This window comes from Brienomyrus brachyistius, chromosome 12, assembly GCF_023856365.1.
Source record: "Brienomyrus brachyistius isolate T26 chromosome 12, BBRACH_0.4, whole genome shotgun sequence".
NCBI classification, from domain to species: Eukaryota; Metazoa; Chordata; class Actinopteri; order Osteoglossiformes; family Mormyridae; genus Brienomyrus; species Brienomyrus brachyistius.
Window position 1 is genome coordinate 11,573,721 of NC_064544.1, and position 573,924 is coordinate 12,147,644.

General features: G+C 44.9%; 1 protein-coding gene and 5 long non-coding RNA genes across 7 annotated transcripts; 5 read left to right on the forward strand and 1 right to left on the reverse strand.

Moving 5' to 3' along the window:
- The first annotated feature begins 14,416 nt into the window (after positions 1–14,416).
- Positions 14,417–37,926, forward strand: LOC125704875 (uncharacterized). Its single transcript, XR_007381270.1, has 3 exons — positions 14,417–14,436; positions 31,978–32,049; positions 37,827–37,926. It is a non-coding gene; the product is annotated as an uncharacterized LOC125704875 (long non-coding RNA).
- A 36,847-nt stretch (positions 37,927–74,773) lies between these two features.
- Positions 74,774–437,239, reverse strand: LOC125704441 (receptor-type tyrosine-protein phosphatase delta-like). The gene is given in 43 exon segments (XM_048969994.1): positions 74,774–78,179; positions 78,721–78,856; positions 79,299–79,453; positions 80,651–80,776; positions 80,973–81,099; positions 82,224–82,402; positions 83,370–83,655; positions 88,837–88,991; positions 89,366–89,485; positions 92,279–92,454; positions 97,736–97,859; positions 102,011–102,108; positions 102,575–102,616; positions 104,086–104,198; positions 107,564–107,575; positions 111,273–111,433; positions 112,967–113,176; positions 116,197–116,290; positions 117,531–117,787; positions 118,427–118,527; positions 118,882–119,469; positions 120,286–120,403; positions 121,345–121,371; positions 122,003–122,196; positions 123,094–123,399; positions 125,359–125,503; positions 125,633–125,778; positions 128,516–129,097; positions 129,956–130,225; positions 133,684–133,794; positions 138,265–138,412; positions 138,414–138,454; positions 156,076–156,217; positions 158,205–158,350; positions 183,367–183,527; positions 235,806–235,843; positions 280,570–280,618; positions 298,624–298,668; positions 316,100–316,196; positions 320,941–321,012; positions 360,219–360,239; positions 436,830–436,936; positions 437,084–437,239. Coding segments are annotated over 35 exon segments (5,790 nt in total). The 5' UTR covers positions 183,452–183,527; positions 235,806–235,843; positions 280,570–280,618; positions 298,624–298,668; positions 316,100–316,196; positions 320,941–321,012; positions 360,219–360,239; positions 436,830–436,936; positions 437,084–437,239; the 3' UTR covers positions 74,774–78,110.
- On the forward strand, positions 138,395–140,034 carry LOC125704444 (uncharacterized). The gene is made up of 2 exons (XR_007381138.1): positions 138,395–139,698; positions 139,827–140,034. It is a non-coding gene; the product is annotated as an uncharacterized LOC125704444 (long non-coding RNA).
- On the forward strand, positions 359,064–366,278 carry LOC125704442 (uncharacterized). Its single transcript, XR_007381136.1, has 3 exons — positions 359,064–359,711; positions 361,515–361,598; positions 363,126–366,278. It is a non-coding gene; the product is annotated as an uncharacterized LOC125704442 (long non-coding RNA).
- Positions 406,424–411,881, forward strand: LOC125704443 (uncharacterized). Its single transcript, XR_007381137.1, has 3 exons — positions 406,424–407,196; positions 407,429–407,590; positions 410,896–411,881. It is a non-coding gene; the product is annotated as an uncharacterized LOC125704443 (long non-coding RNA).
- Positions 437,240–501,956: 64,717 nt separating the features above from the next.
- LOC125704954 (uncharacterized) lies at positions 501,957–505,094 on the forward strand. 2 transcript variants are annotated; one of them, XR_007381302.1, is made up of 4 exons: positions 501,957–502,200; positions 502,993–503,066; positions 503,364–503,440; positions 504,822–505,094. It is a non-coding gene; the product is annotated as an uncharacterized LOC125704954 (long non-coding RNA). The 2 variants fall into 2 exon arrangements; XR_007381301.1 differs by having other exon boundaries at positions 502,993–503,440.
- The last annotated feature ends 68,830 nt before the right edge of the window (positions 505,095–573,924 follow it).

Here is a 573,924-nt window from a genome sequence, read left to right on the forward strand (position 1 = left end):
CTCAGGCTGATCTCAGATCAGGTCATATATACAGCTCTCAGGCTGATCTCAGAACAGCTGTTCTCAGACCAGATCACACATGGAACTCTCAAGCTGATCTCAGACCTGGTCATACATACACCTCTCAGGCTGATCTCAGATCAGGTCATACATATATCTTTCAGGCTGATCTCAAAACAGGTCATACATACTGCTCTCAGGCCGGTCTCAGAACAACTGATCGCAGAACAGTTCATACATACAGCTCTAAGGCTGATCTTAGAAGAACTGATCTCAGATCAGGTCACACATAGAGCTCTCATTCTGATCTCAGATCAGGTCGTACATACAGCTCTCAAGCTGATCTCAGATCAGGTCATACACACAGATCTCAGGCTGATCTCAGACAGCTGATCTCAGATCAGGTCACACATAGAGCTCTCAAGCTGATCTCAGATCAGGTCGTACATACAGCTCTCAAGCTGATCTCAGATCAGGTCACACATGGAGCCCTTAAGCTGATCTCAGATCAGGTCATTCATACAGCTATCAAGCTGATCTCAGATCAGGTCACACATGGAGCTCTTAAGCTGATCTTAGATCAGGTCATTCACACAGCTATCAAGCTGATCTCAGATCAGGTCACACATACAGCTCTCAGGCTGATCTCAGACAGCTGATCTCAGATCAGGTCACACATTGAGCTCTCAAGCTGATCTCAGACCAGGTCAAACATACAGCTCTCAAGCTGATCTCAGATCAGGTCATACATACAGCTCTCAAGATGATCTCAGATCAGGTCACACATAGAGTTCTCAAGCTGATCTCAGATCAGGTCATACATACAGCTCTCAGGCTGATCTCAGACAGCTGATCTCAGATCAGGTCACACATGGAGCTCTCAAGCTGATCTCAGATCAGGTCATACATACAGCTTTCAAGCTGATCTCAGATCAGGTCATACATACAGCTCTCAGGCTGATCTCAGATCAAGTCATACATATAGCTTTCAGGCTGATCTCAAAACAGGTCATACATATTGCTCTCAGGCCGGTCTCAGAACAACTGATGTCAGAACAGTTCATACATACAGCTCTAAGGCTGATCTTAGAAGAATTGATCTCAGATCAGGTCACACATAGAGCTCTCAAGCTGATCTCAGATCAGGTCGTACATACAGCTCTCAAGCTGATCTCAGATCAGGTCAAACACACAGATCTCAGGCTGATCTCAGACAGCTGATCTCAGATCAGGTCACACATAGAGCTCTCAAGCTGATCTCAGATCAGGTCGTACATACAGCTCTCAAGCTGATCTCAGATCAGGCCACACATGGAGCTCTTAAGCTGATCTTAGATCAGGTCATTCACACAGCTATCAAGCTGATCTCAGATCAGGTCACACATACAGCTCTCAGGCTGATCTCAGACCTTGTCAAACATACAGCTCTCAAGCTGATCTCAGATCAGGTCACAAATAGAGCTCATAGACTGATCTTACAACAACTGATCTCAGATCAGGTCACAAATAGAGCTCTTAAGCTGATCTCAGATCAGGTCATACATACAGCTCTCAGGCTGATCTCAGATCAGGTCATATATACAGCTCTCAGGCTGATCTCAGAACAGCTGATCTCAGATCATATCACACAAGGAACTCTCAAGCTGATCTCAGATCAGGTCATACGTACAGCTATCAAGCTGATCTCACATCAGGTCATACATACAGCTCTCAAGCTGATCTCAGATCAGGTCATACATACAGCTCTAAGGCCGGTCTCAGAACAACTGATCTCAGAACAGTTCATACATACAGCTCTAAGGCTGATCTTAGAACAACTGATCTCAGATAAGGTCACACATAGAGCTCTCAAGCTGATCTCAGATCAGGTCGTACATACAGCTCTCAAGCTGATCTCAGATCAGGTCATACAGACAGATCTCAGGCTAATCTCAGACAGCTGATCTCAGATCAGGTCACACATAGAGCTCTCAAGCTGATCTCAGACCTTGTCAAACATACAGCTCTCAATCTGATCTCAGATCAGGTCACAAATAGAGCTCATAGACTGATCTTACAACAACTGATCTCAGATCAGGTCACAAATAGAGCTCTTAAGCTGATTTCAGATCAGGTCATACATACAGCTCTCAGGCTGATCTCAGATCAGGTCATATATACAGCTCTCAGGCTGATCTCAGAACAGCTGATCTCAGATCAGATCACACATCGAACTTTCAAGCTGATCTCAGATCAGGTCACACATGGAGCTCTCAAGCTGATCTCAGATCAGGTCATACATACAGCTCTCAAGCTGATCTCAGATCAGGTCATACATACAGCTCTCAGGCTGATCTCAGACAGCTGATCTCAGATCAGGTCACACAAAGAGCTCTTCAGCTGATCTCAGATCAGGTCATACATACAGCTCTCAGGCTGATCTCAGAACATGTCATACAGAGGTCTCAGGCTGATCTTAGAAGAACTGATCTCAGATCAGGACACACATAGAGCTCTTAAGCTGATCTCAGATCTGGTCATTCATACAGTTCTCAAGCTGATCTCAGAACAGGTCTTACAGAAAGCTCTTAGGCTGATCTCAGAACAGCTGATCTTAGGTCAGGACAAACATACAGCTCTCAAGCTGATCTCAGATCAGGTCATACGTACAGCTATCAAGCTGATCTCAGATCAGGTCATACATACAGCTCTCAAGCTGATCTCAGATCAGGTCATACATATAGATCTCAGGCTGATCTCAGACAGCTGATCTCAGATCAGGTCACACATAGAGTTCTCAAGCTGATCTCAGAACAGGTCATACATACAGCTCTCAGGCTGATCTCAGATCAGGTCATATATACAGCTCTCAGGCTGATCTCAGAACAGCTGATCTCAGATCAGATCACACATGGAACTCTCAAGCTGATCTCAGATCAGGTCATACGTACAACTATCAAGCTGATCTCATACCAGGTCATACATACAGCTCTCAAGCTGATCTCAGATCAGGTCATACATATAGCTTTCAGGCTGATCTCAAAACAGGTCATACATACTGCTCTCAGGCCGGTCTCTGAACAACTGATCTCAGAACAGTTCATACATACAGCTCTAAGGCTGATCTTAGAAGAACTGATCTCAGATCAGGTCACACATAGAGCTCTCAAGCAGATCTCAGATCAGGTCGTACATACAGCTCTCAAGCTGATCTCAGATCAGGTCATACACACAGATCTCAGGCTGATCTCAGACAGCTGATCTCAGATCAGGTCACACATAGAGCTCTCAAGTTGATCTCAGATCAGGTCGTACATACAGCTCTCAAGCTGATCTCAGATCATGTCACACATGGAGCTCTTAAGCTGATCTCAGATCAGGTCATTCATACAGCTATCAAGCTGATCTCAGATCAGGTCACACATGGAGCTCTTAAGCTGATCTTAGATCAGGTCATTCACACAGCTATCAAGCTGATCTCAGATCAGGTCACACATACAGCACTCAGGCTGATCTCAGACAGCTGATCTCAGATCAGGTCACACATAGAGCTCTCAAGCTGATCTCAGACCTTGTCAAACATACAGCTCTCAAGCTGATCTCAGATCAGGTCACAAATAGAGCTCATAGACTGATCTTACAAGAACTGATCTCAGAACAGGTCACAAATAGAGCTCTTAAGCTGATCTCAGATCAGTTCATACATACAGCTCTCAGGCTGATCTCAGATCAGGTCACACATAGAGTTCTCAAGCTGATCTCAGAACAGGTCATACATACAGCTCTCAGGCTGATCTCAGATCAGGTCATATATACAGCTCTCAGGCTGATCTCAGATCAGGTCATATATACAGCTCTCAGGTTGATCTCAGAACAGCTGATCTCAGATCAGATCACACATCGAACTTTCAAGCTGATCTCAGATCAGGTCACACATGGAGCTCTCAAGCTGATCTCAGATCAGGTCATACATACAGCTCTCAAGCTGATCACAGATCAGGTCATACATACAGCTCTCAGGCTGATCTCAGACAGCTGATCTCAGATCAGGTCACACAAAGAGCTCTTCATCTGATCTCAGATCAGGTCATACATACAGCTCTCAGGCTGATCTCAGAACATGTCATACAGAGGTCTCAGGCTGATCTTAGAACAACTGATCTCAGATCAGGACACACATAGAGCTCTTAAGCTGATCTCAGATCTGGTCATTCATACAGTTCTCAAGCTGATCTCAGAACAGGTCTTACAGAAAGCTCTTAGACTGATCTCAGAACAGCTGATCTTAGGTCAGGACAAACATACAGCTCTCAAGCTGATCTCAGATCAGGTCATACGTACAGCTATCAAGCTGATCTCAGATCAGGTCATACATACAGCTCTCAAGCTGATCTCAGATCAGGTCATACATATAGATCTCAGGCTGATCTCAGACAGCTGATCTCAGATCAGATCACACATGGAACTCTCACGCTGACCTCAGATCAGGTCGTACGTACAGCTATCAAGCTGATCTCATATCAGGTCATACATACAGCTCTCAAGCTGATCTCATATCAGGTCATACATATAGATCTCAGGCTGATCTCAGACAGCTGATCTCAGATCAGGTCACACATGGAGCTCTCAAGCTGATCTCAGATCAGGTCATACATACAGCTTTCAAGCTGATCTCAGATCAGGTCATACATACAGCTCTCAGGCTGATCTCAGATCAAGTCATACATATAGCTTTCAGGCTGATCTCAAAACAGGTCATACATATTGCTCTCAGGCCGGTCTCAGAACAACTGATGTCAGAACAGTTCATACATACAGCTCTAAGGCTGATCTTAGAAGAATTGATCTCAGATCAGGTCACACATAGAGCGCTCAAGCTGATCTCAGATCAGGTCGTACATACAGCTCTCAAGCTGATCTCAGATCAGGTCAAACACACAGATCTCAGGCTGATCTCAGACAGCTGATCTCAGATCAGGTCACACATAGAGCTCTCAAGCTGATCTCAGATCAGGTCGTACATACAGCTCTCAAGCTGATCTCAGATCAGGCCACACATGGAGCTCTTAAGCTGATCTTAGATCAGGTCATTCACACAGCTATCAAGCTGATCTCAGATCAGGTCACACATACAGCTCTCAGGCTGATCTCAGACCTTGTCAAACATACAGCTCTCAAGCTGATCTCAGATCAGGTCACAAATAGAGCTCATAGACTGATCTTACAACAACTGATCTCAGATCAGGTCACAAATAGAGCTCTTAAGCTGATCTCAGATCAGGTCATACATACAGCTCTCAGGCTGATCTCAGATCAGGTCATATATACAGCTCTCAGGCTGATCTCAGAACAGCTGATCTCAGATCATATCACACAAGGAACTCTCAAGCTGATCTCAGATCAGGTCATACGTACAGCTATCAAGCTGATCTCACATCAGGTCATACATACAGCTCTCAAGCTGATCTCAGATCAGGTCATACATACAGCTCTAAGGCCGGTCTCAGAACAACTGATCTCAGAACAGTTCATACATACAGCTCTAAGGCTGATCTTAGAACAACTGATCTCAGATAAGGTCACACATAGAGCTCTCAAGCTGATCTCAGATCAGGTCGTACATACAGCTCTCAAGCTGATCTCAGATCAGGTCATACAGACAGATCTCAGGCTAATCTCAGACAGCTGATCTCAGATCAGGTCACACATAGAGCTCTCAAGCTGATCTCAGACCTTGTCAAACATACAGCTCTCAATCTGATCTCAGATCAGGTCACAAATAGAGCTCATAGACTGATCTTACAACAACTGATCTCAGATCAGGTCACAAATAGAGCTCTTAAGCTGATTTCAGATCAGGTCATACATACAGCTCTCAGGCTGATCTCAGATCAGGTCATATATACAGCTCTCAGGCTGATCTCAGAACAGCTGATCTCAGATCAGATCACACATCGAACTTTCAAGCTGATCTCAGATCAGGTCACACATGGAGCTCTCAAGCTGATCTCAGATCAGGTCATACATACAGCTCTCAAGCTGATCTCAGATCAGGTCATACATACAGCTCTCAGGCTGATCTCAGACAGCTGATCTCAGATCAGGTCACACAAAGAGCTCTTCAGCTGATCTCAGATCAGGTCATACATACAGCTCTCAGGCTGATCTCAGAACATGTCATACAGAGGTCTCAGGCTGATCTTAGAAGAACTGATCTCAGATCAGGACACACATAGAGCTCTTAAGCTGATCTCAGATCTGGTCATTCATACAGTTCTCAAGCTGATCTCAGAACAGGTCTTACAGAAAGCTCTTAGGCTGATCTCAGAACAGCTGATCTTAGGTCAGGACAAACATACAGCTCTCAAGCTGATCTCAGATCAGGTCATACGTACAGCTATCAAGCTGATCTCAGATCAGGTCATACATACAGCTCTCAAGCTGATCTCAGATCAGGTCATACATATAGATCTCAGGCTGATCTCAGACAGCTGATCTCAGATCAGGTCACACATAGAGTTCTCAAGCTGATCTCAGAACAGGTCATACATACAGCTCTCAGGCTGATCTCAGATCAGGTCATATATACAGCTCTCAGGCTGATCTCAGAACAGCTGATCTCAGATCAGATCACACATGGAACTCTCAAGCTGATCTCAGATCAGGTCATACGTACAACTATCAAGCTGATCTCATACCAGGTCATACATACAGCTCTCAAGCTGATCTCAGATCAGGTCATACATATAGCTTTCAGGCTGATCTCAAAACAGGTCATACATACTGCTCTCAGGCCGGTCTCTGAACAACTGATCTCAGAACAGTTCATACATACAGCTCTAAGGCTGATCTTAGAAGAACTGATCTCAGATCAGGTCACACATAGAGCTCTCAAGCAGATCTCAGATCAGGTCGTACATACAGCTCTCAAGCTGATCTCAGATCAGGTCATACACACAGATCTCAGGCTGATCTCAGACAGCTGATCTCAGATCAGGTCACACATAGAGCTCTCAAGTTGATCTCAGATCAGGTCGTACATACAGCTCTCAAGCTGATCTCAGATCATGTCACACATGGAGCTCTTAAGCTGATCTCAGATCAGGTCATTCATACAGCTATCAAGCTGATCTCAGATCAGGTCACACATGGAGCTCTTAAGCTGATCTTAGATCAGGTCATTCACACAGCTATCAAGCTGATCTCAGATCAGGTCACACATACAGCACTCAGGCTGATCTCAGACAGCTGATCTCAGATCAGGTCACACATAGAGCTCTCAAGCTGATCTCAGACCTTGTCAAACATACAGCTCTCAAGCTGATCTCAGATCAGGTCACAAATAGAGCTCATAGACTGATCTTACAAGAACTGATCTCAGAACAGGTCACAAATAGAGCTCTTAAGCTGATCTCAGATCAGTTCATACATACAGCTCTCAGGCTGATCTCAGATCAGGTCACACATAGAGTTCTCAAGCTGATCTCAGAACAGGTCATACATACAGCTCTCAGGCTGATCTCAGATCAGGTCATATATACAGCTCTCAGGCTGATCTCAGATCAGGTCATATATACAGCTCTCAGGTTGATCTCAGAACAGCTGATCTCAGATCAGATCACACATCGAACTTTCAAGCTGATCTCAGATCAGGTCACACATGGAGCTCTCAAGCTGATCTCAGATCAGGTCATACATACAGCTCTCAAGCTGATCACAGATCAGGTCATACATACAGCTCTCAGGCTGATCTCAGACAGCTGATCTCAGATCAGGTCACACAAAGAGCTCTTCATCTGATCTCAGATCAGGTCATACATACAGCTCTCAGGCTGATCTCAGAACATGTCATACAGAGGTCTCAGGCTGATCTTAGAACAACTGATCTCAGATCAGGACACACATAGAGCTCTTAAGCTGATCTCAGATCTGGTCATTCATACAGTTCTCAAGCTGATCTCAGAACAGGTCTTACAGAAAGCTCTTAGACTGATCTCAGAACAGCTGATCTTAGGTCAGGACAAACATACAGCTCTCAAGCTGATCTCAGATCAGGTCATACGTACAGCTATCAAGCTGATCTCAGATCAGGTCATACATACAGCTCTCAAGCTGATCTCAGATCAGGTCATACATATAGATCTCAGGCTGATCTCAGACAGCTGATCTCAGATCAGATCACACATGGAACTCTCACGCTGACCTCAGATCAGGTCGTACGTACAGCTATCAAGCTGATCTCATATCAGGTCATACATACAGCTCTCAAGCTGATCTCATATCAGGTCATACATATAGATCTCAGGCTGATCTCAGTCAGCTGATCTCAGATCAGATCACACATGGAACTCTCACGCTGATCTCAGATCAGGTAATACGTACAGCTATCAAGCTGATCTCATATCAGGTCATACATACAGCTCTCAAGCTGATCTCAGATCAGGTCATACATATAGCTTTCAGGCTGATATCAAAACAGGTCATACATACTGCTCTCAGGCCGGTCTCAGAACAACTGATCTCAGAACAGTTCATACATACAGCTCTAAGGCTGATCTTAGAAGAACTGATCTCAGATCAGGTCACACATAGAGCTCTCAAGTAGATCTCAGATCAGGTCGTACATACAGCTCTCAAGCTGATCTCAGATCAGGTCATACACACAGATCTCAGGCTGATCTCAGACAGCTGACCTCAGATCAGGTCACACATAGAGCTCTCAAGCTGATCTCAGACCTTGTCAAACATACAGCTCTCAAGCTGATCTCAGATCAGGTCAAAAATAGAGCTCATAGACTGATCTTACAACAACTGATCTCAGATCAGGTCACAAATACAGCTCTTAAGCTGATCTCAGATCAGTTCATACATACATCTCTCAGGCTGATCTCAGATCAGGTCATATATACAGCTCTCAGGCTGATCTCAGAACAGCTGATCTCAGATCAGATCACACATGGAACTCTCAAGCTGATCTCAGATCATGTCATACGTACAGCTATCAAGCTGATCACAGATCAGGTCTTACATATAGCTCTCAAGCTGATCTCAGATCAGGTCATACATATAGATCTCAGGCTGATCTCAAAACAGGTCATACATACTGCTCTCAGGCCGGTCTCAGAACATCTGATCTCAGAACAGTTCATACATACAGCTCTAAGGCTGATCTTAGAAGAACTGATCTCAGATCAGATCACACATAGAGCTCTGAAGCTGATCTCAGATCAGGTCGTACATACAGCTCTCAAGCTGATCTCAGATCAGGTCATACACACAGATCTCAGGCTGATCTCAGACAGCTGATCTCAGATCAGGTCACACATAGAGCTCTCAAGCTGATCTCAGATCAGGTCGTACATATAGTTCTCAAGCTGATCTCAGATCAGGTCTCACATGGAGCTCATAAGCTGATCTTAGATCAGGTCATTCACACAGCTATCAAGCTGATATCAGATCAGGCCACACATACAGCTCTCAGGCTGATCTCACACAGCTGATCTCAGATCAGGTCACACATAGAGCTCTCAAGCTGATCTCAGACCTTGTCAAACATACAGCTCTCAAGCTGATCTCAGATCAGGTCACAAATAGAGCTCATAGTCTGATCTTACAACAACTGATCTCAGATCAGGTCACAAATAGAGCTCTTAAGCTGATCTCAGATCAGGTCATTCATACAGCTCTCAGGCTGATCTCAAATCAGGTCACACATAGAGCTCTCAAGCTGATCTCAGATCAGGTCGTACATACAGCTCTCAAGCTGATCTCAGATCAGGTCACACATGGAGCTCTTAAGCTGATCTCAGATCAGGTCATTCATACAGCTATCAAGCTGATCTCAGATCAGGTCACACATGGAGCTCTTAATCTGATCTTAGATCAGGTCATTAACACAGCTATCAAGCTGATCTCAGATCAGGTCACACATACAGCTCTCAGGCCGATCTCAGACAGCTGATCTCAGATCAGGTCACACATTGAGCTCTCAAGCTGATCTCAGACCTTGTCAAACATACAGCTCTCAAGCTGATCTCAGATCAGGTCACAAATAGAGCTCATAGACTGATCTTACAAGAACTGATCTCAGATCAGGTCACAAATAGAGCTCTTAAGCTGATCTCAGATCAGTTCATACATACAGCTCTCAGGCTGATCTCAGATCAGGTCACACATTGAGTTCTCAAGCTGATCTCAGAACAGGTCATACATACAGCTCTCAGGCTGATCTCAGATCAGGTCATATATACAGCTCTGAGGCTGATCTCAGATCAGGTCATATATACAGCTCTCAGGCTGATCTCAGAACAGCTGATCTCAGATCAGATCACACATGGAACTCTCAAGCTGATCTCAGATCAGGTCATACGTACAGCTATCAAGCTGATCTCAGATCAGGTCATTCATACAGCTCTCAAGCTGATCTCAGATCAGGTCATACATACAGCTCTCAGGCCGGTCTCAGAACAACTGATCTCAGAACAGTTCATACATACAGCACTAAGGCTGATCTTAGAACAACTGATCTCAGATCAGGTCACACATAGAGCTCTCAAGCTGATCTCAGATCAGGTCGTACATACAGCTCTCAAGCTGATCTCAGATCAGGTCATACACACAGATCTCAGGCTGATCTCAGACAGCTGATCTCAGATCAGGTCACACATAGAGTTCTCAAGCTGATCTCAGATCAGGTCGTACATACAGCTCTCAAGCTGATCTCAGATCAGGTCACACATGGAGCTCTTAAGCTGATCACAGATCAGGTCATTCATACAGCTATCAAGCTGATCTCAGATCAGGTCACACATGGAGCTCTTAAGCTGATCTTAGATCAGGTCATTCACACAGCTATCAAGCTGATCTCAGATCAGGTCACACATACAGCTCTCAGGCCGATCTCAGACAGCTGATCTCAGATCAGGTCACACATAGAGCTCTCAAGCTGATCTCAGACCAGGTGAAACATACAGCTCTCAAGCTGATCTCAGATCAGGTCATACATACAGCTCTCAAGCTGATCTCAGACCTTGTCAAACATACAGCTCTCAAGCTGATCTCAGATCAGGTCACAAATAGAGCTCATAGACTGATCTTACAAGAACTGATCTCAGATCAGGTCACAAATAGAGCTCTTAAGCTGATCTCAGATCAGTTCATACATACAGCTCTCAGGCTGATCTCAGATCAGGTCACACATTGAGTTCTCAAGCTGATCTCAGAACAGGTCATACATACAGCTCTCAGGCTGATCTCAGATCAGGTCATATATACAGCTCTGAGGCTGATCTCAGATCAGGTCATATATACAGCTCTCAGGCTGATCTCAGAACAGCTGATCTCAGATCAGATCACACATGGAACTCTCAAGCTGATCTCAGATCAGGTCATACGTACAGCTATCAAGCTGATCTCAGATCAGGTCATTCATACAGCTCTCAAGCTGATCTCAGATCAGGTCATACATACAGCTCTCAGGCCGGTCTCAGAACAACTGATCTCAGAACAGTTCATACATACAGCACTAAGGCTGATCTTAGAACAACTGATCTCAGATCAGGTCACACATAGAGCTCTCAAGCTGATCTCAGATCAGGTCGTACATACAGCTCTCAAGCTGATCTCAGATCAGGTCATACACACAGATCTCAGGCTGATCTCAGACAGCTGATCTCAGATCAGGTCACACATAGAGTTCTCAAGCTGATCTCAGATCAGGTCGTACATACAGCTGTCAAGCTGATCTCAGATCAGGTCACACATGGAGCTCTTAAGCTGATCACAGATCAGGTCATTCATACAGCTATCAAGCTGATCTCAGATCAGGTCACACATGGAGCTCTTAAGCTGATCTTAGATCAGGTCATTCACACAGCTATCAAGCTGATCTCAGATCAGGTCACACATACAGCTCTCAGGCCGATCTCAGACAGCTGATCTCAGATCAGGTCACACATAGAGCTCTCAAGCTGATCTCAGACCAGGTGAAACATACAGCTCTCAAGCTGATCTCAGATCAGGTCATACATACAGCTCTCAAGCTGATCTCAGACCTTGTCAAACATACAGCTCTCAAGCTGATCTCAGATCAGGTCACAAATAGAGCTCATAGACTGATCTTACAACAACTGATCTCAGATCAGGTCACAAATAGAGCTCTTAAGCTGATCTCAGATCAGTTCATACATACAGCTCTCAGGCTGATCTCAGATCAGGTCATATATACAGCTCTCAGGCTGATCTCAGAACAGCTGATCTCAGATCAGATCACACATGGAACTCTCAAGCTGATCTCAGATCATGTCATACGTACAGCTATCAAGCTGATCTCAGATCAGGTCTTACATATAGCTCTCAAGCTGATCTCAGATCAGGTCATACATATAGATCTCAGGCTGATCTCAAAACAGGTCATACATACTGCTCTCAGGCCGGTCTCAGAACATCTGATCTCAGAACAGTTCATACATACAGCTCTAAGGCTGATCTTAGAAGAACTGATCTCAGATCAGGTCACACATAGAGCTCTCAAGCTGATCTCAGATCAGGTCGTAAATACAGATCTCAAGCTGATCTCAGATCAGGTCGTACATATAGTTCTCAAGCTGATCTCAGATCAGGTCACACATTGAGCTCATAAGCTGATCTTAGATCAGGTCATTCACACAGCTATCAAGCTGATCTCAGATCAGGCCAGACATACAGCTCTCAGGCTGATCTCACACAGCTGATCTCAGATCAGGTCACACATAGAGCTCTCAAGCTGATCTCAGACCTTGTCAAACATACAGCTCTCAAGCTGATCTCAGATCAGGTCACAAATAGAGCTCATAGACTGATCTTACAACAACTGATCTCAGATCAGGTCACAAATAGAGCTCTTAAGCTGATCTCAGATCAGGTCATACATACAGCTCTCAGGCTGATCTCAAATCAGGTCACACATAGAGCTCTCAAGCTGATCTCAGATCAGGTCGTACATACAGCTCTCAAGCTGATCTCAGATCAGGTCACACATGGAGCTCTTAAGCTGATCTCAGATCAGGTCATTCATACAGCTATCAAGCTGATCTCAGATCAGGTCACACATGGAGCGCTTAAGCTGATCTTAGATCAGGTCATTTACACAGCTATCAAGCTGATCTCAGATCAGGTCACACATACAGCTCTCAGGCCGATCTCAGACAGCTGATCTCAGATCCGGTCACACATAGAGCTCTCAAGCTGATCTCAGACCAGGTGAAACATACAGCTCTCAAGCTGATCTCAGATCAGGTCATACATACAGCTCTCAAGCTGATCTCAGACCTTGTCAAACATACAGCTCTCAAGCTGATCTCAGATCAGGTCACAAATAGAGCTCATAGACTGATCTTACAAGAACTGATCTCAGATCAGGTCACAAATAGAGCTCTTAAGCTGATCTCAGATCAGTTCATACATACAGCTCTCAGGCTGATCTCAGATCAGGTCACACATAGAGTTCTCAAGCTGATCTCAGAACAGGTCATACATACAGCTCTCAGGCTGATCTCAGATCAGGTCATATATACAGCTCTGAGGCTGATCTTAGATCAGGTCATATATACAGCTCTCAGGCTGATCTCAGAACAGCTGATTTCAGATCAGATCACACATGGAACTCTCAAAATGATCTCAGATCAGGTCATACGTACAGCTATCAAGCTGATCTCAGATCAGGTCATACATACAGCTCTCAAGCTGATCTCAGATCAGGTCATACATACAGCTCTCAGGCCGGTCTCAGAACAACTGATCTCAGAACAGTTCATACATACAGCTCTAAGGCTGATCTTAGAACAACTGATCTCAGATCAGGTCACACATAGAGCTCTCAAGCTGATCTCAGATCAGGTCGTACATACAGCTCTCAAGCTGATCTCAGATCAGGTCATACAAACAGATCTCAGGCTGATCTCAGACAGCTGATCTCAGATCAGGTCACACATGGAGCTCTTAAGCTGATCACAGATCAGGTCATTCATACAGCTATCAAGCTGATCTCAGATCAGGTCACACATGGAGCTCTTAAGCTGATCTTAGATCAGGTCATTCACACAGCTATCAAGCTGATCTCAGATCAGGTCACACATACAGCTCTCAGGCTGATCTCAGACAGCTGATCTCAGATCAGGTCACACATAGAGCTCTCAAGCTGATCTCAGACCAGGTCAAACATACAGCTCTCAAGCTGATCTCAGATCAGGTCATACATACAGCTCTCAAGCTGATCTCAGATCAGGTCATACATACAGCTCTCAGGCTGATCTCAGACAGCTGATCTCAGATCAGGTCACACATAGAGCTCTCAAGCTGATCTCAGATCAGGTCATACATACAGCTCTCAAGCTGATCTCAGATCAGGTCATACATACAGCTCTCAAGCTGATCTCAGACCTTGTCAAACATACAGCTCTCAAGCTGATCTCAGATCAGGTCATACATACAGCTCTTAGGCTGATCTCAGACAGCTGATCTCAGATCAGGTCACACAAAGAGCTCTTCAGCTGATCTCAGATCAGGTCATACATACAGCTCTCAGGCTGATCTCAGAACATGTCATACAGAGGTCTCAGGCTGATCTTAGAACAACTGATCTCAGATCAGGACACACATAGAGCTCTTAAGCTGATCTCAGATCTGGTCATTCATACAGTTCTCAAGCTGATCTCAGAACAGGTCTTACAGAAAGCTCTTAGGCTGATCTCAGAACAGCTGATCTTAGGTCAGGACAAACATACAGCTCTCAAGCTGATCTCAGATCAGGTCATACGTACAGCTATCAAGCTGATCTCAGATCAGGTCATATATACAGCTCTCAAGCTGATCTCAGATCAGGTCATACATATAGATCTCAGGCTGATCTCAGACAGCTGATCTCAGATCAGGTCACACATAGAGTTCGCAAGCTGATCTCAGAACAGGTCATACATACAGCTCTCAGGCTGATCTCAGATCAGGTCATATATACAGCTCTCAGGCTGATCTCAGAACAGATGATCTCAGATCAGATCACACATGGAACTCTCACGCTGATCTCAGATCAGGTCATACGTACAGCTATCAAGCTGATCTCATATCAGGTCATACATACAGCTCTCAAGCTGATCTCAGATCAGGTCATACATATAGCTTTCAGGCTGATCTCAAAACAGGTCATACATACTGCTCTCATGCCGGTCTCAGAACAACTGATCTCAGAACAGTTCATACATACAGCTCTAAGGCTGATCTTAGAAGAACTGATCTCAGATCAGGTCACACATAGAGCTCTCAAGCAGATCTCAGATCAGGTCGTACATACAGCTCTCAAGCTGATCTCAGATCAGGTCATACACACAGATCTCAGGCTGATCTCAGACAGCTGATCTCAGATCAGGTCACACATAGAGCTCTCAAGCTGATCTCAGATCAGGTCGTACATACAGCTCTCAAGCTGATCTCAGATCAGGTCACACATGGAGCTCTTAAGCTGATCTCAGATCAGGTCATTCATACAGCTATCAATCTGATCTCAGATCAGGTCACACATGGAGCTCTTAAGCTGATCTTAGATCAGGTCATTCACACAGCTATCAAGCTGATCTCAGATCAGGTCACACATACAGCTCTCAGGCTGATCTCAGACAGCTGATCTCAGATCAGGTCATACATACAGCTCTCAAGCTGATCTCAGACCTTGTCAAACATACAGCTCTCAAGCTGATCTCAGATCAGGTCAAAAATAGAGCTCATAGACTGATCTTACAACAACTGATCTCAGATCAGGTCACAAATAGAGCTCTTAAGCTGATCTCAGATCAGTTCATACATACATCTCTCAGGCTGATCTCAGATCAGGTCATATATACAGCTCTCAGGCTGATCTCAGAACAGCTGATCTCAGATCAGATCACACATGGAACTCTCAAGCTGATCTCAGATCATGTCATACGTACAGCTATCAAGCTGATCTCAGATCAGGTCTTACATTTAGCTCTCAAGCTGATCTCAGATCAGGTCATACATATAGATCTCAGGCTGATCTCAAAACAGGTCATACATACTGCTCTCAGGCCGGTCTCAGAACATCTGATCTCAGAACAGTTCATACATACAGCTCTAAGGCTGATCTTAGAAGAACTGATCTCAGATCAGGTCACACATAGAGCTCTCAAGCTGATCTCAGATCAGGTCGTACATACAGCTCTCAAGCTGATCTCAGATCAGGTCATACACACAGATCTCAGGCTGATCTCAGACAGCTGATCTCAGATCAGGTCACACATAGAGCTCTCAAGCTGATCTCAGATCAGGTCGTACATATAGTTCTCAAGCTGATCTCAGATCAGGTCACACATGGAGCTCATAAGCTGATCTTAGATCAGGTCATTCACACAGCTATCAAGCTGATCTCAGATCAGGCCACACATATAGCTCTCAGGCTGATCTCACACAGCTGATCTCAGATCAGGTCACACATAGAGCTCTCAAGCTGATCTCAGACCTTGTCAAACATACAGCTCTCAAGCTGAACTCAGATCAGGTCACAAATAGAGCTCATAGACTGATCTTACAACAACTGGTCTCAGATCAGGTCACAAATAGAGCTCTTAAGCTGATCTCAGATCAGGTCATTCATACAGCTCTCAGGCTGATCTCAAATCAGGTCACACATAGAGCTCTCAAGCTGATCTCAGATCAGGTCGTACATACAGCTCTCAAGCTGATCTCAGATCAGGTCACACATGGAGCTCTTAAGCTGATCTCAGATCAGGTCATTCATACAGCTATCAAGCTGATCTCAGATCAGGTCACACATGGAGCTCTTAAGCTGATCTTAGATCAGGTCATTAACACAGCTATCAAGCTGATCTCAGATCAGGTCACACATACAGCTCTCAGGCCGATCTCAGACAGCTGATCTCAGATCAGGTCACACATTGAGCTCTCAAGCTGATCTCAGACCTTGTCAAACATACAGCTCTCAAGCTGATCTCAGATCAGGTCACAAATAGAGCTCATAGACTGATCTTACAAGAACTGATCTCAGATCAGGTCACAAATAGAGCTCTTAAGCTGATCTCAGATCAGTTCATACATACAGCTCTCAGGCTGATCTCAGATCAGGTCACACATAGAGTTCTCAAGCTGATCTCAGAACAGGTCATACATACAGCTCTCAGGCTGATCTCAGATCAGGTCATATATACAGCTCTGAGGCTGATCTCAGATCAGATCACACATGGAACTCTCAAGCTGATCTCAGATCAGGTCATACGTACAGCTATCAAGCTGATCTCAGATCAGGTCATACATACAGCTCTCAAGCTGATCTCAGAACAGTTCATACATACAGCTCTAAGGCTGATCTTAGAACAGCTGATCTCAGATCAGGTCACACATAGAGCTCTCAAGCTGATCTCAGATCAGGTCGTACATACAGCTCTCAAGCTGATCTCAGATCAGGTCATACAAACAGATCTCAGGCTGATCTCAGACAGCTGATCTCAGATCAGGTCACACATGGAGCTCTTAAGCTGATCACAGATCAGGTCATTCATACAGCTATCAAGCTGATCTCAGATCAGGTCACACATGGAGCTCTTAAGCTGATCTTAGATCAGGTCATTCACACAGCTATCAAGCTGATCTCAGATCAGGTCACACATACAGCTCTCAGGCTGATCTCAGACAGCTGATCTCAGATCAGGTCACACATAGAGCTCTCAAGCTGATCTCAGACCAGGTCAAACATACAGCTCTCAAGCTGATCTCAGATCAGGTCATACATACAGCTCTCAAGCTGATCTCAGATCAGGTCACACATAGAGTTCTCAAGCTGATCTCAGATCAGGTCATACATACAGCTCTCAGGCTGATCTCAGACAGCTGATCTAAGATCAGGTCACACATGGAGCTCTCAAGCTGATCTCAGATCAGGTCATACATACAGCTCTCAAGCTGATCTCAGATCAGGTCATACATACAGCTCTCAAGCTGATCTCAGACCTTGTCAAAAATACAGCTCTCAAGCTGATCTCAGATCAGGTCATACATACAGCTCTCAGGCTGATCTCAGACAGCTGATCTCAGATCAGGTCACACAAAGAGCTCTTCAGCTGATCTCAGATCAGGTCATACATACAGCTCTCAGGCTGATCTCAGAACATGTCATACAGAGGTCTCAGGCTGATCTTAGAACAACTGATCTCAGATCAGGACACACATAGAGCTCTTAAGCTGATCTCAGATCTGGTCATTCATACAGTTCTCAAGCTGATCTCAGAACAGGTCTTACAGAAAGCTCTTAGGCTGATCTCAGAACAGCTGATCTTAGGTCAGGACAAACATACAGCTCTCAAGCTGATCTCAGATCAGGTCATACGTACAGCTATCAAGCTGATCTCAGATCAGGTCATACATACAGCTCTCAAGCTGATCTCAGATCAGGTCATACATATAGATCTCAGGCTGATCTCAGACAGCTGATCTCAGATCAGGTCACACATAGAGTTCGCAAGCTGATCTCAGAACAGGTCATACATACAGCTCTCAGGCTGATCTCAGATCAGGTCATATATACAGCTCTCAGGCTGATCTCAGAACAGATGATCTCAGATCAGATCACACATGGAACTCTCACGCTGATCTCAGATCAGGTCATACGTATAGCTATCAAGCTGATCTCATATCAGGTCATACATACAGCTCTCAAGCTGATCTCAGATCAGGTCATACATATAGCTTTCAGGCTGATCTCAAAACAGGTCATACATACTGCTCTCAGGCCGGTCTCAGAACAACTGATCTCAGAACAGTTCATACATACAGCTCTAAGGCTGATCTTAGAAGAACTGATCTCAGATCAGGTCACACATAGAGCTCTCAAGCAGATCTCAGATCAGGTCGTACATACAGCTCTCAAGCTGATCTCAGATCAGGTCATACACACAGATCTCAGGCTGATCTCAGACAGCTGATCTCAGATCAGGTCACACATAGAGCTCTCAAGCTGATCTCAGATCAGGTCGTACATACAGCTCTCAAGCTGATCTCAGATCAGGTCACACATGGAGCTCTTAAGCTGATCTCAGATCAGGTCATTCATACAGCTATCAATCTGATCTCAGATCAGGTCACACATGGAGCTCTTAAGCTGATCTTAGATCAGGTCATTCACACAGCAATCAAGCTGATCTCAGATCAGGTCACACATACAGCTCTCAGGCTGATCTCAGACAGCTGATCTCAGATCAGGTCACACATACAGCTCTCAAGCTGATCTCAGACATTGTCAAACATACAGCTCTCAAGCTGATCTCAGATCAGGTCAAAAATAGAGCTCATAGACTGATCTTACAACAACTGATCTCAGATCAGGTCACAAATAGAGCTCTTAAGCTGATCTCAGATCAGTTCATACATACATCTCTCAGGCTGATCTCAGATCAGGTCATATATACAGCTCTCAGGCTGATCTCAGAACAGCTGATCTCAGATCAGATCACACATGGAACTCTCAAGCTGATCTCAGATCATGTCATACGTACAGCTATCAAGCTGATCTCAGATCAGGTCTTACATTTAGCTCTCAAGCTGATCTCAGATCAGGTCATACATATAGATCTCAGGCTGATCTCAAAACAGGTCATACATACTGCTCTCAGGCCGGTCTCAGAACATCTGATCTCAGAACAGTTCATACATACAGCTCTAAGGCTGATCTTAGAAGAACTGATCTCAGATCAGGTCACACATAGAGCTCTCAAGCTGATCTCAGATCAGGTCGTACATACAGCTCTCAAGCTGATCTCAGATCAGGTCATACACACAGATCTCAGGCTGATCTCAGACAGCTGATCTCAGATCAGGTCACACATAGAGCTCTCAAGCTGATCTCAGATCAGGTCGTACATATTGTTCTCAAGCTGATCTCAGATCAGGTCACACATGGAGCTCATAAGCTGATCTTAGATCAGGTCATTCACACAGCTATCAAGCTGATCTCAGATCAGGCCACACATATAGCTCTCAGGCTGATCTCACACAGCTGATCTCAGATCAGGTCACACATAGAGCTCTCAAGCTGATCTCAGACCTTGTCAAACATACAGCTCTCAAGCTGAACTCAGATCAGGTCACAAATAGAGCTCATAGACTGATCTTACAACAACTGGTCTCAGATCAGGTCACAAATAGAGCTCTTAAGCTGATCTCAGATCAGGTCATTCATACAGCTCTCAGGCTGATCTCAAATCAGGTCACACATAGAGCTCTCAAGCTGATCTCAGATCAGGTCGTACATACAGCTCTCAAGCTGATCTCAGATCAGGTCACACATGGAGCTCTTAAGCTGATCTCAGATCAGGTCATTCATACAGCTATCAAGCTGATCTCAGATCAGGTCACACATGGAGCTCTTAAGCTGATCTTAGATCAGGTCATTAACACAGCTATCAAGCTGATCTCAGATCAGGTCACACATACAGCTCTCAGGCCGATCTCAGACAGCTGATCTCAGATCAGGTCACACATTGAGCTCTCAAGCTGATCTCAGACCTTGTCAAACATACAGCTCTCAAGCTGATCTCAGATCAGGTCACAAATAGAGCTCATAGACTGATCTTACAAGAACTGATCTCAGATCAGGTCACAAATAGAGCTCTTAAGCTGATCTCAGATCAGTTCATACATACAGCTCTCAGGCTGATCTCAGATCAGGTCACACATAGAGTTCTCAAGCTGATCTCAGAACAGGTCATACATACAGCTCTCAGGCTGATCTCAGATCAGGTCATATATACAGCTCTGAGGCTGATCTCAGATCAGATCACACATGGAACTCTCAAGCTGATCTCAGATCAGGTCATACGTACAGCTATCAAGCTGATCTCAGATCAGGTCATACATACAGCTCTCAAGCTGATCTCAGAACAGTTCATACATACAGCTCTAAGGCTGATCTTAGAACAACTGATCTCAGATCAGGTCACACATAGAGCTCTCAAGCTGATCTCAGATCAGGTCGTACATACAGCTCTCAAGCTGATCTCAGATCAGGTCATACAAACAGATCTCAGGCTGATCTCAGACAGCTGATCTCAGATCAGGTCACACATGGAGCTCTTAAGCTGATCACAGATCAGGTCATTCATACAGCTATCAAGCTGATCTCAGATCAGGTCACACATGGAGCTCTTAAGCTGATCTTAGATCAGGTCATTCACACAGCTATCAAGCTGATCTCAGATCAGGTCACACATACAGCTCTCAGGCTGATCTCAGACAGCTGATCTCAGATCAGGTCACACATAGAGCTCTCAAGCTGATCTCAGACCAGGTCAAACATACAGCTCTCAAGCTGATCTCAGATCAGGTCATACATACAGCTCTCAAGCTGATCTCAGATCAGGTCACACATAGAGTTCTCAAGCTGATCTCAGATCAGGTCATACATACAGCTCTCAGGCTGATCTCAGACAGCTGATCTCAGATCAGGTCACACATGGAGCTCTCAAGCTGATCTCAGATCAGGTCATACATACAGCTCTCAAGCTGATCTCAGATCAGGTCATACATACAGCTCTCAAGCTGATCTCAGACCTTGTCAAAAATACAGCTCTCAAGCTGATCTCAGATCAGGTCATACATACAGCTCTCAGGCTGATCTCAGACAGCTGATCTCAGATCAGGTCACATAAAGAGCTCTTCAGCTGATCTCAGATCAGGTCATACATACAGCTCTCAGGCTGATCTCAGAACATGTCATACAGAGGTCTCAGGCTGATCTTAGAACAACTGATCTCAGATCAGTACACACATAGAGCTCTTAAGCTGATCTCAGATCTGGTCATTCGTACAGTTCTCAAGCTGATCTCAGAACAGGTCTTACAGAAAGCTCTTAGGCTGATCTCAGAACAGCTGATCTTAGGTCAGGTCACACATAGAGCTCTCAAGCTGATCTCAGATCAGGTCGTACATATAGTTCTCAAGCTGATCTCAGATCAGGTCACACATGGAGCTCATAAGCTGATCTTAGATCAGGTCATTCACACAGCTATCAAGCTGATCTCAGATCAGGCCACACATACAGCTCTCAGGCTGATCTCACACAGCTGATCTCAGATCAGGTCACACATAGAGCTCTCAAGCTGATCTCAGACCTTGTCAAACATATAGCTCTCAAGCTGATCTCAGATCAGGTCACAAATAGAGCTCATAGACTGATCTTCCAACAACTGATCTCAGATCAGGTCACAAATAGAGCTTTTAAGCTGATCTCAGATCAGGTCATTCATACAGCTCTCAGGCTGATCTCAAATCAGGTCACACATAGAGCTCTCAAGCTGATCTCAGATCAGGTCGTACATACAGCTCTCAAGCTGATCTCAGATCAGGTCACACATGGAGCTCTTAAGCTGATCTCAGATCAGGTCATTCATACAGCTATCAAGCTGATCTCAGATCAGGTCACACATGGAGCTCTTAAGCTGATCTTAGATCAGGTCATTAACACAGCTATCAAGCTGATCTCAGATCAGGTCACACATACAGCTCTCAGGCCGATCTCAGATAGCTGATCTCAGATCAGGTCACAAATAGAGCTCATAGACTGATCTTACAAGAACTGATCTCAGATCAGGTCACAAATAGAGCTCTTAAGCTGATCTCAGATCAGTTCATACATACAGCTCTCAGGCTGATCTCAGATCAGGTCACACATAGAGTTCTCAAGCTGATCTCAGAACAGGTCATACATACAGCTCTCAGGCTGATCTCAGATCAGGTCATATATACAGCTCTCAGGCTGATCTCAGATCAGGTCATATATACAGCTCTCAGGCTGATCTCAGAACAGCTGATCTCAGATCAGATCACACATGGAACTCTCAAGCTGACCTCAGATCAGGTCATACGTACAGCTATCAAGCTGATCTCAGATCAGGTCATACATACAGCTCTCAAGCTGATCTCAGATCAGGTCATACATACAGCTCTCAGGCCGGTCTCAGAACAACTGATCTCAGAACAGTTCATACATACAGCTCTAAGGCTGATCTTAGAACAACTGATCTCAGATCAGGTCACACATAGAGCTCTCAAGCTGATCTCAGATCAGGTCGTACATACAGATCTCAGGCTGATCTCAGACAGCTGATCTCAGATCAGGTCACACATAGAGCTCTCAAGCTGATCTCAGATCAGGTCGTGCATACAGCTCTCAAGCTGATCTCAGATCAGGTCACACATGGAGCTCTTAAGCTGATCTCATATCAGGTCATTCATACAGCTATCAAGCTGATCTTAGATCAGGTCACACATGGAGCTCTTAAGCTGATCTTAGATCAGGTCATTCACACAGCTATCAAGCTGATCTCAGATCAGGTCACACATACAGCTCTCAGGCTGATCTCAGACAGCTGATCTCAGATGAGGTCACACATAGAGCTCTCAAGCTGATCTCAGACCTTGTCAAACATACAGCTCTCAAGCTGATCTCAGATCAGGTCACAAATAGAGCTCATAGACTGATCTTACAACAACTGATCTCAGATCAGGTCACAAATAGAGCTCTTAAGCTGATCTCAGATCAGGTCATACATACAGCTGTCAGGCTGATCTCAGATCAGGTCATATATACAGCTCTCAGGCTGATCTCAGAACAGCTGATCTCAGATCAGATCACACATCGAACTCTCAAGCTGATCTCAGATCAGGTCACACATGGAGCTCTCAAGCTGATCTCAGATCAGGTCATACATATAGCTCTCAGGCTGATCTCAGACAGCTGATCTCAGATCAGGTCACACAAAGAGCTCTTCAGCTGATCTCAGATCAGGTCATACATACAGCTCTCAGGCTGATCTCAGAACATGTCATACAGAGGTCTCAGGCTGATCTTAGAACAACTGATCTCAGATCAGGACACACATAGAGCTCTTAAGCTGATCTCAGATCTGGTCATTCATACAGTTCTCAAGCTGATCTCAGAACAGGTCTTACAGAAATCTCTTAGGCTGATCTCAGAACAGCTGATCTTAAGTCAGGACAAACATACAGCTCTCAAGTTGATCTCAGATCAGGTCATACGTACAGCTATCAAGCTGATCTCAGATCAGGTCATACATACAGCTCTCAAGCTGATCTCAGATCAGGTCATACATATAGATCTCTGGCTGATCACAGACAGCTGATCTCAGATCAGGTCACACATAGAGTTCTCAAGCTGATCTCAGAACAGGTCATACATACTGCTCTCAGGCTGATCTCAGATCAGGTCATATATACAGCTCTCAGGCTGATCTCAGAACAGCTGATCTCAAATCAGATCACACATGGAACTCTCAAGCTGATCTCAGATCAGGTCATACGTACAGCTATCAAGCTGATCTCATATCAGGTCATACATACAGCTCTCAAGCTGATCTCAGATCAGGTCATACATATAGCTTTCAGGCTGATCTCAAAACAGGTTATACATACTGCTCTCAGGCCGGTCTCAGAACAACTGATCTCAGAACAGTTCATACATACAGCTCTAAGGCTGATCTTAGAAGAACTGATCTCAGATCAGGTCACACATAGAGCTCTCAAGCAGATCTCAGATCAGGTCGTACATACAGCTCTCAAGCTGATCTCAGATCAGGTCATACACACAGATCTCAGGCTGATCTCAGACAGCTGATCTCAGATCAGGTCACACATGGAGCTCTTAAGCTGATCTCAGATCAGGTCATTCATACAGCTATCAAACTGATCTTAGATCAGGTCACACATGGAGCTCTTAAGCTGATCTTAGATCAGGTCATTCACACAGCTATCAAGCTGATCTCAGATCAGGTCACACATACAGCTCTCAGGCTGATCTCAGACAGCTGATCTCAGATGAGGTCACACATAGAGCTCTCAAGCTTATCTCAGACCTTGTCAAACATACAGCTCTCAAGCTGATCTCAGATCAGGTCACAAATAGAGCTCATAGACTGATCTTACAACAACTGATCTCAGATCAGGTCACAAATAGAGCTCTTAAGCTGATCTCAGATCAGGTCATACATACAGCTTTCAGGCTGATCTCAGAGCAGGTCATATATACAGCTCTCAGGCTGATCTCAGAACAGCTGATCTCAGATCAGATCACACATGGAACTCTCAAGCTGATCTCAGATCATGTTATACGTACAGCTATCAAGCTGATCTCAGATCAGGTCATACATATAGCTCTCAAGCTGATCTCAGATCAGGTCATACATATAGATCTCAGGCTGATCTCAAAACAGGTCATACATACTGCTCTCAGGCCGATCTCAGAACAGCTGATCTCAGATTAGATCACACATGGAACTCTCAAGCTGATCTCAGATCAGGTCACACATAGAGCTCTCAAGCTGATCTCAGATCAGGTCGTACATACAGCTCTCAAGCTGATCTCAGATCAGGTCATACACACAGATCTCAGGCTGATCTCAGACAGCTGATCTCAGATCAGGTCACACATAGAGCTCTCAAGCTGATCTCAGATCAGGTCGTACATACAGCTCTCAAGCTGATCTCAGATCAGGTCACACATGGAGCTCTTAAGCTGATCTTAGATCAGGTCATTCACACAGCTATCAAGCTGATCTCAGAGCAGTTCATATATACAGCTCTCAGGCTGATCTCAGAACAGCTGATCTCAGATCAGATCACACATGGAACTCTCACGCTGATCTCAGATCATGTTATACGTACAGCTATCAAGCTGATCTCAGATCAGGTCACACAAAGAGCTCTTCAGCTGATCTCAGATCAGGTCATACATACAGCTCTCAGGCTGATCTCAGAACATGTCATACAGAGGTCTCAGGCTGATCTTAGAACAACTGATCTCAGATCAGGACACACATAGAGCTCTTAAGCTGATCTCAGATCTGGTCATTCATACAGTTCTCAAGCTGATCTCAGAACAGGTCTTACAGAAATCTCTTAGGCTGATCTCAGAACAGCTGATCTTAAGTCAGGACAAACATACAGCTCTCAAGTTGATCTCAGATCAGGTCATACGTACAGCTATCAAGCTGATCTCAGATCAGGTCATACATACAGCTCTCAAGCTGATCTCAGATCAGGTCATACATATAGATCTCTGGCTGATCACAGACAGCTGATCTCAGATCAGGTCACACATAGAGTTCTCAAGCTGATCTCAGAACAGGTCATACATACTGCTCTCAGGCTGATCTCAGATCAGGTCATATATACAGCTCTCAGGCTGATCTCAGAACAGCTGATCTCAGATCAGATCACACATGGAACTCTCAAGCTGATCTCAGATCAGGTCATACGTAGAGCTATCAAGCTGATCTCATATCAGGTCATACATACAGCTCTCAAGCTGATCTCAGATCAGGTCATACATATAGCTTTCAGGCTGATCTCAAAACAGGTTATACATACTGCTCTCAGGCCGGTCTCAGAACAACTGATCTCAGAACAGTTCATACATACAGCTCTAAGGCTGATCTTAGAAGAACTGATCTCAGATCAGGTCACACATAGAGCTCTCAAGCAGATCTCAGATCAGGTCGTACATACAGCTCTCAAGCTGATCTCAGATCAGGTCATACACACAGATCTCAGGCTGATCTCAGACAGCTGATCTCAGATCAGGTCACACATGGAGCTCTTAAGCTGATCTCAGATCAGGTCATTCATACAGCTATCAAACTGATCTCAGATCAGGTCACACATGGAGCTCTTAAGCTGATCTTAGATCAGGTCATTCACACAGCTATCAAGCTGATCTCAGATCAGGTCACACATACAGCTCTCAGGCTGATCTCAGACAGCTGATCTCAGATCAGGTCACACATAGAGCTCTCAAGCTGATCTCAGACCTTGACAAACATACAGCTCTAAAGCTGATCTCAGATCAGGTCACAAATAGAGCTCATAGACTAATCTTACAACAACTGATCTCAGATCAGGTAACAAATAGAGCTCTTAAGCTGATCTCAGATCAGGTCATACATACAGCTCTCAGGCTGATCTCAGATCAGGTCATATATACAGCTCTCAGGCTGATCTCAGAACAGCTGATCTCAGATCAGATCACACATGGAACTCTCAAGCTGATCTCAGATCAGGTCATACGTACAGCTATCAAGCTGATCTCAGATCAGGTCATACATACAGCTCTCAAGCTGATCTCAGATCAGGTCATACATATAGATCTCAGGCTGATCCCAGACAGCTGATCTCAGATCAGGTCACACATAGAGTTCTCAAGCTGATCTCAGAACAGGTCATACATACAGCTCTCAGGCTGATCTCAGATCAGGTCATATATACAGCTCTCAGGCTGATCTCAGAACAGCTGATCTCAGATCAGATCACACATGTAACTCTCAAGCTGATCTCAGATCAGGTCATACGTACAGCTATCAAGCTGATCTCATATCAGGTCATACATACAGCTCTCAAGCTGATCTCAGACAAGGTCATACATACAGCTCTCTGGCTGATCTCAGATCAGGTCATATATACAGCTCTCAGGCTGATCTCAGAACAGCTGATCTCAGATCAGATCACACATGGAACTCTCAAGCTGATCTCAGATCAGGTCACACATAGAGCTCTCAAGCTGGTCTCAGATCAGGTCGTACATACACCTCTCAAGCTGATCTCAGATCAGGTCATACACACAGATCTCAGGCTGATCTCAGACAGCTGATCTCAGATCAGGTCACACATAGAGCTCTCAAGCTGATCTCAGATCAGGTCATACATACAGCTCTCAAGCTGATCTCAGATCAGGTCATACATACAGCTCTCAGGCTGATCTCAGATCAGGTCATATATACAGCTCTCAGGCTGATCTCAGAACAGCTGATCTCAGATCAGATCACACATGGAAGTCTCAAGCTGATCTCAGATCAGGTCATATGTACAGCTATCAAGCTGATCTCAGATCAGGTCATACATACAGCTCTCAAGCTGATCTCAGATCAGGTCATTCATACAGCTCTCAGTGTGATCTCAGACAGCTGATCTCAGATCAGGTCATACGTACAGCTATCAAGCTGATCTCATATCAGGTCATACATACAGCTCTCAAGCTGATCTCAGATCAGGTCATATATACAGCTCTCAGGCTGATCTCAGAACAGCTGATCTCAGATCAGATCACACATGGAACTCTCAAGCTGATCTCAGATCAGGTCACACATAGAGCTCTCAAGCTGATCTCAGATCAGGTCGTACATACACCTCTCAAGCTGATCTCAGATCAGGTCATACACACAGATCTCAGGCTGATCTCAGACAGCTGATCTCAGATCAGGTCACACATAGAGCTCTCAAGCTGATCTCAGATCAGGACATACATACAGCTCTCAAGCTGATCACAGATCAGGTCATACATACAGCTCTCAAGCTGATCTCAGATCAGGATATATATACAGCTCTCAGGCTGATCTCAGAACAGCTGATCTCAGATCAGATCACACATGGAAGTCTCAAGCTGATCTCAGATCAGGTCATATGTACAGCTATCAAGCTGATCTCAGATCAGGTCATACATACAGCTCTCAAGCTGATCTCAGATCAGGTCATTCATACAGCTCTCAGTGTGATCTCAGACAGCTGATCTCAGATCAGGTCACACATAGAGTTCTCAAGCTGATCTCAGATCAGGTCATACATACAGCTCTCAGGCTGATCTCAGACAGCTGATCTCAGATCAGGTCACACATGGAGCTCTCAAGCTGATCTCAGATCAGGTCATACATACAGCTCTCAAGCTGATCTCAGATCAGGTCATACATACAACTCTCAGGCTGATCTCAGACAGCTGATCTCAGATCAGGTCACACAAAGAGCTCTTAAGCTGATCTCAGATCAGGTCATACATACAGCTCTCAGGCAGATCTCAGAACATGTCATACAGAGGTCTCAGGCTGATCTTACAACAACTGATCTCAGATCAGGACACACATAGAGCTCTTAAGCTGATCTCAGATCAGGTCATACATACAGCTCTCAGGCTGATCTCACATCAGGTCATATATACAGCTCTCAGGCTGATCTCAGAACAGTTGATCTCAGATCAGATCACACATGGAACTCTCAGGCTGATCTCAGATCAGGTCATACGTACAGCTATCAAGCTGATCTCAGATCAGGTCATACATACAGCTCTCAAGCTGATCTCAGATCAGGTCATACATATAGATCTCAGGCTGATCTCAGACAGCTGATCTCAGATCAGGTAACACATAGAGTTCTCAAGCTGATCTCAGAACAGGTCATACATACAGCTCTCAGGCTGATCTCAGATCAGGTCATATATACAGCTCTCAGGCTGATCTCAGAACAGCTGATCTCATATCAGATCACACATGTAACTCTCAAGCTGATCTCAGATCAGGTCATACGTACAGCTATCAAGCTGATCTCATATCAGGTCATACATACAGCTCTCAAGCTGATCTCAGATCAGGTCATACATACAGCTCTCAGGCTGATCTCAGATCAGGTCATATATACAGCTCTCAGGCTGATCTCAGAACAGCTGATCTCAGATCAGATCACACATGGAACTCGCAAGCTGATCTCAGATCAGGTCACACATAGAGCTCTCAAGCTGATCTCAGATCAGGTCGTACATACAGCTCTCAAGTTGATCTCAGATCAGGTCATACACACAGATCTCAGGCTGATCTCAGACAGCTGATCTCAGATCAGGTCACACATAGAGCTCTCAAGCTGATCTCAGATCAGGTCATACATACAGCTCTCAAGCTGATCTCAGATCAGGATATATATACAGCTCTCAGGCTGATCTCAGAACAGCTGATCTCAGATCAGATCACACATGGAAGTCTCAAGCTGATCTCAGATCAGGTCATATGTACAGCTATCAAGCTGATCTCATATCAGGTCATACATACAGCTCTCAAGCTGATCTCAGATCAGGTCATTCATACAGCTCTCAGTCTGATCTCAGACAGCTGATCTCAGATCAGGTCACAGATGGAGTTCTCAAGCTGATCTCAGATCAGGTCATACATACAGCTCTCAGGCTGATCTCAGACAGCTGATCTCAGATCAGGTCAAACATGGAGCTCTCAAGCTGATCTCAGATCAGGTCATGCATACAGCTATAAAGCTGATCTCAGATCATGTCATAAATACAGCTATCAAGCTGATCTCAGATCAGGTCACGTATAGAGCTCTCAAGCTGTTCTCAGATCAGGTCATACATACAGCTCTCTAGCTGATCTCAGATCAGGTCATACATACAGCTCTCAAGCTGATCTCAGATCAGGTCATACATACAGCTCTCAGGCTGATCTCAGATCAGGTCATACATACACCTCTCAGGCTGATCTCAGAACAGCTGATCTCAGATCAGATCACACATGGATGTCTCAAGCTGATCTCAGATCAGGTCATATGTACAGCTATCAAGCTGATCTCAGATCAGATCATACATACAGCTCTCAAGCTGATCTCAGATCAGGTCATACATACAGCTCTCAGGCTGATCTCAGAACGGCTCATACCGAGAGCTCTTAGGCTGATCTCAGAACAGCTGATCTCAGATCGGGTCAAACATGGAGCTCTCAAGCTGATCTCAGATCAGGTCATGCATACAGCTATAAAGCTGATCTCAGATCAGGTCACACATACAGCTCTTAAGCTGATCTCAGATCAGGTCATACATACAGGTTTCAGGCTGATCTCAGAACAGGTCATACATACAGCTCTCAGGCTAATCTTACAACAACTGATTTCAGATAAGGTCACAAATAGAGCTCTTAAGCTGATCTCAGATCAGGTCATACATACCGGTCTCAGGCTGACCTCAGATCAGGTCAAAAATACAGCTCTCAGGCTGATCTCAGACAGCTGATCTCAGATCAGTTCACATATAGAGCTCTCAAGCTCGTCTCAGATCAGGTCACGCATAGAGCTCTCAAGCTGATCTCAGACCAGGTCATACATATAGCTCTCACGCTGATCTCAGATCAGATCACACATACAGCTCTCAGGCTGAACTCAGACAGCTGATCTCAGATCAGGTCACACATAGAGCTCTCAAGCTGATCTCAGATTAGGTCACACATAGAGCTCTCGAGCTGATCTCCGATGAGGTCATACATATAGCTCTCAAAGTGATCTCAGATCAGGTCATACATACAGCTCTCAGGGAGATCTCAGACAGCTGATCTCAGATCAGGTCACACGTAGAGCTCTCAAGCTGATCTCAGATCAGGTCACAAATAGAGCTCTTAAGCTGATCTCAGATCAGGTCATACATACAGCTCTCAAGCTGATCTCAGATCAGGTCATACATACAGCTTTCAGGCTGATCTCAGATCAGGTCATATATACAGCTCTCAGGCTGATCTCAGAACAGCTGATCTCAGATCAGATCACACATGGATGTCTCAAGCTGATCTCAGATCAGGTCATATGTACAGCTATCAAGCTGATCTCAGATCAGATCATACATACAGCTCTCAAGCTGATCTCAGATCAGGTCATACATACAGCTCTCAGTATGATCTTAGACAGCTGATCTCAGATCTGGTCATTCATACAGTTCTCAAGCTGATCTCAGAACAGGTCTTACAGAAAGCTCTTAGGCTGATCTCAGAACAGCTGATCTTAGGTCAGGACATACATGCAGCTCTCAAGCTGATCTCAGATCAGGTCATTCATACAGCTCTCTGGCTGATCTCAGAACAACTGATCTCAGAACAGTTGAAATGTAGAGCTCTCAGGCTGATCTTAGAACAACTGATCTCAGATCAGGTCACATATACAGCTCTTAAGCTTATCTCAGATCCGGTCATACATACAGGTCTCAAGCTGATCTCAGATCAGGTCACGTATATAGCTCTCATGCTGATCTCAGATCAGGTCATACATATAGCTTTCAGGCTGAACTCAGAAAAGGTCATACATACAGCTCTCAGGCTGATATCAGAACAACTTATCTCAGATCAGGTCACACATACAGCTCTTAAGCTGATCTCAGATCAGGTCATACATACAGGTCTCAGGCTGATCTCAGAACAGGTCATACATACAGCTCTCAGGCTAATCTTACAACAACTGATTTCAGATAAGGTCACAAATAGAGCTCTTAAGCTGATCTCAGATCAGGTCATACATACCGGTCTCAGGCTGACCTCAGATCAGGTCAAAAATACAGCTCTCAGGCTGATCTCAGACAGCTGATCTCAGATCAGTTCACATATAGAGCTCTCAAGCTCGTCTCAGATCAGGTCACGCATAGAGCTCTCAAGCTGATCTCAGACCAGGTCATACATATAGCTCTCACGCTGATCTCAGATCAGATCACACATACAGCTCTCAGGCTGAACTCAGACAGCTGATCTCAGATCAGGTCACACATAGAGCTCTCAAGCTGATCTCAGATTAGGTCACACATAGAGCTCTCGAGCTGATCTCAGATGAGGTCATACATATAGCTCTCAAAGTGATCTCAGATCAGGTCATACATACAGCTCTCAGGGAGATCTCAGACAGCTGATCTCAGATCAGGTCACACATAGAGCTCTCAAGCTGATCTCAGATCAGGTCACAAATAGAGCTCTTAAGCTGATCTCAGATCAGGTCATACATACAGCTCTCAAGCTGATCTCAGATCAGGTCATACATACAGCTTTCAGGCTGATCTCAGATCAGGTCATATATACAGCTCTCAGGCTGATCTCAGAACAGCTGATCTCAGATCAGATCACACATGGATGTCTCAAGCTGATCTCAGATCAGGTCATATGTACAGCTATCAAGCTGATCTCAGATCAGATCATACATACAGCTCTCAAGCTGATCTCAGATCAGGTCATACATACAGCTCTCAGTATGATCTTAGACAGCTGATCTCAGATCAGGTCACACATAGAGTTCTCAAGCTGATCTCAGATCAAGTCATACATACAGCTCTCAGGCTGATCTCAGACAGCTGATCTCAGATCAGGTCACACATGGAGCTCTCTAGCTGATCTCAGATCAGGTCATACATACAGCTCTCAAGCTGATCTCAGATCAGGTCATACATACAGCTCTCAGGCTGATTTCAGACAGCTGATCTCAAATCAGGTCACACAAAGAGCTCTTAAGCTGATCTCAGATCATGTCATACATACAGCTCTCAGGCAGATCTCAGAACATGTCATACAGAGGTCTCAGGCTGATCTTAGAACAACTGATCTCAGATCAGGACACACATAGAGGTCTTAAGCTGATCTCAGATCTGGTCATTCATACAGTTCTCAAGCTGATCTCAGAACAGGTCTTACAGAAAGCTCTTAGGCTGATCTCAGAACAGCTGATCTTAGGTCAGGACATACATGCAGCTCTCAAGCTGATCTCAGATCAGGTCATTCATACAGCTCTCTGGCTGATCTCAGAACAACTGATCTCAGAACAGTTGAAATGTAGAGCTCTCAGGCTGATCTTAGAACAACTGATCTCAGATCAGGTCACATATACAGCTCTTAAGCTTATCTCAGATCCGGTCATACATACAGGTCTCAAGCTGATCTCAGATCAGGTCACGTATATAGCTCTCATGCTGATCTCAGATCAGGTCATACATACAGCTCTCAGGCTGATCTCAGAACGGCTCATACCGAGAGCTCTTAGGCTGATCTCAGAACAGCTGATCTCAGATCAGGTCAAACATGGAGCTCTCAAGCTGATCTCAGATCAGGTCATGCATACAGCTATAAAGCTGATCTCAGATCATGTCATAAATACAGCTATCAAGCTGATCTCAGATCAGGTCACGTATAGAGCTCTCAAGCTGTTCTCAGATCAGGTCATACATACAGCTCTCTAGCTGATCTCAGATCAGGTCATACATACAGCTCTCAAGCTGATCTCAGATCAGGTCATACATACAGCTCTCAGGCTGATCTCAGATCAGGTCATACATACACCTCTCAGGCTGATCTCAGAACAGCTGATCTCAGATCAGATCACACATGGATGTCTCAAGCTGATCTCAGATCAGGTCATATGTACAGCTATCAAGCTGATCTCAGATCAGATCATACATACAGCTCTCAAGCTGATCTCAGATCAGGTCATACATACAGCTCTCAGGCTGATTTCAGACAGCTGATCTCAGATCAGGTCACACAAAGAGCTCTTAAGCTGATCTCAGATCAGGTCATACATACAGCTCTCAGGCAGATCTCAGAACATGTCATACAGAGGTCTCAGGCTGATCTTAGAACAACTGATCTCAGATCAGGACACACATAGAGCTCTTAAGCTGATCTCAGATCTGGTCATTCATACAGTTCTCCAGCTGATCTCAGAACAGGTCTTACAGAAAGCTCTTAGGCTGATCTCAGAACAGCTGATCTTAGGTCAGGACATACATACAGCTCTCAAGCTGATCTCAGATCAGGTCATTCATACAGCTCTCAGGCTGATCTCAGAACAACTGATCTCAGAACAGTTGAAATGTAGAGCTCTCAGGCTGATCTTAGAACAACTGATCTCAGATCAGGTCACATATACAGCTCTTAAGCATATCTCAGATCCGGTCATACATACAGGTCTCAAGCTGATCTCAGATCAGGTCACGTATATAGCTCTCATGCTGATCTCAGATCAGGTCATACATACAGCTCTCAGGCTGATCTCAGATCAGGTCACAAATAGAGCTCTTAAGCTGATCTCAGATCAGGTCATACATACAGCTCTCAAGCTGATCTCAGATCAGGTCATACATACAGCTTTCAGGCTGATCTCAGATCAGGTCATATATACAGCTCTCAGGCTGATCTCAGAACAGCTGATCTCAGATCAGATCACACATGGATGTCTCAAGCTGATCTCAGATCAGGTCATATGTACACCTATCAAGCTGATCTCAGATCAGATCATACATACAGCTCTCAAGCTGATCTCAGATCAGGTCATACATACAGCTCTCAGTCTGATCTTAGACAGCTGATCTCAGATCAGGTCACACATAGAGTTCTCAAGCTGATCTCAGATCAGGTCATACATACAGCTCTCAGGCTGATCTCAGACAGCTGATCTCAGATCAGGTCACACATGGAGCTCTCAAGCTGATCTCAGATCAGGTCATACATACAGCTCTCAAGCTGATCTCAGATCAGGTCATACATACAGCTCTCAGGCTGATTTCAGACAGCTGATCTCAGATCAGGTCACACAAAGAGCTCTTAAGCTGATCTCAGATCATGTCATACATACAGCTCTCAGGCAGATCTCAGAACATGTCATACAGAGGTCTCAGGCTGATCTTAGAACAACTGATCTCAGATCAGGACACACATAGAGCTCTTAAGCTGATCTCAGATCTGGTCATTCATACAGTTCTCAAGCTGATCTCAGAACAGGTCTTACAGAAAGCTCTTAGGCTGATCTCAGAACAGCTGATCTTAGGTCAGGACATACATACTGCTCTCAAGCTGATCTCAGATCAGGTCATTCATACAGCTCTCAGGCTGATCTCAGAACAACTGATCTCAGAACAGTTGAAATGTAGAGCTCTCAGGCTGATCTTAGAACAACTGATCTCAGATCAGGTCACATATACAGCTCTTAAGCTTATCTCAGATCCGGTCATACATACAGGTCTCAAGCTGATCTCAGATCAGGTCACGTATATAGCTCTCATGCTGATCTCAGATCAGGTCATACATACAGCTCTCAGGCTGATCTCAGAACGGCTCATACCGAGAGCTCTTAGGCTGATCTCAGAACAGCTGATCTCAGATCAGGTCAAACATGGAGCTCTCAAGCTGATCTCAGATCAGGTCATGCATACAGCTATAAAGCTGATCTCAGATCATGTCATAAATACAGCTATCAAGCTGATCTCAGATCAGGTCACGTATAGAGCTCTCAAGCTGTTCTCAGATCAGGTCATACATACAGCTCTCTAGCTGATCTCAGATCAGGTCATACATACAGCTCTCAAGCTGATCTCAGATCAGGTCATACATACAGCTCTCAGGCTGATCTCAGATCAGGTCATACATACACCTCTCAGGCTGATCTCAGAACAGCTGATCTCAGATCAGATCACACATGGATGTCTCAAGCTGATCTCAGATCAGGTCATATGTACAGCTATCAAGCTGATCTCAGATCAGATCATACATACAGCTCTCAAGCTGATCTCAGATCAGGTAATACATACAGCTCTCAGGCTGATTTCAGACAGCTGATCTCAGATCAGGTCACACAAAGAGCTCTTAAGCTGATCTCAGATCAGGTCATACATACAGCTCTCAGGCAGATCTCAGAACATGTCATACAGAGGTCTCAGGCTGATCTTAGAACAACTGATCTCAGATCAGGACACACATAGAGCTCTTAAGCTGATCTCAGATCTGGTCATTCATACAGTTCTCCAGCTGATCTCAGAACAGGTCTTACAGAAAGCTCTTAGGCTGATCTCAGAACAGCTGATCTTAGGTCAGGACATACATACAGCTCTCAAGCTGATCTCAGATCAGGTCATTCATACAGCTCTCAGGCTGATCTCAGAACAACTGATCTCAGAACAGTTGAAATGTAGAGCTCTCAGGCTGATCTTAGAACAACTGATCTCAGATCAGGTCACATATACAGCTCTTAAGCTTATCTCAGATCCGGTCATACATACAGGTCTCAAGCTGATCTCAGATCAGGTCACGTATATAGCTCTCATGCTGATCTCAGATCAGGTCATACATACAGCTCTCAGGCTGATCTCAGAACGGCTCATACCGAGAGCTCTTAGGCTGATCTCAGAACAGCTGATCTCAGATCAGGTCAAACATGGAGCTCTCAAGCTGATCTCAGATCAGGTCAGGCATACAGCTATAAAGCTGATCTCAGATCATGTCATAAATACAGCTATCAAGCTGATCTCAGATCAGGTCACGTATAGAGCTCTCAAGCTGATCTCAGATCAGGTCATACATACAGCTCTCTAGCTGATCTCAGATCAGGTCATACATACAGCTCTCAGGCTGACCTGAGATCAGGTCATACATACAGCTCTCAGGCTGATCTCAGAACAACTGATCTCAGATCAGGTCACACATACAGCTCTTAAGCTGATCTCAGGTCAGGTCATACATACAGGTCTCAGGCTGATCTCAGCACAGGTCATACATACAGCTCTCAGGCTAATCTTACAACAACTGATCTCAGATAAGGTCACAAATAGAGCTCTTAAGCTGATCTCAGATCAGGTCATACATACAGGTCTCAGGCTGACCTCAGATCAGGTCATGAATACAGCTCTCAAGCTGATCTCAGACAGCTGATCTCAGATCAGTTCACATATAGAGCTCTCAAGCTCGTCTCAGATCAGGTCACGCATAGAGCTCTCAAGCTGATCTCAGACCAGGTCATAAATATAGCTCTCAGGCTGATCTCAGATCAGATCATACATACAACTCTCAGGCTGAACTCAGACAGCTGATCTCAGATCAGGTCACACATAGAGCTCTCGAGCTGATCTCAGATGAGGTCATACATATAGCTCTCAAAGTGATCTCAGATTAGGTCATACATACAGCTCTCAGGGAGATCTCAGACAGCTGATCTCAGATCAGGTCACATATAGAGCTCTCAAGCTCATCTCAGATCAGGTCACGCATAGAGCTCTCAAGCTGATCTCAGATCAGGTCATACATACAGCTCTCAGGCTGATCTCAGAAGAACTGATCTCAGTTCAGGTCACAAATAGAGATCTTAAGCTGATCTCAGATCAGGTCATACATACAGCTCTCAAGCTGATCTCAGATCAGGTCATACATACAGATCTCAGGCTGATCTCAGAACAGGTCATACATACAGCTCTCAGGCTGATCGTACAACAACTGATCTCAGATCAGGTCATACATACAGCTCTCAGGCTGATCTCAGATCTGGTCATACATACAGCTGTCAGGTAGATCTCAGATAGCTGATCTCAGATCAGGTCATGTATTCAGCTCTCAAGCTGATCTCAGATCCGGTCATACATATAGATCTTAAGCTGATCTCAGATCAGTTCATACAAACAGATCGCTGGCAGATCTCAGACAGCTGATCTCAGTTCAGGTCACACATAGAGCTCTTAAGCTGATCACAGATCAGGTCATACATACAGGTCTCAAGCTGATCTCAGAACAGGTCTTACAGAAAGCTCTTAGGCTGACCTCAGAACAGCTGATCTCAGATCAGGACATACATACAGCTCTCAAGCTGATCTCAGATCAGGTCATACATACAGCTCTCTAGCTGATCTCAGATCAGGTCATACATACAGCTCTCAGGCTGACCTGAGATCAGGTCATACATACAGCTCTCAGGCTGATCTCAGAACAACTGATCTCAGATCAGGTCACACATACAGCTCTTAAGCTGATCTCAGGTCAGGTCATACATACAGGTCTCAGGCTGATCTCAGCACAGGTCATACATACAGCTCTCAGGCTAATCTTACAACAACTGATCTCAGATAAGGTCACAAATAGAGCTCTTAAGCTGATCTCAGATCAGGTCATACATACAGGTCTCAGGCTGACCTCAGATCAGGTCATGAATACAGCTCTCAAGCTGATCTCAGACAGCTGATCTCAGATCAGTTCACATATAGAGCTCTCAAGCTCGTCTCAGATCAGGTCACGCATAGAGCTCTCAAGCTGATCTCAGACCAGGTCATAAATATAGCTCTCAGGCTGATCTCAGATCAGATCATACATACAACTCTCAGGCTGAACTCAGACAGCTGATCTCAGATCAGGTCACACATAGAGCTCTCGAGCTGATCTCAGATGAGGTCATACATATAGCTCTCAAAGTGATCTCAGATTAGGTCATACATACAGCTCTCAGGGAGATCTCAGACAGCTGATCTCAGATCAGGTCACATATAGAGCTCTCAAGCTCATCTCAGATCAGGTCACGCATAGAGCTCTCAAGCTGATCTCAGATCAGGTCATACATACAGCTCTCAGGCTGATCTCAGAAGAACTGATCTCAGTTCAGGTCACAAATAGAGATCTTAAGCTGATCTCAGATCAGGTCATACATACAGCTCTCAAGCTGATCTCAGATCAGGTCATACATACAGATCTCAGGCTGATCTCAGAACAGGTCATACATACAGCTCTCAGGCTGATCGTACAACAACTGATCTCAGATCAGGTCATACATACAGCTCTCAGGCTGATCTCAGATCTGGTCATACATACAGCTGTCAGGTAGATCTCAGATAGCTGATCTCAGATCAGGTCATGTATTCAGCTCTCAAGCTGATCTCAGATCCGGTCATACATATAGATCTTAAGCTGATCTCAGATCAGTTCATACAAACAGATCGCTGGCAGATCTCAGACAGCTGATCTCAGTTCAGGTCACACATAGAGCTCTTAAGCTGATCACAGATCAGGTCATACATACAGGTCTCAAGCTGATCTCAGAACAGGTCTTACAGAAAGCTCTTAGGCTGACCTCAGAACAGCTGATCTCAGATCAGGACATACATACAGCTCTCAAGCTGATCTCAGATCAGGTTATACATACAGCTCTCAGGCTGACCTGAGATCAGGTCATACATACAGCTCTCAGGCTGATCTCAGAACAACTGATCTCAGATCAGGTCACACATACAGCTCTTAAGCTGATCTCAGGTCAGGTCATACATACAGGTCTCAGGCTGATCTCAGCACAGGTCATACATACAGCTCTCAGGCTAATCTTACAACAACTGATCTCAGATAAGGTCACAAATAGAGCTCTTAAGCTGATCTCAGATCAGGTCATACATACAGGTCTCAGGCTGACCTCAGATCAGGTCATGAATACAGCTCTCAAGCTGATCTCAGACAGCTGATCTCAGATCAGTTCACATATAGAGCTCTCAAGCTCGTCTCAGATCAGGTCACGCATAGAGCTCTCAAGCTGATCTCAGACCAGGTCATACATATAGCTCTCAGGCTGATCTCAGATCAGATCATACATACAACTCTCAGGCTGAACTCAGACAGCTGATCTCAGATCAGGTCACACATAGAGCTCTCGAGCTGATCTCAGATGAGGTCATACATATAGCTCTCAAAGTGATCTCAGATTAGGTCATACATACAGCTCTCAGGGAGATCTCAGACAGCTGATCTCAGATCAGGTCACATATAGAGCTCTCAAGCTCATCTCAGATCAGGTCACGCATAGAGCTCTCAAGCTGATCTCAGATCAGGTCATACATACAGCTCTCAGGCTGATCTCAGAAGAACTGATCTCAGTTCAGGTCACAAATAGAGATCTTAAGCTGATCTCAGATCAGGTCATACATACAGCTCTCAAGCTGATCTCAGATCAGGTCATACATACAGATCTCAGGCTGATCTCAGAACAGGTCATACATACAGCTCTCAGGCTGATCGTACAACAACTGATCTCAGATCAGGTCATACATACAGCTCTCAGGCTGATCTCAGATTTGGTCATACATACAGCTGTCAGGTAGATCTCAGATAGCTGATCTCAGATCAGGTCATGTATTCAGCTCTCAAGCTGATCTCAGATCCGGTCATACATATAGATCTTAAGCTGATCTCAGATCAGTTCATACAAACAGATCGCTGGCAGATCTCAGACAGCTGATCTCAGTTCAGGTCACACATAGAGCTCTTAAGCTGATCACAGATCAGGTCATACATACAGGTCTCAAGCTGATCTCAGAACAGGTCTTACAGAAAGCTCTTAGGCTGACCTCAGAACAGCTGATCTCAGATCAGGACATACATACAGCTCTCAAGCTGATCTCAGATCAGGTTATAAATAGAGCTCTCAGGCTGATCTCCTAACACGTCATACATAGAGCTCTCAGGCTGATGTCAGATCAGGTCATACATACAAGTCTCAAGCTGATCTCAGAACAGGTCTTACAGAAAGCTCTTAGGCTGATCTCAGAACAGCTGATCTCAGATCAGGACATACATACAGCTCTCATGCTGATCTCAGATCAGGTTATAAATAGAGCTCTCAGGCTGATCTACTAACACGTCATACATAGAACTCTCAAACTGATCTCAGATCAGGTCATACATTCAGCTCTCAGGCCGATCTCAGATCAGGTCATAAATATAGCTTTCAGGCTGATCTCAGAACAGGTCATACATACAGCTCTCAGGCTGATCTCAGAAGAACTGATCTCAGAACAGGTCACACATACAGCTCTTAAGCTGATCTCAGATCAGGTCTTACATACAGGTCTCAGGCTGGTCTCAGAACAGGTGATACATACAGCTCTCAGGCTGATCGTACAACAACTGATCTCTGATAAGGTCACAAATAGTGCTCTCAAGCTGATCTCAGATCAGGTCATACATACAGCTTTCAGGCTGATCTCAGAACAGGTCATACATACAGCTCTCAGGATGATCTCAGAACAACTGATCTCAGATCAGGTCACAAATAGAGCTCTCAAGCTGATCTCAGATCAGGTCATACATACAGCTCTTAAGCTGATCTCAGATCAGGTCATACATACAGCTCTCAGGCTGATCTCAGAACAGGTCACCCAGACCACATAGAATCCCAGGCTGATCTCAGAACAGGTCACACATAGAGCTCACAGGCTGATCTCAGAACAGGTCACACATAGAGCTCCCAGGCTAATCTCAAGATAAGACTAACACTGAATAAACAGTCCAATTTGCTCAGAGCAGGCACAGTTCCTTTTCTGATTTAGGTATTAAATTTGTAAATGCCAGTTCACTGCTATGCCTTCAACCACACTAACATCTATCAGCCAGGGACGGATTATGGGTTGTGTGGGCCCCTAGGCAAAACATTCGCGAGCCCCCCCCCCCCTACCACCACCAGCAGCACCACCACCACAACCACCACAATTCAAGGGCCCTTGGCAGCCAAACGCCCTCCTTATAGGGTCAGGGGCCCTTGTAGGCAGAGGATCAAAGAATGTAGGCCCTCTAAAATAGACAAACGAAAATACATTGTTGATAAGCATTGCAAATTGTTTTGGGCTAGGGGCCCCACGGGCCCCCTGCACCCCAAGGGCCCCTGGGCAGCGGCCCCGCTGGCCCGGTCCGTAATCCGTCCCTGCTATCAGCTATATAATATCTATCGCAAACACATGTACATCTGTAGAAAAATGTAAAAGTTCGTGCAAGTGTTTCTAATAAAAATCAAGTAAAAAAAAAACAAAAGAAGTAATGTGGTTAAAATGATATTATCTTCTAAAGGACAGTTGCATTAGCATTGTGCAGTCGCCTAGCGCCACAATTTTGATGCTTTGACAGTTGTCATGAATTAAATATATATAGTGCATACAGACAAAATGCAAAAATGGTACATGTAGTGCAAACAAGTAAACACATGTAGTGAAAGCAAGTAAACATGGAGAAAACAAGTTAAACCATACACAGCATGCGAATAGAACAGCCAGATAAACAGAATATTAGGGAAATAAACATGTAAAGGCTTTGGAAATTACCCATTAACACTGAAAGCAAAATCATTGTCAGTTGTCCACTGTACATTATGAAGATAACATGAATTACCTGGCTCTTCAAATGTCGTGTCTAATGCTGAAACAAATGACAGTGACTAAAAACCTGGAAGCTTATGATTTCTTTATTTTTGGTTGGGCGCATGAACTGCAGAGGAAAAAGTGTGGATAAAGTATTTCAGTGTATTCACAGATAAGTACAAGAATACATTTATGCTTATTATTCATAATTTATTATTATACATTGGTTATTGTTATTTGCGACATGGAATGGTGACATTAAGTCACCACGCTGCTCTGTGCTGCAATGTTAACACTGCAGTGCAGTGCCCGTCGTCATTCTCATTACATCACATCTGGTTTGATCACACATAAATAAACGTGTTTTAAAGGTAAATTGCTGATCTATATATTTTATCCCGGCTTTCATCTGGCTGAAGGGGCTGTCTAGGAGTCGCTTCTTTTTTTTGTTTTTCTCGCAGTGCCTGTGATGGTGAGAGGCCACTGCAATCCAAGTTCACTGTTGGTGCCCATTTGTTATAGTCTGTGTGATACAGAGGGGCTGGATTATCTAATGTGAAAGGATAAGGATGGCCTGCAGGATACGTCCCATGTTGTACTTTTAAAAGCAAACAATAATGTCATCAGCATACCTCTCATAAATTGTGGCACAAAACGCCATAAAATTATTGCTGTTTAAGTTGGGTTACATCAGTCAGCACAACCTTAAACAGAATGGAGATCCTGAGACGCACTAGTTTTAGCAAAAATTAAGCCGACGTTCGTCAGTTAACAAAGCCCAGCCCAGCATTATAGTAGTTGATCTAATATTTTTTGTGTTATTCTAGTAGTTAATCTAGTCATTTTAGTCTTGTTCTTACCATTACTAAAGTGATCTCTACAAACTCTGGCAGTGTAACTGTTATTGGCGGAGCTCGCTGGATAAAACTTCTCACACTCAACCAAAACACGGCAAAAGAGAAAAGATAGCACACATGAAATATCACACTGCAGATGAGAACTTATTCACCAATATGGCGGATGGCAGCCTTTGATTATTGTGCATGGTTACAATGTCGTGTGCAATCCTCCCACCATGGGGGGCAGCAAACCTGGTTTTCTGGTGGATTAAGAATTCCGTCCGCCACTCACACTGCACAAAATTTTAAGTGACATTCTACACAACCCTCCTCTGTGACAGTCTATTTTGTTTATTTACCTTAAATGTATTTGTGAGGTTGTTGATGAATCCTTCATGGGTGACCATGTTAGGAAGGGCACTGTGTAAAAATACGGCAAAATGAACTAAAAGAAACTAATTTCAGGATGAGTCATTTTAGCGTTAAATGAGAGAATCATTTACAGCATTCAGGCCAACGGCATAAATGTATTTTTATAATAGAGGCGTACAATACCAGTTTTATTTGAAGGACAGAAGGGAGCTGGGCTTCTGTCTTGCAGCAGCTGGTATTAAATAAGAAGCGTCTTTCCACTGAGTATTTCTCTGCATTTATGGGAGATGTCACTGTAGCAGTAGATATGTCTGATTTCTCCCTTGGCCATCTGCAGAACTAATAGAGATAAGGAGATATAACAAAAGTTCCGCAGTCTGACATCTAAAGGAAGCTCTCGGCTTCGTCAGACGTCAAGGGAGGCTGAAAGAATTCAAAAAGGAGAGAAAGAAGTGGCTTGCAGTTATAGACTTGGAAACGGCACCCACAGCAAACGGTGTGACATTGCTCTGACAAGCCTAATCTGCGCCACCGGGTCTTTTCGAATTTCCGCATTTAAGTCTTTAGAACTGCCACCGTCATAATATCATTGCATACGCCAGGAGCAGCTATACCAACATGTTACTAATGGATAGCAATGTCGCCATTCACCCCCCCCCCCCCCCCCCCCCACACACACACACACACACATCCATATCATGTCTTTTACGTGTTAACAATTTGAAACACGTTTAACTGTCACCATGAAAACGGTTTCAACATTTAAATCTTTGGACTGCCACTTTTAGGCTCTGGGATATGTCAAATTTCTGTAGGAGTAATAAAATTCCATAAAACATATGATAGGGTGCCGTTAGTTGTGTTGAAGGGTCCCACATGACGTCACACCGTAACCTCCACATTAAGCTAAGGTCGTCATCCGCCAAGTTGGTGCATAGTCTCCATCCGTGCGTGATACTCTGTGTATGCGGTCTCCGCTCTTTTTGTCGTGTTTGTTATAGTTGGGAAAGGATCCTTTAATCGGCTGAAGATGAACTTTTATCTTGAATGCACTAGGGACATTTCAGGAAGAATTACTAATCAAATTTTGCCAGTCATTATTAGAATAACTCTCAATTAAACCTGCCCCCCTCCCACACGCACAGAAACGTGTTGCCAGAGCTGACCTGTGCACCCCAGTTATGAAATCTTTCCATGCTTATAATTTCTGTTTATAACTCAGCAGTCAAAACCCTTCAGGTGACTTGTCATAAATGGTGACTTGTCATAAAATAATCCTGGAAAGACTTCATAATTGGGCTATACAGGTCAGCTCTGGCAAAGGGGGTGACTATTTCACACAGCTGGCATCAAAAAAGGATCAAGAAAAAGTAAGAACAAAATATTAATTTACAGGCAAAAATATATTTTGAGCGTGTCTTCAAATAGACTATTTCTCCATGTTTACGCACTTCAGACAACTGTAGTCACATTATATTGAATATTCCTAATTGTGTCAGTGACTGTGAACCTACCGTACACAAAATCGGCTGCATCAACCAATTTGGTAACACTTGTGTAAGTATCAGAAAGCAGGACAACGTTTAAGTATCAAAAAGTAAGATAATGAAACTGAAAAGCAGAAGTATCGTATTAATAAACATGTTTAATTGAAATATGTCTTCTTATACTGTCAAAAATGCAAAGATGAGATAAAATAAATAAAACAAAAGCGAACAAACATGGAAATTAGACGTAACATTGGCTACATGTCTTGGAGCTCAGAAATACCCTGTCTCATAGCCACTTACTTTCACAAGATTCACAGGTTGTTTATATTTTGTTTATATGTTTAAATTTCACTATAAAATTTGGCCAGCAGATTGATCTTTTGATTTTGCAGAATAAAAAAACAATTAACATTATTCCACTGGCAAGTTTCACCATCAGCACTGACCATATACAAAGGTATATTGGTTATTGCTTGAATTTTCCAGTGCAAAAATATGGAGACACAAGCAAAAAAATGTATTAATCATATGTAACTGATGTACAAAAATAATTCCATCTGCTCAATTTTTGCTCCGCTAGTTATGGTGCTTGTGCTCAACCAATCAGCAAGCTGTCACTGTAAGCACGTCCCAGTAGTTCATGCTCAAATGAAACATACCACGTCTGTGTTCAAATTTAGTGACTTCCTTCGAAGGACACAGTCTATGAAGGTGTAGTCTATGTAGGCTGCGATCCTCAAATGTCAAACAGCAAGCGCTGTCAAATGGAACGGTCTGGCCTACAGATAATTCCCTATTTGCGTCACCATCTGTACAAATAGAAACAATGCGGTAAAATGATCTGGGCAGTATTTAGGTAATACAGCATACTGCCACCTTTTAAAATCCTTGCAACAAAATTGTCTGTCCTCATCCCCCGGTTCAGTGAATTTTATCACCAGTGTTGCAAAATACAGAAATGCTGTTGCTTTTGAAAATTGTTTGGACAGTATGAAAATACACTATATGGACAAAAGAATTGGGACACACCTCTTGAATTCAGGTGTTTCATTCAGATCCATTGACACATGAGTATAAAATCAAGCACCAAACTTGGGGGGCGGGGTGAACTCCATACTGATGTCTATTGCTATAGAATGTGATGTCATAAAAGTTCCTGTAGGTGTAATGGCCAGGTGTCACAATACTTTTCTCCATATAGTGTATTTGGGTACCTCCACACTTTCTACAACAACAACAACGATTCTTTTACTCTTTCTTGAAAGAAACAAGTCAAATTCTTTGCACATGTGCAGTCGACGTGGACCGGCACGATATAAATCGTGAGACTTACTGTAATCTAATAACCTGGGAAACACGCTCATCATACAGGACACATCCCTGATGACAAAATTTAAATCACTCACCCTGTGTGCAGACCATAGGTGGAAAAGTGAAATGCTGGATGATCTGGCCTTTTCAATTGTTATTGTGAGCTGTGCCAACAGATATAATGCAATGCCGGCAAATCACTTGCTTTGGCTCAATATCGTCTCTGCGGAATTCAAAATATTACCCTACAGCAAAAGACGAATGTCTTCTGGTAATCACTTCTTGTTTTCTTCACTCATGTTCGTAAAATTTCTCACAAACATTATGAGTGAGCAAGGACGGAAATGTTTTTGATTGTCCTGAAGAGCACATGCAGAACTCACACAAAAATAGGAAATGTAAACCTCCCACTAACCGTAACATGGGACACGGTAGTTTGAAAAATCCGACAGCACCTCAGACATTGAGAGGAACGCCAAGAGAAATGACAACTCAGAGAGTTCCCCTCAGCTAAATGAAAGTCACACATCCAGGGATAAAACAAATAAATCAGCACATTCACTTAGGTGCCATCAAACCTGTTTTGTTGTAAGAACAATGACAGCAGGCACAGCAATGTAACATTAGCAGTTATATCAGTTCATATCAATTCATAGCAACATAATTGCTTAATGCTAGTAGTAAATAATGAAAATAAATTATCTATAAACAATATATAATAATACATGATGAAAAATAAGCATAACATTTATACTTGTACTTACTTGTGAACACACCAAAATATTTCATCTACTTTTTCATGACTTAAAAGGTACCAAGATGGCGGCGCAAGGCAATTACGAATTACTATCAGATCCTCCTGTAGCTGGAGATTTTCCACATGCCGAACAGCCACAGACTGCTGGATTTGGAGGAACCACACCTTGCATGTTATAAATCACAAATTACATAAGGAAACGGAATAGTTTATATAAAATCACGGCATGATGTGGAACAGACGGAAATTAAATTTAACAGGAGTGTACACTACACTGTAGCTGAGTCCCTCCCCCCCATGACAAATGCCCCAGGGCCACGCTTGCAGACTGAGCCCTGGAATCCAACCTCAAGCCCTTGTGGCTGGTTGGAATGTGGTGTCGAATCCAGGTGACACGCTCATTAAAAGCTAACCAAGAGCAGTTTCACAGCTCCACTGTGCTTCATTTGCATAAACTTGAAAATGGTGGTCGGGGAGGGCGATTAGTGTACGCCTTCAGGAGGATGTGACTGTATCATGTGACTAAAGAAGGAGAATTTCACTACCCTGCCATAAAATTGTTGCGCAGTTCTGCTCCAAAAAAATCTGCTAAACTGCGTAATGCGGCATGTACAGAAAAATAAAATGAATAACGTGGCGTGTTTCCTGTGCTCGCTATACAGTTACCGGAGCTAACTGGTTAGCGATGAGGCTAAGCAGCACACGTGTAAGGACCTCAGGGTTTCTAGGCCAAATCCAACTGCTGAATACTCTCAGAGGACCCAGGGGTTCAGAATAAGCACAGCACAGGACACGAGGGTAGAGATCTCATTAATTATTCATGAGAAACCAGCAGGAGCAAAAAGCCACCTTGTTATTTCAGGGAAGCTCATAGCGTTATTGCAGTGTAGCTACACCCTTTTACATAACGAATTTCCATGCGAAATGTAAGAATTGCCCTGTATCATTAGTGTCCTTTACAGACGCCATAAATCAGTGAGAAACATGGAACATATTAGCAGCATAAAAATTTCCTGAACAAAATGTAACGATCTTTAGTTACTTAACATTTACATTTTTTTTGCACAGAATCCACAGAAGTGTTTCACTATATTCGGTATATTAAGGTCATGTTTTTAGTAGTTTATAAACATAATGCATTATAATGTATCCATAAAGCATTATAACCATGGCTATGAATATGAAGGCATAACACATTATTGCCATGTGTATTATGCATTATGAATGCTTTATGAAGCTCTATAGATCTATAATGCACTATAGATAATAGATACCTTGATTGGCATAAGCATGCTATGCTTTTTACTTTATTATAAACGCATCAATAGTGCATTGTAGATGACCGCTTCATAAAGGAATCATATTGCATAATAAACATGACTATAATGTGCCTTTTTACAAATATTAATAGCCATGTCTATACTGCTTTATGAATGCATTATGAATGAGTTTATAAATTACTAAAGACATGGCCTTAAGTAAGGTGTTATTTTGGAATGAAGTAAAAAAAAAATTTTTCAACCGACTGTATTTCCAGCCGTCATATTTACTGGGCAAAGAAATTCATTATATTTGATCTGCTTCATCTGTGTTTTTTTCTGGAGCTGAATATTAATCTAAAGATTTGCTAGAAGATATTAGTACTCCTTCCACAATCTGAAATATAACCAAAAAATTATCCTAAATGTTATTTAATCACTGGCATTAAACATGATATGTTTTATAATTTCATAAATTTTTTAGCCATAAAAACAGATACTTAGTCTTAAAATTTAAATTGATATTATGTATTGGGAGAGCTCACTATTCTCAATAAACCTACCCATGTTGTTTTACCCAGATTACTGAACAGCAAAAGCATCCTGGTCTTTGCAGATGATCTCAGTACCTGTGTGTGCAGGTATGTTGCTGCCTATCCTTTGGTGTGAGGTGGCCTGTTTTGTGCATTAATGTTAGCCACCAGCAGATACCGGCAAGTAAGGGTTTCTGCAAGCTGAAGCAGTGGGCGTGTCTAAAGGCGGGCAGTTATAAAGGTGGGCATGTCTAAAGGTGACATGTGCAATAGAGTAGGCGCGCCAGAAGGTTATTTCTATTGGCAATGATTAACAGGTATCCATAATTAAATGTCTGTTTCATATTTTTTTTTATATGGAGTAGAACATTTCCTATGCTTGTCTACACTTTCCGCTATACTTACAAAAAGCACAAAGGAAAGACCCACCTTTCAGCAGACCCACTACGTTTTGGACACACCAGTAAACTTTCCACACACCCACTAATCTTTCGACACACCCACTAAACTTTCCACACACCCACTAATCTTTCGACACACCCACTAAACTTTCCACACACCCACTAATCTTTCGACACACCCACTAAACTCTCCACACACCCACTAATCTTTCGACACACCCAGTAAACTTTTGACACACCCACTAACCTTTCGACACACCCGCTAAACTTTCTCCACTAACCTTTTTACACACTCACTAACCTTTTGACACACTCACTAATCTTTCAACACATCTACTTATCTTTCAACACATCCACTACACTATTGACATGGCCGTTAAGCTTTGACCTACTACTCCATCCTGCAGAGACTCACATCTCGATATTGCTAGGGTGGCTTCAGTCATGCTGGTGTGTTGGTTAACCAAAGTAATAAAATATGCTGGGTAGCTGCTCAGACCTGACAGTATTGTCTCCTCTTCCCTGCATTTAACCAAACAGGTGATACGCCCCGACTCCAGGGTAAGTAAACAATACACATGCACTACCTCGAATTTGAAAGGAAAATTGCTTCTAGTTTTTATTTTGTCAGAAAATAATTACTTAGGAGTTAAAAGGTCACAATAATCGTATTCAAAATCCCCAGAGTTATCTTGCACCCTCACCACCCAAGCTGATCATAGGTTGCAAAGCACCTCCTGAGGCATTCCATGGTTTGCCCATCAGTCTCTCTCTATGGCCTCCCTAAACTCCTCCTAGCCCAGCCAACTTGGAACATTCCCGTAACTTTACCCGTTACGGGAATGTACATTCCCGTACATTACGTAAAGTCTTCTCAAAGTTGGCAGAGAACTTTAATGAAACATTTCCACGTTTTAACAAAGGTTTTGTCAATGTTAGCAAAGTAACATTATTACTGTATCTGAACATGTTTTTTAAACACAACTAATGTTGAAAAATGTTATTTCGTAATGAAATATTATTTTATAAAACTGTTATGTCTATAAGCTGTGAATGCACCATTCAACCTGAAAGTCAAGACCTTTGACGTGCAAGGCGACAGCGCTAGCTACTGCTTACCATGCCCTACATACTGCTTGCCAAGGGAGGGCCTTTGTTTTGTTAGTCTTAGTTGTAGTAGTGGGACAACGTTCTGGGAACATCAGGAAAACTGGACACTTTGAATGTTTCCGTACCTTAATTTCAAAGTTGCATAAACCTTTCTAGAACAAAAATATTGTTAGCTGGGTTGCAGGAGCAAGGATGTCTACCTTTCTGGCCTGTTGATACTTATATCAGGAGGATCCTGTGGGAGCTGAAGACCTGCTTCTTCAGTTTCACAGCTACCTTCACCACCAGCAGGACCCAGAGTTACTGCTTTGACAGACACAGACCTTGTCTTCTGACTTAAGCGCATTGTAGTCACTGCAAAATTCAGTTGCAAGCACATCTCCACTGCAAGTTTAGCACTACACTAATGAGTTGCACTGATAAATTGTGAAATTCAGAATGCCTTAACAGTCTCCTGCATGTGTCTTTTATAAAAGTTCAGCACCACTGGCCTGAAATTATATTACACATCACCAATCATTGCTTCATATTCATCCTCTGTGTTCATTGTGCAGTTCATCGGAACCGGATGGTAAATGAATAAATATCACTTTGATTTGAATTTTTACCACAGTAGTACAGTCATTGGGTAATTATTGCTAGATGTTATCCAAGAGAAAGAGGAGATTAGACAGACTGTGGAGGGTGCTAAGTGTGGCCCGTAAGTAAGGTGGCCCATAAGTATGGTGGCCCGTAAGTATGGTGGCCCATACATATGGTGGCCCATAAGTAAGGTGGCCCATAAGTATGGTGGCCCATAAGTAAGGTGGCCCATAAGTAAGGTGGCCCGTAAGTATGGTGGCCCATACGTATGGTGGCCCATAAGTAAGGTGGCCCATAAGTAAGGTGGCCCGTAAGTATGGTGGCCCATACGTATGGTGGCCCATAAGTAAGGTGGCCCATAAGTATGGTGGCCCATAAGTATGGTGGCCCGTAAGTAAGGTGGCCCATAAATGTAAACATGCTGAAATTTCAAATGACATAGCTGACTATGACTATGTTTATATGAAATAACCCGATTCAGATGTTTTCATGTGTTTTTAATGACCCGATTACAGAGCTACTCATGTAAACGCAGCAATTGGACTATTAAAAACACACTCTTTTGAATTTGTGGTTTTTGACTTTGTACCGTATTGACCCTTACAGGCTACAATACTGATCGGCCAATGTAACAGACTACTGCCAAGGACATTGTAATAATATATAAGAACTACTGCTGCAATGATTATTATATTACCAGCACATTCAATAGTATATTCAACCAGTAAAGCTGGTTAAAAGTACAGATACAGTATTAACGGTATTACATCTCTGCTGTATTACGCCTAGTAATCAGGCATGCATTTTCTTTTGGGGGAAAAAAACTTTTTTTGCATAATTCAGCATTTTGTACTGGAAACAATGTGACTTTAAAGCCATCATATCAGTAGTAATTACTTCCCCTTCCCCTGTTCCATCTGATTTTATGTTTTATTTAGTAGAGATGAAAGCTTTAAATCTCTTGACAATCAGATGACAAAGTCCTGCTCCAAAAAGAACACAATGAAAATACTGATTAACAAAGAGTCTAGTAAATACAGCTTCAGCAGTGAGTGTTTATTAAACTCCACTAAGAAGGATGGAATAAGGCTTCTCATGGTGATTTACATACGAAACGAAAGGCAACAGACCACAGCAAGACGATGCCAGACGAGTTTACACTTGACTTTTCACCTGATTGTGAAAATACTTATTATCTTAACACTCAATATGGGTGCTTGCCTCAAGTCCGCTTTATTTTTAAGCATCCTACTATGGTAAGTCTTATATAAAAGCCCCACTTAATCCAAAACACATACAACGCCAACCTCAGAAGTTTGGAGGAAGTTTTAGCCAAAAATACTTGAAAAATCAAAAATCCTATTAAGCGAGATTTGAACTGAAGGGGAAGGATATCCGTCCTCCGTCCCCCATGTGACACCTGAGCGTTTCACAAAGATTCTCCATTGTGCAATGTTATGGGTGCTCCCCCCCCTCCACCCCCCACGCTCAACATCATGCCTTAATAGTTTAAGCCTTTTTCTTAAAGCCATTATGTGCCATGTAGGATTTCCTAAAACTTAAGAAACATCTCGAACTTCAGGCATTTCAAATTAAACTGCCTCCTTTCTGTTCATCTAGATGAATGATCGTACTACGCTAATGTCGGCAAAAAGAGGCAGCGCAGTTAAGTCCTTAATCCATCGGTATTCATTAACGAGTTTCACCGTCATAATGAATTTGCTGTCAGGATTTATAACATCAACCGGAAAAAAAACGGGACTGCAGAAGAAAAGCCTGCAGACGTCCAACTGGAGGCCATCACTATCCTTACTATGTTTGCATCGAATTTCCAAGTCGTGGTGAAATCTGAGACCCTGAGAGGTTTGCAGCGCATTTTCCGAGGCTAAGTACAATCGAGAAAAAGGAAATCTGCATCGTATTATTATCATGAACTTCCATCCATCCACCCATCCATCCATCTATCCATCCATCCATCCACCTATCCTTTTTCTGTAAATGCTTATCCTTTTCCGAGCTCTCAGCTTTCACGCATCTGGCATGACACTTTCACATTCAGGTAGTAAATCTTGCATGTGTTAAAAATGAAATAAATAAATAAAATTAAAATAAAAAGAAATCTATCACCATGAGGGGCCTATACAGAGTTTATAGAGCCCCTCATGGTAAAGCAAACATGTTTGGCACAGCAGTGAATTCAGACCATGATTCTGCTAAAGCTGCTGGACAGGACAAAGGGAAAAAAAAAGTAATAAATCTTATGGAAAATCTATATTATTCCATTATAAACCTGAAATTATTTACATCCAAAGCATAGGGATATTTTGCAACCATCCGGAGCCTATCCCGGAAGCAATGGGCACGAGGCGTGGGAACAACCCAGGATGGGGGGCTAGTCCATCGCAGATATTTTGCAACCCTACACACTATTTATAGGGTAGTAAAACTGTTACATACATGTACCTGTAAAGGTATGCGTAGACATGTCAAGGTTAGGGATGATAACGCACTTTTATCTACGTTCATTTGTGCTTCAAGTGAGCACCTACAGTAGTCTAATCAGTTAAACTTGATTAAGCTCTTAAATGCTCATTTGGATTTGGCATCTATTCATGGCCATTAGTTATAAACTCTAAAATGTGTCTGCAAATGTGCTACTTTTATTAAGATATTTTGAAATAAAAAGAAACATCTTGCGCCATAAGTACAAAAACAAAACGCGTTAGTAATCGACGCATCGCTCGCCTGTTTCCTAAATGGCATTTATGGCACAGAGTTACAAACAAAACTGGGTGATAAAGGGTTAAAAGGAAGAGATAATACACAGCCCCGAAATAATCAGCAAAGGGCGAAGTGATTATCAAAAAGTGAGGTGTCGGGAAATGGGACGAAAACGGAAAGCCAACCTGTCACGAAGCGCGTCACTCCCTGCCTGCCTGGAAGCACCAAAGTACTACTTGCGCCTCGGAGCCGTCTCATTATCAAGACACTATTGATTAATATGATCACCAGCTGACACAGTGGAATGGCTTGATGAGAGGAATGAAAGCCTGTCTGGGTTGAAGCTCAAGTTCTTTATGCATCAAATTAAAGGAGTAGTGTTACTTAGCATCTGTTTTGTTCCATTTCCAGCTGAATCCTTTGGCGGCACCAAAATGTATTCGATTTTTCACGTCTATGTAATGCGCGGGTCTGTTATTAGCTTGCTTACGTGACATTTTTTTTTTTTTTTATCAAAATCACACTAATAAGGTACCAATGGAAGACACTTGGGATCTGAATCAACAACCTGTAGGTTATAAGATTCTGCTTTAATCCAGCATGACAGCCAAAGGTTCTCTCAAGTAAAAAGGAAGGAATTAGTGTTGAATTTAAGGTTATCGTCCTAATCCCCATTTTGATGCACTCTTTCTGATTTACTGGAGGAAGGGTGATCTGGATAACGTTTTGATGGAGTAGACATTTGTTTCAGGTGGAATCTCACCAGTCCCCTTGCCCTGTTCAGTTGCACTGGGAGAGCTGGTGAGATAAACAGACAGCCGTGCATAGGTGCAGACACAGTAGTGGAGGTTGCAGACTGAGCTTCCAACACCATGGATCGGAGACGGTCAGGATAGAAGGGGATGCAGATGGCAGCAGTCAGGGTGTTGGATGAGGCAGAGCGGCACGCTCTCTCCCACCTTTATCAGGCTGCTGCAGCAGTTTGGCTCCAAGGACAATAAATGTGGTTCGTTGGGAGCTCTTGAGTCTATCTAGGTTAGCTCTTGCATTCTATCTTGACCCCCCCCCCCCCCCCCCCATGCATCCTTTCTGGACTTCCACACATAAAAACCACAATCACCACTTTCTGTATCATCACTACATCTTAACCTCTAAGCTGGCCTCTGTAGCCTTAAGATGTTTCTGACCTGTGTGCAGGCTTTTCTCTGTGCGTAATTCATACGCACGATTCCCTAACTTGGCCATTAACAGCGCTTTTTACACAAACAAAGGAATCACTTAGAATGAAAAATACCATTCACTGACTAAAGCCAGAGATTGGGTTTGACAGCTTTGCTTGGAGTGACATGAAACATGTTTCATACTGGGGGGTGCACAGCTGCGGTCTTTGTAGGCCCCGGGGGTGAGCTGGTTTTTGTGCAGCTGAGCTCTTTACGTAATTTTTAATTTGATTGTTCCGTAGACTGAATGAACCACATGACTGAAATCATATTACACCAAAGGCGTTATGTGAGAGCTTACGGACTTCCTATCATGTTAAATATGAACCTCGGAGCTTCAGTATAAGAAACTAAATTACACGCACAGCTTCCTTAAAATACATTCCCTGTTTTTAACTACATATGTTTATTGCATGACAATTACAGGTATATTTCCAGTTGACACAAAGTTATTTTATCATGAAAAAAGAAATGAGTGGAATCCCAGCTTTAGCATTCTATGCATCTATGGTGCTGTTGGTAGAACAAAGGAGTGGAAAATTTGTTGAGACTGGTTGTAGAGGACAGATGGTAGGGTTAGGGTTAAGTCCATGTAATGTAAATGTCCCTTATTGATGTCTCAGGAGAGATCCTGCTGGGACAGTGATGATAAGGGTTCTTGACCTGCATTATTCCTGGATAATTCCCAGTGATGTATATCGCTTAGGACAAAGAATCCACCACTTGTAAACCATTAATTGAATTATGCAAGCTATTCAATCAAAGATCCAATCAGCACTAAAACATTAATGAACAATACAACTCAGAAAGCATCTACTATGCATAACCACGCAGTAGCAGAACTGTACATTGGGCTGTGGGGCAAAAATGGACCCTGCCCCCCCCCCCCCCCCCATACAAATTCTCACCTAGGCTCTGCCTACGCCATTTGAACAGTAGCAGCTGCAGATGATGAAATTTAAGTAGCCTCCAAATATTGTACCCATCAGGCACTGCAGTAGTTAGCAAATTCCGCAAGAATGTTTTTTTTCTGAAATACATGCTTCAACAACATAGTTTGACTACAAAACATTACAGACTATTACATTTCAAAATAGTTTTAAGTATTGAACCAAATATTTTTGTGTTATGACTCCCACCGTAATCAGATTGTATACATATAAATGACAGATATAAAAGTAGCATGATTGCATATAATTTGCATGACATCAACCCCTTCATCTTCACAAATGTTTCTCATATGTGTGAGATTTGCTGTCAGAGGGGGGCCCTCAATATCATTGGAGGGGCCCAGATCCTGGGGAGGCTGTCCTGTCCACCAGTCTGCCCATCACCGACTCTCCTTATGTTGAAATGCATCTTCACAGATCCCAGGACACAATGACTCTCCTCACCTCTGCCGTTCATTACCTTATATGTTTCATTACGAAAGTAACGATGCGGCATTGGAGACATCAAAGCTGGTCCCCCACTACTCTTAATTCTCCAGCACACTTTCCCTTCTGTATTTCGCTCTTGACACGCTAATTCCATTACCTCCGGTGCTTGTCTCTGTCCCCTTAATTGAATCTGAAATGCTTGCAACATGGGAAGCATGACAGAGTGATACTTAGAAAGGCCACAGTCAACCCTGCAATAAGCGCAGGGAAATCACATATCTCCATCTAAGAGCTGCTTTGCCTGAAGACGCGCGTCCAGTCTTCCCCTCATTCAACCACCTATAATATTGCAACCATGATATTTGCTGATTGACTCTCTGCAGTCAAGTGACCAGCCATGAAAGATACTACTCTAGATAGTAATACTAGGTAGCAATCTATAATGATATGTTTTGCCATCATAAAAAGGCACACACACCGCGCAAACTGAGCGTTCTCTGTTTCCATTTAGCCCTTTATGAAAAGCTTTGTGTTTAGGACAGAGTCTGGCATTGTTTGCAAACACTTGTTCTAAGCTTCTGGGCATTTAACCTTACAGAAGGAGATGAATGACTTGGAGCCAGGCCCTTCCCCCGCAGGATGGCCTATTGGGGTGCTGTCATCCCTCTCATTTTTTGCCCATCTGGGATCTTGACTAGGTCAGCTACTCACGTCCAGAGAACAAAGCACATCCAGGCTCTCTCTCTTTGCAATGTTTAATCTCAGACGAAATGGGCTGAGAGTAGGTTATTATGCGTGGATCTTTTTGGCCAGGAGACATTGCATTATTTTCCCCGAAGCATCCGTTCCAGGGAGCTTGTGACAGTTCATATATTTTCTTGGTCTCGGTCCAGCGTTCCAGCCTGTTGACAAGCCGATAGCTTTGACAATGGTTTCCGGTGCTTCCTCTGAGTCTCAGGATTACGCCAGCAACCTCGCTCTAAGAAACAAGTCTTACAGGAACCGCAATCTCCCACCGCTCACTTTAATTATAGCTTCGTTTTCCCCTTTGCCCTCCTTTGTTGAGAAACGCTGGAAGATGGTCACGGACAGGTCAGACATAGTGGTAGCTGAACTTCTCGCAACCTTCTAGAAAGTGGCTTTAGACTAATGACAACACAAAGGTGACCTCCGATAAACACACAGCACACTATGTGTTCCAGCAGCTCTGCTGGGGGTTTAGCCTGTGGGGAGGCTCAAACCTCAGTGTCCCTCACCAAGGACAACAAACCTACCCCTGTCAACAAAAGGCCACACGAGGTCATGAGAATTGCTACACAATACATACTACAAATATATATAGACACACACAATACTCTATATATGAAACATTCACGTATAGTGGCTTCACTGGTGCTTTTTTGTTAAAGCAGAGATACTGGTTTAAATTAATTTACCCAGATATTTTACTCAAGCAACAGAAGTAAGAACTGGTACTCAGAATACCCTAGCAGAGTCCTCCTGGGACTCGAACTGACAACCATAACAAGGTTATATGTTTCAACCCCACGCCTCCATTTTGCCTTTAATGTACGCTCCGCTGTGCTCCACATGCTCGCTGATGTATGCACAAGAATTTCCCTCTGGATTCAATGAAGTCCGTCTAATTCAAATTCTTTAGCCTTCCTTCCTTGTGTAATCCAGGTGGAAACAAACAGCGAGGAGATCGCAGCTGGCGGAGCGTGTGTACGCTGAGGGCAAGTCAGTCACGCTTCCACTAGAGCTGCACGTCTTTGGACTGTGGGCCGGGGCCCAGGCCAGGACATGTAGCGCACGCCAGCTCCATACACGCTGGGCTGGGCCTGCATTCAAACATGCGACTGCGGTGGGAGCGTAACAGCAGCACAAGGCCCCGAGGCAGCAGGCCCCTCACGCCAAACCACCTCTCGTGCCCCTTTGTTTCTGACGCTTGGCTACTCCCTCCCCCTGATCTCACCTCACCCTTTCCCAGTATTTTGTTGCTCACCCCTTTAATGAAAACATTCACATTTCCAGCTTCTTCCTTTCACTTTTCGCCCTTTTCTACACTGACCGAATTGTATAATGCAAATTATTTTTAACATGTACAAGTGTAGTTGATTCAGTGACACTACTGTTAGGTTTTTTGTGATGACCATATTACAAATACAAAAAAAAAATAATTAAAAGAACTTAATTGAGTTGTCCATGTCATGAGCTCATCGCTGTCATCCCCAAATGTTATTTTGTAACCTGAATTAAATGATGCTAGATTCTATTGCCAACAAATGCAGTTCCCCTCATATTAAATATATTTTACATCTTTTACAGCAGTTTATTTGTGATGGATCACTGAGCAGCTAAACATGAACATCTTTAATAAAGCAATTAATAGCAACACCAACGATACATCAGCTGTGATCTTCAGATATATATTATTAAAAACAACAATGGAAAAACTTTTGCTCCATCCTTCAAACAGGCTGACCGCAAAGAATCTTGCACTATGTTAGTTTGGGATACAAGTCTAGAGTTCAAAGAAAGGTTTGCCTGTTTGGCTCCAGGATCCCAAGATAAGCACTATTTTTACTGTTAACAGAAATAAACTTTGTCATTATTAAAAATGTAGTGATTTTACAGAGTCGTTGGTCACAGTCAAACTAGAAACAGGTCGCAATGTAGAACAGGACAATAGAAAATTAAAAAAGCATATTTATGGGAAATCCTGTGTGAGCAAAATCACATGCCAAGGGCATTTCATACAGGACAAGAGTTTTATTCAATATTTCTTTTTCAGGGGCAGACTAGCATCCAAGGGAGCAAAAGAATCCAAGCATAAACTACTTGAATATGTCAATATAATTTCCCACCACAAATATTGTCTTCTCTGAGTTGGTATTTTCAACTTTGTAGCACAATATTCCATTTCCCATGATAAAAGTTTTAAAAACAAAGCTGTATGTAAAGTGCAGCCTACTGATAACAAAAACAATATGAAGTTATCATAGGCTAGAAAATGTGTTATTTTACACTTTACTAGGTACTCCTAGCTAGTACCGGTTAGAACCCACTTCTGCCTCCAGAACCACATCAATGGTAGACGAGTTTGTGTGTTCTAAGACGCCATTACATGCACCGCTTTTTACTGAGCTGTTATTTTTGCACTTGTGACCTTCCTGTTAGCCACAGGAGTTGGGCTATTCTCCCCTAACCTCCCCCATTAACGACGTGTTTTCGTCTACAGAACTGTCGCTGACTGGATGTTTTGTTGTTCATTGCATCATTCTCTGTAAACTCTAGACACCGTAGTACGTGAAACTCCCAGGAGGGCGGCTGTTTCTGAGATGCCCGGAACCGCCGCGTACAGCACCAACAATCACACCTCATTGGAAACCGCTTAGGTCACACATCACAGATCACACAACAGAATAGAGTCAAATGCCTTCGTTATAATTGCACTGGTGAAATGAAGGACAAATGAAATTCTATTCCTGCACATCATATCTTGCAATTCTATTAGATACACTTGGGGTCAGAGTCTGTCATTTATCCGGCATTTAGCCGGGTTAAGGCCCTTGTTTAATTCTGTCATTCTGCTGGCCACAGGACATGAAACAGCAACCTCCCATCCACATCCTAACCAGCACAGCCACGCACCAGCCCCCATAACAATCTCTGTATCCTGTCTGTATGCTTTACATATTCCGTTGCAACCCCTTGATTCATAGTGTTTGGAGAAGCACCTCCGCATTAACACGCAAGAAGACCCATTAAACTGATTACTGAGTACAAATTCATAGTGGCAATCAACATGTGAAAGTATGCAATTATTAATATAATATTAAGTACTTCTTTGAAAGCCATTTATGACCACATCTATCACTTACGTATAATTTAGCAATTATTAAAATATTTTAACGTCCTTGTCACATTAAAGCTGTTGTCATTTAATTAATAACTCGCACCTCCCAGTCATATATCATAGAAGGGGGGGGGGGGTAGCTTTTCAAGAATGGGATTAATATAATTGCAGAGTGTGAAAGTACATCGAAGTTAATTATTTAATAAAAAGTTGCAGTGAATGGCTAAAAAGCGCTATATCCTTTCATTAATTGTCGAAAAAGTTTTAGACCTATGAATGTGTGTGGGCTTTGTGATGACACAATAGCCAAAAATTAACAAAGAATCAATGTGTTTGTGTGTGTGTGTGTCATATATATATATATATATATGAATAGCGAGGACATGGTAGTCTCACACCTCCAGGGTAGGGGAGGTTCAAATCCCTCCTAGGTTGCGTATGTACGTGGAGTTTGCATGTCCTCCCCGTGTGACGGGTTTCCTCCAATCCAAAGACCTGCAGTTACGCTAAACAGGCATCTCTCAATAGACTGTTGTGTATACATCTATGTGCCTCCCATTTGTTCTACACCCCAGACAGGCTCCAGGCTCCCCATGACCCTAACCAGGATAAGCAGGTACAAAATGGTAGGGTGCAGTAATTACATAGATAATGCATTAATTGCATTGAGCGTGAATACTATTAATTGCTCTGTGTGAATGGTTTATCGACTGAATACATTATTTACAATAGTATCAATAAAAGTCTCTGTTTAAATGAAACCCAAGGCATTCAATGATTTTAGTGCAAGGTTTGAAATGCTAGACAATATCAGCGAAACCACACATTGTTTCCATTTTTGCAGGTATTCCATACGAAGAATTAGCTCAGAAAATGTAAAACTGTGGCAAAAAAGGTCTCAAATTAATATATTTTTATTCAGGGAAAGCAGCAGCAATGGCACTGAGGTAAAAAGACTGTGTGCTATCAATTGGTACCTCCATTTTCATTTTGTGTCAGAGCGTCACAGAGAGTGCTCGCCATGCTGGGTAGTCCTTAAGTCCCAGGCAACTACGCCGTGCACCTAGCACCGAAACTGCGTATTCCAGCACCGGTAATTTAGGGTTTCTTGTCATGTTCCAGATGGCTTAGTGGTCTACGCACAGTGAGAGCCGCTGAGAACTTAGATGTTTGCACTCGGTGAAAAACATGGAAGGAAAGAGAGGCTGAGGTTAGTAACCGAAGCAGTGAAGGTCCCCAACAGAGCCAGGACAGAAGCCAGAAATAACTGACACAACTCTAAACTCCAGCTGGTAATTCACACAGAAAGCCCATTCCATAGACTGGCTAGTTTCTCTACTCTCATTGCTGATATTATCATAGCGTCGTACGAATCCTGTCTTTTTTTTTGCCTACAGAAAAGAACAAGACAGCACAGAAGTGTGATTGTAATCCCTTCCCCCCAACCCTCTGAACTCATTCCCGTGCAGCATGTTCTTAAACAGAGATCCCATTAGGCAAATCCAGCCCTCATTCACAGCTTAGCTACCTTAAAACAAGAGACACTCAATCCCAGCATAGCAAGATCGATGCGTCATCCGTGTTGGTCATGCTTTGCGCTTATCCAGAAAAAAATATTGCACCTTCAATGGGTCCATGGAAGAAACATAAGGACCGAGAACATGAGTCTCTCCCTCCCTGGGAGGTGGGGGCCATTGCCAGAACTATAATAAACAGCTCAGTAGAGCTCCTTGTGCGACTGGCAGTCTCTTGGTAGGCGGTTGTGATTGTTCTGATGGCTTTTAGGTGTTCTAATGCACTGGAGCGAATTACCCACTCCTGCACCGTTTCGGTGACACGGGCATCTCCGTGATTCAGTGATATTACAATAGAAGGTCTGAGCCAAATGCTGTTAAATGATAGCTTCTCTTTATCTGTAATTTCAGAGTCTATTGATTTCACTCTGCTTCCCTCATTATGATCGCCATTGATCATCCCGGCGACTGCAGTAACAGTCTGCACATTTCATATCACTCCAAGCCAAGGAAGGATATGATGGTCTTTTGAACAGATGACAATCAGAAGGAGAAAATGCTCATTGAGATTACAGATGACCTGCGTCCCGCTCCATATAAAAGCATCTTGTTGCGGGGATCTGGGAAAACAGCTTGTGACTTGGCTGCGACTTACTCCTGCTCATATCGAGCGCAGAACGGCAACCGAGCTAAGACTGCAGGTGAATACAGTACAGACCACCTAGCTTGAAGTCTAATATAAATGGCTGGATTAAGCATGGTGTAATTATTTGAATATGATACGGATTTGTGAGGTGGTAGAACAGGTACTCTTGATTGCCATTTTCACGTGACCTAAAGCACACAGAAAAGTCACGACACCGAGATGATGAAAAACCAGCAAATGGCAAGTATTTTGACCACACTACTGACAATGCCCCCCGGGGCGCCTGAGAAATACAAAAATAACACGCATAATTCCGTTGGTGATGCGTATTAATAGAGTGTTTGCCTGATTGCCCTCTCTCTGACGCCTGGCTTGGGGCAGCAGTAACTGGAGCAGTCGAAGTGAGTCTGCTTTGGTGAGTCAGACAAAGGCTGCAGATCATCAGGTTGGCGCCCAATCAGGGTCAGATCTGTGTGAGTGGTTCACAGGAAGTTGGGTACCCCGAGGATGCTCGGATAATTAGACAGAGTCCCGCCTAGGAGAAACAGCCCCACAGGATCTGAAATCCTCTTATTCCAATTAACTCCACGCACCCTTGCTGAGGCGACGCTGTGAGGATTGGGGTGTGCAGTGGGAATTACAGATATCCACATCTGATAGTGGCTCAGCATGTTACTGTAATAATGTAACGTAACACTGTAATGTAACCTTTATGGTTTTCTGAAATCTACAACCACATGCAGATAATGATGTAGGACACCGGTGCAGCCAGACCGCAGTGGTGAAAAGCACAGGCTCATCTCAAATTTAACAAGAGTCGCATCTCCTGTGAGGAGCAGCGCTGCTATAATTAGCTGCTATGGTGCTTCAGTTCCTAATGGGCTACAGAACAGGAGGAGCTTCCCGTTGGGTCCTAAATCCAAGGTTATATTCCCGTATACAGTACCAATGAAAAGTTTGGATGCACCTATCCATAGAAATGTTCATTTGTACTATCCTGTACATTTTACAATAATTAGAACGACGTCTAAACTATAAAATAACATCATGGAATTGTGTACTGACCAAAAAAGTATTCAATTTAAAAAAAAAATTATTGGCTGGGCAGCTCTGTGTACTGTGACTCAGAAGGTTGCCAGTTTAAATCCCTGCGTTGGCAGAGTGATCTAACCATTGGGCCCTTGGGCAAGGCCCCTAACTCCAGTGGCTGCAGGGACTGGCTGACCTTACTTTCTCCTCTAAGCCAGTTTTCTTAAGGTGGCCTCCTGAGATGCTTTCCCAGCTGTCCTGAAGGAGGTCTTATATATATGCTAAGCACTAATTGGTCACTTTTACTTCATTTGCTTGGTCAAACTCCTCCCAAAATATCTCCTCTGGGTTTAGGTCAGGTGACCGGGTCATGCGATGCGACACTATCACTCTCCTTTGTATGGGGCTTGACATCTGCAATCTTGTGGCTGGTACTGTATGCTTCAATCGAGCGCAAGAAATAAAATATGCTCACCAGGCCCATGTGTTTGGAAGGCTGGATGTGGCAAGGAGGGGGGGTGGTCTAGGTCTAGGTCTATTTCCAGAAATAAATTTTGTGGGGGGTCCGGCAATTTGCCAACTGCAGGAAATCAGGGCTGACGCAAATTTCGAAGGGAGTGCAAACTTGTAATTTTACCACCTAGCTACTGTAATAAAAATTATTTCTAGGTTGGGTTCAAACCCATTATTTTACTACGTGGCTACATGCCTAGTTCGCTTAAATCAATCCCACTAACAAGCTTTGATCTAAGCCCCTTATACCTGCAGTTTTCCAGCTCGTATAGCCAACTGCCCTTTATGCGGCATGAGCATGACTAAATGGCTAGCCTTTCCACCACACAGGATTAAAAGCCTCTTGTTCTGGCCTTTTGTATGTACAAATGTGATAGTGCCGCTACAGTCTCCACTGCACAATGCTTCCCCTTCCCGTAATTCATGTAGACGTTGCTCTGCGGGACGGCAAGCCTTATATCAGGTTAACCAGCCTTTCTGTCATCTTGCTCATTACAGTGTTTCTAAAGAGGAAGTATTAATGCCGAATTAAAATGGAGTGCTCTGCTGAACGCGACTCCAAAACATTTTATAAAAATGATAAATGCGTCAATGTCCTACTTTGCAAGCTGAGACAACAAAGGGAGCCATGTCACCGTCAGTCGTATTTTCACATCAACAGAATACATTTCTCTCCCAGCAATTGCTTCATTCAGCCACTGTCATTAAATGTCGGGTTCCATAATCCTTTTTGCCTGCAGTAACAGTACTATAGGTCTTAGTTCTGTGACATTTTCCTGACTTGAGCCATGAAACATGGCTGAGTAACAGCTTTACCCAAACATTTCCCTCTGAAAAGACCCCCAGGATAAGACACTGACAGTACTACGATTCATTTCAGAGAGATAATTTTCTGAATCGCCAAAAGAGCAACTTTTAGCACAATTTTACTTTGACCCATGGTAAACCGAGGCCTTTTCGAAATACATTCCTATTGGTCAAAAAGGATCACATGGAGTGCATTGTCAAGGGAGCAGCAAAGCTCTTTGCTGTCGATGAATTTGACATGTGGAGTCATTTGTGCAATCCTGTAAGTCAATTGTGAATTGCGATTCAAATGTCTAACCTCTTTTTGTAGTTAAGAACATTTTGTTCTATATAATGTAAGAAATCTGCCTAATAATAGTAATAATAATAATAATAATAAGATGAAGAAGAAGAAGAGGAAGGAGATGCAACATTTCCATTCTGACTCTGACCAGCATAAACAAAAGAAGCAGAGGTGCCCATTATCCATCGTAAGGGGAAGGTTTGGTCTGATGTTTAACACTGAGGTATATTTCACAGATATGAGAACAGCTGCAACTCGTGTCCATGCCACAGTTTATACGCAGTGAGGGGGCAGCCACAGTTTAATGCCTCACTTCAAAGTCAGTTTTGGTGGAACCATGTCCCCATCCCCTTTGTGCCTATCCCTGCACGTCCCCGTCCCTATGGTGCCTACCCCTGCACGTCCCCATCCCCTTTGTGTCTACCCCTTTGTGCCTACCCCTGCACATCCCAGTCCCCTTTGTGCCTACCCCTGCATGTCCCTGTACCCTTTGCGCCTACCCCTGCATGTCCCCTGTCCTCATCCCCTTTGTGCCTACCCCTGCACATCCCAGTCCCCTTTGTGCCTACCCCTGCACATCCCAGTCACCTTTGTGCCTACCCCTGCACGTCCCCCGTCCTCGTCCCCTTTGTGCCTACCCCTGCACATCCCCGTCCGCTTTGTGCCTACCCCTGCACGTCCCCATCCCCTTTGCGCCTAGCCCTGCACGTCCCCGTCCCCTTTGTACCTACCCCTGCATGTCCCTGTACCCTTTGTGCCTACCCCTGCACATCCCTGTCCGCTTTGTGCCTACCCCTGCACGTCCCCGTCCCCTTTGTGCCTACCCCTGCACATCCCCGTCCCCTTTGTGCCTACCCCTGCACATCCCTGTCCGCTTTGTGCCTACCCCTGCACGTCCCCGTCCCCTTTGTGCCTACCCCTGCACATCCCCGTCCCCTTTGTGCCTACCCCTGCACGTCCCCTGTCCCTTTTGTGTCTTCCCCTGCACATCCCAGTCCGCTATGAGCCTATCCCAACACGTCCCCCATCCTCGTCCCCTTTGTGCCTACCCCTGCACGTCCCCCATCCTCGTCCCCTTTGTGCCTACCCCTGCACATCCCCGTCCCCTTTGTGCCTACCCCTGCACATCCCCGTCCCCTTTGTGCCTACCCCTGCATGTCCACTGTCCCCTTTGTGTCTTCCCCTGCACATCCCAGTCCCCTATGAACCTATCCCTACACATCCCCTGTCCCCTTTGTGTCTTCCCCTGCACATCCCCGTCCCCTTTGTGCCTACCCCTGCATGTCCCCTGTCCCTTTTGTGTCTTCCCCTGCACATCCCAGTCCCCTATGAGCCTATCCCTACACATCCCCCGTCCTCTTTGTGCCTACCCCTGCACGTCCCCTGTCCCCTTTGTGTCTTCCCCTGCACATCCCCAGATTTGGCTTTCCCCTACCCAGAGTGGTACAGGGAGATCTCAGCAAAAACAAGGAAAATCTGCCCACCTCGCTCCCCCCCCCCCATCCCGAACTGTCAAATGAAATCTCACAGGGAAATGGCATCGCTTTTGTTTGTTGAAGATCAAATCCGCAAGAGAGAGACTGCTTGTATACCCCAGGCCCTATGTAACCAAAAGCACCATTTTCTCTCCAGCCCATTCAGCTCCTTGCAAAGCCTCTGAGTGGGATCCAAGTGCCAGGAGGAGGTTCCCCTGGAGGCTCTTTCAAGATCGTGCGTGCAAAATCCGCCGTGTGCAGGACACTTCTGTCACTCTCGGGCCCACGTAACGGAAAACCGCGGGAGCTCAGCGGAAATAAATACTCAGTCTTCATCTCCACAGCGCTGGCCCCTCATGTGGAACGCCCTGCGTGGCAAGGAAATTGGAGTTTACTGCCAATTGTGCGAAGCACGGGGCCTTTGGAACCAGTCCGGCACATCTGACATCTGAACACCATTCCGCGGGTAGAGAGACACCTTTCATGCAGTTGCCATGGCGAGCAGGGGGCAGCTGTTAAAAAAAAAAAACCACAACCTTTATAAGCAATTTGGTTTTGCCACCTTCCATTTTATTTTTGTGTTTTTATAGTGATCTGTAAAATAATATATCATATTAAATTTGTAGCACAATTAATTTTATTTATTATTGTGTACTCAGACCTCTTTTTTTTGAGGGGGGGGGGGTATTTAAACACAGCGAGAAACAAGGATAGTAATAAAACGAACATTACAAAAGACAGTATTTCTGAAAATGAGTATCATACCATGAACAGTGGTGATGGGAAATATATAATTTTACTGTCAACTTTCTGGGTTTATTATTTTTGTCAACGTTTCATGCTGGGCTCAAATCATATTTGTATCTGTTTTTTTTTTCAGAGGAAGGGACAAATTCTGTCCCTTCAGTAAAAAAAAAGTTAAAACTGAAGGCTACAGATGCAGCATGCAGACATGCCTTTTTAAATTGTCTGTCACTATAGCAACCTGCTTATTCTTTTATTTTCTATTCGTCTTACCCACTACTCAGATAGGGGGCAAAAAAACTTTATTGTTCAGTGGCTTGAGCTAAAAGTAGCACTTTTTTTTTCCTGTTCTTTTTTCTTGCCTTCGTTAATTAGCCAGTATTCTATTAAAAATAAGCCAAATCACAATTGCTTTGGAGTCCATTGAACTGGTATCATTTTGGAAAACACCAAGCAATAGCTAGCAAGACCCAGATATTCTTCTTTGATACCAGGAAGAATTTATGAGCCAAATTATAGGGGATTTATGCAGCCACTAAACCAGGAGCCAAATGTGTGTGTGTGAATGTGCAGTGAGGTTACGATTAAAGTTGATGAGTGATTTCCCAACAGCACTTCAGGCTCACATTGGGTCTTATGAGAACAATATGTTTTAAATGCAGTCTGATGTTTAGCATATAAACACCTGCAGATATGAGTCTGATATTCAGTTTTGGTGTTTCTTTGCTACAGTCATATTTTACTTGCCCTTTGTAGTAAAACATGCATTTTCGCATGCATGGTTAGTCAGATATATCATGCACGGCTTTGCTGAGCTGTCCCAGCGCTTTTTCAACAGCTAACAACCCCAGTGCTGAACAATAAAACCACGCGGAGATAATTAGTCCCCTAACTGGTCTAATCCCAGTTAGGATGGAAACCCTCCGAGCCCCTTTATTGACTACTAATACTATTATGCCTGAATGAAAGACTATATCAATGCCACCCAATGACCAATTACAAGCCCAGAGCTGAGTAAGAGGACAAAGGGAGGACTTTATGGGGAAGTCCAAGTTAGGCCTACAGGGCAGCTCTTCTTAAAGGAACCATGGCTACGGAACTTTGCAAACGCCCCCACATGGCATGGCTGACTAACTGCGGTCAGAGCAGCCCGGGCGCATTTAATTACATGAAAATATCACAGAATAACATCTGGCCAACCTTCTTGGAGTTCTTTAAATAATGGCATGACTGCTTCCAATGAGCGTTTCACTAAACAAAAGATGCACGAATCTTTCCTCCTTACAGCATGTGAGTCACAGTGCTTCTTGATTTCCTGCTGCGGCTGCATGTTTATACATTAATGTGCCCATTATAAAAGAGATTAACTGCAGGAATTTCCCATGCACTGCTACATAGGAAGGACTCTCCGTACAGGAAGGTGTTCATGGGCCAAGCTCATTCAGACAAGCTTGAAGTGCTGATGCATTATATTTTCTGGGCAGTAATGGATTTGTTTGCTCCTGAAAGACCCTCAGGTATATCGGGCCTTAGCACCGTTCAGTTTTTGCTGCTCTGGTCATTTATTCTGATTAAGGGAATGAAGTCTTATGCGTAGTTATCACTACAATAATTGGCGCAGGGACCTTGGAGGGCGAAGGAGAAATATACCCTCAGCTCCTACCCTACACTCATGTCCTCGCAGCTTGCAGCGGCTGTGACAGAACACGTGAATTAATGGGTACAGTTGTTCTGTGCAGTAATAATGAAAAAATTCAGACAGGTGCATCATTAATCATTCTGCTCCACTGGTTCTTGACAGCATCAGTGCGCAGACAGAGCTGCGCAGACTTCGGTCAGAGCTGATCCGAAATGTCAACGAGATAGCAAAGGTCAAGATTCCACTAAAAGTGGAAATAAATAAGTGAACAACAATTTTAGCAGTCCATTATATTTTTTATTACAATAATATGATTAAATCCTCCTGACACAACCATATTAAGAGTTTTAGTTTAGTTCTGTTTACAGATATCAACCGAAAATTAATTCATAATTACACTACTACATTACTTATAACTGGTAGAGGACATACATTATCTGTTAAGTGGCGTCTGTTTTATAAAAGTTCTTGACAAGGTTACCAATGCTATTGTTTAAATTTGCCACCATGAATATATTAGATCAATAATGGCTTCCCATGATATGACGCAACTTCAAAAATACATGAATACAATGATAGTCTTAGTCCATATTTGCTTTATGTCATTAATGGGTTAAACCTTCTAAATCTAAATCAATTTGATGCTCCACAGACAAACACTCAAAGTAACATTTCAATCGGTTGTTTTCTGTGTTTTTATGTACATTCGTAGAGTGCAGTCTATGTGTTTAATATTGATGCATATTTCACTACATGCCAATAAACGTGTTCTTTAAACTGAAATCCATGTGTACAGTTATTTTAGCCTAAGAAACATAAGAAGAATATGTGCCTGGATTAATTTAATTCCACTGTTCACAGTAGATTGGACTGCAATCACTGTTGCCTTGTGAAATATGTCAGCTGTATACATCACAATGCAATATTTATTGTTATGTTTTGAATTACATACCTTTCAAGCAGACTTCAGACTTGACAGCCTCTATTATCCCTTCTGCAGGCTTACATTCCACTATTCACTTTTCTGCCATAAAGACAACTTTCTGATTCAATTCTGTTGAATCTCGCTGTGATGATATCTCCAGAGCGATTGTTATTGATTTCTGCAGAGCTATGGATTTTGCTCGGAGGCCACAGCTAAGCGTGGTATTTTCGTGTTACCCCGCCTGGCATCGCAAACGTTCCGCATGCACATCCAAAGGAACGACGCCCCGCGATCTCTGCACAGGTTTGTTTCGGACACCGCGATCAATTATGTCGCAAGCTCCCGGACAGTTAAGTATTGATTTAAATCTTAGCCCATGCAGATAGTCACTAACATTACCACTTCATAAAAGAAGTTATATAAAGAAAATGATTTAGTGTGATAGGGATGTAATGGAAGAACGGATTCATGTTTTTGGAAATGAATAAGCCAGACCCTGAGCTATACAGGCACATGAAAAGGCACCAGTGACATTCTGCTTTATTCTTCATACTGTATGTTTCAACCCCGCAAAGTAACTTGTGCCTCTTCCTGTGCTGTTTCTGCCTAGCAATGAGGCCCCTGGGGCTACGTTGGTGGATCACAGTGGGGAACATTGATACAACACATCGATGGAGCAGACGAGCATCCGTGCGTTCCTCCAAAGCTCCACGGTCCTCCGTCTGACTTACAACCCTACCGAGGACTGACTGAGAGGGCGAAATGATTTCACTTAGGAAAATGTTTAGTTCTATCTCATATTCCAGTGCTTCAGTACAATGGAAATCTCCAAACACAACAAGTTCTAAAGGAATTGAGTGCTGGAGAGACAGGAAGACAAGAGATATATTCTTAAGGCCGGCAAGATGGATTTCTGAAAGCGGCACTCGGGACAAACAGGGGTACGAGCAGGATAAAAAAAACATGCGGCGGATGGAGAGAGGGGCCCGGTAACTGAATGGATATAATGGGAAGCTAATACACAAATGCAGCTGAAATATCGTTGTGATCTGTTCTGGTTTGGCATTTAGCAGATTAGCATTGGTAATCAAAACAGAAATATGTCAAAATTAAACCACATTATACAAAACAAGTCATACTGAAGTAAAAAAAAAAAACTACCTCACCTGAGCTATAAGTGATCCAGTACAGCCATTACAAGAGTGTGATTTGAACAGGAAATGAATCATTGCCCCAGGTGGTTATAATGGAGATTGAGAACTACCCACATGATGGAATGATATTCGTCTTTGATGTCACCATAAATCACTTCTCAGCAAAAAGCACAGCATGGGGCTCTCGACCCTCTTCGCCCCTTGGGGAAGGAAATCCCCTAAAGCCTCATTTGAAGAATCTACCTATGAAATAAAGTTTTTAGAAATCAGAGGATAACAGACAGGCAGGCTGTCACAGAGGACCGCTTTGAGGTCAGAAACCCGGCATGGCCAATGGACCAGATCAAAGACCTTCTTTCAGAGGAGGCTGTTGAGGGGTTTGGCAAAGGTTGAAAAACTCACCCATCCATCTTCTGTACCCGCTTGCCCTACGCTGGGTCATGGGTGTTTGTAGCCTATTCCGGTACCTCCGGGCACAAGGTAGGGGCACAAACCCATCATAAGGTACATATACACAATTTGACAACATTGGTTCACCTTAGCATGTTTTTGACCTGTTGGGGCAAACCAAAGAAACTCACAACGACAGAGAGAGAACATGGGAACTATGCCCAAAAGGGGCCAGCGCAGAGACTCGAACCCTAGGCCTAGAGGTATGAGGCCCCGAGCAGCTAACCACTGCACCAAACCGTGCCTTCTCAGGAAGAAAAATGATTAATTCCAATTAATTACCAATAAAGTTTAAAGCCCGGAAACTTCCTCAGACTTGGCTTGTGGGGCAATTTTCAATCGTAGCTGTCCAGCCCCCAAACTGCACTTGTTACAGGTTCAGTCATAAGACTTGCCTCATTAAATGCCTGTAAGATCATCCTCAAATACTGCAGTGTCAACCACTGCTATAACAACAGCACGATGAAAGAAGACTGTGACACAGGCAACACAAGGGCAAAGAGCACAGCCCGAAAGTGGTGGAGAGGTGGCTGATGCTGAATGTAAACTGAATGGAATAACATAGTAGAACATGGTAGAATTCTGAAAACAAAGGATACTGGATACATCAATATAATAATAATGGGGATGATATGTATCTATTTCACAAAGCGATATTGTACATGTTGCATGAAAACATCTGACAGGTAAAAATCTAAACAAAAACACTGATGATTGGAAAAAAGTAATTGTCTTCAGCTCGGGTTATCTACAGCTAACGCACTGCATATCAACAGATCACGTATTGCATCATATTAGTCTGGTGTTATTACAATTACAAGGAACACAGACATGAACAACCTGCATTTGAAAGAGATGTACAGTACAGTAAATATGTGTTCTGCAATGTCAATAGGCCTACAATATTTCAGACCGATTCCTGTGGAGTAAACAGCCTCAGTAAGTTTCAATAAATCTGTATATGTATCTGTTTTTTAAAAAAACAGTTCATATGTGGTACAACCTGTAAGTACAAAAGTACAAAGTACAAAAACCCAGTATTCCAGAATTTTTCAAACACATATAAGGATACATTAATAGCTTTAAAAGTAAAACACTTCATTTAAAACAGTCATCATAATCACACATGGCTATAACTAGCCATGTTTATAATGCATTACGAATGCGTTGTGGAGCTCTCATCTATAATGCACTATAGACACCTTCATTATATATTACACATGACAATATACATTATACATCATTATACCTTCAAGTAAAGTGCTACCAATTTTTCTCTTACATTTTAATACGTTATATTTAAACAAAAAAGTGTTATATGATATCTAATTGATTGGGCATTCTATGGGGATCGTCTTTAGGATATTAAGCAATGTGCAGATGACAGAATTGCGTCTGTGAAGTTCTTGGAAACTTCTCTATTGAATAGGATAGAGACCCATAACACTGTAGCTTCAGACAAACGTGCCTGTGGAACAGCGACAACATGTCAGTCATTAAAGACTGGATGCACGTGTATGTAACCCAGGAGAGCACCGCATGCTCTCAAAAGGCTCGTGAGATACTGCAAATGCATGTGCTTGCAGGCATTACATCACGGCTGTGATTTTCTGTCAGGACTTGCTTTATTAACCTAGGGTGTACAGTATGACTTTCTGACTTGCAAATATGTTTTTCCATTTGAAGGTTATCTCTGAAGAACAGTTAAGGTCCGAAAAGGAAGTTATTTGGAGAAAACCTTGAATAAACTTTTAATTCAAGCATCAAAAAACAAGGAATTATGGATAAATACTTACTTTTATGTTTATACAGTCCAAAGGCAAATACGATATGCAATTTTGGTAACACTTTTATGAATGCCATGCTTATAAGAATCTATGAACACATTCATAACGTATTATAATGCACTCATAAAGCATTATAAATGTGGCTATTAATAATTGTTAAAAAGGCATAACACATTATAGACATGATTTTATGCATCATGAATGCTTCATGAAGTTGTCATCAATAATGTACTATAGATACCTTTACAAAGCAGTACAAAGCATCCTGAATTCTTACTGTATACTGACCAGTATAATGTATTATGAAGGTATCCATAGTGCATTATAGATGAGAGCTTCAACTGAGCTTATACAGTAATTAACAATATAATGCCTTATGACTGTCAATGGAAGATATCGTAATACTTTATTAAATCTTATAGTGACTATTATAAAGGTATGTTTTATAGATGAGAGCTTCAAGTAAAGTGTTACTACAGTTTCATTTTTAGTCTCTTTTTGAATGTATTTCAGAAATGAGTAGTGTTCATTTCAGTATTATGAACTTATTTAAAATTGTCACAATTGCCATTTACTCTTCTGCAATCCACGTTTGTAAATCTGAAGTTCATGAAAAAAGCAGAGATATTTTACGTTACATTAAAGAGTTTACAAGAATGTCTGTTGGGTGCAGGAATGTTCCATCCATTCATCCATCCATCCACTTTCTGTACCTGTTTGTCCTATCAAAGGTCGTGGAGGTCCAGAGTCTGTCTTGGAAGCTATGGGTGCAAGATAGCGAATAACCCAGGATGGGTACAAACACCATTCTATTACAAATGACAAAAAATAAAAATTCGTTACCTTAAAAAAAAAACTTTGATATATCTGAAGATATGAAACCACGAAGACCGTCTCAGCTTCTCAGAATGCAGAGTTATGGATTGACCCCAAAATACAGAAACATCTAGAAAGCAGAAGACAGAAATGAATGAATACAACATTCTTACCTATAATTTCAACATTATTACACCTTTTAGCTCATCCTTCATCAAGAATAACATTTTTAAGCTGGCAATTCAAATGAAATACGTTCTATAAGGTAACAGCAGCAACCTCCAGGATATTGAGCTAAACACCGAGAAGAAAGAACATTAGGGACTGGGAAAAATGAAAATAAAGTTGGGTCACAACTTTTAAAACATACATCGATCAGAAGAACATTTAATAGAAATGAGACTTTATATTTTCAGAAAAAAATAGTTAAAATATTCAGCAGAACCTTCGGAAAAAAACAAGTGACTGGTTGAAGATTAGAGGTCTGATTTCAGAGACAACGCCACAATGCAAATGTTCTACGGAGAAAACCTTTTATGCAGATTTTGTGACTGACAGTGCAGGGAAAGAGTGAAGATAAGTAGTCCTTCAAAACCACTGTGGAACACGGAGGGAAAAAAAATCAGAGACAGGGATGCATAACACTGACATTTTTTTTATTAGAATTCATTTGTAACAAATGGAACTTGAGTCAGCAAAGAACTGATTTTCAGACGGATGTCTTTCGCCATCAATGTAACCTAGGTAAGAAAATAAAAAGCACTCCTTTCGTTCTGAGAAAAAAAAAAAACATTTACGCGTACTACTAATCAGAGGTAATTGTATGATTCTTTTAACAAGCCATGTTTTTACAGTTTCATTTATTAATTTCAGTCTATGCATCCAGACGAGAGATAGATAGAGAGCAGAGAACACAACGTTTATTTTTGTTATGAAACCCCAAGTTTCAATGGCGAAGCCACGTAACAGATGTTTAAGACAGATCTGCAGTCGTGTGTTGGAGTATCATGGCACCAAAACGGAGGCATTTCTGCCACAAACCTTTTTTTTTTTGTCTTTTTATTTATATCTGATATTTTATTTTCTGTGTTATTTACATACACACAAAGTGAAGGTTTCATTAATTTCTTACACATGGGTTCAAGTAATGCATTATTGGGTTTAGAATCAATAGGGCAGTGCATAGTACAAAGATATAGAAAGTGCAATTCTTCCTACGGGAGCCTGCAGTGGCCATTCTGTAACGTAATCATGCATATCTAAAAAAATGAAAAGTGACAATACAAAAGGAAACATGGAAATGTAATAGAAGTCAATGGGTAAGTCAATAGGAGCATATTTAATAATTATTATTTTAACAGGGAAAGAAGTAGCCAAATGCGAGATAAAATCAAACATGGAATCCGCAGATTTAAGGGGCTAAATGATATTAATTTAGTTACATACTTTGGACAGAAAAGCAGGAAGGAGAAGAAAATTCTGATTGGCTGAGCAGCTGGCTTTTTTTCAGATTTAATATTTTTTTTTTTTTAGTTTATCTGCTTAACGTAAGGGAAAGAAAACAACTGGAATGCACATCCATGGAGGAAGAATCCAATCAAAATTACCTGTGAATCTTTGACATCCGAAAACAAAAGTATTTCAAAATGCTACAAAAGCACGCTAAACACTTCATAAATGTCAGGATTGTCGGAATTTAAAAGCAAACCTGCACCAGTGGATCATTTTCCCACTTCTTGCTTTTTTTTTTTTTCAATAATATGTCTCTGTGTACCTGATCCATATTTATCCCCTAAAACATCAGCCTCTTCCTTTGTAGGAGGCTTGTTTTCAGATGGGACTCTGCATTCAGTACATTCTGGTCATGTTAAATGTCTTCCAGGGTCTTCCTAGAAACATCTATTTCCTCATCAGTAGAGAAAGTGCTTTTTCACTGCTAAGGTTTGGTCTTAAAACAGTCTAAAGTGTTTGAAGCGCTTCGCCGAGGCGAATGGTTGTCCCGTCCGCATGCCTGTACAGAAAATCTTTCTGTTGGCACGTAACCTTCAGTGCCCCGACACGTAATATTGTTGCATGCTAACAAAATAACTTGTTTTAAATTTCAATATACTGCACCTACAGTTTCAAAGTGCTGGTTAATAATATATGGTTACAGCATGAATAACTTTTAAATATGAAACCGAAAGTAAAGTAACGATAAGGTTTGTGTGTGTGTGTGTGTGGGGGGGGGGGGGGGGGGGGGTGCCCGACTAAGGCCACGAAAATAAAAAACTACTGCAATCATCTTGTTTGCATATAGAATTTCATATAATACAGCAAAATAAATTGGTACTTAAGGTAAAATATATAAATATGTATATTTATATAGATAGACCAATTAAGTAATGCATAAAATAATTCAAAGGATTATTATAAAAACAGGCATAAGATATAAGGCACTATAAAGGCTAAATTAAAACAATTTTACGTGAAACGTGGGAATTTGATAAGAATGGTAACATTTCCTTTGTCCTTTCAGACTCCAGTACGGCACCCAGATCCGATCTGAAATCTCAGGCTGTCGTTCTCCGATAGATGTTGGCAACACCGGCGTTTCGTCCCAGTGATGCTCTCCAGAGGAAAGTCACAAAATAAAGAAACTAAAATCTACATAGAAAATTATTTATTGCATGTGAAAAGATGCATTTTGTCAGAAAACGGTTGTGTTCTACCGATGTGCATTCCAGTGAATAGTTCCCCCAAAATACAGAGATGTGTGGAAGCTTTCTATATATAACTTATTTTAGATATACATTTATAAATGTATTCATCATTCATTTATATATTATATAGGTATATATTTTTCTTGGGAATTCGTTTCAGAGGCTGTTTTGGCAAATCATACACGTCAACGTGGAAGAACTAATAAAATTTGTAGCAGCAACTTCATACTTTGCTCACCCCTGTTGATTCCACAATGTCCCAGTTTATTACATTGGTGTTATGGGCATTAGTTAACCATATACCTAATATGGTGACATGGAGTGGGGGAAGAAAAGGAAAAAAAAAACGCCGATATAAATTCTAAATTTGATACCGTAAATACAGGTCCGCACAAACTGAAAACCCAAAACAAATAAAACCCCAGATAGCTAAAAAAAAAAAAAAAGTAATGATTTCCTCTGTTTGAAGGTACATACATTAGAGCAGTTCTACAGCTTAAAAAAAGCTACACGTTGAAACAAAAAAAAAATAAAATAAAAATAATAAAACTATTAAGCAAAGGTTCTGTTTAATTCACTTCATCAAATGATAAAAGTTTGTTAAAAAAGAGAAATAATTTTACACAGTTAAAAATGAAGCACAGGTCAGCTGTATAATAAAGTACTAAAAAACTAAATCAATAAGTTTTATTTTCTTTAAACATTCCCCATCTTCCCTAATTATTAATAGTGAACCATTTGGTGGGAACTGGGCTTTATTATTATTGTTGTCATGTTGTCTTTCGTAATTCACCAAGAGGGTGGTGTCCCTTTTGAAAGCATCCCTCGTGTTTGTGACAGTGGAACTCTGAAAATGTTCGCTGTACAGTGTGCATTGAGTTCCAGGCCATTCTGATCGCCAACTCCGGTCCTCCCGCAGTGGTTGGTTTTGTTTGTTGTTGTTGTCTTGATAGCTATGTTTTGTCTTGAACTCACACGGAATCCTCGAAGTAAAATGAAAAAAAGAAACAAAAACAAACAATCTTTATGCTGCTTCAACAGTCAGGATTCCTTTGTGGTTTCTCAGGGGTAGTTTATGAAACAAGTTAAATTCTTGGTCCACCCGGAATCTGTTTTTTCTTTTTTTTTCGTTTGTTTGTGTTTCACAATTGACACTTAATCTGTCCATAGCTAGAAGTGAAGAAGTACTTCTTAAGCAGGTAGGTATGGCTCAAGAGCGGCTCTCTGGGTGACGAGGGGTCCCGTTGCTTTTCCCCCAGTAATGGAACTTTTACGTTGCATAGTGATCAAAGCTTCCCAGGTATTCCAGTCCAGCTCTGTAGCAGAATTGATACTGATCCTATCAAAGAATAAATAAAAGTGCGTAAATACATCTGTCCTATGTTTAATATTTTTATTTATGTGTTTTTTTTTCATTTATCATTTTCCCATTTCTCAAGAAGTGTAAAACAGGATCCCATAATATTCATCATAATATTTTAAACCATTTTGTATATCTCAGCATAAAACCCTGCCGAAGAGTGTTTATGTTAACGAAGGCCGATTTGCATTTAGCTAAACCTTTAACGAACAAGACCTTTAAGGAGATACTCCCAAGTACATTTTTTGCCATACATACGTGTATTTTTAAGGGTATTTTCTGAAGCATGGAATGTCTTTTCAAAACACCGGCCAACTGTGGCAACTGCAGAAGGCATCAGGTGGACAGATGATCTCTGACCATCGTGGTCATGCACAAGTGGGAGTGTGAGAATTAGGGCACCGAAGAACAGTTCCAGGGAACTAGGAGGCCCAGTGTGCCTGTGGCAGCCAATGAACAGCTGTGATAGCATGTTGGGTTGCCGCGGGCGACAAGGGAGTCTGGCTAACGCCGTCCTTACCTCCGTCTGCACCATGGCTGGCCTCTGTGTTCTCAGCATTTTGACTGTCTGGAATATGTCCACCACGCCCTCGTAGCGCATCCGCTCTAAGACAATGCTGAGGGTGATGAAGACGCCTGTTCTCCCCACACCAGCACTGCGGAGATTTAACGAAACACGTTAAAATTTTAAAACTTGATGACTTTGGAGACAAATCAAGTCTCACCTCACAATCACCTTCAGCCCTCTGTGCAGAAAGAGTGATAAACGGCAAGGTTTTCTTTTTAAGGCCGTCTTGTTTGGACTTAACCCTGAGCCAGCGACATGTCAGCACCTTTGAAAGCCGTTGGGGTATAAGGTTCTGGGTGTCTAGAATGTAATTGATCTGTCTAGGCAGGGCCTCTCCCCCAGGAATGACCACAGAGGGGGGGGGGGGGAAGCCAAACGAGGTTGTTTCTACAGCAATCGTGCTTCAATGCGGTGATTCATATCACCCTTTGTTTCGAAGTTAAACAGCTGCATTAAGAGTGTTGTTTTACTGAAAGAGAGGCCAATGTGTAAAGTCAAATGGCCGCAGAAAAGAAGCTGTTTCTCCTTACCTACAGTGCACAGAGATGGGCCCATCCTGGCCAAACTGCTCCTTTGTTTTGTGCACTTGGCCTATGAAATCGATGAAGCCTTCACCTGATTTTGGAACTCCTTGCTCGGGCCAATCAGTGAACTGGAACTGCCTTACTGTTCGAGACTGTCCATCCTGGAAAGAAGAACCCAGGCAAAGTGGAAAGCATTACTCCTGCTGTTCAGGGGGAGCAAAAGCGTCTGAGGAACTTCAAACACTCGCTCTGAGCGCAAGTCAAACAGGAAGCTACCTGTGACAAATTACTGTTTGAGGAAATGCGCTGGTATATCTCGAGGCAGTCAAGGTTAGTGCCGGTTGTTTACCCCACGTCTTAATGTCCAACTGACGGAATTATTGCCAAAAGAAATTACAAAGGTATGTGCAGTTATAAAATCCTTTTTACAAACGAGATAGGTCAGGGAGCACTTTGATCTAGGGAAACTGACATATCTCTCCGGAACATTCTTTCCACTGAATGTTTGCATCTAAATATTTGAGATAACATTCTTTTATTTTTGATGTGAGCAATTCGCAAGGTCCTTGCAATGAGTGTCTTTTAGGGAATGGTATTTCGGTAACGTAGTTTAACCATGATAAAAAAATGTTCGTCATGAAGGGTCCTCTCTAACGTCTACGACAAAGGCAACGTCAACATCCCATAGAACTGTTAACCTTGAAATTCAACCTATATGTGGCTCCTACTACCCCATACTAGGCTGAATTCAGCATTTACAATAAAGGCCTGCCACCAATTTATATTTGTTTCAAAGTTCAAATCGACAAACGGCAAATAGCTAACTGACTAACGAAATTAATCAGCTGCTACTGGACAGGCTAAGAATGCCCGAGAAAGATAGCCGGACCACTCAGAATTCACAGCAGGATCACCACATTAGTGCAGGAGTAAAGCGAAAGCAGCAGATAAGCCTGGCTGATCTTTCGTCTTCTTCCCTCTAAATGTGCAACGAAGCAGAGCTGTAATGGTGAGACCGAGGAGATCAATGCAATCAATGGGTAAACCCTTTCCGACCACACATGGTATGGTAAAAATGTGACTCATTTGTCCAGGAACAATAAACTCACTTTCCTAGTAATAAAATTAAATTCTTGTGCCAGGCAATGTTTATACCATATAAGTCTTCATTTAGGTGCACTACAGTACTCAAGCATACGTTAATCAACAAAATAATCAATAAAATGACACAACCAATTAATCAATCAACCAATGAGTAATAAGCCTTGCAAGTCATCAGTCTCGTGATTGGCCGACGGGAAATATGGAGAATTTGCGCGTCAGTTTTTCATTCGCTAAAGCGGAATCGCAGGCCTTACCCTGGCATCCGTCACTTTGAATTCCCTTAGTATGTATTGTGGCATGTTGTACTCCGCCATAGGGTCCACGACAAAGTACTGGTACCGTGCGGATCTCTCTGCGGGCCAGTATTGGTGGCATTTTTCCTGCAAGAAAACCAGAAGCACCATGGGAAATGGGTCTCCATCAGTCTCGGTCCTGTCTCTACTCCAAATCCACGCCATTAATTCTGTGCTACGTGGTCCTCTGCTCTTCACATCACTTATAGTAGCCAGTATAACTTTTTCCCATTGACACTGGCATTTCTATTTCCCCAGTGATTATGATTTTCCCAGCACTCACGCGGCCCATCTCGCGAAGCTTGGTCAGCATGACTACGATGGTGGAGTTGTGTTCCCACAACATCCGCCAGAAGTCCTCCGTGGTCTCCGCCAAGGGCCCTTGTGTGGCGATGTAGGCCTTCTGCTGTCTGCAGCAGGACCAGAAAAAGAAGAATAAAAAAAAACCTTTAAACTGCAATTACAAATAATTTGTTTAAATCCCCGGAAAGAATGCTTTTATCGTCCTAAAGGTAGCTAATTACCTGATTGCTGGCGACAAAGGTTTCCTCTAAAAATGGCATTTTCAGCAGACCTTTGTATAGTTAATACGCTTTTATCATATAAAATGGCATGCACCCTTCAGTTATCTGCTACAGGGTTGCTGGGATTGTGGGTGGTGTTGGTGGGGGTAAGGGGGTGGATGGTCTTGGCTGGAGACTATCCCATGCAGAACAGAGAAATAAATTCTGTGCATGTGAATAGGAAATAACTCTAATGTGGTATTGACTTTGAATATATAAAATTTTGCATTGCACTTTGCATTTAATTATGGATATCATTTAGCTAGCTGTCATTATTCTTGGTGCAGTGACCTTAATCAGCAGTTTGGATGAACAGCGATGTAGGGATCAGGTGCATGACAGGTGACTTTGCAACACGGTCAGTTTTTTTCAGCCAGTGACGATATCATGTGAGTTTTTGCATGGAATTTTCGAATGAGAAATTGTTAAAAAAAGCAGCCCAATTTTAAAAGAATTTTGATTCTCAAGTGACTCAATCCTGAAGTGTGTGTGTGCGTGTTAGCGCATGCGCAGATAGGTAGGTGTCTCTGCGCGCTCATGTGTGAGTGACTGCAATAAAGTGAAGGAGGGCATTTATTTATCAATCAATATTTACCAATCAATATGATTTATCAATATTTGTGAATTTTTGGTGCAATTCATTTAAAAGCCACATACTACATTAGGAAACTAAGACCTGCAGATTTATTGACTTGAGACATCGCTGAGGATTTGCCTTCTTCTACAGCAGAGAAACATCGTCTGTCAGAGCAAACAAATGCACAGCGAACCCCTGTTTACCTGGCCTGCTGTTCGGTGACTGATCACGAACTGTGTGCACGTTTATCTGGAGACTAACACAGCTACGAACTCTAAGCCCGGCGAAACGAGCATGTGCTTTTAGAATAGAACAGGGTTATTAGCGACTGCTGGATGCATCAATCAGAAAAACATCTGAGCAGTCAAGCGAAGGAAGAGCAGTGGGAGCGTACCTGTATCCATCTATGAAACTGGCATTGATGTAGTCGGAGCCTTCCACCCCTCGGATGGGCTGTAGACACACTCGCGTGGACTCATATGGCATTATGTTAACGAGGCGATTCTTGAACTTGTTGCAGGGAAGATTGGCGCTGATGAATCTGGATGTGTGAGCCTTAGTGTTGGCTAAACGCTGTGATAGGCAGGGAGGAAGTCACATGAGGGGGAGGGGCAAAATACACAGCGACGCCATTAGTTCGTATGCTTTTGCGATGCTGAAGGACGCGGATGTCATGCGTAACTGTCATGAAGACGGGGTGACCGGGAGAGGGTGGGAAGACGTCATGGATTCGCGTCACGTGAAAAGCTGCAGCTGCCAGAGGAATCACCAGTGCAGATTATACTATGTGGTGACTCCACAAATGTGAGACAATGGGATATTATTCCAGTGCTGCATCAATCCACAGTGGAGAAAATCTACCACAAATAAAGACGCCGCTGTGAAAGGACCGACTGTGATGTAAGTGCTGCCTCACCCACATAATGCCGACTGCAAATCCCACGTCTCACCTGAGCGTCGGCAAGAGGCTCAGAAATGGCCTGACGGTTTGCAAAATTTACAAGTCAATTTATGGCCCAGGAAAAGGCTGGAGCCGAACAGCAGAATTTAACATTCTCTTGCAGTGTGAAAATAGTGGACCGGGTTCTGCAGCCGGCACGGTTCCGGTGAATGGGGAACCCCGCCCGGAGTGTGCAGTGAAAGGGCCCCGTTCCCCAGGGATGTGGGGAACATGGGTTTTTCACCATAAATGACTGACCAGCAGGAACACTTTATTTTTCTTTGGATTCTATCAAATAAATAACTAAATAAATTTAGGGGTGGGGGTGGGGGGGCGGGTGGGACTCTGCCGAATAGCAGTAGCTGGAACCAAAGTAATATCTGTCAGGATGCAGTTGCGAGAGCCTTTGACGGCTGTAGAGGTTTGGCATCTCTCATTTCTGTGCTGGTTTAACTGCACTTGCACTCCTAGGACCTGCCCATTACTGTGAACTCCCCAAGTGCTCCTGACCGCTTCTGTTCTAGAATCGTCTTCCCCATGGCCGTCCACACAGAGAGAGAGGAGAGGCTTGGGGCAGCCTGACCGAGACGAGGCGCCTACCTTGAACTCCAGCTCCATCCCGGTGACATTCTCCCCGGACTCGATCTGCGTCAGCTTCTGGATGTAGGCGTAGAGGTTGCGGGCGGGCACCTCAGTGTTGCCGCACGTCACCGCCTCCTGCAGGGCGTCGTGGATGAAGACGTACTGGTCCTCCGTCTGCACCATGTAGTTCCTCTGGGCTCTCATGAGAGTCACATGGCCGTAGATGTCTACGGTTTTCTCATGCTTTATCCGCTCCAGCATGGCGTCGATGACGATGAAGCAGCCCGTCCTGCCCACGCCGGCGCTGCAAGTGTGAACAACGAACTGCCCGTTTAACCATAACTACCGTTTACCAGGCAGAGGAAAATACAGACAGATAATTTATTTTAACACGCTGCACGTTACAGCGGACGCCGTATGCTTCCAGAGGAATGAATGGTACTTTATTTCTCTCAAATGAACAGTCAGAGAAAGACATTATCACACTAAATCTAAAGTAAAGAAGCAGGGGACATAGTGATGGATGACCTCTACTATGGTACACTGTTACTTTTTACCAAGGTATGGGATCATTAAATGGAAATAGATCTCAAGTAAAAAAAAAAGTACTAATGTTCAAAATCTGATACTAAATGGGAACCTTTAATGAGCTCTAGGCTTTTATCATACTGTTATGTCTCCCCCGCCCAGCTGAAGCTGGCTAACTTGGATGTCTGGCTTTTGGCTCCAGTGGTGTGGGGAGTCAGCTTGTTTAGAAGCATATCATACGGAAACTTACTTTTCCGTCCCTGAGAAGTTACATCTCCATTTTAATTGGTTTCACGGGGAACATGTAATCCGGGAGCCTGATCGGGGAGCGGTTTGAGAGAACACACGTAGCCGCTCCCTGGGTAAGCTCCGCTCCTGGTGCTACGGATCTCGCGCTATTATTGCCTAGATGTTAGGCCAGCTTTTAAAATGAAATTGGTTGCTCGTTGCGTTAGAAGAACACGGCCGCGAGGTGCTCTCTGGACGTTCGCTCGCACGCGGCATTTGTTTTACATTTACCAGACGGCGGTAGGGTGGCTCTCTGGGGGCGACGTCTGCTTAACGTCCTGCGACATGACGCAAGCCGGCCGTTGGATGAAAATAAAGACACATGCGGGAGCCATTCCATGCCGGAAGCTTCCACGTGTTTTGCGTTTAAGGGGGACCCCTGACTGCTTCAACTCAGCACTGAGCAGCCCCCCCCCCCCCCCAAACCACGATGGAGCTAAATCCGCTGTTGGGTCATGTGGAGGTTTCCGGGACCTGCTGGTTCACTGCCGCAGAGCTCAGCCTAAATTCACGAGTCAAAATCGCAGAAACAACAACTCAAGAATAAGGAATTCAGGCGCTTGGTGAAAACAAAGGAAAACAGAACAATATACTTCCGGATTGAATCCTAACATTAAAGTAGCCACTATCTGACATTTGGACAAGTTACTTACCCAAGGGCACAAAGGATATGGAGCTACTCTGCTGAGGATGGAGTTCAAACCAATGACAATCCGATCACAGGGCCACAGAGGCCTCATTCGCTAAGCCACACATCACCCCCATACACAAGTCATTAAATGAAGTCATCACTCAGTGAGTCTGGATCGTTTCGTATGATTAACAAAAATGCATTATGCGGGTATGTCTGCACATGTCAGTGCAGGTATTGGTGTCGTGTTTTTAGCTGGGCGCCATGTGGTTGTTGGGTCAAATATGAATAAACCAAGCGGGAACCATGTGACAAGCGGCAAGGCTACGGAGGCTTTTGGGAGCTGGGGGGCAGTGAGTTTAAGGAGGGGATAACGGGATAGTGGCGGCTCTTCAGTTGACGCAGCTGTTAACAGTCTGATGGGGCGAGCACCAATCTGCTGACACAGGGGCCTGCAGTCATGGATCACTCTTGGCGTGAGGCATGCAGGGTGCAGCTCATGTGAAACAGTGCTGAAGCCAGGCTGGGACGCCCCCCAAATGCCGGCGCACCTTGTGGACAGTGACGTGGGCTGATTCCTCCCGAACGTCTCACTGAGCATGTCAATGAATGCTCATTTTCCACCTCTACAAATGCATCGCCCACAATTAAACCCAAAGGAGCTGTGAATCCCAGACTGTCCTCCCTGCCGAACACCGGCCGTGTCGTTAGCAGGCTCAGGGCCAGACGAGAGGCCAGAAACGCATCAGGCTTCAGGTCAGACTTGGGTGGCTTATGATTTTTCCTACCATCATACCTTCCAGGTGTTATACCGTGATATATTTTGATGGTATTCTCAAAAGCGACGTTAGTCTCTTATTTTGAAATCTTGCCCGTGGTGGTCCTCATGACAAAATTTGCGGGAGGGAGACAAAAACGTGGGGAGGGAGGCAATTTTATCACCAAGATTTCCAAAGATTTCAAAATACAGCAGTATGCCCAAAATACCGCAGTATACCCAAAATACCGCAGTATACCCAAAATACCGCAGTATACCCAAAATACCGCAGTATGCCCAAAATACCGCAGTATGCCCAAAATACCGCAGTATACCCAAAATACCATGGTATGCCATATTACTTTAATACCACCCAAGCCTATGTAACGGTGCATTGGCGTCACACAGAGGAGGTGTACTCTAATATAAGGGGATCTTACTGGCTCCTTCGCCCCCCCATTCTGTTCCTCTGAGGAATGTGCAAGCGAGACCCGAAAACATCAAGCTACGTCCCGTAGGAAGGTCATAAAATTATGTTCAGACTTGCCGCAGATGGCTGAATTCCTTTCCTGTGCAGTAACTCGCCTCCACAGTTCATCACAAACAGCTGTTCACTCGGGGGGGGGGTCACCTGATTACCTATGCCAGAACCGGCATGGCTTACAAGTCTCAAGTCATACTGTGATAAACGCCCATATTAATACAAGAACATCAAAAAACCTCCCTTACAGGACAGGTGGATACAAGCACATATGTCAAGATCATTTGAAGAGAGACAAGGACATTGATAAATAGATCACAGAGTGCATTTAAGTTAGTGTTTGTGAATTGGAGACTCCAAGACGGACCGTTTCATTTAATGGTTCTGAAGCGGGTTCTGTTGGTTGCAGCTCATTGACCAGAATCTTCAGTAGCTGAGCATGGAGACAGCGAAGCGTGTCTGTGATATCACTGTTACCAACCCTGAGTAGTGCCGGGGACAGTGGAGACCATGTGTGATCATGTAGCCCTCCAGTCTCAGCGGGGATCTCGAATTAACCGGTGATTTCTGCGTGTAAGAGAGAGCTCCCCTCGTGGATAAAATATCTCCCTGTCCAAAGCTGGTTTTCTCTCACGAACTGCTCCGTGAGTAGGCAGTCGACGTCTCCTTTGCCAATTTCTGATCTGAATTTAATCTGACCTCCCTGTGTAAACACTGAATACGCGTATAACAAGAAACGGGCCTTCATTCAAAGGCCTGCTGTTGTGGGTAAACCATGGGAGGAGGCCTGCCGAGAAAGGCTCTTCCTCAGATATAAGGTATATGGCCAAAAGTATGCGGACTCAAGCTTGTCTGACATTCTAAAATCAAAGGCTGTGATGAAGCTGGTCCCCTACTTTTCTAGAAAGGCTTCCCATGAGAAGGTGAGGGGATTTGCTCCCATTCAGGTAGGCTGATCAGCTGATGTTAAGGTGATCAAGCTCTTTCATCCTGTGATGTTGCCAAGTTAATAGTCACTAACCTCGTCTGTGTGGCCCTCCATTCTAATGCCAGTGTTTGTTACTGCTGCCTGTGTGTTTAATCATACATGTGTGTCTGCTATGGGTGTAACATATATGTAATATATATATATATATATATATATATATATATATATATATATATATATATATATATATATATATATGTCCCACCAACAGCCTCTCTATTAGGCCCCGCAATCCGGGTTATATAATGCTGGATGTTGAAATGCTGCTTTTAACAGTCAGCCCATTAAAAAGTTCCTGTTAATAACAGTAATTAGCAGCTGAGAGGTTGTAGAAAATGCGGTGGCAGGAAGATACGGGATGTCGACTCGTACCATTTTAGCGGTGCCCTTGGGCCCTACACGTCACTCGTCGCGCCTCTGTAGACCCGGGAGTGCTATGTGTGAAGGGATGACTCTTTAACAAAACTCGCTAAGTAACACTGCTTAATGAACTGTCACTGGCAAAGTAGAATTGCTGTATAGGGACAGCATGGAACACCTTTATGAAACATTGTATACAACCAGTTTTCCGTACAGGAAACGCATTTACAACAAAAGCCACAAAGAGTTCATGGCAAACAGATCCTGCTTGGCTGCTCTCTTTCTAAGGAGATAAACACATTTATGAAAAACACAACTTCCGCCAACTGCTTAGCTACAGTAGTTAATTAATCTTTTACCTGAGGATGCTGACTGTTAAATATGCGGTACTGTATAATGCAGTCTCTTCTTCAAAACTGATCCGGAATTGTAGACTTTGTCCCATTTAACGTAACACAACATGACGCAAACCTAGCGAATCTGAGAGGGTAAAACTGGAGCGGCGATAAGTCCGACTATTCTGCGGTCGCGTAAAATTTTGGTGGAGAAAAGCCCGTCAGAGCGGCTCCTTTAAACGGACGGCGGATGAAGTGATTTTAAGCTCCGCTGCCGTTTATCTGATGCGAGGGAAGGGAATTAAAACTTCCAATCTGCGGTGTGACATTAATTCCCGCATTCGACGTGGGCACAGAAACCGGGATTTTCAATTTAAACTGATTCCGCTGCTAGCTCTAATTAACTTCTGCACGTGGTAATTCAATTCTTCGGTAATCCCCCTTTTCACACTTTCCCGGGCAAGTTTTGCAGTCTGCCTGTAAGACGCGGGCACTTTGTTGACTGTCTGCCGGGAAAAGCCTGCCATCTCCTGTTCCGCTCCCTCTCCCTCTGCACTGCTGGGATTCGAGCTGTTTATGTCTTTTACTGCACTAAGTACTGCCGCTTTATGTATTTTAGATATAATTACCCCTGGGCATTTATCACTGTTGGTGTGAGACACCCCACACGCATGATGAAGAGGCGAGGCGGTGGCGACTCGAGAGAGAGAGAGAGAGAGAGAGAGATGCGGACGGGTGGGATCACATCCTGGGCTGCTGTCTAGCAAACGGCCAGTAGGATAACACCGAGTACAGGATGCGCCGCCCAAAAGCATCACTCAGCCGCTCGGCACTTCGAATTTTCACTGAAATATCCAGAATGCCTACGCATACAAAAGTACAAGAGCAATTCCCTCTCGGAACTAATGAAGCAATTCGGGTTAATCACCTTGAACGAGAGTGCTATCGCCGTCCTTGCGCTAGGGCATCGAACACGTTTGGTAATGGGTAAGACCATCCAAGGACATGACTCAGAAACCCTCTTTGCACCAGTGCAGAACCAGTAAACCAGCACCCCCGCCCCCCCCACCCAACTGCGGCATGTGAAGGGCACCGTGCCCCAGTCCCACTTGCTCACCTGCAGTGCACCACCATGGGCCCCGCGTCAGGCGGGTTGCAGGCCTTCACCCTCCTCAGGAAGGCCAGGAAGGGGGTGGGGTGCTCAGGTACCCCATGGTCGGGCCAGGCTGTGAACTGGAAATGCCTCACCTCCCGCTTCTCACTGGAGCCATTCTGCCAAGAGAGGAACATGTTTTATATTTATTTAGAAGGTGCATATATCCAAAGTGGGGTGTAAATGGTGTATTTGGGGAATATGGGTCTTGCTCAAGGGCTCAGTAGGGAAATCACTCTGTCAATCATGGGATTTGATCCCATGACCTGCTGGTCACACTGAACTACACACCGCTCCCCAACACAGCTGACAGGTGAGAACCGCTCCTCCGGACGGACGTGCAGACGCGGGCGAAGAGCCGCTACCACACGCTAACCGGGCTCAGGATCCACGACGACATCATTAAAAAGAAAATGCCGAAAAGAACGAAGTGCGCTCTGATTCAGGCGCCGCACTGAGGAGCTCTTGTCACACAGCGGGGCCGGGCGCTTACTTTATAAAGTGCGAACGTCCTGACGCAGTATGCGGCCAGCTCCACCGTATCCAGCAGGGTCACCTGGATCAGCCCGTAAGTCTCTGTGCCCCTCGTGGGCCAGTACTGGTCACACTTCACCTGAAAAAGAAACTTTCAGTGAGAAAATGAACCAAAAAAAAACACACACAGCAATGCAATGAAAATTTATGAGCCGTTCCATTTGGAAATAGAAAATAAAGCCCATTGCGGATTTACTCATTTTATCTACAGTTCTGTAAATCAAGCTAAAAAGACACTGCTTTTAACCGAAGTATGGAAAATTCCTGTGTGAGAAATAAGGGGACCTGCTATGCCTAACACTGTATTCTGCTGATTTATACAATTTCACAGGGGAGGAATCAGTTTATAACTTTCCACTGATCTGCAGACAGCGTTATATATACTGGCATGACAGACTGTATAATTACAATCTCCACTGCGGCGTCGCAAACTTGGTAAGAGATGCTGGTTTATTGTGATTACTCTGCTTTGTTACCAGCAGTAAACATTGCTCCACTGCAGAATTACTCCCCCCCCCCCCCCCCCGTCCCAACATGAAACAGAAATGAAGAAATGATTTGGGGAAATAACAGCCAGATTGGGGAAGCGTCGAACTTCTACAGAGACTCTCAAAATTTAAATCCTACACTTGGGGATAAGGGTCAAATGAAGTACGCTCAACTTAAATGTGAATTTAAATGAGACAAGCCGTAGCGTATATGGTAACTTTACGATAACTTTGTCATCTTTACGAGACACAGGCAACAAACTATGCATAACACAACTGTCTGCTCCTAAAAGAGCTTCCCTACTTTATATAAAACTAAATATCACTTTACAGAACCAGCAAAACTGCCAATGGATCGTTTGTTTCTGTTTGTAAGTAAACACTATAAACTAACAAGTTTAAACACCAAATTTGTCTGAATAATAGACCACAAATAGACCTGAGAGAGTAAATGTAAACACTACCTTCGTAAATTTCCACAAACAGGAACAAGAAGATGCACCCAAAAAGAAATAGTGAAGCCAACAAGCAAAGCAAAGCATGGAAGCATTTGCTTTCCAATCAGGCTCTATCAGCTATTCCAAAGTGCCTTGTCTGGTTTTCATAAATCCATTCCATATTATAATACCAAACAAAAATACAAAATAACTATCACAAGATTAATTTGGAGAGGAACAAAAACCATTTTAGTCCACTGTGATTATCTTAGCTAATCGCAAAAGAAATATTAATTTGGATCGCCGATTTGTCCTCTGCTTAACAATGCCACTTGTAATTAAACATTCAGAGCTATTCTTACATGGCAGAATAAGAAAGACAACAAGGAACTTGCGTTCTTTACTGCATCATGCATTTGCTGTTTAACGCGAGTAGTTGCTGTGTTTAACACAAGTATTGCTGGTGACTGATTATTCCAGACAGCATATTTATGCAGATCTACATTCTGTGTATGGTGTAGCAACCATTAGCATTTAGCATGTAGCATGTGGGAAGTGTTGGGTGAAGATCGTTGGATGACATGCCCCGTGATTAAACCTTGGCATTCTCTTGGCAAATGGTTAATTCTGGCATGAAGCGAAAGTGAATGAGCTAGGAGACCATGCGACAAATTAAGAACGGCGCGTCATTGGCTAAGCAGGAATGGCAGGGAGTGAAGGGGCGATGGCGAGCGAACGACGCCCAGCGACACAAGATGAAGGATGTCTTGCCTTGGAGAAGAAATAAGAAGGCATCTGAAGGAAAATGACGAACAAATGCAAAACAAGACATAAACAAAATCATTGAGCTGGTTAAGGAAGCAAGGAACTCATAAAATCCAAAGAATGTACAGCATGGTATAAGGGAATCGGGTGATTAATCACTGCGTTTTTGGTGTAGTCTACAGAGCGAGCCTACATTTAAACAAACTCTACCCACAATGCATCTGTGAAGATAAAGAACATTTAGAATCATAACAGAGTAGAGATTCTTGTGAAAATAGTACATATCATAATTAAATGTAAATGTGTATTTAATCTAAGCTTAACACTGCTGCCTTACATTTCCAAGGTTGGTGGTTTGAATCCTGCCTCCATTCTGGGTGCATGCAGTTCGCATGTTCTGAGTGTGTGCTGTGTACATGTTCTGGACGTGCGCAGTGTGCATGTTCTGGGTGCATGCAGTTTGCATGTTTTGAGTGCGTGCAGTATGCATGTTCTGGATGTGTGCAGTGTACATGTTCTGGGTGTGCGCAGTGTACATGTTCTGGGTGCGTGCAGTATGCATGTTCTGGATGTGTGCAGTGTACATGTTCTGGGTGTGCGCAGTGTACATGTTCTGGGTGCGTGCAGTGTGCATGTTCTGAGTGTGTGCAGTGTGCATGTTCTGGGTGCGTGCAGTTTGCATGCTCTTGGTGGCTTCCTCACACAGTCCAGAGGCATACAAATCAAAATGGCTTCTGCTTATATATCTGCTATTCGTGCTTGTATATGCCCTGTGATGGACTGGCATCCCATTCAGGGCATGCCCCTGCTGAATGCTCTGTAATACCTATGATGGGCTCCAGGCCCATGACCCAGTACTGGACGTGATTGGATGATGGATCTCCCTCCCCTCCCTAACATGAATTGTGTATCAACCCCCGGTCCACTCTGCATTCCCTAGGCAACAGAGCATATGTTGTGTCTGTCTCAGACATATGCCTCCCGTCTCTCAAACCATGTCCAGTGAAAAAACAACAGGTGCATACAGACCAAACCGATTCCCTCAACCCCAACCTGTCTCTTGCCCATAGTGATGATGATCAAGCACTCGTGAATCATCCGCCATTTTTTTCCCCCGTAGTTCCCCATAACTTTTCGGTATCCATTAAATGCAGTTTTCAGTAGCTGGTAAGATGTGCCCACCCTTGATCTCTCCTCCAGTTTCGTCATCATGACGATACTGGCACTGCGCTGCTCCCAGATCATCCTCCAGAAGTCGCCGAACGTCTCCGGCAAGGCCCCCTGGGTGGCAATGTAAGCGTTCTGCCGTCGGTAGCCATCGATGTAGTTGGAATTGATGTAGTCGCTTCCGGGAATGCCTGGAACAACAAAGGCAAGGGTCAGTTCCGCCTGCGGAAGGCATTCGCCATTATGTTTTGACTCCTCCAGGATCCGTAAACTTACGTCCCGGAGAGAGAGACACAAACAAAGAAGAGAGAGGTGAAAACCGGGACTCTGGGCGGACCAGCGACCGTAACGGCGGCAGCCCTTGGCATGCACCGGCCCCATCTCACACCGTGTTTTCACATTTGTAACTTTCAGCAGCATGAACTAGAGAGCCAGCTCGCGAGGACCGGCCAAAGCACGGTTCCCACATCGCATTTCACAAGACCTTTTCTTCATCGCCACACCGCTGTTTGAGAGTCTAATAACGCACAAACAAAATAACAACCGGCTGCTGGCATGTTCTTTAGTACGGACCACGCGAAGGTAATAAAAAACATGGTTGGAAGCCATTGAACAGAGGAACTCGCAGTAATTAGATTAAGTATATTTTACTCAGCTCCACAGGCACACAGCAGTGATCCTCAGGAAACCTTTAGCTTCTTGCCTATTTTCCCCCCTTTTTTAACGTGGGGGGGACTCTCTCCCGCTGGGAGAGATGGGGCTGCCTGACAGCTAGTCACCGCGCTACAAGAGACAGCTGGGAGAGGTGGCCAGGCATGGTCCGCGGAGATAAGCCCAGCCCGCATCCACATGGCTCTCACGTCGGGCCCCTCACGCGAGGAGCCGCCGCACACACCCTTATTCAAAATCCCTCCGGGTCTTTATGTGTGTGTTTTAATTCTTGCTGGCTGTGTTTCAGCATACTACTCCAGACCGGCCGTCTGTCGCACCCCCCATTCACGGGCAAATGTGAGGACGGCTATGCTGGGGCCCTTCGATGAAAGAGAAACCAAACACTAGGGTGTAAAGTGAAACAAAGATGCCCAACACCTGTTCAGGGTGTGTTTCTAAAACTACCCTTAATAACCCAGCTGTCATCTAGGACTTGTGCAAAAGTGTCACATTAAGTCAAATTAATTAGTCCCTCGGCTGCCTGTATACATTCCCATATCTAGGAGTCAGATTAGATACAAAATAGATGAAGGCCTATTCTAGACATCAACATGCATTAAAACCACAGTATTTAGGACTATTTATTGCAAATTAGCTGCTACTTTTAACAGTAAACAGAGTAAGCACCTTCCACTTTGACCTTTAACCTGGAGCAAAGACAAGCGCTGATCTGTCACAGACTGACACCCTCACTTATCACAAGGGGCAGCAGCCGTTGGAAAGGCAGCTGGTGGAAGCTGCATTGAGCTTCAGCTTTTATATTAACAGACTAATCGTCGCTATCAACAGAGATCTGAAAGATCTTGGCCTGAATGCCTTACTTATGTTTTCTTCATTCTATATTCAAAGGGGTGTATATTTTAGCGGACTGCATGTAATATTGGCTGATGCCTCTAAATAAAAATATGAAATAAATGTCCTGAGGGGCCTGGAGTAGCAGCGCTGGGTTAAACCATGGATGGAACATCAGCCTGTTTCACAGCACACACACACAATTTAGAGATGCCAGCGGGCCTATCTGCACGTGCTTGTGACAGTGAGTGGAAACTGTTCTATTGTACTTTTTCAAGTTGTCAGGGTGAGCACCTGTTTTGTCCCAGTCTTGCGTCTTCTCTCCGTTTGGCCAGCAGGTGTCGCTGGCCATCCTGTCTTTCCCCGTTGTCCTAGTTTGTAGTGTTTCCCCTCCTCCCCATTGGCCACATGGCTGAATGAGCTGAGCATGCGGCTACCCGTTAACCCCTCTGCTGTGTATTTGAATCCTGCCCCCTCTGTCTCTGTATTTTGTTCCCTAGTCAGTTTTTCTAGTTCCCGTGTCTTGTGATTTGTATTTGGTTTTGGTTTCATGCTTTGTGCCTGTGCTTGTGATTTTCACCTGTCTGTTATTCCCCTAGGGTAGATCCTGTTTCCTTATTTCTGTCAGTGTCTTAGTTTTCTCTTCCCACTCCCTTGATTTAATTATTACTTTCATCTGTGGCCTGTTTTATTCTTCTTACCCCTATGTATTTAAGTCCCTGCCTCTGTTCAGTTCCATAGTGGTTCATTGTTTGTATGTTGTTGAAGGTCTGTATGCCATTGATGTATATCTGTTGTGTTATTTGTTGCCTGCCTGCCTGTCTCTTGTTGCCCTGACCCATTTGTATTAGTCTTTTGTTTTACTTTGATCCCTTGTGGTCTGATGTTGTTTTGTAGTGTTTCCCAGTGCTGTCTGTTTTTGTTTAATAAACCCCTGCCCTGTGAGTCGCCTGTGGGTCGTCCACCTATCTGCCTGCATCATGCCTCGTCGACGCACAAAATTCGCCCGAATCCATGGCACAAGTTGGTGGTTGGAAATTGGAAATCTTCAAGTTCCGAGTTATCGGGAATGTATCGCTACATCGCAATATGCGATACTCATAATCGACGCAGATCACCAGTTCTTTCTTATCTCCATACACTTTGAGATGGTGGTGGTGCAGGCAGCTCAGCTTAGTCGTGCTTTTGGCCCTGCAGGCCCACATCAGCCCAGGAATGGATCAGGTACGGCTGGGTTCTCCATGGCACTGGAAAAGTGCCATTAGTCTGATCTGTGTTTTTCCTGTTTATTATTTTAGCAGACTGCCGTTGCATGCGTTTCAGCTCCCTGTCAATTACCTTAATCCACTGTAGGCTTTTACTAACGAGCTGAATCTTTGCGGAATGTTTGTTTCTTTAATGCCTCGTGTTGTTCAGTCGTTCCATTCCACCGATGAGAGCTCAGGCAGCTAGCAGTCACACCCTGAATGTCATTCCTGTGTACTTGTTTTTCAGGAAATCAAATGGAAGATTGTGGTTTTGAGTTAATAGCAGTGCCGTGACCTGAAGGAAACCCACACATTTATGGAGGGAACATGCAAGCTCTACACACGCACAGATTGGGCTGAGATTTGATCTCCTAACCCTGGAGGTGTGAGGCATCTTGGATTCTGAACTCGGTATTCTCTGTGCTGTTCCGAAGAAATGATCTCCGAGAAATGGGAGCGCGCATGTCGTCACTTCCGGCTTCAAAACTCTTAATCCGACTCGGATTCCGAGGGCAAATGGAATGCACCATCAGCATGGGGTAATTAAGGTATAGCTTCGGAAAGGAGCCACACCAAGCACCAATCAGAAGGCAGATGATTGCTTCTCCCATCTGAGAAAAGCTGAGAGGGGCGATGACGGCGCTCAGAGGGATGCAAACCGGAACTGAATCATCAGAACTTATTTCAGACGGGCAAATTCTCAGAGCAGATAGGCAGGCAATCCCGGTGGCTGAGGGAAATGGGAATCTGTCGGAGTGTTTGGAATGTAAACAATGGGGTCCCTGCAGTGAGTGCCAACTGCTTTGTCACACGCGATGGAGGAGGTGCGTGCCGGCGGGCAGGCCGGGCGTGGGGTTTACGCCGAGTTAATGGAATTCATCAGCTTTCCCTGGCTTTCCTTCACCGCGGAGAAACAGAAAAAGGGCCCCAGCATCTGCCCCCCTGGTGCCTTTCCCCACCCTCCCCTCAACGCTGAATTTGTTTTAGAGCAGAATTTCTCCATCTGCCAGCCCTCAGCCAAGAAACATCAGCGCCCGGCCGCTATCTGCCTTAAACAGACGCGACTCCTTTTCGGTAAGATGCTGCGTGGGAGCAGGAGCAGCCGGGGAGGGGGGGGGGGGGGTGGCAGCGGTGGAAACGTGGCAAACGACAGCGAAGCCGTCAAGGGCGGCCGGCGCTATCCGCGTCACGCGTGCACGGCAAAATGGGTCCCATCTGTTTCTGCTTTTCGCGAGCAACCCCCTAAAAGACGACTGCGAATCACAGACGCGCGGGAAAAACCCATAAGGGTGAAGCTGCGTGGATGTGAACGCGGAGTCCCGCCTGATGCACCCTTTATAGCCACGGTGTCTAGTACCTAATGTCTAGTATTTTCGCTAAAACCAACCTGCTGCTTTATTGCACGATGCTCATTTTCTGTGCTAGGCACATGATTTTATTTTATTTTTATGTACATATCTATATATTATCTATTGTCTTGATTGTTTTGCTCAAAACCATAAAGTAAATGTATATCCAAAATTCCATTATATCGGGAGCATGAGAAACTGATTTTCTCAGAAAGTACTTTACGAAATAAAACTAAAACAACGTAACGTGACAACGTTAGCACCACAAATAGAATCGTATTTTTACACAGCCATCAGCGAATGGATTAATGTTTTAAATGGATTCCTATCAGTGAAACAAACATGTCGTTGTCGACAACATCTTGATTTATATTCATAATTAACAATTATGCTAGTTAGTCAGCTATCAAAATATCAATATTACGTTGTTGACATCAACGCTGTAAAATATCCAGGAAACGACCTTCATGAACACACGTTGACTAGGACAATAGATGACTTTATAAAACATCATTGGGCAAATAGACGTCAAAGCCTATTGATAGACAGGAGAATGGGCACAATCAGGAAAAAGTGGACGTATGTGATTTTCATCGGACAGCGACGGCAGGTAAAAGCACTGGGCGATAAATAAACCATTCTGATTCTTAAGATATCACATTCTTCCTTCATCCTTGAGACAATCATGGAATATGGATGCACTTCTGACCAAGGCCTGCTTTGCGCTAAAGTATGGGGTCTTTTCAGCATGAAACAAAAACCATTTTGGTGGACAGAAAAAAAAATATCTATTGGCAGTTAAAGCCTGTCTGTGAAATCAAAGTCATTCTGGTGCCGTAACGTGTAGTAGTCTGTGACAGCGGTGCGGGGGTGCCTAAAGGAGCGGCCTTATGCTATTCTTATGGGGGGAAAAATGAGCCATTCTACCCCAGTGACCAGGTCACCAGAATGGTGCCAATATCCTGGATGGGGTTCAAAGCAGGTCAGCTGACTCACTCCTAAGAAGGAGAGTGAGGCTTTCGATGACACCCCAAGAGGATCTTATTCCATTCAGTGTCAGGAGCCGTCAGCTGACGGGAGACTTGATTAAGGTATTAGACATCGGGATGTTGGAAGAAATGAAGAAGTTTGACCCCAGCCATTACTCCTGTATACATAACCTAGTGGGACACTCCTAAAATAGCATTGGGTGAGATGGACGTATACTGGGTCCTTATGGGAGGAATCACCTGTGCATAGGATGGCTAGAGATCGGCAGGCATAAATAACATGTGAGTGTGAAACAGCACTGAGCGTGGCTCTGCAAGTCAGGAGCCAGAAAAGGAGCAGGTAGCATGGAGCCGATCCCCGTAGCTCGGCGTCCGCAGGCCTACCTTCGATGGCGCTGAGCAGCACCCGCGAGTGGTCGTAGGCGATGACGTTGGCATATCTGTTCTTTGGCTTGTTGACCTCCAGGTTGGAATGTTCCCAGGTGAACTGCTGACCTGGATCGACGGACTGGGGACGGGGCGGGAGAGGAGACGAGGGGAGATCAGCTCAAGGGCTTTTCAAAACCGGGCGTGCAGAGTGGCCTCCTCTCATCTGTAACCTTCCCTAAGTGCTGCTCTCGCATTCTTCTCCCGTGGTTAAGATTAACATTACTAATTACCTCATTTCCCTTACAGCCCTGCCGTCGGTGTAAGCATCCGCTCTTATTTTCGGTACCATCAAAGGGAACTCCTAATTAAAACTGCAGATATTTGTTTGACTCTCCAAGGCGAACCCTCAGGCCCCTTTTTACGTCACGTTCACTGATGTTTCAAACCGTTCGACGGAGAGTTTGCTGCGCCATCAGCATGAATGGCATTTCGCATAACCGCCCACTGCTGTTAAATTTAGCTCCTCCGATGCGCCTGTCACATTCTGTAGCCTCGATTCCCCTTGAAAGCGGGAAAATCGTCCGTCTTTTCTGCAGCCGAGGACAGTTACGTGGTAGCTTTCCTGCCTGATGGCAAAAGGGGCAGGAATTTAATGATAATAAACGAATCTGTATCTTCTCCTTTTTTTCGTTACCTCCTCCCATGTTTTGGGAGTACTGAAAACACAGGCAGTGACGGTCTGAGAAAGCCAAGAATGAGCTCATCCGGATCTCATAGCTGCAGAAAGCCAAGCTCTCATAAGGGCCAAGTCCAAATCCCGGCAGGTAACGGGTGCGATCCGTGTAACCGTCACGCCTCATGCGCCGGTGGAATGCCATTTTAATGCATTAACATTTACCGTTTAATAAATAATAATGGCAAAATGTCAGCTTTTATGTGTCCCTAGATAATCTGTTTAGATTGAATAATTAAGACTCTTACCATAGGAAGAACGACATTAGGCTTGAACGAATTAATATGAGAATCAGGTACTGCAGTATTTTGATGGTGAAGACTTTTATTTTTTACGTGCTGCTAATTCCCCAATCATATTAAATGTGTCTTTTGAGAGCTGACTGCAGGCAATCGTTTTATAAGTCAGGTTCATATTGCTGCTCTTGATTCTGTAATTTCTCAAAGAAAAGGGTCTTTCTGTGCTCTGACCTGCGGCCCAAAGTGCTTCAGAGTTACAGGGCTGGAAGAAAATTCCCAGTGTGCTTCCGAGCCTTGCACTTTAAGTCCAATCACAATGGCATTCGTCGAGCTCTGGCATCTGCAGTTATTTGGGGTTTTTTTAGCTTTATTAAAAAAGAGCTGTATTAGGGAACGATTTCATTCCGTTACGGCTCAAAACGTTCGCCGCCGACAAACGAGCACACCGAATTTGCCTTTAAACCTGCAGAGGAACAATCAGCCAACAGAAATAAAATAGAAAATGTCGCACAGAAAACAATTTTCCCAACGATGGGGTCGGAAATCCCACAATCCCACCTGGCAGCTAAATGCTGGGTGGCTATACTGAAAATTATAAAAATGTTCAATTCCAGACGTAATTCCTTCTCCGATAAACAGTGAAAGAATGGAGGATATTGGAAGCAGACGATTGCTCATGCAGGTGTGTCCGACCCCCAGAAGTGTAAGCAGTTCAACCCTCTCTGCTTCAGCATTGACAATTAACAATAATAATTAAATAAATACTGATAAAAATGCAGCGCTAATGCTGAGAGGTAAGCAACCGTGGCCTTGCTCTGGAAGAAAAAATAAACAGCGGAGTCAGCAGCGACTGATAAAAACGCTGTAATTGATATACGCGATGTCTGGGAGTGCTGTCTCTCCCCGCAGAGGACATTATTTCTGGCGTCAGCGTGTCCGAGCAAACAGTATCATACCCAAAACAAAAATGGCAAAAGTAATAACTAGTTATGTCACGGCGAAGGATTCCTTGCACTGTCGGCTAATTGCTCTACAGGAATGACAGGCCAAACCTGGAGCACTGAAGCCTTCCTGACCCTTCGGCCACTGCAGAGACGCCGCCGTGTGGCTGTGAACATCACCCTGGATAATTACAGCCCCGGACGAAGCTGCGATGTGTTTTATTGCTTTGCTACTTGTAGGCCCCTTCGCCACCTGTGCACAAGTGGCTTTGGTTTCCCGTCTCCTGAGGCCACCGAACACGGAGTCGTTAATCAACACGGGCTTTTATAAAACAGGTGTCAAAAAAAAAAGAAAAATAAAATACAGCCACAACTGTAACTGTAGTCTTCTGGTGTATTGGAGTGTTGATTTGAAAATTAATTAAAATCAAAAGATTACATTTCTTAGATTTGCAGAATAGTTTCAGCATACCTCAGAAATACCCAAGATTTTTATATAATGCCGTCATTTACCAGGAAATGAACACTTTACCTGCAATGAAGTTCCATGCTCTAGTATTAAGAGCATCAACAGATTAGCTCTGTGCTACAAATGTAACTGTAGCATAACTGCAGAGCTGAGATATCCACTAGCATGCTCGGGATAAGAACATATAGTAAAAGCTTGTGTTGTGCAATGTGAAGTACTAGGGAGGGTTTCCTTTGCCTCTGCGGCTGTGCAGAGATGCTGAATTTCGAGATTAGAAAGGCCCCTTGATCAAGGGCTGAAAATGAGGTTCCAATATCCATCTGTCCAAACGCAAAGAGCCTGCTTGTCAAATTGGCATGTCAAATGCTTATCTCCTCAAGGAGCTTACAGGACTATACAGGGGAACAAAAACAGGGAACAAAGCCGCAAAAAGATGTTTAAAAATGTATTCAATTTATTGTAATATAATTTGTAATACTGATATTTGGAATGATGATATGATTTATTACATTTACTTTAATGGTATTTACTTTATTGCCAGTTAAATGTTGCATTAATATTTTGTTTACTATTTTAATTATTTTCATAATTTAATTGTTACACAGACTGCTTCTGATTTTTCATCTTCCACCATTATGATACACAACGAGTTGCACGGGTTTGCTTGAATAGTGAAGGTGGCCAAAGGGAGAGCGATAAATGGCTGCATTTCATAAGAACGACTTGAAAGCATAAGGTGGGTTTGTGCTGGGCCCTTGATGTGACTGACAGGCTGACCCTGCTCGACTGTACATTGCTTTGGATAAAAGTGTCTGATTGTAAATGTAAATGTTTTGCCATTATAAATCCACGATCGTACCTCTTTGGATTGCAGTGTAATACAGTACACTCCACTGTTAACCTACTGTCCTCCTGACACAAGCATAAAGCAAGTCATTGTTCTTCCATAGCTTTGCCAGACAGCTTCTAAAACAGTCACAATATAGTTTGCATTTAGAAATAACCTTTTGGAAGAATGACTATATCATATTTTTAATTCCTCAGCTAAACTGAAAGGGGCTACCGTTGATGCTACTCATATTTATTTACACTGAGATTACCTCAATTATGTTCAACAGTACCAGCTTGTGCCTGGCTTTGAGCCCTCCCACTCTAAAGCATCCGGAAGCTCTACTCCCGAATCTGATGGCGTCGTCAAATGGGATTACTACTGTGGACCACTGGGACATGCTTCCGACGAAAAGTGCTCAATGGATTGTCTGCAGTGCTCTGCCTGTGAGGGATAATGAGATTACAACACACTGCAGACACCGTGACCTTTTCAGAACTCCGATAGTAAAGGGCGAACTAAAATGTCGTTTAGAGATGTGTGAATGTGCCATTCGATCAGGCACCGAAACTGCCATTTTATCATAAAAAAAGAAAAGAAAAAACTAGATAAGGAATTTATACTAAATTTGAACTAACATACTTGGCCAAATACAGTCCACTTTTAATCTTAAATTAACCCAAGGCTCTAGGCTATTTCCGTTGAAGAGGATCAAACTGATGAATTGGATTGAGTCAAGATAACACCATTACAAGACTTGATCGGTGCTTTACTTGAAGCAACGAACGTCAAGAAAAATCTTTTAATCCTAAATTTCTTGTTTAGAATGTGAAGCAGAATCTGGTAATTACCGAATGATATCCAAATCAAAATATCAGAGAAAACCAAAGGCTTAAAGCAGTGTTTTTCAGCCCCAGACAGTCCACATTTTTGCTCCCTCCCAGCTCCCAGCCAATCAGGAACACCGAATATCTGGCACAGGCATGCTGGCAGTTGGGAGGGAGCAAAAACATGGACTGTCTGGGTGTCCCTGAGGATTGGGTAGGGAAATACAAGTCAAAAGTAACAAATATACATACCTCGTATTCTTGAGAGAACTTCAGGTTGTCATTGGCTTTCAACCGTTCTAGATGATCAGCTAATTCCATAATGGGAATCGGTGGGTGACTAGCCATACCTTGGAATGGGAAGCAGGAAAGGATTTTATGACAATTCATCAGAAGCATATGTGCATATTCAGTAGCAATGAGATGATGGATTTTGTTAGGTTGCTTGATTACTCAAAGCGGCAGCATGCTGGGTGGGATCCGAACACCTAAAGTACAGAGGAAGTCACCAAGCATACTTCCCAAAGTGGGAATTCTTACTGTGAAAGAAAATGTTACTCATAAAAAGCAACGAGGAAGTTAGCAAGATGAGGGAAAGGGAGGGGAAAAGAGATAGATTAGACTCCCCGGCGACGTCTAGGTCTAATAATGCAGTGTTACAGTGAGACATGTCAGACCCCGTCCCTTTCAATGGATGCCATGGAAACCCTGCAGATTAGATGGAGTGAGTTGGTGCTACAATCCTAATCGGAAGGTAGATAAAGGAAAAGACACCCAAAAAAGAGACTGATGTATGCATAAACAAGACCAACTAACTTGACAAACGGAGGCTACCGGGGTAACCGGGGACACCTGAACCTGTAAAGGAATGGCGGCATATATAAAACTTCGTAGAAGTGAAATAGGCTGTCGCCCGAAAGAGGTTAAAGCACAATTAGGTGTGCGGGCTACACGTGAGCTACACGTGAAGGCAATGGTGATTTGTTCAAGCAGCGCTTTGCACGCCAAGAGCGGGGGGGGGGGGGGGGTGCCTGAAGATCGTCATAACGCTGCATGCACCGGCACGCGCTGATGCAGAGCCAGCTGCGATAAACAGCGATGCAATGCTGCTTTAAAGCAAGATAGCAGGGCGGAACGTGAGCGGAGGAAGCCCGACTCGGATAGGCTTCACATGCGAGAATAAGAGGTCGCGGGATTGGCCTGCAGTTGAGAACAGAGTATTTGATAAGCTGTCAGTAAACCTGGCTGAGGGCAAGCCAGCAAGATCACTTGGGCGTGGCTTCCGGATCTCCCCGTCCCACATAATCATGGCGGTGTGAAGGTTTTGCTGTGGGGGCATCTTGATGCTAACTTAAACGGGCATCAGTTAATAGAGAGACAGCTGCCCCCCCCCCCCTCCCCAAAGAGCAGGTGAAGTGTTCTTACTGCCGGGCCTCTCAAGATACATTTCCAAACAGAGACAATGAAGGTGCCGTCTGCCGCATGGCTGTGCAAAAACCGGCGGCCTTAAGGGGAGAAAATGCGAGCAGAAAGGAGGCACTACGGAGCTGGATGTCCCGAGGCTACGAAGAAGAAGGAGAATGCCTAATTTCACAGCTGAGGTGTGCCCCGAAAGGTGCGTGCAACAACAAAACACAGTGGCGGCTCAATGGGGTGCTCTGAGAGATGGTGAGGTGCATTCTGGGTAAGTTGCACATAAGCAAAGCGGCAACATGTTCACAGCTGCGTTTATGGATTTGGCTGTAAGGGGTGAGGTCATCATCTGGAGACTCCCCTCCCCCCCGAATCCCTCCTCTGGGTTCTCCATAACACGCACCGCTTAACCGAAGATACAGGGAGGGAGGTTAGTCGTTCCCCTCTTTGGATCCCCACCGCCCAATTGCCTGTCGCAGATGCTGCATGTTATTCAGCTGCGATTTCCCACTAAATGTCAGGCTTGCATTCTGATGTGTCTGCATGCTGCCGTCGGTCATGCCATGGGCACGGCAGGGATGGGAAATCTGGTCATGCCATGCACACGGCACGGCGGCGCCGTCGGTCATGCTGCGGGAGCTCGGAGCTCAAGGTGATGCCGGGAAGCTACGTGTTAGTAAACGGGGAAGTAATTAAACGTCTGGCATGTGATTAAAAGCACAAAACAAACGAGGATATTAGACAGCGGCGGCGGAAGGCGCTCGCATCTGTTTGGGCTCGCATTTAATGCGTCTCTACAGTAGTGCCATCAAGTACCTTAGTGGCAGCAGCTAGACCCAGTCACTTGTGAGCGCTCTCCGTCGCATTTTAAGGGGGAGGGGGTATGTGCGTGCGGTAGGAAAGGGGGATCATACCAGGTGTCTGGAAGTTAAGTCGGCGCAGTTCCACGGGGTCCGTGGGATGGTGAGATGGCAGCTCCTTGCTGCTGGGTAGGCTTCCCTTCCGGCCGTCGGTCTCCGCCCTCTTCCTGAAAGGCCCGGCAGAGCAGGTACACCGTCAACATCACATAATAACCTCAAAATGGTAGCTTTCTTAGGTTCTGTTCTGGGGTTCTTGTGTAGCTCCTGCTCCAGTACTGCTTACACTAGTACCTGGCCGTTCACTGGAAGCTCAGCCTAGCTGCGCTTATGCCTACTCCAGGGACAGATTACGGACCGGGCCAGCGGGGCCGCTGCCCAGGGGCCCTTGGGGTGCAGGGGGCCCGTGGGGCCCCTAGCCCAAAACAATTTGCAACGCTTATCAACAATGTATTTTCGTTTGTCTATTTTAGAGGGCCTACATTCTTTGATCCTCTGCCTAGAAGGGCCCCTGACCCTATAGGGAGGGCGTTTGGCTGCCAAGGGCCCTTGAATTGTGGTGGTTGTGGTGGTGGTGGTGGTGGGGGGGGCCCTCGCGAACGTTTTGCCCAGGGGCCCACACAACCCATAATCCGTCCCTGGCCTACTCGACTCCTTCACAGCATGAATGCGTGCGATGTGGTATCTGCTCAGTTGTATGTCGTCACAGAGAAAAGCATTGTCTAAATAAAGTAACTGGAAATGTAATGAATACTGGAATACAAACCAAAAGATGTAGGGATCACTTCACTATCTGCTTAAAATATAAATAAATATATATGAAAATAATTTAATCTTAGGATCCCATATCAGTGTTAGCCGAACTAGTCCTTGAGCAAAAATGTGGACTGTCTGGCAGGGAGCTGGGAGGGAGCAAAAATGTGGACTGTCTGTGGGTGCCCAATGACTGGGCTGGGAAACACTATCCTACATGACATCATATGATATTTCTGAACAGCCTGCCGATCCCTACAATGAAAACATTATAACAAGTGAACCACAGTGGCACTGGGCGTGTGGATGAATATTAGCTAATGAAAAATTATTACAATTATTACCAGACTAGCTATACAAATGCTTCCTTACAAACTTTATGACTACACTGTATGAGATTTATAATGTATTTTAGTTAAAATTTGTCAAATATGTCAAAACATCTCTCTGAATCCCACTGCAATACGCAACCTGCAAACTCGTGCCTTTAACCAGATGCTAATTAAGTTATCAAACGTTAATTTATTTTTTGACTGGGGTGACAAATCAAATAATTGGCAAGACTGCTAGCCTGCGCACCACAGCGCCCCCTTCTTCCGTCCCGTAACATGGTTAATTCAGACGAGAAACATGCAGGCGAGAAGCGAGCGACTGAAATAAGACACAGATGGAAACAGGACTAGGAGCTATTAATGTGGCAAAACAAGCTTAAAATTGGAATGGCATGGAACAGCAATCGGGAGCGGTGGATGGAAATAGCCCCTAGACGTGGAAATAGCCCCTAGACGTGGAAATAGCCCCCACGCGGCCTGGTGACTCCCGTGTGGCCCGTATTACCAATAGATAAAAATGATCACAAGGCCCAGGTGGTGGAAAGGAAAGAACAGCACTTGGGTTTCTGAGGACAACCCAACAATCCTGACAATCGGAGACTCTGATGACCAGGGGTGGGTCCCACTGTCTCAGGACCGCTGCAGATTGCCCACGTATGCTCACACGAGTAGGAGGACAGCAGCGTCACAGAAGGGGAACTTAAGGCAACTGGAATTAAGTTACATCGAACAGAAAGGTTTGGCAAGTTTGGATTCCCAAATATTAAGGGCCGGGAAGGACGGCAGTGCTGTCACTCGGTTTACCTCGTTAGTCATAAATGAACAATACCTATGACCCTTACCCATGACCATCAAAATTATTAAAGCTTGTACTTCAAAGTGCGAAAAAAAAGATATGTTATTCTCTTTCACTGAGCAAACCATGAAGAGGTCTACTTTCAGAGGTTGTTTTAACCTTATTCAGGTATATAAGTACCATTGATCCATCCATCCATATTCTGTAACCGCTTGTCCTACTCAGGGTCACGGGGGGTCCGGAGCCTATCAGGGTTACGGGGTGTCTGGAGCCTATCAGGGTTACGGGGGGTCCGGAGCCTATCAGGGTTACGGGGGGTTCGGAGCCAATCAGGGTTACGGGGAGTCAGGAGCCTATCAGGGTTACGGGGGGTCAGGAGCCAATCGGTTACGGGGGGTCCGGAGCCAATCAGGGTTACGGGGGGTCAGGAGCCTATCAGGGTTACGGGGGGTCCGGAGCCTATCAGGGTTACGGGGGGTCCAGAGCCTATCAGGGTTACGGGGGGTCCAGAGCCTATCAGGGTTACGGGGGGTCCAGAGCCTATCCCCGAGGCAAGGCAGGGAACAACTCAAGATGGGGCGCCAACCCACTGCAGGGCATATGAGTATCATACTGGCGCTTTTTCACTATAATTTGAGAACTTAATTCAAATATACAGAGCCAATGTTCTGTATTCACTGTGCTGACAGCCTGACAGCACGTATTAATGGGGAACGGAGTGACATGCAAAGACTCACCCGCAAAATATCCAAATCTAAATATTTTACCCAGTTTAACAAAACCAGCCGAAACAAGATACGGGACACACATTAACTCTTCCTCTAGTATGAATACTTTGCATCGTAGGACAGGGACCCAATAATTACACTTTGTAAAAAACGGCATTGAAATATACTGAATAATGCATTTTTACAACAGGCAAATCTGTCAGCTGCACTGCAAAAGAATGAAGCCTAGCCCTTCTCTTCAACAAACGAATGTGCACAGCAGCTTTCTCCAGCGCACAGCTCACCTGCCTTTTTAAAAGTTGACCTAATAATATGCTTATTACGACATTTACCCTATCGTATTAACACCCCCCCCCCAACCCATTAGACCTCCATGCCTGTCGTCCAACAAACACCTTGTTTTGTTTTATTAACCATATGACAACACAGCCAATCGGAACTTGGCAGTGCCTGGAAGCACATACATGTAATTTCTGCAGCAGGAGAAGACCAACAACAGACACTTCTCATTCCAAGTGGGGGGGGTCCTCCATGTAAGAATGAATGCATTTATACAGTGCTTTTTCTAGACAGCCAAAGCGCTTTACTGAACCAACGGAGAGCCACTTGAACCACCACCACTGTGTAGCACCCATCTGGATGAGCAGCCAATCAGTGAAAAGGCTAATGCAATTACGCTCTCATCCTATCACAATGGCTCTGGCTGATGGCTGATCCTGCTTACACAGATTCCAGAAGACACAGATTCCCCTCCATAAGCCTGAAACCCATTTCCCACTTGAACACCATTAGCATTTGGTGATGGTCCGGGGTTTGGGAAAATGTAACGTAATGGGCAACTGAACTGGAAGGTGATGGACCTACACGCACACACAGAAGGGTCCTGGATGGGGAGAGAGTGGGAGAGCATCTCTCCATGCCCTTACCTGTCTGGTTTGCTGCTCCAAGTGCGAGCGAATGGGAAACAAAGGAGAGAGTTAGACGGTGGCGATGGCCACCGCACAGCCTGCGATATCCGTGGGGCAGAAAACAGAGTCGTTTACTTTAACTGCACCAGATATGGGAAACGCTGTGGACGGTTCAGCGAGAGACAACAGCTAGCTACACCACTACATCCAGTTTTATATCTCACAGTATCTGGGGCGGCTTCAGGAGACCGTCGTTTCTCCACAGCTGCACACCGGAAGGATGTGTTTCCCTCTAAAAACTCAACTATGTGTCTGTATTTTTTTTTTTATTAATTTACATGCTGAGCTGCCGTTTATTGCCAAATGGAGAATGTAACACTTTCTTTGTTTCAAACTCCTCCTGCTCTGTAATTAGCACTTCTAATTAAGTCTTACAAAATCAGGTTAGACGCACTTCAAGTCCACAGAATATGTTTTTTGACTAATTGTCCAGACATAAAATGCTATAGATACCGCATATTTCCTATATATTACATATATTTAAATTAATAATCCAGTTATTCTCCTCCATAAATAAGCACCCTTTAAAAATAAGAAGATATATACAAACACAAAATGATCACTCTGTTTGAAATGGCACTTTAGATGGTTATGAGTGCTTAGCGCTATATTTAACATAAGTGCAGTAATTCGTTCTGTTCAGTGATTTGCTGTAGTCGAGGATGTAATTACTGATGAACTTTGATCCTCTGATCTATTGAAATTCAAAAATGCGCTTTGTTATTAGCAGCTGCTCCCCCCGTGCGGCGTTCCGGCACCACAAAAATGCACTAACGGCAAAATATCATTAGCATGCAGCCACGGAAAAGGCCGGAAACGGCACCGATTTCAGGACGCACCAATCTTGGGAAAGCCCGGGTGTGGAAAAGGTTCCTTTCCAGACACTTTGACGCCACGAGGACAAAATTCGCTTCCGGTAATGAACTTTGACTTTGGAATTCGCGATGCTAAACCAATCCGGTGCGGCCTGGGCGGAGCCGACCCCACAGTTTCACAAAAGTGTAATGGAGGAAAACATTTATTTTATGTGCATTTGCTTTGTTATGACAGGGACGCTGTTTAATAATAAAAAAACTGCGGGAGGAGAATGCATTTGAGCTACTAGTGGGTAGCACGTACTATTACCGGCACGTACAGTTAACGTGTACCTCCTTACCAGCTGTATCAAACCCTGTTTATAACACATCGCTAGCTATCATGATCCTCATGGACCTTGCCATATGGTGTTTTCAAAAGCAACACTATTAGCTGAAAGAAAATATCGCACTATACCCAAACTACCACGATAAACCCCTATTATTCAGTCACTCCCACTTTCTCTCTACTTTGCGAAGACACTGGATGGATTTTTGTTTCTTTTTTTGCGCTAGCGTGACCGTACCTTAAGAGAGCGGACAAGGCATTTTTTTTGCGAAAGATCAGAATAAATGAGAAGCAAAAAGCAGCAGGAGGATCCCGAGAATAAATGCAGTACTGAGAGTAACCACTGGGCGGGCAATAACAGGACTTGGGAGTGGCTTAATGGTATCAGGTGGGCGTGGCCTAGCTCACAGCCTATCAGTGCAGCCCATGATGCGAGAAACATCAAAGATCCAAACTCCTTCCAGCGACAATCAAATGAGCTCTTACATAAATTAAATACAGATTAACCTCTTTGCAGCCACTCTAGGCATGCATTTCTAACTGGACACAAACCACCTGATGCCTCTCAGACCAATGCCATGGGATTCTGTGTGCACTGCAGATATCCTTAAAAGTCCCAGAGCTGCTAGATCTTCCTGAAAATGCAGAACCAAGCTCTCTATTCAGCACCTGAGGGAAGGTTGTTTACCCGGAAATGACACGTTTCGCTTCGGCATGCTCTTGCTTGGTGGAGCCGCTGGATGTGTCACTCCGCCGGGGAGACTGGAATGGCTTCCACTGATATATAATTACATTCCCTTCTCTCTTTCCATTTCAGAAAATTAATTGTGTTTCTCTAGCTGCAGTATCTTGTAATTCTCCATTCAGCATTGCCCAGTCCATAATTTTAATAGAATGGGTATTATAGTTGATGAGGCATTAAAGTGCACAAGGGAAATGGACATCTATGGTGAAAATGAGAAATTAATTTCTTCATGTTTTATTTTCTTTTGCCTCGGCCACCTCACCAGTCCTCACTGCCATGTCACCGCAGACCCCGAAGAGTGACGGCAAGACCTTTGTCTAAGCATTTTTAAATCCATCCATTTTATGAAACCGCTCAATCCCAACTGGGGTCGCAGGGGGGACTGGAGCCTATCCCGGGATCAATGGGTACAGGCGGGAACAAACCCTGGGCCGGGAACCAACACACTGCAGGGTGCCAATTGAGACTCACCAATCAACCTCTCCTGCATGCTATTGGCCTGTGGGAGGAAACCGGAGCCCCTGGCAAAAACCCACGCGAACACGGGGAGAGCGCGCAGACTCCAAACAGAAAGGATCTGGGATCGAACCCAGGACCTTCTGGCTTTGAGGCAGCAGTGCTAACCTACAGGATGGGAGTTTGATACTGGATTGGAGCCCTGTCCAGCTTAGTTCTTTCCCTGTTCCATCTCAAATGATGCAGCTCAAGAGCTGTGTGGTAATTAGCATAAGAAGGTGCAAGGAGTTGAATCAGGTGTGTTAAGTGAAGGGAAACCCAAAAATGTGCTGGGCTCCGGCCCCCCAGGACTACAGTTTTTTGACATCCCTGTTCTAGACCATTAAATAAATGTTTTGGCAACACTACAACTCGCTGTACGACTTCAAGCCATGATGCAAAATGATGAAAAAAAAACTGCTGTGTTTCCTTTTGGAGTTTCGAAAAATATAGATCCTATGCAAAAACAGTCAGATGGTGCTTGTAGTAGCAGTTAGGGTTCTCGTGTGATGAAATAAGTGCATTAAAATGATTTCAAAGCTCTGTGTGAGGTGCTAAGCTATACAAAAATCTGCAATTACCAATGTTTGTCCAGCACCCTTGAATGTTTTTTTTAAAGGTTGTCACATGACTGTACACCTTTCTATAAGATTAATAAGTGGTTTACAAAGTACTCCTTTGATATATTTTATTAGCTATTTCTATTACTCGGGCATTTTTGCATCCATCGCAACTAGCACATAATTGCTGCTAGTCCATGGGGTACCATGATATAATTTTCTAATTAATCCTGACAGGTGAAATACCCCCTAACTACACCCCTGGTTAAATATCCCCCACTCACATGTGAACACACTGGTGAGACTGACTTAACTGGCGTACTGCAAATTTGCTGGCAATTAAATCTTCAGGACATCTATTGTTAGTCTACAGCTGTTCCTCTCATAAAGGCTGCTATTGGAATGATTATTTTCTCTCGACTAAATTGGCATTTTAACGAAGATGACAGTTGACTGATCATTTAGATGCCAGAAATACCAGAAGGTTCACTTCTAGCAGAAGGATAACGACCTTAAAAAGCCTGTAATAACTGCCTCACTTTTACGTCGTCTGTTTTTCTTTTCAGAGCAGAGACAACATGCAGTTACTCCTCCATACATAAGGGGGTGATGTTCCAGTACCCGCTGCTTCCAGTTCACAGCCCCCGCGGCAGGGGGGCGATGGAAGGTTATTAATACTAGGCTACCTGTGCTCATAGGTGCTCTTCCCCATTTCCTCTCCTACCTCTTGTACAGAAGGATGGCGATGACGATGCAGATGATGAAGACGACGGCCAGCACCGGGCCCACCACCCAGATGAGCCCCTCCTCTTCGTCGATGATGGGCTGCGGGTCATTGTCGGCGGACACCACGGGGTCCGAATAGGGGCTGGTGGCATACATAGTCTGGGGAGGGGGAGATAGGTAAAGTCACATCCAGCGGGCCTTTACTGTCACACCAACCAAATTCAGTACAGTGCATATGGTGGCATGAAATAACATTCCCTGAGACTATGGTGCAGCATAAATAGATGAAGTACAGAGACAGAGTGCAGAAAATAACCCAAGGTATGAAAAGATTAACACACAATGTAAATGTAATATCGGAATGTTTCAAATTAAAGCTATGATGGAGGCAAGAGAATTGCACATAAATGGTATGAATGAGTGAATGAATGAATGAATGAAGGAACAAAATAAACAATAATAATATCAAAGCAATAAAAAAATGTTAAAGATGGATGTGTGACCTATAGATGCCTTTTAAACAGGGATGGCCAATCTTACCCGCAAAGGGCCGGTGTGTATGCAGGTTTGTGGGATAACCTTTAGGTCAGCTGTTCAAACCCAGGTGTGAGGACACTTCAGCCAATAAGTTGTCTAATTAGTAATCTACAGTAATTAGCGAGTTGCGGCAAGCACCGACACACAGAATGGCCCTTTCTGGGTAAGATTACCCACCCCTGCCTTAGACAAACAACACTACCACACTAAATCCCATATGTATAAATACATTAAAATGGAAATCCAGCTGATGACAAACAACTACAAAGTAAGAATAAATGTTCTCCAGGAATACCGAACATATATCATTTCTGATGATGCTTTGGAAAATGACAGCCATCATGCAAGTTATATCCATAACTGCATCAGGCAGGGGACACCCTGGATAGGATGCTTGTCTGTCACAGGATGGACACACACACAGACACACACATACACACACACACACACATTTTTTTTAAATCTTTGTGAGGACCGTCCATTCAATCCAATTATTTCTATGGGAAAATCCCTAAACCCAACCTGATGACCTTAACCCCACCCAAGCCCTAATCTTAGTCATAAGTAACCAAACAAAGGCATTTTTAGTTTTTTTGATTGCAGTCACAGATTTTTTTTTTTTTATAAAATTGAATTTCCCTTTGTGGAGAATGAAAAAATGCCCCCCAGAACAGAAATAAAATACCTTGGTCTGGATTTGTACTTTCTGAACCTGAACTTTCTGCCTCTGCCACTATATAATCTACACATAACCACCCTCCCCCCACCCCCCCACCGACACACACACACATTGTGTAATTTACAGACACAATTCAAACTGGGGAACACTCCGAAAATCAAGACAAACGTGCAAACAGAGAACTCGCTTGCCCCTCACACACAAAGTGAAGGTCTGGATATGAAGTCCTGACTCTGGAAGTGAAGAGCACCCCCCCCCCCCACCCCCCTCCCCAACCTGATAAAGTGAAGTCATGCCTGATTAATGCACTCCACCATTCTGCTTCCAGAACCACTGAGTTAAACAGCCATGCTGTCAGCACAGTGGGGGCATGGGCCGACCTCTTCCTCCAACAGCTTTGTCTGCATCTGTATGCCCCACCTGACCCGATCAAAGAACCCGCTGCCTCGATGGGACCGGAAGACAATGTCACTCACATGGTCAGACATGTCGAGGACGGCCAAGACGAAGAAAATGTACTCCTGTCCACTCTGGAGCGGCTTGTTTTCAAAGTCGCCGTACATCTTGGCGTCTCCCAGGGTGAACTCGGAGGGAAGCTCTTTGAAGTAGGCGGCGATGTAAGCTTTGGGCTCCAGCTCCCTCCTGAAGCGAAGGCTTCGGCTGGTTCTGTTAATCTCTTTGAGCAGCTGAGTGAAGGCACAGCATCGCAGCAGTCAGTGCAGGCACCACGGGGGAGGGGGATTCACACACGTTACACCCGCTCCCAAATCAGACACCCTGCTGTAAGAGCTGTGCGTTACTTTGTCATCCTGCGTAAAAGATCATGATTCATGCACCCTCCAGCAACAAAAAAGGGAAATGTATGAGTAAATTAATAGTGGTAAAGTATTTTTTTCATAGCCTTGAAAGCCTTTGTTCTTTTAAAAACATCCATCCATCCATCTTCTAGTCACTGTCCAGGTTCTGCAATCTGCAGGATCACAAGAAGTCCAGAGCCTATTCCAGGAAGCACAAGGCACGCCTTGGACGGTCGCACAGTCCTCAGACACGCGGATTTAGAGACACCAATCTGTCTAATTTTATGCCTTTGGACTGTGAGAGAAAACTGAAGTGCCTAAAGCAAATCCAAGCACCACAGGGAAAGCATGCAAACCCCACACAGAGAGCGGTGGTGGGACCCAAAGCCCCCGCCCTGAAGGTGGGACGCAACAGTGCTAACCACAATCATACCCGTCTAGAAAACATTACAACACATTAGTATGACATCAACAACATAATTCCCAACACAACTAGCTAGGAAATCTAAGATTGATGCACCCATACGTAGATTCACTTTACTGGAAGTCAGAAGCTGTAAACACACATAATTTAGCCCATTAACTGTTGCCAATAATGGCAAGGTGTACAGAAATTACTCCAGCACCAATAGATCAAAGACAAAATTTGATTCCACTCCCCATATGTCTAAATGTACGCATCGGTACTGCCATAAATTATATGAGCTGGGGTTAGCGATGCAGAAAAGCTATGCTATTATGCAGAATGCTTACAGCTTGAGAAACACCAAACAGCTCAGCCCTCCTGCACAGATCCCCCCCCCCCCCCCCCCCAGCCCAATCCCACCACGTGTTACATTCTCCAGTTATCAGGAATGTCAGCTATCTCATCTTTGTGCTTTTTTTTTTTTTTATCCCTGAGTATACTTGGCAAGTGTGACACTGCTGCGACTGTAATTTTAATCAATTTCGCCCTGCTGCTGCTGCCTGACCCTCCATTGCACTTAAAAGGGCAAAAAAGGTCTGAACTTTCCTCTGCGGTCGGCTGATATTGCCATAATCATGGCGAAACACATAAAACATCTCCCCCCCCTCCCGCCGAGACCGCTACTGCACATACACACCGAGGGATATTTGTGGTTTGTTTCACCCATTTTCTTGAAAGTCGGATGAGATAGACTTAGTTCCTGGTTCTATTTATACAGCAAACTAAACGAAAAATGGATCCAGGTCAAGATGAGCTGCTTCTTTAACCTTAACTGGTCGTTCACCGCCCTACAACATCATCACGGAGCCATACTATTCTCAAAAAACTGAAATAGCCTTAGATATTGAGTGGCTGAGTTTCACGAATACCTACAAGACGCAAGTGGGTCATCATAAAGCTTGATGGATTCCTGTAAACACGGCATTGTCATCGCAGAAGGGGAAGGACAGCCAGCGGTGGAAGTCCCAGTCCAGAAAGTACAAATCCACACCAAGGTTTTGTTTCAACCAGTCAGTTGAGTACTCTGTGACTGTGACTCTTTATACGCAACTGGTTGGTTGAAACAAAATCTTGGTCTGGATTTGTACTCTCTGGACCTGAACTTCCAAGGGTTAGGAAAGGCCACAGCACTCAGCTGTGTATCACTGCAGGGATCCTTGGCAGAGGTATTCACGGCTTGTGTGAAAGAGAACAAGTGTGGATGTTAGTAAGAATGCACATATGTCATAAATAATTTAACGGCCAACACCGGGTCCACAGCGGATCTGACCTCTAGTCTGCCTGGACCCTAGCTGGGTAGTGCACTTCATCCATATATATCTTGCTGGATAATCGCTTTTTTTAGGCAAGGCAGGTCACACAAGAGTACTACTGACTGCTGGGAATTAATGCTCTCTCTGCTAGCCAGTGGCAGTCTGCAGACTCCTTAACAGGCTGCAGGAAGTGATACTGCAGTAGCCAGCCAAGACATGCTTGACTTCTCTGCGACAACTGGCAAAATACAGCACGGCTTCCACTGGGAAGAATGGTGTGAAATGGTTCATGGCAGTCTGAAGGCAGCCTTGGTATTCATGTCAGGGAGGTAGATGATACAGTCTAAAGACTGGTAATTAGACAATAATACGGCAGTGTTGTTTCCAAAAGATCTTCTGAACAATGCAGATATATCTCCCATTCGACTTGCAGGATCTTGCTAACATCCCTGCGAATATTGCTCGTGCCACTGGTGTGTGTTGTTATTACAGGAACATGAGGGCATTACAAGTCAGGCTGAACAAAGAACACCTTTCAGAGACAGATATTAATAATTCAAGCGACGTCCCTAACAAAACCATTACACAGATCAACGCTTCATGGGTTGTCCTTTATTAAAATTCTCCTCCCCGTGTGGACGGTGGATTAACTGGCCTCTAAGTCTGCCGCGCCAGTGACCATAGAGACTGCGTGAAATGTGCTGAACAGGGGCAGACAGCTGGATGCTAGAGTGCTGCTGAAAATGTATGGTGCCGCTGGAGAACATCTCAGGAGCTGATGCATCTCCTAGGAGATCCTGAACTCTATGAAGTATTTCCTGGTGCAAGAGTTCTAAGTGTTGCGTGACAGACTATATAACTGAAGGTGCAGCTCATCGTCACGCTTAGAAAAAAAAAAAGTTAAATAAACTGCAGCTGTTAAGCCCTAAATAGGGAGACCCTCCAGGGCGGCGCTAATGGACCCTATGGTTATTGCTACTGTTAGCGGGGCTGACATGTTTCCTGCATGATGAGAATTCAAAATCCCGCTTCATATCCATGCAAACGAGGATGGGGTAGCGGGGCCCCCCGGCCATTAACACGCTCATTCCACAAGGCCGATCCGGGGGGGTTACTTCTGTCAGCTCTGAATTCACCCTCTGCCACCCCCCTGGCATGGTATGGACATAAAAAGCCGGCGGCCTGCGTACCTCATCCAGATTCATCTCGTCAGGGCTGTCCCAGGGCTTGAGGAACTTCCCAGTGCGCTGCTTCTTCAGGGGAACCACCACGATGTAGTATCCCCTGCGGACCAGATGGGGGCACACACAGAAATACCAGCTCAGTGCTGTCCCAGGCACAGAACCATGTTTCCTAATCTGCTAGACCAGTTTTTCTCAAGCCGGTCCGCGGGAAGCCCCCCAAATAGTTCATATTTTTGCTCCCTCCCAGCTCTCAGCCACTAAAGAGCAGAGAATGTCTGGCACAGGTGTCTTTGGAGCTGAGAGTGACCAAAAATGTGGACTGTCTGGCAGACCCTGGGGACGGGGTTGAGAAACATTGTCCTAGATTATTACCAACGCTTTTCTTTTCATCTCTGGTTTTTGCCCAGAGACTGCAGGAATGGGAAAACAGCTAAATAACAAATATGACTAGTGAGCAAGGAAATTCATGGCGATTTTTATTTCATTACAATGGTTTCTTTCCCTTCGGGTTTAGATTTAACTGAAGCGTGATCAGCAGACTTGAGAGGCCTGTCGCTCCTCGCCACAGCCACCCAGGATAATTAGGCATCTCTAAGTGAGATGAAACGGAAGGCATTCCTGAGTGTTGGGACACATTAAGATAATGACCCCAGCTGCCTTCGGACCCCTGGCTGAGTGCTGTGCAGGTGGTCGGGTCTCGGAGTTAATACTGCAAGGTAACGTGAAGCTAATGAGTCCGGCCCCCGGCGGGGGCCGCGAACACGCCACTCCGAGGTGGTTGCGAGGATCAAACCGGAATCTGTTTTGAAGTAGTGGCTCACACTCAAAGACCGTCTTCGGTCGACGTTTACCAGCCGTGGGCGACTCTAACGACCCATTACTCTGTGTGAATTGGTGGATTTCTTCAGTGGGGAACTGGGGTCGGCTGGAAATTCTTGCAAAACAAAAACGCGAGCAGGTGGAGAGGTTCTCAGAAAATGTGGAACTTGTGCACAGTAGAAGAATGAACAGAAAGCAGAATCAGCATCAGTAAGTCTTACCTGTAAAAAAATGTCAACTTTCCACAGGTAACACATACTTATGCTGATTATTCTACTGTAGATACACACAGGAAATTGATATAGAATTCAGCAGAATCGGACAAGGGCGCAAGGGCAAAATCACTCTGCCAGTGATGGGATTTGAGCCAATGACCTTCTGATCGAAGTAATAGACAGTAGGTAGCACTGTTCTTACATGCATTCAATGCTGGGGTTCGATTCCTGCTTCTGCTCTGTGTATGAAGCCCAACGTCATTATGAAAATGACAGAAAATTCTGCATGATGCCCGCCGCCCTCACCTGACTTTCTCGGTAGTCTGCACTGATGGTAGCTCCACCGTCACCATGCCGTCCGAGTTGGTCTTGCTGACCAGGTAGGGCTTGGTGCGCAGCACGTCCGGCGCCGTCATGGTGGACACGCGGTGCTGCAGCCCGCCGGCACTGTTCCCGCGGTTCGTCAGCAGGAAGGAGTACTGCGTCTCGGGCTGCAGGTTGGTGATGAGCTTCTGGGTCAGCTTGCCGTCCACCTCCACGCTCTGCCCATTGTCATAGAGGATCTGCGGACACGGCGGACGGCGTCATCAACATTAGCTTTAGCCACTTAGCACGCATGGCTACGCTTACGCATTATTTTACCTACAGTCTTTCTGGGTCATCATACAACAATGAAATTTGCATCACATTAGTGATATACATTCCCTCCGAATGCTTTGCACAAAACTGCATCTCCATATACACCACATCTGTCACGTCACAAATAAAATCTGAAAGCGTTAAATTACAAAATATAAGGTGTTTTTCCCCAAGAGCATATCACCATCTTTTATAGATAATTTTGTCATGTCACACCCAATTAATGGAACGCATGTTGAGACCTCCATACTTTTAAATGTAATATGCAGTCATGTGCTCAACACGGAATATACACGCCATACAGATTCTGTCACTGCTGAATTCCTCTCCTAACCGCCGAATTAAAACGTTACTGTGGAATTAGGCAACCAGACGATATTTAACGCACTAATACTATTTGGTCTACATATCATGTAATAACGAGACAGTGTGGCTAAAACACTGAACATAAGAATATTTCTCCATGATCCTGTACTGCACTGCAGTTATATTTAGTCGTCAGATGAGAGATGGATTGAATCGTACAGAATTAGACGCATGCTTGGTCATGGAATCACGCTTACGGTGAAAGGTTGGGCAGGATTGTAGCTTTCCGGAATCTCCCATGTTAGCAGAACCGACGTCTTCATGGCAGCTTTCACGTGAAAATTTTTTGCAAACACTGCTAAAAAAAGGCAATGCAGATGATTTAGATACATCAAAGACCCCCCCTCGAAACCTCCACGCCTGTGCAGCCCCTGCCTTGTGGAAACCGTAAGGGAAGCTTACGTACCTGACCATCAGAAGCTTAAGGTACTGTGACTTTAAGAGGCCGCGTCCCATCGTTTACCTTACCTGTTACCAGGCAGCGACCCTCTTTACTCACCTCGCGTTTACGCCCTGTGGCCAGATTGGGGCGATGGCTACAAAAATACTGTACCTTATTAACTGTGACTGTAGCTACATACACACAAAGATGAATGCCCCGCCTCCAAACCTAGGTGATTCGTTGAGATTGCTTGGAGGGAGGAGCTCCTACCTTGATCCAGAGGCTGTGTCCTGAACTGGACACTGGGGCTATAGGGACCGGGGCCCTTGCTGGTGAACGCGCACATTTTGATATCATATGTGGTATCGGCCTTCAGGCCATCCAAGGTGATGGTGGACTCTGGGGCAGTGATGAAGAGCTCCGTGGGACTCCTGGGGCTGTTGATGTCTTTGTACTGCAGGGCGTACTTGATGATGTTGCCATTTCGCTCACTGAGCTCCAGTGGCACCCAGCTAACCTGGATGGTGGTGGCCGTGGTGCTCTCAGTCCTGATGCCCCGAGGGTACCCATTGGGCAGGTCCTCCGGGGTGGAGATCTCCTTCACCGTTTCTTCGCCGAAGCCAACTTTGTTGCGGGCAGACAGACGGAAAGTGTAGGAGGCGCCTTTGTGGATCTCCCTGGTAGTGTAGTGGTTCTCCCTCTCGGGGAACTCGATGACCGTGAGCGGCTCGACGTCCTTGCGGCCGAAGCGCAGCCGGTAGCCCTGCAGGGGGCCGTGCGTCAGCGTCGGTGGGTGCCATTGGAGGAGGGCCGTGCCCATGTTGGTTGGGCTCACCATGAGCTTTGGCTTCTCTGGAACTGGAAGGGAAGAGGTCACAACATTCCAGGGGAAACTCCACAAATAGCCCTTAACGCAGAGCTTCAGTGCATACGTGACTCACGCTAGACTCCATTTTAGCGAAGCCTTAAAATGAATTATGTGAGATTCATCTGAAATCCAACTAAGGTGGCCATCTAATCCATGTCAGGCGGGACACCATAAGCTAGGACCCAAATTTCACTTAAGCACAGAAGAAAAACGAGCGTCAAGAAAACAAACGAGTCAAAGCACGAGAATATCTGAACTAATTAGCCGAGCACAGGAGCCTTTCGGTTTTAAAGTAGTTTGTAAAACCTGAAGTAGCTCACAGCGTCTCCCCTGACATGTAGTAGGTGGTCACTCTAAACACAACAAACGGCCTTCCTGGAGAACCCTTCCTTATAACTCCTCTCGCGTGACCTGACATGATGGTTTGGAATGAGACACCAGATATAATATTTATATGTATTATAAAATATGGATAGTCATATAAATTATTATATACAATTTAGGAGTTTAAAGACAAAAGAAAAATAATACCATTCCACCTGATTTACACACAAATAACTCCTTCATGAGGTATTCAACTGAGGCACACAGTCCAGTCAAGCTGATAGGTGAGCAGAATTACAATGGCTCTCCTAAGCGAGCAGGCAATTAGGAGTTTTCACATCTAATGGCTCTGGGGCAAAGGTCTGCTTTGTGTTGCAGTACATGCAATTTCACGCGTTTACAAATCGCCGCGGTGCATTTCTGGTGATCGGAAACATATGGCACAGCTCGGTACAACAGTGAATAATGGGTAATGGGTTTACCAGCGCCGGTCGTGGACACCAGCTTCGGCTTGCTGCGCGCACCGTCCCCTTTCGTGGTGTACGCTGCCACGGCAACAGAGTATGTTGTTTCAGCCTGTAGGTCTGTAAGGACCATCTCCTGGAGACAGAATGGCAAAGAGAGGATCTTCACTGAACCATGTCAAGAGAAGAATGGAGAACTTTCCCACCCAGACCCCCGTCTCGCCAAGTGCACTGGAGGGAAAATGAAATCTTTCAATAACAGATGTAGAAAAGCAATCCCATGTCAAAAAAAATGAGCATCTGAGAATATATTGGGTGCTTTCATAAGACTGCTACTATGTTTCGCTCCAGGCTTTTGGATACTTAAAAGACAGGAATGGTGTTAGATCACAGTGGAGTTAGAGAGAAATCCTTCCCTCAAAAGTGAGTAATTGGCAGAATTATTTTTAAAAACCGCTTATAGGGCTCCTTGCATCAGCCAAGGCCATGAGATCAGAGGGGACAGTGGCCGGCCACATGACCTCACTTCAAACAAGTGACTTGAGCGTAATGTCAACTGGCTTAACAGTGAGGCCATTCATTCCCATCCAAAGGCTACAACATCCAACCCAACACCGGCTTACATTTTATGTCACGGTGTCACAGTGAAATGTTTTAAAATAATTATAGTGCCGTAGCCTTGGACGTGTAATTGCTACAGTAACGTGGCAAATCCATGCATTTAATAGCGATGAAAATGCTTCTAAACTACTGCGATGTCTTTTCTTTAATGTATTATTGAAAAGGAAGCCAATATGTTAGTCAACCGTTAATCAAAGTCTCAGAATTGGCGACTGAAAAGTCCAAAACAAGCAAGTGGAAGTATGAATGAAGCAGAAACCCCTCCCCCCTGCAGCCCTGACCAGGACATGGGAGTAGAAGACAGATTGAGGGATAGATGGGTAAATAAAATATAAGCCACTATAAAAGAAGCAAAACATTTTAACTTATACTTGAAAAAATTCAGCCATGCATAGTTATAGAGTGCAGTCAAACAGCTATTACAGTCGATTGGAAGTACGAGGTTTATTTACTCACATGTTCAATTGGATCGTCATACTCCCACTGATTACGATGAGGATGGGGAGAGCAAGGAGAGAAAACAGGCCTAAGTAAAGTCAACTACACAGTGTGAAAATACAGGGTGGCGCCGTTTGGCTGTGGCATACAGACACACATAGCAGCTTTACATGCGGGTTTAGCCGAGTGCGACCAAATCTACAAGAATGATATATTGGACAAAGTGGAATTGAATATTTGCAAACTTTAGAACATACCTCAACAGCAGATTTTTTTTTTTTTAAATAATAATTTTAAATTGTAAGTCTCATTTTGCAATATGGCTAGGTCAGAATCTATATCTTACTAGTTATTTCAACAGGTTTTAGTACTGGTGACAGTCATTAGAACTCAATTTATTCTTAGATTTCCACATTTATCAGGCTGCCTCACAACTGAGTGGAGAAGCAGGAAGTGCTGGAAATCAAGGAAATTAAAAATAATTGTATCTTAGCTAGTACAACTATTATAACCAGCTAGTACCTGGTAGGCTTTGAATGATGGTGGAAAGGGGAAATCAAGAAGATCCAAGAGTGGAGGGAGGCAGCTGATTACAATTAATTACATTTCATTCCATTTCAATTAAATTCAATTAAATTCAACTTAATTTTATATAGCACCTTTCACAAAAGATTACCTGAGCATCGTCGATCAGGATGTCCTTGATGAGCGGCTGTCCGATGGGTTCTGCGTTTAACATCTTGACGTAATGGACTTGGTAGCCTCGGATCTGGCCGTGTTGCCTGTTGGGCACCGGCGAACGCCAGACCACCTTAATGGACGAGGAGTTGACGGCCTCCACCTCGACTTTGCGAGGGGGACCACTGGGAACTGGAAGAACACCATGGGATAAAACAAAAGGTCAAGATCACAGCGACCACCTCCTCCAGGCCAACTCCGGAGAGTCGAGTTTGGAAAGGAAAAACGAAAAAAAGTATTCAAAGGGCAGTACCACAAGTATTGAACGACATCAATAATTCAATGATGGCAAGGAGAAAAAAAACCCCGATAAGCATCTGACCTAACGTTCTGAAAGACGTTAAAAAATGGAAGTTGTGGATTCAAAGTATGGAATATAAAATGCAACTGGTAAAAAACAAAAAATAAAAAATAAAACAAGAAAGAGCCAAAATAGATGCTTCAGTGGCTGAAGCATCCAGAAAGAATTTGGCCATGAACTGTTTGAAAAAACAAAATTAAAAAAAATTGAAAAGGAAAAAAATGTTAGCTTTGGCCCAAAAACAGCTAGCTTTCCATGTATGTCCCACTGTCTGACAGGGTCTTGCCCGAGTTCATAAAAATAAAAGCAATATTCCGTGATTCACATTTTTTCTGTTTTAAAAAAATTGATATTCGACAATGACAGTTGGGAGTGATGAGAGGGAAAAGGCCAATGGCGTCTCAACGCCAAAAAAAAAAAAAAAAAAAATCTTTAAAACATCAAATTTTTAATTGTTAGGAATCAGATACGGGGGAAAAAAGCGTTAAAATGTCACTAAACAGTCAAAATCAAATTAAAAAAAAAAAAGGCTCAAAAGGAGGAGGGGTCCAGGTTAGTAATCTGGGCTCAAAAGGAGCGTAAAAAAGCAGCACCACAAGTTGGGAGAAGTTAAAAGCGGGAAAAAGTAGGGGGGGGTGTGGACAGGCGCAGGCAAGGAGGTGTTAGAGGCTGAAGCTCCAGGGGGCCAGAACAGCGAATAGTCAGTAGCAGCAGCTGGCGGGACGTACCATCCTCGTCGGTGCGGGTGAGCTGTGGTAAACTTTCAGGGCCTGGGCCGACGTCCGTGTGGGCGCTCACGGTCACGCGGTACTCAGTCCATTTTTCCAAGTTCTCCAAGAGATACTGAGAGCTTTCAGGAGGCACATCTGAGATTTGGCGGGTGGATGTGTCCTCTCCTTCCACGGCTGCGTACTTGATGGAGTACTTGGTTATGATTCCATTCTGTAGCTCCACTGGTGGTGGTCTCCAACTTACCAGGATGTTGGTGGAACTGGGGCTAGAGCATTTAACATCTTGGGGAGGCGCTGAGGGCACTGATTGGAGGGCATTGCAACGGGGAGGGGGGGGGTGAGGATTTTCGTCGAAACGATTTCATTTGTTTGGTTTATTTTGTTTGTTTCGTAGAGAGGTTTCGGAGGCAGGTTGAAGTAACACAGGGTTTTTGGATGATGATAAAAACAAATAAAGAAAAAAAGAACATAAAATGAAAATGACATATAAAGACAAAAATGCTTGCAAACAAATGAAACATAAAATAAATAAGGTTTATCGGTATGAGGTGACAAAGGAAAACAAAGATTGTTCTGGAAATGTGGTTCAACTGAAACAAAATACGACGACGTGCGCAACGCAGTAAAGAAATGCAAAGTGAAAGTAACGTGGTAAAATGACACCTTTACAACATACAACCTACCTTTGTTGTTTATAAACTGCAATATATGAATCTGCTAAAACCCTGTTTAATTTTATACACAGAAACGGTTTCCATTCTCAGTGCCTTAATACATCAGCAGTTTTGCTTCAATCACTTTGCTCAATTATTTAATTCTACTTCAAAGAAACAAAATATACAACGTAAAATTCCAGAAATGTAACTCGCATATATTCTTTTCCCTGAACATTTACAAGCAATTACCATCAATCCAAAAAATAAAGGTTGATGTGTGATATTTATCAAAGTGTAAAATGTTGTTTTGCTCACCAACCTTTCCGAAGCCTGTTGGTTTGAGGTAAAAGCCTGAGCACATTGCACAACAATAAGTATTTGAAAAACACAGGACTAATTTTTCAAAGGTTTCTTCACATACTGACATGCAAAATGCTCTCTTGACTACCTTTCTTTCACATTACTCGGGACTGGTTTCATACCTACCTCTCGTCTATATAATTCTTTTCTCAGACCTCAGGTTTATAAAGATATACCTCAAATGTGTAAACTGAGCCATTCCCCAGTATGGTTAATGCCGCATTTTGAAAGTTGTCCTTGAGCGTATGACCGAATCAAGTTTGCATGCTTGAATTTTTCATTAGCAAAAACAATTGGTTTTTTAATGGAATAAATCTGAGGTCAGCATCAAGACCAAACTCCGACACTGCTCTGTCTTGAATGATGCTTGTGTTTGAGCTTTCTGGCTTGAACAAAGACCATCTCCTTTACATGTTGTCGAGGAAAAAGACCCTTGATAATACTGTGGGGAGAGGCTCAATGACCCCTACAGAAGCTATTTGTGTTTTCCAATGTTCTTCGAAAACTCAATCACAGCATTCAAATGAATATAGGAACAGCCCTTGAATGTCAACAGACAAGTTGTCCCATATTGTGTGAACACACTTTTCTGTTCAAATGAGATGCGACTGAATAACTTTAGAAGTTCAAATGAATAATTCAAGCTTTTTTTCTTGAGCTTATTGGGTTGCATTATCAAACCTTAAACTTCAAAGGTGCAGCGTAAGAAGTATCCCTGTAAACTGCATAACCTTGTCCGTTGACTTCAAAGGTAGACCACTGGATGCCCTGTCCCACGCAATCCTTTCACACAGCAGGGGTGCGTGCTCAGGTCAGGTTTATGCATACTACTCTTGTGCATAAAGATTATGTAAAATAGCAGATCTGGCCTATCGAATAGTTCCGTTTTCAAAGTGGACATTCTTCTTGTAACTATACTTTGGAACTTCCGTAATAACAAATATCCAAATGTTTGCTGATCACAGAAATGGACAGTTCAGGTCCAGAAAGTAAAAATCCAGACCAAAATTTTGTTTCAACCAACCACCTGCACTCTGTGACTTAACTGGCTGGATGAAACAAAATCTTAGTCCGGAGTTTTACGTTCTGCACCTGAACTATGCGTATCCACCTCTGGCTTATCAGAATATGACAACCATGAGGTGAATGTTGCTTAAAAAAAAATCTGAAAACGGAACATTCTTTTTCTCTTGTGATTGGAGGTAAAAAGAGAACACACAACACAAAGGGAAGGAAGGAGACCTACGCGTTTGGGGAGTCTCGGCAGAGATCTCATTGGTGTACGCTCCTATGCCCAGCTTACTGCGGGCAGCAAGCAGGAAGCTGTACGTAGAGAAAGGCTTCAGGTCCTTAAGCAGATAGGTGATGGTGGGCTCAAAGCTGACGCGTTTCTGAAAGTTAAAAACGGGTCGCAGATCAGTCATCGATGACATCGTGACTCTACGGCACTCAAGCAAGCCGACTTTGTCCAACAGCTGGTAAAATGAAAAGATATGAGTAACTCAATTATAGGTAGTTACCTCCTCTTTTTCATCTCCTTTCTTGTAAATAAGTTCATATCCAATAATTTGATTGTCTTGACCATTCTGTGTTGGAGGTATCCACGACAACAGGATACTAGTTTCTGATTTGGCTTCCGCTTTGAAGTCAGTAGGCTGAGATGGAACTGGAAACAAAGTTTAAAAAATATAAATTAATAAAACATCAAATTAAATAACACCATCAACGGCCAATGACCTTTTACAAAATCAGCAACAACAATAATCATCATCATCATCATCATCATCAACCCAAACAATAACAAACTGGCCCTGTTTTAATCTTCACATTCTTTAATTCACAAACCAAACATTTACATTAAACACTTTTAATTCATTCCATGACCCTGGCCAGGATAAGTGATTAGAAAATAAATGGATGGATAAATTTTTAATTCAAATGAATCCATTCACTTGCAGGCATGAAAGCTCAAAGCTGATTGGTGGCTCGGTAATCTCCATAGAGACTGCTGTTCAAGGTCTAAAAGACAGATGGTACGGTTATCTGTTACGCCATATAAAAACGTGTTCTATCAAAAGAAGGATGGTGGCAGCTGACGAGGTCCCCTGGCTCTTACTGTTATATCAGTGTCTTCACATTCATCCCATTTGTCTTGATGGAAGATGCGGGAAAACCACAACGAATTGTAAATCGTACAATGATGGCTCTGAGTGCAAATGTATTTTAGCAGCACTCCCATTCTAAATATGCGAAGGGTAAACAAACAGGCAAAAGGAAGATATGAGGAGATGTGATAAACAATCTTAGTGGAACAGCTAATGGGCAGAAACGCTACCTAACTGAGGCATCAAGAGAGAAAAGGGCTCACCTTTATACTCTGTTACAATGTATGAAGCCCTTTTCTTGGATAGGTAATCGCGTTTATGGCCATTACAGAATTATTGTTATGACAAAGGATAATATAAATGACAAAGAATATAGCCACCAAAAAATACCGACATTGTGGAAACTCAACATACCCATCACATAATCGATGAATGACTGACTTGTCAATCAAGCTGTGAAAATCTGGAGTTGGCCACTATGTGTTTGACAGATTTGCATCCTTTTTGGTAACATTTTGTATGAGTTGCATGTCTATAACAATCTATGAACATATTCTTAACACATGATAATGCCATTATAAAGCATAGTAAACATAACTATAAAAATTTATAAATAAGTGTAAAACACATCCATGTTTATAATGCATAATGAATGCTTTATGAAGACCTCATTATTACTGCAACACAGATACATTCATAATGCAGTACAAATCATCCTTAATTAAAAAAACCCCATTGTAATGCATTATGAAGGTATGTATTGATAGAAGATGCTGTAAAACTTCATTAATTCTTATACAGACCACTGTAATACATTTTCTTAGAAAAGGTTGTTGCTACTCAGCTCAGTGATTATTTAGACTTGCATCACCTGCTTAAACATTTTCAATCTGGATTCATAACCCAACACAGCACTGAAATTGTTTTGCTTAAGGTAACCAATGACTTGCTTAAGACCGCAGACTCTGGGATGGCTACTATTCCAGCTCTAATTGACTTAAGTGCAGCATTTGATACAGTTAACTGTAATATCTTACAGTCCCAACTTTCAGGTATTGGTATCTCAGGGGCTACTCATGCTTGGTTCATATCATACGTCTGTATTACATCCTCATTAGGGAACATAAATCTGACACTGCTTCACTAATTCAAGGTGTCCCTCAAGGGTCAGTTCTAGGTCCAATTCTCTTCAACATCTACATGCTCCCATTAGGTGCAATTATCTGTCGGACTGGTCTCAGCTTCCACTGCTATGCTGATGACACAGAGCTGTATATAACTTTTGATCGAACCGCATCATCACTGCCAGTTTTACTGACTGATTACGTTTTACGACTGAATCTGATAAAACAGAAATCCTGTTGGTTGTTACTAAACCCGTCCTCCCTACCGTTCGTGACGGGATCCTGGTGGAACATTCAGCATCAGTCTGTAATTTGGGTGTCATCATCGATCAGCTTTTTGTCTTCCAACCACACATCAGCTCAATAGTACAGACAGCATTTTTTCATCTCTGTATCATTGCTCATCTGCACTCTTTCCTCAGTATGTAAGATACTGAAACATTAAGTCATGCTCTCATTTCTACACGTATGGACCATTATCATGCATTATTTTAAAGTCCCCCTACTAAATATATCAATACATTAAAGTATGTTCAGAAATCTGCTACTTGTTTACTAACACTCAGTAAGAAGTCTGCTCAGATCACTCCTGTCCTCCATGCCAGTTTCTTCAAGAATCAAATATAAAATAATACTCATCATAAAGCCCTGCATGGTTTAGCCCCTAACTATCTGTCTGAGCTTCTGCTTCCTTATACTCCAGCCCACATACTGCGATCATCAGATGCTAACTTACTCACTGTACCTAAGCGTAGAGCTTTTAGTGAAATAACCCCTAAAATTTGGAATGCTCTTCCTCTCAGACTTCATGAGGAAACATCTATTATCCATTTCAAGCGCCTGTTAAAAACACCTCTTCAAAGGATATTATTTGTCTTCTTGTACTTGTACTGTCTTGTTAAATGTGTTTTTTGCTGAACTGTAAATTGTCCTTGAGTGTATGAAAGGTGCTATATAAATAAAAGATTATTATAATTATTATTATTATGAAGGTTTCAATAAAACATTATAGGCAACTCTATCTTTAAGTGCTACTGATTCTTATTGAGAGTATCTCCATGACCAATAAGTTGTTCCTCTAGGATTGGTTCAAACATGCACCCATATTTACTCAATCACGCTGATTCATATGGACAAATGGGTCACAGTCCTATCAAGCAGCAAGTATACTCACCCCCAGTTTTAGCCACAATCTGCAGGTCTGGAGACAAAGGTCCATCTCCTACAGAGGTAAAGGCCAGCACCCTGATGTAGTACGTCTTGTTGGGGGTAAGCCCCTGGACGGTGAGGAAGTTTGCTCCGCGCACCATCTGCTTCTCCCAGTAGTTGACGTGCAGAGTAGGGTCTGTGGTATAGTACACCCGGTAGCCCATTATCTGTCCATTGGCTTCCTCCGGCTCGTCCCAGTGGATGATGGCCGTGGTGCTGCTCAGCATTCGGCCTCGAACCTGCCTGGGTGCCGTGCTGGGCGCCTGCTCTGCCGTCCGGGCCTCAATGGGCTCGCTAGGCGGGCCGCGCCCGATATTGTTCACTGCCACCACACGGAACTCGTAGTCCGAGTAGGGGCTGAGGCCGCCCACGCTGTAGCGGGTGGTGGCCACACCGTCGATCTCCTTGTACGTGTCCTCGGACAGCTTGGAGCGGTGCTGGATGATGTAGTAGGAGACGGGCTCGGGGTTTCCGGAATCCCACGTCAGGGTAATGCTGGTGGCCGTCCGCTCTGTCACCACGGGCATTCCCGGGGGCTTCGGCAAGGCTGGGGAAGGGGTGGCAACAAACAGGCTCGTTAGGGAGAGTAAGTAGAGTGGGTGTGGAGAGAGTGGTCAGAAGAACCACCCTCACAGGCTTTCTATGGCCTGCATGGTAACACAAGCATTAGAATTTATGTGCTATTCACATTTGTTTCCCAAGGGAAGTTAGCTGAAGGACACAGATCGCGGCTGCCACATGTCAATCAACTCTACCCCTAATTCTAGAAAACAGCACTATAAATGATACAGGTCAAGTGATGGCCTTGAAAGGTGCCAAGGTCAAAGTCATTTTCTTGTACCGATTCTTTGTTGCTTAGCCCAATTAACATACAATAACTCATTCTTTTAATTTGCAAAGAGACTGCGTGCAAAACTCGAGATCCCGGAGGCTATTTGTTTTCCTCAAGCGGCACCTCCAGAGGGAAACTGTGGGAAGCTGCTCTACAGCTTTGCTCGTGCTGCGTCTGTTTTTCCTTTGTTGTTTCTGTGAGTCAAGTATAAGTCTGGTTCACGACAACTTGTATCAGCCAGATGCCCTAATCCAATTGTTAAATTTAACATACTCTGATGCCGTGTCCATATATAGCCATGGAAAAAATGAAGAGACCACAGCACAATTTTTATTTTCACTCATTTCTCAATTTATGGGTTTTTTTTGCAAACTCCTACCTAGTTCTTCTCCTGCTGCTCAGTGTAGCCTTCTGCCAGCAGAAGCATGATTAAACCAGGATTTAAAAATGCAGATTTGCGTAAAAATATGGAGTGGTCTCTTACGTCCTATATTCTTATTTATTGTTGTTACACCTTATATGGTTTCCAGATACCCAAAACACGAATTGTCTTAATAAGCTGCGTGCTGAAACCTTTGACGGTGATCTGAGCCACAGCCTCGATGACCCCCAGGGTAGACATGGCCACGCAGGTGTAATTGGCAGACTGACGGACGTCTGTCAGCTCCAGAACGTTGCGTCCGATTGGCATGTCGTCCTCTGGGGTCAGGTCCTCAGCACCCAGCATCCATTTGACGTAGGGCATAGGGGAGCCCACGGCCACACAAGTGATGTTCACGCTGCCTCCTGGCATGATCTCATTGTCTGTCGGAGGGATGGAGAACCTCGGGGGAACTCGCCGAACTGGAAGAGAGCACAGCCAGGGGTAACAACGCACACCAAGATGTGGGTAGAGGTCTGCTCTACCAAGGAGAAGAAAAGATCAAATAATTGAGCAGTTGCACTTTTTCAGATTATTTCTCACTTAATATATTTGAACAAATATCTATATCTTTGCATACACTTAGGTGGATGGGTCGTAATAACAGCTGGACACACATGTTGACTTTCACCCTAACAGGGCTTGACGGTGGACTGTATACAGACCAACAATACACGAACACCATGCACAAAGGTATACCAAGAGTACAGATATCGAGAGTAGCACGGGAGCAGGAACTGGAGGATCGACAGCATGCTTGAGTTGTGTGTGGGAACCAACTTCGATGCTGCGTACTTCCAGTTGATGTGAAGTAATGTGCAAGGTCCACATTGTCACATCACACACACAGTGGTCCCTGGCGGGACGCGTCCAGCTACGGCGTATGGATAACTTGTGATTCGATTGCCAAAAAAACTCAATCAAAAAGTGGATGCAGCCTCAAAAAGACGTACCTTACACTGACACTCAAATAAAGGGTTAAACCAACTGAAAGAGACGACACGGGTAACGCAATCGAGGAACTGGAGACAGTTTATGCACACGGAGAGAAAACGGGACCAAACCGGCTTGGGTCTGGAGCGTGGGCCTTCATCATGCACACAAGCACATGGCTGGCTTTGGAAGGCAACCATGCTGAGGATTGGAGGGAGAAAGACTGGGGAGGGACCCAACAGATAGTAACACAAGAAGGACAATGAAACCAAAATAACAGATGGCACAAAGTGGGAGTAAGCCGGCTGTCGCGAGCACCAAGTCGTAAGACAGCGGTGGAGCAGAGCAGGGATGTGGTCGGGAGGGTAGGCGAGGTTAGAAGCCACAGGAGCGGGAGGGGCGGGGGCCAGTTGGTAGCAAAAGACAAAACACAAACGAAGACACAACAGAAAGCAGCCGTTCGGCTTGAACAGACAGACACGGCACTCAGGGGTGGCTCATGATCGTACCAGTAAGTCCTTTGGGAATCAGGGGAATTTAGCTTTACAGCAGTGTTACTGCTTGTAGGGATCAAAATGTATATCTTAGTCATGCACAGTGTATCGCATGTGAACGCTTAAGAGTTTAAAACACTTTCAGCATCTACTGAATGTAAATGAGAATGGCTCAGCAGTGTGTACAGTACACTGCAAAGGTCATGCAGTATATAAACAGGACCTCTGACATCTATCTCCTTTTTAAAGGGAGCATATATCTCAAATATGGGGAAACAACTAATAAATATTCACCTCATCTATCCATTTATTGTGCTTGTACATCTGAGGTATGAGTTAAAATATTTAAAATGAATAACTAAAATGTAACATAAATCACTAAATCAAATCTAATAACGTGTATTCAGATTTATTATGGTATACTATGGATAGTACTATGGTTTTTCATTAATACATGCATTAAAAACTGGCTAAATTAATAATAATAATAATAATAATAATAATAATAATAACAAAATGAATGAAATATGGAAAACGGGAGCTTTCTTGAATCATATGACACTGCCATATCAGCAGGCGCTACAAGACTGTGGGATTGCAGGGGGCGCTGCATGCTTGCACTCAGCGGCCTGGCGAAGCATCCCTTTACCCTCCCGTTGCTATAGCAACATGAGTAACCAAGCAAGAACACTGAGAAGCTGACAACACGCAAAGGGGCGGGGCAGGGTAGGGGAGGGAGGCGGGGGAGATTGGCGGAGGAAGGATTAAGCGGCTCGAGCATAAACAGCCCGACATGCAGCTGAAATGCGCATTCTCTCCTGACATGCACACAACCAGGGCATTCTCGACGGAGGGCAGGACAGCGACCGGACCAAAGAATAGGACTATCAATAACAGAAACAAAGACACCGAAACGAAACAGGCACGTGATGCAGCTACATTCATTTCATTTGTATTCTCTGGCTAATTGTGTCTTTAGAATTTGTCTCTTTTCTCGTAGCTGCTTCGGCTGATCTTGTCAGTAAGGTTAAAAAGTAAAAACACACCAACCTTCTCGCAGCTCTGGGGAAGTAGGGGATTGATGCAGAACACAATGAAATGAGGAAAGGAGAAAAACAAAGGAAACACAGAGAGTAAAAAGGCCATATCAAGGCGTTAAACAGCTGCTTGAAACATCTCTGCTAGTTCTCTTCGAAGCCCTCCGGTCACCTGACAGAAAGCTGCATCTCCCATTCATTTCTGGCAGAATCAAATATCTGATAAACGATGTTAACTTTTAACCATTACTGGGCAGAAAATAAATCATATCTATTAACCTCATGGAAAATGTGTAGGCAATAATCTATAAGGTATTACATCGTCCCAAATCAACAGCTGCGGGGAAGGTGACAGAGCATATTAAAATCTCCTAGCTATGGTTCATTCTTAACTTTTAATAATTAACCCAATTCTCACTAAATAATGCTAACAGAATAATTAATGGATGGACGAGTTTGGTATTAAAATGTAAGAACAAACCACAGGGTGAGAATATGCAGCTGTGTGCCTACATCATTCCCTCCACAAGGCACACCACAAATTCTCTGACTGGGACAATGTCATATCTTATAGGGTCGTTACGTTCAGGTTTAATGCTCATAATTTTCATTGCCCCTGCTATAAAGAACTAGAAGTTTATCATTTCATACTTAAATTATATTACAACAATTTCATACTAAAATTACATTACTAATTTTCAGTAATAGGCTATGACTTTTTAAAGACTCAATGGAGTTCCATATCTCTTTAGCATGGAGATAAATATTAAGATGTTTGAATAATATTAATAATAATAATAATAACAACAACAATAATAACTATATGAATAATTCTCTTTTGCGTACTAATTAGCTACTGTGCTAACTGCAGTATATTTTCAATGACATAAAGCTTGAATATCTGCCTGTAGCCTATTTTGAAGAATCTTGCGCTTTTAAAGAATGTTCTTTAACAAAGAAAGTGAAGGAAGACGCTGTTCTAAAGCGTGGCAGAAAAAGAGGACCAGGCGTCGAGAGAGCAGTTAAAATGTGTTTCACTGCGAGGTGGGCAGGGGTCTGGCGACCAGGGTGGTCCACCAAGCCCTCGCTAATCCAGTTGGAAGAGGTAATTAGTCACACACCAAGCAACTGGGTCATTCCAGTTAGGAAAAGCATCAGGAAAACCAGGCCAAAAAATCAGAAGCAAACAGGAACTCGAACAGAAAACACGAATCTGAATCAAAGTAAGAAGCAAGTGAGAACGTGTCATACTTACGAACCCAAATGAGGCAGAATGCTTTGGGCTCAAATACATCATTGTTATTCCATCTCATTCAGATTTTTTAGACGTCACAACATAGAGCACCACTTGGGTGAGTTTTACAATTGAAGATTGCCCCTAAGTACGCCCAGGGAGCATTTCTCATCGTCCCCTACCTCTGACATATAGGTTGGCCGGAGCAGAATATCGGGTGCCATCACTATTGGTGGCCACGCACTCGTACTTCCCCTGGTCGGACTCTTCGCTCTGCTCGATCTGGAGGGCACCTGGGTGGGATGAAAGTTTTGGTGGCACAAAAAAAAAAAAAATTGAAACCATGGGTTACGAAGGGTCTCGAAGTCGGCCGCGACAGACAAAAGCTTTGTTGATTGCGATGGCGGGCCTGTGTACAGTGGTTCCTATCACGGCACTAGGTACACGTGTCTCTCGTCCAGCACGGGAAACCCGGCCAGAAGAGGGACTACCGCCCGTGTAAGGCCCCAGCTTCCGGCAAGCGTGATCTCTGCAGCTTCTCGTGTGCTGATGTCATCGACTACAGAGCAGAGGTGTGCTTTCATGTCACACAGGTATGTGTTATATCCCAAGTAATAAGGACATGATACTTTTAACACTGCCAGACTGAACGAGTCAGTATCTCTCGAATGAATAAGGTGACAGAGCATCCCCTACCATTATAAAGCTTTTCTATTACTGAATTTTTATGCAATTTCTTTGCTTTTTCCAATATCGTCCTCCGCAAATGTCTGTGAATATTTCCTCAAAGGTGTTCATTTGTAATGCAGAAACTGAATTCTGAGAACATTCATACCACAGGTCTCTTGTACCATAATAATCAGTGGTTCTGCATACACGTGAATGAGCACTTTGGTCTGGCGACATAATTTGAGCCAGGTACCGTGAGTCGGAAGGTAAACGGCAGGGGAAGCACTGGATTAAGCACTGAGTGACGGTAACCACCTTAAAGGCCTTTGATTTTGTTGAAACAACCATGCTTTATAATCCAATGGATAGACAGGGAAACTTTCAACTGCAAAGGGAGTTTCGTCACAATACGAATAAATTACATTGTTTTAAAACGTAAAACATATTGAGGGGGTTCTGGGTAAAGGCGGGTGCAAGCCCTGGGATATACAACAAATTCACTGGACTGATCAATATGGAAATGGGTGGAGCTGCTTCAAAAGGAAGCATGGAATAAACAAAAGAGGATTACAATATACAAAAGCAGCATAACAAGAGGGAACAGTTAAAAATAAACCAAAGCTATGGGGTTTTAGCACAATTTTACACTGAAATGTACCGTAAGTGGGAGATTCTATGACTTCGTTTAACAGAAGCCGTTGGAAAAAAAAATGCAGCGTTTATTAAAAAAGGAAAAAAGAAAATGCTGCTTCGATATAAGAAAGAGAGTAAAAAAAAAACAAAAACAAATAAGCACAGTGATTAATTCAAACAAAATATCACCGTCAATCTCAAAACGTTGCACATGCAAATCTCTCCAAGAACAAGAACCGCTTTTCCAGCACAAACTCACAACCTCCAGACCAACCCTTAGCTGAAAAATAAAATGCAATTGTATTAGAGAGCAAAATTCAAAATGGCGGCCGGAGCCCGCAAGAAATGCACACGACTGGCATGGCTGATAGGGACACCCGTTAAAATCCACCAACGGGATCAGCAGTGCGGTGTCACGAGACCCAGGAAAAACGTCACACGCACCCAACCGCTCCGCCACTCGAGGCACACGGGCAAAAAAATGACCAAAAATGAACAGGAGACACCGGACGGCCCGGCGCACGCTCATCATTTATCCGATACCGCACCCTGAAGAATAAAAACAGTCAAAAAGCGTAGCGCCCCCTCACCCAAGAAAAAGCAGAAGAAGAAGGAGTAGAAGAAGAAGAAGAAGAAAAAAAAAAATAGGTGGAAGAAAAAGCACCGTAGAAACTTTATCAAAAAAGTAGTTGTTTGGGCTTTTTTTTTGTAGAAGTTAGAGGAAAGAAAACAGATGGAAGTAAAAAGTAAAGCAAAGAGAGAAATTACTTTGTTGGGGGGGGGAGGGAGGAGTAAAAAAAAAAAGGAAGAAGCAGAGGGGAGGGCGATGTTGTCTTCGGCATGCTTGTGTGAATCCACACCACCTGGGTTTGTAGTGCTGAACAAGAACAGCTAAGGGGGGGGGGGGGGGGGGGGGGCGGGCGCAAAATGCTGGGCTGGTTTAGCTGGACAAAAAACAGGGACACATGAGTCATCGTGACTGGGCTATGACCAAAAAGAAAAAAGAAAAATGAGAAAAAAATTGATATGCTTCTTCAGTTCATCGTAAGCATATCACAACTTAGATTTAAAAAAAAATATATATCTCCAAACAAAAAAAAAGGGAAAAAGAATCAAAGAGGAAATTAAGGGCAGGGTCAGAATGAAGAGGCGATGCGAATAACTGAAGGGACTCGAAATAAGGACTGAGGATGCTGGGAATTAAATGATTTTTTTGTTTTTTTTTTTTGTTTGGGTGACAGGACAACAATGGAGAGGATGGGGAGACAGCAAGAATGAAATAATTCATTCTATGGACATTAGTTCAGCACTCTTACCTCTTATTGGCGTACCACCTGGGTGGATAATATGAATGCAAATAAGATTAGAAAGAAGAGGCATTAGTACGAGAAGAAAGATGCTGAGGCTTTGGAAGAAGAATCAAATTAGATTTCACAGAGTACGTAAATAAAGGTACTAGAAGGGAGAGAGAGAGAGAGAGAGAGAACTTGATTTACTCTACTGGCAAAACAGGATTATCATAGGTAGCACTGGTAGGTCAAACAGCAAGTTGTACAGTGTTGCTTCACAAACGAGGAGCCGTTTTGGCTTCCCATGGGAAGACTAAACAGAGACGGGCCTTTAAGGAGCCGGGATGTGAGGAACAGACTTGGCATAACCTGGAAGCCTCTGTCAACCCTGAGCTAAACCCTAAGGAGCTCCCAACCATGGGGATGTCATAATCGTTACAGCACACTGGATTGACAATGCGCACATATATGGCACCAGCCTTATAATTCAGGAGAGAGAATCAGATAAGCACCACAAAAGTGGAGGCTGGTAGGAAGGCATTGGCTGTTTAGGTGGGGGGATGTATGGGGGAGGGTGGGGGGGGGAAGGTGTTGTGGCCAATACTCGATTATTTCTGGGTGACACTGTGTGCAAAGGTATTTGTGGGACTAGTACGACAACATCTGTGTGAGAGTGTGCCACTAGAGCTATCAGCTGAGACTGCTAACTGTTAGTAAAATGCATGCCATGCATTTTAATAGTAACTTGAACATGGAAATTAGTGGGGGTGAAGTGTGCTTCAGAACTAAGCACTTACCAAAGGATTCTGGAGATTTAAATACGGAAAGAAAAAAGACAGCATAGAAATATTATTATATTCCTTTAGAACTGGGCACAGAGTTTGCAGAATAAAGCTTTATATACTCTACGTCACACGTGATTAAACGAACTCTTACATTAATAGAAGGTTAATTTACACAGCACTGCCGACAACAAGCAAAAGGAAGGTTAACAAGACGATTTAACACAGGACAGTTCAGAAGCTGAGGATTCTGGGAAGACAGGAGATTAAATTGCTCAGACTATACGTGAATCATTACTAGTGAAAAGTTCACAGATTTTCACAGGAAACGACAACAGCTGAATTATATTTAAGCGAGCGTAAGATGTAATGCTATTGTTATTAATTTTAAGCAATTACTGAAACATAAATACAGAGCAAAATTTAGAAAATGGGGAACTGAGGAAGGGAGGTATTAGGGAGACGGTGATGCAGAGTCCACCAGCCAGCAGGGGGCTCTGTTCTGGGACCATCACCCCCTGCTGGTGGGTGGAGTCTGCAGAAAACGGCATTGGCAAGGAGAAGCAAAGGCTGGAATCTACACCAAAAGCAGGGACTGTAGATCCAGGTACAACTGAAGGACTGGGTAAGCTGTTACGCGGTCTCACACACTACTGTGGCTACTTATTGTCAGGAAAATTCCACTAGAGAAAAAAAAAAAGATGTATACGTGAGGCAAGATGGTTCCCAGTAGTTTTGTTTGATAAAGAAAAAAAAAAGTATTAGTTAGACAGTAAGGTTAATATCCAAACATCTAATTATTTGACTAAAGTACTGAGAAGTATTTAACAAAACAATTCATTTTGAATTCACTCCTTAAGTTAGTTGGCAATTTGCTAGTTTTTATTTTGTATTTTGAATAGCTAGTACACCACGGGTGCGCTTTTAAGAGTTCTGAAGGAAGCCCAATGCAGAAAATTTGTTCTTTTATGGAAAAAAGAAGAGGAAGAAAGTAAAAATAAAAGAAAAATGGGTCCGTCAAATACTGCAAAAATGCAGTAGAGGGGAAAAAAACTAATAAAAAATACAGTCACAGCAGTGAGCAATGTGTAGTACAACAAAGCTGCAGACACACGGATATACACGCATTCACACATGCACATACGCGCGCATACACACGCAGACCCACACGCACGGCGGAGGCGCGCACACACACTCGCGGCACCCCATGAGGCATGACATCATCGAAGACGGGGACGGCACACGCCAGGTAAACAGAAGGGAAAAAAAAGGAAAAGAAAAGGACAGGGGGGCAGTGGCAATACCCACGTGTCAAAGCAGAACGAAAGAGACGGACGCAAACCAGAAGGACGCTCCGGGGCGGAGGGGGGGGTCGGCGGGGGCGCCCTACCTGAGCGCAGCTGTTTGATGCGCCCGTTGTTGTTGCTGGTGTTGACGGGCAGGAAGTCCTTGAACCAGGAGATATCGGGGTCGGGGTTTCCACTGGCGGCACACAGCATGGTGGCCGTGCGCGTCCGCTCCACCACCTTCAGCTGGGGGGCCCATGTCAATGGTGGGGAACCCCGGGGGCAGCTGGTCCTCTGGAAGCACATCAGAGCCACACGCGGGTCAGCACTGGAGGGGGCACTGAATCAGTGCTCACCCACTGGCAGACCTCTGTTCACATCCAGACCCCACACCCACTGACAATATTCATCACGAAAGGGACCCCTCCCCCAAACTTTTTGACTTTGTGCTGCTGATGGAATTTGTCCTTGGAGGAAAACACAGTTGAGGACTGCATGAAGCAAGTATATGAACTATATTAAGTAACAATGTCTCTTACAAACACTTGTAAATGACAGCTTATGGAATCTTCTAGATTTCACAGTCATACTCATATAGAGCCCATAACATTCTGTCTTTCATGAGGAAAATGCTGAGAGTTTTGCTGATAGTTAAAGACACTGGGTCTAGTTTCTAGGCAGAATCGGGCTTTGATATTCCCCCACCCGGCCAGAACACTTTCAATGGACGGCTTTCTCACAGCCGACAAAAAATGAAAAATTTGATAATTCTACCCACAACCATGTTTTCTAACTGTATTTATTTTTTGTGCAATACACATTGTTGTTACCTTTCCTGGACAAAAAGTGATTTCATTGTATTGGATTGACCTGTTGACCTTTTGTTCTGTTTTCAGCTGGAAAAGCTTCTGTTGCCAGGTAAAGCTGAGTACAAACGCCTCCGAAATGGCGCAGTTCTGAGAAAGCAAGCCGGGGTTTTATTAATGGCTCCCCGTTATCCGTCAGTGTGGGTATGGGCAGCGAGAAGACACTCTGAAGTTCCTCCTGACCCATCTTTAACCTTGACAAGTATTGCTCTGCTGCGCCATTTTCCGTGTCCATGTCTAATACGGCCTACTCTTTTAGTAATTTAAGACTCCCTTGATCTCTTTCAGATTTTCAACACTCGATAAATGGAAATTGCAGAAACGGCCACAGTAGCACCGCGGATGCCGCGGCTAGCAGGCTAAGGCGGCTAATGATGGAGAGAAGGTGGATGAATTACATGTTGCAAGATGATGTATTTGTTATGCAGGACAGATTTCTCTGCAAAAGGGACCATGAGGCTGCTGGAGATAAATATTAAGGCTGACTGGACACATTTATATCCCAAATGGCAATGTCACTAACACAAATGTGAAAATTATGAGCGTATGTCAATCACGACCTGTACCGTATTTACATTTTCTATGAATGGTGATCCCTGTGTCCCATAAGAAGCTGGAATATGGATGGATGGAGCGTTGGATGACCAGCCATGTTGAGAGGTAACAGCAAAGGTAATCTTGACAGAACGTCCAACAGATACTGTGATGTGAATATCATTTAGCTGTATGAGAGCTCTTCTCCATTGTTTCTGTTAGGCACTGATTTGAGTAACACCATATCGTTCGTTGTTATGTTTCAGGTTCAAATGCCGGAATGTGGCCCTCAGATAGACCACATCAAGCCTGCTTCTGTGAAGAAAGCCCACAGTAACAAAGCCGCGGAATTAAATCGCCTCTTGTTTTGCCAGACCTGTTGGTTCAGCGTGCGTGCTGGGGAGGGACGCTGGATTTAAGGAGCTTTACTGCCCCCTTTTTATTGTGGATAATTAAATCCCCTTTTCTCCCCGGCACACAGAGTGCTTCTGAATCCTTTACCGCATTCAATTTATGGAAGGCATGGCAGAGCGACGACTTTTAACTGTCTCTGTCAATGGAGCCTGTATTTCCACTGTGGCTTTTAGACACGCTTTCTCAATTCATCTGCTGACTCGCTAAGAAAACATTCATTTATTAAAAAAAAGAGAGAGAAAGAGAGAGACGCGGGCAGCTTATCTCTCACCTATCAGTCAGAAGGAAGCTTCTATTGAATTTTTCTCATAGCCGACGGAGACACAGGTCATCACTGGGTTTAACGTGGAGAATAACATGTTATGCTGACGTTTTCAGGGTAAACTAGACATCGGTATTACTGCCACGTCAGAACTCTGGAGGGGGGGGGGGGGGGGGGGGGGGGGGCAGGGGGGTAACTCTGCTCTATTTAATCGGGAAAGATCCATTAAAAAACTAAAAGATTCCCAGATGCATAAATGGGACATTGTAAAACTCTTCTTGTAGGTCTTACAAAATGCCTTGCTAAGCAACTACAGTAAGACAGCCTTTGGTGTGGTCGCTGTGATCCTACAAGGTTAGCCATCTGAACGTAGATTCAAACTGACCGCGTTCGGCGCAGCTAGCAATTAGAAGTACGTTTCGTATTTGATGGCATGCTGAAAAATGATTGCGAAAAAATAAATTGCTCTAATGTACATAAACGTTGTAAGCCAGAGAAAGATATCGTCAGGAGCTGTTTCTGTGATTCTGTGTTGCCGTGGTGATTGATTACCCGTCCTGGTCCCAGAGACACCTCAATTAATAAAATCCAGCTGTGGCCGATTGGACTGATTGCCCCATTAGGGATAAGGAGGCCAGCTGGGTGGGTTCCAGGATCACGAAGGACTTGGGGGAAGTAGAGGTGATAGTCTCTCTCTGCACTGTGCTGAGAGCAGGTCCCCTGTCTGTGGTGTATCTCTTAGTTCAGGGTTCCTTGACCCCCGTGTACCATTTACAGACCCTCGATGGGGGGGGAGATGCCAGTGTCAGAGTGGGGGCTGTTCATTTCAGCACGTCCTCCGCATCTCACATGCCTGCTGCGCTAGGAGGACAGGCAAGCATTGACTCTATTAACATCTCGGGTTACGATCAATCACGGCACACACAAATGGAAAGAAGTGACCGATAATATAGCAGATGATGGAGGTAGGGAGAGAAGGAGCATAAAATCCTCCTGGTACCACGAAAGAGCAAGACAAGGCATGGATCCTCTCAGAGCATACAGACAGAGCTACAACAGCGTTTCCCAATCCGGTCCTCGGGGTCCCACAGACAGGAGCAGGAAGCAAAAATGTTGACTGTCTGGCAGGGAGCATGGAGGGAGCAAAAACGTGGACTGGCTGTGAGCTTCTGAGGACCAGATTGGGAAGCACAGAGCTAAATGATAAATTTCACTTACGCTTGCCTTATTGTGAATTCCAGTTAAAACCGGTAAGTCTTATCAATTAGCTTAAAATCTGAGACAGCTGAGATGAAGTGCTCTTTTCAGCAGTACAGCTACCAGTAAAGCTCAGCGTCTATCTATAAGTCTCAGCAGGAGGGCAACATCAGCCCAAAACACACCAGACACATGCATTACACTGATAATACTCATATCAGCAGGGGGCAGATGGAAGGCCCTGCATTGTGTCGCGAGGTTCAGGGTTCGAAGCGTCAGGATACAGTGTCTTGCACTGTGGCACGGCACAGTGTTCTAATGCACTTATTAAAGACCCAGCTGCTATTTGGGCCCCAGTAAATGAATTAGCTTTATAAATAGTAACAAAACACCAACGTAAGAACCCATATGAGTGATTACTCTGGCTGTGGGAACATCTGTCGTTCACTTGTGATACAGTTACTATGTATCATTAACACCGCAGAGACAAAACTCCGATGAACAAATCATGTGAACGAGCTGGGATATGTAACCCCCCCCCTCTTCACAGTGTGGTGTTAAATATAGATTTGTGCACATCATAGGTTCATTTATGGCTGGGAACGCTTGATTCGCAAGCATGGTAGAACCTGACAATAATAAAAGCGATACTAATAAATAAAAAAAAAACCACTTCGATTATAATCACAGATTCTCTGTAAAGCATAAGGCGACAGGGAGAGCCAGAGCAGATTCGGAAAATGTTTGGCATTTAGTAATTTAAATGTATGGTAATATTAAAAGAATGCTCTTCAGGGCAGACAGTGAAGCAAAAATTGCAAAACTACTCCCAAGCCATACAAAAAAATAAGAAAAAAAACCCAATGGCATCACAAAACACGGGAGGGTGATGACTGACATGCCTGGTTTAGTTTGTGGTTAAAGCGTGGTTGGAAATGAACCCGGGGGTCAGGTGTGAATGAAAAGCGCGCTTCTCCTTATCTGTTTCAGGACTACGGCCACACGGCTGCTGCCAGTTATCTGAGATTCGTAAATCCAGTAAAGAGCACAGTCATACTCCAACTTATCACGCTTCTGTAATCACAACTGACAGATATAACTAATATGCTTCACGGGAAGACGCTAATGAAATGCAGCTAATTAACTCACTATGGTCTAGACTGAGATTAAAATCAGATTAGCTAATGTTTACCCAACTCGCTCATTCCCCCCCTCCTCGTTCCTCGCTCTACCAGTGAGTGTGTTGGGCTTAGTTTACATAAATCAGATTTTCTGGGAGGTGCTAATTCCATTATCTCTGTGGGACCATTTAATTAGCGCTGTGGGATAGTAGGGATGGCATTGGACTGGCATCGTATTCTGGATGTACTCAGGACAGATTCCGGAAAACAGCAGAAACCGATATCTAAAATGAACAGATTGGGTTTATGATGGGCGTGTCAAATGGTGGTCTTTTTAATCCTGCCAGATCTGGTAAAGACTGACGGCAAATATATAGTGTGATCTTGCCTCAGTCAAATCCCTTTGTGTTATTCATAAAACTACCCGGGAGAACATAGCATTCCAGGAAGTCGAAGGTACTGCCCATGAAAAGCACTTTTTATAAACAGTATGCGAATATACTTCTAAAAGACCTCCATGAAATCATCTGTTTCTGGCAAAAGGGATTTCACAAAATAGGGTCCCTGTCAAGGACTTACAAAATTAATACATAAATCTATCCATTTCTCATTCTGGCTGTAATTGCACGGCACAAAGGGATTGGGTTCACCCTGCCCACCCTTTTCTCTCTCCTGGCCTCATCCTTGCGTTTCAGGTTATTTTGGTGAGAAAAGCCCCTGGGGTCATAACAACATGTATTTGTCAGATGATTCTGTTGGATAAAATCTCCCCGCAAATGGCAGCGCGGTGGGGGAACGCGGGCTGAGGCGCTGTGTCTCCCACAATGCTTTGCCCCAAAGACAAATCATTATGGGAGAGAAATGGGAGAGATTCAAACGTGGCATCTAGTTGTCGTAGGCAACAATCTTCTGCACTTTTCAACAGTAAGCCAAGCTAAAGGGCACTTTAGTCGTATTATTTGAATCCTTTCTGCACAATGCTTTTGCTGGGGACAAAGGACAAACGTCTCCTTTCGAGTGACTACAATAAATGCTTATTTGCTCTTCAGGGCTAAACCTCTAAACTACTTTAGCTCGCCCGTCAATCAAAAGTGTGCGACATGGATTTTATCTGTCGGAATCCTTTGAGTTTCAAAACCCACTGGTGCCATTCCAGCTAAATTTCAAGCGGATGAAAACGGACCATAGTTCCTATCTTGTGCCAATGCTGTATGTGTGTGTGGATCATCTTTGTTTTCGTGGACATTTTTTGTGTTTAGATAGAGTTTACCTCCAAAAATAAGAGGATCTCACAAAATGTTGGGCAGACAAACAATTATTTTTTTTGCACCTCCTCATTGGCCATCTAAGTAACAATCCTTATACACGAAAGCGCAGAAGCAAAATCACAGGAGTACGTGAACTGATTTGCAATATGACTGGTGTGAAACCAGCAACAGTTTGTTATTTCCATGTGTGTGATTGTGTGAGGTGTGTGTGTGTGTGTGTGTGTGTGTGTGGGGGGGGGTTGCACACTCCATCAGAAGAAAATGACCAGGATGTTCAAAATTTGCCAGCCTGCACCACCTGGCCACAGTTTGATGAAATGTCAATTTCATAAAGCTTTCTTTATGTACAGGGAAGGGGGGGGGGCAAAATACAAAAGTAACAAGGAGTATTAAATTGAGATAAAGTTCTGCAGCAACCGTAATCATTTTCATTTGGAAGTGTTAATGTCGTCCAGGAGCACAATAACGCTCAGTTAATACTTCCATTGAGTGGTGGCCGATTCCTGTCTCCGCAAAATGTGAGTCTCGGCCTCAGTTCAGCTGATGTATTCAATTATGTTTTCTTTGGCAATGGAGAGGGAGCTGGTAATTAAGCTTTTGTTTTCCCTCTAACAGAATTACTCTACCAAATGTAAGAGCCCTCGATTAACAACGCAGCCAGTAATTTCCATTTTCTGCCAGTTCAGTGATGTCATTCCTCTCCCCCCTCCCTCTCTCTCTTCCTCCCCCTCCCTCCCTCCTTCCCTCCCTCTCTCTCTCTCTCTCTCTCTCTCTCTCTGTCCTCTCCACGCGGCTGTCTCTCCGCTCACCTTACCATTTCTCTTTTCTCCGCTGGTAAAAGCTTGTGTTCCCTGTTTTAGCGCACTTCCTGATAACATGTTGCTGATCAATTCATCTCAGGCCTATCTGTGACGGACAGGCCAGAAAAGGAAATCTCAGAACTGTCTCCCGAAAATAAATAAATAAATAGAAAGTCCTGCACCCCCCTTCAGCTGCAAAAAGCAGGGGAACAGCATCAGCAGACCTCCTCCAGATTATATCCCTCATTCACTGCCCTCACAGCCATGTGCACAACTATAATTTAATACCATTTTTATATTACCCTGGTGTTGTTACCATTCAGTCTTATTTTTATGCCCTAAAGGGGAGAAAATGAATTCAGACAGCAATACACAAACAAACAGGCAAAATAATATATAAGGTGATGTGGAGATTTTTAAACAAGACGTCGATGTTTTTTTTGCGGCTCACTACTGATGGGTTGAAATATCGTTACAAGAGACCTGAGAAATCCTATAGACAGAAATTTCCTAATGCGTCAGTTGACGTTTCCCTGGTCCCGGCTGATAATCCTAAAAGCTTTACTGATGGCTATGCTTTGTGGAATTGCACTAAATGCCAGGTTACCGCACAGGTAAGTGGAATCCAAAATAAAATAAAATAAAAAAAATAATAAAATGCGCAAAATGAAAGCAAGTAAAATGAGGCATTAGAAGGAGGTTAAGTCATCGAGGTTTCAGATTGTAGTATAACGGCTTCAGTAAAATATTTTAGGTTGTAGACTAGCGGCAACACTGTGGGTGAATTAAGATCCCTATCAGCAGATTACTGTTTGTTAGATTACGTTATCCATCTGCTGTTGTAGCTAAAGGTAACAGCACGCTCAGCAAAACATTATTTACATGTGTATTCATGTACATTTTATTCAAATCAAACATACGAGTTACTTACTATTCACAAATATTTAATCTGTTAATAGTGTATCCTTGTATTTGCTCTGATGAAAGAATTCTAATTATCTGACAAGGGCAGGCGTCAAAATCTCCACGGCCCATCTTTTAATGGAAAGTGCTCGGGAAGGGATTCTCGTCTTATCTCCGAGGCTTAAACCTGGCAATGTCACCCTAGCAGAGCTCCGGATCTGCTAACGATTGATTTAGTTAAACCGGTGAGCTTCTGGAGGATGACCCCTGACCTCTAAAGCAACCAGAGTGAATTAGCAGACACTCAGGAGGCTCGCAAGCTTTATAATAGAGACATGTATCCACAATGTAGTAACAGGCTGTGCATGCCAATCAATAGCCTCGGCAAGCTATCATTTAAATGACTATAGTCATCGGAAAGTGTGAGGGCTTAGGTTTGCTAGCAGTTGACCATGGGTGTTTAAATATGCATGAACATACACTCTTTTGGATTTAACGATATTAACATTTGCACAGTTTCGGTTCACAGTCAAATCTATCTAGGGCCACTCACGTCAAGTAAAGTGCCTCGTCTTTGACCGATTCTCTCTTTGTCTGCGCGGTCCGATCGTGGGGGGATGGGCCTCGCTTCTTTGATAGAGACTACCTCACCCTCGCTCACGGCGGCGCACTGGCCGGCCGCCAGCGACAGCACGGCTTACCGCGATGGCAGGAAGCGGCGAGGGAAGTGGTGCTGGGCGGCTGTTAGTTCATCTACGACGCTAGCCGATGATGGGAAAGCACTGTCTACAGACAGCAATAAAGAGCAGCCCCTATTTATTAAAGGGTGTGGGGGGGGGGCATGGGTAATGAATGCAAACACAAGACGACAGAAATGATAACAGCGACGGTCTCTCTTGGTAATTCACAACTGGGTAAGGAAAAAGAACTTTCTTGCCTCTAAGCCATTAATTCCTTTAATTTCTGAAGGCACGTCTGAAGTCATTAAACAAGACTGCCTGGTCTAATCAAGAAAATCAAGTACTCTTTACAGCTGCTTAAATTCGTTTTCCCTCCTGTTGCCTTGGGCAATATAGGATTTAAGTTGTGAAATTTTGTTCTTTTGTTCGTTAACGATCCTAATGTATCAGCGCTGACAACAAGCCTAGGTATTCCATTACGAATATGTGCAGTCATTCTACAACCACGGGAAAACAAAAATCCAACCTCAGCTCTCTGCAAACACTGTCTTGGTGAAAAATGGTATTTCTATTCTAGCTTCTGAAGGGTCACTTCCTCTGCAAATTCCCACTTGATTTCATAATTAACTGACTGCTGCCTATTTGTTATTAAAACACCCTCAGCTAATACTGAAGATTATGGGAGTCCATTGCCAAGCTGATCAATTAATCATTCTGTGTTGTGGTCTCCAAAGGCTCTTTCCCAGGCAAACAATCCACATCAAGCCCTCTCTTCTGACACGATGGAAGAAAATAAAAAATATGAAATTGACAGAGAGAAACCAAGACAGCGATGTAGACCGCGACTGGTCTTCCATCCATCGATCCTGTTTTCAGCCGTTCGCCTCAGCTGGGTAGTGATGTATACGTGGTCTTTAATGTTTATGTATTTGACAATAACAAAACTAAACAAATATTATACTTAAACTATGGTTTGTTCTCTTATTTCAGACTCAAAAACAAATCTTTTATAAATGCCTGTTACCCATCTCTAGATGATCCCTCACAGACAGGTTGCTTCAGTAATTGACAGAAACTGGACCTAAAAATAGCATAATATAAATATATTATATATAAAATTACCCCACCCACTGTTCAGTAATGAGTTACATCAATTACCAAGTTAACAATTTACCCATTCGAACCGTCTATTAATCCCTTACAAATTTGTCCCCATATTTGCTTGGATGAAAGATTTTAATTCTCCAACAAACACAAAACATGGAACTAATACTTATTAATAAAATAATTGCCTGCTGTGTGCATGTGGTTATTCACATCGTCCTCCTCATGCACAGAAATCTTAATGGCGCCTTAAGCTATTAAAACATGCTAAGTACCATAAGACCTATTTCAGTTTGCAGTGTGATCGGCCAATCACAGAGAAGGTATCCCAGCATCCGGTAAACTTGCTCTAAGCTTCGTCTTGCAGTGTAGTAGCCCTTGCCATTACTCTGTGTATGTAACCCTTTGTGACATCACAATGAATAATAACCAAGTGTGTTTCTGCCCTCAAGTGGCGCCATCCGTAAACAAAACGGATGACCTGTGCTATTCTTCCATTTAAATACACACGCACGGCATGATCGGCCCCCAGGGTCAGTGGGAAATGGATAAATAAAGAGGGAGATAATGTGAAGATCAAGCGGAATGGGCAAAGTGCTCGATGGCGGATGGCGGTGCAGGCTGCGCAAAACCCATTACCCTAAAATGCTCCCCCAGCATTTCGGACGCCGGTTCTGCCTGCTAGCTACACTGCGAATGCAGTGAGGCTCCATGATTGAAAGGAAGGGCAATTTTTTTACTTTTTGTTTCTTATTTTCGTTTTGTTATTAAACATATTCTATTCGCTGGCTGTTACATTGAGCAGTAGATCCCTACAGTACGTCCCGTTATCTTATCTCCCATTTGTCTGAAATATAACCTCTAAAAACTGTAGCGCAATTTGTTTAACCTAAATGTAAAAATAATATTTTTAAAAAAAAAGTGTGATTGTCAGTCTGCCATCAGCACACTAGTGTTATGATTAGTAATTTTCTGGAACAAGAAAGCTACTTCGAAATGGATTGAGACTCTTGCCAAGTACCACAAACTCAAGGAATCCCAGCAAAAGAGATGCCAGTAATGGAAAATCTCCCTAAATCACCAAGTTTGAACATTATTATCTCATACAATGTCAAGATTTCTAGAACATCACAGACTACTGTCAAATGATATACACATACCTACTATTTATTATGTTGGAGCAGACTACGCTGATCATATCACCTTGTAACAAACTATTCTAAATTATATACGGTAGAAACTTGTGTTCCAGGTCGATCTCCACTACTGTCCTGAACTCTTGACGACAAAAAAATGTTGATTTTTGTATCTGAAAAGTATGTGAGATGTGAAATACGTGAAATGTGACTTCGGAGATTTAAAGTCTGAATTACCTGTTGATGACCCCCCAGAAAACTGCATTTGCCAGAAAAATAACGTAATAAATAATTGATGGGCCTTTAGTTGAGAGCATGAGGTTATGGTTATGTAGATTACTCTCCAGACAAAACTAAACAGAAAAGCGACTCTTCCCATGTGACCTTAATAGACCAAGATTACATCACCTCTCCAATTAACAAAGCTCCAGCCAATCCTGACACAGATGAAGTTGGGACTGCAGGGCTCTGGCGATTAATACTGTGCCATGGACATGCTCTCCATTGAGGTCAGAGAACATCTCAGAGGGTTAAAGGTCTAGTGACCCATCAGGAGACCAGGGCCTACTGTATATAGCTCTAGCGTACATGTTTGTTTTTTCAGCATCTAAGTTTGGAAAGAATGTTTGGGTCTCCTTTAAGATTGTACTATTTTACTTCCATAATCCTTACACCAGAATCCTGTCTTGACCTACTTGATTCTGTGACTAACTTCAAAGAAGTAAATAAATATTTTTAATATCTCACACCGTTTTATTTCTCTGTTCCAAACTGTTTTAAACTTCCTCCGTCCAGCTTTCAAGCTATTTTTTCAAGAAAGCTTTCATAGTTTCTCAGTTATACTGTTACGTAAATTAGGGGTGACCCTGCTCTGCCAAGCTATTCCGATTTAAAAAGATCAAAGTCCCCAAATTATAAGGCCTCTCAACTCCTAGGTTAACGCACCCAGATTCCTTCAGACTGCCTGTTATTTGGGTGATAGCATAGGCATTCCGCTGAAGGACTCCTGCCAGCTGAAATTACCACAGACGGGTTATGGAAAGGCCAGCAAATTCTAGGATTCAAGGCCGCAAAAAGAGGGAAAGAACAACAGCATCGCAAAACAGCAATGACTGCGAGAGGGAAAGCTGTCGCCCTGCTCTTAGACGGGCCTGGCCAGTTGAGGGGAAGTACTTATACAGTCATTGGTAGCCAAATGATAATGAAAGATGTTAAATAAAGCATTTATTGTAACAAAATCCTAGGCTCCGGACCCCCCGCGACCCAGTAGGATAAGCGGGTTGGAAAATGGATGGATGGATGGATGGATGGATGATTGTAACAAAATCCTAGGCTCCGGACCCCCCACAACCCAGTAGGAAAAGCGGTTTGGAAAATGGATGGATGAATGAATGTAACAAAATTCACAAGAGGTTATTGCCAATGCTATATTACGCTATCATCACCCTGAAGTTTCTACTAAAACTGCAATACTGTACGCGTGTAGGAACGACAAGTGTTCATTTGTTCGATAGCCAACAGAGAGAGTTTTTGTGATTCAATATTACACGTTTCTGTCTTTTCCCATTCAGTGAAAAATGAAGATTTAACATATCAAAGGTCAGAAATGACCTTATCCCACATCAGCTCAAGGTTAGCACAAGATAGAATCACTACCCTAGCAATACTAGAAGCCTCACTTTGGAGACCTGTATTGGTGATGGTGATGCAGATCTGCTGTCAGCCATGGGATGCAAATCTATAGCTGGGAAGCAGGAGTCGCAGTGTGTACTGTGGTATGTGCTTTTGTGATGACAGCTAATTAAAGTCAGACACAAGGCCAATGTCACGGTATGTGGTGAACATGGAGCCCTAGAATTTGGAACCTTGGGTGACTGATGACATAGTCAGGGTCAAAAGTGAACATTCCAGGTCCAAAAAGTAAAAATCCAGACCGGGATTTTGTTTTGACCAATCAGCTGAGTACTCTGCGACTGAAACTCGTTATACACAACTGGTTGGTTGAAACAAAGTCCAGGTCTGGATTTTTTTACTTTCTGGACCAGAAATGGCTGCCTCTGGTCAGGGGTCAATGCCTTCACTGAAGGAGGTCTGAGTCTCAACGCAGGATGGCCAAGCAGACACGGTGCAAAACGTAGCAAATTTGGCATTTATTCTCATATTTCAATAGGCACACAAGTGGTGCTCTGACTTAAGTCAAAAGTAATATTAAGAAAACAAATCCCATCATTAATACTCACATTTCACACAGGGACCTGCAGATGCTGATTTTCGGCATTCACTGCCCACACAATTGACCCGCTCACAAATACTCCATGTCTGCCGAAAAGTGCTAAACGATTTCCCTAATGGAAATTCAAATAGGCCGGACCCAACATAAAGGGTGAATGGATCTACAGGGCTGGGTGCTGTATGATAAGCCGGAGAGAGAATTTAAATAACCGCATCTCTCCCTCGCATTGTCCTCATGGAAACTACGGGAGGTCAGATGCTCACGAATCTGCACCTAACAGCTTCTGCAGAAAAAAAAAAATATATATACAGGTATATAAATATATATATATATATAACACACAAATAAATAAGCAGATGAGCAAATACCATGGCAGGGAAAGGGCACACTGCGCGGTACACGGAGTCCCACGGAGGATAATGAAACAGGCTACACGAGGCCCCGTTCACACACAATGTCTCCCAGAGCGGTGATAGAAGGCACACGCGCTATTCACCACCATCTCAACTTAAATGCTGGCTCAGCGTTTGAAAGCTCTTTAATAACCTACCCCCCCCCCCCCCCCCCCCCCCCCCAACAGAACGCGTTCACCTGGGCAGTAAGATAAGTTGGCGTGTTTTGAAAAGGCCTGCTCCGAAAAGGCTGCAAGGCCCAACTGCAGCCCTCCCATTCTGGAGCCCGGCGTCTATAAGACACACAGTAAACCGAGGAAAGCGAAAGCTGTGCGCCCCAGAGGCCCCCGTTTCTGACAGTGGTATCTTCCGCGATGGCTTCCTGCTTTTAGATTCTTAGCTATTTCTTAATGAAGCTAACAGACGCATACTGTTATACAGACGCAGGTCTTGAGGGCGCCATTATCCAGCCTCATTGGAGAATGGGGGAGAGACATTATAAGCTATTTTAATCTTATTCATAATTTGGGAACTTTCCAAAATCTGCACAAGACTTTAAATAGTAGAAAATTGTAATTTAACATTATTATTATTTATGGGACCAAAATTATTACAGATTTTTTTGTTTTCTAAGTCTGGGCCGTTACATTTATTACTGTGAATATAAAAGACAGCTGCTGCTTTTAAATCAGACTGTCTTAATCGTGCAGTTAGCTTACAGAAACACACTCATATATTTTTCATGATCTTTAGGGAAAGTAAATAATAATTAAAAGAAACATTTGAATGTAAAATGCAATGTCCTTTGGGTTTCACGAGAGCTAGGGGAGCAGGCATCGTAAAAAAACGGGTTCTGGAGTTTTACGACTTGTTTAACGTTTTTCACAAGCTAAGTCATGTCTAGACAATAACGCTTAAGGGTATGTTCGAATAAGGAACTGCGGCAATGAAGGCCCATTGTATTTTGGGTTTGTAATAATTATTAAGTCCATTAAATTATTTGAATTGCTTATTTGTGGTGTTCTAGCAAGTTATAGGCAATGTCAAGCGTACTGTCGCACAGTCGCCAATTGAAAGTGGGCTTAAAATCATGAAGTGGAAGTTATTATATACCTTTACATATATTGCAGTGCAGATGCAAGTCTCAGGCTGCTGTACATTTAGACAGCACACAATGCCCATCTGAACTGCATTCCACCATCCGCCATAGAGTCCACCCAAAGAAAAATCCAGAATCCAGAGTGCTTCATAGTAAGAATACTTAATAACATGCTACGAACCCAGCACTGAACGTGTGGTGACAGATGCATTAACAAATCGCCAGAACAGATGCTGTGCTCCACACGACACATAAATAACTGCCAGAAAGCTCAGATCTTTACTGTAGTCTGAGTTCTTGTGGTTCCTCCTCATACCTCCACTACTTTTGATTGGTCGTCAAAGACAACGAGGTCACGGCGGCACAAACAAGCCCCTCGATTCTGGCGGCACGTTCTTCTGTCAAACCTTATTACCGTGTGATTTGGACTTCCTGTCTCTGGGCAAAGAAAGCTGAAGCACATCAAGAGCACTTTGTGAAACCTACCAGAGGGACAAAGTCGCTTCCACCACTGAAGCAGCCGACTGGCCGAACTGACGCCAATCGGACGACCGACCTCATTTCCTGTCAAAAAGGGTGCTGACACACGATGCTGCGGGCCAAACTCGAGGCAGCTTTTAACTTTTCTTTTATTGTCCTCAGCTATCGTGAGATTAGCTAACAGAGCTGCAGAAATACCAAGAGTTGCAGTATGTAATTATTCAAAATCTTAGGCAGTTATATGATTCATGGTAAGACTATTATTCAAATACAATAACAAAATACATCCATACATCATCCAACTGCATATGTCAGGGTCATGAGTGGGCTGGAGCCTACAGAATTGAGCAGAAGGCAGAGGTATTCCTGGGGCAGGATGCCAGCCCGTTGCAGAAATTATATGCACTGAAAGTGGATGACCCATTAACTAGTCCAGGATTACTAGACGGAAGGATGGACGGACAGATGGATGAAACTACATTATTACCATTCCATAAATTATGCTGACTTGTTACACAAGTTGTATTTTGATACAATCAGTCCAATAAACTGCTAAAAAATATCATTTCAGTCTTCAAAAATGATAAAAAAAATCTTTCTTGACAATATTCTTGTGAAAATACTATAAATGTGGACTAAACTAGTCTAGATCCTTAAACTATTACCTAATCCTAAGAGGTTCAATGTCTTAAAGAGGCGTCAGGCCAGTATTTATAGGCATCTTTTAAATTTAAAACATAATTTGTCTCTGTTTGTTTCTTCCCTTGAGCTGTGTGGTGGGTCAACCTTCATACCGTAAATCAGAGGCTATAGCCAGAGTATTTCACAATAGCCTTTGGTCAATTTAATATTTTCCCTCAAAAGGCTAAAAATGCCAAAAAAGAGACTCTTCACATTTGTAGGACTGAATGGAGAACATGAATTCTATTCTTCACTCTTCTTAATGGTCAGAGGTGGACACTTCAGGTCCAGAAAGTAAAAATCCAGACCAGGATTTTGCTCCAACAATCCACTTGAGTACTATATGACTGTGACGCTTTATGTTCAGCTGGTTGGTTGAAACAAAATCCTGGTCTGGACTTTTACTTTCTGGATCTCAAATGTCCACCTCTGCTAATTGTTTCAATCTTTTGACCCTGGTGGCTCGCGTCCACGTTAATCTGCTGTCCTACAACCCTCATCCAAGACTTGTTCTTGTGGCTTTGTAATTAAAACTCCAAACTCCCGTTTTACAGAATTAGCTGTAACCCAAGACCCATTTATCAGAACAGATGCTTCCAATTCGCTGCGCTGCCACCTGGGGCACAAACGAAGCTCACTGCAAGTCACTTTGTGAGTATTAGCATCTCCATTGATTTTTCTCTCACAATGACGAAGTGTCGCAAATGAACTTGTTGTTATTCATACATAAAAGACCCCCATCCCAGTCCCAAACAGGAAAAAAATAAACATTCTAGAACCCTCCAGAATGACATCCCGGGATCTTTAGCTTTTTTAATATTTAGATTTTTATGGCAAATCACACAGAAGGGATAGACCTGAGGTCTGAAAAGTGAAGCCCGCCGACGTCATAATCAGTAAAAGAAAGACATCAAAGAAGACAAAGGAGAGTCAGACGTTCAAGGAGAAATGTTGAGTTTACCAAACAGGCAGACAGAAACCCTGTTACGTAGGCAACAGATATATGAAGTCCTGAAAAGCCAGGATACCTGCAAAGCAATAATAATAATAATAATAATAATAATAATACAATCAATAACATCAAGAGGTCGGTAGGCTCAGTTGGAGTCTCCCTCAAATTGCAGACGCTATATTCAATATCCAAAGTAAGCATCCTAAAGCAAAGGTACCTGGCCAGGTACACGCAAACCAAAGGCAACATGGCGCACGGTGGGGAAGGTAGGGATTACAAGCAGCGTTTGTCGTGATTACAGTCATTCTCCCCAGCAGCAGAAGCTCGCCAAGTGGATTATCTACAATTCAGCAGGTGTTTGTGTATGTTCGCCGGGCACACGCTGACCTCAGGTAAGAAGCTGCCTTCCCTCTAGGTAACTACAGGGGCTGCTGCCTGGGCATCTGCTATCTCCTTCCGGTCCTCATGCTGCTCCCTCTCTCGGCTTCCTGCCACACCGGGGCTTATCGCATCACACGCTAATGCGGTCCTCCCTGGCAGACGCCACCATGTTCCCTCGTCTTTTAAAGGGGGGGGGGGGGGGGGGAGCGGAGGGAGGAGGAGGGGGCATGCACGTCTGCAAATGTGTGTTGGAAGGAGCTGGTGATTAACATGCTAATGCTGGTCAGCTCGGCGCTGAAAGCAAACGCCTGTTAAATCATCCAGCGCAAGCGATGATGCGACTTGAAGTTTACCACGGAAAGCCTCTACCATCTCCGGAGTTTGGCTCTGCTTGTAGCCTAGGAAGATAAGACCGGAACGCCGAATGGGTGACCAGGACTCCGCTTAAAGGCTGTTTAGTCACTGGGGACCAGAATTCAGGTCCACAAATGGACCTCCGTGCTTTAATCGTTCCACAGATGACAAATCAGCAGCCCGTCAAACTCAAGACCCATAACCTCACCTCTCCCACGCATGTGCTATGTAAATATACCGTGTATGCACTCTGTAAGTCTAACATAAAACTAAAATCCAAGGTAAATTTTCTATCTTTCAGAACTGCAGGAGAAACACTAAGAAAACATTCTGCTTATATTGCTTTGTACTCCTGTGCCAATTCCATGTATTCAGGTACGCAATCTAAGGCCAATGAAACAGCTCCGCCTAGATATCTTCTCAACCATAACTTCACCACCTGTCTTTAGAGATGTTCTTTAGATGTACTAAAACATACTGTTCAGCACCAGTTTCTATCTAGTGACTACCACCTACTAGGTAGACATCCACAATCGCTAGCAAATCCTACCCAAGGTCACGGCGATCCAAATATGAGCCAACAAACCATTATATTCATGGAAGGATACAATCACGGAGGATTCATACACAATCCTACGTGCAATCCCATAACCCCCGAGGCACGGGGTGTGATAAAAACACGCAACCATCATTCCATCCCAGTGACTACCGAGATAAGGACAATATCTCCATAACATGGACATGTAGATAATTTTTTTCATCACCGTTCCTCCTCACGGTACGTTTTTTTATTTTTTTTTTTACGACGATTTGTCTTTCTAGAAGAATTTCAGAGTCCTGAAAACGTGGCTGTGATGACTAGTGCTGTACCTCACTGCTGCGGCTACCAGCATTAGCACAGATATCCAACAGAAGTGAAGAAGACGGATGGAGAGACCAGAAGAATTCAGCTGGCTTCCTGGTGCTTACCTGCTTGGATTAACGGAGCAAAACACGTTGCAAAAAAGACGGCAGAAGTGTGAGGCACGTGTCTCTGGTTTGGAGCAAGGGAGACCTACCACGTAAAACAGTGAGTCTCGTGGAAGCGCTGGTCTCCCCAACGCTGTTGGTGGCGACGCACTCATAAATGGCTTCGTCCCTTGGGGTGCGGAGCGGCTGAATTCTCAGAACAGACCCAGATCCGTCATCGAATTCTATCACCTGCAGGTGTGAGAAACGGAATATGTTAAAGGAGTTTTTTGTTGCGGGACGGATGATGGAGCTTATGGAGGAAGGAACCAGGTTCCGACCCTGATGAATGGAATTACAGTCCTCGTTATGTTTAACTGGTTTTAGTATGTACTGATTCTCCACCAACTGAAACCACATGTGCTTTCAGCTTCGGGGTTGGCAACCGCTGAACAACTTCAAGCTGATTTAATGCTAACGAAGGAACAGGCTCTTAAGAAAAACGTGCACTTCAACGGGAACCTATGTAGAGCCCCATGTCTAGTGATGTTGCATGTTAAAGAAAAGTCAATGGCCAAAATCACACAGAACACATCGAAACCAGCGGAAGTTAAGATGTGCCCTGAGATTACACATTTTAGTACTTCGCTAGATTTTAACGTTCATGTTAATAAAAGTCTAATTTAAAAAAATGAATGGAAGAAAGAGTTACAATTTAAATCCCTACTGGGTGTTTGGTTAGTCACTTTCCTGCAGGTTACCAACCCCCTGAATTAAGAAAAAATGTAAAATTTGTATGCATATCTATGCCTTTTAATCCATTTACCTTCCATTTTTAATCGCCACTTTTTGTTGTCCTAAATACTGAACTCCAGTTAAACTGCAAGTATGGTAAATTTTATGATGGGAACCAAAACTACATCACTGACCAACTAACTTTAGGAATGGCAGCACTAATTGTAGATAATCATGTAACTGGGGAAAATATTCCGGAATTTTCATACCATAACCGTTCCTTATTTCTGCGTTGAAGTGCCCCATTCTTAAAGTTACATAAAAATATTATTAATAATAATAATAAAATAATAATAATAATGACATGTTAGTAGTAGTAGAGATGGTAATACTAATAATAATAATAAATAATAATAATAATAATAATAATAATAATAATAATGAGAAACAATGAAACGGAAAAAGTACATGGTTGTTGTTGTACAGGCAATCACCACATGGTGTTTTCAAAAATGTAAGATATATGACTGTTTAATCAGAATGACTTCCACATACAATTAGTGTGATCAAAAACCAAAAGGACAGCAAACCATAGCTAGCCTCGCATGCCGTATACTTACTGCTTACAGAAACCACTGAGTGGCAACGCAGTTTTAAGGGTGATTGCAAATAAATAGCTAAAACACCATTGCTGCAGAGTGAAAAATAGACAGTAGGCGGGAAATGCATAAGGGCTGCTGCACTGGAGCGGGGGGTTGGAGGGGGGGGGGGTGAGGTGGAGTCAGAGAGCAGTGCCCTTAAAGACATCTTTGTGATAGCGATTGATGTCACAGTGGCCTGGCTCCGCCTTTAGAAGGAAGGTATGTCAGTTAAAGTGGGGGGCGATGGGTATGGGAGGGGAGTGCAGAAGCTTTGGGGGGAGGGTGCGTAGCTGCAAGCCGTGCTGGCATTTCACTGCCCGGTGCATGCCATGGCTGTACCCTGGCAGCGTGCACCTTGTGCGAAGCGTTATGGTCTCAGCACTGAAAGATAAACACTGATAAGAAGGCAGGCGGGAGACAATGGCAAACAGGCCAGACGCGCCGCCTCTTTCGAGCGACGATGCAATGCGTTATTTAAAATGCATATATATCTGATCGAATGCATAAAAACACAACGTAATAGCAATCTTATCAGTGTTTAGCATAGATTTGATATTAATTGAGGGAAGCGAAATTCAAGATTAATTTGAAATGTCAGCCAAAGAACACAACGAAAGCATGCGGTTTTCGAGAGAGGAAAGGCTGCACAGGAGAATGCGATGCTTGAGTGATAGGCGAGCAATGCATTATATTAACTGCCTTTAGCGTGCTGCAGATGTGGCGGATGAATGCAACTGTGGCTGAGGTGCATTGCTGCATTGCGGAGTGCGCTTGCATGCAGCAGTGGGGGCCGTGCGGGGCGCCAAGCGGGTTTGCGGCATTCATATGTCGAGCATTTTACATCAGAACAATAGACCTAATACCTCAAATCGTTGGTTGCTGACTTTCTTCCCCTTCTTGTTCCACACTATCTTGGGTCTAGGGTCCCCGGTGGCCTGGCAGATAAAAGAGGCCACCCCTCCTTGCACTCCCGTTTGGTCATTGGGAGTCCTTAGAAATTTGGGGGGAGCTGGGGAGAAAAATCAGGGAAGAGACACAGGAAATGTCAAATAAGATAAGTCAAATAACTTCACTGATGACAAGGGTAAATTCCTGTGCATATGAATGCAAGGTGCATAAAGAGCACATAAACATAAAGTGAAAAAAAGACAAAACTATTAAACAGAGGTAACCTTAAATGCTATTAAACAGAGGTAACCTTAAATGCTATTAAACAGAGGTAACCTTAAATGTTATTAAACAAGGTAACCTTAAATGCTATTAAACAGAGGTAACCTTAAATGCTATTAAACAGAGGTAACCTTAAATGCTATTAAACAGAGGTAACCTTAAATGTTATTAAACAAGGTAACCTTAAATGTTATTAAACAGAGGTAACCTTAAATGCTATTAAACAGAGGTAACCTTAAATGTTATTAAAGAGAGGTAACCTTAAATGCTATTAATCAGAGGTAACCTTAAATGGTATTAAACAGAGGTAACCTTAAATGCTAACAAACAAAGGAAAACTTAAATGCTACTAAAAAAAAAGAAAACCTTAAATATTATTAAACCAAGAAAACCTAGAATGACATCAAACAACCTTTCATATTTTAATATTCAGAAGTCTGTTGTAGGGTTTTAGCTATCCTAAAATTGTCTTCTAGATTTTTTTTCTTTTTGGAATATCGATAAAGTTGTTTGTTTTAGGAGTACTTCAAATCTTGCTATATTTTATACAACATTCTCTTGCCAACCCACAGGATGAATGATGTTTATTTAATCCAACCATATCCATTTTCCATAACTGGTTATCCAGTACAGGGCTGTGCTGAACGCACAACTTAGGGGACGGTGTGCATTGGATTGAACTGAACCGAATGGCTTTTCCAACAAGAATTGCCACATTTTATAAAGGTTGTCATCTGTAATCTAGCAGGTCAGCTGATCATCAAACTGTGCAGTATATGACAATTCTCCTAAATGCAATACTTCCAGCATAACATGGTTTAAAATAATATTGCTAATATCATTGCATATCTGCATAATTAAATCTCCCAGAACATTACACTCATTCATATTTAGATTTCTGAACTGGTTACATTGTCTTGTAACTACTTGTGCATGTTATTTGCACTCTGGTGCGCTAGCTGTGTGACAGATGCATTCTGAGCTGTAATGGTGATCCACTCAAGCATTTGATATGGCGTCTGCTGTGGAAAGAGGCTATCTAATAACAGGAATTGAGACAAGGACAAGGAGATGACTCTGTGCGATTTTATTTTTTTTTTCTAAAAACCACAGAAGTACATTTCAAAAGAACATCAGTATAGGAGTGTTGCTGGGGGTAAAAAGATCCAAAGAATGCATTACAAATTCGATGATGCTCAATGATGATGATCATGATGATGATGGCATTAATGTTGACAACGGTGAAGCAGGCACACTTTCATGTGTGACGTGTGTGTTCTGATACGCTCCAGTCTCCCATTACACTCTGGGTTGCCCACAGAGTCCAGTCCTCACCCAACTCCCAATTTCCGAATCATGCACTCAAGGGACCTTATTAGCAAAAGCAGACTTCAATAGAATCAGACCGAAACTTCAATTTCCACATGAGCATGAAAGGTTTCGTTCAAAAAAAACATCCATCTTTGTGCGCCAGTGTAGGGCGGGGAACCAGTCTCTCTTTTGCAAAGTCCAGACCCATTTGTACATTGATTGATATTATTTGAGACAATCATGTTAATAAACAGGTTTGAGGCCCTGAAAGCCTGGCAAGGATATGATGTTAAAAGATGGATAGATAGATCATCTTAAAGGTTTACCAGGTACAACTAGATAATATCATAACCACGGAACAGTCTTATGTTCAGAGCAGCCTTTCTGTACACCACTGTGGTACTGAGCTGTTATTCTTGCATTATTTGTGGCCTTCCTATTATCTTAAACGAGTCTGGCTTTCCACCTCTGACTGCTCTCATTAACAAGGTCTTTTCACCCAGAGGACCAGATGTGTTTTGTCTATCACACTATCTGTAAAAAAAAATCCTGGGAAAGTGACGTTTCTGAGATACTGGAATCACCACGCCTGGCACAAGGAGTCAGTATGTGTCCGAAATCGCTTTGGTCGCGCATTTCAGCTGTTCTAATGCTTAGCCAAACCGAAAGTGAATCTCTGGCCCCTATTTGCATGAATACTAAGTCGCAGACACACGATTGGCTGTTTGGAGGAGCAGGACATATGCATTATTAAGTAGATGTCCCTAATAAAGTGACCTTAGTGTGTGTCGTTAGTCTTTTTCATACAATTACAGGCTGAAAAGGGGAAGTCATTAACACTTACATTGCTGTATAAATGGAAAAGCATAGTTGAAATGATGTAATGGATTTTCACTTTCTGGCCGGAACTATCCACCTCTTTGTACATTCCCACCTCCAGCAAGAATGTAATTGCACTTTTCATGTACTCTTGACGTATCCAACAGTGTACAGTACATACATACAGAGCGATAATTGCACGGCATGTTGTTCCTTTCATACAAGCTGTTTCCACTATGATGCAAATGAGTATCATCGTAATTAATGTTGTTACACTGGGTGTCCAGTGATAATGTTCACAGCATTTCGTTATTAAACTTCGACACTCCTCAGATTCTGCATAGGAAGTAGATGATATGCTGGTGGCCAGATTGTGGTTTGCTCTAAAATTAGAAGCCCTTGCTGCTCGCCCTTACAGTAACTAAAGGATTACATGGGAATTTAACTCCTCGCTGGGCAGGCAGTTTTGCCTACAGCCATCAGAGGTGGAAATTTCAGGTCCAGAAAGTTAAAATCCAGACCATGATTTACTTTCAACCAACCAGTTGCGTACTCTGTGACTGTTACTTTTTATGCTCAACTGGTTGGTTGAAAGTAAATCATGGTCTGGATTTTTACTTTCTGAACCTGAAATCGCCACCTCTGACAGCCATGGCTTACTGATGCTCATGGACACAACCCCCGACTGTACACAGCACGCAATTCCCTAAACAAACAACTAGCTACCTCTCCATCCCATGGAAACAGGATTTGTGTTTGTGAAGTATCACGGCATCTGTGACATGTACAGTTGCAAATCTTGGGACTTTGGAGAAATGTATGCTTTTAAATGTAATGATGGTTTTTTATTTACCACGAGCACAAGTATGGGTTCACTGGAAAGCTGCTTATCGCATATCCCAGCTTGGGGTCCAAACACAACTTCAGGCCATTTATCTTAAGCCCCTGAAGCATTTCCACAGGTCAGGAGCCTTTCTCAAGGGTCTAGTGGGGATGTGTGAGGCTCGAACAAGCAACAGTCCGATGACAGACATAATGACCTAAGCTGCAAACCACCCCCTCGGGATTCACTTAATTTTAACTTTTTTTTTTTTTAATTCTTAAAATCTTTAAAATATTCTTTAAAAATCTTGAGTTTTTTTTTTTTTTACCGAGGGTAGTTTAACTGAGTATGACGCCTCAGGCCGGTAATCCAGTGTTAAGCGCTCGCCAGCTAACGAAGAAGCACTCAGCCCATGCAAACAGAAAGGGGCACCGCTGCCCACAGCTTCCTGTCCCCCAGGGGCGTTACGCAACCATGTCATATTCAAGGCTTTCTCCAAAGGAAGTTTCCACTCTGGAGCGCCTGGCTGCCCCACTTTTCGGTCTAAAAACGCAGGCAGACGTGGCATTAATAATTTGGAGATCTGCGTGATGGGGACTTTAGATATGTCGACGTGCAGGGGATCGGAGATGAGTAGCGTGGCCCCGTGCAGGACGAGGTGCTCAGTCGGTCAGAATGGTGCAAGTACTACGTGGCCCTCAGGGAATCTTTTCTCTTTGTCCAGTCATCCCTTGCGAACAGGGACAAAAAAAAAAAAACAGATTTGGATTTATGGATTTATTCATTAAAAATGTACGTGTACTTTTACGGCTGGGGATTTCTGAAGCTCGGAGGCTGAGCATCATCCACAAAAGGCTTGTTAGTCCTTGTTCGATGTCCAAGCGTCACATGGGATGAAGCCAGAATACACCGGAAACAGAATCGTTCACCGGCACGAGGTATCATGTTCAGTGCCTGAAATACTGCCTGGAGGGAACCAGGTCTGGACCACTCAGCATATTTCATTCCGGGCAGCGACAGATTCAATTTCGCGTCCGTGGGAAGGCCGGTTTATAAAACATATCTGTAATTAACATGTAAGCCACCCCCCCCCACTGCCGCTAAATAGATCCTTCAAATGGGGCGTTTACCACTCAATTACCGGCCATTTAAGGGAGTCACGTTTGCCCTGAGAAATCGTTGAGTAATTCGGCCACACTGGAGCAAAATATGTGTGGCCGTCTTTGGTGGTGGGAAAGCGATGGTACACAGGGGCTGAATGGCAGCTCAGGAAATGGAAAGAATTTGAAAGAACACGAAGGCATGTGACACGATTTGTCTGAGCGATGGACGAATGCAGTGGACCCTATGGCAACTTTAACAGGTGGCGTACAGTCGAACTTTACAGACAGACTTGGGTAGTATTAAGGGAACATGGGACACTGCAGGGAAGCTCTGGACCACCTGTGATCATGCATAGGAAAGACAGTTTAAGAAGATGGATAGATGGATGGATGGATGGATGGACAGACAGATGGATGCATGGATGGATGAGTGGGTGGATGGATGGACAAATGGATGGATGGATGGATGGATGGATAAATGGGTGGGTGGACAGATGGACAGATAGATGGATGGTATACTCTGATTTTCAGTGCATCATGGTATTTTTAATCGTCAAGATTTCTAAATGGGGAGACCAAATATATGCATGAAAGAAGTCAATATTCCAATGGATAGAAAACTGGACACATAAAATGTATAGCTAGCTGTGCTGGATAAACGTTCCCACATGAAAATCCCAGCTCCATGATGAAAAGAATGACCCCCACAATGTTATAAAAACCTGTTCTTCTGACGTTGTGGGGACTGTTTTTCAGGTCCCCAAAAAAATCTGTCAATGCAATGAAAAAACAAAGAATGCAAAAACTTGTATTTTGCTTGGTTACTTCTGGTTATGGTTAGGGCTGGGGGGGGGGGGGTTAAGGTTGTCATAGTTAGCATTAGCATTTTTCCCATGAAAATGAATGAGCGGTCCCCAAAAAGATTTGATTACATGACTGTCTGTATGTGTGTGTATGTGTGTGTGTGTGTTTATGTGTGTATGCACGGAATGTATTTTTTTCCCTCTCAGATGTATGAAGGACACATTTGGTTTAATTGGTACTGGCCTTATAACCACGGCCAATTAAGCGCGATTCAGGGCTGCTCGTGAGTCACCAAAACCAAGATTCAAACCGTGCATTACAGAACTTTAGAAAAACATCTATGGGAATCTAAACCGTCTCTTCTGTTTTAGAACACAGTCATCAACCTCAAAAAATTAAATGCTATATTTCCATATTTGTTTTCCATGCGCATATTTCCTGAGAGTTTATATTTTTCCATTTTCATCAGGAAGAGCCATTTTAACAAGTGTCTTGGATGATTTTAGTAGAATAAGCTAATGTTACACATCACCGATAATAATTGTTTTCAGTCATCTAGTATTAAGATGTTCTGGGAAGAAAGGGTCTTTTTCCCGTATTTCACAGTCAACTATGACAGCTCTGAAATATGATGGTGTGAAATTTCAGATTTTTAGGGGTCCTTTTACGAAAATGTCTGACATATGACACTCGCGACACTTTTGATCAATTCTACATAGCTTTTTCCGTACCGAACACTTTGTACAAATTTAACATTCCCATGCCAGCACGAGAACATGTGCCCATTCATGGGCTGTGATGCACGTGTCATTGCTCCAGCAGAATTTCTTATAGGGATGGACTGGAAAGCGATATGGCCTGTAACTGGGCACAGGGAGGAAGGCTTCAATGTCCCTTCGATGTTTAATAATATGGGCCGCGTGTGTTTCTCCCCAGTCTACACGATGATCACCCTTCTCTAAGCATACACCATTAAGCCGAGTTAATTTATTAAAAATGCAAGGCTTAATACATTAATACTTTTCATTAGCATAAGCAATGAACGATGAGCACCGACCCGCCCTGCCCGCACACCCCTCCCCCCTCACATTTTTGTTAAAGTCGTTAACAGGTCAGAACGGGAACCCCGTGATCGTGACATTCACCGGCTTGATTACTCCTGCCTGATTGCGCCTCATCCCAGGCCCGTGTACAGAAAAAGCCTCGCATAAGGACGGTTCCCCCGATACAACACTGCCCTGAGATGAGGAAGAGACAGCAAGGAGGAGAGGGAACGACAGCTTTTAGAGAAAATCAAAAGAATCACAGGGACTAAAAAAGACCGTCTTTCTCCATTGTTCACAACAACCATTCATATGCAAGAAGGTGAACCTCGCTCTTGTAGAGCCTATTGTGTTCCTGTATACAAAGACCACACAGCACACAGACGCCTTAGCATCTGTATATGTGAGCTTCCTCACCTCTCCGCTGCTTCTATAATGTTACAGTACAGTAGTGGGTCTAGAAAAATGTGGTGTTCCATTTCTGAAAAGCAGCACATTTGGTTTTATGCGTGCCTGAACACAGAGGACAGAACAACTGCTCACCATGAGCTTAACACCTACGGGTCTAAACATAGAAGGTGATACCCTCTGTATAATCCCCGGCACTGTCCCAAAGGGGAGGTGGGCAATCCCCTCCAGCGCTATTCACAGGGGGAAAACAAATGCCTCGCGGACAAGTGTGGGCCAGCTTGGGATGCGTGGCGTCTTTAACGGATCCGGGTCGGACTGCGCTCAGACGGGTCAGGGCAGCTGGCATGAGGCGACATGGGCCTCCAGAAAAGGCGAGAGCTGTGGGTGGACTCCTCGCACAAGCCCCCTCCCCAACGGCGATCGTCTCAGCCTGTCAGCACACATCACCCCCCTACGTATCCTGGGGGACGCATTAAGCGAACGGCGACTGGGTTTGTCACTCAATAAAACAGCACAGTCAGACAGATGCTTCCCAGATGCTCTTACTGAATGGACTGCGGAGCAGCGCAGATGCGTTAAAATAGGCTCCACTGGGCACCCGAACCGGGAACAAGTCCCCAACGAAAAAGGACACGTGTTGAGTCAGTTGGTTAGCTTACCTTTCTTTGAACTTCAAGCCTGATTCAAGGTGGAGAGCGGGCGAAAGAAGAATCATTCTTCAAACAGAGGGGCCAACTGTATCATTGACCAATGATATGCTTTCAATTGCTGAGTGATGGGGGAGGGGCACTCTGGGGGCCAATCAGCTTTCAGCGGTGGGCCAGCGACCCTGGGGCTCCGCCCCTTGAAGAAGGCTGATGGAAGGCGCTCCAAAACCCCCATGGATGAGTCCATTGGCCATTTCGGATGGCCAATTTGCCGGGTAATGTCCGGCAGAACAAAGACGGTATGCAAAAAGGCTCTGTGGACGACGGGCCGAGAGAGAGACGTGCCTGTAAAAGCCACTTCAGGCTCCCAGGCTTCAGTTGGTAACCACTTTGCAGATAAGTTAGTGTAATTGTACTGCTTTCTCTCCGCAGTTAGTCACCGCATTATGTCTGGAAAAAGTTAATTATCTGATAGGATACAGAGTGGCGGGGGCTAACACAAAAATACATTGGTTCATTTAGCTATCGGCCATGCTACAGAACATGTCATTAAGAAGCGCCATTATCACAGAACACAGCAAACAATTATTATTTAATCGCTGTTTGTAAGCTTCGGGCTGGCTGGTCGACTGCAATATTGAAATTGTTAGAGGGAGCTGCTTTCTGTAAGACAAAATAAAATATACAACGTGGCAAGTTAAAAATAACTAAATTTAAATAAGGATTTTACACGTTGTAAATGTGAAATTTGAATTCGGAAATAGCATTTTACGCAAGGAAATGTCTTAATGAAATCCTTTTCTATGTTTTGAATTGAGACTTTATTGGCCGCACATTAGCAACACGCTAATTTCTAAACCCTACACCACTTCATGAACGCGACCACTCAGTCCCACCACACAGAGATGTATTTCTGTTATTTCATGCTGTGCATCTGTGCCACTGTCTGATCAGTGAAGGTATTTAAACCTGCGATGCCACATACTTAAAACATACAGCTAACAACCAGGAGCACAGGGACTCACACTGCAAGAATACTTAGATATGGGAAGATGCAGAATATACATTCTCACCAGATATTCCTTTATTTATGTGACATGTACATCTATTTTTCCATCCATCCATCCGTCCTCAACTACATCTCTTAGCCAGGATCATCCGGGTATGACCCAGAATATAACAAAGTGGACAAGGTAGCTATTTCCACTGGACAGGCAACCAGTCAAAAACAGTGCCAGGCACTGATCCTCTATGTTGCCCTGCCATAACTTAAACTACCAGAGAACCGCATTGTGTGTGATTCCACATACAGGTAAATGTGGCTACAGAACCTAATTGATATGTAATATTACTCACTCTGGCTTTCAGACGGTCTGCCAATTTCCATATTAGTATGATTTTTTTTTCCTCGATGTGAACTGTCGACACTATTTAATTCCTAAGATGCTGACAAACAGCACAGTACTTATTTCAGAGTGAGAGTGATGTGGCTGAGTTTAAATGACAGAACGACACCCAGGTGCTTCCCGGCAAATGCACCGCTGGTACGTTTGGTTCATGTTGTTGGAAACCGATGGTATGAATGAAATAGCAATAGCCTTTGATTTTCTACTAAAAGCTAAATTGAACCCCGAGGCTACTGAACATAAAAATAATACAAGAAAAACTCCAACAAATTAAAAATCAATACAGATGATTCTGCTTCTCCCGGTAGTCGCACATGCATGTGTTATCGCTAACAAGAGCTGTCTGTGTCCAACGCTGATAGCTGGACCATTTAAACCAGCATATCAGAGGGGTAATAAGGTAATAAAGGATGGGTTTTTAATCACTTTGCTCCCTTTGCACCATGATTACGTTTAGGAAAATGCAGAAAGGAGGAATGTCGAGGCTAGAAATGTGTGGCTCCTCTCGCTTACAGAAGCATACTGCATTCTTCCCCCCTGCTCTCTCTGTAACGCACCACACCAGAGAGGCCCTTCCACTGAAAGGAGAATGCTGAAAAAACCTCCAGGCAGACACTGAAGGCACACAGAGAACCTCCATATACCAAAAGCTGGAACAGCATTTTTGGACCAGTCATCTCAGACACAATAGGAGCAGCACAATGGAGGCAAGAAGAGAGGTTAGAATGGGACTACCTGACTCGTGCAGATTGCAGGAATAAAATGTATATTTTGCATAACAAAAATAAAACTTATCCCTACTCTTTAGGTCTCAAAATGAATTTGCAGCGCACCACAAAAAAGTAACCTTTACGAGGCCATTAATTATGAGCAACCGAAAAACATTTTGCAGTATCAGATTTTTACAACAGGGCAATTCGACTATGACTTGATGTACGATAAAAATGACACTCTTCCATCATTTCATCACGCCACTCTTTCACTTCCAAAGCCATGTCATATCAAAAGAACCTCGTGCACTATCCACGCACACCCCGCACTACGTTAAAAAGGCCTCTCGGAAAACAGCCGCGATAACGAGAATTACCATCACAGTGAAACGGTGATGTTCAAATCTGACTCTGCATTTCTCGAAAGGCGCCATGTATAAAGGCTCGCTCCGAACAAGGTCGAGCTTAAGGCTAAATCATTCTCGGAGAGAGGCTTCGACTGCTTAATATTTTAAAAGGGGAATAAAGTGCCAATATCGCTCATTCCGATTTTACTGTTGGCCGTTCAAGCATGCTGCATTCTCGTTTTCCGGCAGGTCCCAGGTACTGCTAGCGGGTGACCTGAGACGAGGTTGTAGCACGCAACAGATTGAACTGGAAAAACTACAATTAAACTCTGAAAGGATATAAGCACAGCGAGTCACACACACACACACAAACCATTGTTTCAGACATCATGAGTTTGATTATACATATGGCTGCAGAATACAGTGACCTTCACAGAGGATTTTTTTTTTAAATCCCTTTAGGTTTGCCATAATAAGATGTCTAAAATCATGTGAACCATTATTGGTGAATCTTGGCTTGCAGGTACAACTTTGTAGTAGAGAGTTCTACATCGCTCTAGAGAGATTGTAAAATCACAATGGGACATAACTGCATAGCTAAGAAAATCATGAATTAAACAAACAGTTCTCTTACATACAGAAAATTCACTACATCCCTAGAGTCAGGAAGTGATGATGGTATCCACTATTCCACAATGACAACTCGGACCAACATGCATAGCAAACACCGAAGGAAGTCGACCACATTACATCACATGGGATACGCCAGCGAGAAACCAGCCCAACATAAAGACTAAGACGCTATTAATTTCATACAGCAGAAACTTTTTTAATGAGGTCTTTCGACTAAAAAGTGGCTCTCCAAAGTTGAGCTTGCTGAGCATTTCCCCTTCGTTTCCACGGCGAACTGCTTTTGAAGAGGCACAAATTAGCAAAGGAAGGGGGGAGATGGGGTAACGAACGGGTGTGAACGGCGTGATGTCATCACGAGCCGAACCGAGCGGACCTCGGGAGACCCAATTAAACCAACATAAAGGAAATACAAACATTAATTCGTTCGAAAACTAGCTTAATTCTCGCTACGTGTCTGTGCGTGTGTGTTGGTACTTATACTGCCATTTCTAATGTTTCTAATTAATCTAATGTATTCAGACTGCAATGGCCGACAGGCGATATGTATTCAAGCTTGGTTTCGAAGCTCGGTGTGTGTCGGTGTGCTATAGATAAATGAACGTGCCATATTTAATGGATGAGATGCATTTCTTCCTGACAGTTCTGTAGATCTGAAGAGCATGGAACCGGAAAAGCATGGCAGTGGAGTAGAGGACAGTGTGGAGAGCATTTTCCCAGGAGATAATGGACTGGGAGCCAGTCCACCACGGTTGAAATAGCTGGGGAGGTGTTGGCAACAAGGGGGGGTAGCTAGGTCTCCTCCCTGGCCAAAGTGGAAGAGCCCCACAGAGGACAGCAAATATTTTAGACACCTGATGGAGTTTGTTGTGTGCGATGGTTCCTCTTGAATTCTAATTTGTGATTGGCTGCTGTTTTGTTCCCTCTCATTGGTGGCTACCCTGCCCATTGTCAAGTAAAGGCCATCAGTCAGGTGTGTTCAGGTGTGACCCGAAGGCTAAAGAGCAGCCACATCTGGTCAGAGGTGCGAACTGAAGGATCGTAAGATGCTAAATTTGCATTAGACAAAAGCATCAGCAGATTTAATGGGATAAATAAATAAGATGTCGCCCAAGCCATTTAGACTCAGTTTAGGCAAACCGATAAATCACTGTACTGCAGATAACTGCTTTCAAAGAAACTTCCGTTTGCTGGCTTGGCTTTATTTACAAACAAACATTTCATAGTGGAAAGACAAGGATTAAGATGTTTCATTTTCAATATTCAATTGCTAGAGCCATAGTAGGCATCGCAGACGTGTGTGCGTGTGTGTGTGTGAGGATATGAGGACACCTCTAGTCCTGATGACAGCCAGTCATCACTGACTTTCCACCTGAGAAGTGACGTACAGAAGGTGACATTGTGGTAGAGGGTGATACATTGACGCAGCTGTTTCAGGTTTGAAGCATAACACATAGAAACAGCTGAAGCAGCTACATAGCGTGTGTGGTCCCACTAAGGAAAAACCGAATGAAATCCATTTCAAATGTCCCATTAAAGCAGGGGGGTGGTGGGGAGATTACGTCTAGCCAGATGCCTGCGGATATTATTTTAAAACTTTTCTGTTACGTAGTAGGCAACATTTTTTCTTCCGCTTTGTTCTGTTCACCAACAAATTCTTTCTCTCTATCTACTGTGAAAATTCATCATGATTACCAATGACAGAGTGGCCACACCATGACTGCAATCATCCGATATTGGTGCAGACAAAACAGGCACATCACTTAGAGGCCTAATTACGACACACACACAAAAATCTGTTCCGTTGTGTACGCGTCTCCTTTTCTCGCTGTAAAATCCAGCTCACCATTAGGAGGTCACCATTAATGCTGGGTGGCTGCCATTGGACGCCTGCCCCCCCCCCATGTGACCTGCAGCCTCATACTGACACCAGACCAGCCTGGGTGCGTGTTTGCGACTGAATTAATAACCAAGGGGTGCCTGTCTCACAGGACCACCGTGGATGGAACTCCGAGTCAAACGGCGAATGCCGTATAATCTGTTTCCCCCAATTGGTCGGGGTCGCTGGCAAAACGAGCTGCTTTCGGGAGGAAAAATTAAATGAACTGCCTGTCAGCAGCCACCGAACAGGCGGGAAAAAGAGCACCTGAGGAGGCACTTGGGACTGCAGCTTCGGCAGTCATTTTCAGCAGAGCTAATCTCATTAAGGGCCCAATGGGGCCACTGTTTGCCCATTTTGGGAGCCTCTTGCCATGACAGCAGACAGCAGAGGGGAACTTCCCACAGCTGTGAAAAGAGTACAAATGGCTCTCTTTTGGCTGGGTATCATTATTAGTTGGGGGGGGGGGGATGTTTTTTATTCTGATGCAAGCCCAGCAGTGGGCGGGGCAATGGCAGCGCCACATGTGACCTGTGTCACAACGCATGGAGATCAGAAAGAGATCAGGTCCTTCTGTAATGGTTCACGGAGGGCTGCAGGACACACTGAACACGTACACTTTCCGTCTCCCTTCATCACCACGAGGCGTGCAGGCCCCATTTTATCATAACTGTTATTATGATTAATTAATAATCCTAATAATATGCCGCATGAATATTTCAGCATGTTTACAGGACAGAACATATCTGACCTATCGCATACGCCTTTTAATATCGCTGAATTATGTATATGCGTGCAAATAGAACATTAAATATGTAGAGCTGAGCGCTTCTGGTTAGCAGAACGACGACAACAGACTTAACGGGGACCCCCGAACACGGAGCAGCCTTTCTGAGACTCCCCCCCCCACCCCCCCCCACCCCCCCCCCCGCTTCCCCTACAGCACTTGAAGAAACACAAAGCGAATGACTCTCATTAATCATTCAGCTACCGCGACGACATTGTCAGAATTCATAACGTATTCTTCTGAAACGAGGGTTATTGCATCCTAAAGACAATTTCCCCAGCTGCCCTTCCGGGTCTGGGCTGCCGGATGGGGGGGGTTCAGTAGAACTACCTTCCATTTCACAACCGTCCCCCATTTACCCTGCAGTGCTCACGACTGGACCTGCTACCATTTATCACTCCGCGTCCCGGCTTCGCTCACTTCCATGTTGGCAGGCGTCGGGCCTGGCCCTGCCTCACCGCGGCCAGATTTCATTTTGTCCATCTGCTACATTTTTTTTTATCCTTTGTCCAACTGTTACTCCTCTCCCCCTCCCCCACGTGAATCCTCATCAGGTTGGCCTCGCAAGCTAAGTGAAGGTTTGGCGTTTCCATCATGGAATAAAAAAAGAGGATGGACCAGCGAGCCCTGCAGGACGAGTCCTGCGCCCGCCGCTCCTTGGTCACTCCCACGCCCCCTTTGTGCCAGCTGTCCAACACCAGCGCTGGCCAGCTGCGCGAGAGCCTCGACGGGGCGGACATGAAGGACGTCCCACTCAGGCCTGAAGTACAGTGTCTCTGCGACTGATTTGCCCCCAGATGAAACCGCCAGTCCGACCACAACTGGGACTTTGGTACGAGTTGAACAACCTTTCATTTCTCTCAGTATGGGAAAATACGCTGTCAAGCAGCTTCAGTGATTTTACCTTTTACATTATGCAGCACTGACTTGATATCCTGAAGGCACAGGAACCGAATTATTAATCTATACAAAACTGAAAATACAGTTTAATTCTGACCCAATCAGTGTTTCTGGGACTTGGAAGAAATTTTTCCTAACAATGTTTGAGAGCAATGAAAGCTGGTCAGATGGGCTCAGCAGATCAGACATGGGATGGGAGGAGCTGTTCTTGAGCTTCACATATTAAGAGATGGTAAATAACACAGTACAACCCTAAATCTAACTAGAGGTTCTTGCATGTGGTTCCCCGACAGTGTAATAAACTGAAGGACCATATATAGTTGTCAGACTCCATCTCCACCTTCAAGACATGCCACAAGACCTACCTGTTCCATCAATTTCTCTACTAGCCTGATGCCTCTTATAGTTCCTTGAATGTTCTTGTGTTGCATTTCTAGTCCTTGAATAGTCTTATTAGGTTCTTGGTCTTGCTAGAAGTTCTTGTGTAGCTCCTGCTCCAACACTGCCTACTCTAGTACCTGGGCATCCATTGGTATCTTAACCTAGCTGCCATTATGCCCTAGCCGACTCCTTGACAGCATGGATGTTTGCAGTTTGCTATTTGCCTCATTTGGCTTTGATTTGGACAAAAGAGTGTGCTAAATGTGTAAAATGTATAACGCAAGAGGATAGTGTTGAAAAAAAAAAACGTTACACCAGACAGAGTAACAGAATAATAATATGCGACGTGTTTGACTTACTCATGCACATTCAATACCTTTTTTGTTTGAATTCTGATGACGTCTGAGACATGAAGCTTACGATGCCTCTTTCGCTGGAATTATTCCATTTCCGAAACTACGTGTCCCATCATGCGAAACTTCTGAATTTCAAACAGGTCAACTGCATTTAAATAACCATGTGACATCAGACGACAGCTGCCCCAGAAGTTATTTAAGTATCTGATAAAAAAAAAGGACGCAAATCATTTCTGTAATTTCTGATGAACTGTTCTCATTAACTAACATTTTCCCCCACATTGATATTTTACAGAGTTTTGTATTGATCATAGACATTAACTTTGATTCATTGCCACAGGACGATGAAATTAGAACATCCAAAGGGGTTAGCGAGACACGGCAGAGAATAAAGAGTCTCTACTGCAGAAGGAAGAGGAAGCCAGAGGCTGGTCAAGTCCGCCAGGCTGCAGGCGCATGGTCGTGCTGCTGCATGGTCCTCTGTCTCCCTGACGTCGAGCGCGCGTCGCTCTCCGCCATGCCAAACTTCTCGCCTGTGCGCTTAAATGGCTGTCCGCTCTAATCACCTTCCTTCTGCAGATGGCCGTGTTTAATTCCACTACTTTAAGACGTGGAGGAGGTCAGCTCTCCTCCATCCTTAGATGCTTTTACTCCTTTCTAACTGGGGTGGGGATTTACAGGGAGCCGCCAATCAGCACCTCAATCCTTGTCAGAGATAGTGTGTATTTTACTTCACTTTCTTCCATGATAATCCGGGATTTCGCGTCCAAGGCATGGGAAGTGAATCCTCGTCCGCTAGAATCCATGCTGTCTGGAGGATGCTTCCCTGATGACTCCTCATAGACGTCTTCATTACTGCAAAATCTCACAGCTAATCCATTTACCCTCACTTTTAGGTACAGAAAGCCCATTAAATGGGGCTGTAGCATAGATATTCCGTCTTCTTAAGCTGTGCATTGCTCCCAGTCTAAATCAGCATCCTCCTCTCCTTGTTCGTAAGTAACCACCCTCTTTCACTGTCTATTCCTTCATGAATCACGTCGTCGCCAAATCACCCTGCAGGTACTAGCAGCATCCGCTTCTACAGCGGCTGTTGAAAGACTATACAATTTCCGGTTCCGTCGGATTTGTCTTGATTTCAGTCTTCGCATCGTGCTGTATCTTTTAAAACTTCAAAATGATGCCGCGAGCAATATTTAAGTGAAAAGCAAATGGATGCATCAATCTTCCAACTGCGTAGGTGGGTGAGGGTCATGGGGGGGGGGGGAGTCTATTCAGGGAGAATTGGAAACAAAGGAGGGGACACACTGTACGAGCTTGGACAGTAGGAGGAAGCCAGTGTAGCACAAGGGGAACATGCAACCTTCACACACGCACACACACACACATTTGTATTCATATCTTTATGGGGACTCAATTCATTTCTATGAGGAAAACTCTAATCCCAACATGACAACATTAACCCCTACGCAGCCCTAACCTTAACCATAAGTAACCAAACAAAATACGAGACTTTTGGCATTTTTACTTTTTTGACTGCATTCACAGATCTTTGTGCGGGACCAGAAAAAATATATTTTTTGAGGGAGACCCTATGCACGCAGAATGCGACGCCACAGAGAGAGCCGCTCGGCTCGGCAGCCAGCGAGGCGGGAACGGCCTCCATGTCTCAAACCGCGATTCCTGTCGCTGACATGTGACTCGGGCGGGTCTCACCAAGGACGTGCATGAGGCAGGTCGGCTTCTCAGCCGGGCCCCTGACACTCATGAATGCGGGCTTTACACCATGTTCACCATGATTTTAACACAGTCAAGCACCCCCCCACCCATTTATACTGTTATCATACAGGTTTTAGTACGCTCATTCACCAAATACTCTTCTAAATGGCTCTCATCTTGCTTTATTAAGATTATTTACCACTCCCCCCCCAAAAAAAAAATAAAGGTAACAAACCCTGTTCCTCAGTCCCAGAAAGACCACAACAAACATGCTAAGGGGCCCCGTGTCGCATGTCGCTGGTCTGACAGGCTCGCCTTTAACGAGGCACAAGAGGCGATCTGTTTGGGTGTATGATCTGAGAACACCCCCCCTCCATACACACACACCTCCATTAGTGCAGCACTGAGTACTGAAAGGGTTGTGTGGTCAGATTTCGCATCAATGGGGGTTTGCGGTGCGCAGATCCGACAGGGGCCCGATTTACCCTGACATCTGCCACACTGCTACCTCTGCTTCCTGAAGCAGGGGCTCAGAACCAGGAGAGTCTGGGTGTAGCATCTGTGGGCCCATGTATGACCCACGGAGACGCACGGTGAACCGGAACGTTATATACCTCCAGGATATTCCCCGCTCAAAGGTCAAACAGCCGTGTCAAGGAAACATCCCGAGGAATCAGGGCCGGCACGTATGCGGCTGCGAAATTACTTTAAGCAGTAACTCATTAAGGTTCCAGCCATCAGGGAAAATTCCTAATATGTTGTTTAAGATTATGGAATTCTGCTTACCTATCACGAAAAATGTTATGTACAAATAGTCGGGGTAGTAGAATACGAGAGGGTGAGGGAAACGTGTACCCCTCAAATATCTCATTTGGATTCATTCATTTCCCCCACCCCACCACCTTGGCATTTAAATTAAGTTGCCCCACATGCCCGCCCCCACCAATATCAAACTCTCTCCCCTGCGATTGAAAATAACGTAGAGAAATAAATAAATACAGATAAACTGACTGCAGATTTTTTAAGAGGCTGATATTTTCATGGGTGGTTTACATCTCACACGTACGCACACAAGCCGTTTGCAGTGAGCCCGTTTGCAGTAAGCCTGTTTGCAGTGAGCCCGTTTGTGGCACACTGCGGTCTGGCGGCCTACTGCCGTGCCATTGCGCGCGAAGGCGGAGACTCTGCGAACGGATTACCGGGCGACATTCTGCCTCCGGAAACTCGTTAACTGCGCTGCGCCCGGAGATTCCGGCTGGTTCCGCCGACAGCTGGCTCCGTGTCAAACCCTTGTCGCCTCCGTGTCCGAATGTGGCACTGCAGCAATCCGTCTCCTGCATGGCACTCGCTCTACCCACGACAATAAAATGGATAAGCCTGAGAACGGGGGATTGGTTTCGATTTATTTATCTTCTTTGGGGGCAAACAGCCACTCGAGAAGCAGATTCTGCCCACAGTGAAGACTGAGAGGTCCGGTTTCCCTCCCGTAGCAGGGAAAGGGGCAGAGAAAGGAATTCGCTCTTTCGATGAAAATATTAATGATTTCCTCAGACATTGTCCCTGAAAAATAAGCAAAGGAGAAGGATCTATCTGCTCCCCACAGACCTTCGTCTGAAACCAAGAAGCCGATTCACCTGCAAACAACCTCTCCCAACTGACAGACCAAAAAACAAAAGCTCAGACCACCGGGCGGAGAGCAACCAGGTGGGCCTGTTTCCAGTCGGTCATCCAAAGACTGAGACTCCATCCTGGAGTCTGCCCCCCACTCGCAAAGCCAAAAGGCGTCGTCATCAGTGGAGACGTTAGGTTCACCAAGAAAAATGTGTTACATTATCTGGTATGTTTTGCTTTAGGGTCTACAGCATGGAATGAATCTGTGGGACTCTCTATATCTTTGGAGATCTGGTAGATATTTGGTGGTGACACAATCCCTAAGACCTTCCAGAACAGGCTCTCACGCTGCCTGGATCTACAGAAAATTAAATGCCTGAAGAGGCTGTCTTCATGTGTCTACATGGTACTTAATTATTCCAGTGGAGGTCATTAAGCCACTAATTGATTAGGTGAGATCCCTTGTGAACAAATGAGCACATCTACTTTTTGTAACCACCCCTCCCAACCCTGCCCGCCCCAGTCCTCAATCAGTCCGACAATGTCACACCGCCAGGAAACCGGAGATCCTCCACTCAGCACACAGGAGGCATCACAGTGGTTCATGGAGGACGTCATTTGACAGAAACAGCAGTGCATCAACAGCCCAGCTGGGGATAATGGTACCTAAAGGGGCGCCCCTTCAGACACTGAGCATAGAGGCGGCGGCACCAGCAGTGACACACAGGAGGTCACTCCTGCTGCCAAGGAGGACAGATGTGAAACACCAAACCCCAAGACCTGGGTAAAACTGCTAGATTTTTAGAGAAAGTGCCTCAGATTCCTGGTCCTTTATCCAAGGCTTTCCTTTCTGTTCTTATCAAATCAAAGTAGTCAAAGTTGCTATGGTGACCACAGACGCCATTGGGTACCACACTCATTCGCTGCAGTTTCCCAGAATGCAACAGTACGTCTACCTGTATATGATACGTGCAGCTGAAATAGCTTGAGTCAATCAATGGGAAAACCACATCAACATGTCAACGGAAGGGACCTGAGTAGCTCATATACTGCAGAGATAAAACTATGACAAACCAAAGTCAATTTGTTAGCCGTCTATCATAATTTCATGACGGACACTGAGCTAGTTTGATGAACTCCTCATGGGGGACTAGAAAGATAAAACAAGAGACATCCATCCATCTTCTATGCCACTCTTCCCGGACCGAAACATCCTGGAGCCCATCCAATGCAGCACAGGACCCAAAACAGGGGACACCATGAAGAGGATACCAGTGTCACAGCAGATCACATGCAAATCATCACAAACGACTCAATTTAAAATGATTTCTTAGGAAATGATGGACTCAGGCAATTCCATATATTATGTCTTGAGCAGGCTGAGAGCCAACATGTAGCATTATCTATCAAAATGATAAGCGGCACTAAGCAAACACTGTCTGCTGTGTATCGGAGAGACTGAAGAACATTCAGGGCCCCTGGATAGGGCTGGTGTCTCACTTAAAGGAATGCCCCCCCCACTCAACTCCAACCTGACACTAATGGAAACCTGACAAAATCACAGGAAGTCGCTCCCCCACGATCCACATATTAGCCAATCATCTAGGTTTTTTTTTTTTTTTGCATCAATGTGTCTGGGATTCTCGTGCGACCAAAGCACGGACCCAAGCAGCACGACAGTGTGAAGACAATACAGATGTCCAGGGGCAGGATGGCTGACAAACAGGAGGCAACAGCGTACTAAGTAACCAAGGCCACCAACTTTGGCGACACGATGACAGGATTCAAGGTATACTGGTTTTGTCACAACACTGAGGTGGGGAAGCAGACACCTCACACAGAAGACATTCTGGAGCAATAGTGTCTAAGGGTTCACCAGCAGTAGCAACGACAACAGCAGCATCAGCAACAAACAACAACAACAACAACAACAACAACAATAATAATCATAATAATCATAATTATAATAATAATAAACTGGCGTGTATTGGGGCTTGATTTAAGGTACCCCACTTTAAATAGATTTCATCTTAAGGTAAGACTACCTTAAATCTAGGATAAATGTAAATCTCGATAAACCGAAAAAATCCAGCTCTGTCCCTAATAAGGAGTATTTTCTTTAAATAACAACATCAACAACACACTGCTTTTTTACAAGAAAGAAAAAAAAAACATAAATGAAAAGATCTGTATTAGACTCATCTTAGTGTCAACAAAATTAAAATGAAATCTACTGTGGTCAATAATTAGCTTCAATGGAGAGCTGGCAAAGAACAGATAGTCAAACTGAGAACACATCGCCCCCAGTGTAATTGCCTTTTCTATGCATAGCTACCAATGCTCTGCCCATTGATGACCCTACCAATAACAGCATAAATGAAGACTAATAATAGGCTTCTATCATCTGTTAGAACGGCAATGAATTGTCTGGAACAGATGGGTTTATTCTGCTGAAAGAGGGAGAGAAAAAATCCAGGGCTCCATTATTCCACTATCAGCAAGCAAGAAATTATCTAGACAGATCCGATGTCATTCCGGTTTCTCATGACTGGATTTAAACCTGAATTCTGATTAACCTAAAATCACCACTTATGTCAGTATTAATAATGAATGAAGGGATGTTTGTATAACACAGTGGGAAAATGAGTCAATAAACACACACACACACACTTCAAATTAATAGGAATTCCATTACTGAAAGTTGCTTGAAATGTATTTTCTAATAGTTGAAGTTGGATGATGACCTTTTAAAATATCTGTGCATGTGCTCAGGTAATTGTCTGCCTGAACTGCCAATAGTGGCACAGACAGATCAGAAATGGTCTGCTATAATGTACACCATTATGCTGTGCCAAGTACTAATGTGCAGGCAGCTGTCGCTGTGTCCGAGTTCAATGCATTCAACCTGATCGTTTAGATAGAAGAGGTGGCCTCCAAACCTCTAGGGGTCACTCTCTAAATTATGAACACTAATGCTGAAAGTCAATTTCCAAATGTGTATTTCACCTTGCCTATGTACTAAACTATTCTAATGAGGTTGAAGGTTGTTTACTACTTTCTTAGTAGTTTTCTTTTTAATGTTGTGACCAGGACGTGTTACTAAATATTGGTTGAAATACCATTGACTGCATGTAGCCGACTGTGATAATTCGCTTTTCGGTATGCAAAGGGTCATGTGATGATCAGAGGCCAACACTGTCCCTTTGTCAGTAAGTGCTGCGATTCAACGGATAAATCTAGCCTCCATTAGGGAGCCGGCTTCTCACGAGGAAGAAAGTGCACTTAACAGACATCAACCCTACCAAGAGCAAACCCTTAATTATCTTAACTCGAACACAGGCATGGCGATCTTCTCCTCTATGCCAGTGCAACACAAATTCCAGTGATCCTCGCTATGCATCGTTGATGTGGACTGACCATGTGGTATTTTATTATTAGCATGCGTTACAAGTGGCGCTGATTAGACAGCGACACACTGTGTGACAACACCTTGCGGTATTCTTAGAAGAAAGCTCCTCTGGTTATTCCATGAGAGTGGCTGTGCAGATATCATCTGAGATGGGGGGTCCGATAACTTTGTAGGGAATCGCGTGTTGCGTTTTCCCGGAAGCGGTCGATGAGTAGCTAAGCAACCGGTGTCTGATCTAAAAGCATTTTCAGTGAAAACTCCAGCCCTGGAGTGTTCCCACCCTGAGACGCGCCACAAAAATGGGTTTCGAGAAAATTAACATGACGCAAAGTCCAAATAACCTTACTACATTCTTCAATAAGCGACATTAACTTCAGTAAGTTGTTGCGATAGTGCAAATTTTCTCACAGAGACAGTAATTTAATTTGAAGTAGCTCAAAGGGAAATGCACACACAGATTTAATTTGAATCGCTGTAAAAGTATTAATTCATGTACAACACAGCAGACACATACAAATAAAATTGCATTTTACAGTTTTTAATCAAGGAACGCAAAGATATCGTAAAACATTTTTATTAGGGAACTTACTGTCAAGTGACATCTGGGGATAGTGGTATCGTTAAACCCTTTCCCTCGATGTTGTTTTGTATGGTAGTGATGTGGGAACTGAGACTCATTCACTCAATGGAAACCAATAAAAGAGCCCGTGGTAACTGGGCTAAAGCAGCCAGTTACTGGCAGAGCATGCCAGTGCTCACCTACCCAGAGCTTCCACGCTCCATCTCTTCTGAAGCCTTAAAAACACAGCATGAACACCCTTGGAGAAGACGAAAAGGGTTGAAATTCTTTATGGTACCACTTGGTTAAATTTCCTAATCCTCGGGACTGATGACGACGCTAAGACCACACGCTAACAGACACTGCGCTCCAGTGCCTGAACACACTACGCGTGTAATTCCACTTTTTAAAAGGCAAACTTTTTCAGGTTGACCTCCTTCCCTCAAACAATTTTGCAATGCGAGCGTAGCCTTTTAAAGCCAATTCAATCATCGACACATGCATGCAGGCCGCTTTCATTTACCAGCTCGAGACGCACATCTAGCATGACGAATGTGCTTAATTCGCTCAGATATCTTTCCCTAGCCTACAAATTATGCTTGGGCTTGAAAAGAAATTCATACAAAAACTCAATTTCTTGTTTAGATGCAAAAGCAAGGTTTCCATAGGAATTGAGAGACTAGGCCTGGCACCAATTCCTAGCCTCTTACGTCGTCTCCATGTCTGTCAATATTTATTTGGTGCTGAAGGTTATTACTCAGCCAAGCACCATTCTACCCCAGTGACTGGAAACAATCAATTAAAACACCATTAAGCTCAGCTGAATTGGTCAAAGGCTGTCTGAGACGACTGCTGTGGCTTTAGACTAATACATCAAGTGCCATGTACAGTAACTTACCCCCCCCCCACCCCGAGAATTCGACTCACACTAGGGAATGCGAGGTATGTTTTCACTGTTGACCTTGCATGCGTCAGGATGGAAAACAGAAGGTGAATTACGGAAAAGTAAACATTAAATTTGGTTCTATCCTATTTTCTGAGCCCACTTGCCCTATTCAGGGTTGCTGGGGTTCTGAAGCCCATGGATGTAAGGCAGGGAACAACCCAAGATGGGAAAACCAGAGTCCCAGGAGGACACCCCACGATGACACAGGGAGAACATGCAAACTCCACACGTGTGGAGCCATGGCGGAGACTCAAACCCTGGTCCCAGAAGAGTGAGGTGACATTGCTAACCACTGGGCCACTGTACCACCCCCTATAATTCCATTCATCTTTCAAAATCAATGCCCAAGATCTCAAGGTCCAAGCATTTTCAGCCTCATGGACTCAAAAGCAGCAGGACCTAAATGAAAATGTGTGATGCTCCCTATTCTTTCTGTCCTGTATCTGTGTGGTAATGATGATTCCTCACACAGAGCCTGCTGATGGTCGGTTTGTCAGGTTTGTCAGACAAGAAAGATACGTTCGCAACTTATCCATAAAAAACAGGCACCCCCCCCCCCCCTGCCCTCACCAGAGATGCTCTGACAGCTGGCAGGATGTATATAACCAGCAGGGAGACCGTACCATCTGTTGGGGGGGGGGGCAGAGGCCTCCATTTTGCCTTCCGGGGGTCTCATCCCCTGCAAACCACTGAACAATGGGCCGACTCACATCACCGGCGCACGCAGTCCAAGCAATCAAAGCTGTTATTTATTTACATTTTTGAAATGTCCGTCTCTTTATCGGCAGAGGCTGTGGGACTCTGATGGGGTCGCTCAGCCATTTACACACGTTTCCAGTGCGGACGGGGAGCCGGACGGATGGTGAGAGATGGATATCTGGCTCCTGAATGTGACTCCTAGCCAAGCTTTAGGTTCTGGCGTACCACTGCCCCTCACTCATTACCTGACAGTCTCCCCAGTGCCCAAACTCATGGTCAATTTGCTTCGGCTTTGATAACACAAAGCAGCACAGCTGTCAGAAGTATTGCACCAGAGCAGCTGTTGCGACACAGAACGGGGAGAAGCAGAGGTTCGACATTTGAAAGGAGCCCAAAGCATGCTGGGTTGGGCCCACTGTGGCCGAGATTTATTCAACCAGAACAAAGTCGGGCCGTTCATCAGCCTATCATTCAGGATTCTGGGAGTTTTACTCACAAAAAATAAAAATAAAAAAATCTGAGAGCAGAAGGAAAAATTATTGTTCAGATAAATAACCAATCAGACTGTAGAGCAGGGGTAGGGAACCTGATCCATGGAGAGCCGGTGCGGGTTTTTGGGATGACCTCTCAGTCAGCCAATAATAAAGCAGCGATTCTCAACTCCAGTCCTTGGAATCCACTGTTATTGGCTGACTGAGAGGCCATCCCAAAAACCCGCACCGTCTCTCCATGGATCAGGTTCCCTACCCCTGCTGTAGAGGATGTGGGTCCAGGGAAACTAAAGGAGGCAGGACCAAGACATCTGACTGATCTCTCTGAACCAATCATTTGTCCTTCTGTCACCAACTCTGCCCCAGCTGACGGAAGGTGCCATGCCCAGCATCAGCCAAAGTAAGAACCAAAACTGGTCAGATAATTCAAAAGAAACAAATTCACCGGGTTACGATGGTACATATTACGATATTTTGACTATACGAAAGGGTGAATGTTTTTCACTTTTAGTACATTATTCAATAAATTACATGAGGTATTCAACAATTTATTATAAAATAAGCTTTCCGTTAATGATTTTGCCCATATGTAGGCTAATGTAAGTGTTCTAAGCATGTTTAAGGTTGGCTAGGCTAGGCTGTGATGTTTGTTAGGTTAGGTGTAGTGTATTAAAATAAATTTTCGCCTTACGATATTTTTGAGGTATAATGGGTTTATCGGAACATAACCCCATCGCAACCCCAGCGTCTGTATTTAGCAATCAGTTGAATGTTCAGGACAAAGATGCACGGGACGTGTGTTCTTAGTTCCCAGATTGGTCTTCTTGCCGCCCAGTTCTCTCAGGTAGCATCTCCAGTGAATGCTGACATATGAGGAAGGGGGCTGTGACCGCACTAAAATCAGCTCAACCCTTGAATGCCACGTGGCACGGGTGCTACACCATGCAGAAGCGTTCCCTGTTTTTTTCCATCGTGTTTTCTTATTTGCATTCTGGATGAGCGCCTTCATTTGTGCTACGGGACAGGCAGGAGGGGGGCAGAGGGGGGGGTGTGGGGGGACTTACATTCGGCGTCAGCGAGGAGCAGGAAACACAGAAGCAGCAGCGCAGGCCTGGCCGTGTGCATCATGTGACAGCTTGGCACCGACATCCCTCAGCAGCCTCGGAGGCGCTGGCTCACAGTCCGCCGTGAGTCAGCCTGGTCTCAGATGCAGGATATTCACAGCCTGTGACAGGGACAGAAGGTACAGTGAGCCTGGGCGCGGGACCCGCTCTGCACCACCCAAAACGGCACCGGGGAGGGAGGATGCGCAGCCTCGGGGGAACATCTTACCCCTCTCATAGGAGATCCCTGACCAGAACCTGCTCTCTCTGCGTACATTACAGCTGGAATTTGATTTACTGACACTGATTTCTTGCGAATTTTACTGATTTGCAATCAACTTAAAGGGCACACACACGTATAGCAAATAAGTCGACGTTCTGGTATATTTTTACAGTAAAAAAGCAAGAACAGTAATAATAAAAAAAAAGAAAATAGCATGTACAAGAGATTTCAATACTTGTACCCAGAATTCATTAATAAATGTTGCCTGGTCAAAGGTCCAACTACTAGTCCCTGGGAGCGAGCTACACACTGGCCGTACTTTGCAGTCTGCTGACTTAGAATGGCGCTTCATGATTACATGTCTACCCAGAGCTCTCTAATCTTACACGTTTCTCCTTTTCCCTTCATTAAACGAAACCTTTTTTTTTTTTAGAAATCTTAGAGACTCCGGGGAAATTGGAGGTAGGAGAATAAAAGTCTGGGGCTCATTCGGTGCAGATTAGAGAGGCAGGGGGCGACGGCCCCTGATATCTATCGGGGAGAGGAGATGAGGGCCGAAACAAATTACAAGTACTTCCGTGACACTCCACCTCATAAACATGCGCTCAAAACTGCAGAAGCATGGCAAGGAAGGGTAAGTTTTGCTCGTTGATGGCCGAGAGGATAAAGTTACACACAGCCGTCGCCATCGCCAGAGCAGTTCTCAGAAGGATGCTGATCATTGTACGGGTCACATGACCAGAAAGTCCAGCGCTGGCCTCTTCGCTGCTGACACCCACCAGCTCGGCCTGTACTCTTATCTACCAAATGACGGCACAACAGTAACCGGGGCGGTGGGACAGAAAGTGAGGATTCAGCATAGGGAGACACTGTCACCAGCTGTTTAATGAACTCCGGCACCCACTGGAGTGTGCCCCCTCCGTTTATTCCCGCCGCTTTTTAAATTGGCCTTCTCGTCGCATGTTAACCTTTACTGCGCTCCCTGCGACATCAGGAAGAGTCATTCGCATGCAATTATCCCGCCTCTGTAGAGACTGTTCAATTCACATGGGCCATCGTTGCCACCGCGGAACGGGAACGGCGCCGTTTACGAGCACAAACAGCATTAAAGCGGCATAATAATCCCTTTAAAGGAAACAGTGTATCTGCGGATTTCGGGAAAATAAATACAGGGAAGAAAGGAAAGATGGCAAGGAGGCTGTGAAGGAGAAGTGGAGGGGAGGGGTTCCTTTCCGTCATGCGGGGAGAGGAAATATGAGCGTATGTCACACCCTGGCCTGTGGTGTGTGTGTGTGTGTGTGTGTGTGTGTGTGGGGAGGGGCGTGACAGCGTGACTGCCCATCTACACTCGCATCTGACTTGAGAGAGGCAGGTGTGTGTGTGTGTGTGTGTGTGTGTGTGTGTCTTTGTCCCCGGAATCAAACTGGAAGAAATCCTAATCCCTGTTTCTCAGCAAGCTGTGTTTGTTCACAGAGGATCATCTGATTAAAGACACAGGGGAGGGGAGGGTTGGGGGTCGGGGGTGTGGTGGATCCTCATTCAGGAAAGATGGGGGGGGGGGGGGGAGAGCGTACAGTTTTAATTCATGCTAAAATTGCTTTCATCGCCCCCCCTGCCCAACACAGATTCCGGTGCCGCCCGTCCATTGTGGCTCTGCGTACGATCAGACGACGACATTGCGCACCCCCCCCCCCCCCCCACCATGAAACCCCACCCCCCCCCCACACCCCTCCCCATGCTGATTCTGACAAACAAAGCCATCTGCACATTTTGTAAGCCCTCGAGGGCCGAAGAACATCCGGTCACTGCGACACCAAACCTTCGCAAACGGCCCGATGGCATGAGCGCTTAACGAAATCGCAAAGAAACCACCGCGCTGCATCGACGCTCGCGAACGGCTTTCTGAAAAGCCACGCGCCATGTGGAAAAATCGGCCGTCACGCAACCGAAGCTTACCTTGAGCGCCGCTGAAGACATGGCGGCCGATCCTATCCAGCAGCCTGACCAGGGACCTCGGACATTGCGGCACAGCGAACGCCGTCGCGCGGGAAAAATAACGAAACGTCGTCAGCTCTCAGTCCCACGCCTGTTACCCACCACTCTCACCTCACACACTGTACTCGTGCCACTCGCGCTATCGGGACAGGGTGGGCGGGGCCCGCCCTGATCGCCCGCAGAGTCACTCGGCCGAGCCCGGAGGCCACGCCCGTCACCCTGTTGGAGGTGGCGCTTCGCCGTGAGCTTGGGGGGGGGGGGGGGGGCGCTTGGCCACTGACCCACGCATTGGACTTGGCAGGCTGCAGCCATGATACGCAAAGGCCTGCGTTCGTGCAACGTTTCCTTTGCCGCTGCCCCCCCGGTGGCAGGCCAGATCCCTTTGTCACACGTGTCATCGCTCAGGTTTAATTATAGAGTGTTTCTATGGGCTTTGCCACGCACGCCGTGCTGGCCGGGAGCGGGGACGCGGTCTAAGCAAAGGAGTGTGTTCGTGAGGGAGGGGGGCGAGAGAGAGGAAGAGGGGCCTAGCAAGCCGAAGTCACAGATTCACAGTCCCCAAACCGACAGCTGAAGTACCCGTGGCTACCGGAGCGCCCAGCGTCTATCAATCAGACTCCGAAATTGGGCCACGGAGCACATGATTGCGTGTAATTGTCAAGGCAATTCATCCGCCAGACTGCGGGTGGCGACGCTGACCCTTCCCTGCCTTTTTTTTTGTTTTCTGCCTCGTACGATTCACCGGTTTCGCACCAGCCTGATAGCGAAAGCTCAGTCAGGCGCACCTGTCAGACACTCAGTGGCAGATAAACCCAGACTCAGCGGTGACGCGCACGTTTATAATGTGTTTGATTGCTTCCCCCGCCGTTGCCTTCCCTGTCCGGCTCCTGGCTTTGTGTCAGCGACCCAATCAGGGACTGATGAGAGCCTCACTCCCAATAACACGTGTCCGCTCATCCGCGCGCTGGGGCCCGGCTGCATGCGAACGCGCTCATTTTCTCTCGAGCACTCTCAATCTGGGCCGCAGTCTGGCCCCCCGGCGTAATTGTGTCGGCGTGTTTATATGCATGGCAAACGGAGCCGTAATAACGAAAAAAATAAAATAAAAAACAGGGCCCATTACCTTAGGAGCTGATATCCCACAAATACCCTTCGCAATCAACGCTGCGGTTTCCCCAGTAATGGCATCATCGCTGCCGAATGGGCAGGCGTGTCGTCTAATGGCTAACAGAAATGAGATGATAAAAAAAAATCCTTTATTCCCAAAATTCCACGCACGGTAGGTAAAACCACGCCGGCCCATGCAGGTAATACTCCCAGTGATTTCCCCAATGACAAGCTATCTCGAATGCCATTACGCATTACAACCGTACCGGCCCAAGAAACTGCCCACCTAGCGTGTGGATGGTAGTCTGACGGAGGGCCCCCATGACCTGGCTGTCACCTGGTCGATCCGTGCTAGAGGGCGTCCTAGTGATGACAGAGCTCCTTGTCCGCCAAACTGACCCATATAGTGCCGAAAAACAATGTAAACTGCGATAAGGCAGAGAACAGTCTTGTAAATAAAACACTATAAACAAATAAACAAACACATGATCCAAACATGCTGGAGGTTGTTCTTCCGACCCGATGGAGACGCAGGTCTGCTCCCGACCCACCGGCACCAGTCCACTCCTCATCCGCACGTCCCGCGGTCCTTTATCTCATTTTACTCTTGGCAGCTTGATTTAAGGCTGCCGTTTGCCCATTTTTCATCCACGGTGCCAGAACGACGGGCACGTGTAATAACATCCCTCCAGCTCTGCTAAGCTCTGCTCTCAAGTGAAGCGTCCAAATTAAAGCCTGTAATAACTGAGGCCTACCCCCAACCAAAAAAAATAAAATTACACACAAGTATCCATCTCAGTGTACCTACAGCCCCACATCTCCATCTCAACGTACCTACAGCCCCACATCTCCATCACAGCTTACCTACAGCCCCACATCTCCATCTCAACGTACCTACAGCCCCACATCTCCATCTCAACGTACCTACAGCCCCACATCTCCATCTCAGAATACCTACAGCCCAACGTCTCCATCACAGCGTACGTACAGCCCATTGTCTCCATCACTGTTGGAGAAAGCGCTAGGCTTTACACTCCAACTCTGCACACTGCAAAATATGAGACACACACAGTTTTTACTTGCGCAAGTGTAACCACACTCTCCGCAGAATGAGCTACAAAAGGGTGATTCTCCTTAACTCCTTTATTTATAGTCAGTGGGAGGCACAGGGGTCTCGCAAAATAGGGAGGTGAGAGCAAGAAGAGGAAGTTCTGGTTTTGCTTAGGTGGGCAGCTGTTGAGCACATACTCAGGGTACATGCAAGCTGAATGCTATTATTAATATAATCTAAAGTCTTAACTTTGTATACAGCCGTTAGTTACACAATCATATGAGGTTAGAGGAAAACAAAATAATGCATATACATGGTTAAACCCATTGCTGATTATACAGAAATGATAACAAATGATTAATAACAGTTTCTTCAACCTAACAATCACAGAATACCTATAGCCCCACGTCTCCATCTCAGCACAGCTACAGCCCCACATCTCCATCTCAACGTACCTACAGCCCCACATCTCCATCACAGTGTACCTACAGCCCCATGTCTCCATCTCAGCGTACATACAGCCCCACATCTCCATCACAGTGTACCTACAGCCCCATGTCTCCATCACAGCGTACCTACAGCCCCATGTCTCCATCACAGCGTACCTACAGCCCCACATCTCCATCACAGCGTACATACAGCCCCACATCTCCATCACAGCGTACATACAGCCCCACGTCTCCATCTCAGCGTACATACAGCCCCACATCTCCATCACAGCGTACCTACAGCCCCATGTCTCCATCACAGCGTACCTACAGCCCCATGTCTCCATCACAGTGTACCTACAGCCCCACATCTCCATCACAGTCTACCTACCACTTGATTCACTGCCAGCTCCATCCACACTCCCATTTCCCAACGTTAACAAGCTGGATAAGCTGATTATCTTGGTTGACATGTTCTGTGACAGCTTTGAAACATATACCCATTCTGAAAGCCTCCAAGGTGGACCGTTCCATGTTCTGGGCTTCCAGGTGGCCTTTGCTGCTTCAGATTCAGGTTACTCCTGAGATGTCTATCTCCTGTAGTATGGCATTTATTTATTTAATCGCTGACGGTTTCGGGCCGGTTCCATAAATCTCACTCCCTTCCACTGAAGCCAGGTGCACCAGTGAGGCTTCACAGGCGGGGGCTGTGCCACGTTCTGTACTTTTCCGCAGTTTAATCGCTGTTCAACCACAGACGTCAGCCAGCCATGCTGAATGTCATCCATCTTACAGAAACCCACCTCTCAGCTTCCGATTCAAATATAAATACAAAAATTACTGAAAACATTTACTGCTTCTGATGCACTGTATAAGAAACAAAATGATCTCAATCATTAACAATTCAAAATTCCTCCATATAAAACCAGGAGCTTATTTACATTCATTTTTTATATTTAAGATCAGTTATAAAAGGCCTACGTGGGAATCGTAAACATCCCTACAAAATTTGAAAAACATTCATTGTACATGGGATCTCGTTGCATTGCATTGTGGGTATATGTCCAGCAATGTTAGTGTCTTCCTACTGCAGCACTCGGTATTTCAGTAATAGACAGAGCAGCATACATGACGGTTACCGCATGTTACTTAGACACGATGAAGAGAAGCAGGAAAGCTTCCGTCACCTGGTATCTGTGAGCCGTTGTGTACATCCGTGTGGGACGGCAGTGAGGATGGGGTGGAACGGGCAGAAATAGCTGCGCACGTACAGGACTGGCGAGCGGGCAGCTCTGACGGTCAGGGGGAGGGTTTCGACACGCCTGGCCGATCCCAACCCCCTCAGTGCGTATCTCCGACTGCCATCCTGAAGCGGCGCTCATGAACGCCGCACGATCCCCAGCCCCGCCCACTGCTGTCGTCATGGCATAAAAAAAACCCTGAGGAGGGGGGCAGACACCTCCGTGTTTAGTGCTGTTGTAGCTGAGCCCTCTGGCGGCTCGGGGACGGCTGAGGCGGCACTGTGCTAAGTGCCCACCAACGACAGGACGAATAGAGACCCTGTCCCCACTGTGCTAACTTCCCACCAAGGACAGGACGAATAGAAACCCTGTCCCCACTGTGCTAACTCCCTACCAACGACAGGACGATAAAGGCCCTGTCCCCACTGCGCTAACTGCCCACCAACGACAGGACGAATAGATGCCCTGTCCTCACTGCGCTAATTGTATCCTGATGACGAGACAAATAGCCCTCTGGCGTCACGGGGACACCTGAGGCGGCACTGTGCTAAGTGCCCACCACCGACAGGACAATTAGATACCCTGTCCCCACTGCACTAACTGCATCCTGATGACGAGACGAATAGAGGCCCTGTCCCCACTGCACTAACTGCCCACCAACGACAGGACGAATAGAAGCCCTGTCCCCACTGCACTAACTGCCCACCAACGACAGGACGAATAGAAGCCCTGTCCCCACTGCGCTAACTGCCCACTAACGACAGGACGATTAGAGGCCCTGTCCCAACTGCTCTAACTGCCCACCAATGACAGGACGATTAGAGGCCCTGTTCCCACTGCGCTAACTGCCCGCCAATGACAGGAAAAATAGAGGCCCTGTCCCCACTGTGCTAACTGCCCACCAATGACAGGACGAATAGAGTCCCTGTCCCCACTGCACTAACTGCTCATCAATGACAGGACGATTAGAGGCCCTGTCCCCACTGTGCTAACTGCCCATCAATGACAGGACGAATAGAGGCCCTGTCCACACTGTGCTAACTGCCCACCAATGACAGGACGAATAGAGGCCCTGTCCCCACTGCACTAACTGCATCCTGGTGAAGGGACAGGCAGTCTCCCCTGCTGCCCTAACTGTCTCCCATTGCCAGGACAAACAGAGGCCCTCTCCCCACTGTGCTAACTGCCCTCCAACCAGCAGACATGAAGAGTCCATGTCCCCACTGTGCTAACTGCCCTCCAACCAGCAGACATGCAGAGTCCGTGTCCCCATGGACCGCTGGGCTACAAGCACTTCACAAACAGTAGCTGGCACATGGGTTGGCAGAGGACCGTAGCACCCGGTCATCCGAGCGGGAGTGTCGATCCTTCAGTAGGGAAAAATAAAATGGGCGTCGGCATTAAAGGCAGCACAGAGGTGCGATGCCACAAACAGCTGACGCCAGACTCTGATAGCTTGTCTGGCATCTCCGCCTATCATTCCGAGCATTATTTCCGTCCAGCCTGAGCGGCAATGGCATCGCCTGTCCGCCAGGTGCGTCCTTCTCTGGGGATGGCCCAGAGGCGTCACAGCATGGCTCGCTCAGCTGGCTCATTAGCACGTTAGCCGGCATGGGGGCTGTAAGCGCGTGCATGTGTGGGGAGCGCGCGGCTTTATGCCGACGTGGACTTCTGGAAGGGCAACACTGTAATTAAAATGCCAAGTGGTTCCTTTTATCTAAATGCTAATTTGGAGCGAGACACCACGAGCCAAGGCAGTGCTGGTGGTGCGCCACGGTGGTGCGAGGCTTCATCCACGGGTCGCCTAGCAAACGGCTCTTCATAAAGGGGATGGCCCGGCGTGGGGGAGGACCCCTGCCTGAGTTTCACATTTCACTCCCTCGCCCGTTTGCCGTGTAGCTCCGCCCCTTTTTACACAGTGAGGTTCTCCACTAAAGAGACCCACCTCTGATTTCTCGAGGGTGAAACTCGGGCAAGCTCCTAAACCGGATGCCGAGAGTCCTGGGCTTCACGGCTTCATGTGACTCCCGTTCGGACAACACGGTACACCGGTTACTCCACAAATGGCGGGAAGGACCGTACGTTGCCCACAAAACGATGTGTCTGTAGAGAAGGGGTCACTCCAGATTCTACTCAAAGACATTTCGGGCTTTCTAAAGACCACAAATCAACCGTGAGTCACTCGCAGGGCGCCAGAGTCAACACAGTGGGGGGAAAAAAATAATATAAAAAGCACTCTTTAACACAGAAGAGATTTAATTTTTTTTTCTGTCAGGTTGTTCAGACCAATGCGAAAATATTATCTTTCAAGTTTCAGGGTTGAATAAGCAAAGAACTAAAAAGAATATATTTTTCGGGTCTTGATAACAATGTCAGTGGACATGTTTGGAGACTTAAAATAATGTATTTTGAGAACAGAACAGCATGTAAAAAACTATGGGGATTCTTTGTAGATTGCTCACTTTTTTTGTTTGATGTGTATGGGCTACTAAAGCGAATACAAGACAGCTTTTGTGGTGATAATCCCCCAGACTACCCCAAAAACAGCGTTCCGAAGAGAAAGTACCATCTGTCCCCTGATCCCTGGCGCCATTGTGACCTTGTGCAGGTGACGGCGGCTGAGCGATTCGCTTCCTTTTCATGCCAGTCACTCCGGAACACATAAAAAAAAAGGTTAACCGTATCCATTCCCCATTTTCTTTTTCTCCCTGGATTTTTCCATTTTGCTGCAATTGAAGTGCAATACTTTCCCATTTCTCTGGCTTCACGTGAGCGGATCGGCGGCCGGGGATTAAGGCGACATGGAGCCTTGGATTCGGACAAGACGAGCCGGAAAATGAGCATCGACAAAGAGTGTCCCGTGAGAGGAACCCCCCCCTCCAAGACCTGTTGTTATCAGTCTGGGTGTGACCAGCGAGGCTGAAACACACTGGGTCAAACCCCAGAGTGAAGTGAACAGATTCCCTAATGGAATCAGATTTACTGTGAGCCCTCACCATCTGGAGAGCCTCCCAACAGCTACACTGAGGTCGCCGAGCCTCCCGGGGGCATCTGGGAAGGTGCGAATCTACGGCTGGACGGGTGTTCGGTAGATCCATCGGCAACACCATTAAAATTATAATTTTTTTTGATCCCGTCTCATGTTAGCAGCAGACACGGGCAAAGGTGCGAAGATTCGTCACGGCGGCGAGGCGTCTGCCACCAGCCAAGCTGTCGCGGTGGGGGGTGGGGGTGTCCTACAACGAGAGTCACCAGGGAGCTTGCCGGCTGAGACGGAGACAGGACCCAGATGACTTGCTCCAATGGAGGAGGGGGGTGGACCTAGGCCAGCAAGGGGGGGGGGGGGGGCTGGTGGTTTCAGAGCCGATGCTTCCAGCGGGACCCTCAAGTGTGGGGAACAGCTTCAGTTCAAAATAAAACATTTGACTGCATAAATTTATGCCTGGCAAGGGAGCTGCTAAAGGTCACCAGGGCAGAACTGTCCCCAGGGCAGAACTATCTGCTCAGCATCACAGGTTGTGGAGAATGAGGAGCCAGCACACGCCGTAGCTAATAAGGTCCGAGCAACGATGCTACAACATCGAGAGTGCTACATCTCCAGCTGTCGGCCAAAAGGCAGAAGGAGCCCCAGTCAATGGGCAGAAACATTTTATTAATTGGGCTGTCAGTAGGGGGAGGGGGGAGCAGATCCAACACAGATGTGTAGAGGGGAATGCTGGACTTCTGCAGGTCGGTCCTGGCAGGGATCCACGTGCTGATGTACCGTCTCGAGAAGGAAGCGAGCGTAATTACATACTGACGGCCCGTAATGGACCTTTTCATTAAGGGGTCTGGTGATACAACGCAGCACCAGGAGATCTCTGCCCCCCACCCACCAGAGAGGGGTTATTCCCCATGGGTATCATAGTCCCCCTCGAAAGATATTAAACCGAAAACCTTCAGGTGCCCATCACCGGCTCTGTATCCTATTTTTCCACTCACAATGTTTGCCGTCGTGCGCTGGTTTGCGCTAAAAGTACTTCTCCCGACAGTCCCAGGAAAAAAACCGCAAGCCCTACAGCGTCGTTTTAAGTGAGGCCGTGACGGCGCCATGCCCCATAATCTCTCTACGTTCTTGCGGTTCTTCGGGGACACAAGCCCCCGCTTCCCTGTTGGTCGGTTGGAGGGCAGACCCAGTCAGGCAGAGCCACAAATTAGCAAGAAGTTTACTCTCGATAGAAGCCTGACTCCCCCCCCGCGAAACAGCTAAGATAATTATCCAGATGTGAAGAGCCTTGACTCTAGCGCAACGTGTACTTTTCTCTTACATGAATGCAAACAGAAAGAGTGTCACCGAACCGCGGAAAGTCGGTTTGCGCCATGGTGCCACGTTCCCATCATTAATGCACTGAAACAGCACCCACACACACACACACACACAAGGTGCCCGGACTCCAGCTTGGAGTTGCGCTGATGCCCCAGGGCCCCAGTCAGCCCTGCTGATGCGTCTCTCTCATGCGCTTTGTATGAAAGACAAAAGCAGACCGCATGCGCCAGTGACCAAACGAGCCTCTATGGTGGATCCCGCGCTCGACGGAACACGAATAAAAATACCAGGAGGACCATATATCCGCATATGGATGGGACGCCGTGCCCATCAAACGTCGCAGGAAATCCCCTGTGGCGACTCGCGTTCTCTGCGCTACTGCATTAACTCCGCGAGTGGACCAGTGATCCAGACAGCAGCCGCCGACTGCTCGGAAAATGTGGCATGCACGCAAGCTGATCCATGATCGTTCCGCCATTTGTATAATTGCGTCTAACATAAGGAGCTTAACACCATTTATTTGTCTTCCATTCTATTAAAAAATCTTAATCGAATAGAAATACATCACACATCATTTGCTGCTGCGTCTGCATTGTATTCTGCATCATCGTTTGCATTGTAAAGCGTCCTTGAGTGTGAGAAAGGCACTATATAAATAAAACTTATTATTAAACATTATTATTATTATTATTATTATTATTATTATTATTACTATTATACTAATTATTAGGACCATAACTAAAATTGCATTGTCATTTATTCAGTCAATGACCAACATTTGTTTCTTGGTTTGTTGCTGGAGATCAATTAATACTTAATTAAGTACTCAGTACTGGGGACTGACGAAGGGAATATGATTTTTATCTACAAATGTACATAGAGAAGGTATCTGGGGTAGTGGCCTCCGTTTTCTGTTGTTCCGCTAGACAAAAACAATTGTTAAAAAAAACAGAAGCCTAGTGAGCTCTGAAGGGTAGAAAACTGCAAGGAAGGCTCTTTTCATCTTCATCCGCACTCCACGTTCTTGGCAATCGGAGCCGATTTCAGGCATGGCTGCTCGGGAGCTGCAGCTTCGCCGAGCCGGACTGCTCCCGCCGCCCGCTATGGAAATGTCAGCGGTCACCGCTCTCCGGAGGCCGCGCCGGTGCCGAGGCCGCAGCCCGCTTAGCGGGGCCTAATTGAGGTGTCACTCACGCCCCAAACCCCCACCGCCTTGACGAGGATGTCCAGGGAGCCCCTGGGAATAAATAACTGCCCCGGTGCTCATGAAAACCGGTGTAGAGAGAGAGAGAGAGAGAGAGAGAGAGAGAGAGAGAGAGGCACGACCCGACCGCAAAATGACCCGGAAAGGTTGACATGTACCACGCACCATGCACTCTGGAGGTTCCAGGGCAGAGAGAAAAGCGGAAACAAAACGAGTGAGGTAAATGCTACAGGGATTCCAGTGGAGGGGGAACTTTAGGGAGCTGGCGTATTTGCATGGGGGACGGCCTTCGGTGATGCACAGCTGAGTAAGTGCACACCTAGTGAAAGCACAGACCTGAGCAGGGCATGCGGGATGCTCCAGATCCGAGGAGGACACAACCACTCGGATATATTTATACAACAGCTGTATCTGCACCGTCTCTGAAAGCTCTGCAAAGCCTATGGCTGGAGAAACTTACCTAACCGCAGTGTTTCCCAATCCGGTCCTCGGGGACCATGTTGTTGCTCCGGAGCTGGGAGGGAGCAAAAACATTTACCGGCTGTTGGTCCCCGAGGACCGGATTAGGATCACTGCCTTAACAGGAAGACACATTGTTTCATTTCTGTTTTAACTGAACTAATAATTTCTCTTTATATTTTTTTAAAACAAGACCAGTCAGTTAGGCAAGACGACTGAGAGTTTTCTCTCTGATTTGAAAAAAATTGATATCAAAAAGGAGAATATCTGGGGAAAAAATGACATAATACCAGAGAAACAAAGACACAACCCAAAAGGATGTGTACCACACTGTACCTATCAACCACGCCGCTTTAAAGAAGGAGCAAAACGTCCGCGTATTTTATACAATAGTGTCACAAAATCATCCAGAGAGCCGTGAAGCAACTGGGAACATCTGATGGAAGCTGGTCCTTCACTGCAGTAATTCTTTTCATTCACACCTCATACCGTCCATCACTGAGCATGTACACACAATGCCATGTACACCTGCGTACACGCCAAGGCCCAGAAAGACACTGAACACACAGACTTCGCAGCTTCAGCAGGGTGCCGAGAGTGACCTACATATGAGGAGCGGCGTGAAGAACGTCCACCGGAATGATCCGACGGATCAGACAGCCGAGGTCGGCTTCAGACGCAGCAGACTGCGAGTGGAATGAGAGTGCAGCGTGTTGCCCTTCGGGATGGAGATGCCGTGTCAACAGGAGGAAACGTACACAGCCACGGAAATCCACGGAAATCCACGGAGAGACACACGCGCTACTCATGTGCGGTGGCCAGGGGCACTGTGATTTACCCATCGAACTTCCTGGGATTTTTTCACGACAATGTCACAACAAAGCCACTGTATTGTACTTGGTGTCAATGCATGCTATAGAAATAGATAGATAGATAGATAGATAGATAGATAGATAGATAGATAGATAGATAGATAGATAGATAGATAGATAGATAGATGGATGGATGGATGGATGGATGGATGGATGGATGGATGGATGGATGGATGAGAGGTCAACAGGGTACCCTCATGGAGCCCAAGATGTATGAGAATACAATAACTGCTCATCCACCATTTGCGCTAAAACTCCAGTCCTAAAGTCCAGCTTCACCTGATGCTGGTGTTATCGAATGGCAGAGCGACACCCCCCCCCCCCCCTTCCCCATTAGGAAAGCTCACGGAGCTCTACACTGAGCCAGCTTATCCTACACACCAGTGCCTGATGGGATTAGGTCACATGACACAGCACGTATGGACACAGTGGGTATAAGCCAGTCGGACAAGCCCTGGGCTGACCGGCCATCCCGAACGGGGGCGTCCATCTCCTCTTTCCGGCAGAAGTTCCGGAAGGTGGCAGGGGAGGGGCGCGCAGATAAGATGGGGCGGAACGCCACAGGGAGGCCAGCGTCGGTGGGACGTGACTGCATGTCTGTCTGATTGGGACGGCGTGGGTGGAAGCGCGGGCGGGCGCGGGGTCGCCATGAGCTATGGCAGTGATACAGAGCCTCCGCGTCTGGGCTGAGGGGGGGCCAAGGCGTGAGAGCGAGATGAAGTATCTTCAGATTACGGTGGTGGTGGTGGTGGGGGGGGCATGACTTTCTTCGGGATGATAAATGCGGGGTGCCGGTGCTTGTGACACTCCAAGGCTGGCGGTTCCAGAACCTTCCAGCCTTGGACCCGGAGCACAACGTGGTGCTGCTGGGTGAGGTCCGATGGGCACATGCCAAAGCGGAGTGTGTGTGACTTGCGTGAGTGATTATTTCTGCCGTTTGAGGGTGTGTGATGCACTGATCTGCGACCTGCCAGACATGGGAGCAGAGCCCCAGAGACGAGAACTGGGGGCCAGATAGACCCAGGGGGTCAGAGGGCGCAATCTGAGCAGCACCTCTGACAGGCTGAACATGCGGATAGTGTGGGGGGGGCGAGGGAGGGGGAGCTCAAGACAAAGGACCAGAGGGAGGATGTTTGCCGGAATGTTCTGGCTGCCATTTGGGCTGCAGGTCAGAATATCATGTCCCTGAATGTGCATTTGTACTGTCCTGAAATAACCTCCTCCCACCCACACACACACACACACACACACACACACACACATTTGTAATTATATCTTTGTGGGGACTCTCCATTCATTTCTATGGGGAAAACTCCGACAATGTAATATAAACCATAAACCTAATCCACACACACAATAATTATTAAGGAAGATTCTCCAAAATAGAAAAATAACAATGATGTTACATATCTATTAACTTTTTTCAGATATGTGATGCTGCTTGGCTCTTTGGTCTTTGACAGAAGATACAATGTAACAAATATGAGAATCCTAGTATGAGACTGGGAGTTTCTCCCAGTGGAACCGGCAGTGTTGTCTGAGTCTCGGTGACTACATCCAAGGTTATGGCTGATTTTGCCAACAACAATTCCTTCACAGCTCAGTCACAATACAGCCAGAGTTATTTGGAAAATGTACGTTTTGAAGGGGGTTGGAGAAATTTAATTGAAAGGACAAGAGGAGAAAATTTGATAAGAAGGGAAATTGGTGCATTTGCAAACAGGCGTTAGGCTTGCATCTGTCAAAGGCCGTCCTTGTCCCCGTTTACTGAGAAGCTACTCAGCAAAAATAAAATCACAAATGAAATGTACAGTAAACTCAAAATGCTGACTCGCAAAGACAGAACCCTTCACAGCCATGACACTGTTTAGAGAAGTGTCGATGTGTCCCTGAAAACTTTACAGGGGAGGGGTGCAAACTGCCCTCCTTGCGAGACCTAAAGGCAGGTGACGCCGCCTTCTCCGTCACCTGGGACTGACGTGCTCGGGTTCGCAGACACCTGAGTCACTGCACTGCCATCAGCGGCCGCATCTATTTCAGATTTCAGTCTGGGACAGAGAGAGACAGAGCGAGAAGAAAAAATCCCAACGTGCACACCGCTGCTCCCCCACTTCAGCAGATTCTGTGGCCAGTTGTAAAACACTGCACTGCCCCCCCCCTCCCCCACCGTGCCCTTAGCCCTTGGATGTTAACTCCTCTCACATTACAGTATTTATTGAATTTCTCAGCCAAATGGTGTTCTGCCCCATAAAATCAAGACAAGTGGACTTCTGCCAACCTACTAACAGCTTCATAGTCCTGAAATAAACTTATTTTACTGCAGCAAACAGAGCAGGCTGCCCTGAGGAAGGTTACTCTGCAGCAGCCGGCGCTCCATGCCCAACGGCGCCCCCCACAGGCCCATACTGATACCTGCGGGGTCCTGATGTCAGGTGGGGCCGCGGTTGGGGGTCCCTAACATCTCGCCTTCCTGGGTAGACGGCTGGTCTCCAAATCCCGCCCCCACAAAGGTGTCCCATGAAAAAGCTTTGTATCCAGAGAATTCCCCTCCCAGCCATTTAGGCCCCCCCGTGCACCTTGAAAACTTCATTAAGAGGTCCAATTAAGGACACCGCCTCGACGGTGCCCCCTCCCTGAAGGGATTCCGCTTCCCCTGAGACTGTCAGACATCTCGGTGGGAGATGCCTGAGCTACTGAGCTGCTCGCACTGGGGGGGGGGCTTTTCATTCTTTAATGTTCTGAATTGATGGCCTTCGAAATATGAAATAAATTTAAAAGAAAAGAGATGCGAGCAGCTGTGTAAAGTGTCACTTCTGGCATTTCATTAAGAGCCTCTTTCCCCCTGACAAACTCCTCTCCTTTTTAATAGAAGTCTCCATAATCCGCACTATGGAAGCTTCCCATGGCTGGATAGCTCATGAATATGTTAATGAGCTCCGGCATCCCGCTCGGGAACGTCAGGCCACGCTTCTCTCCGACCCGGGCGGTCATGGTGACTCCGCCTAAGGACGGACTCGGCATGGGACACGGCCGTGTCCCGGTGACACATCGGAGACACTCGTCATGACGACCAACCCCTCCCGCGCGTCCCGGTCATCGCATCTTGTTAATGTCAGGGTACAAGGGCGCCACCCCCTCGCTGTCCCTCCGGCTCCGCCTCACCACGCTTGGTTCCGTTGGACCAAAAGGAAGAGTGCACTGGCTGGGGCTCATGGAGGCCTCTGCCTGGCAGGGGAAGGCGTTCCCAGGCCGGATTGCAGCAGCTACCCTCCCCAAACTGCTGGTGAAATGCAGACCAGACAGTGCTGCCTCTCAGGGGGTCGACCGCTCCGCCCCTCCCCCACGTCCAGAACCATCATCTCAAGGACGCAGGCGAGCAGATAAGGGTGATGGGTGCCCCCCCCCACCCCACACCTGTCATGCTAGCTTCCTTTTGGGTAATGACATGCTCTCACACGCCACTCTACTTCCGTAGAAAACTGTTTACGATGAAAACTTGCGCTATTTATACAACATTTTTATTTATTAACTAATTACTTTTACGTCTCATGTGGAAAGCCGTTTATAAAGTCTCGGACAAGCGCTATTTCATCCCGCTGTTTGCCTGCATGCTCTGAGATGACGATAAAGTTTCATTTGAACCATGTTTGTTGACATTAACTCACTAGACTTCTTTAATCCAGTCGTCTTCCATAACTGGTTATCCAGTACGGGGTCTAGATGAGCCCGGAACCACCTCAAGACCCACAGAGCAAAAATTGGAGACACCCTGAATGGTCGCCAGTCCACCAGAGGGCACACACTCACACAAACACACAGATACCCCAATATTCCTTATTCTGAATTACATTCTTACGTAATATATTTTATGGACAAAAGATCAGCGTGAGCAGGACTGACGCCAACGCGCTATGTCGACTGGGTCACTCACTGACCTACATCAACCCTGTGCTGAAGTACATCACAGGGCCTTCAGAGGGTCTGGGTGATCCAGAAAACCGACGAGGGGTCCGACGTCCGTGTGAGGCTGTGCGTGAGCGAGCCACCAGCAGGGGGAGGCCTCCTCGCTAATTAAAAGCCGAGCTCCAGCTGCGACGTCGCTGGCGGGCGCCCAGCTAACGCGGCCGCACCTGACTCATTACAGCCAGAAAACACTCCTTGCCGTGCCGCCGGTGTGTGCGTGTGCGTGAGAGAGGGCGGGGGCAACCTCCACAAGCATATGCCCGTGCGCAGGACATGGGGAATCATTCTGCTTCACCAGAGGAAACACGAGCAGGGATCTTGTGAGTGAAAATGGTGAACGACAGTTGGACAGCGTCAAATCACGGGGGAACAGAGTCATCCCAAGCTTGCGTGTGTCAGCACCCTCCACAGACGCCCCCTCCCCAACAGACCAGGGCGGATTGTCAGAAGCCATCCGTCGTAAATCGTGAGGGCGGGGTGGGGAGGGGCAAAAAAATAGCGTTTTAATGAACGCCTGCTCTCGCCCTCCCTCCAGTCAGTGACCGGGAGCTGCTAGTGGTCTCGGTCTGTTTACTCCTCTGGCCTACATCAGTGGGTGTCGGGGGGGCAGCCGGGGAGTGGGGGGAATGGCAGTGAAACAGACAGCTTCTTGTGCTGCAGGACTGAGTCAAACGCCACTCACATGGTACAGGCCAAACAAACTGGCCCCCACCTGAAACACCCCCCACCCCCACCTACTACACGAGGCTTCTGATAGTCCCCCTCTCCTGGTTATTGTCTTCTGAAACCCCCCGACTCCAAAGGCACTGACATTATCCCATTACATTAGGAAAATCACATACTGGACTTGTTGGGATTTCGAATACCATAATAGATTAATTAAATGTCTGGAACTAATGAAAGGGGACAGTAACATCCATGTACGTTTGGAAGTTGAGCTAATTAATAACTTCCGATATCTGTTTCCATTATAACCAAACTAATCTCTTCAGCATAAGCGGTATTTCTGTGCCTAGGTAATTCTGGTAGCATATGATCATTGCGAAAATTTACTTCATGCAGAGCAGCAGAGTTTTACCCGCCCTATAAATGCAGGAGCCACGAGCAGATCGAGGTCTTTTTTTCAGATCCTCTTGCAGAAGCGGAATGATGGCCGTAAAACCCAAAGTTTGCGGCGCCCTTGTGGCTTCCCGAAGACCCAGGGCTCACGTAAGAGACAGCCTCGCCCTGGGAAACACACAGCTTTCACATAATCTATGGTGATATTCAGTTATTATTGATGGTCTGTCGGGTAATCTGTACCGGAAGACGATTTCAGGGAGGAAACCGCCGATATTAAGTCAGAATCGATATCACAGCTCGGCTCCTCTAAACGGCCGGCCCACCACAGCCTCTGACTCGGTTAAAAGCGCATCTGCTTTTCATCTCTGAACTCCTTTTGTGCCCCGTGTCCCTGTGGCCTCCTCTGCCGCCTCAGCATGTTCACTCTGCCAACGCTCCGCAGTGGGTTTGTACTCAGCGAGCAGACTGCACGCTCCAGCACGGAGTGAAGCAAAATAAATACTGCTGCCTGCATTATGGGGATGAAGGAGCTCATTCTGTGTCTGGGCTAATCATTAAATTCATAACCAGGAAAAAAAAGATATATATATATATTTAAGCATAGTAGTGTAAATCAAATGCTTTCCCAGGGATAATGTTGGAGACATGGGAAGCCACGTTTCAGCTATGCACCTCGTCCTAAAATGCATTAATGTATTATATTATTATTATTATTATTATTATTAGGGGCTGTCTCCTCAATGTCGACTCCTGGCAAGCAAATAGACACTGTTCCTCCAGAATGTTCCGGCAGAGACCTCAGGCTTTCCTGTGTACCTGCTGTAATATATCAGTTTTGGGAAATGAAACCCTGATCTTGGGCCGTGACACACTGTTCACCACTGAGCACCAAAACGCCACAGTCTGGGCCACACAGAAACCACCGTGGACGGGCGGCGACATCAGAGACCGTGCGCCATCGAGTCTGCGGATTCCTCTCACGCCGGAGTCGTTAGTGTGTCCCGCAGAGAGACCCCGAGCGTTGTGAGAAAAGGCCATGATGTTCAAACATTCATGCGAGATCCTGTAAGCACACTGACAAGAGCCCAGTAAATATGGCACCTTCCTGTAGTACACAACCCCTCGGTTCCCCCCGTCTGCCTCTGTGGAGCCAAGAGCCGCGCTTCGGGCCAGTGGCGGTTCACGCCGAGCGCCGGGGATGGAGCCTCCACCGTCCCGCAGTTCGTGAGCGGCGGTTTTTCCCACGCTGTGTATACGCGGCATTCCGGCCGCAGCTCACTGCTACGTGACCCCGCAACATTCTTCCGGTGGTGTGAAAACACAGTGTTTGCTTTTGACAGGAAGAGACTGCCTCAGTGGGAGATGAGGGCAGGGTCTCTCCGGCTGTTTAACTACGGTAGCGGGAAGCCAGCACCATAAGAAGCTGAACTGGGAGGCTTCACAGTGATCATCATGTGCAAAAGAATTATATGGTAAGAGAATGTAGATCATACAAAGTGACTATGTGAGAGAAATACCCCATCACTTCTGATAAGTGTGTTTCGTCCAGTGGGTCTATCTTTGTGCCCTCCTGTGAGCCGCAGGTATGCTACGTGTTAGCCCCCCCCCTCCCCCCCCCCTCCCATATTCCCCCTGAAGCCCCTGGATCTCCAATCAGAAGCAGAGATTGGCCCTAACCTCACCAACCCCCCTGCCAGTCCGACTCCCCAGAGCAGCACCTCAAGCCGCCGAGGTCAAGACAGCGCCGTTATCTCCCAAATGCCCTCCCGCTCACCGTGCCGGTTTCTATGGAAACCATATCGGACAGGTAGCGGCCCAATTGGCAGCGCTAGAAATAAAGAGGTTCTTCAAAGCATTTTTGAACGTTCTTGCGGTATCTGAAGTGTGACAGGTCTGGAGTCAACGGTGTTACGAGTAATCCTGAAAAGAACGAGTCAGCATGGTTAGTGAATTAGTGTTTGCGGGAACCATGCCAATAACGCTTTTTTAAAATAAATTTTTAAAAAAAACTTTACTATGTAAGCAAAGTTTTGGAACGAAATCCTATACTAGTCAAACAAAGTTTTTCTTTGAACAGGTGTGTTTGCGTATCTGAAGAACCTCCAGTGCTTAGGGACACTTGACTTGTGGGCCTCCCTGATGTAAACTGCCAGGCTGAGCCGCAAGGCAGACCAGCTCCTCCCCGCATCCAGCCCCAGGATGCGGCATCACTGTCTCTAGCAGACGGTCGGAATTTCTCTGCTAATCTGGCATCAAACGGCCCCAGATTAGCATCGCCCTGCAACGGGACACCTCGTTACTCGGTCCGGGAGCTTTTTTGGGAGCACTACTCTACAGGAAGCTCCAACTAAACTAAAAAAACAACACGGATCAAGTAGCACAGAGGAGAAAAGGAAAACAAACTTGTTTTCCAGGGCTGGTGGCTTGAAGAATGAATTTCGATCAACATCCCACCAGTGTAAAACATTCCTGCTGCTCCAAGCCCCCCCATCATCTCTCTCCCCCCTCTCTCCCATCATCTCTCTTCCCCCTCTCTCCTCTCTCTTCACCCTAGTCTCTCTCTCCTCTCTCTATCTTTGTTCCCTTTTCTATCTCCCGCTCTCTCTCCTTCTCTCCCCTTCCTTCTACCTCTCTCTCTCTCTCTGCCTTCCCTTCTCTCTCTCCCTCCCTCTCTGGTATTAGTTACTGTTTCAGATCCTTAGAGGCCCTGTATTCCTCCGATGCAAATGAAGACCCCCAGCAGGGCGATTCAGCCCCGCAAAACTCCGGAAACAGTCAACGGCAGAACGAGAGGCACAGGACTCCCTCAGCCTGGCAGCAGAAAAAGAGGCCTCAGTCGGCAGAAGAACAAAATAAACAGTCAAAAATAAAAATAAAAATCAATGGCCACTGTCTCGCGTAGCTGTCCTTCTCGCTGGCTGCTTCCCAGCATCCAGTCAGGGAGCAGGACAGAATGAGTCCCTCCAGGACGGAGGCCCGTGTCCAGCTTGCAAGGAGGGTATAACTGACCCTTTGTTAGGCGTTGTTAATACCGGCCACTCACTTGAAGACCAAAACGCAATGGAATAACTTGGCACGGCTCAATTTCCCCCCTCTGACAGTCATTCATGCCACTTCTTAAAGTTCCTTTTCCTTGTGGGAACTCATTTTTCCCCTGTTTGTTTTGCTTGTCAAGACACCATAAAAGAATTTGGCTAATCAAACATGCCCCCTATTGGCCATCACACTGGCGTGCAAAGGATTGTGGGGGGAAGCCAGTGAAACAGCTTTAAATTTGCCTGGCAAATTCCTCGATAAAATCCCGATTTATTAAAGCTCAGTTTCCTAGGGACCAATTTACAGAACGATCCGCGTACGGACATCGCTTGGTGCGCTGCTTCATGATCTTACCGCCAGCGATCATTCTTGTCGGATACTGTAAACCTCCACTTAACTCTGTTCCATCAAAGCATTCAAAACTATCTAACAATTTACCAAGCTTCTATTTTTATATCAGAGGCAGGGATGGGAAATATGAAAGCAGGGCTCCCATTTGATGTTTGGGCAGCTGGTTCATTACGAAATCGTTAGGATATAGAGTCTAAGGGTCACCTTTGACTGGGGGTCTGTAGGTGACCTCACTGTCACTCTTAGGTTTGGTTCTGACATAACCAGAGTCTGATGAATTGACAACCCCGGTGTCAGAAGGCCAGCGGTATCTGCCTCTGCTCAGGTGCTGGTTACATGTTGATGTTGCTCTTCCTTTATTGACTCTGATGTGCATGTATGATATGTTTGTGAATGGCTGCTGTCAACACAGCCCCCTTCCCATCTAAGTGTTAGAATAAACAGGAAAGAAAGCGGTCTGTGTAGGGAACCTCACAAAGGCGGGCGCCACAGTCTCAGATCACAGGACTAAAACACGCTTTACTATGTTCAAAGCAAAAAGTATATTAAATATTCGCCGTCCATCCATAAATCCATCCATCCATCTTCCAACCGCTTATCCATCCATTCATCCATCTTCCATCACCCAAACACAAAGCCATCCATCTTCCAACCACAAATCCATCCATCCACCCATCTTTCATCTTCCAACCACAAAGCCATCCATCCATCTTCCAACCACTTATCCACCACACATCCATTCATCCATCCATCTTCCTATCACAAATCAATCCGTCCATCCAAAATTCCATCCATCTTCCAACCACAAAGCCATCCATCACCCATCCATCCATCTTCCAACCACAGATCCATCCATCCATCCATCCATCTTCCATCTTCCAACTGCAAAGCCATCCATCCAATCATCCATCATCCATCCATCCATCTTCCAACCACTTTTCCATCATCCATCCATGCATCAATCCCTCCATCCATTTCAACCACTTATTCACATCCATCCATCCACTGATCCATACATCCAACTTCCAACCAATTATCCATCCATCCATCCATCCATCCATCCATCCATCCATCTTCCAACCACTTATCCAGTAAAGAATTATGAGGGAATCAGTAGGGAAACATACAAATACAGATAAAAAATTATAGACGATTTTCAGAAAAACTAGCAACAGTTAAATACACGCAATCAAAATGTGCACTGGGCAGCGTCGGAAAGCCTGCTGCTGTGTTACAGCCCATGTCATCGGTGGGGCTTGTCTGCATTCGCTGCTGCCCTGCATCACTCCGCTGTAACGTTTTTTATGAAGTATATGCACAGCTTGCCTGGCTTAACTGCAACTTAATGAGAGACATTTAAAGTAATAGGTCCGGGACGAGTGGAACGTCTGCTCCCCCGCATACTTAATAAGTCTGCACACAGCGATCAGACATCATTTTGCTACTCGGAGTTAAGGTCTCGAGAACTTTCCCATGTAATTCGCCAAAAAGCATGTCATGCAAACGGCAAGTTGTTCTTCTGGAGTTATTAAAACTTTTTTCCTCTTTCCAGTATGTTAATAACGGACCATTAACACAAAGCGGCACTGCAGAGGTGACTCCATCAAGGTGTTGGTAGCTAAAGCGGTGCTTCTCAGACCGGTCCGTGGGGACCCATGGACAGTCCATGTTTTTGCTCCCACCAGAAGATGGAAAAATGTGGACAGTCTGGTGGGGTCCCCAAGGACTGGGCTGGGAAACGCTGAGATAAAGAGTAGGTGTGTTGTGCTTTTCCATGATTCCCTCCCCCTGTCCGATTCTGTAAGGTAAGGTGAAATCCAGTGTGTAAGATGGCTGATTTACTCAGGGGAGGAGCAGTAAAGAGACGAGCAGGAGAGTCACATCCCATGAAGGACAGAAGGGGCTCCTGGGTATTGGAGGACACCATGACAGGAACCCCGGGAAGATGACCACACCGTGGGGCTCGAACCCAGAGAAGATGACCACACAGCGGGGCTCGAACCCAGAGAAGATGACCACACCGCGGGGCTCGAACCCAGAGAAGATGACCACGCCGCGGGGCTCGAACCCAGAGAAGATGACCACGCCGCGGGGGCTCGAACCCAGAGAAGATGACCACGCCGCGGGGGCTCGAACCCAGAGAAGATGACCACGCCGCGGGGGCTCGAACCCAGAGAAGATGACCACGCCGCGGGGGCTCGAACCCAGAGAAGATGACCACACAGCGGGGCTCGAACCCAGAGAAGATGACCACGCCGCGGGGGCTCGAACCCAGAGAAGATGACCACACCGTGGGGCTCGAACCCCGACAAGATGACCACACCGCGGGGCTCGAACCCCGACAAGAAGACCACACCGCGGGGGCTCGAACCCCGACAAGATGACCAGACCACGGGGGCTTGAACCCCGAGAAGATTACCACACCGCGGGGGTTCGAACCCCCGACAAGATGACCACACCGTGGGGGATCCTGAAAAAGAGGGTCCGAGGATGCCAGAACCAGCAAAAATGGGGGTCCTGATGTTTATATATTCTGAAATGGCTACAATCTAAAGTGCCGAGCGCCTTTCTGCCTGCTGACCTCTGACCCCTAGCCTCCCAGGTGGGTCTCCCGCATTCCTACTGGGGCTTGGAACGTTTCACTTCCGTTTCTTCACAGTGACTGTGGGCGGGGGGGCAGATTGACCAACCATGTCACAGACAGTCTGAGCACTCCTGCTGCCCCCCCCCCCCCAAACTCCACCACTGGCAAGATTCCTGACGCCTCCCGTGGAAAGCGTCTGGGGAGGAGGGGCGTATGGCAGTGGAGAGGAAGAGTGACACCATCACTGTCATAAACCTGTCCTTTTAACACTAAACAACGGCTGAATAAGCACTCGCCATCGCAAACACAAGCCATTCAAAGCTGTTAAAACCAAACAAAACAGTCCTCGACTTAATAAAAGCCGCAATAAAAAAGACAAGAGACCCAAAACATTAATCCTGCGATAAATAAATGAAAATGAGTCCGAGTGTAAAAGCAGGGCACACAATGGATGGGCACTATACGTGGTGTACTCAGCCACACACAATGGATGGGCACTATACGTGCTGTACTCAGCCACACACAATGGATGGGCACTATACGTGCTGTACTCAGCCACACACAATGGATGGGCACTATACGTGCTGTACTCAGCCACACACAATGGATGGGCACTATACGTGCTGTACTCAGCCACACACAATGGATGGGCACTATACGTGGTGTACTCAGCCACACACAATGGATGGGCACTATACGTGCTGTACTCAGCCACACACAATGGATGGGCACTATACGTGCTGTACTCAGCCACACACAATGGATGGGCACTATACGTGCTGTACTCAGCCACACACAATGGATGGGCACTATACGTGCTGTACTCAGCCACACACAATGGATGGGCACTATACGTGCTGTACTCAGCCACACACAATGGATGGGCACTATACGTGCTGTACTCAGCCACACACAATGGATGGGCACTATACGTGCTGTACTCAGCCACACACAATGGATGGGCACTATACGTGGTGTACTCAGCCACACACAATGGATGGGCACTATACGTGCTGTACTCAGCCACACACAATGGATGGGCACTATACGTGCTGTACTCAGCCACACACAATGGATGGGCACTATACGTGCTGTACTCAGCCACACACAATGGATGGGCACTATACGTGCTGTACTCAGCCACACACAATGGATGGGCACTATACGTGCTGTACTCAGCCACACACAATGGATGGGCACTATACGTGCTGTACTCAGCCACACACAATGGATGGGCACTATACGTGCTGTACTCAGCCACACACAATGGATGGGCACTATACGTGCTGTACTCAGCCACACACAATGGATGGGCACTATACGTGCTGTACTCAGCCACACACAATGGATGGGCACTATACGTGCTGTACTCAGCCACACACAATGGATGGGCACTATACGTGCTGTACTCAGCCACGGCCTCCTGTGATCCCCCTCCCCCCCCCCACCATGCTTTTACGTTCAAAAATGCCTCTGGCAGACCTTTCTGCTCCAAAACCCAAGCCAAGTAATCTCCTCTGACACCCACAGAGATTAACTCTCAAGGGGAACAAGTGAAAGTTGGGGGCTTCAGCCGGTTAGTTCAGTAGAGGGCAGCAGCTGCTGGGCTGTATGGGGGCAGCAGCTCTGAAGCGTCATGCTGAGCAGGAGAGCAGGGTGACACCCCCTCATGTGCTGCCCCATAAAAACAGAGCAGCTTCCATCACTCCTGCCCTATTCCGGCCCTGTTCCTCAGACCAAGGCTCAGTAAGACCGCTTCATTTGAGGTCAGCTGCCCCTCGATACTCTACCCAGAGCCCAATTATTTGCAAAAAGATTGCAAGTTTGCTACTGTATCTCACCATGAATTCACCCTGAATGCTGAAAAGATTACGTGTGCGCACACACTCAAGCACACATACATAACACATGCTGGCTTTAGATGCTTCACAGAACAATGCTTGCACTCCAAAAAAGAAGGGTTGTATTTGTGGTGTCTCAAACCCGGATAGGTGTCGCTTTAAGAACGCCTTCAGAGGTACTGCCCGGAACCTGGTGCCGATTCTGCGGCGTTAATTAGTGGATTGATACAAACAACATATTTGCAAAAGATAGTGTGAAGGGGAAAGTTATTTCAGGAATAACTTTTATTATTTTATTTCAGGAATGCAGTAACGAGACCCTAATATGCAAACTGCAGCTTTACAGAGGGAGACCGGGACACATCTGGCAGCACAAAAGCAACCTGCTTTATCTTTAGCGCCGTCTATTTTCGTCACTTATAGATAACCATATATGTCCTATTTCTGGCACAGGAGTGGCCTCTGCATGTTGTTATAATGCTTATAAGATTATATATATGCGAACCTGAGGGGTCGTAAAAAAAGTGAAAATCTATATCTTATATAAGCCCGCAAAGCCCGCAGCATTCCGCGGGCCCGTGAAATACTGGCCATGTACTGGGGGTCGGGAACCTTAGTCTAGGAAATCGAGATGCACATATATAAAGATATTTACGGTAATATACATAATAGGAAACTCCATACATAGCAGTGAGAGGGTCTCAGTGTGAAACTCGGTCCTTCAGGAGCCCAGTCTGAGGCCCTTGCTCAGAGAGAGGCAGGAGCTATTCATTGAGACTAATTGAGAGGCTGGGCAGTCCAGGGATGCCTTACGGTCTTCCAGAGCGCCGTACACAAGCGCAGCTCGCAAGCTAAAGAAATTTATAGATGACTTACCTATAAATACATCGAGGGGTAATCGGAGATGTATTTCTGCCCCACTAAATATAAACAACGCATGCCGGCATTACCTCCTGACATGATGCAATCCCCTGGAAATCGTCAGAAACTTTTCTTAAAATACACATGAAAAGTCCGGGCGGGCCCCACGCTCCGCATTCAGGTCGCCCTGGCTGCCCCGGGGAGAGGGTCACACCCCGTTAGCCACCTCCCCCCCCCCCCCCGCCATTGTTAGATCCACGGGGCTGGCGTGGCGCTGCGCAACTCGCCGTGCCGTTCGGTTCAGAAGCCGCCAAACCTCGAAAGGGACCTAGATGTGCAGTCGCCGGTAATTAAGGGTCCACAGCGGCCCGACAGGTAACCAGAGGGGAACGGCATGAGAACGGAATAGACCAGTGTGCGGCCTACCTGAATAAATCCCAACGCTACGACCAAGGCCGGGCTTGTGGCCGCCTTAACCAGGGCTGTAGTTTAGGGCCTCAAGTTGTTTCATGCTATAGGAAAGGCCTCAGCAGCGATGTGAGCCCAGACTACAGACTGAAGAGCATTCCAGCCATCCCAGCTGAACCACAACCCCCACCCCACTTCCCAGTGATCATGCTGATTCAGGGGACAGGACACGCAGCCATCGGTAGTCGAGCAGAGCAGCCACCCCCCCTTCACTCGGAAAACTGTGGACTGCCCTAACCCCCCCACCCCTTCTGTCGGCTAACGTGCGCTGTGCGCGGCTAAGCTTTCCCGAGTACAAACCCACAGAAAGGAGGATGGGGAGAATTGCCCCTGGGGACCTAGAGACACCGGTGTAGATTTAAACAGACACTAAAAACAAGGGAAAGGTGACAGAGACAGCAGGCCGGCCAGGGAAGCGCTGCTGATTGGCCAGCTCCGGGTCCAGGGGCCATTTGTGCGGCAGAACTCACACCAGTCCAAATGGCAGTCATTACAAACCAACATGAAAAGTGACTTTAGTTCCGGCTGGCGTCTTCAAAGTAGCCAGTAATAATTACTTTAGGAAAAGCCACAGAATAGAATCCAAAACTGTGACTCAGACCCCTGAAATGAACATTCAGATTTCCTTCCCCAAAAAAGGGAAAAAAAAAAAAAAAAAGATTAGAGACAGGCCCAGAAATCCGTTAGCCAGGCTATGCTGCCATGTTTTTATATGAAGCGTATGCAGACATATGGTGCTGGATGGGCGAATACAAGACCTCGATACACAGAACGGATGGTGACCAGTAAACAAACGAAACACATTCAGTGCAGACAAAAGTGCGTCTCAGTCTATCGCCATGGAGAGTTGGATAAAAAAAAAAAAACACAAACACACAAAACATCTACTTCTAATAATAGTTTATGCTTAATACGTTTAATGAGCAACTCAACATTCAGGGTGGTTTGCTGTCATTCTCAGAACATGGAGGTAGCAGGTTAGAGAAGAAAATTAGGTACTGAGGTCTAGTGAACAGCAGTATAGTGTAAAGCAAACATTTACTTCAAGATTCTAGTGAGGAAAAGGTTACAAGCGATTTAAAGTGGAACGGAATAGTAATAAATACACTAGAGTTAGTGGTACAAGTATAGATATAAATATTCACATTCACTGCACATGAAAAGGATCCACAGTGCGATCTGTCACTGCACATGAGAGAAGATTCTTAGTGTTTTTAACAGCTCATAAGGTTTCAATAATCACTCGTCTACAGCAAGACTATTTAAAAATACTGTGTCTCAGGAAAAGATAAACCTGGAACAACGTTCACTACCATCACCATAATGCATTGGTTCCGTACATCATGACTACAAACACAGGACATGGTACCTGAGACAGTTACTCATATCGGAGACAGACTGACTAATTGGGTGAGCATGTAACAGTGCGGATCGCGTACGATTTCATAGAAGTCATTTTGAAAACTCATTTCTTTCTAAGGTGAAATCCCTTCGGCCATGTGAACGGTACTGGAGAGTAAATCCTGCAGAGCTTTTGGAATGCAACGTATCGCCTGGCAGACCGGTAAACCGCTTTTACTGTTATTCAGCAGCTTAAAACAGATAGAAAAAAGAAAGAAAGGCGAAGTGATGGATCGGTGCTGAAACACAGTCCTGGGACCACCTGTCCTTAAAGAAAAGAGAGAAAAAATCAAAATAAAATATCAAGCAGACATTGATGGATCTCTCTGCCCTTTCTGTCTTCCAAAGACTCCATGCTATGCTGGATTTCCACTCCCCATCCTTGTCATCAGCCTTGGTTTGGGGGGGGGGTCATTGGTCCCCGGGGGCCATGACCAGGCTCTGCTGTGCGCAGACCGGTGGGGGGCAGTGGGAATTAGCGTAGCAATGCGGCTGCCAGATGGAGCCAAACAAGAGTGGGGGAGGGGGGCAGACAGTGAATACCAGTACCTCACCGGTCCCACTAGTGCAGTTAATCAACACCTGCCCCCCCACCCACCCGACTCAGACACACACAGAGCGACACACGCAGAACTGACTACTGGCGTCAGGGCTCCCATCACATCCTGTGAAACCGAATCTGCTCCAGAAGGACAGCTGCATCGGCAGCCCGGAGGGGCCACACCCCTTTTCGACATGCCGCCGGTCCTCCACGTTCCCATAATCCCCGGGACGCATCCGAGGCCTTCGCCTCTTCCACGTATGGTGCCACCTTTTCCAGGAGGCGAGAGGACGCAGCCTGAGGAGGAGGTCAACAGACCAACAGGAGATGGACCCAGGAGCCCAAACGGACCTCACCTCGCACACTCTCACTAACACACAACCGAAACTCCCCCCCCCCCCCCCCCCCCCCAGTGGAGCATTTCCAGTCAGCGGGTTTAAATAATGCACCTTTTTTTCCAGAGGTCAAGACGTTAAAGGCTGGGAAACCTCAAGTCTCTGGGCAGCTGAATGGGAGAGTATGATGCGATGGCTCCGTCATGCCAACCGACTGCAGGGCACTCCCTAAAACCCTGCCTGTTTTCTCATTTGTGACATTGCGTCACCTCCCTTACACCCCCTCACGCCTCGTTCATATACCAAATGCTCCCCCCTTCAATTCCTGGCTACTCACATGATCTCAACAGGCTAAATACCCCCCCCCCAGGAACAAAACGCTCTGAGCTTCTAAACACAAATTAGGTAAATCACACCGCTGTTTATCGCGGTAGGACAGAGATGCTGAGATCTTTCCCAGATGTGTGTGTTCCTGTGCGTTTCATTTCATTTATATGGATTTCACATACAGCCACAATGAGGCTCTTTACCTCATATATCCTAATCAAAAGTAAATCACTTATCAAAAGGCAACTAGTTACTCATCTTACTGTAATTGGTGTAGCTGTTTAAATTAATCCTACTGTCGTTATTACCACTGACGCTCCTCAGTGACCAAGTGTCCACCTGAATGATGGTACTCAATGGTGCCCAGTAATAACGTCCACTTATTATACTTTCGAATCAAAACATAATTTTCTGGAGCTCTTCGTTAAGACGGATGCTCCGCAGGTACAGGTGTGGCCTTAGGAAAAAGCCCCCAGACGTGAAGGTGGGGAATAAAGCCGCTTCCCTGGCCATAAGCCCCCAGAACGAGTGCGTTTGTTTCCCCCTTTGTCGGCACGTACTCGGCAAATCACGGCCCGCAGAGCAATGCCTCATATCTTTAAAGAGTGACTTTCTGAATTATAGATAGCTGCTTGCCTCTTGGCATTTCCTCTCTGTCTGCACTTAAGGCAGATAGGGACACGAAGAAAGGAACGGGGATATGAGGTGGTGGTGGTGGCAGCGGCGTGGGGGGGGGGGGAGGGGGGGTATTCTTTGACCACCACGCAAAAAAAAAAACAAAAACGCTGCACTGATTTCAATGTGCAGATGGAATGAATTAAACTTTTGCCCTACTATAAACCCATTAACCCATCTGGAACCACTGTGTAATGAAAAAGTCCTCCGTAGGGGCAAATTCAGGTATACAGAGAGACAGAGAGATCATACTGAAATAATGCCTGAATTGTTTTATAGACTAGGCCTACTCACTACATTGCTACTTACAGAGATATGGTGGCAAACACACAGACATGTAAATAAACAAACTAGCATCTTCTCCTTGGAACAAACAGATTTGTGTCAAAGACAGGTAGCCACGTCTTTGCAATTTCATATAATCCAGGTTTTTATCTGAGTTCTGTTTGGGGGGAGGGGGGGGGGGGGTGTAAGCCAGACAAAATCACTAATCGCTAAGTAGAAGAGAACAAACTTGTATTAATTTAGCCTCAATTTTCGGGGCCCGATGTCGCGCCAGCAGAATTGGTAATCGAATAATCGGTAATGTAAGTAAAACCGGTGCAGTCGCCCCGAGTCGAATCGGGCATCTGCTAATTGACCGAAGCGGAATGTGTGAAATGTACATGGTGTCGGTCGGAGCAGTGAAAGTGCTGACCGCGGGCAAAAGCAGAGCCCGATTCGGCAGGGCGCCCCCGCGTACTTACACAGCGCTTACGGGACGCGTAAAACCGCCAGCGCTCCCTGGCCGATCGCTCCCATTTTAGCCAGTCTCTGCTTGCATATGCATGCTGAACCTTTGACTCGGGACCAACGGATTTAAGCTTGAAATACCCCTCACTGTAGCAGAGCAGCAGTTCACAGAAATAAATTGAAATTGCCTGCTGTATGAGAGCTTATGCATCGCTGGCGTGTATGCCATTCATCCGCGACAGAAGGAGGTGGCTTCTATAAAAAGAAAAAAAATCTCATTTATTTTTTACTTCCCCGCCAGTTATATTTGTAAGCAGAATGTACACAATCTTTCTTTGCATATGTTGATTGGTTGTATATTTGAACAAAGGGATCTACACCTGGATGAAATGTGCGTACTTTTCCACCCCATCGGTTTAAATTCGTTTTTCAACACGTTTGATGACCGACGTAATAAAAGCTTGGGCACAGTGATGCAGACTCGGATCCCGACGGCGTCCCTTCTCGCCTATTTAGAGTCCCTGCGCGGAGTTTGAAAGCCCCTAGTGGCAAAAATAAATGATCAATGGATCCCCGCTGCCCTCCAACAGTCTCCTTCTTCAGGCGCTTCTCTATGGTGGAAAACAGCGTTCAGATCAAGGGGACGCCGCGCGTGCAGCCCTCACACACGGATCCCAGCGCTCCCAATTATTACTTTTCGCCAGTTATAAAGTAGCAGAGCGACCGGGGACGCCATCTAGGAGAGGAGTGCGGGTATAACTACATCGCCGAGGTCTTTTCCCCATCAACAATAATCCACAGTTCAGTTCTTTTGAGTAAAAACTGACAGGCAGATCTCCGCTTTATTTTTCTGATACAATGTGCAGGATACAGATATGCAAATAACATTAATCACGAAGCAAAAAAAGAAATAGATAAATAGTTTCGAAAAATATGTATGTTCGATATTTCCTACTTTCCATAACAGCATGTAGTCATCATCCAAACACAAGTATATACTGCAGAATAATGAAACAATATAAAATTCGTCGTTTATGTGATATGTATTTTTTGAAAATATGTCTTAAGGAAAATTATGAAATAGGTTTGCTTTTTAGACACCTAAACCGTAATCTCTGACTCTGGTAAATCGTTAATGTTTGAATAATAAGCCATCGCCTGTAATCAACAAAGGACCATTTATGGACTGCTTTATAAATGTTTTATGAAACAGAGAGCCATTTATAGGCTGCGTTTATTTATTTATTTTTTTAAATAGTCGATTCCTCCGGGGACATTTTATAGGAACGAGTGGGATAGCCTACATAAAATTCACATAAATCCGATTACTTTTCAGCGTTTGTATCCAGCACCTACACAGGCAACAATAAACTCCGCTCAGATAAATTAAACATGAAACATACCTCCACCAATGAAACGGAAGAGATACGCTAGAAAAGGCCATACATCACCTTTTTTATTATGTTAACTACACCCCAAATCCATAAATCGTACGGTATTGCCACATCATACTGTAATCTGTGTTAGATTCATTTCCAAAATATAATCATCAGTGATTTAGCCGAGCGGGTGATCTAGGGTTATGCTGTACAAATGTGGCTTAATGTGAGCTGGGGAATGTCTATTTCTGAGCATGTATAAACATAGATGCCCGATCGGCGTGTGACTGTGCCAGTCACGGCGTCCCAAATTACCACCCTCACCTCGATCTACCGTTCTGGTCCGACCATATGATGACAGAAAAAAAGTATGTTTTACCATAAAAATAACCAGCCTCAAACGGATATTTACAAGTCACGTTATAAATGCAAAGGATAAAAACGGTCAAAAAATAATTCAGACTGAATATGATTAGAAGCGCTCAGGAAAACAAATTGCCGGGAACGTGTCAGATATTATAGTACTTCGCGACGCACAAAACAGAGATATTCCCTTTAGTTTAGTGAAGTTGTAAAGCGCCTTGAAAGTCGCATATATTATTTATACAGGGCTTACCTTGACATTATTCTGTGCATCTGAGTCTCTAAACTCGCTCTTTCCGCTTGCTTCGCTGCTGCCGTTAGTTACATCCAGTGTAGTTACAGCAGGAGCGAAATAATCCACCATCAAAGTCGGCTGTCTTTTTAAAATGTTTCTCAGTCTTTTCTTTCCTTCCTTCCCGATGTGTTACTTTATGATTTATTTTAATAGCGATTCTTCTTCATGGATGAAGGGGCGCAGGGGTAGGGGGAGAACTGGGCAAAGGCTCTGGGGTTTTATTCGGCGGTGCTGAGCTCCCGTGTCCTGTCGGAGCCGTAGCGTGCAGCGTGCCGCACAGCCGAGACGGAGCTCTCCTGCCGGGAGTCGAGCACAGACTGGGGGAGCCTCGCAGAGACTCGGCGAGGGGGCGGCGGGGGGCGGCGGTGACGTCACCGGCCGGGACGGACGCGCTCCTGCACGCCGCAGTTAAAGGGCTTCTCGGTCCGGGTGCAGCAGCACCATTCAGCCTCGGCTCTTAGTGCGGATTTATTAAAACGCGCCGGGAGAATACAGTCTTTACCCAACAAGAGCCTTTCGGTTTTTTTTTTTTTTGCAATAGATATGTACTAGATATGCTGACAGGCATAAATTGTTTTACATGATGTTCTGATTCTTAGATTCAGAGTTTGGACGCGACTGTATCTCAAGTGTCAAACTGTCGACCTATAATTTTAAGGCAGTTATAAATCCAGTGTATTTGGGTTATGTGGGGCGACACGACATCAATACCAACGCAATAATAATAACAATAACAACAACAATAAATAATAATAATAAATAACTGATGTGCATAAACGCATCTACCCAGCGGCTTGTAAAGTTCCGAGGATATATTTCCGCCATGCTTGGAGGCTCTCTCAGGACTCTCCTTTTCAGAATGCACCCACTCCTGCCCTCTGCCTGCTCAGCTGTTCGGGCAGAAATACCTTTAAGCGCAGATATTCAGAGAATGTGCTATACTTCACGAATCGGTCTGCACCTGTGGAGCGCTACGGCTTGCATGGTATCGGAGCCCACAACCTGCAATTCGTAAAAAAAAAAAATACATATATATATACATATATCAGGGAATCGGCTTGGATTAGGGGAGCATCTACAGCATGTTCTCAGCTATAAACAAGGAAGCATGGGCATAACGTGGGTTACATCTTGGATGGGACATCTATCCATCACTGGGAACTCGTTCCAATTCTCTCTCTTTCTCTCTCTGTATTTCCGTACATCACCGATTTCATTACGTTATTTTAAATTATATTATTAGAAAGAAATAGCAGAGAACAAGAAACAGCATTACTATATATATATATATATATATATATATATATATATATATATATATATATATATATATATATATATATACACATACACACACACACACACACACACACACACACACACACACTATATTCTAGCCATTTGTGTTTTATGCTAGTGTAACACCCATAACAGCAAGAACACACAATCTTTTTGACATTATTGGTCCTATGACGTCTATCTTTGGGATATAGTGCAATAATTTAACATAGGGAAAAATTCTTTGCCACCAGGACATGATAATTTTCATTCGGTTAGAGATGTAATGGTAAAGCGTCGACATCACATGGACAGCTGCACGGCCCAGAATAACAGATTCAGCACTGAGCAGGTTACTGTGTTACGTTTACGAAACATGCGAATCGTGGCCCAGGAAGGCACACAGAGTGGGAAAAGTTGACCCGCTGGATATGTGCTAGATATGCTGACAGGAATATAGTACAAAGTCCAGGACGGGTCACGGCCCTTAAAGGGCCAAACATATTGCAGATGGCCACAAGTTCAACAACAAAACACAAACGCAAATCAGGCGTTGTTTGGGAATGTCCGGATGTCCGAGATTCAGGAAGTCCGCTAGTCCTGGAGAACTGTCATGATGGGGTGTTGTGTGTCCCAAATCGAAAGGTTGCTGGTTCCAATCCCCTGTTTAGCAGAGTGATGTCACCGTTGGGCCCCTCAGCAAGGCCCTTAAATTCGAATTACTCCAGGCACTGTCTGACCCGACATTCTCAATAAATAAATGTACATTGCTTTGGAGAAAGGGTATCTGCTAAGTAAATAAAATGAAAATGTAATCAGACAAGATAAGAGTTATTACATTTACTATTTAAGCATGGTGACTCATTTAATGCTTCTGAGATCACAGGCATTTAGTCATCGACTAGAGCACACCTGCTGATAAATGGTGACAAGAGTGTGATATTTATCACCTTCAAATATATTTATCATCTAATATGATTTCTTCAAGATTAAGGAAGATACTCAACAAATCTGTCAAACTCAAAGTAAGGGGGGGGGAAATGCACAGGTAGCAAGACTCTTAAGAGTTCTATACAAGTCCAAAGGTTCTCAAAGATCACGTTAAACAGATATCGGTCAACGGCGTCATTACTGTCTTTGGAAACCTTCGATATAAACATAATCAATTTGACCATGTGCCTAAATCAAGGTTCAAAAGTTCTGATCCTGATTTGCAGTTGTCCCTGCTCAGACACACCTCATTCAGCTCAACATCTAACTGCCAGGTTTACTAGGTGTGAGTTGAGCAGTGAAATCTGATGCAAACTAGCCCTCCAGGACTGGAACTTGTTTACTAGATAAAAGAGAATCTTTGTAACCATAATACAATAATACAAGACAATAAAACCCAATATTCGTCAAATGGAGAGTAATATAAATATTGTATGTACAGCATTGTGCAAAAGTCTTCGGCAGTCCAAAGAAATGTTTAAAGCTGTTTACTGTATCTGGGTAGTAAGTGCACTTTTGCTGAGAACAAAAAACACAACTGAATATTTCAACATATGCAAATTAACGATAACACGATAAATACTCACAATATAAATTTCTTCTGTTCTCCACAAACCTATAGGTATCTAGTTGGATGGCTAGATGAATAGTGCCCCCGTTCCCAAACCTCTCCTCAGGGGCACCTCAGCCGTTCCATGCATGTGTTCAATTTCACCGCCAATACACTTCATTAATAAATTAAATTAGTTTAAAACGTCAGTGAGACATGAGGTGCGCTAGTGGCTCAGTCAAAAAAATACATGGGTACATTGGATGGCTGCTGCAATACTGGAGTGATTTTAGTAAAAGTTTTGATATAGCTAAGCTAACACTTTTATAGGCATAATAGCATAGTTTTACACCAACGTGAATATCATTTAAACAACATTTTCTTTAGCTGCCTAATACTTTCGCGCAGCACTGTACGTTATGAAGTGCATTAAGTATAACTGTGCTTTGCAGAGTAATGGGACATTCTCTGAGTGTGACCGTTGATAAATGAGTTGGCGAATAATGGCTATGTTACGTAATTGACTAATGGCGTGCATTCTTCACATTCTGGATTCCGATAGTGATGTGAAACAGGAGTGAAACTGGTTGCGTTCTGTAAAGCATGGACGTTGAGAAACCAGAAGGGCATCAGTCACGCATGAACCAGAGGCCTATCCAACAGAAGCGTAGCACTACCTTCCCGTTAACTGTCTGTGAGACCATTAAAAAACAAGGCTATAAATAATGACCTCCATGCTACATGAACCTGCATACTGCATTTACAGCTAGCTGCGCGTCAAAGAAGGCGTCGCATTTTTTGGGTACAACAATCTTTGGCGTTAAAAAAAATAATAAATCCCGTGGGTAAGTTAGTAGAGACCAAATTGAAGGAGCCAGTGTATTGGTGGTTACCCTTCTCTGGAGCCTCATGCGAAGTGACAGACGATTTCGGCAATCGCAGGCTCCATTTCCCTGATTATGCCGACATTAAAGGCCGAAAGAAACTCAGCATCTTTCCCATATACTCTTAATGGAATGTTTAACTTCAGCCGTAAGTCGCGGAAAGGTTATGTGTGCCCATGCTAATGGACACACAGTTTATGCTTTTTGTTAAGCACAGATATCCTCCCACACGACCTATTTTTCTGCAACGCCTAGTTACAGATTAAACCGGCGACTGTTTGCAAACCTTCTGCTGTTTGTTCGGAGTCTTAATGATTCACTCTTTCCGTTTTCATCCAGACAAGTTGCTTTTACCTAAGATAATCCTAAATGTCTTATTCATTCTGGGTACTACCTCCATTTATTAATTTATTTTCTTCCCAGCACACACATCAAAGTCGTTCCTACTTGAGATAGTTTACATTGTTTTGCAAGTGGAAAAAAAAAAAAAACTAACTTTTTTTTTGATTTTCAAAGAAATGTTTTGGTAAGTCACATGGTTTAAAAAAAAGTCTGAGCTATTGTACAGGCTGTCTGTTATAGCTATGCGATTCCCTGTCTGCTTGAACTGACTCATTAATAGTAAGCAATTATTTTTTCTATGCTGCACTGTAACCAAACCATAACTCTGGGACAGGTGACCTGTGGGCTTTTATCCTTCATGCGGTTCCGGCCAAAATCTAATCAGTACTCTACTAGTGCAGTAGATTTTGAATGAATTCTGTTCTGCCCTTTCCATGTCTGTTTGCCTGAAAAACAGCTTACTGTACTGTAGTTTTTATCACGCATAATTACTACATGTTCATTACCATATCCTGTAAGTGAATTTTTATTTATGATAATTGAGTTGGAGTGAGAGATCATGCATTGGTTTTTAGATAATGGGAAGAGTTTGGAAAGCTAATTCTCACAAAGTAAGGCACAAACTGTATAATAATAATAATAATAATAATAATAATAATAATGATAACATTGCATGGACATGCAAAACTGTATTTGTTTAGCATATAAATTGTGTTTCTTCCGTATTGCAATTTATTCAAACAAGTTCCCGAGTCATGAGTGTTTCACACGCTGCCGTCTGACCTCTGACCTCTGACCTCTGTCATTAACCGACTGTTTTCACTGACAGTGCTGCTCCTGCCAGGATGTTTTGTTGCTGTTGTTTTTTGATCACATCATTCTCTGTAAACTCCAGACACTGTAGCACATGAAACCCCCAGGACGGCCTCTGCTCCTGAGGTGCTGGAATCAGCCGGTCCAGCACCCGCTATCACGCCGTGGTAAGAACGGCTTACTGCCCCTTACTGCCCACACTCAGGCTTAATCGAACAGTAACTGAAAACCCGGTCTGCATACCTTACATGTCCAGCTGGGCTGCAGTCACATGGCTTGCTGTCTGAAGGGGCAGGTTGCTTGCATTAGTGAGCATGTTTATCTAATATTGTGTGTGTATGTGTGCAATTGAAGTACGTGCGTGTCTGTGTTCGTTCATTCATTCATTCATTCATTCATTCATTCATTCATTCCCTGCTGGTGCTCCTGATGTGTTCAACTGAGGGTGGGATTCTCAAGGAACGGGGCAGGTTCGACCCTATGTCCTCTGTTAGAGGCTGTACATCAATAAAAACAAACAAACAAACAAACAACAACAATAATAATAATAATAATAATAGGGTGACATCATAGTCGCCTCACACCGCCGGGACCTGGGTTTGAGTCTCTGCCGGTAATCCGTGTGTGGAGTTAGTTTGCATGTTCTCCCGGTGTCATTGTAGGGTTTCCTCCAGGTACTCCGGTCCCCACCCCCAGTCCAAAATCATGCTGAAGTTAATTGGAGTTGCCAAATTGCCCATGGGTGTGTGTGTGTGTGTGTGTGATTGCATTCTGCAATGGGTTGCCGCCCCATCCTGGGTTGTTCCCTGCCTTGTGCCCACAGGCTCCAGACCCCCCGTGACCCGAAATAACACAAGTGGTTCCAGAAAATAGATAGATGATAATAATAATGGTCGTCGGTGGTGTTTATTTTCTGTTTTCGTGACAAAAAATCTGGCGTGTGGCATTCATTGTCGATTCATGCATTCATCCTGTCCCTATGAAAAGAAAGCCTTCAGTACTGAAAAGGCCCACGAAATGGCATTGTAACAAAAGCAAATCAGTATATATGATTGTCCAATTTATTGTTTAAACGTAGTGTTGAACAACATAAAAATTCAATGCTTACCTCTTTCTAAGTATTATTGCTCTCTAACCTCGCAAATATTAAGTACTTTTTCTGCCAGCTCCTCTGTATCTAAAATATCGTAGCAAACAAAAAAATAAAAAGTAATTGAAGAATTTACAGCTAATTCCCATATCAAGCGAAGCAGTCATTGTAAAATTAGTTTTGCTTCATGGACTGTACTTAGTTGGATAGCAATCTTCTAAGCGGATGAAGTTTACTAAACTGTAAAAACCAACATGTGGAGACAGAAGGGCTTGACTGTTTTACAGTCGTTGCTCAAGCAGGGAGAGTTAAATACAGTATTACAACCAGGGACTGATATTATATGACAAGTTTCATCCTCCGGGCAAGACAACAAACCCAACCAGGAGAGAATGTGCCTGCTTATTTATTTATTATGATCTACGTTTTTCAAACATTCTAACACCATCAAATTAGCACCATGCGATAAATGACTTATTAAATGTGAATTAGCCTCACTGTGGGACTTGAGCAGTTAATGGTGCTCAAGCACTTATAAAACTCATGGGAACACGATGCAGAAAAGTTGTACTGTCAAGCCTGGCTGCTTCTGCCAATTCTCTGTGCATTTAGTGCCTTTGCTGATTGGAAACTGATCTGAAACATTGATTTTAGACTTGTTCAATAAGGGCCTTTCAATGATTAGGACAAGCAGAACATCTCAATTTTGTTCATTTTTTTCTGTAAAATCATAATTTAATTTTTATAAATTGATGTATCACTTTATATTGGAGCATAGAGGTACCGCAACCACAGAATGCTAAAAATAAACAAAAAATTATGATAACGATGAATTAAAAAAAGAGTACAAGGGGCAGCTGAAACCCATCTCAGGTTACCCTGAGATTACAGAACATTTCCGGGCCAGAGTCATTGATGTGACCATCACACAGCTCGACGGGTCTGAGACCGGTCAGTGAAAGTGCTGCTGTTTACTGAATGGGATGCCTGGAGGAGCTTAATGTCATAAGTAAACACCGAGGCACTGGAGAGGGTGGGATGACCACAGCATTACCTCAGGGGCGGAGTCAATGTAGTCTCCATGGCAACGCAGATGAAGACAATGCCATGCATGTTGGACTGGGTCATTTTGGGGCGATCAGCTGAATATCAGAGTGAACTACTCATCCTTAACACAGCCTGTTTCATAAAGCTCTTTACTGGTGTTTTACACATTTAGAGTATACTTCATATAATAATAATAATAATAATAATAATAATAATAAATAATAATAAATAATAATAATCAGGGATGCAGAAGGTCTGGAACCTCTTCTGGCAAAGTACAGTCACAAGGCAAGAAGCAACCCAGGATGGGGCGGCAACCCATCGCAAGGCGCACTCACACACTCACACACCATTCACTCGCACACTCACACACCATTCACTCGCACACTCACACCTACGGGCAATTTGGTAACTCCAATCAGCCTCAGCATGTCTTTGGACTGTGGGGGGAAACCGGAGTACCCCAAGGAAACCCCACAATGACACGGGGAGAACATGAAAACTCCACACATACAAAACCCTGGGGGAGACGTGAACACAAATCCCACTGGTGTGAGGTGACAGCACTAACCACTGCGCCTGTCATGTTGCAACATAACCAGTCAAACTAGTTGCTACTCACTAGTCCTGATCTAGTAAACTCATTAGCTTACTGTCTTTTTTTCCATCTTCTTTTAAACAATACTGACTATTTAAACTTCGTTGTAATAAAGCATTCTGCACACTGGCAAACGGGAGAGGCTTCTAATTTTAATTTCCTGTTTTGCCAGCGGGAAAGTAATTGAGTAATAAGAATAACTTAATCTGCAAAGAAATGCACGAACATGACCGCTATCTAGCCAAACCAAGGGTCTGATTGATAGCAACTCATTACCACGTTGTGTTTGATTCAAAGTTTCTTTCTACCAAAAGCACAATGAAATGATGTGGGATGAAGAGAGATTAGCCTCAGCATAGTCGACGCAAGCCACAAATGGGGAATAAGGTGGATTACTTTGCTGGAAAACAATAAACTTTTGTTTTTTTTTGTGAATGAATGCAGCCGGAACGTATCTTCACAATCAGGAGCACCGCGAGACCTCAGAGAGCTGCCATTTATGGAAGAAGGGGGATCGAGCTCTAATTTCCCGTTCTACTCCCTGCTTTGTTGTGAAGCTCCCGCATGTCACTCATGAAGATGCTCAGCTATAAAGCCCCAGGTTATTTTTGAGACATTTCTTCCCCACCTACATTTAAAATAGAGCATCAGAACGCTGTCATTTCAGGAGACACTCAGGCTGAGTTTAAACGCGAATTAAAACTTTAGCGCCTTTTGTCAGACATCATAATGGGCATTTTAATTTCTAGTTTAACTCTTTTTACATAAAAAAGACAAACTCTGCTCTATATGAGTAACACAACGTGCAGGTTTGTGAATAATGAGAAAGTAAATGAATGCATGTAGGCCACATCATTTTGGGGAACTGCAAGAACATGAGAATGCATTTAGTCGTCCATTCATTTTCCAAATGTGCTTGTCCCATGCAGGGTCATGGAGCCTATCCTGAAAGCTATGAGCTCAAAGCAGGAAGTAACCCAAGATGGGGCACTAACCCATCAGAGGAGACACTCACACACCATTCACACCTATTTCATAACTCAAATTAACCTCAGCATGGACTGCCGGAAACCTCACAATGACCAAGAAGAACATGCAAGTGCAAATCACTGCACCACTGAGCCACTGTATTACACCGATATAAAACATGGCAGATGGACCAGGAAAGTAATTCTAGTCTACGTCATTGGAGCACCCCTGTAAAGACTTGCACATCAATGCATTGGTGAGACACAGCACTCATTAGGATTTATACCCATATTCCCAGCCTGGTTCCGACGGCCACTTTGGGTTCCGTAGACGTCACCAATGTCTTGCTCACGCAGCCTAAAAAGCACTGGGGAGTTTGGGCTACATTTGGACGGCGGGGGCCACCTGAGCAGAGAGAGCGAGCAGGGGGCACTGCCATGTTGTAGCACTGGGGGTGGGGTCCCATAATCTGAGTGCTGTCAGGCTTGTGGAGAGGCAGGTTCAGACTGACGTAACTCGATTGGGTTTGGCTCCTATAAGGGTCGACACCAGTCATGCTCGGCTGCGTGTGACAGCGAGTGTAAGACTGCTGGTGGCCCTGTCAGCCTGGTGGTGTGACTGGGGCGTGGCCGCTGCGTTCGCTGGAGACCTGAGAGCTGGGGGTGATTGATCAGCCTCTTTATGGCTTCTATTTTACAGATGACTGTTCATGAAAGGGTGACCCACCCTGCCCCCCTCCTCGATTAAAAGGAAAAAAAAAAGTGGAAAATCTTTCTTGACACCACTTGGTCACTCTGCCTGTCACTCTTCACCAATCGCTCCTGGGTTTTGCTGTCTTTACCTCCATTAATAATTATGCAGTTTTCTAGTAATAAATTTCTCTCCTAATAAAAACCATCTAAAAATCATCTAAACAATTACTCAGGGAAATGTTATAAATAGCTGATAAGTGAGCTGAATTTTATAAATTTATTTCATAATAATAAAACGGAATAAGAATTTAACAAAATCAAAGACGTGCTTGCCAGACACGTTTACTCCCGGCCTACTGGGGGTAACTGACAGAAAACAAACGGTATATTTTCCTCAGTCTTTGCACTTTATTGCCCCCTGTGGCCATCTCAAGTGCAGCGCTGCTCGGACACTGTCAGTTTTAATGCATTATTTATTTTTTATTGTGCAATGTTGTTCATAAGCTTGGAATCTGCCAGCTATGATTTTGCTTCATTATTTAAGGCAATAATGGGTAAGTAAAGTGGGTAAAAAAAATGTTACAATGGAGTCAAAGTGCCCAGACTGTAACCATATTACAGTCGAACCTCGTTACTACGTACAAGACGGGATATCAAAAACATGTACGTTATAAGCATAGAACGTTGTAACCACTTAGTGCAAGATGGACGAAAGAACTCACGAAATATCCATGTAAATGATAAAACTTTAATAGAACAGACCCTTAAGTTGACTACAAAACAAACGAACACATTATTACTTGTTAAATAATTCGATAAAGCTCATTTGGATCCTTGAAATTTTCCTTAAATTACTCACGATTACTTAGTGCCGGCTGGCGATAAACGGCAACCAAAATACACAACGGCTGGTCAAAATGGATTTTTAAAATAAACATTCGCATCCAAATTGGCATTTGGCCTGAAAATATTAATGAAATATTGGTCAAATTAAATCAACGCAACAGCCAATCAACGCAATAGACAAATGTGCATTGTCGGGCGAAGATCAGGTAGATACAGGTAGATGTAGCGACACAAGTTGTGGTGGGCGGGGAGAGCGCTGTACGTTGTAACGGTGGTTAGTTTTCGTATTTTCTCTAGAAATTTCGATGTTGTATCGAAGTTTACGCTGTAAGGGTGTACGCTGTAAACAATGGCTGCTATTGGAATAATGCATAGGCTAAAAACGGGAATTAGAAACCTGTACGTTGAAAAGGTGAAAACGTTGTATCCGGGGTACGTAGTAACGAGGTTCGACTGCAGCATGTCGTACAGAATGCTGTGCATCAGATAACCCATAAATTCATCAGTCCATGCCTGCTTTAGGTCCAGACACCAAAGGAAAGCTTCTCTGTGCAAAACTTACAAAACGATGATTAAACATTTACCTAAAATGTAACCAACAGCCAATATATTCCGCAAAGCAGCAGTGAATGACATTCAGGAAGATATTTCAGTTTGTATTATTCTTAGTAGGTGCCGTCAAGTAGATGATGGCCCCTGGCAACCATATAGACAGTGTTCTTCCGGAACTTTTTGTCCTCCATCCAGGTTCTCAGGTATCGCAAAGGCACCTTCACTGTTGCAACCTCTGACTCCATTTATCTAGCTGTCGCTTGGCTCCTGTTTTACCTTCAACTTAGCCAAGTGTTATGATCTTGTCATGACATTCCCAGGAGAATCAACCACAATCTGGTCACTGGTGTTTCGAGTGATAGTTCAGGCTTGATCAGATCAAGGATCTACCTTGTTGTTTGTTTACCTTGCTGTCCATGAAGTCTTTGCCGGCAGTGAAGTTATCTTCTTACTCCAGATTTCACATTCATGAAGTCTGACAAAAAAATACCATATTCGAAACAATTCCAACCTTTGGTCTTAGAAATACACTAGCACATTTCAGCTTGTTTTTCCTAAGTTTATTATTGCAGGACTGCCGAGTGTTAGTCCGTGACATATTCCTCGACTGCTGGAGCATTTGTTGACGATGGTTCCAAGGAGACAAACACTGTCTATAATTTGTTGTCACCATCAACACTAAGGTGCAGTCATCCTGCAGCCATAACCTGTGTTTTCGTCACATTTAGTTGCAGTGCCCACATTTTCTTTAGCAGTATCTTCTTTATTTTCAGTCATTAGCATAACAAAAGGCTTTTGTTTCTTCCTCCAATCTTGAGTTCACAGCTGTCTTCTAGTCTAGCTTGTTTCATATATTTTCTGTGTATAACCATGGTGATTGCATACATCCTTATCTACTTGGGATATCAATCTAGAACCACTGAGATTTTCTATATTTCATCCAGACTCTGCAATGTTCTTGCTTAGTGTGGACATTCTTTATAGGGACATAAAATTACTCCAGTAGACCCATTTTCTGGGGAACTTTCCATTGTTTGACATATTCAAGTCAATCAAAGGCTTTATTATAATAAATAAAGCATATTTTGATCCCTGGCTGGCATTCATTTTTTCCCTCCTTTTTTGTGGTGATCCAACATGCATCTGCAGTGATATGTCTCGCTCTAGGCCATTCCGGAAACTTCTTGTACACCGAGCAATTCTCTCCCTATACGGGACTCTAATCCACTTTTAAATTATCTTGGGTTTACTCGCAGTGCCTGTGATATGAGGGAAACTGTACTATAGTGTGCATATTCCATCAGGACCCCTTTCTTATTCGAATGTGTAAAGGGAACGTTCCCCTGCACCCCTCCTCAGACTCTTTGCCGGAAAGTTCAGGGGGTCCTTCACGCCTTTGCACAGCCGACGTGCAAAGCCCACGCAAGGAGAGCCGAAGAAGCGCTGGGAAATGTAAATCCTGGACAGGGAGGGTGGTTGGTTGGGGGGTGGGGGTGAGAATGCTATCTACGGAGCGCCATCTATGAGGTGGCAGGAGAATGGAGGAGTGTCTCACTCCTGGGTATCTACGCTGGGCAAAGCGGTGCCCAGCTGTCAGTCTGCCTCATATTTCATCAAGGGTGATTGTGCTCATTTCAATAGAATTTCTATGAAGTCCCACTGAAGGTACACATCTAACAATGCGACACATTTGGTGCTTTCTGGCGCCTGTGTTTGGGCGTGTGTATATATTTTGACGTGCTCCTGCAAATATGTCCGTGTGTGCGAGCGAACTCGAGGCCACTATACCTGCCACACATAAGAAAAACTTCAATTCCTAGCAAACTAGTACTTTAGTACTTCCTCACACCTGAGAGTATGTGTTGATGTCTGTATTTGTGTTGAAGTGCGTCTGGCTGTTAATGCATGTCCCACACATCCAGCCAGCGTAAATTCATATGCATTTTGCGTAGTCTCGCTTCTGCTGCTAGCTTAGTATACAAGCTGGGTCCCCCTACAGCTCCGCTGTCTCATGGGCAATTAATTAGAATCAATTAACCTAAGGTGCAAGCTTCCTAAGCACAGGGGGCGTCACCCAAGTCATCCGGCGAGCCCCATATTTCTCTATCCTTTGACAAATAAAACCAGCGAGTAAAGAAATGAGTCAGCCCATGTGAACCATAAGAGCGGAGGTCATGCACCCCAGGAGTGGAATTCTTCAACATTCCGACTTCGGAATTTCTGTAAAGGCGATCGTTTCCCCCATCGCCTAATGAAAAACGACTGCAATACTGCTCCTGCAGAGGTGTGAATTATTGTGAAGTCAGGTTCTCCCTGGCTAGTCTGCCAGTATTTCTCCATAGCTGTGACAACAACACAAACAGAGAGTGCTTCCCAACCCATAAATATGACTTATTTCCTGGTGCGCTACCTGGTGCAACTTCGATGCCGCGCAGGTGTGAAGTTCGCTCTGCCAGTCGCGCTGAGCAGAATCGAGGGCGATTATCATGTGACCGTATTACACAAGTTGGCGAGAAAACAGGTAGATGTTTAAACAGATACTGAAGAGCTGGACTGCTGGCATACGCCCAGGCAACATGCGGTTCAGTAGATGCGATTTTTACCTCCAGGGTCCTTCCCAGAGGGGAACCCGTATAGTCGAGCTGCCATGGTAACCATGCATACCTCACAACAAAACGCCCTTTGAACTTCATTGGGAATAAGGGCCTACAAAACTTATCTTTTCCAGGACGCAGCTTTTCCATGATATCACCCATACATCAGGTGCCCACAGCCGCTTTGGTAAGAGTGACTGTACTGTGAATGTGGTCATTTCACGATCAGGGTGTCTAAAAGCACTGGCCACAGGGTTCTTACTTATAATGGCACAGTTCTGATTATACAAGTCAGTTCATGACCATCAGAGACAACTTCATATGAACTGAACCTAACTCTAGCCACCCCCCCCCCCTCCAGTTTCATAAGAAGGTCCCTCCCATTTCTAAGAGCTAAGCACCAGCAGAAATAAAGAGCAATAACTGAGACATGTTTTGTAGCAACATGAAAAGCACAGTCGATGTCAAAGCAGATATGATTCATAACACACAAACCCTTATGCTCGAATTAAAATGAACAGCCTCGGGCACAAGCAAAGCCCATCTAATCACCACCTGCGAGCTCGATTTTAGGTGGGGTTGTGTCCATATTTGTAAAGCATCTGCAACCGAAGGTAAACAATCAAAACGAATGGAAATTTGCAGGCTCCCCCTTGCATTTTAATTAATTCTTTTGCCAAGCTCTGCTGCCTCTTGCCAAGCCCTGTGTTTGTATCGCTCAATGAGGAATGATCCGCCGCCTAATCTGTCCTTAGGCTGGGAGGCGAGGAATCAGCTTTGTGTCCGTGACAGTCCGCCCCCTTGGAGTGGCTGGCCTCCATGCCAGAAAATTCACCCAGTGTGCCACGCAGCCCCAACTAAAGACCAGCCTCATAATATCCTAATTTAGTTATTAAAAATGTTGTGGCTCAGTGCACACAAACAGTATTTTCACTGCGATGCAGGAATATAAGCAAGCATTTCTGAAGCATCATATAGAAAGGTGAGGGGAGTATTCAGTTCCCTGAGAGGAACAGAGTGTCTCACAGGAGTGATTTCAGGGAATAATAGACGTGGGCTTTGCTGAAGATCACATGACTGCAATATATATCAGGATAAGGCGCATTAGGCCTTCTGGCTTAACACACGATATAAACAGGGATTACTTCTGATCTGAAAAAGGCTATTTTAATCGACCTGTAATTTTCTCAACAATAAAATACTTCAATACTTAATAATAATAATAAAAAAAGGTTTATTCTGTTGGGGTTGAATTTAGCTGTTGTAGCTTATTCTTAATTTTTAAATCAAGAAAATAATGTTGTTTTCCTCTGTAGTTTTTTGTGTATTTTCTGCGTAAATCAGTTTCTCACAATGGGTTCTAACCCTTATGTAAATCCAGATGCACAGTTATTAAAAAAAAAGTCAAGATTCAAAGCGAAAATATTTTAATCGAATAGAGGTGGATATGCTACGGGGATCTTAATCCTGATCTGTGCTGCCCAAAGATACAGACAAGGGCTCAATTAGACTTTAAATCCACCCTCTTTCGTAAGACTGCTCGTCAAGCCCAGAGCTCATCACGCTGCCCGGCTCCGTTATCGCGTTCAGCCCCAGAAGATCAGACGACAGGCGGGGGGGAGATTAAAACGTGCGGCGTGACGCGAGGTGTCAGGGTCCGCTCGATCTCTTAGCCAAGATAAACGGACCCTCGGCACACGACTCCCCCGCAGGCTCGCAGGTCACATGGTCTGTGTGGGCCTGGCGCCAATAGTCGTTTAGGAGGGGAAATTCAGGAAAGAAAAGAGTCAAGCTGCTCTAATAACACAAGTGACACCTTAAAGCAATCAAAATAATCGATGGTTTGTATTTTATTAGAGCCGCACCACACGGAATCCATGGAACCGTCGGAAAACATGTATGGGACCCATGGAGTTCTACCAAAATACAGGCCGGATCTCCATTATTTTTAGGAGGGAAAGCAAGCGGGATGAAGAAGCCCTGGGTATTAGCTGACCCATCCTCAGGACCCATGCTGCTTAGGTACAGTTCATAAAACGATGGGTGCTGAGGAAAGGAAGACAAACGTCTTAAAGACTGACTGAGAAACACAGCCAAAGTGCAATTAATCTGCTTCAGTTATTCCCAAGGCTCTACTGACTTGCTGTTTCATTCACATCTTCACTTGAAAGCGCAGAATCCCAGCCTGTTGATGGAGAGGATGCCCTCAACCTCATTTCATGGTTATAATATAATAAATTCATAATGCATGACACAGCAAGATGAGAAGAGGCCTGGGGAAAAAAGCAAAAGCCTACAGCAGGTCGGGGATTGAGATGGAAGGCTGCAATTTATCTTTACTAACTGACATATTGTTAGCAGTTAAAATAAATAAATAAATAAATAAATAAATAAATAAATAAATGTTCACTTCAACACTGCTGAGATTAATACTGTTATATTTACGGTGCATGGCATGTTCAGAGTTAAAAATAACACATAAAAAACACCTGGGATCATCTACTCATCTCTAACAAGATCTACTGGCAATTAAGATGAAAGAGCAGAGATAGAGCGATGTCATAGGATTGTAGACCTCGGGAAATGCAGTTCTCCTGATAATTCAGTGTGCACTACACGGGCTGGAAGGGGGACCGTGACAGCCTCATCGCCGTGCGCTGAACTGCGTTTAACGGCCTTTCCATAAAGCACTCGCCACATTTGCCCACCTCCTGTGGCCGAGCCCTCCCCCCACAGCAGGAACATGGCCTGGTCAGAGCGGCATTTTCGGTGAGGAGGTTGGGGTTTGGCCAAGAAGGACCCAATAAACACGTCCACCGAAGGGCCGAACATGCTTCTCCGATTTGAATTTCCATCTGGAATATGTTCAGCACCCTCTTAAAAAGTCAACAAATCAATAAAAGGACGAAAAAACACTCACTTCGGAGACGCAGAGCCAGCTTCTGGCCTTCTTTCCACTCACTTGGAAGCACAATTAGAGTTATTACCTTTTATTGACGGACCCTAATTAAGGCAGGCGACATAATTTACGACCTGCGGTTCTCCAAGGCAGCACTTATACATCAGACAGAGTTGAGCAATCCGCCATGGTGTCTGCTGGCAGCTCGCTATGCTTCCCATCTGATGCTGTTCTCACCCTCGTCGTCGCGGCAGCTTATCACGTGACCATCACAAACACAGCCAAGTTTTTAACTTGTACAATATATAACGTAATGCAAATGGTTACCTTCCTAGAATCTCAAATTTATTACCTTTGCCGTTTCTTTAATTGGATTTAGACACAAGGAAAAAAAAATGTTTTGCTTCCATTTTTTGGGTTGTAATACACTGGTTCCTGTACAACACACTATCTGAAAGAGCGAAGGCGGAAGATTTAGCCAGTGAGAAAACACCGTATGACTAACAATCGGAAGTAACTCCCGCCAAAAATGTTGCATCTGCTTTCATCGTATTGGCAGCTGACGTTTGACAACATCCAGGCCTCCGCCTGTGTTCAGAGCTCTGTGTTTCGGCAACTGCATGCTACCAAATTAGCGTCTCAGCTGAAACAGCGACCGAGACGACTGCCGATCCACTGGAAGCTTTGAAGATCGTAAAAATGTGCGTGGCAGCGAAACTGAGATGATCTCAGAGAGAGAGACGGTTCTCTTGACAATCCCATAAGGACCGCGCTGCAGGGTGAACCAAATGAAGACATCCGTGTGGAGTGGGCTGCGGTTTTCGAGTCTTACGGAGATTGTTTTATGCAACCACAAAGTGTTTTATATATTAGGCTTCACAATACATCTGGGGATTCTGCATACAAATCTAACCTTATAAACCTAACAACAACAAAAAAAGACTGTACAGTAGCAGAGTACGAGCTTTTTTGTTTTAAGCGTGGTAGGTCAGCATCATTATGACATATGTTGAAACCACGGGGGGAAAAGGAAAAAAATATGAATATTACGGACCATTTGGTGGCATTGATTTTCACTCAAAGGCTGTAACAGCCCAGCTGAGGTTATAAAGACAATCAATAACAAAACAACATCCCTTCAAAAAATAATAAACAATCCTGGGATAACTGTTTAATGTAAATATGGGTTTTAGTAATAAATGTGTGAAATTTATAAGCACTCAGGAATATTACTCAATTAGGAAAACAAGTTCATTTATTTGAGCAAGTAAACTAATTAAAAATATACACGTAAATACTGAATGCTTCCAGTAAATAGTCCGCATGGATAAAAGCTGGTATAATGTGTCTCTTTGGGGCTAATCTTTCAGCACAGACGCTGTTTAAAATGAACAAAAAAAGGGAGGCTCTGTTTCTCCCTCATTATTTATGTCCTCTGGAGCTCAGCGGCAGGCTACCAAATGTCTGGCAGGTTCTGCCAATCAGAGGCTCCCGGTGCCACATTTTCATTCACGTCACATAGCCAATCAGTGTAGCAGAACCGAACAGCTGTGAGCGCCCTGGCCACACGAGTCCGAGGGTCCCCCCCCCCCCCCCCCCTCAGCGGGCTCCGTGGCAGGAGGCCGGGGTGCCAAGGAGGATAAGAGAAGCGGCGCGGCGGAAGATGCGGTTAGGATCGGTGGACAGGTGCGGCAGGGGCTGTGATGCTAATGCTAACGCGGTGCACAAAAACTATTTAAAAGAAAAAGCTGCCTTATAGTAACGGGGCCTAATTTGAATGAACTTAACGAAGCCTCACAAGGAAAGAACACTAATACAGCACTATAGCGAATACAGTTTGGATTTCTTTATAGGAGGATAGAGTCCTATGAGAGGAACGCAGAGACACCTGATAGCTAAAGTTAGCCAGGACCTGGACGCCGTTCAGCAGCATAATGTCCCGGTACATGCCAATGAGGGGAGGGTCCAGGCTCATGATTCGTTTTATGGCTATGAAATTAACGACCAACTGGCTCCGGGTGCTGTTTACAGCAGCTTTTGCTGAAGGGCACCGACGAACATCAGATGAGATATAGTCGAGCTTAAATTACATGGCGTAGGACCAACTGCAGTGGCGGATATCTCCGGCAAATGCAGATTAAGAGATTTATTGGCAGAATTAGTGAACGATCAAGAGTCAAACAGTTCGTTCAGCTGGCATTAACGGTTTGGTTATGAATGATTGAGAGGGTATGTACCAGGCATGTCTGGGAGTGGACATTGAAGCTATCTGACGGCTGGGCCCAAGATTTTACTTTCCGTTTAATTTTCATTATGGGGGGGGGGGGGAGGTGCATGGCATGGAGCAGCAGCATAGAACACAAAGAAAAAGACATAATCTGTGCTTGCACAATGGGTCATAATTATTCCTTTTTTAGCATCTTTGAGTAATTATTGTTGGGGGGCACAGGTGGTCATTTTGCAACCCCCCTCCCCACAGCATTCAATCGAAGGGGGGCCTGCCTTACTGTATGTGACCCCCAAGAGTATGACTGACTTATTAACCAGCCCAACGAGAGTCCTGTCATGGGGTACGCTAATTTCCAGCTGCACCCCCCCAATTCCCATTTCGGGGGGGGGGGGGGGTGATGAGCGAGGAGCAGCACGCCGGCAGGCACACGGCCATTCATCACTGTCACACACGGCCGAGGGGCCGTCCTCATTGGCCAGCCGCGCCTCAATCTGAGAAGCAGCTCGATTTGCACCGCTGATGATAACGATAGCGTTTTTAAGAAGGAGGGGGGCCTGCTTTTCTGCTTTCTTTGTCTGCGTTTCTGCTTGAAACAGCACAAATGAAACCCAAAACCAACACAGCAGAAAGAACTTGCCGCAGCAGCAATCATATGTTTCCCTTAAAGTGGTTAAAGTTTAGGTTATTCGCAGAGAACGCCTTCTATTTATGGCCTATTGTTGCGCAGAATTCCTGTGTGGGTTACAGTTTGTACAACCCATTAAGTCCACTCATACTTAATAAGGTTTCTTTTCAAAATAGCCCCTTCATGGTATATGTCCCATTTTATCCCGCGGGGATGAATCCAAATAACTGTAGCGAGCGCTATTTTTCTGCTAAATTTGCTTATGTAAGACAGATTCAAAGGTGAAAAAAGTAACTCTTACCTTTACAAACCCCAATAACTGTCCCAATGGCGTGAGAGCTGGAAGACAACAGAAGCACACGTTAGGCCATCATACAGCACACACCTCACTTCCTGCGATGCTTGTTTACATGTTTTAAAGTCCCTGCTTATAGATGGGGTCCGAAAGAACGCAAATACACAGGTCAGCCAACTCATCTGAACTGTTTATCGACGAGTGCTGCTGTTGGGCTTATCTGCAGCTTGGAGGAGAGTCGACTGAACAAGTGGCCTTCTGGGGGTTTTTTTTCCTGATGTGTAATTAAATTATTGGATGCTATTCAAAGGTCAGATTTTCAGTGCCACTTTCACATGGCTGGTCTATGTGTGATGTACTGAGGACCCCGATGATTAGAGCTTACTCAGTACGGTGGGGGGGAGGGATAATAAGGCTAACGTATGCTTGTGAGATACCGATAACACAGTAGTGCTTCAAATTAGTAAAGTAGGGGGTTGTGTGCAATGCAGAGATACTTGCTTCTGTTTAATTGGAAGTGGAGAAAAATCAGAAATAGCTCAGCTGGAAAATGCACATCTACATGCTGGGTACCTCCTAAGTCTGACCTGAACTATACTGGATGACTGGATTCTGATAAATATGGACCCTGATAAACCTATTAAGTATAAAAATAGTTGGTTCCACTGAGGTCTGTAGGGAACCAGAGCCCGCTTGAAACATCAAGAACGATCTCCTGAAATGAGCATACATCGTACCGTCAGCTGGTACCGAGTGTATTTTTAAACGACGGCCTGTGAGATGCCAAGTGCCGTAAAGGTGTTTTAGATTCGAGCCGTTCATAATGACAGCCGAGACTTGGCATCAGCTGCTCACGCTGAGAGAGGACCTTCCCAGTCACAGCCCATCTGCGATACGCAGCACAGAAGGCTCCGGAATCAAGAGGGGCGACAGGAAGAGAGATGCAAACTTCGGTGTTCAAAACCATCTTCCCTGTGAACCGCCTAAATTGGTCTTTCGGGAGTAAAAAAAAAAATCTAAATAATTGGACATGAAAGGAGATAAATGTCTATATCAGTCTATGTGTGCTGATTGGGTGGTGGCAGAAAAAAAAAAAAAAAAAACAGGTGCATATTTTATTCTGCATAACCGTAAGTAACGTAGATATCAACACCGAGGGAAGATGACAGGTGGGATTAGCATAGAGATTCACAGTTTTGCTCGATTGATCTGGTGCTAGTGCTGTCTGGCCCAGTCACACGTTCGCCCTGGATTTACGACCAATGATCAGGCGCAAATAGAACAGCCTGCAGAATCTCCAAGAGCCGTTTCCTTCCTGGAGACTCAAATAGGATGGACTTGATTTGTTTCCTGTTAGCGACACACTAGGACAACGACGGTGATGAAAAGTGGGAGGTGCGACAGGAACGGAGTCACGCAGCGCCGAGGGCCCCAGCGGAAATAGCCACTGACCGTTTTAAGACGGGATGAATGAAGACGACGTCGTAAGACTCTCACAATCACAGTGTATCCCCTTTCATAGCAGGAAGCCAGAACGACGGTATATTTAGCGTGAATTAGGGGAAGGGATGTCTACTATGATCACCGGTTTAAACCCAAGCAAAATATTAAGTTAGACATTTACTGGCTGCAGAGGGTTGAAACAGACATGATTTCATCCACTTGCAATACAGCTCCAGTCGAGACATTACTTACAGCCTTGGATTATGTCGAATCTACTTTTAAACACATTAACAGAGCCAAGGCATACTGAAGTGGAGAGTGTGCGGAATTTAAACGAGTAAAAGTACCATCTACAAACCTTGCGGTAACGGAACCTGCCAAACACTGTGCCGCATGTCAATGGCTGCTACTGCCATAAGGTGCCACTTGCTATGTTTCTCGCTCAAACCATCCTTTCCATATCCCTGTATTCCTCTAAATAAACTGGTTGAGGTTTTGCAAAGAATGACACGCATACAGCAACACAACCTTAAATCGGGCATTTGGATGTGAGACAGGCAACTACTGAGTGGGTGTACTGTGTAAATATTGAGGGAATCTTAGAAGCCTGGCAAAAGGGACGTAGCCTACGGTGATGAGGTTTCGGAAGGGGGTGGGGGGCGTGGGGTCGATGGGGCTGGGATGTCACCACAGGCTGGTGACAAGAATACCCCATAGGTGGGAAATCATAGGGATTCCCTGTATACTTTGGATACTGAAGACATTTATGAGGGGTCTTGTGGTGACTTCACCAAGGGGGGGCGCTGTAGCAATCCTAGGAGCCTCACTACAGGGCCTTAACCCACTGAAGATATGGTCAGAGTCGCTGTCCAAGGTGTGGGAGACCACAGGCCACAGCCCACCCCACAGAACAGGCACTACATTACAATATGTATATTATTGTACATGTTGAAGTGCATCTATATATACTGTATGCCATTTATCTTATATACATTTGTATTTCATTTTGTAAACCAAGCCAAAGGTCTTGTTATCTTGGGCTTATGAATCGTTATTTGCATTGAAATGATGATGAGGGGGAAGTTCCCACAATCCCATCACTGGGTGTGTGCACGTAGGTGTATGCCTGCTTGTGCTTGTGCGTGTTTGTTTGTGATCGCGTGAACCCCCCCACCTGCCGCTCTGCAGCCTGAGCATCCAAGGTGTGGACAGACTAGAAGGATTCCCGAGAGCTTCACCACCCAGACACCTGGCATGCCTGATCAATGCCCTGATCGCAGGGTTAAATGGAACAGCTGGCAGTCAATGTGGATGGCTTACCTTCTCCCCAGGCCTCAAGCACAACCAGATATTTCAGGCTAAATATAATATATATACAGCTTATTCTGTAGACACCAGTCATGGGGGTACACTGAGTAACCAGCTGCGATTTCTGCAGGAGCTTCAGAACTGCTCCGATCACACTGAAGTCATGCAGAGTCTGAAAACCTGCGACAACAGCTTCTCTGATATTCACTGCGTGTTTGATATAGAGTGAAATAATACAACAGATGAATTGCATAAGAGATCTGCAAGTCAGTTAATGGGGTCTACCCAGACAACGTCGTCACGGTTACCCATACAGGTTCAGCTAATACCTACGTGTTCAGTGCTGCCAGAAGACTTTGAAGACGATGCGTGCCCGCCAGGTCACTGCGCTGTGCGGCTTGCCACTGCACTCCATGCCTCACGCCTTCTGTCATTTCACATCCACATGCTCTAACCACATCGCGTCACCCACATTACTGCACTTTCACATCCTAATGCTGATCTCATCATATCACACAACAGCCCTACGTCGTGACCATCTGTTTTTTTCTCCTTCACTGGAAACCATATGCCAGAAGGCCAGCAGAGGGCGGAGTATAGTCTGAGTAGCTACAGCATTCAACTAGTTGTTTGTGTTCCTCTAGCAGAGGCTGGACTTTATTACGTGTGACTTAACAAGGCTGAACTGCACGGGACAGGCCAGAATCAGACCATACCTTTGAGTCAAAAGAAAATAAAATCAAATCAACCAGCGATCTGTACTGGACATTTGGCGGGACTTACATTTAATAAAAGGAATCAGGGCCAGAGTGCATTGGGATGTAATGCACCGAATCGTAAAACTGCAGCCGTAACCACTGCAGGATTGCAGATATAAATCCAGCCCCATCACAGTCTTTACGGGGTTTGCCAGTCTGAGTGGGGTCCTTCCCGAGGAAGTACAGTTTAGGCTGATCATTAAGAGCTTTCCGGAAATCTGGCTTGCGGCCTGCAGAGTCCCTGACTTATTATGATGTCTGTATCCCGGGAGACGGCATCCATTGTCGCATCATCAGACCGGCGGCCGGTAGACCGACCTCGGGACAGATGCTCTGGGCCTCAGTCTCGAACCCGGGTATTTCTCAGCCGCTGCCACTTATGCTCATGTCCAATCACTTCCGGGCCTATTCTCTACATGAGGCGTTTCAGGGATTGCTGGGAACATCCAGACCCACAAATAACACCCCCCCCCCCCCCCAAAAAAAAAAGCCAGATATGAGCAGCCAATAGATGGATGCATCAATTAATCTGACTTAATCTGACTGAATTAATCTTAAACTGACTTATTAACCTCTATCTTTGTTTAACCCATTAAACATGTTTTAAATGCCTATGTAACATATGCTTAAATTACTTACTTAAAATCCATCCATCCATCCATTTTCCAAACCGCTTACACATCACACGTTCACAATATTTATTTGTTTGTTTGTTTGTTTATTTGTGCATTCTAGACTGTCACATGACTGGAGGTGCTGGTCACAGTGAAGCTTCACCCGTCCAGCCACCCTTATTCACGGATACCAAGCAGTCCATTTCCCCCCTTCTCCAGGCTTTCAGACTGGAACTCGCTTGCGCCCCCTGACTGCACGGGAATGCATGCACACGCTCAGTAACCCATTACTGGTGTGAAAGGACACGGGACGCCAGGTGAGCCAGGTCTGCGTAGAAAACTGCAGGTTTACTCTTCATTGCCTTTCTGTATTTTCCACAGCAAAATTGGAAAACAAATAGCATCTCAGAAAAGTGATGGATCATTAGGCTGAACCTGAAGAGATGAATTCCACAGCGGATCATCATAAAGGAAGCACTTCGGGGGGGGGGGGGGGGGGGGGGGGTGATGTTACTCCCCAGCAGGAATGATAACATTACTGAGTAGTGCATGGGGGACAGGTCATTCAGGTAAGCTTTGCTATCTTACTGTTGTGTCTAACAGGGTCGTGAGTGCAGGTGTACATGTGGGACAGTCTATCTGTCAGTGCCTGCATATTTGTGTGAGTGCCTGGCCACTCGACTATCCTGTGCGTGTTTCTGTGTTGGTGTTGGTTTATCTGTGTGTGTTTCATTACCATGCTTTTGCCTGTATGCACGTGTGTGCATGTGCGTGCGCGAGTGCTACAGCTTCTATGACACTATCACGCATATGCAAATTCCGATACGCCTGTTAAGTCTGACAGCTCATTTCCAGAGCACGATGCGGATAAAATGCCTTTATTTGTCATTACTGTAGAACTGGTTCCTCGATGATTAGCATCTCTGCTTACAATACAATATGGAAGCATGCAAGAATAATCTGTTAATATTAGAAGAAACTAAGCAAAAATTATATTTGATCAGGCAAAGTCACGTGACCTTCGAGGAAGCTTTGCGTGCTCATGGGTTTATTGGAGGCTTTGACATTAACTGTAAATGACAAACGTAAGTGTAGGAGACCAATCCAGCATTCCCGTAACGTTCCAGCCTCGCACGGAACAATCCCCCATCCGTATTTTGCCAGCTTACACAATAACAGCTACCCTCCGACTATAACTGTCAGCAAGAGGCTGGAACTTAATTAACCTGTGAAGAAGCCAATGAAAGACAAAAAAAAATAAAAAATGCTGATCCCAATGCAAAAACATCTTTCTGTATCACTGAAGTGACGTAAGGAAGCCAAATTAAATTTTGGAAAAAAATGGAAGACCAACTGCAGACGTACATCTTTATTTTTCTGTACTGAAGAGCTTTTGATTTTGATTGCCCAAAGGGACTTCCCACTGGGGGGGCCTTTGGAGACTCAGGTCTGATACGACCTGATAAGGCTCTTTGAAGAGGTGAGTACCTGAGGGGTATCTATCACCCCCCGGGGAGACCTGCCTTCTAAGCTTGGGGAGGGCTTGTCTGTCTGCTCAGGAGTGATGGAGGGCCACGGGCTCGGTGCCGAGACGTCTGCACGGAAGGCTGTGGCGGAGCTGATGCACGCACACGCTCGCACAGGCAGACACCGAGACAGGCACGCTCATAAAGACGCACGCCAACTCAAACACTCTCACTCTGTAGACAGCTAAGGGATAAAGACCGATGAAGCCTCTTTGCACCCAACCAGCATTGCTGCCCCTAACCCTACCTCTACACACAACCAGAATTGGAACCCTCATCATCTATCTCTAATCCTAATGGCAACTGTAAGCCTAAATCCAAGCCCAAAAGCAACCCTAACCCAAACACTAGGTCCAACCCAAATAACAACCCGAACTACAACTCTAACCCTAAGTCCAACCCAAATAGTAGTGATTTGCAGAGTGTGACAGAGCAGCGTTTTCCTGCTTCTTCAGTGGGTTAGGATGCTGTCACAGTGATCAGAGTCAACCGGTTCAAATCCCTTGATGGGCAGTCTAATGTCACCGTTGGGCCCCTGAGCGAGGCCCCTAACTCCCAACTGCTCCTGAGACTGACTGACTCTGCTTCCCCAACTGGATAAATCAGCCCACTAAATATATAAGACCTGTAGCACGAATCCAGTTTTATACAAAATTGCTTATCTATGAATTGTTTATTGCAACAACGTTCAGTCTACGGCGGCACAGGAGCTCCATCACCTGTCCAACATCGACATAAATGTCACATTGTAGGTTCCACTCTAGGACGGTGTCTGCAAAGGGTTAAAAACACGAACAGACAGAATCGACTGAGCCTGTGAAAAGGGGCATGGATGACAGCACAGACGCCCACAGGAAACCCCTATTATGTCTGTGTGATCTTCAACTAAGTGGATTTTCATGTTTTTATTTTATTTATTTATTTATTTGGCAGATTAAACCATATTGGACGCATTTGTCAAAGCATACTTTTGTGTGAATGTGTCATGGTGCTATGATGACTGTATGGTGGGGTGGAACATGATTTTCTGGTTAATGTATTAAGGAAGTGTCTTTCTGGAAAGTTTAATGTTCGATTTCTAAGTTGGGTATCGCAACCTCTTTTAATAGCTAAAAACACACGCACGCAAATGAAGTATCCGGTTAAGATAAATACAGAGGCAGCAAGAGGTCCGTGCGTTTAGGCGGAATCACATCAATGAAAAAAAATCAGACAAAATTCGAAAGCGGAGACAGCACATTCTGTCAAGTTCATTAAACTATTCTGACGTCTCTGAGTTTGTACAGATGGTCTAAAAATCTCTCACAAAACTGCACTGAAAGTACATATAATGTTTAGGTTGCTGCAAAGAATGTAACTATCCTAAACAATGTAACACAAAAGCAGGTGTCAGTTATTATAAGTAAATGTGCAAATACTGTATGTATGTAAGTATATCCACTCCGTAATGAAAGCCGTTTTCAAAATGACTTCACATCACATAAAAAAGGTTTGCAAAAAAGTATGTAAGATGGGTTGGGGGGGGCAGAATGACTATGAGTAAGCAAGCCCTGATGTGCTTTCCTTATGGCAAAGCATGGTAGCTGCTTTGCATATAATTATATCTGGAAATTTCCATTGTTCTGACAGATCCATAAAGATTACCATGCTTCAGATGTTGTACTGCATCCTGTGTCAAGGCGGTTCCTTAATGTGACAGTCAGAGTTGATCACAGGCCTCTGACATTGTTAGAATGTCTGTTGACATGATTTCAGCACAGCTCAACCCTGAGCATAATTTAAGTAAGAAGCGATTATTTTGGATGAAGCGCCTCACATGTACCGCTCTAATAAAACCTAATAAAGATGCTTCCCCGGCTTACGATGGTCTGTGTTACGATATTTTGACTTTACGATGGGTAAAATTTCCCGAGATATTCAACACTATTCAACATATTACGAATTCGGCCCTGTGTTGATGATTTTGCCCAGCTGTAGGCTAATGTAAGTGTTCTAAGCATGCTTAAGGTAGGCTAGGCTAGGCTATGATGTTTGTTAGCTTATGCGCACTGCATTAAAATGCATTTTCGCCTTACGATAGGTTTACCGGAAAGTAATCCCATCATAACCTGAGGAGACGCTGTATTGTTTTAGGAACAAACATTCTGGTTTTCTCATGATTGTTTCCAAACTGCGGCATGACTGTTTTCTTTGGACTCTAAGGCAATTCAACTAATATTAACTTCAGTTGTTCTTGACGTAAGGGACTCCAAATAATTCAATCTACGATCTAACCTCTGAAGACCCAGTAAATCTGTGAAGACACCATTTGACGCCTGACGGCGGTTACTAATAAGGCTGTATAAGGGTAAGGGTGTATCGTAATTATACCTGTAGCACCAATGACCCTCGAAAGCACCTTCTGTCTTTGTTAGTGTCTCAGAAACATAAACTGCAGTGTATGATTGATATCTTCGAGTTCTGTCGGTCATAGAAAATACATTCCAATATCGAAACACATATTTGTGTGGCATATTGGGAAGCTAGTGGTTACATGAAGGAGACAGGCATTTAAATGTGAATGTGACTCTTTAATGATAAGCCCATTTAAACGCAGTGGGAGCCTGGCAGCCATGTTCCGGAACCTCAGAAATCGCTATTTTGTGTAATTTAATGTGTTTTTGGAAGACACGACATCACTGCTTAGAGCCAAAGCGGTAAATCAGCTCTGAAATGCCGTATTGTTCCTGGAAGTCAGATAGCATCTGCGATGACGCTGGTCACACTACAGCAACTGCTCAAAGTGATATTAAAATTTGTGTCAATCTTATATTGTGTGTGTGTTTATATTGCATTGTCAGTGCCAAATGACCCCCACAATGTAATAAGAACTTGTTATTTTGACATTGTGGGGACCATTTTTCAGGTCCCCACAAAGATCTGTGAATTTAAAAAAAATTAAAATGCTCAAAATCATGTATTTTGTTTGGCTACTTATGGTTAAGCTTAGGGCTGGATAGGGGTCAAGGTCATCATGTTGTGATTAGAGTTTTCCCCACAAAAATTAATGTAGAGTTCCCACAGAGATATAGTCACAAACCTGTGTGTGTGTGTGGGTGTGTGTGCGTGTGTGTGTGTGAATATAAACAGGTATATATATACAGGCATATTACTAGGTGTTTTTTGTTGGATTTTATCGGGCTTTTTGTCATATTTTTCTGAAAGTAGAAAATCAGTCTTTAAATAAATGACTAAAAGTAATTTCTAGAAATTTCTCTTGCTGATACCATAATAATGGGTGATTTGCAGGCATTAGAAATACAGACTGCGCTCGCCCTGCGACCGCAGATAGATAGGGCTTTTCAGTTCTAATGAGAGCCATGTTCGAGTGAGTAACCTGCAAGGCATTATGGGAAAGCGGGTGTGTATCTCGCCAGCTATTAGACTCTCCTGCGATCACCCAGCAGGTCTGTCTAACTCTTACTTTCCTTCTCCGCCTGTAAGCCACGTTCAGGCTCTCAAAGAGACAGACACGCCGTTTATACTCTGTGAAGTCTTTGTGTGTCTCTGCTACACACCACTACTGAGATGTGTCCCAGGGAAGCCAGACCACTCAAAGGGAACACAAAACACTTGCCTGGCTTTCATTATTTCCCACCTCTTTGATACGACTGGCACGGTCAAAGCCTAAACCTTCAGTTTTACGGACTGCATAAGAAGTGCAATATCTGAGCGAGTTCTGTAGATACTCTTCCTATACACCTCTAATAAAACCCTTAACGAAAACGCAGCCAGGAGCCAGACGACACGTTTGTTCTTATATGTCTTAGATTTATGTGAGATAATTAAAATTTTAACAGAGATCTGAAATCCATCCAGGGTAACCCGTTACCAATCAGTTTTGCTACAAACCAGTGGTTCTCAAGCTTTTTGTCTGGAGTCACCCCAGAAAATGCTGCCCTGCCCATGATCAATTGATAACATTTGCTAATGGACTGTTAGCCTGTTAGTGATAAAATTTGTCCAGCAAGGGGAAGGGGGGGGGGGTTCCCATTGGAAACACCTTTTTTCCCCTTTTTTCCTCGGTTGTTGCAGCAGCACATTTTGCTGTAGGTAGGGCCCCCCCAACAATGGGTTTAGCCCATGGACGCCACCCCCCTAAATTTAGCCCTGAATATAGTACAACAAGGACAGCCCCAATGCTGAGACTGAGACAATGCTAAGTTTAGGATTAAGAATGGGGAAGAAGACGGAATCTATGGAAAATGTATCAGTGTACAAGTGAAGGAGCTGGCCGCATGACTGACGGCCGGATGACTGACGGCCGGATGACTGACAGCCGGATGACTGACGGCCGCATGACTGACGGCCAGATGACTGACGGCCGCATGACTGACGGCCGGATGACTGACGGCCGCATGACTGAAGGCCGCATGACTGATGGCTGCAGACTGAATCCTGTGGGGGCGCTTTCTGCATAAGTGCCATCCAGAGAGATACTTCAGGCACAGAAGTGTGCTTTGGGTAACAGTCCCTGCAAGCTGCCTGTAAAAAACACAATAGAGTGAGGTAATGGAATATGCAAATGAGATGACAGGGCACTGGTTCCAGTCCTACTGTGATGGATCTACTTGTTTATATCCTCCACCAAATCTGACTGATTTTCTCTCTGTCTTGTTTTTAACGCCATATGCAGGGATGTCTAAAAGTTTCCCACTCGACAGACAGCACAACCTACAATATGCTCCCCTGAGCTGGCATAAAGACAGTCACACATTTCGGTTTCCCCCTTACTGAAGTCCCTGATCAAAATATAAATGGTCAGTGCAGGTTAAATAAAGTGCGACCTTCAACCTCGCCCCCTTTCTCCCCCCCCCCCCCCCTCAAATTGCCACTTACTCGTGACATTATAAATTTCATTTGACTGGAGCTGATTCCCTGATACAGTATAAAGAAGCAGATTCATTTACCTCCATGATATTTTCCAGGTACAATAAAGGTAAATAACCGAATAAGCAAAGATTTATGACTGAATTTGGCCATATTACCAAAAGTAAATGTAATAGATCTGTGGCGGCCAAGACCACTAACCCCTCCGATGATTTTTTTCCTGTGTCTCGTGGCCACAGACTCAGCATGGACCGCCAGGAGATGACCTGCTTTTCTGACACTCTCATTTCCTATTTCGGGGCCGTGTCGCGTCAGCTCAGGGTCATGTGCCAAGGTTTAGAAAATCTGTCTTACTTCTCCCTTAAGTGGTACAAGGTCCTGTGTTCTCTGACAGAAAAAGCATGTTGGTAGAAACAGGTGTGATTGACACTGCTCTTTGTTTTGCATAATGTAAGCAGGTGGTTATTTTAGATCTAAATGAGTCATTGCAGCCTTTGGAATTTTTTGATGAACAAAGCCTGTTAGATTTCAAGTCTGTTACAGTTTGAGCAGCACTATAAAGGTTTGGCTGATGTACAATCACACCTACAGCGGTGATGGACTCTTCCATGTTATTTGCACCATGCTGAAATTAATTTAACCCAAAGCCTCTTCGACCTAGATGGTTCCAGAGGTGGGATTTCCCTCATGAGGTCATGATGTCTGCCCGGCACTCTCGAAGGTTTCAGATGGTTGGGCTTAAACAGCAAGCGCCGCACTTCGCTCCCGGAAAGTGGGGCGTGCAGGGTGTGGCTGCAGAGAGCCAGGCGTGCTTTCCAGGGAAATAATTAGCACGATAAGGCGACTGAAAGGGTACAACTTGAGGAAATCAACTGTTAAAGACCATCTGAGGCCCACAAGCGAACAGGGAACATATGGCGACTTCGGCAAGAAAGCTGCACTCAGTCTCTCACGGGTGGTGGTGGGGGGCTATTAATATCCCCAGAATTCCCACGTTTCGCTCCAACACGCGCCACCGCGAAGACACACTCCCGGTTGAGAAGGGCTCCTCGAGGCCCCAGTGGAGACAACGGAGTGGGCTCCGGTGGGAGATACACACCCGCTTTCCCATAATGCCCTGCATGGAAAACACGACAGGGAGTCAGGCGGCATGTTTTGTTCTCAAACATTTGAGATTTACGTGGCGCAATTAAAAATCAAACACAGATTTCGACGCGCGAGCCCCGACATGCTGGCAGGTGCCCTAGATCGAGCCAGGCTCCGGCGTGCGAGCCGACATCACCTCGTATACGCTAGTCGGTCTTTAATGAGCGGGGGCTAGAGGGTCGAGCATAAATCAGCATGGAGTTTCACTCCCTCACAGAGCCGGAACTCCAAGAAAACTGCCAGCCTTTTTATGTTTCAGGTAATAAGCCTGGGGGGGAGGGGGGAGGGGTCTTTCAAAAGAGGCGGGGCTAAATGAAAACACCAAATGATTAATAAATAAATCGAGCATGCCAGGCTTGGTGTCCTGAGCATGGGGCGTCGCCAAGCCTGCCAAAAGCGCGTAGCGCGGAAAGTGGAATATTAAGCGGCCTAGTTTGCAGTACCGCTACTGGGAGGTGTTCCCGACTCGCACTCGGAGATGTCGGGTAAGGCCTCGCTCTATAATCAAAGACTTTCTCAGGCATCTTCATGTAATTATTCAAACCAGTCCTCCCACATCCCTATTCTAATGGATCTCATTATTGCAACCTATTTACATGGTGTATTTATTCATGAAATGAAGTTGCAATTAAATTGGTCGAGCTTCGGAGCTGATTATGTGTACTTGCCTGGGGTATTCAAGACTTCCTTTCTTGCCTGGATTTCAATCTTGGCTGGATTTAATGCACTCACCCTGCAGTCCTGAGCTGGGAGATCACATTTTATAACCTTTCCATGACACACTGTAATCGACTAGGAGAAATATTTCTTATGTATTAAAAGTTTAAAAAAAATATTAGCATAGCTTGCAAATAATACACAATAAAAAAGATTATATAATATAATCATTCATAGAATAATATAAATATTAATAAGGAAGCTCAAAATATTGTGAATAAGCAAATGTAACATTTTATAGGTTATAAACATTTCTACCGTACTCAGCCAAAGATGGCTGAGTTTAAACAGCAATCCCTGCAAGGCTGCCTTCTTTGAAATGGATGAATTTCAGACTTTATTTGTATAGCCACTGGATTTTCGGCTGGCTGCCGGTTCTCCTGAAAGCTGTAAATCTGTAGGGGTCAGGCAGGCACTCGTGGGTTAAGGGCGGCTGAGAGTGGGACTTGCTGAAGTGGACTGCGGGTTCCACAGAGAGCGGGGGCCTGATGTTGGACAAGGCAGAGCCCCCCCATCTCAGACAGGTTCCTAGCCAACCCTCCAAAGTATGCATCCAGACATCTGAGACGTGCCTGGTGTTTGGCAAGGAGACCCCCGCCCCCCAAGGTCCAGCTGTCGACTGTGCAGCCATTATGCATCCCGCTGAGCCCCCTCAGCTGATCCCCCCCCGGTGGAAAAGTCCACGGTCCAGATCCAGTCCTTGGGGCATCTCCACCTGCAGAGCCCCTCCCCCTGTTCATCGTGTCATCCGACAGAATTAAATAAAAAAAGCAAAAACACAGAGCAGCTGTCTGCCGACCACCTGCTGCACAGACATATGATTTTTGAATTCAATCAGAACTTTTTTTTTTTTCTTTGTTGGGGTCTTTTTGTCGAAAATCCAACTCATTTTTTTTTTCGCCTGTGGATTATAGGGACACAAGACTGAACTACGGCTTCCAAAACAGCGGAGTCATTTATCAAAATCAGTCTGCTGAAAACATAATGGGATCCGAGCGTCGCCTTGTCTCAATCGTTTAATGCGCGAGGCCGCCGCTGGACAGGGAGGCCATCATAAACGCACGCGGTAATGAGTGTTCAGCCCTAACTAGATAATGGCTGCCTACAATTCCCAGTAAGAAACACTCCGTGCTGTGGCTGATGGAAATGTAAAGAATCGCGCAAATATCCTCATTCCTTTGTGGAGAAGGTTAACACACAGAGGCAAACATTCAGGAGTATGATGTTCAGTTAGCGTTCTGTTCAGCATCAGTGGAACCTGCACATTGTTCCCTGCACATTGGATTTCCTTGCATGGAACCATTTTTTTGCACATGGCACCCTGATGTGACTTATTACCTTAAGATGTCTTGCGCTATGTGCTCTGTTAATTTTATATGCTCTGTTAATCTTGTTGTATACTGTCAGTCTGTAATATATATTCTATCTCCTTTTCGTTTCACACACACACACATAGACAGAGACAAACAGACACTCACACACACGTATGTCCTGTGAAGTGTTTCTCTGCATGTCTTCTGTACTGTACTTCATTATTACTACTTGACATTGGACGACAAACAATCCTGGTGTTTGTACACCGTGGCAATAAAGTAAGTTTTGAGTTCATCCTGAATTTCCCTCTGGAGATAAATAATCAATCAATCAGTCAATCAATCAATCAATCAATCAATCTACTAATCAGGCAGACAGTCAGTCAGTCAGTCAGTCAAGCAGTCAATCAATCAGACAGGCAGTCAGTCTGTCTGTCATTAGTTTTCCACTCGAAGCAAACTTTACATCTTGATCTGTTACTACTCTTTTATCCAACCCTATTATTTTTTGTTCTGATACATCACATGGTCAGGCACAAATGTACCGCAACAGCTAACATCAATTCCACTAAATGATCCTAGAGAAAGCAGGCCAGAAGCTGAGGGTGTAATCCACATAATCCACCCCGCTCTCCCCCCTCACCATTTCACAGGAAATGTCCGTGCCCACCCCGGCTCTGGCTGCGCATCTCCCCACAGGCAGTGTGCTGATTGGGGCAGCAAATGCCCATTTTCATCACCTAAAGGTGTCAGGAAGCAGGTCATGCGAAGCAGCAGCAGGAGTGATAACAGAATGTAGCTGCTCATTGGCCCAACATATTTTCATTTATATACTGTGTATATATGTACACACACATTTATATATATATAAGGTACATTTTTTTTCAGTAATTACGTTCTGTATATTTGCTTGATGAGTCTCTCTAGACTTTAATATTCTGTATACATGTGTTATGATGCATTAGAGACTTCAGCTGAATCCTCAATAATAATTTTCTTTCTAAACCTCCTCCCCATTTGACGGCTGGAATCGCTTCCCGGCTCGGACCCGCGGCTCCCTGGCACATGTCTGCACCCTGGCCCCCGTCCAGGGCCGGCCGTCCGGACTCTCGGGGCTCCAGCAGGCTGAAGCATCCTCCAGAGCTCCCGCGCTCAGTGGAGGGCATAGCAAATCTCCTCGACTCCCTAGGCGTCGGCATGGCCACACGGGGAACGGCTCCGTCACACCTCCGGCGTGGGCTGGACTCTCCAGACAGAGCAGATGCCGTCGCCCCCATGAATGGGCAAAACTTCCAGGGAACTGGAAGCCCGGGAGGTAACCTCACCCATGAAAAGGCAAACTTTTAGACAATCGCAGCCTTTTAACAAACCAGGACAATTCTGAAAATGTTTTAAAATGGTAAACCTGCCCATATATCCCTGAAAGTGCAAGATATGTAGATCTGCAGTGCTTTGATATTTCAGCTCCGTGCAGCAACAGTGGCAGTAATGAATTTCCCCAGCATATAATAATAAACTGCTTGGGCTCTCAGACCTGTCAGCTCAGCTGGTATTTTCAAAGCTCTCCTGACAGCTGATGTATAGAAGCCCCCTTTTTTTCGCCACATGCTCTTGCGTGAAGTTCCTGCTCCCTGGGGCGGCAGGGGCGGGGGTCTCTCTTTTCTCTCTCTTCCCCTTCACAGCATAAATCTACAGAAGTCCGTCTGTCTGCGGGGAAAACTGCTGAAGCTGTCAAACGGCCCCCCATGTCAGGTCTTAAGCCGACCGTATACCTTTGTGTCGGGTCTTTGGGTGCGCGTGTGACCGCCGGTGCGATGACGAGCGACCGTGCCGTCCTTCGCTCTCGCCAAAATTGCCTCGATTTTTCGAACCTGGACAGTTGATACCTGTGGCAAGGCGACTGGCTACAGCAACCACATAAGCCACAGACACGTACGGTCAGTCGCCGTCTAACGCGATACGGAAGCTAAATAAACGGCACAACGGTGGAGCCTGCGGCCTGAATTTGTGACGTCATATGACTGAAGTAACGTTGCAGTCAATACATTTTCTCTTCCTCCTCTTTATTAGTGCTGTAAACCTTTCCTGCTCATTTACCCTAAGGCACATGCTCCTGCTTTATCGACTCTTGTTCCTTACGCAGTCTGTACATGATTCCTATCACAGATCACCGTGTTAGGAAGCAGTCCACTGCACAGTTCGCATTAATTTGTCTGAGACAAGGGAGGAGAAACGAGACGCAACGAGCCAGTGGTGCGATTTCTTTAAGAACCATACATGTAGTCAACCACAGAATTTTAATTTTAAGTATCAGGTAGCTTTGACAACTTTGTGTCATCAGCAGAGCCGCCTGGGTAGCTATAATACATGCCTGGAGTAGAAAGTTACATCTTCATTCCGCTAACTCATAGCTACAACCCGTGTCTTTGACTGACATCGCTACAAAGACCTTTCAGGGTGCGTTGGATTTCACATCAAAAGCAGGGCGAAATTTACGACCCTCTGGATCAATAAAGCGCGACCTGCCTTGACCCGTAGTCTGCGTGATCACGCCAGCATTTGAGTCAGAGTCAAAATTAGAAATGACTTTGATTAGGGGTTTCCATTGAAACAACAGGGTCATTCATTTTGACAATGAACTCCAGAGGAATAGACCATATATCTTCGCCGAACCCACAAGAGGAAACACCCCCCCACCACCAGCAAATTGACAACAGAACAAAGCTCTACATCTGGTATCCTCCATCATGGAAATAAGTAAATGAATTGCAGTTACTATACCACCAAGAAGGATGAAATCTATCTCACGACGGCTGGCTACGTACGGCTGCGTTGGCTAATGGTGTTTTCTTTACCCAGGAAATGAAATATAATATCATTAAATAGAGATATGTAGAACAAAGTGTCAAGAGATCCATCTTACTTTTATTTACAAACTCCAGGTTCTGGTGTCACAGCAGACATCTTACTGCCGCGAGACCGGGAGCACTGACCCCACTAAGATTCACGGTCTCTTACAGATAAATCAAAACAAAAAAAAAAAAACAAATATATATCTAGGTAGATGACAGATGTGGAAAGTTCAGGTTCATAAAGTACAAATCCAGTCCAAAATTGTGTTTCAACATACCAGTTGAGTGTAAAGAGTCACATTCACAGGGTACTTAACTGGTTGGCTGAAACAAAATTTTGGTCTGGATTTGTACTTTCTAGACCTGAACGTTCCAGATAGACAAACAGATAGATATAGAACTACTGATTTACTGATTTAATAAATAAGCAAGAATTTTTAAACAAATAGCTGTGTGCATCCTGGCCATACTCCTCTTGCTCAAATTCAAAAACAGACTGGAAAATGTATGGTGTCACTGTAATTATTAGAATTGTCTATGTAAGTGCTGAGTCATAGCCTAGAAAATGAAAATCGGTCACATGGAGAGGATTCCACTGGTTTTATGCCAAGGTGTTAGCAGAAAGGGACATGCGAGAATGCGTAGTTAGCTTTGCTTTGTGGCAAAAACAATGGGGAGATTGGGACTTCTGTGGTTAGCTTCGTGCTAATTCTTCATTGAAGTGAGGCATGTGTGAGGGCTTCGATTAGCTTTGTACTAAGACCTGAGAGAAAAGGGGGAGAAAACGGAATTGTGTTTATTTCTCAGAGGAAAGGCTCTGAGATACAAGGAGCTTTGCTTAGCTCTGCGGTACGGTCTCAGTGAAGACGGCTGAGAAGAAGGGCCCGCAATTAGCCACGTGCTAATTTCTCGACGCAAAGGCCGTGAGCTAGGGCCTCTGTTAGCTTTGCGCTGAGGCCTCAGCAGGAACATCGGTGTGAAAGGACTCTGGCTGGCTTTGTGTTACGGCATCAGTAAAATAAATAAATAAATAAGGACCATTTGGAAAGGATTTTAAACCACGCAGGAGCGCACACTGCCATGCTGAGCATGCGATGCGCTGCAGAATGCAGGAGGAAATGCTGGAAAACTGACTGCCTGCGGCTCGGAGCCCAACCCGGCAAATTACAGCCTCCACAGCACCGTCCGTCTCAGCTACACCTCGGAAGCCTGGAACACACCGGTCTTTGAATTTCCCACGCGTGGCACGCCGCCCATCTCATTAATTTACTATCCGGTGGGCAGCCAGCCCGCGGAGAAGCCAGGGGACCGCCCAGGCACCCACGCATTGCCGCACGTGCGGCAGACGCAGGCGGGGCCCTCTGCCTCGCGACCTGGAGCTCCAGCGTGCAGCCAATCGGCATTGGCGTTACTTCTCAATTAGCCGCCAATCTGTGATGCTCGGATAATCGCGACATGCACAAAAATGTGTTTGATTTCATCTGCATTTTGCGAAAAGAAATTAACATTTTTAACATGCGTACACAAAGGCAGAAAGGAAAGACAGATTTTCACGAAAGAAATCCCCCCCCCCCCCCCCACCCCCAAACCAGCACCTAAATCAAACGAAAGTGGAAAGTCCAGCTGACACAAAACTCAACTTATTTGCATCTTCTGTGCTCGGGCAGAGGCAAACGGCCGCGCCAGCTGTCTGTCCGCTGCTGGCACTGCCCTCCAGGGGGCAGGGCAGCAAGGATGACTGGCAGCTTCAGCTGGCGTGTCATTGGCTGGTGACAGGCAGATGCGCTCCTGACTGACATGCACTGGCAGAGGAATGCTATAAAGGAAGTCGTGCTTTCATTCTAAGCAGTTAGAACACACTAAAGGCTCTGCATCGCTATCTGCGCATACAGTGTCATTCGTAATACTCATAATATTTATTTTTTGAATAAACTTCCATAGCCAGCAAAGGGCACTGAATTTAGAACTTCTTTTTCAACACTTTTGAATTAGTCTGCTAAAAGAGTTAAATGCTTGGGGGGAACATTAACAAGTTTGTCATAAAACAGTTATGCTTATCAGAATCTTCACAAAGCAGTAGTATTACTTCTTAATCCTGCAAGATTCTTCATGGAGAAGCATCTCATTAAAAAAAAAAAAAAAATATGGAAATGGTTTCCCTGTTAAACTTTAACGACACCATTTGTAATACACATCACAATTGCGAAAATCCCCTCAGCTATTTATTGCACAAGCTCTTGTTTGCCATAAACTTTGGACAATTTGAAAAGAAAGATAAATTACATTTTTTTTTTTAACTTCAGTGTAACACTGACAATTTGTGGCATAGTTTTGTAGCCAATTTGAAAACCCGTCACTTCATTAGAACATGAATATGTTTGCAGAATAATCCCCGCTCAAGTTCAGTCCTCGTCTTGAGGTTTAAACCTCACAAGGGTTAGAGAGGATAACATGGAGTACTGCAGGTGGTACGTAAAAATGCAGGGTAATAGTTCGTAACCAAGCCTGATACACTTTTTTAAGAGTCTTCGTCAAGAATCCATTAAAGAAACTGTTAAGCTTCCTAAAAAAAAGTTACGACTGCAACAAAACTGTATTTTTTACTGATTTGTTTTCATTTTCGTTTATTATTACTGACTTAGTGCCTAATTGCAAAAGTTTCCAGAATGCAAATGGCAAAAAGAAGACTGTAGCCAAGTATTTGACAGTATTCACGACACTGAGTAGTATCCTGGGCAAGATCATGGAGGAAATCTGAGGTTTTAATGGTAACAAAGAAACACAATGCATGTCACAACTGCTGTCATTCAAGAAAGATTTAAACAGTTATCAGATAACACAAGAGAAGCAGACGATGAGAGGGTAAACCACTGCCAACAGACTATTTTAATGACGACGACAACAACAATGCTACTGCTGCTACTGCTACTACTACTACTAATAATAATAATATATGGAAAGTTATATCTATCTATCTATCTATCTATCTATCGCTGTGTGAATAAGTAAGTACACCTCATGGAAATCATCCACCTACCTACCTACCTATCTACCTACCTACCTATCTACCTATCTATCTATCTATCTATCTATCTATCTATCTATCTATCTATCTATCTATCTATCTATCTATCCATCTATCTATCCATCTATCTATCTATCTATCTATCTATCGCTGTGTGAATAAGTAAGCATGGAAATCATCCACCTGCCTATCTATCTATCCATCCATCCATCCATCCATCCATCCACCTACCTACCTACCTACCTACCTACTTTAATGCTAATGCTGCAAACTCCTCCCCTCACTTCCGCTGTGACGGTCTTAGCGGTATCACGCGCAGCGCAGTGCTGCATAGCGGTCCAGCCCTGGCACATGATTAAACTCCGGTTATCTGCAGCGAGTCGCCCGCCCTGGACCGGGGCCACATGTTCGCACCGTGATGCGACATCCAGATGGTTTCGCAGTTCTGGTCTGTGCCCAAGCGCCTGGCCAGATGGACGAGGGACGGGATGGGATGGCTGCGCTACTTTGAAGGCAAGAACTTGAAGGCGCCAACACCTTCTAGACAGCTGGGTGACATAACAGCTATTTGTCTCTCTGACACAGACAGAACAGCAGAAAATGTTACTATCGGCTGACAGAGGTTCCTGTTTGTCGTGCTCTGTAACATAAATGTGTTCTTAACACATGATTAATTGGTTTTAGATGCAACATATACATGGAACATTATGTATATCCTCCATGTTTTAACGGTTTACATTACTGTAGCTATGCTTTTGCTAGCTGAATGAAATATATTCATGTACTACTATTCTTTCATTTAGTAGTGCAAAAATCCTGCACGTCATCATTAACAATACTAGTAGTAAAAGTTCCCAGTACTGGAACTCATTAACCACAAGTTTTCCTGTTCATAGCTTTTCTCAAAAGTTGACACAGTTCCTGTTTAGGTAACTACATTTTCTTTTCTTTTTTTCCACAACACATGTAGCTCGGAACTAGGTGATGCGGTGAACGCGATCTTGTGTGGGGCACTTAAAATTAATGCAAATATTAAAGTTGACAACTGAATGCATTATCGCTGACTTTAAAAGAACTTAGATCAGGGATATCTTGAGGAAAAAAATAAGGAAACGAAGGAACAGCTGAAAACGCTACCCTTGAACTCTAAGACTGTTGGAAGAACAACATCAAACGGAGGTACTGGGCCAAGAGAAGTTCTCCGGAAATGTCAAAAGATTTCACTGAAGTCCTTGACTTCCAGCACTCTTATTAGTGCTATAAGTGATTTGTTATGCAGTTTAACGTTGTGTGGGAAATGAAATCCACGAAATACACTGAATCGACAGTGGGGGGGGCACCAGAAGCACATCAATCCTCCGACTTTCTTTCGTCTAGGTTACAGAGAGCAAAACAAAAACAGAATGCAGATATACCGACGCATGCGGAATGCGGGCGACGAGAAGCAAGCGGAGCAAATCTATACAGATAATCGCGGCCGGGAGAACAACAGAGTCCTTCACGTCACTCAGAAGACATTAGCAACTCCGTAAATGTTAGTAACAATTTTAACTGGCCATTCGCATGTTTATTTTAGATGATTTCTGATGGGAATAGAGGGAACTATGATTTCCAGAACAACATCACTTAGAAAATAAATCAATTGTGAAGGTTTATGCCTCTTCCTCTTCCTCTTCTTATTATTATTATATATTTTTTAAACTGTATTTCATTATTAAGGTATGCACAGCAAAATGGGACACTACATAACCTCCTAAAACACCCCTGGAGTCAAATCTGAGAGGTATTTATAGAAACGGTACAGGCCTGAGTCAGTATGTTTACGAGGTAAATTAATAATTTTGGCATAAACGACAGACTAGGGTACAATATAGCATAAATAACAGGAAAATTAAACAGGTGTAGGAGGTGGTGTTTGGAATCCATCAGCGCCTGAGAGAACAAGAAACTGAAATATTATTCAAGAGAAAATAACATGTAAGATGATTATAAAACAAGGTGACCTAATGTTTTATATATGACGCATATAGCTCTTAATATAAATGGACATAAGTTTTAAAATAAAGTTCAGCAAAACCAACCCAAACATAAGCCTTCATCAATACAAAGCTCTTTTTCTAAATTGTTTATTGGATTTCAGGTGCAGGTTTACCCGCGTAATGGAGTTCGGTATATAATCCAGCACAATTCTGAGCAAATGTTGTCTGAGTTAAATGGGGTTTTACCAAAGTATGCATAGCTCCTTTGTAGATTTTTCTCAATTCCTCATGTACAAAAACCAAAGATAGGATCGTCAAAGGTAGGCCGTCCATTACATGGGGCAAAATCCCTGTCTGATATGTATCTGTCCCGGCTTGAGGGCGGCGCCAGACAGCACTAATAACACTGAGATTTGCCACTTAGTGGGTTCGTCCAGAGCATCTCTGATGTTATAATATTAATGAATGCGCATCTTCAGTGTTGTACCTACTGAAATCTGGCATATTATAGACCCTGATTGTACAGTGTGAATTAATTCAGTACTGCACAGCGCTACACTTCTTAACACAGGCGGTGTGAGGATTCATGTTGGGCTTTCTGACGACGCTTATCTCCGTCCACCGGCCAGCATGAAGCTCACCCAACTCTCGTGCCGTACACATCCGCAGATTAGCTTCACGTATAGCCAGGTATATAAAAAAACTAGTCCCTGGGCTAGTAACGCTCACATAACAGATTATCAGTGGTAGTATTATGTGTCACATCAGTATTATTTATGGAGGTCATGTTTTATTTCCCACCAAATAGTGGTATATTTTCTAATAGATGCCTCACAGAACATTTTCCTGTTTTTAACTCTACTGTTGTCAAATATGGAAGATGGGCAAACGTTTGTTTTTCCTCACGATTAGTGGCACTCAAAAGACGGATCTTGTCCTCCACATCCAAAACTCTCAGATAATAATCGTGTCCATCTTCCTGGAATGACTTCTCGCAGGGCAGGCCAAAGAGGTATTTTCCTTCTCCCTCGTCTGAAGCTGCGATTGATTTTGTCTGAGCTGTAATTACTGCCCATTAAAATGCAAATGATGTGGATGGCGGGCGGCAGATTATCAACAGGACCCCAGCGGCAGCCAGCGGGGTCGTCTTCAGAAAAGCCCGGCAGTATGTACTGCCACCTCCACAGCTACAGCTGGCACAGTGAAACAAAAAGCGTAAAATCCTTGTCACTAATATGACTAATGTAAATAATTATCAGCACTGAACCTTGTACCAGGTAATGTTTAGATTAGCATTTGGAAACGCTAATGAAATTAATCGGTGACTAAATGAAAAAGCTGTCTTTTTTGTTCTGTATTTGTATACATCTGTTTGTAATTGAGAAGATTATTCCACAAGATATTTATAATAATAAACATTTTCTTGTTATTAACATTTAGACCACAAGGGGGCACTTCTTTATATGGCTCACAAAAGATTGACCATCAGGGTGGAGGCATCCAGACAATACATAGATGCATGAGAAGAGATTCTGCATAGTTACTGTAGCCCTAAGTAGTCAGGGACAAAATGACACTTCCAAGAGAGCACCATCTAGTGGTGTCACAAAATACAGCAAATGGTTCATGAGGCATCATTTTGTCCATCACTAGTCCTAATCATTTTCATGACTACAGTGTTACCCTGACTACAAGTCATAGTCTGAAGCTTGCACCTTGTTAAATAATTATCAGCTTATCCAAGGCGTTTACTCACAGCCATGACAACCTTCCGGTGCCCCATTAAAGAACCAGTGGGCCGTTTCTCCTGCTCAATCAGGGTCTCATTCCCTGAGTATCTTTACGGACCTTCAGTGACAGTTTACAATGAAAAAGTTGATCTTCGGGATAAAGCACTCATTTCAAGAGAGTTTAAGTCATACTGTAGTAAGTAGAGCCTGTAGTAATTTGGGTATATATTTGAAGCCATATGTTTCTGGAAAAAGTAACACCCATGCATCTTATAATCAGCCTTTCCCAGTGAAGGACAGAAGGCAGGTCTATCCCTAGGATGGAATGGCAGTTCATTGCAGGGCACCCACACACATGCAGACACACAGACACACACGCAGACACGCAGACGCAGACACACACAGGTTTATAATTATATCATTGTGGGGACTCCCCATTAATTTCTATGGGGAAAACATGGTGACCTTACCTACCCAGCCCTAACCTTAGCCATAAGTAACCAAACAAAATACGAGACTCGTTTTTTTGACTGCATTCGCAGATCTTTGTGGGAACTTGAAAAATGGTCCCCACAATGTCAAAATAACAGATTCTTATTACAATGTGAGGGACATTTGGTACCGACAATGTAATATAAACCTAATCCACACACACATACACCATGGATAATTTAGACACGCTGATTTGTGGTCATGCACCACAATGAGAACCTGCAAATGTCATGCTCAGAGGGGTGATGGAACCCCAAACCTGTAAATATGGGCTATCATGCAGACCACCAAGCCATCATGCAGACCACCAAGCCATCATGCCACCCAAAATGAGCAACCATCCTAAGATATGACTATCAGAAACCCATAACTGCTAACACAACAAACAAATATATTTCCTTGGTTTTGGAGTCAGTCATGTCACGCGCTCAATATCAGGTCAGGAACACATGAATAAATCAATTTCTATTAAATGAAACAAATAAAATCTAAAGGTAGATTAAGTGAACAGTTCAGGACAGATACCTTACAGCAAGGTACCAGCAAAAGGTAAAGGAGCCGAGGCACGATGTCACTGCCACGCTACCAGCTTCCTCGTTTAAGTTTTCAAACAAACAACCTTTTTGTTAATAAGAAAACCCATCACATAACCTATTTTTCAGTAATTAAAGGGAACGATTTTAAAGACAGCACCTTTGCATGTGTTTCAGATTCTAATTTATATTTGTTCACCTTGAAGGGATTTTCAACGCCGTCAAACTATTGCGTATTCTAGCTGTCATGGGCATAGTTGCCAGAATAAATACTAATCATCTAGGGTAGTCTTTGCATCTCCAAATGAAATGAGAACAAACGACATTCACTTCTATAGACAGAAACAATCCAGGACAAAGAAAAACAAAAACATGCACAAGTTGTAACAGTGAGGGAAATATGCTGACAGTTTTCAGAATGCATGCATAACACTCTCAGCAGACATTTCAGCTACCCCCGAGCAAAATATGTGAGTGGAGTTACTGGGGGGGGGGGGGGGGATATTATTTGAGATACATATAATGCAAGTATGCGTTTTGATAGGGACGTGTTGGATGGTGTTGCAGTGCTGAGTACTGTGGTCTCACACCCCTGAGACACGGGTTCGAGTTTCTGCCTTGACTCCCCGTGTGTGGAGTTTGCTTGTTCTCCCCAAGTCGTTGTGGGGTTTTCTCTGAGTCCCCCCCCCTCCTCCCTTACAGGCCAGAGACAGATAAAGGTGAATTGGAGTATTCAAATTGCCCGAGGGGGGGGGGGGGGGGGGTATGCGTAGTGTGTGCGCCCTGTGAAGGGTTGGTGCCATCATGGGTTATTCCCTGTGTTCTGACCATAGTTTCAGGAATAGCCACCCCGTATAGGGCAAACAGGTATAGGAAATGTACCATGTTATAGTGAGCAACACAGTTTTTGGTTCTGTAAGAGAAATACCCCAGGAAAGGAAAATTAAAGTGTAATTTTAATATACTTTATAGCACCTACAAAAGAAAGCCCCCCCTCCACACTCCTTTCTTTATTTAATCACCAATGAAGGACTGTGGGGACTGAGCACCCGCAGGATCAATGCAAACGCCCCACTTTGTGCATTTGGACCAGAGGCTTGTGAAGATGGACCAGTGGCACATGAGCCAATGCACGGCCTCTGATTAGCGAGAGAGCTCCCCAGTCACCATCCCCCACCCCCTCCTTGCTTGCTGAAATTAATTCATCGCTTTGATTGCCCCTCCAAGAGCATATTGAAGGATAATTGATTTGCCATTATGGTGATCGTTCCACTGAAATTTACGGGGATCTTAAAGGGAAACATGACAAATCGGCTTTCAGGTCACTCTCAATTTCAGAGGTCAAATTAATAGCCTACAGTAAAAAAAATGTGTGTGTGTGTGTATATATATATACACACACACACAAATAAAATAAGAGACAAAAGAATTGACTAATTTCAAGCTAGTAATGGCCGTGAAGTTTTCACATTTTCAATGGTCAAATGTAATTAAAATTTTAATACAATTAACATTTAAAAATGCATTTTGTGTTTGTTGGCTCATAGACAAGTGTGATTTATCCTCAGAAACTTCAGATTTTCCTACATCTGAAGGCCTTTGGGGTCTGAGCTCGACTTCTTCTCCACGCTGTTCTTCTCATCTGATGACGGCCACCGTCACACCCCCGGCCGGCCGCACCAAGTACAGCTTTGCGTTTAAATGTTAAACCTTCCCTTGTGTGTCACCCTTAATTAAGAGTCCCCAAGGAAATAACACAGGGTCAGTTGGTACAACTTCCTCGGTCTTTTGTCGATGAACTTTCTGGACACTAATTTCTTCTCTGTGCACCCGTCAACATGAAGGAAATGTTAATGCGGTTGATTATTACGGGGGGAGGGGGGGGGAACCGAAAGTAGCTGACCCAAAAAATGAGCTCAGACAAAAATGACCTCAACATGGTCTTCTGCACATACAGATAATTGAGAAGGTTCTAGATCAATCACTATGGCCAAAACAATCCCTTCTGTAAAGGTCTGTAAACTATAAATAATGTCCTATTTTTCCCCATCAATTGTGGTAAAACTGCACTCATATCTCTCATTACAAAGAGGACAAAGAGGAAGGATGTTTGCATGTAAAAATCGTCTGTAAAACACCAAGTAAATAAACAATGACAACAATAAAAGCTTCGTCTACGCAGCAGCACGAAGCCCCAAGGCTTTTTCATCCCTGCTTAATTTTTCAAGGTAAGTGCAGCATCTTAGGAGACGTTTCCATCTTGACTTGATAAATCTCACAGTCACATCGCCTTGCCACACTGAAGTAATTTGTTTTCCATCTCTCCAAGGTATTTTTTCAGTTAATATTTCATTTTTTTCATAGCTCCTGACAAACGATGCCATGGAGGGTGGAGGGGTGGGTGTGGGGGGGGTGATGTATACGGGATCCTCTGCTATTCCGTCACAGACACCTCCTATTCCTGCCTATCAAACAGATTTTAAAGGTAGATCAGATTTATTTTACATCCGGATCTCACGTTAGGTCTCAGTTATATGTAACTGTAATCTTTTTGTGAGCTTTATCTTGCACTATACTTGTAATACACATAAAATGTGTTGCAGTAAAACAAAAGTAGATGAATATATTTCAATGAGAATTAATATCTAATACATTGTGGACTTCTGGATTACCAAAAAAAAAAACATTTTCCACAGCCTGACCTCTAACACACAGGGGTGACATCACAATGTCCCCTCATTTTCCACAGGCCCTGCCATTCAAGGCTGTTCCTTGTGCAATCGGCACGGCGATAACAAGACGTGCTATTTAAACTGTCAGGTCAAATTGTCAACATCACGGCACAACCAACGCCATGTTTTGGCAGGTAGATGAAACTTTCCAGTTGACATTTTAAAGTAATTCAGGCCTTTAAAGTTCAATTCGCCTCACGCTGCGTGGACGTTCAGCTGGAATACTGTGCGCGAGCGTGGATGTACATTAAACATCACTTATGAAACCAAGAGTCAGACCAGGTTATATGTGTATATTTAGGGAGTGTGTGGGCAAGTGGGCAGGTGGAATGTAGGTTTTGTTTAGGTTTGACTAAAGATACGTTCAGTATTTCTGACAGATTTCACAGGTCAGTTTCCCTTGTAATCCTCTCTCCTGACATTGCAAAGAAATGTACAAATAAGTTCAAGAAACAATAGACACTCCTGTTTCTTTTTTCCCCTCTGATGTGGTGTGAATATTAAGACTGATATTACTGTCGCTCTTGGTGTAAGCGTGGTGCTTATCACATGGAAAGGGAACAGTAAAGGAAATGAAACCACAGGATTGGTTTTAGCAAATGTCCTGCGGCATTGTGGGAAGGTCAGCTTAATTTCATTCCACCCAAACCCAGAAAGCATCCACTGAAGCACATCAAAATGATACAAATCAGTACTGTATTTTGTTTATAAAGGAGCTGAAGTTAAGTCTCAAAGGCTTACAGACCTTGCAATAAACTCAATTAAATTGAGAGATGAAGGAGGCCTGATATAAGGTGTGTAGATCTGATGGTATTCGGCGTGGCGTGAAATACTGAGCAGGTCATTACCCAAGCTCTCCAACGTTAAGTCTGACGAAAGGGATGTGGTGGAACAGTGGTGAAATGGTTTGCACTGTTGTCTCACACCTCTGGGACCTGGGTTGAAATCTCTGCGTTTTCTCTCCATGCCACTGTGGCGTTTCTTCTCGGTATTCCTGCCCCCCCCCCCACACACACACACACACACACACACAGTCCAAAAACATGCTGAACCTAAATTGAGTCACCAAACTGCCCGTAGGTGTGCATGTGTGAACGCGCCCTACGATGGGTTGGCGCCCCATCCTGGGCTGTAACCCCACCCTGTGCCCAAAGCCTCCCAACCCCCGACACCCCTGAGTAGGACAAACAGTTACAGAAAATGGATGGAAGGAAATGCTCGTGTTCAGAATCCCCAACGTTGTTCCAGTTTGTCAAAGATAACACCTGGATATTCGGCACCATTTTACTAGTGATGTTTATACGGATTCAGCAAAATGGTAAGGGGCTGATAACGTTGAGAAAAAAAAAAAAACTAACAGGAAGTCAAGCGCATTTCATTTCCAAGACTTGGAAGACTGCCTAATTCTGAAAGACTTCACAGCTCTCCAACACTTACCTGTGTTTAACGGGATTTGCAGTAGAAGTGAACAAAAGTCCTTCAAGGAGATTTTCTAGTGCATGGAGCAAAACCACAGACGACTGACGTCCCTGCCGTCTGATTTTGCTCGATTGTCTATTGCCTTACTGTTTACTTACTACTCTGAACAACTCAGTTCAAATCCCTCAGCACAAAAACAACAGACTACAGCCTAACACACTGTAGTCACAGTGCTGGGCCCTGCTGTGGCAGTAAGGACTAACATTAAGGATTCCTAAAAGCAAATGTATATCTTATGAAGTGCAGTGAGTGCCAGCATGCATATGAGACTTAAATTTCCCTTGGAGGACCGCAGCTCTGAGGAGGGTTAACACGCTGCAGATGGAACGAGTAATTTAACTGAAAAATACTTCTGAACTGAGAGAATATCGGTATAGTGTGCCATGTTTTTTAGATAGACAAAACAGTCTTTCGATACAAAGACTGGCACTGAGTCACTGTTTAAATAACCTCTAGACTTAGAATCGACTGCTGTAAAAATGGGATAAAAATGATGTCAGCTAGTGGAATACAGCATATATATGCAATAAAATGTCTAAAAGCGGGGGATTCAAATTTAACTGGCATCATAATCACCGTGAATTAAGATGCAGATCTGCAAAACGAGCAGGGACAATAATTCAAATCAGAAAATGCTGAATGAATGTTCAGTGATTACGTAATAAAGTGGAATAAACAAACTCACAGTAATAAACGCAAATAAGCCCATAAAATACAGTAGATTATAGAAAAAGGCTTGGAGCAGATAATACTTCTAATAGCAGCACCTACATTAAAAAAGTAGAAGATGATAAAAAAAATAGAGAAGTAAGACACATCTCTATCCCTGCCCGTCAAAAAATGCCTTATCTCCGCACTATGGCCAGGTTACCATCGCTTTGCCAAAGCACGCTTGGTCAGAACTTCTTTGTTATGTGACTGGCAGGTACCGGCAGTCATAAGCGCATTTCAAAGATGCAGCTTAATTTATTTTCACCCTGTCACTCAACGTCGTTTCCTACTGTGGAGTTTGAGCGAGAGCAAAAAGGAAAAAAAAAAACATTCACATTATCGATTTCACGCTATTCTATTAAACACGCAGCACGCATCTATTCAGAGAAAACGTTTTGTTCTGTGGGCGCTTTTCTCTTTTTTTTACCCTCCCTGTTCATTGTATAATTTATTTTATTAGTATTATTATTTTGCGCACGAGGTGCGCGTCCACGATCGGCGCCTGGATCGCCCACCGCGTTCACGCAGAGCATCTGCGTTTAAATCAGACATAAGATAATGAGCGACTGATGAGAGCGCTTTTCGAGGAGAGGAAGCACCCACACCTCGTCACACCGATCGGCAGTCTGCTAAATCAACCCCCCCGCGATCTAAATGAATATCATTCTTCCAGTAGTCAGCCATGTGTGTACTAATGCTAGAATGGGCGATATTATCCAAGCCACCGCTAGGGGACTCCAGATGTGAGATTATACACATGCCAGTTAAGTTGCACTGCTGACAAAACGCATGTTTCGAATTATAAATTACAAATCTTTCTATCAAATCTATCATTTTTCATAGTTATATTCCTTCTACACATTATTGCATTTTGTTTTATTCAAGCCTACCAATGACTTTTTATTACGTTCAATGCTTATACTTTTCAACGCAACAGTTCATCGGCATGTCATTGTTTCCTTAGCGATTAAACAACAGAAAATTCACACTGTGTCTCCGACAAAAAGCAGTTCGTCCCTGAAATGCGCATTTTACAATCCATCAGATAATATTTTTTGTTAAAACAAAATCATTATTCCAGGGCTTAAAACAAGAGCTGTTTCAGACTATCTTGCAAATCCAAACATGCCCAATTTTGTGAAATTCGTAGGAGGAGATGAAGTTAACAATGAAAACAGTAAAAGCTAATATGCTAAGTAACCAAAATGAATATAATTTATAACAACATGCTAACATTCGAATAGCATTCTAACAACATTCTAAACCACTGAAAAATTTGATATAATATATTTGCCAATTATTTAAATAAACGATTCTTAATTTATCCAGTCGAATTTTGGTTGCGAGTTAATACCAAATTTTAAATAAATCGCAGTAAGTTAACTGGCGGAGCTTGGCTAGAACAGCCAGACTACTGATTTACTGTAATTTGTTGACTACTTTTTTCTCCAGTGATTCTGTCTATTACATAACCGTATATAGCTATTCAATTTTAGTATCTTGTGCTATTAACTTTCTAAATACCTGACCCTATTCTTTTGCACATAATGTAAGCAGGAAATTCACAATGAAAATGGGACAGTTAAATACAAGATCACATAAAACAAGAACTGCTCCAGTGAATGAAGTAATTACTGATCACAAACCTCTCTCTTTTGAGGGACTTACTGAAAGTTAATTTAGGTATGAAGAAAATTCTCCTTCCTCCCTGGTTACTCCATTAATTATTAGCTTCCTCTTACCGGTTGTGGAGGCAAAGTTACTATAATTTATAAGTCTGTTCTTCATTAAACTCAGAAAACTAGGCATGAGTCAGACTCATTTGATTTGCTAGCCTGGCCTTTGTTAGTAATAAGTGCTCTATCCTTTCTGCTTGTAACTGTGCAAATGCTGCATAAGAAACCTGCCAGCTCAAAACACATCTCTGCTAGTCTCACAAAATCCAGCATCTTTCCATCAAGATTGGAGATTTTCCCATAAATGCGAGTAATAATCATGAGTCACAAACGCTGCTTAATCTCAATCTCTCAGCTTCACAATAATTATTAATCCTTATTTCCTTCAAAATAAAACGGGTGCCCTTCACAAACAGACTCTAAATCCCATCTAGCATACAGTAACAACAATACCAATGTTCAGTGTTCCCATTCTTCTGCGTAACAAGATGTTTACACATGCTTACGCATATTATTTCCCTCAACAGTAAAGCCCTTACTAATAATGTCCCATCAAGCATAACACCAATTAAAATTGAGGAGCTGTTTAATGAATACACTGGCACTGTGCTCTACCATGGGTATACTGCAGTCCTTTAAGACATAAAAGCATTGCAAAAAAATACAGGAAAATAAAAACTCTACCTCTGGTATAATGACCACATTTCTCAAACATTAGAACGCAACTGATGCTTTACAACGTTGGAAATATTTTATGGAAAGATGGCCAAGCTAGAAAAGCTGCAATATATATATATACAGATCAAAACATTTCTTCAATTTGCAAGCTGCTAATAAGGACAATGCTGAATTTATCATGCATAACTAGCTGGGAATGCCGCAGTAAATACTGTATGCAACAATGCAATGACTATGTAACATTTTTGCCAGCAAAACGTGCTACGTGAGACGTAATATACAAGGAGTGTTGCCTGGTTCTTATGTCAATCAGCAGTCCTGTGATAGAATGTCGGTCTTGTGACCCCACCTGAACCGGACGGACGAGATAAAATCCCATATCATCAACTTGCAAACTGCATCACATACATAAATTAGCTAGTTCTGGGTGTATTTGACAACACCAATGTTGGATTTTATAAATACATATCAGCATTAGTCCCAGGCTAATCGGTCAATTCCCTGTTCGGGCTGCCGGTGGCGCTGGTCATCCCATTCTGTGTTCCCCTAGTTTTCCATATGACTGAATGGGTTTCGCAGGTAACTCTGAATGGAGCAACTCCTCCATCAGGGGTTTGAGGCTGGATATAGGCCAGTCTCACCTGTTTGGACATTTTTGTTTCTCCGTTCTTAGATTCTGTTTTCCCTATGTCCTTGTGTTCATGCATTTACACTTTGGTCTTTGTTTATACCTTTGTCCCTGGTTTACCCTGCATGTTCTATTTTATCTATGTTCCCAGTACCTCCTAGTGTCTGAAGCTGTAGCGTTATTACCTACACCTGTGTCTTGTTACTTTAGCCTTCAGTGTTTGCTTGATTGGTTATGGCTCGCACCTGTTCCTTTTCGCGCATTTGTCTCACGTGTATTTAAGTGCCTGCCCTTGTTCATCACTTGCTCGTTCTGTTTGTTTCTCTGTTGTTCCCTGCTTGGTTCTCGTGTGTCTTTCTGTATTGTGCTTCCTCAAACATGTTTAGTGTTAGTTTTCCCTCATGTTAGATATACAGTAGTCTAGTAGTCCTTGTTTCCCACCTGTCTTGGTGTGACCCCTTTATGGTCCCTTGGCTTCTCGTTTGTTTAGTCACAGCTTTATGTTGGCTGTACAGTGGATCGTTCTTCCTTCCATCATGTCCAACCGTAACAATATTTATCTTTAAATATACCCTCCAGAAAAATGTAAACACACTGAAGCCTAACTTGGATCCATACAATCAATCAACATATAGGCATATTCTGTATTAATGTCTAAGTCTATGACGTGTTTCAGTCCAGGTTCAATATAACACTGAAGCAAAACATTTCAGGATACTTGATGAATTATTTGCTCCTCCTGGATGTTTTCTGTTGGGCAGACCAGGAGATCTTGTTGGTCTTGAGGGATGACCTCGTTCTTAGCTTAGGTCTTATTTATTATACCATTATTAATAATAACCCGTGAACAATTAACTGCTGAAACACTCAAGAGTCATGTATGGAGTACCAGCCCACTATGATTCCCTATCTGTCTTCTACTCCTTGGGGATAATAGCTGCAGTTGCGGTGTTAATTAATTCTGCTACACTAATAATACATAACGATGTATTATAATGAAAAGAACACATGAAAAAGGGCTTTAACTAAATCACAATTACAAACAGCTACAAATTAAGCCATATTAGGCTGAATGCCAGTTAGTTGTATGTATTACATACACGAGAGATCTTACTATCAGCACGTAAGTACATGACTTTTCAAAACAACACCATGCAACTAACAGAGCTCCACAGAGGCCAAAGAGTTAGTGCCTGAAGTGCAGGTGAAATGGTTACAAAAACTGGTAAAGTATTTAATGCGCCAAAGGGTACCTGCTTGAAAATAATGGAAAAAAATTATGAAATTAAAACAAGCTGCGTCGGAAAAGCGGACCAGTGGTTGTAAGTCACAGCAAACAAAATAATGTCCTCAAACGTATCGCAGAACTGAAACAGTACTTCTGCAACCCTGTCTCAACAAAGACTGTACCGTGATCTTCACAATCCGGGAATTTACGGACGGCCCACCACTCACAAATGGCCTGCATCCAAATCCAATGCACGAAGACGCATAATCTGCAGCGAGGAGTATAGAACATGGACCGCTGAGCAAATGGAGACAGTAATGTAGGCCGATTAGCCATATTTTAGCCTTCTCCCTACATCCAGATGGATTTACATTTGGAGAAAGCTAAAAGGTGCCGTCAAGCCACAAAGTCTGCAGGTATGAGCCGTCATCTCATAGGAGTCATTAGGTCCGTAGATTATTCTGATTGGCCATATACTGTAACAACAAAGAAATATGACGCCATTGTACAGGACGAGCTGCACCAGATGGTGCACACACCCTTGGCTCATGATGTTTCCACATGAGCATGACATGAGAATTCCCCCACACACAACGCTATGCAAATTCAAGAACGGCTTCATTAACAATAGATATGCATACAGTATGGCCTCTACAATCAGCAGACCTAGAAATCACTGACCTTTTAAGGGGAGTTCCAGAGTACAGTATGCAAAGATTTGTCAAATAGAGTAGAAATTCCAAGAAGGATTGCAGCTGTTCGAGAAGCAAAGTGCAGCTTTACTCTTTATTAGGTACTTGATGTTAATATGATGTTTGGTGCTTCCATTATTTTACCCAAGCTCTGCATACATATTACATACCACTAGTTATCTGGCAGACCAGGTCAATTCTCTATGCTTACAACCTGTAAAGTTATTATAGATAGTACATAAACTGTCTACAATTGTCCAATGTCAATCTCCAGCCTCCATCAGCATCTCATAATGTCCTCCTGGAAAATTCCCTGTAAATCTCTGGAAAGCACTTTGTGATATACTGTTTTGCAAAAATGTCCTACGAGAAATGAAACCTGATTGATCGTTGAAGATATCCATTAAGAGATAAAGTACCCTGCTAAGGTTACAACCTCGGGGTCCCATGACTAGAACTGATCACCGCAGACCATAAATAAGTTTTATGGGATTCATGTGGATTTAAAGGTTTAATACGCGGTTTACTTCCTGTTCGGAAGCTCTTTGCTCCTTTGACCTGCCTCTTCCCTCTTATCTCCTACATCCAAGCGTTCATCACTTCTTTAACTCTTTATCTCGCAGTACAAATTTAGGGCTTGACCGCTTCTATGTTACCCTCAGCGGTTTAAACTCCTTGCTGCTTCTCTCATCATTTTTTGAAGTCCCATTCAAAGTTATGATACCTTAACTACTTTTCCCCTCTTTGCTGCCACAGTGAGATCATCTCAAGTCGCTGGCTTGGCTCAGTCCTTGTACTTTAAAGTCTTAACGCTGAAAGATGCAGAATCCTCTCAACCATAACAGTTTATCGATTTCTCTTCTAGGCACAGTCTTCATAGCTGACCTTGGCCAGTCCCTCGGACCATTACCCCATTACGCAGTCAGTAAACAACATCAGGTAGCGGCCTACTCAAATCCATTTTTCCCGACTTCTCTACCAATTTTCGAAGTGTGTCAAAGGGTTTCGCTTCCATGCCAACAATCGCATCCAATGATTGCCGCAACCCTCAAAATCTCAAAATCAAAACCTGCATCCTGTACCTAGAAACCTGAGAAATTTTAGTGTCTGAAAGAAACTCAAAGAGGTGCCTTTAAATTTAGAACGTTATCTGTTTCTTATCTACTGTCTGTTACTAAAACCTATTTTAAATTAGCCGCTAAATGATACTATTACTATAGTGAAACCAGCTGCGCAGCCATTAAAAAGCTATTCAAATTTTAAGTTTAATAGCTTTAATAAATATAAATAAGCTAAATTAATGTTAGTGTAAGTAAAAAAAAAAAAAAGAAAAGCATACATTGTTCCAGAAATTGTACTGGACGATCATGATGTCGCGCCATAATTAAAAGTCTAATAACTCAACCCTATTAAAAAAGTAGCTAATTGCCTGACCTCTGCTCCTCCCCACACTATGGGGAAGAGAGACACTCCCCCTGGAGAGTGATGGAGACTGTGTTATTCCCACCCTTCTCGCGCCTACTGTTCCTCCTTCTCCTGCAAACCAGCAGACACCGGGATACGTCTGCAGGCTTCCAGAAATACAAATGAGAGGAATAAAGTCTTCTCTTCCGACTTCAACCAAACTGCCTCATAAGTCTTTTTAGTCACAAAAAAAAAATCGCATCAACACAGTCAGCATGAAGAAAGCGAAGGAAAGATTAAGTTGCAAAATAAAATTGCGTCACTCCATCCTTCTACAGCATGACAATTTGTGCAGGTTCCTTGTGTGTCACCACTGCATGAGAGGATCACACTGAACATCTGAACTTCTCCTCCACTAAAATGTTCCTGCGTGACCTTCTGCACGAGCCGCCTTATGAGACACAGGTGTCCGAGCAGAACTTCAGTCATGCATGAAATCTTCTTCCTTTCCCACTCTGACTTCCCTCCATTTTCTCTGCATTCAGAGAAAGATATCGCCAGCCTTCCGGAACATTCACCCGATGTGGAACTCATCTCCACATCTTCCCCACTGCTCCACCGCAGTCGCTCCCCATGGATCTCCGTGCAGACACAGAGGACATTGCGAAGAAGTTCACAGGCAATCAAACATCTGCTCACGGACATCCATTTAATTGTGACTGTAGCCTTGAGTTGTGGAAAGGGGGGGGAGAGGGGGTCGTGCAAAATCAGATAGTGATTTTCAGATATCATTTGAAGCAGTTCTTTGGAAGAACATTAAAAACTGCTGCACTTCATGGAAAGTAGGAGTCTATCACGCTTTTGGCCAAGACTGACTTCAAATAGTATCATAGCAGCTCAGTAGCAAAATCCAAAGCAATGTATCACTTTAGGGGTCAGGAATCAGTCATAGTTATAACTTGTTAATGAATTTATCATTTTTTTTCTGCTGTCCTTTTGTGTGTTTTCTGTCTGCGACGGTGCGGAGCTGTCCGTCAGGGAATGCAGCGTGGACCAGGCACAGCATGCGAAACACACGGAGGAGTCGTCGCTCGCAAAACACCCCGTTTAATTAAAGATGTCCTGGGCGATTGTGTGCCGAGCCTCCGGGAGTTCACGCCTGACCTACTTTCGGCTAATTACGGGCCCCCTGTGCCAATCTGAGCACAGGTGTGTTTTTAACGCCTTTTGCTGAGGCGCTCTGCACAAACATCGCGGGCCGCCTCCGTCTCAATGGCATCGCGGGAAATCCGGCGGCGCTTCCATGTCGGCGCCGGATGCGGCTCCATCAGCCTCCATAAAAGCGGCTGATTGTCACACGCATAACTGCCCCCACCCAAATGGCCAGCACTGATGGGCAGCCCTGATTATTCAGCTCTTACAATCACACCAATCAATATTAGACGTCGTCTGTGTCTCATATAAAGCCAGAGGGGAGAAACGCCCACAATAGGCCTCCTTAAGCAGCAGCCTGACTGTCCTTTACCACCAAAGCGCCGTAACAAAGCGGGTGACACCCTGCCCACAAGAGTACGGCAGAAGCCTTCTGGCTAAATGCCTATAATACAAAGCAGGAAACACCTCAAACATAACAATGATAATAATAATAATAATAATAATAATAATAAATAATAATAATAATACAGTAGCAACAGAACAACCTTCAAAAAGAGTTCCCACGGCGTGGGCTCTGTACGGTGTTTTTCAGAATCCTTGAAATTCTCCTGCTCAGACTTCCCTTTGAGGAATACAGGAAATGTAAATCAGATTGTCTGCCCACAGCAGACGGAGAAAATTAATGGAAAACAGCCGTTCATAACATTTCGCTCATAATAAAATTCAGCAATATCCTAAATGAGAATATGTCCATTTTTACAAGATAAACAAAAGCAATTAAAATGGTCTTCCGCTAGACTCCGGGAAATATTTTATAATAGAAGATAATTAACTTTTTGACAGATTTATAAAGGAATGTACCAAAATAGGTTCTCTCGGAATTGTAGGGTGGACCTAATGCCGGGGAATCTTGTGAATTGGACAGCTGAAGGCTTTACAGATGTAATTATCCAGAAGGGTTCACACTGAATGTAATTACAGTACCAGACAAAGAGGGAATATGGCGGTCAGGGACCTAAAAGGTCTCACCAGGGCGCGAAGTCAAGCATTGCAGTTTTCCAGAAATTACTTTCTGTAATCACGTTGTCCATCACAACGAATATCACTTCAGCACCATGTACGATATAATCAATAATCAATAACCTTGTATTTTCCAATCCATATGGGAGAGAAGAGAAAGTCATGAAATCACAGAAAATAAAACAACTCTATTAATTAAACGGGCAACAGGTAGCAAAATAGCTATTCCTGGGTTTTTCGCGTTTTTGTCTTAAACGAACCTCTATCTCATTATAAAAGCATAGATATATTCCGGCATTGGACATATTTTACCACAATGACTGTGTTTACCGAGCTGTATCACAAATAGTCTTTCCCATTTAAACCTCCATTTCGTCATCCACTTCCCATTGGTGTTGCACTTCTCTCTCCAGTTTCTTTATTGGTTGTAAAGACTCAGTCCTTGAAAAGCTACGGGCCAACAAAGAGCTCATTATCATCGGTTTTACTTGCGTAAAACGTAAGCTGATATATATTGTGTCCTCTCCTCTCACACACAGATCTTTTTGCCGAGCCAGTCGTGAAGCTGATTAAAACAGCTGCTTCCCCAGCCTTTATTTTGGAGCCAGGTATCTGCTTGCAATCTCCCATAGTTCATAATGCTGTCCATTTCACTTACGCCGAATGAAGAGAAACGTGGCCCGGGAAGACCCCTTTCCATCAGAGTTGTACACTTTTCTCACATTGTGCGCCATTCTGTCTTCATTTTTGTGGTTCTGTTTAGAGTGATCCGTCATCCGGCTTCCAGGCTGGCTTCTACAGACTTGAGGCTTGATGCCAGTCAAAGTCAGACTCGTTGAGTCTGAGTGGGGGCCCTTATCTGTCTAAAAAGCTACGATTTTTACAATGTCCGTCAGCATAGGTGTCTTTCCAGCCCCTTCACAAGATACAATGTATCTGTAACGTTTTAACGTTTCATATTGTGATACCAAAGCTTGGTTAGTCTAATGTTTGCTAAGGATTGTTTCAATACGATTAATTATAATTTCATTGAGACAGACAGTAGCTTCAGGAAATTCCTGAAGACCTATCTTCCTAAATTCCTCTCCTAACTTGCCGCATCTTTACATTGCGTGAACATCCTTATGTTGCACTTCTGGTTCTTGAACAGTCATTATTAGGTTCTTACTCTTAGAAAGTTAGAAGTTCTTGTGTAGCTCCTGCTCCAATACTGCTCAAACTAGTACCTGGTCGTCCATTGGGATCTCAGTCAAGCTATGCTTATGCCTAGTTACTCTTTCACACCATAAATGTTTGCAATGTGCTATTTTCCTTGCCTGTACTGTATGTCATTTTAGACTAATGCAGCTGTTAACAATACAAGTGTAAATATAAATATAAATACTGCTTTGATAGTTATACATGCTAAATGAATCACGAACAATCATTAAAACATAATGCTATGTCAATAACGACATTAACCGCTTGGCTACTGAGTTATCTGAGAACAATTCTTTGCAATTCCAGGAATATATTGACTCTTATGCCACCCATGTAGCTGATTCTACTACTACTGATAGAGGGTGAGCGATCTATAGAACAGGGCAGTATGCATAATTCCAGAGTTAACAACTCAGGATTTCCATTATTTTCGGATACAGGGGTCTGCCGAAGGTAATGAATGCTTTTTATGGCCGTCATGTGTGTGGGATATTAAACAATCCACTTCGGAATTCATTACCGCTGCTTTCACTCTGCCGAGAGCAGCAGTGAAGTACGAGTCCAGAGCCGAGAACTCAGTCCCATTTATTTTCACCTGGAGATGTTCGCAATATAGCCGCTTCATACAGTAGCTCTTAACAAGGCGACAGCATCACAAGCACACTTTAGCGAAAGTTTAGAAACGCTACCTTTTATTTTTTAATTGTAAGGACGTCTGTGGCTGATGTTTTTTTATACTCAACACTAGTTGACACCTTCACGTATTGCTTTAAATATGACACTTTCCATTCTATGTACAGCAGGCCACTCCAAAAATAAACTCACTTTGAGGGTCCTTACATGGCCGATTTCCTTTCAAATACCTCGTAATTAGCTCTTCTGTTTGGTAAAACTTGAATAATGGAATGACTAGAAAAAGAATGGCGGGAGACGTGAGCAGAAAGGGGAGAAACCAATCTGGTCTTCAGCCTCAATGAAAGGTGTTTCATGAGGTAGGCCAACGGCATTGTGGGTGATAACACATCTTAGGAAAATACACTGTTACATTTTTCCATGTATGACTTTTTTTGGAATGTTATGTCTGAGCTGCTTCTCGTGTCTGTGTTGCAAACGAGTCGACATACCCTCCCTTTCATTAAAAAAAAGGAATATTTTGAGTACAATGTCGGTCCCACAATGGATGACAGCTGTAATTAGTCAACATCCGCTAGTCCACTAGTCACCACGAGTGTCGAAGTGCATTTCAAACAAAATTAGGATGACTGTGATACTACGGATTATGTGGAATTTCTTTTCATTCAAATGAAATAAGCACTTTTCTGTGTAACCATTTTATTTATTTAAATTTGGTATTCAGATTTCCCCTTTTTAGAGAGACTGGTGGTTTCTGTAAAGAGAGACCTTTTCACTGCCTGTCTTCTAATCTCAGACATTATTGCCTTAAAGAGACAGTACTCTTATTGCAGGAAGTTACTGGCATGTTGGAATAAACCACCACAGACAAAGGTGGAGAGGGCTATTCGGGGCCTGTGCTGTCAGAACAACACTTACATACGACTGCTTGTCAACGACACCCCCGCCAAAGAGAGCGCTTTATGCGGCCCGTGTTCCCGTTTCTAATCCGAAGCCAAATCGCATTCTGCGTTGCACTTGTAAAGGACTCTGAAGCGCAGCGTGATGCGTCGACACAGAAGGGAACAGAATTTCCTGGAGTGCATAAATACTCTTTGATTCAAGCACATGTAAAACGTATTAGTCATGGACAGGCCCAGCTGACAGAGAGGCAGCAGGCTACCAAACCGAACGGCCGTATATTATGTGGACTCGCCGCAGTGGGTCTGACGTGTTACAGTTGACCTTATTAAGAAAAGGGGTCACGCACGATGGGATTCTGGGAGAAAACATGTTTCATTTAACCGAATGGACTGTAACACACTGTATAGTGAGAATATGCACTGCAAACCTTCCTGCAGATTCTTACACGTGATGGCTGTGGCTTAGTTCCTACTTACAGATATCGTAGGCCTGTGTATATTCCACAGCGCAGTATCAACCTCGTTCTTTGCCGAGTAATAACAAAAAAAAAAAAACATGCATTACTGCAATTTCAATTCATTCTCTGCAGTGCCTACGCTATCTCATTTCCTTTAACTTAACACAGGGAGAGAACAGCTGTCAGCTTTTAAATTAGTAAATGTGATTAGAGCACACTGGTGCATAGTGTCCTAGCCAAGTCTAGGATACAGATCTGCAGAATTTAAACACTAATTTGGTAAAACAATACAATCATAATAGAGGTAGCAGTTCAGTCTCATTTAACCGTTGATTTTAATCTCTAATCTCTAGGTATAAAATTAGAATTATTTTGTCTGTTTGGAGAATGAAAAAAATTTTCTAAAAATAAACATTATAAGGAAAATGACCTAAAAGCTTGCCATCCTGCCTTCTGCAAATTCCAAGGGCTGCCTTGGACAACATTAGAAAAACTTATTACAAGCTTCAGTGAAACCATTTAACTGGATTCAGGCAAAGATTCTCAACAGTTGCTTATGTAAATAGTTATACTGGAGGCATCTCATTTAGTAAGGCACTCTCATTTCACGACACTGACACATTTACGGTAGATCTGCACCTACACCTACAGCGCATAACACCTCCTTTCAAGTGAGGTATGGGATGGGGAAGGGTGGAACTCGATCCGCGAGTACCACGCGATACAGTGGGAAAGCAAGCCTTGCCGCGGTGGAGCGAGATTCACAGCAACGTCAGGGCTAATTTTCTGCAGAAGTTCCTGGGTACCCACAGGTCGTGGCTCAGCCTGAACAGATTTGTCGGTTTCACCAACAGACATGTGACTCCATGCCTACCACAGTAACCCATGAGGGAGTGGATTGACTCTGGCTCTCGCTCAAAGGGGAGAAAGAGCAGAAGCATCCTTGGAAAGGCACACACTCAATGCTCAAACTGTCAGGCTCACTCAATAACAGCGGCATGAGCAGCAAAAATCCCATTCTGGAGACAAGTCAGACATTTGTGGTCTACGTTGAGGTGTTTATGCCCTGAGAAGAGTGTATATCATGACATTTATCTTTAAGGGCGTGCGTATCATGACTTTTATTCTTTTAGGGTGTGTAGGTAATCATGTTCATTCTTTTAGGGTGTATATGTCATGATTCTTATGCCATGATGGTTGTTCTTTTAGGGATGAGTATGTTATGATGGTTATTCTTTTGGGGATGAGTATGTAATGATGGTTAATTTTTATGGGTGAGTATGTCATGATGGTTATCCTGTTAGGGCTGGCTTTGTTATGAAGGTTGTTTTTTAGGGATGAGTATGTTATGATGGTTATTCTTTTGGGGATGAGTATGTCATGATGGTTATTCTTTTAGGGATGAGTATGTTATGACGGTTGTTCTTTTAGGGGTGAGTATGTTATGATGCTTATTTTTTTAAGTATGAGTATGTTATGACGGTTATTCTTTTAGGAGTGAATATGTTATGACGTTGATTCTTTTAGGGGTGAGTATGTTATGACGGTTATTCTTTTAGGAGAGAGTATGTTATGATGCTGATTCTTTTAGGGATGAGTATGTTATGATGGTTATTCTTTTAGGGGTGAGTATGTTATGGTGCTTATTTTTTAGGGGTGAGTATCTTATGATGCTGATTCTTTTAGGGATGATTATGTTATGATGGTTATTCTTTTAGGGATGAGTATGTTATGATGGTTATTTTTTTAGGGGTGAGTATGTTATGAAGATTATTACTCGTCTACAGAGAGCATGAGAGATGGCAAAATTGGTCAATTCTGTATGGAATTCATAAAATGTGTTTCTCCCCCATTTTCCAGAATAATATGGCATTAACCCCTAACTTGTGAAGCTATAAGCAGTTCTTAGCTATAAATCATAAATCCTTTTACATGTATTATTGTAATGACGTAGCCTTAGATCTTCCTCCACAATACTGGTAGTTCATCCATTCATCCACGTCTTCATTGTCCCTGTTGCTCCCCCGAGTTGTGACATTATGTACATTAAACCACTTTGCTGTAACTCCAGCTCAGAAATATCAGCCTCATCCCCAGAGTTTGTCATCTTTCATATTCTGGTACAGAATGAAACTAATAGGTTAGCAGCGAATAATGACAGAGCTGGCAAAACAGACCAAAACAAACAGAACAAAACAAGAGCGAGTAACTGTGCATATGGTGTTTCTATTCCTTGAAGATTAAATCTACAGTAGCTACACAGTCCTGGCGGTTTGCATCTTAAACCTCTAAAATTTCATCTGCCATCCTCGGTGAGAAACATTGAAGTATATTTCGGTAATTGCTAACATTCACGTTACAGAGTGGCTCTAACCCGATTGCATTCCGAAATGTGTTTCGGAAGCCAGATGAGCATCGGTACAGAGGATGGAAATGAGAACGCGTATCACCTCAGGGCAATGTTCTGTGCTCTTAATTAAATCCGGCACGTGGAGCAGACTCCCTCCTTGGAAGGTCGGGATGAATGGAATGCTGAGGCATTGTTCGACGCCAGTCGATTCACAGTTGACTCCGTTGTTTAATTTTGCTACGCTCACAGATTTCATTACCCTGATGAGGACGAAACAGGAAAGACAAACCCCACTAACAATAAACCTTATGACTGTCCTCCGTCTCAACACAATTACTACAACTGTAATTTAAGGCCCATTCATAACCCTAATTACCGTATTTAACCCTTCGCTACTGATGACTGTTAATTTCGAGCTGTGTAGCTGTTATTGTATTTACGAAAATTTAATTACTTCTATTTTATTACAAGAGAAATTGTTACTTATAGGACATTTCAAATAATTTCTTCTGAATTACTGTGGAAAAACAAGGGGCTGATCTAAAAGCAACACTAGCTTCTTCTTTACATTCTACTTCTCTTTTCCCAAACCATCATACATAACCTGTTGTATGGGTTGTATGGGAATGAAATTTAAGTAAACTGATGAAGAGCAATTAACCTGCAGATGCTATTCCTGCATCCAGCCACCAGCACACACACATAGACCTGTACTTTATAGGGACCGTCCATTCATTTTTATGGGCAAAACCCTAATCTCCACAATGACGACCTTAACTCTGACCCAGCCCTGACCTTAACCATGAGTAACCAAACAAAAGACACAACTTTTGGGACTTTTAGTTTTCTGACTGCAGTCTCGGATTTTTATAAAACCGAATTTCCCCTTGTGGGAACCGAAAAAAGGATCCCCACAATGTCAAAATAACAGATTTTGTCCCTACAATGTAATGCATACCTGAACGACACACAAAAACAGGGGCATGTACTCATATCTTTGAGGGGACTCTCTATTCATTTCTGTGGACAAAACCTTAATCCCAATTAGGACAACCTTAATCCTTACCCTTCCCTAACCACACGTAATAAGTAACTAAACTAAACTTTTAGGTTTTTCAATTGTAGTTACAGATTTGTATAAAACTTGTATAAAACTTCCCCTTGTGGGGATTGGAAATGTCAAAATAACAGATTTTTATCACATTGTGAGGGTATTTGGTGCCCACATTGTTTGCTGCATGCAACATAATCCCTTAGTGAACCTGCATATTACACTACAAACAATAAAACAAACAAAAAAAAAACTGAAATGACATTGATTTCCTTCAGACATAACCACAGGCATGGCCAAGAAGTCTATACCGTATATCAACTATTGTAGAGGTTCCAGTTCTCGTGCATATTTCAGCTGTTTGGTTGCCCTTTGTACTGGACACGCTAACAAACAATGGATCAGGAATTCCCATGACCAACAGCGATGAAAAACACTAAAAACTAGATACATTATAAGTAGCCTTACTTTGAGGTTGAAGGTGTGAAAATCAGTGGAACATTCTCTCCTCTGAGACCTGCAGGATGAACAGAGGTGAAACATTACAAGAAAATAATAGACAATATAGCAGCATAGCTTTCAATTACAACTGAATGGCTTATTGTAGCTGCCCTTGAAATGAAGGACGGGAAGCTTGAGGAATTCGTGGAAAACTTTTTGAACTTTTCTAATTGAGCATGTGGAAAAAAAATTGTGATGATTCATGTTGAATTGGAGCAAAATTATAATATGAAAGAAAATGCAACAGTTAACATTTGTTCAATCCTATACGAGATCAGAAAGTCTGGTGTCAGATACGTGTGTGTTGAAATCCAACTGTGAACCGATTCCAACGAAAACTCAAGAAATCAGCTGACCAAATCATAAAAGAGAGCCATTTGTCTGTCAGCAGTGCTCCTGGGAAGGGTTGGGTTAGATATTTTTTCCCCCCAAAAAAATCTCCTTCAAAGAAAATCATCGGAGTGAAATTCAAGGGCAGCGGTAAGTAAAACAAGTGGCGGTCTGTTCTCCGGAGAGGACAAAAGAAGTGATGGCCGTCTGCAAGCAGGATTAATCTGCCGTCGAGGCAAGCCTCACCACCAACGGCCCAGATCTCAGGGCCTGCGTCGAGGCGCGAGACGGATAATGTGCCAGGGAGCTGTGGAGGATTCCCAGGAGCGCTACGCTTTACCGCCACGGGAGCTGCCAACTTCATCTCAAGCCGCTTTTACACCATCAGTCACCTTGTCACTGCAAACTGTGCGTGCGGTATTAAAGATGAGGCCAAAAGGGTGGCCTGGAGCTCTCTGAAAGCTCATGGCATGCCAAAAGAGCAGAGCAACTTGGTCATGACACCTTTAAGATCCAGAATCCTGAATATTAGTACTAAATATTGGCTTATTACTTGGCCTATATGTCAACGAGCCTGAGAACTCGGCATGGAGATCCGGCTACTTCTGATTCATGGACTAACCTCACCCAATCGTAGCAGCGCTTCAAAAGACCTCAGCCAATCAGAATTAAAAATGTTGGCCGTGCATTGATTTCTTGATTCATTGCTGCAAATACACACAGGCTTAATCATTTATTTAAAAAAAAAAACCCTGAGAAATAAATGTAAAACGTTTTCAATTGCTTCGTTTTCAGCTGTAAAATTGTTTAATTAATTTGTTGGTGGTGGTGGGGAGGTGATAATTAGCAATCACAGCTGTTTTTGGTAATCGCTAGGTAAATACAGGTGTTTGTTTGACTCTAGAGAGACCCCATGGCTGGCTGCTTGTTGTGTGCTCTGCGTGTACTGATTTTATAAAAATGCATCAAGTTTTGATCATTTTTATGCTTGTTTTGTGAGGAAACATACTTGTACAGCCTAGTATGTAATGTCAGTTACAAGAGTATAGTGGAAAGCAGTTTCCTACTACAACAGTCCAAATCTAAAGAACAAATAAACTTACCGGCCTCTCATCGCTATCCCCGTACATTATTTCCATACTCTTGCTGATGTTTTGTGTTTTTCCCAAGGCTGGGCCTGGCCTATGATCTGTATAATATCCCAAGACGGCTGTACTGCATAGTCAGACCTTCGCTCAGATCTATGAATCTTCAGTTGAAATTAACCTACAGTACCAGTCAAACATCTGGATGGACCTACCCATAGAAATGTTTATTTGTATATTCTCTGCATTTTTGAATAATTATAAAGACATAAAACCTATAAAATAACATATACGGATCATGAAATGACTAATAAAGTATTAAAAAAAAAATCAGTGGGTTGGGACTCAGAAGGTTGTCGGTTCAAATCCCTGGGTCGACAGAGTGATGCCACTACTGGGCCCTTAACCGCAGTTGCTCCAGGGACTGGCTGATCCTGCTATCTCCTCTACACCAGTTTCATGAGGTGGCCTCCTGGGATGCCTTTCCAGCTGTCCATAAGGAGGCCCCATACAAATGGTGGGCACTCATTGGCCACTTTTCCTTCACTCTCTGATCAAACTCCTCCAAAACCATTTCTACTGGGTTTAGGTCAGGTGGCCAGGTCATGTGATGTGGCGCTCTATGAATCTCCACTGCAGATGTCTTGGCGTGTCCAAACTTTTGACCGATACTATATATAACAGTTGAACTTCAATACAACCTCTCCTCTATTAGAAGCTCCTTCCATGGTTCCTCAAAATATGAAGGTAAATTTGTCAGGCCTGGCAAACAATATGAAACAAAAGAAAAAATTACAGTGGCTTAACAGTAGGGGGCGCTGCCGCGTGGCTGCATCTACTGCTTGAGGAGGTGAGCATCAGATGCAGAGTCTTGAAACAGGGTAAGATTTAATGCAGAGTAAGGAACAGCTGAAGGTGATAATCGCTTCCTGACCCAATGGGGCAGCCCAAATTAATGCACTTTTGCTGTTTACGAAAAGGCGCATCTACTGTACTTACGGCAATGCTGTCATGCAGTATCTGTGAAGGGTATTTTAGAAAGAAAAAAGTGCTTGTTTTCAATGAAGTTGTAAGAGCCTAAAGCTTTGCAAAACTGTTACTCTTTCTGGGAGTTTATTCATCCATTACGACTTTTTTAGTAAACGGTCATGGGGAGTCTGGAGTCGATGCAGGAACCACAGGAAGCCAGCTCACTCCACGGCCTTACAGGAAATCCTAGCTTTTCTTTCCTCTTCAGAAAGCTAAGTGACAGGTTTTATTCATAAGGAGGATCCTTCACTAGTGGAATATTAAGTACGAGATGGCACTTTATATATTAATCTATAGTCACATGTGACATACATTATTTTGTTTGATGTAGGTGGAATAAAGTACGAGAACAGTGCTGAGAAAAATCCACAGGACTTAGCTCTGCATACTCTGCCTGAAATAGAAACACTACAATATTTATTGGAAACAGTTAAGGTCATGGAGGCCATGTTTGCTTTGAATTCCTATTTTATTGTCGTTTTGTTTTGTTTTGGGGGCATTGTTCGCTGTAAACATATACTCCTCCTTCATTAGCAACATGATTGGCTGATTGGCCTATTAATTCCATAAATGCGAATGATGAATTACAATGTACGTTATTGCTTTCTTAAATTATTATCTGTATGATCATGAGACATAATTCCTCTTCGTTTTATGCCCTCGTGTTCAACAAGACGGATGGCAGACTAAGTTGTGTCATCAGATGTGATTCAAATTACACTATATGGAATGATAATATAGCTAATCTGTCCAGCAGGTGAATAATGGATTTTCAGTCAATGGCTGCTGTATTTTAAGGACGAGCAAGGTGGATTTAATGATTGCCTGCAAACAAAGGAACTGACTCCGGGAGTCTTGGGTGTGAGAGGGGTATTTGGCTCCTTTCCTGTGCTTGTCTCAGCACTTAAGCCACTCACTGCAACGTTCTCCAGCAATACACAGAGCACTCAAAGCAGTCAATCTAAAGGGTTGCAACACTGAGCAGCTAAAGAGGATTCCTTCCACTTTTTTGACAGATGTTTCACCTGTACCGGTGATTAGAAGGTCGCCGGTTCGCATCCCAGCCTTGGCAGAATAGTCACATGTACCCCTGGGCATTTACTGGCGGTAAATGGGTCCCTGAGCAAGGCCGTTAACCCCCAGCTCCAGGGGTGCTACGTTTTCACCCTGCACTGTGACCCCCCAAGCTCGCTGTCGTCTGTGTGTGTGTCTCACTGAGAGCGAGATGTTGTAGGCGAGGTGAGACTTCCCTCACAATGATGGATAAAGAATCATTAAATTAAAAACAAAACACATGCATTTTTATTATTGTTGCTGCTGTTGTTAACTTTACATGGGCGTGTTGTAATACATTGCTGCATCAGAAACAGAGAAGGAAAGGCACAGAAATGAAAGAATGAAAGACAGATGACAATGGTAGGGGGGGGAACCAAAAACCAAAACTAATAAGTGTTATTATTATTCATATTAAGTAACACTTTACATTAAGCGCATTCATAGAACTTTCAGTGCATCTTCATAATACATTCATAATGCATTCATAGAACATTCATAAGCAGCATGCAAGTACACCTTAACATCCTAACATCCCTTAACAGCTTTAATAAACATTAATAACAAACATTACATGATTATACAATGTTTGCTATTATCATATAATGTTTATTAACATATATTACAGCTGTTAAGGGATGTTAGGATGTTAAGGTGGGATGTCACATGATGTTTATGAATGTTTTATAAATACTTAATGAATACAGTATGAAGGTGTACTGATCGTTTTATGAATGAAATATAACAGCATTATGAAGGTGCCGTTAATGTAAAGTGTTACCTATTATTATTATTATTATTATTATTATTATTATTCCAGTGGCCCTACAATTGGATAAGGGCTTGGATGTCGGTATCATAGAATACACACTTTATTTTGCCCCAAGTGACATGCAAGTGAGGCTAATAGCACATGCTAGGCTGAGCAGATTCTAATGTAAGCAGTATTGGAGCAGGAACCACCTTAGGACTTCATATATTACCTGAGGAGATCACAGAGACCCATATTACATTACATCCATCATGACAAAGTACACCGGATGAGAAGACACAGGCCCAAACTGTAAATATGGCATCTCCCTCTGCCAGGCAGGGAAAATAGGAGGTGAGAGAGGCAGGGGAGGGGGCATGCAGCCCACGTCAGGGGAGAGGAGATTTACCGAAAGATGGACTGGCACTGATCTCTGGAAGAGAGGGCAGATAGCACAGGGCCTATTTACTCTTTTTAATTGAAAATGTCTGTCATAGCAAACAGCCTTGTCAGCTTCCACCACGGCACTAATCACTTTGGCTCCACTATAAACAATCTCCCAAGGTGTAGGAAGTGTACAGTGCCCAGAGACATTGTTTAGCGTCTGCGTACACAGAACACAACACAAGACAAGATCAAAGAAATATATAATGATAATAAAAATATAAATGATAACTAATGCAATTGAGTCCATCAAGTGCTGAACGCCATCATTTTGTGGCAGCCACTGGCGAGGAAGTCCCGACTCCATACGTCACACACTCATGTAATTACAGAACAGAACCACTGACAGAACCCGGGCGGATCTAGTCCCAGAAGGAGGTGTCTTTACCCAGAATGTTACAGCAAATACTATCCTGTTCTGCAAATAGTGGACCGGAGGGGGGGGGGGGGGGGGGGGATGCCAGGGTGACTTTTAGAGCATCGTCACTAATACTGTGATGAACAATCACAAAATTACCTACAAATAATGTAATGCAAAGCAATAAAACTTCAAAAGCTTGAATAATGTTTTTTTTTTTTTTTTTAAACGAGCGTATCAGTTTTTCAAAAGCAAATAGACAACTGAACATGATCGGATAAATGCTTGGTAATTGAGTGGATGTAAGTATAACATCCATACTTCATTACATTTACATTTAATTTATTTAATGAACGCTTTTGTCCAAAGTGACATACAAGTGAGGCAAATAATGTCCTGGCTTGAGGGACGAAGGACTTGAGGGCAGATGTTGTAGCAGAACAAGTAGAGTTTATTTCGAAGTTAAATGAACAGAGTATGGAAATTAACTGGACTGCGAGGGATCAAAACGGGAGAACTGGAACATAGGATGGGCAAAGGCAACAGGAGGGTTCGACGTAAATGACAGGACTGGAGAAAACAGAACTGGGATGCAAATATATATATCGAACAAATGAGGGAGGCAATGAGAGGCAGCTGGTATTGATTAACACGAGGGCTAGACTGAGAGACAAACGAGTAACAGGAGTGGCTTGTTAGGGTCACAGTAGGAAGAAGGCAGGAGGGGCAGGTGGATATGGAGGGTGTGATGTGACCCAGGAGCTGTCTAGGCATAAATGCCGCTACACTGAACGTCCAATGAACATCTAGGCATTAGTGTGAAAATTCTTTACAAATAATGTAATGCAAACCTTCAAAACTTTATTAATAAAAGCCTAAATTACATGCAAGCTTTTAAATATTAGATTAGATTTGTTTTATTTATTTTTAAACAAAAGCCTATATCTGCAAAAACACAAGTGGACATGACATGCCCCCAACCCCATGCTCTCTATGGTCCATGGAACATGCACTGCAATCTCTGTAAGTCTCACTGCAAAGAGTGCACATCTTAGCAGCTACTACTGCTACCAATAATAATGAAAGGTTTTTTTTACAGTGTAGCACCGATCACTCTGCTTTCCGCACTGTCCTGACACTCTCAAGAATGTGTGAGAAGTAATTTCGTAGTAAACGGTACAATCTGGCTCACTCAAGCACAGATGGGAATGGGGGAAAAAAAAACAACAGGTGTTAACTTGGGAGGGAAGCACAGAGCCATGAGCCCAGCTAACTGACACTTTCCGTTACAAGCGTAACGTGAGGGATCGATACTCCACACTGACACCGGCTGAGTCATTGACATCTCTCTGGTTATTTCTTGGTGTCCGTGGGATTTCAAGCAAAAATGAAGTATATAACCATATGGCCTAAAGTATCACCCATTGTAAAGTCACAGCACCGGCCTGACTGTGGGGGTTAGTTTCCTTGATCTGAGTTGACAGAAACGCGATTTTCAGCCCTTAGTTAAGGCTCATCGTGTGTCTATCAACCTGGACCCAATTTGTGGGACACTGCATGTACCACACCAAGATTTATACATTTAAGTCATTGTTGTCCACGCTGTACATGCTGATTATATAAAGTCCCCAAACCTCTTAAGGAGCTCACACCTGTCTCTGCAGCCTCTGCACCTCTGAAACCGGTACACTGAAATATGCAGGAGTTTGGCTCAGACGACGGGTTAATGGCCATGTCTGATGGCACCAATCGCAACGCCTGCGACTGATGCTTACGGATTCATGGATGCATTTTATTTCAATCACCGCTCGCTCTTAAGCTCGGCGATATAATTGCATTACATTTCCACGGGGAAAGCAATCACAAGGAATCACATCCCGCTGAAATAAGCTGCTCCGGAATCTGATCTCATATCTGATTAGCAGCCGTGGTTTGGTTCCCGCACTCCTGATGGGCTTAATGTGTCATAACATTAACAGAAGGAAAGAGCGGAAGAAAACTGTTTTTTTTTTCTTCTTTTAAATATAGTGCTTGCAATCCTCTCAAAAACGGCCACACGCATAACTAACGTTATCTTTCAGGTGCTATCGAGGACAATGCTTGAGAGCACTCGCGACAGACAGAACTCCAGAATCAGGTGCTCAGGGTAGGATTTAGTCTTTCTGACAAGACGTCTCACAAATGATTGGCTCTTCCAACATTCAGCCATTCCTGCTCCTGCGGGATAAAGATACAGAGGGTTTTCAACTACGGCTCAGCCCCTACAAACACATTACAGACACCCTGCAAAAGCATTCACATACTTAAATTATTTTTACAGTCACCAGTGAAATAGAATGCTACAGTGGCAGTTTTCGTTTCGGTCTTGGGGGTGGGGGGGGCAGCTGACGCGAGGTCACGGCAGGGTTAATAATGACGCGTCGGTTTTTAAGGCTGAGAACGTGACCAGCTGCTGGGTGAAAGAACTCAAGCGGCCGAGGACGTTTGTGTATCGTGGCAGCGAACAAATCAATCTGCAGCGAAATGGCATTCTCACGTCTACATGCAGCATGCTTTATAGCGGCCATAACTACAGTAGAGAGCCCCGAGGTCTCCTGCATTATGAAATCTATATATCAGAATTCTTATCTATCAAAAACATAAACAATTACGATGACAGCAATAGCAGCAACGCCGTCTTTGAGAGGATGTCCCATGTGGCGTGAATGATCCCTCACATAGTTCCAGTGAAATTTAGAAAGGGCATCTGATGAGACAGATTTACTTCCATAGATTCCAAGCAGAATTTTCTTTCCTGAATTGTGTCCCATCAGTACAACTCATTCACCCACACGTGCACACTTACTTTTATCAATACTGTAATCACCAGTGTTTGATTTGTATCCAATTCTCATAGCATGTGACATTAACCATAGGCTTAATGGATAATCTGAGTAACTACAATTAATCAAACTCCTTTCTGAATAATGACCTGAAGTGCAATTAGTTAAGTATGCCACCAAAATGATCGTGAACATCTGTTGTGGTTTGATCGTTTAATCACTTGTGAGAATTACTTTGCGAATAGCTACAATACTAAGCATATTTCTTTTTTAGTATTACACCAGGTGAAACACCAGACTGAATTTAAATTCAACAAAACAGAAGGGACAAGATGCCACTGTCTATTAAAACTTTTTTTCCTACTTTCTTTTCATTCATAGGAGGAATAATGCTTAGCATCTCAGTCCTCTACATGCCCAAGATGAAACATAAGGGCTCCGATTCATCATAACCGAGATCTGCATTTCAGAATTTATGTTAATGACGTGCCTGAGTAGCCACACTCACTTTCTCCAGAATGTTCTTTTGCCTTTGCTAAAAGACGGATGTGTCTTATAATTTTTGTTGATCTTTCTTCTTTAAGATTCATTTCTTGGGTCTATTTGAGCAGTAAATAGATGAGGAAAAAAATATGAAAAAACCTCATATAAACAAAAAAATATTCATGGAGGTCACGTCGGGTGCAAAACAGATAATTTGCATTTTAAAAACACCAAACTACAAGGCCATATGCAATAAGATCATATCAGTGTCCCACTTCACAAAAATCAAAAAAAAGAAATTGTTTCTGATTGTTCAGTTAGAAACTCGGTGACATTAGTTGGTAGTTTCTTCTAAAGCAGTTCAGGTTTAATATTAAGTTAGAGAGCTTTGAGCCAATGTGCAACTGGAAAGTCCTGTGCAGCCCAAACTCCTTTCAGCGCCGTGTTGCGAAGGACGGCAGGGCGGCCTTGTTCATCAGTAGCAATTTCACTTTCGCTTTCAATTCATGACCTTGTTCAATAACGCCAAATAAGGTCACGTTATCACGCGACAAGGGAAGGTAACGGTGTTTTATTTTAGACAGTCTGTTGTCAGGGGCATGCAGGGGTGTGGGGGGGGAAGGACAACAAAAGGCCACTGTGGCAAATAAACAAACAAAAAAGGCAGTGGAGAGCGGCAAAACACAACTGCAGTTTCACACAATAGACAAAAATTACGGTCATGTGCCCCCTCCCTTCCCCCACACAGATACACCCCTTCACCTTAATTACTGTTAAATAACGGAATTCACCTTCATTTTATCATCCCGTCTATAAAAACATCATTTAATCTACATCACATAGCTAGTGATGCAGGACGGAATCACCCTGATGTACAGAGTAAGATACTGAACATCATTCCCCTTTATGCAGAGTCTGCGGCTTCATTTAATTGCTTCCTTCATATTACATTGCAAGGGTACATTTTTTTGGGAGTAATTTAATCACTCGGAAAATGGAAAGCAAATTGTTCCCCTTCACTGGTCTGATTCCGTTGTATCGCTTGTTATTAACTTGATATGAACTAGCTTTCAAGCACAGCTGCAAGCCATCCTTCGCGCAGCCTGTAGTGTAGCATGCTTATTGTTTTAAGAGACTGATAATATATATTTAATGAAGAGGAACTAGTGCGTTTGCTCCTTATATAATCAGTGTATGTTCCCCAACACTGTCCTGATAGCTTCTCCTAGCTGACAACTGACCTGCAACCTCCGCTTGGCGTCAGATTTAAAATGATAGCTATCTGATTTAGTATACGGGTTACACTCTTCTGCCAGGCACGTGTGAGGGAATTTGTCATCTTCTCTATCATTTTTTTTATTGTTTTCTTTTTCTAATTCTTCTATTTCCAAATCATCACAGGCCATTAAATCGCAAACTAACTATCTCTGCTAATATCGTCTAGCATGCCAACAATGACAAGTTAATTTATCAAACTGAACAACATATTGGGCTGGGGATATTCTGTACAATAATGGAACCAATTGCATGTCAAAAAGTGCTTTGAGCACATTGTGAGCAACGTCATCGAAAGATTTGTTTAGCCATTTGTGGTCTACCTTCTATTTTCTTGCAGTACATCATCAGCGGTGTGAAGGGGATTTGAGTCCTCGTTTTGTGTACGCTCCAAAAAGAAATACACACAGCTTTGTTTTTCGGTACGGTTAACCCCATTGACCACAGCCTTGCAAATATCGATCGTCTTCCAAAGCCCTCTTCATTTTGCTAAATAACCTGTTAAACACCAGAGAGCCCAATGCGTTAAAGGGCATTGTTGACTTCGCTTCTTTCGAATAAGCGCTGCAATTAAATTGACCCGTCAAGTGAGGAAGCCGGAGAATATGCCAGCCCTTTTCCTCTTGCGTAAGTCACACAAAGTTCTCCAAAGTTAACTTTCCGCCATCTCGTTCCTATAGCTTGCACTACCATCCGTGTGTGGTATACACGCATACATCAAACTCTTACTGAACACATAAATTAATACAAGAATGTCTTTCACCTGGAACTTATTATTTGATGCAATTATCTTGTGCTACATATCTAACCATTACATAATGTAGCCGATAGTATGATTAAAGGGTAACGTTTAACATTAACTCCACCTTCATGACGCTTTTATATTGGATTCATAAAACGTTCAGTACACCTTCACACTGTATTCATTAAGTATTCATAAAACATTCATAAACATCATGTATGTATACCGTAACATCCCTTATCAGCTGTAATATACGTTAATAACAAACATTATAATTGTACAATCATGTAATGTTTGTTATTAATGTATATTAAAGCTGTTAAGGGATGTTAGGATGTTAAGGTGTACTTGCATGCTGCTTATGAATGTTCTATGAATGCATTATGAATGTATGCAATTCACAGATGTAAGGAGCAGGCACTGATTACTGTACATTGCCACACCCACCACATGACAGAGCACCTCAGGGATGCAAACCTTAATGTGTCTGTGTGGCATGTGATACCTCAGCACCATACTAGTCTGAATGGACCAGTGTGAGTTTTTTCCAGTGGCTGGAGTGCCAATCCTGCCACCTACCCTCAATTTTTTTCCCTGAATGTAGGAGGACCTCCTTAAAGGCCTGGATGTAGATTAACGTCACACCCAGGGCAGCTACAATTAGGATTAAAAACATTTTGGCCTAAATTACTTAACATATAAATATATATGCAGTATAATAATACATACGTAATTACAAATAAATGTGTTACTGAAGACGTCTTTGTTGGCATTAAATGAGATATTTATTTTAAGTCACAGCCTTAATTGCTGAGAATTGTTTCAAATGGTTTATTTCCTTTGAGTTCAGATTGGTCAATTCTCTTTTGGAGACTTCCGATAAAATCTGATTAATTTACCCAAACTGACAAACATAACCGTTTGTTTTTATCAGATGTTGCACCTGTCGTTACATTAATATACATTTGTGGTTCAGGAAACATTTTTTAAAAGCCCCTTTTTTGCTGTATTTACAATATTCAAGGTGGCCAATCTTCACCCTGTTTTGTAAGCACGTCAATATCAGATAAAAAAAAAAACGTCTTCTCTCTCAGCTTTGACAACTCCAACCCCCGCACTGGTCAGCCAGCCATAAAATTAGCTCTAGTTGACGAGCAGTGAATCACCTGGGCGTGGCTACGAGACTCCTGGCCAGGAGAGAAGGACAAGGCCTGAGGTAGGAGATGAAAGCTTCAGCGGTCCACACATAGAACAAATCACGCAAAGTTCATCTTCACAGTGCTTTCTGATGAGGGAAACTGAGATGTGCTGCAGCCAAACACAGCCGTGGGAGAACTATAGTCCTCATTCTGCAACTCGCTCACTGCTGACAGCCCCAAATCTGTCCCAGCATCAAAATGCAGCTCTGTCTAGCTATTAGCCTATTCCGCTAACAGAACTGCACACTTCAGACTTCCCTTTGTTTATCTATTAGCGTATTCCGCTAATAGAACTGCACACTTCAGACTTCCCTTTGTTTATCTATTAGCATATTCCGCTAACAGAACTGTAGACCTAATTGTGTGTCGGGTTCACCACTGACAGCCACAAATCCTCTCCGGCTTGAAAATGCAGCTTTGTTTTCTCTCTGTTTAGCTATTAGAGCATTGCGCTCATCCCAAATCCATAATACTTGGACCCTGGGTACAAGGAGGGAGAGATTCACTCGCAAGCCTCCTTGACTGACATTTACATAAACAACGCACTGCAGCCCGCGCCGCCTGACAGATCGCCGTGTCCGCCGCCACCGACGCACCATGAATAACTGCTGTAAAACAGCGTCACTGTGATCGCTAAATCCACCCAGAATTATGTAGATCTAGAAAGCTAGCTACAGTACATAATGCCATATCATTTTATTAGACTGGGGAGAAAGGACGACTGACAAGCCTGCTGGCAACGAGTGCCGGAGTACAGCTAAGCACGTGTATACCCTTTTTTTTATTAGATAAGCATGAGAAAACAGACAAGAAAGACACTGATGTAAACATACGTAAGTGGACTTGCACACACTGCGGTAAATACTGTCTTATACGTTGTTATTTGATGATGTCCAAAAGCAAATGCTAGCAGTCACGTTTGTTAGCCCGAGATTTCCGCCTTCTGCAGAGAGGTCTCAGTGGGGAATGTGTGACTTAGCGGTTTAGCGACAGACGTTACATAGGATCACTGCCCATAAAAGAACCATAACCTAGCCAAGTACCACAGGATTCAGTCAAGGAGAAGATAGTGTGCATTTCTGAGTACATATGTCAGAGTGTATACCTGTAAAACAGACACGATGAGGGCACTTCTGTCCTCACCCAGTCAGGTGACCATCTCCCCGATTCACCAAGAGGCTTCAACAGACATGTAGTCCAAAACGAGATTTTAATTAGCAGCAATTACGGGGAGTGATGAAATACAGGTGACAGCCATTAATCAGAAGCGCTCCATCGCGAGCCGCGATTAAATGACAAACTTCTCGGCCAGCTGTTCCGGCAGTGTGGTACAGTACACTGCCGCTTCCTTTCTTAAGTCTGACAGCAAGCCGCTCCAGGATAAGACACAAAAGCAGGAGAACCGCAAAGCAGACGAGAATGTAAAAGCAGGTTTGTTCACTCTGTCGTCTTCATATTGCTTTTTAATGCCCAAGCATTGGTAAAAACATTACGCAGCGCTAACTCTGGCAGTGAATCTTCAGTATGCACCTACTCTACATCACACTGAGAAGCTTATTCAGTCTAAAGAGAGGTTTTCTTTGTTCTTAGTTAGACTGCATACCAGCTATTTTCCATCTGCGGTCTTGTGCTATCAGGACTGACTATCTTTAATGACACCCTGAGGAGTCCTCAGCTCACTATAGTTTGGATGCAACTGTCTGTGTAAGAGACAGATTAAGTATTGTATTTACCAGTCTGTATATCCTGATTTCACTTTTTTTAAGCAGAACTGTTGCCATAGCAATTCAAAGTTCTCTTTCCAAAGTGGTAGCACGATAAAATGTGGCACAATATGAGAATAATAATTTACACATCTAGCTGTTACACAACCAAAATATTTCCTGCATATCCTTTTCATATGAAGGTATGACATCACAAGGCATTCTGTGAGCTTCCGGCCGTGACTGCATGCAGTTTTTATGAGCAGTAGAGAATACGCCACCAAGTCACTGGGTCTGAACACTTGTGCACTAGGTCCACGATTACAGGGGACGTGCTGGTGTGCTCACTGAACTATAAACTGATTTTTTATTGGCAGATACTTACACTAACTGCACATACTTACAGTAAATCCTCTCTACAGTCATGCCATACAGGGCCTGCTCTTACACAGAGAATGGAGGAAGTAATCTCAGGATATGTAATTTCAATAAAGATATGGGACAAATGTTCAAACTATCAAGCTGTTATGTAAAACTGTCTGTCGTTAATTACAGAATCTGTAATAGATTAATCTCTTGTAGATGTTCAACAGACATTCAACAAATCATGAAATGCATATGTGTTGAACCACAGGTACATTTGCGGGGGGGGTGGGTTCCGCTTTTATGGAGAGGACCTCCCCCAGGTAACAAGTTTTCCAGTCGAGCACCTGCCCCTCGAAACGCCTCTGCATGATCCTGTTCAGCTGTAGACATGAGGCATCTAAATTTACTTCTTATCAACAACCTTTAAACATGCTACTGAGCAGCATGCAGACAAAGAACTACCAGAAAAAAACTATTACTACTCATTACTGATAAGCGCACTGGAAGTGCAACCTAGCAACACTTGTACACAAACTGGTTCTTGGTCAGCCGTAAGCTTGTGATGTATCACCCACCTCCCTAGTATGTCACGTTGGACAATGTACATGTAAATATTATTGTGAAATGTTGTAGTCTAATTCAGGGGGGACCCTTGGACGCAGCCGTATTTCACATGCCCCCCGCTATATCCCGCTGTATTGCATCAATCTGACAGTTGCGTCTTCGGTCAATCAGGCCTCAGCCAAAGCGTAATAATATTGCGAGTACCACTGCCTTTGTTTTACAGCGAGGAGCTGGCTGTGAACCAGATTACCGCCATTCTCTAAAAGGAAGTCAGGATGGTTACTGGTCTGATACCAGCCAACAAAGCCAAAGGATGCCTCTATGGCGTCAAAAGCAGAAACTGGAAGTGTTTTTCACACTCAGGAGCTGCCAATATCACTATAAAGGGGAGGGTGGGGGGGTAAAAGCACTTTGATACTTCCCAGTGCCCCTTGTTCATTACGCCTGAGGAACGCAAGCACGACCATACTGGCTTCTGCACCTGCAGACTGCGTGCCACACACGTGCGAGGCCGTACTTCCGCATGATTCCGCATAATTCAAGAACCCCCATGCAATTCACCCCCAATCCTCATCTAGGATTTTCTTTTTCCACACTTTAATCAAGAATTATTCATCTAGGGGAACCTGAGACACTGTAATTACCGAAACCTTGAGGAAGTTTGAGCTGAAAGTCTCCATCCTGAGGAGAGGTCCCCCGCAGGCCACGATCGCATGGAAGGAGAATAACCGAATGAGTCAGCTTCCTACAGACGCTTACAAACTAGCTAAGGAGTTTGGCACAGGATGAACCCAGAGCACTAAAGACATTAAACAAATAAGTAAATCACTTAACGTCTCTGAGTTTCTACTGACTGCCAGACCAAACTTTCCCCAGAGAATTCTCCTCTGTTTCTCCCTGACACAGAAAAACAATGGCCGCTAATAAATATTAGCAACATTAGCATATTTACCATTTTATGAACACTCGTAATCCCATAAGGCGGCTCTGCAAAAAGGTTTTACGGGACTTGGAGAGTAAAGTGTAACATGCATATTGTATTTGGCAAGTGCTGGTGTATTGCAAATCCTAGGTTTTATAATTAATGACTGAATGTCGTCACTTGCAATACGGCAGGAATCAGGTAATGGAGACCACACACACGTGTCAACAAAGCATAGTTTTACATATACATATATATATACATATATATATATATATATATATATATACATATATATATATATATATATATATATATATATATATATATATATATATATATATATATATATGTACAAAATACACACACACGTATATAAATATATGTGAATATATGCACGAATATAAATATAAAAAAACAAAACCTCAACTGGAGGGTTTTCAAAAGAAATCAACAGATGCAGCGAAGCAGCTTTACTGTGGTTTATGAGGCTTCCGAACCTAATTATAATTCTCCTGTCATGATTTTAATTGAGTTACTTATCATGTAAGGAGTTCCACTTGTGCTGGTAAGGCTGGACTTAAATGGAAGGGAAATGCGGAGTCCGTTTGACAGTAATGCGCGGGGTAATATATACCGCGCCCGTCCGAATGGCTCACATTACGACGCATATGGTATAAGAGTCAGACGGCCAGTATATCTTAACGTACATCCTTGACTGTCACGCAGCGTAGGTGAAGTTCAAATACGTTAAAGCACAAATCACAGCGATCCGATGAATGGTTATCGCAGTATTACAATAATTCAAATTAATAAGTTATAACAAAAAAAAATGCACCGTGACATAAAACATAAATTCTATATGAATCATTCCACAGAGGCTCATAGACATATATATGGTTTATATAATAAAATGTCCATGGAAAATCCACTTGACCGCAGATATCTTCATATATCATACAGTACTTAAAATTCTTAACGAATACCATGACATGCTGCATTTTTCCATATGTGTGCGTCCAGGTTTGCTTGCATGTTTATGTTTATGGCTAAAACATATTGTCATTTGTGTGTATGTGTGTGTGTGTGTGTGTGTGTGTGTGTATAGTCCAGGTATACCTTACCTTGTGGGGACCAAATGTCACCAAAAAGTGATGAATACCCTTTTTTTTACTTTATGGGGACCGGTTTCCTGGTCCCCATATGGGAAAGCTTTATTTTATAAAAATGCGTGACTGCTGTGAAAAAACTAAAATTGCAAAATGTCTTGTATTTTGTTTGGTTATTTATGGTTATGGTTAGGGCAGGGTGGGGGTTAAGGTTGTCATAGTTAGCATTAGCATTTTTCCCATAGAAATGAATGAGCGGTCCCTAAAAAGATATGATCACACAACTGTGTGTGTGTGTGTGTGTGTGTGTGTGAGTGTATACATATACACACACATACATATACATAAACAACAAGTCAGATTTCCTCAGAAACGCTCTCGTTTTATGTATTTTTCAATGCAACCTTCCAAATGTCCCGGGACTGTCCCCTGCAGGCAGACATGCCGGCTGTGCTTTTGCATGTCTGCCGTAATGACACCCTACCGGGAGTCTTCGCCTGTCAGAGGTGACCCCTTTCTGAAGCTTCCTCCAATTTCCACCTAGTAACGCTTTTACAAATAGCACGCTCCAGGCTTAGATACAGACCGAATGATAACACTGCAGCAGTGAAATGTGCCTTCGCTACCTCCAATCAGATTGTGTAACCCTGATGAACTGCTCCCTATTCGCCCTAATTCATCACTTACAGACGGCCCTCGGGGCGGCACCTGCCCAGGAGAGCCTGACCTCACACCCAAGTCACAAATAAAACATAATATACCTGCAACAGATGACTTATCTGTTCTAGAGAAATGCAGAATTTTCCCAGTTACACCAAATTACAAATTAGTGTCCAAACCTGAGCTATAGTTTGTGCGTGTGTGCATGCATGCGCCCGTGTGTATTCAGCCTTTGTCTTTCCTATACCCACATGCAGACAGACAGAGAGATAGGCAGAGAGACAGACACACAGACACACACACACATACAGACACCGAGACAGACAGACAAAGACAGACAGACACACACACACACGCAGACAGAGAGATAGGCAGAGAGAGAGAGACACACACACACACAGACACCGAGACAAAGACAGACAGACAAAGACAGACAGACACACACGCAGACAGAGAGATAGGCAGAGAGACAGACACACAGACACACACACACACATACAGACACCGAGACAGACATACAAAGACAGACAGACACACACACACACACACGCAGACAGAGAGATAGGCAGAGAGAGAGAGAGACACACACACACACACAGACACCGAGACAGACAAAGACAGACAGACAAAGACAGACAGACACACACACACACACACAGACAGACACACACACACACGCAGACAGAGAGACAAACAGACAGACAGAGACCAACACGCAGACAGAGAGACAGGAAAACAGACAAACAGATAGACAGAAACATACGTTTGTCTTCATATCTTTGTGGAGACCATCCATTCATTTATATGGGGAAATCCCTAACCCTGACCTTAACCCCTACCCAACCCTAATCGTATCCATACGTGAATAAACAAAATACAAGATTTTGACATTTTTAGTTTTTTGATTGCATTCACAGACCTTTGTGAGAACCTGAAAAATGGTCCCCACAATGTCAAAATAACAGGTATTTATTACATTGTGGGGGACATTTGGTCCCCACAATGTAATACAGGAATAAACATAATACACACACACACACAAACACCACCTCAAACCACTGGTGCTGCTCACAAACAGTCAGTTTTCCTCCTAAATCCAAATGAGCCCATGAAAGGAAGTTCTCACCTTCCTCCAATGCTCATCCTGCTGTAGTCGTCTCAGGGGAGAGAGCTGAAAAAAACACACAAAAAGAGCCAAACTTCAATAAATACGGTGACACATGAATTTCTCTCTTCATGCATATATATTTACACAGTTCATGTCTAGCTAACACATTCTATAAACATTTTTATAAGCTATAAAGGGAGGCTGTTAAAATGACAGCACTGTATTCCCCGGACAGCCGCGTCACCGGCTCCGCCCATCTCACCCTAACCCTCGCACACTCACCAACCTCTACAACAATTACTGGATGGACTGACCGAAAAAATTAGAGTTAATAAATATGTTTTTACCTGAATGCTGAGTCCTAGCTGTGGTATAACTCAGAAACTACACCTATTCATTTATTGCACATCCCACTTACATGTCAATTCGCAGAATCTTTTCCCACCAATTAGTTGGTTACCACCGCCGGTTACCTTAGATCAGTGTTTCCCAAGCCAGTCCTCGGGGAACCCCGGACAGTCCATGTTTTCGCTCACTCCCAGCTCCCAGCCAATCAGGAACACCGAATATCCGGTAGAGGTGCGCGTGGACTATTCGGGGTTGGGAATGGCTTGGGAAACACTGCCTTAGATGGCTATTATTAAATTGAAATACTGTATATTCTTTTTTTAGATGTTGCCCAGCCATAATCCAGAGCTCTGGAGGGACCACAGCCGAAGTGCCCATGCAAACTCCTGACTGCCGTCAAAAGTGCCAACAATTGGCACGCAAGCATCAGAACTGGACCTCGGAGCGATGAACAAAAGTCGACCAGGTCCAGTGAATCCTGGTTCCTGTTGTATCATGTGGACGGCGGAGCACAAGTCAAGCATCTGCATTTGCCGTTTGGACCAGTCCTATCCATCGCTACTAGCCGCATAAGCAGCAGGGGCAGATGCACCGCGTGGCGAGACACAGCGCTCCCATCACCACCAGTAACATTATGGGCAATGTGACATGGTAGCCCATTGGCTGGTTTATACCAGACAGGATAACCTTCCTTCACATCTTGCACTAACAATACTTAAACGCTCACTACCCTTCACCTTTCTGGTCATAATGCAGTATATATAAAATCGTCAACATTATTCACTTTATGTGGGGGTTTTCATAATGCTTTGCCTCACCAAGGCATGTGTTTGTCTGTGTCTGTGTGTGTGAGTGGGTGGGTATTACATTTGGTCCCCACAATGTAATAAAAGCCTGTTATTGTTTCCGGCCCCACAGGAGGAAGTGCAATCATAAAACTAAAAAGCCAAAAGTTAGTTTGGTTACTTACGATTAAGGTCCCCACAAAGATACAATTACAAACCTGTGTGCGTGTGTGTGTATGTGTATTTCAAAACAGTGGTGTCTGTAAGAATATACCAGCAATATTAATAAATCTAAAATAAAAAAACTGTGTAATTACAATCTATTTAAAGCAAAAAGACAAATATAAGTTTATGCTGTGTAAAAATGAGCGTTTACAGCACCATGGTAACTTTTCTCGGGCTATTTCCGCTAATTCCATTAGCAGATGCTGTTTTGCCCCTTACGAGCCTGTAGACTAATATTTTTGTAAATGATTAGGTGCTTATTGAACCAGCAGAGAGAAATATGCTTTGGGCTGTTACTACAAAATTAGTCAGTGATAAACATTCAGTTAAATTGGCTGCAGTGTAATTTTATTCACACAGGGAACAGATTCACAGCACATGAAACTTGGACTCACCAGAACAAACCAATAGACACTTATTAAATGCATTTCCCTAAATAAAGAGCACCTTCTTAGATTGCTGCAATTGATTGTAGTATGAATAACGTTACAGTGTATTTTAATACAGATATCACAGTATCCAGCCACTACAAATGTGTCATGGTTATACATCATCTATAGTCCACATATATAATTTATAGTGAGGTGAAGAAAAGTTTTAACCTAAATAGTGAATCATTTATAACAAAACAAAATAATTATAAGGTGTTGGTCTTTTTTCTCCATATAATGCATTAACCAACAAAAACCAAGCTTGACTATGCCAAGCTGTTGTTCGTGAAAATGTATTTGGAACTGATTGGTCCTGAATTTTAAGCAATTTTAAAAAATGAGAGTTACTCTAAAAGAATTCAAATTCATTAAAGAATCCAGGTCTATACTTCATCTAAACAGACATGTCACAAATATACAATATTCAACAATTGTATTCCTGCCTTGCAATTATAATTAGATTTGCTGCTTCCAGCTATTTTGGGTCTCCCCCTAGAAAACTTTAAACATGTAGAAGTTCCAGAATGCTCGCTCCACAGTTTTCTCATATTTTTCCCGGCGAGAGCGTGGGAAATGCGTTCGTGCCCTGGCAGGACTTCAGGCCGAAAAGCTCCAGAGACCCCTGGGAATCAGCACCTGGCTGGGAGGCTGCATTATTCAGAGGAGGGAGTGCACTCTCCAAATTGAAAAATTTATCATGATGTAGAACTTTCTCTGTAATTATGTGGGTCATTCACAGAGGGATTACGAGAAGGACAGTGGTAGAGGAGAAGACAAAAGGAAGGCCAGCTATACTTGCTCACAAATGCATTAAAGAACAAAAAAACGTCTAGCTGTTACGGACTCGTAACACCTTTACATTCTAAGCTCATTTTCAGCACAGAGTTCTATTTGAATTTTTTTAGGAAATATTGTATTTATATTCAGTGACCATTATCTAAGATGTTATCGTCTGAGGTTAGATAACTCAATCAAAAAAATATAGTAATACAAAGCAGATAAATGATTTTTACCAAAGAAAGAAGGAATTTACATGATAACTAAGAGGGAATTCCTTTCACAGGCAGCCACAGTTCATTTCATAGCTTCGAAGCTCAGGAGACAATCAGACATATTTAGTCGTTCTCGTTTTGGACTAAAGCAATTACGGATGCAGAGTTTTCGCCGTGCGCTGTCAAGAGGAAAATGAAGCAAGGCGTTTATCGGCACAAGGAGAAGACGGCAAACTCTGCTGCTTGCTGACCACAGTTTACCTCCAAGTCCATTAGCTCTCCACAATTTGTGTATGTTTCCCAGCACGGCACGATAACTACAGATAAATTTAAAAAATACCTGCTTGCTATTTATGCAGGAGAATGTTTATCTAAAGATTCGAGAGGAAGGCTATGCGAAAAGCCAGCAAAACACACAAAAAATAAACACATTGTTTAATAAAAAAACGCAGAAGGAATACTGCTATTAATTCTTCTGTCTTCCAAGGATTTATCCAGGGAAGGTTTGCCAGTAGATGTGAAGCCCACCCCAGGAAACATAAAGTGTGAGACTGTGCACATCCTGAACAGACCACCACGGGTCAAACACTCTATAGGCAATACAGACATAGATTTTCTTAGCCATGTCTTTGGGGTGCAGGGGGAACAGTAATACCAAGCATGGTACTTTCGTTCGACTTTCGACTTTCGTTCTGTTCCGTGCAACCGTTTCTACCCATGGCATCACTGAAATAGTTCTGTCTTCTCTCCCGATCACGTTCCCCTCCCTCCGGTCCTCCCCCGGACTCAGTTAAACCTGGGGACGTTTATCTAGTGGTGCCCGTCTCCGCTATCAGCACTGCTCACTCCTGGGTCCAGCTGCCATTCCAGGTATCGCCTTTGAAGCGACCAAGGGGGAGGTAACAGGCCGGGGAGGCCACTGGCAACGCAGGCCTAGCCACCTCTTTCACCTGTGCCCAGAGAACATGCTCTCTTCCAACAGAGACACCAAGTGATGAGATGGGAATGGATCATCACTCACTCCTCCGGAGTCTCAGACCGCCAAGTCTTATGTTAGCAATGCACGCCGCAAATACCTCCAGCGCGTACAGCTATCAGAATCCAGTGATGAATATTACTCAAATGGGACAAATGGAATGATAAATGTCAAAATCTGCTTTTAAGATTGTTTTTAACAAGGGTTTGAATGACAAACATTTTAAGGTCTGTAAAGCAGGCAGCAGCTGATAGATGTGACTGGAATCCAGGCTCTAAACACCATTCTATTATGGTAACTGAGTTAATGTAATGTAGCGGCAAAGTACCTGGAGAGAGACCTCACGTACGAGTGAGCTACATCCCATGCTGGAGAGAGACCTCACGTACGAGTGAGCTACATCCGATGCTGGAGAGAAACCTCATGTACGAGTGAGCTACATCCCATGCTGGAGAGAGACCTCATGTACGAGTGAGCTACATCCCATGCTGGAGAGAGACCTCATGTACGAGTGAGCTACATCCCATGCTGGAGAGAGACCTCACGTACGAGTGAGCTACATCCCATGCTGGAGAGAGACCTCATGTACGAGTGAGCTACATCCCATGCTGGAGAGAGACCTCATGTACGGGTGAGCTACATCCGATGCTGAAGAGAAACCTCACGTATGAGTGAGCTACATCCCATGCTGGAGAGAGAGCTCACGTACGAGTGAGCTACATCCGATGCCGACGACGATGGCAGGGGTAACGATTCTGAAAAGAGCCGCAGTCACAACAAGCACCACGTCTCTTAAATGAGCATTTTACCGGTTCCGTCGCACGTGTAACGTACAGGTCGCAACATACAGAAACTTCACGTTTTCGTCTTCGGCCCTCACCGCGGTACATGCTGTCCTCAAAGGATGCTACACGGTATAGGTGAAAGTGCACGCAGCCATTTGGTGTGCTGAGGGGTAGTGGGACTCACTGCTCTCAATTTATTTCACATTTTCTGCTGCATATGATTCATGTAACACAAGGTTCTATTTACCACTATATTCATAGTTTAGCTAAAGCTAATGTAAAGCGACATTCTCCACCAGAGATTCTATTATGTGTTTAATGTGCCTTACGCTTGTTGTATTTGTTGTCATACCAACGGTGCATAAAGCAAAGTGTCAGCGATGAATTCAATGTATCAATCCATAATATGATATATAATATAATGTATTATAATATAATATACAATTTATTATTCCTGCATCATAGATATACAGTGCTGCATAAGTAAAGGCTATTTTTAAATATTTTTTGCTGGCTTTTTCAGTATAATGCATTTTTAATTATTACTGACCTCCATTATACACCGGTCAAACGGCCCTTATCGATGACGTTTTGTTGTAAATTTTCGGGTGCACTTGAGATTTCGCAAGATTTTGCTATCGCGAGGACAGCGTCTGGGGGGAGGCAGCATGCATTCACGCTGCTTTACCGATAAAGAAGGACAAAGGCTGGGGAGAGCAGGAAACGCGACAGGCCCCCCGAGCAGATAGCCGGCGAGTGGGGAAAATGGCGTTTGGCTAGAGGCACCATGTGACACGAGCCCAAATATTCAGGACCGAGTTCCTCAGGGGTATAAGCGTTTATCTACAAAAATGTTTCACACTTTGCTGCAGATGTAAACACAAACTCAATCTGTTTCTCTCTACCACTTTGCCAAATAAAAAATGCCTAAAAGTGAAATTCTGCTTGATTGCTCACCATGGTAGTAACATAATGGGAAATAAATAAATCAATAAATAAATAACCCGCAGAAAACATTAGCTGGGAACATGCTAGCATTTACTGGACAAAATAACCATACCACATTGCTATGGCGCCACCTGCTGGCAAACAACACCCACTATGTTTTCTGTTTTTTAATAAAATAATTTTTTTTTCCGTACATGCAAAATGATACATTTTTTGTTAGTTAAATAATTAGTTACCTAATTTATCTGTCACCTTGACAATATTAAGCCCTTTCGAGCTGGAACATGAGTGCATAACATTATTTAAGTAGTTAAAAAATTAACTCCACAGTCTAAATACAAAAACAACCATTTTGCAAACCGGCTACATGTAAATCGTTTCACATTCAGAATGAATCCCTATTAATTTCACTGTTTCTGTGCTAATATAAAAGCACAATGCAAGTGCGCGACCAGAATCACCACTTACCATGATGTGAACTCATTTCGCAAAATGGAACAGCACTTCAAAGGCACAGTGCTTATCTTTAGACACTGTAAATGACGCTTTGATGATAAATGATGACTCTCAGGTATGGGGATTGTAACATTACAAGTGTTAAGAGGACGAACGGCCTTAAGGCTGAGCACTGAGAAACAGCACCATCTGGTGGTCATATAGTAATTGACGCAAAAAAAGGAATTATTATTTTTTAAATGACTTTAAAGACATTTAAAAAGATATATTCTATTGCAGTTTGTCTCCCAGACCAAAAGAATCAATGACACCTGTACCCAACAGCTCCATTATTAGCATATGACCGGCGAACTACTTATTCAGGTAACCATGCCCCGGGTACATCCATCCGTCTTCCAGCCACTTATCCTGCTCAGAGTTGCAGGAGGGTCTGGAGACTGTCCCAGGCAGCATAGGGAGCAAGGCTGGCATGCATACACAAAGACTCACACGCTACGAGGGACTCAGAGATGCAAATGAGAACTATATGCTAACACGCTAACTCGACATTCGCACCGAAGGTGTGATTCAAAGCCTCACCACTAGAGGCAACAGTGCTACCCACTGAACCCATCACACATGCATCAGCATCGATACGCAAGTTCAACATAGCGCACCGGTGAAACTCTATAATGATTTACATACTCTCCTCGTAATAGAACTTTTGTCTATTTACCCATCAGCTGAACACAAGACCCTTTTCATTTAGAGACCAGCTAGCAGAGCGTCGCATGAACACAGGCTACATGTAAAGTGCCCGTTGAGAAACACAGTTATAAATAGTCTATGTCTCAGAAAACGCAGAAACAGCTTTGACAAGAGCCTTCGATGCGACGCTGTTCCGTGGAATCAAATACTGGAAATGTATTTATAAGCGGGTGTTTGTGCATGGAAAATGCTAAGAAGTGCAAATGAGTCATCTGAGCTTTATATACATATTAGTTACATAGAGATCAACTAAATGATGAAAAACTAATTATAAGCAACCGTAATGGCCTACAGCACATTATTATTATTGCTGATTTACTGAATTATTGTTGTTGCTGTTATTATTATTATTATGGTTACTATTACTACTACAGATGCATTATAACATGCCACACATATTTGTCCCTTTTGATCTGATGGCTTTCCATTGCCCTCGGAGACAGTGTTTATTAAACCGAGCCCAGTGAGAATGAGTACTAAGCTCTCCCACAGATACTGGGAGATTCCACTCCCAGTAGCCCCGCGCTAATGAGAATTCATTCTGCTGCCCCGCGGCTCCGCTTCATAAAAAATGTATCAGCCTTAAATACTGGCACCGCCGTAGCCCCCAGACAAGCTTATGCGTTTAATTAAATTCATAAAATTATATTTCGATCCAAAAACTAAAAGTTTGCCTTGCAGCGTGCCATTTATTTGCTAATTTGTCTAGCTTATTTACTTATAGTTCAAAGCATTTCTAAAATGCTTGGAAGGAAAGAGAGTAGACATCTGTTAATCGCAGAGAACACCTCGGAAATACCAAACACCCTGGTGGTGCAAACGGAAGTGAGACGTTCCGTCCAAAACGCAGGCCTCAGCTCCGCCCGGGCGGCACGGCTCTGTCTTAATCCCACACTCACCTCCAAATTTACTTGCTTATTGACTCGCAGGAGAAAGAAGATCGAATTTGGCTGTAGCAGAGCAAACGCAAGCTCTCAGTGCTTTTTTGCGCTTGCCGCCGTCTTCCAATACGACTGACGCTAGTAACAGGGTGCACGATTTCTACCACGAGCACGGAAGTCTAACATGCTGTTTATTCAGTGTACAGTAAACAGCCAAACCAAAGCAAAAGGACACCTGAAACAATGCCATTTCTTATTAGACAAATTAAGTACACTTTTTTGTCGCTAATAAACACTGATTATTGACTGCACACCATAAACACTGATTTAGAGCATTGTTACATGTTTGTGGGAGCATTCAGAGAGCCATTTAAAGCCATACAGTTTATATTAAAATCCTTTTTCGCTATTCGCCATGGCCCCTCCCACAATGTTGTCCCACCGTCATTAGACTGTCAGTTTTTGTGCGTTTCCAGCAGCCCTCTGCTCCCGAAACAGCAGCCGCTTTCTAAATGCTGCTCCCATAATGCCTTGCTGACAAATGCCTGCCATCTCAGCCTCCCCTCCATACGGGAGGAGGTAAATCGAGCATGAAGAGCTGCAGTGGGGCTGGGCAGAGACGCGACTGTCAGTCTGCACCCATTCCACCGGCAGGGTCTACGGAAAGCTGAGGTCCATGCTAAAGCAGAATGGAACATCGGAGAAGGAAATGAAGATGAATGTTCCACACGATCCCTTGGACCAGGGCAGTCATCATCCCTATTGTCATACTGTCATACTTACATCGGTGTCCTTATGCCCACCTAATTCAAGCTTATCATCACTCGAGGCTGCTGGCCAATCCACATCTGAAATGTGATCTTGTCTCGTCATGCTATACAGACCCCCCCCCCCCACCCAAGACGGCGTCCAGGTAGTAGCTCGCTGTAAGCCTACCTACAGTAATACAAGTCATGGAGAGCCGTCGATCTAGTGCAAGAACCAGAAAATATGTTTATTCAGCAGGTCAGACTCCTCATTCAGTGCATTCCTTGTAGCATAAATCTAACTGAATTAAATAAGAGCACAGAAGATGAAATTCTGAAGCAGAGAGAACCAGTATGAAGCTGCATAGGGGTGCCTTCATTTGGTTAGCGAATCACGTTCCGTTCTCTCTGGAGATAACCGCAAAGCATGACGAATGCATGAAACAAAGGCCCGCGACTGAAAAGGGAGACTGACTTCTGTGTCTTTGTTTAAGTTTTACCTGATACGTGCATTTCTCTGTTTATGTCACGCATGCGGCAGCGGTGCCTGCCGGCAGCATCCAGTGGGGACCTGCCCAATATTTCCAGCGGCTGGTGATGGATGGGGATTTGAAAAGCCCATTAGCTCTTACTGTTCATGTCATTTATAAACGACAGGCCAGTGCCGGGTCACCTGCTAACACTGGAATCAAATTCATCATTATGCTCACAGTTACCTGACAGTCGACGTTTCTTCTCTCTCTTTTTGTTTGTTCAGATCTCAGTCCACCCCAGGCTTGCTTCTGCGTATGTATCAAAGAGGGCTGAAAACCCTTTACACACCAAAGGTCTACATACTGTATATTATATGAAAGGACATATACTGTACTGTGCAAAAGTGTTTGACAGTCAAAGAATGGTTAAACCTATTCATTTGGGCAGTAAGTGCATTTCTTCTTAGAAAACAAAGACATTGCTCTTCAAAAAGTTAGAGATATTTTGTTAGATAGCTAGACAAACACAGCTAGGGTCACCAAAACTGTTGTGTTTGTTAAAATTCACCACCAGCTCACTTAATTAACTTAATTAGTTAAATAATGTGATGAAGCACTGGTTGGAAGGTTACTGCAAAAGGTGACTATAATAAGAGAGGTTTTGAAATCAGGAGAAACTTTGAGAGACATAATATCATTTAGTGATAGTTTTAGCATATAAACAGTCTTTGCACTGTATTGTATATATAGCATGTAATATCATCGCTGTCCAATGAAAAACACACACACTATACAGTATGGACAAAAGTATTGTGACACCTGGCCGTTACACCTACAGGAACTTTCATGACATCCCATTCTAAATCCATAGGCAGAAATCCCCCCTTTGCAACTATAACAGCTGCCACTCTTCTGGGAAGGTTTTCCACATGATTTTGGAGTGTGTCTGTGGGATTTTTTGCCCATTCATCCAGAAGAGCATTTGTGTTTTCAGGCACTAATGTTGGACGTGAAGGCCTGGCTTGCAGTCTCTGTTCCAGTTCATCCCAAAGGTGTTTGCTGGGGTTGAGGTCAGGGCACAGTCATGCTTGAACAGAAGAGGCCTTCCCCAAAATGTTCCCGCAAAGTTCGGAGCATACAATTGTCTAAAATGTCTTGGTATGCTGAAGCATTAATAGTTCCCTTCCCTGGACCTAAGGAGCCCAACCCCTGAAAAACAGCCCCATACCATTATTCCTCCTCCACCAAACTTTCCAGTTGGCCCAATGCAGTCAGGCAGGTAACGTTCTCCTGGCATCTGCCAGACCCAGACTCATCCATCAGTTTGCCAGACAGAGAATCATGATTCATCACTCCACAGAACCCATTTCCACTGCTCCAGAGCCCAGTGGCAGTGTGCTTTACACCACTCCATCTGACGCTTGGCATTGTGCTTGGTGATGTGAGGCTTGCATGCAGCTGCTCGGCCATGGAAGCGCATTCCATGAAGCTCCTGGTGCACTGTTTTTGTGCTGGGGTTAATGCCAGAGGAAGTTTGGAAGTCTACAATTACTGAGTCAACACAGCGTTGGAAACTTTTATGCACTACACACCTTAGCACTCTGCTCTGTTACTTTACATGGTCTGCATCTTCATGGCGAAGTTTCTGTTGTTCCTAAACGTTTCTACTTTGCAATAATACCACTTACAGTTGACCGTGAAATATCTAGCAGGGAAGAAATTTCAGAAACTCACTTATTGCAAAGGTGGCATCCTATGACAGCACCACGCTTGAATTCACTGAGCTCTTCAGAACGACCCATTCTATCAGAAATGTTTGTAAACCAGACTGCATGGCTAGGTACTTGATTTTATACACTGTGACAATGGCTCTGAATGAAACACCTGAATTTAATGATTAAGAGGTGTGTCCCAATACTTTTGTCCATATAGTGTATCTCCAAAAACCCATTATTTCAGGAGAATGAAAAAACGCATTTTCTCGGAAACAACTTTATAAAACAAAGCTAAAACAACAAAAGACACTCTTAGTACCACAAACAGAACAATATCTTTACACAGTTGTCAGTGAACGGATGTTTTAGACTCATGTAGATTGGTATCAGCGAGTCAAACATACGATACAAACAATTCCACTTTATATTCTCAATTAACGATCTTAGCTACAGTATCTAGCTATATAACTTAAGCTATTAAAATTAGCAGTAAGTAATACACGCAAACAACCATCATGAACACAAATGCAAACTATAGGACAAACAATGTATGCTAGTTAAACAGATGACGTCATAAAACATGTCATTGGTCAATTAGATGCCGAACGCTCTCAACAGACCGAGGATTGAGGATTGTCGTCTGTTCTGATTTCTAGAAGCTCTTTAACGTTTCTATTACAAATTTCCTACTACCTAGAACTTCCATAAATAGAACAAAAAATGGCAAAGTGTAAGCTAGTGACCAAATACAGCTCAGAATAATCAAAGATGCCTCGCTACCCTGAGTATTAATTAGCAGTCTTTTAATTGCCCTTGTGTTAACTTCCTCAACAGTCTCATGCATAAACAGAGGTAATCTTGCAGGTGCCCTAGGAATTAATGAAGAGGGTTTTTTTTCCTGTTGTTGACAGGGGAACAGAAAACTTATTTACCACACGTAAATAAATAAGTGAGACACCATGCTTTCTACAAATCTGTAAATCACTTAATGATCAGCATTCTGGCTTATAACCTTCACAGTATCTGTTACCTAAAGGTACAACAGCAGGCTTTGCGCTGTTCGTGAAACTGAAGACATTTTACTGATATTCTGGCGGAAATGAAAAAGAGTGATGGCCATCACAGCAAAGCTCACAAACCAACTGCCAGGGGATTGTGGGAGTTTTACTTACACAAAAAAGGGCAGAAGGAAAAATGACCAATTAGATTGTAGAGAAGGTGGGTCCAAGCAACTAGAGGAGGTAGGACCAAGACATCTGATAGGTTGGTCCCACGTCCTCTAGCTGCTCAGACCCACCTCCTCTACGATCTGATTGGTTATCTGGTTTCTGTGGGCCAAACAAAACACAGACGCACGTCTCCGGGTTTTCAGAGCATGGTCACGGCATTTGGAAGTGGCACTTACGTGATTTTATTCGGCGAGGCGTGAGGGAGAACCAGCGACCCACATGCAGGTCGGGGGACACAGCACTTTAGCAGAGCATCTCCTCCTTCACGCTACGCGCGCTACTCTGCTACTTCACTGACGTTTTAAACATCCACTTAAAAAGTGTCTCGCTTAGAAGACACTTTACAGAGAAGTGCGGCCACCTCTCACCCCCGGACAGCTCGGACACTAATGGGAGCAGAGCACCTCCTTGCCAAGTGGAGCTCTGTGCTTCTCTACACCTCCCTGACTCCGAGGAAACCGAAAGCTGTGAAGGACAATTCTAATATATGCAAGTAACCAAGGCATTTCGCAGAGGCCGTAGCCTTGGTGCAGCACTCACCTCCACATATCTGCCAGAAATCAACAGTGTGTCACTGAAGTCATTTTATTTGGCCCCCGGAAACAAACTAAAAGCATTATGGGAAATCTGGGTTCTCTGTCTCCATATGTTAGACCTAATGCCAAAAATCCAGGTGTCATTCCTGACTAATTTTAAGTTTCATAAGCAAATAAATGCTGTTTTTTTTTAACAGGGACTTGTTCAGGTTTTAATTTTATCTTATTAGGATGAACGCAATTCTTTGTACATTGGGGTCTGCCAGTCAATTCAATTCCAGAGAGTAAAAGTCCAGACCGGGATTTTGTTTCACCCAACCAGTTGAGTTACTCTGTGACTGTGACTCTTTATGCTCAACTGGTTGGTTGACACAAAATCTTGGTCTGGATTTGTACTCTCTGGACCTGAACTATCCACCTCTGGCCATGCTTATGGCCATCTATGGTTAGTCCATAATGCTGCTGTGTGGTTTTTAACCGGTGCAAAGAAGAGGGAAGCACATAACTCCAGTCCTGGCTACCAGGTCAGTACAGGACTCAGTTTAAGATTTTCCAATTCATTTTTCAAGCCGTAAATGTGTTAGTTCCTCTTTAAGGTCTTCGGTTTTCCTTAGCATTTAAATAGGCTTAATTATCTCTCTGTGTGTTATGTCTGCGCAACACCTTGATACCATGCTGTGATTTTATGATCTATGCAACGCACTTTGGTCAGAAAGAGCTGTTGTTGAAATGCTATATAAATAAAGTTGATTTGACTTGGCTTAAGCCTGTTACCATCTTCCTTGTAAAAGTTAGGAACCATGAGGAAGCTGGGCATTACTGGAGAATGATGAAGATCCTCTACCAAAGTAACAAATAATTGATTAAGCAGATGCTTTTTTTTCCAAAGCAACACACAACTTAAGCTGTTTTCACACATAAACTCCAGATATTGTCCAGATAATCAGGTCTGGATATTTTCCGGAGATGCCCCGTCGTGCATGGGGCACACAACCGGAGATTTTCTGTGTCAGAAGCGTTCACACATACTAGAAGTTCTCCAGAGGGTTTAGATGAGGGTTGGCTCTTGGGTAGAGTCGGCAGGAGGCGGAACGTGACGCAAAAAATAGGCTCCGGAAATCGCAGTGTTTTGTTTACAACACATGGATGGTGCTTGCTCTTCACCTGTGATGTAGTTTGGAACGCGGTGATGTACTCAGTTTGTAATCTGGTAAACAACTGAGTGCCTTGCCGTTCCTTCAGTCTATCGAACCATACTGACAGAATTTTCTGGCTCTTGCTTTTCTTCTGTTGTCACGCCAGTTGCATGGCAGAATCGTGATAATAACGCCCACGCATGCATAGAGAATTCTCCAGAAAAGATCTTGCTCCAATGTCATGTGGGGGTCAGTTGGAAATGATCCAGACTTTGTACTAGGGAGCTACTGTAGCAGAGTAAAGTCCAGGAAATGTCCGCTACGACTATTTCAGACATTCGCGTTCATGCATACAGCCTCTCTGGGTAATGCCTAGAAAAATTAAAGGTGGCAGTTACTGACATAAAGGGGATTTAGAAAGCAGGGGAGAGACAGTATGGGAAGTAACTGGGGGTTAAGGGTCTTGTTCAAGGACTCAACTGTGAAGCCACTCCACTCACCCTGGCATTTGAACTGGCAACCTTCTGATCACAAGCACAGCGTCCTAACGGGCTGAGCCACACACTGCAGAGAAATCAAACGTTTGGATGCACCTACCCATAGAAAAGTATATTTGTACTATTATCTACATTTTAGAATAATTATAACCACATCAACACTATAAAATAACACATATGGAATATTCACTGACCAACAAAGTATTAAACAAAAAAAATTGTGGGTTGGGACTCAGAAGGTTGTGAGTTCAAATCCATAGGTCAGCAGAGTGATCCCACCAATGGGTCCTTGGGCAAGGCCTGTAACTGCAGTGGCTGCAGGGACTTTCTCCTCTACACCAGTTTCATGAGGTGGCCTCCTGAGATGCTTTTCCAGCTGTCCTGAAGGAGGGACCACATATTTGCTGAGCTCTCATTGGCTGCTTTTCCTTCACCCTCCAAATTCATTTCTACTCTGTTTAGGTCAGGAGGTCAGGTCCTGTGATGTGACCCTATCACTCTCCTTTCTAAGGGCCTTGATGTCTCCAAAAATTTGACTTGTATATTTTGCTTGCTAACTTTGTGACACACACAGGCCCGGGGAGAGAGGGGTGCAGCCGGTACATCGCTGCAGGGCGCCCATGAAGCTTAAGGGGGCCCATGAATCTCAAGGGGGCCCATGAAGCTTAAGGGGGCCAATGAAGTCCAACGCGTCCGAGTTGCAATTCATAACGAAATGTACATACGCTTTTCATTTGTCACTATGCATGCTTGCATGCTAGACAAGAGTTCGTTAGAACTATACGTATTATAATTTGCCTCTAGAAGTAGAAGTAGATGAGCTGAAAGAAATATCAAAATCACTAGCAGATCAATATCCCGTTGATATCAGTGAAGATCTTGTAATGGAGATAAGTCATCTGCCAGCTGTTCATCGATCAACTTTTGGAGAAAACCAACTGAGCCCGTTGGAGCTGCAGAATTGCTTGAAAAAGTACAAACTGGAAGGACTCTTTCCAAATATATGCGTCAGTCTGCGTATTCTGTCAACAATTCCTGCCACTGTCGCCTCTGCAGAGCACTCATTCAGCAAACTGAAGCTGGTAAAAATTTTAAGATCCTCTATGTAACAAGCGCGACTAGTAGATTTGGCAAGACTCAGAATTGAGTCTGATCTAGCAAAACAGATCAATTTTGATTATAGTAATTCAGAGTTTCGCTAAAAAAAAGACCTGAAAGGCACCTTCGTTCAACAGACAATAAATACTATTATAAACATCTTTTACTATAATAAATACATGACTTTATTTACATTTATACCTACACATACTTATCTAAATGTATCAATGAAATCTACAATTGTTAGAAATAAATAATAATATACTACACACCCATACATGCGTGTAGAATTTTGTATAAGGGCCCCTTCTTCGTACGGGGCCCGGATTTTCTTTCGGCAGCCCTGGACACACATATAAACAATAAGGACGCTTCCAGTGCAGCTGATGACTCCTGGCAGCCATGTGCAGTGCAGCTCCACTGGGCCCTTGCCAGTAGTGCTTTACTTGTCTGTTTGCAGAGTGATTCCTGTTACTACGTTTGGTCTCCAGGCTGACACTTTCATCCAAGCTACCATTCATGCTTCACAGCTGGAGATTTTCACTGGAGTGAGTGGGCTGTGTAAATGTCCTCTGGGAAGTGTGCATCCCACCACTCAATCCCGCGTGCAGATGTGCCCACTTACCAACGTTACATATTCTGATTGATCACTTTGCTCAAGAGCTCTACAACTAAGTGTCCCCTGAAACCTGGACTGGCAAGATCTGTGTTTCCGCCCAAGGTCCTTAACTACCACAATACCTGCGGTTTCCTAGGGGACCGGCCATAATGAATAAATTATCAACACAACCGGGCATAACGTACCATCCATTCCACCTGTTTTCAAGGTCACGGTTGGCCTGGAGCCCATCCTAAGTAATACAGACCCAGCACTCTGTCCACCTTGGACGGGATGACAGTCCATCACAGGTCACAGCTATCAGTGACGGTATTTAAACAATTAGAAAACTCTTACTTCTTCATTTCCATCATGTTCTACAAATAAATGCGAGACCAATTAGCAGGGGAAACAGCTGTGAAATATTCACTTTATGCCAAGGCACTGGACCAAAGGAGAAGTACAAGAAACCAATCATCCATCCTAGGGGCATCATGGTTTGTGTTCTTCACGGCGGATCAGCATCTATCCATTTTCTGAAATCACTTATGCTGTTCAAGGTTGTGGGGGTTTCAGAGCCTATCCTGGAGGCTACAGGCACAAGGCAAGGAACAACCCAGGATGGGGCGCCAACCCGTTACAGGGCACACTCACACATGCACACCGAAGGACAATGAGGGCAACTCCCATTAGCCTCAGCATTTTTTGGATTGGGGTGGGGGGACTGGAGTAAGAAGATGAAACCCCACGGGGAGAATGGGCAAAATCCACACACCCTGACGGAGACTGAACCCAGACCCCAGAGATGTGACTCGACAGTCCCAACCACTACAGCACCGTGCAACCTTGGGAGATCAGCAATTCAAATGAAATACTGCCATATCTATAGCACTACATATTATTGTCATTATCTCTCTATTTTCAATACCTGCTTGTCGAATTCGGGGTCATGGGGGGCTGAAACCTATCTCAGAAGATATGGGCACAAGGCATAACCCAGGATGGGGCGCCAACCCACTGCGGGGCACACGCCACGCACCATTCACGCCTACGGGCAATTTGATAACTGCAATTAACCTCAGTACGGTTCTGGATTTGGGGAGGGAAACTGGAGTACCCGGAGGAAACCCCACGATGACACGGGAGGAACATGAAAACACACAGAGCCATGGTTAAGATTCGAACCCTGATCCCAGAAGCGTGAAGTGACAGTGCTAAGCACGACACCACCATGCTGCCCCTTACCATCATTAACATTCTTATCATTACTCTTCTACCACTATTGTCGTTCTTCTTGTCTCCCCGATTCATTACAATTGACTGTTTGCATACGCATGGTCCACAGCACCAGCATCCTTACTGAGGGTCTTCCTGAAAACCACCAAAGCATCGGAACTATAACTAGAAAGCAGCTTCACCCACCCACACCGCACCTCCACGATTAGTCAGGGATGGAGCGCAGTGGTTGTATGAAAGGTCTCACCCAGCGGCCAGACGTTTCACCACTCAGTAGTATGTTCATTAAAACAACAGGAGCAGCAGCCCTGACCTGGTTCAGCGCCGATTATGGACTTGACCTCCACAGAAAGTTCGCTTCACTTCTCCCGGTTGTCTTGTCTGTATGACACCACCGAGGTTGCAGTTCAATCAGCCTCGCTTTGAGGGTCCGAGCTTCGACCGTGAGGACATGCGTGGCCTTGCCCTACTTATCGATTCATTATTGCCCACAAGCTTGACAGCACCTTCTCATCAGCCTTTCCCAGAGGGCAGCATTCTGGTGTGCAGTCGCTCCCAATCGCTTTTAATTTAGACTGATGGGGCTGAACAAGCACTGAGGTGAAGTCGAGTACGATAAGCGGTTCCGGTTAAAATCTGGACGTTGGGGTACTTACCCGGAGATGAGGCTGCACACAGTGGCTCATGCAGGTGCCAGCATCTTGTCACATGAACACATCACACAGGTCCAGGTAGGCCAGCTCGGGCTCCCACCTGCAAGAAGAGCCACGGGTCTCAGGGCCGGCAAACGCACGTCATCAGAAGGACTGATCTGGGAGCAGAACTCCAGCCAAACATATGGGTCAACATGGGTATCAGTCTGGATTCAGAGGTCATGATGCGCACTATAAGAAGAACTGATCTGGGTGCAGAACTCCAGCCAAACATATGGGTCAATATGGGTATTAGTCTGGATTCATGATGCACACTATCAGAAGAACTGATCTGGGTGCAGAACTCAAGCCAAACATACGAGTATCAGCTGTTCAGAAATCATCTCGGTATCGCTCTGGATTCAGAGCGTATATCATGATGGACACTGGTAGAAAAACGTAATCGCAGACAGAACAGGGGCATATATTAAAGATCGGATTCATGGATTGTGAGTATCTGTCAGGATGGTAGGACGGTGACATCACCCCTGGAATGAAATATCCTCTCAGCTCCCTGGCGAATCGGGCGCCTAACACTCAGTCTGGCAGGTTTCAGTTGTTGACACTGGTCTGATCTGCGACCACGCCAACTGTTCACATTCTCGAGCGGCAGACGGGACCAATCACTGCGGCTGACTTGAACATTAGCGCTCGGCTGATATGCTAGGTGGCTATGGCAACTGGCAGCAGGCGTGCGGGCGAGGTCTGCTTCACGCTCTGCACGCTAATAGCCTTTATGCCTTTTACTTCGGGTTGGGGGGCTATAGCGGAACACTGTCCTCCCTCAAAGACCTGCTCCATCCAAAGGACAGCAGACACCCCCTTAACCTCTTCCAGCTGTTCCCTAATCAAGATTTAAAAGTTTTTCTATGAGGTAAATGCCTGTGTGTGTGTGTGTGTGTGTGTGTGTGTGTGTGTGTGTGTGTGTGTGTGTGTGTGTGTGTGTTATGTATGCTGTATGTTACATTGTAACAAGCAAAGGTTCTCCTAAAGTGATAAAAGCCTGTTATTTTGACATTACCGGGATGATTTTTTTAGTCAGCTCAAGGGGAAACTCAATTTCATAAAAATCTGTGACTTCAATCAAAAAACTAAGAATGCTGAAAGTTATTTATCTTGTTTGGTTACTTATGGTTAAGGTTAGGGCTGGGTAGGGGTTAAGGTTGTCATATTTGTAATTAGGCCACAGAAATTACATGAATACACGTGTGTCTGCGTGTTTGTGTGAGAGCAGTTTTCATTAATGCATATCTCTAGACAAACTATTTATAGGAATCACTGATCAGCACTTCACAGAAGAAAGGTTACAGTGCCACAAAAAATTTATTTCTATTTTTTTGTAGCACACAGCAGTAAAATGAAACAGAGTTCAGGCTTAGATGTGTCACGTAAACGGTGAAGGTCCAGTTGTCATCGTTTCCTCCATCGCTTCTCTACGTTTCTCTGCCACCCTGCTGTGTAGTACGATTGCTCGGGTGACTGAACTGCTGCGCACATTGCAAATATTAATGGAGCGAGACTAGAAAGAGAGAAGTACTGGTCCAGGTCTCACTGGGTGACAGGTCGCTCTCTAACCCTCCCAAACAGTACTGCACAAAGGCAATAGGCTCAGCTGGTGCTGAATCATAACTAGGGATGCTATTGCCATATAGACCCAAATCACACATGTCACAGGTCCAAATCACACATGTCACAGGTCCACATCACACGTCACAGGTCCACATCACACATGTCACAGGTCCACATCACGTATGTCATAGGTCTACATCACACATGTCATAGGTCCACATCACACGTCACAGGTCCACATCACACACGTCACAGGTCCACATCACACGTCACAGGTCCACATCATGAATGCCACAGGTCCACATCACACATGTCACAGGTCCACATCACGTATGTCATAGGTCTACATCACACATGTCATAGGTCCACATCACACATGTCACAGATCCACATCACACGTCACAGGTCCACATCACAGGTCCACATCACACGTCACAGGTAAACATCATGAATGTCACAGGTCCACATCACACGTCACAGGTCCACATCACACGTCACAGGTCCACATCACACATGCCACAGGTCCACATCACACGTCACAGGTCCACATCACACATGTCACAGGTCCACATCACACGTCACAGGTCCACATCATGTATGTCACAGGTCCACATCATGTATGTCATAGGTCTACATCACACATGTCACAGGTCCACATCACACATGTCACAGGTCCACATCACACATGTCACAGCTATCCCTTAAAGCTTGTATTATACAATACGGTCCCTGCTATGACATTATCTGGAGCAAGTATTACATATTTCCAAAATTCCGTATTTCCAATAAATATGTTTATTATTTGTCCAACAACCAAAAACATGCTGAGGTTAACTGGAGCTACCAAATTGCCCATAGGTGTGCATGTGGGAGTTAATGTTGTGTGAGTGTGCCCTGTGGTGGGTTGGCGCCCCATCCTGGGGGTTCCCTGCCTTGTTCCCATAGTCTGCTGGATAGGCTCTGGATCCCCCATGTCTCTGAATAGGACAAGCAGTTTCTCAAAATGGATGGATGGTTGGATGGATGGACGGATGGATGTTTATTAATTAACTTGCTTGACAGTTCATTCGTTTATTCATTTATTCATTCATCCATTCATTCACTCACAGCCCTTCACTTTTATACCTAAAAAATGAGGGAAACTTAAATGTCTGCAGAAGCTATAGTCAGGGAATCTTAGGCCTGGTCTAAGAAATGACCCTGTCACAGATACACCGCATATATTGTTGTATGCTTATCTGTTAATGTATGTGTATGTCTCCTTTGTATTCCAGCAGCTGCAGTGATTCCCAACCCAGTCCACAGGGACCCCCACCAGTCATTGTTTTTGCTCCCACCAAACTCCCAGTCAATGGAGAACACCGAGCACCTGCTATGTGTGTGTTGGGAGCTGTGAGTGAGCAAAAACGTGGACTGTCTGGGGGTCCCTGTGGACTGGGTCGAGAAACAGAGCGTAAGATCCAGCAGGGCCACCCCGCGCACAACCTGCGGGCTCCCACTCCTCTGCTCCTCAGGGGGCGCTAGGGGAGAAAACTCTTTTCCTCGGTCACCAGCTAAGAGTGACTCACCTGTAACAAGCTGGCTCTGAGACGCCGTCGCTGTGGATATTGTAATTAAAGAGCGAACACCACCAGCGGGACGTTATGAAAACATCTCAGCTGCAGGCTGCAGAAATGAACCTGGCTCTGTTCCTTCCTATACACAAACGGCTAATTGTGAGCACTGGGGCAAAGCGCCCGATTAGTGCCACTTACAGGTCTGTTGAAGGGAACAATAGCTTCGCACAGAACAATCATTTTAAACAGTCCTGGTGCCATTCATTTTCTGAGCTTCTTTTTTTTTTATAATTGGTGTTTCACGCTGTCTTAAAGACCAGGAGTCAAACCTGAGCCGCCCTGAAAGAGAAGCAGGGGTATCATGTGGGAAAGTGTGTGAGGATGGCAGAGCATGAGGCAAACCCAGGGCAATATCTCCAATCACTAAAAGCCACACATTCATGTGGGGTCCCTGAGACTTAGGGAGCCCCCTGTTGGTCACGCTAAATATTAACTTAACGTGTTCCTTTATTAGGAGATGCTGAAGCAGCAGATTCTAGCTGTGATATTCTGACTCTGCTCACTAGTCATATATTGTGTACCTGTGTACATATGTGTGTACCTGCCCTTTAAAACGCTGGAATGACACAAATGTTAAAGCCCACGGCCTGCCACACAGCCACGCTTTAAGCCCCTCCCTCTCTGACACTCCCCCCACCCTCCCCTGCCCCCGCCTCCCGGCTCACTGCTTACTGAACCGCGAGGCAAAGCTCTCAGGTGTGACAAAAGCCCGCCTCAAATTGGACCAGAAATAAGACTCTTCAAAAACTTTCAGACACATTTGATGAGCTCACTGAAAATCTTACCGACAAGGAGTACCCTTTGCACTCAAGAAAATTACCACTACCAGTAGAGAGGGGCATCGCCGTGGCAACTAGGTGCACCAATTACAGCTGCTTCAATTTTTCCAAGGTACGTGGGGGGAACTGTGCTACTGTGCGAGTTCCGTACTTCTCCTTTATGATATAAACCGTCAAACCCAAGCAGCACATATACGTAACAGTCAGTAATATCTTCCTGGGGCAAAGTGGGCTGAGTTCTTACACAATGACACATGGAAACGAGCGGGAACAGGAAACCAGCACTAATGGCTGTGAATCCGGGATCCGTGGAACCTCAGAGACGATGCCTCGGCTCTATTTTCAGGGCCTCCCCAAAAGAAACAAGAAAGAAAGGACTTTATTGCGCCAATTCAGAATATTCTGTAAGGGACTTCAGGTAGAATGCTCAGGGAACGGGTGTCATAACAAGCGGGTAATAACGAGGGTTAAGTAATGCACACACCTAAACGCATTAAAGCGGTAAAATCGCTGAGCTGTAGAGGAGAAGGAACATCGAACAGGAAATAAGCTACCGTTACGGGGGCATGGATTAAGAGTCTGCTTCCCTGTGGCGAACTATAAAAATCACTGAAGAAGGTACTGGCTGTCCTGCAGGCAGAACCTGCCCTCCCCACACCAAGGGAGGTGCCTGTAAGAGACCGGCCCCCGATTCCGGTGTCCCATTTGGAGAGCGACGGACACAGTCTCTCCTACACTGCGCTAACCGCTGCTGTCGTCTGTTTATCTGGATCTGACTGCCGCATACATCAGCATTAGCTCACAATCAGCGATCAATTAAGGAACTGGCAGGCTGTCTTACCGGGATAAGAAAGCTGACAGCAAGGCCGCTTCAGACTGGAGGAAGGAGAGAATGACGCTCCTCGGGATTCCCCTGCAAGAGACGGAAGAATCAGCAGTCAGAAGATGGGGGGGTTTCAGCTTTGGCACGTCGATAGTTAACGTGTGAAATATAACAAGAATATATAACAAATATAATATAACAAGAAGAACTCCAGCGGAGAACTGTGAATGATGACAAACCAATTACCAATACAAACCATCCATCCATCCATCCACTCATCCATCCATCCATCTACTCCATTGCAATGCGCACACAACCAACGCGTTCGGAAACCCAAAAGACTCCGATTTGACTTCAGAAACTCAAGAACCTGTAAGGAGAGCATGCAAAGACCATGCTAACATGGTGGGAGCGGGATTGAAATCCCGCAACACAAGAGATGTGAGACTGAAATGTTAAGTATTCGGTCATAGTTCAAAGTATTTACAACGTGCAAAAGATGCGAGGGAATTTATATCGAGAAACTAGGGAGACCAACAAATCGGAAAAATGTCACAATGTGACGGTGAGCCGGGCCTGTATATTAACCGGGACTCAGCACATATAGTTTTGCTTCTACAGAGTTTCCCATTGATCCATTTCTGCCAGGAAATTACGATAAACCTGCCGCTGACTGGGCGCCTCCGTCCCTCAGCTAACAGGTCTCCGATAATAAGCACGGAAAAGAGATTAGCTAACGCTTGGAGGATCCAAGTGCGATCGGATCGGCGCCTTTCGCCTCCGGTTCACAGCGGATCGATGAGACATATCGAAGGCCGAGCAAATCACCAGTGAACTGCTATGTGTTTATTAATATTCCACCTGCCAGACGACTCGCATTTTTACCGGGGTGCCGAGACAAGCCAGACAGCTGAAGACATTTGTTTCTTTGTTTGTTTACCCATCAATGTATTTTTTTTTTGAGGAATATTGTGGTACGAGTCAAAATGGTACTACAAACAAAAAGAAAGAACAAATATCGCCTCACTGGAGGGTCAGTGACGTTTCTATCTTAAAAGTGCATTACCATTTAAGAGAATAGGGCTGTTACCATCTGCATTGCTGTCCAATTTCCAGTGAAAATACTCCTTCTAGACTTTGTCTGCCTGTTTCCCGGGACACATCACCTCCCGACTCAAGCTACTAGTTGTTGCAGTCATTTTGCATTGTAATCGCTTGGTTCCATGGACAGTAACTGACAGCCTGGTGATATGACTGTACATCAGTGACTAATTAAAAGGGTCTGTGTCCCTCATGACCCGCCACCCACAAGCTGCATCCAACACTGAGTCCCGCTGTTTAGTAAAGACTCCATATCACTGGATATATTTCACGGATTGCCACTGAGATAAATCGTCTTAAATTGCTGTATATAATTTCTAAATATATCTCCAAAATATTCACCAGTTTCCCCAACTTATTTACCTTATAACATGCAAATAATATGCTCATCTGAAAGATCAAAGTTTTTTTTCTTATTATAATTAGTATTATACAGGCCAACAAAGAGCGATGCCTGCTTACAAAATGCTCCAAGCCTACTAATTAGTGCACTTGTTTAATTAGTTTAATTAGACTTGGAGAAACAGAGCTCCAGCAAGCCAGGATGGTATGCTAATGGACCCCTGTCTATGGCAATTAAAGTGCACATAAGTTAGGCATAGCAATCAGCACCCACATTCAGAAGCCATTTCCGGCATAACGATATGGGCCAGGGACCTTTCAAAGGCACTACTGACAGACCAATAAAGTTTAGATATGAGATAGATAGACAGACAGACAGATAGATAGATAGATAGATAGATAGATAGATAGATAGATAGATAGATAGATAGATAGATAGATAGATAGATAGATAGATAGATAGATAGATAGATAGATAGATAGATAGATAGATAGATAGATTATGGAAACCATTAGATGATGTTAGTCGGTTTTCATCAGAGTGACTAATTCAGAGAGCCACTTAATTTTTAATGGTCGACAGTATTCCACAAACTCAAAGCAACTTCTCACATACAAAACAAAACCAACAGCGACTGAAAAGCTTTGCATTTCTGCAAAAGCTGCTCACTTTTTCGCTGGGAGAAAAATGTGTGACTCGTACAGTATGAGTCATGTGCTAATAGCGACAAGCCATAGCCAGTGCAATGGGGTCTTCAGAGATTCAGCTGCAGTATGAAACTCTTTGGATTACGCCAGGAGCCTCTCTGGAACCCATGCAGATTTATAAATCACTCCAAGAACTGGAGATCTCAGTGGCTTGCAGATTTACAAAGTGCTCGAAGTCTAGAGGTCCCAACTGATCGTATATTTTTAAGATGCTCCACCACTTCCAGATCATGGTTAGCCAGAGATATATAATGAGCCCTTCACACAGTACTGTATGTGGCTCAGTGGGTTAGGATGCTGTCAGTGATCGGAAGGTTGCTGGTTCAAATCCCATGGCCACCACAGTGTTTTCACCACCAGGCCCCCGAGCAAGACCCTTAATCTCCAATTGATCCGGCAACTTCCTCTGAGCCTGCTTTTTCAACTGTATGCGGCGTTTGATAAAAGCATCTGTTAAATAAATTAAATGTTAATTATCTCTGAAAAAACTTTTAGTTCATTCTCTACAAACTCCTCAAACACTTTAAAAAGGAGAGAAGAAAGGCCTCAGCTCTTACGACCTCATTTTACGAGAAACGATGCAACCTGATCTCGTTTCTGCTGACATGAAAAAAATTCGTGAGCTTTTACAGTTTGGAGCTGATGCCCCTGTGTCACTGCCACCCTCTCCGCACCGCCGTTTCCGGAAAGGAGCAGACGAATGAAGACATCAGCATTCCGAAGGTTATCCAAACATAAATGCGAAATTTACGGCAAACTCGGGGACCCGTGTCCCGGCTGTAAGTAACACTTGTGCGGGACAGGTAGTAAAGCCTCTGAGAGAGGAGCACGTCACACTCTGCGGAACACACCGCGCAGCACGGCCACAGCCCCTTCCTCTCCACAGTTTGCTCGGACCGCGTATCATAAATTCCAAAAATTTACTGAGCTGTGTTCCTTGTGACTCGGTGCCCTTGCAAATCAGTCGGCCTCCCAGCTGCCAAGAGTTGCGTTTTGCATGAAATGAGACCGTTGGGAGGTTAATCTTGATGAAGGGTGTTACCAGCGAGTGACAATGACCCGATATAAAAGAGTCATGTGGTGCTTTCGCCCGTCGTTCCCCTACAAATAAAAGTAAACCAAAGCCTTTCACCTGCAAGGGTTGTGCTGACGACTGAAATGCCAGGATAACTTGACTCTCTATGTAGATGCTATCAGTATTGTAGGAGCAGGATTACATTTAGACACTTTTATCCAAAGCAACATACAACTGAGAGACCAGGGTCAGACATTCCTGGGAAGTGTGGGTGAAGCACTTTGCTCAAATATCATGAATAAACAAATTGCCTTGAAAACATGCTAATCTAAAGTTCAGGCGGTATCTGACTAAATCAGTTCGTAGATATGATCTAATGCTGCTGGTCATTGAAGTGATGGAGGTGAGGAATGAAGTGGGCTTAAGCAGGGGTGCTGTTAGAGATTTTTGAGCCCCCCCCCGGGTATAAGTATGAACGCCGTATTACGCAGGCACGTTAACAGCACGCTGTGGTAGTCAGGTCGCCGTGCCTGGGCACCGCCAGCAGGGGCGCTGTGTCTCCTGTACCGCGGAGCTGAGCGGCGCGCTTTCGGCTGACACCATTCTGTCAGCGGGCCGCGAACGGGGCCGCTCAAATGGGGGCCGCGGCGAGTCCCGCTTCCCGTCTCCCGCCGGCAGCTGGTGCCGTGATGCACGCCGGAGCTGCGAGAGCCTCGCACGGAGGGAAGGAGAAAAAGGAAAAAAAAAAAAAACCTGACAGCCTTTCCGCTTCTCACCATCCTCTGCATTCTGTTCACGGTTTCATAACGAAATAAGAAGCCATAACTTTTCTTTCTCATAACTTCGGGGTGGGGGGGAGTTTTCTTTCCTCTTTTTTTTGGAATACCGTAACTTTGCAAAGTTGGTTTGCGTTCTGGCCCAGTGCAATAGAGGAGAGATTCCCAAATCACAGACCACAATAACACAAAAATTGCGAGAAACTTTTAGAAAAGCCGTTAAACACGTGAACACAAACAATATACATTTCTTTCATTAGAAGAACTGAACTGGGCACTTAACCCCGAATCCCACGTAGAACTGAGCGCATTAAAGTTTCATTCCCCCGCTCGATGGCTATTTTTATAACATTCGCATTATGTATTCATAGTGGCCATGAAAACACAGAATCGGCATTAAATTATTAACATAAAAAAATGACAATATGCATATTTAAAGATCCCTGTTTGGCAGTGCTGGCAGCTGTTGAGAGGACCTAGCAGTCATAATGAACATTCCAGATAACTGAGTCATGATGTACAACACAACAAGCCTCTTCCATCTTATTAAATCTGGCAGTCGAGGGAACAGCTCACAACCCCCCCCCGGCTTCCTGGCATTTAAGCATGGCAAACGTCGATGGCGGCGATAAAAAGGGAGGGTGATCGCTTCCCCCTCCTATATGCCGTGCAGCTGTGAATTACCCCCCCCCCCCCCCACTTCCGCCTGCAGACCAAATCTCCCAGCAGCCACGATGCCCATCACAAGGGGCTTCGATCCCAATCATCCCCACGTCCCGGGTAAGGCGCCGCCAAGCAGGGCTGGATGATGAGGGAGCGCCTTACGCACCGCCCCCGGGGATCAAATGATGGAGCCTGACTGGCTCCAGGGCAGAAGCTGATATCGCGATTATGTATATATCTGTATGGGGTAGCACCTGTGCCATTTAGAAGCTGATATCGCGATTATGTATATATCTGTATGGGGTAGCACCTGTGCCATTTAGAAGCTGATATCGCGATTATGTATATATCTGTATGGGGTAGCACCTGTGCCATTTAGAAGCTGATATCGCGATTATGTATATATCTGTATGGGGTAGCACCTGTGCCATTTAGAAGCTGCATATCGACGACACTCATGGATAACTGGGGAGGGAGGTGATGCCGTGAATCGGTCTGTTAGGAGGCGGCTTCGGCCGAGGGGGGGGCAGGTTAAGCGTTACGGCTTATCGCATTTCGGCAAATCATCTCGCAGGAGTTCGTCTTTTCACGTGACACAGGGAGTCGCAGGAAGGTGGCGGAGGTGCGGAGTCTATCCGCGGACAAAGGGGGTGGGGCGCTGTAACCCCCCCCAATAATCAAAATCAGCCAGTACATCCTCCCCCCAGACCCCCCAATGTTCAAGCCAAGGTTATGCCCTTGGGTAGGATTAATTATTATTATTATTATTATTATTTTTTATAGTTTTATTCTTCTGTCTCCACATTGTTTGTTGTGCTGTCCAAATGCATTACTCATAAACTACATCAACTGTTAGATTCGTCCTCACGGGTCACTAAGGGCCCTCGGAGCCTTGACTCCCCAAAATAAAGAAACATACAAATAAAATATAAATAAATAAAATCATTCTTTCAGTTTTCCCACATAAATCCACTCTCTCCCACACGCTGTAAATCTTCCTTCTCTGCCCTGTGCCATTTTTATTAACTGTTATGGGATCAATTCATCACTTTTAGGAACAAAGAATACGCCCGTGGATACTATGTATTCTCTTTGATTTATGGGGTATTGAAAGAGATTCTTAGACCATGCAGATTCCAAGTACAAGCCACCCAACAGCACCATCTTGCCTTTGCTGTATTGAATTATATATGTGACTTGGCAAAGAAACAACGCAAAAACCCGATCGTGAAGGATCGTGGCTACCAGCTCGGGAAAACGTGTCTGCGGTCCTCTGGAGGGAGGATGCAGTTAACATGGTGGCCACTAGTCTGTGCTGTTTCATCAGGAATGATAATCTCTCCGAGCCCCGCCTGGCCCACTTTCAGAGCGGCACCCGGGATGTGACGGTACCGCTTCTTCCGACGCCTGCGTGTCTCTGAGGCGGCGGCGGCAGGGAGGGGGAGGGGGGGTGCATACTGTGACAGCTTATTAGCAACGGTCTGTGATGGAACGGATAGCTTTGATCTGTGCGGGTGTGCGCACTATTTTTTTATTTTTTTGCCGGTTCTAAGAGGTTCTTCTTCAGTCGCTGCAATATCTTCTGACGTTTTGTTCACGTGGAGATGCACGTGTTGCCGAATGTGTTGATGCGTTGCATCACCTCCCCGCTGTTGTGAAAAACGGCACTTTAAGTGTGACAAACACGTCTTGAAAGAAGTTCTCGCTTCGACGGAGGGTCAGTTGACCTCCGCGTGCCGCACTTACGGCGCCCACGCCACGCCCGGGCTCGCCGGCGAGCGGCCTCCGTTCCGGCCGGGCCGCTGGCTCTCCCCCTTCCTTAAAAAGCACCGCTCCCGCTCGCACCTCCGCTCTCCTCCTATCTCACGCTCCTTTTTTAGCACACGCAAGGAGAGAGAGACAGGAGCATGTGCTGAGTGGGCAGGGGAGGGAGCAGCCTGTTATCTAACAGGATTTAACAAGAACAATGGAAAACGACCCCATTAAACAAAAAGAAGGACGAAAGACAACTAACTGAGACGGAGATGGCACTCGCGAACGGACGGCTGGCCGGAGCTGGATCAATCCAGGAAGGCTGCTTTCCATTCTTAAGGGCCTCTATGAGCCTTCTGGGGATTCTCCCAAGCGACGAGCAAACACATCTAATTGTAGAATTAAGGGTCGCTCACGTCCGTCTGCGTTTGGGGGCCCGAGAGGCTCAGTGTAGGATGGGCTTCTGGGTCGGTGAAAATGCGGCAGTGTCGATGTGGCCCCCCTTCGAGAAAAAGAGGCCCGATAAACAAGCACGGAGAGGGGGGGAGGGAATCTGGCCGCGGCGGAGGCCCTGAGCATCACACGCCTCAATTGACCGCCCCCCAAGACGAATACCTCTGCCTGTTTGAGGAATATTGCTAGAGAACCCCCCCCCCCATTCCCGCAGCAGACTGACACACTCGCAGCTCGACGGCGAGTCGACGGCGGGGCTGACAGGGAGAGCGGCCGCGACACGTGCGGCATATAAATAAAGGGGAGGAACCACGTGTGCATGTCGCGCTTAACCTTCCCGGGGAGGCGCGGAGGAAGCAAAGCAGGGCCAACGGACGCGTCTGCTCTTACACTCTTAGAGGAATATATTCTTCCTGACAACGCGATAAACCTTTTCCCCAGAGCACCAAAGCAGACAGTTACACCATGACACTTAAGAATAAAACAACTCCAAGACTTAATATAGTTTTCATTAATTTCTTATATTTTCAGCATCTAACCTTAATTTAGTCCAAATGTAGTACTGGTGGAAGTTTCAGACACACACACACACGCATTTTTATTTATTACATTTATTAATATGGCGGTTCACAAATATTTTAATAGAACAGAAACTATTTTGCTAAAATCTCCTGTTCAGAAATATGTATGTTATTCATTACAGGGTCACAGGGGAGAATGGTTCCGATACCAAGCAGAACAAAGCAAGGGGACATCTAGGACAGGATGCCAGTCCATCACATAGCACATCCAGGACAGGATGCCAGTCCATCACAGGGCACACATCGGACAGAATGCCAGTCCATTACAGGGCACACACCGGACAGGATTCCAGTCCATCACAGGGCACACACCGGACACGATGCCAGTCCATCACAGGGCACACGCCAGACAGGATGCCAGTCCATCACAGGGCACACGCCGGACATGATGCCAGTCCATCACAGGGCACACACCGGACATGATACCAGTCCATCACAGGGCACACGCCGGACATGATACCAGTCCATCACAGGGCACACGCCGGACATGATACCAGTCCATCACAGGGCACACGCCGGACATGATGCCAATCCATCACAGGGCACACGCCGGACATGATGCCAGTCCATCACAGGGCACACGCCGGACAGGATGCCAGTCCATCACAGGGCACACGCCGGACATGATGCCAGTCCATCACAAGGCACACGACGGACAGGAGGCCAGTCCATCACATAGCACATCCAGGACAGGATGCCAGTCCATCACATAGGACATCTAGGACAGGAGGCCAGTCCATCACAGGGCACACACCGGACAGGACGCCAGTCCATCACATAGCACATCTAGGACAGGATGCCAGTCCATCACAGGGAACACGCCGGACATGATGCCAGTCCATCACAGGGAACACGCCGGACATGATGCCAGTCCATCACAGGGCACACGCCGGACATGATGCCAGTCCATCACAGGGCACACGCCGGACATGATGCCAGTCCATCACAGGGCACACACCGGACAGGATGCCAGTCCATCACAGGGCACACGCCGGACATGATGCCAGTCCATCACAAGGCACACGCCGGACAGGAGGCCAGTCCATCACATAGCACATCCAGGACAGGATGCCAGTCCATCACATAGGACATCTAGGACAGGAGGCCAGTCCATCACAGGGCACATCTAGGACAGGAGGCCAGTCCATCACATAGCACATCCAGGACAGGATGCCAGTCCATCACAGGGCACACGCCGGACATGATGCCAGTCCATCACAAGGCACACGCCGGACAGGAGGCCAGTCCATCACATAGCACATCCAGGACAGGATGCCAGTCCATCACATAGGACATCTAGGACAGGAGGCCAGTCCATCACAGGGCACATCTAGGACAGGAGGCCAGTCCATCACATAGCACATCCAGGACAGGATGCCAGTCCATCACAGGGCACATCTAGGACAGGAGGCCAGTCCATCACATAGCACATCCAGGACAGGATGCCAGTCCATCACAGGGCACACATCCTGTCCAGATGCCAGTCCATCACAGGACACATCAGGACTGGATGCCAGTCCATCACAGGGCACACATCGGACAGAATGCCAGTCCATCACAGGGCACACATCGGACAGAATGCCAGTCCATCACAGGGCACACGCCGGATAGGATGCCAGTCCATCACAGGGCACACGCCGGATAGGATGCCAGTCCATCACAGGGCACACGCCGGACAGGATGCCAGTCCATCACAGGACACGCACCGGACAGGATGCCAGTCCATCACAGGGCACGCACCGGACAGGATGCCAGTCCATCACAGGGCACACGCCGGATAGGATGCCAGTCCATCACAGGGCACACGCCGGATAGGATGCCAGTCCATCACAGGGCACACGCCGGACAGGATGCCAGTCCATCACAGGGCACACGCCGGACAGGATGCCAGTCCATCACAGGGCACACGCCGGACAGGACGCCAGTCCATCACAGGGCACACGCCGGACAGGACGCCAGTCCATCACAGGGCACACGCCGGACAGGACGCCAGTCCATCACAGGGCACACACCGGACAGGACGCCAGTCCATCACAGGGCACACACAGGACAGGATGCCAGTCCATCACAGGGCACACACCGGACAGGATGCCAGTCCATCACAGGGCACACGCCGGACAGGATGCCAGTCCATCACAGGGCACACACCGGACAGGATGCCAGTCCATCACAGGGCACACACCGGACAGGATGCCAGTCCATCACAGGGCACACATCCTGTCCAGATACCAGTCCATCACAGGGCACACATCGGACAGAATGCCAGTCCATCACAGGGCACATCCAGGACAGGATGCCAGTCTATCACAGGGCACTCATCCTGTCCAGATGTCAGTCCATCACAGGGCACACATCGGACAGAATGCCAGTCCATCACAGGGCACATCCAGGACAGGATGCCAGTCTATCACAGGGCACTCATCCTGTCCAGATGTCAGTCCATCACAGGGCACACATCGGACAGAATGCCAGTCCATCACAGGGCACACGCCGGACAGGATGCCAGTCCATCACAGGGCACACACCGGACAAGATGCCAGTCCATCACAGGGTACACACCGGACAGGATGCCAGTCCATCGCAGGGCACACTCACCCTGGCTTACGAATAGTATATAAATACCCATGCCCCATACAAGCATTCTAAATGTGTGATTATAAGCTAACAGGTCATAAACAGTATAAAACAACAATCACTCACTGATGTCTAATCAACATGCTGTTTAGCCACCAACAGACAGTGTGTATAAATAACATTAGAAAACAACCAACCACTATGCCTCCAAAAGGCTTTCCTAATGGCTGCCTTCTTCACCAATCTAATAACAACTGATTATATTAGATATAATAGTTTGAATGAAGAAGAACTAGAAGTTGTAGTTAGTGTTTCAGTTAACGGGACATTTACCCAGATATCTAGAGATCTTTTCAGATCTTCTGCCCATATCAAAACCATAAGCATCAATCTGATTCAGTTCATAATCCCGAAATGATGATGTCGATGAAGCACGGTGCCACATCCTTCGATCCACATCCTTCAACCTACATCCTTCGATCAACTTCCTCCCAATCCACATCCTTCGATCCACATCTCTCAATCCACATCCTACGATCAACATCCTCTCAATCCACATCCTTCGATCCACATCTCTAAATCCACATCCTATGATCAACATCCTCTCAATCCACATCCTACGATCCACATCTCTCGATCCACATCCTTCAATCCACATCCTCCCGATCCACATCCATCCCACCTCAGATTAAGCTCTCTGCTGCCCCACATGGTTCTTTCTCCTGTCTCACGATGGTCTCCCAATTTCTCCAGAGGGCGCACGGCAGCATTAAAACCTCACACAATACCTGTGTTTCGCTCAGAAATCGCTCGCGTGAGCAAACTTGGAAGCAGTGCTACGCCCCTCTCTCACGCTGAGAAGCGGCTTCCCCATCGTTTCAGCACCACTCCACTGCCTGCTCCTCTCTGCTTGTCGTCTGTCAAACCATGACTGTTGTGCATGCAGGACACATCGCTGGAGGATCCGCGAGTGGGGCACTACGGAAACGGGACTGCATCTGCATTTTAAGGAACCTGCCGTCTGATCCAGCCTTGTACTTGTAATGAGCAGTTATGGATAGTTATGGGCTGATCCGTCCACAGTCGCTCATCCAGTGAAAGATCGGCTTGGAGCTCATCCCAGGAAACACAGCGCACAAGGCCAGGGCCAACAGATTCATGTATCAGAAAAGACTCAATGACCGATATGAAATTAAATGTGAAATGCAAAATTCAATAATCTTGTTAAAACCCCCAAATGAATAGCATAACAGAGTCTCAAACTATTATATCTAGAATATTAATGCCTGTCACACAGCCTTAAAGTCTAGGCCTACATATTTCAGTACCCATCAGACTTCAAAAACGACACTAAAGAGATTAAAACAAAGCATCGATTCCGGATTTAGTCAGGGGTTGTCGGCGTATCCCAAGTGACGGTTGTGGCGGTCGTCTCAGAAATGGCACAAACATTCCCACGCCTGCGAGGAAGGGCTGAGCCTTCTCACAAATCCGAGTTTTGTTTCCGGGCCCAGGGCAAGAACATGAAGAGTCAAAGCTTGAGTGGGTCAACGGCGCTGCCAGACTGAGACTCACCAACCACCCCGTACAGCATAAAGCAACAGGATCTTCTTGCAGGAATCAAGTAAGGAAAATTCTCAGTTACTCTTTAGCTGCGGAAAGCACATCGAAGGCTATTAACTGTGTGTATAAACAAATATTTTTTGAATAAAAACAATTAAAATATAACAGTAAAAAAGGGTTAATGATGCATAGCTAGCTAGCCAATGACCATTTATCAAGCACAAGCCTGTCAATGAAAGGGAAAGCAGCAATATGTACACATATTATCAGTTCCTGTCTCAAACACTTGGCCCAGCATTGTTTTGTAAAATGTGACTTTACATCCAAAGCAGTCGACCCTTTCCGCCTTCAATAATCCCAATTAGTTAATAAGGGTGACCACAAGATATTAAGCCAGGCCAAATTGACTCTAATGTCTCAAATGTCTCAGATGAATCAAGAATTAGCTAAAACACAGTTCTGGAAAATGGGAGAAAAAGTACAATTTGGGGAAGGAAGGGCGAGGCGGGGCTTGCCATCCAGCACAGAGGGAGAGGCGGGGCTTGCCATTCAGCACAGAGGGAGAGGCGGGGCTTGCCATCCAGCACAGAGGGAGAGGCGGGGTTTGTCATTCAGCACAGAGGGAGAGGCGGGGTTTGTCATTCAGCACAGAGGGAGAGGCGGGGTTTGTCATTCAGCACAGAGGGAGAGGCGGGGTTTGTCATTCAGCACAGAGGGAGAGGCGGGGTTTGTCATTCAGCACAGAGAGAGAGGCGGGGTTTGTCATTCAGCACAGAGGGAGAGGCGGGGTTTGTCATTCAGCACAGAGGGAGAGGCGGGGCTTGCCATCCAGCACAGAGGGAGAGGCGGGGCTTGCCATTCAGCACAGAGGGAGAGGCGGGGTTTGTCAATCAGCACAGAGGGAGAGGCGGGGTTTGTCATTCAGCACAGAGGGAGAGGCGGGGTTTGTCATTCAGCACAGAGGGAGAGGCGGGGTTTGTCATTCAGCACAGAGGGAGAGGCGGGGTTTGTCATTCAGCACAGAGGGAGAGGCGGGGTTTGTCAATCAGCACAGAGGGAGAGGCGGGGTTTGTCATTCAGCACAGAGGGAGAGGCGGGGTTTGTCATTCAGCACAGAGGGAGAGGCGGGGTTTGTCATTCAGCACAGAGGGAGAGGCGGGGTTTGTCATTCAGCACAGAGGGAGAGGCGGGGTTTGTCATTCAGCACAGAGGGAGAGGCGGGGTTTGTCATTCAGCACAGAGGGAGAGGCGGGGTTTGTCATTCAGCACAGAGGGAGAGGCGGGGTTTGTCATTCAGCACAGAGGGAGAGGCGGGGTTTGTCATTCAGCACAGAGGGAGAGGCGGGGTTTGTCATTCAGCACAGAGGGAGAGGCGGGGTTTGTCATTCAGCACAGAGGGAGAGGTGGGGTTTGTCATTCAGCACAGAGGGAGAGGCGGGGTTTGTCATTCAGCACAGAGGGAGAGGCGGGGTTTGTCATTCAGCACAGAGGGAGAGGCGGGGTTTGTCAATCAGCACAGAGGGAGAGGTGGGGTTTGTCATTCAGCACAGAGGGAGAGGCGGGGTTTGTCATTCAGCACAGAGGGAGAGGCGGGGTTTGTCATTCAGCACAGAGGGAGAGGCGGGGTTTGTCATTCAGCACAGAGGGAGAGGCGGGGCTTGCCATCCAGCACAGAGGGAGAGGCGGGGCTTGCCATTCAGCACAGAGGGAGAGGTGGGGTTTGTCAATCAGCACAGAGGGAGAGGCGGGGTTTGTCATTCAGCACAGAGGGAGAGGCGGGGTTTGTCATTCAGCACAGAGGGAGAGGTGGGGTTTGTCATTCAGCACAGAGGGAGAGGCGGGGTTTGTCATTCAGCACAGAGGGAGAGGCGGGGTTTGTCATTCAGCACAGAGAGAGAGGTGGGGTTTGTCATTCAGCACAGAGGGAGAGGCGGGGTTTGTCATTCAGCACAGAGGGAGAGGCGGGGCTTGCCATCCAGCACAGAGGGAGAGGCGGGGCTTGCCATTCAGCACAGAGGGAGAGGTGGGGTTTGTCAATCAGCACAGAGGGAGAGGCGGGGCTTGCCATCCAGCACAGAGGGAGAGGCGGGGCTTGCCATTTAGCACAGAGGGAGAGGCGGGACTTGCCATTCAGCACAGAGAGAGAGGTGGGGTTTGTCAGTCAGCACAGAGAGAGAGGTGGGGCTTGTCATTCAGCACAGAGGGAGGGGGGGCTTGTCATTCAGCACAAAGGGAGGGGGGCTTGCCAATCATTAGGAAGAGAGAGGTGAGGCTTGGAAATCAGTGGGGGGTGGGGCTTGGCATTGAGCAAGGAGGGAGAGGCTGGCTTGGCATTCAGCCGTGAGGGAGAGGCGGGGCTTGGCATTCGGCTGAGAGAGCGAGGCGGAGCTTGGCATACATCTGGCAACAACTGTGACTCTTTTGTCTGTTGGTCTTTCTGCTTTAGTGCAAACATCTCCTTAATGCATGACCCTAATGAAGTCAAACTGGCTCTGCAGGAGGAGCCACCCCTGCGACGACCCTTCATTTCCTTTCATGTTTTTGTGTCTTGGCACAATTTTAACAAACTGTGCAAAAATCATCTTGAGTAATGCACACGTTTTATTTATTATTCATTTATTTTCATGTTTTGGTGCCATCCAAATAATAGGATTAAAACAACCAAATAAAATCAAAAATAGATACAGTACACATGAAAAATACTGTTTTATATATATAGGTCTATACTCGGAGGACATATTATTAGGCAGACTCGTTAATGCACACAGCCTGATCCGACTAGCAGCAGATCACATGGATGCAACTGAATACATATAGCATGCAGGTAGGATCAAGAGGTTGAATTACTGTTCAGCAAAGCTTTAGAATGGGCAATGCACATGATCTAAGTGATTTTTTAATAAGGGGTGATTGTTGATGCTCGATATCAGTAGTTCCAGCGTCTCAAAAACAGACGCCATCCTGGGTTTTTCCACACAGTACGGTGACAAGAGTTTACAGAGGACAGAACGATAAATGAGATTAATGAGACAGGCTAGAGGGGAATGGTCAGAAGTGTAAAAGCCAACTGATAGTTTGCTACAAGCGCAAAAATATCATGGACTAAATTCAATAAGGAAAACCTCCAGCACCTAGTTGAATCTATGCCTCAAAGAATTCGGAAGGTTCTGTAGGCAAATCGGCGTCCTACCTGGTACTAGGCGGCTGTACCCAATAGAAGGCAGCTGAGCGAAGCCCTGAATGTAGAATATGTTTTGGGAGCCTGAATGCAGTTATGAATATGAAAAAAAACAGACATGAACACAGACAGCATGGATGTGGAGCCTGGAGGTGGTGCCCATGACTGGAGGTCCGCGTTTGCCTGGTAACTTACTCCCTGGAATCAAAGCCCATTGGTCCTGTGCTCTGAAACGCCACGTGACTATTGATTCTATGGCTTCCTGCATTCATTAAGCATGGGTCCCGTGCCATGCCAACGTATCCTCCGGACACAGAACGGGTCGGGCGCGAGAAAGGATGCTCTTATGTTGTTCAGAGTCATTCCTGATTTAGTGCCATTGCTCCCGTGAGCTTCAATACAGCCTCCTAACTGAGCTGACAGCAATTAATGAGGCCTTCATTAGGAATGCATATGAATTAAGCCCCTGTTTGGCCATGAGGAATCCTATATCTGTACTCCATCCATTTCACATTACAGATTCGGCCCCCTAGCACAGGGTCCAAGCTAATCTGGTGTTAGGGGCAAAGACTGCAATGCCAGTCTATCACACTCACATTCAATCAGACGAAGATCACATTTCCAAAGCTCTCTCAGTCCATTTTTAGCTGCCTTTGAGATGAGACCTCCAATAAAGGCAGGCTTCCTCATCACTTGTTACAAGACTGGGAGCCAAAGCTCACTCATTCCTCATGTAATCCAATGAAGACGTCGCGTTAAATTTACCAAAATTCACTAAGTCCACAGAAATTTTCTGCAGGGCAACACGAGCTGTGGACCGAGTGAGTTTTGGAAAAGTTGCCCTTCATTTTAGAAGCAACGCTTCACCTTATCTGCCAGTCGTCAAACTATGGAAAGAAACCCAAACATGCTTGCACATGTGGACTAAACAACCAGTGAACCGCATCTTACCTGCTCCCAGTCATCCCGCCGTGTGCGTGCGGAACGCAGATGTGTTTCTGTCATGCGCCTGCGGAGAACGTACCGAAGCGAATCGATGACTAAACTCGCGTTCTTCGCCGTAAAGACTTTCAAACGGTTTCCTCTGAACGCGACGACGGAGGCTGGGTCTCCTGGAGTCCCGCGTAACATGAGACGCTGCTGTTACTGAGTCAGATTTACAAAACGCGCCCGTTGAACACTTACCCGCCTGACCTGAATCACAGCACATGCCATCTGTTCATTGTGTCTGAGAAATATATGTACTTCTTCATCGCTACAAAAATTATAATAAATAAATAACTGATGGATTTGCATATTACTTTAGGTGCCGGGTAACCTGCTGGTATATACAGAGATAATTCTGGCTAAGCCTGAGGCAAAGGGTAGCTGGAAGATTTTTGTGTCACTTCAGATAAGAGGAAAACATAATTTTTTTAGCTCCAGGACTAGCTAAGCGCCTTCCTGCATCCTCACCTTTCCCCATGTAAGCGACGGCCATCGCTCAGTAAACCGGAACACCATTTTTAGACTTTAGCCATTTAATCTTGAATGTATTCGCTTCCGATGATTCCGTAATAAAATGCTTGGCTGTACATTAAAAAAAAAAAACTGAGTGGATTATTCATTATTTGCACATAATTTGTATGTATTTCTTTGGAAAACTCTCCCGTGGGGCTCTTGACTGATATATAAGTTGACCAATGAAATCCTCCGATATTAAGGTCGCACAATTTTTAATTTTCTCCAGCTGGAGAAAATTCAGAGAGAATATGCCTCATGCATCATAACCTCTAAGTGTTACAGTTAAGGGTTGAGCCATGACAGAACACATTTAGTCATATATGGTGTGCCCCCTCCCCCCCCCCGCACGCCATGGGGGAAACCTTTACGACGAACACTGACGTTGGGCGTGGATTCCACCAAAACAACAAACACAAACCCATTTTCTAGTGAAACATACAAGCCAAGAGTTCCCCATCCATCCATCCATCCATCCATCACTGTGACCACTTAATATCAACAGGGCTCATGGGGGGAACCACAGCCTATCCTAGGGACAATGGGTTCAGGGAGGAACCAACCCTGGCCAGTCGCCAACACACTGCAAGGTGCACACAATCACACGGCCAACTTAGAGTTGCCAATTAACTTACCAAGCACACTTTTGGACTGTGGGAGGAAACCGGAGCCCCCGGTGGAAACCCACGCGAACACGGGGAGAGTGCGCAAACTCCACACAGAAAGGACCTACGCCCGACCTGGGGACCAAACCCAGGACCCAAACCCAAAAACAGGCAAGGGTGCAACACAAAAAGCATCCACATCCTACAATCTTAAGGACGAGATTATCGCAATAAACAAACGAAAACGAAACAGACAGCATCCAAACACAGGATTGGCATTCCCTAAAAGCACAGGCAAACTCAGTGTCCACGATCATACACAAAGTTCTGCGTAACACAAAGCAGTCGACAGAGTTGAAGACTGATCTTATTTACCTGTTTATATGGTTAAAATCTGTATTGTACTGAGTACAAATTTTCATATCGTTTGGGCCCCAAGGAGACTGCAAAGCGATGCTTTATATTTCTCAGTAATTTCTCCATTTTTAAAGATAAAATCCAGAACCCGCTTGTCATTCTCAGGCAAACACAGTAAACATGTTTTTCTGTCAACCTCAAAAGCCTCCATTTTATCTGCTTGTTTCCTCACAGCAGGTCTTTCATTCTGCTTTAAACCGAATCCCAAGACCAATACGTGAGAATTCTGAACTGACGTTAACCGCACAGTTAAAAGGTCCCCAGTTCCTCCGTCTACAGCCCTGCCTCACGGCATATATCTTCAAAGCATGGCCCCCTCACCCCAGAGTGGTTCAGCTTTGCCTAATGGCAAGGACAGGAGGCAGGTCAAACGGACTGTCGTCTATATATATGTGCCTGACCAATAAAAACATATGCTAATTGCCACCTCAAAATACCACAGGTATTACATGTACTTCATTATTTAATTTACCATACAGTATGAGGTCGCTCTTTTATTGCTGCAACAACCACTTTACAAAGAGACCTAACCCCCACTATTTATTTTGTGAGCTATTATTAAGACACGTCCTCTGCTGGAATCATAGTATCTGTGGCCCTCAAATCATCCAGCTCAATCTACCGTGAATCTTCAGTTCCTTGTCAGGTCTTGGAAATTCCCGACCATTCCCCAGCAGTACGCAGTTTACCTCAGGCTTTTCGTTTGTGAACACACATACAAAATCGCTGTTGTGGTTAAACGAGCTTTGGTTAACCCGCAAACGCATCACGTGACCGTAACGACCAAAAGCTAAGACTTAGATTAAACCACCAAAACTAAGGAAATTGTAAATGTTGCCTAAGCATAGACTGCTTTCTGCTCTCTTCCTTAACTATCTGTCTATAACCAAGTCATCAGCGTCTGTCGACTTTGCGGATGAGAAGATAAATCGAGCAACCTGAGCTGCGGGAGATGATACACTGATGATATCTGAGAATGGCGTGCAAACAAATGTAAAGCTGCAAACTATCATTTACATGGAGTTTCCATGCTATGCTAATGATTATGCATGTGTTAGGACTGACTCAAATATCGCAAACCAGCAGAGAAAATCGGTCACATGCTCCATTCTGGTTGAGCGCGCGCTACTTACCAGGACAGGATGGCGAGTTTAACTCTGGGTACCTCAAGATTAAATGAGAGAAGCAAAATCGGTCAAGATTTAGACAGTGAGGAGGATGATTTCGAGTGTGTTTTGGGAGGTGTAACAGCAAACAAGGGACGGATAACTGGCCCCTGGAATATGTGAGAGCAGGTGGATCTGTTATGGTTCAGAGAAGTATCTAAAGCATGGCCTAATCCACCAGACGACCGCAGCCCTGACATAAAACATGGAGACGTAAGATTCCAGGACAACGCGGCCTTGCTGGCTCGTACTCGACAGCCGGGGCGGTTTGTTTGCAGTGCGCCGCACGCAGGATTATAAATTACCAACGGCAGGTGTGCACCCTGAGTGGAGAGAAGGTTGGTTGCTCTCAAAACATGTTCAGTTTCAGGGTAATTGCATGGGAGCGAACGTGAAATACCGTTACCTTCTCCCGGACCCCCAGAGATTAGTGTTTGCTTCGGATCAATACGACACTGGCGTCTTGTGAGGAATGAGAAGGTCATGGGAAGGTCACGGGAAGGTCACGGGAAGCAGTGACGATCACTTTGGATTTTTCATGTCAGGGATTTTAATTTTGAACAGATAAATAATGGGGTCCGTTAACAGACGTATTGAGCCGATTAACACCCACCTCCCCCTGCCCTGATTACTGCACCGTGGAGCCAGAATTCATGCAGGACAAGCCCGCTGTCGAGGTCAGGTGATTGCAACAGCGCAGAGATAGGAACGTGCCCTGGAAGCTTGGAGGGATTTCAGGGAATGTCACCTGCAGCCAAATCCCGAATGCTGGATAAACTCGTGGCTGTCGTGTCCAGTTCTGTGCGATTTTCTGCTCAGCAGACAAGGTATTCAAAAAGGGTTTATTCTGACGCGTGAGAGCAAATCCTCAAACATGCACTGTTAGCAAACTTTCTAGAAATTTGTATCCTATAATATCTTTTAATGGTCCAGATAGCTTTGCAATGCCAAACTCCTCTGCCTTGCGTTTAGGCTATCTGGGAGGAGAAGCTGACTAATCTGGATTTTTAAAACGGAATCAAGTTAAAATAAAATCTATTCATTCATTTAAACCGTGCCGCACATCTAAACTTAATTTAAACCACCATCTAACAATCCAAATCACCGTCCGGAATCATGAGAAATCAGGCTGGAGTTTTCCCCACGCAGACAGCCGTTGAACCCTTAGACGCTGGCCCCAAAAAAGGATGGATGCATCAAGGGTGAGATTAGCGGCCAGAAACAATTAACAGGGTTGCTGATTAGCTACTTCTTGGTAATCAGAGATCAAATCTGAGCAGAAACGAGTGACGTCATCAGACAAGGGGAAGATGGTGGCGCAGGAGGTAGTGCTAGCGTTCGGCAACTGGAAGGTTGCAGGTTCGAGCTTTGGTTCCTCCTGCCCCCATCAAAGTGTCCTAGAGAAAGACACTGAACCCCAAATTGCTCCCGGTGAGCAGGTTGGCGCCTTGCATGGCAGCCTCCGCCACAGGTGTATAAATGATTGTGTGGATGGGTGAATGTGAGGCATGAAATGTAAAGCGCTTTGAGTACTCGTAGGAGTAGAAAAGCGCTATATAAATGCAGATCATTTACCATTTACAAGGGCGGTGGGCCAATAAGGTGCCCTTGTTATTGTTGTGTGAGGACGTAGGTTTGGGTAGGGACAGAAAGCACATGTCCCTAACCAATACTATAGGAGTACCGTGAGTGAATAGAGGAGATGGGGGCTTTGGGGCACATTTGATCCCTTCCAAAGTTGAAACCAAACCGACGCTCTTAGGGAGCAGGTCTAAGCAACAGCGAAAACGAGCAAGATAGACCAGGCCGCAGGAGGTGGCTAAGATCACAGATAGGCACTCTTCCTTTAGCCCCAAAGCAGACTGCTGTTATTAGACGGCATCAAAACCTAGATTTACACTAAGTCATGCTGCCTTTGAGTGCACTGTGCACTCAGGTAATGACAGAGCTGTTAAAAGTCACTGAGCGATGAGGACTTGTTGAAGTACCCACCCACGCCCTCAGGCAGTTGACCTAGTGAGGTGTCCCTTCTTCGGGGAACTTCTACTCACTCAATTATTTATTGCCATCCATCCTCTCATCTTTTATTCATTATTTAATTTTTAAATCTTTCACTTATAGCATATAACAGGTCCCAATGCCTTAGCTCTATTTAACTTACAATGAAGATTTAATTACTCATGTAAACTACTTGCTGATGTAGAACATTTAATTATACTTTAAAACATTAATAGCGAGGGCTGTTTTTTTACACATCCATTAAACAGCGTTAAACACGGACGCTCGATCTTATTAAGGGAGCGGGCAAGAGACTCGTCATTTCTTACATCTAATGAAATGTCAGGCAGACGCTTGGATGAGGGAATCCATACAAACACTCGAATGATATCTCTGTTGTTAAGGCTGCGAGAAAATGTTTCTAAAGAAGACAAAAAAAAAGAAATAAAAATCAATACCACTTAGATCGATCCAAAAAAAAACGCAGCCACTTACATCGACCCAAAAATAACAGTCACGTTTTATTTGGAAAATAACCGCTACTGACAGGGTGAATCGTGGGGTCTAACAAGGCTTAAGCTCCCCAGTACAAACTATCTTAGCCCTGGATCCTCAGAGCCGCACCTCCAGTACCGCTGATTACAGGAATTCCACATGGGGGGTAATGGTTAGGGGTTAATAACAACACAGTGCAATGCTCAGGAACATCGTGTTCCAGGAATACTTTGCTTGGACAGTCTGGACTGTTCTATTACACCCCCCCTCCCCCTCCATGACCCACAACCAGCCCCTGATAAATACTGGGGTGTAGACAGGCGGAGCTGCCGGGGGTGGGGGGGTGGGGGTGGTCTGATTAATCCATGGGGGGTGGGGACTCCAGCACTTAACCAAGGCTGCCAGGCTGCCACGGGCCAGATAAATCAGAAGTATAATTATTTTCCAGTGCTGACAGGAGTCGGCTTGTGGACACACTGCTTTCAGAGCACAACCATGGGGAGATCACGGGAAAAAAACAACTCAATTCTACACCATTCGGCATCATTTTCTGATCCATCCATAATGTTCAATAATTACTTATCCAGCTAAGTCCCGGTGATCCGGAAACGTTTACCCAGGTGCTTAGGGCATAAGGCAGGGTACGCTTCAGACGTTTACCCAGGTGGCTTAGGGCATAAGGCAGGGTACGCTTCAGACATTTACCCAGGTGCTTAGGGCATAAGGCAGGGTACGCTTCAGACGTTTACCCAGGTGCTTAGGGCATAAGGCAGGGTACACTTCAGACATTTACCCAGGTGGCTTAGGGCATAAGGCAGGGTACATTTCAGACGTTTACCCAGGTGGCTTAGGGCATAAGGCAGGGTACACTTCAGACGTTTACCCAGGTGCTTAGGGCATAAGGCAGGGTACACTTCAGACGTTTACCCAGGTGCTTAGGGCATAAGGCAGGGTACGCTTCAGACATTTACCCAGGTGCTTAGGGCATAAGGCAGGGTACACTTCAGACGTTTACCCAGGTGCTTAGGGCATAAGGCAGGGTACGCTTCAGACGTTTACCCAGGTGCTTAGGGCATAAGGCAGGGTACGCTTCAGACATTTACCCAGGTGCTTAGGGCATAAGGCAGGGTACGCTTCAGACATTTACCCAGGTGCTTAGGGCATAAGGCAGGGTACACTTCAGACATTTACCCAGGTGCTTAGGGCATAAGGCAGGGTACACTTCAGACATTTACCCAGGTGCTTAGGGCATAAGGCAGGGTACACTTCAGACATTTACCCAGGTGCTTAGGGCATAAGGCAGGGTACACTTCAGACATTTACCAGGTGGCTTAGGGCATAAGGCAGGGTACACTTCAGACATTTACCCAGGTGGCTTAGGGCATAAGGCAGGGTACACTTCAGACGTTTACCCAGGTGCTTAGGGCATAAGGCAGGGTACACTTCAGACGTTTACCCAGGTGCTTAGGGCATAAGGCAGGGTACGCTTCAGACATTTACCCAGGTGCTTAGGGCATAAGGCAGGGTACACTTCAGACGTTTACCCAGGTGCTTAGGACATAAGGCAGGGTACACTTCAGACGTTTACCCAGGTGGCTTAGGACATAAGGCAGGGTACACTTCAGACATTTACCCAGGTGCTTAGGACATAAGGCAGGGTACACTTCAGACGTTTACCCAGGTGCTTAGGACATAAGGCAGGGTACACTTCAGACGTTTACGCAGGTGCTTAGGACATAAGGTAGGGTACACTTCAGACGTTTACCCAGGTGGCTTAGGACATAAGGCAGGGTACACTTCAGACGTTTACCCAGGTGGCTTAGGACATAAGGCAGGGTACACTTCAGACATTGACTTACCCATGGTGACAGGCCCGAGCGGACTGGCCAATCGCTGGCGGAGGCGACGCAGTGGTGGCAGCGGGTAAATATGAAATTTACACGGCCGGACACGCCGAAATCAACACCCTGGAAAACACACTCTGACAACTGCCAGGCAGGCGCTGGGTGGGTGTGTGTGTGCGTGGGTATGAGTGGGGGGGGGGGGGGGGGGTGGGGGTGGTGGGCGAAGGAATGTGAGAAGAGGAAGGAGATCGCCAGAGTCTCAGGCTGAGAGACTGCAAATTAGTGTTCATCACACATAGCTAGGCCCATCTAGCACCTGCAGACGCGATCAGCCGCTACCTGCGAGAGGGACCGCCGGGTGAGACCTTGTTAAAGAGCAGCATCGCTCCGGGCTGCCAAAGACTCCTTTAAATGTCACATATATCGAAAGGATGCTAGATGGCAAAAATAAAAACGGGGGCTATTAAGTTCACCCCCGATGCTGACAATCACCGGAGTTAAGCTCTGCGATTGACCCGTGTGGCTGATCTGCGGCTGCACCTCTCACTCATATCTGCTTTCGAGATCACGCACCGCTGCACTATTAACCCCAGGACTCAACATGAGTTATGCGTCTGTTACATAGTTATATTTCAGTCACACTAAATAAGCTTATTGTATTACAGGCACGCACGTACACACACACACACACACACACAGACACAAGCTTCTACTCACCTAGTCCTACCACAGGTAAGATACCGTGGTACAGTTCATTAAACTATATAATCTGCAATTTCTTTCAAGATCAATAAAGTATTTCGATCTACTCTGTGTGAATGTTGAGTAAAATGACTTCTATCTATCTATCTATCTATCTATCTGTCTGTCTGTCTGTCTGTCTGTCTGTCTGTCTGACAATATTTTAATGTATATCATTAATGTCAGGTGAGGTTGAAAATGTAAAAAGCAGTAAACTGTAACAACCACACCCAGAGGAGTGCTGCACCCAGCCTGTGCACTGGGTGGCGCTGCTGAGGAGGTGGTGGGACGCTCCCACTAACAGCTGTACCGTCAATGATTAAGAGGTAAGTGCAGCACTGAGTACGAGCCACCTCTGGAGCTCGCAGGCTCCGCCTTTCCGTGCTCCTAGTTTCTACGGAGACAGCTGGCAAGGCACCAGGGGGCGGAGTCACTAAACCTCGGCGGTGGCAGCCCCGTCTCTCCCTGGGGCTACAGGACGGCACGTGAGCAGCTGTCGGTGGCTCTCCCAGCCGCTCCACGGCACGTGGCGATGCCAGGAACTCACGGATCCCGGCACCAGAGCGTCAGCAGATGGACGACCACCACCCACGCGTCTGTCACGTCTGCTCGCTTCCGAAGTTACCTGAGACGGTGTGTCCAAGGAGCGGGAGGTGCACACACTCGGGGGCACCAGTAAGTCCAGGATTGACCTGATAGTGGGGTAGGCAACAAGATGGCCTCGCGTCCCTGAATTAAGCCATTCAGAATCACGGCACGCAAACCCGCATGAATCGGAATCAAAAAGACCTTTATTGGCAAGTATGACAAACATGTAAGGAGCTTGTTTTGGTGGGTATGCCGCGGTATACAACATGCAGGACAACTGACGACAATATATAGTTTCATTTACTTTTATTTAGTATAAGTGTCTGTCCAAAGCGACATACAAGTGTGACTAATAGTACATGACAAACATACATGCTGTCAAGGAGTGGGCTAGGTATAAGTGTAGTCAGGGGCAATTATAGGGACACTGGGGGCTCTAGGTAAAAAACTACATGGGGCCCTCCAACGCCCCCCATCCGCCATGGTAAAATTTGTGACCATTTATTAGCGTGAAGTCAAAATGAGACTAAAAATGAGAGAATTTAATAAACACGATTCTTTTATCCTCACTTTACTATGAAAAACAGAATATTCAGATAAAGCAGATTTGTCGTTGCAATGTACTATGTCATCGCCTCAGCTTGGGGGCCCCTCCCAGCTGGGGGGGGGGGGGGGGGGGGGGCTAGGCAATTCCCTGCCTTGCCTGTCCTGTCCCTATGCCTCTGAGTGCTGCTAGGCTCAGCTTCCAACAAATCCCCAGGTACAAGTGTAAGCAGTGCTGGAGCCGGAGCCACATAACAACTTATAACAATGCAAGAATCTAGTAAGGCTTCTGAAGGAGCAGAAGTGCAAAATTAAGAACATTCTGGGAACGTCGAGTGGCGACAGGCGAGTCGAGGAATTCTTGGAACAGATGGGTCTTGTGGCGTTTCTTGGAGGTGGAGAGGGAGTCTGATGGCCGGATGTGGTTCAGCAGCTCATTCCACCATCGGGGAACCTCACATGAGAACCATCTGGAGTGCGACTTCTCGTGTGGTGGAGAGATCTCTAAGCGGCTTTTAACACTAGACTGCCTGCCTACTGTCAGACGCAGCACGGCACGAAATAAAGGGCAAATAAATGAATAAGCTGGGAATAAAACTAAATACACAGGCGACGCTGGGAAGAGGGTCAGAGCTAACAGGAGTGTAAAGCGCCTCCTTGTTACTAAGCTAATCCATGCAGGGAACAAACATGTATGAATGTATGATGAACCATATGATTGTGTTTGGATGACAGCTTGGCAGAAAAAGCTTCAAAGGATGTTGACCATATTGCCTTATGAAAATCCATATATATACATGTGTGTATGTGCGTGTATATGAAGACCTGATTCTGTAGAGTCAAACATCAGTCAGATTCAAACAATCAGATTTTCCAAAAGAATCCTTTACCTGCTAATCCAGTTCAGAGATGGTATGGGATGCCAGCACATAACAGGATAGGATACGACACACACACACACACACACACACATACAGGGCAGCTCACTTAACCTGCTTATTTTTGGACTGCGTGTGCAATCCATACCCTGAGACCGCCCTCACAATTCCAGGGAGGACCCGCAAACTCTGCACGCAGAGAGCGACCTGGTGACTGCGGAGAGCTCATCCATCTGCTCCAAGTGGCTCATCCGTCGAGCGCCCGCCCCCCCCCCCCCCCAGCACCGCAGCTTCATTTGCTGCGGATTTATGTGCATATTCTGCGCGCCGCTTACAGTTCAGTCGATACGCCGCACGCCTCTAATCGCTCTGCCCATCGATCGCAGCCCGTATAATACTGTGATGGACTTAAAGTGACGTACCTGTTAGCCTCTTGATAAACTTCTCAAGCAAACAATCACTTAATGGCACGCCAATGTAGCTAATTACACTATTTGAGTAATGATATGAATTATTCAGAAATTATTACAATTGTGCAGGCTCGTTTCAAGTGTCCTAAAACATCACCTCCCTCCCCAGGCTGGCCATGCCCCCCCAGACGTGGAAGAGACTAGCAGGTTACTACTAAGCGTCAGTACAGAAGATGACCATTTCACCACTGCATGGATTGTTTCTTGGGCTGGGTTGAAAGCTCAAAATACCCATGTTTAAAAAATAACCCTACAGGTACTGAAGGCATTCTCATGACTAGAAGGAAGCAACGCACCAAAGACCGAGCCTCCTCTTCGCGAGGCGATTTGGCTGCCCATAGCCTGTTGGTAGGCAGCCATTAACAGGGCTGTTGCACAGTCATTATAATGAAATTTGGTGCTTCTCAGTGCCTTAATGCATCAAAGAAAAATAACACATTTCCACAGCAGAATAAACCACACAAACTCAAAGTATGGTCTGCATTGTGGTTTCTTTTATTCAGATAGATCAGTGCAGAAATTCTACATAGATACTCACTTTACAAGCCAAGCCTTTTTAATCAGTGGAGTGATACTGAATCTTACTAGGCATGCAGTTTTATCCCGCAGGTGAATGATTTATCGTCAATCAGGAAACACTTTAAATCCAGAATGGGTCTCCCAGTAGGATGCATATTAAAGGAGGTGATGTACAGTATTTTGAACCCACAATACTCTGGCTCTCTGGTGCCGACAGTGGGAAAAAAAAAACTACAGAATGCTTTACTCGTCTGAGTAGTCGTTCTGAACGCTGCTGTATGGTTACACCTAATCTAAGGTGCAGAAGGAATAGGGACCAAATTGGCAGAAGATCCATTTGGTATAGCACATCTCCAAATCTGGTCCAGGAGAGCTTCTATCCAGTAGATTTTCTATCCTACCTGGCTTCTGATGAGCCACAGCAGTTCTTGGTACCTGCTGGAGAGTACAGTAGTTCTCGAGGAATGGAGTTGGAGACCCTTGGCATTGCTGCTTCTAAGATATCGTTTGAAAACTGGACGCCGTAATCCCCACTGTACCCATCGCACATGTCTTCCGACACATTTGGCATCTTGCCACATAGCAACGGCTCGTCGATGCCAGCTAACCTGGGTGCTTCTCCCCCTCCAGCTATGTCTCTTTGAATTTGCATTGTAACATATGGTGCTGGTCCACCTGCCTCACACCTCTTCAAAAATAAGTTATTCTGTTAGAGGAGTGTTTCTCAACCCGGTCCTTGGGGACTCCCAGACAGTCCTCATTTTTGCTCCCTCCCAGCACATCCGAATCAAGCAATTAACAACACTAAATACCTGGTACAGGTGTGTTGGGAGTTGGGAGAGAGCAAAAACATGGTCTGTCTGGGGTCCCTGAAGACTGCGTTCAGAGAAGCTGTGTTATAAGGTCCAGGGCGAAATAAAGATGAAAGAAAGGCAACACAAGCAAATCCGTAACAATTACAATTAAACATATTCTCATTTTATATGGATGAATACCCAATCAGTCTTTAGGCGACATCTCAGTATTTAATAGGCAAATGTGTCACGGCCATGAATTCTGAAGATCTGTTTTAAGAATTTGATCTGCATAAGAAATAATGCATTCAGTGAGTGGCAGGGGAGTTATGGAACAACAGTTTGCCACAAGCACAGGACAAAGCTCCAGACGGCCCAGTCAAGCTAAAGCCCTTCACTGATGGCAAACTGACAGCCAAGAAAATCAATTCAAAGACAACCAGCCAAAGTCCATACAAACAAATCCGACTCCCAACACGTCTGCCACCCCAGCTGACCCTATTTAAACTCTAATGAGGAAATCGGGCCAATCAGGGTTAGCTGGTCCTCACTACCTGAGGCATTGCTAAGCAAAGACTTGTTGATCAATTACCATGGCGATGCCACAGATTTCCCGAACATGCACCATGTGGTACTGGCCCAATATCCTAGAGGTTCACGCCACATTAAACTGTAAACTTCTCAAACCTTCAGGGAATTCTTCGGTAATGTCGTAAAAAACCTTGAACTATTTATCATGGTGCTTCAAAGTTACATGGCGTAATAATTTGGAATTATCTGATTACTAGATGACGCTATTTCGAAAGGCTATCATTAGTGTGGGTATAATTTTGGTTAAATTGCCACGGTTTGATAGAATATAGCGGCATCTGTGGCACACTCTGTCAGCTAGATCCTCTCTGCTTTTCACAGGGATTCCCCCCCCCCATATCACTGGTTACATTTTGTACACAAGTCGCTCTAAAGTAGGAATGGGTCGGGGTGGGGTGGGGGGTGATGGAATCCGTTAGTATGATTCGGGACCTCCTGTTCCGGTAGAGGAATGGATACATTTTCACGCAATACATCTCCCTCCCATCTCCAGAAAAGCTTCCCTTAAGAGGACTGCATTCTTCCAAGTCACATTGAAAGGAATAAAATATACCTCTTTTCCTATTACCTTTCATATTAAAGAACAAAAATTTTAAATTTACCGTGACTTACTGGGGGATTTAGAAATGCCTGCGATGTCCCTGTGCTCTCGTCTTTAAAACGAGATCACAATCGATTTGGTTCCCATACCACAGTGTGTAGCATTTTATAGCACAAAACAGGCTTATGTTGGCAGTACCTGTCACGACTTGTAGGACAAAAGACTCGAGGGCAGGCGTTGTAGTGAAACAAAAGGGGGTTTATTGAACTCAAAAGAACAACTGGAAATAAACAAGACTGCGATGGATCAAAAACGGGAGGGGAGGAGCGAGGAAGAGCACAGGCAAAATGGGGGTCTGACGTCAATGATCGGACTGGGGATGACGAGACAAACAGGTACTTCAATACAAAGACTAACGAGGGGTAACAAGCAACAGGTGTGACTCATCAGGGTCACATTAGGGAGGAGACAGGAGGGTCAGGTGGGCCGACCGTACCTATCTAACAGACATTATAACGTTATATGGTATTTTTCAAAGCAATACTATTCTGTTATTTTGAAATCTTGGTGATAAAATTTGCCCGAGCGGAGGTCAGAAGACCCCATGATAAAAGCAACCAAGGTCCAATTTGGAAAATTTTATAGCCAAGAATTAAATAATAAAATATTATGTATTATCTAAATCAGGGGTGGGCAACCTTATCCGCAATGGCTGGTGTGTATGCGGGTTTTCACTGCGACTCCCTAATGACTGTAGGTCACCAATTAGAGGACTGGTTGGCTGAAGATTCCTCACATCTGGGTTTGAACAGCTGACCCAAAAGTTATCCCAAAAACCCGCATACACACCAGCCCTTTGCGGACAAGACTGGCCACCCCTGATCTAAATACTATCCAAGACTAGCACAAAACGCCCAACAATACTGGGACCCTGTGTGTGGCTGAAGCACAGTGGTTAGGAAAAGGAGTGAAATACTTCAGATTAGTTTACAGGCTGTGAGTAGAATAGATACACAGGGTGGGAATTCAGCACTGAACACCCAGGCCATAATAGCATTTCTGTGTTTGTAAAGGATAATCAAAATAAAGAAATGCATTAATGGATTGTTCTGCATTAATGCACATGATAAACACTAATTAACAAATGCTAAAACATTAAGCTAAAGTATTTTGTCAGATTTTTTTAAAGCATCTTAATTTCCCATGATTAATTGAGGGGAAAGTCCATTAAACATATAAAAGGTCACTTGAGACCGAATTCTGAGAATGGCTGGATCGACGCTTATGACATCGATACGAGAAAAACTGTCAATTATCCTTCCACATTTGTAAATTAATGCAATCATTTCTGCTCCGTTGTTTGCAATTGTATCTACTGAACCTACCACTGCTGTGCCTCGAGTATAAATCAGACAGTAAACATCATCTGTCGTTCTACCTGGAGAGCGCAGCGGCAGTTTGGCTGTGGTGCGAGTTTTGGGGATCATCTCTCTCTCTCCGCGTCTGGTCTCCCCAGGTATCGGAGACAATGGGGGACGCTGGAAATTCCATGATCACGGAGCTGCAGCCAACTTTATATGTCATTGTAGGTGCTTTAACTTAAGAGGAGACCCACATGCTGGGGGAAAGTAGAAAAACAGGAAGTTGGGTTTGCGCAACTGTGAGGACCCCATCCCCTCTGCGGGACGCGTCATGAGGAATGCAATCGGCAGCTGCTGCCACATCCCTCGCCACCTGCACCGTCACGTTCATTCTCCAGGAACTAGTCGTTAGATGTCCATAGGCATCATGCAGCTGAAATGCGACTGCATCTCTTAACGTGGCCTCTACATGCAACCCCCAGATGGTCTTCTGATTACCAGGTCTGATACCTCTCAGCTCAGCTGCCAGTTATAATCTCTCTGCAAACTGGAAGATGTGCTGGTGTGGCCAACAGGTTAGCCTATCCTGTGGTCAGTGTGGATCCCAGTGCCCCAGTGCAGTGATGGGGACACTGTGGCCAACAGGTTAGCCCATCCTGTGGCTGTGGTCAGTATGGATCCCAGTGCCCCAGTGCAGTGACGGGGACACTGTGGCCAACAGGTTAGCCCATCCTGTGGTCAGTGTGGATCCCAGTGCGCCAGGGTAGTGACGGGGACACTACACTGTAAAAATGGTGCCATTCTTCAAATGAGATGTAAAACTGAGGTCCTGACTCTCTGAGGTCATAAAAGTTCTCCAGGCATCTTTCGGAGGAGTAGAGGTGGTACCCCGATGTCCTGGCTAAAATTACTCACTGTGGCCTCCTACTCATCCCCTGTATGTAACTGGTGAATTGTCTCCTGCCCCTTCACCACCTTAGCTGCTGTGTGGTGAGTGTACTGGTGCAGAATGGCTGCTGTCGCATCATCCAGGTGGGGGCTACACAGTGGTGCTGGTTCAAGTGGTTCCCCAGTCATTATGTAACAGATTTTCATTCATTCATTCACTCTCTCCATTACTATATGTGATGAAAACCAGTTAAGATTCCAAGGTGCAATGTGACAGCTTTCAACAGCAGCTGTGTATATATACAGGTATATATATTATTAGTATATATATTTTTTTTTTTCTTAATTTTTCTCCAGGTTTTCATTCCATTAATAAGCAACAATTCCCTGTTTTCTGTAATTATTGTCTGGTAATTGTTTTTTTTTTACTTTTACAATTTTAAGAACTAAAGACAAACAGAAAAGTTTCTCTTTTTTGTTACAAATTTCATGGAATCGTTTAACACTGACAGGGACCTAATATCATTTAGGAATCTTTCATTAAAAAAATGACATCAGGATTCGGAGACTGATCTTACAGGCGTCGACCTTGGAAAACACCTGCGGTCTCTGGCACAGTCCCGTGCACCATCTCATCAGGGCCACATAGCTCTGTACTCACACTCTATACATATTACTCTTCATAAAGGATATGTGCAGGTTTGTTACTGCTCTGTCGAAAGCCAGGCTTGGCGATAAAGACTGACTGCTCTCAGCCATCTGCTGGACACTAAATCTTCCATCAGGTTCAAACGGGTCCATTGCCCCAGACGTAATTCTGGTGCACAGTGTACATCTTTAACGTGAAAGGGCTCAGTCTTAAACCAAGATTTAAGACTATTACTGCCCAGCTGACATTCAGCTCGTGTTTAAATCTCGAAACGACTTCACGTAAACCTATCTGCAGCTGAGAGGTACCGTACTGAATAATGTCTGGGAATATTTGTCTAAGCTCCTCCTGCAATGCAGATCATAATCAAAATCTCATTAAACAATTAGGTTTACACAGCAGTAAGTGTCGGAATGACGCTATGAAATTGTCCTCGTATTTCTGCGGCTGCCTGTTTAGCAGAGCATTTTCAGTCAGACGTGTCACAAGGCGCCAAACCGCGGTAGGTAAGCGGGCGTCCCCCGACAGCGTTACCGCGGTTCTACATGGCTCATCTGCTGGGCTTTTTTTCTGCCGACAAATGTTCCATCTTTATCAGGCGTCACATGATGCAGGCGATGTGGGGGAGAGAGAGAGAGAGAGAGAGAGAGGCACCATCTGTCCTGTGTCCCTTAGCAACTCGCACTGTAGACGGCGGATGTGCCCAAGCACAGGTACCGGGAGCACAGTGAACCAGTCCCCGCACCCGCACCGGGTGCGACGTCTATTGCTGCCCCCCCAGCACCTCAATTACAACATCTGCTGCCACCCCCAGGTAGAAGCCGGGGGTCATAAATTACTCAGTGGGAGGGGGCCGGTAACAGGATGCACACGGTCTCTGCTGACCAGAGGTGGGGTAGAGCCTTTTTTTTTTTTAAAGGTGAGGGGGGGCATAAGAGGGGCTATAATTCATACAAAGGAGCCTACCTTATCATTAGCCAATGATATGTTTTGAATCGTTGAGTGACAGAGTGGGGCGCTTTGGGGGCCAATTAGCTTTTGACTGGGACCAATGTCTACGTGGCCCCGCCCCTGTGAGTCAGTCATATATCTCTTTTTTCATCAGCTAGAAGGAGAAGTGATGATAGGATTAGAAGGAAGTCATATGACCTACAACAGAAAGGAACTACATAAGGGTGCGATGGTTTTATTCCTGTGATCTCAGTCGGCAGTGTCAGGAACCATAATACACCTATAAGACGGTGGGCTCTCCGTTCACCTGAAGCGATTTCACTCCTGATATGAAAGCAGCTCTTTTATCTCTGAGTCAGACGAGCTGGGCCACAAATTCTGCCTTCGCATCCCAAGCTGTAGGCCGGACACCCATCCTGATCTCCCTCTCGGAGCCCCGAGGTCTTTGCTCCTCTCTCCCGTTCCGTTGAAACATCACAGAACCATAACAAATCTGCAGTGACCTAAGGTACCTAAGGGAATCCATGTCAGTGAGGACACTGAGCTACTTCAGGTTTTACAAGCTACTGTGCGGGTAGGGGGCGTTATCTCAGCGAACAGTCGCCGTGTCAGAGCTCCGCGGCAGGGCTGGACGTCGCGGGACAGGACGTGCTGAATGTCGCCTATGCTGCCAGGCGCTCTGGGTCCCTGCCGACCCCAAGGGTGAAGGCAGCACAGGGCAGCTGTCATGGCACAATGAGACAATTAAAGTATCACCGCCGAATGTGTCAAGTTACGTAACGCCACTGAGGAGGACACTCACTCAATTACTCAATTAGTGGAGGACAAATCCGTGGAACAAACCGGTAAAATGAGCCAGTACATATACTTTTTTCCTAACCCAGTATGACTTTAATTTCCGCTGCGCCTTTAAGTGTAAAATAAATCCCCTGAGAAGATCACCTGGAGGTGTGTTTCACACATAACGCCTTTTAACCGGAAGAAAGAGAGTGGCGGAGCGTCCCCTCCCAGAATGCATGCTGTGGGCGCGAACATCACCCGCGTCTCTGTCTCTGTTTGATACAGCAGTTGTCCAGGTTGGAGTTTATTGGCTGACGAGGACTGCATGACGGGGGGGGGGACGTGGCGTTTTCCAAAGTGCCGGGGAGAGAAACAAAGACGGGTGACACCTGAGGCGCGGCCACCATATGCCATGGCGGGGCCTCCCTCCCCAGGTGAGTGCAGACAGGAAAAAGGCCGACTGTAACTAGAGCGCTGCAGAGCGACATAACAAAGATAAACCATCTGGCCAAGACAGCAGCGCTTCCCGGAACACGCGTGACTCACGCCACCATCTTGTACGCCTCCTACTGCACGGATGGTGGCAGGATGGAGAGCGGAAGCAGCTGGCGGTGGGGGTGTGGGGGGCACTGGGGGCTATGGAGAGTGACAGAGGGTGTGGGGGGCACTGGGGGCTATGGAGAGTGACAGAGGGTGTGGGGGGCACTGGGGGCCATAGAGAGTGACAGGGGGTGTGGGGGGCACTGGGGGCTATGGAGAGTGACAGGGGGCGTGGGGGGCACTGGGGGCTATGGAGAGTGACAGGGGGCGTGGGGGGCACTGGGGGCCATAGAGAGTGACAGGGGGCGTGGGGGGCACTGGGGGCTATGGAGAGTGACAGGGGGTGGGGGTGGGCACTGGGGGCCATAGAGAGTGACAGGGGGCGTGGGGGGCACTGGGGGCTATGGAGAGTGACAGGGGGCGTGGGGGGCACTGGGGGCTATGGAGAGTGACAGGGGGCGTGGGGGGCACTGGGGGCTATGGAGAGTGACAGGGGGTGTGGGGGGCACTGGGGGCCATGGAGAGTGACAGGGGGTGTGGGGGGCACTGGGGGCCATAGAGAGTGACAGGGGGTGTGGGGGGCACTGGGGGCTATGGAGAGTGACAGGGGGTGTGGGGAGCACTGGGGGCTATGGAGAGTGACAGGGGGTGTGGGGGTGGGCTGGAGGCTTTGGAGAGTGATGGGGTGCGGGGGAGCACTGGGGGTTATGGAGAGTGACAGGGGGTGAGGGGGGGCGGGCTGGGGACTATGGAGAGTGACAGGGGGTGTGGGGGGCACTGGGGGCTATGGAGAGTGACAGGGGGCGTGGGGGGCACTGGGGGCTATGGAGAGTGACAGGGGGTGTGGGGGGTACTGGGGGCTATGGAGAGTGACAGGGGGTGTGGGGGTACTGGGGGCTATGGAGGGTGGCAGGGGGTGTGGGGAGCACTGGGGGCTATGGAGAGTGACAGGGGGTGTGGGGGGGCACTGGGGGCTATGGAGAGTGACAGAGGGTGGGGGTGGGCACTGGGGGCCATAGAGAGTGACAGGGGGCGTGGGGGGCACTGGGGGCCATGGAGAGTGACAGGGGGCGTGGGGGGCACTGGGGGCTATGGAGAGTGACGGGGGGCGTGGGGGGCACTGGGGGCTATGGAGAGTGACAGAGGGTGGGGGTGGGCACTGGGGGCCATAGAGAGTGACAGGGGGCGTGGGGGGCACTGGGGGCTATGGAGAGTGACAGAGGGTGGGGGTGGGCACTGGGGGCCATAGAGAGTGACAGGGGGCGTGGGGGGCACTGGGGGCTATGGAGAGTGACAGGGGGCGTGGGGGGCACTGGGGGCTATGGAGAGTGACAGGGGGCGTGGGGGGCACTGGGGGCTATGGAGAGTGACAGGGGGTGTGGGGGGCAATGGGGGCTATGGAGAGTGACAGGGGGCGTGGGGGGCACTGGGGGCCATAGAGAGTGACAGGGGGCGTGGGGGGCACTGGGGGCTATGGAGAGTGACAGGGGGTGTGGGGGGCACTGGGGGCTATGGAGAGTGACAGGGGGCGTGGGGGGCACTGGGGGCTATGGAGAGTGACAGGGGGCGTGGGGGGCACTGGGGGCTATGGAGAGTGACAGGGGGCGTGGGGGCACTGGGGGCCATAGAGAGTGACAGGGGGCGTGGGGGCACTGGGGGCTATGGAGAGTGACAGGGGGTGTGGGGGGCACTGGGGGCTATGGAGAGTGACAGGGGGCGTGGGGGGCACTGGGGGCTATGGAGAGTGACAGGGGGCGTGGGGGCACTGGGGGCTATGGAGAGTGACAGGGGGCGTGGGGGGCACTGGGGGCTATGGAGAGTGACAGAGGGCGTGGGGGGCACTGGGGGCCATAGAGAGTGACAGGGGGCGTGGGGGGCACTGGGGGCTATGGAGAGTGACAGGGGGCGTGGGGGGCACTGGGGGCTATGGAGAGTGACGGGGGCGTGGGGGGCACTGGGGGCTATGGAGAGTGACAGGGGGCGTGGGGGGCACTGGGGGCTATGGAGAGTGACAGGGGGCGTGGGGAGCACTGGGGGCTATGGAGAGTGACAGGGGGCGTGGGGGGCACTGGGGGCTATGGAGAGTGACAGGGGGCGTGGGGGGCACTGGGGGCTATGGAGAGTGACAGGGGGCGTGGGGGGCACTGGGGGCTATGGAGGGTGGCAGGGGGTGTGGGGGGCACTGGGGGCTATGGAGAGTGACAGGGGGCGTGGGGGGCACTGGGGGCTATGGAGAGTGACAGGGGGTGTGGGGAGCACTGGGGGCTATGGAGAGTGACAGGGGGCGTGGGGGGCACTGGGGGCTATGGAGAGTGACAGGGGGTGTGGGGGGCACTGGGGGCTATGGAGAGTGACAGGGGGCGTGGGGGGCACTGGGGGCTATGGAGAGTGACAGGGGGCGTGGGGGGCACTGGGGGCCATAGAGAGTGACAGGGGGTGTGGGGGGCACTGGGGGCTATGGAGAGTGACAGGGGGCGTGGGGGGCACTGGGGGCTATGGAGAGTGACAGGGGGCGTGGGGAGCACTGGGGGCTATGGAGAGTGACAGGGGGCGTGGGGGGCACTGGGGGCTATGGAGAGTGACAGGGGGTGTGGGGGGCACTGGGGGCTATGGAGGGTGGCAGGGGGTGTGGGGAGCACTGGGGGCTATGGAGAGTGACAGGGGGCGTGGGGGGCACTGGGGGCTATGGAGAGTGACAGGGGGTGTGGGGGGGCAGGCTGGGGGCTATGGAGAGTGGCAGGGGGTGTGGGGGCGGGCTGGAGGCTTTGGAGAGTGATGGGGTGCGGGGGAGCACTGGGGGTTATGGAGAGTGACAGGGGGTGAGGGGGGGTGGGCTGGGGACTATGGAGAGTGACGGGGATGGGGAGGTGGCTGGGGGGTATGGAGGGAGACGAAGATGGAGATCCAGGTTCCATGGAGAGATGATGTGGGTGGGGTGGATGGGTACTGTGGAGGAGGAGAGTAAAGGTGGAGGGGGTTTAGATGTTATGCGGAGAGACAGAGACAGAAATACTGTCAGAAAAGCCGCCCATGAAAAGCAGTTATTTATGCCGCGCGTTTGAATGCAGCGAGTGTTTGTGAGCCATCTGCTGAGAGCCACTGATGTATGTCACCGTGACAGTGACGGCGTCTCTGAAGAGCACAGCCTGCCTGCCTGCCTGCCTGCCTGCCTGCCTGCTACAGAGGCCGCCGCATACAGTGCACCAGCCACCGTGTGGTGATACCGAGAGCCCAGCGGTCCATCCCGCCTCCCGCTGGTGAATGCTAACTTTCACGACAGAATCCCAAAGGATGCGACCTCAAGTGAAGTGACCGGTTCAGACTGCGAGCTCTTCCTATGTGGGGAGTGAACAGCAGCCGCAGATGAAGCAACTATGTTTGCATTTGTTCACGCGTCTGGAAGTCCCCCAGAGCCAGGCTCTCAATCGATTCAACCCTGGCTTGTGTCCAGTGCTGACCTCTACAATCACACTGTTACAATTCTCCTAGATGTGTCTGTATCTGGTGTAACTGCAACCTGGGACCACTAGGGGGCACTTAACCGCACGGCTACATTTAATCCAGGACTCATTACGGCTTGGGATCTGCACTATATGATGTCTCATCAGTCCTCCAAAGGAGAAGCTCTCCCTTCAGCTGTGTGCGTCAGGATGAAGTACATGCCTGTTTTATTTGGCCTGGTGTTCCTGAAGGGATCATAACAGTCACGAGGCAACAAAATGAGAAAAAATGGACAGGATGGGGCAATGGACAGACGTGTCACGTGAAGAATGTAGTTTATTTATAGGGTGTTTATTAGTAAACAAGCCATCTAGGGGTTATCCAGGTGGGTGGGCGTAACTGGAGCCATAATTTATATGGAAGGGCCAAACTTACCAGCCAGTGATTGGTGAGTGACGGAGCAAGGGGCACTCCGGGACCAATCAGCATTCAGATGGGGCCAGTGCTGCTGTGGCCCCACCCCTGTATACCTCCCTAAAGCCATTTAAACTAATATAAATGTGCTTAGCATATTTTTGTAAGAAATGCCTAACATCGAAATATACTGTAACGTAATGGATCCGTGTAACAGCTGGAAAACTTTATGACTTCATGACTCAATACCAACATCTTGCCACTATGAACTTTGACAGTATTAATCGTACAGCCGCAAAAGTTTGCCGGAAACATTATGAGAAATGAACCCTGAGCCCTCCGAGGCTCGAGAAACGGCTGGTAAAAATAAACAGGTCAGGCAAGAATCGGTCTGCAACGGTGGTTAAGGAACTGGGTGCTTGCTGCTTTAATCCCCCCGGGGGGGGAGCACCTGATGTCAGAAAATAGGCTTAACCTGAATTCCTGTGGCGAGAAATAAAAAAAAAAGGTGAAGAAGCGAGAGTCCAGCTGTGTTGCCGGGAGGTGCGCTAGATTTCGCGGACAAAGCTATCCACTGGGCAACTACCGCAATATGCAAAAAAGCCTTGGGTGCCATTTTAGATTCCTTCTCCCAAACAGGATCTGCTGTCTCTGCATCAAACCTAAGAATAACCCCAAGAGGGCAGCACCCAGCGTTCTGATAAATGCCAATGACGTCCAGGGTATTCCAGGGATCTGTGCAACAGAGGAAATAACGCCGGAGCGAAAGGGGGTCAGCTCTTCAGAAGCACCCCCGCTTTTCTAGTGCCGCGGTGCAGATGTCAGGCCAGACGTTGGAGAGATCTCCCACTCACACCGCGCCTCCATCTGTCAGCCTCTCCCAAGTTCTTCAGCTTCTCATTATTCCCAGCTATCCTGGGGTGGCGGCGTTCGGAAGAGAATTAGCGCGTACGGAAAACCAGCCGGGCCGCCACGTTCCGGCCAGGTCACACGACTCCCTCTGTCCATTCCAGCGCTGAGGTGACCGGTTCTCCTTGCGGGGCTTTGTCGTCACGCGCTCCCTTGTTGCGAGGCACAGCCCCGGAGTTTTCGGCAATTTAACAAACCAGTGCATCTACCGGCGGGAATCGTCGAGTCTAAAAATAGAGCGGGAAAGCGCTCTCGCCGGCACTGGGACACCGCGTGCCAGCGGAGGTGCTGCAACCGCGCCTGTCAGCCTTGTCGCTGACAGCTCCTGCTCAAGACTCACAGCTCACTGTACGTGCTGCCTACCCAGATGTTCACCGAGAAAACAGCTGATCCTCCGGATATTTTTAGACAGCGTTCCCGCGACGGTGGACAGAGAGAGTGCTCCGGCGAACAGGAGCAGGTATTAAATCGATTATTTATGTAACTGCGCTGCGGTTCTGCCGTGGAGGCCAGGCCCGGGCCGATTGAGAATGCGCAGGAAACTCCATGGAGTCTCGCCGGGGCAACACGTCCTCATTTTCACTTCCCACAGACGCCGGCTCCCTCCTTAAGTCAACAGCAACTGCGATTTTTTTTGAACAATCTAGGCCATTTGCCTCTCATTTAAATAAAATTTGAATTTAAGGCACGGCTCGGAGAGAGCGGCACCAGAAATAGCTTAACGGGGCGCTCGCTGCTTCCCACAGCTGGGAATTTGAGCAGGCAGATTCGCAAGGCAGCACACGCCTTGCCGGGCAAACGACAACATGACAGCCATGTTTACCCTTTTTCTCTGAGTTTTTTTTTTTTTTATCCCTTAATCATATTCTCTCGCTTTAAAGGTCAATTCAGGGTCTTAGATGTGCTTCCACTGTAGTTGAAATCCACCATAACTAGAACATATTGAATTTTGGGGGGGTGGTCTTACCTTTCGGTCTCTTGGTCACATCTGCAGAAGGACAAAAAAATAAAAGGAGAGAAAAGAAACAAACAAGACAGATGTCAGCAAATTGTAGCGAACAGAAAGTAAACTTCAAAGCCGGGGATAGGCCTGTCAAGCAGACGTGAAAAACTGCGCTGGTTCAGACATTGTGCACTCTGCTGGTTAAGAATAGTTCCTGTCAGGAGGAAGGTAGAGCGGGTAATTTATCGAACAGGGGGGACAGAGAGACGCCTGGGAGTCCTACCCTGGGAATTCAATGTTTGCTCATGTCTCGACAGTGTTTGTCAGTATTCAGCCAATTCTGATAACATTCAGAAGAAAATAACACTCAGTTTGCCTTATCTGACCATTACTATAACCTTGCCTGTATATAACAACAAACAACTTCCTGCACAACAATTTTATACCAGTGTTTTCCAATTCGGTCCTTGGGGACCCACAGTCGGTCCACATTTTTGGTGCCTCCGAGCTCCCAGTAGGAGCAAAAACGTGAACTGTCTGTGGGTCCCCGAGGACTGCGTCGAAAAACACTGATTTAGACAGTTTTGGAAACACTGGGTAATTTCCAACATGACACCTCCTGGTCCGACTGCGTGTCTTTGTCCTGTGAGGGCGAACGTGTGCATGTGTATGTTATCTCCATACATGCAGAGCAGTAGGTGGGATTCTGACCCTAAACTGGTGGTTTTTTAACACTGGCTTGGTTCTGGCATAGCTTTACTTGTGATAAAAGCCATTTCACTTTAGGGGCCCTAGGCAACTCTCTCTCCTGCCTATAAGTAGAGCAAGCCCTATCACCAAGACTGGGATTAAGGGTTCCACATTCGCTAACTAAAGGACCCTTCATTTTGACATTTCTGCAATCCAGCTGTACACCATGGCCGGACCGGAAGACGAAGGGTGCCCGACCAGCAAACTCTAGTGCATCCCATGCTGGGACTGCCCCCCCCCCGAAATCATCAGCCGGCTGTCAAACAGGACTTCCGGCCCTAAAAATACGTTTCCATAACTCCACATTTTCCCCCAGCAAAGTGTATCTTCAGCAACTCTCTTCTTTTTTTATTTTCCAGTTTTTGTTTAGATCAGTAAATGTTAAAAAAAGAGAGCGAGAGAGAGAGAACGCCACCAGGACTGGTTAAAGTGGTTCTGAGATATCACTGCTCACTGAGAGATGCACTGCTAAGCTACTGTAATGTGCCAGTAATATGATTTATTACACATGATGTCTTTCTTCTGCATCCATCTGCATTTCCTGCACGCCGTCCCTGGGGAACGCCACAGGAGTGCGTGACTGCAATGCTGAGGGGGACCGCGCGTGCATCCGGGGCCTGGCGATCACACGAAAAGCAGCCGATCATTACGCAGGTAGGGGTGACAAAATGTAGGCATCTCTCTAAAGGGCCAACCTATACCAGGGCTAGCCTGAAGGGGGCAGCAGGGAAAGAATGATTCAGGAAGTCAGTTTAGGGTTAATATTTAAGGAATGATATACACCAAATGAAAAAAAAAATGGCAAAGATTTTCACTACAGATATAATTAGACAAGGGAGACTCTAGGACTTTTAGGGTAGGCCCAACCAATGATATCTTTTTAATCGGTGATTGACAGGGATGAGGGCACTCAATGGACCAATCACCATTAAGCTGGGGCCAGTGCCCCTGAGGTCCCACCCCTGTACACGCCCCAGTCACTACTTGTGCTTTAGCTTTATAAAATATCAATTGTCGACGTTTCTGACCTGAGGGAAGTAGGGCTGTCTGTGGCAAGATAATGTATCTGCTGATATTCAGCCAGATATTACAAAATACTTTTGGATATTGTGCTAATTTACGACCGGACAGCCAGAATAACAAGGGTGGCCAGAGCGAGGGTGTGGAAAGTGCTGGCAGACCACCCGTCGCATAGCTTACTGTCTCGCCACCATTACAGGGCATTATGGGTAGGCAGCAGTGTTGGTTCAATTTCAGCAACCTCTCTCCATAATTATAACCGCCCCACCACACATAAACATTAATTCAGCCTGAGCTCGAGATTTATTACAGTGATCAGATGAGTGGACAGAATAGTCTGCCCAAGATGTTTTATCAGCCATCTTCTAATTTATTAGATTTTGATTTACATGACGCTATCTGTCAGTTTTAGATTCAATTAAGCCGTCTCTCCATCTCAGTTTACTGTCTTTCTGCGCGATAAAAAAAGTGGTGGAAATGACTAAACTTTCCCCTTGATAAGATGCACGCGAGGGCAGCTGTGCACAGGATGCGGGTTTCCTGGCGGGCGCCTCCACGAAGCGTTCAGGCGTGCTAGAGGCCCGGGAACGTGAAGGGCACTCGTCCGACGCCCCGGCAGACACCCCAAGCTAATTCACTATCCACTCTAGGGTGGATTTTTGGATTTGGAATCTATTTAGCCGTCACGTGGTCACCCTTGCAATTTTGACGCGTTAACTGTGGCCCCTCAGGGACTCTGTCTTCACCTTTCACAAGTCACCCTAAAGTGGGTTGATCCATTTGGTTTTAAATAGAATAGAGAACAACTAAATACGGAAAATATGAAGTTGAAAATCTACTCAGGGTACAGAGTGGAATAAAGAAGAGGATTCGATTATCATAACCCATCCATGATGATCACCTTTCCATTACAGGGCTGTGGGGGACCTCCAGACAACCCCAGGCAGCATGGGGCACAAGCAAGGGGGGGCACTTTAGATAGGGTGCCGGTTCAGTGTAGGGAGTAAACCCAACGTCAATGTCCGCACACGGACCCGGGCCCAAGAACCAAAGTGCCATCCCTGGAAATGTGAAGCCACTGAGCTCTCCACACAGGGCAGTCCTGACCCTAAACGTCATTAACCACTTTGTCATTTGTCATCTTCCTTCCCATTATGACAGGCTGAGCAGATGGGGCGCCCCCTGGTGGCCGATGGACCCTAAGGAGTCACTTAGTTCGCTTGTATGCCTTGGCTGGCCTCATCTCCAAAGAGCAGGTGTGGCCAATCTTACTCGCAGAGGGCCGGTGTGTATGCAGGTTTGTGGGATAACCTTTAGGTCAGCTGTTCACACCCAGGTGTGAGGACTCTTCAGCCAATCAGTCCTCTAATTAGTAATCTAATTAGGGAGTTGCAGCGAAAACACACATTTACAACAGCCCGTTCTGGATAAGATTAACCACCCCTACCACAGAGGCACTAATACACTACAATAACAATTATAATAGTAAATAACAATACAATTGATAAAAAACAATGACCTATATTAGACCATTATTATTATTATTACTACTACTATTACAGAAGTTGCTTGTTAGTGTCTGATTTTTCAGTGTCTTCCCATAACTCATGTGGGCAGTCTGTGGCAGTCTGCGGACCAGAAAGGCAGCTGGTCTGCAAAGGTACTGACTCACAAAGCAGACTGTCCTTAGTCACAAGCAGACGGAGCAGCGCTTACCTAACATAAAAAATATCACCCCGAATATCCAAGTAGTAAAAAGATTCATTGAGAGACCTGGGGAAGGTGGGGGTTAGGGTTGGGGGCGGAGCATGTGGAGCAGGAGAGCCCGTTTTAGATCAGAGAGGTGCCTAAAGACGGACACATTTGGGAAGAGGCTACAGGAGGCGTGTTTGGCTGCAGACAGCACGCTCACACGACGAGGCCTCGTCTCAACGACAACCAGCTGCTTCCTCCACACTCCTCCTCATCATCATCTCCAAAGGGGTTTCAGCATCAGACAGACACACTGTACCTGAACTATTACTGCAGCATTACGGAGCAGCAAGGGGCAGATTACATCATCAGTGCTTTCCAGAAGTGAGGGCCGCAGGATGATTTCCAGATCGTGCCGTCAGTGAAATCTACTGAGGGGCACTGGTCTCTGCTACTGTTATTTTGAGGGTCATGGACTGAAAATATGTCAATCCATGGGTTCTATGACTAAACCCTCTCTGACCCGGCCCGATTTAACCATATAACCATAAGGGCATTCGGGCACATGCCAAGGGGTACCACATCCTTGTGGGGGGGGGGGGGGGGGATCACTGAGAAGAGCAACAACAAATTAATGCGATTTAATATCTAATACATTAATGATAGTACATTGTTCGTCTAATACGGCACTATACTGAAAAAGCCCATGTAAGGTTTTCCCTGTGTTAGACACATTCTTGAATTTTGTGAGCCACCAATCAGCTCCGTTTTCTTCCTGACTTGACGTCACGTGTTCTGTCGCCCCAGGGCACTTAATCCTCTTAATCCGACCCTGCCTCCGACTGATGTTATTATCTAAGGGGTGGACATCAGGCTATCCCAAACTTTCCAGCAGGTTTTACAGAGTAGACGTGACTCTACCCACAACACAGATGTCAATCGTCGTGGGCGGAGAGCAGCGACGGCTTCTGACGGCTGCCTTCGCCTCATCGATGCTTTGATTGAAATCAAAGTGTTCTTGACGACAGTGTGTTTAGAGGCGCCTCTCTCGCAAGGGAACAACAGCGGCACCCTGTCTGGGATCTGAGGACCTTCAGAAGGCGTGTTCGGCTTCAAGGCTAGGCGCCTTTAGCCGCTCTGAGACGGCAAAGTGGCATCTTCTGAACTCCATCCAGGTCGTTTGTGCCTGGAGACGCCGGAGGTCTCTGAAGAGCGGGTGCGTGACGGAGGGTCGACCAGCCTGCTCTGACTGGGAAGGATTTGGGAGGCGGAGTCTCCCCTGGGGAGAGGGGGCGGGACTAAAGGAGAGCAGTGGTCCCAGGCAACTGGGCGGCCCACACTGTCCTTCCTCTCCCCCCTCCTGAGGAAATCAGTAGAGGCAGCTGGGTTGGGGGACGGTGGACACTGGCTGTGGCGAGACACAGGAGAATAGAACTGGAGGAGGACTGGGGATGAGCTTGGCTGGTGGTTACCAAATTACTCGTGGATACAAAAAAAACAGAAAACAAGAAAAAGTGGCTCCCAGTTCTGGTTGTGTGAGAGGAGAAACAGTGCCAAGGATTACAATGGCTGTATATCAAAAAGCGCCTCTGGAAACAGGGCTTTGGATCAAATGTATATTTCTGCGGTCGCACGCATTATGGTTGCATCCAAACCCTTTAGCCTAAATTAGCGTGTGCCATCAGCAGGGCCAGGCCAAACGGTCACGAGAAGCTGCTCGCTGGGAGCGGCTCACAGCCAAGTGGCGCCACCCAGGGACACAGAGGCCCAGCGCAGGTGTGAGGCGCACTGAGTGAGCACAGCGTCAGGGTTGGGGTTCCGACCTTCTTCCTAAACTGCCAGCCACCCAACCACCATCCAAAAATCCATTTAAAGTGCCGTGACCCCAAAGCCATCTGCGAAGAGCGGGAAAGAGCTCAGAGAGATGAGGGGGGGTTGTGGAGGGGGCAGGGAACAGAGCCGCTTTCATGAGTCCTCCATCTTTTTTTTTTTTTTTTTTGGCTGGTCGAATCCCCGACAGGCCAGAACTCGGCAGGCGAGTCACAGATGTCTTGGGCAAGGGCAGCGAGGGAACCGACGACTCAGAAGCGTCGCCGTTTTTAATCTGTAGCTGTTTACTTCCTCCCCCTACACCCGCACATGGACCCGCGATGTCCGGATCTCAAATGGGCTACACTGCCCCCACTTGGCCAAGACTGGTATTCAGCTCGAAACAAATAATAAAAATCATTTTAAAAACAATAAAATCATGTTGGAGGAAGCTTAGCTGGCATCGGTGATTTGCCAGCGAAGTATGACATTGAGAAAGTGAAGCTGGAGGAGAGCGTGCAGTTCAACGCCGAGAAAATGCCCCCAGCGACGTGCTACATTTACACACAGGCGGAGAGGCTGTCAGGAGATTAGTATTCAGTTAACAGCTCAATCAGCCTTAATGGCCCACAGAGAGCAGAACCACTGCATGCAAAGCGACAGCAGATACACTAGCCCACGGCGTTGCGAGAAAAAGCACCTCCTGGCCTTCAACGCCAGCCACCCTGTGGAAATGGTCCTATGGACTTGTGTGGATGGAGAAGGTTGAAGGGAGTCAGATGTCTGATGTAGATCACCAGTCTGCTAAAAATGTGTATGAAGAAGCACTGTTCACTTAGCGTCTGCCCAGCAGCACTGATCATTATCTAATTAAAGGCGTAATGATCAATCAAATAACCTGTCGTCTGACGTATTTTTGTTTTTTTTTGTATGTCTTTACTCTTTAAGCTGTAGCTTTCACCAAATAAATTGTATATCCCGGATCGAGCATGTTGACATCAATTATACAGTTGGTAAGCACAATGCTCTCTAGCGCCGCCCAAGCTGCGGTCCAAGGTAATGCAACCCGATGTCACATACTAGCACCTTCTTTGCGTTCAGCCACAACGCTGTCTGGTGGCATGGTGCCGTATCTTTCCACTGACACTCGTCAACACCTCCGTGCAATTAAAATTCCTCTCAAAGTCTTCTCATCCGATAACTCCCTGATTTACATGACTCACTCCGGTCCAGATACCCGCTAGGATGTAACCATGGTGGCAGAGATTGATAAGGAAGCTCAGTGAATCCTCCGGTCGTGATACAGAACACATGCAGGTCCTGCAGTCTCTGACTTACGGTCCGCTCCATGCGTCTTCCGCTGAGGGAAAAATTAAGCCTAAATAAGCAAACTGAGTAGCTGTTCGTGCTTGGGGGGAGGGGGCCTCACACAGCAGGGTGTCTCAGAACGCCCCCACCAGGCCTGAGAGGAATCTTTGTAGGGACTTCAATCACACTAATGCCATCTGGTCCTCTCTGTTCTCCGAGATGATAGCAGTCCATTTCCCAAAATGGACACCGGGCAGAACAACATGGAGAATCACATGGAGAATCACGACACAGGAGCCGGATTTCTCCCACGGGCCGCAAAAGTGACGTTCTCCTCCTGCACTTGGGGGGGGGGGGGGGGGGAATTATAGGCCGAGGTTTTCCCATAAGGCAGCGAGGGGGGCTGGGTCTTTGGGTGGCATTGGGGGGGGGGGTTATCCATACCCCACGAGGCCATGGGAGGGGGCTTCGTCTCTCCAGTAATCAGAGCTACAGGTCACAGTCGTCTTGCTTCTGTACCGCGCCGCGATCGGCGAGAGGCAGGAAAGCGCTTTCAATCCCTTCTCCACATCTCCAAAGACATCCACTGACCCAACATGCACAGGCTGATATGGAATGAGAGGAGGTTACGCCACAAAGGCTATGCTGCAAAAATCAGCAGACAGAAGCTTCCGGTAAATGAACCAGCTTCATTCTGCTGGTCAACGTCCCTGGTGATGGACTCATAACCTTGATGTGGCGTCACATTTTTGCGTTAAGATGAGAGCCTGGATACAAACGGAGAGGGTGCACAGACAGGCCACTGGGATGAATGACATGATGCTTTATTTGCCCTTTGCAGAAGTGCTTTGGAATGTTTCTTTTTGCATATCCCATCATGCCCTCCTCCGAGACATAAACACACACATCCAGGTGAGAGCCAAGCATTTTTGGGGGTTAAACGGCCATGCTCATGGGCCCAGATGTGATTATTCTGTCAAGGATGGAATCCGAACCCGTGACCTTCTGATAGTAAGTACAGAGAGCTAAGCCACTGAGTCACACACAGTCCCCCAATGTATAAAACGAGCACAGCAAGCACAAAACAAGCAAATTCACCATTTTGCTTATCCGTGAAAACTGCTGAACTTCCTACGTAAAGATTTCTATAATGTTCATTTCATAGCCTCAATGTACATCTTCATTTAATCCCATCAGCAACAGCGTTTTCATTAAACTCTTCTGTTAAGCAGCATAAACAACCTTTCAGTGCTCATAGAGTAACAACACAGTCTGCTGTTTTTGGTAATTCGGAAACAGTGGAACTCGAAAGCCTCTCAACTCGACCACCTCAGACATCAAACGGGTCTGTTCAATTTTTTTCGGACTTGAACCTTGATTGAAATCAACTCGACCGTTCCTGCTAGAGCTTATATGGGTCGAGACATGTTCAACTCTACCGGGTCGGTCGAGAAAAATCTGACCGCAACCCGACTGAAAACTCAGAGAACAACACAAAACAAAACAGGTCTTCTAAAACGTGTATGGATTGAGACGCGTCCCTGATGGGCTGAAACAAAGGCAAACAGACCTACTGGCATGCCGATGCTCATGAATCGCGGTACCTCCTGACAGAGTTTAATGTGCGAAAGCTGTGTTCCTGTATGCGCTGTGAATTTTGGCCACTTCAGCTACAGTACAGTACATTTAGTGATACAGTAATTATAGCCTCTAAAAATGTGAGCAGTGATACCAGCAAACCAAAGAGGAAAGTAGTGAGAGTAGCTGTAGAACTTAAAAAGGAGATTATAGCGAGACCTGAAGGAGGTGCATGTGTGACTGCTCTCTCTTCGGAGTGTGGAATTGTTATTTATATTATGTTCATTGCTTTTCTATCTGTATTAGCTTTATATTGATTGTTAATGCTTTTTTTCATTATTTAGGTAGATAGGTCAGTTTAAATAGACAATCATTTGGGGGTCGGGAACGGATTAAATTCACTTACATTATTTCTTATGGGGAAATGCAACTTGGACCTCGACCAAATCGCAACTCGACCAGCCTTCCGGAACAAATTAAGTTCGTGTTCCAAGATTCCACTGCATTTCATTGCGTTTTTAAATACGGTAATGCCACATTAAGTATCTCTTTGGGACATCCGAGGGAGAAGGTACAGCACCAACAATGCCTCCATTAGACACACACAAACATTTGTATTCATTTCTATAAGAAAATCCGTAATCCCAACAATGCCAACCTAAAGTGGGAGGGCCAGGCAGAGGTATACTGGCATTTGACACATTCAATTTATATATATATATGCACGTGCAACTTGCAAGGGGCAAGTTATCTTTGATTAAAGTTTGTGTGTGTGCGTGTGTGTGTGTGTGTGTGTGTGTGTGTGTCCTGAGACAGCAAATATTAGAATAGTATCATACAAATCTCCTCATGGCAGGCACTGGTTTATTACACGTTCTTGCTTTTAACAAGACTGAAGTACCACTTCATGTTTCCATTTACATATATTGTGCTTTAATTATAGTCAATGTCTGTCTACAATCTATACCTAACCTGTGTGTGTGTGTGTGTGGGGGGGGGGGGGTCATGTATATATTACTTTGTGGGGACCAAATGTCCCCCACAATGTAATAAAAACCTGTTTGACATTGTGGGGAAATTTTTTATTTATTTTATTATTTAGTCCTCACAAGGGGGAACTCAGTTTCTAGAAAAATCTGTAACTGCAATAAAAAAAACAAGTGGCTGGGTAGGGCTCAAAGGATAAAAGTGCGACGATCTCCAGTATCAGACCAGTGGAGTTTCCCAGCCACATGCCAGTCTAACCAGCAGACTGCTACTCGCCTTGGAGAATCAGATGTTCGTTTTGTCTAAATCATGAAACAGGTGCAACAAATCCAGACTAATAACCCAGGTAACCTGACGTTATCCCGCGAGTGCCCGTAAGGCTACGCCCTCCCCGGCCTGACCTGTCCTATGGGGGCTACCGTTGATGACACTCCCGGTCCTCATCATGACCAATTAAAAAAGATTATGCTGTCACATTCATACATCAGCAAGCATGTCTGTTTGCGAGGTCATCAAATGGGGAATTCCGAGCCAGGGTGTGTGTGTGTGTGTGTGTGTGTGTGTGGTTTCACAACTCTCTTCAAAGACAGCACCAAGAGTAGAAGCTAAATTAGTCAATTTATGACCAGTATTTGAGCCGAGTGCTTCAGCGTGGAAGTGGAATTCAGAGCGGCTCTGTCGGCAGCTGAATTATCAAGCCGTGATTTAGGGGTGTTGGTACAGTGCAGGGCACAGGGGAGTGAGAGTAAATCTGCAGCAATCTCTGACCTTAAAACAAAGCCAGCCCACCGTCTCGGAATCCGGCCTTACGGAGAACAACTCTAACAATGAGTCAGGAGCAGTGTTTTTCAGGCCAGTCCTCAGGGACTCAGACAGTCCACATTTTTGCTCCCTCCCAGCTCCCAGCCAATCAAGAACACCGAATACCTAGTCATGGGGTGTTGGGAGCTGGGAGGGAGCAAAAACATGGACTGCATGAGGATCCCTGGGGACTAGGTTGAGAAACACTGGTTTGGAGTAATTTCTGATTTCTTCCCTGATTGTGGCCGATCGTCCTTGTGTGATTATGCCACCTGTAGCACGGAAAAGGTCCCTTCTCCGCTACTGATCTTAGCCTGATCTCGAATGCGATCCAGGTCACCACCGTCGCCCCCCAGTGGCTCCGGAGCGACGCGATTCCGTCAGCTGGACGGGAGCCAGGACAGTGCATCAGCGTGCAATCTCTCATTTGCATGTCATAATTGTTGTGTTTTTTGACGCGGTAAGCGGCAGCAACGGCAAGGGAGGGAGGGAAGGAGGGAGGCGATGGTGCGTGTCATTTCACCTTAATGAAAGTGTCGACGTGAAATATCACTTACCTACACACAGGGACATCACACAAAAGCAGGGCGGGCTGAAAACGTACCCATGGAAAATGAACGCAAATGTGTCACGTGGCTAAATCTCGGTTGCGTATCATCTTAGTCAAATTTTAAATATATTGCCACATTTTCACACCCTTGTATCAGTAAATTTCACAAACATAAAATCACTTGTACTGTATATATTGCATGATATAACTATTAAAATTAGTGTTTGTAATAATTTTCAATTCCAGCTCCAACTGTTGACTTAAAACGGGAAAATGGACATCAGAGTGTCATGTGATGTGATGCTGATGTCATATGATGGTGATCTAATGTGATGTGATTGACGTGTGATCTTCACTTATCTGCTGCTGACCCTCACTCAGCATTGTGGAGGGCGGAGCTGAGCCAGTGACCGGGCCACACACAGTGGCGAGCCGGAAGCTGCCAGCTGGACTGTCTGGGGCCTGGAGGATGACGAACGCGAAACCACAGCCGCTACACCGAACAGTGACTTATTACCGGAACGCGGCCCTCACTGCCCCCATCCCCCAAATGTGGCCCTCGCCCCCCCATCCCCCAGGATGAGATCCTAGGTCCCCTATCCCCCTAATGTGGCCCTCGCCCCCCATCCCCCAGGATGAGATCCTAGGCCCCCTCATCCCCCTAATGTGGCCCTCAGCCCCCTCAGCCCCCTCATGTGGCCCTCAGCCCCCTCATCCCCCTAATGTGGCACTCAGCCCCCTCATCCCCCTTACGTGCCCCTCATCCCCCTCATGTGGCCCTCAGCCCCCTCATGTGGCCCTACACCCCCTCATCCCCTTTACGTGCCCCTCAGCCCCCTCACCCCCTAATGTGGCCCTCAGCCCCCTCATCCCCCTTACATGGCCCTCAGCCCCCTCATCCCCCTAATGTGGCCCTCAGCCCCCTCACCCCCTAATGTGGCCCTCAGCCCCCTCATCCCCCTTACATGGCCCTCGGTCCCCCATCCCAGACCCACTGACAACCAGAGAAAAGCCAAACTCTCATTCAGGTTACAAGAAGCACCATTTGGACCCTAACCCACACACAATCCACTCCCACATGTTTATAAAAATGGTACTGAGAAGCTGGGAGGGACAGCGGCAGCCCTGAATGGGGACAGAATGGCTCTGTGCCAACCTGGGGTCCAGGAAGCGAGCACACGCTGACCCAGGACGGGTCCATCCTGCGTAACCACAGCCCGGCGTGCCGAGGCGCCTACCAGGCCCGCAAGAGCATATCCGTAACTGACACCTGCATAAGTGCATTTTCACTACTGACTTAGTGGCATTTATCAGCCTCAAATACACCTCTGCTGTAGAAAAATAATGAAGTGTGATCCCCCCCACCCCGTGCAAGGTAAATCTGCTGGCTTTTAAAACACCGCTGTTCGACAAGCAGGTCCCAAGTAGATTATGATAATGCCGCAGAAACGCCTGACAGGAGGAGAGCCGCCGTGAAACTCCCCAACACCCATCGTGCTGCTATACCCTCAGCTATACCCTCAGCTATACCCTCAGCTATACCCTCAGCTATACGCTCAGCTATACCCTCATCTATACCCTCATCTATACGCTCATCTATACCCTCAGCTATACGCTCAGCTATACCCTCAGCTATACCCTCAGCTATACCCTCAGCTATACCCTCAGCTATACGCTCAGCTATACCCTCAGCTATACCCTCAGCACGGCACACGATTAAGCCAGACAGACACACAAGTAAAGGCAAATATTCATCGCATGTGGGAGACTATGGGAAGCTCTTATTTAACAGATGCTTTTTCGCAAAGTGAGGAAGGATTGAGGTCAGAGGTGAGGGTGAGCCAGCGTTCTGCAGCCCTGCGGCAGCCGGGGTTAAGGGCCTGGCTTGGATCCTACGGCATTATGGTTGCTCTTCTGGCCATGGGATGCAAACCCATGACCTCCTGGGTAAAAAGCACAGACCTTAAACCCAATGAGCTGCACACCACGACTTGAAATAAAAGAAAACAGGAGTCTGGCAAATTCCTAAGATTATATTCATTTACTCAGAGTGATGTATATTTGAGGAAGCAGGGTCACTCAGTGCATGGAGCAGTTAAGGGTTAAGGGCTTTGCTCGGGGGCCTAATGTGGAGGTCACTGTGCTGACCCTGGGATTCGAGCCAACAACCATCTGATTACAGGGATGGTGTCCTAACGCACTGAGCTGTGCAGCCCCCCATATGATACAATATGAGACAGTTAACAAGAACAACTGGAGGGAACAGTGCACAGGCCCCGTCCCACCCCCCCATCGCTCAGACAGCTTATTACCACCCCCCCCCTCCTTCAGGTCCCCAAATCAGAGCCAGCTGTGCTTCATTAGCGCAGATCACAGTGCACAGGGCCGGTGGACGCAGCTGCCCGTCCGAACCGCGCCGCCTCTCGCAGTGTTAATTGCGCCTCATGGAAACAGAAGCAAGAGCTACTGCAAGGGGGGGGGGGGGGGGGAGGCAAGGGCTGATGAAATCCAGAGGAGGGAATAAGGCTCCAGGGAGAGGAACGTGGACGGACACGTCAGACACTGACATGATGCCGATGTCGCCAAACCGGCAGGTAACAGGCAGCGTGTGATTAAACGCGGGTTTGGACTGTGATTCCTCTCTGCAGTCGGTGCGATTTATGGCGCAAAGCTGCTGTCCATGTCCTGTCCGTGTCTATGCTAGCAGCACACCTGAGAAATCGGCATCAAAGTCACGACAGCCTTTCACAGCATCTCAGGGACACGAGAGACACACACACACACACTTACACACACACGCACGCACGCAACGACGTGTTCAAGTTCTTGGCCATACTTCTAGCTGAATAATCACAGATTCAGCTGCCTCACTTCCGCAAACAGGAGGAGATTATCTGCAGATCAGACAGGCCTGTTTATGCGAGAATCTCTCTCTCTCTCACTCAGCTGCATCTAAAGAACGTGTTTAAGAACTGTTCTCCGGCAGAGTTACAGAGGCAGATGATAATCTATTCATACCTGCTCATACCTCTCTAGGGGCGTCATCATATGCAGAGGCAAAAACTTATTGTCATGAAAGCACCCCCACCCAAAATTCTCATCTGAAGGCTGAAACACAAACAGATCGAACCGGGCTTGCCTGGGGTCCTTCGTAAATTAGACGGCTTCGCGGATGCGGAAAGTCCTCGGTTACATGAGGATGCCAGTGCGCATCAGTCGCGGGGTAAACAGAGCCCCTATCCCAGAATGCCTCTGACTAACGCAACTGGGCCATTTTATTTATTTCTCCATGTTTTGCTGCTATCATTCCTTCTATTCCCTCTCGCCAACTAGCTCTTGACGCTCGCAGGCATTTGACAATCCTGACATCCACCGACGTCTTCGCTCTCACACGGTGGCACCAGCGTATGCACATTAATTACGCAGAGGCTGCTTCTCCGGTCCTCGGCCCCCCATCGCTGTAGGTACAGCCTTTCGCGAGTAACGTAGACATGGTTTTAATTAACGCGCAACATAATACAGACTAATAATACAGGGTGCGTTTACACAGACTGTAACTCTGTGACGGCACGAAAGACAAGCAGCACACAAACCTTCAATGTGCGCCTGTACTCAAGTGGGATAGCATTCCTGCGGGCTGAAAAAATGAATTTATGAATATAATCATTGACATGTTTTGTGCAAAGGTGCATTTGCGCCTGACGTTTCTGGGTAAAGGAGAATAATTATGTGAATCCACCCTCGTCCCAAATGCTCATCTAGGGTCGCAAGTGGTGCCTGGAGCCCAGCCCAGGAAGCAGAGGGCACAAGGCTGGGGGGGGGGGGTCTTGGATGGGATGCCAGTCCATTTCACACACAAGCGCACGTTACGGGCAATTTAGCAGAGCCAATTAGTCCGACTGCGCATCTTTGGACTGCAGGAGGAAATGCGCGCGATGCAGGGAGAACATGCAAACGCCGCACACACGGAGTGGGGGGGCGCAATGCACACTCCCACCGGGGGGGGGGGGCGGAAGACACTAATGCTACTCTCACAAGTAAATAAGCCACGGGTGAGCAGGTAAGCGGGATATCCATTTGCACTAATTTTTAGGTGTGGTCTGCTTCTCAGACCACAGCATGTGCATATTGAACTTGTTTAGCTAACTGTACTGTAACAGGGGTTCCGATGAAATGTTTAGCTTACATTTTTTTTTTATCAACCATGCTCTCAGCTTGAGAATTCCATCCGACGCTGCGTTTCCCAAAACCATCGCAGTGCTATGATCATCTTAAGTTCAGAGAGAGAGAATTTAATATGACGAGCAGAGACAAGATTAGGTCTCTGGGTTGGGCGCCTGATGTCTTAGAGCAGCTTGGGAAGCTTAGGTCAGGATCGGCTCACGGAGAGTTAATTAAGGGTACACCTTTGATATTTGACACAGAATTTTAAAAAGTAATTTAAAATTTTTAAATATTATTATGCATTTTCCAAAATGCACCCATCCAGGCCAGGCGAACACAGGGCAGGGTCCAAGATGAGATTTCAGTCTCTCTCTCTCTCTCTCTCACACACACACACATCTTTGTGGGGACTCTCCATTCATTTCTACAGGAAAAACACTAATCCCAAAAATGACAACCTTAACCCCTACCCAGACCTATCCCATATTATTTGTGATTTCATTCCCAGATATATTTTATAAAACTGAGTTTCCCATCATAGGGATGAAAAAAAATGTCCTCAAGTTCAAAATAACAGGCTTTTATCACATTGAAGAAATATTTGGTCCCCACGATGTAACATATGCATACACGCACACACACGCACACACACTACAGGCCCCTCTTGGACAGCATGCCCACGGGACTATGGGAGGGAGCCATGCTACCTGGAAGAAGCCCACTCTCCCAGGGAGACGTGGGGGGAGCCACAGCCGCAGCCCCGGAGGTGTGAGCGCTACCCACTGAGGTAGCCAGCCACCCCCATCTCGCTTTTCATTTACAAAAAACAAACTGCAGGAGACCACGCCCCCCTGATTCTGTAATTACACGTTTTATCCTTAGCTTTAGCTTTAAAGTGCTAATTTTCATATCGTCCACTCTTGTTTTATACATTTCAGTAATAACTTGTCTCCTTTCAAACTAATAGTCGAAAAGACGATTTCTGTCAAAAAATAGAGATTTTCGGTTCTGTGACATCGTCGTTATAGATCTTGTTCAAAATCACGTCCCCCGCTGCGTTCTGGCAGCATCTGACAGGCCAGCGGGGTTTACGCCCCTTCAAACGACTGCCACAGAAACGGCACCAGTTTGGACGAATGGCTGATGGGGAGGCGGCAGGCAGAGGCCAGCTGTTGGTGTTTAGCAGCCGGTCACGCCTGTGCGATGACGGGAATCGCTCGTGTCTGAGAAGAAAAAAAAAAAGAGGGAACAGCAGGTTTTCGCTGAAGACGGGGGATGTGACGGAAAGAGCTGGAAGTCTCACTTGTCACACCTTCAGTCCTCTGGGGTTCCTGATTAAACAGATACGACAAAACGCATAAACGACTCCGGCACCAGAATACGGATGTCATACCTTCCAACACTGAGTATGATTTGTACCATTTAGATGTGAATTAACAGTACGGCGTTGTGGAAACCACTTCTTCAAGGCAAAAAATCTGATGCAAAGTTAAAAACCAAAAGGATAAAAGAAAAACTAAACTCACAAAGGGTAAAAGTAAAAGCCCGTGTTGATTTTAAACCCTTGCTGACAGCTTTGTCTACCTGGGCTGGATCCGACAGATCTGACGCGTCTGAAATGTTTTAAATGCGGCTACATTAACATTCCGTTAACGTTCCGCACATCATCTCACCGTAAACCCCAAATAACAGAAACGCCGCACCGTCTTTAACCTTCGTTCATCAAAAACGGAGATTACACATCACTAATAATGCAGCACGCGGTACACAAGCCTCGACAATGATTCACACTTGAAATGAATTGATGCTTTATTTGACATTTGCACAAGCACAGATACACTGGAATGCCTCTGTTCGCGTATCCCATCATGCTCTCTGCTGAGACACGAACGCACAAACGCGGCTGAGGGCGAAGCCTGGGGTCTGAGCACAGGGTCAGGCCACTTTTCCAGCAATCTTGGAGCATTTTTTTTTTTTGGGGGGGGGGGATTTCAGGCCTGCTCAAGGGCCCAAAGAAGATGGAACTATACTGCTTAGGTGACGACCTTCCGATGACAGGGACAGGCTTACCCGCTGAGACACACTAGCTCATACACGCACAAACACACACACACTTTCCAATCCCTCATCCCCCTTTATTTGATGGCAGAATCCACTCTGGCTGCAGAGGTAATTGGCACGAAAAGTATCATCCTTGTTGCCGTCCATAGTCTCACTTTCATACCTGAGCCGCTGACATCGCTCATTCGCTTCGCCGTCGTTAACGTGACTGAGCCGTCGATTCATCCCACGTCATTGCACAGCATCCCGAGTCTGTTTTTAATTCTGTTTGTCGGGTGACGAATGCTAATGCGTTTGCCGGAGACCCCCCTGCGAATGGCCGGGTGCATGCAGTCCTGCGTTCCGGGTTTTTAGCTGTACTGCTCAATGCCAATGTTGGCTAGCGTTCTGGGTACCTGGCCGGGCAGGTGTTTGGGCTGGACGCAGTGGCGATTCTTTTCCGATGCGAGGACATGGTGTGTAGCTCCATCGGGGATCCTTAACGCTCTCGCACCCGCCACTATTAGTGTCTGAAGCACTAACTACACTCTTAATGGAAAATAAAGCGTGTTCCTGGGAATCCCCCCCCCCCCAGACACAGGCCCTCCACTGTCTACTCAAGGTGTCCGTTTCCTGCTCCCAAAGCCACAGCGTAATCCGTCCACCGCCCCTCCTCAAACCCAGGGGGAGTGCGATTAGCCTCCTAATGCGTAGCTTAGAAGCTCTAATACAATAGACATCCAGCTTATATTTCCCTGGTGAGACGGGGCTCCAGAACTTTCTATCCTTCAGCGGGGGAAGGAAAGACTCTGCTGTCTGGCAACAAATGGCGTTTGCCTGCCGAGGAGGCGATGGAGGGGAGTGTGGACACCCTTACTCTACCCCGAAGTGGTTCTGTGGGTCCCGCAGGCAGAAGTAATAACTGAGACACTGTTTCCATTTGGGAGCAGGGAGTGGATTTTTTTTTTTTTGGGGGGAGGTCAGAAAACAAAAGGCGGGAGTCGCCCACAATGCTGGAAAGATCGCCCTTAAGGGGACTGATCTGATTAAGCGTCATTAGAGTGCATTACTCCAAAATCGAGGAAACTAGACAGCCAAGAGCCCCTCCTCCGAAAATACCACCCTGTCTACCTGTATTCTGCAGATCTACGTGCCAGTCTACGCACCCTTCCAGTATTCCTGCATCGGAACGTCCCGGGGCTCGGCCACGGTTGGCCGTCTCCCAGCGAGGCGTGACGCCTCCTAGCCAGGCCTCCATGGGAGAGCATCAGGCACAGTGCAAGGAAGACAAAGCCGGTGGAGGCTCCCCTCAGCACTGCTGACGCCGAGTCATATGATGAAACCGTAGGGTAAGTCAGAGCGCCTGGCAGAGTCTGGGGGCGCCGCGAGCTGATAGCAGAAAGGGACGAGCCAAAAACCGTGATTATCTTCAGGGGCAAACGAAAACCGTCACGCAAATCAGCTGGAAGACCAACTTAAAGACGACTTCTACAGAGCTCCATCCATTGAAGCTGTAATTTTTTAATTAAGCAATTGGAACATGGTAACTGATCATGTGATCAGCACTGAGGGATTTATTTTTTTTTACCCTAATTCTTCAAAAATGTATACCACCTCCACCCCCCCCCACCCCCCACCAAACTGTGCAGTTCTTGTAGGTGTTTCTTGGCTCCATAGAAAAGTTAGGATGATTCCTGAGTGACAGGGACCCTAAACAAGTTGGATTGATCAGGGTTGCGGGCCCAATACGATAAGCATTTTTGGGGCCCAAAATGTCTAGTGCCCGGCCCCCAGCCCCCGGCCCCCGGCCCATGCAAGCAGCAGCAGTTCACTCTGACGACCGAGTGAATTAGACCGTGCACACACACACAAACACACACACTTACACAAAGCCATCGCACACTCTACCCAATTCAAGACTGTTGGCTGCGCCCCCTGTCCATGTAGAAGCTCCCGGGAGTGGGGAGGGGCCTCATGTCATGGTTTGAAAGGCCAGTCCAGGCAAACGTAACAGAACGAGAGTAGACGCGCCTTCATTACTGCGCCCTAAAAGCATGCACCACTACGCACGAGCTCCCCAGGGATGAATGCATCTCACTTAGTCATCTTCTGAGTTTCATGCCAGATCTTCATTAAAATTTAATTTGGACCTGTACCATGTCCACGCATACCTATATACGTGTGCGTCTGAAACTCACCAAAAGTAAGCTTTAGCATAAAGATCACAGCTTTCACCCAAAACTCAACACAGCAGAGGATGAGCATTAGTACTACTTTCTCAGGTAAGATTCAGGTCCATGGGCTTGACAGGACACTAATGTCGACCATCATGTAAACAGGATGACGACTGAACTGACCATGAACTGACTGCAGTGGCGTATACAGGGGTGGAGCCACAGAGATCCCAGCCACAGCTGAAAGCTGATTGGCTTCCAGAGTGCCTCCCTCCGCTATCATTCACAAATTCAAAAAATACCATTGGCTAAGGTTGGCCCCTCTGTATGAATTGCGGCCCCTGTTACACCGCTGTGTGTACTGACGGCAGGCCTTCCTCAGGAATGTCAGGAAAACAAGCGTGTTCCTCGAACCCGTGGCGAGCGCGGCATTGGAACTATGACAAAATGTGGCACGCCAAGCGATCGCAATCATGCAGGAAACCAGAGAAGATATGGAAGAATAACAGCATTAAGCTTTAATATTAACAGTGATGTTTAATGTGGACGATACCATGATAAAGACAATTAAAACATCCACTCTGTAATTACAAATATATTGATTCCAATGCACTGTGTCAGATTTCAAGGCGCTTTATAGCCCAAACATAATCTTGAAGTAGACGACGCTAATAAGGAGGGCGACAGATTACATCATCCCCCTAATGGAAATCAGGAACATTACAGGCACACATTTCACGCAATTGCTTTTAAGTCCGACGTTAATGAAATCACTCAGGCAGCCTTTTGTCCCATTAATGTCTTACGAACATGCTGGGGGGGGGAGCTTTAAGGAATCAGACGAGGCCAGAAATCTAGTCCCAACTTAAGTCCCTATAAAAAGTGTGCCACAACAAATGGTAGGAGGATGAGGGCGGCATTTAAAGGGCTTCTACATAAAGCCCTCCTTAAAATATGCGATGTGCTTCGTGCAGAAATGCAGCCTGCAGCTTCATGACCTCACACACGACAGAGGATCGCAAATACCTCAGCTGATTACGGCGCTGATCATATTGCGTAAGTGCACACAACACTAATACGCCACTTGTCAGGAATCGACAGGGACAGGCAGACAAAGACTGAGACGGATAGAGGGAAAAAAAAATCCCTGATTGATTCCCCACTCGTCGCCCTAAAAAAATCATATAAATGCCACATTGCCTAATATATTTTATTAGATTTATTTAAATCACTGTTTATATGTGCATACGCAGAATACGCATTAACCGGTTTTTGAGTAATTTCTGGCACGTCAAGCTGCCATTATGACCTGATATGAAAGTAGGCAAAAAAAAAAATTTTTGAATTATTCATCCCTAGATCTTTTTTTCATTAACGAACCAAAAGCGAATCACAGAATTGCTGTGAAAGAAACCGGCTCACTAAACGCAAACGTGGGTATATAAAGGCAAGTGGGACTCACTCCGTTCTCACTCCAGAGTGAATCAATTTTTTTATTTATTCTTTTTTTTTTTTTGTGAACATTACAAGATCCAACCCTCTGGAATCTCGGCTCCTGTTGCCATGGCAACAGGAAAAGAAATCAACAGAGTGGGAACTTTAAGTGCTAAAATCTTAGACAGAAATATCTGTCCTAATGGCTTCGGTGGGAAGTGCTGTGTAGAGAACAGTTTTGCACACAAAATGATATTATTTCACAGATATATTGTATTACATTACAGGTTCGATCTACCTGAGAAATATAGCTTGACAGTCAAATGCTAGAAAGTCAGGAAGTAAAACCACAATCCTGAAACAGCTGTTTCACTGTTCCAGTGAAAATTTACACAGATCCTCAGCACACGCATCTATTGCTGCGTCGGTGGATGGAGCCTCGGAACAACAATGTGATGCTACAAGTTACATTAATGAATTAACAATCAATATTTACAAAAAAGAAAATGTGACCACTGTGTAAAATTTAAAAAAAAAGTTACTCATAGTTTGCTCTTGCTCATATCCAAAGGAGATTGTTTTCTTTGAATAATTAGATTCCTCTGAAGCCTAAGTGGCCCCTCGCTTTACACCCCGACTCGGTTGGCAGCGGAACAGGGTACCTGACCCGCAATTCAAAGGCCACACTAATATGTAATTATTTTTGGCGCTCTTCTGGAAGACTGAAGTTCGCAGCCTCCAACAGGTGGATTACGAGACATCCTCTGAAGTCCGGAGCCTTCCGCCGGGGCCTACTGATGAATGCTGAAGACCCCCCCCGAATGAAATTGACTGAGGCGTTCAAGCCAGAACTTTTAATTCGCTCGGCTTTTACAATGTTAATCGACCTTAGCCCCGGCTATCCACAAAGCTGTACACATTACTGACATGCGAGCAGACAGGAATTCACAGTGCCCCCCCCCCACCCTCTAACATATCATCACATATCTGACACACCATGTCAGATAGTCCAGAACAGTTTGAACAATTTTAATCTAGAACAATTTTTTAAGCTGTTTAAAGAATTGACAAACAGGTCATGCTTACAAAAAAATATATATTTACATATTCAGACTGCTTGGCACATCAAGCTGCCATTCTGACTTCATATGATTTATTTATTTTTTTAAATCAAGTTTTGAACTATTCATCGCATGATTTTTTTTTCAAATAACGAACCAAAAGCGAAACACAGAATCCCTATAAAAAATTTAATTCGTGAAGAGATCAGCTCACTAAAGGCCAGCGGGACTAAATCCAGTTTCACTCAAAAGTGAATCCATTTTTATTTTATTTTTTCCGGTGAATATTTCAAGCTCCAAAGTTGTAAAACGTCTAAATAAAACGAAAATACGGCAAAAACACACAGCAGAGGCGTCTAATTTCTGGTAAGATAACAGACTGCATGAAACCTTTAAAGCTTAGAGTACAGTGTGACGGGTGAAAGAACCTCACAGCGTGGTCGCCGGGGGCGATAACTGCAGGCCACGCCTCTGCGCTCACAAAGGGTCCAGGTCAGGTGACACACACTTGCAGGCATATTTTATAATAAGCTCTCTCAGGTTAAGTACGACTATAGTGCTGTGATGCAGCCCCCCCCCCCCCCCCCCAAGCACCAGAGCAGTCCCCCTCCTGGGACTTCCATTCACCATGCACCCCCACCCCGGTCACCAGTCGCTCCGAACATCACGGTGGCGCATTCATAAACCCGGCCTGCATTCACCGCATAATCATCTCTTGACATCGGATCAGAACTGATGGATGACTACATCACGCAGAAAACATTTTTAATTGCTCCTGTTCACAAGTAAATGGGGTCATTGCGAAAAACTCAGAAAATATTCCTGTAGTACATTTTTAATACACAATCTAATGCTACTGGTACGGCAGCTGCTAACGCTGAAGCTAATAATAATAATAATAATAATAAACATGGAACAATAGCAAAAGACAAAAAAAAAGTGCGATACATTCATGCGAAATCCCTTAGCAATATAAACATACGAGTCTGTCAACTGAAGGTCTAGAGTACCAGTAAAAAACATGGTAATACCGTAGGAGGCACTTGGTAAAATAAAGTGCAATTAGCATTCCTGGGAAGAAGACAAGCAACCAGAATAAAACATAACAAAATAAATCCCCAGCCAAGTGCAGCAGTGGTACTGACATGTACTTCATACATTCGTAATGAAAAACACAGGGTATGTATTACACATAAAAGTGGATACTGAAACCAGCGGTTCTGGGTATCTTTTCATGTTTCTCTCACTTTGGTCAGTGCGCCCAGTGTTTCCAGTATGATTTGTCGCCTACACCTGTCACACACCAGCATGCTCTCCTTGCCCCAGCTCCACCTGCCGCCCATAAGAGGAGTCTCGTGCCAGATGGTGCTGGCCGCAGCTGTGACTGCAGGTACACGGCGAAGTTTAACGACACTAGGAGGACACTAGGAGGACAGGACCTTTTACCCTCAGGCTGACTCCACCCAGATCTAGGCACACATTTCAGATCTCAGCTTTCACAAGCCACAAAAGCTCACAATCCACCCGTATGAAGTGGACTGTGGACGGGAGAAAAAAAAAAAAGATAGTCAAAGAATTTAATGACGCCAAAGTGAACATTTTCCTTGCTCCGTTTCCTACCAAGGTGATGGAGAAGAGCAAGGTGATCAGGCTTCTGATGAACGCCATCGTCATCGTGAAACTCCTACTGATAAATACGGCAGAAGGAAACACAGCGCCCAAACCCTACCGCATCCTGAAGAGCGAAGCTCCTACCAGCAGAGGGGAGCACAGAGCACAACCACGGCCTCCTCGTGTCACACGGCCCTTGGCACCCACTGCCGTTCATTTTCAGTTGCCGTGTCCCCAAGTCCATCCTGCCAAGAGGACACCAGCTCTGCTCTCGGTGACTCATCGGCGAGTCACCTGCACTAAATGATGCACCTTCCCCGTTCACCAGGCAGCTTTCCACCTCATTCTCACCACATGCACCACCCTGTGCACTTCATTTACTTAATTATATATTACTTTGACGCCACACTCTTGTGTAAAATTTATTATTTTTGTAACGCCATCGCACAACAGAACTCTCACCCCTGGGGATCGATGCGGTTCCATCTTATCTCAAGCCTCACCCATCCATCTTCCATAACCACCCACCAGTATCTTGGTAAATCTTATATTATTTAATTAACACACAGAACCATGAAGAATCCAAGGTATGAAAATGCTACGTTTTGTTTGGAATAACTTGTGATAAACTTTATATGATCAATAACAGCCGGTCCTCGCTGTCCACACTGTAGAAGACCTAAAAGATGACATTGGGAACATCATCAGTAGCACAAATACCTCTGGAGAAGGAGAAGAAGCTAAATATAGACCCAAAGCCAGCCTTACTCATGCGTCGGTTTTTTGTAATCCATGGATCTTGGAAAAAGTTAAGGGAAATATCAAAGTATGGACATAGGAATGAAACGATCACTTCCACAGAATGCCAGGCTTCCTACCGCCAGCGGAAATGGCACAGGGCTGCCTTGGAATCATAATTAAACGCCCGCGGTTGTCTTAAGTAGGGAGCGCAAAGCGGTGCTGCGTAATTCTAACATCTTAAGGAGTGGACTGGGCCGAGCCCGAGGCAGCCTTAACAGAGAGCGTTTAGAGGCAAAGTAAACACAAAGACCCTATCAGGTGGACCGGAGGATTTTACGAGACGAGGGCAAGTTTCTCATTAAATGGAATAAGTGGCGTGGGGCCTATCCCTTAGCTCCGGCCTGCCTCCCGGTTCGATCGGGGCCACCGCGTGAGGCAGGCCACCGCGTGAGGCAGGCCACCGCGTGAGGCAGGCCACCACAGCATCTGCAGCGAGAGCACGTTCGTGACAAACGGCCCTTGGCAATCACACAAATACGAACCGCATTAAGAATGTATTAAGCCCTCCGAGATATGTTCGCGTTTACATTTCCCCTACAACAACCCGCCGCAACCCTATCCATCTAAGGACAAGCGTCCTGATAGAGCCCTCACTGCCAGAAGGACTCTGGGGAGAATGAAGGATTTAATCCGCCCCAGAAAACCAAAGGGATCCCATTGCCCAGAGAGATGAACGCGGCCACCTTTCCACAACGCTGTCAAAAGGCAGCAGAATTAACTCCCAGCTTCTCCATCTTATCTGTGATGCTAATCTGCACCAAAAACTTTTTCCCCTTCACTCTTGGCTCTTGTTTTTTGCTTGGATCTATCTGCCAGGGATTTGCGGTGACAAAAGTGGTCACAGTGCACAGCAACTTTTGAAGGCACTTTGAGGAGTGTTTGCCTGTTACTTTCAGCTTTTCTTTTTAATTGTGTTTTTTTGTAGATTTCCTTTTTCTTTCCTCGCTCTGCTTTCTTCCACCCAGCCGTTAGTTGAGATTTCGCATTTTTCCAAGCATGTTTTGATCATGCCCATGAGGCAAGCACACAAGCCAGCTTCACTCAATCTTTGAAACGTGGAAATCTTGATTTCTACAGCAGTTCTGAGCTCAAGCAATCCCCCCCCCCCCATACACCCCATCCCACAAAATTTCCTGCTGGTTTTTAAATATGCCACTGAATCCACTCCCCACAACCGCTTGGGGTTATTTTAGTGCTAATGTGGCACCAAAAGTTTGTTTCAAAATTAGGGAACATCCACAGACAAACAGACAGAGAGATACACAGACATATATACCTTCATCCCAAGAGGAAATCAGGTTGAATACAGCAGCAAACGAACATGAACTATACAGATACATTTGTACTGTGTGTGTTTGTAAGACAAAAGGCAAGACAAACTGGACAGTACATACAGTGCACCAACACTGTGCAAAATGAATATAAATCTAATAATATATAAAAAAATAAAAATGCAAATTAAACCAAAATCAGATGAAAGCGACTACTTGTTCGAATGAAAAAGAAGTTAAGATTAAGCATATTTTTGAACCCACAGTCATCCATTTTCCACTCACAAATCCGAGTCCAGGCAAAACCGTCCCCCAATCTTAGAGTGAGTAACGGCTGTGGATTCACTCGCATCTAAACTGGAGCAGAGCCGAGGCCTGTACGGTCAGGTACGGGAGCGCCGGACCGTCACCGGCAGCCGAGGACACACCCAGGCCGCAGCAGGGCCAAGATCCTACACTGCTAGAAAAAGGACACAGTTTGTGGCGCTGAAATTGATTCATTTGACCCCTGGCTTCTGCCCTGTGGCCGTAAGGTGTGCGTCCGCTGGTCAGGATGAACCCGGACGAATAATGAAACTCGCTGAATGCGATGGAATGGAATTCACAAAGGCAGCCAAGCACAAGAGGAGCCCGGCTGTCTGTCAGCCGTCGCCACGGGCGACGGAGTCGTGACGGACGGCAGCCATCTAAACAAGCGATCAAAAACAAATGAAAGGAAGGTCCCACATAAGCAGCGAGCCATACAAGAGATTCAGTATTACTACACAGATATTAATGCTTGTAAGGTATTTAATGCTAACGAAGATTCTTTATATTGAGCTTTTGTTGGAAAAGAGAAAAAAAATCTAATAATGGAAAAGAAATCCATCCATCCATCCATCCATCCATCCATCCAACTACTTATCCAGTACAGAGTCACGCTGAGCTATCCCAGGAAACAGGGCACGAGGCAGGGGACAGCCATTCGGATAATTACAGCATTTGCTAAGCTGCTTCACACACCTATAACCAAGTCGGAGGGGGTCGCAGCTTGACTACTCCCTCCCCCCCCCCCCAGGTGATCAGCAGCTGATCAGGGTCATAAACTGCCAGTGAATCACTTACACCACGGAGCGACAGTCCATGCGAGAACCTCGCGAGCAGAAAATGTGATTTTTAAACGGATTCATAAGGCCTCAGACAGCGAGTGTGAGGCAGAGGAGGCAGACAAGGCAGGAACGGCGTGTGCTCACCCAGAAACCCTGCAAGAGGACAAGCAGCAGACTTCGGCATTAACAGGAAATGGGATAAGGACGGCTGGGCGACTCAGCAGGTTTGATTCCCGCCTCCACTCTATGAGAGTCCGGTTTGCATGGTTCCCCCGGATTACGCAAGTCTCCTCTGGGTACTCCGCTCCCCTCCAGCGGTCCAGAGACCCACAGTTAGGCCAACTGGCATCTCGAAATTCCCCTTACGGTGTAATCGTGTGTGCGCGTGTGTGTGTGTGTGTGTGTGTGGGTATGTACCCTGCCATAGACTGGCATTCCTTCCAGAAAGTTCCCCTGCCTTCTGCCCAATATTCCAGCCCCTCTCCAGTGCCCCAAGCCAGGATAAGTAATTGGAAGCTGGACAGATTCAAATACATCCAAAAACCATGATAATTTTTATGGTTTGGACAGGCCTAATTTAGAGTTCGATGACCTCCGTAATCTCGTCGGTAAGTGGACGGCCGTACAGTCCCGAGCCCATTGAAGTTCACCGACAGTTTATGACTTTGTTATTTTGGCTCCCCTCAGGAGCGTGCTCCTGTCAGGCAAGAAAGGCGTTTCCCAAAGCACGTGACATGATGTAACACACCTAGCGAAGGTGTAACGGCTCGCAAGCGGGCATTATTCATAAAGTGGCTGGCGCTGCGAGGATTACGTACCCAAATGCTGCTTAAAAACAGGCAAACATGAAAGTGCGTAAACATGTCAGGCCCTGAGAGGTTATTTATGAGCTGCTTACACACTTCATAAGCAGCACTGCTCACCACAGCTATCTTCCCATACTCCACCCTCATTAATCCAAGATTAGAGTGAGAAACACAAGACAGGGGGAAAACACACACGCAAACTCATTCTGACCTATTTAGAAGCTTTTCTCATCTTGGGCAAATTTACATTTCTCTGAATAGCTTCCTACTTAGATCCAGTGGCCTCACCACCATTCCCCTCTTCTGATTGGACCATTGTTCCAATCTTCTGATTGGACCGTCATTCCCCACTTCTGATTGGACCATTGTTCAAATCTTCTGATTGGACCGCCATTCCCCACTTCTGATTGGACCGCCATTCCCCACTTCTGATTGGACCGGCAACCCACTCTTTGCTGGTCAAGGGTGGAGCCCCACAGAGGAGCTCTACTGAACATGGTTAGGCACTAGCTCTTTAGCATTAGCAGTAGCTGGAGCCAACGCTGAGCATCCTGGTGTTTGGGTGGGGCTTTTCAGAGCCTGTTCCCTCCCCCACCTGTACGGCGATTTGATTTTGGTATTTAGCTATCCGGTGCCTGCGGCTACCTGGAAACACACCCCCACCATCCCCCCCAACCCCTAGATCCCCAGGGCCACTCCCCCCCTCCCCAAGGGCACAGAGGCTGGCAGGGATGGGCGCAGCTGGAGCTGTCAGTGGGCCTGACGAGATGGCTGGGCCAGCGACACCCGCGCATCAGCCGCTGTCTGCCCCTTAGCCGTCGGCTGGCAGCCGGCCCCCGCCTGGGCTGACAGAGCCAATTAGGGGAGGCGGAGCGTAGCGGCGTGTCTGGGAGCGCCGCCGGAACAGCTACCGCTACGAGCGGCGGAAAAAATAAACGGCAACAATGACAGCATGGCGAGCTGTAGCGGCTCTCCACTGTGCGCGGGATTCTCAGCGGCGGCATTACAGCGAACCCCGGGGACGCGAATTCCCAAGGAAATATGTAAATATATATCACGGGGAGCGAGTATAACGGGGGAAGATTCAGAACAAAACACGGCGAGTAGGTTCAGCGGCGTCGAGGAGCACATCACACTTATTCTCTTCATCAAAAGCAAATTTGCCTGGTCAGAAGCCGCCGTTATTCCGTCTGAGGCCTGTATGTCTGGTTTTGGATTTCGGCGAATCTAACAAGGGCGTAATTCGCATAATCAATCATAGGGCACGCCAGCCCGATTAGCAGCAAAGGACTTAACGCGCATCCGAGGGGCGTCACGCCCCCTCCCCATTGAAGCTGGGATCTTCCATCGCGCCACCCAGAAAGATCCGGAAAGATCCGTAACCATCAAATGCCATGGCCGGATGGATTTTTACTCTGACCGCACACGGCGCAGCCTACTGGGCCCAAAAACAGTGAAGCAGATGACTGGCCCTCGTTCCGACGGGTGACAAATGAATCCCGCCAGACTTATCAGCACTCATACGTGCAAAGAAGTAACAATGAGGATTAAACAAACGTTCTGCGGGAGCCCTCTCTGACCTGAGCGCCGATATACCACAGCGTGACGTTCTTGCCTTCATCGGACACTAAAAATAAACAGATCCTTTTCAGCAATTTGCATGCTGTGGACCCAGAGGATTGTGGGCTTCAAGGATGGTTTTTAGAGTGTGGGCGATATGAGTGGCCAACCTTATCACTGACCAATGATATGTGTTAGATTGCTAAGTGACACGGAAGGGGGGCACTCTGGCGGCCAATCAGCTTTCCGCCCCTGTGTGAACCATCAGGCTGAGCGCTTGACATTTTCAGCAGATGTGTTGGTAACGGCAGCACATAAAAGGTGATGCAGCAATATTAAGGTGACTACAACAACTTTATGGTGATGATTCAGTCAAACACATTCTAGCAGCTTATCCTGGTCTGGTGTCGCTGTGGAGCCTGGAACCATTAACAGTTCTATTCTGCTTAGCTTGACATAAAGCAAGGCCCACTGCAGGAGTCTCGCCGACAGTGCACTGCCCATCTTGCTGGGGTGGGGGGGGGGTCCCATGATTTGCTGTGGGGAGGGGCGCTAATGACGTAATGAGGGTTGACATCATCACAATAATCAGCAATGGCCCTGTAGTGAGTACGTATTTAGCAGAGTCACATGTGTAACAGCAGAAAAATTATATTTGAATTTGCACAAAAGGAAGGAATTAACCATGTTCAAAATCAGGCCATGAGCGTCAGGATGACATAAGAGTGGGGGGGGGAGTCTCATCCTACAGGCCTCAGGCTGCGGGGCTGACAGGGAGCGATGCCACAATAATGCCCAAGAAGACGTGCCCTCCGCTCCAGGCCACTGCACAAAACCTCATTCCCACAGCTTTTAATGAGCGCAGAGCAGGAGGAAGCGGCGTTGTGTAATCACACAGCGGCAGGGGGGCAGGGGGGGTAAGCGGGGGGGGTGGGCGGGCAGGCGCGTCACGGCCTGCGGCTCCAGCTTGCCCGACCACGGGACGCCAGCGGCTGCGGGTAGCATCACCCGCGCCCGGTCAGGCATGAGCAATCGCACCCCGCCGTGCCGAGCGCCGCGTCCCAGTGCTCAGCTTATTACAACCTGTTAATTAAAAAACAAAAAAAAAAAAAAAGTCGCGTTTTAGAAAGTCTCCTCTCAGCCAACGCAGAAGCCATCAGGTAATTTGCAGCCAGATTTGTCCTTCCTCTCAACTCTCTGTAAACAATGACTCTAACGACCAGCGGCGGGGATTCTGGGTCGTCGCTGCCCACCTTGGCCCGGGGTTCCCTCTCAGAACGCACACGCCCATTTACGTGGCAATTAATTACGGCGAGAACGAGATTAAAATCGTTTTCTTCCTTTAAGGTACGGAGTCTTTATGCTGAGCGTGTAATTTACTGTCCCCGCCATAATTAGTCCCGGCACCCCCAGAGCACTGCCGCAATGGCTGTGCTGCCTGAACAGAAGCTATATGGTGGCGCGCTCGCTTGCCTGCCGCAGATGATACAATCCGCAGGTTTCATGGCGCCTGCTCACTTACCGGGAAAAGGACCATGACCATCCGGATCGGAGACCAGAGTCAGCAGCGAAAAAGTCCTTCCATATGATGACAGGACTGAACAAAGACAGGGCCATTGATAAACTCTACCAAATGCCACCCCCCCCCAACCAAAAATGTAAACCCACAGCCTTATAATAAATGTAATAATTATTAATTGGCCGCCCATCCATTATCCATACTTGCTTGTGTTATACCCCATTAATCACCATTAATAATAACAAGGGCTGCAGTAACTAATAACATTGATAATACTCGTTAATAAATATTAGCTGACAACATTTTTTTGTCAATGATTGTATTTTTGCGGTTTCCTGCATAAACTGACATCACCACCCAGCAACATTAACGCTGGCGCGCTAAGCCTGGTTCATACTTCATGACGACTTTTGTGTTTTTTGTAATAATAATAATCCATCCATCCATTTTTCAAACCGCTTATCCTACTGGGTTACGGGGGGTCCGGAGCCTATCCTGGAAGCAATGGGCACGAGGCAGGGAACAACAACCCAGGATGGGGGGCCAGCCCATCGCAGGGCACACTCACACACCATGCACTCACACATGCACACCTATGGGCAATTTAGCAAGTCCAATTAGCCTCAGCATGTTTTTGGACTGTGGGGGGAAACCGGAGTACCCGGAGGAAACCCCACGATGACATGGGGAGAACATGCAAAATCCACACACATGTAACCCAGGCGGAGACTCGAACCTGGCTCCCAGAGGTGTGAGGCAACAGTGCTAACCAATTAATAATTAATAATAATAATAATAATAATAATGACATCAACAACAACAACATCATAAAAGTTCCATTGTCTACTTTCCTCAGTGCCTTATAATACAAAATTATACTCTGTATACATGAGAATACTGTGTGTGATCTAGGTAGATGTTAAGTTTTATTTGCTACAGTTGTCACCATGTATCAGTTTAACGCTCCTGAGGGAACCAAACGGTATGACAAACAGTGAAGAAATACTTATCCCAGAGTTTCGCATATAAAGGGCACTTCCATTATCCACCAAACGGCCAGAGGCGAGGCAGAAACGAACAAGCCCTGCAACGGTTCATGGCGGGCATGGCGTAATACCCCAGGTCCTCTGCAGGTGGCGATACTGAGCACCCCACACCTGCCCTAGTGACCTGGGTTCAGCGTGCATTAGCGAGCTTTAGCATTCTGACACTTTAGGGTATTCTAAAATCAACACATAAAAACGAGTGCCCGGAGGCCTCAAAAGATTTTAATTATTTACCGTTGCCCAGTACATGAGCTTGCCGAAAAAGGACACAGGAGAATCCCAGCATAAAAGCAGCTTTGTTTTACGGTCCGACGCAGGTGCAGCCATCGGTGCGAACCCTCCACAACCACCGTCCAGGTAACTCTGAGGTCCAGCTGTTTCTGTTTCTACGTTCCAGTAATTAACAGCCTTGCCGGCGATCTCTGCGCAATTAAACCTGCGACTGCTCACGTCTTGGCTGCGCATAAACGCAGGAAGACGGTAATTAACGTTAACCTGTACTGAGCATACATGACATTGCACAGTGTCTTACTTTGCAAATTTTTAATTTGCTTAAAATGTGTTATTCCTCTCTCGAGCGGGCAATGTGACGCTGGCTGCTGTCCAGGGTGCTGAAACAGTCCCCAGCGAAAACAACACTGATCAACCGACAGCTTACCTAGGTTCAGTTTACAAATCAGACTCCTCCCCCAATATGCCACTCCCACATACAGACACCTCCCCACTGCCAGCCCCTCCCCCTTACAGGCTCCAACCCCTACTGCTCATCAGCCCCCCTATGCAGTATTGCGCAATAACTTTGACAGTGATACATGATATTAGCACAACTAGTTAAGTGCAGGGCAAGAAAAAAATATGTAATAAAAACATTTAAGAACGGATATGGGCAGGAGGCCCGGAAAAAGGCCCGCAACGTAAAATAAACCACAAGGGTCACGATAACTTACAATGGCCGACTGTGGGACGCCAGCGGCTCCGGGTAGCGTCAATAACTCAATAACTGGCTACCCAGCCTGTGACTGACCTTATCACTGAAGCCATGTTTTTGTCAAATCACTGGACTGATATTATGTATCCAATTTGCATTCAGTTAAATTTTTTTGCATTATGAAACTTATATTTGACTCACGCATACAATAAGCTTTTATGTTCCACCTGGGGGGAATATGCAACAAAGCAGGATTTCCCAGTTAGCTGGATAACTTAAGCAGAACGTGAAAACTGTCCAATAGGAAGAGAGGTAAGTGACATTCCTATAGGACAATCATTGCCTTTGACTTAAGTTATCTGGGTAATAAAGATATCCTGTCTTGTGGAATACCCACCAGGGTCTTCAAAAAAAAAAATACCGCCCCAAGAAAAAGTGACTTCAATTGAAAAAGTGGTAAAAAGTACAGGGCCGAAATCAGACATGGCTGATTTAACAGTGGTTCCTTTTAGAAACCAGGGACTGTGTCCCACAACCTTTGCCAGTCACCTGGAAGCAATTCAGACCCTTGGCTGTCAATTTGCTCCCATCGCTCAGCAGCTGTAAAGAGGTTATTGGAGCTCGTCGCATAGACGAGCGGCTTCCCATCTCACCTTGATGGACCTTCAGAAGCTGAAACTGTGACACTGTGTCTCCTCCTCTCCTTCTCATTCAGTTACATCGTACTGTACAGGTACGATGATCCGATTCATGTTAAAGGCTGCGAAGATGGTCATCGAGCCAGTGGCTTAGCAGAACTAAGATATAAGAAGTTGTTTAGAGGAGCGCTAACTGTTTGGATATCAAGAACAGGCCTATCAGGATAGTGGTGCAACATAGCAATTAAGTTCAGTCTTCCTGGAGTTGCACAGGATGACAGAAGTTCTCCCCATTTCCCATGATTTTCTGGTTGCCATACTCAAGGAAATGGGGCGGGGTGACTCCCCCCAGCTGAAAGCTGATTGGTCCCCAGAGTGCCCCAACCCCTTTCATTCACTGAATCGAAACATGTCATTGGCTAAAGATATGGAGAGCCCCTCTGTAAGAATTACGGTCTCTCTCATGCCTCTCCACCATGAAAAAGCACTAGAATCGCCCCTAGCCATACTACACTGCAATCCTCTTTCACGTTTCTGCTTTCGTCTTAATGTCAATTTGAACCCCTTTGACTGTCCAATAGCGAGGCACCCAGGGCTAAAAGCCCAGGCAATGCAATGACAACTGAGTATTGTTCTTCTGGAACTGTAATAGTATTTTGCACTCAATTAAGAAGATTTGTGGACAAGCTAACAAGGCCAGTCGACATCACATGCCAGAGCCTGGTGTGCTCTTCACGTCAGAGAAGCCAGCGGGCCATGAAGACGCCAACAGACATTGACTGATTGTGACGTGTTGCGTTCCTACCTCTGTGGGCGGGCGTCCATGATCGTGCAAGTAATCGACGGCTTGAGATGTGACACGCAGCAGTATGCAGACTACCATACCGCGGCCTCATCAGCTCCGCCCCTTTCAGAGGTGTGTGTGTGTGTGTGTGTGTGTGTGTGTGTGTGTGTGTGTGTGTGTGGTGGGGGGGGGATCCAGTTACCAAGCCCCTATGAAGCTCAAATGAAGCTTTATTCTCACCTCAGCCATGTGCTATTTACAGTGAAACGGAATAACATTCCTCCTGTACCAGCTGTGCAACATTCACGACAGGACACACAGTACACCTCTAAAGATGGAATAATTTATATAGTGCAAAACAATTTATTGAATTATTAATAATTTAAAAGGAGACGAGAGAGAGATGGCTACCACTAATCCACCTAAGAATCATATATGTCACAGTAGACAAGCACTGAACAGGAGCCTTGCAAATCAGACATAGTTGCTGGATCGACATAGTAATCCAGGTGTGGTTACAGCAGCCAGGTGTACAGGTGCTGCTTCTGACAGAATCTCAAGGACTTGTCTTAATCCCCGGGGTGTAAATGCAGAGGACCAAGGGGTGTGCTGAGTTACCTCCTGTGCAGTGGGAGCGCCCGGCAAAGCCAGGCCCCACAAAAGCGGTGAAGACATTTATAGCGGCATAGCCGGCGGCCCTGGACAGCATGGTCTCCTCCAGCGCCACACCAGAACATCTCCAAAACAAGCACCTCCATCATCGCCTTCATACACATGTTCATATGCACTCATATCAATGAGCTCTGCGCCTGGAAAGCGGTCAGCACCTGCTCTCCACATCGATGACGCGCTTAACGAGTGTGATAAGCCGAAGGGCAAAAGGAAAGCAGAATATTATTAAAAATAAAATAAAAATGGGGCTGAATGAGGACATTGAGTGGCACGACAGCATGCTTTTTCCACATGATAGGACCATTCTAGTGATAACTAAATGTTCAAACAAATAGTTAACTGAATAAAAACATCGGCTGTCAAAGTGCATTGGGTGTCTAGGAAAGGCCACACTGCATGGGTGTCTGGTTTTTCGGGGGTTAAAAATCACCTTAGCAGCCTTAAGATCGTAGGTGAGCTCAGCCAGTGGGGCGCTGGATGGGAATATGCAGCTTAATAAAGTATTAACGGCATCCACAGAAGATTATGATGGATGTGACTTCAAAGGGGCGAGCTTCCTTGATGAGTGTGTGCCTCCCCCTACCCCTGGCTCATGAGCGTTGCTTCACCACGGTGCACAAGGCTGCACACCTCTATGGGGGAGGAGGAAACACAGGCGGATGGTGACCTTGTAGGCATTTAGCGCCGCGACGGCGTCATTGCGGGAGGCGGACGTAATCGGTTCTGGCATCAGCCAGGGCATCGTTAGCCGTCCCCGGCTCCCGCGTTTTTGTGTCTATCACCCGTTGGCACGACGGTAAAAAAAATATATAAATTATAAAACAAAAAGACAAAAGGAGGCGGGGATATTTTCAGAGGGAGAGGGCCGAGAGACGCACGTGAGATGTTTGCTGAAGAAAAGAGGCCAACACCAGCGGGAAGTGGCGGGAAGGACGGAGCGGCTCCCCGGCGATCTGCACCCGCCAAACCCTCGCTTCAAACAGCTGCCCGCCGTCCGCTGGCGACTGCGCATCCACGCTGGCCAACCGCCTGGCCGGCCCGCTTTCATCAGCCATAATTAAACGATCACTTTAGCACGGAGAGGAATTACCATCCAATTTTATTTTAACGCGACGTGGGAACATTCGGCTTGCCGGCGCCAAAAAAAACCGCGAGGCCTTCTCATGCACGGCCGTCCGACGCGGGCGGCGGAAATCGGTTTCCGTCGCTCGCCGCGGAGCCACGGGATTTCTGTGCTGCGCCTGGCTTTTGTGGCAAAACTATTATTTCACTCGTGACATAATGCATTAACGTCAATTAATTCAGCCAGCGGACGCCCATGACGATGCCGATTTTATTGCTTTTTAATGCCACATTATGTTTGCACTATAAACTTTAAACAACTCGCGTTTCAGGCATATGCCCATTATTGCGTTTTTTTTTTTGTTTTTAACGATCACTCCTGTGTGAATGAAGGCAGCGCTGAGGGGAAAAAAATAAATAAATAAAAATTTGCATATCCCTGTCGGTCCTGTGCTTTCCCAGGGATATGTGAGTGTGCATTCGTGCGTGTGTGTGTGTGTGTGTGTGTGTATGCGCCTATGACGACAGGAAACCTGTACAATCTGTCTCTCAGCAGGCACCCTAATGACCAGGAATCCCCCCCCCCCCCATCTCCCCCTCCCCCCCCCACGCTACTTAAGGCTGCCACTAATCACATGAGTCTCATGCAACTCGGCAGTCGGGGGAAATTCCGTCCGTGGCCATTCCCAACTTACACCATGTCCATCTCAGGTTTGTGCGGGGGGGGGCATTATTATACTCCCCCCTCCCGAACCACTCTTCCATACAGCCTGGCCCCTGAGTCTCGGGTGGGTAATGACTGGAACGGCTGAGATGGGCGGAGAGACCTTTTTAAAATGCTTAAATTTTACATGTGGAGGGGGGAGAGCTGGACCCGCACATGTCCTGGAGCAGGAAAATAAAATTAAATAATAACGAGTGGCCAGCTGCACCCCCCCCCCCCTCCAGCAGATCCTGCTGTTTTTATTTAACATCCCGTCCTTGAAGGTTTAAACAAATGAGAAAGGTAGGATTTGGCGAGACACTCAATAATTTATAGTTTCTGTAATCAAGAAAAAAGACTGTGGAGGCATCCCTTAAAAAATATTAATAATAAGAAGAAAAAGACTCCTGTAATGACAGATATTCGCTGCAAAATTATCCACTGAAGTGAAACAATGAACAAAAGGACCCCCCCTGTCTCCACCCAGGAGAGAATCCCTTGGTGCCCCGTAAGCGGGTCAATGCAGAGTCAGACCAAGCTCTGTCCTCTGTGCTGTTCGACAGGAGGCCGGTCACGGTCAGCAGCAAGGAGACGCGGACAGGACCCGCGGGGGGGGCTTCCTGTGACATAACAGCGGCCGACGGTGACGCAGAGCAAACCCCTCACCACCACCTGGGAGTGTTCTGTCGCACGGCCTCGGCCCATTGAAGGGTTCTGCCGAGGTTCCACGCGGTTAGCATTCCCATTTAACGAAACACTCCGGCGCTGAACGACGCTCACAAAAGGTGGGAAAGCTGGTCCTGATGAAGCGGGACCGTCTACGAACGACGGCATGGATGTGGGGCTCGACAAGAGAGCGAACACTCCCGGCTTTGTGACAATATGGGGACCTTCTGCGAAAAAAGGTCTGTCCAACCTCCAGGTCTGTCTCTGACGCCTGAAAGCAGCCATTACAGTATGACACGCAAATTAAATCTGCCCTGGGGGGCATTAAGATAACTGGCAGTCACTTAGCTTGTGTATTTCTAGGAAGCAGGTTACAGTTTGTTAATTAAGGCTACAGGGGCCGGGTCCTCACGTGTGTCTAACGAGCTTTAGGTCACCATCACAATGCCTGCTTTCTCCAGCCACTGACCATTATGTTTGCATGGAGCTAGCGAGCGGACTCCGCCTGTTCAGGACCCCAGAGGGAGGCTATGAAGCCTGCATGGAGCCGGCCTGAGTTCCTCCAGCGCTTGCAGGCAGAATCCCATTAGTCTCCTCAGCAAACAGATTCCTCGTAAAGCCAAACACGGGGCAGCTTACCTCTGGGCCGCAGCTTTGCCCTCTGGTGCACGCATGGTGCACGCACGGCTCTCGCCCGTTTATTCTCTTTCCCTCTGTCGATTAGGTGCTTCCGCTGAACGCGGCTATGTGCAGCTTTTAATAGAAGATGGTTAATAAAGGCAAACGGCCGGCTGCCCTCGCGTACAGTACGGCAGCACGAATACATATACGACTCGGACTCGCACTATTCTAAGCATCTCTCACTTTAAATTTGCACCACCTATGCAATATTCTGGGCATCTCCCTCTTCGCATGTGCATGACTGGGATTTCACTATTCTGTGCATCTCTCATTTCACGTTTACACAACGTATTGCATTCTGGGCATCTCACGTCACATGTGCCCAACTGCGACAGTATTGCATTATTCTGGGCATCTCTCACGTCACATTTGCACGACCTACTGCATTATTCCGGGCATCTCTCACGTCACATTTGCACGAGCTACTGCATTATTCCGGGCATCTCTCACGTCACATTTGCACGACCTACTGCATTATTCCGGGCATCTCTCACGTCACATTTGCACGAGCTACTGCATTATTCCGGGCATCTCTCACGTCACATTTGCACGACCTACTGCATTATTCCGGGCATCTCTCACGTCACATTTGCACGACCTACTGCATTATTCCGGGCATCTCTCACGTCACATTTGCACGACCTACTGCATTATTCCGGGCATCTCTCACGTCACATTTGCACAAGCTACTGCATTATTCCGGGCATCACACGTCACATTTGCACGAGCTACTGCACTATTCTGGGCATCTCTCACGTCACATTTGCATGACTGTTATTGCATTATTCTGGGCATCTGTCAATATACATATTCTGACATATACATATCTATGTCCTCTACATACATATATTCATATTATTGCATGTTTATCCCATGATGGGTGGGTTTCCTGCAGGCAGATCTATAATTTGGGGGTGTTGTTCAGCGGGACAGGTTCAAAGAAAAGGGCTTGCAGAGTGATATACGCGTTGGGCCCCTGAGCGTGGCCCTAAACCCCTAACGGGCTCTTAACCTCAAGGACTGGCTTACCTGCCTTTTCACAGACTTGGGTTGCTTTGGATAAAAGGCTAAAAGTGAATTTAAAAAGCAAATTACTGCTATTTATATGTGATTGTGATATTATTTGCCATTTTAAAAAATTGTCATGTTTTGTTTTCATTACTTGTGTAGGTCTTTTCAAGGACGGTACGTGCAGTAGATGGCGGCCCTGGTTGCTGCACACATGCACGCTGCATGTCACGCCCGTGACAAACAAACCCGAGAGCTGACAGCAGGCAGCGCTCCTCGCGCGCTCATTTGCCGACGCGCCAACGTGACCGCAAATAGAAAGTGACATCCGGAGACAGGAGCCGGAATGCGAGCGCTGACAGCAGCCGGGTCATTAGCATGCGGCTGGGAGCAGGATCGTCGCATACTCGAACCCGCGCGGAAAGCGTGCGATCAGCTGGCTCCTATTAACAGGCAGGACCGGGGCCGCTAATGGGACCCAGCTGAGCACAGGAAGCAGAGCAGACGCACCGTCACCCGAAAGTATGCAAATAGCGACCAAAGTAGGCTATCGGCTTTTTTTTTTTATCGCAACATAAGGTACTAGAATGTACTGGAAGGTAGCAATTACTCGGACAACTCCTTCCTATGATATGCATACAGTGCGGAAAATCAATAATCTACGGCTGTGAGAGCTTTAGATAATAAAGTCCTAAATTTCACACAGTTCTGGAGCACGGCGGATCTTTGGGGAAAACGTGGCTCGTTCACAGAATGATGAATGCTGTTCGAAATGTAATGTAATGCCGCCGCACTGAGGACAGCAGCTAGATCTTGGCTCATGGGAGTTTCACTTACACAAAAATGTCCTGAGGGCGGAAGGAAAAAAAACGATTGGTTCAGAGAGATGACCAATCAGATAGTAGAGGAGGTGGGTCCGAGCAAAAAAAAAAAAAAGAGGAGGTGGGACCAACCAATCGGATGTCTTGGTCCTGCCTCATCTAGTTGCCTGGACCCACTCTCTGAGCCAATCATCTGTCATTCTGCCTTCAGGAAAAACTCTGGGCAAGTAAAACTCCCACAAGCTAGATCCTGCCCATCACTAAAGCCTTGGTCTACAGCCCAAGCCAGGAGGTTAAATAAAGCTACAGGGTGCAGTCGGGAAACTGAGGGTCACATTAAGTGGAAATGAACAGAAACAAGGGGGGGGGGGGGGGGGGGGGGAGATGGTCATGTAAGTGGGGGGGGGAGGAATATTTCTCTCCTGATCTTCAGACCATCTGTTGTACATAAATGAGGTGGAGGCTCTGCCACAAGAACATTACTATTTAATTTCTCCGCTCTGCGGCTCTGCGGGCTTTTAGAAGCAGAACAATGTACACGGTGCTGTTAAGCAGTGACCCCGGAAACCAACATGTAAAACAACTCCCATTATTCCAATGCTGCAAAAAAAAATACTGCGACGTCCCTGCACTTTCCGGGAGATCATGCGGGACCAGGAGTCATCAGTGAGCGGACAGACAATTGGTCCGGAGTAAGTGACTGTGCCATCAGGCCGCGGTAGAATGCAAAGTGGAATACCTGGCGTCCCCACAACCGCCGTACAGCGGAATAATAATAATAATAATAGTAAAAAGACATCACCGTTTCCTGCGCTTAATGACCGGCTAACCCCAGCCGTCAGGACGTGAACTCATACCACCATTGTCATATCGATTTATAGACTAGCAGTGGGGCTGCTTCCTTCTGGAAGATTTGTGTTCTTCCTAGTAACACAAAAGTTTGGGAATAACAGCTTGAATACGCAATTAATATTATATTCTTATAAATATAGCATCTTCTCACGCTTGCTTTTCATTTGAATTGCAACGCAGAGCCTTCAGCCTCTGCTATAAAAATGTTAAAATCGTAACGCTAATTGAACTCGAGGCTCTACCTGAGGCAGCCATGTTAGATCGGCACGGTTGAGCTATGACGCACGGGTCGGATTTCATGGTAGGAGGAAGTCCGGCTGACTGAAGAAGCAGATCCTTTTATTAAAAATTACAGATTACGCAGCCTGGTGACGTTACATTAGGTGGGGGGAGGGGGGTTACCAAATCAAAGGAATCGGCGATGTTCTTACAAGCCAACATGATATTAAAACAACAGGTTACAAAAAGGGGTAGAGTAGGTGGGGGCGGAACGTAAACAAAGACAGTGAAAACACAGCGAGCCCCCCCCCGTATTCATAACGCCAAAAGCGCAGGAATAAATCTGGAGGAGGCTTCTAGCACAGCCCCTAATAAACAAGGAACAGACAGGACATACCTGAAAGAAATGAGTCTGGGCTGATTGGCGCATCCATCAAACGCCCCATCTACAGCAGAAGGAGCTGCGCACATCCAAGGCGGGGGCGGGGAGGGGAAATCGTTGCTTATTAGTGAGTAAGGGAGAGTGGCAATCAAATTCTACCTGCCACTGGGCGTGGGGAAGATGGTTTCCTCTCCTTCCAAATGAAACAAATAGGAATCTAATGAACTCATATCCCTGGAAACCATAACCACAGGGAAAGGAGGAGGAAGCCTTCAAGAGATACATGTGACCACTGGGGGGGGGGGGCTGGTGGGGGGGTTGATACATCTGACAAAGCTTTTAACTTGCAGTAAATGCATGCTATAAAATGTCCCCTACTGAGCTGAGGGGTTAAAATTAATGGTCACGGGGTCACAGACAGATTATAAACCATGCAGAAAAAGTCTGTGACAGAGGAACAACATGTAAACCGGACTGTCTGTCCGCACATGACATCTCTGACTTTCACTTGCCTTTGATCTTGAATATAGGAAAGACTTTAAATCTGGTCAATACGCATTGAAGACAGTTACTCCGGCTACAAGATCATTATCCATCGGAATACATTAAGACTAATTGGCAACCTTGAGTTCCGGGTTCAGCGTTGGGTTGACAATTAATTGCGGAGATGGCGTCTTGTACACCGCGCCGTGTTAAAACACCCTACGGCGAATGAGTCGATGGGAGTCGACCATCCCTGGGATGAGTTTGCAAATAATCGAACTGGATGCTACCGTTTTGTTGAGATGATATGTATGAAGGGTCAGAAATATCTCCTGTAAAAATAGGGGTGGAAACCCAAGCTGCACAGACTTATTCAAACAAAATCTGACCACGCTGCTTCAGGAGGATGTTGAAAAACGCATGGACTTGCATTTATTTGATCCTTCTCTGGATTTTTTTCCCCCCAACATTCAATAGCTCAGTTTTATCTCGCGTTACCCCATCATAGGAGAGCTCGTCACTCTAGCCCGACCAGTTCGTCACACGCTACTCACGCACATAAATCCTTTTCTTGTTACCTCCAACCGTATCATTATAAGGAACTGACAGCGCAGCCGGTATTTAACGTGACTCACGGATCCACGTACAGGAAGCCAGCCACAGTACTCCGCACCCAAGAGGACCCACGCTTCCTGTGCGAAGCACTCATTCGCCGCAGAAGCGCAGCTCCCGGTCCTGCCAGTCTGCAACATGTGGAAAATGCACCGCGAGGCACAGCGTGAGACTGGCAACTTAGCTTCTCCCCCATGCTCTTCCGAGGTACCGCCCAACTCACCACCAAGCACCCTGACTAAGGGGAACAGTTTTATGTCCACGCCTGTTAAAAAATATCATACGAGGTCATCACTTACGGAAAAACGTTATAATAGACAGAAACACTCAATGACTGAGGACTAAGAGTTTTTACATCATGTGATGTTTCTTCCAGAAGGTGGGAATCTTCCCCAAATCATTAATGGAGTACCTGCTACCCTGATCTTGATGCTGCTAGTGATCCGTTAACCAAGCATCCCTCAAAGATATAAAACCAGATAAAGATGGCAGGCAGGTGGTAGAAATGGTAGGGGTGGGGGGGGGGAGGGGTGTTTTAGCATTATTATAAATCATGTGGTAAAACCTAACGGCCAAACTGTGACGCATCTATCGGCCATCATAACAGAGTGATGGATCGAAATCAGCATAGAGGTGGATCAGCCAGCAAGGTCAGCCAGTGACCCTAGTCCATCAAGAAGAGGGCTCAGGGTTAAGGGTCTTGCTCAAAGGCCCAACTGTGATGCCATCAATCTGCCTGTCACAGGATTCAAACCCAAGACCTCACCTAACCTACTGACACCGTTGCATCAATGAAACCCATGCAAAGCAAGGTTTGCCCCAATTATAGCAAACTTCTGCTAGTTCTGCATTCAGCTCGTTTCATTAAAATTCTTCAGTGTCTGTCCATGACAACGTACAAAATTCCTAGTAAATGAGCATGTATTTCCTTACACATACACCCACGCCAGACAGCATGAACGTCACAGTAAACGGGAGGGTGGGATCTGCAGCAGATTACCACTAAGTATTCATAAATTGCATCTTATTCATGATTAGCATCCCGTCCAGCATGTCCCCTGGTTCATGCCGTCTGCACCCAGCGATACGCTCACCAGGACTCACTACTGTATAAGTAGATATGGGTGGATGTCATTTACATATAGCATCCAATTACGACAAAAACATTTTACCACGTTTGCTAAAATAGAAATGGAAATCCCGTACGAGGCAGTCCTTCACACCTATCCGTGATTAGCCGCCACGCAACTAATAAATGCTTCGGAAATTTTAAACACGAAAATGGCCCGAGCGAGCTCCTCATTGACGGCGAGGACCCGCCAATACGCGTTAATGAGCTCAAAACACCCTTTGGTGTTTTAAAGGCGCATCAGCCTTCAGCTTGAGTCGCTCCAAACCGGCAACACGGCTTGAGCGGCTGCCCTTATCGTCAACCTCCAGCATCGTCCATCACTTGTGACATCGATCTGCAGGCAGGTAGATGGACGCTCACTATATAGCGGTTTCCTTATGAAAACAAAGCGATCTCATCTGCGCCGGCCATTTCTAAGCATAGCGCTAACAAATAAATGCGGGAAAACACAGAGATGACAAAAGTAACGTCTCAACTCAAGCATCTGCCGGTTGTCAAGTCTGCGGCTGTCTCCGCATGTTCGGTATCCTATTGTGGGGGACTTGGTGCCTCCCCAGCAGATTCCTGGCTCTTCTGCATGGTTATGACAGGTTGCAGCTGCCGCTATGATAATACAGTCACGCATATCACCTATATATTCAAAATCGGGCCCGAATCGTTGCATCACCATTTATTAAATGTTAATGCGAATCTGGCCTGAGAGGGATGATCAGGTGGAGAAAATATCACCGGCGTTTTCTGCCAGGAAGTTTCTATCTGGTGACGCCGTTGCTCCTGTTAGTGCGTGCGCGCAAACTGCAGCTACGCACTAAATGGACGATAGTGATGACGTCTAGAATGCTGCGGCCCGCGTTCCGGGCGTGTGCGAAAGGGATATATTTAGAAAAAGAAATGCAAGACAAAAGGGCTGAGGGAAGCAACAACCGGCTTGTGCCAGCAGAGCCGCGCGTCACACCGGCGATAAAAAGCAGCCATCTCCAAACCTTCGCTGAGAGAGACCCGGAGTTTCCCGCACGTTCAGCGTTCGCGGTGAGTGGACAGCTTCCCCGCGCCTGGTCCTCACCCTGCCTCTAGCTATCTGCCTGTACAGTGGAGCCATTAGCGCGAGGTTAAGCGAAGGGACGAGCGGAGTTTAAACAATGCTCTCCCTACACTGAAAGGTCCCTCAGAGGCAGGAGGACGTCGATCTGTGCTGGGGTTTTACCGAGAGAGAAAGCATTGCTTAGCACATGCAGCTCAAACTTTAGCACATGTAACACAAACAAAAGCACGTTTAAGTAGGGTGACCAGATAATGCATGTCAGAGAGGACACTGTGAGCTCGGGTGGGATTTGCAAACCACCACATCAATCAAAAGGATCCGTATTTCCCAAAAACACAAGTTCTTGCTGTGTGCTGATTGGTCAGTCTCCTATAATCATGCATGTGTCACTGATGTGTGAAACAGCTGGATGAGTCTTTCAGTCAAGGAAACAAACCAGTCAAAGCACAAGAAGAGCTGAACTGTTTAGCTGAGCAGAGGAGCCTTTCAGTTTGAAAGTAGTTTGTAAAACCTGAAGTAGCTGAAAGTGTCCTTCCTGACATGGATTATCTGGTCATCCAAATTTAAGCAAAGAATTCGGTAACGCTATATAATAATAAATACTATAATTGTATAATCATCTAATGTTTGTTATTAATGTATATTAAAGCTGTTAAGGGATGTTAGGATTTTAAGGTGTACTTTCATGCTGCTTATGAATGTTCTATGAATGCATTATGAAGATGCACTGAATCTTCTATGAATGCATAATGAATGTATTATGAAGGTGCACTTATTGTAAAGCGTTACCAAGAATTCATCATGAGAAATACTCAGTTTAACTCCTGCCAGAATGCAAGACAGACCAGTGTCGCCATTTAACCCACAAAATTTTATCCTTGCAATGAATCCTCTCATTTCCCCTTTGTCTGGTTGACCGGTGCTGAGGTCAGCTGTTCTGAAGGGAACCCGAACCATGAGGTCCAGTTTGCTTCCAGGTTCAGAGCGGCTTAGAGTTTCGCCTGGGGGAGACGTCAGCGGGAGTCAAGCCGCCCTGACTAGCTCCATTTATCTGCCCGCGTGGTGCTATCCGGTGTCACTCTGACCGACCTGGAAAATGTGGACAGACCTAATGGTCTGGAGCTCATTAATTGGGAGCGTGAGCCCTCCCCCGGACCGGAGACGTGCGGACATCTCTGCGGGAATCTGACAAGCCGGGTGGTGTCTCTCATCGTGGGGCGGTCGCTCGATTATTTTCAGCCAAGCTGCAAAACCAGCGGAGTTGAAAAGTGAAAAGTAATACCGGGATCTTCCTGTGCCACAGCAGAGCAACTGTGAAAAGGCAGGACTCGCTGTGCCTGCACGACAAGGAGATCCTTCTGGCCACGGGGCAGCTGGCTCACGACCCACCGAGGGAGACAAGTAAATTAACAAATTACTAACACCAGGTATCTTCTGGGGGATTAAGACGGAGTTTCCGAGGTCACGCGGCCAAGTTGGGTTTGGGGGGGTTGGGGGTGGAGACAAAACAAGCACAGGTTTTGCAAGTTTTTTTTCTGTTTGAAAGCGGAGTGGAAAACCTGCTGAGACCAGGCGTCCGTCCATCGCCAAAAAAAAAAAAAAAGTAACTGTACTGGATCCAGCATCCTACAGCACAGGGGACAGGAAATGGTCACCCCCACCGCATGGAAGCAGAAACTGAATTACTTTACCAAAAGAAAGACGTTATTTCCCTGCAAGACATGAAAACCCCTGGGGGTTATATTAAATTCTGCAAGCCTCGTGTTTAGAGTCATCAGTGACTTAACCAGACAAAGATCTAATACTTAAGCATCTGATTTATAAACAGTGGGAGGCTGTTTTTCTTTGTTTAACAGAGTGTAACCCCCCTCTTAGAGGGTGCCACAGGACAACGTGGCACAGGGGGCTCGCTGCTGTCGGATAATGGGGACGCCGGCTCCGGCGCCATGGGAATAGGCTGGTATAATATAACTAGTGGCGGGGGGGGAGCTGGCATATGTGAAGGAAGCTGGGGGCGAGGAAGATATTCGGCTGCCATTTACCATGAATCCAGAGGGAAAGTGCACCCCCACACACTCTCCATCCCACCACCCCCTGACTCGGCATCTCTCTCAGTGTCCCTCCCCCTCCATCCACAGGCCCGGGTCCATCCAGCCGTTTAGCCCCGGACCTGACAGCCACTCAGCCGCGTATCCGCTAGCCCTAAGCGACCCCACTCCCCCCTCCCCGAAAGAATTCCCGTGTCACAGTCACAGTACATTCTGGGCCGCCGGTACCCGGAGTGCTTCAGAATCAAAAAGCCACACTTTCACACCCCGCCATCGCCAAAGCCTTTTAAAATGTCAGGCCCGTTAACAGAGACTTAAGAGATTAAAAAAAATAAAATAAAATCCACGCCTGCGAGACTGCGAGTTTGTTTTGTGGCAATTATCACCCGTCACTCGTGGCGCCGTCGAACCTCTCAGTCACGGAGAACGCGGAGATTCGCGAAAACGTGCTCGGAGGCGACGCCCAGCGCACGACGAAACGCCGCCGTGCTTCAAGAGAGTTACCTTAATTATTTTAAGGAAAGGCAGAGATAATTGCATTTATATTGCATCGACGCTGCAGAATGCTACAAGAAAGGTGTGAATTCAGTCCTCTGGCACCCGTACATTTTTATTCAGTACCCTCCTCTAAAGCTGTAGTCTTAATATTTCAGGACTATTTAAAAGCTGTAAAAATAGTTGTGAGAGACATTCACAATTGGCAAACTTCTTACTTGAAAGCATGTGGCAACTGTACCATTTATGCAGCACCCTGGCCTACTCATACTTAAAGAATTACAGTATTATCTATTTTATATGAAGTTTTACGTTCATATACTCATTATTTTATTAATTAGCCTATTGATGTAGTATGTTCCCTTCCATGATTCTACTTTTAACTTGTCTAGGAGTCAAACACTTCATTATATGTGTACCTCTGTATGCTATAACAACAAAGCCAAACTGAATTGAATAAAGTGATGGCAATCCAAACAGGCAGAAAGCAGTCGCCTCGGGTCCTTTGGATGACCGTCCTTTTCACGTCACTCTGGCTTCTGCACTCGGCAGCTGCGATGACACATGATGGAAGCAGCGTCCTCCACATCCCGAACGCCGGGGAAGAGGCTGTATTTAGAAGGAAATCCCAGCCAATGCCGAGTGCCTCGTTAGGGAGCGAGGCTTCACTTCTGGGACGTCCTTGAGTACGCCACGCCTCCATGGTAACAGACACTGTTCACATATTTATATCATGTGTTCAAGACTGGTAATGTGTAGCATGTAACCTGTTCATTTTTTTGCCTGACATTTTACTGAATGTATAGTAAAATAATACATTCATGAAAGCTTTCAATGGTAAATAGCAGGACACAAGTAATAAAGATGTGGAACGAGAGTGCAGTGTTAAATCTGTGTGTGTGTGTGTGTTATTTAACTGATTACTCTCTCTCACAGGAAGCTGGTGGCAGATTGAGCAATTACACCAGCTAATGTCAATGGAAGGTAGCCTTGGACGGCGAAAGACAATGAAGTGACACGAATACAAGAGAGGAAATAAGCGGGAGCTGAAAGAGGAGATCCCATGCAGGGCGGCCAATCAGGGGGCTGAGAGCATCAGTGAGAACCAATCGAGATCGCTGAGATACAAAATCCACCAATCAAATTCATACAGATAAACACACCCACCCAGGCATAGGCCTATCCACAGAGAGAGAGACACACACACATGAGCCGAGAGCAACAGACGTGCGTTTACACACACTTTACAGAAAGATCTCATCCCACAGGACTGTCCTGAAGTCAGCCTGTACGTATCAAACTCCACACCTTGACTTCTGCTCCGGGCCACAGAGACCATCCCGCCATCTTGGGAACAGATAACGTGGGAGGAGGAAGAAGAGGATGATATTTTCAGCAACCACCCCCCCCCAGATCCACATCGCCCTGCGGGCAGATCTTAAGAAGCGTGAGGGTCAGAAGAGGGCCTGGTGAAAAGCGCTCACTGTCTATACACAATTACAGATAGCAAACATGTGCGAGGCGCGGCAATTGCAAGTGTTCCCTGTCACATGGACGGACCCTATCACCCCGGCTAACTTGGGAAGAGCGCAACATCCGTGAGGCTAATTGCTCCAGACTGCCTCTCCAGGCAGGTATACGCCAGCATTCCTTATTTCCCTTAATTGGAGCACCTGCTGATACATAACTAGTTTTGCATTAAAGGATGGGGTCAAGAAAATAAATAACTGGCACAAATGTCCAGCCCCATCGCAGAAATCGACAGCTGCCGCTGCCCCCTTGGTCAGTGGTGGTGGGACGTCGTTTTCCATGCCTCCTGCAGGCTTTCGCGATGATTCCGGCACACCAGTGCCGCCCTGTGCGATGCGACGAATCGGAGAGCTGCGACTTAACCTCGCCCCGTCTAGCCGGGAAGATCGCCGATCCAGGTCGGCCGCCGCTTTCCATAGGCCTTCGCATTTTATCTGGGATTTGCTCGCGTGTCCGTGGGCGAAGCTCAAGGCACGTCCCGCGGTATCGAGAGAGGGGTCGCGCAAAGCCGGCCGGCTTATCGACAAGCCGAAGAGGAACACAATCTACTGCACGGAGGCATCTATGAAAACTTAAGCTTCTGCCGTTCGAATACGACGCGTTTAAATTATGAAACAGCCTCTTCTGTTAGAAAAGATCTTCTAAGACCTTAAATAGACCCATAATATAGATTGAACAACACAGAACAGGTAGGTTTATTAAGTACAATCCTTCTCTATTCAATATAAAGTTGCACCATAATAATACAATGTACTTCATAATAGGGGACTAAAATGATATATAAAAAATATATGAAAAAGCTAATTATCTAAAAAAAAAAAAATAAAAAAAGCCATTTCCTCTAAATAATTCAACTTCTTTTCTTGATTCGTTAGCTATCATTGTAAACATAAAAATGCACACTGCACATCGTTTTGCTTCATTTTCACCCTGACAAAGCAGAGGAAGCGAAGGCATCTTTCCGGAAAACCACATAAGCTCTGGAAAAGGCTCTGCAGAATCGCCGCCCCGGGGCAAAGTACAATTGGCATGGCATTGGGTAACTCTGCCCTCTTCATTCAGATGAGTCTTCAGCTTTTTATCAAGAAGTATAAGAACAAATGTGGGAAAAAATCATGAATTTCCCTTCTGTATAAAGGCTGAGTTTGTCCCCTTAAAAATGGCACTGAATTTTACATTATAAATTGGTATTATGTTAATTGGGTACATAGCAACACATTTTCACTTATAACCCAAAAATTAAGCCCTAGAAAATCAACAATTACTATCCAAACCGTGACACTTCAGCACTCTCTCTGTCTCCGCATTTGGATGTTCATCACTGAACTGGATTTCCACATCACGACAGCTCAGCCATTAAAAATTAACCGTTACTGGGAACAGGACTCGCAAGCCCCGAAATTTACCAAGAATTCAGCTAAAAGGGGCTGCTTGGTGCTTCCTGCGTTTTTTCGTCATCTCAGCACTCCTGGCAAAGTTTTATAATTAGCAGATCTAAGTATGAGACACACAAAAAAAAACAAAGTTCTGATAAGATGTGTCCTTGGCAGCAACAATGACGATGTTTTATCTTCAGAGGGCGAGTTCCTGCTGGAACTCCTGGAAGCAGCTTGTTAATTCGGCGTCCATGTTTCTCTGTTCATGTCGTAGCTGAGAAAAGCCCAGCCACCTCCTCTCCGATCCCAAATTGGAGATCCGAGCTGAAAACGCACCAGTCATCAGAAAACAAAATGGAGCTGTCTTTTTCCACAGGCATGCCCGTGCGGCGGGATGCGAGCTGCGGAGATGGGCTCCATTCCCAAAACACGGCCTTTAAATGAAACCCCAGAGACTGAGGGGGAACCTTTTTACTTAATGCACTTACAGCTGCATGGTTGCTCGTCAACAAAGCGGTAAGGACACATAGGAGACCCCGAGAAACAAGCCCAGCGCTGTCAAGAAGCAGGAGAGCATCCACTAATCATCTTTACATACCTGCAGGAAACGTCCCACTCATTCCCAAGGAGAGGGACCAGATGTGGATAAAATTAGGGAAACCAGACCAACCTTGGCCAAATCTGACGACGGCGCAGAAACGGAAGTGCTAACGAACAGCGAAACAAACATCTGCAGACTCACAGGCGGCACCGAGTCACACAAAGGCGAGCGACCCAGACGGCGATGCCGCTCCCCGCCGAACCGGCGCGCCCACGCCGTCCCGAACCGGCCCGCGACGAAGGCGACGACAGCAGATCCCCGCGGCTGAATCACGGCTCGCTTCCGAACAGCCTCGTCCCGTCCGACGTGGGGCCGGTTCAGCTTCTGACATGTCGCTGACATCCCCACAGAAGAGCCTTTCTGCTCACAGCCCCCACACAGGGTCGCACAAACAAAACACTTCAGAAGGAATATGCGGAGCACGATACAAAATAAAATGTAAAAACACATTTACATCAGGCCCGTTTTTCATGGCCTTCAAATAAAACACTTATTCAAATGCAGTGCTGGCATGAGAAAAAACAACGTTTGTACATTTTTAGGGAAGTCGCTTTTGACTGTGTTCATGCAGGAACTGAGGAGCTTGTTCCGATGCCAATCACCCCAGACGTCCGATTCATGGCCCGGCAGATTGTTCCAGAAGGCTCACGAGCTCATTAGCGGACACGCTGGTGCTCCTCAGTAGTTATCAACTCTAATTTTCATAAGGAACTACACGAGAGACACTTTTACTGGACAGAGGGTAGGACTTCAGCAGAGTAAGCGTAGTAAAACAGTGGTGTGAGCACTTCACTAGAGGCGGGTATGCGTGTTAGAGGGTGTGCTGGACCAGGCATCTCTGCTGGCCACTAAAGTTCATCCCTGACCCATGTCCTGCCCTTGTTTACCTCCCAAAGGTCCATGGAGGACCAGCTTAGAGCATCCGCCAAGCTGGCAGGCGAGGATCCCTGCAGCCCAGAAACCCTCCATCTCTTTGCAAAGCGTCCACCAGCCTGGGATGTGGAAGGGACCACCAGACTGCCACTTCCGTGCAGCGTATAGGGAATCAGCAATTTCGTCAGAGCTGCGTGCACATGAGCAGAACCCTAAGGCTGTTTAGACATACTCAGGCCTCTTTCTGGGAGCAGGAGCCATATGCAAATACAGGGGAGAGAGAGAGAGACAGGCACCTGCACTTATGCTTGAACACTTTGTATTGCACAATTTGTATTTTACAACCAGCGTGTTCCGTGCCTTCTACCTTGTGCTTTCTAAGACTTCATGTCCACCACAACCCTGCATTAGACAAGCAGTAACGGGATACGGATGGATGGATGGATGGATGGATGGATGGATGGATGGATGGATGGATGGATGGATGGTCATCCTGCCCATACATAGACAAAGTATCCATGGCAAGATTTGTCTGTATCCATGGTAAAATATTTTGACAGAGTAAAAGAGAGAAAACTATGCAGTTACACTTTTAAATATAATATCTATGTGAATAGCCTGCATGTTGATCAAAATATTAAGAATTCACCATAGTGTTGACCCCTGGGATGGATGGATGGATGGATGGATGGATGGATGCATGGATGGATGGATGGATGGATGACATCACGGTGTGAATGTTTACTAAGAAAAGCATACAGCACATTTTGGCTCTCACACCAATTGCCAGCATCACAGGAGCAAATCAACAGGTGGATTAAACCACTGATTTGAACAAGCAAAACACAATATTTTGGACAGCTAACAGCAGGCAGATGTGATCGGATTAATAAAATAAACTACCGCTCACCAGAATTGATGTACAAAGACTGTCATGTAGCACATCTTATTCAACACTTAACATAAACCAACCTGTGGGGTCTGCGATGATATTTTTACGTGAGAAGCAGCCTGCACTCTCCTACAGAGACCGAGGGGGGGACGCTTCATCCTGGCAGGAGTGCCAACACCGGGAGCGAGATCTGGCTCGTTTATCCTAATTAGGCAGACTCGCATGCCTGTGTCAGGAAAACGGCCCAGCACGGCACATCGGAGAGCTCTCCGAGGGAGACACACATGCGCACAAACACACACACACACACACAGGCGCCTGATCCCTGCGGCCCGGCGCACATCACTGCCGCCGCATTCGGGAGACATGAACGGCTTTCTCACAAAGCAGGAAACACGACATCCTATTGCCATCGGAACAACTGCAGCGGCTGGAGCCGTTAGAGGTACGAGGAACGGCGATGTAAAGAGGAGAGATGGCAGGAACACAGAAGCACGCGTGTTTTAGGCGAGGCTAAAAAGGTCGGCCAAAGCCAGCTCCTCATCCTCAATGGCCGGGGAGACTGTATTTACATCACATATACCGTCCTTATTTACTCATCCTGTGTACTGTAACACTCTGCAGCATTACCAGGTAACACTCATCTGTACATTATATAGACCATCCATATTTACTCATCCTGTATACTGTAACACTCTGCAGCATTACCGGGTAACACAATAATCTGAACATTCCATTGGCATTTTCTCCCCTTCCCCTACATCTTTTGTCTCATAATTACACTTTTCTTCTTATCGTACAATTGGATGTTTGAAGCTGCCTAAAAAAAATAAAAAAGAAAAAAAACTTTATTAATCCCCAAGCAGAAATGAACAGATATTCATTTTAAAATCCATTACATTAAAATACTCTGATAAAGTAATTAAAAAAAGCTGTTATCATTTTAATTTATTTTTGGCCTAGGGACAACATGCAGCAGCAGCTCTGGGCTTCACCACGCTTTGTGACGCGTGGCTAATGCTAACATGCTAACACAGGCCCGGCTCAGGTCCTGCGGCGCTTAACCACAGGAACAGGAAGCGGTCCTGGAAGGAACCCGACAGAGCATAGAGGACACAGCGTCACTGGGCCTGATGGGGAAGAGAGAGAACCGCGATGAGAGACAGTGAACCGCAGAGAGGAAGCGAGAGTCACCGAGCCTGGAGAGCCATAAACACACACACACACACACACACACACTGAGGGCTTAGTGAGGCCTAGGTCTCTTCCCAACTAATAGCTAAGAAGCTTCCCAGCAGAAAACAAACATCAAAATTGTTTTTATTGTGCCATTTGCCATCAAACAGCAACCAAAGACTCCACAGTTACCATAAAACTCAAATAGGAAACTCTAAAGTTACTAGACAATAATACTGCAATGAAATAACAAACTACAAGGTCAAAGGTCACCATGTCACTTATTAATTTCCAATAAAAGGTCCAGAACACGGATGGCCAATCTTATCCTCCAAGGGGATCTTATCCTCCAAATAATAATCTAATGAGGAAGCTGTAGCGAAAAGCCGCAGACCCAACGGCCCTTTCTGGATAAAGTTGACCACCGCTAGTCCAAAGGGTTCCAGGGCACAAAAACAAGTAACTTTAGCAAAGACTATTTTGAAGGGAGAGAGAAGGTTGACTTCAAGGACACGCTTGCGAAAATCAAAATGTCTCACGTTCATCTTAAGAACCCAATATGTGTTAGAATAATGAAGTCAGCCTACCATTTCATTAATTAAATTTTAACACCTACATGATTAAGCAGCTACTTTAATGAAATCTTCTACACTCTGAGCTGCAAAGTGAAGTTGCTTTTTACACTGCAGTAATGAGGAAAAAATGCTAATCTATAGAAAACCCTAACAAGTGATAAAAATATTTTCTCATTTTCACTTAGGAGATGTGCAAGGCTTGCAGTGTTAAATTACTTAATCACCGACACAGGAAGACAGTCTTCAATTATCCAGTGCATATAAAGATAGCAAGTGCGCAAAAGATTGTTATCAGACAAACCTTGAAAGTATTCAGATTTTCCCTTGCAGTTACAATATTACAGACTGGTCATATGCATACACTGGAAGGGGAACTGCATCACCGTGATTATAAAAACAAGAAGTCACTTTAAGATTTAAAATTTACAATGAATATTTTCTGATCTATCGGCTATCTGAGCAGAGAGATTTTGGGCCCCATATAGGCCCACCTTTACAGTAGTCCTGTCTAAAGCCAGAATTACCACAATTCACGTTAATATTTTAAGATATAGGGAGGACACGGGGCGCCCGGCTCGGGGAGGACACGGGGCTCCCGGCTCGGGGAGGACACGGGGCGCCCGGCTCGGGGAGGACACGGGGCGCCCGGCTCGGGGAGGACACGGGGCTCCCGGCTCGGGGAGGACACGGGGCGCCCGGCTCGGGGAGGACACGGGGCTCCCGGCTCGGGGAGGACACGGGGCGCCCGGCTCGGGGAGGACACGGGGCGCCCGGCTCGGGGAGGACACGGGGCGCCCGGCTCGGGGAGGACACGGGGCGCGCGGCTCGGGGAGGACACGGGGCTCCCGGCTCGGGGAGGACACGGGGCGCGCGGCTCGGGGAGGACACGGGGCTCCCGGCTCGGGGAGGACACGGGGCTCCCGGCTCGGGGAGGACACGGGGCGCCCGGCTCGGGGAGGACACGGGGCTCCCGGCTCGGGGAGGACACGGGGCGCGCGGCTCGGGGAGGACACGGGGCGCCCGGCTCGGGGAGGACACGGGGCGCCCGGCTCGGGGAGGACACGGGGCTCACGGGAAGAACCTTCTCTACAGCTGTTCAGAATTAGGCAGAGGAACAGAAATGCCCCCCAGGCAGGACTAGACGGTCTCCCTACAATGCATTTCATATTCCTAGAGCTGCTCCATCTGAAATCCCCCCCCCCAGGCTTTGAGATCGCTGACTGGAATACCCCTCAGCTCCATGGCTCCCCTTCACATCACCACAAAAAATATATACATCATGTTGACATAAACAAAGAAAAATATTTCGGGTTCCGATTCTAATGGAAAAGCCCTGGCGTTCGAGGAAGCCATGCAACCTTTGACCCCCAGCATTCATACCTGCAGGGAAACAGCAGGTCAGCAGATATAAATCATATCAAACATATGCAGCGTGTGACGCTCGACATCCTGTCCCTTACTGGTCTAAACAGAGGTTATTTGACAACAAACAAAAAGAAAGAAAGAATAGCCAGCTGACAGGGTGAGTGAGAGCATTTCCACCATGCTGTCAGAAGTGTCCAGTCCATCCAGATGACATTGGGACTGCCGAGAGAAAAACGCATTCACAGCCCCAGCAGTTAAAGCGCGCTAATCAGTAAGGCGCATAGCACAGCTAGACAGCCGCACATCAGGGAGAGCGCAGCCGCCAGGGAGCAGGTGTGAAACCGCAGACCCGGCGGCACGGACAGCATGTGCGGAAATATCAATTAAAGAGAGGGTGGCTGGTGACAGAAGGCGACTCCTTGCTGCCCGTGAGCGTCTTCAAGCAGCAGCGGCTTAACGAGGCGACTGAAACGGGCGTGTCGGTCCTTTACCAGAAATCAGGGCCCCAAGCACGCGATACCACCACATACAGCATCATCCAGGGGCTGTGTTGCTTTCAGCACCAGGGACAGTGGCCTGTTGGCAGCATTCTGGAGCACAGTGTTTATTAACTTGTTCCTTAGGGACCCTCAGACAGTCCACATTTTTGCTCCCTCCTAGCTCTCGACTAGACAGTCCACATTTTTGCTCCCTCCTAGCTCTCGACTAGACAGTCCACATTTTTGCTCCCTCATAACTCTCGACTAGACAGTCCACATTTTTAATCCCTTTTAGCTCTCACCCAGACAATCACATTTTTGCTCCCTCCCAGCTCCCTGCCAGACAGTCCACATTTCTGCTCCCTCCTAGTTCTTGGCCAGACAGTCCACATTTTTGCTCCCTCCCTGCCAGACAGTCCACATTTTTGCTCCCTCCCATATCCCTACCAGACAGTCCGAAACGTGGACTGTTTGTGGGGTCCCCGAGGACTAGTTTGAGACCAAAAAGCTGAAGTAAGACACGCTCATGAACTTTTATGACGTACTCCTTACAAGAAAACCTTCTGCCACCAGTAGCGAGCGCAGTGCCTAAAAATACAGACCTATAACCTAAATGATGTTGGTTCAATTCCCCATTCAGACTACATAAACAGTAAAAACTAGAAACTTCTAAATGGATCACAAGACTTATTTTAAAATCAAGGAGTTACGCGCTTCAAAGCTCAAAAAAAACTTATGACATGAGAACATTATAATAGTAATAACGTTAATATTTGTTGCTAATTCAAAGAAAACAGAAATGAGAAATGGATCTCAGGAATAAAAGCTTGTTACCCCCCCATGATGACAGACATGGCAATTCCAGTCATCCATGATAGTGATTATACTTGCCTCACACACAAACACACTCAATATGCCAACATTACAGTTGAAGGACAAACTGCTCACATCACAAATGACACAAGCAGGTTAAACAAAACCGCTTATTGAAGATTACACCAAACGATTACAGAATTAGATAGCTATTTCATTTACAAGTCATTATATCCCACCATAAACATTGCTACAACAATCTATAGAACAAATTGCACATTACAGGAAAGGACAGTATGCATAAAGCTGGGCCTATACTACTTCAACATTCAATTCATTTGTAATTCAAATGATTTAAATAGGAGTTTATGCGGCGTAACTGACGAGAGAAGCGTCGCTCATCGTTTTAAACATCAGACCCGCAGCTATGAATTCGTTGGCCTACATTTCACTTCCTGTTAGACTCGCACCGCTTGACACGAGGTGAACTTGCTTAAATAGAGCCGCGTCCGTCTGAAATGATTAATATTTAATAATGGCTAGCACGGCAACGATTAGGACATGTAGCTGGATCCGGAGCCAATACCTCACAGGGTAATGAGGGGATGTTTTGGGCCCAGTGGTGGTGGTGGTGGGGGGGTGGCAGACAGGCTACAGAATCTCATTGATGGTAATTTTGCCTGCCGACTGGCAGGATACATAGGGCAATTATTCTGAGATGCCGTGTTGGGGCACAGAGGTCGTACATGATGTAATAATACCCCACCCCCCAAAAAAAGACATGCCCCCTAGAACAAACAATGGAACCAGGCTTCACACCTCCATCCTTTCCCCGGCTTCATTATCTGCTTGCCTGTAGGTCGTGGCTACTCCAAGGCCGATTAATTTGCGAGCTGTATGCCCAACCTGCGAGGCTGGACTCCTGAGGCTGGGTGTGAGATTCCGCCCACTGGCCAGCCCTGATATCACACCCCCAACCAGGAGAGTCCTTGCACCTGCGTCTGGGCTCACGGCTGTAGGCGGAGGGTGTGGCTCAGTGGGTTAGGCCCCTGCACCTGTGACTGGAAGGTCTCCGGTTTGAATCCTATCTTTGGCGGAATAGTCACATGTCTGTTGGGCTGTTGAGCAAGGTCCTTAAGCAAAATGCTGCAGCGGCACTGCATAAATGGCCTGCAATGGTCTCCAAGCTTTTGCACTGCATAAATGGCCTGCAATGGTCTCCAAGCTTTTGCACTGCATAAATGGCCTGCAATGGACTCCAATCTTTTGCACTGCATAAATGGCCTACAATGGACTCCAAGCTTTGCTCTTAAGTATAAATATATATGTGTGGGTCTCAAAGGAGAGCATGATGGGATATGTCAAAAGTAGCATTCCAATAGAGCTATACTCTTTGTATGCAAATGGCATACAAAGCATAATTTCATCATGGGCTAAGGGGACCAAAAGCAACTGCTTCTGTAATGGGGGGGGGCATGGGAGTGCTTTAAACCACCACATCCCCTTCTCAGGAACAAGTGAAAATGTAAATCCCTAAATTATGTGTCTTCCCCTCCAATCTGACACACCTCTGGTGCACATGGCAGACCCCACGGCGACCGGCCAAAATCCCAGTTCACACGAGCTCCCGCTGAGCTAAAGGGCTGTTCGCCACAAGAGGGTATGCTCCGACAGCACAGGGGCTCGCAACATGCCAGCGGTGCGGACCCCGAGTGGTAATTACAGCTAAGAAATGAGGCCTAATTAAGTGACAGGTCTCTGATGTAGCGCTTCGGTACGGCTTGGGATTCTGGGAGTGCCCAGAATAGCAAACTCACCCTGGGGTTCCGAGCCAACGGGGAGCAAGAGCCTGCAAATCAACTTCCTCCCCCAGTCACTTATTTTCATTACACAAAACTTCAGATTAAAGGACCCGCGGATATCAAATGACTCCGCGTTTTGATGTATTACAAAGACAGGCGTGTACATTTTCAGCGTTTTACGGCTAAGGATTATAAAAGAAACAAACAGTCGAAGAAATCATAGAACGAAAATTCTGAGCGCTAGCTACAAAGAAAATTGACAAAGGACACACAATAAAATCTTAATGAGACCACAGCGGCGAGCGCAATAACCTAATAAAGAAGGATGGCTGCAAAACCAAGGGATGAGTACTTTTAAAAAATAAAAAATAAGTACAGTGATACTAACCAAAGGCAAAGGCAGCATGTACTCTACCCCAATGCATCATGATTAAAAGCCACTGACTCTGAAATCAAACTTATTGCTACAGAGAGAGAACCGTAAAGATACGAGAGTAATCTGGAGGAATATGTGCCTTTTATATAAATAAAAACATCTACCTGTCATTGCTTTTTTTCTTTTTCCTTTATATATATATATATATATATATATATATATATATATATATATATATATATATATATATATATATATATATATATATATATATATATATATATATATATAGGTACCTCAGCAATATTAGCGTGGGATGGCACAGCAGGTGAGCGACTGGCAGAAACTCCAGTATCCTGAACGTCGTTGGCATCGCCGGAGGGATGAGGCGATCCGCTGAGCCGCCCCCCAAAATTAAGATGCGCTACCCACTTCAGCAGGCAGCTGAAGCAACCTGGGCCTCCGTGTCACTTCCCCGGAATATTAATGGTGGTCTCGTTGACCCCCCGGGGTCCCGCTAGCACCGACGGCGGCGTCGTTTGTTCCTCGCAGCCATTAACGGTCCATCTAATTAATTCCGCGGTCCGGCCCTGTCATGCTCTGTGTTTTCGCCGCTTCCTAATTAGCATAGCACGTATATGGGCAAATTACCCATGGCGAAGTAAAAATGGAAAGCATAATTGCTACCGCAGCCGTTTCTCTTTAAATACAAATCCTGCAATATACAGACGCAGAACAGAATAATTCGCAGAGGTCATCGCCATTTGATAAAAAGCCCACAGGTGCTGTTGATATTTTGGAGATTAGATAAAGATACTTGTGATAAGTGGATCTATTACGGATCATTATCACATGTTGTGCCTATAAGTGAAAATGTTTGCAATTATGTGGCTTACATATAGATATACAGGCCTACTCCACCGTTAGCACATTAATGCTAAAACTCTTTACATATTACCTAATCTACATGTATATGAATAGCGACTAACCAGCTGAAACAACATTTAGTGGTGGGTAGAAGTATAGCACTTCAGGGCAGTCAAAAAACAAAATAAATTTAACGGGAAAATGGACATTTTATAAAATGATAGGTATTTAAACAGGGGCCCTTGCACCCTGATATTTATAACTACTATCATGGCCAATTTTTAAAGTGACGGAGCCAAATTAAGCAGAGATAATTTGACGTTAAGCCACCGCCTGCCCTCCACTCTCTAATTTGAAAACGAGCAGCATGTCTCCTCCGGGCTGTGTGACGTGCGACATTAAAGGCACTCTACTCAAACCCCTCTTAATTGGGGGGCTCCTTCTCCACGTTTTAGGAATTTCGTCGACGTCCAAGATAGCGGAACTTAAGTGCGATTTAAAGGTACCGTGAATCCGGGGGGGCGACGCGTTGCGTTCATGTGGGCATCGGCATGGCCAAGGAGTCGGCGCTGATGGTAGCAGTCAGCTCCCGGCGCCATGCAAATGAGCGGCATCCAATTAAGACGTCCTTAAAGAACGTGTGATGATCGCCGTCCCACCGGCCCATTGATTACCGCCGGTCGCATCTGTCTCATTAGCCCGTTAAGCACTTGGCCAGTTTTTATTTATACGCTTGTTTGTTTATTACACTCTGCCACCGGCAAATGGATGACCTTTGTCCCCCCACCCCTCCGCAGCGCCGTTGAAAAATCTTAAGTATTGAGCTGCAGTCTATACTATACGCACATAAACGAGGGTTGGGGTACACGCCCGTGAGCTTTCCCAATCTCATCTAAGGTGGCAAACGAACACGGTGGGCAAAGATGTGTCCGTTTCGGGGCGCATAAAGGGCAACAATGCACCAGAGCACCTGCATGAATTTAGTCCGCAGGAACAAAGGGAATGGCGGGCAGGCGCTGGCAGTGAACGTTCACAGATGATCGATGATCCCGCGATTCGTCTCCACGGAGACCCGCGCCGGGTGGAATGTGGAACAGGGGCTGGCTCGCGGCGCGGCCGGCTTAAGGGATTGTTCCCCGGGTTTATGAATCCACAGCTTTGCGGCGAGTGCGGATCGCTAAACGGCCCTCTGCCAGCAATCCCAGAATGCCGCGGTACTTTATATCACATACTAACCAGGGAAAATTAGATGCAGAACAATGGACTCGCGCAGACAAATGTAGTGTGAAGAGTTAAGAATGGAATCAGTTATGGTAAGCACTCAGGTCCTGGCAGATTAAAACAAAATAAACATACATCATGCGAAAAAAGGACCAGGTCAGTAAGTAGAACCTTCAAAGCGAGTCGAGGGAGGGAGACGAGTAAGAGGGAATCGGCGAGCAAGAGGGAAAGCTGCTTGTGTGCCTCGGGGGGGGGGGGGGAAGCTGTGCTAATTAGTGCCATGCTCAAACCCCAGCAGTCACCCCTAATCAACACCCCACCTCCCCCTCCCTTACTTTTCAAACCACCCCCCACCATCGGGAATGCAAAAATGACAGCCGCACAGTAATGGGGAATTCCAGGTGGGGTCCGCCTGATGCCAAGGTCTCATCTGCAGTCACATGACAGCTGCTTTGGGGGCCGTCCCATAACCAGGGCTTCGCAGCTGTCTGCCGTCCTGCCTTACACACATAGATCACGCAAACAGGACGTGCCAAATCAAAACAAAAAAAAAAAAAACAAGTTTTGTTTATCCCACAATTAGATACTAATTAGAATTTTGTGCTGTTCGTGCCACATGATAACAAAAACAAGTATAGGTGCCTATAATTACCTGCATTGCCATCAAGGTGCAGGAATTTTATTGGCAAATAGTCTGATAATTGCGAACAATCAGGAAAGCCAGGTGCTTGTCTTAGTCACAAGATGCAAACATCCTGCATTTTCAACAACCCCCCCCCCCCGCACAGAGCATGTACACAGTACAAAACACACACACACACCACAGAATCGGATCCAACTGATACTCCTTAGAAGCACACACATTATAAGTCGTTTCATATCATCCTTTGATTATTAAGCCATTGATTTGGGCAATGTCACACATACAAATCGCCACTCTGCTCCTTCCGCATGTATTAACATTTTAGAATCAGACACCAGGGAAGGAATAAAGCATCGCGTCCTCCGGAAAGGACCGGAGCTTCTGTCCGGGCCTCATCGTCATCCCTAAACACGATCTGCCGTATATTCCTGACAGCAAATTACACGGCCTGAGCATAACAGTCCAGTGAGCAAACAAGGAGACGATCAATTCCTTCGCTTCAATTCCAATTCTAATCTAAATCCATCTCTACTTCCATGATGAGACCAGACGGATCTGGCGGACACGGCGAAAAGCACAAGGGCATAATTGCGCTGGGGAAACGTCTGGTGCATGGCGTTTAATTGCCTCGCTCATGTAAAATAGTGAATGGCCCACGCTCACTTCCTACAGTGAAATGTCACGTCGGTATACCGATCGATCGGTACCTCTCCCCTACAGGACGGAGTTCCAGCAGTGGCAGAGTTGGGAGGATTATGGGAAAAGCGGCGACCGCACCCCCCGCGACAAAATGTGCTCAGCTGGAGGGAGGGAGCACCAGCAGAAACCCCCCCCCCCCCCCCCAGAGCGCCTGAGGGAAAACTCCACCTGTTCCTAACATCCCCATTAATTCACTCATTTAGCACCATGGCCGTCAAATTTATCCACCCCGCCTCACCCATTACACCGCGATATGACAGACACGGAGAGTAAAAGCAACGGAACACGCAGGACTGGATCCGCTCACAAGCACGGCTCCGTAAAGACCTCTGGCTATGTCCAGCCCCGGCTGACCTCTGTACATCTGATTTCAAAGCCCCCGGCTCGGTGAGTCTGCCTGCTCCCACCTAACCCCCCCCCCCCCCCCCCCAACACCCTTCTACTCACAGCCCAAGGCTCATTCGCCTACGAATCAAACGGCGTTCCTCGCCCTCAAACAGCCCACTCCACCTGTGTAACCCTCACTGCAGGGCTGCCTACAAAGAACCTTCCACACCAGGCCTCTCTACCAGGCCCCATCAGATGTTTGCGCAGGAAAAGGCTATGAAGCCGCCATTTTTTCGGTCAAACCCACTGCTCTCAGGGTCACACATTACAGCTGTTTCCAAATCGGTGTCAGGACTGAATATCAAAAGGCAAAAATACTGAGTTGACCTCAATGGTAAACAGTTTACAACGGAAATCACTGTACACACATAAAATATCCAAGATCTAAGAAAACAATGAATAAATTTTGTTACAGGACTGCTCTGCTCACAAATAACATTTCTGGCGGGTCAAACATAAAGAAAGTGCTTTATGTCAAACAGACAAAAGGGAGATATGGTAAATTAAAATAAAATTTACTCACAACAATTAAATAATAATAATAATAATAATAATAATAATAATAATATCTCCAGCGATAAAAGGCACAGATTTCACAGTAAAAGACAGGCTATTCTTTAATGTAAATGTTGGTTGGAACCGTCTTAAATATAAACCACAGGAAACCAAAAAAAAAGCATAAAAACGTTCATAAGTAGGTTTTCAAAGAATTTCCCAAAAGCACTGGAGATGTAGTACAGATTCAAGCAAATTAAAAAAAACTGTTTTTAACCTGACTGACATAGTCATGCCATTCACATTTGGCTTGTTTAATCAAAATGATATTGAGCATTTCCTCAAGGGTCCAGCATGACTTTTAGATATTTTATCATCTAAACAATTTTTAGAGAAATTTCTTTATGTCCTGTTCATAAACACAGAGGCAGTTTGTAATTGAACCGCACTGCTTACACCTGTAGTCCTAGGTCAAAGTTTACTAGACATGTGCCTGTTTTTTATAGCATAGCCATGATATTACTGAACACTGTCAACACCCGAAAAGGCAGACACACAGCAAAAGCTGTGAAAAAAGCGCCACTCCTTACAATTTTAATCACATTAATGGATGATGCTGTAGAGCCATTGTGATCCATTCTGCGGCAATTACTGCCTGTAATATCGGTTTCAACTGACATTCAAACTCTGCAGAAAATACCTTTATAGCCGAATGTTATCTCACTAAACCCGCTTAACATACATTGCCTGAGACGGATTATCTGCTCAAAGACAACCGGAGAACGTCGCAAATTCACGGACAAGCGGCTCTTCGGAGAATCCACGCCTGCTGAAGACGGGCATTCAGCACATGACGGAAAAAAATATCTATAAAAACCAAAAGGTTTAAACGCTGCATTTGCCAAAATTACGTAATGCATTAATTTAATCAATTTACTCACTTTATTTAACATTGAATGTGAAGCATGCATGCAAGGTTTCTTGTGTATTTCGTTTTCCCATAATTTAATCACATATCGTTATTAAAGTGCGCTGGCATCAGAGGACAGCAGTCACTACAAATCTTAGGAGCTACTTTCCGATCTTTGATCGGATACCGGCAAAGATTCTTGCAAACAGAACATTCTGTGCCTGCCTTCTGGGGAGGCTCTCCGCCAGGCTGACAGGAGCGCCACTCGCCGGGGCGGGGGGCTCGCGCCTCCCCTGCATCCCCATCTCGGAGGCGCGCGAAAAAAGGAAGGGCGCGAGACGCCGGCGTAGCACGCGCCAGGTGGCAACTCGGGGTCCGGAGTGAAGAGCCGCGCGAAACACAGCCTGCATCTACAAGCGTCCGTTTGAAGTCTGCATGCAAGTATTCTATATTGCATATGTGTGTATGTGCAAATAATATATAAATCCTTGAATGGAGAACGTGTTTATGGGTCTCCGGGGACAGTTTATCACAGATTCATCCTGGCGGTCGCGCGGCTTGCATGCAGAGCCCCGCCCGCGTGCTGGCCCCGCAGTTGGTCACGCGCGCCGCTGCCGGCCGCGGAAGAGGAGCGGTGAATCATTATAGCACTTTGTCAGCATGAAAGTTAAATTTGGACGGCCGTGTCTCTCAGAGGGCCCTCTTCGGCACGGCTCAGATCGGCTCGGCTTCGCTGCTGCCTGCGGAGGAATGCTAATTTGTTTTCTCAGTTTAAAGCCCTATAATGAAAATAGCTCGCAAGCCGCACTTCTGACGGAAAGTGATATCAAATAAGGTCTGCAGGGTGAAAAAATGAAGTCAAAATACATGTTGAACATGCATTCGGTTCAAAAGTCCACCTTTTTTAATCATCTCAATAGGTATGGAGCAAACCCTGAGCTCGATCAAAGTACCAGTGAGAAAGGAAGCACACGTTAATGATATTAGTTTATAATAAACTGTAATACAAGGAATGTGGACAATCCGGTCAGGTGACAAACCCATTTCATTCGCCTATATGTGATTACTGGTAATTTTACTGTGTCCTGGTTTGAGTCCCGCCCCGAATCTCGTCACCTGATCCCATTGGTGGCCTTCCCAATGCCTTTTCACTGGAACGCATCATCTCGTTATAGCCGCTCCCCAAATACACATCTGCATTGTGTGTCCCCCCCGATATGTTCCCAATCACCACTCAACCTTGAGCAGACATGATACTGGGAAGGAGACCAGAGCACACCACCACCAGTCCCCCCCAAGCACATCCACCCAACGGCTGGGTCAGGACCACAGAAGGGAACATATGGTAGGCAGGAGGAGGCCGTCACCTTGGATACGCATGATTGACAGCTGATGGAATCCTTCAGTGACTCTGGCTTGGACACAAGTCAGCGCTGCATAGGAAACTACCTGCAATCACACAGGATTCCGATAACCCAGAGCGCAACAGGATTAGCATTTTTAAACGGAATATCACGCTAGCCAGATCATTCCGAACATCAATATTGGTTTCTTCGGGACATGAAAGATGGTCTGGATACTGCCGGCTCTAAGGTATGCCGTAATCCTTCTCTGTAGTATTAGGATATTTGTATTACGTAATAGTAATATTACAAAGGCAAAAAGAATTGCCCCCAAGATCAGCTATTCCATGGCTTGTGCTAAGATAACTGGTGTTTCATTACCGAACTCATTCAGTTCAGTAGTGTAGCTCTGACTGATAGCAAAACAGTAACCTATTTTTGAATCAGCATGAAAATGAACATTTTTTTCATTCATTATAGCAAAACTTAATCATGTAAATACAGCAAATTGCATTGTATTTGATTTGACAAAGCACTAGATCCATGTTTGACATTTACTGTATTTACACACCTGCCCTGCTTTGTATGTATTTCATAGGTCAATGCAAATAAATACATGAGTAAAGCTGATGGTCTATATAGCATCACTTCTGTATATCAATCCATCCATCTTTCAACCGCTTATCCTGGTCAGAGTCATGGGAATTGCCGCCTATTATTTTAACTTGAACGTTATATCCTATATGAACATATAAAGCACTGTATAGGACACAGAGTCAATTTCATATTGATCGCCCTTACAGCTCAGGCTATAGAACCGCATTAACGAATAATTCCCAGAATACACTCGACAACAAGAGCTAAAGATATACATGCAGCTATTCAGGCGAAGAGAGCAGCCTACTCAGTGCAGTGGGGACCCAAGCAGAACCCCAGAACTGAAGCTAAATGTTATTATGTGTGTGTAATTTGTTTATAGCCTTGTGAGTGCATACAAATGGAGCAACGCTGTGAATCTAACAACAAAATGAAACATTAACACGCAAACACCGCCCACGTAAAGTCAACGACAATGGAACCTAGACGACTCTAACGAATAGGCTCACGGCAGACATTGCACCAAATAAACGGCGCGCATCGGTGAATTACGGGGGACCCGTCCAGGCATCTCGCCTTTCTGATGGGACGCCGTGATCTCGGGCTTCTCACACACCCACCCGCGAGTCAGCTGCGTGTCTGTCATCTGTCACCGATCTGCGACAGTGTGACGAGGACATATAGAACCTGCCACGGGTGACATCAGAGCCGAAAGTACAAAAAAAAAAAAAAAAAACCGCACAGCAAGAGAGAGACTCTTCACAGGTACAAAGCCACGCCAGGACGGACAGCTAACCTGCTTTCCCCGATTGAAAAACCCAAATAAAAACTTAGAAGCTCTCTGACACTTTTCCATCTGATAAATCCTGTTTTACTCCAGCCCATATGCCCATTGCCCACGCCACAGAACCTTAGTGCAGCTCCTAACAGGACAGTGCAGAAAAAAAATATCATCATGTAACATGCACGCAAATATTACATGATATCCCGATGCCGTATATACATGAAACAAAAGCAGAAAGAGAATTCCTCGAACCCTGATCACAGAGGTGTACAAACATACATTTTATTCACCATCAGTTCACAAATCTGGAAGAGTCAAGCCGGTTCTGACGGCGCAGGGCGTGAATTCCTTCGTGGACGACTCGATCCATGCTGTTCATCAAAACCATTTTAAAGCCTAGCTCCCGTAATCTCGGGATTAGAGCCGCGGCTGGATTAGATCTCACATCAGCATTCTCACCGTCTGAACGCTGCTTCCGTTCTCCCCTCCTTTTGACAAGGGGCTTGGGAAGCAAGGCACAGTTAATCCTGCGCCGAGGGCTTGTGCCGACTGACACACTTAACCCCAACGTGAGACTATTGTACCATAGTGGCGCAGAGCGCATATAGCTCAGCAGGTTCGCCCCTCCCCACCAGTGCTGACTTCCTCTTTCAGTCCAGGCCATCGAACCCGTTTAGATACAGGCTGGATTTGCCCCGATTTTATACATAGCCAAGCAGAAAAATGTATATTTCTCAGCCTCTGACTCCATCTCCGCCTGCTTGGGAATGCAGATAATAAAACAGAATCCTGACTGACAGGTGAGACCATCACAAGCGGAGACCCTGCGTGCTGAACGGGGAAGATTATAATCAGCAGGCGAAATGATGTGTTCTGTAATGTCAAAGACCACGTCCAAGTGCCCTGCAGGGACACGTCAAAGGAATAACCAGGGGGGTAACCAGCTTGCGCGTCGTAACGTTTCTGGCCTCGCTTTGCCTCAGCCACGACTCGGTCACTGAAATCCATAAATAAACAAACATTCTTTTTTTTTTTCCTTTCCAGAAAACCAAAATGGAAACAGCATTCTCAGAAATGGAAATAATGGTATTCCTATAAAGTAAGCTCAGGCAGAGTCAAACTGTCCATAGTCCTACCGTCCAGAAATTATACTATGATATATATGGTAGTTTGACTTCATTGCCAAAAGCAATGCTATTCTGGTATGTTGAAAAATTACAATAAAATTAGATGAGCATGGGCCCCACAATACTAAACCGCAGAAAGAAATACCGTGGTATACCCAAAATACCACGGTACACTGTATTATCGTAATACTACCCAAGCCTATCGCAAAGCCTAGGGAGTGACAATCCTATAAAGGAGAGCAGGATTCCCCTAAACTGAAAATAGTCCACTTATGTAAAATTAGAGTGTTTTTTCACCCTAATCTTCTCTCATCTTCCCTCGTTTCAAATTCTGCGTGTGTGACGTGCATGGGTCCACTGGTCCTCATTTCATGCTAATTTCATGCTGGGAAAATGCATTTCATACACAATACTTGCCTGTGTAAACCGCAACATCTCACCTAGACATATATCAGAACCGCCACTCCAAGCTTTACGCTTTCCCTGCAAATATCACAAGTCAGATAGGGACTCCGTCTCAAAGAAAACTGCAGGGAGTAATGTAGCGAAAATTGACCTAAAATTCAGCAAGTGGCTAACACTGCTACTTTATCACTTGTTTTAACCATAGTCTTTAAGAAGACTCTCAATAATTTCACCATCGTTGCAATCACTCTGAACAAAACACAACAAGAAAACAAAGCAATAACGTTTGACTTTAAGGGCAAGCTAACTTGGGGAGGGGGGCGGTCACTCGAACCTCTCTATAGGGCATAGAGGGGCCAAATTATACTTCATTGACTAGCTTGTGACCTGTAGCTGGTGCAAGAGGCTCCCAGGAGGCAGTTATGCTTGTTCATTCCCCACCACACGAGGGCACTCACAGCTAAAGTGTGCCACCTCCCTCAGGGGGTGCCATGGGAGGCTAACAGCTACACTAAACAACATAAAAAGTCCTCTGCATGGAAGCCCCAAAAAGCTACAAAATTGTGTACAAAACATATTTAAAATTGCGTCCATCCATTTTGCATGACGGTGTTTAGAGGGTAGGGACACATCAAGCCAGAGGTCTATCCTAAGAATCACGGGGTACGAGGCAGAACGCACATTTAATTAAAAATTTCTTATAACAATGTACACAGACACAGCGTACCAAAGTTAAGATACTGTACTGAGTGACATGAGAAGGCGTGATTCAGCGTGAGAAAGCGTGAGCTCTGACACTCGTGGAAATTCCAGATAGCACTGTGGTTAGCGGAGAGGAGAGGAGGAGGAAGAAGAGCGTGGTAGATGTAGGCTCAATGGGGCAGCTGCTGCTGGACCGAAGCCCAATCGCTCATACAGAAGCTGGAAAGCATCATTAAAAATGCCCCGAACGTATGGCCGGGTAATATGAAATTATGGATTTCATTAGTCATGTTAAAAGCATCAGCCTAGAAGTGCAACCGACGACAAAGGAGCTGAAAAGCTGTCAATCTGAGGATACTAGAACATTCTCAGCACTGCATGGATGAAATGGTCTGCTGCCGTCGCTGAGTGTCAATCACTGCATAATCTCTCGCCCTTCCATTCGATGATTCAGTGATTTGCTCTGGGCAGGAGAGAGAGCAGAACCACGTGACAAGGGCACAGAAGGGGCGCTGTACTTGGCCTCAGATTAGTTTTAGCCCCCACAGGATGGAAACACAATTTAAAAAAAAAATTTAAAAAGAAACAACATCACCCTCACAGTTAAGCACCAGGGTACGTCTGAGCTCGTGGTCTGTGCCCCAGGAGAAAAACAAGCTTGCTGGGGTTAAGACTCAGGAGAATGAACAGGCATGTCACCTGACTCCCCCCCCATTCATTTTACCCCCACCTAAAGCCAGAGAGAGAGAGGGATACAGTAGCTGGTTCTTAAAATGCACTTTTAAACTCTGGATGTTTAAGGGTAACAAAGTTAAGTCATCAGAGGCATTAGGCGGATGACGATAGGAAAGGTGAGCTCAGCCGCCGGCCGTCCGGCTCCCCGCTTTCCGTGACGACTAACCTCCATTCCATTTCTCGCCCTCTCAGCGGGGACCCCGGGGAGAAAAAAATTCACGTCGGGAGGCTGTACTTCGCCTAAAGGCACACCGGAAAATTTAATTTTTCACCCCGCATCGATTTTCCTTCTCTAACTTGCGGGATGCTAAGGTTACCTCCGATATTAATGCGACGCGGACAGCCGGACGTCAGAACGAAAGTTTTCGCGATACGGGATCTTATATCCTGGTGTTCCAAGAGACTGGACAAAGGCACATATTATTTTCATCTGAATCCTTTATTTATCACCAAGTACTTTCACAACGGGGGGGGGGGGGGGGTGCAAAACAACCATGGACAATTAAGAAAATATGCAGACGCTCCCCAGGTTACGGTTTTTCAAGTTTATGAGGAGATGTTTTTTGCTTTCAGTACGTTATTCAATAAATTACATCGGACATTCAACACTTTATAATAAAAGAGGCTTTGCGTTGATGATTTTGCCCAACTGTAGACTAAGGTAAGTGTTCTAAGCATGCTTAAGGGAGGCTAGGCTAAGCTGTGATGCTTGTTAGGAGCACTGTATTAAAAATGAATTTTCACCTTACGATATTTTCTCCTTACGACAGATTTATTCAGAACGGAACCCCATCGCGACCTGGGGCAAAAAAGAAAATATATATATATTTATATATATGTACATTTCTTAGTCACTCATAAACGATACAACACCCTAAATTCATTGGGTGAAGGTGATCCTAATTAGAAAATAAATTAACGAGCGAATGACCTTAAAAGCGAGGAAGAGCATCGAGTGACTCACTCGGACGACGCAGAGCCCAGATGTCACGGATTAGGAGGAGACCGCTGGACAGCTTCCACCTGGAATACAGACTGCAGATACACAGAGTGCCCCCCCCCCTTGTTTATTTATTTACACATGTCCTAAAAATACACCCAAGCAGCTGGGGGAATGCGAGCCAGGGCCCTTGCACAACCACGTATAGCAGGTATCTACCCAGATGCCCACAAACCAGCTTTAATGTGAGGCCGGCGGCTTACTGATTCTTAGCAAGAAGGCCAAGGAGTGCCCCCACCTCCTCACCAGCCTCCCCAGTGCTCACCTCCAGCAGCAGGGATCACATGGTGGCCAGAGAGGCTCCATAAGCACACCGGATCGATAAACAGCGACCGCGGCGGGAAACGCCGTGCCAGATCTCTGGCTGAAATCCCCACGCTGACATCAGGTGACACAAGAGTTTGAAGTCTACCGCTATGCAGTGACACACGGACAGCGGGAGACACCTTTTGGTATCTCCGCCTGGGGAGATAGGGGTCAGCCATGGCATGCATAGCGTAGCGAGTCTAGCGTCGCGAGCTTAGCATAGCAAACGTAGCATAAGTACGCGGTTTTGCGCGTCACATAAACCCGCTCTGAGCTGACACGCGGCAGCCCGACACACCACTGTTGACAGGCAGTGGAAGCGGACCCGGGCTGACCGCCCCCGGTACAGCGCTCTACGAGCCGACCTCTCCAGTGGGGGCTGCAAAGATCACCCCCCACCCAGCGCCGTCACCCGCATCGGCCTTGTTCAGAGTCGACCCAAGATTCGAGGGAATCTGCTGGAAGGAGGTGGGGGTGGCAGATCTGCGAGAACGAGGGGCCGACAACTGGAGCAGATTCTGTGCAAATCTCCAAAGCCACCACAAAGACGGTGACTAATTAATTACCCAGTTTAAGGGTTTGTGAACGGCCCCTTTTTTAAGTTAATTATGGTTGGATTTACCTGCTTATTCCCAATGCAGCCAGAAGACAGGCACCGTCCCTGTCGCGTCTTTTTGCCTTTCCGCATTATCTCAGCCTAATCACATATTTATTTTTTGTTCTCCTTGTATCTGCAGCCCACGCACTGCCACAGCTTTCCGCGCTGCTGTGCATGTGCCCGCCGCTAACCGCTAACATCGAATCCGCGAGCTGCACCACAGAGCCCTGTTCAGGCTTCACTCCCCTCCCCTCCCAAATCCCCTACCCATTAACTTCCACGGCACTAAGTACCAATCCTCTTCAACCTCAAGGAATCCGTCGACCGAGCACCTAACCCAAAAATCTGAGGGTCTTGCAAACCACACATTTTTACAGCTCACCCTGTTCAAACATTCCAAGCCATTTCTCAATTAAGCCTGCAGATATTATGGCTTCTATATTTGTCCCTAAACCCCTAACGCACGATGCACACCACCATATCTGCATCTAATTAAGGTACCCAATCATGTTAACATGCTTCCATGCCAAAAGTAATTTTCAGGGACAATAACTTTACTCACAAAACACTCGCTCTCAGAAAAATGGACTCCAAGGCTAATTAGCAATAGGTATTGTTCTCTTCCGATTCAATTACTTTCTCTGGTTCATTAGACTGGCCGCAAATCCCTTGAAGCCCACTTATCCAGAAGCACACGTGACTATTTGCTGTTCCCATGCAAACGAGTGCGGGAACCTCACACCATCACGGGCTGAATAATCACCTCGTGTGAGGATTCCCAGAATCCCACATCAGTCCAATTTGCATACAGCATCAGTTGAACGCAGCGTCATGAAATGCTTTAATGTTTAATTAGAGCATTCTGTAGGCTCGGCAGAGACGGCAAGCTGGCCCTCAGCGTGTGGAAGATGGCAATGGCGGTAGAGACTGTAGGTGAGCAGGGGCTACTGTACCCCCCCCCCCCAGGCAGTCAGTGCACAGAGAGCTCCATCAGTAACATCCGAGCACCTGGAACCCTAACACTGGTGAAGGAGCCCTTCTCATTTCTACCATAGGTGTAGATCCTCCTTGCAATTATAGCATCTGCAAACCACCACAACAACTAACACTTGCCCAAGGCTAGAGACAGACAGACAGACAGACAGATAGAGATAAAAAAACACACACAACAAAGCCTGAAGCACGAGCACAGGTAGAGGTAAAATATTCTCAAAGCCAGTGAAGGACCAAACTCTGCAATGAAGCATATCACCACAGATTCCACATCTATAATATACAAATAAATGCATCAGACACACATGCTCCCATGCCTGCTAAAGAAAAATGTTACACTTTTTTTGTAAATTCCACAGTAAACGGGCTCAACAGCGGCCTGATTTGCCACACCGGTGTCTACAGTAATTTTCTTTTGCTTCTCTGCTGAGCTCATTCCATATTTCAGCAATTAAACATGGAACGGCTGAGTCACAGGAGCAAGAAGCCTGCAAATCGGGTGACATCTTCGGCTGAAACGCCACGCGTGGCACTAAAGATGCTGTCAAAGTCTGCGAAAGACAGTAGGATCCCACAACTTAAGAGATATGATTTATCGTTCTTGCCATACAGAACATAAGTAGAAGTGGACAGACACCCGGATGCAGATGAAGCGCTGTGTTGCTACATGGCTATTTTCCATTTAGCCGAAGAAAAAATATATGCATCATATTGGAAAGAGTTACTGAAGTAACCAATCACCCGTCACACAGAGATTCCCAATTGCAGACCTCACCACCATGGTTGGCTGGGGGTGGGGGTGGGGGTTGGGGGGGAGCGTTCTGAAAATGAGCTGTACCCCAACCCACCAATCTCCCCCCACAAGTGTCTCTTCTCGATGTCTTGAGGAAGTTCAGAGGCTAGTAGCCTAATGAGAACGAATGGCCCTCGGTGCTGGGTGTGTCTACGGATGAGAGCGAATTGAAGGAGATTCAAGGTCACCCCCCCCCCCCCAACCCCGTCCCTCCCCATACCCCGTGGTCCCTCTCAAATGAGAAGTCAGGACAGCTTAAGACAAAATTATTTTGCAGCCAAAAGCGAGGAGAAAAAAACAGAGACTGGTGTCCTTACTGTAGAGCAGTGGGGGGGGACGTGCTTTAGGCTGGAGTTAACTTTCATAATATTTAAATTCAACAGGAATCGCACCAAATGACAATATTTCCAGCGTAAAGTGGAAAGCGGTAAGGTAGGGGAGTTTCATACCTTCACACCGCCATGGAGAAACATTATATTTCAGGATGAATGGAAATTTCTGAAAGTCTTGTATGGCAGGTTTATCTAATTAACACTCACTTCAGCCTAATTATAAGAGTGCCGGGGGGCGGCGGGGGGGGGCATTGTATGCGTTTTAATGAGGTTTGTTCTGTAATCAAGGTGTGTTTCCCAGAAAAAAAGTAATGGATATTTCTTGGAAGGGTCCAAGCTACCTGAAATGTAGTACATACTAATTTAGCACTGCTCACTCTCTCTCTCTGCGGACCTGCTATGACATCACACCCCGGCCAACACTTGGCCGGGGCCAGCGGTGTCTTACATGGTGAGACAGCCGCTTCAAGGCCCAGTGACATCATGCAGGTTATCTTTGGACGTCCATCTCGTCCCCAGCTGGGTCACACTCCATCACTACAGTGCTGTGAGCCCAGACACGATGCATGCTGGCTCGCTGAGAATATCTCGGGAGCGAGGCAGGGTCGGCTGCGCGCGCGAACAGGCTCACAGCTATGCATTCTGTTGGGTTCACAGCCTGGAATGGAACTGCATCTTTCTGCGTGTCAGTTATGGTACCTGGAAGCATCGTCAGAGAAGCTGGTTCACTGCCAGGTCAAGAAACCCCAGCAAAACTGACATAAAAAAACAACTACAAAAGAAGCCTCTCTGTTGAAATTGTTATGGAATTATGTAGGATTCGATTCTCTGATATGCAGACCTGGGGTTCACCACAAGGAGTATAAAAATACTGGACCGGTTTAAGCCTTTGTTACAACAAAGCACTACGATCACTCAGCTGCGGCCTGATTACGTCTCAGAAAAGTATTTCATAAACTACAATTACCAAGCTGACCCCCCAGGAGGGTGAACAGGTACATTATGCTGTAATGAAACAGCTTAGAAGATACGGAGCAGGCCAAAGCACCGGCGTGCAGGGAGACGAGATTCAAGACGGCCATCGGTGGGGGAGGAGGGAGGAGAACAGAAAGACCTTTCAGGCGCTCATGCAGCGGGATGGAGCAGGAAGGGGGGGGGGCATTTCTATCTGGGCAACCAGAACACAAAAATGAATAAACAAATAAATAAATAGATTGCTGGAAAATAACAAATTTAGGAAACAGGCACCGTTTCCAAGAAACAGTCACTGGGACCAGCTGAGATGACTCCGCTGCAGCTCCCCCTACTGAGGGACCGGACGCATGACAGGAAGCACCTCCGCGGTTTACCCCCCCCCCCCCCCCCCCCCCCATCCTCGCCCACCCCCTGGCAGGACTAACCGGCCATCTCTTCACATCACATTAAGCCGTGCGCACAGGGGAATCACCACTCTACTCAGTCAGCCAACTCACATTTGGCCTTGAACTTCCATTAAAAAATTACTGACCGGGATATCATATATAAAGCTGGATAGTGGAGTGAGTGTGCGCGGCACAGTGTGGGCGTGATTCCGAGATGATCCAGCACATGTCCACAGAGCTTCCTGACTGAGGCGGGGGGTGGGGAGGCGTAAAAAAAAAATAACATGAAATAAACCACTTCAGATCATCTTATTCTTCCAGTTCTGGGGCAAAGGGAGATTTACACATTTAGAATAATAGAAGTTAATTTTAATAGCGGGAACGGAATCCTTTTTAAGATTGTCGAAACCACTACTCATTTTATGTCCGAAGAATGGAGAAAAAGCATCCCTTTCACAAGCTTGTGGGATTTAAAAAAAAATGATTTAATAGGAATGCAACATAGTCCGCTTTCTCTGCTCATAAAAAAGAAAATGCTTGCATGATCTCTCATTAAATCACGTCTGTGGCACTGCAAAAAATGCCCATTCGGGTTGAGTCCCATCCAGCGTGATGTTGGAGGCATCGTCATTAAGTCAAGCAGGCCCTCGTTAACCCTGCCGGGTTAAATGTGAAGTGGATAATGGCAGACCGCCCCCTAAAGACAAAAGGATGCCGCACCTACAAAGCAGTGACAGCAAGACAAAGGATACGCCGGTCACTGAGCCTTGTCTCAGCCCTAACACAAACTTAAAAATGAAATGGTCACATTTTAAAATGTGTGTGCAGCATTCCTGCTATCGCTTTACCGCATCTTCCAGCCGTCGGCAGCATAAGTTCTGGAAAACTTCCATGCAGAGCTATCGTTCTTCTAAGGTCTCAAAGGTCTGAAGAACAAGCCTAATTGGATTCGAAAATCTACAAAATCCAAGAAACGCTATTTAAAAAAATTAACTGCGTTTCTAATGCAAAAGGGGTCCTGTACCATTACCGCAGTAAATGAAGCAGCTACTGTGTGTTCCTGAAGAGTTAAAGGCACCATCAAGGAACAAGAAATTCCTCCCAGTATGAATCTCAATCCTGGCACACATACACACTGGGGAATCTCTGCACAGACACCATGTTTTATACTGAGGGAGCAGCTATTTAATTATTTTTATATCATTGGGTTGGGGAAGATAGATTTATTTGTCATGGGGCATATTCACAGGTCTGTTTTTTGTAATGCTCCAACTCATTACTCTGGGAAAACAAAAATGCAAATGAGGCAGGGAGGAGCACCAATGGAAGTACTGCGATTGGTGAGATATGACATCATTGGCCAAGAGAGAACAACCCATCACGGCAAGATACCGCCTCACCCCAACCTGCCAATAAATGAACCTGTCCAATGAGACGCCAACAACTTCCCCAAAAGTTTCCCCATTAAGGCGCCCCAAAACTTAGCGTCACCACGTGGAAATTAGATGTAGGGCGATGAGAATGGGAAAAAGATACCCATTTTAGTTGGGTGCCAAAACTCTGCAGAATCGTGACAATTGCCCCATTACCACGTCACAAAGCATGTGTCAATAAGCAAACGGAAATCTTCAATTTTCGTGCAATCAAATTACGTCAACATCAGGACAAACAAGTAAAAAAAAAGCGTACTGCAATTGCTTACTGTGAATTAACGCCGGGCTTTTGCCCATTTACTACACGTCAAGTCGTAACTCATCCGAATTTATAATACCTTACTTCCCTATTGATATATGTACAGCAAAAGGAACAAACTTCATTTTAAAAACGGCACCAGCTGCATTTCATCATACTACGTTTCACATTCCGGGGAATTTACGCCTACAGCACATTACAGTCGGTGTCATGAGATTTAATAAACGAAAACGGATTTTAAAGAAAACTTCGCTCTTTGCAAGCGATGAGGCAAAAAGTCTAGGTTTAGTACTTCCAAAAGCCAGCCAAAGTATTGCATTTACGGCGCTGAAAACGGTGGCATCGAAAAACGCTCCAAACGCTGAGTATTAAACAAGCGGTTTGCTTCGGAAACTAAGGTTTAATAACAAAGGGGTGTAAGAGAGGCTGGCAGTGCCAGCCTGGGCACACTTACGGCAGGGGCATCGGCTGTGCCCAGCACTTACTCACCAAGGCGTACGGATCACATCTCTTTGGAAATCCAGAGGAGTCAATCTTTCTTCTCTCTAGTCAGAAACAGCAATGCTTTCTTATTCCAGACCCAGGCCCCAAATGAACTGCAAGAGAAAATGTCATGCACATCATCAGCAATGCATCGTGCATCCCCCCCCACCCCCCTAAAAAAGTGCAAATGTTTCAGTAAGTCATTTTAAAAATCTGCAAAAAATTAAAGAACAAAAATCATCGGCAAGGAGAGTTGCTACCTGCGCGCACCGTCCTCCGAGCCGTCGGCGGAGATAATGAGGGAGGGAGGGTGCGATGGGCGGAAAAAAAGTGAAGAGCGGAGCTTTTCTTTGGAGAGACGCGGAGCCGCTGTCAGATCGCACTGCCGCTAGCGGAGGTGGAGAAGCGAGAGAGACGCGGGGGAAGGAGGGAGGGAAGAGGGAGAGAGAGGATGCGAGCGAGCGAGCGACACCGGCCGATGGGCTGGGGGACGCGCTCGCATACCTGCATTTCCCTCCCGGGCCGCTTGATGGCCGGCAATAAACGCATCCTTATCTTTTTTTTCCCCTCCTGCTGACACAGCGACCACCGGTAATTAGCAGGGGAGACAGTTGTCTTTGGGCTGTTGCCCGGAAATGTGATCTATGGTGCGGAATTAGTAACGCTTTAAAGCGTAATCTGACGGCGGCTCGCCGTCCAGCATCGCTATAAGCCTTGGCATTTAGCTGATATTCTGCTTGCCAAAGTGCCCATGCTTCCAGTTTAACCTTGCGCCCCTTTCACCATGCGAGGAGACCGGGAGATGGTGTATCACTATACTTCTATGTTAAGGAATTTAGAACTACGCGTTCTCTAAAAACTATATTGCACAATTCCAGTCAAGCGTAGGTGAATCTGCAATTACCTCCAGTTCGCCAAGTAAAACGCAATTGCGACAATGATTAATCACTTTGAGTTGATAGAATTACTTTTTATGATTGTTTGGTCCAATACGTGACAGTATACAAAAGTCAAAACTGTTAATGTGGAAGTTATATGCATATAGTTAAATGGCGGGGGAGCAATCTGAAAAAGAAATTATGTTATTTGAATGCAGAGTTTTAAAGCAGTCTGGGAGTATCCATGCAACTTCTAACACTGCTTAAGCAGTACATGGTCTCAGTGGGAGAGAAGCTTATTCTAGAAAACATATTTCAGAAGGGGCACCCTGGACAGGATGCCAGTCTGTCACCGGGCACGCATACAGTTACACGCTATGGGCAATTCAGAGATGCCAGCTCTGTTAATGGCATGGCGTTGGTCTGGTGCCTGACACCCCCTGCCTCTAGGTTCCTCTCCCACCCACACTGCGTGTGTGGAATTTGCATGTGTTCCTCATGTTTTGCTGGCTTCCTCTGGGTACTCTGGTTTCCTCTGGCAGTCAGAAGACAAGCAGTCAGGAGAATTGGTGATTATAACAGTATGGTGTGTACAGGGATGGTTCCTCAGGGGCACTAGCTCCAGCTGAAGGCTGATTGGCCCCCAGAGTGCCCCTTCCCTTGTCACTCACGATTCATAACATATCGTTGGCCAATGATAAAGTGGACCCGCCCCTCTCTATGCCCCTCTTTTGTTCCCCACCTTAAAAAAACATCCTAGAATAGCCCCTGCCATAAAAAGCCCAGGGTGTGTAATTTTTAATACTTCTGTGCCCTTCAATGGATGGGCATCCTGTCCAAGCTGGACCCATAGACTCTCACCAACCCTCTATGACCCCGTACTGGATTAGTGGATGGATGAATGGATGGATGGATGGATGAATGGATGGTCAGGCGTGCAGTTTGAGTAACATTTTTTCCGTACCTAATTTTCTGCATGCTAAAAAACAACATGAACTGTCCATGTCTGCTGCCTCCTCCTGTCAGCCCACAGAGCACCGAGATCCTCTCGCTCCATTGCTGCAAACAAGATTTCACACTTAGCCTTGTTTCTCGGGGGCGGGGGGTGCGGCATTAAGTGTCGTTTCAAAAAGCCGGCGGTAGCGCGAGGGCGAAAGATGGCCTGCTGCGGCGTGGTGGAACGCGGACGGCCGACCTTAACGCGTTCCCTTTCCACCTGTAGGCGAACGCAGGTAGTTCACAGCACGCGTCCCGCCCTTGGCCCCGGAACAGCGTTAACCTCGTAGTTTGTCCCGACAGTCACTCCTATGGCATCTCCTAAGGCGGGACGCGTGTGTTTACTCCAGCTTACTAAGAAACGACAAGCGCTGAGTTCCTCGCAGTGCGGGGGGAGAAGTGCAAGGCACGTTCCTCCCGGCTTTGATTTCCGCGCCGTTGATTCCTCGGTGTTTAGAGCCGGGAAGGTGAGGCTTGGTGGAGATGTCAGACCTCGGCACTTTCATCACAAGCTCACACTAGATTAGAAGCCTAACCTTTCAGGAGCCTCGCCCGAGGTGAAATGATGGTAGCTATCAGACAAACTGCGGAAGATCAATTTTCAAAAAGCCAAACCTTATTACTGGCCCTCTGTGAAACACGGAAAGAGATTTGAGCAAACTTTCTGTTTTCTTTTTTTTTTTTTCTCCTAAGAATTCTGTACAGTTGCAGTGATAGATTGCTGTGATCCACTGCTATGGATTTGGGACTACATGTCACACTTGTGCCTCTCTGCTTGTGGTAATCCGAAGGGTCTTTGATAAGGATGACAGGACCTTACAACTAGTACTGGTAAAATTTGGAGCCTAAACTTGGGTTACCTTGTATTTGATTTGCAGGATGAACGATTCTCTTAATGCCGTGATTGTACTTTGTCGCTATATTTAACACCTAATTAATGTCATGTAGTGTTCCACTACAATGAGATTGTGAAGTGCAACCCCATACAACCAATGGAAGATCAATTAATTAAAAAAAATGCCTGAAAATGCTAAAGTGTGTTGGATTGCACCGATTTGACATGCTTTTCGCTTTTTATCCATTGTGACTTATGGTGGAGGGAAGGGTTACGATTTATATGTGCTCCCTAAGATCTGAATCTACAAGCTTTGTGTTGTTAGCACAGTACGCTACCTGTTGTACTCTGAGTCCTGATATACCAGCAAGAGGTAAGAGGGATGATGCTCATGCAGCTAATTAGGTTCACATTCAACTAGCCAAGGAATTAAACTACTGGTTATTATACCCAATAATATCAATATTTAGCTTTTTGCACATTATCTGGTTCCAAGCATCCTTCACCCCATCTGTGAGTAAATGCAAACTCACGCAGCATGCAGTGCAAAATAAAAATTGCGCCTTAGTGCAGCAGTCACTGGATTATTGAGTTATTTTTGCTTTTACCCTTTTTTGGTCTCTTTTATCACTTATGAATGTATAAATTTGTCCGAGTCCCACGACTAGTGGATATTGCTGTACAAAGAGTTTATATTCACCCCTTAAGGAAAAGCGCAAAAACTCTGCTCAAACTCTAACTAGCACTGCATTTATCAATAAGGCCACCTTGTGAATGCATCCATATACAATTTCGATTTGCATATTAACTGTGTTCATCAAGGAACGCTTCCATGGCGATAATGACCCATGTAAATGTGCGTCTGTGTGGCAGGCGGCCGTAGATTTGTTTATCTCCTTGTGACGAGGCCAGCATATTAATGTCAGGCAACATTTTCATCTTACTTAACCTCCCATTTTCAAATGCCATCTGAGTAGTCTGTCCTCCGTCCATCATTGCCCCCATAATCTAAAATCACTGATGACTAACCACAGCCCCTCCCGGCGAGTCCCTGCGAATCTGTGATGTTTGATTGCATTTGAATTCCAGGTTTCCCCACAGATACTTAACTGTCCAGGTGTGTCACACGCCGACACAAGAAACGCTCAACATACAAACTCGGCGGTTTCCTTTCCCCTTCGCACGTTCTCTGACACTGCGCTGCACTGATAAGAGCGTTTGTGTTTTGTTTTTACTGGGATGTGTCCTTTATGACTACAAAGCCGCCACATGCCAAGGCTTAGTTTCACCCCGCAGTGATGTTATTTTTAAAGGGTATTAGAGTCATAACAGAACGTAAGTGTATTATCTACGAGGAAATGATTAAGAGCAACCACACGTTTGACATCATAGTCAAGGAGACATAAAGCGGGAAACACTGACGTAAAAACGAGGTACAGTCTTTCAAGTGCGGGAGTTTGGGCAAGGTGGGGGGGGGACTTCGGGTGAAAATCGAAATGTCTCACCTCCAAAGGTGCAGATCAAAGTTCTGTCAACAACCGTCAAATGGGAGCAGGAAATACAGGTGTATTTGACATTGATGTAGAAGATGCACGCATCATAACTGACTCGACTGCAGGCCCATCAATAAATATGTCACACAGTGATATTATGTTCTGTTTTTTTGTTTTTAATTTTGTTTGATCATTCTACAATACAATTTGCATATGTTTCCATGGTGAATGAATGCTTTTTAATGTGCCATATCTGGATCCTATTGTAATCCCTCCTGTAATCTTTTGTGTTCTGAAATACCTTCCAGCGGTACGTTGAAGGAATTAGCGTCGTCTCAAACCAAAATGGTTTTTGTATATAAAATAAAAACTGCAGAGCTGAAAAGCTGTGCACAGTAGCTGGGACAAATTAGACATTTATTAATTGCGTAAAATTATTAACAGCAGTGGCGACTAGCCACACCCACATAGCGTAAATTCTACAACGCGAGTGATATGCTCAAAGTCATCCTCCCAAACATCAGCAAGGAAAATTAACATTCATGCACAAAGTGACAGCCCTGCTGCTCCATGATGTATGAATCGCTCATTCCTGCCTCTGATACATGCACTTGTTCGTTTGAGGGTATCAAATGTCACCGTTGCGTGACAGATCTTGCTCTCGATGAAGTCATTAGCCTCGCGCACGTTTCTCAGATGGATCGCGTGGCTGCCGACACTTTTATTAACTAACTGTCAAGCTCAACATTTGGCCCACTAAGTTAGACGTGTTGACCAGATCTCTATCTGCCCTTTCGATTGTTTAATGCTCGTTAAGATTGACTTTCGACCGTGCTGTGTTTTCCTCTCAAACGTATCTTGATATTCGCAAATTAATATGATTGCCTGCGGAGGAGCAGCTCAGCATTCACTTACCAAGGGTGTGTGATTATCGTTATTAATTCTCTGCTCCTGAATCTCACAAACGTCAAGGCATGCACAGAAAAAAAACAGAAACACAGTAATGATGATGAGATCAGGGGCCTCTTGAACGTCTGACGTCTCAGCGAATGAATGAAAGGAACTACTGCGGGGTACCAGTCACATAAAACTTCCAAGAAGGGAGGAAGTATGGGCTCATTGACCACTTGTGTGTGAAGTGCCCTCCCTCCGAAATGAATGAGTCAGCTTCCTTATCTGTGAAAGCACGGCTCCGTTTTCACCACACACTCCAATGTTTCTGCCCGGCTGCAAATATTAAGCCTATTGATGGTCTTTCATTTCAGGCCGGCGGTTAACGATTCAAAATTGGCCTTGATGCCACACTTTGGTAGAAAGGAGGGGACGCCGATGGCTTTTTACGTGTTTTTAATGAGATTTGCACCAACTTGGACGTGTATGTTGAAATATGAGAATTAAGCTGTCGATCACATGACATGAGATGAAAAGCGAGGAATGCAAAAATCTGATTCTGGTACGGTCGACGGACCTGTCGGCAGAGCTGAAAAGGGCAGCGTCAAGGATGTGAAAACAGTTTGTTCCAGCAGATCAGACCTGTTTCTTTGCATCTTCACATGAGTTTATTCGAGGTTCTGTCGTATACCCACCCTCAATCCTGAAAATGTGTAGTTCGAGTGAACCGGTCACGCTGAATTGCCTATAAAAGAGTGAAGGCACGCATGTGTGTGAGTGTGTGTGACAGTGCACACCGCGTGACTGACTAGTGCATCGTCAGAGGCATACCACAGTTCATGACGTGTGATCGCATAAGCGGTTTTCTGAAAAATGATGGGTTTTAGCCGCAGTGGGACAGGTAGGGCAGGGCTGCCGTGTAGTCTGAAGCCAAGCGCGATGTCACTTCCTAAAGGGGCGTGTCCCTCCGGTCACTAGTCCTGGGTGGTATACCAATGACCTACCAAGAAGGTCATGAGCCACACGGCAAGTGGAAAGTGCATTTAACTCTGATTGCCAATGCGCACTGGTGAGTTGGATTAGACAGATAAATTTGGAGGGAATCAGGGTGAAATGTGATACACGACTGAATGTACATCCCAACCTGCATACACAGTATTTTAGAATAAATAATTAAATAGTTCCCTCATAAATAAAACCGATCCTTGGCGCTTTGCTGAAATATTGTTTTCAGTATCATTCATGTGGCAATTTAGCGCCCATTCTCATTCGGATAGGAACACCAATTAATCACTTGTTACATGAGATTCTTGGACGGAGATAAAACACATGACAATTTCCCATGTGCCTCATAAATCGGAAGCTGTACATCACGCCGTTCTCATTTTAAATCATATCATCTTATTTCCATTACCGCGTAATAAAACTGGCCCCGTTATAACAGACACGCTCCTCGCGATGCTGTCTTTGATCACAGGCACTTGGGAGAAAGGTGAGGACACCGGATATGTACACTATGGTGGAGTGAAGCTTGCGGTTGTTTAGACTGCCCTCAGGCAGCTGAAATTTAAGATAGCTGATAGCGTACGAAACAAGCCACTTCGGTTTGGTTGACTGCTGTTTACGGAAACTCACTTCCACCCAATCTACATGACCATTTCCCGGTTTATGATGGTGATAACCCAAGTCAGGAGATTTGGCTCCAAGCCAAAGAAAATTTTCCAGGCTAATGCAGAATATCAGGTCTAGGGCTGGGATTAAAAACACTATTAGTAATAAACCAGAAGATAATGCTGCAGTTTCCTCCAAGCTGAGCTTTATGCTGATGGGAGTTTTACTTCCACAAAAAATGTTCAGAGGGCAGGACGAAATATGATTGGTTAAGTGAGATATCCAGTCAGATTGTAGAGAAGGTGGCAACTAGATGAAGCGGGACCAACCAATCAGATATCTTAGTCCTGCCTACTTTAGTTGCTTGAAACCACCTCCTCTACAATCTGATTGGTTATGTCTCTGAACCAATCTTTTTTTTGTGCTACCCTCAAAACATATTTCTTTAAGTTAAACTCCCGCTCCACACACGATAGAAGTTTCCTGTACCATGTGATATTTTCAAGCACAGCAATTATAAAGCATAGCTAAACATCAATATACAACCCCTTCATCCGAAGAGCGAACATAGCATTGACAAAACCTGCAAAAATAATGAAGTGGTAATAGGATAAACTTTAAATGAAAATATTTGCAGTGAGCTTCCCAGGTATTCATCATGCACGTGAGCACCAGCAGGACATGCGGGATGGAGAACAGGTAGACGGACAGACTCTTTCATCACAGCCTGCTCCCGTGGAGGAATCGCCGTCTTTGATGCCAAATGTGCCATTGATCCAATTAGCTGGGATGATCTTGTCAGCCGCTTGTTTTCTTCTCACCCTCAGATTTAAATGTCAGGAGTCTGTGCACAGGTGTCATTTCAGTCTGTTTTGCTGCACTAGTGCCGAAAAATAACTATTTATGTAAACAGTGCATCATGTTTGAATTTCTAATAGTTTTTTTTTCTTAACACGTACACTAACATTTACTTAAGCAGGCAAAAGAACATGCAAGAAAGTTAGTAAACCCTATAGAATTTTCTTTCTGCGCAAACATGACCTAAAATGTGATGAGATCTAAAGTTCTAAAGTTAGAATACGGGAAGAAAATTCAACAAATTGCACAATAAAACAGGACGCTTTGTCATTTATCGGGGAAAATTCTACCGGATTCACTAACTTTCGAGCACCGCTGTGCCTGCAAACTGCGTTATTACAAATACAGCAAGTGCCATAAAATAAAGTGAGGGGTCATAAACAGGAATCACGGGGGGGGGGGGGGGGGGCAATCAAATGCAGTCGACCCTCCTTCACACGCAGAACTGAAATATATTACACACTAACTAATGTACTGACAAATTACAGTCCCGAAGTGTAAGAGAGCAGTGCTGTGCAAATCAAGGTTACATGTCCGGCAGATGTATGTTCATTAACTAAGAGCATGACAGAGAGAGAGGTAAACTGGTAATTATTAGATTCAGTGACACAGACAACGATTTCACGATACATTTAATAAATTAACATCCCCTTGTCTTGGATCTGTTCAGTATTATAGTGGTTGTTTTTCATCAAGGGAATCGGTACAGTTTTCTTTTGTACAGCCCACTGTCAATCAGGCTAACTGCTCCGAAGTGCTGCTTTCCACAAAGCCGAAAAAATAATTCAAAGTTTACAATGAGCAAAGTTAAATCACAGGCACGCAATGCATAATCCATAGGGAAGCATTCTTATCTGTTTTCTCCCTCTGTTCAATACTACATCAAATCAAAGATATTAATCATGTAATTTGAATTAGCTCAAAAATTTCTATTTCAATAACATCACAGATGTTAGTGAACGTCTTAAGATTATCTGGTGAAATTGTTTTTAATTATTTAAGGACCTGTATAATTGTTTACGAATTGACGGCAAGACTGTGTACCACTGCATTAAATATTGATGCTTTTGCTATTTTACTATATTCTGTCACAAAAAGAGCTGCTTAGAATCAGCTTTGGCTGCACTTAGCACTTGCATTCCATGTGCAGTGTCTGTGCAGAACAGAGGTCTGTCTGGGGATAGAACGGGCAATGTACAGGTTATGAGCCCATGCCACATCTTACGCGCTGCCTTTATGTGATACCCTGTGAGTTGGAGCCCAGGAGTGATGTTCTGTGGCAGATCCCTGCAAGGAGTGCACTCGGTGTACAGGGTGAAATCGGCGCACGCTACTGTACATGTGACATACTGTAACCTGGATGTGCCTGAGGTATACGAACCGTCTCATTTTCTCTGTCACTCTAACCCCTAACGTTCACACTGGTTGATCCACTGCTGGGATCTAAAGTAAGCAGCAGATGGCTGGCAGACCTTAAAGCTTTAAAGCTTCCGTTTCATAAGCGCAAAGGCCAAAGGATTCGGTTTGGACTCTTCTCTGCTATACACGTACAGTATGATCGCTGGTCACAGTTACTCTCATCGCATGCAGTGGTGGGTTGTTGTGAAAGCGTGGAAGGAAGTTAGACTTTACTCAGTCGTCTCCCAAGTGTTCTTAGCTCATTAGGTTAGCAACCGTCGTCTGTACAGTGTTAGGTTCAAACCCTTTTGCTGGCAGAGTAATCGTATCGCAGTTAGGCCCTTGAGCAAGGCTCTGAACGCCAACTGCCGCAGGGGAACTGGATGCTGGCTGACCCTGACCTCTGACCTCTGCCCTCAAGCATTCCTCACTTTGCAGTCAGTTGGACAAATGCATCTCCTAGAAATGTATATTTTTAAAGAAAAAAAACCCTATAATATTATTTTATACGTCTGTAATATTTATACCTACATAACAAATTTTGCTAACACTTTACTCGAGGGAGCACAAGTAACCTAGTAACTCAGTTACTACTCAATTACAAATCATGAACAAAAACTGGGTGAAACACATAAACCGTGATGACTGATTAACGATGAATGATCTCGGGATCAGTATGTAACTAACATTTAGTTTATGGTTAATTAATACATTAAGTAAGAGTATAGTACTACTGCATTATTTGCGGCCCCTCTAGTAAAGTGTTACCCAGAATTGTATGTATCGCATTGTCTTTCACCCTGTCATCGTATTTCACCACATTATCAGCCAGCCAATGAACACACCTAAAGAAAAATAAAGGTCTAAATGCTTGTTTCCCACAGTTTGTTATGGTTTTGGGGGGGGTGGTTGTTCTTTCTGCTGTGGTTTAAGTCCCCCTTGTAGGGGGCAAGACACAAATAGATAATAGATACAAAGTGGTCGCTCTCATCCGCTTGTGTGCCATTTATGTTGTGATGACAGAGGTGTACTCAAACATGCTGTCATCCGCAAGGCTCGGTAGACACTGTAAGCTTTCAAAATCATGAAAAATACATTTACTATATGCTGTATCTATTATAGGCATCAGATCAATCAACTGATTCTCAACTGAGAATTTATTGTAGGTTGTGGAGATTGTGGTGAGACAGTGAGACACCACCAGCTACAAAACAACAAATGATGGAACTTCTCATGTTCAGACGATGAACCATTCAGTAACATTTTCTATGAATACCAAGGCTATAAGAATCTAAGAACACATACATAACACAGTATAATGCATTCGTAAAGCATTATAAACATGGCTATGAATATTTATAAAAAAAGGCATAACACATTACAGCTATGTTTGTTATGCATCATGAATGCTTTATGAAGCTATCATCTATAATGCACTATATATACCTATATAACGCAATACAAAGCATCCTTAATTCTAGTACCGACCGTTATAATACATTATGAGGGTATCTAAAATGCATTATAAACGAGAGTTTTATTGGTTCTTATGAAGTATTATAATCAACTCCATGATGCCTTATGACTGTCAATAGCAGATGCTGTAATGCTTTATTAACTATGATACCGACAATTATAACGCATTATGACTTGCATTATAGATGACAGCATTAAGTAAAGTGTTACCAAATCTTCTCCAATGCAGATAGATACTGATGTGGAGATTTGCGGTTGCCAAATCCCTTTTAAGACACTTTACGAAGCTGTTAGCTTTATTTCCTTTAATAATTAAGCATAGCATTTTATTTAAAGCAATTTACAATTGAGATGGAAAGGTCCCAGTGTCTCTGGGATGAAGGCCTGGCTCAAGGGCCTGATGCTGAAAATGTTCTGCCCAACCTGGGATTCGAACTAGCAACCTTCAGATCAGAGACATTGTCTCCTAACCCACCAGTCGATACATCCTTCCAGTTTATGCACAAATAGGAAGTATGATTTTGCCAAAACATGCGTTAACGTTACCTGAAAAACCATGAGAGCAGCAGGAAGGGGTAGCCAATCAGGTCCTTATTCCTCTGTGAAGCGGAGTGGTCGAGGTAATGATAAGACTGTGATGGTGTTGTATTTGCAGGAAGTGCGGGTGTCCCGTCACCTCAAGGCCATGCAGCACTCCAGTGCCTCTCCATGTGGCTGAGGAAGGGCTGGCTCCAGCCTGACCAGGAGTAAGAGCTTTGGCCGTCTCTCATTTCTCTCACACTCAAAGTGTCACGTTGGGATTCTCATGAACTGGGAGCCCAAAAGCAGGAATTCAATGGCTTGTCATGGGAATTTCAGAAATGCATTAATGGGAAAGGAAATCCCGACCAGCGCACGCCATAGGCACACGTTTCTCTATGTTGTTTTCCACCTCAACAAAAAGGCTTGAAAATATAAAAATGCTCTTCTGTTTACCTGTATATACACAAACATAAGCTGTCATATAAACAGTCTGAAATACCCTATTTGTCCGTATTCCCCAGGGATGTCAATATTTCCTACTCAATAAGTTAATGGATAGAAAAAAAATTGTCCGAGAGAGAAAGATAAAACAATCACCATGACAGAATAGGTTTTTGGACCTGCAATTAATCATTTTATTGAAGTTATTACTTTCCTGTTGCATACTGTATATATTCTGTAGGGGGGAAAAAGAGCAGGAATTCCAAAGTAACAAGTGGAAAAAGGTAGAAAGCACAGGAGGACAGTGGAATGGGAAACTGGTCCAGGTTGGAAATAAACAAACAGAAAACCAGTCTGGAAATCACAGGATATTAAGACAGTCACATGATGGATAATACAAGGAGTGAAACCACTGATACGGCTTCATTATTTTTGGTGCGTGTGACCATTTTCTTGTTCCCGGAATGACCCTCTGTGAAGTCAAGATTGATGACAGGATCCTTTATGGGCTCCATAAAGCTTAAATATATACAATGCCAGGCTTCATACTTCTTAGACCATTTTTGTCTCCAGGTGCGGGGGAAAAAAAATAAATCTTTCATTCTTTTAATAAAAGTGACATGATGACAGCTGTCCACATTGCTCTGGAAGTTGAGCCAGATAACTTGTAAAAAAATTTGTGCCGGAAATCAAGCTTCTGTCATCTTGCACCATGCGGCTCTTGAAAGAGTTTCCTCATAGTGACGACTGCCTTGCGTGTGAGTGCGCAGAGGAATGGAAGCCGCGTGATTTAAGGGAACGTCGGCCGTGAAGGACGAGGGACAGCGGAGGAGTAAAAACTCATCAGGAGAAATCAGGGCACTGCTCTGGGTAAGCAAAGGCACACACCGGCGCTCTCTAACCCTGATTGGCTGCATGCTCTCAGCGGGGAGTGCGCTCGGTAGGATCCTGCCTGCTCTCTCTGGGACTTGAAAGCCACTGTCATGCCCACACAAGCTGGGAGCTGGGTTCGGGGGAGGGGGGGGGGGGGGCAGGTTGACTCTTGACAGGTCGTGTGGGTTTCAAGAGACAGGGTCAACTGTCATAACTCAGGAAGGGAAAAACTCGAGACTGTTCCGCGCGCGCCGATGTTCCCTACTTGTCAAATAATCTTTCTAAAAATAATCTACTTCTGTAATAATCTAAAAATGATCTACTTGTCTAATCTGCAACAGAAGCTGTGGCATATTCCAATATTGTTCTTATGTACATATATTATGTGTGTGTGCGTGTGTGTGTGTGTGTGTGTGTGTGTGTATGTTTTCTATGCATATGCGGCAAGAGTCTACCACAATCTAAATCTTTGTCATAGCAACTTTTCTCAGATAATCCTAATACTTATTTGCCATGATAATTAATCCTAATAAACAAATACTACACTATGCAACAGTGGTCAGTTTTCCTTAGATGGTGGTGTACAGCAGAGGTTTCCAGCTGGTCCGAGGACCCACATTTTTCCTCGGTGATTATGTCATAACCCAAAACAGTGTTGCGACTGTAAAAACTTAAAAATAAAAAAAGTGCTCTACAATCCAGTGAAAATGGTCCCACAACCCACCAGTTGAGAAACACTGGTATACATTAAATATTGAAGTTTGGGGGTGACCATGGGTCCTGTTATGGCTGCAGTGATCTGGAAATATTCCCGGACAGCAGCGGTGGGAAAGTGGGATTGTACTCTGGGTGGGATGCCAGTACGTTTCAGGGGGACACATACATTCCCACACTCACACTAAGGGCAATTTAGTGTCACCAGTCCATCTCAACAGCTTGTTTTTGGAATGTGGGAAACAACCGGAGCACCTGGAGGAAATCCACAGAAAGGAGAAAAGAGAACATTGAATGGGAGGCAGCGGAGAGGAGATTGGGACCTGCGACCTTGGCTCTCCAGCAAAGCTAGTACTGAATCTGAGCCAGGGCTCCTGGCACAGCAAGAAAACTGGGACCATTTTCAAACCAGTACCTCCAAGCCTTCAAAGAGACCACACTACCCAGAAAGATGCACAACGCACCCAAATTAATAGTAGGTGGGCTCAGAAAACCAATAGTAATCAAGTCCTGCATGTTCATCTCTTGACAACTCATCCATCTGCGTCTAAAGCAAGCGCAACCCTCGTGTAAATCAAATTAATGAGTTAACAGGGGAGTGAAACATGCCTCTGCTGGTCACAATTTGTGCACCTATCCACTCAAGGTCAAGCGTGACACGTCTCCAGAACGACGCTCTATTGCCGCATATCGATTTTTTTCCCCTTCGCCTCCTTTCTAGACCTCGATACTTGGGAGTTCACACGTTCATCTTCATTTCATAGTTTTAGATAAAAATAGCAATTGATGTCTCTGGGTGGCACTTGAAACCCACAATAACTAAATCTCTATATGGATGAGATTGGACTCTGCTCTCCAGTGACGAAGAGTGGATAAATTCAGCTTATGACCATGATGTTGGGTACAACATCCCACAAGGGGAATCTGGGCTAATAGGGAAGCATGTTTTACAATACTAAATGTTGTAAATCTTAACGCTGTGCTCAAGTAGTTGTGACTATGAATATTCCACCTCATTTAATCAATATCCAAAGGGAAGAATTTACGGGAATTAAACTCATGGGAAATATTTTTTTTTTTCCGTGAGTTGTAGTGAATAATTCCCGATGTATTAGCTACTCATACTTTGTCCCAGTGTTTCTCTTACTTGTCTCTGAAGGAGCCAGTTGTCCAGTGTGTAATATCCAGTCATTGTGGTCTGAACCATCTCTGAGGGTCCTACAGTCTATATTGAGGCCAAAAAATGTAATAACTTCAAATAGCCACAATCTTGTTGGGAAAGTCGAGGAGACAATTCAAAACCTCTGGCGCCTTCAGCAAATCTGAGTGAGGGCTGGCTATTTTCTGCCCCCCCCCCCTTCTCAACTCATTAAAATGATGTGAGAAAACATGTCAAATAGGTGTTTGCCGTAAATCCAACCCGACGGTTGATTTCTTGACATTTTAAAACCCAAATTATATTTCCCTCTGCTGGTCACGTATCATTGAGGTCAGTAGCTACAGCATGTGTCCTGTAGCTATGGCATACTGAGCCGAGGGCCGCTGCACAGAAGCCTTGTGATGTGTGTGAAATTTGGTGAAATGTGCTCTGAATTATAGATGTTCAATTTTATTTATACTCGGGGCCAATGAGCCAGTGGTGGATGTTGCGGATATTTCGTCAAATAAATAAATTAATTACATTTTTAAAAAGCAGCTCCCTACAAGAAAAGACATGTAATGTTTTTTTTTTGTGGGGTGGTGCAGAGGTTAGCACTGTCGCCTCACAACTCTGGGACCTGGGTTCGAGTCTCCACCTGGGTTCTGTGTGTGTGGAGTTTGCATGTTCTCCCTCTGTTGTCATGGCATTTCCTCCAGGTTCTCTAGTCCAATAACATGCTGAAGCTAATTGCCAAACTGCATGTGTGAGTGACTGGTGTGTGAGTGTGCCCTGCGGTGGCTTGACACCCCCATCCTGGGTTGCTCCCTGCCCTGCATCCATAACCTCTGGTATAGGCTCCAGACCCCCCCACAAACCTGAATGGGATAAGCAGCTTCAGAAAATTGATGGATGTTCTTTCACTGGGAGGAATGCATCAGGAAAGCCGGATGGATGAATTAAACTAGCCTGAGTTTTTCCCAGTTAGGATAGACGACAATGAGAAAAACAGAGCACTGAATTCTTTGGGTCGTCGTTGTACTTACCAGTGCGAAATCCCCCCCTAAGAAGCACGTAGTGTTAAAAATATATTAATAGATCGTGGCAATTCTTCCAGCCTGGCTTCGGCAATCTCTTGCGGACTAGCCTGGAACTTCTCAGCTGGTCACATTTAAAAATAGAAAGTTCAGGAAGCCTTCTGAGCCTCAGTTTGTGTCTAGCATGTCAGGTTTGGCAACACCGAGGTGTCGCACGATCCGGTGATCAAAAAAAGAAGGGGTGTGTGTCCGTGTGTGTCTGTTTGGTGGGGGGGGACCTATGAGAGCATATTCCCACCTAGGTGAGGTGAGGACGTGCGTCGGCACCCAGCGACGGGTGAGGGGGCGGAGCATGACTTTCATCGCCGCCACTCTGGAGAAGGTTAATGGAGGAGGCGCCGTACTGACGAGGCCTCTGGGAGTTATTGTACAGGAAGTGATGTCACAGTCACTGCATTAATTATGCGCTGCTCGAAGACAGACGGGACTACCATACAGATACCGGTCAACAATTAAAAAAAAAATACGTAAAATATATTTTAAAATATACACTTTATAAATGACAGGGTGGGTGTTATCTGGGTTGGCTTTTTCTATTTTATTTTTGTGCATCATGCGTCAAAGCTGACAAAAGAGACTCGGGCTGTATAAGAGACCACTGAGGATGACGGTGCTTTCAGCGTGACAGGCTGGCGCTGCTCTGTGCATCTCACATAGTACAGCTGGCACTGCCATCTCGCACAAAGTCCCGGTGCCACTGATACCGTGCCAAAATAGGACACTCACTTCTGTTACCGGCGGCAGCAGAAAAGTTTGGCCAAAGTGTCACTTTCGCTGCACATCAGCTCACGGCAATTTTTATCCCACATTATTATCATAAAGACATCCGGGTATGTTTTTCAGCCGTCAAACACGCTTGTGCGCACGTGTGATCAAATCCTGCCGTCTCTGGCACAAATAGCCCTGAGGTTTATGTTTACTGTTAATATTGGACCCAATTAGCTAGCAATTAGCGATAAATAGCGGAGAACCGGCCCTTCTAAAAGCAGAGTACACACCTCGCAAATCGCCTGTCTTTATCTTGCCGGGGGCATATCGATTCTGCTACCGTGAGGCAGGTATATAGTTCCAGCGGGCGGCCAGTTCATAACAGAGTTCTCGCGCACGCAAAGCCCTGTTTAGAGACACTGCCACACAGCAGAGCACCGAGTCCTTGACAAAGGCCCGGGTCTGAAAATGGCAACACATTTTATCACGCCCAGGAGAAAAGCTGTACGTCTGCACAGCCCACGGGCCACTGGCCGAGGAGACGGGGAGCGAAAACGGGTTTGTCAGATCCAGTGACTCTCTACGTCAGCCGTGATTGTGCTAAGTTATGGAATCAGCAGAAAACTTTCTCAGCCTGTTAGCTTACTTTGCCATAAACCTGTCGCCATTCTACCACGTTATCCAGGTTAAAAGCTAAATTGAGGCATGTAACAGAACTCAGACTGCATCCCCATTCCCTGTGAGAAGCGGCAAGACATAAAAATATGAACACATCTCAGCTCTGCAATTGTGCTCAGAAACAATGGGAGCCCGTCCTTCGTCACTTGATTTCTGCGGCGGAATTTTGGGAATAGAATTATTTCCATTTAACATTCTCATTATGAATGCATAATACATCCTCATACGCCGCTTTATGTACCAGCTTTTTCTTGCATTAAAATTTAAGGGCGATTTCAAGTGATGCCATAACTTTTAATGTCAGGAACTATTCATACATTATTGGAGAGTATCCTGTTTTTTTTTCTCAGATCCTGTGTAGGCTTATCAGTTTATGCACCAGTTTAAAACTGTGAACTGTTGAGTGCAATTGGTTCAAATAAAATTCACGTCCGCAGGGTTGCCCATTTTGGTCAGCTGGCTGGAGTGAGATTTTCAATTCGAGACAAGGCCAACCAAAAGTGCAAATCTGCACCAGCCTATTCAAGTCTGCTTACACATATACACTACAAATACAGCCTGAAACATGCTTTTTATCCTTTTGATATCTATAATCCCATTTTACGGAGCTTCTTAGGAGTCCTACTGCAGCCTGGCTTCCTCCGGTTGCCCTCATACCGCCGAGGGATCTGTTCGGCATCATTGTGTAAAGACAGACGGGAAGTTACAGGGCAGGAACGTGTAACTGTGTTACATCCAGTCCATCGGATGAGTGCTGCTCTGTCACTGTTACGAGCCAAAAGGTCCATCTAACTCATGGTAAGCAGTACGGCTTCCATTACGACACGGCGATTCCCTAAAATCATTAATCGCCAGGAGAAATTCGAACAGGCGAGACGCCTCGTGAAATATTGATGACGATGAGCGCCCAGCACCAGAGGCGAAATAAGGATGGGGGGGATCGGCTGTTGTCTATTAGCAATTTAAATGGGGGTGGTGCCAGTCGGCAAGCAGCATTTCCAGATGTCGGGGGCCCCACTCGGTTGGGACTTGGGGGGCAGGGGCCCACTTTAACGGAGACAAGAAGCCCACAGCTCGAAAACCGCTGGGTGGGGCTGCACCTGCCTGAAACGGATCCGTTAATTAAATCGCGGCGCTTGGCTGGTCGGATCATGGGGGGGGGGGGGCGATCTGCCCGCTGCTGTTTCTTCCGGGGACCCCTTGCGGGTCACGTGACGATGCCCTGGCGGCCGGCTGCCCCGCACCACCCAGCGTTATTGATCATCTAATCTGTTGGCGAGACCTGTGGCCGCGACTCTCTTTGACAGAGCGCCGCGGCTTAATAGATCCCTCTGGGAAGGAAACGGCACCCGGGCAGCAGGACACAAATGTCAGCGTCCGGCTCCTGCTGCTGCAGCCTCAGGGACAGAGAGCAGCATCCGCACGGGGGGTTAAAATCTCTGCATATTAAAAAACACAACCAGCACAAAACACCTCCACCCTACAGATACTGCACAATTATGCCCTCATCCCTCACACAAATGTAACTGAAAATATAACACAGACTGAATTATGCTTATATACAGCGCTCGCTTCAGCTTCAGGCAGAAGAGACAGTTGCCTAGGGCCCCAAATTGCCTGCATTGCAGAGGAAGTGCCCTGTTTATATACATCGTACTGTAAGTACGGCAACCCTTTGTGAGTCCCACAGCTGGGTGCATGACACATTAGGTAGCGAGTCATAAACAGGTCACGTGACTAAACGGCCAGCAGGGCCGCGCCGTGGAGACGGCCTGTAGCCTAGCGTAATTAGCATTCTTCATGGGTAACAATACGCTGCACCACGTTTCATTTAAACGGCTGAGAAGCTACGTGACGTAGCAGTGTGAACTTCCCGGTGTTTCAACCCACCTCAGCAAGTTTAGCCCCAACTTCACTGGCTCTTCAGCTCCTGTGCGACTTAGATCGATGCTAAATCACCTGTAACATGCGGCGGAGAGAGCCAAGTCTGGCAGATGTAACGGTGGCGGGCAGGGTTTTACATACCCAAACGCTAATGGAGTCAAGACTGCGGATGGGGTGGGGGGTGGGGAGTGGGAGGCGGGGGGGGGGGGGGGATGATGGCCGAGAGTGGAAAAGTCATACATCTTTCGAGCTGGTAAAGTAATTAGAGGCATCACTCATGAGAAATACACATCCGTGCACTGGAAAGGCCCTCATTTTTCACACGGCTGATTCATTTTCAATAGAAATTTAATTGTACGTCATAAAAGCATAATTAATGTATGTGAGCATGTGTGTGCTTGAGTGCGGAAGGGTGAAAATGGCCGCGCAGTGATTTGATACAGCCAAACAAGATGTACAAATGTTCCCTCCTTAAAGCTGCGAAGAACTGGGATTGAGAGACCTGAGGTGTACCCTGTCTCACTCTCCGATCTCTCACCTCCGTCGCCGCAACTGGTACACTAGCTAGAAAACTGATGAATACACACGAAATACGCTGTGACCATAGCTACCCGACCCATTCAAGATAAACGAGGAGACTGTCTTCCATTCCATTATTTACATGAATATTGCTAAAAAAAAAAAAATCTAAAAAAAAAAAAAACAAGAAAATCTTAACCAAAGTAAAACGAAGGGAAAGATTATCGGCAGGATGTCAGAGACGGACTGCGCTGAGCCTGATGTAAACTGCCTGTTTAATCAATCTTTGGCTCACAAGGAAGAGGAAAAAACAGTTGAAACAAAATAAGGGAAATAATAATATAAAAAAAAAACAACCACAACAGTAACAATGGCGGCTGCACGCATCCCTACCAAAGCGTGTGCTTTGGAAGACGGGGAAACTGGCAGCTGAGTTATAGATATACGAATAAATGAATGCTGCCCCAGCAGGCGAAAAATAAATAAATAAAGGGAAGAAATAAATTCTGACAGATATTGTCTGAGGTTGTATAATTATGGGAAGGCAGGCGGTGAAGGAGCTGTCCCTCCTGAAGCACTCTTAAGTCACCCACAGTCCTGTGGCCAAACTGTCCTTATCCTTTCTGACAGGAGGAATTATGTCATTCCCAGAAGCACATTACCAGTCAAGACAGACTACTGTCAGCAGAGTCTGCGGCTATATTCCAAGCGGCCTATTCTCCCACGTACCTCTAATTGCAAACGGGCAGCTCGTTAATGTACTTCTGGCACCTGGATTAGGAACTCAGATTTTAGAAGCTCGCTGCTAGGGAGACATCAGGTTTAGAGGATCCAGGATTCACCCACAGCTGCTGATGATCGAATCGAAGTAAAAGATGCTACAGTCCTCGGTTAACGATCACTAAACAGCTACAGTGATCAGTTCAAATAACGTTTACCAAAAAAAAAAGAAAACGAATCATCCTGGTGGATGATCAGGAAATTGCAAATTAGCTCCCAACGACACATACTGTCAGTATGGAGAAACTTTACCCTGTCGTCCCCGGAACTGACTATACTAATCTAGTACTCAGATTGTGTGTTCCTCTGTTACAGTCTATTACAATAATGGTTAAACCAATCAAGCAGTCAGAACTGCATTTCTGCATTATTGTCTTTCGCACCAACAATTAAACCAATCCAGTGCAATCCAATCCTTGCTTTACCATCTTAAACAACAACTTAAATGCACAGAACTTTGTCTCTGCATTACTGTCGTCTACAGAACCAAATAAACCAGTCAGAACTGGATTCCCGTATCACTGTATTCCACAAAGTTGATTAAACCAATTAAGTACTCATAAATGTTACTGCATTACTGTCTTCCTCAAAATCTATTAAACCCATTCGTTACTGAGAACTGTGATATTGTGTTTAAGTATATCCCTATACAGAGTACTGTATACAGATAAATAGCAGTGTGTCATTACAATGCAGTAAAACTATCAGGTCTTCTTTACATAACAGCTTTGAAAGTTCAGAATTGTGTGTGAATGCTGTGATATTGGAAGAAAGTTTCATTTTTCCACACCAAACCAGTCACGCTTACAGTAGCTGCGAGCAAGTTTATTTTTAACACAAGACTCTTCCTCTGGTGGTGGTGGTGGGGGGGTGGTGGTTTATCTTTATGTCTCTCTCTCTCTCTCTCTCTTCATACCCATGTTCCTTCAGTGCAGGGGAAAGTCCCGACCCCTGACAGAGACACACTTTCACCACCCCACTCACATCCTCACAGTTAGTCATTGAATCAGATAATAACAATTGAAAGGGGCTCTACTGCATGTGAATACAAGTTGTGATGTAATAAAAAAAAAAAATAGACCTAACATCATTTAAGTTATTGATCACAGAACAGTGAAGAGGTTGAACAATCACAAAAAAAATACCCAGTAATAACTGAAAGCATACCAATAACATTTTCTTAACGTAAACCTGAGTTATATGTGTTTGTGTATTTTTAACAGAAGGCTGTATCTGAGTTTTTCAAAAGCATACATATGAGTGGACTTGGCGTCTTGCCCCCTTTGCCCCCCCCCCCCCCCCCACCCCTTGTTCAGATGTGTCCAGTGGTCCCTGCCATTTGCAGTAGATGTAACATTTTTATTTTCATAGTCTGTCCGACTTCATCATGAAGACATCATCTCTCGGGCCATCCAGTAATATTTTATGTGCGTCTGGCTTTGTGCAACCGAGACAGAGACCTTCTGATGCATATGGTATATGCATAAACAAAGAAAATGGGATATGAGGTAGAGTGTGGGGGCTGTTAGACCGAGAGTACCTCATGCGAAATGTGAAATCCATGCCTTCTTGTTCTGTCATGACTGATAGGATAAAAAATGGTCCAACAAAAGTCTGCACAGCTGCCGATAGTCAGGACAGAATGCAGTGAAGAAACATCACCTCTGACCAAACAGTTTTGTATATCTCCCCCCAATACAACTGGGATACTTAGATAGCAAATTGAAAGTAGCAGCAATAACACTGCAAGTACTTTAGAAACAATTACATAACAACATAACAAGTAATTAATGTTTATATAGAAAAGGCGAGCTTGGATGTAAGTCAGGAGACGACAAAGAAAGTCATTAAGTAAGTGTAAGAGGAAAGGACTGAGGAGCACAGGTACAGTGCAGGTCCAGCTGGCTGCCAATCATCCCCTGGGCAACCGAACCTAATACAGGAAGTTCATCTGCTGCAACCCCCCCCCTGTATGAGCAGAGGCTGCTTCCAACCACATGCAGGACATATTTAGGCAACAATAAATAACATACGTAGGGGTAGTACAGTTCAGGGAACATGATATGACAGTTATCTAAAAGTTAGCTGGGTGATTCGTACAGCTGTAGTTTGAATAGAACTCTTCGGTAGGTAGCCTTTTTTAGAGCACGGTGAACAGAATAGAGATACACAGGGTGAAACAGTCGGTCAACATTGTTGCCTTTGATTTACTGTCGCAGTCATGCACGGGTGCACAAGGTACACTGTGAATTACTGCAATCTGAGCCCCGGCTTTGACCATCACCGCCTGCACTTCCGACTCAGAGCTTCCACATAATGCATGAGCACCTGCCCCTTCCCATAATGCCCTGCTGCACTCCCCCCGGAGTTCCCTTCACTTCCACCTGCCTTTTACCCCGTTTTCCCTCCCTTTGGTGACCTAGATAAGACAGCACAGGAACATCACAACAGCAGAGTGTGCCTTTCCTCTTAATTCATAAATAAACTAAGGCGAGAAAGACACCGGACCACTCACTAAGCACAAATCAGTGCTACATTTTATCATAGCAGTAGTATTACATTAAATTATATTGTTTGGCGAAGTACAAAGTCGTTGGGAACTTGAAAAAAGATATGAATGTTTTACATTTTAGCTTTGGTTTGAAAGTGACTGCAAGCAAAGTTTTGTAAATGGGAATGAACAAAAAATGGAAATTGTTTTAAAAAATAATAACATGCTTTTGGACTTGCATGGGGGAACGGCCAATGATGCAGAAGCACACCTGGCCTACTTGCATTTGCTGGTTTCCATTAAATGTGTTATGGCCCTAAAAGCCTGAATATCTTTCTAAAGTAAGAAATGACCAAAATAGGCACATTTGCGAGCACTTTTCATTGGAAATTCATATCAGATTTATTCATCTCTGATATTTTGGAAGATTATCAATGATAATAAGATCAAGGTTTTTCTTTTTCTCCTTATTTTTGTCTTGTATAAAATTAATTTGAAGTCTTTTTATGAGGAAATTCCTCAAAGGAATAATCAGATGCAAAAACAGATATGACCGAAACAGATTTGGATTCTGCAGCATTGATTTAGCTCCATTGATCATCTTAATGAAAGCAGCAAGGCCAAACATTTCAATGAGTTATTTGAATGTCACCTTCAGAGAGCCGGAACAATCGCCGAACGTCTGACTGCCAAGATTCGCGCTTGATGAAAATCACATGTGTCGGTTTCATCTGGGATGCGCTCAGCAAAGAGCAGACACCTGTTTGGGAAAGCAATATGCGACATTGTCTTCTATTGAGGATGGAAAATGTTGCTAAAGTCTTGCAATAATGAGTGTTTCTTTCAAGAGAACACAGTGGATTACTAATAGCTTTCCGCATTACCTGCATGAGAAGCACTAGCTAAAAGTACAAAGGAAAGCGTTCATTACAAAAACATCAAGTATTATCAAGTATTATGTTCAGTCCATTCTTTGGGCATGTTAACATTAAACATTTGGTTCCTTTGCAGTATATCTCCAACTCCGAAGCTACCATAAGCCTGCCTTATACTTTCTTTCATTATGTATTAGAAATATTGCATATGAGTGGAAATGACTTTTTCAATGAAATCAAGATTCACGCCAAAGGAAATGGGCATTATTTGGTTTCAGTATGAATCGGTTTCATTGTGAAAAGCATGAATCATCTTGAGTAATCGATGAATTTTATTGATGCGGTGTGTGTTTGCTTCCTCTTGTTTCCAGCAATTGGACGACATTATTTTACCTACACAGTAGGGATGTGCATCTCCAACACTGAGACCATTGTGATGCACATCACATTGAACATGCATTGCCAGCAATATGATACATTAAAGATACATACAGTATGAAGCAACTACTAATGATTTACCCCCATTGCGATGCAATGAGATTCGGCACGATTTGATCCAAAGCAATGCAATTCAGTGTCACCCAACGCAATGCAAAATAATGATGCTTTGCAATTCAATATGGTAAAGATACAAAAAACAGTTTAGAAAGGGGGAATCAATCTGGGTATAAAGTTATTGAACAAAAAATATTGGTAACATTTCTACGTAATAAAAACAAAGGGTCTCTACTAATAATTATAAATTAATAAATTGTACCGATGCAAAAATTTTATAAATGATGCATCCTGAGTTCGTCCCAAATTGAATCTGGTGCACACTCTTTTAAATCGGGGCAATTCACCACTGCACATATGCGAATCGGTGAATCTTACCATCCCTACTACACGGATAAATGCACAATGAGTTCCTCAGTCATGCCAGGGTATTTGGAGAGCATTCCAGGAGTCTCAGAAATTCTTAGGTGACTTTTTTTCAGACTGAAGGGTCTTTAGTCTTTCTATTTTCATTGCCTTAGATAGTCTGACGATTCACAATTTAGACCAGTGTTTCCCAATCCATTCCTCGGGGACCACAAAGTCAGTTCATGTTTTACTCTCTGCGAGCTCCCTGGCAGACAGTCCACATATCTGCTCCTCCCAGCTTCCTACCAGGACCTGTGAGGGAGCAAAAACATGGACCGTCTGTGGGTCCCTGAGGACAGGACTGGGAAACCCTGCTTTTGATCCTTTGTAAAAGGACCACGACTCCTTTTAGGCCTAACACCTTATGGTCACAAATAGACTCTATTTTGTTACCTAGAGCTAACGCATATAAAGTTACATCAGGCAACATGAGCTTTTAAGAGGCCTGTGGAAAATGAAACCAAGTCATTTGTAACTATAACGTCGTATTCATGTGTAGGCATCCTCTGTTGTGTCGGTCCTCTCTCATTTTGTATATCTCAGCCCCTTCCAATAACATGATTATGAGGCAAGGCAACAGACTCGCAAACCACTTATGCAAGAAATGTTATAAATCAACTAATGAGAAACTATTATGTTTATCGAACCATCTTAGCGAAAAACGTGGAGTTTCAACTCTTTAGACACCATAGATATGCTGGTTGAGTGTTTGAGTTGACTCCAAAGTTCACTCGTGTCAAGGATAATTTTTTTTTTGCATATCAATTTGCGTCATACTCGTCAGCTCCTTTTGTTTGTGACAGAGCATATGAAGGGCTGTACTTGCGTGCTTATCCTGGGTCTGCCTTGTGAGGACTTCACAGCTTCCTGCTTCAGCGCACGTTAGAATTGTCCTGTATTAGCTTCAGCTGAAAGAGTGTCACTTACAGCAGCCTGTTTAGCATTCATAAACTTTGCTACGTGGTATAATTAGTATGACCATTAGTATGTACCCAGAGATTGCTATGCAACTGTGCTAGACAACTGCTCAGTAAGTCACTGGCAAAAGTCGTGTGGTAAAAAACACATAAACATCGATCGTATTAATGTTCCTGCTAAAAGTAAGCCAGTCAATAATGATTCTAAAATTAAGCCTGTGATTAATTGCCTTTTGTCTGTCAGTATTTCTATTATGTTTGTGTAATATTATCTGGCATCAGGAGCGTTTTTAACTATTGAAAAAATCAGGGGCTAAGTCAAGTTTACTCGAGGCTTGATTTAAATTTTTTGAAGGATGTTGGAGAAAGCGCTAGGCTTTGCACTCCAACTCTGCACACAGGACCAAACTATATGTTGGAGAAAGCGCCAGGCTTTCCACCCCAACTCTGCACACACTATGAATTACGAGACAACACACTTTAAAGTTTTACTTGCGCAAGGGTACCCACACTCTCAGCAGAATGTGCTACAAAGGGTGGTTCCCCTTGGCTCCTTTATTTATAGTCAGTGGGAGGCGCAGGGGTCTCGCAAAATAGGGAGGTGAGAGCAAGAAGAGGAAGTTCTGGTTTTGCTTAGGTGGGCAGCTGTTGAGCACATACTCAGGGTACGTGCAAGCTGAATGCTATTATTAGTATAATCTAAAGTATGAGGCTAGAGGAAAACAAAATAATGTATAAAACACATTTACACTCATTGCTGATTATACAGAAATGATAACAAATGATTAATAACAGTTTCTTCAACCTAACAGGAAAACTGGCATCAGGGGTTAAATACTCAGGGCTCAGAGTAAAATTCTTGGAGCTACAACGAGAGTGATCGAATCTAACGACGCACATGCCTGGTACTGTATCTTCACCGCATGCCAAACTTACACTTTATTTTCACATGATTTTTCATTGAATTTTGGGAATTTCATTGAAAGTTTAATGCGAGATTTCAAAAGTGAACCGGATTTGTTGCAGGCATAGTGAGTGTCTTGTTTTTATGCTCCATTTCTAAAGTAAATTAGCATATTTCCAGTACAGTACATAAAACCTATTTAGTTTAATTCAGCTCAATGACATTCCAGCCCTACTTTCTGAATTTAGCTTTGCGCAGGTACTTCAGCAGTCTTTTGACTCATCTGTACCCGAGTGTAAGTGCGTCATCTCATTAACCCAGAAACACCCATGCAGGATTGTTAGCCTAGCCGCACAAGTGGGGCTTTTATTTTACTGCTTTTTGTAGTTTGCTTCCCTGTGTACCAAAGAAGGGAACTTGCCTGTAGCTTGACTTCTCAAGGTCTGTCACATCCAGAGCAGCCCTACAGTTATACTGTTACACAAATCTCAATACATAAAGTTTGGAGGAATGAGCCAGTGTGGAACTATGGGTGGTGGTGGGGGTAACAGTGGCTTCGTCTGCAGTTTACAGGGTTGCCAGCGATCACGCGTCTGATGTGACTCTCAGGATCACGTACGAAATCTCAGGGTTGCCAACGAAAAGTTCAGATTAGGCAGCTTCACATATGAGGAATGTGGCAAGGCTTGGTCTTCCTGTAAATACAGAAATTGTGACACAAATGAACAGATGGTGCTATTATTATAACAGTATCTAAATATGGGAGAGATTCGTGTTGATCAGTGTGTGGCTTCATGCATTACAGTTACATGTATTTACATGTTCATATTTATCAGCTGCTTTTGTCCCGAACGACATGCAAGGGAGGCAGATTACCAGGAAACAGCTATCAGGGAGCCAATAAGGTTTAGGTGCAGCTTGGCTGAGCATCCAGTGAACGACCACATGACACGACAGATGTAACTAGTATTGGCGCAAGAGCTGTACAACCGCTTTCAAACATTTTTGGGTTAAAAGACTCTGAGACTTTCTTCCAGATGAAGTAGAAGATGCTCAGGGGATGGATTGAATTGAGAGACACCATCATGTGTGTCAGGACATGTGCTGTACGGGCCAGGACTCTGGCTAACACCAAGGGCCCACATTGCTGCTCTCCAAATCTCACATAGCAGTGAACTTCGACTCAGATATTCCCCCTTCCATAGGGAGCATCAGTGTCCTGGTGGTTGTCCATACACTGCTTTCCCAAGGCAGTAAGCTTCCTGGCATTCCTCTTCCATCATACCTTCCATTTGTCTAGCGACCTAGAGGAAAACCTATTAGACGGAGGTCCTCCATTTGTTTCTATCCCATGAAAGGCATTCTGTGATTGCCTGGGGGCCACAGTCACTCTGTATTTGGGTTATCACCCCGAGTCTAATGGGCGGACTGAAAGTGTAAACTGGGAACTTGGTCACTGTCTACTCCAGTCATCAGAAATACTGGGCAGACTTCCACCCTTGAGCTGAATGCGCCCAAGGTCCTGTGGTAAGTCTGATTATACTGTAGATGCTAGGTGCTTCCTGTAAGGATACTGCCATCCTGGCAAGCATGACTGCTCCTTGAATCGTTGACAGTGCCCGATCTTACACAGTGGGCCGTCTTCGTGGTACTCATGAAAGGTATGCGGCCGACTACAGTATCTAATTGACTGGGAGGGCATATAGTTGAGAGCAGCAATACTAGATTCCAGTTAAGGATATTTTCAACCCCAATCCGATGGAAGAATTAGGGCCAATCCAAATAAGCTTGCTCCCAGACCTGTGGGATGACCTCCAAAATCCTGGACCAGTCCAAACATCGTCCTCTAGCTAGAATGTCTAGCACCAACCTCGAAGTGGCAAGTACTGCTGGTAGGAACCAAGTTTGCACATGGATATTCGCGGCATCGGACCAAATCTAGATCTATCACATGACTAACTCCATGAGACAAAAATATAATGTTCTTTTAATTGACAGATTTGTTGCCAAAAAAGGGATCTGAAGTCAAATGTATGAGTCAGGAGAAGAAACAGTCTATTTACACAATTTCTGATAAGTCCAGCATCTGTAAGTGTTTTTTTTAACCTGTGTGAAACTGTAATCTGAGATAATTTTCTCGAAAGATACTAAAGCAAGAACAACACATTTTCACTGTGGCAGAAATGCATCTATTAAAATCCTGCACTGAATCTTATCATTTCAACTATTTTTTTCACCCTTGGAAAAAATGCTCTGAGATTGGAAACATTTGTGAAACAGGGTGACATCCTTGCAATGCATATTAAAAGCCAACCGCAACTGATAGAAGGCCACTGGAAGACTTGGCTTTATCTAATCTACATTGGCCTACATTGGAATTTACCGGTTTGTGAAGTTTGTCCATTTAAGTTGCCTTTCATTGTGAGGACGGATGTGCTGTGCGATCCTCGTGACACCTTCCTCAGCGGGACTAAGATTCGGAGGATCGGTGGTGGCAGTCGAGGCTCTGAGGAAGCGGACGAGGATACCATTCGACTTTGGGCTGAGGTGATGAACAAGCAAACAACCATCTCAGTTCACACCACCATGGGCAACAGCTATTAGCTAACAACAAAGCGAGAAGCTATAAAGGAGCCCCAGCAGAGAGAAACGTATTCTATTCCGGCATGTATGAGAACCTACCGTCTGATAATATTAATAAAATGTCCTCCTTGGCTATATCCACTACACTCTGCATATTATTTGTGTAGTTTGTCTAAAGTGATTTGCCAGAACATGGCATAGATTCGAAGCCTTGAATGTTTAGCTTCCCTTGAATGGGGACCAGCATCGCATTATACTCCCGAGTAAAAATAAATCAACAAATTTTTTAAATATGCTTCGACTAAATTCAAAAAATGGGAAATAAGCTCAGTTCGGTTCCAAGACAGTGAGTCAGAAATCAGTTCCCTACTTGGTATTTCCTCAAGGGTCTGTGCATCTCCTTAATAAGAATTTTCTTTATGGAAATAATTGCATTACTTGTGTGAAGTAAACAGTAAAGCGTGACAGAGCGGTCCGGAATAAAGTTAAATTTATGATTATAGTATAAATGCCTCTACATAGTTAGGTTGCATCAAGTTACTGGAAATCTGCCCCATAAACAGAGGAAATGTGATTATGGTACAGAATGGTGTGTGAAGGACATTCTCACATGCCATAATTATATAACTCGTCATATATAATCATTTTCATTATGTCACCGAAAATAGATACTAAGCACGATTTTGAGTAATGTCTGTAAAGTTTAGGGACGGTTGACTTTGGGTAATATTTTGAATTGTTCCCAGGATGTATAAATAGTTTTTTTTTTTCCTTCAGTTGCCACGGTAATGATATATAAGTAATTCCGGTTTGTAGGGCCTGCTCTATTCAGTACCACATTACAGATCCATCAGTCTCTTTTAATCTGCAGCCCGAGGTCCTCATCCACTCAGCTCCATGACCCGAATCGCAGCTGTGTCGCGTGGAGCTAATGGCGCACACATAATTAGCTGTACTACTAGACTCTGAGCCGGACAGTCAGTGTTTCATAAAACCCCATTTGCTATTTTTTGAACCAGCACCTTTTTAAAAAATGCCCCACCCCCCCCCCCCCCAAAGCACATCACTTATATGCATATGACCTTTGTCACTGTTAACAAAGTGTCTGCTGTCTTGTATTACATTTACATCTAATTTATTTAGCTTTTATTTAAAATAATGCACCTTTTTTTCTGCTGATTAAGCAGGGTCAGACAGTCCTTGGACCAATCATGGGTTAAGGGCCTTGCTCAGGGGCCCAAAGGTGAAATCAATCCACTGACCCTTGCATTTGAACCCGTGACCTTCCAATCACAGGCACAGTGTCCTAACCCATTCAGCCACACACCCAGCTTCCCGTTAGATAAATATATGCGAAAAAAAAAATAAACTGCATAAAAATAAATACATATTTTTGTGGAATGTGTTTTCCGAGTGTCCAGAATGTGCGTTTTTGTGTAGAATATGGAGTGCTTCTCTTTATTTCAGTGTCAAAGATGCGTTGAAGGTAATTATATTATGGTTTACATTTTATGCATGCTCTGTGTGGTTGCATAAAAAATTAATGAAGTAAACGATATGGCAAATGGCTTTGTATTGATCACCGGCGGTAAGTGAATGGGGTCTCTTTATGTGCAAAGCTTTGCATGTCGTAAGTTTTGTCCCCAGGCATGTAGTATATTAGCCCAAGTTTATGCTTCTAAGGCTTTAAAGAGATCTTCTGAAATAAATATTTTACTGAGCTGTGGGTCAACATATTCCCTCGATGCCAAAAAGTATTTTTTCACCCCCCCCCCCCCAGAAAGAAAATTGAAGACTGACCTAACGCACTTGGAAGGCGGATACTTTGACGTTAACCCATATTACGGGCCACTGAGGACAAAATCTGGGTAATGAGTCTTAAAAGAGCAGGTAGGCCCATCGTGTCGCTTGTCTAAGGAGACGGGACTCCTGCGAAAGAGGCTTTAAAACGCAGAAGGTCCCGGAAACCACGAGCTGCAGGGAGATCAGCAATTAAGCTGTAAGTGATGGTTACGGGGGAAGGTTACAACACGGAGTGACAAGTCCGGGGCTTTTCTGAGTCCTGATTTGCCGGCTGCGGTGCAAAGCATCAACCCCCTGAGTACAGTGATGTCCCATTTCTTTCATTTAGCAATTAACTCCCCTGACAAGACAAACAAAAAAAAAAAAAAAAAAAACATGCAGCTGATGTCAAATTGGCAGCATATGTCATGAGTAATGGGAATGAAATAATGACAAACTCGGTTAGCTCAAGTGCGCCAGCTGTTTATTGTTTCGCCAGTATGGTCAACATCTACAGTCAATCAGGAGTAATAATTAATTGAGTACTAAACCAGGAGACATGGGGGGTCAAGGCTGCATTTGAACACATTGAGTGTTACTCAACAGCGTTGGGCATCCCTGACATCTGACAGATGGTAACGAGTAAGGGAATAATTTTAAGCTGATTTCCCATTTTACATTCACATCACGATGAGCTGTTACAGGTGTCTTCTCCATCTCATAAGAATGGAATGGAGTAGGATGCCCTTTTTAACCCAGAGGAAAATGACTGCAATTGCACCGATTCAATCCCATTACCATACAAAGCGTGAATGTGAAAACTGATGCTATCAACCGGGCCCCAATATCGAGTCTCCAAGGCTGGAGTTTCCCCGGTGAGTTTGATCTTTTGCCATGTTTAGATGTGGATTTGTATCAAGTGTAAGACCACCCAGGTGAACATGTGCAAATTGCACACTATTGTGTGGCTCGGTGCATATAAATGCTTACCTAGCTACCCGTTAACTGGATACCATGTTTTGGCAAAGACAAAAAATGTCTCTAAAAATACCTTTATGATACTTAAAAAATGGAATGCTTTTGGAATCTTGTTATAATTGATCAGGCACACCCTCTTGCTGGGAAAAGCTACCTCAGAACCTGGAGCACTTTTTCTGGAAAATTCTCTCGTACTTCTAAGTTAGTTCTTCCCACACCGATACTTCAAAAGGATTTTGCAAGTGCTGTCACCATGAAAAATATTGATGCCAGGTTAGGCATGTTGCTATGCAATGGGACACGAAGGCTCACTGCCATAATACATCATCATCATCCATCGGCATCAAGAGGCAAGACGAAATTCCCAGATGTAGCCGCTGACAGTATCTGCTTCTCTCTGATGGAGAGCCCACATCACTCTTGGCGAAAGAGGAGATGCCAGCTCTGGAGTTACCGTTAATCTGCCCTTTAAGATTTTGGTATCTAGGGTACACTATGGGATCGTTATGGAGGAAAATGGCATGAATGAAGGGAAACGGTGTGATGTGCACATGTAGGGAGCCAAGGTGAAAGTCAAACCTACAAATCACATGGCAAGACCATGGGACTACAGCCAGTGCGTCTCTAACCTCTTTGTACAGTGTGTGTATGCCCTGAGAAGGATGGTCATCTACTCCAGGTTGTAACTTGCCTCTGTCCCAGTGCTTGCTGAGACTGGATCCAGACTTGCCATAACCGCAACCTAGATATAGCAATAAGAAAGGATGGATGGAAAAACTAAAAGCCCCCCCCCCCCCCCCCCAACAGAAGAAACCCAGCCACTTTCCTCTTAGGTAAATAAAACTGACTAGAGGGACCGACTCACCAGGTTTGTTGTTGCAGATGTAGCCGTTGCTTCTGTCATTCTACAACAGCAAATACGTGTATTTTTCCAAAGCAAGATCCAATCTACCTGCACGTTGAGCGTGAAATGATTAAATTGTGCCGGTTCAGTTGCATGTTCTTCATAAGGCGTCTCCTTTACTTATTGTGATACTTGTGACAATGGGCTTTCATTTCCGCAGCGTAAATGGATGGCAGTGAACATCCTCGCTCTCAGCATGTGGACGTAGCTGGAGGACACCAACGCATCGCGAACGGCACAGAAATTCAGCCTAGATTGGCATGCTGGTTTATCAGAGCCACTCAGTCAAGTCATGCTGCGTTAAACACAACCCAGATTTTGTCTCTTAAGTAAACAAAAATACCGTATTCCGCATCCAGAAATTCATTTTCCCTGGCCTGCTGAAAATCATCATCATTGCTGGCCGAGTGTAATGGGCCACACAGGCAGGGCTAATTTTTAACAATGGGTTATTTTTAGATGGTGCCACTGCACGTCATTGTTCCATTCACAACTTTTGGAAAAATATTGTCTTACAAGCAGAGCATCAAATCAATGGTGTATTTAATATTTTTTCATGCTTCAGCACAGACTTGCAGGGAGGTGTTTTGTTTGTTTGTTGTTTGAAATTTTTTTTCTCCAGAATTTTATTCTAAAATTATCTTCATTTGCATATAAGGGCTCATTGTTAGTAAAAGAAGTGAATGTACCTTCGGGGAAAATATTATCATAAACTAACAGAGCACAGTAAAAATCTGTAGCCTTGATGAATATGGTCTGAAATCTCTCGCCAGAAAGTGTAGTGATGGCCGTCCATGCCATGTGGCGTCAGCAGATGGAGAGTGTGTGTTGGAGTTTAGCGAGGCAGAGAAACTGCTTAAATCTATATCACCATGCATTTACCTACATAACAGTCACCAGCTGCATTATTTTTCAGTGTGGGCTTTTTTTCTGATTGAATTACGATTAAATTAAAGGGACGGAGTAATCACTTCCAGTATTCTGTGAAATCTGTTCCCTAATCCCTGATTCACAAATGTAAGGGGCGCTTGGGGTCATTATCTTGCTGGAAAGTTAATCTTGCACCAATTAGTTTCAGTCCAGAAGGTACTGCCAGACACTATGATGTGATATGACAGTGTTTCTCTGCTCCGCTAGGAAACCAACTTCCTCTTCCCATATCAAGCACCGTAATGTGCATAGAATCACCGCCCCAATTCTACAACATGAAAAAAAGATTCAACTACATGCTATCCCCCACCTGTCCGGAATGATCACCCGCGACGTCCATTAACAAAATATTGGTATTCCTTGCTGCTGCACTTTTGATTCTGCGGCATAATTTGCTTATATGCCTGTTAACTCCATGTGTCTCTCAGACCCTGTCTGCATTCCCATGCATGCCTGTCAGGTAGACTTTTGGAAGGCGTCTAGGCGAGCATTTGAAATGTTAATTGGATGGATTTTTACTTCAAATAGGTTGTGTACAAAACTTGCACTTTCTGACTGACACAAGCATTCGATTCCTCTTTCTGCTTCCTGGACACCTTCATGATGCGCGATTCTTTCTATAACCGCGCATCACGTGTCTTACAGCTTGGTCGCATCGCTGTTCATATTAAGCTTGGCCATTTCATTTTATGGTTAGCAAAGCTCACATCAGACCACCGTCTAACACTAGTGTATTTGGGTGACTCTCAATAGACATCAGTCATGTGACCCTGTAACTCACCTTTTATGCTGCAGACTTGTACCGAGTCAATGATGAAAAAGTGTTTTACATTATAACAAAGCCAATTGAAAGTGGGTGGGCTGACAGTACTATGGTAAACACAGCAACCTCCCACCTCTGCAGTCCGTGGTTCAAATCTCCACCGTAGCTCCGGGTGTGGAGTTTACAGGTTCTGCCATCATGAGGTTCCTGTACCTTCTCTGTTTTCCCCCCGTGGTCCAAAGATGTGTTGAGGTGAGTTGGTGAGTTACCAAATTGCCCGTAGGTGTGAATGGTGTGTGTGTGCAGTGATTGGTTGGCTCCCAGGCTACTTCCTGCCTTACTCCCTTTGGTTCTGGGATAGACTCCAGACTGCTACAAGCCTGCATAGGACGAGAGGATATAGATAATGGATGGGTGAATGAATATTTGAATGAGCTTTAATATGCAAGGCAGAATCACCATGACAATCTGTGACTTTCCGACTATGTTTTCATCCCTATTTGCCGCGGCGTGTTGCTTAGCGATGTCACATCGCTGCCGGGTCCCACATCCTGGCACCGGAATATACTTATGCATAACAGAAGATGGGGCTCGAATGGCAATCAGATGCCATTTTCACTCCTGGCCACGTTACGACACATCGGTCTTTTCGCGCCCATTGTTCGTAATTGCCAATGCCGGCTCGGCTGAGCCGCGTGCTCGTCCCACAGCCTGCGTACCTCCCGCTGATGTCTAAATGGAAGCTCCCCTTAGATTTGGGGTCGAATGGGGGGGAAACCCTAGGGTTTGCCAATGGCGACAGTTTTACACCTAGTCGATGGCGGATCGGCAGCCTATATGAGGATGTGGCAGCAATGACGATGCAGCTCCCTCTACATCAGCCATCGGACACTGCATACTTGATGAGACGTCCGCATTCAGCTCATGGCTACCCAGGAGGGTGAACGATTTCTACATTCCATTCTAAAGCTCAAGGACGAATTACCGTATTAACTGTTGAACTGCGTAGGAAAAAGTGACTTGATTTTGATATCAAGCATTTGACACCCAATTTTTGATATACAGTATATATTACACTTGTATGCATACACATATACTAGTGGATCTGCTTATATATATATTAAGCCTATATATACACATTTATGTCTGTGTGTGTGTGTGTGCACGCGTGCATATGTATATATATCTTTAGCCATTGAAAATGTCTGTTTCCTGATGGGTGAAAAAAAAATCTGATATACGATTTTTTTACTTGAACAGCTATCACTAAATTCAATTCACATATACTGCACAAGACCTCCAATCGTGTTGTCGGGGGCATTTGGTATGCGAAAGCCTGTAATGTGAAACCATATTGAATCCTTTGCCACTACAAAGGAAAGGAAAGTCTTCCATTTTGAAGCTTACTTGTAAATAGAAAAAAAATTGCTTCCAGTGTAAACCCAGTGTTGTAAAACCAGTTGGACTGTGTTTCTGCAACCTTGCCCTAGGAGTTCAAGCCCGAGATCCACACTGCATCGTTTTTTCATGTATAAATGGATTATTTAATGGATGCAGCAGATGTTTTAGGTTGATTTCTATCAGGCAATTTGTCACCCAGCACATTTGTCAACAGGCATATTGATTAAGCTATAGCACGCAGATTGGCTAGGATTTAAGGAACTGTAAATCAAAGTACAAATCAAGGTTTGAAGAACCTTCTGGAAAAAGACAGCATCTGTAGATTTATACCATCAGTAGCAGTGGTGAGGAAGAGCAGTGCTGAAATGTTAGATTACGCTCGTGGGGTTTAATGGAATTTTCATTTCCATGAGAAGTTCCGCTTGTCCCTCCCCATCTCCAGAGCTGGGAAGCTCCTTTTTTAACAGCAGAGCGCTGAAACGCTCACTGTTACGCCCGGGTGCATTTAAAAACAGCGCGGAAATTCCAGCCCACAAACAGCCACAAGCTGCTTTTTGCTAGTAATTTCCAAAGCCATCGATATCGATAATAAACTATTTTAACAAAAAAATTATAAATCCCGAAATTAAGCGCCGAGCGATGCGCATGCAGAGGAGCAAAAGCCGGCGGAGCCAAACGCAGCGCGACTCCCTCTCCTCCGCGAACCCCCGCTGCGGGAGCCCTTCCCCCCGAACTCCCCCCCACCTTCGATCCTTTCTCCCCCAGAATTACAGGAATCCTATTGATAATAAGCATCGGTCTGTCAGTAGCACAGCGATTTATTATTCACCCAAGAACAAAACAAGCCGTCGAAGGATGAATAGGATCAATTATACGCTGCCGCGTGTGACTCAGCGTGTGTGGATCTGCAGACCGACACGGTTCTGATCTAAAAATAACGCAGGAATATATTCCTTGTTTGTCTCCATGCTAACTGAATGCTTAAATTGTGTAGCTGCGTCTAACGCACACGCCTTTTCTCCCCTTGGTGTGTGGCAAATCATGCAAGTAATCAAACGCGCAGCTGGACTGGATGATACAACGGCAAAGGGCGCAATAAAACACCGGAGGACTAAACGCCTCCCTGAGTGAATGAGTAAGTGACATAAACCTGAGGCTTGACAAAAGAAGCCTTGTGTGTCTTACCTCTCGGGGGACTTGCTGTTACTGCAAAAGCAGTGGAGAGCGTCACAAATGTTTAATTTTGCGAGATTACTTCATAGGTTAACTGGTGAATCACATAACAACTCATAGGGGACGTTCTGTTGTAAGGCACAGAAGAGGAGGGGATTCCATGCAATAACTGAGAAATATGTCGTTTTGCGGCTCTCGGGTTGTGGGGTCTAATCCCTTCCGATCTCTTTCTGCCGTGTGAGATCTCTGCAGATACATCCAGGGATATGAATCACCTCTACGCGCGTATGAGCCGGTCACTGTGGACCGGATCCCTGCCCGGGATGTAGCCTGCCTTTTGGCGTGAAGCATTTCCCCAAAATCACACATACCCTAATAGGTACGGCAGCTGATGAAAAAGGATTGATATGTTTCGGCTGAATAAATGAGAATGTTCTGTGTCTGTGGAGCCACCGTCCCCAGTCAACACCACCTGCATCCTTTTGAGTGTCTCCGTCTCCCACTTCACCAGTTAGAACTGGGATATTCTAGCTGTGCTACCTAAAGGCACTATATTCAAAACCATCCCTCTCAGCTGACAAGCCAAGCATCGCTCTCTAAAACAAGCTATTAATAACTCAACTCAAAGATAAATGACACGTAGCCTTTCCACTCCTATATAAGACTCTTTACGATGGTGTACAGTACATTTGCACTGTAATCAATAAGCTGTCCTGGACTTGTACCTTAACCATATTTTAAGCCCATCCTACAGCATTGTTACATAATATCGCTTTGACCTTATTTTGCACACGCCTCCACTGCTTGCCACAACTATTTTTCCCATATATTTTTGAGAGAACAGAAAAAAAAATCCTTTCATATAAATATTTATGCAGAGATGCTTATTAGGCGAACATCCCTGTCTCTGCAGGAGGAAGTGCAGTCTTCTGTTATCTGACGCTTGATCTGTCGAGGGATTGAAACTGCCAGTCCTGTATAGTTAAAAGCAGATGAGTGAAGGTTATATTTAAATATTATTTTCTGTTACATATTTCGAAAGTGGGAAATGGGGCATTTATTAAGGGTGCGAAGAGCTGAATGGAGAAAAGTAAACTTCAGCTGGCTAAAAGTATGAATAATGCTGTAGATTTAAAGGTTGTGCCTTATACGAAATGGAAAATCGGTGGTAGCCATTTCAGGATTCCGTGTTTGTGAAAATTTGGACAATACGGAATATTTTAATGCAGTGGTGCTGCTAGAGATTTTGGACCCCATGAAAGGCTCTCTCACCCCCCAACCCAGACCAATCCATCCATTTTCCAAACTGTATAGGGTTCATGTCACTCAGGGGCCCCGGGAATCATCCTAACTTTCCCTCACTTTACAGTGCCCCTGTTTTAGTGCTGGATTATTTAGCTGGGGATTCAAGACTTAGTACATGCAATTAGTACATTAGCATCTGTGGAGAGAACGTGTTTATTCTTAAATTTATAGTCCTATGTTGTAGGTCATTGTTTTTCTCATGCAGAGTTTGCTCATTTGCTCAATTGCAGAGGCGGTGGGTCCATACAACTAGAGGAGGTGGGCCCAACCAATCAAATGTCTTGGTCCCACCTCCTCTACAATTTGATTGGTTATTTCTGAACCAATCATTGTTCCTTCTGCCCTTAGAACATTTTTGTGCAAGTGAAACTCCCGCGGGTGCAGCGTTTTCAGTTTTCTTAAGAAAGACCGTAAATGAAGAGCATGTGACTGCAACATCATGATGTCACCAGATTTCAGGAATCTGGGAATAACAGACGTAATGCAAATACAACATTTGGTGCCACAAAGACACAAGTCCACCGAGCAGCGCACTGGTATTTATTATAACAGCTGCTGTCATTACAGTCACCCTCATGCCTCCTCGGCCTAGTTTAAATTTAGTACCCCATATGTTGACCATGTTCACAATAATATATGAAATTTGTTTATGTTTTCAAATGGTTTGGTAGATAAAACAGTCGCACAGAGCATATGTGGACTTAGAATCTGCTGAAATAATTTAATATATTTTTTATATGATCATCTTGTCATTTTCTAGACATTTTGACAGAATGTCACCAGTGGTAACAATGGTAATATATGCTATCTGTACTGAGCTTTACAACGTTTAGAGAAAGCAATAAAATCCCAAGAAAGCACGCAGGGAATAGAGTTGTCTGCCTCTGGGATAGGTTATAAATCTGTATTTTCTCTAATTTGTACATGGCCTGAGAATAAAAAAAGCACAGAATTCAGGCAGGAGAAAAAGCAGCATTATCAAAGAATGCCTGTGATGTGACCAGCAGAAAACATCAAGTGAAATGAGCTCCGTCAGCACATTGCAGCCGGTACAGTATGACTTGCAGTTCTGTGGAAAGTTGCTTTGAAACTCGTCCTGCTGAGTATTTAAGGGACTACTGTTGATCCGTTTGGATAAGTTGACTGAGTATTGTCCCGATCTGATAATCTCCTGAGACTGCCTTGAAGTTAACACACACAAGGCCAAAACGCTTCATGCAGTAGGGAAGCAGAAGAGTCCCATGTCTCCATAATCTCCACTCGAATCTCACTTACTCAGGCTGGTGCTGCTGTCCTGACTGCCAATCAGATTGTCTCAGTTTTTAAGAACAAAAAGTTTGGCCAATTTCATTATGCTGAAGCAAATCAATGGTAGCAGTTTTTACAAATGTCTGGCTGGGAATTTTGGCATCTGGGACCATCATATTTTGCCTATGGAAACTCAATTAGATTCATAGGACTGTATTAAATGACATAATGAAGCCTTTATCTTTTAAAAGCACATAACAAAACATGCAAGCACACTGAATGCATTTTTTGTTTTACCGGTTATGGGATATTGTTTTGCATACTGTTCGGTTGGTAGACTAATGACCAAATACAGTGATACAGTGCTGTAGGAAATGTGCCTTTGCAACTGGAAAACGGTGTAGCACCAGGTAACGATGTCGGTGTCGAAGCAGTGCAGTTCTGACAAAATGACACTGAACATTTAGCGTGTGATACTGAAAATGTGAAAATTTCCTCCCCACAGTAAAACCTCTTATTTGGGTAATATTATGCTTACCTTCCCGCCCAGTGCTGATAAGGGGTGTTGAGGATCTGGGCAACTAAACGCAAGATAACGGACATATTAATAAGAAAGAAACCATATCTGTTGATGTGTCCTCAAAAGACCTTCATTGTGGACCCTACTACAAACAGGACAAATGTTCTCACAGTCATAGATACAAATCAGTATTTTATTGCATGCTGATTTATAATTATATCTTCCATGTTAATGACTAGTTTGCTTATTTCACACATTCAGTAGTTCTACAGCCAACTGCTTCTGGATCTATCCAATACTTGGAGGTAATTACCACTAATAGAATTTGATTGACATATCTGGTGTCAATGAAATCTCTATATTAACTGATCAATTAAAAAGATAACTGTTGTCTTCTCTCATGTCTGACTACATGCATTTGAACTTGCTCTGTCTTTTAAAATTTGATAACATCATGCTCTAAAGAAGCTTCTTAGTAAATACATTTACTAAGTAAATGTAGTTTCCCTTTTAATACCATTTCAGGATTCAGCTCAAATGATGTTATAATTATTCTTTGAACCGAGCAAAAATCTTTCATGCACTAAGCTGTTCTGGTTATCAGCAGATCATTAGCAGCGGAGAAATCAATAGGATCATGTTGGCTAATTACCTGCTGTAATGATAACTTCCTTGTAGCCAATTTGTTTCAGCAAACGCTGCTTTCATGACAATGCAGCTGCGGTCAAGTTTTAGGGTATAAAATTGCAATGGTAGTCTTCATTAAAAATGAGTCCGTTGTCTTTTTCACAATATAATTCTAGAAAGTATATTAAAACACATTCTCGATTGATTATTATATTCAAATATTTGTTGTAGTATGCAAAACTAAAAGTGATAATAATGGGTGAGTTCCTCACCCTATCTTTAAGGCAGAGCACAGACACTCTGCTAAGGAAACGACCTTCTGCTGCTTGTATCCACAATCTCATTCTTTCGGTCACTACCCTAAGCTCTTGACCGTATGTGAAAGCAGGAATTTAAATCAACCGTTAAAGCAATAGCTTTGCCTTCCAGCTCAGCTGTCTCTTTGCCACAACTGAACGGCACAATGTCCACAATGTCCCTTCTTCCTTCACTTGTGAACAAGACCCCAAGGTTCTCAAATTCCTCCCCTTGAGGCAGTAACTCATCCCCAACCTGGAGAAGGCAATCCACCCTTTTCCAGTTGAGAAGCATAACCTCAGACTTGGAGGTGCTGATCCTCATCCTGCTAACTTCACACTGAGCTGCAAAGACACGTTCCTGTGGTCACCGAATTGTGGCCCTGGTGGAGTCCAACACCCACCAGGAACAAGGATTTACTGCTGGCAATGCGAACTAAACTCTTGCTCGATTATACAGGGACGTAAAAGTGGACCCCGTACCCCATAATCCTGAAGCAACCCTCACAGGACACCCCCAAGGGACTTTTCCAAGTCCACAAAACACATGTAGACTGGTTGGGCAAACTCCCATGAACCCTACAGTATCCTTGTGGGGGTGAAGAGCTGGTTCAATGTTCCACAACCAAAACGGCATCTGCATTGTTCCTCCTGTATCCGAAGTTGTACCATAACTACAACATAACTACAAATAACATTTTCTAATATTGGTTTCAGGCTTTACAGAAGACGGAAGTACTAAGGATACATTTAAGTTCACTGCATAAGTCAAACAGTTTGGAACGGAGTATGCCTCGCTTTATGATATAATTATGCCAAATGTGTTCAGTTGGGTTCTTTGATAATTGTCTACTGCAACTGGGTCATTACATGTTTATACAGTATATATAAGTGCTATGATCATTATGCAAATTAGGCTTGGAACTAAAAGACAAATTTTTTTCAGTATTGTTTTCTGTATGCTATCAAGCAAGACCATATTCTGAACTGTAAGAATGCAATGGAGAGCACTCAGACATCAGACCATCTCTCTTAGCTATGAGTGAAGGACATCTATTGAGAATGAAGCCTTTTACGGAGCGGGAATATCGCTGAGGAGCCATACAATGACTACTCATCTTTCTTCGGTGAAATCATCCTGTGGTTTCCTGACATTCACTTTGCTCTGTGTTCAATTAAATTCCGTCCCGGATGAAGAGGGGAGCGGGCAGGAATTGTCAGCGCCAATGTTTCTGCCAGCGATGCATGAGTAATTCACGCACGCTGATATCTGGGGACGTTGCTTTCCAGAGTGCAGAGGTACCGATTCCGAAGAATGAAAAGACTCCGAACACAGTGGCTCAGTGCTGGCTGTACTTCTGTGCAATAAAAATGTTAATCTTGAGAAAATGTCAAACTTGGCATCAAGTATAATCCTCACAGAAGATTTTAATGACCGAGTGGTGCATTCCCGTTATGGCTCAAGGCGACGTTTCTGCTTGGGTTGAAATACAGGACGTCACAGGATGAGGCCTGCACCATGAGACCCACTTACTTACAGGCTAAGTACCACCTGAGGGACGTGCAACAATGGAGAGAAGTGCACGTGGAAGGGACGGCCAGGGACCGGACCATAGACTGCTACGAAGAAAGGCCCCGTGGGAGATTTGACGCTAAAAACCCATACAGGCTGTAAAAGAGCCTCGAGTTTCAAGAGACGCAGTGGCATTGCGAACAACGGAACCTGAATGTTTCAGGAAAGCATTCCAGCATTTTAAAGGTTAAATCTCAAGCTGTCTGCTTACATCTGCGGTGGAAAATATGCTCTGTAATACTAATGGAGCAAACAAACCTCGGAAGAGCAGAGCGCGCTTCAACACGCCGACTGCCACACCATACAAACCGAACAGGATAATTATATGAGTTTAGCTTAGACTCATTTCTCCCAGCTGTTTGGATTTTAAATATTCAAATTACATATACCCATTAAACACAGCAGTATTTTATTCTCATGTAACCTGTTTTACCTAATTAACATTTATTGGGTGGCAAGTGATCCAAGCAAAACTAGGTAAAGTCATGATTTTTTTTGTTGTTGTCATGAGCTGAATTGATGCTTGATCTCTGGGAACACCACTGCTGAAAAGATTTTCACAAGGGGGGGGACACCAGGAGGGGTGCCACTGGGAATTTTGTACCCTTTGAATGCATTTAATATTGGGCCCCCAACTCCAATCCAATGATGATTCAAATTTGTTCGGGCCCTTGTAATTCGGGAGCACTTGGAATCATCCTAAATTTCCCATTGCCTTTACGATACCCCTGGGCACCAGTGGCATTACCAGACTGCCAGCTTAGCGGTGTAGCGACCAGTGACCGCTCTTGTGTGGCACCCTGGTTTCATTACATACTCATAATGCGAGAAAACTGCTGCATACCTTTATCTTTCGTACAATTATCTTAATCTTTCCAATTTTCTAAGCCGGACACCTGATGGTTTAGACCTTTTCTTATCTATTTCTGTTAATTTGACCCTCGAGCATCAATACATCACCCATCCACAACACCGTCAACCAGGAGTCAAAACTAAACTGATTCACCTTGGTGGCGTGCAGACTGGCTTAATATTATTCCTAATAATTTTGCAAAAATCCTGAAAAAAAATTCCAATAATATGTCTGTGAAACTAAATATTCATCGTATCATGAATGAGTAGTGGCTAAGACCCTACGTCAGGCGTCTGGTGGGTTAACACGGGGTCAACACAGCTGTGCCCCCTTCCCCATCTCATACTTCTGAGCGGTCTCCAGCCTAGCTGGAATGAGGTCGCCCCCTCAAACAAGGTTATTTGACCCACAAAGTGACACGTCATTGATGTAACGTGCAAATGAGCAATAGAAAACCGATCATGTCAACATCACCATTGTGATTTTCTGAGACTGGGGTGAGGGACTGTTTTTTATTCTTAGTCCCTTAGAATATGCTCCCAGACCTTAGCTCTGAAGCCCACGCTGCACTGTAGCCCAGTGATACCAACCCTGCTCCTGCAGATCTATCCCCCTGCAGTGCTTAGTGCAACCATATTTTAACACACCTGACACAGATAAGTATTGGAGGCACCTATGTTGAAGCTAAGTTGGCTTTAATACTGAGATGCTGCTGACGGGGGCCTGATTATCTGTATCAGGGTGGTAGATGTTCAGGAGCTGGGTTGGTGACCACTGCTGTAGTCCTTCTCAAGACTTGTTTAATTTTCCTCTGTCAGAGACAAAATGGGTGCGATTTGCTCTCCCCTCTCTTTTGTTAAATGCATCTCCAGTCCATCACCCAAATGCATCCATCCTTCCTCTCTCCATGGTTCTATATGCTATCTGGCCCAAAGCAAGTCTTACACAGAGGTGTCCTTCTCTCGTATTCAGATATGCCTCAATTATAAAACACCATTACCCTAAACAAAATGAGATTTACAATAAATATGATTCCCCCCCAATAAAATACTCTTTATAACCATTAGCAAGAACGCACTCCATCAAATGGGCTTTCTTGGCAAATGTGCATAATCAGCCCAGACAAAGTACTAAAGTTAAGAATGGACGGCGGCAGTAATAATTGCATCACATTGAGATGCATTGCCTCTAAGTGACTTTAGCAATTAAAACGGGATTCATGAAAGGAGGCACGTATGAGCGTAATCCCTGACAGGCGCGGACAGCCGTAACTCAGAGTAATGTGCTTGGCGGAAGTGGGAACAGCTGTTCTTACACGATCCATAAAACACAGTAGAGATGTACTTTGTCGGAATGCGTTGTTCAGCAGTCATATAAGATTTTTATTTGTTTTACAATCTTTAGTTTCCTTTGCTTTCCCCTCCTTTTCTCAATCAAAATCATCTCTGGAGTCTCTCAGTACACTACGTTTCTTAGCATACAGCTCCCTACCCAATTTATTCAGCTGTTTCTTAGTAAATTCGAACGTAATGCTCCTTCACTTTTAATCAGTGTACTTAATTAAGGGATTTTTTCCCCTAGATGTGTCCCGCTTCGTGAAACGTAACAACAAAACTGCGCCTCGAACTGGATAAGCGTACTCACAGATAAAAAAAAAAAAACATATTACCGCATCAGCTACTCGTCAGTCACGAGGTTAATTGTTAAACTGGCAGCGCTGGGTTTTGCGGGATCCACGCGCGGCTCCGCCACCCTAGCAGATGGCTGCGTGTCTGAAATAGCGGGCCGCTCTCTCGTCGGTAAACGGAGAAGCAGCGCCTAGGAAGCACAGGCGCTAGGATTAGCCTCAATTAACTTGCCACTTGTGATGAAGATCGGGGTCAGGAGAAGCAGTACCTCTGGATGAGGGTCAGGTCAGTCGGCACACGAGGGAGCCGCACGGCTGGATGAATGCGTAATAAGATACGTCAGCAAATAAACACTGGCATACGTATTGCATCCACCACCTGTTAACCCTTTCCACGTCGTCAATGGAAGATGAAAGTGGATAAAAGTTAAATTCTGGTGGCATGAAGTAACGGAATTTCATATTAACTAACACTCCTTTTATCATACAGAATGATAGTTTTGTTGGCTCCATAGCTCAGAGGTTAGAGGACTGGTCTTATAAATCCCGCGGTCGCAAGTTCAAATCTCATTGGGGCCTTGGTTTTGGTGTGTGGCTCAGTACTGTAGGTTGTGCCTGTGATCCCAAGGTTACTGGTTGGAGCCTGACCTTAGCACATCTGTGGCTCCTTCAGCACAGCCCTCAACCCCCAGCTCCCTGGGTGCTGTTATGGGTGGCTGCCTTTCACAGCCAGCTTGCTCTCACCTACAGAGAGCAAGTTGGCGGAGGCGTAAGGATAATTTCCCCATCAGGATCTATAACACACCAGTTATTATAAAAAAAAAAAAACACAGTGTCTACTAATTTGAATTAGACTGGTGACCAAAATTTTTAGAGACTGCAGAACTTGATTCAACTCATTTTACAAATATCATTCACTGGATGATTAAGCAAGTAATTGAAGCAACAGCTGAATAAAGTTCTTTAAATCTTTAAAAATTGGAAGTGTTTCCACAATTTTGGCCACTAGTGTGCACCCAATTTTATTAACATTTATACAAATGTCATTGTCATGACATAAACTCAGAGCACTTGACTAAAAATCCTTATTGACTTTAATAACCACGGTCCACAACAGAGCATCACAAACTGGGTCTTCCATCCACAATACTAGATCTTCTGCACACTGGCCCCTGAGACCTCAAGACAGCTCACTGCAGGAACCAGGTATCCTATGGATCTTGGAGCTGCTGACTGGATGGGCAGCTCTAGGACGAGGTGTGTAAAATACAAATACAAGTGCAGAGGACTGGAAAACTGGAACAGAAACCCAGACCCAGCGAACAGGAAGTGGGATTGAAACACAATGGCAGAATTATCACAACAAGCCTTAAAACAAGAGCCTGGTCACCCAGCACGTCGGCTAATCAGGACTATGAAACCAGCTGAACAGGACCAGAAGACACTAGAAGTCCTCACAAACCATGGACCCGGAAACAAGATACCAGCAGCCAAAACCTCAAAGCTGGTGACAGCTCCGTCAACCCTGACAACAACACAGAAATAACGCAAACGAACTGAAACAAGTGCCACAAACTACTCTGAATCAAAGAGCAAAGACAAAGGCAACACAATGAGATTCAGGGCCAACTACCGGTGTCTCAGAGCAAGGTCACACAGGCTAGGCTCACTGGACAATTAAACTGCATGTATTGAAATAGATCATTTTTTTTGTATTTGAAGAGAACATTTTATTTCCTTAAACATTTCACAGATAAGTATAATTTGTAAACATAAGCATAATAAAGGTGATATTCCCATTCATCAATTTCCTACTTTGCCAGTATAGGGTCATAGAGAGATTGAAATCTGTCCTAGGAATTATCCTGGATGCGATACCAGACCACCACAAGGGTAATAAGAGAGGCATAATGAGATATAATGCATTTTTATATGGCTTCCATGCCAAATTAGTAACAGAAGACAATATAGCAGAATGCCGGTAACTACATGCCTTTCATACAGTGTATATGGAACATGAAAGTATATAAGCACTGCATATTAATAAACAGTATTGTTGTTCAATTGCTGTGTTAGATGTCTTGTTTAAAAAATACCAATTCTGAGGACAAAAGGGTGATTCCTACATATCAGTAAATAATTTTCATGCTCGTCAAGACTAATTGGGATAAAGACTCAAGTACTGTGTAATTATCGTTTTTTGCTTAATTAAGTAAATTAGTGCTCCAGGCTAATCTCAGCGATCTGTGGGAAAAAAAAATTACTCTTTGGTATTAAAATCCTTCTACGCTCCTTTGCACACACTGAGGCCCAGGCAGGGCTGATTCTGATGTTTTTATCTGAATTTTACACTGTCGTCTTTAAATCACCCTCAGGTATTTAGCTATAGACAGCTGTTAGATAAATGGTTGTGCTTGATGGCACACTCTTTTGGTTGCACACAAAGCGAATCAATGATAAAAATGTGTGCATACAGTACTGTGCAAAGGTCTTAAGCAATGAAAGAAAAGTATGCCTAAATGATCGTGACATTGGTGTAAAACTATGGAATTATGTTCGCCAAAGTGTGTTAGACTGTGTTTCAAAACCGCTCCTAAAGTTACCTGTTGTTATCTCTTGAAGAATCTCTTGTTGTTTTTCATTGCTCTACTGTTCATTTGCATATATTCTTATGTTGAATAGTCTTTTCTGAGAGATAATGTACTACTCAGATAAATAGCCTTAAACATTTTCTTTGCTTGCCTAAGCCTTCTGCATAGAATTGTATATACATGGATCCTGCGATACTTCTGATTAAGGGAGGGCGGGGGAAGCTATGTCCACTAGTCTGGTAGCTTTTGAAAGAGTGAGATAAAACATTCTGCATCTTCATTTTTTAAATTGTGGAAAGGGCTCACCTTACAGTATACTTTTTGCCTCGCGATTCATGTTGGATGAATTTTACATTTATAGAGCCATTTTCAATATGCCAGTCCTCTCACCGCACAGTAGATAAGGTGGTGAAGGGACAGGAATTCACCAGTTAGATATAGGGGATGATTAGGAGGCCAGGTTTGATAGGGCCACAGTGGGTAATTTTAGCCAGGACATCAGGGTACGCTTTCTATAGATGGCCAGGCATCTTTTATGGCCTTAGACAGTCAGGACCTCAGTTTTATGTCTCATCCAAAGCATAGCACCATTTTTACAGCACAGTGTCCCTGTCACGACATTTGGGCATTGGGATCCACACTGGCCACAGGATGGGCTAACCTGCTGCCCACAGTGTCTCCATCACTGCATTGGTATCCACACTGGCCACAGGATGGGCTAACCTGCTGCCCACAGTGTCTCCATCACTGCATTGGGATCCACACTGGCCACAGGATGGGCTAACCTGCTGCCCACAGTGTCTCCATCACTGCATTGGGATCCACACTGGCCACAGGATGGGCTAACCTGCTGCCCACAGTGTCTCCATCACTGCATTGGGATCCACACTGGCCACAGGATGGGCTAACCTGTTGGCCACAGTCTCCCAATCACTGCATTGGGATCCACACTGACCCCAGTGTGGGCTAACCTGTTGGCCACAGCGGTCCCATCACTGCATTGGGATCCACACTGACCACAGGACAGACTAACCTGTTGGTAGTTGTAAGGTAGTGTGGCTGCTTATATTGAGATCTGGCAAACTCATGGAAAGTCCATTCTGCTGGGGTGGGTGGGAGTGTGCATGCCCTGACCTGGAATGTTACATTGCCATGACTGATGGCTGGTGTCTTCTGGCAGATTTTTGGGTGCCAAGGATCAAACGGCCCAGATTACATCATTTCCTGCTGTCCAATTGTCCCCCTTTATCTGAAGTCTCCTGCTATTTGATCTGTTTTAAGGCAAAAAAGACTTATGAGTAGGAGTTGGGTAATGATTCTGAGTTGGTACTGACCTGTTTCATTCCAGCACTCACTTTTAATCTGCACCCCTTATTTATGGCTTAACAATAGCTCTGCCACACCCAGCTGACAAACCTTAATGGAACATTGGAGATGTATTGCTGAGAGGAGTAACAGCAGCTCTCAGGGAATGCATCCCTTGTACAGGAGCTGGGTCACCCATTCAGTCAGATACACATCACTACAACCCTCCCACATCTTACTGACTGCGAGCATCGCTGAAATTAATTCTGGTGCTGTCACTCTGGAAAGACACCCATCAGTGTCTTTCTATACACTTTGGCCCTCATGTGAACAACCTGCTACAGAAATCAACCCCTCTGAATCCATCGGTTTTGGGAAGATAGTGAATGTTATCTTCTGAGTAAGTAGCTCCTCTTGCAGAGGAGATCTTTCATTTTTAATTATTTTTTTTTTGGTTGGCTGGTTGGTTGGTTGGTTTCTGCAGCTCTTTGCTCTTGGCATTAACAGCTATACATCTTGACAAGCAATCGAATAGCACTGTATGGTTACTGGTAGGTGTGGTTTTTTTTACCATAAACAGATCATCGCCATGCGCCGCTTCCTACGGACTCATCCGTTATCGGGACCTAAACGAAAGCGATGTATCAATGTTGAGGAATCCTGGTGCGCTCGGAAATTAGGACAAGGATTGATTTACGCCAGCCAAGGTTGTGACATTGGGTTCAGCAGGAATGAAAGGCAAAGTCATTTATTCACAGCTAAAATAATTTATAGTATTCAATAACCATATGGGCAATTATTACTTGTAGGGCAGAAATGCCACTGTATTTACAATATCTCATTATATTAACTTCTCTGTGGGTCAGGGTGGGGAGGGGTACATATGAAATACAATATTAATTAAAAAGGTATATCATCGATATGAATCGTCCGAAGCCGTACCACGTCTAGGATCTAATTTAAATTTCTAAATATTATAATGTTATTACATTCCGGCAAATTAACACCTTTAATTATGTAAAATTGTCCTTCTACCTTCTTTAATGCCTAATAATGTTTTTGCTCTAAAAAATGTAACTGAGACCATTATTATCTATTATTATGCTTCTTCTAATGCACATTCTATAATCAATTACTCTTAAAGGTACCGATTGTAATTATTGCCATTTTGATGCACTCCTTCCAAACGGATCACTTGCTTTACACCAGTGTTTCTCGACCCAGTCCTCGGGGACGCCCCAGACAGTCCACGTTTTTGCTCCTACCTGGAAGCTGGGAGGGAACCAAAATGTGGACTATCTGAAAAAGGAGCTGGAAGGGATGAAAAAACACGTGGACCGTTGGGGGTCCCAGAGGACCGGGTTGAGAAACATTGCTTTATGCGCGTCAGATGACACCAGGCTGTAAGTGAGAGCTTGGCTTTGACCTGTAGAGAGCTGCCAGGCCCACAGAAGCCACTAACACAGTGGTTTATGTACATAAAAGAAGTAGCAGCAGCATTAAGTTCATTTTGATTTTTAAAACTCAAAATGTATTAAAATATGTACTTTCAAACGCAAAACTCTTAAAGAACAACAATAATAATAAAAAAAGATTTAGCCCCAGGGTCTCATGCCGGGTTTGACGTACCAAGGAAGAGCAGTAATTGAGCTGTCATGCATGAAACGAGAGGAGAGACCAGATCTCTGAGACGAAAGAAGCAGATCACACATCAGGGTAATTGTTGAGGGGGGTTAAAAATGTCTTGAATGTCACAGAGCCTACAGCGATGCTTTTTATCATTTAATGCAATACTGGGGGACTGTCCGTCCGGCACGCTGTGAACAGTAATGAGATGCGCTTCACTGCATGTCAGGGCTGCCTGCAGACTGAATACTGAGACGTGAAAATTCCTGAAGCTGTTACACACATGATGTGCCGAACAACAAAAGAAAGGCTAATCTATTTATACGAATCTGTAATAATTGTCTTTATCCTAATTCTACATGAATTCCCATCACTAATATTCATTTATTTTACTTTTGTCTTATTGTCTTTTATCTATTTACCGTCCAGGTTTAGCTACTGGCTGAGTTTCACTAGAAAATTACAGGATTTTTTATTTTTTTTGCAGGTGTTATTATTCAGTGTTATTGTTAGATGTTACTTATTGTTGGCACTATTTAAAGTCCGGTGTTGTCACTGTTGTCTGGCATTGTCATCTATCATTGCTCTTTGTTAATGTTATGATTATGTTAGTAAATCCGCAGGAGGTATATAAGCATGTATATCATTATATAAAGCACATGTGACAATAAAACATTAATCAGAATACCTCAAAAAAAAACTTGAAACTGTAAGATCTTATTATACATTATAGCATTTCCCAAAAGGTTATTCCGTCTCGGGTGAAAAAGTAGGGAATCGTTTTTAAATGCCCTGAATTTTACCCAGTTGACTTCGGAATTGCTTTCACTTGATGGTGACAATGATCATAACTTAATATGTATACAAAATGCATTTTTTGAAGTGAGGCACGCAGCTGAAACACAGCATTTTGAATGAAGATGCAAAATCTAAATGCCTGGTGCCTCTGGATGATGGGCTGGTTCAAACAGGAGGATTAGCACAGCCGACAGATGTTGGGATTTTGTACAATACAGACTACTTACATTGTCAGGACAGGCTGAGGATTAGGCACAGTGACAAAGACAGGGAAAGAGCCTTTGTGTGATGGTATTATGCAGGGGAAACAAACTTGAATTGAGTCTTTGAGTGGAGTCTTAGTGCCAGTTTCTGCTAAATGCTACTGGATATTTTCAGCTGCAGAATCAGCGAGAGTTGGGTGGGCTTTGATTCCTATAGCATGTCATCCTAGAAGAATCCTTCTCAGGGCTATTGGTGGTATGGGAATGGCTGGTGTGAGAGATGGCTTCCGAATTAATCCGTGGGTTGTCCAATGTGCGATCTCTGCAGCGTTTCTAAGCAGCGAGACACAAAGCAACTTCTGGCAAACAGAGGAGATGTAATCCCACCTGCAGATCACCTGTAGGTGTTCTTCGTTACCGCAGTTGTTGAAGCTCCTACGAAAGCCTAATTTGAGGATGTGTCATAACTCCACGAGGGAGGGGGTGGCGTCTTGGTCTTGGAAGACTTAGTTTATCAGTAATATCTTCAGGCTGAAATATCAGAATGTACATGTAACGGAATTTCGGATTTATGGTATCCTTCGTATTGATCCCAAGTACCATCCAAAATTTGTAGGAATAAAGATCAGTACTCACAAGAACTTTGTCTGTCATCAGCCTCCATTCATACTATTCATACCATGCCTGTGCAACTCTACTGCTTACATCAGGTGTGGGCAATCTTATCCGCAAAGGGCCGGTGTGTATGCAGGTTTGTGGGATAACCTATAGGTCAGCTGTTCAAACCCAGGTGTGAGGACTCTTCAGCCAATCAGTCCTCTAATTAGTAATCTATCTAGGTAGTTGCAGTGAAACCCCACATACACACCGGCCCTTTCTGGGTAAGATTTTCCACCACTGGAATACAAGGCCTAAATTCTAAGCATTCTAACATTGTTTATGTTTACATTATGTGTTAATATTGTCATACCTCAATTGTTTTTTTTTTGTGCCCCTGTCCTGTCAAGGTATGCACTTTATGTATATATACTGCGCCACAGTCCGGATGAACATTATTTCTTGCCACCATATGCAGCGTATTGAATATGGTTGGTGTGACAATAAAGCTCCATTTGATTTGACTTGACTCAACAACCTAGGCTCTCATGATTCCTAGGAAGTCTGACCTTAATGTGGATTTTCTTCTGGCAGTCACCAGCTGTCTTTTGTTACTCATGACTTAGACAGGAAATGTGCCCTCTGGAAGCGTTTACAAGTGACCTCAGAGGCACGCACATTCTGCCAGATCAATGCTGATGACTGAAATCGATATGGGCAGCCGCAGGTGAGTCTTTGGGGGTCATTTAAATTCAAACAAAACACTTCCAGTGCTTGGCCAAAGTCACGCTAATGAGATCACTCTAGTTTGCAGTACAGAGATATGTTACCTTTTAAACTGAAACCTATATTTACCCCCAAGGTAGTTTTCATATGACAGAGAGGTTCTAGATCTTTCGTTAAAATATCTTTTTTTAGACCTATTTAAGGTTATGCATGAGTAAAATAAAACCTTTAGATGCACAATGCATCCCCACTGTTCCATTTTCTAAATTAGGAAATAAGGTATAAGCCACAAAGTGTGAGATCTTTACATGACTCTTTTATGTTTTACACTTTATTCAGGATTCACGTCGAGTATGCTACAAGTATCACCTTGAACATTTCCTCTTCAGATCAGACGTTGACCTTATTTACTTTAATAATATTATCGAAGGCAAATCAATGGAGATCAGTAATAGAATTAGCTGTTAAAATCCCTCGATTCCGCACTGCCTACACTATTGATGTTCTGACACAGTGCTGCAAATCCATCCTTTTAAGCAAGTTAATTAAAAAAAAAAGTCTCTGCTTTGTTATCAAATAAAGGAAGATGATGCTGTAGTCAAATCCAATGGGTTGCTATATAATGACATGGAAGCAAAATACTAAATGTCAGATGAAGCCGTTGTAATTTAGACAGGTAAATTCAGGCTTGGCATGAGAAATGGAGGGAGGAAATGTGGACACACATGGGAATGGAAGGCATGACTCAAACCGTGCAGCAAGATGGGGACCATTGCGAAATAACAGGGACAGACACAGAGCTTCAAATGCAAACTCAAGATATTCAAAAGCCTTACTGTCTACCTTCCGGCCAACTGAGGCTTTTAGGTCGGTTGTTATTTGAGTCTCAGCCAACGGACTTCCATTAACTTTACAACGTACAGGACACGCGTTCTAGCAGAGAAGTTGGCTCAATAATGTGGGGGCTAGACCAGGTGAGGTTAATCACGCGAAGGTGATGCTTGGTCAGCAGGTCTGAAATGATTGTACACTCGGCTTCATTGAGGACAGAATCGCTTAAATCCCAAAGCTATAGTGATGGGCTACAGTCTCGGATGTACAGCACGCTGTGACCAGCAGGACAGAAACACCAACAGTAAATATCACTGTATAAACTACATCAAATACATTCCCTTCCCAACATTTTCACAAAGGTAATTATAATTCAATTACAATGGTCAAGTATACAAAAATATGTTATTAACAAAAATAAATAGGGTTAAGCTGGGCGATGCAATTAATGGATGGCACCATTTATACCAGAGTGTTTCTTCCAGTGCTGTAGAGCTTCCTTTTCAACGGTAAAGAAGCCTAAATCGGCCTTAAAAGTGGCACTCATTGCCAATTCCCTTTGCTAGCTAATATCTCAAGTGTTAAATTTTTAATCTGTTTATTTGTAGCTGTATGCATGCGTTGCAATAATGCATAATGCAGAAGAACATTGGGCATCGCTTGGGCATCGCAGTCTGCGGGTGTAAAAAGGCAGGTATGTTTATACAAACAACCGTTGCAATGATGATGCCAAGTACACCTCTTCATGTCTCTTCAATTCCCAATCTTTCCAGTATGTTTAAATATGTTTTACTCGATTGCCCTCTCCGCTTAATAATATTTAGATAACTGTATGGATTAATAATTAACATGCCGGCATGAGCTCAATAACAATGACATTAATGCTCTTCAGTGCTGGTCTATATTTATACCAGCACAATTCAACATTCCCAAAAAAAAAATCGATTGTTAAACCTTACACAATGTGAATAGCAATAATATAATTGGATAACAGCAGGACAAACCAAAATAAGTGAATAAAAGCTAAGATGACGTTACTTGTTGAACTTTCGTATCCGTAATAGATGAATAACATTTTATCTGAAGGCTTTGCACATTTCATTGCTTGTCCGAGATCCAAGTGACCTGCTTTTGACATGATAACTGTAAAAATAAGTATCTATAGGAGTTATATGTATTTTGCATCTAAATGGCACATAATGTAACGAGGGTATTTAATTTATAAAAAGTCTCTTAAGGATTCAATAAATATTTAAATCACCCTTAATGCCTTTGGTGCCACTCTCAGTGCAGTGGAAACTGCTATAATGAAGTTGCCAGTATGCAAGTTAAACAAGCCCTTAAACCTCGTAATCATGTGACTCTTCTGCTGTTCTGTAAACGTCAGACAGATCCTACAAGATGTGGCAACCGAATCACATTTTTTTGCAAAATCAGTCAGGTACTATGTTTAGTTCCCAGCATAACAGTATTTGTGGAAAAATTTGTTCCAGTCACTCAACAAGCAAAATCTACAATGCTTTTTGAAATATCCACTTCAGAGTAACCACTGGCTGGCTGAACCACAAGGAGAGAGTTGACATGAAGATTACAAGGAATCAAGCAATGTTTGGGCTGAGAACATGCAGGGACAGAGAGGACAGTAACCAACTTAAGTGCAACTCTGTACTTCCTTGTCTACTTAGTTCAACCACTGGACCTCAGAGATTCAAACTGTTCTCCTCCCCGGTTCTCCTGCCCAGAGACACCTCCCATGACATGTTTCATGGCTGCTGCCCTGTGCTAGTTATCTTTTCAGGGACCTCATGCACTTCTGGTGTTCTGAGGCTCGTTGTGTCAGTCTGTGTCATGCCCTGCCCATCATGTCTACCTGACCCTTCTGTCTCCTCCCTGGCTTAACCTCAATGAGCGATGCCTGTTACTTGTTTGTCTTACCTCTCGTATTAATCATCCCAGCTGCCTCTTGCTACCTCCTTTGTTTGTTCGGTATATACGTGCTTCCCAGTCCTGTCTTCCCCAGTCCGACGTCGAACCCTTGTAGTGTCAGTGCCCTTTCATTTCTTCATTCCTCCTGTTTTTGATCCCTTGTGATCTTGCTTATTTCCAGTTGCTGTTCATTTGCGTTCAAGAAACCTCCCTTTTATTTTGCAAAAACACTTGCCCTCAAGTTTTGTGTCTCTCGTTACATAGCGCTCTGTTTATTTCCAGCCCATGTAATGGCGATGAGGCAAATGAAAGATCAACAAGGAATTAATGTTGTCACAAAAGAAAAAAAAAAAACAAAAAAGTGCTTTACTCACACCCACATGGCAGAACACCTGATCTGCATCAGTATTCTTCTGCACATGCTTACTTGAAAGGGGCCCTGTTATGCTCATTATCAATTTTCATAATTTTATTTTTGGGGTCTAGAATATATTTACATACTTCAATGATCCAAAAACACATAATTTTTTCTCATACTGCACATCTCTATTCACTAAGCCTTAAGCCCCACCCACAAGGAGTCCAGTGTTTTCTGATTGGTCAGCTTTCCTTATATATTCAGGCAGATTAGAGATGAGTGGGTGTGGTGAAAGTTACTCCCTTTGGCATGTACTTTGGCCATTATGACTTTGGAAACCGTTTACATGCACATAAAGCTACACAACACACTACAGGAAAAGGAAACAGCAGAAAAGCACAATAGGGCCTCTTAAAGTGGGACTCTAAGGCAATACTCAAATAACCGCATAGTAAATATTTACTGTACGCTTTAGCAAATTTTACCGGACATATGTAACAGATTAATGCTGTGAACCAAAATTAGTGGCCTTTTAATCAAAGCCAGCTTTGCCAGCGTTTTCTCCTGTAAACATATCAGCAATTTCCAAAATGATTCTCTTCATACTTTATGAATAAATTGCAACAGTTTCAGCATGAGGTTCAGATACATCCATAATCACCGGTTCCGCTTTGCATAATGACATAACAGTATACCTGTTTGGACTCACCCTTCAAGTTCATGCCTTTCCACCGATAAGTACATTTATTATTAATGTAACATTTATTTATTTTTTTTTCGTACTAGAGATAGCTCTCCACTCCGGTGTGGGCGTAGCCAGCTAGCACCAGAGAACCAGGCAGGAACAGGAGACGGATGTAGGATTCTGCCAAGACGGCCCAGGCCAATGGTAGCAGAGACGGAGAGCAGCTTCACAGCCCTCTGCTACACAGCAGGGCGGCACTGAAACTCTATACGACTTCAGCGATGTTCCAGTCATGCCAAGCAGAGGAACCCTGTTCATTCCTTACCAATTATAATAAAAATACTACCCAATAACTGCTTACTTGCATTTAACTCCATTAGGAATTTAATGAACGGTGTAATGAATTTAAACCGGAAAAGCAAGCCTTTTATATTGCTAATAATTAAGAAATTGCAATACATCTTTTGATGTAAATAGACAACAAGACATCATTAGATATTAAAAACTATTCGAATACATTGAAATTAAATAGAAAAAAAACAGAAACCAATGATATTAGATTAATAATCAAACAATTGGTATTTGATGATTATGTGATTATTAAGCTCAAATAAGCCATGCAAATGATTACCGAGTGCTTATCCTCATGCCCACATGCAGACACACACACACACACACACACATACACAGACAGTATGTGTACACAGAGAGCTCATCTCTGCCATGTGGCACATAGATTCCACATCGGTGAGGGTGTCAGGGAAAGAGAAGCCGAAGGGGTGGGGGGTGTCGGGCCACAGGCGACGCCTTGTGAATTAACAAACGGGGGACATTGATGCCCACATCAGGTCAAATGGCTGTCACACTCTGCCCCGCCACAAGAGCGGCGACGGCGCTCCATCATCAGGCTCTATGGAACTTTCGAAAGTATCAGCAGACAGGGCCGGTATCCCCTTCTTCTAAACAAGGAGCAGCTCCGAGAGCTCTTAATTACACGGGGTTTGAATTGCAAATCCAAAACGCAGGAGCAGCTGTGCGCATTTGCATATCACAGATCTGGCGCGTATGTGAGAGAGAGAGAGAGAGGGAGAGAGAAAGAGGGAGACAGTGTGAAAGAGAGGATGAGCCAGCGAATGAGAGGGAGAGGTGATAGAGAGAGTGAGAAGATCATTGTTCCACCAAAAAATGGTATCAGTTCTCAAATCCTATTTTGAACACTATTAAAATTTCGTTTTTGACAGCAAGAAACAGTTTGTGTAATCAGTACGAGAATATATGTGAATAGAGGTATACATTGTGCTATTTTTGGCAGTTCCTCGTAGGCATGCATGATTGTGAGCAGGGTTTACACATTTAGGTGATATGTATGGTATTTATAAGGCTGGTGGGGGTCAGGATCATCGGCACAAAATAAATGTAAAAAAAGACAGCTATGTGAAAGAATTTTTTAGCAGAGAAAATGTAGATGGGGAATAATATAGGATACAGATTCAGGGAATGTAATATACAGGTCAGAGAATAGTTTAAGAAATAACAGGGATTAAATGATGCAAGTTCATTACATTTTCCAATGACCATTAACACATAACTTTAAAACTATGTAGAAAATAAATGAAAATATTTGTAATACAGTTGATTCTCTTGGATTCACCACACATATCAGCTGACATCAAAAGCTCTACAGTGAAGTGCAGTGTGAGGGGAAGACATCACCATACAGCTGATTCTCGGGCATTCACCACACATATCAGCTGACATCCCAAAGCTCTTCAGTGAAGTGCAGTGTGAGGGGAAGACATTCGCATAGAGCTGATTCTCCTGCATTCACCACACATATCAGCTGACATCCCAAAGCTCTACAGTGAAGTGCAGTGTGAGGGGAAGACATCACCATACAACTGATTCTCCTGCATTCACCACACATATCAGCTGACATCCCAAAGCTCTTCAGTGAAGTGCAGTGTGAGGGGAAGACATTCGCATGGAGCTGATTCTCCTGCATTCACCACACATATCAGCTGACATCCCAAAGTTCTACAGTGAAGTGCAGTGTGAGGGGAAGACATCACCATACAACTGATTCTCCTGCATTCACCACACATATCAGCTGACATCCCAAAGCTCTACAGTGAAGTGCAGTGTGAGGGGAAGACATTCGCATAGAGCTGATTCTACTGCATTCACTACACATATCAGCTGACATCCCAAAGCTCTACAGTGAAGTGCAGTGTGAGGGGAAGACATTCGCATAGAGCTGATTCTACTGCATTCATTACACATATCAGCTGACATCCCAAAGCTCTACAGTGAAGTGCAGTGTGAGGGGAAGACATTCACATAGAGCTGATTCTCCTGCATTCACCACACATATCAGCTGACATCAAAAGCTCTACAGTGAAGTGCAGTGTGAGGGGAAGACATTCGCATAGAGCTGATTCTCCTGCATTCACCACACATATCAGCTGACATCCCAAAGCTCTTCAGTGAAGTGCAGTGTGAAGGGAAGACATCACCATACAACTGATTCTCCTGCATTCACCACACATATCAGCTGACATCAAAAGCTCTACAGTGAAGTGCAGTGTGAGGGGAAGACATCACCATACAACTGATTCTCCTGCATTCACCACACATATCAGCTGACATCCCAAAGCTCTACAGTGAAGTGCAGTGTGAGGGGAAGACATTCGCATAGAGCTGATTCTCCTGCATTCACCACACATATCAGCTGACATCCCAAAGCTCTACAGTGAAGTGCAGTGTGAGGGGAAGACATTCGCATAGAGCTGATTCTCCTGCATTCACCACACATATCAGCTGACACCCCAAACCCTACACTGAACGTTGGCAGAAGTGGTCGTTAGGGTATATCTGACTTTACTGGCCTCTTGCTGAGTTCTCCCAGGTAGTATGCCCCCCCGTAAAGATTTACACATGTAGTAGGCTACTGCAGATATCATTTCTGTAAAAATGTATGGGGCCCGTCAAATCATTTACAATATTGTTTGACTATATAATTAGAAAACTTTACACATGAAGATCCTCTATACTGCTAATATGATGAAAGTTGAATATTTCTCAGCATATAATTTTAACATGCACATTCTTCCTGGTGGGGTTCGGCCATCTGCTACTCCTAACAGACGTGTGGATCACATGTAATGAATGCCTCTTTACTAGAAGACACAGTTAACGTCCACGGATGCTCAGTATTTAAATCACTCATTTCATAACTTTGGACCACAATCAGATCTACTAACAGAGTCAAGCAGTATAATCATATTGTTATCGGTATGCGATAGCTTACCGTATCTTAGAACCAATGCAACTGATCTTCACCTGTTCATATGGCAACATGGGTCCAGTATATAAGTGAGCATCATCATTAGATGGGGCGTGGGTCGTTCAGAATAACTTGGCCACATTTCTTACTGGAACCACTGGTTACAATGTTGTGGCTGTGACTAACAACTACTGCCTCTAACATTGTTTTGCAAAAAGCGGCTCTCCACGGAGAAAATCATTAGTGTGAGACAGAATATGCCGCATGTGCGGATAATTAGTCATTACGTTCTGATTATTACGGAGGATGTATGATCAAGTATGAATGATTTTATTTGGCACGTAGGCAATTATAAAAATTCATTGCAGTGCTATATAATATAATCCTTCTAAAACACCAATCACGTCTGATATTCCTAGCCTGAAAGCATTCTCTATAACAGAACATCACTGTATTAGGCACAATTGAGAGAGCGCTTATTACAGGGCACTAATGCCTAGGGCTTATCAATTAAGAGCGTGAGTCGTCGCTAACAGGCTGGGTGCCACTGCGGTGCAGCAGAGTTTATGCGATGCATTTGCCGGAGCGCGCATGGGACGCGAAGGCTCCTCCGGAGGGGCTTCCTGGCCGTGTGCGGTTTTCCAAACAAATACCAGCTCCAAAAATCAATACAAAGTCCGTCATAAATAATAAACCAACTTTATATATTGCCTTTTAGTCGGCGATCTCCTCACAGGAAAGTTTGCCTCTAAATAGCAGTGGGAAATGCAAAGGTTTTTAAATAACATACAGATGCTAAAATGTATTTGGAAAATCTGAGGTATAACGTGAGGAGCAGTCGCCAACCACCTATTAATAATGTATTGCTTTCAAAACAATTCCGAATGAGACGCTTGATTCCGCTCTCATAACGATGCGTCAGACTATTAGATAAACATGACAGCTGGTGTATTGGGATGGGAAATTTACGGCACGGTTTTTGAGTTTTAAGACGATCTCCTGTTTTGCTACAGGACGTACAAACAAGCGGTCTGTAATAAACAGGATGGAAATGCGCACTTCATATGCGCCGGAATGGAGGGTGCGATCCTACAGCGCAATAACAGGCGGCGGCACAAACTTCCATTGAGCGCCGTTATGCTTTTTATTTAAGCTGCTCTCGCACCTTTATTTTGGTGCAGGAGCAATGGTTCGGGTGCATCTGCATGCTTTTTGGAACCCCGAAATATCAGTCATCAAGAAGACCGCACATGCACAAGCATGGCGAAGGTTAGACCAAGGTTATCAATACCCCGGGTTACAGACAGACGCGTAAGGGTGGCACGGAGATTGATTTAGCGAGGTGAAATTCAATAGGTGTAATGGAAAAATCCTTTGTGTCTCCCGTTGTTTGTCATCTGTGGTAATGGCAGGTTCTCTAGGACGCCATCAGTTGTAAACAAACATGTTTGGAAGGTTTACAAGGGCAAGTCCTGTCTGGAAAGGCGATACGGTAACAAATCCGCTCATTAAAAACACGTGTCCGGTCGCTAAGTGTACGGTATTAGCCTAAACCTCTCGTTTTAAATGTCAAATTCCTTGATCATTCGTCACTACAACGATAAATGAAAATATGGTAGAGTTGCTCGAGTGAAACAGGTAATGCAGATAAACGTGATCTGCAGCACCAAACTAAACACTGGGCGACGGGTAAGCACATACAGTATGACAGAAAGTACAACGGGAAGGTATACTACAGCTATATACAACTAAACAGTATACAGCTATACAACTCAACCAGCAGGAAAAAAAAACTAAGTAATATACCAAATTAATATACGGATAACAATACAAGAAGCAGATGGGGTGTACAAATGAGGTACCAGTTGGTGGCGCTAGACCATACAGCAGCCAAGTCCCCAGCACTGCAATATTAAAGCTAAACTTGTTGCCATGACAGTTGTAGTAAATGTATTGCTGTTCCGTTTCTAAGGGTCTAAGGAAACTTTTGAGGGAATGTTTTAGCCCACAATCCTATATCTAAAAATCGTCTGTTAAGCCAGCAAATGATGCCATCGGTTAAAAAAAAAAAAGCATGTTTATCTCTAAGTTTGCACTTATTTAGAAATGTCTCAGGGTTTGAGTGCAGTGCAGTTTAGAGAAATGAGTTTTGAGTCATTTTTATTTTTTTTTGAGGACCCAGAGGGATTCCCGGAGGGGAAGCTCATTCGACTGAAAACAGACTCGACTTTGATTTCTAGCCCTTCAGTCCTGGTGAAGTCAGATGGTCTGATTCTCAGTGCTTTCCTATCATTTTTTTTTTCTTTCCCCGGCAGATTGAGTAAGACGAACTATAGCAGCCAAGGACCTGAACTCCTGAAGGTTGCTGGTTTACGTCCCAGGAGAGTTTCCCTTTGCTGAAGTAACCTTCCATATAGCACCGTATCTGAATTTCTCCAAAAAAGTCGCGTCAATTTTCACAGTGACTCTCTTTGCATAAATGTGTCAGTATCTTAAACATACATGTACAGGCAAGGTCCCATGAGCTCCTGAAGATCCTTGGCTGGCCTCTTATCCACATACCCTGTTGCTGAACTTCATAGACTCCATCTGACAGCCGGAGACAGGACACCTGGAGGGCTGGAACATTCCTCTATTGATAGAGTGGCGTAACACCTATCAGGACGTTCCATTTTCTTAAAAGTAATTAGAGAACGGACCACACACAGGAGCACGGGTCACCATGGGCCGTGCCCAGAGCCAATGGCTGCCTGGTCATTCAGCCCTATTGTCATCACCCAGAAATATCTTCTGTGTCCCCCCTCACTCATGGGATGCTATTATCTCTGCCTGGTTCGGGACACTTGGGCTCCTACCGCACAGCTCCAGGCAGAGCCCGTTTTCCATTATTGGTAGATGAGGATCTTCACATTGAAGAAGACCTTGCACAAAAGGAACCACAAAGACGGTTTAGGTTTCTGTGTGCAATCCCAGGAATAAAGCCATTGAAGGCAGAGGGATCAAAGAAATGGTCCTTTAGCCAAATCAAGTGCAGTTGTCAAGGCATGCATGCAATAACAGTAAACATACCCGGCAAATTAATAATTATTTATTATTACCTTACCTAGATAGACGTAGACTCAGCACTGTAAACAGGTCACTACTGAGAACCAGCCTGGGAGAAGGATGCAACTGTTCAATTTTGATATTATTTTTTTCCCTTTCCCTTTCTTTCTGAGATAAGCCATGCAGTTTTGATAATTTGTCTTCGCCTTCAGGTACAATATTCAGATTGCTGCTCTATGTACCATAAGACTTGGCCTGAGAGGAGTGTTTCTGATCCCAGACAGCTCACCTCACTTCCTGTCAATGCTACAAAAAGTGTACGTGAACGCGGGACGCTCTGTCAGGGAGGTAAACACTGACACATTATACCGGGGCACATTTTCGATTGAATGGATGCTGACAAGATTTGAGAGATGGATTTAGATCAGAGTCTTTTGTCTTCATGTAGTCTCGATACAGTAAATCAAAAATGAGCAGTGTGGCATCATGTCCAAAGCCTGACTGCTCTTTTAAGGATTCCCTTAAAAGCACAGTAACTGGCTGACTATCAAGCTTCTGGGTGCACATATTTTTACACAAGGCTGTGGATGTCAATGTGTTATTTAATCTTACATTTTTTTCTTACATTTGCTCTCTGTATTGTCCCCTTTTTTCCAGATTGAAAATATTTTTTTACCTTTTCACTAACAATAAAAAGAAAACTATCTAAACACCAATAAAAATCTGGCCCTCCTGTCTCCTCCCTCTCAGCCTCAACCCACTCGCCTGCAGGTATCTCAGCCTCAACCCACTCGCCTCCAGGTGTCTCGGCCTCAACCCGCTCGCCTCCAGGTGTCTCGGCCTCAACCCGCTCGCCTCCAGGTGTCTCGGCCTCAACCCGCTCGCCTCCAGGTGTCTCGGCCTCAACCCGCTCGCCTCCAGGTGTCCCACTGGCTCCAGTCCAGTTTCCTGATGCCCTGCCGGTACCCATTTCTTCTGTCTTTGCCTTGGTGTTGTCTTCCCTTGCTGGTCGTTGCCCATCAAACACCTGATTCCCCAGTCACTACCAGTCCAATGCCCAACTCGCTCATTGCCTCCAGACCAGATTGAAGTGGGACCCTGTGGACCTTGCCCTGAACTCCACTCTGTGGATCTCCACCTCTCCCCAAGGCTTCTGCCAACCTGGTCCTAGGTTCCAGGGTAGTCACTGGTGTCGGCTGAAGCCTAAGAGAGGGGCTGGCTGAGTCTCCATCTCCTGGAGAGGGAGATGCAGGCACACCATGCATGTCGGCCTCCCAGGCTCCCGTCTGTCCAACCTTGCCCACCCAGCTGACTTGCCTGCTGAGACCCAGAGTGATGAACCCACAGCTCCCTCCCATTCCAGCAATGGAGTCTCCTCGGCACTCATCTGTTCCTGCCCTGGTGTCCCCTCAATGCCCTCCAGCCCCACTAGCCCTCTGAGGCTCTCTCAGGACCTGTGATCTGGACAGGCTCTGCCTCGTTGGTGAATGGTCCCAGGAGGACCCGCGTCCCCTATTTGCCACTAAGTTCCACAGGGTCAAGAGGACTTCCTGGATGTTCCCCACTCCCTCTGGTCTTGCCCGATCCCCTGTCCTGGATCCCTCTCATGTCTCGACTGTGTCCTTTGCTTCTGCCTCCCATTTGTCCCTACCTGTCCATTTTGCCCTGCTACCCAGTCTTTCCTCCGTTTTGCTGTGGTTTGTGTCCCCTCTTGTTCCTGCCAGTGTTTCTGTCCTTGTTTCTATTTCCCTTCTTGTCTGCTCTATTATGGGGTGGTATGGTCTGTCTCTTCTGCCTCTGGTCCACATTGAGATCTGGTTTTTGTCCCTTGGGTTCCTGGTATGTTGTCCCTGGTGCTTGGTCCTGTCCTGTACCTGTATGGTTTTGTGCAATGGTCTCGCTTGTGGTCCTGTTGATCACTGGTCCAGTACCTGCCTGTTCTGTGTCCCTTGTTGTGCTGTTTGCCCTGTCCTGTCCTGCCTGGTGACTCTGTCCCTCTTGTCTTTTGTGGTGTCTATCCCATGTACCTTTCCCTATCCTGTCTTGTCTCGTCTGTCCTTGACCCTATGTGTCCGCCCTGATGTTCGATCCCTTTGGTCCCCTGCCCTGTACATTTGTTGTGCCCAGAGAGGGGGGGGTGGTGCTGTTATGTCCTGCCTGCCTAACCCTACTGTCTCCTCCCTCACGTGGCCCAAATGAGCCACGCCTAATGCTTGCCTCTCATTAGTCTTTGTATATAAGTACCTTTTTGTCTTGTCTTCCCTAGTCCGGTCATTGGCGTCGCTCCTCCTCTCAGCCTGTGTCCTTCCTGGTTGTAGTCTTCTTGTTTTGATCATTTGCGGTCCGGTTTCTTTCCAGTCTTTATTTGTTTTGTTTAATTCCAATAAAGCCTCTTTGTTTCATCAAAAATGCCTGCCCTCAAATCCTTCATCCGAAAAGTCATGACAAATTACATAGTCCAGTTATGCATACATAAGCGTGCAAAACAAGAGACTTTTTAAAAAGGACAAATCACTAAAGCAGAATGCAAGTTATTGAGATTTTATTTTTTGTATTTTTAATAATATAAACAAAATAACCCAGATGTTACAACACAGAATACATAACCGACATACAGTAGATGCACCTCCTGCATTTTTCCCCGTGCAAACCCTAAAATAGCCTAGACCCATGTGTGTTATAGTATTTTTCTTACGGTTAATCTGTTCCTGCACAACTTTGCTTGCATGCATATGCACTGGACTAAGATTAATACCTCGTAGTGGATGTTTGGAATAAGCACAATGGGAGTGTGAAGATGGATGATTACTTAGCAGAAGACGGTGGAGGTATTGTGTTTCCGCATAACCTGGTCGTCATCCGCACACACATCCAGAGTGAAAGTTGTTTTAAAGTCAAATGGACTGTAATAGGACTCCAGGACACCAGCAGCAGCAAGGAATGTGTTCAACAAAAAAGAGGTATGAATAATTTATTAGCTCCTGTGTGCATTGCGGCTTCATTGCAAATGTATGTCCCGAAATCAGTGCGTTCAGTGACTTTGTACATGTGTTTCAGGTCTGACTTGGATCTAGACACCGTGCAATAACTAACGTTCTACATAGTGCACATCCGACTATTTCCTTTCAGATGCTGTTTTTTCGGTCACATTTTGGCAAACTGCAAATCGCATGAATCACAGAGGAACGGATAGCTGATCTTTGGTTTATGTGATCTCAAATCAGTTAGTCTTTAATGATCTCAAATCAATTACTCTTTCATTTAAACACCCAGAGCAGACTCTCAAGAGGGCGGCCCTCCTGTTAATCACTGATTACAGCTTCTGTGTCTGGTCTGCTTGAAAGAAATGGACTGCTAAGATGTGCCGTGTGTCTTTTAACGTTTCAACATCCATGGGAATATTCAGCCCAGGATCAATATTGTCCGCAGACACCAGATGGCCGAAAAAGTGTACTTTCTTAATGCAACTTATGTGGAACTTTTGGAATTTGGCAAAATAAATTGTAAGCTAAATAATATTAATAAAACCGGTAAAAAACAACACCATTTTGTATTTCGATTAATTAATATTAATCTTGCAAAATGCATGTCATATTACAGTGATAAAATTACGTCTTATTACCTGGATAAATCCTTCATGAATGAAGTGGGGGGTGGGGAGACAAAGCAAACAATTCAGTTTTACGGAGTTTTTTTTTTTTAAGGTTTCTAGTTTTATATTTCATTTCCTTTATTTTATTCCCATGGTACAGACCACTGTATTTCAGCCGGCTGCGTGCGGCTTCCGTCGGCATGGACGCCGGCGAGGCAGCGAGGCGACAGAAGGGTGATCTCCGAGGGCGCGGTTATGTTCCGCCAAGCAGGACGGCCTCCTTTACGCCGAGAAAATAAGGACAGTGAGGCGCTGGGCTCGGCTTATGTAGATTTGCAGACCTACTTTTGAACCTGCTGTAAATGGCGGCTTCATCTTTCCTTTCAGGGTTACATTTCTGCAGTCCCTGTGGTACCTATTATAGGATGCTAGGAGTCATTAATCACACCAGAGTACATGTTTCAGTGCTGCGCTCATGCCCTGTTTCCAATACCCATTCATTAACAGTTTTCACTGTATATCTTTTCTTAGCATATTCCTCTAGCCCAGTTACACCTGTGTGCCCCGGACTTGCTGCTTTTGCTGACGGACTCATTTCTCCTCTTACGGTAAAGCAAGTTTATTTTTTTCCCCTCTGTATCATTTTCCCTTTACTGCCCTTTCAACTCAGTGGACAGGCCAGAATTCCTTTGACCCTCACTGTGCCGCTGTCGGATGATATGCAATGGCTTGCTAATAGTATGCATTATGTCTCCTGTTGGGAACATCCTGTACCCAGGTTTAAATAGCGATTCGCAGTTTAAATATGTAAGGCCGTCTCAGAAATCTGCTCCGGTAGATGTGAAGTGGCTTTCAGTTCATGTGCAAAACAAGTGTGACTCCGGCACGTGTCATTTATTCATTTTATTGACTTACTTCTTGAAAAACATTTAATTTCCATTTCATCATCGCAGTTTTCATTAAGATCAAAACCATGAAAACTGAAAGATATGTCTTGTCAACCAGCTGGGCAAGCAAAAATTCATAAATCAAATTATACTGCGACAGTTTAGACCCAATTACCACTTCGACAGTAACATCAAAACAGGAAAAGTAAAAATACTTGATACATAGACACAAAATAGGACAATGGTATTTACAAAGTACTCGTTTGTGTAAATTGCATGTTTTTACTCTGCTGGTGGGAGTTTTACTTACTCAAAATGTTCTGAGGACAGAAGGAAAAATGATTGGGCCAGAGAGACAACCAATCAGAATGTAGAAGAGGTGGGTTCAGGCAATGAGAGGAGTTGGGGGCAAGACATCTGATTAGTTGGTCCGACCTCTTCTACAGTAGTAACACGGACCCACTTCCCCGTTTTCCTTCTGCCCTCAGATCATTTTTGTGCAAGTAAAATTCCTATGAAATTTTCACGTTGGCCAAACATGTACAGTCACCTGTGTCTCTCAATTGCCCATCATGTGTGAGTATGAGTGCCTTATGCTGCAATGGCATCCCATCCAGGATCCAGGGTCGTTCCCCTGTCTTGTATGCTAAGCTGCCTGGAATAGGCTCCATCACCCCCCCCCCCCCCCCCCCCCGCCCCATTATCCTGTCCCAGATAAGTGGTCAGAAGATGGATGCATGGAAAATATTGCTATCGTCATGTTTTCCTGCTTTTGAGCTTTCATTTGTTGCTGATAATAATCACATATTTTATTTTGAGTTAAGATATGTTATAGTCACTGCCGTACATCATAAATTAGCCATGGGGAGAGTAACTGCCATCACGGTTATTAATGATCTTTCAAATTGTTAGGTTTCATACATGAATTATTGATATGTTTCTCCATTCAAAAGAAGGACAAAACACACAGCATATGAATGTATGTATGATGTTCATGATTGCCTTTGAAGGATCTTTGCTGATGTAGGGTTTTATGGCTCCTGCCCAGTTTGTAGTTTTCCTTGATTCATCTCCCTTGTTTTTGGGTATTTTTTTTTTTCAGATTTCTGAGGATTTTCTGGGTTTTCCTTCCATGACCTGACGATGACCTTGGACTGCGATTTTGTGCTGACATTTTGGATTCATCTGTCTGTCCCAAGGACTCCGACAAGCTCCATTTAGTTTGCCTCTGCTTGTCCATCTGAAAACACCCTCTTCCCCTCCACATTTTCATTTGATTTTTTTTTCCTGTGCAAACCCTATCTAATCTGTATTCCTGTTTATTTATCTTATCCTCTGGCCTCGTTTGTTAAACCTGGATTTGTTGGAAATAAAGAGCATTACCACTCCAGTCTCTCCCAGCCCATAAAGAAAACCTGATTTATATTGTGACACATCTCCAAATTGAAAGATGGCCTTGTTGTCAGTGTTCCAAATTCAGTATGAAGCAGCGCCATGAAAAATGTAACAATAAACTAATAAATCAAACTTACACTGCATTTTAGCAATAGACACACACACATATATATTTATATGTACATGTATCTAATATGGAATGCTAGCTGTGGTGCCGTCTTGTAAGCATACTATCTATCTATCTATCTATCTATCTGTCCATATATATGGTTTTCACATTAAAGTATGTGCAAATCCGCACTAAATACTCAAGCAATTATTAATATTTAGTTTCATTTGCTCTGTATTCATTCTTGAATAAAACAGAGCATCAATGACACAGTTAAAAACAGCTTAAAACATCTTAAATTGCAAAGAATGTCAGTAAATTTCTTATATGTCAACCACAAACAAAGTGCATTTAATCATTTGTATGTGTTTACCTCAAAGACACAGCCAAGGACAGGTCAAGATGAAAACAATGGCTGCCATTATTATAAGATGGAGGACCAGGATTCCACCTGTCTATAAATTATGTTTTGTTTGCTATTTGTTTCCACCTGCCTATAAATTCTGTTTTGTTTGCTGTTGTAGCATTTGGGGTTGCTGCTGGCACACCTGTAGACCAAACAGATGGAAATCTCTGACGGCAATTCCTTAGCGTGAATTGTGCATGGCACTGTTCCCTTTCTCTGCTGTGATTGGCTAAAGGACACCAATCCAGTTCTGCCATTAGCAGTAAACAACCAATGGCATATCAACAACAACAAAACATTTATTTCTGTATAGCGCATTATCACAACATTACATTGTCTCAAAGCGCTTTACAGCATCCGCACCCAAAGCCCCCAGTAAGTAAGCCAGAGGCGACAGAGGCAAGGAAAAACTCCCAAGAAGGAAGAAACCTTGGGAGGGACCAGCCCATCCTCCAGGGGCCGGCAGGGAGAGTCAAATAGGAGAGATGGTTAAGTGAAATATCAGCATAGAGAAACAATTTATTCATTAGTTTATTTTTAGGTATCATTCACGCACGTGACTAGCTAAAAGGCTATGAAATTTATGAAATTATGTAATTTAAGACAAAGCTTTGAAAGTATTCAGATTATGCAGCTTTCCTTCAAAATACTTGCAGGTGAACACAGAGGTTGCCTAAGACACACACACAGCTATGAATTTAGGCCACTTAATAAACCGGCTGAAATTGAGGATGTAACTTTGGTGGGCAAATGAGGTCCATCCCTTATAGAACTTCACTGACTCTAAAGGCTAATTTATTTCAGGGGAAGTTCAGAGGCTTGCAAGGGTTTCTGCGATTCCAGCTAAAGACACAAACGGCGAGATGGAGGACTTCACTTCATCTATTTGAATAACTTGCTCAGATTAGAGTTCCGTTAAATGCCATTTTCGTGGCGCTGGAGCGAGGCACTTGACGGTGAGGCTTCTGTCTCGCAGAGGACCCTCGTGGGTCTGTGGAAACAGAAATGGACAGGCATCGAAGAAAAGAGGGGGCAATACGAGATTGTGGAGGATGTTCCGGAGCGTTTCAGACACACTCCAGCCCTGATTCATTATACCCCATTCTCGCTGTGACATCCCACCAGGAGCTAGGGGGTTGAAATCACCGGGGAGACAGAAAGCGCTGTGTCCACATAACGAGAGAGACCGCAAGGACCCGCTGCTCAGCGGCACACCTTTAATCAGCAACACGCCCTGACATGAGTCTGACTCCCAATCGGTTGGAAGGGTGGGGCGTGAGGAGGATGGGGCGCAAGGGGTGAGGGATCCCCCAAATTCCCTCTGCCGCTGTCACAGCGGACATTAAACCGAAAAGTTATATGTGCAAGATCGCCGCTGATAATTTGTAGCCTGTTACTTCAAGTACTCTTAGTTGAAGTATATTGATGTGTATTGATTAAGCGAGGAGAGGCAAGCGCGCCATCGCAGACGAGCAGATTAGATGGCCTGTCTGATGTGCGGGAGGTAGGGCTACTTATTTACCTCTGCAGCCTGCCAGCCCCTCACAGCCCTGCCAGAGGGCTCATCTGTTAATGTAATTACATCACGCTTAAAGAGACGGCGTTAAATAAATCTTAATTACATGCCATGTGAAAAAAAAGGCACAATTAGCTAAGAACAGGAGGAATTGATATACGCCTTTGAATGTGGTTGTAATAACTTACAATTATGATAATGGACATACACTTAGATGTGCACTTTCTTCATTTGGGGTTCTGATGAGCTTGTTGGAGAGCAGAAACTTGGTATGAATGTATTAAAGCCCTCCTGAGTCATGTGGATCGTGATCATCTCATATGTTAGTCGTCATGTCGGCGGAACGCTTCACTTCAGTGTGCTGACGAATTTTACCGAAAAAACTCTGTTATTTTCATGTGCACCGGTGGTTTATTTTTCCCTGGAGGCTGAGATAGAGAGAGTGAGGGAGACAGAGTGAGAGAGAGAGAGAGAGGGAGAGAGAGAGGGAGAGAGAGAGGGGGGTGGGGTTTGCAAGATATGTCACGTTCTCCCCTCCACCTTATGTTCATGGGGGGATATTACTGTGCGATCTGGCCTGAAGCGTTTGCTCCCGGGTCCAGCTGCGGTCAGGAGGTCATCTTTCCAAGGTTCCCTTTCCCGCCACTATCATGTTTTTGGCTGCGTCGGAGCTGTTGTGTGCGGTCCAGGGGCTGCCCTTCCCCGCGGCCATCTCTCACCATTGACCGTGTGCTCACTCTCTGCTCATGCCCATCTTGCTGTGTGTCCCCCCCCCCCCCCGCCCCGACGAGCGGCTGGAACAGCACCACTAGACTGTCAGCCGTTCCAGCGTGCAGGTCGCCGCCCTGCTGCTGGGAGTCGAGCACTGCGCCGCGCCGGAGTCGACGGCAAAGTAACAGTGCGAAGCCACGTCTGCCTACTGCTGCCTTGACTCTACGAGCTGAACGGCCAGAAAGCAGCTCGGGCTTCGAAAACATTCACACACTCTGAGGTAATTACAAGCTGAATCCAAGGAACCCCAACTGCAGGATGCAGCCACAACACATGCTGCATAATCATTAGGAGCTTTTGCTGGAGGAACTCAGAGACAACTACTCACGAGGAAAGGAAGGGAGAATTTTTGTCATTTATCTTATTATTTATATTGTTTAAATACCTTGTATGGAAATCTAGGATATTTAATGAGTTTCAAATGCCCTAAACTGAGCAAAGTGAATAAAGTATACAAAAGTAGACAATAGTAGTCCATCCATGGGTATAATTACTAAGACAGTAGATGAAATATTTGCTTTTTTTTCTTCAGTAATGTCTGCATATTTCTTCTAATTAAAAATGATATGTTTATGTTTCAAAAGTGCTAAAAATAACTGCGAATGGTCACTTCAGAATGTACTGGCTGTGGGAATTCTGCTGGGCATAATGTGGCAGCGTGATTAAGAGATCTTAAGACAAATGTCCCTGTAGACACACGAAGAACACGAAAATGGCAGTGCCATTAGTCACCCCTTAGATTAAATTAATAGGACAAAACGTAGCGTAGTGCGGGGCTCTGAATAATGACAGGCATTGCCTGCCTTTTGTTTCAGAACAGAAGTTAATACCACTTGCCAATTCTTCAATAAATATCAGATGGGTCTCATCTCCTTTTACGCTCGTGACAGGTGCTATTTAATTCAGGTGTCACAGGACACATGACAGAGTAACAGTGTCATTAGCTAGATCTGCGTAAATGCAGGGATGCTTTGGGGCACCTCTCCACTTTCCTCCGTTAGGGTGGGCATCACATTCCTGTGCCGCTCCCGTAATTATTTTCCCCAGCATTTTTCCTGCCTGCGCTGTCTGGATACTGCAATTTTGCCGTGAGCCACTAAAGGTGACAGTGTCTCCTCTGTGACGGTCGCTCCCTTGTCAGGTGACCAGGGTGTTGGGCAGGTGGCTTCACCTAAAGCGGTGAAACACCCGGTCAAGTGACTAATTTGCCTAATAATTACTTCAGTATAACAGTTAATAGCTGAAGTTGAGTGAGAAGCAGGGACATATAAAGGGGCGGGGCTACTGAGGCATTGGCCCCAGCTGAAAGCTGATTGGCTCCCAGAGGTCCCCCATCCTGTCATTCACCGATTTAAAATATATCATTGGCTAATGATAAGAGTCGCATTTCTGTATCAATTATGGCCCCTCTTATGCTCCGCCCACCCTAAAAAAAATCCAAGAATTGCCCTGGTGAGAAGCTGTTGATGTAGGAAAACCATAACAGTATATTTACCCTCTCAGACAGGCTCACTCATGGCTCTGGAAGTAGCAGTCTGGCCATCTCCCTGTACCTAGGCAGCATGGCACGTTTACATATGAAGGTACGGAGAGTAGCTCTGTCAGATTACTCACTGCAGCATCGCGCCAGCGAGGGGCGCAGCCTGATCGCGCCCTTTATATGCGTTTATGATCACGCTCGTTACAGATGCAAGCTGGGCGCACGCTGTCTGAATCAGTGCACACCGCTGCACGTGCTGCAACTCGAGACGGACGGGTACAAGCTTCGTGGGAGGAATGCCGGCGGCTGCCTAGTTCTCCAGAAAAAGTTCCTGAGCTTATTCTGCTACATTTAAGCGGCAAGTCACGTGTGAGCCGCGTGTCGCACCCATGACACGCCGCTGTAGGCGCGACGTGCGAACCGGAGATGCTGTGGCCCGTCACTCGGGTGCGAGCTGTAGGTTCCCATGGAAATGAGCCAGACGTGCCCAACCATCCGTGAGGTGTCAGATGCAGACGCGGATTACTTAGCAGTTATTATTATTTTTTACACTCTTGGAAGCAATGATCAACTGATAATTAAAAGTCTCTTAACTGGTATTAGTCTCCAGGCATTGTGGCTTTGTAATTTTCCAGGCAAAAGTCACATAGTGAAAGAAGTTAGCAGAAAGCATCCATCCATCCATCCATCCATCCATCCATCCATTTTCTGTAACCACTTATCCTATTCAGGATCATGGGGGGGTCCAGAGCCTATCTTGGAGACTACAGGTGCAAGGCAGGGAATAACCCAGGATGGGGCGCAAACCCATTGCAGGGCACACTCACACATTCACACCGAAGGGCAATTTTGGAACTCCTACGAAGCTCAGCATATTTTCAGACTGTGGGTGGGCACGGCCGGACACGGGGCCAGGGCGGAGACCACCATACAGCCCCCTAACAGAAAACATGCAAATAAAATTGCTAACATTCCAAATCTATGTGTATGTATGAGAAAGGAACAGTGTGTAGCCCTCTGGCATCCTATTCAACGTGCCCCCTGCCTTGTGTCTAGTGCTGGGACAGAGTCAAGAGACTCTTTGACCCTGTGTTAGATAAGTAGCTCTGGAAAAGAGATGAATGGACACTGCAATGAAAATACATACAAGTATATAGGACAAAAAAGCGATATCAGCTGTATAGCTTAGCTAGCTTCACATAAATCAAAGGCTGGATTCAAAGGTGAGCCAAGCACAGTACTACATGTACTATTAATATTAAAATGAAACCATATTATAATATAATAATATTATATTAATATTACTGCCTGTCCCACATATACATCTGCCAGGTGTAACAGTCTCCGCCTGCAAGTTGGGGCGATGCCCCTAGATGCATAATTACTGCTTTTTGGTCATATTTCCTCCCAGGTTTTCACGAATATAGAAGGTCAGGCAGATCTAATCAATTCCCAGGGGATATATAACCAAAAGCTTTATCTCTGTTTGTTTCAGAAGATTTTTCAAAACCTTATTCTGCGGCTTTTTTTTATTATTTTACTGACTTTTGACCAAGTTTGTTTTTTTATTTTTATTTTTTTCGTTTCACCACGATAACGGCAGTGGGAGTTAGTTGGGATGACCTTGTCTTTCCACATGGCCCTGGGTGCCTCTGATTTTGGGCTCGGTCCCAGTTAATCCACCAGTGTACCTCCGGGCTGCCACTGTCCACCTCGCAGCGGAGGAGGCGCAGACAGGGAGTGACTGCGGGCAGAGATGCGGACAGCTGGAGAGCGGAAGGGGGACTAGTTTTACAGCTTTACCTCTGTACTCACTTCAGAGCTCACTGAGAAGGGGCTGGAGATCCAACAGAAGAAGCAGTGTGGCCTTCAAGTGACTGCCAGGAAAATACGGAAGAAGCTATCCGTCTAATCATTAGGAAAATGGAGATTTTATTCAGTTTGGCAATAAGCAAAACACTTCTAGTATAATAAAATACTTACACATAATGCTGGAAAGGGGTTTTTTTCTACATAAAATACCACTTGGCTTTAATCTCTATGCTTTTATTTACTGCATAACTGTAACACTCAGTGTGCAAGCAAAATACTCAGAAATGAATATTTATACTTCTGAGAAAATCCCATGAAAAAATGGTTAATTGATCGATATATTCGGTCCATTCTGGCTCTTTAAAGCCATTTTGGACAGTGCTTAGCTTTTTGTCTGCTATAATTAATCACCCTGGGTGGTAGAACATGTTCCAGCCGCTTATCTTGAATTTGACCCGAATGTTGCTGCTGGTGATACATTTTCACCCCTGTGAACCTCACATCCGAATGGCGACTTCTGGAGCTATGGCTCTGTGTTCACACCCAGCTTATTAAGCACTCTGCTATCCCTCATATCCATTCTCTCTGCCGGCATAGAACCTACCTGTACTGCCGTATCTTCAATTAGCTCCATGCAGTCTGTTGCTTGTATTATAGTATAGGATCCATACCCTTTATTTACCAGGTTGTTTGATGGCATGTGTGGGGTTATAGAGATGTTTTTCAATTAAATATTGCCCACCCCCACGTTTACCTGGCAGTGCAGCTGTGGGGTGGTCCCTTTATAATGTCCTTTGGGTGCTTAGATTCATTCTTCAGTCTCTCTTTATGTATGTGACCTAGAAAACATGAAAAAGGTATTTGACTTATATAATACTTATAGGCATATAATATACACAGTATATATTATAGATTGTAATTTATATGAATTATTTAAGAGATCTCTTGGTAGTTTGCCACTGTTTCTAAGACTGTCACGACCTCATGCCAAACGTCCATGCAGGCAATTGGTCTTTATCATATTTTCTAACATATGGTGTCAACAGTAATGCGGATTATTCCACAATTCTGCATATCACTTCGTCAAGGTTGAGGGTACATATATATGTTCAAATGTGTCAGTCCCTGGACTTTCCTGACTGAAAATAGCTGGCATGTCTTAAAACTCAACTTGCCAAAATCTACTTTCTAATGGTGTAGAAATAGTAACACTGGAGTTTTTTTCTCAGGGAAAGTATACAGCCATGGAAAAAAATTAGAGACCACTCTATATTTTTTCCCTTTTTTCCTTTCCTTTTTTTCTCTTTTTTTCTTTTTCTTTTTTTTCCTTTTCCCCCTTTTTAATTTTTTTTCCTTTTTTTTATAGACCACTCTATATTTTTAAACGAATCTGTATTTTAAATCTTGGTTTAATCATGGTTCTACTGGCTGAAGGCTACACTGAGTAGTAGGTTGCTTCCAGGTTCAAAATTTCTAAGGGAACGGTAAAGCAGGAGACACTGAGAACAGAAACCAGCCAGGTAAAGGGGGAAGTGACTTTCTAATGCCAGAGATGACCGTTAACTTATCTTACAGCTTCTCATGAATTGTAGGATGACATCAAGTTCAACACCTTCAAAAAGAATGGGAAACATTAAGTGCAGGTGTGAAGTGCACTGCTAGGACAGTTCGTGTCAGGCTCCTAGAAGCAGGATGAAGTCCAATAAAGCAAGGAAGAAACCCTTCTTTAATGAGGAACAGGGAAGAAACAGGCTGCAATTTGCAAAAAAAAATGCATATTATTCACTAGATTTTTTTTATATTAAATCATGTGAAATGAAAAGTCCATTGGAAAACATTTCATAATCTGCAATTTAATTTATTTATAGTGTAATTGTACACTTGCAAGGAATTGCGCGAATGTGCATTAACTAAATGTGCTGTGAATAAACGAATTGCTGGTCTGTGCCGCTTCTACAATTTGCTTCTGTACGTTTCCTTTTATTTTTGTATAAAAATGAAAAGTTTCTCTAGAATAAACACACAAAAGGCACATATTTTTAAAAAGGCACATTTTCGACTTTATGTAATTCTGTTTTGCAGTTTTACGTGATAGAGTCCAATATTCATGTATCTACTTTGTGATCACTAATCTTCTTACAGGGAAGAGCAGGTGAAGACGTTTTCCTTTGTGCTGAAGATGCATGCAGCTAAACCAAGTGCAGCGCAAAAAGGCACCAGAGAAACACATGAAATGCAAGTATTTTGGTCGCAGAATTTGATTTTCAACCTGAAATCAGTTTGATAAATGCCCTTATGCATGGAAACACGAGAGTTTATAATCATGGGCACTGAGGAATTGATGATGTTGATGTACAACTTATATATTATAAGTTTTGTAATACAGTACTTAGTTAAGAATGCTAAAATAAAAATAAAACGCAAAAGTGCAGAGATTGGAAAATACTCTGTAAGATGCACAGAAATCTCGTTGCCAGGCCTTATAAATTGTAATGTAATCAGTTCGTCCTGACTTTTTCCCTTTTTCCACATAGAACTGTTTTCAGAATTTGGAGATGACTGTTATCCACTGCTGATGACAGATGTTTCAAATCAAGGCGATAATCCCTGTGTTTTATTATGTATTAGAGAAGCTGCGTCTCCTCTAGGCACAGGACCTCCCTGCGCTGGACACTGCTGGTCCAGATGGTGAAGCACCATTTATTATAGATACTGGGAGATGTCTAGCTGACTCGGGCTGTTTTGGTACCAGTTACTTTTTTTCTCTAAAGATGGAGCCAACCAAGACTACTGCTGTGCCTTGCTACCCTCGCGCTTCCTGTTTTTTATTATTTCATGTGACAAACGTCAGATCATTTCCACCGGGGATGAAATCCCAAAAGCCATTCATTTCTATCCCGATTTATAATGCCATGGGAATAACGGTTCTGTACTGTATGTTTGTACAGTATATCTGTATATTACTTATATGAAAATTAGCTATAATGTTAATTTCATCTGCCATCCCTGGACAGGTGCTGCAGTGGCTTCCAAAAGGATAGCTAAACGCTGATTAGAAGACTAGTAAAATGCAGACGTTAAGAGAAAACAGTAAAATAGATTAGACTCAAGTATGCCAAGTATGTTTGTGAGTTGGGGAGGTGCTGCCTGTCCCTGGAGAGTCACATGATCACATGGGTTTGCATCAATTTTCTCCAGCCTGATCTCTGTTTTCACAGGTTATTTATACGACCGTATTTCTTCTTTCAGCTCATCACTAAGTTCAGAACTGAGCAAGGTTCACAACGGCCCCCATTCGCGGTGTTAACACTCATTTCTTTTCCCCCAATCTTTGTCAAAACGGCATTTCCTGTGTCACGAGATTCTGTCCTTAAGTTGAACCAGGAGATTGTGGTTAGACGTCCGTTGCGATTCCAAGCATCATTTTCTAAATGGTGTATTGTATTACAGAAGCTGGTACCGAATTCTGGAGGGATATATTTTTTGAAGTACTGACTGATGACAAGATAAAAGAACAAAACAAATTGCCATTGGAAGAGGACATGTGCCGGGTCTCTTGTGAGATTTACAGAGACACAGAGGACTGTTCTCAGAACAGTCGGTTTCTCTCCAGAGAAACATTTCTCTGTTTCTCTTTGGGCAAAATGAAGTGAACAATCCATGTATTCTGATACATCAGCTGGGTTGTAGAACATCAGCTGACCGTAACAAAAACCCAAACGACAAATCCACAAAAACAAAAGTTGGTAGTGTGTCTGTGTGCATGTGTGTTTTTTTTTTATATAAAAAATAACTCTGATAACAATGTCCCTATTCTTTTGAAAAATGGCTCTATCAACTGGGAATCATTATACATAAACTGTAAAGCATTTTATTCCTCTATTGAATTTTCTTGTATCATTCTCACTGAAATATATATTCCCCCCTCAGGAAAAAGAGCATGTCTTGTGACAGCTGCTGGCTGATTAGGTTATACAACTGAAAAATAATCACACAAACCTCATGATTATTATTATGGCTGTTTTTAATCGCATCAACCTGAAAAGTAGGTCCCCCAAGTATAAGCAGTTGGTTAACGGCTCAACCAGAGAGGGGACACTGTAGATCATCCATCATACTAAAGGATGCAGAGCCACTGGGGAACCCTGACCATGGTGCAGCGATTCACGTTTATTGGTTTAGCAGTTGCTTTCCTCCACGGCGACTCGTGCAAATAAATAGAGCTTTGCAAAGAGCATCAACTCAAGTATAGGAAGTGTGGTAAATATTAGTATATCTCATAACAACTAAGTGCAAAACATTCAACCATTTTCTGTATCCACTTGTCCTATTCAGGGTTGGGGGGTATGGAGCCTATTCAGAAGGCTACGGGAACAAGACAGGGAACAACCCTGGATGGCGCACCAATTAATCACTGGGCACACACACCGTTGGACCAGAGGTGGACAGCTCAGGTCCAGAGAGTGAAAATCCAGACCAAGATTTTTTTGACACTGTAATACTACCTGAGGGGTCATGAATAATGTAGTAGTACACGTTTCTCGTTCCTTCTGAAGTAACTAAGTGTTTCTTAATTACTGATCCCATATTCATTTATCATTGATCAATCATGACAGTTCATGTATTTCAAGGGGAAATCTATATTAGTTCATGATTTGTGCTTGAGTAGTAAATGATTTAAATTTTTGCCAAGTGGTCTTACCATTATTAACTAATCAGTTAACTGATAACTAATGTAGTGCCTGAAAAGAATACATGAACCGTCATGACTAATTCTTGAAGAATGAACATGGGATCAGTACATAACTAACACTTAGTTACTGGTTAATTAATGCATTAAGCAAGCGTGTACTAGTACATTTACCCTCAAGTAAAGTGTGACCATTTCACACCAATGGACAATTTGGTAACACCAACTGACCTTTTTGATTTATGGGGTGAAACTCCTCAATAACAGGAGGAGAATATTTACACGTGGACCCAGGGTAGACACTTGAACCCTGGTCCCAGAGGCAATAAGCAGCAGCCCTAACCACCACACCAGCAAGTACCGAATATGCACTACGCATTTAAAACATTTTGGATGCTGCCATTTAGAATAATAAACTGCATCAAGGCTCAGGCGAACAACAGATTTGTATAAATGCAAGCAAAAATTTCAATCTGAAAGTCAGTCAAGAAAATAGTTTTAAAATGGTCCACTGTGTCGGGAGAGGAGATCCAAGGCTGCCTTGATTCAACAGTTTGAAATGTTATGATGGTAATAATGATGTTAATATTGATGAGCGCACGGACAGGGACACCGTCAACAATGACACACCATGGTCACCGAAAGTCACTGCTGCTATTGGGAAAGCTATCAACGGGACATAAAACATTACAGGTGATATGCACTGAACTGAAGGCAGTAACACTTACTGCAAGCCTTCTCTTGGGATCCATCACTGACTAGGAAAATGGAATCCCTTTTGCAGATACTGACCGCTCCTTGCCTAACAAGCACTTTACTGTAAATGTGAAAGACTGTCACTGATCGCCACCTCACCCCTGCATGCCTTAAGAGTTCTTTATCACCTTTCACGGCCCATCCTTCTGCTAACTGACGAGCCTCTAAATTCACGACGATGCTCACCGAAAGAGTACGAGATCCACCAGCTTTTAACACAATTAGATGTGGAAGAGCAACCAACTCCAACCCACCGTGTCTTTGTTCCACCAAAACACAGATAGACCCAGTATGGACAGATATAACACTTTTCAAAGGTCATGGGTAGCCAGAAAATGTTTAAATCTATGCATATTTAATATTTGCTCAGGAAAAAAAACACAATTTAACAATATAATATGCAATATATATGCAGATAAACAGTTACACAATAAAATATTATAAGAATTTCCTCTGATCTCTGAAAAGGTGCAGTTATCTTCTTGAATGGCCACCTGGAAGAAAGCTTTGGACCCCAAACCTTTCAAGCCCAATTCATACTTTGCTTTGCCGCACGTGGTTTCAGTTGTGGATGAAGGTGACGTAAATGTCTTAATCAGGGGTTGGATGTGGATGGCTGTGGTCGGTGTTTGCGTAGCACATATTTTTATGTCTAGTGGAAACCATGCTTGTCTTTGCCCATGTGAAAGATACTTGATTAGGTATTTCCAGTAGGTGGCAGCACTGAATTTCAACGATCAGCAATCAACAACAAAAGAGTAGAGGAAGAATAGCTGCTGTTGTTGTAGTGGTTATGGTGAGCAGTTCAATGAGGAGGATCGGATGTACCTGCTTATCCAATTTTTCATACTGGTCAGACATTATACCAAGGGATATGGTATTTTAAAAAGCAACACTATTGAGGCATTTTGAAATATTGATGATAAAATCTGGGGGGTTCCCGACTAATTTTGTCTATTTCAAAATACCGTGGCATGCCTTATTACCGTAATATCGCATAAGCCTTGATCAATAACTTTAACATCGTTCATACAAGTTTACCCGATTCACTACGCTACTTATATTTGCATTTGTTGCAGAACACGAGCCCTCGTCTGGTCTGGTGGAATAACACTGTGGTATGCATGCATGAACCACTGTCCATAGCCAAATGCAGCATGAACACAAGCTCCCGCGCAAACAAACGTGCCCAACCAAAAAAATGCACATGGAAAAGTGAAGGATGAACTAGGCTTTAGTCATTCCATGGATTTATTAAATTTCACCACGAACTCACTTACTTAATTAACTCAATTATTTAAATAACCTGATGAGGTATTGATTATATAAACATAGTATGCTAGTGTATAACAACTATATGGGTATAGTGGATGGTTCCTGCAAATATCGGGGTGACATTGAAATGGCTAAGCTGACACACTTTGACAGACATAATACCATAGTTTTACTCCCACATGAAGCTCATTTCAACATAATTTCCTTTGACTGCCTGAGACTCTTGCACAGTAATGTGTATTCAATCAATCTTCAGACCTGCGTGGTGATTCCGTCTGTTTCAAACATATCAGTATCATTCTGTTCTTAAAATAATCATCTTTATTCCTGGAAGTCTTGCAGATTAAAGTGCATCAGAGCTCTTCCAATTTGCTAGTGCCTCTATAACTCTAATAGTGGCAAATAGGTAGCAGGACACTCTCTAACCTTTCAGTCTGCCTTGCTGTTAGCATTCGAACACCACAAGGCTACAAGATCTCAGTCCTGTGTTACTCTTTGTATGCTAATGACTGCGGCTTCAAAAGCCCATCTGTCGAAATGCTAAAGCGTGTAAAGGACACCAGCATAGTGGGTAGTAAAGGGAGGTAGCGGTAACACCATCTCTCTCTATAAATCAATGATGCCGACATCAGGGTGGTTGTGTCTTTCAAATTCCTGGAGACAACCATTTCCAGAGCACTCAGATGTGATTGAGACCTCACAAATCATGATATAGAAAGGTGAGCGGTCCATATTCTTCCTGGCCCAGTAAAATACTGAGTGTTATCCAACTTATGCAACAATTATGCACAGCATCATTGTACCAGCACATCTTGCATCATTGTCTTGTTGGGTGTAACCTCTGCCGGCACCAAAGACAATGTGCTATCAGACCAGTAGAGAATGTCATTAACTGCCAGCACCCCCCACTGAGCAACATGGTCAATGCCAGACCGACTGGTCTATGTGTCTTGTCCCGTTTTGGCCAGCAGATGTCGCTGGTCATCCTGCTTCCCCCATCCAAATCCTGTAGCCCTTCAGCTTCTAGTGTGTTACCCTGCCTTTTATTTCTGTTTTATCAGCTTGGTTTTGATCCCTTTCGTTTTCAGTATCTCCCTTTCTGTTTGTTTCTATTAATAAAACCCGGACTTGTTGGAGCCGCTACGTGACTCGTCCCCCTTCACTATGCCCCGCCATTATATAACATGGACAACTCTAGGCTGGTGAAGCGTGATTGTCACCAGATTGTCACCAGTCCATCCCAGGCCATTCATTAGTGATTTATATTTGGCTTGCGCTTACTTCTGTAGAGGTTTTCATCTGTGTTTCTGTAGCACTTCACAATAATCTAGTGTCGCACTACATGTTTGCATATATTTATTCGTCGATTACACTGCTGCATGTGAAGTATCAGCTGACGCTGGTGTCATGTTTTTATGATGATCAGCACAAAATGGATCAGGGAAATTTTACGTACGTAATAAATGAGGCAGCAGGCGTATGAATTTTAGCAAGCGAGAGACATAGAACTCAGCAGTGATATTTTATGCTTGCTGTATCTTCATCAACAGTTCAATGGCATGGTAATCGTGGAAAAAAGTTAAATCAATGTTTGATTACAGCCAGAGGTGCTTTAAAAGGGGGGGGGGGGGTTTAGGATGATTGCAAGGGCCTCTGTCACTCAGGGGCCTTAAAAATCTGGAACATAATTGGATTGGTCAGTGCTAGGGATCCAATATGATACCTTGTCATGGGGCTCAAAATAATATCTAGCAGTGCCCCTGATTAGAGCACAATGAAAATGAGAAACACAGAAGATTTTGAAAACTAAAAAATCCTGTGACAGAAGTGGTGCAGTGTTATCTAGGTGGGCGAGTGGCTTGCAAGGCCATGGAACCGCAAAGACCATGCTGAGAAACGGAGAAATGATGTAAAAACAGAAATGTCCCCTATCACTTTAGATTATTACCAGGCTTTTAAACATAAATTTGCAGCCTTTTTGTAAATGCTAAATACAGTGAAAATATAGTGAGAAAATGTGCTCTTTTCTACCACTGGATTAGAAAAAAAAGAAATTATCGCTTTGTTTGGGGTTATTTAATTTGCACGCTTACAAATGAAGAATATCTCCAATGAGACATTGTTTCCATTTTGCGCAAGGAATGTTTAAGTTTCTTTATTCATTTTGAAACTACACCACTACTTCATTCATATACTTCAACATTTGGATTTATTTATACATGGTGATATTTATCTTTCGGTGAGGAAATTCCCGTAATCTTTGAGAATGAAAGTGGAAGACCTTCACTTATTATTTTTAATTAATAAATGTACTAGAATTCCTTTTGATACTTAGTGCCTTCATGTATTGAAGTAGTATCGTCATTTATGAATTTGCGTGGAACCATCAGCGTTATTTATTACCATACTGTAATTTTTGACAGATATGTTTAGTAATCACTGGAAATTCCTTTTGCATTTTAAAAATGGCTTTGTTATTAAATTCAAACATTACGTTCTCTCACTGCTCAGTCTGTTGCTCATGGTACAGACAGGAAAATAAAAAATCAGAGTTTCTGCAAAGAAAAGGTAAAAGTGCGTAACAGGATGAAAGTGTTGCTGCTGCCTCACCTCCTGTCAGGTTAAATGGGTTTTTACCCGCTGGCCCCCCCTTCTCTCCCCTTTGTTTTCCTTCTCTGTGGATCCACAAGCCAGTGTGGCATCAATAAATAAACTCATGACTGCCACAGCTGTATATCTGGGCTTTTCTGCTCAAGGTGGGCATGGATAAGTGGGCATTTCTGCTCAGGGTGGGCATGCATAGGTGGGCATTTCTGCTCAGGGGGGGCATGGATAGGTGGGCATTTCTGCTCAGAGTGGGCATGCATAGGTGGGCATTTCTGCTCAGGGGGGGGCATGGATAGGTGGGTATTTGTGCTCAGGGTGGGCATGTTTATGTGGCCATTTGTGCTCAGGGTGGGCATGGATAGGTGGGCATTTGTGCTCAGGGTGGGCATGGATAGGTGTGCATTTGTGCTCAGGGTGGGCATGGATAGGTGGGCATTTGTGCTCAGGGTCGGCATGTTTAGGTGGGTATTTTTGCCCACTAGCCACTTTATGTGATCTACCTACCTCTATATAGTTCAGCTGATGTAACTATAACATTTCCCAGCATGATATACTACTGAAGTCGCCTATAATGTATTATTATGCTAATAATTTATGTATCGTTACAGTTTGCTAGCACGATTCCCAGTGCCTTTAAGCCTGCAGTCTCACAGAGGACTTAAAGGCTTGACCCTATTCCAATAACCCACCTCCCTCTCGGTTCGTCTTTGACAGGGGACACATATTAATCAGTCTTTAATATGGGAGCTCATGGCCTTGGATTAATGAAATCGGTGACCCTACTGTTTACTTGCAAATTAATTGCGACGACTTCATAATTGCCAGAGGTGCTCCAGTTGTGTACTCATGATCTTACCATCAACACCGGAGCTCACCTGCAGTGAATAGTCAATGTTTCATCATTGATGGTGTGAGAAAACAGCTCCCTAATTTCAAGTATGATAAAACAGAAACATTGAAAACGTACGATTTGAGTGTATTTTACGGTCTATCTGAATATGTTGGGAAAGGCGTTGATGTTTCTTGTTATACTTGTGGAAGACTAAACGCGCTAATGGTCCTGCCCTTTCCACCTCCTCACAGAAGACCAACCCCCCACCCCCACCCCCCCCCCGAGTCCTGTCTGGCCTCGCAGCCAATCCTGCCTGTAGGGTTGGCCACAACCTCATACTGAGCCTCCTCCAAATCGTCCTCTGCTAAGCTGCCAAATCGTCTCCACTCCAGGAACTCTCCATAACCTTGGAATCCACCACACTGACACCCCACTAAGCTGGCAAAAATCCCGGTGTTGCTATGGACACCGAAGCTCCTCTATTTGAAACGCGGCGCCGCAGCATTCCAAAAATCCCGTTCCTCTTCGGCGAACAGATCAGGAGAGATCCATTTGTTTTTCACCCCCCCCGCTCGACCCAGTGGTCAGTTTCCATACCGGTGCCGGCCTTCTTCGACCATGTCAGCGGAGCACCTTGCCTGCGTGACCTCTATGTTCTAGATCATCCAGAAAGAACCCATCCATTACGTGCTACTTGGTAAGAATAGGCTTGCAATTTACCAACTGCCCTTTGTTTAAATTGCCAAACATTTTAACTGAAGCAATTTCGATACATTCTCAATGGTACAAGAGCTGGACCTCTTGGGCATTTAACCTTCTGGATTATAATTAAGGCAAATTCTTTACCTACTACATTACCACCATATAGAAGATTTATAAAGATTTATAAAGATCCGGCAGTTTTGTCGATAAAACACTGATGCGGATCTGCAGCCTATTAGCTCTCAGCTCCGTGTTCTTCCCGCATAATGGACAGAATAATTCTTTCACTGAGCTTTAATCTTCCAATGGAACCTAGCAACGGTGCTTCAACAAAGAGTCTCGTTTCATCAATGCTAAGTCACGGGATGCTTAAAGCTCTTCTCCATACAGCTTTTACGACAAGCAGCTACTCCACGCCATTCACCAGTTGGCTGCCTTTACGCCACTTCTGTTATAGGCTAATTTGATTACTCAAGCTTTTCCATGAAGGAGCAGTAGCAGGTGCTTTCGGCACTGACTGTGAACAAAACGTTCAGCTCAGGCACAGGGATGCTGCCTTGGCTTCTCCCAAGGACAAATTTGCCCTCATCTTGTCTGAGTGCATCCTTCTATCCTACTTAAGTCTTAACAATGAATTGGCCAATTCAGAAAAAAATGCTTAATAAGGTCACTGATTATAAAAGAACTCCCCTTTCATCATTTCTTTCAATTGTACCTGTTTTCAAATGCATGCAGCATCCACTATTCCTGCTTTAAAAATTAACCACAAACTTATCTGCCCACAACAAACATCTCCTCTTTTAATTTTCCTCTTGGTCAAATTTTTTCGGCATTCTTTCAACCATTTTGAAAGCCGGTAGATAATACGGAGAAAAATACACGGCCCGCGAACAAGAAGCTCAAAACGTGTTTGCAAAGAAACACAAACATAGCAGGGAAACAACTTCAAACGGGTCACTTTTGGCACTTGAAGAGTAATTATGAAATCCGATGAACCGGCACTTAGAGATTTCAGAAATTGAGAAAATTCTCTTACATTTAAGTAATAGGGGAAGAGGGACAGGGTCGATTTTATAAGTTTACGACCTGAAACTTGACATTTACGAACCCTATCGGAAAGCCTTAAAAATCAATGAAACGCTGGTCCTCTCTGGGTGGTGCTGTGGTTCAGTGGGTAGCTCTGTTATCATATACCTCCAGGGTTTCGGGTTGGAATCCCACCTTTCATGTCCTCTCGTGGGTTTGCCTGTTTTCACTGTGTCATGTGGATTTCCTTTGGGTACTCCAATGTCCTCCCACTGTGAGCTGAGCTCACTGGCATCTCTAAACTGCCCATAGCATATGCCTATGTGTCTGTCTATGTGCCCTGCGATGGAATGGCATCCCATTTAGGGTGTACCCTAACCCTGTGCTGCCTGGCATGGACTCCAGGCTCCTCTGTGTCTCTGACCCGGATAAACAGAAAATGGATGACGTGTTCTTTCCAGATATCTATATATGCTTCTATTGGGCAGAATTTCCCATTTGCGGTGCTGGAGGACCAGTCCACAACACATTGGGCAGATTTCCCTGCTCAAACAAACCTTATTCAGCTCATCAGCTAATATCCAGGTTTAGGAGGTATGCTTGAGCAGGGGAATCTTCTTCTAAGCACTTATGTAAGTCGCTCTGGCTAAGGGCGTCTGCCAAATGCTGTGAATGTAAATGTAAATCTGTAAACCGTGGCGTAGCCTGGCCCTGCAGGATCAGATTAAGGGAATCTTGTTGTAAGACATCAAGAAAGAGGAGAAGCGTTTTACTTTCGTTATGGATAAATTCATCTCTGAGAGACCATTAAAGAGGGGAGAAAGAAACCTCTATTGTTTCAAGTAATACAGTACAAACTAAACATTATGTACTTCTGTTATTTATTTACTAAATTTAACAATACTGAAATACTGACTGGTATAGCTTTTACATTAGTCTTTGTAAAATTATGGGCATTTAAAACATATTATGTAGTTATTATGGGAGAACAGTTCCTTGCATAGGAACGCATTGCTTTGAGAATTGTTCCCTGAAAATGAGAGTATAATTCAACCATCCAGGTGTTTCGGAATTGCAGGAGGTTCGGTTTTGTCACATGGAAGACATATTCATCGTCGTTAGAATTCATGCAACACAATGCGGAGAAAAATGAAGAAACCGACCGAGAGAGATGGCAAAAACTCACCACACAAAAGACAAAAAAAATAAATAAAAAATTAGATGAGGCAATTAAAAAGGCTCGAATTGAACTAGAGCAGCATGCAGGTAGGGGAAACGAGAGAGTGTAGCTCGAAAGTGTGGCTTCTTTAGGAGGTAAGCATCGGCTGTTCTAATATTAGCTGCCACTTGAGTCCATCGCTGGGGAGCTGCAGACCAGAAAAATCGAGATTTAGAAATGGAAGAATGAAGAAATGATAAAGGTGGTAGATGATAGGGAGCATATGGGGGGAGGAAGATAGATGAGTATGAGGGGCATCTGAGTAGTATCAGGCCTCAGCCCAAATCTGTAATATGATGCTTTTCTATAATAGGGATCAAAACTGTGTTTGTGTCATATAGGGCCAGTGCTGTAGCTGTGTTTCTCAGCACTGTGATGCTGACGTCTCTGTCTCCAGGGCAGAAGCTGCCGGAACCCAGGGAGGAAACGGTCAAGTTGGTCTGTGACTTGATGAGATGGAACAGCCAGTGTTTGGTCCTAGAGCTGACGATATTTTCTACATATTGGTACATTTAGTGAAAGCCAGCGTCCTACAAAACCTTAAATATTTGATATTTAAATATATGGTTATTTTGAAAAAATTTGCTGAAATGACGCAGGGTGCTAAGGAGGTGCCATATGTCAAACCTAATGATATTTATAGCTTATAGCACCCCCTGGTGGAAAGGAGAAACATGTTTTTTTTTTTTAATTAGGGTTGTGAAGGTTACTAAGGTTCACAGGCAAGTGAGCCCAGAAGACAGGTGAGTAACCAACAGGACCAAAAGCAGGTAAATAAACTCAAAGAAAAGGAAAACAAAAGGCATAAGGATGGACTCATTCTGGGTATGTGTCTGTTAGGGGAGAAGACATTTTCTTCGGGAGTAAGAGCATAAGATGATGTTGTGCTGTGCTGTGTCGTGTTGTGCTGTGCTGCGCTGTGTTGTGCTGTTTTACACATGCAAACATGAGCAACACAGCACAACACAGCACAGCACAGCACAGCACAGCACAAAACGGTCAAGTGCAAATCTTCATTCATTTCCTTAGATCATGAGGGCAGAATCATTCCAGAGAATAATCCGTGATCAGCGTGGGGGCTCTGTGGGAAGCCTCGTCGCCGCGCACAATCTCTCGGGCTTTCAATGGCGCCTCCGCTGCACGTTTGGAGCTTCTCACATTCTCCTGTGTCGTGTGGGTTTCCTCTGGGTTCTCTCATTACCTCCCACTGGCCAAAAACACAGCTCACTAGAAAGAAAGCTCTTCTTTTATGTGCTTTTATTTTATTTCATTAATCTTGGATCTATTTTTGTTGTTCTATTTCCATTTTTAATATTAATGCCTAACCCTATATGCTTTTTATTAATTCCCTTAATTTTTATTCCCAATTTTATGTCTTCTTTGTAAAGTGTAATATGAGCTCTATAAATAAAATTGCCTTTTTTAATCATAGTGTGTGTGTGTGTGTGTGTGTGTGCATAGGGCTGTGCATACCCTTCAATAGCCTTCTGTCCCCATCCACATACACTATGCACCCTGGTGTAGTCTCACCCTGTGATGGATGAGTGGTTATATGATGCATGCATATAAATCATACAACTCGAAAACCTTCATTATCTAAGCCATTTTTAAAGAATTTTTCTCATATTGGATTATAATGCCACTATTAAAAAATATATATATGCCAGTAAAGATCTTTTTTATGTAAGGAAACCATAAAACTGATGCACACTGATTCAGGGTGTGAAAATTTGTGAAAAGGGGATATGACATATAAATAAAGGGATATGACATATAAATAGAGGATATGAAATATAAATAGGGGATGTAACATATAAATAGAGTATATGATATATAAATAGAGGATATGACATATAAACAGGGGATATGACATAAATAGGAGACATAATATATAAATAGTGGATATAATACATAAATAGTGGATATAATACATAAATTAGGATATGACATACAAATAGGGAATACAGCATATAAATAAGGGCACGACATACAAACAGAGGATATAATACATAAACAGTGGATATAATACATAAACAGTGGATATAATACATAAACAGAGGATATAATACATAAACAGTGGATATAATACATAAACAGAGGATATAATACATAAACAGAGGATATAATACATAAACAGAGGTCTCCAAAGCAGACTGCTCCCACTTGTACTTTATTGTGCTCATTACCTGATTTTATATATTGCCGGCAAATTGTGGTCACTTTGTCAATGTCTCATTATTTCTGTCCTTAGCAGTGCGATGGCAATGATTAATTTCTAACAACCAATAAACAAAACCCTGCCTTCCAATTAATTAATGGCAAAAAAAGCTAATGTGTATGGCTAAAATATTGTTTTTATAAGTGAGGATAATGGAATCCATGGCATTTCCTTTTTCCGGTTATTATCTTTTTGCTGATGCTCTCATGTCACTCTCTGGTGTACCAGGACGACTTAACATGGTCCCTTTGATTAAATATGAAATACATGACTGCGCTCAATAGGTCAGACAGCAGAAGCAGTTAAAAATGCTGCACTCTTGACCAGAGAAAGTTGAGGTCCATATCCTAGGAGGACCCTTGTGGTCACATCCTAGAGCTTCATTTTAACTGCAGATACGCTGAGACGTTACTAACAACACAAAAGAGCGAAAGCGGAACAGCTTTTCGATTGGCAGCTCACATGAAAGCATCAGAACGTGAAGGCCCTATCTAAATTTTGCTTTGTTTAAAAGAGTATGATGTAGCCATGTGATTTTTTCTTTGAATGCTTCTCCAAATTGAATCATTGTGCTTGAAAATACATTAAAGAAACATCTATAGGACATATATTCAGTAGTAATGAGAGCTTAGTTTTTAGGTTAAAGCCTGTATAGAGGGAATTCAATTAACATGCTCAGATTCAAGTATAAATTGCACAAAAGCGCATGGGTAGAAAAATGTTCTCACAGAAGTGGGAAACATGTTTTTTTTCAGAGAGACAACCAATCAGATTGTAGAGGAGGAGGGTCCAAGCAACTAGAGGAGGTGGGACAAAGACATCTGAGTGGTTAGACCTGCTTCCGTTAGTTGCTTGGATTCACCTCCTCTACAATCACATTGGTTATCTCTCCGAACCAATAATTTTTCATTCTGCCCTCTGAACACTTTTATGTAAGACTCCCATGAGCTGCATAAAAGCCAAGGAGGATAGCTCAGGAGGAGTCTCTACAGATGGCCATGGGAGCCATTTATAGGATTTTCCTCCGTTTTTCAGTTTTCCTGCAGTGTTCCAATGATTCCCCAGTTCAGCTCGCTTCAGCTGAAGACTATAATCTGCAAAATCCGCAGGCCATTACCCTGCATGTATCCACAGGCATGTGGTTGTTATCATAAAGGGATCTTTTGCTGTTTTGCACCTACAAGTTACTGCAATAATTCCACCTGGGCCACTATCCCTGCCTGCATGTCACAAAGAGGTTCCCTGGCTCGCGGCTTGTGTGGCTTAAGCGTAATACCATTCGGATTTCCGGCGCCACAGCAGGTGAAATTTGTGTGATGCAAGCAGGCGATTTATGACAGAATGGGATGCCAAGCAGCCAGCCCACAGACCCACCCCGCCTGATCGTGCACGTCAGCCGTACGCGCTGAGGCTGACCAGTTTGGGTGCATCCCTGCATGATCAATAGGGAGCGTGCTGCCGATTCCAGCCGTGGGCACATATATTTCCTTTGGGAATGCTGCGGTGACAGACAGACAGTGGATTTTCATTTTTTAAAAATAACTTGGTGAAATGTGATTACTGCTATAACATACCTTCAGGAATACTGAGCGGGGAAAAAAAAAAACGTAAAAATTATCGGGGAGAAGCTATTTAGAGACTGGAGCTGGCAAGGGATCTCGGAATGAATTCAAACTAGAAAAATATTAAATACATAAGTAAATCACCACGCATAATCCACAGTGCATTGTTTTAAACATCACACTTAAGATTTGGCTCCATGAGCAATTCTACACTCTTAAATTTAAAAGTCTGACAGTCAGTATTATATTTTTTATTATATAATAATAATTAAAATATAAACAACGGAAATGATACAACACTTGGGAAATTTCTAAGAGAAACAGCACCGTTCTGTATTTTTCTTGTCCTAAATGTGGAAATGGTTGCTGTCTTCAGCTGCCCACTTCTGTTCCGATGAGCTCAAGGATTGTTCGAGTTGGATATGAGGCCGAATGCGAGACAGATCTATCCTGGAATCCAGTGAATGTTCTGAAGCCCTGCTCAGGAAGATGTGTGGACTCAGCAGCAGGCTGGGGATCTAAAGCGGGCAGGTCCAAGATAGAGAATCCCGAAAAAAAAATCAGACTCGTCGACTGTCCCAGATCTCAAACCAGAAGTTGCATTGAGTGCTGGGCCACATTCATGCGTCAAAAAGTCCACAATCATCACTGTTTCCAAACTCACGAAAACCCTTTACAATGATAATGGATATTGCATAACCCTTCTGCAGAACCCAGTGTGACATTTCAGTTTAAAAATAAAAGTGATATTTCGGTTTCTTTCATGCATTTTTACATGTAGATATTCACATGCATTCAAGCAGCCTGGTAGCATACTAAATGCAATCCAATTGAAATCTTCACATACATGTTATAAAACACCTTCATATTACTGGCAGCAATTGAATCTCACATCACCTTACAATAGTCCATCAAAGCTGATTGAAGATAATAGGATGATGACATGATAATGATGGTTTTCGGTCTGCTCTGTCTGAGGAGCGTCTGAGGAGCGTCTTCGCAGCAGTCACGTGTCCGACCTTGGAGTTAACCTTCCTGTATGGTTCCTCTTTTCAGATTCATTAATGGCGAGGACAATGTTAAACCCCCTGGTCTCTCTCTGAATGGAAACTGTGAGATGGCACCCCTGTAGCAAACATAGTTGCATTATTTTTTTTGTCGTAACTTAACCCCTAGCTTGCCCTTTGCGAAAAAAAAAATCAACGAATTCCTGTGATAGTTTCCTCGAAATAGGTACATGTTTCCGAATCTTAACCAAGATTATATATATATTTTTTTGTCCAAATGCTGGATCCCTTTCATTCTTTATTTTTAATTCGTTATCTCCCTTGATAAAAGCCCCTATCGCTTCCAGTGGCACATGTGAAAAGTGTTGTCAGTCAGTTGGCCCCTTATCTGTTCCTGCACCCTGTTGTAGCCTACCCTCCCCCCACCCCCCTGAGCTTGTTTGGACTCAGGTTGATTAAGAACACCCCCCAGACACAAAAGAGCAAACACACTAATCAGATACAAGTCAAGAAAAATGACCTCTCCTCACACCACCTCTCACCATTTTTTCGCTCCATTTTGGGGGAGAAGGGGTATAATGGCAGGGAGGTATAGATAAGGGGTGGATGAGTAACACCATGTCGAGATGGTGAAAGATCAATGGAAGGCGTTTTTGTCGTCCTGAAGTTTAGCGAATAATAAATTGCCCTCAATCATTTAGCGTGACTCTCTCACGCCTTATGAAATTAATCATTTTGTCTGTATAGAAAGGAAATAGTAGATTTTCCTTTTGAAGGCCAGTGTTGGGTATTTTAGGTCCGAAAGCTACGAATCCAAACCGAGGTTTTGTTCCTATCAACCAGCTGAGTCCTCTGTTACTGTGACCCTTTATGCTGAACTGGTTGGTAGAAACAAAGTCTCAGTCTTTGAAGCGTCCAGATTTGAAGCTTCCGGACAGGAAATGAACAACACCATGGAACGCATCTGTTTTTCACCTACGTATTTATTTTCCAAAGTGAGTGCATTCAGGGTAAAAAACAAACAAACAAAAAAAATAATAAAATACCAGAATGAGTCATCTCAGAATGACCATGTCTATTATCATTATAAAACCACAATCATGTTTCATGGAACTCTACCTACATTTCCTTGCTGTTGTTCTGGGGGATGTTCACTCCATAAAGGCCCTGAAAGTCAGCTCTAATTCTGATGACCTCATACTATGAATAACAATTATCCTGGCCCATGATTCTGTGTATACATTGGATTTGAGAATAAACATATCGGAAGATTAGAGGATATGCATATCTGATTTTTAAATTCAGAACGGTAGTATAAGAATACTTATTTTGTACTTCTTAAACACTATGAATCCTTTGTAGTAATATGTTAGTCACACTGAGTAGAGTTCCAGAGCAAACCATTCTTTTAATACCACTGGTTGCATATTTAGACCAATGCATACAATATTTACAATCACTATCTGACGTGATCTGCAGTTTCAACAAGCTGTCAAATGTGAAACACGACATTAAACTTGCTGCTAAATAAGTGGCAACTTCTCACATTTTTTTGCATGGTTCTATGCAGGAGGCACACAACATTTTTCTTAATGTGAATGAAATATTTATGTTGGGCAAACAGAACAAAGCCACCTTGAAATACATGATTCAAATGAAGGGGGGATACTGAGAGCCCCCCCCCCGCCCCCCCAGAATAGCTAAACATTCTGATACTTAATTATGGAGTTTCCTACAGGTACTCTGGTTACCGCCACAGTTTTGCGACATATGAAGGTGATTCTGAGCTGCCAAATTATTTGTAGGTATCACTGTGTGTGTGTGTGTATGTAGATTAGGCTTATATTACATTGTGGGGACAAAAAGCCCCCTACCATGTAATGAGAACCTGTTATTCTGAGGCGTGGGGACCCATTTTCAGGTCCCCACAAAGGTCTGTGAATGCAATCAAAAAAGTAAAAATTTTAGGTTTTTCGGCCTCAGTGGTGACATCACACAACCAATGCCGGTATTTGAACTAAAAACCTCCTGATCACAACCATGACATGCTAACATGAGTCACAAACTGCTTACAAGTCAGAAAGGAATGTATGTACAGGAGTCTTCCCATCTCTGCGGTTAATAATAATCGATACTTTATTGATCCCCGTAGGGAAATTGTCTTTACGCCTCCCACAACTTGCTCTTTTTTCATAGAGTAAGTTGTCTGCGAAGGGCTGCCACCTGTAGCGGCGCCCAGGGAGCTGGGGGTTAAGGGCCTTGCTCAAGGACCCGCAGGCTGAGGCTGGGTTACTGTCAGTAGTTTCAGTAACCGTGGTTTCAATTATCCGAAAGAAAAAAAAACTGGGGGCGGCATGGTGGTGCAGTGGTTTGCACTGTTGCCTCACACCTCTGGGACCCGGGTTCAAGTCTCCGCCTGGGTCACATGTGTGTGGAGTTTGCATGTTCTCCCCATGTCATCGTGGGGTTTCCTCCGGGTACTCCAGTTTCCCCCCACGGTCCAAAAACATGCTGAGGCTAATTGGAGTTACTAAATTGCCCGTAGGTGTGCATGTGTGAGAGAATGGTGTGTGATTGTGCCCTGCGATGGGCTGGCCCCCCATCCTGGGTTGTTCCCTGCCTCGTGCCCATTGATTCTGGGATAGGCTCCGGACCCCCCGCGACCCAGTAGGATAAGCAGTTTGGAAAATGGATGGATGGAAAAAAAACTGTAAATTGCGTAACAGTATATTTCTTCATTGTTCTTTCATTTTTAAAAAGCAAGATTTTCATTCCATCATCCCTTGATTGATGAGATTTTTTTCGTTTTTTTAATCGTCTCTTGAGAATCTCTTTCATTTGAGAGAGTACAGTACAGTACAGCATTGTATAATAATTGACGTGTTAATTAATGTTGGTATTGTCTTACTGGGAGTAATTTATCAGTAAACTATCCGTGGTACGTCTTGGAACGTATCACCTGTGGGAACAGGGGGACTACTGTAATATTTTCTACAGATTATTAAGACAGCCTGCGGGATTTTCCCCTTGATCCTAAGTTATGTCATTTGTATATTATTCGTTGTTATCTTTCCTCCCGATACGATGATAGTGCCTTAGGGGTCATTGCCAGAGACAGGGCGGCAAACCGGCGCGTTCGCAACAACATTTGGGAAACAAACGAATTGCTACTGCCGCCACATGAAAGGAACACCCCGAAACGAGCACGCGCTGTCACCGACGTGACTCCGCGTCTCTAAAAATACGAGCGAGCTGGCGGCAGCTTCACAGGCTGTGCCGAGACGCGCAGGATTTTAATTTGCTAATTAAGTGACGAGCAGGCTTCCTTTAATAACACTCGAAAAATCACAAGACGCCGACGCGCCTCTCTTGGCATGAAAAGGATGTGCGGCTCTCGCTCCCCTTCTGTTAATCTCTGTCTTTCACTACCGCGGGGCCGTGCGCATAACAATAATTTCTTCATTCGCTAAACGCCGCCTCGCCGCTGCCGTCCCGGCGAACCTCTCGCTTTAATGCGTCCGTCACGTGTGGAGCGCGCCCGCGGAGCGCGTGAGCTCTCGGTTAGTGCAGGACACCGTGGCGGTGATCTTGATGAGGCTCCGGTGCTTTCGGCAAAATAGCGGTCATACTGTTCCTCTGGAAATTCATGCTGACCTTTTAAGTGAAAAATGACATGCTGGTGAACTAAATACAGATGGAGTCGGTGCTGCAGAAGATAACGAGAGGCCTTGAACACATGGACAGACATGCCTGCTAAGTGGAGCCTTTCAGCATGTGCTGCTTTGAGGGAAACCAGCCTAACATGAGTGGATCTATTATGTCTTAACATCTCAACAAAGTCAAACATTAATCATCGGCACACAGCCGCGAAGGCAGAAAGATGGCGGCTAAGAAATAAATCAATTTTATGAACAAAATATGCAGAATGAGTTGTTCTTCTTCCAAAGAAATTAACCTCTATAACACCTACACTCAACGGCCATTTTATTACATAGGCACAAGCAGCCTGATCCTCCAGAAGAGTAAATCATTGTGCTGCAAATGATTATATACAGCATGTAGACAGTCAGGAGTGGTTCACGTACTATCCAGCTAAAATGCCCCATCTAAGTCATTTTTAAACATTGCTGGTGCCAGACCTGCTGGTTCCAGCACCTCAGAAACAGCCGCCCTCCTGGGAGTTTCACGTACTACAGTGTCTGGAGTTTACAGAGAATGACGCAATGAACAAAAAAAAGTACAGTCAGCAGCAGTTTTGCTGCCCGAAAACATCTTGTTACTTCGCCAAAGCTAACAGGAAGGCCACAAGTGCAAAAATAACAGCTCAGTACAACAGTTGCGTGCAGAAAGGGATCTCTGAACACCAAGCTCATCAATCTCCGAAAGACTTCTAGAGAACCAAAGGAATTCCTTTGTGGTGCCACTTTTGGATACCTAATAAAGTGGACACTGAGTACAGACGCAGTAGACATGACAGTGCTGCAGTTTCTGGTTTTTATTGTGTAACTATTTTCATATCATTGGCAATTTATATTGCTTGAGTACTTCTTAATCACACAAGAGCTGAAGCCTCCTGCGATGTGTAAATGACAACCAGGTCTGTGTGACGTATAAGTAATCCCTATTCCATTCCTGATATGTAAGAGAACTATTAGCATATCGCCAGATGTTCTAGGAACCCCGGCATCCGTTTTCTATTATTGTCATTTAATCCGTCATTTGTCATCCTGTACTGTCTCGTCTCATTATGCACACTTAATGTGATGTCACATGCAGTGTCATCTTCATGCGAGCCCTTTGACGGGGGCTGTCCTTAACGCATCAAACGATTTACACTGACGGATGTCAACGATAAACGGTTGCCATCATGGTGCAAGTATCTAGCTGAGGATTGTGTACCGGATTAAATGTCGCAAAATGTGCCTCTCCCTTGAGTTTTTTCGAGGAACTTGAGGTATAGCTGAGAGCTTTGCACTGAAGGTACATCTCAGGGAGGCCTAGCGCGGCCTTTAATTACGCTGCGGGTCCTTGTAAACAGGGCTGTCGGCGTGTGCCTGGCACTTAGGCTCGACAGCGATTATCGGCGACCGTAAAATTTACAGGCCATCAGAAACCAATTTAATGCCCTGCCTTGATGTTATTTTAAAAATGCACGGCATTAATGAAGCGCAATGATCAGTTCGCCGCCCGCGTTTAGGAACTGCAACTTTCGAGTCAAACGCATCGCATTAATTTGGTGCAGGTAAGAAACAGCACAGTAATAAACTGCCTCAGCTTGGTCATCAGTCTTATCTCAGCGGCTTTTTTAATTAACACGTTAATAAATGCCGCAGCAGATTTAATCTACTCTGACATTTTCGGCTAAGGGACGGAATCTGATACGGTGCAACAAATTTGTCACTCGTTAAATGTGTTGGAGCTGTTGGATATCGTGCATTACAGGGCCGTTATTTATTTATTTTCTTCTTGGGGTAGGGGAGGGGATTACCGCCCAACGAGAAAGATTTAAAACTTTCAGTTCGCAAATTATCCGCAATTAATGGCGTGTTTGCACAGGTGCTGTACGTTACGCCCGATTGGGCCGATCCGCGGGTCAAACAGCTGACAGCGCTCGGTCAGCGTGATGGATTCGGGAATTGGATGGGGCATCAGTCAGCCTCAGATTGGTTGTTTGCCCGTGTCTTGCATTTTGCTGAGGGAAGGAGAGTTTGATTGCCTCGGCTGTTCCGCACATCCATTCTCCGGCCCTGACAACGAGACGCACGCCTCACGCGCAAAACGCTGGCCGACACCTCCGCGGGGCCCAGCTCTCGCCGTGACATCACAGAGGTGTCGCTTCGATTTACCCACAGTCCTCCACAGGTTTATTAGCGGAAACTCGCCACGGAAGACGTTTCGGGTACAGCGAAATTGCAGGCGAGAGAGGGGAATTTCAAAGGAATGGAGAGAGACTGCAGAGTCATTGGATTTAGTGAAACACAAGAGCACATCATCCTTTATGAATACGCTTTGTTGGAAAGAATACAGGCTCAATATGAATAAAAACGAGGCCAAAGACAGAATTTTCCCTGACAGTTCGCTAAGGGTTCCAGATCTCTGTTGTAGTATTTATAAAGACCTAAGGTGATTACTGTATGACATTGTCATATCTGCTCTTTTGAATATAATACTTCAAATTGTAGTTTCAGGACAACACAATGGAGTACAGTTACAATAGATCGACCAAGTGCAATACGATGTAATTGTTTATATATGTGCATGCAGATGATATATTTTTATGGTTTCCTGCTCCACTGTAAATGTCCTGCTTTTTGTACACAGTGTTACACAGAGTCATCCAGTTGGTTGAATTGTTTAGGAAGTGTAACAAAACATTGGGGCACAGAGCGGAAGGAGTAATGCACTGAGCTCCACGCGGAAAGACGCTCGCGGATGAGCAGACAGGAGCGCAGACGGAGCGATCCGTCTTCATACAGCCCCTGTCAGAGAGGGACACGGCGCGAGGTCAGGGTTTCTGGGTAATGGCAGTCGGAGCGTGGCAGGCAGCCTGGGTGAGGCTTCTGGCAGACAGACGCTTCATCTCGGAGTCAGAAGGTCAGCTGAGGTCCGGCTGCGTAAATGCTTCAACTGGTCCGGTGTCAGAGCCTTCCTGCTTCAGGTTAACAAAAGAAAAGGTGCCTTGGTTTATCTGCAAATGGTCAAACAAAGCCAGAATCTGGCCTGAAATCTATAAATCCAGACACGGCATAGAAGAACCAGAAGCTCCATAAAGGAGGACATCATTCTCTCTGCTGCGTGCCTCCATAATGTGCATCCATATTGCCCTTTTCCTTTCTATACACACAGAATTGAACTCAATTGACAGCTATACATCTATAATAATTACAGACGTTTCCCGGATTACAATGGGGTTACGCAAATCTATCATAAGGTGAAAATATCGTAAGGCAAAAAACGCATTTTAATACAGTACACCTAAGCTAACAAACATTATAGCCTAGCCTAGCCAACCTTAAACACGCTTAGAACACTTACATTAGCCCTCAGCTGGGCAAAATCACAAACCCAAAGCCTATTTTATAATAAACTGTTAAACGTCTCATGAAATTTATTAAATAATCATACCCATCGTAAAGCCAAAAATATTGTAACACGGACCATCGTAACCTGGGGAGCATCTGTGAATGAAAGGAGGAGGGGGGTAAATTAAATGTACATTTTAACAGAGGTAGATATTTCAGCTCCAGATAGTAAAAATCCAGACCAAGGTTTTGTTTCGTCCAACCAGTTGAGTCCTCTGTGACTGTGACTCTTTACACTCAACTGGTTGGTTGAAACAGAATCTTGGTCTGGATTTGTACTCTCTGGACCTGAACTATCCACCCCTGCATTTTAAGTATGGTGAGTGTTATGGAGGCATGAATTCCACCCCCATTCAGCATCCCGGGAGTTTGCATGTGTGGACGATGAGGTGTGGGGGTCTCCAGTGTTTCTTCCAACAGTGCAGAGACACATACATTTATCAAAAGCCACCTCTAAGTTTCCCTTAGCTTGTGACTGTGCCATTTTTCAGGTACCCATTTGGACAACCTCAATTTTGTAAGAACCTGTGAATGCAATCAAATAAGATAAAAGGCCAAAAGTCCTGTATTTTGTTTGGTTACTTATGGTTATGATTAGGGCTGTGTAGGGGTTAAGGTTGTCATAGTTAGCGTTAGCATTTTTCCCATAGAAATGAATGAGCAGTCCCCATAAAGATATGTTTACCCGACGTGTGTGTGTGTGTGTCCTGCTTTATGCCCAGTCCTGGCTAGAATCAGCTCCACACTCATCCTCACACTCTTTTGTAAGATGGATTTTACTTATAATGAATTTAACGCATCTTGCTGAGAACCATTCGTAGTTTGTGTTACAGTTGTTATAAATATTTTCATTTAATAGATTTTTTTTTCTTCAAATTGCTTCTTTAAGTAAAATGTCCAAAGTCCATTTGATTAGTTCTGCTATATTCCTGTCAGATCTCCTGACTTTCAGTGGCTCAGCCACCAGTCTCTTACCCCCGGCCTGCTCGTCACTCTGAACTGAAACACTTTCAGTTGTTTTCTCAGATCTAAACACAACATGACCATCAAATCGGAAGCATGTACAGAAATGAACACCCACCTAGGGCGTTTTATATTTATTTGGGATGATAATTATAACATTAAAGTATTTTGCCCTTAGATGGGTTGGCGCCCCATCCTGGGTTGTTCCCTGCCTCGTGCCCATTGCTTCCAGGATAGGCTCCGGGCCTCCGTGACCCAGTAGGATAAGCGGTTTGGAAAATGGATGGATGGATGGAGTATTTTACCCTTAGATGGGTTGGCGCCCCATCCTGGGCCGTTCCCTGCCTTGCATCCAAATAACCAGCGACCCTGAATATAGGACAAACAGTTACATAAAATGGCTGGATGTCATGATATTTTCTAGAGGCACAATATGCTAAACACTGAGAAGAAGGTGTTGGATAACAGTACAGAATCTGCGGGACAACATTTCATCCCTAAGCTGAGTGAACAGTCCAACGCTTGGGCCCCTCGTTTAGGGACGTCACGCGCATGCCAGCTGCACCTATAGCCACAGAATTCCCTTTGTTGAGGTCTGTTAAAATAACAGGCTGATTTGAAGGCAAATTGTCTCTCGTTTCCATAGAAACAATAACTCGACGGACGAGAATAACGTTGCTTCATTAACGCGGTTTCTCAGGTGTCTGTCCTACATGGCACTGTGCTCTGCATGGTAATCTACGTAAGCATGCCATCTTGGCACCGAGCGAGAAGCTTAGCACCTGGGTTCATCTACCACTCACATCCCACGATGTTGTGGGAGGTCACTTTGGACAAATATGTGTACAGGAAGGCAGACACCCCATAATCTGGGTCATTATTTTTCAGTTTTGAAAATTTGCTCTTGGGTTACATTGGTACCGAAGCTACTAAAATCAGAAGTCACAGATATCTGTTGACAGTCCTATATTCTACATTCAGAGGAATAAAGGCTGGAATCGTCAGCAGTTGCCACCGCATTTGCATGCCAAGATTCTTTTGCGCCTAGACAAATTCCCACAGAGAAAACAAACTTTCGGGCCTAAGCATTGGAAAAACATCCATCTTCTTTCCCAGCGCGACTGATTTGCCAACTGTGAAAGAAAAATCACACTGTATCATGTCGCTCTATTGTTTTGACGTAAGTAGGGTAGAAAAGACATTTAACAAGTTCCCTTTTGGGAGGTAGAGGGCTGTGGTTTTTTAGCTGTACACAGTATACTATGTCTCATTTCACAAACACCCTCCCCCCAAAAAAATATCAAATCTTGGCAGATTCTGTCAATCAGTCACACCTGAATAAAATATTTACACAGAGTATCTACCAAGACACATATTGTTGTACTGTCTAATAGAGGCTTTACAGATTGTGACATCTGACACTTGCGTGCTTATATGAGTGTACAGTCGTGGCCAAAAGTTTGGAGAATGACACAAGAATTGTTTTTCACAAAGTCTGCTGCCTCTGTTTGTCATAATCTCCAGAATGTTATGAAGAGTGATTACATGAATTGCAATTAATTGCAAAGTGCCTGTTTGGCATGAAAATGAAATTAGTCCCAAAAAACCCATTTCCACTGCATTTCAGCCCTGCCACAAAAGGACCTGCTGACATCATGTCAGTGATTCTCTCGTTAACACAGGTGAGAGTGTGGACGAGGACAAGGCTCGTGATACCACTCTATCGTGCTGATTGAGTTAGAATAGCAGACTGGATCTTTCAAAAGGAGGGTGGTGCTTGAAATCATTGTTCTTCCTCTGTTAACCATGGTTACCTGCATGGAAACACATTCAGTCATCATTGCTTTGCACAAAATGGGCTTCACAGGCAAGGATATTGCTGCTAGTAAGATTGCACCTAAATCAACCATTTATCGGATCATCAAGAACTTCAAGGAGAGAGATTCAACTGCTGTGAAGAAGGCTTCAGGGTGCCCAAGAAAGTCCAGCAAGTCAATTCAACTGCAGGATTGGGGCACCACCAGTGCAGAGCTCGCACAGGAATGGCAGCAGGCAGGTGTCGGTGCACCTACACGCATAGCGCGATGGAGGATGGCCTGGTGTCAAGAAGGGCTGATATTCTGCAAAAGCTACAGGGATTGGACTGCTGAGGACTGGGGTAAAGTCATTTTCTCTGATGAATCCCCTTTCCAATTGTTTGGGGCATCAGGAAAAAAGATTGTCTCAAGAAGAAAAGGTTGAGCCCTACCATCAGTCCTGTGTCATGCCAACAGCAAAGCATCCTGATACCTTTCATGTGTGGGGTTGCTTCTCAGCCAAGGGAGTGAGCTCACTTACACTTTTGCCTAAGAATACAGCCATGAATAAAGAACGGTTCCAAAACATCCTCTATGAGCAACTTCTCCCAACCAACACTGCCATTACAACCAAATGTGAAAATCACTTATACTCAGAGCATGTGAAAGTTACTCACATGCAAAGTATGTGAAAGTCACTTACACTCAGAGCATGTGAAAGTTACTTACATGTAAAGTATGTGAAAGTTACTCACACCCAGAGCATGTGAAAGTTACACACGAGCAAAGTATGTGAAAGTCACTCACACCCAGAGCATGTGAAAGTCACTGATACCCAGAGCATGTGAAAGTTACTTACATGCAAAGCATGCAAAAGTTACTCACACCCAGAGCATGTGAAAGTTACTCACACGCAAAGCATGCGAAAGTTACTCACACCCAGAGTATGCGAGTTACTCACACACAAAGCATGCAAAAGTTACACCCAGAGCATGTGAAAGTTACTCACACACAAAGTATGCGAAAGTTACTCACACACAAAGCATGCAAAAGTTACACCCAGAGCATGTGAAAGTTACTCACACACAAAGTATGTGAAAGTTACTCACACCCATAGCATGTGAAAGTCACTCACACACAAAGCATGCGAAAGTTACTCACACCCAGAGTATGCGAAAGTTACTCACACACAAAGCATGCAAAAGTTACACCCAGAGCATGTGAAAGTTACTCACACACAAAGTATGTGAAAGTCACTCACACGCAAAGCATGCGAAAGTTACTCACACCCAGAGCATGTGAAAGTTACTCACACCCAGAGTATGTGAAAGCTACTCACACCCAGAGTATGCCTTCATTACCATACATTTTTAAATAAGACATCAAACAGTCAGACTTTTCTATAGAGAGAGCAGCCATCTTGGGTACCCTGTAGAGGGAAGAGATGACCCATAAGGTTACACCCTGCCTGTGTGTTAACAGGACCCAATTACCAGGCTATACAGCAAGAGCAGTAACAGTTTGTCCGTGGTCAGTCTTGCTGGCCACCGCACATTATCAATCTAGGCATTTCCTTCCCTTGGGGATCTGATAGTTTAGTCTGTCTGAGTTTTTCCCAACCTTGTCCCTTATGCTTACTTTTTCTCACATTTCCTCTCATCCCGGTTTTTATCTTCATTTTTTTTCAGACCTCAGCAAATTTCTAACCCACTCCTGTTTCCTGTATTTGGTAAAATACAGTGGTTGTTTAAATAAACATTTTTTTTTTATTATTATAGTTGCATTGTTATCTCTTTCCCCTGGTAAATAAGTTATCACATGCTTACATAGTAAGTTATCATGTGATTATATCATATTATATGAACAACATTAACTGCTGAATACTGTCATTGGATGCATTCATTATCTCTATTTTTATGTAAAAGAAAATTCAGTTACTTCAGTATTTTAACTTAGAAGGGCATTACATGGTATAATTTAATGTCACAACTTGTAATCATCGATTCGGTTTTCACACAAGTGATTATTGCACTGAGTCCCCTGTTTCCTGCCTGTCATCTTTCACAGGAATTAGGTAGCGTGCCATAACCACACATATTTGTTTTAAGGCCTTCATTTCGACCTCCATTTTACTGCAATTAACAATCCCTAAGGCCAAACCACTCGCGTCCACAAAGAAGTGAAAACTGGAGAAACAAACATTTTTGCACTTGCGGTTTTCAATTACCAAGGACCCACCTTGGGAGATGGCCTTACACAAAAAACACAGTCATTCAAAAAAAAACAAGGTGTTTGTTTTGTGGGGACATCTACAGAGCACCGGCGTCCACAAGACAGATGAAGCCCTCCAGTAAATCTGCACGTTGAAAGTAACATGTTCTTTAACAATGGAGGTAGGTTTCAGAGAACCACTGCAGGCTTATCGCACACGATTTTATTTTACCAAATACAAGTCCTTGTTGTGGAAAATGGGCACATTCTTTACGTTATAGAACTGCTTGTCCTAAAGAGCGAGAATCATCATTCAGAGAATAAATAAAAATGGCCAGAAATGTAACAGCACATCTTCTGCAGCCGTAAATGACTTCCAGAAAGGGGAGTATCTTTTGGTTTTTCTCCCGCTGCTTCCCAAATGGTTTTGTAGTCACTTACATTCTCTCTGGCTGCTTCTTTCCCGATTTTACATTTGACTCAAAAACCAATACAATTTACTGAGCTGCAACAAAGCCGTCTCCATACTTTTTAATCCCCAAATACAACTGATAAAGGAGCACAAAATACCCTTTGAAGCGTGTCCTGCAATTCTGCTGGCTTCAAAACACAGGTAACATGAAGAAGGATAGATCATTCTCCCAGCAAAACAACAGTAGGTAACTGGTCCAGGTCCCCAGAGCACTTGTGCAGTTAAATATCGGAGCGCGGCACTTCGGTATTTTGAAAGTGCACCTTTTTTATATTGACGTTGGCTGCTGGATGTCTAAATCGGGATGATACGTCTAGACCGTAAACTCGCTCATAACATCTGTGTGCCCTAATGCCCCAGAAAGTAGTACTGGCCTTGTGTCAGGCCACATAGGAGCTGATGCATGACCTGTCTCAGACTTTGTTGGTTCACAGGGCCTTGTTTAAGCAGAGCTTCATTTAGAACCTGCTTAAATTTGAATTGTGTTTCTTGGAGTAACCTTGAGCATGTGCTATTAGCTGATAAAGCAGGGATGGCACTCAAAACCCTGTAGAAGATTGTGTAGACTGTGGAATTTTGCACATGATCAGGAAGGGAAGACAAATCAGGAAGGGCGGAACGGAAGGAATGGATGGAACAAAGGACTAGGAGTGCAGGGAGGGAACACTGGGGGACAAGGAGCAGAAAAGGGCGGAACGAAAGGACGAGGTGGATAGACAGGAGCATGGGGCAAGAAGGAGGGGGAATAAAGGGGAGTCCAAGGGAGCCCCAGTGGGCGATGGGAGGCAGCCGGAGGGGCTGCAGGCCGGGAGGCCGGAGCCGGAGGGGACCTCGGAGGGGCCAAGGAGACAGGGTGAGGGACAAACGGAGGGGCCGAGGAGGGAGCAGGAGGGAGCACCAGGGAAGGGGATGAGGGAGCTGGAGGGGACCCTGGCGAGGGCAAGGAGGGGGGGGAGCCGCAGCAGGCGGCGATGTCCTCCGACGCGCCGGAGGTGGGGGACCAGCAGGTGACCGAGGAGCCGCTGGAGTGGGGAGCAAGGCGGGGCAACGAAGCCGTCGAGGGGGACCCGCAGGTGACAGCCGACCCAGAGGGCCAGGACCCACAGGCGCCAACCGAGCCCCAGCGCAGGAGAGGGAGGGCGAGCCAGGGGGCAGGGCGGGTGGGACCCCAGCCCTGCATCTGTGTCCTCTCCCCTTACGGGACACAGACATTAGGACCCTCGGTCGGCACAAGACGGGTCCCCGAAGGATCCCATTCAAGCTCCTCCACCTCCGAAGAGGGAGGAGCGACGATGGAGTCCTCTGGGACCTCCTCGGGGACTGGGGCAGAAGAGATTGGAGAGGGGTCAGGAATGGGAGTGGGGCCAGGAACCAGGGCCCCAGGGGGCACAGTCACAGGAGGCGGAGGGAGCACCTCGGACGTGGGCGTGGGGGCTGCAGGCAGAAGGAGCGCCTCGGGAATGGGCGTGGGAGCTGCAGGCAGGGGGAGTGCCTCAGGCGTGGGCACGGGATCTGCAGGCAGAGGGAGCGCCTCGGGCGTGGGCGCGGGAGCTGCAGTCAGAGGGAGCGCCTGCTCGGGAGCTGCAGGCAACACTGGCAGAGGGGGCGCCTGTCCGGGAGCTGCAGGCAACACAGACAGAGGGGCAGGCTGCACTTGCTGCGTAGGTACAGCAGGCCACGGAGGCGGCTGCACTTGCTGCGCGGGTACAGCAGGCAGCGGAGGCGGCTGCACGGGATGCGCAGGCGGCTGCGCGGGATGCGGAGGCGGCATCGGAGGCGGCTGTGTGGGATGCGCAGGTGGCAGCGGCTGCTCGGGCGCTGGGTCAGCAGGCAGGGGCGGTTGCTCCGGTGCGGGATCCACCGGCAGAGGCGGTTGCTCTGGCGCGGGGTCCGCCGGCAGAGGCGATCGGTCACCCGTGGGAACCCCCTCTTCAAGGCGCGTGTCTCCGGGCGCATCAGTGAGGGAAGGCGGTTGTACGGGCGTTGGATCCATGGGCAGAGGCGGCTGCTCCGGCGTGGGGTCTGCTGGCAAAGGCGGCCGCTCCGGCGTGGGCAGCTTCGCCGGTGGCCGCGTGGAATGCTCAGGCGGCAGGAGTGGAGGGAGCTCCTCAGGCTCGGCTGTCGCCGCCAGTGGTGGAGGCATCTGGACCCTCCCGATCCTCTTCCGGGAGAGACGCCGGGACGAGGGTGGGGCCAGGAACCAGGGCCCCAGGGGGCATAGTCACAGAAGGCGGAGGGAGCACCTCGGACGTGGGCGTGGAGGCTGCAGGCAGAAGTAGCGCCTCGGGCGTGGGAGCTGCTGGCAGGGGGAGTGCCTCAGGCGTGGGCGCTGCAGGCAGAGGGAGCGCCTCGAGCATGGGCGCGGGAGCTGCAGTCAGATGGAGCGCCTGCTCGGGAGCTGCAGGCAACACTGGCAGAGGGGGCGCCTGTCCGGGAGCTGCAGGCAACACAGACAGAGGGACAGGCTGCACTTGCTGCGTAGGTACAGCAGGCAGCGGAGGCGGCTGCGTGGGATGCGCAGGCGGCAGCAGAGGCGGCTGAGCGGGATGCGCAGGCGGCAGCGGAGGCGGCTGAGCGGGATGCGCAGGCGGCAGCGGAGACGGCTGAGCGGGATGCGTAGGCAGCAGCAGCTGCTCGGGCGCTGGGTCAGCAGGCAGGGGCGGTTGCTCCGGCGCGGGCAGCTTTGGCGGTGGCCGCGCAGAATGCTCAGGCGACAGGAGCGGAGGGAGCTCCTCAGGTTCGGCTGTCGCCGCTAGTCGTGGAGGCATCTGCCCAGGCTGTTCTGTGGCCCGGTGTTTTGTCCGGATTGGAGAAGCTGCTTAGGGAGGTAGCTTAGCAGAGCTGGGGCCCGTCGGGGTGATCGGGATGCCCTCCCGATCCTCTTCCGGGAGAGACGCCGGGACGAGGGTGCATGTCCCTAGTCTTCTCCTTCTCCTCCTCCGGCGTCTACACATAACCACGCCAAAACCACAGCTAACCACAATTAACTACAATGACGGACAAGGGAGACAAGCAAGACTAGGACTTAAATAAGACAAGACTGAGTAAAGTAATCGGACACAGCTGGAGATGATCAGGGAAGCACACGTGGGTAATCAGGGGGCGTGGCACACACGAGGAACGGACGAGCCGGGCATCACAATTATATATCTGATTACTATTTTCTAATTAACCCTAACACACTTCATAAAAGGATCCCCAAACGCCTTTCCATCCTGCACTTTTCTCACAAGGCACGGAAAACTGCTGCACACCGTGAGCTGTGACAAGAGGCATAAATGCAAAGATTCGCTTTTTCTCTGCGGGAAACGCAGCGTCCTAAAAAGTGAGTTGATTCGGAAAATAATGAACTGCAAAACAAATTGTTACACTGATGTTAATAGGAAGGTTGACCTTGTTATTTTGCAGTGAAGTGGAAAAGATCATCCATAGCCGACAGACAGCACCGGTTGTGCCTGATTATGTGTGTATTTCCAGTTTGAACATGTTCCTCCATTAGGAGATGGTTCCTCATCAAGAAGGTGTTCCTGCATCATTGGACATTGATAGCGTGGCTGACCTGCCTCCTCAGTCAACACTACTCCCACCCTTCCGAAAATAAAATAAATAAAATCAAATATAAAATAAATATGATAGGAATCTAGGACTACTTGCACACAACATTTCCCCCTAAATGGAAAACCTCACGACCTTGAATGATAAGACTCCTGTTGTCGACATATTTTCACCATTATTTTCTTTGAGTATTATTTATTATATTTAATTGCTTGTTTGTTTGCATATTTCTCTGATAACTTGCTTGTACTTTTTGTCTAATTATTAATATTTAAAAAAAGAAAAAAAATTTTAGTGATTAAAAACATATCAGGGCTCAGAGGTGATAGACCCCAGGCAATGAAACTGAAAAATTGACCTTGCAGATTTTACCTTGAGGGAGCTGGTTGTGAAAAATGTATTTTTTTTTATTTAAGAAGTCACTCTGGCAGCAGGTCTATGATCATGGTGTAGTGGAGTGCTGGCTCAGAGAGACTGGCGATATCAGCACTGGGAGATATGGACAGCTGTCTGGTTGCATGTTCATCCGTTAATCTCGTAGCATCTCTAATAACATGGTAAACGGGTGGCACTCTCTGCGCCCTGGGTGACAGCCTCACCCGAGGTGCTGTTATTACATAAACCGCATTCTGTGCTTGAAGTCACATTCTAATACAGAGAAAGATTTAGTCTTACTTCAAGCACCCAAAAGGCATCATCCCTTGCATAACTCAATTGATTCCAAGGAGCTTTTTAAGTTGGCTCTGTGTCAGTGACTCCTGCTCAGTTGAGACGGTATCCTCCACACGGTGACATCGCTCATGCCATAGAATGATACAGCTTAAATGATAAAGGAAAGATGAACATCCCAAGCCTTTGTTATGTGACTGGTGTACAGAAGTGGATCAGCAAGTATAGCAGAAATGCCAGCTATAAGAGCTGACAGTAATCCCATTGGGTGGTGTGCAGTGGGAGGGGCTAACCCTGCTCCTTCCTTCTCACTGTAGCCACTCAGCTCTTTTTTGGTGCATAGCTCAGCGGTTTAAGGCTCGCCGGCTGTGATAGGGCAGCTCAAATCCTGTTCTTGGCAGAATAGTCACATGTCTGTTGGGCCCCCGAGCTTGACCCTTAGCCCCCCCCCTAAATTGCTCCAGGGGTGCTGGATCGCTCTTAGCTGTATGCGTGTGTGTGTGTGGATTATGTTTATATAACATTGTGGGGACCAATTTGGTTTTGTTACTTATGGTTAAGGTTAAGGCTGGGTAGGGGATAAGGTTGCCATGTTACGATCATGTTGGGTTTCCCTCATAGAAATTAATGGAGAGTCCCCACAAAGATATAATTACAGACCTGTATGCGAGTGTGTGCGTACACCTTACAGGAAAGAAGGTGAGATATGCAAAATGAATTTCCATGTACTTGCACAAATAGCAAATAAATCTTCTTTTAATTTCCTCAAGTAGAAGTTAGCTGCGATGGGTTGATGCCCCAGCCTGAGAAGTTCCCTGCTTTGCGCCTGTAGCCTCCAGCATAGGCTCCGGACCCTGAATAGGACAAGGGGTTCCCGAAAATGGACGGATGGTTCAAAGTAGGGGTTAACTGTGTTTTTTTTGGTGAGTGTGACTTGGATTACTGTGACTTGTTTACAGAGTAGTGCCCTAGTCTTTCATAGGAATTCATATCAAGCGCAGGCAACTATGAAAAATGCATTAGTATGGCAATGCATAGTAAATATGTTCAATTTAGGAAATGTGTGGAGTTGATTAAAGCAAAATTGGGCACATGGGACCTGAATGTGGCAGTAAATATCTGGGCCCGTTCATTGTGGATGCCATTGCTCACTGACATCACCCGGCTCCATGCAGCTTTCTGCTGTTTTACCCGCCTGTTTTTTTTTTATATATATATATATATATATATATATATATATATATATATATATATATATATATATATATATATATATATATATATATATATATATATATATATATATATATATATATATATATATATATATATATATATATATATATATATATATGGGGTGGTGCAGTGGTTAGCACTGTTGCCTCACACCTCTGGTACCTGGGTTCGAATCTCCGCCTGGGTCACATGTGTGTGGAGTTTGCATGTTCTCCCCATGTCGTCGTGGGGTTTCCTCCGGGTACTCCGGTTTCCCCCCACAGTCCAAAAACATGCTGAGGCTAATTGGAGTTGCAAAATTGCCCATAGGTGTGTATGTGTGAGTGAATGGTGTGTGAGTGTGCCCTGCGATGGGCTGGCCCCCCATCCTGGGTTGTTCCCAGCCTCATGCCCATTGCTTCCGGGATAGGCTCCGGACCCCTCGCGACCCAATAGGATAAGCGTATTGGAAAATGGATGGATGGATGGAATATATATATATATTATTTTTTATATTATTTTTTTTTTTTTATTTATTTTTGCTTATTCCTCCACTCCCGAATCATCATTTAAGGCAACCTGGCATGGCCCACATTCCAGAAAATGCTTTGTTCTGTCTTAATATTTTTTATTCTTTGTTTTGGTCATGCTGCAAAAAGGAGATGTTATCACTTTTTTTTATTAATCTTGTTAATGTATTTAATGCAATTAGAGCCTCTGTAATCTTTGCAGTTTAGCCATTGCGTGCTGCACAGTTCTTAAAATGTCATAGCATAAGACTGACTAAGTACCCGGCAGAAACACAGGTGCAGTGTGGGACAAAAAAGCACCAGTGAAGACAGGCTGGGGTTTCATAACCTCTGGGCTGGTGACTCTCCCTAATCACATGCAAGACGTTATTTTTCCTCTGTAAATGGTACCACAAGACTATTACATCGGCATCACTCACATTTATAGTTTGTTTTTCTTAATATAAATTAAATGAAGTTGTATTTTTAGTCTCACACTAGGGTTTGAGTCTGTATGGGCTCTACGTATGTAGAGTTTGCATGTTCTCCCCGTGTCATCGCGGGGTTCCCCCCACAGTCAAAAAACATGGTATATTGGAAGTAAATTGAGGTAAAATTTCCATTGGTGTGAATGGTGTGTGTGCCCTGTGATGAGTTGACACCCTGTTCTGGGATATTCCTCACCTTTGGCTCATGATTTCTGGCACAGGCTCCAGATCCATGCGGCCATGTATAGAAGATGACTGAATGAATGAATATTTTTCCTGAAAGAACTGCTTGTGATCTGGAACTTCAGAGAGACAGTGAGGTTAAATAGCTGGCTGATCATTCATTCTGCTCAACGTTGAACCTAGAGAAGCAGAACGACAGGCAGAGAGCAGCGAGATCCCACAGCGGGAAGAGGGCTCCTGCTACAGCACAAACCAGGGCAGGTAAGGTAAACCGATTCATCTACGCAATCGGCTTGCTGAAATAGACGTTACATAACCGGGCCTGTCTCCGCTGACACTTATCGTCAGCTTATTTTTTCCCTTTCCCTCCCCAGCCATTAACACGAAAAGCCTTCAGCGGCAGCCCCCCTAACCGGTCTGGACACCATGGTCCAAAGCTTTAAGCCAGCATGTCTAAGATTCAGGAAAACTAGTTTGTCTCAGATAGGAATGAGATGTGCCTTTGAACCCTGAAGCCGTACAGTATTATTACGCCGTGCTTCACGGAGCTACGGTTATTTTTAATTACCTCTCAACCACTCATAAGCGCCTTAGAAATGAAAAAAAAACCCACCCTGCAATGTCACATGGTAGTATGAATACACCACTGCTCCATGGTAATGCAAATAGAGGAGTAAAACCCAAAAGCTTGCAGGATAGAATCTGCCACAATGTCGTGGATCGTCGAAGTAGTATAAACTACACAAAATTGTTACGAAAACCCAGACCACGTTCACCTTCAAGGAAAATGACTGCACTGTCTGTGTCTTTATATGAGATATAGAATTTCATTTGAGAAATTGGAATTGATTTGCTCAGCAAATGTCCTTTCTAGGACAACTTAAGTTACAGTTACTGTGTGGTACAGCTGGATGTAAAATGTTCCCTTTCCAGCCTGGTAAAATCCTCATTCCCATTCTTCATACTGATTATGTTCTCGCCCGGTTCCTCACGTCCTGTTCCTGATGTCACTCCACCACGTCACACGGCGCGAAGGATTTTTAGGTGACAAAACATGTTGACAATCACAGGAAATTGTTGACGTTTACACTCTGGAAAAAAAAAACCCAAAACGTTACTTCAAGTGCTTTTTTTAATCCTGACCAGCATGTCTGAAGGGAAAATGTTAACCCCATGGTCTGGTCCCAGCACAGTTGAAATGACTAGACCAGCGGCTATGTGTGGAAATGAAAAGTGAACTAGTCGTAGATTATTTTCTAAGATGGAAATATAGTGTTTCATGTTCAACACAATGACTCAAAGGATTGATGGATCTTAGGATCCAGGGTTCATAAAAGGAAGTTTAAAAAGGTCAGTCTCTCCCTTTCATGTGTGGCACTCCCTTGGTGCATAGGAAAGACATGCAGATGCAGTTTGCCTGTGAAATTAAAGAAATAACCTTGTATTTCAGTGATACATCGAGGTATCTCTCAGTGTTCAAACTGCGCTGCTATTTTGGGTCTGAGGCTAATGCGCTTGGGATTGAAATGTCTGACTGAAATTCTGTTCAGCAAAAGAAAAAAATTATCACGGTGCCAAAAAATCGTGACAGAAATGTGTGACACACAAGTCTTCAGTTATCTCTCCATCTATCACGACTGCTTAACTTAACTTGAATTATCTGAGAAAGTGCAGTGCACGAGGCACACCATTGCATGGATGCCAGTGCATGACAGGGCACACTCACACACTGTAGGCAATTTAAAGACACCAATTGTCTGCATGACTTTGAACTACAGAAGGAAACAAGAGTGATTGGAGGAAAGCCACGTAACCACAGAGAGAACATGCAAGCTGAACACACACACCGCGTCGGGGCCAGGATCTGAATCCCCAGTCGTGCAGGTTTAAGGCTACAGTGCTACTGATCTGCCTTGCAGACATCATTGTTTGTTTGTTTATTTTGTTCTTTCCCAATCAATATCCCTGCTGTGGACTCATGCATGCCTCAAAATACCAATGCGGCTGAATTTACAGCCACGATTCTGTTTACCGTCACTCGGTAGCATGCAGCCGAAACATGATACTTCCACAGTGCCGAGGTGAGGTTGCATCAGATTCAAACGCATGGCCGTCTGCGGCCACAGGAACCAGCGACTATGCAGTGTGGACGACCTGGATGACACTGGTACAAAAAAAGATCCTGGAAATAACCGCAGAAGCCTGAGAGAGGCACACACCTGGGATGAATATGGCAGGACCACGCTTCTCTGGGGGATTGAGAAGCGCTGCAGACAGAATAGTGCAGGCAGCCGACGGTGTCTCTGCAGGCATCACAACGATGTCTTTTTGCTGTGTTAGGAGACACATGCGTATGTAAATGCAGCTGGGGAATGGAAGGAGTCGAGCTCACAGGAGTTTTACTTGCAAAAAAAAAAATGTTCTGAGTGCAGAGTGAAAAAGGATTGGTTCAGAGAGATAACCAATCAGATTGTAGAGGTGGTGGGTCCAAGCAACTAGAAGAGGCGGGACCAAGACGTCTGATTGGTTATCTCTCTGAGCCAATCATTTTTCCTTCAGCCTTCAGAACAGTTTTTTGTAAGTAAAAGTCCCATGATCAGAGGTCAAGGGGAGAGCCGACCATCATCAAATAAGAACATGCTTTTTTTTAAAGACCCTGACTGGACACAGCCTTACCATGGTCACAGACAGCCCCAGCAGTATTCACGTTATTTAAGCATTCATTGAAACAGTGAAACCAGGATGATGCAGACTTTGGTGTCCATTTTTGTCTTGCCTTCCTGGATATTTCAATGCTGAGTGTTATCAGATCTCCACTCAAAACTAAATATTAGATGAAAAGGTTCCTTTTATTCCCCTGGCACATGGGTTTTCTGCAGACATTCAGCTTTCCTCCTGCAGTCCAAAGACATGCGGTGAGGCTAATTTGTGTCTCCAAAATGCCTGTAGTGTACGACTGTGTGAGTGTTTGTGTTTGTGCCCTGCAGTAAAGTAGCATCCCAGCTAGGGTGCGTCGCAGCCTTGTGCTCTGTGTGTGATTGCTGGGATAAGCTCTCAGCTCGCTGCAAGTCTCTAGTGGATAAGCAGGTGGAAGATGTAGGCATGGATGGATGGATGGACCGATCGATCAATTGAGCATTTATGACACAAATTTTTACAACTTATTTTCATTCATAAAAACTTATGCAACCCCAACCCAGTGCCCCAATGTAAAAATGTAATTGCTGTCTAAAACTTGTACTTTTTCAACTTTCAGAACACATTATATTGCTGTGCCTGTTTCACACCAGTGCTAAAAGGTTTATAGTCAGAAGTGCCACTTTTCCCCTTTAGCATAATCCAGACATCATCAGAAGGTGATTCTGTGGTTTGCTGGTGGTTGGGGATCCGAATCCAGCCTTGACACTGCATGCACACGCACATGCACATGCACACGCACATGCACATGAAGTTAGGCTAATCGCTAACATTTTGTGAGGTTCGCATGCATGTGTGCTGCCATAGACCATCAGGCTCCACCCTCCATGACCCCGCTTAGTATAACGAACTGAAAGATTCCAAATCTATACTCCTCCTGGTACAGAGCTGTGGTTATTAGGCCTAGGTGACTGCACTGTCTGTCCACTGGGCACACCCACTCATTTCAGTCCAGTAATCCTCAGGTCACTGTAAAAATAAAAGCTGACCCTGAAGAAGATGAGAAAAATGTTACACAAGTGATCTCCAGGAATCCCAGCTCTGCACATTTTTGGCTTTCCCCTCATTTAACTCACCTGATTCTATATCTCTGCTAATTACCACCATTTCCTTGAGTTGAATCAGGTGTGGTGGACCGTGCAGAGAACTAAGCTGTGTAGGGCTGAAGTTGGAGACCCTTGATCTAATGGTGTAATCCATAATGAAGAACTCTTCCTTTTTTCATGCTGCATTTTTTTCAGCCTATTTGCTTGCTGACCACACTCTGCCTTTCGCGGTGACCCTGACACCCAGCCCTGATGCCCAGAATGCCGAGGGAGCGCTGTACCTGTACACAGCCCCTGCAAACTTGCTGCCAAACAGACCCATGTCTTTACCTACCACAGATGCCAGGGGATCCTTACTCAAATCCTCCCTCTAAATGAAAGGCAATCAGCAAGCTGTGGGACCTTGACAGGGTTATAAGAGACACCGTACCCCTCCCCACCCCCACAACTCCCCACCCGTGGAAAAAAAAAAGCCCGTTTCGTTGTCATCAAGAGATCCCCCATCGCCGTCAGCTGGCTGATGATCTAAATCAAGCAGTGGGCTCAGTCTGGCACAGAGGCTCAGCAAGAGGTCTAGTGGTAAAAATCTGCACTTATAGCTGGGAAAGCCTTGTCGTTACTGAGTGTGGCAGCCCCGGAGAACTGGATCGGTCCGGCTATCAGATTGGATGTTCCCATGTATCCATTACAGAGGTGTCACTCAGGTCCAGCCGTTCCCCGTGGCTGAAGCCTGCCTACCCCTGGGATTCGCCCCCCAGGGCGCCTCCTCAGCCCACTAATAGCAGACTACTCCCTGCTTAGCTTCAGTCCATGGGGGTTTGATTGCTTTACCCAGGCCTCCCCGTGTGTCGACTCACCAAGCGCACGGATGTCCACGCCCGCTTCACTGGAGCGGACTTTGATTTGGCCGGAGAGAGGCGATAATTACGGACACCCCCCCCCCCCCCTCGCCCGGTACCTTTCACCCCCAGCAATCGGACCGGCTCCTCAGGGCAGTGATGATGACGAGCGAGAAGTCATTCCCCGTCGAGCTGCCGTTATTCTCCGGAGCGACCGTGGAGCCGGGAGATCTTAGGGCGTGAGATGTCACGGCAGAGAGCAGGTATTCATCAGGTTCCACGGAGTCGTAGACATTCCGGTGGCAGCCCTGAGCGCAAGGGGAGAATGACTCTCTAAGTAGCAGCCTCCGTCTGGCACGTGTCACTTCCCATGATGCACGGTGACTTTCCCACCTGGAAATGCACAAACTGGAAGATAAAGGATGAACAGAGAGACAGTGGGGAAAATACGAATAACAGCCACAGAGAGTGATGTAATACCTAATGGTTCCACTAACGGTGGGAAATCCAGCTCATTATTCATTACTGAAGAACCAGTGTGAGTGTAAAACATAGGGGCTCCATCTGCTGGTGTCATCTGGGAAAAACATTATTATGTTCCACCTGCTTTGGCTTTTTATGGCCTAAAAATGGTTCCACAGAATCTATGGATGGGTGTTACTACACACCTTGACAAAGTCTAATCAGTGTTTTAGCTCACATATAATCAAACTCATTCTCATTTGCACAATGTACATAACATATAATCTAATATCGGCTGTATTCTTGTAATTCTTTTTGGAAGTTTTTCCTCTGGCTGATCTTTTTAGCTTCTCCTCACAGTGGAGGCTTCACTTTCTGAGTAAGCATTCTTAAAGTCTACAGGAGGGTAATGATCCGTCTTCCTTATTCCCAGACTGACAGCCCCTTAGAGACAACTCTTTATGATGCATTAGCAACTCGCCGGGGCCATTTTTCACGCACGAGCCTGCTGAACATCCACTAACAAGCGAAATCCTGTTCAAAGTCACGGGGACCAGAGACCCACAGCGGCCACTGGGACATCCCTAAACGCACAGCCTCCCAAATCCAGCTAGCCGCTAAGTACTGCATGACAGACAAGGAGGCCTGACAGGAAGATAAGGCACCTGATGCCCTTCAAGATGTGATCTACAGCCCATAAGATTTTACAGATCCAGCTATCTGCCATCTATAGTTGGGTATTATTATTGTACTCATTTGCTATTTATCACGGATGGCATCCACATCACTAGCTAATTTACTACAGGCCCAGATGACTGCAGCACACTGCAGCGAGCTACACTCTTCCTGTTCCCACAAAGTGGATTTATTTAGGAACGCCGGGAATCCCGAAGGCCCAAACGCGGATGTCCTTTGAAGCGTGTAACCGTGTCCCAGGACTAGACCGCAGTATTAATCTATCTTTGGGCGCAGAATAAAAAAATAATAAATATGAGAACTAATTAAGTGAAAATGTGGTATAAGGCCCAAAGGAGAAATGTCCATGTAGAGACGTGAAGGAGTAAAAAGTCAATCTGGACAGCTGAGAATTTTATGGGACAAACCTGAAATTTTAGTCAAGGCCAGTCAGGACAAGCTGTTCTCCTGGGGAGGGCCACTGTCTGAGAAATTGCTGGCTGGGGTGCAATAGGCAGTAAGTCATCAGCGAAATAAAATTAGTAGGGTGTTATTAGACTGTTTACCCACCAGAGGGCAGTCACAAATGTATAAGTTCCTGGAAAGCTGTGTACGTACTCCAGCCATGTGACCACCAAGGTGTCCTGTTATGTACCCTTTGGTTGCCTTAATTAAGCCACTATGACTAAGGGTATAAAAATATACAAACATAAGAAGCCTGCTGTAAACCGTGAGGCCTCCCATTTGTCCATAAAGCACTTTGCCTAACAGGACTGTATTTGGCCATCGATCATCAGAACTTGTTCTTTCTGGGGTCATAGAACCCATCAGTTCTCTCACTGAGTACAAGACAATGTATTCACACTATGCCTGAGCGTCCGGGCTTATCTGCTGACTCGTAAGCATACCCAAGTCATGTGACGCCTCTGTTTAAGAGCTGTCCATGGTATCCTCCATTGCATTTGGGTTCATTTTCAGTGGAGCTGTTTGAAAGGCATCTTTTTGCCATAAACGGGTTGGGTTGGACATAGCTGGTTCAGGCATCTATTCTGTTTCATATAATAAAAGCATATATAGTCCTCACAAAAAGACTCGGGACACTTGCTTGATTTGGTAAAAATGCTAATTTATTGGTTTCATAACAGAAGTCCATTGACAAGAAATGTTTAATGTATCTGCACATATCTTCCTCACAGTAATTTTCTTTTTATTAACTGTCATTAGTTTTTTTGATTGACTCTGTTCTGTTCTTGGAATTTTGCTATTAATTGCAGTTGTAGTCACTGGCTCCCAAAGGGATACTAAACACAAATGCTTGGGGTTTTATGTTACTGCAAAACTAACTAAAAAGCACCCAAATAAGACTGTTTGTAAATTAACTTTTTAACTCAGAACAGCTCTTTTAGAGCTTGGGTTCCAATGAATTACTGTCATGGACCAGGGCGGATTTGGGGCGCTGGCGTGGCATGGTGCAGGCTGGGAAGGAGTTGCACGACCCACTTGCAGTTCACAGGACAGAATGGGGTTTATTAACAAAAACAGAAAACAGTAGGAAAACTGCAAAAAATAAAAAGGACGACGAGGGGTCAAAAACAACAGAAGATAAACAAAGACTAATTAGAAATTGGTCAGGGCAAACGGGGGGGGGGGGGACATACATCACATACAACGAACCACTGAGGCACTGAACCGAGGCAGGGACTTAAATACTGAGGGGAAACAAGACTAACACAGGGCAGGTGAGACTAATTAACGTGGGTTTGGAAAACAGGCCACAGGTGAAACTAATAAACTAAAACATTAAACTCGAACTGGGAAACAGAATCTAACAATGGGGAAAACAGACCTGTAAAAACACAATCAAGGGCACAAAGGCAAAAGACCCAAAACCGAATATAGATCAAAACACAGGGACTAGAAACTGATACAACTGAAACACAAGGGAACAAAATCTATAAAAAATGAGGTGGGATTGCGACTGACAAGGAACAGAGGAAACACAAAGACTGACAGGAGGGACAGGATGGCCAGTGACACCTGCTGGCCAAACAGGGAAGGGACAAAAAAGACTGAGACAACAGGAGCTGACACTGACAATTACTACTTGAAATTAATGTTTTGCTAAAAATTGCTGGTTGCTCCTAATGTGATACATATTTTTTGCAAACAAATGAATAAAGTTATGATTTTTGTTATTAAACCAATGAATTTGCAGCATTTTTACTGAATTAAGCAAGAATCCCAATACATTCTGTGAGTACTGTACAGAGTATTAAAAACACAAGTATGAGGGGACGAGTGTGTAAAAGGAAATTGTGTTATTCCCATTGAATTGCCATAAAAATCTCCCTCTCAGACTACAGAAAACAACTGATATTATATATCAGTGTTTTATACAATGCGTGTATTTCCATATTGAAAAAGGCTAAGGGTTAGGGTTAGGTTACTTCAGCAAATGTTATGCATTTTTTTCATTGCTTGGGTTGTACATTGGACAAGAGCACAGCCTAATGATTCAGAGAATGTTAGAGGCATCTATTGTCCTTAGTTACCGGGACAAGGTTACTCTTGGAATTCTTTGATGTAAGTATCAGTGACCCATTGTCAGCACTGCTAGTAACTGGATTTGCTGACTCTGTCGCCTATGTAATTATCGATTCATTTTCCAATCGTATCCAAATTGATATTGAAATTAACAATCAGTCAATGCTCTGGTTAACCTACAGCTGTGTCACAAAGATGACTGCAAGATCAGACAGGAGAGCATCTTAAATATTTAATTTCCATCTGCCACACCCCTTTTGTTGCGCTCGACTCTGTGTTTGACTATTTCCCTGCACAAGCACAAAAAATAGTTCTATGTACGTAAACTGAAAATGGATGTTGCTTTGCTTGGGGCCCATGTAGATGGGGGCCAGCTAGGGGCCCCGGTACCGAGTTCCCGGTGCCTGAAGCCCGTAGGCAGCGGTTCAGGCCCGTGAGAGAAACCAAAAAACAAAACCATAAACATACAATTATAGTCACAACATACAGAATAAAAAAAATAAATAGAGCCTTATATAATCCACAATCGTGAGTTATATAATCAGCCCAAATATGCCATATATTCAGAATGTTGTTAGAGTATAAAGTTTAAAAGTAAAAAAACAGAAACAAATGACTGTGTATTAACCAATTAATTAATAATCAAACAATCATTAAGGTGCTGTTTTTTAGTTACCCCATTAACCAGCCCTTCTGTCTGCATTTCTGCAGATCAGCTGCGCCTGATTGGTGGGAATAGTGATGGAGTGCTGTCATGGAAGCTCATTTAAAGGGCAATTACCGGCCCACGCCAGGCATTTGTTTCCTGAGCTTTGTTTTTGCCTTCAGAGTAAATTATAATAACTGGAAGATTTTTCCTATCCATTTGCCGCAATCTGTTTTATTTACTGTACTTTATACTCAAATATCTCCCATCATTAAACACACCAGTCTGTGCATATATGCCTCACATGCATGTATATTTTATTTATGCAGACTAAAGTGTTTGCTAAATAAAGAAATGTAAATGTTTTTAAGCAGGCCTGAAAATGAATCGAGGGAGGAGGGGGTTAATGAAATGGAATAAAATAGAATATGTACTATTTTGGATTTATGTGAAATGCAGTGAATGGACTCATACCCAGGAGAGCAGATGTATCATCTAGCATTAATATATGGAGCAGAACCTGAGGTAGATGTCCTGGCTCCCTGGAACACGAGCACCTGCATCCAGGACACTGTAAAGGACTTTAACGCCACATGGTTTTGGCAGTCTTAATCAATCACTGGCATTTCATAAACATTTTTCAGGTAGGTCTTCACCCTGGAGTTGCTGTCTTTTGTTTGCCCCAACCTGAAACAATTGCTTTATTGGACAGATAATCCCTAAGCTCCCATTGGCTCTCGTAGGTGACCTTGCAATAACATTATGAACAACAGCATACAGTACATTTCATAGTTTACAACAGGACAACATTCATCACAGTGTGACCTCCCTTTATTTTACATAGCGCGTAACACTGTCAACAGACAGACTTTATGATATGACTGAAATGAAGCAAAGATTAAGACTAAGATTACGTTATTGCTAATGATGATAATGAGCTTACAGATGTCCTCTCAAGGTCTTGAAAAGTGGCCGCGTGCAAAAGCACGCAAATGCGTAACGCTCTCCCTAGATCATGCCTCAGATGAGCCCGGTCTGCTAAAGGTCTGATCAAACGTGATGCAGCGAACAGTTTTTCTGGTTTTTTTTCCCTCTCCCCCAGGAGTGATTGCTTTTGCATACTATCAGATAATTGCCTTCCCTGTAGTCAGTGCTTCACTGAAGAGCGATTTACAGGAGATTCATATAAACGCAACACTGAGTTTTATTTTTTCATATCCAAGCATTTATAACTCTGTGGCTGTTTCATATATTAGAAACACACTGAAATCGCTTAAGGAAACACCATGTCTGATGCAGAAGGTTGCATCCAGGCAATATCATTTGATATGGAAGGATTGGATGTGCATAATTTGTGTCTGCCAATGTGATTACTTGAGGGATATGGAGTCTGGGTGGGATTGCAGAGGGCATGTGACACAAATCATAACGTGCAATGGAAGTGCAACCTGAATCATTAATCTACAATGCATAAACAGGCCACACAAACACACAGATGAACTGAAATGTAACTCCACGACATGTTCACGCATGTTCACAGAGTCATAACTGACTCTGTTTGCCTGAATATACCAGCGATGTAGATATTTTTTAACATATTACACGGTTCTAGGAATGATTATGAGTGGACTTAATTAAATGGCACGCGAAACCAAATAATGAGAATTTGAATTCACTGTCTTCGAAGGTTGACTGCGCTTTGAAATGAATTCCCTGTATTTGGGCCAGACTCCGAATGGATTGGGATAAAGGTGACATTGCACTGGAGTGGAGGCCCAGGAACATTTTGGAATTAATGTTCTCACTGGAGTGGCTGGATCGGGCTTGATTAACCAGGACTTGAAATTGTAACAATACACGCAGACGTTAACACACATTATTTTAAAACAATTATTAAATGTCGTTTGGGAACCATTACCCCACTGATTAGAAAACATTGCCAGGTTAATCATGTTTTGTTGACTCTTGTATTTTTATACTGTTCCATTTGTGTCAGTGTTTTACATTCTTACTCCCATTTGCAATAAACGAATTAGATTTCTATTGAAAAGCCTGGCATCGAAATCCCATATTACGTCTATAGCAACTTAGCGAAACAAAAGTAAATTTCACTTGTGCCATTGAGGTTTGTTGACAAAAAAATACTGCCATGGACCCTGACACTACCTTGGGATTCTTTTATTTAGCAAGGTTGGAATAAAGACAAAAAAGCTTTGTGACGACCCAACTGCCCTTGAGCTGAAGCTACACTACATTTCAATTAAAATGATCGTTTTTTTCCCCCAGCATTCAGGTCGTGCAACAGGGCCGTTGTGTCTTTGTGTCGTACATTGTTGTAAAGAAGTCTTCCAATTAAATCCTGCACACCTCCTCAGTTCCACAACATTTTTGATCCAACTAACCACTGCACCAGACTTCGGTGTGTCTCAGTGAAACCACAAACCTTGCATACTACAAGCAAAAAACGAAAGTTCCGAGGGTGGACTAACAGCTACAGTCTGTTCATCCTTGAAATGGTGAGTCGACGAAAGGCGGGAGTATAGATTTAATCAATACACAAATCGGCAATTGATTTTCTTGTAAAGGATATCTTACATGTGACTTTAATGAGGCTGAGACTGATAGCTGGGCTTAACATTTAGCTACACTTGATAAATTAAATCTAGTGCAGCTTCTGAAAGGTTGTCAAAGATTCTCTTTAAGGTGAAACCTGAAGTAGCTATGAAGAAACATCTTTGATAAATGCACATGGTCTGTTTTAATCTATGCTTGGGACTATTAGGCTGAATCTCAGTTACCACTGGCAAATCTATAGCATTTCTGGGTAACACTTTACTTTGATGGGGTACAAATAATGCAGCATTATGCTCTCACTTATGTAGTAATTAACCAGAAAATAATTCTCAATTACTTACTGATCTCATGTTTATTCATCATTAATGAATCATGATGCATCTTTTATCTCAGGTAGCTACTGCATTTGTTCATGATTTGTACTTCAACAGTAATTGAATTACTACAAAGCATTTGTGCCACGTCAAGTAAAGTGTTATCCATTTATGTTAGTTCTAAGCACGTACACATGCTGGTAATAAAAATATGAATATGGTCATAGTAGCCAGTGAAAAGACAAAATGGCAAAGGATTTGTCCTGTTCCAGCCCGACCTAGTTAGGAGCAAACCATAACCCTGTCTGCACTATTTATAGTGTGGATTTGCCTCAACAATTCATACAGAAATGCCTGTAAGCTGCAGCTATTGCCAAAATGTGTACCTAAGCAGAGGTAGATAGTTTGGGTCCAAAGATTTTATCTCAACTAACCAGCTGAGTATAAAGAGTCACTCAGCTGGTTGGTTGAAACAAAATCTTGGTCTGGATTTTTACTTTTTTGGACCTGAACCATCCAATCCTGCACCTCGGTCACACATCATGATGTCTGTAGGGAAGGAAAATGCCATTACTCTTCTGTTTGAGGTTTCACAGCCAAGCAACGTGTCAAGCCAAGATAATTCCCCAGCTACTCAAGAGAGTCTAGGCTCCCAGATGATTCCAAAGCTTGTGAATATAACCAAGAATCCATGAATTTCAGAAGTTCTGCACAGTAATTACACACAAAGCATTTCCCACAGGGCAGACGCAGTAGCAGAAAGTGCTGTAGGCGCTCACTAATATGTGAAATTTGGCAAGGGAAGATAATTGATTGCTCTATAAAGAGCATTAAGGCACACATTCTTAAACAAAGGAGCTCTAAAATCTATTGGCTCTATTAATTTAATTAGATTAAATGCAAATTAGGAGATAATAGAGGGGGGTTCCATTAACCTGTTAGGACAAACAGAATGGCACAATGGACTGATCGTGTCTAATGAGGAAACAGTTCCATCACCGGCCTGGGGATTCTCATTCAGGATCCACACGGTGATCTTAGACACATGGCACCGTGCCGGAGCACTCAGACCCCATGGGTACTTCAGTCGAGCAGCTGTGTGTGAGAGAGAGAGCCGGGAGAGGGAGTATGTATGTGTGTGTGTGTGTGTTATGTATATATTACATTGTGGGGATCACATTTTCTGTTCCCACAAGGGGAAACTCAATTTTATAAAATGAAAAAATCAAAAATGGCAGAAGTTTTTAATTCTGTTTCGTTAGGTTAGGGCTGGGTAGGGTTAAGATTGTCATTGTTTGTATTAGGGTTTTGCCCATAGAAATGAATGGACAGGGAGAGCGAGAGAGACTGTGTGAGAGAGGGAGTGTATGTATGTGACATGTCATGTAGCTTTACTGTGTGCTATGAAGTGTATTTTAGTTGCATATTTTGATACATTCCTTAACCTTCCATTAGACTGTACAATAGAGCTTATCATAAATTAAAATGATACATGCACGTGTATGTATATACTGTATTAAACATTATATATTCCCAATTTATTAGCTCGCTACCATGAATGCGACAAGTGTAAATAAGAAATGCAATGTGCACTTACGATAAAATGCATAATGACATGCAAATGTTCCAAAAATGTCAGTACAAGCCTTAGCAGAGCGGGAGACACAAAAGGTACCAGCTACTCTGAGTCAGTGCTAACCATCGAGAAATCACGCAGCATCAATTCACAGTGCACTGTTCCTCGAGTCTGACTGCACAGCTGCCTTTCAGGATTTTTACCTGTCACTGGAAAAGCAAACACCCCTTTAAGGAGCATACTAATAATGAGGACTAAAATCCTGACTAATAACAAATGAGGACTAAAGCGTCCCCAGGATCGGTCATATAAAAACATTACGGACCCCTCAAGTGTAGGCCTAACCCTGACACCAGAAGCAGCTCAGCTTCAAACACGACCAGCCTCTCACTACCATCCAGTTATATATCTGCATCCATTTCAAGTGATCAGTCCTGTCCGTCTGCTCACTACTCCTCCCAGGTTTATTCAGGCACATCTTCTCCTCTCTGACCCAGTTTTCGCGACACGTAATGGTCAGCTTAATGATGAAGAAACACTGCAGGTCTCAGCTTAAAACAGCAACATCTAAACAGTATTTTTCCCCAGTTATATTAAGCATAAGATAGAAATTGCATTTATAATTTTTAATGTGTGCATTTGTCAACACATTTCTGGATGCATGCTAGAAATATAAAAATACAGTCTGTAGGCAAAAAGAGCGGAAAGAATACAGAAAAATCCTACACGAGTAAAAGTATTGTTACTTACAAAAAATAAGTGAGTACAGTAAATGTACCTGGCCAAGAAATGACTGAAGAGAAAAGGAGTAGCTTATTTAAAAAGTACTCAGAGCCTAGTGAGTATTTTTAATTTTCCCATAATAACACTAATTTATTAACTTGACTCACACATTGTAATTAACCTTCTAGTAATAGTTTGATTTTGACTGACAAAGCAATAAAAATGCCTCTCAAACATAAAAATGTAATAGATAAAATAAGCACGTTAATCGACGCTATGTGTTTTACCACAGTTTTTTATGTGCTTAGACTTGCGTTTCAATGCAGCGTCAAAGCGGTAATCCAAATTTCATTGATATGCACTCCGACGCATTTCCAATGAGCACCATGGCAAAAACCAATCCATTATTTTCAAACTAATTTGAAAATGAAACAATATCCAAATGTGCTAATGTGCACAAAATTAATTTTGTATTCCCCACTCTCCCTCCCTCCATCAACCAAAACCCAAACACCATCACTCCCTTCTGTGTTTACCCTAGCATACCCCAGCCAGAAAGCAATCACCCAATATGAACACCTCACTTTACCACTGGTAGTAAAGTGCATAAACAAAACACTGACATTTTACCGTATGTGCTATAAGAAGCTCACTTTTGTAACACTGCTTTAATAGCTGAAACATAAATCAACAAACTGGTGACAACACAAAATTGCACAAAATTTACAGTATGAACCAGAGGCACATACAGTATTACAGTACATGCAAATGGTTAATGTATAACATAGAAAATAATGGGCAATAAAGTGTAGATAAACTGAACGTGGGTTTTACCCTCCGGTAGAATAATCTGCTTTCATATTTACATTAATACAGGCCTCCAGCAACTTATAGTTTTTACTGGCTAGTATTACAGTTCAATGGCATTTTTGAATTTTTGTTGTCAGGAATTTAGAATTCTAATGCAAATGTAACATCTGAAAACACAAACAAGCACTAAAGAAATATTACAAATCTATTCAAAATGTCTCCGAAAGATTTCACTACAGCAAGCTAAAGCTACTTAGTGCAGCGCCACAAGATCACACACGTGGCAGCAGCAACATTACAACTGACTAGCAATAGCAGTGATAGTCTACAGTAAATTACGTAGTTAGCTGGTAAGCTAGTTAAAATCCGTTTTATTCATTTATTTTCCATTTTCCAAACCGCTTATCCTACTGGGTCGAGGGGGGTCCGGAGCCTATTCCGGAAGCAATGGGCACGAGGCAGGGAACAACCCAGGATGGGGGGCCAGCCCATCGCAGGGCACACTCACACCATTCACTCACACAGGCATACCTATGGGCAATTTAGTAACTCCAATTAACCTCAGCATGTTTTTGGACTTTGGGAGGAAACCGGAGTACCTGGAGGAAACCCCAGGACGACATAGGGAGAACATGCAAACTCCGCACACATGTAACTCAGGCAGAGACTTGAACCCGGGTCCCAGAGGTGTGAGGCAACAGTGCTAACCACTGCACCACCATGCCACCCTCGCTAGTTAAAATTTGACTGCAAATAAAAAAGCTTAGCCTAAGCGCTGACATGGAAAAATGATCAAATGAAATAGAAAGATCATTGCTTGTTATATGTTTGTACCTAGCTAGCTTGTTTGAAGTAATAAGTGCTAAATGCAGAACCTGCATAAGACAAGGGGGTATAGAAAATGGATGGATGGAACTAAAAATTATCTCTACATGGTTCTATAAATTACAGACTGAATTCTCGAATGCAGATAACTCAACAGCCTTAGTAAAGTCAACATGACCTGACAACACTTTTTCCCTTTTTTGACTGTAACTGTCATAAGTGTGGCCACAGATGTACCGATTCTGTAGTCAAGGTAACCCCCGCCATGACCTCCATAATTATTAGTGGCTGCCAGCTTTTTAGTTCATCAACTTGTTGTGGGAACATGCTGATTATCAGCATGCATTGATATGATTGGCTATGGCAAATGAACGGTCCAATCCCTGCCGATGGAGTCAAAATAAGGAAAGAACATGAGCCAATAAGCTCAGTAAGCTAAGTTAGGAATGTAGCGGACACACTAATGAATAGCAGAGTGAAAATACATGAATTTTAAACTACCTACTAAAGTAATGCTTCTGAAAAAAAAACTACTGTATTTTCACTAACGAGTGAATATGTAGCTTATTACTTTACACCCCTACAAGGCAAAAACCTGATCTCTCGATATATCAGGAAGACAAACTGACACATTAACACCCCACACACATAGGACCATCAGTGCGTGTGTGAGATTAATTACGACGCTTCAATGTATGTAAATGATTTCAGGTTTTCTTTGCATAATATGTGCAACTACACCAACACCAAGCCACTCAAGCGTGGCAGCGGAAATATTCATCATTATTAATCACTCTTCTCTTCACCAGTATATTACACATCTCTGGAAAAATGCCTCCTAATTATGCAGTGGTTTATGTAAGTTTGAGTAATAAATTTCCAATTATTTCTGCAGGTGTTGTCATTGTTGAGCAGCAATTTACTTAAAAAGAACTTATTATCTTCTGTTTCCTTGGGTGATATTAGTTTCACGTGCATACTACTCGTTAAAAAAATAAAGCAAACAATGTTATGGTCCCTAATATTGCTTTTCAGTAAGAAAACATAAAATCATCAAGAACAAATGTACATACTTTTCCATCCATCCATCCATCTTCTAACCAATTACTCTATTAAAGGGGATCTGGAGCATATCCAAGGCAGCACAGGGCACAAGGCTGGGGTACATCCAAAATCAGATGCCAGTTTATTACAGGTCACATATACACACTCTAAAATATCAACTTGCAATTTATGGTGCTTTTCCACTGGCATAAGGAATCAGGCTGTAACCAAACCCACACCGCAAAGAGACACTAATTACAGCGCGGTTCCAGCTCCCTTTGAATTTCCACTGCAGAAGGATCGGCTGAGTAAAGACCTGACCAGGTTTGGAGAGCGACAGTGACGAAAAATTGAATCGATGCTTATTTACTGTTCACTCGATATATATCGTGATTTACTCTGTGCCAATTTCCACTAGCACGTCTTTGAGAATCACCATGTTGTTTTAACATCAAGCGCTGCGGAATTAACATTAGCTTGTGTAAAATTGCATTCCATTCAACCGCTCTATTGTACTTCTTCAAGTAGGAGGCTTGAAATTTTCAAGCTCTGTATTTTGAGGAATGCACCAATACAATGAGATGTGCGGTAGCACTAATCCATGCATATCAATATAGATCACCAGTTCTTTCCTGTTTCTGGCGCTATTCACACCTAATATTAACAAACGTCCAGCGTGATCTGATCACAAGTGGACAGGCTAAATACGTCCGTTCACACCCGGCATTAAAGTGCGTCTCCCCAAGCGTCAAAACTGGCCGCTTGTAATCGGATCGCACTTTATACAATGCTGCGTTCGATTATCTCTCGGAACCCGGAAATTCCGAGGTGAGTGACATCACCTCCGACAGGGGGGTCAGAATCATTTTGAATGTGAGGACAGGACACACTGGCATAAAACTAATATTTTATGTTAAATGCGGGGGGGGGGGCGCCTATGACGTCCGACAATCTACCGTTCGAGCTACCACATCTCGGAACAAACATGGCTGCCTCCATGAACACGCTGCCACCCCAAAAGTTGCTTTATATATTAGCATATTTGGCGTGGGATTCTTTTTTTTCGAGAGACATACAAACAAGAAACACAAACTAGTCAAACCTCATTAAAAGCTTTTTTCAAATATTTTAGTACATTCATAGCGATATTATTTTTTCGAGAGACAAGCAAACTACAAGTACAAGCTTTGTAAATACACTAACAAAATCTGATATTGCATGCTAGGATACTGTTTATGGTTATGATATGGTATTCTCTAAACCGAACACGTGGAATTACATTTATAACTATTAATACATTAAACAAAGTAAACATTTTTAAATATTTATAAAACAGAATTACTGATGGCTATGTAAGACGCCATGCTGAAACACATGAGAAACTCGGACAAGAAAATTCTCCTGCGTTCGATTATATCGGAACTCGGATGAAAAGGTCACGAAACATCACGAAAAACGTCACTTCCTGTTGTAAACACGCCTCTATTATGACGTTATGGACGTTGTTTGCATGAAATGCCTAAATATTCCAAATGCAATAAATACAAATATTTATAAACGAATAAATAAATATTTTAATAAAGTTACATTTGAAATAATTCCATGATAGGTATTATACTTCATAATTTATAATCTTTAATTTCTATTTCATAACGTTGTGATTTTTATTAGTCAATACTGTAGTCTGAAGTCATATACTTCAATACTGAAGTCCACTATGGAAAAGAAGGCTCGACACAAGGAGTTCAGGTACAATTTGGAACACGTCCAACCCTTTATTTTCCAGCATTGAACAAAGCTAAAGGAACTTGTGTGCCCTCTTGCGTTTGGAGGTTGCACTGCCTGATTTACCTCATGAGAGAGCCTGCAGTCCAAGTGAGCCACGCCCACCGTCATTAACCAGACTCTGCTTCACGAGGACGGTGAGGCATGGCTCCCCCGGCAGGCAGCCTCAAAAGTGCCAGAACCCATCACAACAGCACACAATGAACCCATTCCCTTGACCCCAGAACAACACAGCACAACACTGGAACAATACAGCGCCAACCCGCTCCCAAACCCCGAACTCCCATGATGCTCCGCGCGGGCAGCGTGGAAGCAGCCAATGAGGGCGCGGCCCCACCCTCACAGTCACTACACTGCCCCCCCCTTAGATGCGGCTGTCCCCAGCCGCAGAGTCCAGCACAAAGTCTTGCAGAGGAGGGGGAGGCCGCCAAACGCGGCCTGAATGACGTAACCTGGTGGGGGAAGGAAGGTTCAGTCCAGAGGGGGCATCCACCCCAGAACTCCCAGCAACCCTGTCCCCGGGGGCAGGCATGTCCTGGCCTCTGCAGCCCCCATCTGGTGCCACCCTTGGCTGATAGGGAGCCAGCCGGTCTACATGGAGCACTACAACTCTGCCCCGCTTCTTCAGCCTAACGTTGTAGACCACCTCAGAGAGACGCTCCAGCACAACGCACGGTCCCATCCAGTGGGAGGTGAGCTTGGGCGACACCCCCTTCTTTCTAATGGGGTTATACATCCAAACTCGCCCCCCTGGCACGAACTCGCGCCCGTACGCACGCACGTCGTAGGCACGCTTCTGTTTGGTGCCGGCATCTGCTGTGTTTTGCCGCGCGAACTCGTGCGCCGTGCGGAGGCGCTCCCTGAGGTGGCCAAGATAGCCCAACCCTGCTTCCCCTGTTACCTCTGGCTCAGGAAGGGAACCAAACACCAACTCCATGGGTGTGCGGAGCTCCCGCCCGAACATGAGTGACGCCAGGGTGCACTGGGTGGACCGCTGAACCGCCGAACAGTACGCCCATAACACGAATGGGAGGTGAAGGTCCCAGTCCTTCTGCTTATCACTGCACAAAATCGCGAGCTGCGTGGGGAGCGTGCGGTTGAAACACTCAATGAGGCCGTCGCTCTGAGGGTGCAGAGGTGTGGTGCGCGTCTTCTGCACCCCCAGCAGCGTGCAGACCTCGCCGAAAACCTCGGCCTCGAAGTTGCGGCCCTGATCACTGTGGAGCTCCTCGGGGACTCAGAATTGCACGAACATCTCGTGCACGAGTACCATGGCCGTGGTGGCGGCGCTCTGGTCAGGTACAGCGAAACCCTCGGGCTACTTTGTAAAGTAGTCCATGGCTACTACGATGTAACGGTTTCCCCGCTCTGTGATGGGAAATGGGCCCAGCACGTCAACCCCCACCCGTTCCATGGGCACCCCCATGCGGTAAACCTGGAGCGGTGCGCGTGCTTGCTGCCTCGGCCCCTTTTTGGCTGTGCACCGATGGCATTAGTGCACGAACATCGCTACGTCATCGTGCGCGCCCAGCCAATAGAAACGTTCGCACAACTGCCCCAACGTCTTCGCGCTCCCAAAATGCCCCGTACCAATAGCTCCGTGGATGAGGCCCAGAATGCTCGGTCTTAGCGCCCGCGGCACAACCACTTGCCACAGCACGCTTCTGCCATCCCCACGCACCCAACGGCGATAAAGTACCCCTTCGCGCACCACCAGGTTTTCCCACTGGGACATGAGCGCTTTTAACTCGGGCCCTGCGTCTGTGATGTCTGCCCATGCCGGCCGCTGCCCCGTTTGTACCCAACGACTGAGCCGCTCGAGCTCCGAGTCTGCCGCCTGCCCCTCTATTAGACTCCCGCGGCTGATGTCGCAGCGCGGCCCCGCGCTAAGTGCTCTCAATTCCCTCTTTCCTATCGCAATGGTGGCAATCCACGCACGGTCTCCGCGAGAGTTTTCGGGTGTACCAGCAGGTCGTCCAGGTACACCACGCACCGAGACATCGGAACATCTGCCAGTACCCTCTCCATTAGCCACTCGAAGGTGGCTGGGACGTTATACAGAGGCCAAACAGCATGGTTGTGAACTGCCAGAGTCCTTGCCCGATCGAGAAGGCAGTTTTGGGCCACGCGTCTGGTGCCAGCCCCATCTGCCAATATCTGTTCCTCAAGTCCAGCGAGCTGAACCATGAGGAGCCGGACACGCGGTCCAATGTCTCATCGATGCAGGGCAGGGGGTACAAGTCTTTGCGTGTCACCGCGTTCAACCGGCGGTAGTCCACGCAAAATCTCCACGAGCCGTCTTTCTTTGCGACTAACACGACCGGTGCGGACCAAGGTCCGCTCGCTGACTCAATCACGCCTGCATGCGCCATCTCCCGAATTTTCTCCTCTGCGGCCTCGCGCTTCGCTAGGGGTAGCTGGCGTGGTCGCTCACGGATGAGGGTGGCGTCCCCCGTGTAAAATGGAGTGCTGCATCAGATCGGTCCGCGTGCATTCGAGTTCATTCATGGCAAAAATGTCTTTGAACTCCGCCAATAGCTCGCGCAACGCTTCTGTCTGCTCAGGCTCCAGGTTCTCACTACTGTGAGCCAGCAGCTCTGCCATCGCGTGCTCCCCTGCGGTACGTGTGGCTACTTCGGGTGCGCTGATGGTCCCAGTCTCGCTTGCCCCCCCCCCCCCCCCTTCGCACACCGTCGCGACCGGCGATCCGTTCCCCAGCTCGTCGCGTTCTTTCGTCAACGCCACCCATTTGCGCCCCACCCTCATTCTATTTCCCCTGATGTGGATCACTGCATTGAGGCAGTCCAAGAGGTCCATCCCCACAATGCAGTGGTCCCGTATGTCACAGACTAAAAATGAGTGTGAAATGGAGACTCGACCGATTTCCACTTTAACGCACCGTACCCCCAGAACGCGTAAGCACTCACCTGTTACCAATGTTACCGTCTGTGCAGAACCTGGAACCACCAGGAGAGCATGACCCACTAAACCCCCAAAGACCCCCTTGACATACAGGCCCGCTTGCCCCAGCCGCACGCTGAATTCCATTGTGTGGGGAGCTCTCACTGGTCTTGGCACCGTGGCTCCCGTCTCGGCGCCGCTTCCCCGTTTAAACGCGTCTGGCATTGAGTACGCTGTCCATGCTCGATAGCATCACAGTCACGGATCAAATGGCCTGTGCTCCCGCAGCCGAAACAGCAGCGGCTCGGCCCAGGGTTGCGTTGTTCTCCTGCCGGTTCTGGAGGCTCCACGTCGCTGTTGGTTGAAGTGGTGCAGTTGCTTAGCACGCCCTCTGCTTGTAATGCGACATCCAGCGCCTCTTGCCATGTGCGCGGCTCTGCCAACCTGACGTGATCGCGGAGTCGCCGTGACGTCAGCCCGCGGAGGAAGGCCAGCCGTGCCAGGTCATCCTGGATATTCGCCGGGAAGTTGGGGTAGCCGCGCCTCGCCAGCCTCCGTGGATTACTCGCGAAAGCGCCGAGAATCTCACCGTTTCTACGTGTGGCTAATGCGGTGCGGGCCTCTTCCTCGCTGTTCGCTCGGCCGAACCTCCGCTGTAGTGCCCCCTGCAGGCTCCTCCAAGACATGCACTCCGCCAGAAGTAGATCGTCCAGGACCAGGAGTGCGTCACTTTTGAGCGCGAGGCTCTTACCGCCGTTTCCTGTGATGACCATCCGCACAGCCCCGCTGCCATTTCCACCTGCGTAATGAACGCATCCGGTTGCCCGCCGCCAGAATACACGGGCAGGTTTGGGCCTGCCGCCACCCCGGCTCTTCGCGTTGTCCCGCCGCCGTCAGCCCATTCGCTGCGGCTCCCGCCATGCGCCGTCGGCTCCTCCTCCTCGAGGCACCGCCCTCGGTGGCCTGCCGAAGCGCCGCCCGCCCCGCGCTCGCCGGCGCCGGGACGTTTTGAATCGCTGCCGTTCAGCAGCAGCCCGAGCCCCTCGAAGCTCCGCCCACGGTGTTCTCTCGCCGGCATGGCGTCGCCTACTCTGCAGTCACCATCGAAGGAGTGCTCCGCCCATTTGCCATTCCCCGGAACTTCTGACACCAATTGTAGTGAACTTGAGGAAGACCAAGTCCACTATGGAAAAGAAGGCTCGACACAAGGAGTTCAGGTACAATTTGGAACACGTCCAACCCTCTATTTTCCAGCCTTGAACAAAGCTAAAGGAACCTGTGTGCCCTCTTGCGTTTGGAGGTTGCACTGCCTGATTTACCTCATGAGAGAGCCTGCCGTCCGAGTGAGCCACGCCCACTGTCATTAACCAGACTCTGCTTCACGAGGACGGTGAGGCATGGCTCCCCCGGCAGGCAGCCTCAAAAGTGCCAGAACCCATCACAACAGCACACAATGATCCCATGCCCTTGACCTCAGAACAACACAGCACAACACTGGAACAATACAGCGCCAACCCGCTCCCAAACCCCGAACTCCCATGATGCTCTGTGCGGGCAGCGCGGAAGCAGCCAATGAGGGCGCAGCCCTGCCCCCACAGTCACTACAATACTATAAAACACTTTCGCATAATGCAAACATGATTACTTTAAAAAACTATATTTCATAATAAAGTTTTCAACTTTTCACATTGTAGACATGCATTTTTATAACGCGTTATCACACTACAATTGTATGTGTTAAAACGATCTTTCAATACTACAAGTACTAGAGCAGGCTAATATTTTTTTTTATTCAAGAGCAAACGGTTGGTTACCAAATGATAATATTTCGCCTTTTAATCATAATCAGTGAAGCTGAAAATTTGTGAAAAAAAAATCAATGAAGCAGTTCATTGTTTCACTGGGGTAAGACTGATTTCTGACCAGGAGTTCAATCCCCCGGACAGATCAGTATAAACCCATATAAACAATTACACTATTATTACTTGTTTCTACTGACATATTCCATTTACCAAGCTATTGAACACAAATTACTACCTACACGGGTTAATTTTACGTTCATGTAATTTTTACCGACAAGTATGATCTGAGCAAAACATTTTTAATTATTCACTTCTTACACATTTTTTTTTCTGAATTTGCACGACATATTAATGATGCGCATTTTTGACAAGGTTTCCATGTGAATGGGTCACAACAGTCCAACATTAAACCAGCTTCCCAGCAGATTCATATTTATCTTTTGATGTTGTAGAAAAAAAAGACACGTTGTTCGCAATGCAGTTCAGTACACAGTGGCTGATTCTGCACTTGTGTTCTGACACAAATCATATGTCAAACACCATTTGCAGATTTAATGAGTACTTATGTTCTTTCGTTCACACCAGGACGTTGGTTGAGTAGGCAGTTCTTCAATGCGGTCACATTTGCGTTAAAACTGCTACAAGAATGTGGCGGTATGCCTCCCAGTCACCTCTGAATGTGGTCTGAGGGATCCAGTCTCAATGTGTCTTCAATGCATTTTTGGTGCGTTCACACCTGTAATTCGTGCAGTATAATTGTAGTCAGATCACCCAGGATGCATGTTAATACCAGGTGTGACCAGTGCCTCTGTGCATTTCAACCAGTCAGATGGTGGTGACACAAGCAGCTCAGTTAATCACATTTTTGGCCCTGCTAGTGAGTGGGGCCCCTCAAGTATGGCTCGGTTCTTGATGGTAGTGGAAACTCGCCATCAGAGATGTCAGTTAGCCTAGCTGCATAGTTTCGGAATACAGGAGGAAAGCAGAGTACCCAGGGGGAACCCAGGGAGACACAGGAAGAACATGCAAAGTCCACACGCACACAGCGGGGGTGGAAATCGAGCCCCAAAGCCCGGAGGTGCACAGCAACAGTGCTGCCTCCATGTATAACCTTAATAATGCATAAGACTTGATGTCATTCATGAATACAGTTCAAACTTCTAGGCCTGGAAACCTGCCTTGAGGGAGTACCAACTTACAATGGTTTGGGGTTCTGTTTTTATCACTGAAGGGGAGGATGAGGAATACCAGCAGATTCTTGAGATATGCGAGCCTCATCTCGGCACTCTTCAAGACTGGCTATGCCTGGGCTGTGTTCCTCCTGAGAGACATTTTCTAATTATGAGGAAATATGAACGGGAGAGGGACTGTCACTGCTCCTCAAATTTCATTTTAATTAATCTCTGGCACAAATCAGCAGCTCGGCGACACGTGACACATTGCGACCCAGAAGTAGATCCAATTTTGTGTCTCAACAGGCGTTAAATTAGTGAGAACATTTTCGCCATCGTCACCCTTGCTCTCTTAACAAATGGAGCACATTTGGGCATGTGACATCACGGTGGGCCGGCAAATTACCTGCCCCTGTAAATGCGGGAGATGGGAGAAGCCGGGTGTTTTATTTGGCAGGGTTACATTTGGAGGCTTTGGACAAGCATGAGAAGCAGTCTAGGCCAAATCGGGAAGACTGGAAAATTACCCTGGCAGTAGACGCCAATGCTACATCTGTGTTATGTACTAGGCCAGGTTTTCCCAATCCGGTCCTCGGGGACCCACATCCAGTTCATGTCTTTGGCTCCCTCTGAACTCCCTACCGGTTGCAAAAACGTGAATCATCTGTGTTGGAAGATTAGTGTTGAGTTATTGGGATGCTTTCAGTTTGGAATGCGGTTTTCTCGAGAATCTGATTGCATCACATCCCGTGGAGGAATCTATAATGATCCTTTTAATAACTGTGTTAACTGTGAGATAAACTGTGTTAACTGTGAAATAAATTCACTAATATAAGGTCATGTCAGTTGTATGACTTTCCTCTGGGTTCTCCAGGTTCCTCCACTTGTCCAAAGCCATGCAGACAGGCTAACTGGTGTATGAATGGTGTATGAATTGGCATCCCATCTAGGGAACACCCATGAGCTCCAAACCTCACTGTGACCCTGTCCAGGATAAGTAACTGGCAAGTGGATTGCTGGGTTGGTGCATTATGTTAAATAACTTTGTAAGAGTTAGTTAGTAAGTTTACAATAAATGTATTATTGAGCTGCAGGTGGTAGGCATCCCCTCTTGGGTAGTTCCCTGCCTTGTGTTATAGATTCTGGGATAAGCTTTGATCCCCTGTGTCCCTGCATAGGACAAGAAGGTATAGGAGATGGATGGAAGCATTATTAAAATTATTAAAATTACACAAAAATGAATC